Raw genomic sequence first — 551,703 nt, 5'->3', positions numbered from 1 at the left:
TGTCACTTCATTGGTTAATCTGAGTAATCTGACTGACAGAAGCTGTGAGCAAATTCATTCTGTATAATCTCATAAAGCATTTATGAAATTACTGTGAGGCTATCACAGTTAAGGGTACTATTAACAGGATGAGGACAACCGGTACTGACCTCAGCCATGCTCCCCAGAGTTACAAGCCAAATAGCTAAACACATCTTATAAACTATCCACATCTACCTTAGAAGCCAGGTAGCTTTCTCCTTAAGTTTCCACACTGATGGCTGGAGTTATTCATTACTCCAGGTAGAGCAGGACGCATTACTGATTGCACAGATTCCTCCTTGGCTCATAAGGAGGAAACGTCAGGCAATTTTGTCACCCATAGCAACTCTGGCCAGTGAGTTGAGGCTGATCTGAATGCCAGATGGTATCATCGATTACTTCAGCTTAAGTCAAAAACACATTTTTTACTAATTTTTCTAATTGGAAGACTCTTGATTATTGATTTTGAAGTGTGCATAAATAAAGAGTTATTTATTTCTCCAAGAAGAAACCCCAAGTAGCTAAGGGTGGCCTCATTTTGGAGAAACCTCCACATCATATGAAGGCTATATAATCTACTGACAGTGTTTCCTTAAACACTTTAAGGTCTCTTGTAACCAGCCCTGCAAATTACCATATTTTGGGGAGAGATGAAAGTTAATGCCTGGCTTCCAACAAAAAGTACAGTACTGGGGGTGCACCTGGTACCACGGAAAGAATTTTTTTTACAATTGTCAGGGTCCCCCAACTGGGACACATGCCAGTTGGGTGCCACAGGTTGATAATGCCTCAAGTGTGGTTCCTAGCCAATTGGTAAATCTTAGCATTCACAGTCTGGTTCAAATTGAGTCTAGTTCTTGTTTTAGGAGAAAAGATTATCTATCATCTATCTATCTATGTATCTATCTATGTATCTATGTATCTATGTGTGTATCTATCTATCTATCTTTACATAAATACAGTCATGTGCTATATAATATTTCTGTCAACAACAGACTGCATGTTATAATAAACATGTATAATAAATAAATCTTATGGGATACAATAGTGGCCTCATAAGATTATGACACTGTATTTATACTATGTTTAGATATGTCCAGATACACAAATCCTTAGCACTGTTACAACTGACTATTGTATTCAGTGAAGTTACATTCTGTACAGGCTTGTAGCCTAGGAGCAATAGGCTACATCCTTTTATATAGGTGTGTAGAAGGCTATACCCTCTTGGTTTGTGTCAGTTCACTCTATGATGTTCACACAACGATGAAATTACTTAATGACGCACTTCTCAGAATGTTTCCCTGTTGTTAAGTGACGCACGACTATATATAGATTGAAAAATCATGTTGAAGAAATATCCTTCTAGCCTTGTTTTCTTAAGAATTTGGTCTAGAATATCTTTGAATTTTACCAAATGCTTTTGAGCATATGTGAAGATAATCATATGGTTTTCATCCTTATATGTAGTAATATGGAAAATGACATGAATGATTTCTAAATCTCAAAATTTTCTTACATTCTTAAAATGAACCCTAGTCATGATATATTATTATTTCAAGATCCTGTTGAACTCTGTTTACTAATATTCTATCTATGATGTATTTATGGATAGTCATAAGTGAATTCAGTGTGTAGTCTTCTTTTAGGTGCAATTTTTGTCAGCTTTTGCTGTGTTGTACTCATTTCAGTTAAAGAAAATGGATGCCTTCCTTCTTCTCTACTTTGTGAATAGTCTCAAGAGCATTGGAATCATCTTTCTGTAGAAATTCACATAAATTGCTGTGTGAAACTGTCTAGAAACATTTTTAAGGGGTCTTGAGTTAGATTTTTCACAACTTTGTCTATTTTTAAAATAATAAATTAATCTGGCAGATATCTTTTCTGAAATTGGTTTCAGAAAATATAGTTTTTTATGTAATTATCTATGAATATGTATCTTCATGATGAAGTACACCCTTTAGCATTGTAAGATCCCTTTCTTTGTTTTGTTTAATCCTTTATGATCCAAGTTCTCCTTGTCTGATAGTAAAATGATGACCCCTGACTTCTTTCTGTTTATATTTTTATGGTATAATTTTACTCATCTTTTTATTTTTAACCCTTGCTAAATGTCTATCTTTTAATCATTCTTCAAATATACAACACAGAGTTTAATTTTCTTTGCGATCCAATTTTACAAACCTTTTCTTTAATAAGTGGATTTAACTTATTTACATTTTTGTCATTTTTTAATAGTATGCTTTCTATTTTTATGGCTTTAAAAATGTTTCTTCACTATTTGGACTCTTCGTTGTTTTGTGTGTGGTTCTGTTAGCAATTTGAAGGATTTGTATTTTCAATCTAGAGGTTACTTTTATAAACAATAGATTATAAAATGCCCTTCATCTTATATTTTTTTAGGTAGAAGAAAAATTCAAACAGTATAACAAGAATGGGGTCTTTATATAGTATTTAGAATTTATTAACATTTTTCATGGCCTGGTATATGGTAAACTTTAAAAATATCCAATAGAGATTTGGAAAGAATGTGTAGTTTGCGTATTTGGTAGCTGGTTAATTGCATATGATTTAAGTTCTCTATAGTGTTCCTCTCCCTACCTCTCACCCTTATCCTTTCTCTTAAGATAGCCAACGTCAACAGTTTTCCTGTGCATTCTTCCAGGAAAGTTATTTATGTATTTATGTATTTAATTTTATATGTGAAAATCCTTTTAGATATATAAAAATTAGATTATTTTATAAACTTTTTTATCACCTGCTGGTTTTAATTTAATATAATTTGGAGATAGAGTCATGGCCACACATGTAGTTGTACCTCATTCTGAATAGTTCTTTTATTTAAAAAATTATTAAAATAATCTTTCTCACATGTTATTAGATTTATTTTTGATATATTTTGTTCTTAACATCTAGTTTTCTTGCATAATGATCAGAGAATGTGGCTATATATAATATTTGGAGTTTATGGAATTTTTTTTCATGGTCTGATACATAATAAAATTTATAAATGTTCAATGGGGATTTGGAAATCATATGTAGTTTCTGTGTCTTGGCTAGCTTGATAATTATTTGTGATTCAAATTCATTATAATGTTACGATTTTGGGTTACTTGACCTGCCGAGGTTTGAGCAGTGTGTCTCCCACTATGATTGTGGCTTTGGCAATTCTCCTTGCATTTCCAACTTTTTGGTTTTTACGTATGTTTTGATCACTGCTGTTCAGTTATAAAATGGTTTTGGCTGTTTTATCTTCTTCATGTGTTGTATTTTGAAATCAACACGAAAGATCTCCTATTGCACTATCTAATGATTTCTCCATTAAAATATACAGTTAAGGCTTTTTTACATGTTTAGTTTACTTTTGGCTGATATATCTTTGCCTACTTTTTATGCTCAACCAGTGACAGTTTGCTTTTGGTATGTTTCATCGAACTAGCACATCGCTGGATCTAACAGCAATAAGTCTTCAAGGTGTATAATGGGATTTCTTTGAGTTTCCTAGACTTAAAGCTAAATCTTGGCTCCATCACTTACTGGCCATGTGACCTCATGCAAATAAATGACCACTTCTCCAAGACTCAGTTTCCTTACTTGTGAAATGGGACAATAATAGTCTCATGTTAACTGGAATTCTGAATCGTGATTAAAAATGAGGTTACAAAACAAAGGGAAACTTCTGTGCATAGGAAGCAATAAAAACCAAACCCAGAAACAATGAAGGGCTAATCCTGCCTTTTATTTACCCTTCCTACAGCCCAGCGTTTCCTTGCCTCTTACCTCAAATTTTCTGTCAGGGCCTGCTTCATGCTCCCTCTTAAACTCCAAAATCTTAGGAAAGAATTCTTCATCTCCCTGGGGCTCATTTGAACCTCATCGATCAAGTTGGGGAAGAAGTATTTCCTAAGGAAAGGGGAGAGGCTGCTGGGAGACAAGCAGTCCACCCTGCAAGCTGAAGTGAGGACCACAGGTGACAGACGTAATAGCCTCTCCACAAGGTCGGTGCCCAATACATGCTAGACCTCACTGCTAGAGATCTCTGCTCTTCATAATCATCGTTTCATTTAAAAACAGTCTGCTTCAGTGAAGAGGAGTGTTTTTCCTAACCTAGTCATGAAGAGGGAAACACTTTATAGCATTTGCTTTCATGTTGGATGGCTATCATTTATCTATGAGATGATTCCTTCAAGAAACAAACCTCTCAGCTTCACTGATCTTTAAAACAGGACTCTCAAATTAGTACTGAACATCCAGTTGGACAAAACCCCACCCTCATTCCCTGAGCCAGCTTCTAAGATCTAGGTTATGCCAGAGACATCATATTATAAAATCCTTCCATCCTTCTCAGCCTATCTTCCCATATACATAGGACGGGCCTGATTCTAAGAGGCAGCAAGTCCATGTAGTGGAAGCCCCACATATACAGACAAACAGGCTGTTCGTGACACTCCCTCTCAGCTCTGCTTAGGTTTATAGCACGAGTCCTAATCAATTTCCTAAGAGGGAGTGACACCTGATCTCTGCTGAGCATCACACAAATTTGTTCAATAGAAGTCAGACCTCACCATCTCATTATCTTTTGCAATGAATATGGCTGTCAGCCTGGGTGATGCTGTGACAAAGAACAATTCATCAGAGTTTTGGGGTCATAAACATGGTTGGAGGCTTTAGCTAAAAGGGTAAGCAGGAACGCAGAGAAAGCTGAGGCTAAATGTAGTGAGGCCTGGGGGGAATTAAGCCTAAATATAAAAACTAATTTTCAAAGATCCTGTGTCCCTTAAAGGTGGGAGACAGGCCCACGGTGCAGGCAAAGCCCAGACTTCACACTTGCAGATGGCAGCTGCTGGGAGCTCGCCAACCAAGGCTCTCACGGTATGGGTTCTGGCTGGTGACCAGGGAATTCATGGTGGGGCCCAGTAAGTGACCAGCAGGGGGCAGAATGGCAGGCCAGCAGGTAGGAGCTCCACACAGGTCTGTCCCGCAGAGGCCTAGAGGGCTGAATGGGGAAACCAGGCAACTCCCAGCCACGCAAAACGTCCCCCAGTCTCCCTATGATCACGCTTCCACCCCATTGGCAAGCCCTGTAAGTTATATTCCCAAAAAACCCAGAGTCAGTTTTCTCTCATGCCTTCTCACTGCTGCCCACAGCCTCATCTAAGCCACCTTGGCTGCCCTTCACCTGGGCAATACTGAAACCACCCCAACAGTCTCCCTGGCTTCACTGCTGCCCTGCTCTGATCCATTCTGCATACCAGATGGAATGGTGTCATAAAACATAAATCAGATCATGTCTGCCTAATCTCCTTGTACCAAAAATCACATCCTCAGAACTTCCCACAGCCTGGAAAGCCCGGCTGGGTCCGCCACTGGCTCTGTCTCCAGCCACATCTGTGCGGTGGCCCCATGGCTGCCTTTGCACAGCATCCAGGACACGCCACATTCTTTCCCACCTCCCAGGGCTCTCACTGTCCATTTCCTCTGCCTGGAACACCGTTCCGCCTCTTCAGCCCGTGGCGGCTTCACCCTCCCTTTGCGTCTTATCACCACATTGATGAGCCCTTCCTTAACCTCCCTTCTAAAGCAGCCTCTGCGCGTGCCTCCACCCTTCCCCATCAGAGCCCCTGTTTAGTTTCTTCATAGACTTTATCCTACATCACGCTGTATTGATTTGTTTATTGTCTGCCTTTGCGATGACAGGGTATGCTTTGTGAGAGCAAGGACCGTATTTTTCTTCACTGCTCCACCTCTTGTGTCTCACCAGTGTGTGGCACATAGTAGGTGCTCAACTAAACATGTTTGTGGAATAAAGACAGATGAACTAGGCCAGCATAGTGATGGGTCGAGAGGGAGTACTTTGGGATGAAATGTGTGTCCCCCTCAAAAGATAATGTTGAAGTTCTAAATTCCAGTGTCTCGGAATGCGACCTATTTGGTAATACGGTATTTGCAGATGTAGCAAAGTTAAAATGAGTTTACTGGGGCGAGCCCTGACCCAGTACGACTGGTGTACCTATAAAAAGGGAAAATTTGGACACAAACATAGATATGCTGCGAGGAAGAACCATGTGAGGAGACAGAGGGAGCAGTCCACGGGAAGATCAGAGTGATGCAGCCACAAGCCAAGCAATGCCCGAGGCCACCAGAGCTGGGAGAGGCAAAGGGTTCTTCCCATGAAGGTTCCAGAGGGAGCACAGTCTGGCCATCAACTTACCTTGGTGCTTCTGGCTCACAGGACGGTGAAGCAATACATTTCTGTTGTTCTAAGCTACTCAGTTTGTGACTGTGGTCTTTTGTTATAGCAGCTCTGGGAAATGAATACAGGGAGGGGACCACTCAAGGGACCTCAGGTCCCAAGGCCTCACCTCAAGTATTCTAGATGGTATATGGTCACAAGGGTAACTACAAACTGTACCTGCTGCTGGCCTGGGCTGCTCTTCCACTGAGTCAAGACAGGGTCAGGATGTGCCTGAGTGAAACTGTGAGTACCAAACACGGGAATTCCATGGAGTGTGTCTGACAAACACTGGACTGTCTACTGAGAACTTCGGGTGCAGCACAGTGGCGATTGGTGCCTTTGGAGAGAGATAAACCATTTCATTTCTTTTCTTTTCTTTTTGAGACAGAGTTTTGCTCTATCACCCAGGCTGGAGTGCAATGGTGTGATCTGGGCTCACTGCAGCCTCTGCTTCCGGGTTCAAGCGATTCTCCTGCCTCAGCCTCCTGCGTAGCTGGGACTACAGGCACGTGCCGCCACGCCTGGCTAATTTTGTGTATTTTTAGTAGAGACAGGATTTCACCATGTTAGCCAGGATGCTGTCGAACTCCTGACCTCGTGATCTGCCCACCTTGGCTTCCCAAAGTGCTAGGATTACAGGCATGAGCCACCGCACCCAGCTGAGAGAAATCATTTCTTACCCTGCAAAGAACTGGTTGTTGAGTGTGTGAGAAGTCAGAATCGTGAAGAAAAACACTCAATATGGAAAGAGTCACCCATCATACAGCATCCAGGTTTCAGAAGCTGAAATCATAAAGGGAAATGCTGGGCAGTACGCTATTTCTGAGCAGCTTGGGGGATGTCAGACGGAATTGTGCATTCGAGGTTTAAAGGTTATGAGGCAGGGCGAGTTAACCAATGACATGAGGAAAACTGAGGAGGAAAATGACCTGCCTCCATCCTCTGAACTTTAATTATCTATGAAGAGAAAGTGCTTGAAAAATTTCCATGTGACTCCCATCAACCTGGAACTACTCAAAACTCCCTGTGAATAGGGCTATTTGTGTGCAGAATGACAGTCAGTTCAGAAAGTGGTTTTGATTCATCAAAATGTATGTGATTCAAATCCAAGATAGAATGTCCACAGGCCTGAGTCATTCTAATGAGCACAACTGAGAACTATGGACACACGTTTTTGTGTAAGAAGCTTAGAATACACCCCAAATTCCAAGACATTAGAAGTAGAACCATTAAACCCAAATGATTTTGATTACCTTTCACTGAGTGAGAGCCAACGAACGCACTTCCTCCTGTTTTCTCAGTACCATCTCCAGGTATAACACAAAAGCTTTCCTTGTGGCTTTTGTTCTTAAATTCAATGCTTTCCATTGGTTTCAAGTGATTAATCAGGGTGTTACGGTAAAAGCAAAACAGACTTATTTCCAATTTTTAAAGTTTAGCTAAAACGGAGAGGCTTTTTGTTTGACTCCCACTATCTCTCCTTGAGATCCTATTCCTTTTAAGTTGACTTTTTAAAAATTTCACACCAAAAAAAATATTTTTTTTTAATATATATTTTTTTTAAAGTAGGGAGAAACTAAAAGTGAGTTAAACACGATCACATTTACTTTGGCCACTGTGTACATAGTTCTTCATCTTGACTTCATGACTTAAATACTAGAAAACTATGAAGCACTTTTACAATCAGAAAGGGAGAAATTATGTAAAATTGGGGTCAGAGCAATGGCTTCTTCTAATTCTACTCTGTGCAGAATTCAGTTGATAATAAAATGGACCTGGTTCAAAAGCTGAGGGAGGCTAAACAGACCAGTTCATATTCCCCATATTGTCAGTCGATCCAAATAATGATGGTACAGTTCAAAGAGTGAGTTTTTCAACTCTTCAAACAGGCACTTTCTTGAAGTCCAGCCAAAGGTTTTTATATTTGAGCACTGTCTGTTATGCTGTAACATACGGCTATATTGAGGTGCAGATTTCATCTCCACTAGCATCAGTGTACTTGTCATTTACCTCGTTCTGTATCTTGATGACCCTGTTGTTGTCTCTGTTATTAAGTGCCGGAGTCCTTCAATGTCATTTTCTCCTGAGCTGTTTATCCTTAGGTGGTTGGAAGAAGGTCACTGCCAGCTACAGAGGGAAATATAGGGTAGTCTGTGCTAACATACATTCAGAATTCTCTTTGACGTCTTCCTCATTTTCATATTGAAAAATTTCTCTCTTCTGCACCAAACTTGGATTGTTACCCAGCTATTCTTCCAATGGAGGGACAATTGTATTTCAAAAGATGGAACTGAAGGACACGGGTTGATGGCTGTGCTTCTGGGGGAGGGGCTGGCCTGCTGGATGCACTTGATGAGTGGTTGATCTCATGGGGTAGCTGAGGCATCATGGACAAGGAGGGAGAGATGTTCCCCAGGTCGGGAGCAGCCATCTGCATCCAACCTTGGCAGTCCCTGCTGTGACTCACCTGGGAAGTCCCGTCAGGAGGTGGCTCTGATTTCTGTATCTGCCCAAAGCACTCAGCTCCAAAGTTACTGTAATCATGGTATGGCTTGGATGAAAAACCTTCTTATACCCCAGTTGGCAGACACTAACTTTTTCTTTTGAAAGTCAATAACCTTGTCTCTTACTTCTCCTTCTCAGGCCCATATCTTTCTTGGTTTTTTTTTTTTTTTTTTTTTTTTTCCCAGCTATTTGGGGCTTTTAAAAATAAATCCAGCTCTGAGCTGCAGCAGAGAATTGATACCATCTTCTTCTAGGCTCTGGCACACAAACTCAGCACAATTGACTATTTTGATATTTCTGGGCTAAAACTCTTCTCCTACCCAGATCTGGTGTGCATCCTGGTTCTCTAGCATGTCTGCACTCATACCCATCAATTAGTATGGCAGGATGCCCACTTAAACAAGGTGCGGAGCCAATTTCAACAAGGCAACATGCCAGTCCCATCCCGGCTTAGAGAGGGACTGAAGCAAGTGACACAGCATGTCCACGAAGAGCCTTCCTGGTGGATGGCGCTGCCAAGGTAGGGCCTCGTGTTTCACTCCAGGGAGCTGTCGCCGTGGAAATCTTTAATCACCATGCGTTGTTTTCACTCTATTCTTTTTCCTGTTAGAAAAGAAATTAGTATTATAGGATTTTGTGGATTCAGGATGCTTCTTTTAAAATGAAAATTTCTTTTGTACAAGCAAAAGATACCAATGGGGCATGGCAAAGCGCAGAAAAGCACAATAAGAAGTATAGGGCGTCTTTCTTCCCCAGATCCATACGCTGCCCTGGCAGCCAGAAAATCATGATTGCAGACAAACAACACATTTCTCTTTGTGTGCTGGTGAGGACATGGAAAAAGTGGCTCTGATGGTTATAGAGAGGCAAGAAGCACTAATGCAAAATTACCAGAGACCTGCCCTTTTCCAAGAAGCTTCCCCCTCTAGCTCATGGATAAAGGCCTCACATCAGTTAAGAGGCTAAAAAAGGAATAGGAAGGTTATAGGAGTGTGATAGGGAAAGCAAATCTCCTCTGATTTAAATAATTTATGAATGAAAAGGAGCTGTGAACCTTTGCCTTGACCAAAAAAAAAAAAAAAAGAAAAGAAAAAAAAAGTCATAAAAAAGCCTTCCCTTTTAAAAACTACCCTCAAGGTAGAACGAACTTTTTCAATTGTAAGGCAAGTTCAGGTAAGCACCATGGAGCCAGGCATAGGCAGACAAGGACAATAATGTTCTTAATCATAGTGTTTTTTCTTTACATGGATAGGTTTGTTTTATAGCATTTTAATTTAACTATGTTTTCCCACTTTTCCTCCTGAAACAAAGGTATGATTGCTTTTTTAATGAGAAAAAAAAATACAAAAACTTCGTTTTAGAAAAATAAGATAGCAAGCTAGAAAAACGAAGCCAACTACAGTCAAAGGAATTTGGGAGTCTTGAACATAGTTCACTGGGCGTGTTTCGGCAAGGAAAGGCATTAAAATAAAAGGAAAGATTGGTAAGGAGGAAGAATCACTGATGAAATGCAAGAAGGCTTCCTAGAGCCTGCTCTGTTGCATTGTCCTGAACTAGAGATGAGGAAGCTTTCATGCACAGAAATGAATGAACATTGCAGACTTGTTGCAGCCGTCCTTGCTAAGTTAAACTCAGTTTGGTTTTCAGTTAAACTCGGTAAGCATTAGCCACAGCAAATTTGTGCATTGAGGCTTGTCACCGCCACGGCTATAGGCGCTGAGGAAACACCAGGCCCCTCATGTCCCAGGTGTGCTGTGCTCTGAAGCCCGGAATCAATGGTGTGCTGGAGCCTGTGCAGACAGGCTGACCACAGCCAATCGTTGCATGTTGAGAAATTTTGCCTGTGATTGTTAAACATGGGCATTATTAAAAATTAAATTATATAAACTGGCAGTGAAATAAATTTTATCAAAAACACAAGCAATAAATCCTCAAAACTCATCGCTTCTAAATTATTTGACTATATTCTGTATTCTTAAAGTTATTTACATCTATTGTATTTTTATAGTGAAAATATTACAGAAAGATGTGCTACTGTCCTCTCTGTAAAACTTGCTGATTTTCTTGGTGTGAGCTTTCCCACCACGGTTAATTTCAAGCTGCTGACGTGATGTGATTAAACTCAGAGCTGGGAAGAGAGGACAGCTTATGGCTTCTTATCTATTTATTTTTTCCAGAGAGCTGGTTGTTAAACATTTCCCAGCACACCACTGACTGAAATCCACAAAAGCCAAGCTTTTATGTTCTGTAATAAAGTGGACAGAATCCTTCACATCCCTTTCTATGTTACTCTGCTGCGTTTTCCCAAGGCTGAGCACTGCCTTGAATTTCCAGAGTCTCAGAAAGATTGTGAAGACTGTGAGAACGGCCCTTTCTGTCCGCCTGTCTCTCCCGAGGACTCAGGCACAAGCTGGAGCTGGAGTGGGCTGCAGCATGCGCGAATGACACCAACGCTGCCCTAGGGACTCCCTCCCTCTGAGTGGAGCTACACCACATGTCTGTTTCTTCTCTTAGAACCAGTTCTTCCCAGGAGGCTCCTGAATCCCTCTTGTTCATGTTCTGCCACTACCAATCCTGTAGTCCTGCTTAGCCTCAAAGCCCCTGAGAGTAGAGAGGAAGTGAAGGTCTGGGCTACAGTGATACCAACAGGAACAGAAAAGGAAAAAGCAAAACAGGAGAGGATGGGTGCAGGGCTCATGCCTGTAATCCCCACACTTTGGGAGGCCAAGGTGGGAGGATTGCTTGAGCCCAGGAATTGGAGACCAGCCTATGTAACATAGTGAGAATGCTGTCTCTATCTAAAAAATTTAAATTAGCCAGGCATGGTGGGGCACACCTGTTCTCCCAGCTACTCAGGAAGCTGAGGCAGGAGGATTGCTTGAGCCTAGGGGATCCAGGGACCCTTGTCTCAACAACAACAACAAACAGGAGAGATTCAAGCAAAAAAGAAGAAATGATTACACTATGTATCTCATTTATTACACGTGATGAAAGAGGAGATAATTCAGGTTAACATTCTTTGATCCCACTGGGTTCAGTACCAGGAACTGTCAGGATTACAAAAGGAGACTACATTCTGGCAGGAACTCGTAACCAAAGAGAGTTTAACATTTCAGCTTACAACCCTATAAACAAGGGGTGACCGTCATCAAAGTAGGAAGGTGGTTACCTTGGTTTGAAATGCTTCTCAAAAGTTGAAGCTAGGCATGGTGGTACATGCCTGCAGTCCCAGTACTCAGGAGTCCGAGGTGGGAGGATCAAGGCAGGGAGGCTGCCGTGTACCACGATCGTGCCTGCGAATAGTCACTGTACGCCAGCCTAGGTAACATGCAAGAAACCATCTCAAAAAAAAAAAAAAAAAAATTAAAAGAGTCCAAAAAGTTAGTACTATAGGGGGACTTTAAAACTCCATTATATTTGATGGTGTTTCTTTTTTTCATCTTATTTGACCCTCTAAGGCATTGAACAGTGCCGATCGTGGTCTTTTCTTTGAAATACTCTCCTCATTCAGCTTCTGTATCCAGTCAGGCAGAGAGAGAGAGAGGAGGAGGGAGTTATTTTAAGGAATGGGCTCACGGGATTGTGGGGGCTGGCAAATCTGAAATCTGTAAGACAGGCCAGCAGGCTGGAAACGCAGGCAGGGTTTCTATGCGCTGTCTTGAGACAGAGTTCCTTCTACTTCAGGAAGTCTCGGTCTTTGCTCTGAGGGCCGTCAACTCATCACATGAAACCCACACCCATTATCAAGGGTAATGTCTCTTACTTGCAGTCGACTAATTGTAACTTAATCACAACTACAAAATACCGTTATGGCAACATCTAGACTAGTTCTTTTAGGCACCAGAACCTGGTCAAGGTGACACACAATTATCCACCACGTCTTCAAAGCAGGGCCTCCTTCCTGGCTGTGCCAATCCTTCCCCCTTGTCCCTTTCCAGCCTCTTCTTCTATTGTATATCTCTTAAATGCTGGTATTCACCAGCATGTATGTGAGTTTGAGGATACAGTTTTTCAGAGTTAAAAGAAGTTTTCTAAATATACGAATGGAGATGGAATTGTCAAAATCACCTAATACACCTAAGTAAATTGTGAAACTGAAGACATAATTTTATTTGTTCTGGGGCAGTGTAACAATAGCAAAATTTTCATCAGGATAGGAAATTCAGATAAGGGAGAATCAAAGGCACCGTCTGGGCCTTAAACTCTTTAGGCATGACGTATTTAGATTCCCCAAAGTTTCATCCTCAGCACTTTCTCTTACCACTCAAAGTTATTTCTTTAGGGATCTCATCAGTGTCAGGTCTCTGATGACACCAACACTCCAATGCCTGCAAAATGATGTCCCAAAGAGCACTAGGTGCCATGTCCACATAAGTCAAAGAAGTGCCAGTGATACACCCCTCATTCTTAGGGGTTTATGGTGTATGTTACCAAACCAAAGGCTTTGTGAAGTCTTGCCATAACAGTAGTTTGCAGAACATCTTTGGGAAACATTGCCCTAAATCTATATTCTGAGCCCAAGCACCTCTCTTAAGTTTCAGAGTGGTGTTTCCAGCTGTTTACTGTATATTACATTTAGATGTCCCATGGCCATTAAAATTTAACATGATCAAAACTGACATCATTGGCTGGGCGCGGTGGCTCAAGGCTGTAATCCCAGCACTTTGGGAGGCCGAGGCGGGTGGATCACGAGGTCAAGAGATCGAGACCATCCTGGTCAACATGGTGAAACCCCGTCTCTACCAAAAATACAAAAAATTAGCTGGGCATGGTGGCGTGTGCCTGTGATCCCAGCTACTCAGGAGGCTGAGGCAGGAGAATTGCCTGAACCCAGGAGGCGGAGGTTGCGGTGAGCCAAGATCGCGCCATTGCACTCCAGCCTGGGTAACAAGAGTGAAACTCCGTCTCAAAAAAAAAAAAAAAAAAAAAACTGACATCATTTTGCCTGACTCAAAGCTTCTTCTCCTCATACGTTCCTTTTCTCCTACAATCCTTATCTCTTTCCCTAGTTGGTACTTTAGTTGTCCAGGTAAAAGACCTGGGTGATTTTTGAAACATCCTTTAAAAGTCTTGGCAACGTAGTAGACATTGTCCAAAATGACCTCAATTTACATAGACTCTTTCTCTCCCCTCATGACTCCACATATACCACTTTACTTGCCTAGATTCAATTAATCTTCTTTTTCAGAATATGTCTAATCTGCCCCCTGTCCCTGGGCACACTGCCTGCCTCAGTCTTTATCTGCAACCATAACCTTCCCACTGCTTGCATTGCCTCCAGCGACCTCCTTGCCTCCAGATGGATGATTCTAAAACACTAAATGATACTACTCTCATGCTTAACACCAGTGAGTTCTTACAGACAAAATCACCACTCTCATTTTGGCGGGCATTCTATGTTTAATTTATGATTAGGAGCTAAAGTTTTCTTAGTTCCTCCTGAGTAATTTAAAGAAAAAGTCCTCTGCCTTCCTTTGGAGATACAAATGGGTCCCTTTTGGATTTGAAAATGCTTTGAAACAATTAAAGTGAGGTTTGGGGAACATTAGTGTAGGGGGCGTTTGTTGATGTTTAAATTTTGGTTGGGGTCATTTATTTCTGACCAGAAAAGATAATGAGATCTGACTGTTCTGGGTCTCACTAGAACACATAGATTGAATCAGGCTCTTCATTAAATTAAGAAAATGGAATATTTAACACAATAACTATAGTGAACTTCTCTTACATATCAGGAAATTGGGAACAATTCTGGCAGCTCTTTAAAAGTAGATGTTTTAAAATTTCTAGTAATATAGGTGGTTGTGATCTGGGAAAAAATACAGTTTTTAGAACCATATTTAAAATAGTCCGTCTACTTAAAACTTTCACCTTTACACCCTCAAGTGGTGGAACTAATATATTTTTCTGAACAAGGAAACAAAAAGCCTGGCAGAATATACCCCAAACTACTAGTGAGGTTTATCACTAGGGAGGGTGAATTATCGCTTTCATATTCTTCTACCTGCTTAATTGTGTTTGCTAACATGTCTAAAATGAGTATGAATTATTTCTGTAATAAGGAAAAGAGGATGATTGTTTTAAAAATCCTTTAAAAATCTTAGCCTATTAGTCTAACCAATCTTAGTCTACTTTGTCCAAGATGACCTCAATTTACCTCTTTTCCATTGCCCTCAGTTTTGTTTTTCTGCCAGGAAAACAGCATGTCGATTTTAAAGAGTCAATAGTGTATTTTCAATGCCCACCCATGTGGTCTGGCATTAAACATATTTTCCAGGAGAAGGTAGTATTGATGACAGCCCTTCTAAGAAAACCCTGGCTCCTCTGTTCAGAGTTTAAAAGTAAAAATTTCATACTGTTTTGATTTCAAAATATATAAAGGATGCATCTTGAGATACATACAAAAGTAATATCGAAACCTTGCATTTAAGCTCAGCTTATTATTTGTTTGTATACTGACTCATTAACATAGCCTAGATATTTTATCAATTTGGTATAAATTGCTTCTTTTTTTAAGATAAATTATTTTTTTATGGTTGGAATGCTTAATAACTAACTTTCCCATTGTTTTCAAATAGATTTCAAGTTGAAGTACCTAACCATTTTATCTTAATTGTTGCACTTGGGTGATAAATGTTTACTTATTGACTTTCATGCTTTTATTTAAAAGGCATCCCTTTCAATATGCCAGAACAAAGGTAATTTTGAATATATTATATGGCTTTTCAAATTCTATCTTCAGTTCAAAAATTAATTTCAAAATCAATTAAGTTCCTCTAATACCGATTCTAATGCCTGAGAAAAAAGCACACATATTGAATTCAATTAGGTTGACTATCTTCTTGTTTTTTATTTTGTTTAATAACTTTAACAAATTTTAAAATGAATACTTTAAACAGTTTTGAAATCAGTCATAAAGTCTTTTCTAAAGAATCACAGAACTCTTTTACTTGTCCACATAATATAATGCATTTCCACTTAATACAGCTCTCTGGTATCTGATAACTTAGCATCCTAAAATTTCAATAAACACGCTATTTTAAAAAAAATACAACCTAGAGAAATGAGGGTGAACTTTCACAGGAGCAGTGCTGTCTCACAGAATGTTCTGCGGTGATGAAAATATTCTACATCTTTGCTGCCCAGTACTGTGGCCACTAGCCACAGATAGCTATGGGTCATTTACAATGTGGCTGGTGTGACTCAGGAGCTGAATTTGTTATTTGATTTGATTTTAATTAATTCAAATTTAAATAGCTACATTTCGTTGGTAGCTACCCTATTGGAAAGCCCAGCTCTAGAGTTAAGATCGTTGAATTGCACCCATATGAAAGTGTTCATGGATACTTGCCACTTAGTAATGTTCCTTTTGCCTTAATAAAATCAATGTTGGGACTTGCCTAATTTCCCTAAAAGAGTAAATTAGCTGTTTTCATTACCTCTTTACTTTCAGTTCTTCCCTGGCATATGGTAGGAAATGAGAGCTCCATTTATTTCCCCTGAGAATATTGTTGGCATTTGACGATATCCCTGAAATTGTCTAGTTGAGCCCCAGGGGCTCTCCTTATGAGTCTCAAACTGATTAAAAAATGAAGTCCTTTTCTTTCTACTTTTAGGAGAACAATTAGCAACAATATAACTTATACTTTTACATGACTAAAGACAGTTTACTAGTAATCTACTAACAGTTATTAGGGCTTACTTTGGGGGATCTAAGGGTGACAATTATATTCTTGTCCCCACTTGTATTAGGGTCCCAACAGAAACAGAAGGCACCCTTAAACTCGTAATTCAGAAGAGTTTTCAAATGACTCTTCACAAAGTGTAGGCTGTGTTAAGGAAACCTGCAAGGAGTGGTGCAGTATCCCAGGGCTTGCAACACAGGTGAGCCGTCTCACTACTAGAACTGATAGGATAAGCCATGGAGGCAGTTTCTGGAATCATTAGAGAGTTGCTGTAGAAGACTGCTTGATAGGAGCTGTGGTCTTTGTTAAAGGAACACAGCTGACTCTGACAACCATCCTCTGATCTCCTTTCAGTGCATCCCATTGGCTAACTCCACCGGAAGCCAGAAAACAGGGGAGCCTATAGATATGGTCTGTTAAGGCAGCCTCCTAGAGCACAGGCAGGGTAGATAATAAACATGAGTGTGACACCTCGTGAGGCAACAGAACTTATCTAATCACCGCCTCCCAAATGTGGAACCAATTGAGAAAGACACAGATCATTCTAAATCAACCAAGAAAGACCTCAGGTGAATTTTAAAAATATCTGTTTTATTACTCATGATAGGCTGAAATAAGATTCAGATATGTGTATCAGATCCAACTTATGCATCTTTCCAAATTCACTTGTCCACACCTGCTCTCAGTAGAGAGCACCACTGTCTCCCCAAGGCTACTGTCACCTAAGTTGATCAACACCCATTATTTATATCATTACACATCTTAACCTTCCCCAAGGTAAGGGCTAGCTCTAGCATAATTCAACATGCCTACCACTGCAAGAGCTACAGGAGCTTTGCTACCAGGCGTGGAGGCTCTGGATCCTCCCACCTACTTCTGGACGCAGAGGAAGGGCCATGAAGTGGTTCATGGAATGTGGCTTCCCTGGCAGCTTCCTGGGAGGAAAGGGAACTAAGTGACAGCCCAGAAATGTAGGGGAATTACCACCTCATATGGTGAACTTTGATCAGGAAAAGACAAAAGATAACATAGGGGTGAAAAAGTATCAGATAAATTCTTCTTTCCTCTTTCTCCAAATAGAATCTCCTGAGATGGTTTTCCCAAACATCCTATTTAGGGACTGTAATGTTTAAATCACTGGCTATTTTTTTCTTGCAAAACTCTGACCAGTTCAATAATTCACCACCTTGAATTTACTGTCACTTTTGCTGCCTGTGGACTGTATGTACTAGATTAAGGATGGCTGCAGATTCTTTGCTATTTCATCCACTGAGAAGTAGAATCTAATCCCCTCTCTCCTTAAATCTACATTGGACTTAGAGATTTGCTTGACTTATAGAATGCAGTGGAAGCAATATTCTTGGATTTAAGAGGCTAAGTCATAAGAAGCTTTGCAACTTCTGCCTGTTGTCTCTGGAATTTTTTTTTTTTTTTTGAGACACTATCACTTGGTACTGAATCACCATGCTAAGAGAAACCCAAGCTACATGGAACGTTCACATGTCAAATAGCCCAAGTTGAGTTTCCAGCCATAAGCCAGCATCAACTACCAGCCTTCCTAGACCAGGTGCCACAGGTGAGCAAAGAAGCCATCTTGATAGTGATCCTGTAGCTTAGCCACCATAACTGATGGTAAATGAATCAGAGAGATGAACCACCCAGCCAAGCCCTTCCTGGATTCCTGACTCATAAAATCAAGGCCAAGAGAAAATGGTCGTGTTAAACCACTACATTATCTAGTAGTTTGTTACATGTGCTATTAGTGTTTCATAACAGTCTATAGAGATTCTTCTCATATGATCAAGCAACTGGCTGTGTTTACCTATGAAGCTATGGCTGGCTCACTAATGGACCACCTTGTACTTGCTGTATCTCCTTCCCTGCCTCACTTCCCCTTTTCCTTGACCCAGGCTAGCCTGGGATTATACTATCAAAAAATAAAGCATTAGCAACCAAGCTTAGTAAACTTTCTTGTTTACTAAGAAAGTTAGTACGAGAAGTGTCCTAGAAAGGAGGACCTTGGAGTGGGACTTTGAATTTGATGCCAATCTGTCTGAAAACAATCAGATAATTGGGACCGCAATAGTCCCTAGAAGTGGCTGCACAGTTGCTAACTCTTTCACCTGAGGTTAACTGGGATTAAGTACAGGTGGAGAGCAAGCCTGGAAAACCATGGAGCTACCACCTTTGGTCAGTAGTGTAGGTGAGGCTGCTTTTGAGGTATTTTGAGGCCTTGCTAAAAGAAAATGATAGGTTCAGGGCATCTTATTATCAACTTAAGTAATGCTCTGAAAGCCAGAGGCTTTGTTTAAATGAGACACTCATCTCCTGAAGCTGCACTTAAAATTGGTTTAGGATGTGATTCTAAGTCTAAGGGTGGCAGAGCTATAAAAAAACTAAATGTGCAGTCTCAATAGGGTCTTGATATTAAAGTTAGGGTCTTGATAGGGAAGAGTGGAAAACTGAGACCTGGAATGGGGATATTTGTAGACAAGCCTGGATCTTTCTGACTGGTAAAAGAGACTGTTTACCCTTGTCAGTGGTAAAGCATCACCCCTTGCCTGGAAAGCATGCAATGATAATGCTAATGAAGCCAGTGCCCCCAAAATCACGCTGACTCTCAAGTTTTCCTCAATGCCCACTCTAACCTCCTCTCACTACCTCCAGGCAAATTTTCTTCCTGCTGGGGAATACATGGCCTCTGTGCCAAAGGAAATATTGGTCTTGATGAAATATGCAGGCAGAAATTGTGAGAACACTCATGGGAGTGGATCTTGAGGGCATTAGACTGTAGGAGGCACGTGGGCTGGATAGGTGGGAATGCATTGACATGAGCCACTCCAGTGTGACTGAGGATTTGGTATTCTGATGACACCTGGAGCTGGTCCTTACATGCTGCTGCAATGGTGACTTCACACCTAATCACCATGATGGCCTAAAGTGAATGAAGTAGAGATACGAGAACTTCCTTGACATCATTTTGAGAGAAAGGTCAGAAGTCTAAAGGAGGTATGCATGTGAGAACAGATTCACTTTGTAAGATCTACCACCTAACTATGTTTCCCCTAAGGCTGCCTTCATGAGGTGATAAGGAATGCCATGGGGAAATGGTGGTAGAGTAAGGGGTGGGACAGCAGCATCTTTGAGAAACTCAGTGGTGGCTGTCCTCCGCAGGCCAGGTTCACAGTGGGAGATGCTTCTTTGGGATTGGGCCCCCTTTTATTCTTGGTGACAAAAGGAATATGGATGATCAAAGGCCAGGTGGCAGCCCTTAACCATCAAGGAAAAGATAGATCTAATAAGCCTTACAAACAGCAAGGTCCTAGCTGAGTGAGGGTGCCTACTGTCAAGGATGCATTGGAATGGGAAACTGACTGGGCGGGGGATGCTTGATTTGGAAAACTTAACATCAAGAACTATTGAGTAGAAGGCTATCATTGCCTTCCACAATAGAAAATTACACTCCATCATTGAGTTTCCAGGTCTAAGTCAGTTAAGACTCAGAGCCCATTGATTGAAGGAGATTCTGGATCCCCTAGAGGAAGGACCCTATAATGCTACTGCAAACATATACAGTAAATAGTCCTCTGATCCTTCCCCAGAGAGAACCAAAGCAATTTGCCAGGGTAACTGGACACTAGGGATAGAGCAAAACTAAGACTTTTCAAGGACTATTAGCTACAGTGTATGAGATGATACTGATATAAGGAGACGTGAAACACCATCATATTAGAACAGACGTCCCCAAACTTTTTACACAGGGGGCCAGTTCACTGTCCCTCAGACCGTTGGAGGGCCGCCACATACTGTGCTCCTCTCACTGACCACCAATGAAAGAGGTGCCCCTTCCTGAAGTGAGGCGGGGGGCCGGATAAATGGCCTCAGGGGGCCGCATGCAGCCTGCAGGCTGCAGTTTGGGGACACCTGTATTACAACATAGACTTAATTAGAACACAGGTTTTTGGAGACCAAGTCTGTCTGCTGAAGGGTTAAGTGGTTTTGGATACCCACCTTGCAATTATTTCTCTGGTTCCCAAAAGTATGTTGGAGAATATATACTTAGCTTCTGGCTGGACCCTCAAATCAATTGCCTCTCCTGTGGAGTAAGGGTCATTGTGGTAGGAAGGTCTAAGTGTAGGGTCTCTCAACCTCAGTACTATTGACATTTTGAACCAGACAATTATCTGCTGTGGGGTCTATTCTGGGCATTGTAGGATGTTCAGTAGCATCCCTGGCTACCCACTAGATGCCAATAACAACTTTTGTTATGATAACCAAAAATATTTCTAGACATTGCCAAATGTCCGTAAGAGGGCAAAATCACCCCTGATTGAAAACCACTGGCCATGTGTAAGCTCCTGAAACAGCCTCATCTCTCGTCAATTACAGGAATAATACCACAGTCCTTGAAGAATTACGAAGATTAACACCATCACCAAAGATAAAGGGATTAATTCCCCTAATATTCTCTTGATTCAATTCTCTGGCTTCTGTAAAAATCAGATGGACCCTGGAGGATGAAGGTAATGTAACCAGAAAATAGACCTAATCAAAGCTACAGTGCCAGATGAGATCTCTTTACTATGGCTACCAAGCCTCTAACACTAGAGATACAGCTATTGATTTGGCAAGGATTTTCTTCTCAATAGCTATTAGCAAAAGAAGCAGCTTGCCTTTATGTCACTGTCAAGAACTATGTAAGATCTGAGGTTTCACCCTATTTACAAGCTAACAAGTAGCCCTCTTACAATTCCACGAATGTTTGCAGAAGACATAATAAGATCCTGGGTTAGTCACAAAGAACTTTATCACTCACAGAAAAAGCAGCAGCCAGAGCTTCACGTTCATTTGTATTTGTTCCTTGTATCCCCTAAATCCCAAAGAGGGGAGAGAGGGTGATGACTCAGGGGGGCCAAGAAGATGCGTACTCCCCTAGGGTGTTGCATTATGGCAGAGGAATGCTGACTTTGGGAATTTACTGCTTTTGCTGTTAACCTTTTCTTTGCCTGGGAGATTATGCAACTCATTTTTCAAGGTTGCTCACTGCAAACACAATCCTGAGAAATGACCCGGGTAAAGAGTGGTCAGAGCCTTGCATTCTTGGCACATCCAGCAACAATACACAGGGACACTCAGAGCTCATGGAACGTTCCCACTTTTAGCAGTGATACTATGGACTGAATCTTTGTGTTCCTCCCAAAATTCATGTGTTGGAGTTGAAATCCCCAATGTGATGGTATTTGGAAGTGGGGTCTTTAGGGGGTAATTAAGTCATGGGGTGGAGCCCCCATGAATGTGATTAATACTATTAAAAGAAGAGACTAGAGCTAATCTCTCTGTCTACCATGTGAGGATACAGCAAGGCATCCATCTGCAAACTGAGAAGAAGGCTCTTGCCAAGAACTGAATCTGTGGCACCTTGGTCTTGGACTTCCCAGCCTCACCTTCACCGTCTTGTCTCAGTGCTGTGTCAGCTCTTGTCTCTGTCATAATATACTTCACAGGAACCGTGGCAACTTTGACATTCCATAGCACTTCATTGCTGGTCCACGGTAACCAGAAGATCATGCTAATTGGATGTGATCCGTAGGAGATTTCAAGAACCCTGTATCCGGCTAGTTACATGCATGCCAGAGATGGGAGATTAATTCCACAGTTCAGGGTCTTCTATGTTGGTGAAGTTTTCAGGAGTCAAGTCACCTGTCAAGTTGCCTAAAGGCATATCAGAACAACCCCTTATAAAATTTTTTAAAAAAAGGCTGCCCTTTGCATCTCTTATCACCAAGAAAGAGGCACAGTGCATTCCGACCCTCTTTGGATTTTAGAGGCAGCTGATATTTCACTTGAGAATATTTCTGTATGTTGAGCTCAATATGATCAGATTCATAAGTCACAAAGTTGGGTAGAAACATTATTTGATGGAAACAGTATATTCAGGACTTGGCTCAAATTAATCCAGAAGATACCACCTACCTCTTTTGCATTAATGGCTCTCCCTTAATTCACATGTGTGGCCTTATGGGGGAGGGAACTAAAACCAGTTGATGGAAGAAGAAAGGATATGGGCTTTGTTCAGAGTTCGGCCCTCATGGTCTGGTTGTTCACTGTTTTCGAGCATAACTTCATGGGGCCCTGCATGGCGTGTGGTGTCCTTCCCCAGGCCGTGAGTATAGCTTATGTGACTAATGAACTGCTCACGGTTTTATCTGTCCAGTGTTGGATGTTGTTTTGGCCACTCCATATACTTGTAGGGGGAATTCCTCTCTCTCCAACAGGGTGAAGAAAAAGTGATCAAAATAGTAGGATCAGCTTCTCACACCTCACACTCTTCAAACCTAGGCTTTCCTGGTTCCAGGAGGTCTTGATTCAGACAAAACAGTGAATGTTCCACTAACCTAGAAGCTTCAGCTACCTCCTGGACACTTTGAGCTTCTTATACTAGTAGAGCAGCAGGCAAAAAACAATAAATAAATAAATTATAAAGAAAAGAAAAAAAGAAAGGTAGAGGGAGGGAGGGTAACTGTATGGGCTGGTAAAACCCACTCTGATTACTATGAGAAGCCACTCTTTCAATTACACCCTGGAAGCATCCTTTGAGTTTGTCTGGAATGGGCCCATAGCTACCTGTCTTGGGGACAACCTTAAGCACCCTTTATTTAACATCCCCAGGAGTTGGGTTTTCCCAGGTCTAGGTTCAGGCACTACTGCCATCATGCATGCCATGGTAAAAGCCACAGCAGCTTTGGTGTCTAGGACCAAACTGATGCGACCCACTGAAGACCTAGCTCTTCCCACCCAGAAGATGTGGGATCTGACCTCCCCCATCAGTCCCTGAAAAGGCAGGTCTTGCAACCCATAAGTGTAAAGGAGTAAATGTCCTATGGGGCAAATTTTGACCCATGAGAGACAGTATACAGAAATAAGGGGGAGGTGAACTAGTAACTAATTCTTCTCCCCTCCACACACCAAAGGACTTTTCTGAGATGGTGGTTCCACACAGTTGTGTGGATATATCACATGTGACAAGGTAACCTGCTGTGGTTTTCTCTTCCTTTGTTTTATCTTTTGCAAAGCTGTGGCCAGCCTTGTAATATATGACTTTATATTTATTCCCCTTCATTTCCCACCTCATTTATGTTTTCCCTCTCTCCATTGTCCTAAGATTTCACTCCTTCCCAATAAAGTTTAGCATGTGAGCTTTATCTTCAGGTTCTGTTTATTGTCTTAACTTGGGCTAAATCAATGTGCAGCAACAATGGGTTTCTGCATTTTTCTAACAGAATAAAATGGACCCACACTGTAAAAGGCAGAAGTGGAAAAATATAGTATTTCCAACTGAGACAGGGCGCTTTTTGCATAGTGGGTGAGAACAGTAAAACAGAAAAACATGGTACTGTCGAGATACTTAAATCCTTCTTCCAAACTCACCAATCCAACAAGTTATTTCTCTTCCAACTGGGAAAAGTGAGTGAGGGGCAAGGATAGCCCATGGGCTATTCCATTACCTGTAGCCCCAAGAATACATGACCTCAGGAAATTAGTTCTCCGTCTTTCATGGTGACCAGTGTTTGGCATTTATTCCTTTTGCAATTGTCCCACAGTTTTTGGATATTCTGCTCCATCTTTTAAATTATTTTTTCTTTTTGTATTTCAGATTTGGAAACTTCCTTTGGCATATATTCAGGTGTATTGAGTCTTTCCTTGGCTGTGTCCAGTCTATTGCTAAGCCTTCCAAGGGCTTTCTTCACTACTGTTATAGTGATTTCGATTTACAGCATTTCCTTTTAATTCTTTCTTAGAATTTCTCTCTCTACTTACATTTCTATCTCTCTGTTTGTTCTTGCATGTTGTCCACTTTTTCCATTATAGCCCTTAACATGTTAATCATAATTGGTTTAAATGCCTGATCTGATAATTTTACAATCTCTGTCACATTTAAGTATGGTTCTAATTCTGCTTTATTGCTTCAAATTGTTTTCTGTCTTTTAGTATGCCTTGTAATTTTGTTGTTGTTGTTGAAAGCCAGGATATGATGGAGTGAGTAAAATAAAACGAAGAGAATAAATCTTTAGTGCAAGGTTTTACGTTTATATGACCAGGGTTAAACTTCGTCTACTGTTTGCTGTAGCTGTTGGTATCAGAGGCTAATTTTTTTTCTGGTGGCCTCGTTTTAATCTCTCCTGTTATCTTTGGGTTTCTTTAGAGACTTTTTTTTTTTCCCTGAGGCAAAATCTCACTGTGTTGCCCAGGCTAGAGTGCAGTGGTGTGATCTCGGCTTACTGTAACCACTGCTTTCCAGGTTTAAGCAATTCTCCTGTCTCAGCCTCCTGAGTAGCTGAGATTACAGGCGAGCACCACAGTGCCCAGCTCCTTTTTGTATTTTTAGTAGATATGGGGTTTCACCATATTGGTCAGGCTGGTTTCGAACTCCTGACCTCAGGTGATGCACCCGCCTCAGCCTCCCAAAGTGCTGGGATTATAGGCATGAGCCACCACACCTGGTCCACAGACTTCTTAAATAGTCTGGGAAGTGCAGTTATTTCAGTTGTAATCTCCTGTTATTGTATAGGAGCCTTATTGATGTATTGATATGATGTGGGGAAAGGAGAAGCATTCTTTGGTCCTGTAATTAGGTTACAGTATTTCAGTAAGCCTGTGCCCCTGAACCATGGCCTTCACACATGCTTTTCCATTTTTGTCTCCCTCTTAGATGAGACAGGAAGGCTACAGAGGGCTAGAGTTGCATATTTTTCTTCCCCCAGGTAAGTTAGGCTCTGGTAGACCCACTTTGATTAGGCTCTTGTAAACTGGTTTTCCTTGAAGGTAGGTCTTGTTAGGAGGAATAGAGCTCTGGTATATTTCAAAATGACTATAGACTTGTCAGACTGACAATGGTTTGACTTACAATTTTTCAACTTCAGAGTGGTACAAAAACTATACACATTCAGTAGAAACCATACTTCAAGCATCCATACAAACATTCTATTTTTCACTTTCAGTACAGTATTCAATAAGTTACATGAGATATTCAACTTTTTTTTACAAAATAGGCTTTATGTTAGGTAATTTTTCCCAATTCTAGGCTAATGTAAGTGTTCTGAGCATGTTTATAGTAGGCTAGGCTAAGCTATGATGTTTGGTAGGTTAGATGTATTAAATGCATTTATGAAATTTTCAACTTATGATGAGTTTACTATACATCAAGGAGCATCTGTACATGTCTCCTCCTGCTGACGAATGCACAGGGGACTTTTTTGTAACCTTCACTGTGAGAACTCAGTAAGGCTCCTGGAGCTAAAAACCTTGGAAGTGTGGAGGCCCCCTAAGACTGGGTTCCCCCTGGCATTTTTAACTCTCAAGCTTTCCATATGGGGCCTCTAGTAATTCATCAGTTACAGTTTAGGTTGCCCGGCTCTGGTACCAGTTCCTGTGGAGGTTTCTGTTCCTTTCTAGGTTTCTCTGAATCCACCTGTATTTCCAACTTTTAGGGCAGCAGTTTGGCTTATGACCTCAATTCTTAGATGGATCTAAAAACAGTTGTTGATTTTCAGTTTGTTCAGCTTTTTTTCTTGTACAGATCAGACAAATGACTTCCAAGCTCCTTACATGTCAGACTGGAAACAAGAGGGTGAGAGTTTTCTTTTGCCTGCCATTTATAAACTAAAATTTTAGGGAAGGTTTTGATTTAGTATTATACTAATAAGGCTGCCTACGATGCCCTGCAATATTGTACAATTCTTACTCTACCTGTATAAATATACGCAATTGATAAAAAACAAAACCATGTAAGATAAGAACTGGTATGAAATGTAGGCCATGAGGTCTTGTGCTTAGCCTAAGTGGGCCATGGCCAAAATTTGAGAGCCACTACAGCATATTGTGACCTTGCCTCCTAGCCACCTATGTCCCAAATATACTATTTCATTCCCCTTCCTCCACTGAATCTGAAATCTCTCTGACTACCTATCGTCATGCTTACTGAACCCAAGAGACAACTATAAAACATGCCCCAGCCACATAGCCATCCTGAATATTGTCCCAAGTTTCTAGCAAAGCCCTTGTGTCCTCTCCCACTCCAGCAAAATGTTAAGAAATCCTCCATCTCTTTCCTTTAGAACCCATGAAACAGATGACCTAGAAATCTGCCTTGTTCTTTTCTCTTGGTCCTAACTTGGCCCACTTTAATATTCCAGATTTGAGAGTAGCTCTTAACCAGAAGGCAATCCAAGTCTTACCAAGAAAGAAGAAGGAAACTATGTATTCTTCCAAAGTACATCCTGTCATCCTTGACAAATGGAAGGCAGGCTTTGTTAGGGTTCTAGTGGGGTTAGGGTACTAGGGTCTATATGTACCATGTGCATCAGAATCAACGGAGACATCTATTAAAATCACAGCTGCCTGGGCACCCGTCTAAATTCACCAGATCAGAAGTTCTGAAGTTATCATAAGCTTCCCTGATTTTCTTGAGTGCATCAAAATTTGAGAGACACTGAGTCAAAGTAGCATGGAGGGTGGGAGGGCAGACATGAGAAGGAGTAGTCATCATTAAGATTTGATACATTCTTAAGTCAAAATCATCAGGCAAAACTTACTAGCTCGTGGTGCTGGGGCCATGTGCTGGTTAGAGCTTGAAATATGATCCTTTGAGCAACCATGAAATGAAAATATTTTCTATTACAAACAGTATACCTATTATGAATAAGGCAATTTTGTATATTCTGAAGTATTGCAAATGAAATTATAATGTAAGACACATGACTAATATAGGTAATTATCTGTTTTTGATAATAACACTAGGAGTAATGTATATTGAGTGCTTCACCATGCTTAGACTGGGTGTTAAGTGATTTTTATTTACTAGATCAATTAATTCTTACAGAAATTATGTCAGATAGGTAAAGTGATTGTTCCCATTTTATATATAAAGAAAGTGAGTCCTAAAAAATTAGGTAACTATTCTAAGTCATATAATTAGCAAGTGGCAGGGATAGACCATAGCCCAGAACTGCCTGCCCAAGCTCATAACCACTATCTCACTGCATTAAAATTAATTGGATAATAACATATTAAAAAATTATCGTCCTTTGTGATATTGGTCAATTCTGACCCTTGCCTTGGCTGTTTGGCTCCCTTACACGATAAATCTGAGACTTAATTTTGAATATGTGGAAGGCTGAATGTGCCTACATTTAATTAGAGAAGTGCATTTAATTGTGCTGGCAAATTTTAAGTGCTTGGCTATCCTGAGTTGGCAAAACCTTCTAAGTTCTTAAGTTAACCCTCATACTTCCAGAAGTTTTGCTTAACAAGTGAAAGTTTACTTGCATACTGAGAACCTACCCAGTTTTTGAGTATGAGGGTTTTCCTTGAGAACCGTGCACCAGCTGCATGCTCTGATGTAGTGGAAAGCACTCCTGAGACTTCATGGGAAATGGCCTTCAGAAGGCTCTTTCCAGCCTTTCCCAGGTACCCGGGATTTAGCTGCAGAGCAGTTCTCAGATTACTTGATAAAAATCCTTTTCTGCTCGGTCAGAAGTGAGTAGCAGTTTTAATTAGGGGCTTAGGACAAGGACATTTGAATACCGGCCTCTGAGAATGTAAAGCTCTTTTCAAAACCAGAACCAATATTTTCTACACAAAATGCTAAACTTTCAAGTCCTCATTTGCAAACAAAAGATGGCAAGTTTCTGGCATTTGCTTACTGTCATTTCTCCTGGCACAATAATCAAGCACCGTGCTAATGACCGTATGACTGTCAATATCACTTTCAAGTTACAAGACCTATTCAGGGTAGGATAAAGGGGAGAAAGAAGATGGTCAACAGGCAGTCCTGCTTTCATTTTAACACTCCCTGGAGGATTTCCATTACCCTTTCAGTGTCGTGCCTTACCTTTTTCCCTTCTCAAGGTCAGCTCTGTCTAGACAGTTTCTAGCTTCAACTTCCTGCAGCTAATGCATATCCACAATAGGCTTGTGACCACAACCTCACACTGTGCCCTTCCACCTGAATCAGGAAGGTCCCTTCTTTTCCGTATTATTAGTAACCTTTCTCTAGGTTAAAAGGGCTCTTCTGCAGCAGGCAGGTCTGACTTGTTATGGTGATTGCACTGCAGAAAGCTGCTTCCACCTTGTTAGAAGTGACATCACTGTACATTAAAGACATCATATCTCCTTTCATATTAAAATGCCTGTCAGTTTTCCTGCTCAGAGGTTGTAAATCTGCCAGAGTAGCCTGAGCTTGGGGAGTTTTCATTATGAAAATATGAAGATAAGCGCTCTGTTTTACTGTCAAAGGGAAAGAGGTAGACTTCTAGTAATGACATTACTTTAGGAAATAAATATACATTTTCTTAACTGAGTGTTATGTAAGCAAATTTTGAAAAAATAGCTCTCTCCTCTTTTTTTTTTTTTTTTAAGTTTTTAAAATTCAGGCTTAGAAATCTGGCTGCCATAGCTCAGATAGGAAATATAGCTGGAGTATGATTTATTAATGCATGTATTTCACACTTGCTCTTACAGTAAATCATAAGACATTTTCAATGATTTTAGCCCTTCATTTTTAGTTGTCCAGTCTAAGAAGTGGCAAAGGAATACTTAACCCGCAATTCACCTTTAGTTCACAAATGAAGCAGTCTTTGTGTTTGGATTTAAGCTTTTTCTTAACATTTTTTAAGACTATCACCAAATCATCAATTACTGGAAGAACTTGTTTGACCTGCCGGTCTCATACATGTGTAAACCTAAGATGAGTATAATGAGTCTTATTCAATGGAAGATTCAGTGGAAGATGGGAGTCAATTCTACCTGACTACATAAAAACACAGAAAAATTATTAAGGAGCCTATAATTTTACCCATATCCAATTGCCTTTGTGTGTTTTCAGGCTTTCAAATTAACTCTTCACAGGCATAGAGACATTTAGAGTTTCTGGCAGATCTTAACAATGAAAGATTTAAATTAAATTCTGAAACACCACTGGATTCAGGGAGTATGAGTGAACATCCATCTGTGAAGCAAACTGGTGATTTTCAAATCAGTCTTTAGGCTCATCCAGAAGTTTAATCTTACTTCATAGTTTGTGAAGGGGAACTAAGACTCATGTACTATTATTTCTCTTTGCCGAAGTGACTACCAAAATCAATGTGGGGTCACTCAGGGCATCTCATTAAGAGAAAAAAGTAGCACTGCTGTATTTAGCAGTCAATGTACTCTATAGATCCATAAAGATTCAGATAATTCAGCTTCTCAAAGCTGACAGATCAAGAACTTTCCATAGAATGGAATTAACTTTTTTCATTTTTTAAAAAAAGGCTAAAATATGCATATTTCTCTGTGTATGTCACTAAATGAACACAAATGACACATTGCTTCCTCTCTTGCTTTAACATAATGCTGGGTAGACTGTACATGATAACAGTCCAGGGTAAACTGTGCAATAATCTTATGTATGGTGTTTATCTGTAATTCAGCAAGTTCAGTTCCATATGACTTGTAGCTAGAAAGCCACAATGGATTAATGGATTAATTCAAATGAGAATAGCCATAATCACACAAGCTCTGAAAGACTTAGATATTTGAGGAAATATCCAATTACCATAAGAAAAAAAAAAAAAGACAAACCTCTCAGGAGGAAACTGAAGCTCAGATATTTCTCTGTGACGCTAGGTGCTCTGTGCTATATAATGACTCCAGCCTTACTTTCCAGAAACTGTCCTCTGGCTGTCTCCGTAGAGGAGGAAGTCCAGCTGAGATCAGTCAATGTTTGGAAATACAGTTGACCCTTGAACAACATGGGTTTGAAGTGTGCAGGTCTACTCATACACATACACACTTTGTTTTCAATAAATATATTGGAAAATTTTTTGGAGATTTGCAACAATTTGAAAAAACCCATGGACAAATCATGTGGCCTAGAAATACTGAAAAACTTAACAAAAAGATACATCCTGAGTACATAAAATATATGTAGATAGATACTATTTTTTTATTTACTGACATAAAATACATACAAGTTTATTACAAAAAGTATACATTTATCAAAACTTACACACTTAACACCATACGTGGTGCCATTTGCAATCAAGAGAAATCTAAAAAATGTAAAGATGCAGTTTTAAATGATAAGTGCATAAAATTAACTATAGTGCATACTGTACTACCGTAGTAATTTCCTAGCTACCTCCTGTTGCTATTTAAGTGAGCTCCAGTGTTGCCAGTATCTGCTTAAAATGCTGTGTGACACTAATCATCCCTACATGAGCCATTCATCCTCCAGTCAATCTGGTGTCATAAAAAGTGATCTCTCACAGTTCTTGTGTGTGTGTTTTTTTTTTTTTTTTTTTTTTTTTGAGACAGAGTCTTGCTCTGTTGCCCAGCCTGGAGTGCAATGGCATGATCTCAACTTACTGTAACCTCTGCCTCCTGGGTTCGAGCAATTCTCCTGCCTCAGCTTCCCAGGTAGCTGGGATTACAAGCACATGACAACACGCCTGGCTAATTTTTGTGCTTTTGGTAGAACTGGAGATTCACCATGTTGGTCAGGCTGGTCTTGAACTCCTAATCTTATGGTTCACCCGCCTCAGCCTCCCAAAGTGCTGGGATTACAGGCATGATCCACCACGCCTGGACTCTGTGTACTTTTTATCATGTTTAGTGCAATATCATAAACCTTGACTAATATCATGGGACCCATACCAAGTACCACCAGCGATGCTGAGCATGCTTCCAAGAAGCAGAGAAAAGTCATGACGTGAAAATCATGACATTAAAAGAGAATGTTGAATTGCTTAAGAAGTAATGCAGATTGAGGTCTGAAGCTATGGTAGTCCATTTCAAGATAAATGAATCCAGTGTAAGGACCATTATTAAAAAAAAAAAAAAAGAGTTTCAAGAAGCCATCACTATAACTATACAAGCAGAAGCAAAAGTCTTACACTTTGTGTAAAATACCTTTTTATCTTGTATTGAAAATGTAGCTTTTATGTGGGTGCATGATTGCTATAGGAAAGGATGACTCACAGACTCTAATACTGTTTGAGAGAAAGAGAAATCATTAGATGATAACTTAAAGCAAAAAGAAGGTGAAGAATCTAAAGCTGAAGAATTTAATGCCAGCAAAAGATGGTTTGATAGTTTTAGAAAGTTTGACTTAAAAAACATCAACATTACAGGAGAAGCAGCTTCTACCAATCAAGAAGCAGCGGATGAGTTCCTAGATGCCATTAAGAAAATTATTTGAGGAGAAAGGATATCTTCCTGAACAGGTTTTAAATGCAAACAAAAGTGTCCTGTCCTTGGGAAAAAATAAATGCCAAAAAGGACATTTATTAGTAAGGCACAGAAGCAAGCACTAGCACTTAATGAAAAAAGGGATAGTCTAACTCTGTTGTTCTGTGCAAATGCATTCAGGCTTATGATCAAAATTGCCCTCATTTATAAAATTGCTAACCCCCCAGCTTGAAGGGAAAAGATAAACACCAGCTACCAGTCTTTCACTTGTACAACAAGAAGCCGTGGCCAACAAAAACCCCTTCCTGGGTTGATTCCACTGATGCTTTGTCCTTGAAGTCAGGAAGTGCCTTGCCAGTAAGAAACCATTTTCTTAAAAAATTATTTTTATTTTATATATTTATTTATTTATTAGAGATGGGGGTCTTGTTATGTTGCCTAGGCTGGTCTTGAATTCCTGGCCTTAACCAATCTTCCTGCCTCAGCTTCCCAAGTTTCTAGTATTACAAGTGTGAGCCACTACCAGTGGGACTGCCTTTTAAAGTTGTTTTGATATTGGACAATACCCTGGGCCACTCAGAACTTCATGAGCTCAACACTAAAGGTGTCGAAGTGGTCTATTTGTCCCCAAACACCATGTTTCTAATCCAACCTTTAGATCAGGAAATCATAAGGACCATTAAGGCTCATTACAGGATACTCCATGGAAAGGACTGTCAGCATTATGGAAGAGAATTCCAACAAAGAGAACATCATGAAACTCTGGAAGGATTACACCATTTAAGATGCCATTGTTGTTATAGAAAGAGCTGTGAAAGCCATCAACCCCAAAACAATAAATTCCTGCTGGAGAAAACTCTGTCCAGATGTTGTGTGTGACTTCACAGGATTTAAAACAGAACCAATTAAGAAAATGATGAAAGAGACTGTGGATATGGCAAAAAAGATTTTTTTTTAAGTGAAGGATGCAGGATTTCAAGAAATAGATCTTGGAAAAATTCAAGAGCTAATAGACACCACACCAGAGGAGTTAACAGGACAACTTGATGGAGATGAGTGCTTTTAAGTCAGTGCCAGACAGTACGAAAGAAGATGTAGAAGAAGCTGTCCCCGGAAACAAATTGACAGACAGTCTGGCAGAAGGGTTCTGGTTATTCAAGACTGGTTTTGACCTCCTTTATGGCACGGACCGTTCTATGATACAGGCAGTGAAACTAAAGCAAACAGTGGAAAAAGAACTGGTACCATATAGAAACATTTTGTAGAGAAATAAAAAAGCAAAAAAAGATAGAAATTACAATGCAATTCCATAAAGTTACACTGAGCTTGCCTGCCTCTCTTGCCTCCACTTCCACCTCCTCCACCTCTTCCAGCTCTACCATGGTGAGCAAGACCAACCCCTCCTCTTCCTTTTCCTCATCGACATGCTCGACCTGAACACTAGTTGAAGATCTTTACCATGATCCATTTCCACTTGGTGAAAATGTATATATATATATATTTTTTTTTTTCTTCTTCTTTTTTCTTTGTTGGTGAATAAGTTTTTTTTTTTAAACATTTTCTTTTCTCTTTACCTCTGTTAATTCTATCGGAGTGGTATAAATTAGCTTTTGAATTTTCCCAAGATCCTTATCTTGAAACCCTAAATTGGCCCTAAATATATTTTCACTTCCTTATGATTTATTAAACAACATTTTCTTTTCTTTAGCTTGCTTTATTGTAAGAATGCAGCATATAATTCATATAATATAAAAAACATGTGTTAATTGCCTATTTATGTTATTGGTAAAGCTTCTGGTCCACAGTAGGCTACTAGCAGTTAAGTTTTAGATGTCAAAGTTATACATAGATTTTCAATTGCTCAGGGTGTCAGTGTCACTAACCTCTGCATTGTTGGAGGGTCGGCTTTACCTAGAAATAAAATTAAAACAGAGAACAAAGTTCTGTTGTCTTTTATTGCAAAGAATCCTCTTTGGCAATGTTTCACATCAGGACTTTGGGATAATCAGCTATCTACTGAGGCAATGCCATGTTACAAGTTATCAATAGAAAATTCTCAAGGGGTTGTTTAGTTCCCCTCTTCTCTCCTTAGAAATTCTAGACCATGTTACAAAAGTTAACAACTTAAAACTAATGACAATGTGTAGAAGATGATGGCAAGTGCTCTCAAGAACAGAATGGTAGTTCAGACTCTATCACCCGGAAAATTGCCTGAGTGGAGTCTAGACCTGGGGAAATCACAATTCAAAATGAAACCAAATCATACTAAGCATCAAATCCAATCAGCATTTAAGGAAATCCCTGACTTAATGATTCTTCTTTTGAGGGAGGAGAGAATAATATTTTTGGGGTTTCACAGAATTTGGCCTGGAGCTATCCAGCTTTTCTTTCTAGCCATGCTATGAGCATTCTGGACTGACAGCAGGAGAGGTTATTGCTGGTTGATGTTTCCTTTTGAATGAACAGTCATGCTTTCATGTAAAATGGGCCAGAGCTCGAGCCATTCCGTGACTCTGAACACAGTAAGTTAGATGCTGGGATTGTTGCTGACTCCTCCAGGCTACATGGGACCATTTTGCACACAGACGCAGTGGTAACTTGTCAACCAGAGTTGCTAACCTACCTAGAAATGCAGTGTCTTCAAACTCCACTAGTTAGAAATCAATGACAAGCTTTATGAAGCAAACAAACAGTAAGAAACCCAACATCCTCGCAGCAATGAAGGAGTGACTTAATCACCCCAAGCTGTTTTCCCTTCTGGGGAGCTTTACCTTTTTTTATCTACAGCCAAGAAGTAAATAGGATTGAAACCTCCAGCAGTCACTATTTGGCCCTGCAAATGCCTTCTTAAATTGGTCTTGTTTAGAACACGGAATCACAGCTGAAAGGGGACAGGCCACTGCAGTGGGCATGACTGCATGGAGAGGAGGTCAGTTTGCCTTTACCCTTCTGCTCCCAGCCCTTTATTGCTGGCCTGCTGCCAGAGGCAAACATTTGACTGGGTATCAGTGACCCCACAGAGAATTCACAGTCAGCAATGTTAAGTGTAATTCACACAATAAAAAACAGTTTTGCAATAAGGATAATTTTTTAGAAGCAGAAAAAGTGTTGAAATGCTGCAGACAATTAGAAAATTTCTAACACTGGAGCCAGAGTCCTAGGCTCAATTTACATACAGGCTAGTCAGTTAATTTTATTCCAGAGCCATAAACTGTACCACCATCCTGTAAATATACACTGCCAATATGCCATTTTATAAGCATATTCTATCAATCAGAAGAGTGGTGTGATGGTTAATACTGAGTGTTAACTTGATTGGATTGAGGGATAAAAAGTATTAATCCTGGGTGTGTCTGTGTGGGTGTTGCCAAAATTGATTAACATTTGAGTCAGTGGGCTGGAGAAGGCAGATCCACCCTTAATCTGGTGAGCACAATCTAATCAGCTTCCAGTGAATATAAAGCAGGCAGAAAAACGTGAAAAAAAGAGATGGGCCTAGCCTCCCAGCCTACATCTTTCTCCCGTGCTGGATGCTTCCTGCCCTTGAATATCAGACTCCAAGTTCTTCAGTTTGGGACTTGGACTGACTCTCCTTGCTCATCAGCTTGCAGGCAGCCTATTGTGGGACCTTGTGATTGTGTAAGTTAATACTTTATATATTCATATATATATATACACACACACACTTCATATATACATATATGTGATTGTGTAAGTTAATACTTTATATATATATATACACACACACTTCATATATACATATATGTGATTATGTAAGTTAGTACTTTATATATATATAAAGTATTATATATATCACAATCACATATATGTATATATATACACACACATATATATATACACACACACATACCACATAGGGGACTTTAATATAGATAGATAGATAGAGAGAGAGAGAGAGAGAGAGATTCCTACTAGTTTTGTTCCTCTAAGAGAACCCTGACTAATACAAGTGGGTTGCTGACAAATATGAATGAATCAGTGAACACATTATCAGCTCTGTGCAAAGTACAGCTTTTAAAGCATGTTTTATAGGCTGAAGAAATTTTAGTTATGCAGCAGATTTTATTTTTCAAAGAAGGCATCAACAAGATCTTCCAATTCACATGTTATATTACAATATGTTTTTGATATTTCTCCTATCTAGATGGCTTCCTTGAAACTGGAAGTGTTTTGTGACTGCTTTGATTAATAGAATATGGCAGAAGTGACTTCTATGTGACTTCTGAGGCTGGATTATAAAGATTTCTGCCTCGTTTGTTCACTCAAAAAATCTTCAACCACCATGTAAATGGTCTGACTGCTGAGGTGACCATGTTGTAAGGGAGCACAACTAGCCCATAAAAAAAGACCATATTGAGGGATCTCATGTCCATACAAATAGAGATGCTCAGCTGGCCCCGATCTACATAAGTCTACTGTAGTGCTAGCTCTAGGGTAGATAGCTACCATCTGCCTGTTCCAAATTCTAACTTGCAGACACTGAAAGATAGTAAAATGATTATTATTTCACCTAATTGTAAAATCACTAAGTGTGTGATTTTTTAATATGTGCAAAGAAATTAGCTATTTGACCCATGACTGCTGCAATCCACAGATTGGCATCTGTGCAATTTAAAATAAATCAAAGTGGTTATAGATCATGGATTCTGGAGATCAGCTACCTGGGTTCAAATTTCAGGTCCACAACATGTTAGACATGTGATCTTGAGCAAATTACTTTTCTAAGCCTTAGTCAACTTACATCCTCACTTACAGTTTGAGGATGATAACTGTAGTTATCAACTTTCTGAGCCTCAATCAACGTACATCTTTACTTACAGTTTAAGGATGATAATTGCAGTAACTTCATAGGGTTTGTGTGAGAATTAAATTAATTCATACTATAAAATCACAGAACAGTACCTGCCTTCTAAGGTTGGAATGTTCCCTTCCAAACTTACGTTGAAATTTAATTGCCATTGTAATAGTGTGGAGAAGTAGAACCTGTAAGAGGTGATTTGATCATGAGAGTTCTTATGTCATGAATGGATTAATGCCATTATCATGAGAGTAGGTTAATTGTCACAGGAGTTGGCTGCTGATAAAAAGATAAAGTTCAGCCCCTATCCCTCTCTGTCTTGTGTGTTCACTTATCCTTTTGCTTTCTGTCATAAGATGATGCAGCATGAAGGCCCTTGCCAGATGTTAGTGCTATGCTTTTGGACTTCCCAGCCTCCAGAACGGTGAGAAATAAATATCTTTTCTCTGTAAATTATCCAGTCTGAGATATTCTAGTATAGCAACATAAAACAAACTTAGACTTGCAAATAAAAAGTGCTTACTAGGTGTTAACAGAGAATTACTGGTTCTGTAGGGTCTGAAGCATATTCAGTTTGGTGCCTTTTTTTTTTTTTTTTCTTTTTTTTTGAGACGGAGTTTCGCTCTTGTTACCCAGGCTGGAGTGCAATGGCGCGATCTCGGCTCACCGCAACCTCCGCCTCCTGGGTTCAAGCAATTCTCCTGCCTCAGCCTCCTGAGTAGCTGGAATTACAGGCACGTGCCACCATGCCCAGCTAATTTTTTGTATCTTTAGTAGAGACGGGGTTTCACCATGTTGACCAGGATGGTCTTGATCTCTCGACCTTGTGATCCACCCACCTTGGCCTCCCAAAGTGCTGGGATTACAGGCTTGAGCCACCGTGCCCGGCCCAGTTTGGTGTCTTTTAACACAAATGTATAAAGCTACAAACACTAGGTATTCAGGAATAGGCATGTATTAGGTGCTAGGGACATAATAGTGACTTGGTATTCTTCCTGTCCTACAGGAGCTTGCACTTCATATGCAAAGAGTGGAGAATATACAGATATTTACAAACTAGACAGATTATTTTTGAAAACAGCGATCTTTTTGCACTATCACTTATTCTGAAAGGCATATAAACTGGCTTTCCTGAGGAATATGGCACTACCTATAGCAAAATAGCCTTTAAAATATGGAAATCATTAAAAATAGTTGAAAATAATGATTCTGCATTGGGGGATTTATCTACAGAAATACTCAGATAAGCATTATATATAAATTATATGATATATATACACATACACATATTTAAATATATGTTGTTATTGATGGCAAAGAATTCAAAATACATGGTTGTTTGACAGTGAGATTAAATTGTTGAATATTATGCTGCTATGAAAATGATTTTATATTCACAGAAATTTAAAGATCTTCACAAAGTATAATTGAAAGAGAAAATTAGATGATACAACAGTGTGTATCATACTGAGCAAGAACAAGAGATAGACACAGGAGTGGCTTTCAAAGCTCTGCATTCATACATTGTTTTCCTCTGAGTGGTGAAATAAGAAGCAAATTTTGAGCTTTATCTGTAACTTCCAATTCATTTACAGAAAATATGCTATACTTGGTTGGGTAAAATCAATATTGTGAAAACAACCATATTGCCAAAAGCAAACTACAGATTTAATGCAATTCCCATCAACATACTATTATCATTCTTCACAGAACTAGAAAAAAAAATCATAAAATTCATATGGAACCAGAAAAGAGCCTGCATAGTCAAAGTCAAAGCAAGACTAAGCAAAAAGAACAAATCTGAAGGCATCACATTACCCAATATATTAATATACTTTTGATAACTATACTACAAGTCTATAGTTATCAAAAGAGCATGGCACTGGTATAAAAATAGGCATGTAGATCAATGGAATAGAATAGAGAACCCATAAATAAACTCAAATATTTATAGCCAACTGACCTTCAACAATGCACACAAAAATATAAAGTGAGGAAAGGACACTCTATTCAACAAATGGTGTTGGGATAATTGGCAAGTATATAATAGTCACAGAGAAATGAAACTGGATCCTCATCTTTCACCTTATACAAAAATCAACTCAAGATAGATCAGACTTAAATCTAAGATCTGAAATCATAAAAATTCTAGAAGACAACATCAGAAAATTTCTTTTAGATGTTGGCTTAGGCAAAGATTTTATGATCAAGAACCCAAAAGCAAACGCAACAAAAACAAAAATAAATAAATGGGACCTAATTAAACTAAAACACTTCTGCACAGCAAAAGAAATAAGCAGCAGAGTGATCGGAGAACCCACAGAGTGGGAGAAAATATTCGAAAACTCTGCATCCGACAAAGGACTAATATCCAGAATCTACAAGGAACTCAAACAAATCAGCAAGGAAAAACACACAATCCCATCAAAAAGTGGGAATAGGCTATGAATAGACAATTCCCAAAAGAAGATCTACAAATGGCTAAACAAACATTTGAAAAAATGCTCAGCATTACTAATTATCAGGAAATGCAAATTAAAACCACAGTGAAATACCACCTCACTCCTACAAGAATAGCAATAACTTAAAAATCAAAAAAATTACAGATGTTGGCTGGGATGTGATGAAAAGGTAACACTTTTATGCTGCTGGTGGGAATGTAAACTAGTACAACTACTCTGGAAAACAGTGTGGAGATTCCTTAAATAATTAAAAGTAGCTTGGGAGCAGTGGCTCACACCTGTAATCTCAGCACTTTGGAAGTCCAAGGTGGGCCAATCACTTCAGGTCAGGAGTTGAAGACCAGCCTGGCCAATATCATGAAATCCTGTCTCTAATAAAAATACAAAAATTAGCCAGATGTGGTGGCTCAAGTCTATAATCCCAGCTTCTCGGGAGGCTGAGGCATGAGAATCACTTGAATTCGGGAGGCAGAGGTTGCAGTGAGCCAAGATCACGCCATTGCACTCCAGCTTGGTGACAGAGTGAGACTGCTTCTCAAAAACATTTAAAAAAATAAAAGTATAATTACCATTCAATCCAGCAATCCCACTACTAGGTATCTACCCAAAGGAAAAGAAGTCATTGTATGAAAAAGACACGTGCCCATGCATGTTTATAGCAGCACATTTTACAATTACAAAAATGGAATCAACATAAATGCCCATCAACCAAAGAAAATGTGGCACATATACACCATGGGATACTACTCAGCCATAAAACAATATGAAATAATGGCCTTTGCAGCAACTTGGATGGAGTTGCAGACCATTATTCTAAGTGAAGTAATTCAGGAGTGGAAAACCAAATATCGTATGTTCTTACTTATAAGTGGGAGCTATGCCATGAGGTTGCAAAGGCATAAGAATGATATAATGGACTTTGGGGACTTGGTAGGGAAGGGTGCAAAGGCCAAGGGATAAAAGATGACACATTGGGTATAGTGTACACTGCTCAGGTGACGGGTGCACCCAAGTCTCAGAAATCACCACTAAAGAACCATGTAACCAAAAACCACCTGTTCCCCAAAAACTATTGAAATAAAATAAAATAAAAAATATGCCATACTTGTGTAATAAAAATTAATTAATTTTATAAAAAGAATGACCACATCTTACTCAGGGTTCATATTTGTCCTCAGTTCTTGATCCACCTTCAATAAAAAGGCATATTTAATAAACCATCAGTTTTTCCAGACTTGGAATAACCTTCTGGCTCAGATTTAGATGTGTTAGAATAGTAGTGAAATGCAAGTTTGTAGCCAGAATGGGACATGAGCTAAGAAGACACAGATCCCTTCTGGAAGGCCTTTTGCCCTTCCAAGTTCAAGTCCATGGATGGAGCATCACTACAGTCTAAAGTGTGATATAAAATGCTGACAGTATTGGTATTAAATAATGTGTCATCTCTGTGGTTTAATTGGATTGATTTTCTTGGAAATAATCATTAGTGTGTAGGTCTCAAAAGTCTTGGATGCCCTTGACTTCATGACAGCTGCCACTATCCTGATTGTCTGGGGATGAGGGATAAAGGACGTTCATTTTTAAAAGATGGCAGTGAGTGGCTTAAACATTTTGGCCTATAAATATGTTGAGCATTCAAGTTGAATAAAAGATAACAACGCCATCCCCACGTCCTTTCTTTCTACTATTTTTCTTTGAAAAGGGCTACTGTTTTTACAATAATTCATTGTTATTTTTGAAAACATATAACATGAGATCTACCTGCTTAAAAATTTTTTAGGTATACAGTATGGTATTGTTATCTATGCACAGTGTTGTACAGTAGATCTCTAGAACCTTTCATCTTGCATAACTGAAACTTTACACTCACTGGACAGGAATTCCTCATTTCTCCCTTCCCCAAGCTCCTGGCAACCACCATTCTACTTTCTGCTTCTATGGGTTTGACTACTTTAGATGCCTCATATAAGTAGAATCATGCAGTCTTTGTTCTTCAGCAACTGGCATGTTCCACTCACCATAATGTCCTCAAAGTCCATCCAATTTGTTTGTAAATGCCAGAATTTCCCTCGACCTCCCATGTTCAAGCGATTCTCCTGCCTCAGCTTCCAGAATAGCTAGGATTACAGGCACCTGCCATCACGTGGCTAAGAGTGTGTGTGTGTGTGTGTGTGTGTGTGTGTGTGTGTGTGTGTGTTTAGTAGAGATGGGGTTTCACTATGTTGGCCAGGCTGGTCTTAAACTCATGACCTTGTGATCCACCCACCTCGGCCTCCTGAAATTCTGGGATTATGGGTGTGAGCCACTGCACCTGGCTGAATTTCCCTCTTTTTAAAACTGAGTAATATCCATTGTCTTGATATGGTTTGGGTCTGTGTTCTCACACAAATCTCACCCTGAATTGTAATAATCCTCATGTGTGAAGGGCGGGACCAGGTAGAGATAATTCAGTCATGGAGACAGTTTCCCCTATACTGTTCTTATGACAGGAAGTTTGTTCTCATGAGATCTGATGGTTTTATAAGGGGCATCCCCCTCCACTCGTCTCTCATTCTTCTCTCTCCTGAATGTGAAGAAAAAAGTGTTTGCTTCCCTTTTTACCGTGAATGTAAGTTTCCTGAGACCTCCCCAGCCATGCAAAACTGTGAGTCAATTAAGCCTCTTTCCTTTATAAATTATCCAGTCTCAGGTATTACTTCATAGCAGCGTGAGAATGGACTAATACATGTGTATATACCACACTTTCTTTCATTCATCTACCTCTTGGTTATTGTGAATAATGCATTGAACATGGCAATGGAGATATCTCTTTGAGACCCTCATTTCAATTCTTTTGAATAAATAACCAGAAGTGAGATTTCTGGATCATATGGCAGGTCTATTCTTAATTTCTTGAGAAACATCTGAACTATTTTCCATGGCTGCTGTACCATTTTACATTCCCAGCATCCATGCACATGGATTCTGATTTCTTCATATCCTTTACCAACACTTGTTATCATGATTATTTTTTACAATGGCCTTCTTAACAGGTGTGAGGTAATGTCTCATTGTGATTTTGATTTTCACTTACTTGATGATTGGTGATGTTATCTCTTCATATATCTGCTGGCCATTTGTATTTTTTTTTTTTTTTTTGAGAAATGTCTATTCAAGTCCATTGCCCATTTTTCATTAAAGTTATTTTGAAGACAGCTGCTGTTTTAAACCACTACTCTTTTTTAAAATTACAATTTACATTTTTTAAAACTGTTATTCTTTGATGTGAGTGAGATAAACCAAGTCTGATGTAGCCTGCTCTTAGATATATACAACAGGACAGCTAATCAGCAAGGCTGCTCTATATCTTTGGGTAGTGGGCACATTTCCTGTTATTCCATAAGTTTAAGAAGATAGATGCATCTTCTTGTTGTATATATCTAAGAGTAGGCTACATTCGACTGAGTTTGTCTTGCCCAGATCAAAGACTAGTGGTTTAAAAAATAATGTGGTACTTTGTCTGAGTAGGCCATCATACCTATAAATACCTGCACATCTTCTCACACCTATCACCAATGCAGATTTTGTAAGAAGAGATTTATGACTTTATGCTGTTGAGAAACTCTACCTTATTAAAATGCAAAGGAGAAAATGACCATATTGAATTTACTATTATCCCCTTATGAGAAATGAGTTTTTTAGGTTTTTGCCATGATGGTATTTAGCTGAAAAACTAGGGAAGAAATACAGAACACATTGTTTTGGAGGAACATTTAGGAGGTAGAAATCCAGAGCCAAGAGCCAAGCCTTGGTTAGATAGGGACATTCTTGTAAGTGATGCCCTGGTGAGAATTCCTGTATAGTCAGGGATGACCAAACAGATTCGGGAAGAAGCAGCACCTTGGCAAGGAAACTTTGGGAAGACATCAAAAACAACTGCTTTCTTCAAATGGCTCATCCCTGTTGGCCAGCACCCACCATCTCTATTGAAGGTGGAAGACACTACCATTGAGGCTTTCTTTCCTTACACCCCTTCTCTAAAGAAACTTTGTTTCTAGGTGTCTTCTAGTGGATATTCTTCTTGTTCTATGCTGAATCTGATTTGTCATGTGCCTTTCAGACTGAGAGATGAGTGAGCTATGTGGCAGCCTACCTAATGACTGCAGACTGCCCAATGCTTGCAGATCCCCATCGGATGCAGATATGCTGAGTTAGTACTGGCATTGGTCTTGCAAATGCTCAAAGGATGAAAATAAGTCCTGCCCTAGTTTTGTTCAGCAGCTACGTCCAGGCAAAATGTTCACTCTTTCTAATGTGGCACTTTGTGTAGGTCTGTGTGAAAATTCTGGGCCTCACACTTTGTCAATAATACCATAGTTAGGCAAGCACTCTTGGGCCAGGGGAAGGTTGCCAGTGGTTTAGGAATGAAAGAACTTCAAAGATGGAAAGAAGCCATGCTCAGAGCTTAGCCAAGGCTTCCTTTGCTCCAGCTAGTGGAGACTAGTAAAATATTACCCTTTAAAACACCTATGCACACCCCAAAATACAGAAATCACCTTCCTTTCTATTTTGAAAGGGCAGTTGATTTGCTCTATGCTAGAGTTCCTCCAGAATCTCTTTTTCTCTGGAGTTTTGAATGTTTTAGAAGCATACTATCGAATCTCACAATAAATTAGAGCAGAAAAGCCTCTGAGTTATTTCCGGGGTAGGTTGGTATCCTTAAGACTGTAATTTGCAAAATGTGTGTAATCAAGAGTTAACTTATAGCTGCAGGTGGAACCAGTGTGTCCTTTGTCTAATTAGAAAGGCAAAAAGTAAGCTACAATAAATGGCTTGAGATTTTTGCTACTCCTAAACAAGAATGGATGCAAAAAGTTAGCTTTGGGCTATAATCACCAGTTTCAGACACTTAAGAGTGATGATGAAATATTTATGAATTAATTGTGTGATTTGGGTTGTGGGGATATGGCTCAAGAAGTGCTTACATTTTGATTTCTTATAGCATTCTCATCAAAGGACTTCATTTTCTTTCATATTTCATTTTATGTTTATTAAATTTGTGCTACTCAAAGGATCTTATCCTGGGACAGAATTCATTTGTTTAGTCATTTATTCATCCACTTATATTTAGAGTATCTTTTCTTTGCCAAGTATTGAGAAGAGATATGGAAGTTAAAAAGAGAACATGCTGCTATTTGGAAATAATGTTAAGTTGGTCCTAATCTAGCAAGTGCCTACATCAATTATTTGGTGCTTTGCCTACCCAATGTGATTGAAGTAAATCCAGCAGTTATAAAATCCATCATTGTTCATGCTAAATTAGAAGCTTTGTTTTTCTCTCCATGTTTTGTGTCCTCTGCAACTGGCCTTAGTTCTTTAGCATAAACTAGAAGGCCTAGTTTCTCCTTCTAACAGAAGACTGCTAGGATTCTTCTCAGCTGAGTTTGTGTAGAAGACCCTCAATGTTAACAGGATATTAATCTTTCCTCTAGTTACAATTTATGAATGGGATTGATAATGTCCTAATTTTGGGGGAGACAGATACAAAAAGAGAATACTCTTGTATTTGTGAGACAGCTGATCACCCTCAAGGTATAAGTGATCTTTTAGAAATACATGCATACATTGCTGCAAGTTTTGTCTTAACAGAAACAACTATACTCATTGCTCCCGAGAATTCTGGGTGGAAAAAAAAAGTGCTTTTTAAAATTTTTTTTAAAGGATTTCAATCTGTCACTCAGGCTGGAGTATAGTGGCATGATTCGGGCTTATTGCAACCTTCACCTACAAGGCTCAAGCTATTATCCCACCTCAACTTCCCAAGTAGCTGGGACCACAGGCTTCTTTGGCTGGTTCTGAAGAAGAATTCAGGGCCAGCACATCACCATGCTGACTAATTTTTGCATCTTTTATAGAGGCAGGGTTTCACCATGTTGCCCAGGTTGGTCCTGAACTCCTGGGCTCAAGTGATCTACCCGCCTCAGCTTCCCAGTGTTGGGATTGCAGGCATGTGCCACAGCGCCCAGCCTAACAGAGGTGCTTTCTACTGTAAGGAATTCAGCAACTGCAAAAGCATTCACTTTTCCTGATGTTAGAGAGAGAAGAAAGCCAATTACTTAGGAAAAACAGAATTGATATGAAAGAGCTTATGTTGTGCTATGATCTGAATGCTGACATCCCCCCCAGAATTCATATGTTGGAACCTAACACCCAAAGTGATAGCAGTAAGAGGTGGGGACCTTTGGGAAGTGATTAAGTCTTAAGGGCTCCACCCTCATGAATGGGATTAGCGCCCTTATATACAAAGCCTGAGCAAGCCCTTGCCCCTTTCTGCCATGTAAGGATGCAGTTAGAATGTACCACCCATGAAGCAGAGAACATGCCCCCGCCAGGCACTGAATCTGCTGCAGCTTTCTTGGCCTTCCCAGCCTCCAGAATTGTGAGCAGTAAATTTCTGTTGTTATATAAATTACTCAGTCTACGGTATTTTGTTATAGCAGCCTGAAAAGACTGAGACATGCTACCATGTTGGTAATTTTCAACTACATTACGTTCACTGATCTAGAATTGAGAAAAATAGATCCTAATGTTAAAAATTACTGATAACTAAAATTCGCTCTTACATTGTTGCATTCTCCCTGGATGAAGGCCTGAGATTGTGAAATTGAACTTGAACTTGACCCTGCTAGTTTATATTATGCTGTATTTTAACTGCACCACTGGGCTAGTGAAAAAAAGCACGAAAAGGCATATGGATTTGATAACTCACCCTGAATAATTAAGGACATCTGTTTTTTTTGCTATAAACATATTTTGAAAGCCTAAACATGAAGCACTGATCCAACTCATTAATATTTTGGAATAAATTTAATTATTATATATCATAATAAAATGAGCTGTGTGTTTTTTTCTAGTTCAAAAAAATCAATATTTTCACATTATCAGTTAAAACCACGTTAGAAAGTACCTTTAAATAATTGAAAGCGAATTTATTGAAAATAAACTTGGTACTAGGTATTCTAGCAGAGAAAAGCCCTTGAATATCTACGATGCACTTTTAAGAGTTAAAAGAATCACATACCTTGGCAACCATTTGCTAATTTTGAAAGTATTCCTAAATTTTTATATACTGTACTTTATTTATTTAAATTGGCCATACAATTTTAATTAGTTTCACTGTGGTAGAATTAGCTTCATTGAAGTAGATGTACTCTTCTACAAGCTGAAGAGCGGCCCTATGTAGCACAGATTTCCAACATAAACTATAATTCATAAAGGCCAATACAACTCTTTTCTTTGTAGCTGGGTAACCATTTATGTTTGAGGTGAAGATGTTAATATGGAAATTTTGTGAGCTAGGAAAGAGGATGAACGCTATCACTCTAATTTATGACCTTTCATATAAGGCCAAATGTAAAGGCAACTTCAATTGTTTTATATCTCAGGGCCAGCACATAGCAGATGTATGAAATTTGGAGTGTTAGACATAAACTTTTATGACCAAATTATAAATAATTTCTCCCACTTAAAATGTTCACCTTTCAAGTTCATCTTGATTAAAATACAAGGGCAGCTTCACACCGATTTCACTGAATTTTACAGCTGAGAGAGGTTTTCTGGAGTTCACTGTGGAGCATAAAGCATCACAGCATTTGGGAGACTCTCCTTCCAGGAATTTAGACTCTGATCCTATCTCTTCTAAAATTCAAGTCATGCCAAAATGATGGCTGATGAAGTCTGAACATTATTTAAACATCTCATGTTACATCCGAAAGTGCCCATAATGTAGAATATATTCCTTCTTTGGGTAAACATAAAAGACATACTACTTTTTCTGAGAAATTTGCCAACCGGTCAATCAGCTTATATTACTTCTCAGAAGATATTCAACAACTAGAGAGTGTCTGTCTCCTTTCTCTCCTTCCCTCCTTTCCTTATTTTCTCCCTCTCTCCTTCCTTCCTTCCTTCCTCTTTTTCTTTCTTTCTCTTCATCTCCTTCTTGCTTTTTCTTTCTTTCTTTCTTCTCTCTCTCTCTCTCTTTCTCTTTCTCTCTTTCCTTCTTTCCTTCTCTCAAGAGTCTCGCTCTGTCATCCAGGCTGGAGTGCAGTGGCAAGATCTTGTCTCACTGCAACCTTAGCTTCCGGTGTTCAAGAGATTCTCATGCCTTAGCCTCCCAAGTAGCTGGATTACAGGTGTGTGCCACTACACCCAGCTAGTTTTTGAATTTTTTTATTCTTTGCAATGGAGTTTCACTCTTGTTGCCCAGGCTGGAATGCAATGGTGCAGTCTCAACTCATCACAACCTCCCCCTCCCAGGTTCAAGTGATTCTTCTGCCTCAGCCTCCCAAGTAGCTGGGATTACAGGCATGAACCACCACACCTGGCTAATTTTGTATTTTTAGTAGAGATGGGGTTTTTCCATGTTAGTAAGGCTGACATGCTGGTCAGGCTGATCTCAAACTCCCGACCTCAGGTGATCTGCCCCACCTCGGTCTCCCAAAGTGTTGGGATTACAGGCGTGAGCCACTGCACCTGGCTAATTTTTAAATTTGAAGTAGACGGGATTCAACATGTTGGCCAGGCTGGTCTCGAACTCCTGACCTCAAGTAATCCTCCCACCTCGGCCTTTCAAAGTGCTGGGATTACAGGTGTGAGCCACTGCACCTGGCCTCTCCTTTTTTTATTTAACAAATAATTTTCATATCCTATGATTAAAGGGAAATAATAGTGGCCCAAGTGTCTAAAACTAAGGGACATCACAACTTATGAGCTCCTATTGTACAGTCTGAAGATCCAGGAAAGGTTCAAGTCCATGCCAGTACTTCATACCAGTTAATGCATTGCTCCATCAATACCAGCCAGTAGTCTTAGAAGCTTGACATCCATGTTAGGTATGAAAATCTGCTTTGGAGAGTGTTGGTCAATCCGATTATGTGTTTGAATTTATCATTATCATCATCATCAACAACCACCACCACAACAACATAATACATTCACCTGCATGTTCACAGGGCTGTTGGGTGTTTAATAAGCTACATATGAGACCTTCTCTTATGAATATGAAACACTGAATGACATGGTTATTTAAAGGCATATGTACTACAGATCTGTAGAAGTATGAGACAAACAATGAAGTGGCAAGAGTTCCCTTTAGCATTTTTATATCCGCATTTGTCTATTTTAAGCATAATCGCTTTAAGAGAATGAAAAGACAAGCCATAGACTGGGAGAAAACATTTGTCAAAGAAATATCTGATAAAGAACTATTATCCAAAATAAACAAAGGACTCTTAAAACTCAACAACAAAAAAACGAACAAACTGATTCAAAATTGGGCCAAAGACTTGAAAAACCAACGAAGATATACATATGTCAAATAGGCATATAGAAAGGTTCTCCATAATACATGTCACTAGGGAATGACAACTTTAAACAATGATGAGATATCGCTAAGCAGCTAGTAGACTAGTCAAAATCCAAAGGACTGGAAACACCAAATGCCTGTGAAGACGGGAAATAATGGAAACTCTCATTCACTGCTAGTCGGAATGCAAAATGGTACAGCCACATTGTAAGACAGTTTGGCAGTTTCTTACAAAACTAAACATACTCTTGCTGTATGATCCAGCAATCATACTCCTTGATATTTGCCCAAATGAGCTGAAAACTTATTTCTACACAAAAACCTGCACACAAATATTTATAGCAGCTTTATTCATAATTGCCAAAACTTGGAAGCAACCAAGATATCCTTTAGTAGGTAAATGGATAAACTGTGGTACATCCAAATAATGGAACATTATTCAGAACTTAAATGAACTGTCATGCCATGAAAAGGCAGAGTGGTCTTAAATGCATATTTCTAAGTGAAAAAAGCCAGTCTGAGAAGGCTACACGGTGTGGTGGTGCAGCATATGCACCACCAACTATGTATAATATGATTCCAAATGCATGGCATTCTGGAAAAACCAAAACTATGGAGACAGAAAAAAGATCAGTAGTGGCCAGTGGTTAGTGGGGAGGAAGGAATAAATAAGTGGAGCACAGAGAATTTTTAGGGCAGTGAAACTATTCTGTATGATACTGTAATTGTGGGTACATTTCATTGTGCATTTGTTGAAACCTATAGAATGTGCAACACTTAGAGTGAACCCTAATGTAGACCTTGGCCTTTGGGTAATAATGATGTGTCAAAATGGATTCATCAGCTCTAACAACTAAACAAAACTAAATTAAGTAAGTTAAACTAAACCACGCAAGTTAAACTAAACCTCTGCATAATATTTTTATGACTTTAAGGCTCTTAATAAATTAATGTTTACATTCAGGGTTTCAAAGACTAGTATTTCACAAAAGGTCTTGCAATGTTTTCTTTGCATCAAAAAAGATGCTGAAAGCAAAAACCTGGGAAATATGGAAAATTGCTTTGTGAGTTAGTAAAATTCAGTTATAAGCTGCTAAGGGGCTTTTGGGAACAGGCACACGTTTTATAAGCTTGTTAGCTCATGAAATAACTCAGGATGTCCACCCCGTATGTCAAGCTGGCCCCTTACCCAGCTACTCCCTTTGGAGAAGATTGCAGCTGCTCCGCAGATGAACGAGGCCTTTAAACCCCTCATGGCTCCCTACCCACCACATCAGTGTTAACGTAGGAAAGGGAAAGAAGTTTGAATCAAAAACTTACTGTTTTTTGAATAATTGAAACAACCAGTAAGGAGTGTGCAATTTGATGTCTTTTGCAAATAAAGTTTTTAGGGACAGGATTTTTTATCTTATCGTGTTTGTTCTTTGCAACTAATTATTTAATTTTAATGGCACTTTTCTTAAACTTTTTATTTACATTATATTTTATATTGCAAGAACTTCAAATACAGCCCTCTCAGTAAGTCTGTAACGGTTTTGTCTTTACCCAAACTGAGCTTTTGTAGAAGGATATAAGGACATCTCTATTCTTTACCAAATCACATCCAGTTGCCTCTGTCCCTGATATCAAGGGTTCATTTCTTCTGCCTTTAGCCAAAACAGGGATACAAGGGAGGAACTCTTTATCTTAGAAAAACATTCTGCATCTTAGATTTCCTAACACTTAATAGAGCTAAGGATCTGTGTTGGAAGATCTTATCACTTTGTGTATAGTGTTACAAATCATAAATAAAGTATAAGTTTTCAGCTGATGAAAGTATGTGTGTAGGGAAAAAGGACTCAAGTCCTGGTGTAACTGCTCTCTTCTTTTTCCTCTCCAGTTCTATTAATAGCAAGAGTATTGAGAATTCATGCAAAATTCCAAACCAAGTTTCCATAGTAGTACTTAGATAATGTCTGCACACCATTGTCAGTTGGAACTAGTTTTTAATGCAGCACAATTAATGTCATAATTCGGAGTTACTTGAGTGATTTTAATTATTTTTGTATCAATTAACATTGTCGTGGAAACAGTCTCTTGCTAAAATGGCTTAAGTCTTCACACATTTAATCAATACCCAGAGGTAGATTTAAAGACTTGAGGTGTTTGTTTTATTTATTTGTTTGCTTTAAACCATTCAAGGACGTTTCTGGGTACACACTGCAGTTACTTAAACTGTAAATTCCAGTTTTCTATGACTTCAAGTTATTTTTTACACGCTGCAAATAAATCCTGCCCAAAAGATCACTTCTAGTTTTCTGGATTCTTGTTTTTGTTTTGTATTGAATTGTATTTGTGTCGTACCTGGATTTCTGTTAGAGGAATTCCACGCACCAATTTCGCCACGGGACAAATCAACCAGGATTCTTGGATTTGCGCGCTTTGGCGCGGACCGGCCTTTTCGGCCCCAGCGGGCTGCCGTAGCAGAGAAGAGCACTGATTGGCTGAGGCAGAAAAGTACCGCTGCCTCGGAGGTTTCGGTTTCGATTCGATGAAGTCCGCGGAGGCCGGGCTCTTGGGGTACCTGTAGTGAGGGTTCTGGATCCCGCCGGCCAGGTGAGCCGCGTGGCTGCGCAGGCCGTGCAGCCTCGGAAAGGGCCTGCGGGGAGCGGGTTGGGGCTCCGGGAAGGGACTGCTGGGTGGCGGGTCCTTGCAAAATGCCGCGTCCAAGCCCTGTGTGCTCGGAATGGCCGGGAGTGATCTGTTGGTGAGCGCCTGGAACCGCCGTCGGCGAGGCGCCTACACTGCGCGCAGATGAGCGGCACCGTCCCGGCTCCCATCGATTTGGCGTTCGAGGCTGCGCGACGTTGTTCAGAGGTTGTCGAAATTCCCAAGGGAACCCCAGCGCTAATCCCAGGATTCGGCGGGAAAGCGGATCCCGAACCTAGGCCTAGGCTTTGCCTGGATTCTTCCAGGCTTCAGGGAATTGCTAAGGCTCCCCTGCATCGGGGTGGCTGCGCCTGACCACAGGAATTAAGGGCTGGACTAACCTGAATTACCGAGTTGTCTGGTCGGGGAACCTGATTGTATGGTCTTAAGTCCTATCGCCAGAGGTTTTCTGTGTGTCCGCGTGTCCGCGCGCGTGCCCCCGCTCGTGCATAGCAGGCATTTTTGTTTAAGGTGTGTAGGATTAGGATGATTGGAATTACCCCACCCCACTGCTTTTAGTAATACGTGACTACTGTAGAAAAAATGCAAACATAGAAGACTTTAGTGAAGAAAGTTACATTCACTGAACCCTTTCACCTGCCATCTTTTTCTCTTGTATATGCCAGCTTCTACTTGGACTAAGACTTCATGTTTAAATTACTTAACAGTGTAGTTTTCCACTTTCATTTAAAAACTCTTCCTAAATAGTATTCTAATTTTGTATCTTCTTTTGAGTGACTGGCCCCTCATTGTGGATCCCAGTGTAGGTCCCATAAATTATTCAGTCATTTCTCGACTGTGGGACATTAGGTTGTTTTTAAATTTTTGCATCATCTTAGCATCCCAGATCATATTTTGATAAACGTTTCTCCCCTATTTTTTAGAATATTTTCTTGGACTAGAATCTCAAAAGTGAAATTATCAGATTAGATGCTGTCATCCATAGGGTCTTTATCTTTAGGCCTTCATACACATTGCTGCAGTGTTTTCCAAAAAAGTTTTAGAGGTGGGTGGCAGTTTTACTCTTGAGAGGCTTATGTTTGTGGTGTATGTGTGTGTGTATCACTGGAGTTAACTGCATTAAACTACCTGAATGTTAGAGCAGGAAGAGACCTAAGTGGTCATCTAGCATAACTCCCTTATTTTGCAGATGAGAAACCTGGGGCCATGAGAGGTGAGATGAGTTATCCAAGTCACACAGCTAATTAAGTAGCAGAGCTGGGATTAGAACTGAGGTTTCCTGCGTCCCAAGTGAGTACTCTTGCATCAGGCAGCCTCTCACTGAACTGTGCCATAGTATATATTAGAATTTAAAAATATGTTTACATCACTTGGATTATTCTCTCCTTTTAAAAGTGTACTAACAGATTTTAATCATCAGAGGGATATTTAGTACTGAAAAATTGTAAAGCGATTATTTTCATGGCCCAGGCTAGAAATCCATTATTAGAATGGCAACCCCTTCAAGACTTTGACAGTTGTTTTCAGATTTTCTGTATGTTAGAATAAAAAAACCCTGATAAAGTATATCTACACTCCATCATTTGGTTAGATGTAGGTGTTGGTTCTCATTTGCTGTATTATGGAGATTTCTTTAAAACTCCTCACTGTAAGGCCAAAGAACAATGTTGTTGGTTTTTAAATTTTTTTTATTTTAGGGCTTATAGCAGAGATTCTCAACTTCCATGGACATTTTGGCCTGGACAGATTTGTTGTGGAGGGCCATCCTGTGCATTTTAAAATGTTTAGCAACATCCCTGGTCTCTACTCACTAGTATACCAGTAGCACCACCTTCCTCAGTCGTGAGAGTTCACAGTGTCCCCAGATGTTTCCAGATGTCCCTGAGCACGGTGGGAGAGGACAGGGCGGATTGCCCCTAGTTGAGAACCACTTGCTTATAAAAATTATCTGGAGAACTTTATAATGTAATACATAGTGCCTTTACCTCAGTAGACTTCAGGAATTTGCATTTTCACAAGCATCTCTAGATTCGGATACAGCTGGTTCTTGAATGACAGAAACAGTTATTTTATCCGTCTTTGGTGGTCATTATAGAGATGACCTGATTAGTATTTGTTGAAGTACACGCATGATACTACTAGTCACTGTTCCCATAGTTTGGGCTGGTGGGGGCAGGACAGGAATTTTGCTTGACACTGGCTTTGAATGTCGCGTCCACAAACTTGGGCAGTGTGCATAGATACCAGGGATATCAAGTGAGTAAGATGTTTTCCCTGTCCCTTGGGTCCCTTGGGGACCCAAGAAGCTTAAAACTCACCATGGGAGATAAGTCAGCAAATAGAAACATTACAAAACGGCCTGATAAGGACCACAACTGAGAGTGGAAAGAGGTGAGTGGACTCACTTCGCCTTTGGGAGAGAGGGAGAGAAGGAGCCCCAGGTGCTCAGGAAGGAAGGATTGGTATGAAGCCTTCAAAACACAGCTAGACTCTCCACTGTCAGAGGGAGGAATTTAAAGAGCTGTCCTTCTCAGTGTCCGATTGCCTCCTCAGACCCTGCTGAATTAGTCTAATGCTGCAATTACTTGGGTTCTAATGTTGTTTCCTTGCAATTTTTGCTTTTCAGTTTTTTCCACCCTAAACTGTAAATACTCTAGGAATAGGTAAAAACTTACAGGTAAACATTGCCAAGAAATAAGGGTTTTCATCTCTTCTTCTCAGCAGCATAACTCAGATCACATTAAGATGCATTTCTTTGTGTTTGGCCATTACATTTCTTTGAGGCTAATTTACAGTACTTTGTCATGTTAGATATTTTTCCCCCAGCGATACTACTCTCCCATTAGATTTTTCACCACCTGTATCGTGATTCCCCAAGATTTAACCAGGGAATCTTAACATATTCAGAAAAGGGGCTGTACCTTTGAAAAGGCTTGGACTTTCAGGTCAACCTTGTCTTTGCTTTCCACCTCACGGGGTTTCTCTGTAATTTGCTTATGAATCTAACACTGGTAGCACATAGTTGGATTAATAAAAGTTCATTCTTTCTTCATTCTTCTACCAAAAAGAAAAAAATTCTCTGCAGGGCACTTTGTAAAGGTTCTCACACTAGACCGCTCAGTAGCTTCTGACCGAAAATATACTGCCTTTTACTTAATAGCCATTTATGAAAATAGGTCATTTAAAACAAGCCTGAGTAGGAGTCAGGGGAGGGAGAGGAGGTATAGAGAGTGATAATGTCTTTAATTTTGAAAGGAGAAGTTTTGCCAAGGTCACTGTGAAGAAGGGTCTTTTTCCTCTTACGTGTTTATGGTTCAAGAGTCTTATCTCTTGCTTGAGAAATTGTCAGAACTGTTCCTTCTGCCTTATCCAATTTAAAAGATGAAAACTTAAAATTACTTGAGCCAAGTGATGGGAAAAATTGTGGTGTCAAGACCAATTTACTCATACAAAATGGATTTATGGGCAAGTCATTAAGTAACAGGGAGTACCAAGGAAGCCTAATGAAGACTAATGTAAAAGATATGGCTTTCCTGAAGTGATGAATAAAATGTGTTTGAGGCAGCCCATATACTCTTTTCCAAATAACCTTAAAAGTATTTTTTTCCCCAGAGATTTAGTAGAATGTAGATATTCTAGAGAACAGATGAGAAGCTTGTCAGCCCCTCTTGTCATGTGGCTTACAGTATTTTGAGGGAGTAAAGACGAAAAGAATACAAAAGAGTGCATGGTGACAGGTTGTATAGCAAGTAATTTGATTTATAGCAAGTAAAATCTAATACCAAACTGTGTGATGCCAAAGCTAGGTGAGATGGGCATCTCCACTCTGCTATGGAAAGTAGAAAGTGGAACCCAACCAAGTTCCTGCTAAAACCCCTGTTTTCCTGTTTCCTATCATTCACAACAGTATTTCCCCTTGCCAGTTATTTCCTAGGCTTGTTCAAACAGATTCCTGGCTCCTACCCAAGAACTGAGTAGAATCTCCAGCTGATCCTAATGATTCAAGTTTGGGAAGCTGACCCAGAGCCTCGAGTCCCTGCTCCCTGTGAATGTGGTGCAGCTCCCTGCCGCAGAGCTGTTTCCTCCTTCCCTATGTAGGTTTTGCCTTCTACCCAGACACATGTTCCGTGCCTTTTCTGACTTCTTTCAGCTGGGGGATGACGCCTTTTCCTTCAAACTCAGCTCAGGTGTTACCTGCAGAAATTCTGCTTTGATCTGCCAAACCTGGGATAAGAGATTCTCTGCCCTCTTTTGTGAAAAATTCTATCAGAATACACATCACCTTTGTAAAATTCTCCATTCACATGTTTTTTTGCCCTCTCTAGAATGTGAACTCTGAGGGCTTAAGGCCTTGTTTTTGTGTTAACATTCTGCAGCCCCATGTGCCTGACACCTAACAGGTGCTGTGTGAAAGTTGGAAGTGTTGAGTGCCTTCAGAAGAGATTGATGTTAATTGGAGTACAGTTAAGGCATTATTGGGCAAGGCGTTACCTTTGGTGAGCTTAGAAGAACATATCTCTGTTTTTAAAAAGGTGGGGAAAGTTAATATTAAAAATACCTTTAAAACAACCTATACTGTCAAGCAACTGATAGTCAAGATTTGCATTCTTTTTTTGACAGTTATTAACTCTCCTTCCAGCTTTTGCTTTATGTTTCTAATCTCAAATTGTAAATACTCTATGAGTAGGTGAAATTACTAATAATTAAAGTAGTTAATAATATTTCTGTGAACTAGAGTCACATTACAATGCCTCTTACTGGTCTTTAACACAAAATAGCTACTTCCATCTCAGTTTTATACGTTATGAAACTGTGGCATAATGGGATTTAGCATCTGTTGTAGGAAATGAACCTGACTCATCAGTTGAGTATCAGGCCTTCAGAGTTAATATTCTTGTTAGATGTGTTCAGCCACAAAACAGCACGTGTTCAAAATGTAAATAAGGCAGTTTATAGATGAATGGGAAGATTTGTGGATTTTCACTAAACTCATTAAAGGTACTGAATGTTACAGTATTTACTTTGTAATTTTTCTCTTTGTACTCAGAACAGTATAAATAAAATTGCTGTGTGATCTGAGTCCTGAATGAAAAGTAGTTGTCCTGAATAGTAGTTGTAATTGTAGTTACCTGTTGAGATTGTGGAGCTAAAAAAATAAGCTGGAAATTCAATAGAAAAGTTAAATTAACCTTTGTTGAGCAAAATAATTAGTTGATTGCATTTTGAAAACATCTTTCAAGCATTGGGGGCAGTGTAGATTGTCCAAATGATAGACTAAAATTCAACAATAATTTCTGAAATTTGTATTTTACTTGATTTAGGATGTTGACTTTTCTTGGCTAAAGAAAATTAATTTGCTTAAATTATGATTGGTTTTGTTTACTCACACTCTTTACACAAGAGTTTAAATTCTTTTAGATTTTAAGTTTAAGGCCAGAGCCTTTGTGTATGACGTTTTTGAATTTCCTTGCTCAGTGTGTACATGTACATATTTGTTGAACAAATGAAAAACCGATAGCTTAGAGTTCCTGCTTACTCCAGCTGCTGATCCTGTATGAATTCACTATGAGAATATCTCCAAACAATGCTTCCACACACAAATTCAGATTATTGAGTGGATGGACTTAGAGTGAAATAAGCAGTGCTATTAATGGAAGAATGTTTAATGAAAAAATTTCATTGAAAACAAAAGAACAGCTTGAGCTCTTGAAGGGAATTCTTAAAATGTATCCGTACTAAGTTTTAAGTGTCAGTGCTATATAGCTGCTGAATAATAAGTGATGCTGAATTTTACTGAAACAAAAAAACTCTAAAATATTTTTACTCAGTTTTTGCTTAGCTACAATTTTATTAATTTGCCAACATAATTTGAAAGAGATAGCTATTGTATAAGAAAAGATGCATTTTGAAAGGAGTGATGTGCAGCTTTGCATGTCTGACACTGTTGATTTGGGTGTGTAATGCTATCTCTTTTTCTATTTTAGACTCCTTTTATACTTATAATTTAAGACTGTTTTTTCTTCATTATTTAGAGCACATGTCTGCTGTAGTCATAATAGACTAATTAAAAATCTTTGGCTGTGATAGTGACTTTCAGAAGCCTGTTTAAGGTTGTGATTAAGAATATGGGCTGGCTGTCCACTTTCTGGCTGTGTGACCTTGAGCAGAGTGTTTAATCTTTCTATGTCTTTCTTCATCCGTAAAATGAGGATAAAAACAATACCTGCCTTTTAGGGTAGAGCAATTTAAATGGATTAATACATACAAAGTTATTGGAAAAGTGCTGGCATATGGTACACTCAAAATTACCTTTATATTATTATTCTTTTCAGAGATACCATTTAGGCATCAGTTTATAAATGTGTCTGTCCTATATAATAAAGACTTAAAATAGGACTGATTTGAACTTGAATGTTCAATCACATTTTGGAACAAATTATTTAATCTTTCTGTGCTTTTCATCAGCAAAATGAGGTATTAAGACCTTCCCAGGGTTCTTGTAAAGATGAAATGTGATAGTGTTTATAAAAACCTTAGCAGAATGCTCTGCATAAAATAACCAACCATTCACTAATGGTATGGTAGTGGTTGTAATGGATATACTGACTATGTGTCAGGCAGTAGTGATAAGTGATTAAGAGCAGGTGCTTTGTAAACACAAGACTTTTCTCTAGTGAGGCTATGCCATGGTGTTGTGGGAACTGAATAAGATAATGCATGTAGAATGTTTTAGCTTAGTATCTGGCTCATAGTAAGTGCTGAAAACATGTTAGCTGTCATGTAGTAGTAGTGGAGTAATAATGAGTCTTCTTGCATGGTTATTTGATACTTCATTTTCTGTAAATACTGAGGGCTTTAAGGGTTTTGTTGCCTAATCAGCTTTTGTCTTTACCTTTATTAACCATTAACCCTTTTCATATTTTGATTTAGGATTGTTAAAATGAGTCTTCGGAAGCAAACCCCTAGTGACTTCTTAAAGCAAATCATCGGACGACCAGTTGTGGTAAAATTAAATTCTGGAGTGGATTATCGAGGTAATATTTGCATGTTTCATCCTCACTGGTGTAACTGAATAAGTAAATGTGATGTACTGATTTTGTGTGACTTCTGTCTCCTGTCTCTGCTTTGAGATCATGTGTGCCTGAGTTACCTTGTAATAACTGGATATTCCTAGTCAACTCAGGTGTGAACAACTCAACTGAAGAACAGCTTGGTACAGCAGCATTTGTTTTTGCAGGAGTATTCAAAATTGGCAAGCAGCTATTGAGTATCATTTTACAACCTCAATGTCCCACTCATGTAACTTATATGTGGAGTATCCAAAGATGCCTTTCTGTTCTTGGAGATATTTTATTATTTTTAAGAGGCTGTGATGCTTTTGAAATTAACTTTATAGGAAGAATGGTGTCAAATTCCATTTTTTAAAGTTACTAAATTCCTTATCTTCCGCAACTAAGGTATGTTAAGGTGCCTGAAGTATTTCACAGGTGTAGCTAACTAATTCATTAGCAGAGTGACTTGGTGTCTTGGGTTGCTATAACAGAATACCGTAGACTGGGTAATTCTTATTTTTATTTTTCGCATTTTTTAATTGGGTTGCTATAACAATACCACAGACTGGGTAATTCTTATTTTTATTTTTTGCATTTTTTAATTTATTTCAGTAGAGTACAGGTGGTTTTTGGTCACATGGATACGTTCTTTAGTGGTGGTTTTGTGCATCCATCACCCAAGCACTGTACACTATACTGGGTAATTTTCAAAAACAGAAGTTTATTTTCTTGCAGTTCTGGTGGCTAGGAAATCCAAGATCAGGATGCCAGCAGGTTCACTTGTCTGGCGAGGGCTGCATCCTCCGGAGAGGATGGAATGCTGAGTCCTTATATGGCAGAGGCAGAGAGCAAACCAGCATACTGCATGAAGCCTTTTTTTACGTGGACCTTCATCCCATGAATGGGAAAGTGTTCGTGGTCCACTCACCTCTTAAAGGCCCCACCTCTTATTGCCAAACACCTGAATTTTGGAAGGGACACATTCAAACCATAGCACAGGGTTTTGTGGCCTTTTCTTGGTCTCTTTTCTGAATAATTAATAATGATAGTAATCTCTCAAGCTTTTTCCTTTGAAATCTCTATTGAGTATCCCCACCTAGTAAGGGAGGAGCTAGGACTTGAGTTCAGGCTTGGCTCATAAGCCTTGTTAAGAAACCACTCTGGTGATTATGTACTCCTTTAGCTTCTTGACATTGATAACATATCTCCAGTTTAATTTTATTTTTATAGTAAAACTAATGGATTTATACTGAATACTGAGATACTGTAATGTCTCCACGTACTGCCTCTACCTGTGAACTTTTGATGGGCCCATAAGAAGTAATAGATTTCTAGGGATTTTAGTCTGTTTGACAATTGATTAAAGTGAGGACAATGTGTTCAATACCTTCTCAGTATCCACTTTATTGAAGAGATGAACCAGCCTGATCTTTTTTCTCTATACTTTTTAAGGAAAATTTTTCTATTTATAAAGGCAATGCATGTTTTAGTTTTCATTTTAGAAATTTAAAAGGAAATAATAGAAAAGAGTACGTAGAAGAAAGCAAAGTCTCCCCGATGCTACCATCCAGAGACAGTTTACCAATTTTGACTTCTATACTATAAGCATAATTTGACGTAAATCGAATCAGCTGTACATGAAACCTGATTTCTTTTTTTTTTAAACATGAAACAACACATTTAGTTTTGTAACAATATAGAGTTTTGTGTGGCTATACCATAGTTTTATTTTTAACAGATTTCCTATTAATGGACATTTAGGTATTGACCAGTTTTTTGCTACTATAAACAACTGTTTTACTTTGACATGTATTGTGAACACTTGACCAAGAATCTCTTTAGAATCAGTTCCCTGGGCTAGGGTTTACAAATAGAGTATTCCATGGACCTGTATCAGTGAACCTGGGTTTATCCTTCATATTCTCACCAACTCTTATATTAGCTTTTTTCATCTTTTCTAATCTAATACTTGGCAACAAGTAATATCTCATTTTACATATGTTTTCTTTGTTTACTAGTGAGATTCAGAAGTCTTTTACATGGATAGTAACCCTAATTTTCTTTCCTCTTATGAATGTCTCTTCATGGCCTTTGTACTAATAAAGCAAAATATTTTTTATTATTAGATAGTCTTACTAAAGGAACATGCTTATTTTATGGTTTACAAAACACCAAAAAAAACCCCAAAACAGTAACAACATACAAAAACAAACAAACAAACAAGCAAACAAAAAAACTCCATCAACTCTCTATAGCAGTTTCTCTTCAAGAAAATATCTTGTTTTTGGTTATGTATAGTAGTTTATCTCATGGAGAAGGAAAGCGTTGTATTTCTAACCTTTTGGGCAGTGTGTGTGTGTGTGTGTGTGTCTGTGTGTGTGTATGTGTATGTGTGGTTTTTTGTTGTTTGTTTTTTTCTTTTTAGCCTTTGCTATGACAATAGAATAGATATTTTAATTAGACGTGAACTTTTTTTTTTTTTTTTTTTTTTTTTGAGATGGTGTCTCAATTTGTTGCCCAGGCTGGAATGCAGTCTCGGCTCACTACAACCTCTGCCTCCCAGGTTCAAACGATTCTCCTGCCTCAGCCTCCTGAGTAGCTGGACTTACAGGCACCTGCCACCACTTCTGGCTAATTTTTGTATTTTTAGTAGAGACGGGGTTTCACTATTTTAGCCAGGCTGTTCTTGAACTCCTGACCTCAAGTGATCCACCAGCCTCTGCCTCCCAAACTACTGGGATTATAGGCATGAGCCACTGTGCCCAGCCTGGACATTTCATTTTGAAATCTTTTTCATTAGTTTTCAAACTTGCCTGTCTTGCCTCAGAAGTTTCTTGCTTATTTATAATTGTGGTTTATATATAAAACAATGCAGCAGGAAATGAGCTAAAGTTGTATCTTAAGCTTTCTTTTGCTAAGAAATAATTGTTATTATTCACAGTCCATTCTGGTTCTTTGAGAGTTTACAGCTTAAGCTGTCATTATAGACACAATTTTGAAAGGAAACTTTTTTTGTTTAGAGGATAATAGGGGCAGAGACAGAGAGTGAGGAGCATATTAATCAAGTTAAGATATCAGATGGGAAACTATAGACTCATCCTAATTCAATTGAATCTAGTATTTGTTTTTACTTAATTTTTTTTCTCTGGAAAATACCACTTTACATTAGAGACAGAGTTAGAGCCTTATAGATTTTCATCTTTTTAAAAAGATCATCAGGTCAAATTGTACAAAATTTATACCATCTTAACACAATTAAAGATTCACTCAAACCGTTTCCTTGAAAGCTCCCTCGAATGTTTTTGGCCATTTTCTCTATTAGTTTTGATTGAAAAATATTATAGCTGTAACAAAACAGAACAAGATGTGTTATAATGCAATATGTTGTCCTGTATTCTCAAGCTGCTCTTCACTCTGAGTCACAGCTTTAAGATGTTCTTTCGGGAGCACCTGCTGTCTCCTCTTCTATTACTTTAACAGATTGTGGAGACTTCCTCTTAACCCTGGAGTACATTCATCTGCTGCAGTAGATGTTGTGAAAGAATGAAATAAATCTGCCAGACCCATATTTCACTTAGTGGCTAAAGTAGGAAATGCCACTGGAACCTGGGATCATTTGTTCATGCATAATTACCCACCTTGTGCTTAGTTTTCAAAGAATGGTATTTTTGTTGGAATATTCTTTTGCTGTGTGATCATACATACCATGAGGGAAGTGACGGTTTGTTGTTTTACCGGGTAGTAGTGGGTGCATGACTGCCTTCCTGGCCTTCATTCAGATTGGCATAGAGTTGTTTTGTGCTTAAGCTACTGAGTTTCATTTATTGTGTGAATTTTTATGTTAAGCATCTGAGAGCTAATGAATAAAGAGATTGTCTGCTCTAAGGTATACCCTGTAATTTTCAAGTCTTACTTTTCTTGTATATCTTCTTTTTCACTAAATCTGTCTGCAGGGGTCCTGGCTTGCCTGGATGGCTACATGAATATAGCCCTGGAGCAGACAGAGGAATATGTAAATGGACAACTGAAGAATAAGTATGGGGACGCATTTATCCGAGGAAACAATGGTAACATTCCTTCACCCTGCAGTACAGGGTCCAAAATAAGCCTTCCTGTTTATAATCCAGATCACCAAAGAGTTTTTACAGTTTTAGGCTTATTTAAAAATGCTTATATGTCAGATCTTCAGTTTGACCAGTTATTTTTTAGATGCTTCATAGAATTTCGAAACTAAAATTTTTCCCTTCCCTTCCTTCAGTGATGAGGAAATGGGGGACATTGGTCTCTTGACCCGGAACCCTGCTCTCTCAAATAAAGTTTACTGTGTCTCCCCAGCACATATTCCTGCTTCTTGTAGCCTGGAAGTTGCAGCTGTAAGAATGGGCACCATTTCCTTGATGTCTTTGATCTGCATAATTTGGCATTTCATCCTATTTGCCCCTTCTCTATTAAAAATTCAGGTGCTTTTTATGGAGATTTGTACCTTTTGGTTTGGCAAAAATGGCAAAGTAGAAAAACTAGTTTAGTTTCTCAGTTTTTTAAACAACTATTTGCTGTGATTTTTGTAGTTATTTTTAAGTACCTAGTTTCAACATGAAAATTATAATTAAGTCATATTTATATTTTTGGTGGGGAAGGAAAGACATCACAAGTATGAGAATTACCCTACTTTTTGGTTCAATCTCCCAAATGAAACTCTGGGATTCTTGAGTTCAGATTTTTTATTGATTTGTTTAATTCTGGATGTCTTCAGCTTCCTAAATAGTTGAATCTCTTCGCTATAAACTAAACTTCCTGACTTTTATAATAGATTCTGTCCCCTGTGCTTACAGTACCATATTTCTTCATATTGTATTTTTATATATATGATCTCCTGGCTTTCTAGTCCTTCCTATTTATAAAATTATTTATCCTATTTTTCATATCCTTATTTGACTTCCTCTTTTTCCTAAGAAGTGATACAATCTTTTCTCACCTTAAGACAGCTAATGGCAGCAGTCACTGACAGATTGGCTTCTGTGCATGTTGATACGGGTTAGATCCTTTAACATGCACACTACACCTAGGATTTGAGGGGCAGAGTGGAGGGTGGTTGTACGGGCGTTCTGATGCTTCCCTTCCTGTCACATTTCCTGTGATGTAATCAGCAGCATTCATCTTTGGACTCCCAAGTTCACACCATTGGCTTTTAAAGAGGAACTTGACTTACTTGATTGAGCTGTGCTATGTTCTTTGATGAAGACATCCTACTGTTCACTTTGAGCAGACCTCTCAGAGGCCGAGTAGTCATGGAGGGTGGAAGGGAGAGCCAACGCTAGTGAAACTTGGCCAAAGTGACCCAGGCATTCCATTTTGTTTCATTCCTACAGACCATACATCCTAAGAGTTCAGGTTGGTAGTCATGAGAGGACCGGCTAAGCAGAATATTGAGTAACACCAAAGTGTGAGACTTTAACAGGAACTCAGAAAAAGAACTTTGATATTATTAAAAAGAAAAAAAAAATCAAAAAATCCTGCTCTTGTTTATCCTGTTGCAATTAAGAAGGTAAACAGCAAGTTTACAGTTTGTGTTGGAGAGAGAGATGAAAATAGCTGTTTATTCTTAATCTGAGATCTAGCCTGGTAGGTAGATTGATAGGTAGATTGACTGATTTACTTTCTGAAAACATCTTGTTTTTTGTTTGTTTGTTTGTTTTTTGAGATGAAGTCTTGCTCTGTCGCCCAGGCTGGAGGGTAGTGGTGCAGTCTTGGCTCACTGCAGCCTCTGCCTCTCAGACTTAAGTGATCCTCTCACCTCAGCCTCCCATGTAGCTGAGACTACAGGCGTGTACCACCACTCCTGGCTAATTTTTTGTATTTTTGGTAGAGATGGGATTTCACCATGTTGCCCATGCTGGTCTTGAACTTCTGAGCTCAAGTGATCCACCTGCTTTGGCCTCCCAAAGTACTGAGATTACAGGCATGAACCACCATGTTCAGCCCGGAAAAGCATGATTCTTAGACTTCTAACTGTAAAGCATTCTTAGATGCCAGAGACTTCCACATATGTTTTATTATATCTTCATGGTCACACTTTGCAGAGTCAGTCAGACACATGGATAAGGACACAGTTTTATGAGACATCAAACCTGGATATAGATTCATAAATCTAGTACTTCCGGAGTTAATTGAATGATATGAACATTCCTTTTAAATGTCAGATGTAGCTGAACAAAATCTGTTTGCTTTTAAACTTGCTACTATGTATACTTACAAGCAGGGATTTTATTTTTTTCAATTTATGTATTTTTTTCTTTTCAGTGTTGTACATAAGTACACAGAAGAGAAGAATGTGAAGACACCAAGAGAGCAACCTTTTCATAGTTGGATATATTTTTTTATGAATTTTTTTTCTAATTTTTGCTTCTTTTGTGATGTAATTTGTCCTGTTTTTATAATAATTGGTGATTTTTCACTGACGTGAGTAAGATAAATGTTTACAATTGTGGATTTAATTGTGAAGTGTTCTTTCACATTTAAGTTTCAGTCATTTTCTTTTACCTCTTGTCAGTGTACAGAATGCTAAAAGAATTAAAAAAGAAACAAAATGTATCTCTTCTGCAAGATTATTTAATTTAAGTTTTGAGGAGTGTCATTTCATTTGACTTGCTTTACTTATCCAGCTAAAATGATGTATACATTTTATATATTGTGTGGGTGTGTAATTAAAACATTTTAGAGGTATCCTCCTTTATTGCATCTTTTTCTGTTCATTCAAAATGCTTGGGTGAATATGTTCTGCAGAGGCATCCAGTTTCAGTCTGAAGCTACAAAAAGGGGCCACAAGGTCAGATGTTCAGCCACTGCTTTAGTCACCTTAAATAGAAACAGAATTGGAGAGCTAAGAGTGGCACTTTCACGTAAGGAGTGGGAATTCGAATCGAGGTGCTGGAGAAATCCTAAAGATTAGCAAGAGTTCAGTTGCACTCCTGTAAGCAGTCCCCCTGCGACTCCCATGCAATTAGACTTTTTAGGTTTATCTGCTCCCTTTCAGGAGCATTGGCGTCAATGTTACTCTCTCAGTTTATGAACACAGTTTGGGAGAGACCATTCCTGTACATCTCTTGCAGTCAGATTAAACCAAAGTCTGGAGTTTATAAACTAATTCAGGTTCTAATTGTGGAGCTGAGATTGGGAAATAATTTTTCCTAACTTGCTTAGCAAGTGGCTTTAGAGAGCCCTGTCTCAAAAATCAGCTGTGTTTGCGTGTGACGTTGTCCAGGAGCAGAACACCAGGCTTTATGTTGCTTGGCACAAGTCAGCTCCTCCGATTATATGGTTCCTGCTGAGAGGGTTTTCACAATTTATTAATGAGCGTTCCGCAACCCTGCTTTATTCTCCAAACAGTTTTATGCTGTCTCTAGGAACAACAAATATATCTGGGCACTGTGGTTGAATGAGCACCAGACAGTTGTGTGAATGTTGTATTGGTCTTCCTCTTCTCTCCCTCCCCAGTCTAAATAGCATTCCTGTTTCTGGAACTGGTGGTGCGATTTGAAACAACTGCCAGTTGAAGGATGTAGGGGCAGGATCAAGGAGGGAGGGAAGGGGTAGTGCTGATTTTGGAGAGGTGTATGTAGTGTTTTGTCTTGGTTTATTTTAAAGACCAGAGAGTAATTGGAAACAATTATTTTTTAATTAATAACTTGGGAAAGGCGAACAGAAACATTTCACAGGGTTTTACCGTGTGAACATCAAAAATAAAACACTTTATGCTATGCTTCAATAATTTATCATTTCTTGACAGGGGCTTGGAAAGGGTCCAGTCTGTGAGTACAAATCACCAATTTGCTCTTTTATAAATGAGTTCCTTTAAGGAGAAAATGGATAGCCCTCCAAGTGGGGGATACATGTTCTCATTTGTTTTGTAGAATATGTGGGGCTGCAGGTTATCGTGTCCGTTCGTTCACTTACATCAGCCACCTCTAAAAGCAATTCCACTGTAGTCTCCCAACAATCTGTAGCATCCTATTTTTTCTTACTTCTTCCCTGACCTCCCTTTTGGTATGTAAGTCTTTATTTTCCCCTTGCCATTTCTCTAGCTTAATAGCTCTGCAGTGGAGTACTGTTGTCAACCGTGGAACTACTTTTAATCAAGATCGACTTTGGGAAATACTGCCATTTTTATGGTAATAATGGACTGTATTATGCACTTGGACCCATGCAAGTTGTCCCCTGTGTATACCTTCACATAGCAGAACCGTGAACCAAAGTGTAAATGCTAAAACTACCTTCTTCTTTTCTGTAGTCTCCTAGGGGTCAGCCAATGATTTCTAGCTGCATTTGTTCTAGGTTGAAGAATTTTTGACTTGAGTACATACATTTTTCCCTGTCTCTGTGCCCCCAAACCCTGGCTGCCACGCTCTTTCTCTTGGGCTGTGACAAAACAGAATGTTTAGCGAGAAACAAAATTGTGCTTGATTTTCAGACTATCTGACTTCACGTTCTGTTTTGGTCTTTGAGCTATTCCTTGGCTAATCTTCCAACAAGTTGGATTGATTCTTATTTCAAAACTGTTTATCCCAAAACAGAGCTGTTGACAAGTACAAATACAGATGGCAGACATGTGGTATGATTTTCATGTTCTCGTCTCAGCATTCAGGAAGGGAATGTTATTGAAAGATGGTTTACATCTGAAGCTTTCTGATGTAAGCTTTCATATGCTCAAGGCAATATGGAATGCATGCCAGGAGTGCTTAATTATGCTTAATTAATAATAGTCACAAATGCTTACAGGGTTTCCTTAAGGTCTAAAAGTGCAGCAGCATTGGACGTGGTGTGTAAGGCTTATCACCCTGGAGGCTATAATAATCTGTAACAATAGAAGCAACCTCTAGGGGGAAAAATTGTCTTTGATAATCACTGACTCACAGGTGACCTCGGTATAGCCAAAGATCCCTTACTGTGGGCGGACACACCCATGATTGTACTGACCTTTGTCCTCTGAGCAGATGATCCTCGGGAGTATTGACTAGCTCTTGTATTTGGAGGCAAATCCCAGCCCAGGCTGTGGCCTTGCTGTTCCCTATGGCCCAACTGCATTAACTGTTATTTTTTTTCTCCACATAAATTGTTGGTGAAATGAAGACAAACTGCAGGTTTTTCTCCCCACTGACCTGCTTTCAGGAGGCTGTGTGCTCAGTGGCATGCCTCTGCCTGTCTTTGCTAAGGTCGCCCCCAACCATTGTGGAAGTAGACACCATCTAAGAGTGGCAGGGTTAGTCCTGACCTCTCTGGGGTCTGAATATCCAGCAACTACCTTAATTCCGGTCGCTGCTGTTTGTTGTACCACCAGTACACAGCGGTACAGCCATCTGTTGTTGACCGACTAACTTAGACTCACTGTTAAAAGTCCCGTTAGCCAGAGCGGGGGTTAGAATGCAAGAGTGGGGGTGAGAGTGGTACGTGCCGTGTGTGACAGGACTGCGAAGACAGCCCTCTCTGATACCTGTTACGTCTCTTTTAAAAGATGCAGGAGGTGGTCAGGGAGTGGGGATTTGAGAATGTGGTGGCAGAAATTATTTAGCATTTATTGAATGACAGCTGTAGACAGGCACTGTGCTATATACCTTATGGGGAGGGGGATAGGTAAAGAAGGAAATCCAACATTGTTCACACGTTCCATACTGAGTTTGTGGGTTTGGGTATTTATGGGGGAAAGTGGTGCTCTCCATCCTTTTTTTAAAAAATTGGGCCAAAATTGTTAGAATTCTTTTAAAAATCTGAACGTTTTAGATAGATTTGAGCATGTCAGCTGTATTTTTGTATCTTGAAATTCCAAATAAACTCAGGACTGGATAATTTGGAAATCTGAACATAACTATGCCCTGTTTACCCACAGGCCCTCGTAGTTCAGCCTCCCGTCTTTATACTTTTGTCTTTTTCCTCTCCCTGGCAAAAGCCAGCTTTTGTGTGGTTTAACTGAACTATCATGTTGGATGTTTTTTATTTGAAGACCTGTTTTGATTCATCTGCAGCAGTGAAGGATTTTCTTCAATAGTAATTTGGGAGTTAGAGCAGATCGAAAGGCAGAGGGATATTCTAGGAGCTTCATGAAGTGTAGAACTCTGAAACAGTTGGGATAGACTAGTTTTCAATGCCTAGGTTACACAAATGTTCAAATTCACATGGGCTTCATTTATTCCAAGTTTTATAATGGAATGGATGCTGGTGGGTTTGGCAATATATTTTACCAATAATTTGGATTAAAGGAGAGGTCCGTTTATGAAATGTTCACATTTTAGGCATTTTTATTACTATCATGTGCATGCGGTATTTCAAGTCACAAGTATTTATATCAACTACATGTTTTCTTAAACTTGGAAAAGTGAAAAAATTAGAAATTTGTCAAATGTACAGCTGAGTGGATGTTGCTAGGATACAGGGCTCCCTGTACAGAGGTGTGTTGGTCACAACCCCGAAATCTCAGTGGTTGGGAACAACTAATGATCTTGCTCATGCTCCACGTGCACAGGGCAAATAGGTGGGACTCTGCTGATTGCAGTCACCTGGGGGCCCAGGCTGAGGGAGGCAGCACCCTATGTTTCCATCTCAACCTGAGGACTCAGCACCTGCTGCCGTAGGGGAGGAGCATAAAGAATCACTCCCTGGCTCCTAAAACCTGCTTAAAGTTAGTGTCACTTCTACCCTATTGTTAGACAAAGCAAGTTACACAGTCAGGGCTTACTTAAAGTTACACAGTCAGGGCTTACAATCCTTTCATGGACCGGGGAGAGACAGCCAGAAATACTGGTGAGCAGTAGTAATAACCTACCACATTATGTGTACTAGTCACGGTTCCTCCAGAGAAATAACCAATAGGATGTATAGAGAGATTTATTATAAGGACTTGGCTCCCACAATTGTGGAGGCAAGTTCAAAATCTACGGGGTAGGCTGGCAGGCTGGAGACCCAGGGAAGAGTTGCCATTCAAGTCTGAAGGCTGGCTGCTGGAAGAATTCTCTCTTCCTCCAAGGAAGTCAGTGTTTTCCTATTAATGCCCTCAACTGATTGGATGAGGCCCACACACATTATGGAGGGTAAATAGGTCTACTTGTTGAAATGTTAATCTCATTTTTTAAAAAAGTCTTCAGAGCAACATCTAGAGTAATGTTTGACCAAATATCTGGGTACCATGGCCTAGCCAAGTTGATATATGAAGTTAACTATCATGATATGTTAACTATATCCTTTGCATCATACATTTTCTTAATAATCATTAGTAAAGCATTCATAAGTATAAAGCCTTGGTGTGATTTTTACTGCATCAAAAAAAGAATTCTTTCTTTGTTAAGAGTTGGGTTGAGGGACCTGTGCTCCTGGTGTCTTAATCTATCTTTCATTAGATTCCAAAGAGAATAGTAACTGGTTTCTTCATGGTTTCAGAAGCTGAGTTTGAATACATTGTTTTGGTTTGGTTTTGTTGCTGCAGGTTAATGTAAAATTTCCCAATTACTTTATTTCTATATTTAAAAGAAAATGCAGGAGGTAAGAACAGTCTTTCCCTTGACCAGGTAATTTTATCTGAAGCCAACCAAATGTGTTCTATCCACATACTGTGAGGAGATGATCAGGGAGTCTTTAGTGTACCTCAGAACTTGCCTCATGTAAAATGTGTCTCAAAGGCACAGACATGTTACAGCTAAAACTCCCTTATCACTTTCCATACAGTGAGTTTTCCTGGCTCTCCCTTTCAGCATATTCAAAACCCTTTACAAGTATCTTTCTCCTGAGAAAGTGAGTGTGCTCCTGTCTTGTTTAAAGATGTCCCATCAACAGGGCCTGATCTCCAGTTTGCTTTTGTCCTTTTCCCAATTGTGATATTCTTGGCAGAGCCTGCTTCACACCCTGTTCCTTGTCCCCCTGACACCGGCGTAGACAGAAAGATTTCTGAGATGATTTCCCCACGCTGGGAGTGCAGTAGAGGAGCCTCATGAGGGTCAGACCACCTTGGTTTTACTAGCAACCTGAGCTAATCCTCACATGCTCCCCTTGTTTGTCACTGAACAAGGTAGTCCCCTTTTCCACATGAGGAAACCTGAAGTGAAGAGGTTAAATGACTTGCCCAGGGTCACGTGGGGAGTCACTGCAGCGACAGTAGCAGTTCCCTCTGCTAGTTGATCCAGTGCACAGGTGTGGGCTCTGTCAATTTCTTCTTCTAGCCTGCATTTAATCAGTAAATCAATATTCTCTTCTCTGATTCATCCTCCTAGTCGTTGAATGAAGAAGATCCCAAGATGTGCACAGAGACTGCTGTCCTCTACATTCGAAGATGATGTTGCTGACAGTGATTTGTTATCACCCGGCTTGAGTGTGACAGGAAAGATCAATAGTTGGCCAACAGCCCTTTACACACAGGGCCAAGGTAGAAAACTGCTCCTTAGTTTGCGTCTGCAGGCACTGTTTGCAGAGACTAGCAGTTTTTGAGATGACTGTCTGTTAGAATTTGTTTTTTCTTCCCTGGAGTCTCTCTAATCCTAATTACTACTCAACAGGCTGTTTCCCAGCAGCCCTTCGCTGGGCCTTCATGTTAGAAGCTGTGCATCATCAGACCCGGTAGGTCTGTAGGAGAGAAGTGGAGACAGGCTGTGTGTGCATCTGAATCGACTGTCCCTCCCTGGCCAACGCTGACTAAATCTAGGGTTCTTTTGTGAGCGACTCACTTGCTCAGATGTTGAAGACTGAAGTAATTTATTTTTATTTTTAATTGTTGAGACGGAGTCTCACTCTGTGGCCTCGGTTCAGGTCCAGAGGCACAATCTTAGCTCGCTGCAACCTTCACCTCCTGGGTTCAAGCAGTTCTCCTGCCCCAGCCTCCCCAGTAGCTGGAGTTACTTTTTGTATTTTTAATAGTGAGTTTCACCATGTTGGCCAGGCTGTTCTCGAACCCGACCTCAGGTGATCTGCCCGCCCTCAGCCCCCGAAAGTGCTGAGATTACAGGCGTGAGCCACCATGCCTGGCCCCAAGACTGAAGTAATGTAATGTCTTTTCTCATGTGAGATTTGCTGTGTCACTTGGCCCCCTTCTCTTTATCCCTATTCTCATTATGTGTACTTAGGACTTTCCCAGGCCCCATTCCTTGAGCACAGCCCATACCCCAAAACCGCTCTGCCCCCAACCTTGAGCACACATTGCTTAAAATCACCATACAATCATTTAAAATTCAACCAGGTCACGTTGTGCGTTTTGTGTTAAATTCATTTTTCTGTGACAAGTTGACTTGCAGTTTCTCTTTCCCTATTCTCCTTATCATTTTCAGTGTATTATAAAATGTTAAAACTTTTTGAAACTTTTCGTTGAAACTGATCACTTTAAGTACTGTGAGGGGAAAATGCAGGATGTCAAAGAGATATAGCAGACCTTGATCAAAATGTTATATTGTGTTTGCATTTCCAGAAAAAAAGGGAAAGCTCTATTGTAAAAAAAAAAAATGAAAATAGATAGTGAGAGGTTGAGAGAAAATAGATAATACTGCTTCCCATTATTAGAACTGTTTTCCTGAGTGAAAAGTTAGCCTGTTTCAGAGAAATGAATTTATTTTAACTGAAATGAAAACCAGGTTGAATGATCATCAGGTAGAGATTTTTGGGGTGGGGGTTGGGGTGGGCACAGGATTTTACTCTGCACTCTGGAGTGCAGTGATTTGGTCTCACTGCAGCCTCAATCTTCTGGCCTCAAGTGATCCTCCTACCTCGGCCTCCTGAGTAGCTGAGACTGCAGGGACACACCACCATGCCCAGCTAGGCAGATAATTTAAAAGCCATTCTTTTAAATTAAAAATGAGTGCAGACTTTTAACATGATGACTTTTGCTGATGTCATTCATTTCCTTTTAATGAAGTGAAATTTACCTCAAATTAAGATTCTCTTCCTTCTCCCTCTTTCTACTTCTGTTTCATGGGAGAAGCCAGCTTTTAAACTCTGTAGCTTGAATTCCCTACCCTGCCTAAACTATCTAGGCATCATTTCTCTCCTGGTTTCCATTATTCTGAGTTTTATGATAATTCATTTAGCATTTTAACAAGCTGACCCTTCCTCAAGTTTTCTGTGTGGAGGGGAAAGGGCTGTGCTGGAGTCCCCGTTGTATCTCAGTGGAAGCTGTACTCCTGATGTAGTTAGTGACCTTGTGGGCAGTTAGTGTGTGAATGCCACTGACTAGGTGTTTTAGGAACTTGACAAAACCTGAAGAAAAGAGTTTCCTCTTGGGCTTTTAAAACAGGAAGACCAGATCAATTTCAGTGCCATTGCGTATCAGAAACTCCTTGAGGACTGAGAGAGCTGGTGTTTCGTTTGGCTTTTTATTTCCAGTGCCTGAAGGTGCCTGACGTATTGGTGTTCATTTGCTGTTTTCCTGCTGACAAATAATTACATAGAAACACAACCCCAATGTCTTTAGATAATTTACCTAGGTCTTTGGTAAGCATTTTGGCTTCCAGATAGAACAGCCCTCGTCGTCAGCATCAGGCTCATTATTATTATTCAAAAGTTTGAAAACACTGGCAAAGAGGCAAGTTGCAGTGCAGTAATAAGGTCCTTAATTTTCTACCATCTGCTGGAATTTCATTCTGCTGCAAACTGACCATCTGATGCACTTTTGGTTTCCTGGGCTGACAGTTTCATTGCTAAGAAATCAGAAGGAACAACAACAGCTGATACTGGACTCGTAAGGAGGGGATGCTCACTGAAAGGGGAATTGATGGGAATTTGGGAGAAAAGGTGGTTATCATTTTGGCATGTAGACCAGGGAGTGAAATAAATCTTAAGTGTAGCCAGACACATATCCCAGCCTTTGTGAAAGCAGTTATCAAAAAGTTCACTTCAGAAAAAAAAAAAATCATCTTGTGGGAAGACACTCTAAAGTTTAAGATGTGTAAAACGCCTCTTTTTGGATACAAACTCCAAAGAGAAAGAAAAAGAGAGCCTTCAGAGAGCTAACACATATTCAAGTCTTACTTTGTGTTGGCCATTGTGCTATGTGCTTTACAACTAAATTAATCTTCAGAACAACCCTATGAAATTGATATTATTATTCCATTTATAAATGAGGAAATTGAAGCACAGAGAGAGGAAGAAACTTGCTCAGTATCACCCAGTTAGTAACTGGTAGAGGTGAGATTTAAACCCAGTAGTCTGGCTCCAGAGACTTTAAACCACTTGCAGCTGAATATGTCAAGAAGCCCAAACCCATTTTGAGTTAATGTTGTATATGTTGCAAGATAAGGGTCCATTTTCATTCTTCTGCATGTGGATATCCAGTTTTCCCAGCACCATTTATTGAAGAGACTGTCCTTTCTCCTTTGTGTGTTCTTGGTAGCTTTTCCAAAAATCAATTAAACTTAGATGTGTGGGCTTTTTTCTGGGATCTCTGTCTTGTTCCATTGGTCAGTGTAGCTATTTTCATGCTAATACCATGCTGCTTTTATTATTATGACTTTGTAATAGATTTTGAAGTCAGGCAGTGTGATGCCTCCAGTTTGTTGTTTTGTTTGTTGTTTTTGTTCAGTATTGCTTAGCTGTTTGGGGTCTTTTGTGGTTCCATATACATTTTGGGATTGTTTTTTCTATTTCCTTAAAGGTAATATCAATTTTGATAAGAATTGCCTTGAATCTGTAGATTGTTTTGCATAGTATGGACATTTTAAGAATATGAGTTCTTCCAATTCATGAACATGGGATACCCTGTCCATTCATTTGCATCATCTACTATTTCTATCATCAATTTTTTATAGTTTTCAGTATACAAATCTTTTACCTCCCTGGTGAAATGTACTCACAAGTTTTTTTTTGTTGTTGTTGTTTTTTGTTGTTTTTTTTTAATGATGTTGTGAATGGAATTGGTTTCTTAATTTCTTTTTGAGGTAATTCATTGTTAGTGTAAAGAAATGCTACTGACTTTTTTTTTTTTGTTTAGACAGGGTCTCATTCCCATCACCCAAGCTTGAGTGCAGGGATGTGATCACTGCTCACTGCAGTCTCAACGTCTCAACTCCCCAGGATCAGGTGATTCTCTCAGCCTTTTTTTCTTTTTTTTTTTTTCTTTTTTTTTTTTTTTATGAGACAGAGTCTTGCTCTGTTGCCAGGCACCAGGCTGGAGTACAGTGGCATGATCTTGGCTCACTACAACCTCCACCTCCTAGGTTCAAGCAATTCTCCTGCCTCAGCCTCCCGAGTAGCTGGGCCCACAGGCGCGCACCACCACACCCAGCTAATTTTTGTATTTTTTAGTAGAGACAGGGTTTCACCATGGTCTCAATCTCTTGACCTTGTGATCTGCCCACCTCGGCCTCCCAAAGTGCTGGGATTACAGGCTCAGCTTCTTGAGTAGCTGTAACTACAGGTGCGTACCACCACACCCAGCTAGTTTTTTGTATTTTTAGTAGAGACAGGTTTTTGTCATGTTGTCAGGTGACACAGGAAACACTGTTAGAAGCCTGTGAGCCATTGAGGAAAATGAGATGTGAACAAATCAATGCCCTATAGTAGAAAAAGGAAGAAAAGGTGGGGAAACAACAGACAAGTAACCTTGGTGCAAAAACCTTGAATACTCAAGAGAAGCAGAAAAAGATGCAGTAAAAAAGTTGTGGCTTTTAAGAGCCTATGGACTCACTTGAAGAAGACATGAGAAGACTACAGAATATTTTCATAGGTCTAGAAACTATACCTATTAATATGTGTAGAACCTATACCTTCTACATTACTAAACTAGAAGAATATTGTAAAACATCGTCATCATCGATGCCACTATCATCATCATCCTGGGTAACAACTACTGAGCAGCTTCTTTGTTCCAGGTGCTGTATGTCTGCAACACTCAGTATATATTGTCTCATTTAATCCTCAGAACCAACCACCCTATGTCATAGTACAACCTCACTTAATCTTAGCAACAGAATTTCTCAACTATGTGGACAAAAATATAATAGAGTAGTTGTTAGTACGACTGGAGGTTTTATAACTGCTTGGAAAAGGAAAGGCAGTGCACATATAAACACAGCCATGTGGCCAACAAGACTTAAAATGGGTCACAACCTCCTGTACTCGGTTGTATGAGTTTAATATTTTCATCAATTCCTCAGGTAAAGGAATCAAAGATTTTCCGCATTATGTAGTACAGGGAAGGATGGATAATACTAGGAATAAAAGAATCAAGAGTAAAAAATTCAATAAGCTAGAATAAGAGAATGAAAGCAATAAGCTGGAGACAAAAGGCATTTCAATTTAGGATTTGTTTTAAAAAAGCTATATAACCGTTTGGAGAGACCCAGAATTATTGGATCTCATTGTTGGAAGAAATTTTTGGTCTTCTAGCCCACCCAAGAAGTCCTACTAAGTAGTTTTCTTGTTCAATGTTTTTCAGTCTGCATAATATGGCATAGGAAATGAAATCAATTTAGTGGTTAAAGGTCATCATTTAAAAAATGAAAAAAATCAATGTATACCATTTATATAGCATTTAGCATTATTGTGCTAAATGTGTTTCCATTTTATTCTTGGTGTGGGTGCACTCGGGGCTGATAAAAAACATATTTTCTACTATAGGTTGAAAAATTTGAAATCCACTGCTATGGGCAATGCTCAAATACCTTTCTTTCATTGCCTCATTTACGATACTGTCTACAGGGAGATCTGGGGGCGTCTTTTTTTGTCTTTGTATACATCTGGCTCATAGGAAGATATTTTTCTTTTAATAGTGAATTTAAGTTTGTCTCACTGTAGCTTGAGCACCTTGGTTTGTGTCTCAGCCCTGCCACATACTGGTCATAAGATCTTGCTCAAATCATTTTACCTCTTTAATCCAAAATGTCTCTTATCTGTAAAAATGGCAATATTGTTTAATAACAGATCAATAATACTTTCCATACCTTTTATGAGGATACAATTTATTTTTAAAAGAGAAAGTAAATTAAAAACTCTGAATAGATTTACAAATGCTCTTCTTTGTAACCCTTAAGTTTACCTTAAACAAACCTAATCTTTTGTTGTCAACCCTTCAAATATTTTAGGAAGCTATTAGGAATCTTCTCTCCTCAAGATAAAACTCCCTGTTGGCTCAGCTGCTCTTCAAAAATGCGTAATTTTGGAGCCTATATACCACCCTGGTCACTCTCTTGTAAATACAGTCCAATTTTGTACACTTACTCTATTTTCAACTATGTATTAAAGTACAGCATGCAACATGAAAAATGACTTGCGCACAATGAGAGGAGCTGTGTTAGGTGAAGAGGCTTATTGATGATTACTTTGCTTTTTCAAAAATTATGTTTAATGTTGGCATATACCCTATCTTCCATAGAAATAAAGTAGGGTATTCAGGATCTAATTTCAAATGTAGACTAGCAATCTCAAAGTATAATGGAACAATTATATCCCTTGTTCAGGAGACAAAATTACCCCCAAAACCTTTTTTTCGTTCTGTTTTTAGTGGCATATTTTCAGCTTAAAACCCTAAAGTTTTTTTTTTTTTTAAGTGCCTGCTTGTGAGCCCTATCTCTCTTCCATCCTGGGTTTAAGCCATTGGTTTTTTCTGACCTAAGAAAAGCACTTAACATTTGTCCTTGTTTAATTTCATCTTGTTAGATTCAGCTCATTGCTCTGGGCTGTCAAGATCATTTTTCGTCATGATTCTGTCATGCAGTCATCTGTCTGCTCCTCCCAGCGGCTGGTCACCCACAGGCCAGAGTTGCATGCCCGCCACACCTTTCTCACACAGTGCTGGAGAGAAGCCACAGGGAACCCCTGTCCTGGCGATGCAGCTGATTTACAATGCATCCCCTGTAGGGGATGTTCTGCAGCCAGTTTAGAATGCATCTAGTTGTTCGTATGTCATTTTAGTCAATCTTTCTTTATATGGTCACTAAAGGTAAGAAATAGGCAGCTGATTTTATTTATTTATTTATTTATTTATTTATTTATTTATTTATTTATTTTTTGAGACGGAGTTTCGCTCTTGTTACCCAGGCTGGAGTGCAATGGCGCGATCTTGGCTCACCGCAACCTCTGCCTCCCGGGTTCAGGCAATTCTCCTGCCTCAGCCTCCTGAGTAGCTGGGATTACAGGCACGCGCCACCATGCCCAGCTAATTTTTTGTATTTTTAGTAGAGACTGGGTTTTACCATGTTGACCAGGATGGTCTCGACCTCGCGATCCACCTGCCTCAGCCTCCCAAAGTGCTGGGATTACAGGCGTGAGCCACCGCGCCCGGCCCAGCTGATTATTTTTACTCTTTACTTTTCTGTCAGGAAGCTCAGAGTATGGGCCAATGGTCCATTTTTAATAGGTCTAAGCCACTTCTAAAATCTAGTAAAATAAAATAACAACACATGATAATAAGGGTTCTCCAGGAAACAAAACCAACAGGAGATAGATATAGATATAGATACGGCTATATCAAGAAATACAGTACTCCCTTCTTATCTGCGGTTTCTTTGTGGTTTTAGCTATCTGTATCTGCCATGGTCTGAAAATAATACATGGGAAATTCCAGAGATAAACACTTCGTAGGCTTTAAGTTGTGCCCTGTTCTGAGCATGGTGAAATCTCGTGCTGTCCCACTCCATCCCACCTGGTGAGTCATCCGTTTGTCCAGCGTGTTCACACCATAGACACTGTCTGCCCGTCGGTCACTTGGTAGCTATCTCAATTATCAGCTCCATTGTCGCAGTATTGCAGTGCTTGTGTTCAAGGAACCCCTATTTGATCTCATAATGGCCCCAACGCCCAAGACTAGTGATGCTGGCAATTCAAACGTGCCAAAGAGAAGCTGTAAAGTGCTTCCTTTAAGTGAAAAGATGAAAATTTTCAATTTACTAAGGAAACTAAAAAAAAAAAAAAAAAAAAAACAAAAACATATACTGAGGTTCCTAAGATCTAAGATAAAAATAAATCTATCCGTAAAATTGTGCAGAAGGAAAAAGAAATTCATGCTAGTTTTGCTTTCATATGTCAGACTGTAAAAGTTATGGCCACAGTACATGATAAGTGCTTAGTTAAGATGAAAAAGTTATTCGATTTGTGGATGTGAACAGAAATATGTTCTGATTGATGACAATCAGGTTTGGTACAATCTGTGGTTTCAGGTATCCACTAAGGTTCGTGGAATATATCCCCCTCCAATAAGGGAGAACTACTGTATAGATAGAGATGGAGAGAGGGAGAAGGGGAGGGCGGGGAGAGAGAGAGAGAGAGAGGGAGGTATACCTCCTTTTATTGTGCTTTGCAAATGTGTATTTTACAAATTAGTAGTTTGTAGCAACTGTGTGTTGAGCCTGTGAGTGACAGTTTTCCAACAGCATGTGTTCACTTTGTATCTTTGTGTCACATTTTAGTAATTCTCACAATATTTCAAACTTTTTCATTATTATCATTTCTGTTATGATGATCTCTAATCAGTGATCTTTGTTGTGACTATTGTAATTCTCTTGGTGCGCCATGAACTGCACTAATGTCAAGTGGCAAACTTAATCAATGTATCTGTTCTGACTGCTCTATCAGCCAGCCATGCCCCCATCTCTCTCCCTGTCCTTGGGCCTCCCTATTCCCTGAGACACAAAAATATTGAGATTAGGCCAACTAATAACAGTACAATGGTATTTAAGTGATCAACTGAAAGGAAGAATCAAAGGACTCTTACTTTAAATCTAGAAATGATTGAGCTTAGTGAGGCAGGCTTGTTGAAAATTGAGATAGACTAAAAGCTAGGCCGCATGCACCATATGGTTAACCAAGTTTTGAATGCAAAGGAAAAGTTCTTAAAGAAAATTAAAAGTGCTACTCCAGTGGACACATGAATGATAAGAAATCAAAACAGCCTTATTGCTCATATAGAGAAAGTTTTAGTGGTCTGTATAGATCAAACCACAGCATTCTCCTAAGCCAAAGCCTAATCCAGAGAAATGCCCTGACACTCTTCAATTCCATGAAGGCTGAAAGAGGTGAGGAAGCTACAGAAGAAAAATTTGAAGCTTGCAGAGGTTGGTTCATGAAGGCTAAGGAAGGAAGAGCCATCTCCATAACTAAAAGCACAAGGTGAAGCAGAAAGTGCTGATATAGAAGCTGCAACAAGATACCCAGGAGATATAAAAGATAATTGATGAAGGTGGCTCCACAGAACAACAGATTTTCAATGTAGACAAAACAGCCTTCTATTGGAGGAAGATGCCACCTAGGACTTTCATAGCTAGAGAGGAGAAGTCAATACCCGGCTTCGAATCTTCAAAAGGCAGGCTAACTCTCTTGTTAGGGCTAATGTGGCTTATGACTTTAAGTTAAAGTCAGTGCTCATTTATCATTTGAAAATCCTAGGGCCCTTAAGAATCATACTAAATCTACCCTGCCTGTGCCCTATAATGGAACAACAAGGCCTTGATGCCAGCACTTCCGTTTACAGTATGGTTTACTGAACATTTTAGCTCACTGTTGAGACCAACTGCTCAAAAAATATTTCTATCGAAATATTACTGCTCATTGACAATGAACTCAGTCATCCCAGAGTTCTGATGAAGATATACAAGGAGATTAATGTTTTCATGCCTGCTAATACAGCATCCCTGCTGTGGCCCGTGGATCAAGGAATAATTTCTACTTTCAAATCTTATTATTTAAGAAATAGATTTTATAACACTATTGCAGCCATAGATAGTGATTTTTTTTTTTTTATGAATCTGGGCAAAGTAAATTGAAAACCTTCTAGAAAAAATTCACTCTTTAGTTACCATTAAGAACATTAATGATTCATGGGAGGAGGTCAAAATATCAACAATTAGAGGAGTTTAGAAGAATTTGATTCTGTCATGGATGATTTTGGGGGGTTCAAGACTTTACTGGAGGAAGTCATTATAGATGTGGTAGAAATAGCAAAAGAACTAGAATTAGAAGTGGAATCTGAAGATGTAACTGAATTGCTGCAATCTCATGATAAAACTTTAACGGATGAGGAGTTGCTTCTTAGGGATGAGCAAAGGAAATGGTTTTATAAGATGGAATCTGTGGTGAGCATTGTTGAAATGACATCCACGGCTTTAGAATATTACAAAAAGTTAATTGATAAAGCAGAGGCAGAGTTTGAGAGGACTGACTCCAATTTTGAAAAGTTCTGCTGTGGGTAAAATGCTGTCAAACAGCATTGCATGTTATAGAGAAATCTTTTGGGAAAGGAAGAGTCAATCAATGTGGCACATTTTATTGTTGACTTATTTTAAGAAATTGCCACAACAGTCTCAGCTTTCAGCAACCACTACTCTGATCAGTCAGCAGCCATCAGCATCGAGGTGAGACCCTCCACCAGCAAAAATATCAGAACTCACTGAAGGCTCAGATGATCATTAGTATTATTTGGCAATGAAGTATTTTTATATTAAAGTATGTACATTGTTTTCTTAGACATGTTATTACACACTTTAAAGACTGAGTATAGCATAAATATAACTTTTATACATACTGGAAAGCCAAAAGTATTGTGTTACTCGCTTTATTATGATGTTTGCTTTATTGTGGTGATCAGGACCCAACCAAACTTGCTGTATCTCTGAGGTATGCCTATATAAATATAGGGAAAGAGATCAATTATAAGGTATTGGCTCACATGATCATGGAAGATGAGAAGTCCCATGATCTGCTCTCTGTAAGCCAGGGGCCCAGGAAAGCCAGTGGTGTCATTTGAAGGCTTGAGAGTCCAAGAGTCAGCTGTGTAGATTCCACTGTGAGTGCTAAGGCCTGAGAATCAGAACCTCTGAGGGCAGGAAAAGCTCAATGCTTCTGCTTGACAGTCGGAGGATGAATTCAACTGTTCTCAGCCTTTTTGTTCTAGGCAGGTCCTCAGTGGACTGAATGAGGCCCACTCACACAGGGGAGGGCGATCTACTCAGCCCGTCAACTCAAATGCTGATCTCCTCCAAAAACACCCTCACAGACACACGTAGAGATAATGTTTAGCCAGCTATCTGGTTTCTACTGACACATAAAATTAACTATCACGGGTGGTCAACGCTTTTTAAAAATGATGTATTTATATACTACATATAAGTTTAAAGAATTTGGCTGTATAAAGTAAATCCTACTTGGGGCTATTCTGTGTCTTGTTTATATTTCAAATTTGTGCTATTTCTATACACATGACATAGAAAAGCAAAATATATGCTTGTTGGCTGCATGTATGTCTTCTTTTGAAGTGTCTGTTCATGTCCTTTGCCCACTCTTTAATGGGCTTATTTGTTTTTCTCTTGTAAATTTGCTTAGGTTCCTTATAGATGCTGGATATTAGGAGCTGGAGGCTATTATCCTTAGCAAAGGAAGACAGGAACAGAAAACAAAATACTGCATGTTCTCATGTATTAGTGTGAGCTAGACATCAGGTCCTCGTGGACATAAAGACAGCAACGGCAGACGCTGGGGCCTATTTGAGGGTAGAGTGTAGAGGAAGGGAGCAGAGCAGGAAAAAATAACTGCTGGGTACTAGACTTAATACCTGGGTGATGAAATAATCTATAGCAGACCTCCATAATGTGAGTTTACCTACATAACAAACCTGTACATGTACCCCCAAACCTAAAGTAAAAATTAAAAACAATAAAAGCAAAATATACTAAGGAATATCATATCTGAATTTTGTATAAATGTAACCTATTTCAAGTAGTATTTTCTACTTACCTATAGATTCCTCCATCAGAGATGTGTGAATCGGGCTTTGTGGGGGAAAGTGCAGGTACTTTGGTGGGAAGAGTAAAACTGATGCTAATCGTTGCTGCTTTCCCGTCTTGTGAGATAAGGAAACCAGTCAGCACAAGGTTTAGTGAAAAGTTGGTGTTAAAGGAGTCTTATTGGCTTGGCCTACGATAGACCATCTGTTAAATTCTTAAGGGATCTATTGCCATGTGGATTTTGCTCACATTGCTGGAGGATTTATATGGGAAGAAATTGTTAAGCACTGAAGGAAAATTGGGAAATCTGATATTTCTACTTCCAGCTTTTCTAGACTGCTTGCTGGATGGTTGGAAATGAATGATTAAATTTCCTGAGATGCCTCAAACTCATGAAGCTGGGGCTGGCCACCCTCATATAGTGACGGTGTGCTAAGAGGGCTCCTGGGATTCGGGGTCAGCAGACAGTTTGCTCCCAGGAGAGCTGGCTGTGATCCTAGCGTTAAGTGCCCTGTGTAACGTTTTGTGGCTTTGGGATGCTGCCCGTGAGGTTGACTCTATCGCTGTTTCTCAGGAGGTGGTGAAGGAGGCCTGTCAGTTTTAGATGCCTGTTTAGTGGAAGAAAGAACTGTGATGACAGACCTGCAGCTGGTTTGAGGGAAATGTGGATCCATCTCTGGAGCTGAGTCTTGAAGCAAAGGAAGGAATTGGTCCACAGAAATGGTCCACGAATGTGAACCAGAGAAACACTTGGAGTTTGATATTTACAGGTGCCTTGCAAAAATGTTTTAAAATAAAAAATTAAAAATTTTGACGAAGGACTTTCTCATTTAAAGATTTTAGTATGTCCCCATAGTCAAGCGAGAGTGGGGCTAACCAGACAATTAGTTGCTTCTTACTGCAGAGTGGATAAGAGGTTCAGATTGCCTCTTTAGAGGAGAGTAAACCCTGTTTGTTGTGACTGCTTCTGTGATGGGCGATCAAAAGGCAGTGTGGTTGGTGAGAAAATAAAGGATGACATTTAGATACTCAACCATGATGCTGCATTCTTTACTTTTAAAAAGAGAGAGAAGGAAGAAAAGAAAATATATTCTCACAATTTAAAAAATGTTCTTTAATTTGGGAAAACCTGCCATGGCTGTAAGGAAGGACAAACATTTGACATTGTTCAGTGTTGAGGACTCCTGAAGTCTAGTTACCCTGCAATGACTTTTACCTTCTTGCTTTGAAGTAAGTGGGTCCCAAAATCAGTTTGCCTGCTTCTGGTATGTTTGCAGGGTTAGGATGTGAGGTCTGCAGAGAAAGAAAGTTCCGGCTAGATTTCTTACTTAGAGTGGCCCTCCAAATTCTGTCCCTGTCGGAGAAGCAGGGAACCAAAGTCTTGTCTCCCATCCTTAAGTAGCTTTTCAGAACCGTCCCACATCACTCTTTCTCTGTGTTTCCAAGTTCGTGACTATACAATGACCCTTGTAACAGCTTAGAAGTTAGGAGCACAGGCTTCAGAGCTACTCTGCAGGGGTTTGAAACCTAGCTCCTCCTTTCAGGGGCAATGACTTCAAACAAGTTGCTTTAATCTTTCTGTGCCTTAGTTTTCTCATCTGTAAAGTGAGAATGGAATTAGAGCATATTTTATAGGATCATTGTGAGGATTAAGTGAGTTCATACATGTTCAACGTTAGCTGTGTGCCTGACACATGGTAAGAGTTCAATACATGGGATCTGTTATCCTTGGAAAGGTTGGAAGAAGGATGCATTAAAATAAGTGGAACATATAGAGTTCTGAACAGAGAGATCCATCCGTGTACCTTTGTCTTCTTTATGGCAGGTCTATGCTAAATTATTTCACAGACAACTTATGATGTGCATAGTGCTGTGCTATGCATCTGAGCTTGGCAATTTTAAGACAATTCCTACTCTCCAGGGATTTAGAACTAGGTCAGTAGGTAAGATGGCATACTTACAGCTGATCAGTTGCAATTGAGGGCGACGTATGAGATCAAGTGCCTACATGAGGATAAAGAGTATACATGGTGTAGGATCCTAAAAAGATATTATAAAACATTCATATATGCACAATAGACATCTCCAGAGTTATTCAATACCAATCTTTGAAGCTCATTTTTTGCATGCAGTCACAAGATATGAATGTTTAAGCTTTGAAAAGGGAAAACGAGGTAATGCTTTTTCTGTCCTGCCGTAATAATGCACGATCATATCTCTCTAATCATTTATCTCATTGTTTTGTAATTATCTGCTGATGCACTGGTCTCCATTACCAGCCCTGGAGGAGTGCAGAACTCCTCCCTACCCAGAGCACATGACCTGCACTTAGTAGGCATTTAATAAACGTTGGCTGAAGGAATGAATGAATGCTCAGAGTACATTTCCAGCATATCTAAAATTGAATGCCACCAACTTCCCTCTTTTGGACATAGATTATAGTGTTTGTCCAGACTCCCTAAATGCCCATTTTTTTTGACCCCTCCTTTGCCTCCATGTAAGCAGTCTCCAAATCTTACTTCCATTTATTCTCTCAACGTCTCAGTCCCCACTACCCCATGTCAAATAGGCCTCATTTTATGTCTAGGTAATTACAACAAACACAGCTAGTGTTCACACCTCTGTTCAAGCTCTCTCTCCTGCTTTGAATGCCCTGTTACCCATCTCCATCTATCTAAACTCCACCTAACCTTTAAAATCAACCATATTTTCCTGATTCTACTTGAAATATTCTGGTCCCAGACTCTGGTAACCTGATTATCTCTCTTCTCATCATAGATTTTGTTTACCACTGTGGGTCACTGCTAGAGCATTTAGTTCTTACAGCATCTTGTGAGAAATCTAATAATCTCCCCATTTTGCAGATGGCAAAACTGAGGCTCATCAGCATTAACTTTCCAAGGTCATGTAAATAGTTTGCTGTCTGCCTTCAAAACTCCTTCTTCTATATCTTGCTACCTCACCCCAAGTAAAATGTCAGCTCCTAGGGAGAAGATCCTGCCAATACTTTATCAGAAGACTCTCTTGCAGGTTGCTTTAAAAATAGTAAGCATTCAAATATTAATTAGCTTAAAAATCCTGTTTGACTGTATTGTTCTTTAAAAGGGAGAATGAAGGAGAAGATTATTGGGTAGAATGAAAGCACTAGGCTGGAGGCGGTAGCTCACACCTGTAATCCCAGGACTTTGGGAGGCAGAAGCAGGCGGATTGGTTGAGCCCAGCCAGGAGTTTGACACCAGCCTAGGCAACATGGTGAAACTTCATCTCTACAAAACATAAAAAAATTAGCCGGGAGTGGTGGCACATGCCTGTAGTCCCAGTTACTCAAGAGGCTGAGGCTGGAGGATCAGCTCAGCCTGGGAGTTGAGGCTGAAGTGAGCCGTGATTGCACCACTGCACTCCAGCCTGGATGACAGAGTGAGACCTTGTCTCAAAAGAGAGAGAGAAAAAAAGCACTCAACTTTTTTTTTTTTTTTTTTTTTTTTTTTTTTTAATGGCAGAAAGTGCACAGTAGCATGGAGGATGAAACAAAAGTCAGCAGACCTGCTAAACGTACGTGAATGACCATTGATTCCTTACTTTCATGTAGAGTTTAAAGAGAACTGTATTTTTCCCTTTTCTTCCACAGATTATCCCAGCACTCCAGAAATCTGTAGGTATTTTTTTTAAAATCTATCTAAACATTAAAATGCTCATCACAATGATGATACTGGAATAGCAGTAAAAACACCAGTCAGTCTCAGCAGGAAATCATTACCAAGGTAGGGAAAAATGTTTGGATGGGAAAGGTTGTTTATGAGTTACCAAAAGCATGATCTTCATCTCCAAGATCTTTGCAAATGAAGAAAACATCCACTTGTCTGCTGAAGTGAAGGAGCAGGAAACAGGACTAGAAAAGTGAGCTCAACAGGTTCCTCCTTCATTTGCAAACTTTTCCAAGGCAGGCTCTTAAACCAGGAGTGAGTGTGGGATGGTGTCGATGCAGGTTATAATTATGTGCCAGACTTTAATGCATGCCATCTCAAGATGTTTTAAGAGCAGCTCATGCTTATGCCTTTATGACTAAAATAAAACCTTAAAAATGTGTATCATCTTCTTGCTGAAAGAAATCTAAGAGATTATTTAATTCAAACTTTTTATTTTATACCTGAGGCAACCCAAATAAGTTAAGTAACTTACCAAAGTACACAGAGTATCTGATTTATAATCGTAAAACCCACCCCAAGACTTTCCCTGGGTATGACATTAAAACAACTGTTCTAGTCAGGGCCAGGGGATGCTAATGTAACAGATTCAGTCACGTTAATATATCAAGTCCAACCAAATTGCTAGTGAATCAAGCAGATTCATGAAAAAAAAAAAAAAAAGCAAAAAATGAAACCAAAAAAAAGCAATATTTTCTTGCTTTCTGTGTGCACACAGCTAGATCTCCTTCATGTAGGCATGGGATTGGAGGCCAGCTCACTGCAGTCTCTCAGGCTTTGGGCTTAGCTCACAGCCACGCTCTCACTGCCTCCTCTCCCTGGAGGGCACCAGCCCTCTCTGTGGCTCAGCCAGCTTTCTCTTTCCCCAGATAAAACAAGCATTGAGGCCTTCCTTTGTCTCAAACACCATACTAAGTGCTAATTGCTTATTATTTATTACCTTATTGAAACTTCACCAGCACTTCAGGATACAGATACAGGAAGTGTAGTTATCCTCATTTTGAAAATTATGTTACGAAGCTATTCCATGGCAAAACTGGAGGGAAAAACCTTACTATCTCTGCCTGAATGCTGTGGGAACATTTGACAAGTTACAGAAACACTGTAACTCAGTTTCCTTATCCATAAAATGGGATAATAATAGTGCGGACCTCATCATGTTGCTCTGTCGATGAGGTAATTTGCCAAATAGTTGACTAGAATAGTATGTAGTACTATGCAAGGACTATATAAATATGCTCCTTTGTTTCATTACCATCTTATCCCCTCAATGGCTCTTACATATCCTGCATGTGGTAAAATATGGCCCTGAGGTCTGACCACACACCCTGACCTGTTGCTCAACCACCTTCCCTTGTATAGACCTATGCTGATAAATATGGTAGCAGCTTACCACATATGGCTTCTGAGCACTTGAGGTGTGGCTAGTCTGAACTGAGACATGCTGTTAAGTGTAAAATACCACTGGATATCAAAGACTTACTGTGAAAAAAAAAAAAGAATGCAAAATACCTCACTAATAATTTTTTTATGCTGTTTGCATGTGAAATAATGTTTTCAATATATTGAGTTGACTAAATTTATTATTAAAACAGATATCATTTGTTCCTTTTCATGTTCTTTAAAAATAAGGCAGTAGAATTTTTTTTTTTTTTTTTTTTTTTTTTTTGAGGCAAGGTCTCACTCTGTCACCGAGGCTAGAATGCAGCAGCATGATCTCAGTTCACTGCAACCTCCACCTCCCATATTCAAGCAATTCTCCTGCCTTAGCCTCCCAAGTAGATGGAACTACAGGCATGTGCCACAATGGCTAAGTTTTGTATTTTTTGGTAGAGATAGGTTTTCACCATGTTGGCCAAGCTGATCTTGCACGCGTGACTTTGGGTGATCTGCCCATCTTGGGGTCCCAAAGTGCTGGGATTACAGGAATGAGCCATGCATCTTGCATAGAAATTTTTAAATTACATGTGTGGCTTGTAGTCTATTTCTATTGGCCAGCACTGGTATAGAGCAGCCTTCTATGTGTTCTTGGTCAGATTCCCAGGGAGAGTTTCTGGCTCAGCCCTGCATCAGCAGGGCCCTCCCCAGTGATAAGTGCCTGCCCTGGTACAATCAGCTTTGTGGGGAGAGTGCCAGCTCAGCAGAGGCTGTGGGTGTGGCAGGCAGGGTAAGGCCATGTCTAGGATAAGGTGTCCTCTGGGTTTCCTACAAGAAATACATTACATGAGCAAATAGCAGGATCATTTATTGAGCCATGTAGGTATGTTCTCTCTACCTTTGCACCTCCCTCCTCATTCTAATTGGTAGTTGGGCCTTTTGGGAATCTCTGTGTCCGGGGAGTTTGTGTTTCAGGGCCAAAGCAGGGGGGTTGGGGATTAGCACCCTACCTCTAGGTAGGTGGATTATGTCAGGTGGCCCAGGTTAACAAGATGAGGGTAAAAAAAAAAAGGAGAGGAGGGACACTTTTGTCTCTGAAACTGGGACAGGAGTAGAACGGAGTGGAGAAGAGGATACCCACTCTCCTGCTGGCAGCAGAGTCCGTGTCAGGACCCAGGGGAGGGGCGGGAGAACCTCAGCAGAGAAAAGCCGCAGGGCGCACCTGGAAGGCTGAGCTCTCAGCACCCAGGCCAGAGTCTTGCGAAGACCTGAGCCCCGCTTTTGCCTAGACGCCTTCCGAGTAACAGCCTTCAAGTGAGTAAATGAGCTCAGAAAACTATTATAATAGCAGCCATGGAAGGCACATACCCTGATTTCTAGGCCTCCCAGAATTTCTCATGACTCAGTGGAAGGTTGAGATGGCCTCTATCCCAGTGGGATAGAGGCTTGGTGAAACCAGACTGAATTTGTTTGATTTTGTTCTGCGTGTGGGGAATACTGGAGTCCCAGGCCAAGGAAGCCCAACTTCCCTGGGTGTTTACAGGATAGATAGTCTCATCTACACTTGCAAGGGAAGGGTTAGCAACCTGGTCTCTAAGCCAATACCTCACCTATTCAATCATTCATATCTTCAGGTTTTTCTGGAGTGGAGACAAGGCCTAAGAGTCAGAACATTGCGCTCTCTGGAGCCTCCTTCTCCACATCACCCTGCACCTAAGATTGATAAATCTTAGGATTCTCTCTTGGATAGCCTGCATTCAGTCAGCCACCAAATCCCACTAAGTGCCTCCACCTGATCTCCTGAGTCCACTCCTCTTTCTTTGTCTTCATTGTCACTGTTGCAAGCTTCTAGGTGATGTCGGGCTGCACGCTGGGGACCACACTTTGAGGACCACTGGTCTGTAGGCTCTGTGGTGATATCAGGTGTCTCAGTGGAGTCTTAGATGCATGCAAATGTGAACTCCAGCTTTAGTGCAGTTGATATGGGAGGTGCATACGCCATGTATTATTTTTTTGTGTCAAACATTGCTTTGGGCTAATGTGTCAATTCTGCTTCACCAAGAGTAACTTCAGTCCACACTGACTCAAGAAGCCAAGAAGGCTGCGACACGTTTCATTCAAACATTCTCCCCTTGGCAGAGAGATCAAGATGGAGGCATCCAGCTTCTGCCAAGGATGTCCATGCTAGTCCTGTGCGAAACCAGTTCCAGTTCTTTCTAGTTCTTCACACAGGCTTGAACAATGATGCGACTGTAAAGCATGTGTGAGTGTGTGTGCATGGTTTTGGAGAAACTAATACGATTTAGGCTGGATTTAGACACTGAGGGACAGTTCCTGGAGATGCTGAGGATTAGTGGTAACAGCTGTTATTCTCCCCATTAGAGGAAAAACTGAAAAGAGAAGAAAATACTTTTGTTTAAGGGATGTGTTTGCAACTCTGAGGGGGGAAGCCATTCTATCAAGCCTGAAGGAAAGCATGTTCCTAGGTAAGTGGGTGTCTTCTTTTTATTTATTTATTTTAAATTTTTGTAGAGATCAGTTCTCCCTATGATGTGCAGGCTGGTTTTGAACTTCTGGCTTCAAGTGATCCTGCTGCCTCGGCCTCCCAAAGTGCTGGGATTACAGGTGTGAGTCACCGTGTGCAGCTCTAAGTGGATGTTTTTCAGGGTTCAGGTGGACAAGATGTTGGTGGGAAAGAAGACACAGTGGAACCTATGGCAGGAAGGTGTGAGGTGGAGCTGTGGTCAGTCTGTAAGATGAGGCACTCACTCCCCTTCCCTTGTAGGCACCGGTGTCTGATCTGCCTTTGGAAAGAAAACCACTTGCCATCAGCAAGGGCTTGAGGAGCATTTTCGTTTCTTCTTCTTCTTCTTTTTTTTTTTTTTTTTTTTTTTTTTTTTGTAGAGTCTCTCTCTGTCGCCCGGGCTGGAGTGCAGTGGTGCGATCTTGGCTCACTGCAACGTCCACCTCCCGGGTTCAAGGCATTCCCCTGCCTCAGCCTCCCGAGTAGCTGGGACTACAGGCATACACCACCATGCCTGGCTAATTTTCTTTATTTTTAGTAGAGACAGGGTTTCATGATGTTGGCCAGGCTGGTCTTGAACCCCTGACCTCAGGTTATCCACCCACCCTGGCCTCCCAAAGTTCTGGGATTACAGGCATGAGCCACCATGCCCAGCCTCTTTCTTTTCTTTTAAGAAACAGGATCTTGCTCTGCTGTCCAGGTTGGAGTGTAGTGATGTGATCATAGCTCACTGCAGCCTCGACTTCCTGTATTCAAGTGATCCTCCTGCCTCAGCCTCCTGAGTAGCTGAAACTATAGATGTGCACCACTGTGCCTGGCATTTGAGGGGCATTTTCTTTCTTTCTTTCCTTCTTTCTTTCTTTCTTTCTTTCTTTCTTTCTTTCTTTCTTTCTTTCTTTTTCTTTTTCTTTCTTTCTTTCTTTCATTATACTTTAAGTTCTGTGGTACATGTGCAGATCTTGCAGGATTGTTACATAGGTATACACATGCCGTGGTGGTTTGCTGCCTCCATTCCCCAGTCACCTACATTAGGTATTTCTCCTAATATCATCCCTCCCCAATCTCCCCACCCCTCGAGGGATATTTCTATGTGGCCCTTGTGAAAAAAAATGAGAAGAACCCTGAGCCCCCTTGATTGAGAATCTGCTGTTACCGTTCATCTCCATTATCTCTTAATGTGTCTGAGAAGCTGTAGCAATGGTTCCTTGTAGTATGGAGATGTGTGACTTTGGTGCCTTATAGAAAACAAACTTAGAAAAGAAAGGCACTGTCCGAAGAACTCTTAAGCCTAAGAAATTGGAAGTGTAGATTATATTCCTGTCTTCTTTTAGTTTGTGAATGTAAAAGGGGGAGGTATGTGAAGAGACAATGGCAGTGGACAACACTTGACTATTTGGTTTATGGACGATTTCCTTAGTCTGTGGTCTTTATAGCTAGTTTCACTACATTTTCAGGATTTTATTTTTACTTTTTAAAACCAGTTTACTAGAGGGGAGGGCTAGTAATATTTCCCTTGGTGAAAATATTAGCCAAACATCTAAAATGCATTGTGCAGGTCTATAAAAAAAACAAAAACAAAACTCTTAAAAAAATTCCTGTGATAATTCTAAATACTTACATAGGCAAATTTTCATCTGCCTTTTTTGCTGTCTCTCATTTTATTTTTGTCAACTTCTTTTACATTGCCAGATTTTAATTCTTCCTGTTGTTGGGAATTACAGGTAATAAACAATTTTTTTTTTTTTTTTTTTTTTTGAGATGAAATCTTGCCCTGTCACCAGGCTGGAGTGCAATGGCATATTCTTGGCTCACTGCAACCTCTGCCTCCCAGGTTCAAGCGATTCTCCTTCCTCAGCCTCCTGAGTAGGTGGATTACAGGCATGAGCCACCGCACCCAGCTAATTTTTGCATTTTTAGCAGAGATGGGGTTTCACTGTGTTGGCCAGGATGGTCTCGATCTCTTGACCTTGTGATCCACCTGCCTCAGTCTCCCAAAGTGCTGGGATTACAGGCGTGAGGCACTTCACCTGGCCCAACAAAAATATTTTATTCAATCATTGTATTCTATTCCTGAGCCAAAATTTTTATCAGTATGTTTAAGAAGGTACAGAATAAATTATTTCTTTCTCTGCTCATCTTCTTTACTAAAAGGAGTGAAATAGCTAAAAACAGCCAAGGAAAAGACAAAGAGATATCAAAGTACTGCCAAGTTAACAGTCACCTCCAAATAATTGATAGTGGCAGATATTTTGTAGCACTTAACTTGGTAATTTTCAGTTGTAGCAGAGATAAGACATTCAGCCCAGCGCCCCCATGACATGCCGCCTGACCATAGTGGTATATTTAGTGTCTACTGCAGCAAAGATGTATCAGGGCTCACACTGCCCTTGGGTACCAGTCAGCTCGTAAGGAGTTCACACTAGGATACAAACATTTTCTGATTTTATTTCTTTAATTAAAACCTATCTTAAACACACACACACACACACACACACACACAGTCTGGCCTTATGAGAAAATGATAAGAATAGAAGTTTTTAAAAAGGTGTTTGGAAATGAAACACTTCCCATAGCCTGGCGTTTCTTGTTGATCTTGGCCTTGAGCATTAGCAATCCTGGGAAGCTGCACTAAAAGCATCTCAGGTGCAGAGGCAGTGTGGGGTTCAGGTGACATCCCAAGAAGACGTCATGTCATTTTTCTAAATAGCATCTGGACTGAAGCTACTGTTTGTCATGATACAGGAGAGGGCAGGATGAGGATGTGGGCTGGTCTTGTGGGCTGGGCTTGTACCACCCTCTGCCTGGCTTCCTGCTCGTCTGCCTTTTCCCATGGTGCCAGCATGAAGGCCTGTGAGGACATGCAGCCCAAGCACATCCGAGCCCAGCCTCAGCCCCAGGACACTCGCCACGTCACTATCCACACTGGCAGGTCTTCCTATGCACCAGGTGACAAGATTCCAGGTATGTACCGGAGAGGCCTTGAGAGACACAGAGGAGCCCCAGAACCCCATGGACAGAACCCCAGTTTGTGTTTCTCCCAGTCAGAAGCTTCCTGGACTAAGTCTGGCTTAATCCTTTTTTTTTTCTTGGTAGAGATGGAGTCTCACAATGTTGCCCAGGCTGGTCTGGAACTCCTGGGCTCAAGTGACCCTCCCACCTCAGCCTCCCAAGAATCCTGGACTACAAGCACGTGCCACTGTGCCCTGCTAATTTTTTGTATTTTATTTTATTTTATTTTATTTTTAGAGACAAGGTCTTGGTATGTTTCCCAGTCTGGTCTCAAACTCCTGGGCTCAGGTGAACCCCCTGACATGGCCTCCGAAAGTGCTGGGATTATAGGTACCAGCCACTTTGCCTGTCCTGGTTTAATGTTAAAAAGCAATTATCTGGTTAAAAATAAGCATAAAATATTTGTGCCGTAAAAGCCACGTGATAACAAATCTCTGTATTGATTATGATCTGTGTAAGAAGGTACAAATATCATTATTATATAAAAGTATTTTGTCCTTATCATAAGATATAAATATCTTGCTACAGACACAAATATAGTTTCTATGAATAATTTTCATGTATCACGTATGTGTGTGAAATATACTTTTTTCTCATTATTTAAAACTTAAATTCATCCATCAACAGACACTTCGATGAGATGATGGATATTTTAATTTGCTTGACTATAGTAACTATTTCACTATATGTAATAAATGACTTGACGGAGTGCCTCATGGATTCAATGAGAGTCAGTTATTACTTACTTATGTTGTAAGTATACTGTTTTCTTGCTGGGATCTGTGAGTTCCTTGAACGTAAGGACCATGTTATCCTGTTTATAGATATATACTCAAAACCTAGCATAGGGCCTGATGTTCAATAGTTGTAAATATTTGTTAAAATGTTTATTAATAAAAGTTCAAATGCATGGAAAATAAAGTAATCCTGGACACCAAGCTGCATTTAGCAAACTTATAAAGGTCTCATCCTGATTTTAGCCACTCATTCCATTGAAAATGAGTGGAAAGTTAAAAAAATTTTTTTTAAATAGCTTAAATATATTACATACTTTAAAAATGTTAGAATAGTATCAAAAGGTAGAAAATTAAGTGCTTTTCCTTCTCTTGCTCTGAACACTCAGTTTGATTCTCCAAAGGTAACCTTGTTAAATTTCTTGCTCCTCTTTTCAGAAACTTTCCAAATATATAAACATGTGAGTGAGATCTCATAATATAACCTTAAGCAGACACAAATTAAATGTCTGTTTAACTTTTATACCTAACAATCAGATTGACATCTTTTATTGGATACAGAGCTTCTTTTTAATGATTTTATGACAATCCATTATCTAGCGGTCACATGATTGATTTAACCAGTTTCTTATTTATGGGTATTTACTTTCAAAAGTTTTTTTCATAAACAGTTTTGATAGATATCTTTTTTTTTTTTTTTTTTTTTTGAGATGGATTTCACTCTTCTTGCTCAGTCTGGAGTGCAATGGCACCATCTCAGCTTACTGCAACCGCCTCTTGGGTTCAAGCAATTCTCCTGCTTCAGCCTCCCAAGTAGCTGGGATTACAGGCATGTGCCACCAGGTCCAGCTAATTTTTTGTATTTTAGTAGAGACAGGGTTTCTCCATGTTGGTCAGGCTGGTCTCAGACTCCCAACCTCAGGTGATCCGCCTGCCTTGGCCTCCCAATGTGCTGGGATTACAGGCATGAGCCACCATGCCCAGCCTTGATGGACATCTTTGTTCATATGTCATTGCTCACTGTATGCATCAGGATTGTTTCAGCTCCAAGTATCAGAAAAGCTGATTAACACAAATGTAACAAATAAAGGCATTTAATTTTCTCCCTTAAGTCTGGAGGCACAGTTTCTGTATTGGGGGAAACCATTCAGTGACATCATCTAGAATTTCCTAAGATTTTCCCATTTTCCTGCTCCGCCATCATCAGTGAGTTGAGTTTTCATTCCTTTGACATTGCACAGTTTCAGGACGAGTGCCATGGTTTTAGCCCTCACACTGGGATGACAGAGGAATAAAGGTTTTACATGAAAAGATTGATCCTTAGACATTAGCTGCCCTCTCAGCAGACTTTGCCTCATTGCAGAGAATTCTATGTGGTGAAGGGGAACAGAATCACCAATACTGGTTTTAGTCTAATCACAGTTCATGCCCTGGGGAAAGGGAGAGGCCTAGCTTTCCTGAAGACAGGTGGTCTCCACTTGCCATGTGAATGTAACATCTGGGTTCTGTTAGCAGAACCATCTGTTCCACTAGCAGGGAATAAGCGGACAATTGCTGTTGGGTATTGGACATCAGTGTTTGCCATATTTATTTGTACAAGTTTGTCAGTGGGGAAAATTCCTAGATGCAAAATTTCTAGATCAAAAAGTAATGATTTTTGGAGGGTGTTTCTTTTATTGTGCAAATATATATATATATATATATATATATATATATATATATATATCTTAAAATTTACCAAGATAACCATATACAGCTCAGTGACATCAAGTGCATTAACAATGTTGTACAACCATCATCACTATCCATCTCCAGAACTTTCCATCATCCCAGGAGGACACTCTGTACTGGCCATCCTTCCCTACCCCCAGCCCCAGCTAACTTTAAATCTTTCTGTCTCTGTCAGTTTGACTCCTCTAGTTACCTCACATAAGCGGAATCATGCAATATTTGTCATCTTGGGTCTGGCTTATTTTACTTACCATGTTTTCAGGGTTAATCAATAATGTAGCATGTATCAGAGGGGTAAGTGCATTTTAAATGTGGAAGATGTTGTCAGGTTACACCACAAAAAGTTGGATGGTTTATAGTTCCAGCACTAGTGAATGAATGCCCTGGTTTTTCCTTAGTTTTATCAAGATTGTGTTTATAACCACACATAACCTTTGCTAATATAAAAGGTATAAAATAGTGTCTCATTTATAATTGCTTTAAAAGTTATTACTGAGCTGCTGGTCAGGGTGGCTGATGCCTGTAATCCCAGCTCTTTAGGAGGCTGAGGTGGGTGGATCACGAGGTCAAGAGATCCAGACTATCCTGGCCAATGTGATGAAACCCTGTTTCAGGAGGCTGAGGCAGAAGAATCTCTTGAACCTGGGAGGCGGAGGTTGCAGTGAGCCAAGATCGCGCCACTACACTATAGCCTGGCGACAGAGCTAGACTTCGTCTCAAAAATGAAAAAATTATTACTGAGCTTGTTTTAGTTTCTGTTCATATCCTTTCATTATTTTGAGGGGGGATCATCTTTTTATGGATTCACCATGACTATGAGTATTTGTCTCTTTTATGTCTTACAAATACTTTTCTTTCGGAAAGAATTTATTTTAATCATCTGTCCTTCTGAGTTAACTAAACTCGTATTTGAAAAAATACGGCATGCTTTACTCAACTTTTCCTTTATGGCAGCTGGGTTTTGCTCAGAGAGGCACTTCCAAATCTAATATTTGTAAAAATAAAAAAAGCTTCCAGTTATTTTTCATCTCATTTTTGCATACCTTTCATCCAAATGGAATTTATTTTGTTGTGAAATAGGACTTCAACTTTTTTCCGCCCTAATGAATTGTTCACTTTCTGGGGGCTAATCTTCAGCTTTCAGTTTTGAAAAAAACCTATATAAAATCAACAAATGGAACTAAGTCATACATGTTCATCGTGAATGGGTGTTTTTTGTTGCAGTGACGGTGAGAAGCAGTCGTGACTTCATGGGATTTCTACTTCAGGCTCGAAGAGTGTCTGATCACCAAGTCACTGGCACTTTTGTTTTCACTCCTCCTCGTTCCAAACTGATGACTTGTGTTCAAGCGGCTGATGCAGTCACCCACTCTGACAAGTCCCTGAAGAGAACCCTGTCATTCATGTGGAAGGCCCCTGCCCAGCCTGTGGGGGACATTAAATTCCTGTAAGAGAGTGAAGTGCTGTTTCTTGGAAACTGAGTCTTCTAGTTTGCAGAGAGGGGAGCTTCTCTTTGCCCTGCCTTCACACTTCCTTTCCCCCTCCTTAGATGGCCACCTTATAGCAAGGTCAGGGTCACAGGGGCTGCCTAACCTGGAGACCCTATGCAGAGGGAAACTAAAAACAATGTTGCCCCCAAACTTGTCCCTTCGTCACTATCCATGGGCCTAGGGTGTATTATTTCCCTGCCTCCCCAGGCACAGGTAACTCTTGGCCAACCTCTCCAGGAATTTCCGACCAGAGGACAGAAGGGCTGGTGATGTGAAAGCAGGAGAGAGCCAAGACGAGAGAGACAGGCAGATGGACAAATGGAAACATCCCTGGGCCCAGAGAAAACCTCTTAAGGCTCTGTGCCCTGGCTTATTGTCTATAAATGGGCATAACCACAGCACCTACCTCCCGAGCGTGTGGTGGATGAGAGCCAACGTTCGCAGAGCACTCAGAACAGTTCCTGGCAACAGTGAGCACTTTAAAAGCATCATTGCTACTCAAAATGAGGTGCTTGTTTTGTCATTCTTTTCAGACACTTGCATTTACAAAGAAGGAGAATTATTTTCTTTCAGGAAAGCGTGTATGTTTCTGTTTCTTTCCTTCATACCCTCCTAAATATGAAAGAGACTGCGCATGCAGGCAGAGGCTGCCCCGGGCACGGGCTCCCCTCCAGGACTCCCCTCTGCTCTGGGGAGCAGTGGGAAAGGAGGTTGGTGGTCCTAGCCTGTGGTGTTCCTTCTTCCTGGTTCCTGGTGGTCCAGGGCAGCAGATAGGACAGCAAGAAGGGAAACACTGTACCTTACAATCTTGCCTGTTTGGAAGGTCCAGGGCAGGGTTACCTGTGGGTAAGCCTAGCGTCTGCCCTTGACGTTGGTTCATACCCAGTGCAGAGGGCATCCGCTGCTTGAAGTCCTTAAACCTGCACACAAAGCACCTCCATTCGTATTTTTGGATTTACCATCATAACTGCTGTGTACCACATAGCAAGTAGTGTAGAAGCTATGATCTCCATCTGGCAGAAGAGAGGAGCTGTCACTTGATGAGATGCTTCTCCCAAGTCACCCTGTGATCTCCCACCTCCAGGAACTCTTGCCCACAATAGCGTCCGCCGAGGCTGGAAGTCGCATGTTGGAGGCCTGAACCATGACTCTCACTGCGTCTCCAGCCTCTGGGTGACCTCAGCCAAATTCGTCACATTGTTGTGACTGCCTCCTGAATACTTAAAGTGGGAAAAATGATATTTGCCAATAATCCCTCCTTCACTGAAATATTTGGAAGAATAAATGGCATAATGTTTGTGAAAACAATTTTTACTGAAGAATTATTTTTCAAAAAATTATTTACAAAATAAGAATTTATCTCAAATTTCCAATAGTATCTATAATTACAATAGACATGTACAATTATACAACAAAGTTATGAGATCTTCAAATCATGATGTGATCACAGTATATCAGGAATGGCTAATAATAACATTGAAGATAAAACCTCTTACTGGAGTCTTAACAGTTTAAGGAGATACTTTTTAGTGAAAATGAGATTTTGAGTGACTGTATTTATTCAAGAGGGTCATTGATTTGTTCATATCCTCTCCTCTTCTAATTATTTGCAGCTACAGAGTTTTTGCTTTTAAAAAGAATGAAGTTGCTCAGAGAATAAAAACATAATCTCTCTTGTTCTTCCATTTACTTAGACTTTTGTTCCTTTGTATCTGTTAGTGTGTTCTCTTTTCTATGAGGTGGGCCTGAGGTATTATTTAAAGGAAACTAACTCCGTGGACCGCTCTGCTCTTTCTCTTTCCGCAGTTTATCGGTAGTCCAGTCATATTTCGTTTACTGGGCGAGGATTGAATCATCTGTTGTGTCTCAACAGACACCTGGCAGCGCCCTTTCTGACGACCGCGTGGAGCCCAGATTACCGATGCCAACCCTTCACCAGAGGCTGGCTCATGTTGAAGGAGCTGCCCCAGGTATAGCTTGTCATTGTTCTCGCCAGCCTGGTTGTCATCATTATTTTTACAGTTATCTATTTTCACTTAAAAGTTACTGCTGCCAGTTTCCTGTCCCTGCAAAACAAGCAATAAACACACGCCGTGGCCAACTGCAGCAGTTCTCCGGGACGTGACAGCGCCGCAGTGAAGGGAGGGAACGCTCGCAGCTGCTCTGTCTGTTGCAGCAAACACACTTTGTCTGGCTCAACCTAACAAATTAAGTCAGGCCCCGGGGTGGACGGCGAGAGCTGTGCTGCAATACCTAAAAACACACCTCTTCCCCACACTTACTAGTCCGCGCAGTATTTCAGCCATTCTCCTTAGTTCCCCCGAAGCTACACAGGGAGCACAAAAAGGAAATGAGCTTTTCTTTTTCTTTTCTCATAAAAACACATCCAGTTTTTATTGTTACTTTTCATGGTAGGTAGGTGGCCCTTTGCAGCCTGGGTTGGAGAACAGAATCAGGAATCACCGTTTCCATGGGAAGGGATGTTTTCCTTGGTCACTACATGGCTTTCTACTCCGTTAGTCCATAAACTCCTGAAAAAAGAAAAGAAAAGGAAACAAAGGAAAACCTCTAGCCAGCTGGAGGCGATTTGACCTACCTGAAAATCCCTGGTGGTATGCAACTTCTCTTTATTGTTATTTCCAGTTAAGTGCTATGAACACAAGCACTCAGAAAGGCGTCCAGGCACATGCACACAAGACCCTACGCTTCATCCATTCGTTCTCCTTTATTCTTACCTTTATTCTTTGCTAATATGTTAAGGCCAGAATCTCATCAGAATCCCTGCCTCTTCTCAGTCTAGCACACCCAGGTACAGAGACAGTGGGGACCACCCTCCGTTCTCTGCCTTTGCCCCAAAACCTTTGACTCTCCCGCTGCCCAGCACAACTCCTCCAGCCTTCGCACCGAGACCCTCCTAAAAGCAGAGTAAAGACCTCAGAGCCTGAGAGCGTGGCCTAGGGAGACTCTGCACCCCTGACATATTGTTGAAATCTCATATTTTATTTTATGAATGATGCAAATGTCATGTTTTAATCCCAAGTATAACCATGTTTGTTTGAACATGAATGTGAATACAAGTGAAGCTTCAGGAAGAAGTGTCACGTGGAGCCTTGGGGCCTGTCTCTGCCTGACCCTGCTGGAAGTCTTGCTTGCTGGGGCTCATAGCCTCCAGCCCGAGCAGTTTCCAGGGTACCCTCCTCATTACACTGCCCACATTCCTCTCCTTCTGGCCCCAGCTTGTCTGTCCCATTCATTCCACTACCCAAACCCTAGTGATTCCCAAAGGAAAAAGAAACATGTATGCATGCATGTGCGTGTGTGTGTGTGTGTGTAAACTGGGAAGTTTATCTTTGTACAGTTAAGAAATCTATTTCATGGCCGGGCGCGGTGGCTCACGCCTATAATCCCAGCACTTTGGGAGGCCAAGGTGGGTGGATCACGACAAGGTCAAGAGATCGAGACCATCCTGGTCAACATGGTGAAACCCCGTTACTACTAAAAATACAAAAATTAGCTGGGCATGGTGGTGTGCGCCTGTAGTCCCAGCTACTCAGGAGACTGAGGCAGGAGAATTGCTTGAACCTGGGAGGCAGAGGTTGCAGTGAGCCGAGATTGCGCCATTGCACTCCAGCCTGGGTAACAAGAAAAACTCCATCTCAAAAAAAAAATATATATATATATATTTCACCTTATTTCATCTAATAAAGTGAAATAGATTTCTTAACTGTACAGAGAATTTAGTAGGCAAGCATAAACTATAAATTTTTTAAATTGGGGAAATAGTATATTGATATCTGGAACTTATCTCCCAATAGACCAAGACACTTTGGGTCTTCATCCACCCCGTTAGATATGGTCTACTTTTTATTTCAGTGCCTTCCCTTCTGACATTTCCTCAAATTGGACTGTTCCACATGACAATTTTAAGGCACAGTTCAAATAGCTCCTTTGTGAAACTTCCTCAAACTTGGTAGGCAAGTGTCTTAGTCTATTCCAGCTGCTATAACAGAATACCCTAGACTGAATAATTTATAAACAGTAGAAATCTATTGCCTACATTCTGGAGGTTGGGAAGTCCAACATGAAGGTGCCCACAGTTTCAGTGTCTGGTGAGGGATGGATGATCTGTGCTTCAGCGATGGCACCTCCTTGCTGTGTCTTCAGATGGTGGAAGGGGTGAGAAAGCTCCCTCAGTCCTCTTTTATAAGGCTACTAATCCCATTCATGAGGGCTCCACCCTCATGATTTAAGCGGCTGCTAAAAGCCCCACCTCTTTACACTATTGCATTGGGGGTTTGATTTCAACATACGAATTTTAAGAGGGATACATTAAGACCATAGCAGCAAGTATAATTGCTTCCTTAGCTCTGGTATTAATTAATTAATATACTTATTTATTTATTTGAGACAGAGTCTCAGTGTGTCATCCAGGCTGGAGTTCAGTGGCGCCATCTCGGCTCACTGCAACCCCTGCCTTGCGGGTTCTCCTGCCTCAGACTCCCGAGTATCTGGAATTACAGGCACGCAGCACTGCACCCTGCTAACTTTGGTATTTTTAGTAGAGAAACAGGGTTTCCCCATGTTGTCCAGGCTGGTCTCAAACTCCTGACCTTAGGTGATCTACTTGCCTCGGCCTCCCAAAGTGCTAGGATTACCAAGGTAAGTGCCCGACCTCTGGTTTTAATTTAGGTAGTTTGACATGTAAGGGTCTGTCTTCCTAGGTCTGGGTTCAGGGACACCAATTACAAGTCTGCATTATGTTTGCCCTTCCAGCAACTATAACAATGCCCAGCACGCAGTGGGGCTGCAGGAAGTATTCAGATGTTCTTAGAGTTCAGGCAGGAATTGGAAACTGTCAGTTCACCAGGTTCTGTATGTCTGAGCTAGGCTGCTTTGTTCTGTACCTCAACATTTTTGAGGCTTAAAAACATCAGAGCAAAGGGGTCCCTTCTCCACCTCCGTAAAAGAAGGTTCAATCCAATCTGGAGCTCTGGCCAGAGAAACTTCTGCCAACACCGTTTTTGTCAATGCCATCATGTCATCTTCATCATCATTGCGCTAAACCCTCTGTGAATGTTGCCTGTGTGCCTGTATCCCAGGGACCTGCTTCATGCTTCCACATCAATGAGTGCGCATCACCCCCTCAGTAATTCTATGCTGGTCTCATTTTGCAAAAGCAGAAATTAATGCTCCAGGAGGACTTCTCCAAAGCCAGGAATTAGCAGAGTGGAGAACTGAACCCAGACAAGAATCTGACTCTAAAACCTGTGCTTGCTTGCTCGCTGCTCTGTGCGAAGCTCTTTTCTCATGCTCTGGGCTGTCATGTTAGCCAGTCACACATGGGAAATGAGATGGTGAAGGGCAGGGGAGGGCAGTGACCTCGTCTCTGCCCATACAGATGTTCAAGTCATTATCACCAGGGAAAGAAACCTTGGGTGTTAATAATAGGGCAAGAAAGATCTAGGGCAGGTGTCCCCAAACTACAGCCTGCGGGCCGCATGCGGCCCCCTGAGGCCATTTATCCGGCCCCCCACTGCACTTCAGGAAGGGGCACCTCTTTCATTGGTGGTCAGCGAGAGGAGCACAGTATGTGGCGGCCCTCCAACGGTCTGAGGGACAGTGAACTGGCCCCCTGTGTAAAAAGTTTGGGGATGCCTGATCTAGGGCTTTGAAAAATCTGATTTGTGGGATTCCACTTTCTTTTTCCCCAGCCTGAAGCAGTTTTTGGCAGAGGTAAAATAAATACAGTGGTCACAGTGCTTTCTGTGTTCCCTGAATGATGGCTGTTGAGAAGGTACAAGCCCAGAAAGGCCAGGGATTCACTCTCTAAAAAGATATAAGCCTTTGCATGGTCAGGGGCTTGTATGATCAGTCAGGTCATCTTTATGCTGACACTTTTAAGTGCCTCACACTTAATGGTCTCTCCTTGGGGCACATTAGAGTCACTGCTGTTTACCCCTGATCATAGCTGTTTGTACCAATCGATATGGGGAAAACGCACTCACTCACTCTGTGCTGTCTTTGAACCTCTGCTTAGCTCCCAGGGCCCCCATCACTCTTCCACAGCAGCGCACACATGTCTTTGCCATTGCCCTTCCTGGAGCTGCAGAGGAAGATAACCTAGATCCTGCTTCTGCCAGTATTTGGGTGACAAAGTTTCCTGGGGATACAGAGACTCTGTCCCAACCATCTTCACACACCGCCACTGAAGGCAGCATGGGCCAGCAACTCAGCGGGGACAGCAATCCAACCCTAGAGCCATCCCTGGAGGTCCACAGGCTGGAGAGGCTTGTGGCCCTCAGGAGAGTCTACTTAGAGGGCTTTGCTTCCAGCCTTAGCGCCCATCACAGGTAAGGGTGATGGGTGGGTCATTCGGGCAGGTGGTGGGATGAGGCTGAATGCTGGAGGGCTACATTTGGAGTCTGACAAAAAAGATCTATTTATTCTTAAGTATGTGAAAAACCCAGAATGTAGAAGGGTTAGTGGTCAGAAGGACTGTGTATGATAATTACCCAGGGAAATTATTCTCTTGGATGGGGTGAGATCTCTGAGATGTTGTTATAAATAAAATAAAAGCTAAACTGTGACTTTTTATATTTTAAATATATTTATAATCATGTAATATAGAAATGTATATTTTATATGAAATAATAAGCGATGATAGCATTTGGTGAATTCTTTGCCACCATTCTCACTCATCTCTTCCCTTCCTCTTCCCTATGGTTCCCGACTCGAAACTCAGAAGTTTTTCAAGTGAATCTGATGCCATCTTTATACATGACAGTGTTAGAAAACATGGCTTTTTGGTCCAAAACTTAATGACTTGTTTTCAGCCCTTACATTCTTTCCTTTAGAACTCAGGATGATCCCAGCTTTGATTCACTGGAAACTTGCCTGTCCTCAGATGGGGGTGAACAGGTAAGAGCCTGAATTGTGGAGAGGGCTTGCTATTGGTATTTTGATCCCAGACTGGCCTGTTTCAGGCTGAGAAAGCAGAGCTATTAGACTAGTAGCCAAAGTCAGAGAGAAGAAGGCAAAGTATCATATACACAGTGTCTTTCTACTAATCAATACCTTTCCATTATATGGACTGTCTCTGAAGTTTTCAGCAATTGTAGAAATTGATGTTTCAGTGGTTTGTCGTTTCACTTAGCCATAGTTAATAATTATTCTCGTCTCTCCTCCTCCATCCCTTCTTCATAACGTTGACCTCAAAAGGCCAAGTATGGTCCCCGAAGTTAGATCAATGGGCAATATAAAATATAAATGCCCACTGATTTACTACTCACAGTCTTACAAGGAACACGAAATAAAACATGGTGTCATGTTCTTACTTACCTTTATCAGAACCTACAGTAGGGTTAAATTATCCCTCTTGAATGGATCCTATCATAAAAAGACACATTCAAAGCTTTCAGCCATAGAAGACGATGCAATCACACATTGATATTTTGGTTTGGAAGCCTCTTAAAGGACCCTAATCTTGTTCTTGTAACTGGCTTCCTTGTTCTCTGTGGGGTTTCCATTAGCCACCCAGTCCCCATTAATAAGTGCATATGCATCTAGTCGGGTATTTTACTCTGAGCTCCTTTGGTAGCAAGCAAGAGATCGGGTTTTCAGCTGCCACCTGGGAATCTTTAAGGAATTCCAGTTAGTTACAAAGTTCAGTGGCAGATTAGGAGGAAGACCGGTCCCTTAGACTCTTTTTTCCCTTTATTTTTCTAGGACAAGACGAAGGCTTCTAACAGGACCATGACACGGCCTCCTCTGTACACCGTCCAGCTTACCCATCCCCAGCGCCTCTGGTCCTCTGAAACTTTCACAGGGAATGGGGCTGGGGCAGGCAACCCAATCCCTGTCCTCCAGACCTCTGGCACTTCTGGGCTACCTGCTTCTGGTGACCAGTCAGAGGCATTCAGGCCATCTGCCAGCTTCTTACCTCAGTCAAAGCACAAGGAACCCAGAGCAGGGAAGGGAGATGGGGAGGGTGGAGTGGGATACCCTCGGCAGACCAACTCACGGCCTGACATTGGGCTAGAGAGAGCCCAGGCCCCTCTGGGATTCCAGCTCAGAACTCCCCAGCTGGGAATTCTGCTTTGCCTGTCAGCCACCCTGGGTATGGCCCTGGCCGCTGGCTTTCGCTACCTGCATACCCAGTATTGCCACCAGCGGACAGAAGTGTCCTTTAGTGAGCCAGCTTCAGATGCTGTTGCCAGGAGTGACAGTGGTGAGACTGTGCACGTCAGGAAGGTTGGGGAGAACAGTTTTGTTTTGGTTCAAGCAGAGTACAATTGGATCACTCCTTCTGTGGGTAGCAAGAAAACAGTCCTCTGAGAAGACCGTCATCCCAGACCTGTCAGTGGCCCTCTGTGGGCCCTGGAGAATGTCCCAGACAGAGCAGAGCTAATGAGAATATCTGATGAGGACAGGGACTCATTGTGCCTCCGTCAATGTGCAGTTAGTGGAGGAAGCCGGGAGAGGACAGTTTTATCTACAGAGGGAGTTATTCCCAAGCTTTGTTGTCTTCACATCTGTAATTTAGCTTCTTTTTTTCTTTTTACAATTAGAGGTTCTGTTTGAAGAGTTAAACTCAACACAATGAATATTGTATGACCTCCTCATTAACTAGACCCCTGTGGCTGCTAAGCTTCCTCTGTTGCCTTAAGGAAGCCAGAGAAATAGAAATTCTGTCCCTCCTTGGTGTCTCAGCCTCATCTCTTCTAACACTTTGGGAAAAAAAGTAATGTTGGGTCGTGCAAGAAAAATAACTACAGTTCTCACTTTATCTCCCTAAACCACCCCCAAAGAAGTTTTCTTTTCAAAACTAGAATTCAGAAACTTGCCAGAGTGCTGATCTGGATGACTAGGAGAATGCAAGGGTATTTGGTCTTCTTGGCAACTCAGCAGCCTGGCAAATCCACCATGGAAATGGATCCAAAGTCAGGAAAGTTTTTGAGAGCTTGATTGAACACATCTTTAGGAAAACAGATACATGTTATACAAGGCCATAAACACCAGATGGGGTAAGCAAGCCTCTTCATCAGGTGTAAATGATCTGAGACCTCCCATCCATTTACACTTGATGGAAAGATTTGTGTATCCCAACAGCTAGCAGACATATTGCCTTTTGCCAAAGTTCAGGCTGAAAAACATTATTAAACTAGCACAGTTTGAAGAACAGTCTTTACTTGTCTTTTCAGGGAATGTCAGGAAGAAGGCTTCATGGACGAAGGTCATCTATCTGATCTCATAACCTTATGAAGATTGCTTTGATTTAACAGTGGTTCCACAGATACTATCTGGGGTCAAAACAACAGATCTGAATATAACTCTTAATTATGTTCACCTAATATAACACATTAGAATTAGCTGCCTTTTCAGAATGAAACCTATTATAGGGTCACCATTCATTTTAATGCACCATTCATTTTATTATAGAGTCACCATTGGTTTTAATGCGGAAACAAAAACCACTACAAATTTCAGATGATGACCATCCCCTCTCCCTGTCTCAGATTTCCGGTATTAATAGTGATCATAGCTTTTCTGGGACACAGACTGTGTGTTCTGACTTCATTTCACTCCAGCCTATCCCTCTTCTAAAAGTGGCAAGAAACTTATTTTATTCAAGTGAAATTAATTTGCATTAATTTGATTTATTAAACTTGAGAACACCTCCAGACTTCTCACAGTATTCTGAACACTCTGCTCTATCTGCCCTGGTGTGGTGCAGAACAGGGGGTGGTCATCTCTGGCTCCTGGTTTAGCACATAAGGAGCGCCTTTGTGATAAAACAAAGACTAGTGTTTTGTTTGTTTACTCTGTTCTTTAAATGCAAAAAGAAAATGGAAGCAATTTGAGATGCCTGTTCTACCCATGATGGTTGGGGCCACCAGGATAACTATAGTCTGTCAGACGTGTTCCGGAGTTTTTTTTGCTTTCAAAACAAATCAGTTCATGTCACCGTCTCTGAATTCTCTAATGGTTTTTCACCTTTCTCAGAATAAAATATGGACATCTGATTGGGCTATGTCTTGGCCCTCTGACATTGCCCTCTACCCGCGTGTTCATTGTGCTGCCCTGAGCACTCTGGGCAGCTCTGTGCAGCTCGCTTGCTCTCCTGTTGTCTAGAAACCTGTTTCCTCAGGCACCCACAAGCCTTCAGAACTTCTTCCAGTGCTGCCTCAGCAGAAAGCCTTCTCCTGATCATTGCAACTTCTAATCAACCTATGCTCCTACCCTGTTTAATAATATTGATAACACTTGTAACCACTTGAGTCATATATTTATCTGTGGTTATTTTCTGCCTTCCCCAGACACAGATGCTTTATAAAGGCAAGGACTTTGTTTTGTTCATTGCTATATTCCTAGTACATAACTTCAAGTCCACTATTCCTAGTAAGTAGTAAGTAATCAGTAGGTATGTGTTACATTTGTAAGTGAAAAGTTCAATACCTGTGTTACTATTACCAGCTCTGAGTGCAGATTAAAGTTGAATATATGGCACCTGGATCAGCTCCAGAGCGCTTTGGAATCAGGCAATGTAAGTTTCCCTCCTAGAACTGAATTAAAAAGAGTTCTATGGGGGACTGTCATCAGTGCAGGAAATGTTCTTGTGTCTCAGATCCAAAGCTGCAGGGAGTTCTCGGCAGGGAGGAACCAAGAATAGACCTCCCTCTAGATCTGTGCTGGGGCAGAAGGAAAGCTGAGTGGAGTCTTTCCAACTCAGAAGCTCCCCTGTGAGCAGCTTTTCTTCAGGTTACATCACCTGGCACAGGGTTTCTCAACCTCCATGCTATCACCATCTGGGGATGGATATTGCTTATTTTGGGGGGCTGTCCTGTGCACTGTAGGATGTTTAGCAGCATTCGTGGCCTCTACTCAATGCCCGTAGCTCCCTCCTCCCCAGTTGTCAAACCAAAAATGTCTCTAGACATTGCCAAATGTCCCTTGGTGGGCAAAATCACCCCTGTTGGGGAACCATTGGTCTAGGAAATAAGACATGTGACTATAGGCCCCAAGCTAAAGTGGCATTTCCCCCGTGACATCCACACCCAGGGATGGAGTGGGCAGTACTGAGCTACAGAACTTCAGGGTTTACAAACTGGAGTGCCTTTCAGGGTCTTCTGACTCAGTGGCTTTTAAAAATCGGATCAGTAAATCAACAAAAGCTGAATGCTCCAGGGGAAGTTTGGGGTTATCTTTCCCTCCTCTTTCCTTCTCCCAGCCTTTCTCTTGCCTCACAGTGTTGCGTTGCCTCAGAAACTCAGGATTCCAACAAACAGGGATTGAAAACCATGAACAACACCTGCTTTTTCACATGAGAAGAACAAGGCCACGGAGAGGTCAGCCCAATAACAAGTCAATCTAAGGGAGTCCTCAGATTCCTTTAACCCACCCTGACTTCCAAGTCTGCTTTTCCTTCCACCATATTTGGCAGATCATTTATTTTCTTGGAGCACGTTAGGTATTGTAAATATTTCAATGGATCCAGAGAGAGCCAGGAATCAAGCAGAAAAATGGTCTGGAATGATTACTTTGCAGCCACCATGTGAATGGGAGGATGATAGGACGTGGGGGACTGGTCAGTCATAGTGAGTGAGGCCTGGGCATGACCTGCCAGTCTGTGACAGGGCCCCAGCAGCGGGCAGAATGGAGGAGAGACAGCAAAGGAGGGCGGGGCTGTGTCTATCCCAGGCAGGAGCCCGCCATGGCGAGAAGATGTTTCTCACTGGTTTACAGTCACCATCTGGAACTCACTGCCTCCCTTTCTGTGGGCTCTGCATTTTCCTTCCTTCAAATGGCAGCTTGGGAGCATCTTCCCCCTCAGCTGATGATAGATAGCTTCTGCAAAGTTGCTTTATATAGGAAAGAGGGTGCCTGGAAATACATTCCATTGGATATTAAAGACTGTATTTCCCTGATTTATTGTCAAGCTATGCAGGGTTGTCTGAGAGGCAAGGAACCAATGGGGATATCCATTTTGACTGATGATTAATTATTATATCGAAAGTGATATTTTTCTATCAACTGATAGCCAGGAAAAATAGACTAGAGCTTGCTAGGTTAGCACCATGGGTCACAGATATTGCCTCTGCATTTTCAGATTATATTATCCATTACAGGCCGCACCTTCTCATTTAAAAACGTAATTTGTTGTTCTCCCAGACGAAAGAAAAAAAAAAAAGCTGACATTTCACATGCAAGCCAAAGATTAGAATCACTGCACAGGGCCGCATATGGAAGTACATTAGGATGTGGTGTCCCTGAATCAAGGACACGGGGCGGCCAGTGCTGGGAGAGATGTAGAAGGCGGTGACTTCTGATCTTTATTATGCAAATGCGCAGTCCCCGCGCCAGGCTGTTTAACCTCATCAGGGGAAATGTCGCTGACCATTTCAAGCTCCAAATGTAGCACGAGCATTAGCACTATTATGTTATTATTGTTATTATTATGATTTGGCAGGCATATGGAAGCCCAAGCCCTCTGATTAAGCTCAGTCCCTAACTGGCTCAGACCCTCTGGGATTGGATATGAACTGCTCTTGATATTAAACAAACAAACATTTTTTTCTTTCTCTCTTTAATGCTTATTGGTGAAACATTTTGCAGGCCTGGTTGTCTGCCAAACATGGGTGAGGATGGTGAGACTTCATGAAATGCAATCTCTATCCCAGAGGCTTAGTGACGGGGTGCCTTCTCTCTCCTCCAGGGCTCTGTGTCCCACTGGCAGACGCATTGAGAGGAAGCATAAAGAATGGGGTAGGGCAGGAGAAAGGATGGACCGGGGAGTGGAAATGGTAAGGAGGATTTAAAAGAGAGATGATACGTGGGCTTAGCAGAGGAAAGGTCCCTTATTCACACTCATGGGTCACTGCTCTCTATCAGAGCCATAAAGGAAACTGAGGAGCTGCTGAGCAGGCAGCAGAGAAGAAAGTAAACGAGAAGGGGAAAAGTCAAAGACAGCTGATTAGTGGCGGAGGGTGGACGAAAGCAAAGACTGAGCATCTCTGACACTTAGATCGTTCAACCTCAGTTGGCAAGGTCTGTCCGACTGTTAGAAGAAATTAAGTAAATGAAAGTGAAACATTAAGCTGTAGTGAAATTCTAGAGGAAACAAAAGCAAGTAGTACACACATACACACCCCCTTTTCCTCCGTCAGCCTGGAACTAGGAGCCAGGTCCAGGTTTAATGAGTTACCTAGGAAGAAGATTGGTCATTTGCCCAACGGGAAAGACTAGAAGCTTCTCCAGAGACCCTCAGAGTCCCTCTCATCTAGCCCCAAGTTCTCTTCATATAAACACTGATAACGGGATCCCAGTCCAAGTAAATTGGTTTTTGTGAGCGGAATCCACATCCTTAGTTTTTAAGGCTTTCCAGGAGATTCTAAAGGACGGCTGGGGCTGAGTGCGGCTCCGGATGCTGATGAACAGAAGCTCTACAAGGGCCGGAATTCTTGAATGTTTACTGTCTGCTGTATCCCCCAGCATCCAGCACAGAGTCTGGCTCATAGTAGAAATGGAATATAGATTTACTAAATGAAAGGACAATCGGGAAACAAGGCATTTCTGTAACACATACTGTAAAAGTCTGTACATAATTAGGCCGTTCATGGCATCTGTGAAGGCGGTCACCCCCCAGAGCCCTGCTGCCTGTCATTTTTGTCTCTCATTGTTCTGGCAGGAGTAGAGACACAGCACATTCCCAGTTCTTCCTGGGTGTAAAGGGGAAGTTGTGTCTGCGGAACTAGCAATTCTCGGCAGAGAGTGGCCTCAGAGAGGCAGAATGATTCCCTTTCCATGGGCAGGGCTTCCTGAAGGCCTCCTCTGTGGCTCCATCCTTCTCTGGCACTGGTCAACACCGACTCGGAGAGGTTGAACATCAAGAAACGAAGTCATCAAAAGGGTGGGCTTAGGGTGAAAGGACCAAACAAAACACATGCTAAGCTGGAGACACAATCGGAGCCTGAATGACTTGGGATCACTCAGGTGAACATTGACTGAGCACCCACCATGAGACCAGATTTGCTCCGGAGGTTGAGGAGACAAAGGGAAGTAAGATTGGGACCCAGCCTCTAAGGAGTGGGCCAGTGGCAGGCCAAAATCATCCAATGTCACGGCGGGCCCTAGAGCTAACACTAAGCTAAATGCTAGTCCAGCCCCCACCTCCACCCATCTCTTTCCTCTCTTCCAAGCATCAGAAGTCCTTTTCCAAAAAGAATCTGCTCTTAATGGAAGCCCAAATATGATTTGACCAAAGCTCAGCTATCCTGTATTGGAGGAAAGTCCTGTTCTCTCACCTGTCCTTTACCTGTCTCTCCATTATCCCCCTTCAAAAATGCTTTCCTTGAGTCTTTGGAGGCTGAGAACCCAGGCTGCCTGCCTTTGCTCTGAATGACCTATTCTTTCCAGATTTGGGTGGTTTAGTTGACACTAAATCAACAATGCTATCATCCAAGGGGTTGATCTAATTTTCCTCCTCTGGCTTCCTGGGATAGATGGTGTGACAACATGGCTTTCAAAGGAAAGGAGGCTCAAGCTATCAGTTTTTACTATCTGCACGAAGCCAGCTGTGGGTTGTTGTCTTTCTCCACCAGTGGCTGAGGAACAGTCAAGGGTCCCTTCTGGTGGCCTTCTCTTCCTCCTTCCTCCTTGTGAAAATGAAGAATGTCCTTCTTTCAGAGTCAGAAGCCCTGTCCCTTGAGATGCTGGGTGAGAGATGTCTCATGAAGGAAAGCTGAAGAGGAACCCTGGATGTGGACTGGGGTCTGAGTTATGTTGATGGAGACCTCAGTATCTCATCAGGACATAGGCTGAGGGGTCTGAAAATCAGCTGCCTTTCTTCTGTACCACTCACTGTTGAGAGCTGGTAAAACAGGGTATTTGGTTGGAGCTGTAGCCAGTCTGCCACCTCAGTCCCTACTCTGTACTCTGGCAAGAGCCCTTCGGTCAGATGCTGAGAGGCTGGTGGAGCAGTGCACCGTTAACCCACGTAAGACAGTCCCGTGCATCTGCTTAAAACCTCGAGCTAAGACAGATGTTGGGATTTCATTGAGTGTGTCCCCCTGTTTCTAGCAAGCAACATGGCATAGGAAAAGAAAATACGTGGGAGTAAGACAGGCCTTAATTCAAATCTTGGCAGTGCTCCTGATGAACTCAACAACTTTTTTCTTTTTCCTTTTTTTTTTTTTTTTTTTTTTTTTGAGACAGAGTCTTGCTCTGTCACCCAGGCTGCAGTGCAGTGGTGTGATCTCAGTTCACTGCAACTTCCACCTCCCAGACTCAAGCAGTTCTCCAGTCTCAGCCTTCTGAGTGGCTAAACTACAGGCACAAGCCATCAACGCCCAGCTAATTTGTGTATTTTTTGTAGAGATGGGGTTTCACCATGTTGTCCAGGGTGGTCTCGAACTCCTGAGCTCAAAGCTACCCATGAGCTTCAGCCTCCCGAAGTGCTGGGATTACAGGCATGAGCCACTGCACCCAGCAAATTCAACAACTTTTGGCAAGTACTTTCATATCCCCTACACTCATTTTTCACATCTATAAAATGTGGATGACATTATTTACGTGGCAGATTTGTTGTGAGCAGTAGATCTTAGAAGCTTAGCTGTTTGAAATCCCGTGAAATTATTATTTCTGTATTAGGCTGTAAAGTCTTTGAAAGGACAGATTTTATTTTCTTTATCTTTGTGTACTTAACCTCTAATGTAGTAAATATCTGGCACATAATAGCTGCTTAAATGTAACTTTTCAGAGAAGTCTGCCCCAATACTTCATCTAAATAGGTATCCCCTTGCTATTCATTATATTATTTTTCTTTATAGTCCCTGAAATGATATATTACTTGTATATTGTCTACTTTTTCACTAGACTGTAATTTACATGAGATTAGGGACCTTGTCTCTCTGGGTGGCCAGAGTCCAGAGCAACGCCTGCTATAGAGCAGGTGCTCAAAATGCATTTGTTAAATGGACACATAAATGAATGCTAGTTACTTAATTACTGCTAGTAGTGGCAGTGGTTTACAGGGTATCAGAATACACACGGACACAACTCAGTCATCTTTGCAAAGCTCATCAGAAAAATTGACAATGATCAGAAGCCTTTCAAGTTTCCTGCTCACAGAATTCTGCCTGGGAACCTTTATTAAGGACGGCCGATTTCACCAGGCCTCCACCAGGAGGCCCTTCATGCCAAACTGAGCAGAGTGAATGAGTTTTATGACGTGGACAAGGGCTGCCTCAGAGCCTGAACTGGGGCCATCTGGGGAAAGTGGGACGGGGCCACACCCTCTCCCTGGGCTCTGCACCACTGAAAGGCTCCAGACGGCTCGGGCCCTGGGCCAAGCTGCTTGGTTCCAGTGGGAAAGCTGACCTTGGCCAGGAAGAACCAGGAAGAGGCACAAATGACTCATTGTCCCACATCCTCCAAGGTAAAAACCCAGCAGTGTGTGTGGCCTTTAGGGCTGGATGTTATTGCAGCCTTGGCTCCTTCCTCAGCCAAAATAAAAGCACTCGGCCAGTAACATATGCACAGCCTAGGATACAATCAACAGCTCTCTTGCATTGTTCTATTTGACACACTCGCCTGCACTTAAAGTTTTAAACTATCGTACACATAGCATTACGATTTGAGTTCTAAATGGAAAGCATGATTTCTTTTTAAAGACTTACGGCGCCCTTCATTTCCAGTCAAGGCATGTGATATTTTAGGGTCCTGTGGAAGAAATGCGATATGCTTTCAGATCACGTGGGAAGCAGGTCTCACTGGAAAGTGCTTAGTTTATTCAGGTTTGGAATCTGAGACCCTGATTTGTAAGATGTGCTGCTGCCTCCAGATTTCCACTAGAGGGCAGTCTTGGAAAATGTTTATAGATCCATATTTTACTGCTATGTCTAGGAAATGTGGCTGTTTTTAAAAGAAACAAACAAAAAAGCCCATGTAAAATTTAGGGCAAGCTCTCTGGCTCCACTTGGAACGATTCCTCATCCTTCCAGAAGGAAGCCAGGGAGCATGAAGGCAGCTGCTTCCCTCGTCTCTATCCCTTTGTCCACATGGGATGCAGCTGGCTGCCCAAGCTGTGAAGCTGGCCTCGGCGCCCAGATCTCCTCCGCCCCACACCCGCCGCGGGCCAGCGCTAGTGGGCAAGGAGAGGCCGCACCTTGGAAGGGGCTGCAGGATCCTGATTTGGGGGCCCCTGTTTTAAATTCGGCCTTGGCTGAGATCCACTCCGTGGAGTCCCATCTTCTGCCCTTCCCTTACAAGCTACCAGCGGCCGGAAATCCTGAGAAAATAGCCAGGAAGGGTCAGAGGGGTGGCTGGGGAGTACACAATTAAAAATAGGCCTTCCAGGCAGGCAGCCATGGAGATTTCACTCGATATGTAAATAAGTGTAAATAAGACAGGCCAAGTCTTGGCGCTGGAAGGACACTGCACATTTTGTGCAGCCAGGGTTGTCTGGGGCAGTGGTAAACACTCCCCCACCCTCTTTCTTTTCACACAGCCAATATATATATATTTTTTTTTCCACGCAAGAAGAAAATCGCTTTACTGAGCTCCATTGGTAGTGGTGGGAAGGAGAGATCGTTCCTACAACTTGAATTTCTTACTTGATTAATAGCAGAATGTCAACAGAGAAATTAGAACTGCTTTGTAGCCAGGACAACCTTATTTCTGGAGCATATTTGATACACAGCTCTCTACTTTCCCATCTCGGACATTTGTGTCACCCTTTAGAGTTGGTATCACTGAGTCATGCGAGTGACCTCATTTCATCCTGGAAACAGCCCTGTGGAGGTGTCATCCTCATCAGCCCCACTGGAGAGAAGGACATCGCGCCCACGGAGGAGGAGGGATTTCAGCAGGCTCCCACAGCGGTGGCGGCGGGGCTGGGGCTGGAATCAGTTCACCTCTCCCACGTCATGATTTACTGAGCATCTGCTGTGCGCGGGGCTCGGGGCTTGGGGCTCAGGGTGAACAGGATGCTGCCTCTTGCCTTTCCCCGGAAACAGGCTCTGGAAATGTCAAGGCAAGCCCTTTGACTTCCCTTGGAACTACTTGTTCTTCTAGAAGCTCAGCTAGAGGAGGAAGCTACAGAGCACGAAGGCAGCCGCCACCTCGGCCGCGTGGGGGTCTCGGGGTCGCGGGGAGAGGGCGGGGCTGCTCTGTGCCGCGCTGGGCCAGCAGGGGGCGCCCTACTCGGGAGGGGCGGGGCCTTCCGGAAGGCCAGGGCGGTCTCTGGCGCCCCGACCTCACCCGCCTCTCTGCCCTGCCACTTTTGGGGGGCATCCCCTCTGTGCACGCCCACGTGTGAGCCGAGAACAACTCTGAAGGCTTCTGTGTGTTCAGGAAACGTGCGCAGGCGGCTTGTTCCCTTTTGCTCTGTCTGGGGAGAGCCTGGAGGCTGCATCTGAAAGTGGACTGAGGGCTCTTTGGGGGAAGCCAGGTGAGCTCCGGGGGAGCCCTGAAGAGCTCCTCTGTGGCCTCAAGGCTAAGGTAGCAGAGAACGTGGGACAGGAAAACAGCAGAGGGGAGGGGGCACAAGGTATGCCCTGCAGACCCTCTCACGTGACTCCGTTCTGGGTTTTTCGCCATGAGCGTGGCGCGGCTCCCGTCGGACCTGCGGGCGGAAGTAGCGCCATATGCGGGACCGGTGGCTGCGCATGCGCATGCGGGGCCTGGCCCGTGACATGCGCTGGGAAGCTGCGCTCACAACGCCTGGTGGATGCGAGCAGCAGCAGATGCAATAGGGGTTGTCTCTCTTCGGTAACACCAGTGTGTCGGCCAGAAGGCGGGAACAGAAAAGATGCATCCGGGGAGTTTGGGAGCTTCTTTTGCCAGATTGCCTTAGAAAATTCTGAGGAAGGCAGTAAGAAAGTTGGGGAGAGGACACAGGTGGGAGCAGAGGCCCTGGCCCTGCTGCCAGTGCTCCTTGGAGCGCTTCTATGTGGCCCCTGTGCTCTGGTTTCTTCTCCCCAGTTCATACAAACAGGGTGTGAGATGGCGCTCAGGTCAGGGGACCACTCGCTCCCATCCTAACCAGCGCAGCACAGCGGGTTGAGAGAGGGGAAAATGGGTGTCCCTGAGACAGAAACATGACAGTGCGCTCCCTGGCTCTTCATTCTTAGGGATTGTTTACAAGTTTCCGCCGCACACCTTGGCCAAGTTCCCACAAACCAGATTCCCGCAAGAGCTGTGGGAACCACCACCATACCCTCGGGTCCTGTGCACTATTCTGTCCACTGCACTCAGCAGAGGGGAAGATGCAGGTGAGTCCCGTGCTGATCAAGAGAATCCCTGGACTGTAAACTCCCTGGGGCTGGACCCAAACTGATGAGTAGGCTTGTCTTTCTAGACCCAGAGATCCTTGGGAGGACCGAGAGTTTCTGGAATGATCTGGGATGGGGCACTCTGCAGCAATTCCCCTGAGGAATTACACGGGACACCTCTGATGATGAAATCCTCCAAGGGCCAAGAATGAAATTGCAGAGTGCTGTCAGGTTTCATGGCCCCAGGGAAGAGGAGGGAGTTCGGAAGTGTGGAGCTGAATAAAACCATGCTCTGAATTTGATAGAACAACCCAGAGGTGGCTGAGTTCCTCCCACTAGAGGCGTATGGTAAGAAAAAATGCACTCTGTTTGGAAGATACTTTTCTGAGGATGTGGGAAGGCCTGTCTGTGCACAGGAAGGGAAGAAGGGTCTTTTTTAAACTTTCAATGCTTTCAGATTGGTGGCTTAGATGGTTCTAAAAGGGAAGAAGAGAGAGGTCCCTAAAGTATCTCATTCAGAGAGTTTTTTGGTGAGGGTCACTCTGCCCTGCCCTGCCTACCCTGTTCAGTAGCCCGAGCCTTCTGTGTGGACATAGCTAGCAACACAGCCCAGGCCAGCCCAGCCTTGCCCAGCTGAGGTTTCTCTGGACTTTAAAGGAGTGAACTCAGTCAAGGCGTCACTGTGGAGTCTGAGATGAGCTGCATGGCACGAAGCTCCAGGACCAGGCAGGCGACTGTTGGCATGAACAGACTGGCCCTCCCCATATGAGTGCTCTCAGGCAGAGCACTAGGGGATCTGCTGTCCAGAGCCAAGTGGTCCTTACCTTGCCATGCACTGTGGCCCTTCTGGAAGGGAGGCTGTTGATTGAGGAATCAGATCCGCTTATGAGTCCTTATTCCCTGGAGTCTGGAAGTCCAACTCTGTACCTCTGAGCATCTCTAGGAAGGACCGAGTTACTGTGGGGTACTGGGTGGAAGGACTGGAGAGGTGAGCTGGACTCTGTCCCGAAGGTTCCTCTGGGAATTCGTTTCCTTTATTATTACAGTGTTGAAACTTTTGAGGCACTTAAGTGATCGAACCCAGTTTAGGGCCAAGGATAAACATGTTCTGTCGATATTTTGGTTGTGATTTTGGCTGACCTGATTTCAGTGCTACAGAATGAGATTTTTCTCAGTTGTTCCATTACCTCAAACTGCTTGTTAAATAATGTCTGCGGGGGGGAAACCCCAACACTGGCTGATTAATAAAGTGCTCATGAAAGGGGTGAGACAAGGGAGCTGTCAGACCCACACACAGAGATGCCAAAATGCGGGCTCGGCCCGACCTCAGAGAGCTGCCTGACACCGCGTGACTTTTGCACGACTTCTCTGTCTCCACAGAGTCGAGATCTGCTTAGTGCCAAGTGTGATGTGGACACTTGCCTGCTGGATGGAGACAGAAACTCATTTCCCATCTGTCAAGCAGCCTGACACAGAGTTGGTAATGATTTTCTGTCAGGCAAGGTCTGGCTGGATTTGAACCTGTGACCCAGAGGTAAAAGGGCCTGATGTAGGGCTCCCTTTACAATAACTGGCTGCCTGTGCCTTGTTATGCTCGGGCCAGGACTCTCCCTTATATCTGCCCATGCTTTCTCCTCATGCAGCTGAAGTTTGGTTAGATCGTGAGTCAGCACTGGGGCTAAGTGATTGATGTCCCTGGGCAAGCAGGGGTGCAGTAGTCTCCTAGGGAATGGGAAATGAAAGGTGGAAGAAGAACGGGACAGTGGGGCTGCGGTGTGATTAGCATGAGGCCAAAAGCCATGTGCTCCTGTGAAGCCAGGGCCTGACCCTCTCAGGACCTGTGCAGCCTGTTGGCCAGCCAGGCAGCTCCCATGCAAAGGCCACCAAGAGTGTGGGTCTGTAGTAATATTGAGTCTAGATTCTCTGGGTCTCAACTATTCTGGTGTTGAAATTGTCACCATTATTCGTACTCTTTTCTTGAAAAAAGAGTCCCTTTCAGGAGCATCCACAGATTGAGTGACATGATGACCCCTGTTCACTGAATGATAATTAAGAGTCACTCACACGCCTCTCTCCAAAAATAGTGCTTCACAGGTGGAAAATATCTGTCCTCCAGAATCAGGAAAGCAAACTGGAGGGCTGTAAGGGTTAACTCATTATTAAACATTTACTGAAGTTCCTCCTAGCAGATGAGTGTTCTATCGGGGTTATAGACATAAACAAAATAAGATTCCCATTGAAGAAATTAATCATTTAGAGGCGAAGAGACGTGTTGACAAAGAAAACCTGGTACAACCTGATAAGTGGTATCAACAGCAAGTAAAGAAATTCAGTAGACAATTGAAAACGAAAGACTGTGTCTCACGATGGTGGGAAGCGTAGAGGGAGACTGGGAACTAGCACAGAGGTAAAGTGAAGGGAAGCACAGGTGTCAGCCACGTCAGAGACCCAGCTGGAATCTAGGCTTTCCCACTAAGCAGCTGTGGAACTTGCAACCTAGTCTCATTGGCCCTCCACATTCTAATCTATAAAATGGGAATAATTATACCAATGTCAAAAACTGTTGTAAGAATTAAATGGGCAAAGCATTTAGCAGAGTGCCGAGCACAGAGTAGGTGATTGATAACTGTCAGCAAAGGGCTTCATGAATTGGACAGGGGCAACGCTGCAGAAAAAAAGAATAGCTGAGAGAGGTATTTTTGAGGCAGTGGTAGTGGCAAGCAGAAGAGGGTAGAGGTAAAAAGGGGTTTTGAAGATGGAATCAATAAAATTTAGTGACTAACTGGATATAAAAAGTGGGATGTGAAGGTTGAGGGGGAGGAGAGCTATGTGGTTGCTATGCCTACAGAGGAAGCTGGTGGAGAGGATGGAACGTAGGGAAAGAAGGGAGGTTACTGAATTTTCATTCAGGGCATGCGGGGTTACAGGTGCCTGAAGACACCCAAGTGGGAACGTCCAGAATGCAATTAAAAATATGAGTTCAGGGCAACAGATTTGGGAGATCTTGCTGGTTTACAGAAAGTGGCTCATGTATGCAAATGGCCCAGACGTTCCCACTGGGAGAACACAGGGTATGGGAAGAAAGATCTGAGATTTGATTTTTTGGAAATGGTAACACTAAAGGGGTGTAGTAGAAAAGGGGGCCTTCAAGAGTACAGCCAGCCACTCTGGGTTATGGTGGCCACTGATGGAGTGGAAAGGTGACATTTCGTCTTGGACACAATTAGAGCAGAAGGTGCGGCCCTCTGGGAGGGCCGTGACTACCAAGTAACCGCCCTAGCAGCAGCTCCAGAGTTGGAGCGCCTCTCTGACAGGTGTTAGGCAATTGGAGTCAATGAGGGTAGCTCTATCTGTTAGCGGCATTACCAGATGGTTCTCAGCCGGATTCAGGGCATTTGGAGGAGTTGGGTAAAATCTCTACTTGGGGTTCTTTGGAGCAGGTAGAAAAACTCAAGCAGGAACAGTGGGCTGGAGGACCTTTCAGTATGCATTTGCCCGCTCTGTGCTCTTGAGGTGAGGAGTCCTGCTGGAAATCAGGGAGACCTGTTGCTGCAGCCATCTTAAAATTCAGAATGCAGTGTCTTTATTAACTAATGAAGTAGACACTCACACCCTGGTCACTTCCTGACTTGATGAGTAATAGTTAATGGACACCATAATAGATTTTTTGCATAGATTAGAAGTCATGCAGAATAGAGCCTGCCATCTGCCAACACATTCTGACCCCACACGCCCAATATGGTTTGCCTATCCATTGTTGAGTAGCAGTCATAGCTGCCACTTATACTGAGTTCTGGTCAGGCATATTAACAAGCTGTTTGCTGGGATTATCTCATTTGGCCCTAATAACAATCCTATGATGTCACATAATTCTTATATTGGCTTCATGAGCAAAGAAGTGAACTCTGCAAGTGGCAGTTTGCTTCTTCTTCAGCATGCACAAGAATTCTTAGGTGTAGAGATAGATTAGCTGCTAAGAGGGAGGGGGACTGTCAGAATACACCATACATGAGACAGTAATAGCAACGGGGCCCAGAGTCGGAAGTCTTGGCACGGGGCCCAGAGTCGGAAGTCTTGGCAAACGTATTTGTGGAAAAGAAACTATGTTCTAGCCACGTTGGCAAAACCAGCCCAGGAGACCACACTGACAGCAGAGCTTTCTGTGAGCACATAGAATCAGAGTCTAGAACTTCCAGCAATGAGCACAAGTCAACATGGTTGCAAAAATTTCAAGTTTGGAATAGTGGATAACAAGGAAATGATCCATTTCTAGGGTGGAGGGCAGGCTCCATTTTCTTATCACGTTGTCTTTTACTACCCATGAACTCTGAGACCTGGTATATATGTCAGAAATCCTAGGCCCTTTTCTTCCAACTGTGTGGAGTTTCTGAGTTGTAGGGCTTTTGACTCACTCCACGTGAAGAGAGAACATCCTGTATTAAAACTTTCATTGCAGAGCTCAAGGAGCTCAGAATCAACTTGACTTTCCAGAATTTTAGCATATGAGAAAACAAGATCTCCCAAGAACTGAGGTTTTGGTCTGTCATGGAGTCTACTTCGTGGTTAGACATGTGGGCTCTTGGAGTTAGGAAAATTGGAGTTTGAATCCCAGCTTCACTGAGTCTTGTGAGGCTTGCATTCACTGCTTACTTTCTGGCCTGTTTCCTTACCTGTTCAATGCAGATAATAATGGTACATATCCTACTGGGGTTGTTGAAAGAATTAAATGAGAAATTTGAGTAAAAAGTTTAGTACTGGCCTGTCATGCAGAGGTATGCTGGGGTCGGCTGTACCAGCTTGTGAAAGCCGATGGTGCACATCTCTTCCCAACTCTGCCTTCAGCAGCAATGTACTGGTAGCTTGAAACCAGCCCCAGCAGGAGCGTTTATACTCCAGCAGTTGGCAAGTGCTGCAAATTGGAGCAACTAGTATGAATAGCCACAACTATCGTCACAATCCCCCATTCCATCTAAATACGTGTTAACTTATATTTGGATGTAATGGTTTGAGAATGACTTCCGTGTTCTGTGGGAAGTATTCTCTCTCCAAGATTTCCAGGAGCTTCCATTCTTCTGACCATCTCAGGCACCAAGTTCCTGCCTATGACTTGATGTCTTTATTACTGGAAGGCTTGCTTCCTTGCACCACATCCCCCTCTTGGTGAATGCTGAACATTTTACTTCATTTTCTTCCAAATAAACAAAAAGCTCTAATGTAAAGCAGATTTTTACTAAAGGTTTTTTTTTTTTGTTTGTTTGTTTTTTGTTTTGTTTTGTTTTTTTTTTTTTTTTTTTTTTTTTTTGAGTGGGGAGGGGAAATACAGGTGTTTTAGCACTGCAAAAAGTGCAAATAACTTAAACTAAGAGTGCTGGTGCTGATAGCAACCACCACCACCACCACCATTCACACAGGTCACTATGTGCCAGGCCCGCTCCTAAACGCTCTGCGTGTATGGACATATGTAGTCGCTGTCTTCAGTAGGCCCTTGCCATTCCTGCCATCAGACATTTCTGTGTCTTTCTGCCTACTGCTGAGCCTTCTACTTCTCTTCTCTCCATTCCGAGACGTCTCAGCCCTTCGTCCCATGCTCTCTAATCCCATCAAATTCCCCTCACCTCACTTTGTAGAACAACTTGATTCTTGTCTTGCCTTCACCCACCTGGGTTGTGCTTAAGGCTTCCTGTTTCCTTCTCATGACGAAAAAGATGTTTTTCTTGACAAACATCCCATGGCTTAGACATGACTTACGCTGTTCCCTCAAGAAGAAGGAGCGATCATACCGGTTTGTGTTACACGCTTATTATAACCCCTCCAAAATGTGATGAAAGTAAAATGTAAAATTATACCCCTCCTCTGCATTTCTACTTCCTTGAAGTAACCGCTGTGAAGTATAGTCTAATAATGGTTAAAACGTTCCTACTTAATAATTTTATGGCTTTGGGCAAGCCACTTAGTCTCTGATTCAGTCTTCTCATCTGTAAAACAGGGAAAATACTCCCCCCATCATAGGGGTGGTGGGGGTCACATGAGATACTCTTCAGTGCTTAGAAAATGCCAGGGATAAAGGAAGAGCGTAATACATGCTCGTTATAATTATCCTTCCAAATGTTTTGTAAGCATGTAGTGTTCCTACACATATGTAATGTTTTATTTAATGAAAATATCGGATCTGTAAAAATAGGATTCAAAAATGCATATTTTTTCTTGAAATTTACTTGTTCCTCCCCCTCAACACTATACTGCTATTCCAAGGTAGTTTACCCTCATTCCTCCAAATGTTCTATAATAAGAATGTGCCATTGATTATTTAAACAATTCCCTGATTTGGGAAATTTGGGTGGTCTTTTGGTCTTACCAATACTCTGAACACATTCTTGTCAATGGACTCTTCTGCACTTCTTTCTGTAGGGTAGACTCCCAGGAATGCCAGGGTTGGGTTGAAGGGCACATATATTTAAGCTTTTTATAGTAGCGTTAAATAGCCCACCACAAATTCCACCTCATTTACCCTCCCACTACAGGACAGAAGTGCCCTCTCCCGCACTCTGTCAGTATTTGATTATGAAACTTTAAACTTTTTGTCAATCTTTTTCATAGGTTGAAAAATAGTATCTCATTTAAATGTATATTTCTCTGATCCATGGTAAGTTTGAATATTCTAAAATGTCTGTTATCCATTTTTATTTTGTCTTCTATGAATTACCCATTTATATCATTTGCTTGTTTTTCTACTGTACCTAAAAGTTAAATATTCCCTTCTCTCTCCACAACAGCTTGTCTAGGACATACCTAAATCCTCATATTGCCTCATTCAAAGTTCAGAAATGTGAGCTTGCTTAAATGAAAAGAAAGTAGAAGTGATGATGCGTCTGTCAGGTTATATAACCATCTTGAGGAAGATGGCTTTCTAAAGCTTCCCATGGCCATTACAAGTAGGTCTTAGGGCACATTTGGGGAGTTAGAGAATGAACAGAGCTAACTACATTTCTGTGAATTTGGGAGTTGGAAAGAGAAGAGAAAAGGGAGGTGGGTGGGGAGAGTAGGTAACAGGGGAGACGGAGCCTCTGGGCAAGGAGGGGGATCAGTGAGAAATTCCAGGTGGCAAGTGGCTGGGAGATGGGCAGAAACAGGATGTCCAGTAGTCATTTAACTTTGTACATCCCCAGGCCGGGCGCAGTGGCTCATGACTGAAATCCTAGCATTTTGGGAGCTCAAGGCAGGCAGATTGCCTGAGCTCAGGAGTTCAAGACCAGCCTGTGCAACATGACAAAACCCCATCTCTACTAAATATATAAAAAATAAGCCGGGCGTGGTGGTAAGTGCCTGTAGTCCCAGCTACTCAGGAGGCTGAGGCAGGAGATGGCTTGAACCCGGGAGGTGGAGGTTGCAGTGAGCTGAGATCATGCCACTGAACTCCAGCTTGGGCAACAAGAGTGACATCTGTCTCAAAAACAAAACAAAACAAAACAAAACAAAAAAAGTTTGTGCATCCCCAGACATTCAGTGTGTTGAGACTTCTGTAGCGATCAAGTAACTGGAGCTGAATTCCATGTCTGGGCTGATGGCGTGCACAGCAGAGAAAAGCCATGGAGTTTGAGATGCCGGAGAGTTCAGAAGTGGGTGGAGATCGGGGAGAGCCCCCTTCAGGTCATTTGGATGAGGACCCTACGATTCAGCATTTGTTTGCACTTGTGTCCACAACCACACTGCACCCTAATAGAGTGACGGCATTCAGTGTTTAATACAGAGTTTCTCATAATCAGGTTTGAAGAGAAGTTCTCCAGAGCCTACAAAAGTTTTTCTCCCTTTAAATGGGGTTTGCATTTTATTCACATTTGAGAGAAACTGTCCTAAAGTGCAACTAAGATTTGTTAAAGAAAATCTTGTAAGACCTTTCATATACTGTCTGTATACAAATCGATGATGATGATAATTTTTATCTAATTTTTAAAGTACATCGGAATTTCTATAAGGAAATCTTTTATTTTTTATAGATATAAAGCTTTCATCAAATCAGATAGATCTAACTTGATTTAGCTTAAACTGCTGAGGGTCTATCGTTCTGTCAAGGCAGGCAAGATCAAAGTTGCTTGCATATCACACCTGCAGTCTTGCCTTGGAGAGTTAATATTTACACAGCTATGCTTCACAGTTTTATTCACAATAGGAATTGTAGTAAAAGAGTCAGTTTTCCTTATAAATTGATAATGATCCAATATAGAGAAGAGTGCTTCTAATTGTGAAGGTTCATGTCCTACCTATTAAGATCACAATTGGAAAAGTCAATACACATTTTTTGACTACTTTGAGCCAGGCATTGTGTGAGGCACAGCAGGAAAATAGAAATGTTTACTGCACTGGAGGAGACAACAATATAAACTAATGATTAGACTATGCAGAGGTTTCAGAAGACTTGAGGGACAGGTTGTAAGGACATGTCAAAGGAAATAAGTCTGTCACTGGCTTGGGAAGGCTTCATGGAGGAGGTGACATTTTCATCAGGCTTCCAGGGAAAGAGGATTTCTAAGCCAGAAGACAGCAAAGACAAGAACATAAAAGCTATGAAATTCTATACAAGGCAACTTGCTCATTAAAGAAACACTGAGGTTGGGAATGGCATTCTAAGGTTTGTCATTCTTATCCTCAAAGCTAAAATTCACATCACCTGCATTTTGTCCCTTCTGCTGCAGATGTTTTCCATTTGGTCCTAAACCCTGAGGCAGTGAAAATATCTTTCTCATAAAAAAGCAAGGACTACCTCTAGATTTGAACATCATGGTGTGGTAGAGGTACTCACAGAACTACCTGAGAGACCATGAAGTTTACGTCGGTATAACCACAAATGATATAACAGTGCTGAAATGAATCAAGAGAAATCTAAGGACACTTGGAAGACATTACAAGGCCATGTGAAATCAGGTTAAAAATAAGCCACAGCTTCTCTTGTGATTTCTGAAACATTTCTTTGTTTAATCATATATTTATTTTCATCTTCCAGTCATCATAAATAATCCACTTTATTACTTAACCAATCCATTTGAAAAAAATTTGGTATTTAGCATAAACAAACACTGAACATTAGCTAGAGGTGTGTTAATTTTTAACAGAATAGGGAAGAATTTTTAAATCCCACAAAAATTTTAAAACTAAGAAAAAACACATGAAAATATCAACATTATCACCCATTAAAAAAATCAAATTTTATAACAACCATTAAAAAAAATCCAGGTGGAAAAATGAGTAAACATAAATATAATCTAATATATTTCTTTCATAAATACATTTAGACAAAACAAACACATAAAACAGATAGCTTGACAGTGTATAAACATAACAAAATATTTTAAGCTCTGAATAATTAATCCCAATAAGCATGAATTAAAAATAAATTTTGATTTTATATTTTGTTCCTTATGAAAAAATATGCCAAATAATTTGTGTAAAAAAAGAAATAGGCAGAAACATATCACTAAAGCCACCGAAGTTCACTATGTAAAGATGATTTGAAAACAAAACACATTTTTTAAAGCAAAAGATAAAATGTTATCGTAGCATTTTCCGTTGAATTTTTATCCCATAATCACACCTACTATAGGTGTTAGACAATAGAGGTAGATAAGTTGGCAGGAGGGGAGGGGAATCAGTATTCCAATGTTAGAGAGAAAGATTTTTATGATAGGGCAGATAGATGACTGACTGACAGACAGACAGACAGACAGACAGACAGACAGACAGACAGACATTTCCATTTACTCCAAAATTCAAAGAAGCTTATAGGAGCAAAACATAAAAGCCTTTCTGTGCTCCACAGGTAAGCACAGATGATATCAAGCAAAATCACTGTAGTTTAAGACACAAGTAAAATTCTTTAGAACAGTGTATACTACAGCCTAGTTAGCATAGACTTTTGCAGGGTCCGGCATTAGCCTTGCAATTCACACTGAGAATAACTCTCGTGAAATATATTCATCGACATTGACAAAAGATGAGACCTGGTAGTAACAATAGTATAAAGTTACACTGCAGATAAACTTGGTAAGTTTCTAAGGAATGACTTTTTGTTGTGGGCACAACAACCAAACAACAAAAACAGCTGCTGAGGACATAGCATGGCCCCAGTGAGACCCAGGATGCCAATATTGTCTGTCAAATCAGAGAGGACGTGTAAGAGGATGTGACAGGACGGCACGCAGGAAACACAGAGAAGTGTTCCCGCAGTTCCAAACGCGGCTTCATTCTCTATTTGGGTCCAGTTACAGTTCCTGCAGCTGTAGCAGAAGCAAATATTGGATACTCATTTGAAAGCTGATGCCCAACTGGGAACTAATTTGACTTGCTATTTTGGTTATTAAATGGTTTTGCATGTTCTTTTCATCTGGCGAGACAGAACACGTATATGTAACATTTGTTTGCATCCATGACCTTTGTATTTTCAGTTATTGATAAGAGCAATACGATTTAACTTTACAAAAATTACCAACATTTCTCAAACCTGCCCAGGAAATTTTCATTAATAAATTGTCTCAAATGTCATAAGTGTGCTTAATTCCAGGATGTAACAGGCTGCTTCTGGCTAACAGGGGCAATATGCAAGGTGGTCAGCACATCTGTGTAACAGGAAAAAGATTTGGTCCGGCTTGTGGAATGTGAATAGAATCCACCATTAATTGTTGCTGCTTTCAAACTGATTGTAACATTTTTGTGCCTCATATTTGGCTGTTATGAGTGTGTAAGTATAAGAAAGAAATTATCAAATAAAGAGGAAGAACATATTAAGATATATTTTAAAGACCCTGAAAATCAAATCACAGAGTTTAACTCAAAATTTTACATAATTTCACTCATAACTCAAACATTCAGGCCCTTTCTTTGAAGCAGCTTATAATAAATTTAAGACATATAACACCACAATCTCTCATAATGGGAGTGAGGAATTTCTGTGGGGAAACTATTTGAAGGAATGTCTTTAAAAATGATGTCAAGGAATGCATATATCTTATGCTTTTCAGCATCTATTCGATCTATGACCCCCGCTGAGTTGATAAGGAAGAGGCATGTCACAGTCGTAGAAAAAAAGAATCACACAGTAAATCAAAGTATGCGTGAATAAGACTTTGGAAATTTTCACTGTCATCAGAAGGGCATTTTCCTGATGGTGTGACCTCATTTCAAACATTACAGTAACTGTTATAGGGTTGTACTGCACAAAACGTGCTGCAGGGAGAGCACGTTTGCCTTTTATCACTTACCATGACTGATTCCTGCGTTAGGAAAAAAAAAATTAACCCCCAAATATTGTACCACCCCTGGCAGTAATCAACAAAGCATATTTTGGAAATAATGCTCTTGTCAAATACATTTTAAGGCACTTAAACACGTATATCATATATTTATGTAAAAAAATAAAATATGCATTGAGGCAACATTCACAAGTACAAGTCTTCAGAATTGCTAGTATGTACAATCCTGTACATATATACATGGCTATAGAAAGTCCAGCTCCTTTGTTATACTGTCGGCCTCGTCAGCTTCACTCCCTACAAGGAAGGAGAACATGTTCAGAGTTGGACAGTATCCATGAGCAAAGTGAAAGCATCAATTAACACCAGATAATTTATGCTACTAGAAGGAAGAAGAGACCCGCCCAGATGGCATTATATAACCAATAATCAAACCTCTGGATACAAACACATTTCCCTGCCCACCTCTCTGGCCAGCAGACTTAGTCATTTCTCCCTCCTGCACCTGGCCTGGTTCCCCTGTGCACTAGATGGTGGCCTGGGGTCTCAGTCAGTACTGTGTGCAAAGCAGAGGAGCCGCTCATGGATACCTGGAGGATGGACTCTTGGTGTTTATTCTAATGGCCAAATTTGATGGATAGAGATTCCAAGCCTTCTGGATTATTCAAGTTAGCCAGTGGCCCCCTGGTTTGGAGCAGTTTCTATATAAAGGAAAAATGAACAACATTGTACAATTTAGTCTCCCTTTTGGAAATGCTTTCGTTATTCTACAGAAGAAATTCTAGAGCTTTTAAATGTTCAGAAGAAAAATTCACTCTGATTAATTTGCTGCTCACTATGGCTGTGTAATATTGATGAGTATTAGGATTTTTCAAATGATATTCTTCATTCTTTGTCAAAATTTATATGTACAATTCTGACTGACAATGTGCCTACACATTGATAAACATAAGCATAAATATAAATAGAAAATTTCAGAGAGATAATAGTAAAAGAAAGAAAATGGTACTAAACTTCTTTACAACCAATGCTGAGTAGGAGGCTCAGAACCTGGAGTGGTACCCAGCATAGAAGAGGAATGTTTTTTATGTTAACAAAATTTAACATTTTGTTAAATAACTCAATTAGCGAATATTCAGGATGGGTTGAACTTCTCAGGTAGGATTTTGGGGGCCTAGAGCAAACCTTCTAAAAGTGATGTTACATTTCTGTCTGGAGTGTCATCATGGTGTTGGGAAAAGATTTTGGTGGTCAAATAGCCCAGTGCTCAAGTCCTAACTCCAGCACTGGCTGAACTACCCCATAGTCTCAGGCCAGCTGCTCCACTCCCTAATCCCATTTCCTAACCCGTAAAATGGAGAGAGCAAAGCCTGCCGTGAACACTATTATAGATAATGATGAACAATGATGATAATAGTTATGGCAGGTAGCTTTATCAAACACTCACCATGGAATCCTCTGCAACCCTAGGGTGTAGATATTATCATTAGTCAGCAGAAACTGAGCTACAGAGAAGTAAAGTATGCCCGAGGTTACAGGATGGGAAGGCACCAGCCTGAGCTCTGAGCCCAGGCAGGCTGGCCCAAGATCCATCCCCTGAACCAGGTAGAGGATAGGACGTGCTTAGCACACACAGTGCTCAATAGGTGGTACTGTGGCCATCTCCTTTTCAGGATACTAAGAACATGACACAGGGAACTTGTCACTGGATGTCTCCTCTTCCCACAAATCTCCTGGTAACAGTCACTACTTCATGTATAGACAAAAATAAGTCCTGTTAGGTGGAAGTCACTGAGAAGGAGCCAGTTCTACCAGTGCTACCACGTTTTATGCATCATTTAAACTTGGTTTGCTTATTTTGGTTTACAATTTAGGAAAACAAATCCGCAAATATCTAATATATACAAGATTCTAAGTGTGGTGAACTTAATATTGCATGGATGGATTTCTTGGCTACTTAAAGTTTATTTTGTGATGCCCAAATGCAGTTTTGCTGTACAAATAGGCTATTAGATGTCTGGCAAATTAAAAATAAAGTAGGCAATCTTGATAATACCAGGTTCTATCTTACTGGAAAGCCACGTGAAGTGAGACACAGATGAAGGACTGCATGAGGTGAAGATGGTATGCACCAGAGTGGAGCAGGTATCTACTTGAAGTAGATTTACTGAACCTTTACCCCATATAATATGCCTTTCAATATGAATCAATTAAAAAGAGCTTGTAAAAACTGCATGTTAAGTATAATTGTCTCTTATCCCAATTTAACACCTTTAATCTCAACCCTCCTGTTCAAATTGGAATGGATCAGGACACCATTATTATTGTATTTAAGAAAATATGTACTTGAAAACAAAGATATGTAAGCGAAATCTAAAGCATAAGAACAGCTCCGATTCAGGAAGAGCACTTCAGTCTAACTTGGATCCAAATAAGATATTTTTGGAGACTCACCTTCTGCCTTGATACCATCCAAGACTTGATGGTTGGCACCAACACGCTTCCCAGAAGGATCTGAGCTGGGTGGTAGATGAGCAAGGGTACGGATATTAAAGAGAGGTGCTCATGGCCTGCAAACACTATCTTCAGCATTGGAATTCCTGTTGAACAAAGAAGACAGAAAACCTAGAAGCAAATTCTGTCTGTCATCAAAGACATACTCCATGAAAGTCAGAACTTTAGGTTATTACCGTATTTCTCCATGTGTATTCACAGAACTGAAATGAGAAAGTCTGAAATGAGTCACCAAAACTTTCCATCATCCTTTTACTACATAAAGTTCTAACTAGAATAAGGTGGAAAGCTGGTCAGTATTTGAAGGTACCAATAATTCTCACTGCAGATTAGAAGCTTGTCTAACCAGGACAGGAGAGAAGATTCATGTATGTCATGGAGTTGCTTTAAGTAGGCTGCAAAATATTGGTGAGGGAGACATTTTAAATGGATCTTCTTGCTTTGTAGTGAGACAGCCTGTTGGTCTTCAGGGAGGCCTGCCTGGCACCAGTTCAAAATCCTAAAGCTTACTTTTGAGAGCACAAAATACGTGATAAGATAAAGTATGGTATACACTGCTATAAGTAGGAGGGTATTTTGGTCAACTGAACCTTAATAAAGGATCTGTATGTTCCCTTTCAGACAAGGATCTTAAAGTGCTTTACAATCATTAAGTAAGGCTCATACAGATTTGTGTATGGAAGATGAATTGTAAAATTAGGGCTGAATGTTTAAACTCCACAGTGAATGTCATAGTGGAACTCAAATGAATACTACTTCGTGAGTCTACTATTCTATTATACCAAGGGCAGGGTGTGTATATTTTGTAAGCTGCTGCCTATAAAGCATAACTTTTGAGCTTCTATAACTAACACATTTCAGAAACTAGTTGTCTAACTATGATTACTAATTGTTTTAATGCAGCCACGGTCTTCAGAAGTGCTATGTATGTATACTAGCTTTTTCAATTGAATAGCTTTAATAGCCTAGCTTTCTTGTTCCTCTGATAACAGCCTCTGAAAAGGAACCAAGCTCCTAAGCATGTACAATGATGGCATGTAAATGATTTTTTTATTAGAACACAACAAGGAAGGCTTGGCCTTATCAATTATCTGTACCTTCTAATAAATTTCAAACCTTTATGCAAAAATGTATTTCATGGTTGCTTTCTTTTTCACAGCCTCACATATCATTTCCATAAACTGGGAACACCTAACTCTTTCCAAACACAGTCTCTGAGAGGTTTTAAAGTACAAGCTTAGATTTTTTACATTTTCTGTCTTCATACCAATATAAAAAATGAAGAGCTTTTTTTTTCTTTAAATAAGCTTTAAAAATCTATTGCTGAAAAGCAGCATCTGATACTCTAGTTTTGCAAAGCTGTTACAATGAGAAAATAAAATCTGAACACAACTCCTCCTATTTCCAAGAAACATTATTCATTTCTTGGCCCAAAGGGGTGATGATGAGAAACCGGGGGATGGAAGCAGAGTAAATATGAGACTAAAGGGAGCAAGTAATAGAAGTAAATGATATTTTGTGCCTAGAAATGACCATAGCAGGACTTTCTGGCCCCAGATTCGAGGACTGAGGCTGCTAGGCTAAACCACCTATGTTGTCCATTCTTGGCTAAGAATCTGGGCTCTGTGTCATTCATTCTTCAGCAAGCTTAAGTGGGCTCAGAAGGGAAGCCATAGAGATAGTCCCAGGTGCTGCTGCTACAACAAGTAAACAAAAAGTTTTACTGATGAGGAAACTGAAGCACCTAGTGGTCAGGAAAATTTATCAGTGGTAGACTCCAGACTGTGACTCGGGCAACCTGAACTTCCAGTTCCCCGTATCAGGCAAGGGTCCATTCCAGACGCCATGGGCACTGCAGCTGCTGTGTAAAGGAATAGGGCCTGGCACACAAAGCACTTTCAAGTCCAGCCGTCCTTTCGAAACCCATTCTCCTTGAAAACCCCCCAGAAGCACTTCTTGGGGCAGCATGCTGTCAGACTCCCTTGCTCCCCACACCAAGATGTCCCTGTGATTTCAAATGGGCCAAAAACAACTGCTAGGGCTACCCCAGTAATGGGGTAGCAAGGAATTCATGGATTCAGAGACATAGCTTTGACCCTCAAGAAGCTGATGGTGGACAAGTGCTCTCTCCCTTCTTCGGACCCTAACGTCAAGTTGTAGGAAGCTCTCTTCTGGCCACTGCTGGTTCTTCAGCTCTTATCTCTCTCCTTCAAACACACCCTTCTGTCTGCTGCTCTTGTGAGGAGGCTGGGACTCTGCAAACATCTGTCCTTCTGGTCAGCTGCTCCCTGCAAGGTTCGTCCGATAGGGATCCCACAGGAAGGCTGGAGGAGAAGGAGAATTTCTTCACAGTCTGGGCTTCCTGCCAGGCCCCTTCACCGGTGCAGGGGTACTTGGCTCCAGCTGTAACTCATTGTGCCCCTGAGGGCCACAGCACCAGCAGGGCAGTGCCCCTCCTTGGAGGTCTGAGAACCCACTCTGCTGCCTCGTTCTCCAAGCTTCTAGGTTCTGAGAACTTTAACTTCTTCCCTTTGTGCCCTCAGCTCCAGCCACTTTCTGCACTTCTTTCTCCTGTTTCCTCACTGTAGCCATTTCCCTTTTCAGCTTTCCAACACCGCTGAATCAATTCCCTGTACTCAAAGGGTGGTGTCTGCTTTCCTGACTGACCCTGGTTGCCCTTTTCTTCCTCTGCCTTGTATGACAGTCATTCTCTTTGCTTGAAAAAGAGAAGGGATCCACGATCACTTGCAGCTGTGGCAGAAACTCGTCAAGTTAAATAGGAATTCCCCCACCACTTTATATGCCTGCAATATCTTCTTGCTAGTTATTGATCAAATTTCCTATCTCTACCCCCACAAGTGAATAATGCTAAAAATAGGTTTGAAAATAGTATGTCAGAGAAAAAAATTAGCTCCCAGAGGTCATGGTCCAAGTCTCTTTCATGTACCCTCTCTATGCCTCTCACACAGTGGGTTCACAAGTCAACCCACAGTAGGGGGTCCACTCCAGCGACTTAAGCCATATGTTACTTGTTTTAGGAAACTTTATTTTATTTCAGACAATGTATTGTCTGAAAGATGTTAGAAGGCACATATTGTAAATGGATTCTTTTTGTGACTAATTTCCACCAAAAGCATTTCCCCATTGCTCTGTGGACTTAAACTTTTCCTTCCCTTTCAATCATTCAATTACCTACTTTCCTTTCCAATTATTAGAGTTTCTTCTTAATCTATTTATCTCAACCTTTTCTTTCCTTGCTTTCTTTCAACCTCTCCCCCACATCTCCTCCCTGCAATCCCAAATATCTGCTTGGTACATTTTCAGTTTCTCCAAGGTCAGAACAGAAAGAGAAGTTGGGATAAGCAGAGTGAGGGTTAACACTTTTCCATGTTCGAGTTTCCATGCTATGGTGGCAATCATTTGGAAGTGGTGAGTTCCGTATCTCTTCTCTAAGGTATCTTTGCTGTTAGCAGCACCATCTGGACAACAACTGGAACCCGGGGCATCGTCTCAATTGTTGAGAGAGGTTGGGAACCTGCTAAAAGCCATTTACTTACCGTGATTTCTGTCAGCTGGCCAAGATTTGGCAAAATTTGCTCTTCACTTCAAATCAGAGAAAATCACCTGCACCTCCTATTCTGGAAGCCTACATAATGCACCACTCTTTTGTTCCCTTCACTCACTTGTTTACAAATTCACTTGCTCACTTAGTCATTCAATTACAATGTATGTAACCGATCAAGTACTCTGCAGAAGGACTGAGAAGCAGGATTTGACCTAACCCTGCATTTCCATAACTTACTGGGCACATGGATGACCACTCACACCTCCATTTCCCTCACCTTCATTTAAGAGCACCTCTTTCACAGTCTCAAACCTTCAGAGTCTCTCTGCCTTCAGAGTTGTCCTGTCAAAGACATTTTCTATTCTGTGACGGGAGTGAACAATCTAAAGTACAAATCTGATCGTGTCATGCAGAAGTGTATCACACAGAAGAGATCCCTAAGTGTGGCATAAGAGTGTAAGAGGATTTCATAACCTGTCCCAAGCTGCTTTTGCTCTTTTTCACTCTAAATCTCACCACTCCTCTGCTCTTTGACCTGGGCGCTCCAGCCATGATGGGTACCTTGTGGCTCCTCCCACCCATCCTTGCCCATGTGCCATTCTCTGTCTTGCCTCTAGACCTCTGCACTTGAGTTCCTTCTGCCTAGAATGCTCATCACCCATTCATGACCCACCCAACTACTCTGTATCCTTCAGCCCTCAGCTCTGGGTTGCCTCCTCTGGGAAGCCATCCTCAAAGTCCCACGGTGGCCTTTAAATCCTTCCTACTCCATGCTTACCTATGCCAGGGCATTCTAGCGTCACCTTCGCTACCCTTATTATCACCTGCTTCTTGTGTGTTTCCCTTACCAAGCTGTAAGGTTCTTAGGGTGAGCAACGGTTTCTTCTTCATCACCGAGCATGGTCAAAAGAAATGTGTTGAATAAATGAATTTGTGTTTTTCCAGATTCTGTCTTGAAGTTATTGTGCAGACTATCACTCCATTTTTATTACATTTGTTAATTAGAAAAAAACAATAGTAATAATTAAAAACCAAACAAACTTACTAGAAAGAGTTTTCCTTTTAAAGAAAAATTCAAATATAGGACTCTTTTCATCTTGCTATCACTGCAGTAATATAAATGAAGCAAATTAATTTTAATGCTCCCAGGTACTGATTCTGTGTCACCATGGTTGACAGGATTCAACTAGACTTTATGAGATGGCATTTGACTTTATGGAAGTGAACACTATGCACGCATTTACAATTTTACAGGGACTTTAAGCTGTCATGCTGAAAAATGTTTATAAAACATTAATCAAAAAATGCCTCTTTAATACAATGCATTGTCTGAAAGATGTTAGAAGGCACATATTGTAAATGGATTCTTTTTCTGACTAACGTAATTTCCACCAAAAGCATTTCCCCATTGCTCTACAAGTACACTGTGTGGATAGATAAAGAGCACTTTCTCAGCACATTACTACCTGATCCAAACACTTGGGAAATCACTAATGTACAGCATGCCATATTTCCATGTCACACATGACACATTCGTCTAAAATTATCCAACAGAGTTTGACACTGCAGCATATTCCATAAGCAGAGCTTTCAACTGACATCTGCCAAGTAGGAACTTCAAGTAAGAGCTTTCTTCTTCTAACAAGCAAGTAAGGATTTTCTTTTATCCTATACCCAGGATGGAAAGGATAAAACAATATGTACAAGAACAAGTTTTTTTTTTTCTATTTTAAATATGTTTATTTTATGTTCTCTGAATTAAAAAATTCCCTTTGTATCAGTGTTCAAGCTTCAACAATAACTACTTTCTATTGGATGGACAGTTTTTTACTTTTCCTTGAGAAACAGACATTTTTCTTCTTAGATTAAATATGGACTTTTATTTAACTTCCACTGAAGGCTGCTTTATTGTTCACAACATAAAAATGATCTACTTTATATTATTGTTCACAGTTTACTTACTTGTGTAGGTGCACTGCATTCCTACCATTCATTTATTCATTCATTAGCAAAATACATTTGGGCCTCTGCTACATGTGAGTTACTGGTCTAGGTGGTGGGGATATCAGGAGAATAACCCAGACAAGGTCCCTGCTCTTTTCTGTGCTGCCTTCTCATAGCATTTGTCCGGACCATGTCGGCTTTCCACAATTAGAGGGGTGAGTGCCAGCCCCTCACAGCCCCTTGCAACTCTCCTGTCACTAGCTTACCCACTTTCTACAACCCAAAGTTTGGGGATCATCTTTGACAAATCCTATTTGTCTTTCCACCTCTAGATTAAGTTACCAAACTCTGTAGACTTTTTCCCTCATTTACCATTCCCTTTTCCCCTCAGTTTTCACTGCCATCTTCCTAATTCGGCTCCTCATAAAAGTAAGCCAAGATTACACTTATAGCCTTCTGATATAACTCCCTGTCTTCAGACGCTTCCCTCATCAATCCTACAAATCACAGCCAGATTAATCTTCCCCAAATCCACATTAATTAAAGCCAATACCCTGCTCAAGAACTCCAATGACTTTCCAGTGCCCATTCATCAAATCCTCTACATATTCGACTTCCGTAAAAAACAATCAGTACTACCACGATTATGTAAGCACTACTGCATGCTAAGTGCTCTGCCCGCATTATCTCCTTTAAGCCTTACAACAGCCCTAGGAAGCAGGTGGCAATTTTCCCACTAAAAGGTGAGAAAACTGAGGCTTAAAGCAGTTAAGTACCTTGCCTAACGGCCTACACTGTTATGCAGTGGAGGCAGAATTGGACCCGGTGTGCTTACTTTTAATCTCCAAGCTGTGTTAACTCCATTAAACCAAACTTCACTTGCCAATTGCTGTCACTGGCTCAGAGCTAGCACTCTTTAGTCTTTGTTAAAGCTAAGCCCTGACTGGATCTTGGCATTATACCTAAATCCTTTGGGATCACCAAGGCTCAGTTTTACATTTTCCTCCATGACAAAGGCGGCTTTCCTACTGATTTCTTCATGTTTTTTGAAGAATGAAGGCACTCATCCTACATGCATCACATAATTAGCATTTGATGATGTCGCCATTATTTTCTTTTGTGTAGGTTTTGGTTTTCTCTGATCATAGGCAAATACTATATTTTTATTTTAATTTCCTGCAATGTTTAAGCACAGGGCTAGTGCTCAATACATCAGTGATTGGTTATTTATGAACAGGTGCTAAAGTAATGTTTCCCACATTGAAAAACAAACAGAACAAACAGTTGCTTCACTAGACTTTAAAGACAATGCATTCACATACCCCTCTGGGAGAGTATTAAATTCCACAGGGCAAAAATAGATTTGATATGGCAGGAAGAAAAGAAACTGGACTGACCAAGGAACACGAAGTGAGTATTGAAGTTTGGAGTAAGCAAGAAAATATACTGAAAAACACCCTTTGTGTCTTTTGAAGTCTAATATTACATTTGCTTTCCCTCTTAGCATGAGATAGTATACTCCAATCGCCTGGATCACTTCCTATCTTTCAAAGATTCATTGGCCTGAATTTACATGACTTGTTCTTCATTTAAATGCTTTCTCAGACTTTTCACTGGGTTCTGGAGAGAGCTGCTGGAAAATCTGGAATCCAGTTGCTTCTCTATTCAGTTGTCATGGTGATTTCTCACTTTTGTTTAGTTTGTTCTTAGAAACATCCATAAGTTTACCATCCAAATGTCCTAACGCTGTTATTTGAATTCTATCTCTTCCTCCTTAGTGAATCTCTCAGAAAAGCTCATGTTTGCTTTTAAAATTCATTGGTATAGATGATCCCTTCAAGCATAATGTAATCCAGGAAGGCAGTTGCTATTGAGGAATACAGCCACTCTTCAGACATCACCAAATTCCAATCTCTTTTCTTTGCTCCTTACCTACCACACGTGCCAGTGCATGTGGACGGACACACACACACACACACACACACACACACACACTTTCTCTTCAGAGACAAACTAGTTACAGAAAGTCAAACTCACTGATTTATCTCAAATGATTAAACAAAGGGGCAATTATACAGTTTCTAGAACATGAAATGATGTCTTGATAAGGTACAACAAGGGCTTCGGAATTTGGTTAGAAAAGGCTTTCAGTTAGGACTGTCCTAAGGGAAGCTAATTTCTGGTAATAATAGCTGTGGTCCAAGCAGGGATTTATCATTTACAATATCCAGTAGCATGCCTGAGGCTGAACAGTATAGCAGTTAAGAAGCCTGGTGCAGAAGTTAGAGAGCCCTGGGTTTGGATCTTGTGTCCACCATTTACCACCTGTGTGACCTTGGTTGGACAAGTTATTTAACCTGTTTTTACATGCATGAAATGTACCTACTTTGTAGGTTTTTGGATTTTTTGAAAATAGAGAATAAAACAATGCAAAATGTCTGGTATATAGCAAGTGCCTATTCATTACGTGCCAGCCACTCTTCTAGGTGCAGTGAATACATCAAAATTCTCTGCCCTCATGGGAGCTTATATTCTTATTTAATAGTGAGATGAGACAGACTGTACCATGCCAAAGTTAGGCAAAGAGCAGATTCCATCCAATACCAAGATCATGACACAGGGCAGAGGGAAAATGCAGCACTGCTGTATGAAAAAACATGTTAGGTAAAATGAATTCAGTGAGCAGTTTAGTGATTCTAATTTTCTCTCCCTATTATAGGGTGTCAAAAGAAAGGCCACCTCCTTCCAGGTTGGTGGATATGACTTGCCTGTGAGATCAGTCTGGTGCTGCCCCTACACTAGCCCACAATGTGGCTTTTTGGACCAAGCAGGTTTAATTTGCACAGCTCCCAGAATTCCATTCTGCTCGTATACTGGTTATTCTAGGACTGTACTCAAACCCATTCTGGAACCTTCCAAAGGCTGGTTACTCAACTTTCTGCAAAATCCTCACAGAACATGTGACCTACTCCCATTGCCCCCATCTAAGTGATTGGTCTTTTGCTCAAATTCTCCATGGTATTTTAATATGCAGATTGTGCTGCCTTATCCTTGCCTGTGATCCTGTGATTTATGTTTTATTTGCTTCCCTTTGTGTGTGTGTGTGTGTGTGTGTGTGTGTGTGTGTGTGTGTGATTCCATCTTTAACTAAAAACTGCCAAATTATCTTTGGTAGGACCCCACCACAGCATCAGAACCTCTACTGTTGCTTTATAAGACACAGAAGAGAACATTTTTATCCTTTTTATACAAAGAATCATATCCAAAATGACGTGCAGCTAAATGATATATGCATATTAGAGCTCTTTAATGGTTTTCTCAGTGTCCTAGGGTTGGGTTCACAGAATCTACATAGATTTAGGATTTCCAAATTGCTAAATACAAAGCCAATAGCAGCACCTCTGGGATGTCTGACAAACCCTCTCTGCTAGAGCTCTGGCAGAAAAACAGGACAATATTGCACCAATTTACCAGATATGTGCTAACAGAATTTTAGTTTCCAACCTCTGAAGCCTGAAAACCGTCTTAGGGTTATCCCTGTGGGTGGCATATGAGGGAAAGGAACATGTTGAAATCCACACAGGATGTGTCAGCCAAACATGTTGCACATACTGGACACAAACGAAACCTACCCACTAGGAAACCGCTTTCCAAAGGAGACTTCCTATTGCTCTCCTGCCCCACTTCCTGTCTACAATTAAAAAGACTGGAAGCTGAGACTTCCGTTCTGGTGCGGTCAGGAGCTATTCAGCTATGTTAAGTAGATGTTTATGTAAAACTTTCCTAAGAGACTTGGCCTTCCCTCATATTTCAAAAATATTCCTCTAACTAAAAAGAGGAATTGGCCTGGAAAAGAAGCAAAATTAGCAAAGACAGGTCATAAACTTGATGTCTAAGGCCATTATTAAAAGAAAGGAACGATCTTTCTAGTAATCCAAGACCTTTAGAAAAAAGAGCATTATTCATGTTCTAGTCTTCCATTTATCACACCTTACACAGGACGTTATCTGGAGTTCACATATATTTTGGGTTTTCATTTGTTGTTGGTAAGGCAGAATACTGATTGTAGCCAATACTTACACAGCGCTTACTATGTGCCAGGCACCATTCTGAGAGTGTACAAGCATCAGCTCATCCACTCCTCTCACATCAATGACGAGTGAAGCTACCACTGCTATCCTCACTTTTCAGAGAAGGAAATTGAGGCAGCAGATAAACAGAAATTTGCTCAAAGCCACGCACAGTTAACATCAGAACATAGCTAGGGTGTGAATATAGACAGACTGGCTTTAGAGTCTGTGCTCCTCAGTGTGCTATGCGCTTGTAATACCTGGAAAGAATTTGTCAGAGTACTTAGAAACCCTAGAAAAGGGGTTCAAGGAGTGCTTTTTAATAAGATGGAATAAGGGAAGGTAAAATGTAAGGAAAATGATAGTTACACAAGGAAAGTCTTAAAGCAAGAGAGATATCCCTTTTAATAAAGGTGCTTATTACTTGGCAGGCTTTTATTTGCTTGGAATAAGTTTGGTTTATGACCATTTTTATGACATTAGAAAAATTAAAAATTGTGTTTTAGTCTTCAATTACCCAGGCTATAACTCCATCACTTTGCTGAAAGTTTTATGTAAATTAAGATGCAAGAAAAGACCAAAATGAGCAGCTGGTGTTACTTCTGTTTTGAAACAGGTATGTTCTGATTGGAAAAGATGTTTAATGAATGGCCTGAGCTGACTCACCAGATGCTGACAATGAAAGATTTAACTCTACCAATTGAAGGTTTCTGCCTCAGAAGATTAGGTACACCCTCACCTGTCTGACAGCATTGTAAGAGTAATTAGCAAACAGGGAATTCAAGAATGAATTAAAGAAGTGAGCCATGAAGGCTTCGTTCAAATACTGGCTGTGTCTTCCAGGAGGGGTCACCGTTTTTATGGAGACAAAGTTAGCAGGAAGTAGTGAGATTACTTTTTCCTTTTCTAGGCTGTGAATGAAGAGTTGTTTAGTCTTGTAAAGAGACAATCTGGCTAACGTTCATACTCACAGGATGTGAAAACATCAAAAATAGATTGAGAATTTCATATGACAAAAATAATGCAAGGTCAAAAGAATATATTTAACTGGTCACCAACACAGAACTGGCCGCTTCTGGCTGGCTCCAGAACTGTTGTCCAATTTTACAGAGTATTTTAGATGTATTTTTATATAAATGAAGAAAAACACTTGAACTTTTTGGGTCTGAGAGAAGCTGGACGGTGTGGCATGAGCTTTCACTGACTGCCACTGCCCCACAACCTAGATGTAGGTTTCCTTAAAAGGCTGCATTGATAATCTTATCTTGAGACAGTGGAACTTTCGGAAGACTTCCAAACATTAGTTAAAAAGTAAATGTGAGTAGGCTGTGACCCAAACGCACATTACTGATTTTTAATATATATTTTGTTTCGTTTTGTCAACATGACCTTTAATTAACTTCTGGTGGTAATTTTTCTCTTCATGGTTCTGTGTTTATGTTGAACAAAAGCCCTAGAAGAGATTCCTTCTGACATAAAAGAACAAGGCAGTTTTGATTTGGGGATTAAAAACCAGACTTATTTATCCTTAGATCCACATCTCTTAAAAAGGTTGACTCAGGTTTCTGTGGTTCGTCTTACCTAGATGACGTCCTGACAACCTTCTCTTGGCCTTTATTTATTCTCAAAAATATAAACATTTGGCACTTAGGGCATCATTTAGAAGACTTCTAGGCAGAAGAAATTTTAAAAAACCCTGGAAGTCACTTCTGAAAATAATGTTTTTCTATTCTCCTCTAAATATTTAACATATCTAATTATGGCACAACTAATTCTGGTGTTCAGAATCAGTACACAAATGGTCAGTTTTGGCAACCCACCTTGCATTCTTTTTGGAACCTCGTAGAGCATAATGCATACAGAGTAAACTAGTCTAGGCCGGGCGCAGTGGCTCATGCCTATGATCCCAGCACATTGGGAGGCAGAGGAGGGCGGACCACCTGAGGTCGGGAGTTCAAGACCAGCCTGACCAACATGGAAAAACCCCATCTCTACTAAAAATACAAAATTAGCCAAGCATGGTGGCACATGCCTGTAATCCCAGCTACTCGGGAGGCTGAGGCAGTAGAATGGTTTGAACCTGGGAGGCAGAGTTTGCGGTGAGCCAAGATTGCACCCTTGCACTCCAGCCTGGGCAACAAGAGCAAAACTCTGTCTCAAACAAAAACAAAAACAGAGTAAATTAGTTTAAATGCAGTGGTTCTCTGCTTCTGCCACACATTAGAATCATCTGGGTAGCTTCTAAAAACTATGCTGCCTGGGCCTATCCTGACAGATTGAGTTAATAGGTGTTAGGGTGGGTCCTGACATTATGAGTACTGCACAGCTCCCAGGTGATTCTAATGTGAGCCAGGTTAAAGAGCCAAGTCTGGTATTCAGGTGGAGCCAGAGGACTCAGTAGGTAGACAGATGAGCTACGGTGCTCCTGCTCTGCTATATAAGAGAACTGGGGTGAGTTGTTTGACCTCTCTGAGGCTTGCTTTTCTAGTTTGGACAATGAAATAAATCATAGCTATTGTGCAGGGCTGTTATGAAGATTACATGTGATAAAAAAGGCAAATTAAGTGCTTAATGCAGTGCCTAGCGCATGGCACTAAATAACTGCCAGACCCTTCTTTTAATACTTGAAAGTGTCTTCACACCTACTTTCTGATTTAATGTTCACTTTAACCCTGTGGGATAGGAGAAGAATAAGGGCTTGCAAGTTTGGGTGTCCATAGGTCTGGCTGATTTAGACTTTCATATCATTTCATTATTAAAATAATCCCATATCATCTCTGTTCTCTGGAGTATCTCAGGTTCTCAGTCTGTGGAGCTATTTTCTCTACACACTCCCTTAGTGATCTCATCCAGTTTGATAGTCTAAAATAACATTCACAGGCTGCAAACTTCAGCCTGGATCAGGATTCCAGACTCCACTGGATGTCAAAAAGACATCTCAAACTTCACATGTGCAAATCCAAACTCTTGATCTATTCCCACATCACTTTCAACTGCTAACATCTGCTCCTCTGCAGTCTTCCCTAATCCAGTAAGTGGGTCCTTACACCCCTCAGGCCAAACATCTTTCATTCCTTTCTTTTACATACATACCCAATTCACCAGCAATTCCTATTAGTTCTGTGTTCAAAATACACTTCAACTCAAAAGCCTCTCAACTCTTCCACTCCTATTACCTTTGACCAAACCACCCTCAACTCCTGTCTGGATTAAAGCCTCTTTCTTGAGTCTTCTTTTCTCACTGCTGCATCCTCCCACCAAACCCCAGCCTACTTTTAACAGAGCAACCACAGGGATTCTTTCAAAGTAGAAGTGAGATCTTGTCTCTCGTCAATTCAAAACCCTCCAATGGCTCCCCTCTCATTCTGAGTAAGAGGCAAGTCCCTAAAATGGCCAGTAAGGCCGAACACAACATCACTGGCCCTTCTCGTTACCTTTCCCCTGTCTCCTTTCTCTCTCACTTATTCTGCTCCCAAGACTGGCTTCCTCCTCCTTCCTATAACGTGCCAAATGCACTGTTGTCTCCGGTCTTTGCCTTCACTCTTCCTTCTGGTTGGAATCTCCTTCCCCTAAATTTACACAGGCTTGCTCCCTATTTCCTTCAGGTATTTTGATCCAATGTGCCCTTTAAGGCTGAATCCTTCCCACCTCCACCCTGGCACTCCTTATTCTCCTTTTTGTCTTTTTTTTTTTCTCCATTGCTTACCACCATCCGATGTGCTGTATATTCAAGTGTCTGCTTATTCCCTCTAGAAAGGAAGCTAGATGAGGGCAAGAACTTTTGTGGTGTTTTGTTCACTGCTGTACCCCTACAACTTAGAGCAGGGCCTGGCACATAGTAGGTTCCAAATAAACACTTACTGAATGAATGAATGGATGAAGTAGATTATGTTTTAAAAGAATCTTTTCATTGGTACTGCATAGAGCAAACTTGTAGCAAAGGCAGCCCTGGGAAGTGTCGCAGCTACAATTTCATTAACATGCTCAGCTTCAGCACAGATGACATTCCAGATCAGCTGGCTTCCTGGGGCCCAGGAATCTTTTGAGTTGTGTCCAATTTTGTATCTCCTCCTGCCCCCAGGGTAACTTGTCAAAAACCTACTGGGTACCTCACAGTTTGAAAAAGTGGGCAGCTAACTTTAATTTCTGGCCAGAGTTGTTTGGAGGGGGCTGTAAATGGGGTTGTAGAAGGGGAGAGTGTTACCCTTGCTTTGCAGTTGCAGGCTCATGTATTCTTTACTGTAAAGAAGCATGGAGCAGGCTGTCATTAAAGACACTCAACCTGGTTTATAGTGTCTGGTTCAATTAAGACAACTTCTGGGAAGAGACATGATCAGATAAATAATTGGAGAGATGCAACTCTGAAAGGACAATTGTTTTTTATCGATCTCTGTTTGCAAGTTGAAATTGAGAGATACAAACTTCAAGTGGATGGGCTCTCCTGGGCGAGAGTCTTCACTTCAAACGCAGTCAACGAGTGTTGTTTTGTGATACACATTTTAGTACCGCTAGAGGCAAACTTTCTAAATATTAATAATAATAAACAAATCCCTCTGCAACTGACAGTGAGTGCACAGATGAACAGGGATTTCCAGGAAATAGGCCGTTCTAATCTTCTGGATGTGGCAAAGGCTTCATCAGAAGGGACAAGCTGCAGAACAATGGAAAGTGTGCCCCTCATTTCTTTGGAATTTCCCTTTCAGGAGCACTGAGGGCATATGAGTTGATTATTAATGTGTAAAATTAATCTCTTTAGAGTTATCTCTATTATAAGGTGCTTTTTTTTTAGTTTGAAATTAATATGAAACTTTGGGATTAAAAGCTTCTAATGCTAAGAGCTGTCATTAGGAAACACAGTGACAAGGATTCAATATACTGTGAGGTGCCACTGTACAATACGTGGGATTTTTCATGTCTCCTTGCTATTGAGCTGGAGGTGACAACTGCAGGTAGAGTTTAGCTGCAATAAAGCTGACACATGCAAGCACTTGGCCCCTCTTGCTCCTGCTCCATCACTCAGGCTAAGCGAGCAGCAGACAGCTAACAGGCCACTCATAGGTGTTTCTAGAGAGCTGGGTGGTGTGATGGAAAGGACGTGGGCTTTGAAATTAGAGACACGGGTTTAAATCCTGACTGTGCCACCCACCAGCTATGTAAGCAGATGATCTTACCCTAATCCCCCCCCCCCCAGTTTCCACATCTGCCTCAAATGAGGTTAAAATAACTATCTCAAATGGTGGTTGGAGGTTTCAAGTGAGACAGTATATGGGAAGTAGCTAGCATAGTACATGGCATAGAGTAAGCACTCCCAAAATGATAGCTATTAGGATTATTATTATTGTTGCTGTCATTATTATTATAAGAAGTAGCATTATGAAATAGTATTAGGGGGCTTGTATTTAGCAGTCTATCGGGACTGGCCAGGGTGGGGCTTGTCACTGAGATCATTCAGGATGAGGTGTGCAGCACTTCTAAAACACTACAGATGGTGACGCTGTGGACTGCCCTAGGAACTGAAACTCCCTCCCGCTGATGCTGCCCACACCCCCACTGGCCCTCATCTGTTTACAAGCTCTGGATTCTTGGTAAGTGCTCACCATCATATTTGGTCTACTGCCCCTTTCAGAGCACTGACTCCTGGGAAGTGGTGATTCCATCACTTGTTTTGTTTCTTTTCTTTAAAAAAAATATATTTCTACAGTAATTGTGAGAGTTTTTTTTTTTTTTTAAATCACATAGATTCCCTTTCATAAAGGAATTTGTATAAGAATAACTTTCAAATGGTATTCTGAATTTATTTTAAATATGCTTCAGTTTTGTCCTCAGCTTACCAGGAAGACACGATCTTAAAGAAAGCAAGCCCCTTCTGGAGTGAATGCTAGTAGGTATTTTGGCCACTAAACGGGTGGATTATACCTTTTTTTTTTTTTTTTTTTTTTTTGAGACAGAGTCTTACTATTACCCAGGCTGGAGTGTGGTGGCACAATTTTGGCTCACTACAACCTCCGTCTTCCAGGTTCAAGCGATTCTCTTGCCTCAGCCTCCCAAAGCTGGGATTACAGATGCCTGCCACCATGGCTGGTTAATTTTTATGTTTTTAGTAGAGATGGGGTTTCACCATGTCAGCCAGTCTGGTCTCGAGCTCCTGATCTCAGGTGATCCACTCACCTCGGCCTCCCAAAGTGTTGGGATTATAGGCATGAGCCACCATGCCTGGCCTAGATTATACTTATATTAATAAAATACTGGTATACTTTCACATCCAAATGCTGTTGTTTAACCAGATTAATACAAATGAAACTCAAAAGGACATTTGGCGTTAGGCAAAATATGGTAACCCCCGCTACAGATCAGAAAAACCGGAGCCAGGTTTTTATCCTTCCTAGGACTACAATATCATATATTGAAACCATGGAATGAGGAAGAGGGTAATTCCTGAAAATTAGGGTCCAGGCCTATTACAGTGTTTTGAAAAAAATTACTGCTTATTATTATATGATACCTAGTAGTATGTCATGAGCAGTTATGTCTTAAGGAGCTTCTTTTGGCTGATGATGTAACACAAAGTATTTAAAAGTGAGGTATACTGTGGCCATACTAAAGTAAGAAAACAACAACCAACCGCTCAGAGTTGACTGAAACTGGTTCCTACCGTCATCGGAATGCACTGACACAAACTCTGACTGAATGTTCTGCTAGATCAAAGCTTCCTTAAGAATCTGGGTGCATGAGCTAGCACATCTGAAACCTGAGAGGTGACTCTAAATGTCAATAATGGATGGTTTTCAAACTTTAACATGCATGATACCCTCTTTTGAAATGTGTTACATGTGTTGGACACCAGGGTTTTATCCTTAAAATTCAGAATCAGTAGGCTTGAGCAAATCTGTTTTTGTTTTTTTTTTTAATTTTATTTCTTTTAGGAAACAATGAGCTATAATTTTGAGGATCACCCTTTGAGAAATGCTGGTCTATGGTGTCCATCCAAAAGGCTCAAGATTCTAAAGCTACATACTTGAGTCCTTCAAAATCAGAGAATTATTGAACAGAAGAGCTAGAAGAGCCCCAGACATCAGCTGGTCTGAACTTTTCATAACCAATGGACCACAGGGTTGAGATGTTTTATGGCACAGGGCTCTTTCTGCAGAACTCTCACTACAGTACTCTCACTACAGCTTACCATGGTGGCTAATAGGCCTGGGCTTCATTTCTGGCTCTACCACTTGGGATCATGTGACTTGGGCAAGTTATGGATCACTTGGGAACTTCCCTTATCTAGTATGATTGCAGAAGTCATGCAAGCTGGTGCCCGCAAAGTACTTATGGGAAGTAACCTACACCAAGCTGGATTCTTTCTAGCAGATAAGATATAGTGGCCAAAGAAAGTTTAAGGTAGGTGAAGCTTAGCTATACTACTACAACTCTGCCAGCAGGTTTTAGTGAAAGTAAGCTTCTCCCGTATATATATATATATATATGTTTGTGTTTAACTACTAGTATACGTTGAGTTAAATATGTATATATATATATATATATATATATTTATAATTTTATTTCCTAAAAGAAATAAAATTTAAAAAAAAGATTTGCTCAAACCTACTGATATATGTATATTTAACTCAACATATACTAGTAGTTAAATACAAAAATATTTTGTGCAACCTACCCTATAAAATGGCAGCCTCAGCTTGGACCTTTTACATGCTCTCATAGCACCTTGCATGAGAGGGTCCCTCAAAGGTACATAGTGACATTCTAGAGCAGAATTTGGTCACTCTTCCAGTCAGCTTCAAGAAACCACAGATCCTCCCAATAGTAGCTGGACACAAAATGAGGTAGGGATCACTCTAGCACACCCCTGAGGGTTTCATATGCCAGATTCTTTTAGCAAGTGGTAGTTCTCTCTCAAATTTTTAGGCAGTCCACACATTAATGAGAACCCATTCATTGCATTTATCATACAAAGTAACAAGTCAGTAATTTCACCAATCAAAACCTGTTTCTGAATTCATTATGCTAATTAGTAAGGTCTCTGGTTGATAGAGAGAAATAACAAAAGTATTTGTTGTAGCTGCCTCTGGAGTATTTCCTTTCTGATAAAGTTGTGGCTGAACACTACAGTGAGAATTTTCTATTAGAGCAATTGGCTGTTCCTGGCACTGAAGTCTAAACTAACAAGTACATACATAATTACCACACTGCCCATAGAAAAGTATTTTAAAGTAAATTACTTTATGTAACTAGCACTTAGCACAATGTTTACCTATTAAATACCCACTTAATGTTTGCCACTATTATTATTACTATTGAAAACATGTTGAATAAATCAACAAAAGGTTTATACTCTGTTACATAAGCTGAATTAAATAATAATCTAAATAAAAGTAATCTTACATATTGCAAATCAAGAATCACATTAAGTCTTAATTTAGCTCTGCTTCCTACATGGTATCAGAAATTTGGCTTGAAATTCAGTGAAGGCCTGGTGCAATGGCTCACACCTGTAACCCCAGTGAGAGGCTGAGGTGGGAGGATCACTTGAGGCCGGAGTTTAAGATCAGCCCGAGCAAGAGAATGAGACCCTCATCTCTACAAGAAATTTTTAAAAACCAGCCAGGCATGTTGGCTCAGGCCTGTATTTCCAGCTACTCAGGAGACTAAGGTAGGAGGATGGCTGGAGCCCAGGAGTTGGAGGCTGCAGTGAGCTATAATCATGCCACTATACTCCAGCCTGAGTGAGTGAGACGTCATTTTAAAAAAATTTTTGCCGAAAAAGGGATAGCAAAAACCAAAGCCTACCTGGTAACTATTTGAGGAAGAAGATAAAACCTTCTCACTAAGCAAGGTATAAAGCAATCTTTTTTAGACCTTGGATTACAACCCATTAGTAAGCTGCAAGATCAATTCTGGATCACACTGTAAAACATATTTCTAAATGTAGGTTGTGGTTAAAAACATTTGACGAGGAAGAGGAGGAAGGGAGCATGGGAGTATCAGGGCGAACATCTGGCATATCACTAAGATGAATGGCAGTTGAGGGTCAAGCTGGAGATCTTTCAGAGAAGTTAGAATAGCTGCAATTTCATACTTGCTGTCTAGAACCCTGGGGACTGTCTATATTTTGATTACGAAGTCTAGATATGCTAGCAATGATTTTCAGATACCAAATTCAGAATACGAAATCCAAATCAAAAATAGTTCAAAAATCTCTAAAGAATATTACTGTATCACTTTGTTTGAGAACTTACATTTCTCTCTTTCTTTATGTGGATCAGAAAATAGCACAAAATGACAGACACTCCCTCACTTTTCTTTAGCCTGGTGATAAAAATCTATTAGGTCCATAATTTTAGCAACATCTTTAAGAATCTGTCAAATGGCAAAGACTCCCAAACTGCCTTTCCTCACGGAACTGTAACTCTGGAAGAAATTGCATGACAGAAATATATTTATGGCTATACTCCAAAGATAGTCTTCTTTTTTTCTGTCATTCCTCTGGATTTCTATTTCTACCTTAATGGGTTATTGTGAAACAACACTTGTGGCTCTTAGTTTGCAAGAATGGAGTACAGACAGTGTTGCCTCACGAAACGTAAGCCTGGCTCACTAGATCTACTTTAAATAGAATATAACTTTTTATTAATAATAAAGAAAATGAAAGAAATGAGTACCAGTTTATGACTGGGCCACATGGAGATATATGTTTATGGGAGCAATTATAAATGTTCAGTATTTTAAAACTGTCTTATAACAGCAGTGTAATAGAAATAATTTTCTTTTTTAAACAGTTTGAACCCATACCAAGATTGAACATTTATAATACTTGGAACCAGTGGAGCAATTTTTGGCCTTCCAAGTGTTTTTATGTTTTATAATCCAATACAGTTCTGGAAGTTAGGAGGCCTGGGATATAGTTTCTGGGACATAGTTTCTGGGATATGATCTGGGATAAGTTGAAAGATTTTTTTTCCTATGCTTTCATTTATTTGTACGCACAAGAAGGCAACAATTACTGACTTGCTAATATTCAAGATTGTTTAGGTAACATTATTTACAGGGTTAAATGCTTTAAGTAATTGTTGTGCAATTGTAGAGTAGTTTTATTAAGAATTCTTTATGTGCCAAGTAGAATAGGCTTTGTATGAAAATAGCACCAGAAATGCCAACTTTTGCGTTTCAATTCAATTTCCTCTTGATAAAATGACTCAAATGTTATTAAATGAGACTTTGAGCCCAAGTTGTAGGTAATTCTTTAACATTCCTAAAAAACTTCCAATCAAATGGAAAACAACGGCCTTTTAAGATTGTGTTTCTTCTAAGAGACTTTGGAGGCTCTGAAGATTATTTTTTAACCTCTGTAAGAAGAAGCTACTGATATTTCCTTTCCTGTAATATTCTAACATTATTTACATAACTATTCCTTTCAATAACTCATTTCTTTTGCACATATAATAGGTAGACTTGTTATTTCATAGAGCAGAAATATCAGTCACAGACTCACAGAAACTTAATACTGGAAGGAATCTCAAGTATCATTTTGCCCATCTTTTCATTGCGTGGATGAGGAAATGAGGCTCATGGCAGCTAAGTGATTTGTTCCAGATTTTGGGGAGATAATTGGAACACGAATCCAGACTAGATTCAGAATGTGCTCTTTCTACTCTTTCTAGAATCCTCTGTCTACCGGAAAGCTATATTCTTTTAGCTTAATGCAGAGTTTCTTGTCATAGTTAAGCTGTGTAACTGCAACTAGATCCATACTTAAGTACATATAAACAATGTAAGGAATAGTTGCCTTGATTTGCCTCTGTACACAAGTGTCTGTAAACAACAAGATACACAGTGAACTTTTAATAAGCATTGATGACAGTCTACTAAATATTTAAGTGGCATTCATTCAATTCAGAAGTGCTTTTGGAAATAAGAAAAAAATTGAAGTCTCACCATTGACTGCCGATAGTCAGCTGACATACTCTGAGGTTATGTGCTTTCAGTTTGCTATTTAAAAACATTAAAAACTAATACAAACATGCTTAAGGACCTCAAATGCCCTGAAACATTTGCTCGTTAAGTGTAGGGAGAAAGTTTTCTGCATATATTGGAAATCTAGTTAAGCAAAGTGATTTGAATACTCAAAAGGAAAAGATAAATAAGATAAAAGTAAAATACCAATTCCACAGGATATCTTGGATTTAATCGCTTTCTTGATGAGATCTATTGACTGACTGTGCACTGAGCCATTATTAACTAGGATACAAGCTGTTCTTCAATCTCGGCTGTGTAAAATATCTTTTCATTATTACACAAAAATTGCCATCAAACTAGAGAATAATTTGGGAGAGATCATGGCTTTTACGGCAACACACAGCAAGTGATGCTGTCTTGACAAAATATAAAATTACCTCCAACCCTGAGCTGAAACTATAGGAGAGCAGCAAACAAGCCCTGTAGTATTGTTTTAGATGAGGCACAGTGATAGCTCTGCACTTCCTTCAGGCCTCCTCTTTCTTCCTGAACGAACTCCAGGGAATGGCATCATGTCAGGCTTTCCAGATGGATTATGTGAAGCCATAGCTCAATGTCATTTTCAATAGGAAGCCTCATAATTAAAGGTCAAATAGTCACTTCATCTGCAATCAATCAATAGAAAAAGTACTAATACGAAGAACTAATCTATCAATGGCAAAGGCACTAATAAAAGCAATGAATCAAATTCAGCATGTGTGTAGATGCAAGTACATGAAAGAGACGGAGACAGGGCAAAAGCAAGAACAATAAAACAAATCGAAGGTGTATACAAGGGATATTCAGAAAGCTTCTCAAGCAAGAGTTTTCATCTTTGGTTCATTAGTTACATGGTTACCTCTTGGCCTGCAATGATTTATTCTTAAATACAAATACTAGATGTAATAATGAATGGTATTTTGTTTCACTTAAATGTATTCTATGTGAGATGTTAAAGATGTGTATATACATATATATACACACACATATATAAACAGAAGAAATATGACAGTGACTACAAAGGGAAAGATGAATTTTTAAAATATACCAAGTAGGTATATCACAATCTGTTATATTTCATCTTCATGTAAGTGGTGAGAGAATATATAACTGTAAATGATATTACCTAAAATTTCCCCTTGCTTTCTGGACCATGAATTCTTCATACTCCTTGTGATGTACTTGCATTTCCATGCAGGGATGTTGATAATGTGGAGGCTGTGCATGTTTGGGGTCAAGCAGTATATGGGAAATCTCCATATGTATGTTCCACTCCATTTTGCTGTGAACCATAAACTGCTTTTAAAAAAATAAAGCTTATTTAAAAATAAAAACAAATGAAAAAGAATTTCCATTAGGAATATTATTAGCCTGTATCTCAGGTCACTGTCATGGCCTATCCTCTGTACCAGAGATGTGAGGTCACCAGTAGAGGGTAACATGTATTGGATCTTGTGAAAATGGATACAGTAAACTTATAGTGCCTAACAAGGCCATTCTAGCATTAGCGTCTAAACATCCCTTGCTGTATGTGGAAATAGGGGTGATCTGTCTGAGATAAGGGAGCAGCAAAGAGGACATGTTTATAAATACTACTTAAGAGACTACAAGACAGAAGCCAAATATGATCAAGGGATGACAGAATATTGGAGCTGGAAGTAAAATTATCTAATCTTAGAACCAAGGAAACTGAGGCCCAGGAAAATATCAATGGAAGAGTGAGGCTGAGTATTTAGGTCTTATAATTCCAAGAGAGCCTATGTCTATCGTGTTCTAAAAGTAGCTAAGGATTTATATACATGATTATATAGATGCCACACTAGTACAGCATCTTATCGGAGGATCTATTTCATGGTAGAACACGGCAAAAGCAAACAGAAATCCAATTTAACCCAACCCTTTCCAGCAAAACAACTATTTCATAGCATCTGTTTGCCTGAAAATCAGCTTTTGGAAAGTATAAAGGACAGAAAAGTATGACTTTGGGATTAAGAAAAATAAAAAAGACAAAAAAACCCTGAATGGGTGGATATTCTGCTTAAGAGAAAAGCACAGTGATCACACTGCTGTGTGCTTCTTAGGTATGCATCTCGTTCTTTGTTCGGTACAAACAGCTCTAGCACAGAAGAACATCATAGAGAAACAGAGAAAACCCTTTTTGGTTTTCCTGACAAAAGCAAGTCCCTTTGTATCCCAGAACTTAGAGTAAAATTTAAAAAAAAAAAAAAAGAAAAGAAAAGTGGGTCAGGTTTGCAAGCCCATTGCAGAAATGTGGGAATGTATTTGGTGCAGCCACGGTTCAGCCTGTGCTCTAAGGATACAGGCTCATTCAGTCCCTGCACTCTGTACATCTAGACTCACTAACTTTTATAAAAGTCCCTAAGGTTTTAGAAGACCTGAGACACCAGACAGTACATGACAATAACATATGTGGGAAAGAAGTGGAAGATGATTTCCTTGAGGTCAACAACTAAAACATACTGGTTACATGAAAATCTCTATGACCAGGGGTCAGGAGACTACAACCTTGGAAGTGGTAACATAGTTATAACTAACAGAGTTATTAGTAATTGATAAGAATAGCTACACCTTATAGAGTACTCACCAAGTGCCACGCAGCACAGCAAACTCTTGGATGGGCTATCTTGTGTAGTCCACAGGAATCTATTTACAGTATGATTATTGTACACATCTTGTCATTTATTGACTACCTATTATCTACCAAGTGCTATACTAGGTACTTAGCAAATTTTAACTTTAATCTTTATGACAGCCTTACAAAATAAGTATTATTCTGCCCCTTCTACAGATGAAGAGGCTAAGGTTCAGGGAGGTTAACTGATTTGTTCAGGGTCACAAAATTAGGATTGGAATATGGCTTCTAAGACTGTTTCAACTTCAATTTAGTGATGATTATAGCTACACAAATACAAAAATACAGCGGTGCATAGACAGTATACATATAATTTATTCAAATAAGCTGAAGCTCTCAGTAACGACTGCTCCTTAAGGGTTTGTCCAATTTCTAAATCATTTTCCAAACTGGGTAAGACTGACAGTAGACTATCAGACAAATACGTTTGGGATTAATAAAAACATTATGAAATGTCTTCATTTTCTAGTTCACAGACTGAATTTCCTTAACATAAGCAGACTAAGAACAATGTAATGATTCTTCATTCTCTTAAGTGACTCACGTGCCAAAATGTAGAGAAATTTTTAGTATGAGTTTTTGCCATAACATGCCCACCACCCCAAGGAGTTTGTGACTGATGTATATTTCAATAAAGCTTCTGATTACTTAATGACTTTTAATGACTAAAAACATAGATTCTGGATGTCTAACAGGTTATTGGGATAATGGCACTAATTGGATAAAGCTAAGTAGAAAACAGCAGTTTTCTTCTTAATCAATTTTTGTCCATTAAATAAATACTTATTTCACTTTTAGTGCTAATCTGATTGAGTTAATGATAACTATATTATTTCTTTATAGAAATAACATTCAGAAATGAGCATCAAACTAATGTCAATATCAAATTACAGTAATAACCTTACTCCCACCCTGCTCTAAGCTGCCAGAAAATAAGTTAATCTTTTCCAGGGACAACTCTAGGGCCTTCCAAAGCAAAATTTTGTCAATTTCTTTTTTTAGAAGTAGTTTTCACAGCATCTCCATGTCTGCTCTAATGTTAACATTCTACATTGATAATCTTTCATGAGAATTGAAAACATGATTATAAGTTAAATTTTACAGTATTAGATTTTTTCCCATAGAGATTTGTTCAATCAAATAACAGAATTTCAAAGCAATGACCCACCCTCACTTTGCTACTATTCCTTATCTAATAGCATGGACAATACCCTATTCCATTTAATTTGAAGAGTTCTTTGAATTTCAAAATCATAAGATATAACTATATGAGGGTAATATATGATTTTTAACTCTGTGAGTCACTTACCCAATGTGAGGGATTTGTGTGTAGAACAGAAAATGATAGCAACTGTGTCTGCTGGTGTGAAACCCGAATTATTCCTAGGGGCAAAAAAAAGATTTTTACGAATACTTTTATAAAAAGCCAATTTAACACATCCAAAATCAAATGTAGTACCTACCTTTATGTTAACATCTCTTTGATCAATCTTGGTGACAGTAGTAATTCTAAATTCAAATGTACAGAAGTGTCTGAATTTCTTTTTAGAGAACCACTTCTAAGTCATTTAACCATGAAAAGAATAACAGTTGTAAAAACATGTGGTGGAGGTCTCCTAAGATCATGTACATAATCAGCCCCTGGTGCAGGACTGATTATAAAAATAATGGAACAGAGGGGAGGATCCAAGATGGCCGAATAGGAACAGCTCTGGAGTGCAGTTCCCAGCAAGAAAAATGCAGAGGGTGAGTGACCGCTGCATTTCCAAACAAATTTTCACTGCCCACAGACCAGGAGATTCCCAGGCCGAAAAGTGCCATGAGTTTTCAGCATGGCGGTTTCAGCTGGTGCCAGGTTGGCACACAGAAACTCACACAAATCTGGGCGGCTGTTTCAATTGGTGCCTGGAACACCTGGGAGACAGAGCCGACCATTCAACTGAAAGAGAAGGGGCAGAGACAGGAAGCCAGGCAATCTGGCTCAGTGGGTACCACCCCCACAAAACAAGCAGTCTGAAACACTCTGGATTCGCAGCAAGTGCAGCTGGACCCAGGATGGTCCAATTCAGTGGGGGGAAGGGCGACCACCACTACCGAGGCAGTTCACACAGCAGCTGGGCAGAGCCTGCAGCAGCTCAGCAACACCTCTGCTGGCAGACTGTGACTAGACTACTCCGTGCCAGGCAGGGCATCTATGAAAAAAGGCAGCAGAATGACAGAAACTTATAAATAAAGCCAACCTTCCTAGGTCAGAACACCTGGGAAAAGAGGCGGTTATGAGTTCCGCTTCAGCAGACTTAAAAGTATCCGCCCAGCATTTCTGCACAGAACAACAGAGCTCCTATAAGGGTGCATTTCTGCACAACACACGAGCTCCTATAAGGGACACACTGTCTCCTCAAGCAGCTCCCTGAACCCCATATACCTCATAAAGGAAAGCTCAGGCCGATATCTGGCAGGTACCCTTTTGGGATGAACATAACAGAAGAAGAAAATGGCAGCAACCCTTACTGTTCTGCAGCCTCTGCGGGTGATCCCCAGGCAAGCAGGGTCTGGAGTGGACCTCTAGCAGTCCTGCAGCAGAGGGGCCTGACTGTTAGAAGGAAAACTAAGAAACAGAAAGAAATAACTTCATCATCAACAAAAAGGATGTCCACTCAGACATACCATCTGAAAGTCACCAACTACAAAGACCACAGGTAGATAAAGTCACTAAGATGGGAAGAAACCAGCACAAAAATGATGAAAACATCAAAGCCCAGAATGCCTCTCTTCCTCCAAAGGATCACAACTCCTCATCAGCTAGGAATCAAAGATGGATGGAGCATGAATCTGATGAATTGATAGAAACAGGCATCAGAAGGTGGGTAATAACAAACTCTTCAGAACATGTGCTAACCCAATACAAAGAAACTAAGAACCTAGAAAAAAGGCTAGATGAGATGCTAACTAGAATAAACAGCTTAGAGAAGAATATGAACAACTTGGTGGAGCTGAAAAACACGGCAGGAGAACTTTGTGAAGCATACACAAGTTTGAATAGCCAAACTGACCAAGCAGAAGAAAGGATATCAGAGATTGAAGATCAACTCAATGAAATAAAACGAGAAGGCAAGATTAGAGAAAAAAAAAAGTGAAAAGAAATGAACAAAGCCTCCAATAAATATGGGATTGTGTGAAAAGACCTAATCTATGTTTGATAGGTGTACCTGAGTGTGACAGAGAGAATGAATCCAAGCTGGAAAACACTCTTCAGGATATTATCCAGGAGAACTTCCCCAACCTAGCAAGACAGGCCACCATTCAATTCCAGGAAATACAGAGAACACCACAAAGATATTCCTCAAGAAAAGCAACCCCAAGGCACATAATCTTCAAACACACCAGAGTTGAAATGAAGGAAAAAATGCTAAGAGCAGCCAGAGAGAAAGGTCGGGTTACCCACAAAGGGAAGCCCATCAGACTCCCAGCAGATCTCTCTGCAGAAACCCTACAAGCCAGAAGAGAGTGGGGGGCCAATATTCGACATCTTTAAAGAAAAGAACATTCAACCTAGAAGTTCATATCCAGCCAAACTAAGTTTCCTAAGTGAAGGAGAAAGAAAATCATTTATAGACAAGCAATTGCTGAGAGATCATCACCACGAGGCCTGCCTTATGAGAGCCCCTGAAAGAAGCACTAAACGAGGAAAGGAATAACTAGTATCAGCCACTCCAAAAATGTACCAAATGGTAAAGACTACCGACACAATGAAAAAAATGCGTCATCTAACAGGCAAAACATCCAACGAGCATCAAAATGGCAGGATCAAATTCACACATAATAATATTAACGTTAAATGTAAATGGACTAAATGCCCCAATCAAAAGATACAGACTGGCAAATTGTATAAAAAGTCAAGACTCATCAGTGTGCTGTACCCAGGAAATCCATCTCACATGTAAGGACACCCAAAGGCTAAAAATAAAAGGATGGAGGAAGATTTATCAAGCAAATGGAGAGCAAAAAAGAGCAGGAGTTGCAATCCTAGTCTCTGATTAAATGGACTTTAAACCAACAAAGTTAAAAAGAGACAAAGAAGGGCATTGCATAATAGTAAAAAGATGAATGCATCAAGAAGAGCTAACGATCCTAAATATATACACACCCAGTATAGGAGCACCCAGGTACATAAAGCAAGTTCTTAACCATGTACAAAGAGACTTAGACTCCCACACAATAATAGTGGGAGACTTTAACACTCCACTGTCAATATTAGACAGATCAACAGGACAGAAAAGTAACAAGGATATCCAGGACTTGGACGCAGATCTGGACCAAGCAAATGTAATAGACATCTACAGGATTCTCCACTCCAAGTCCACAGAATATACATTCTTCTCAGCACCAAATTACACCTACTCTAAAATTGACCACATAATTGGAAGTAAATCACTCCTCAGCAAACGCAAAAGAATGGAAATCATAACAAACAGTCTCTCAGACCACAGCACAATCAAATTAGAACTCAGAATTAAGAAACTAACTCAGAACCACACAGCTTCATGGAAATGAACAACTGGCTTCTGAATGTTGACTGAATAAAAAATGAAATGAAGGCAGAAATAAAAATGTTCTTTGAAACTAACAAGAATGAAGACACAATGTACCAGAATCTCTGGGACACATTTAAAGCAGTGTCTAGAGGGAAATTTATAGCAATCAATGCCCACATGAGAAGCAAAGATCTAAGAAGGAAAGATCTAAAACTGACACCCTATCATCAAAATTGAAAGAGCTAGAGGAGCAAGATCAAAAAAACTCAAAAGCTAGCAAAAGACAAGAAATAACTAAGATCCGAGCAGAACTGAAGGAGATAGAGGCACAAAAAACCCTTCAAAAAAATCAATAAATCCAGGAGCTGGTTTTTTAAAAAGATCAACAAAATAGACAGACTGCTAGCCAAATTAATAAAAAAGAAAAGGGAGAAGAATCAAATAGATGTGATAAAAAACGATAAAGGGGAAATCATCACTGATTTCCATCAGAGATTACTACAAACAGCTCTATGCACATAAGTCAGTAAACCTGGAAGAAATGGACAAATTCCTGGACACTTGCACCCTCCCAAGCCTAAACCAGGAAGAAGTTGAAACCTTGAATAGACCAATAACAAGGGCTGAAGTTGAGGCAGCAATTAATAGACTACCAACCAAAAAAAGTCCAGGTCCAGACGAGTTCACAGCTGAATTCTACCAGACATACAAAGGTGAGCTGGTACCATTCCTTCTGAAACTATTCCAAACAACACAAAAAGAGGGAGTCTTTCCTAAATCATTTTATGAGACCAACATCATCCTGATACCAAAACCTGGCAGAGACTCAACAAAAAAAGAAAACTTCAGGCCAATATCCATGATGAACATAGATGCAAAAATCTTCAATAAAATACTGGCAAACTGATTGCAACAGCACATCAAAAAGCTTATCCATCACGATCAGGTAGGCTTCATTCCAGGGATGCAAGTCTGGTTCAACATAAACAATTCTGTAACTGTAATCCACCATATAAACAGAACCAAAGATAAAAATCGCATGATTATCGCAAATGATGCAGAGAAGGCCTTCGACAAAATTCAACAGCCCTTTATACTAAAAACTCTCATAAACTTGGTATCGAAGGAACATATATCAAAACAATAAAAGCTATTTTCGACAAACCTACAGCCAATATCATACTGAATGGGCAAAAACTGGAAGCATTCCCTTTGATATCCAGCACTAGACAAGGATGCCCTCTCTCACCACTCCTATTCAATATAGTATTGGAAGTTCTAGCCAGAGCAATTACATAAGAAAAAAAAATAAAGGGGATTTGATTAGGAAAACAGGAAGTCAAATTGTCTCTATTTGCAGATGACATGACTGTATATATAGAAGACTATCATCTCAGCCCAAAATCTCCTGAAACTGATAAGCAACTTCAGCAAAGTCTCAGGATACAAAATCAATGTGCAGAAATCACAAGCATTTATATACACAAATAACAGACTAACAGAGAGCCAAGTCATGAGCAAACTCCCATTCACAATTGCTACAGAGAGAATAAAATACCTAGGAATACAATTAACAAAGGATGTAAAGGACCTCTTCAAGGAGAACTACAAACCACTGCTCAAGGAAATAAGAGAGGACACAAACAGGGAGAAACATTCCATGCTCATGATTAGGAAGAATCAATATTGTGAAAATGGCCATACTGCCCAAAGTAATTTATAGATTCAACGCTATCCCCATAAAGCTACCAATGACCTTCTTCATAGAACTGGAAAAAACCACCTTAAACTTCATATGGAGCCAAAAGAGAGTTCACATAGCCAAGACAATCCTAAGCAAAAAGAACAAAGCCGGAGGCATCACACTACCTGATTTCAAGCTATACTACAAGGCTACAGCAATCAAAACAGCATGGTACTGGTACCAAAACACATACAGATGAATGGAACAGAACAGAGGCCCTGGAGGCAAAGCCACTCATCTACAACCATCTGATCTTTGACAAACTTCACAAAAAACAATCAATGGGGAAAGGATTCCCTGTTTAATAAATGGTGTTGGGGAAACCGGCTAGCAGTGTGCAGAAAGCAGAAACTGGACCCCTTCCTGACACCATAGGCTAAAATTAACTCCAGATGGATTAAAGAGTTAAATAAGAGACCTAACACCATAAAAACCCCAGAAGACCTAACACCATAAAAACCCTAAAAAGCTTAGGCAAAACCATTCAGGACACAGGCATAGGCAGGGACTTCATGACTAAAACACCAAAAGCACTGGCAACAAAAGCCAAAATAGACAAATGGGACGTATGTTCATTGTGGCACTGTTTACAATAGCAAAGACCTGGAACCAACCCAAATGCTCATCAACGATAGACTGGACAAGGAAAATGTGGCACATATACACCATGGATTACTATGCAGCCATAAAAAATGATGAGTTTGTGTCCTTTGTGGTGATATGGATGAATCTGGAAACCATCATTCTCAGCAAACTGACACAAGAACAGAAAATCAAACACTACATGTTCTCACTTATGGGCATGATGAACAACGAAAACACATGGACACAGGGAGGGAAGCATCACACACTGGGGTCTGTTGTGGGGGCCCAAGGGAGGGAGAGCGGGATGTGGGGAGGTTGGGGAGGGATAACATGGGGAGAAATGCCAGATGTACGTGATGGGGGGATGGAGGCAGCAAATCATATACCCCAGAATCTAAAGTACAATAAATAAATAAACTAACAAAATGGAACAAGGAACTCTTTTAGCTAAGTCTTAAGGTTACTACTTGATATTTACCCAGTGGCTTGAAAGGATTAATATATCTACAAAAATTTCTTTCAAGGAGAAATACAACCTTCTGGCACTTAAGAAATACATGATATAAATAAAGATTTAACATATATTTTAGTAAAAACAAAAAAATTATCATTTTTTGAGGAATATCATGTATGAGGCACTTCTCTAATGTCTTTACATGTGAAAGCAACAACTCCAAAAGGCAAGTGATACAATGTTCCTATTTACAGATGAGAAAACTAAGGCATACAGAAATGTAAAATTTATTCAGGGCCCATGGTAGTAAGTGACAGAGCCAAGATTCAAATAGAGTCTATTCTAGTTTCTAGGCCTGTGTTCTTAATTACTATATTCTATATTCTACTATTGTTATATACTATGTTAAGCATTAAAAAAAAAAAAAAAGACCTCAGTCAAAACTGATTAAACGTTGTGGGGAGTCGGTACTGAGAGTTGGATGCCATAATAGGATTTCCTATTTTAGATAAGGGTTTAGAAAGCCAAAAAAGCTAAAAATATCATTGTTATGATTGTGCCCTTATATTTTAGACATTATTCTTTCCTGTGGAGTCAGGATATCAGGATTTGACTGCATAGAGTCTATTCATTCCCTGCCCTGAACTCTGACAGAAGAGTTAGCAGATGGAAAAATGCTCTAGGAACTGACTCCGTGTATACAGTTGCAGATATAACAATGTACCCGATGTTTAAGGCTCTCTAATGAAAGAGACCCCTTAGTAATCTCATTCCCCTTAGTAATCTCATCCCCATGCACTACTTTTGCTGGGAGAAAACTCTTCCCTAAATAGATCCCACATCCTGTTTTTCTTGTTGTACACTCACAGGAGGAAAGAAGAGTCCTCCCTTCTTCCTCGTCCCTTGTGCCTGTGTCAAGAGAATATTTAAAAGGCCCTTTGGTCTCTCTTCTGAAAAGGCATGCATGTTTCTGCTTCCTAGCCAGTCTCACTTCTAAGCTCTTTCTTGATAACAACTTTCAAACTGAATTTTTGGTGTCTTACTTCAGCTGAGGATTCCCCACAGATGTATATCATAACTTCTTATTAAGTATAGTAAGACTGGCCTATGGTTTCTACATTTTCTTCTCATATTGCTATTGTGACACCATTCTTGTTTTTTAAACATTGTACTACATGGCTTACATATTTCTTCCTCCTTTTGTTCCTCACAGTAGGCCCTGTGGGGAAGGATTTCCATAAGGTCCTATAAATGCATGGGCTGGGAGCTGAAAGCACTACAGATATACATGAGAAAGAGGAGAGGAGAGAGAAAGAGTGCTCTGCGACTGAAAGAGAAAGATCACCTCCAGCTTGGCAGGGAAAGTAGGAGATGACGTGGAGCACAAAGAAGCTTCTGGGAAAAAATAACAAGCTGGGCCTTAAAGAATAGATTTAGACACGTGAAGATACGTGTTTTAGATAGGGAGCAGTGAGACTGCAGTTTGGACGTAAAGGGGGCAGTTGGCAAAGAACACGTTCTTCAGGCTGACTTGTATGCAGGGACACTGGCTTATGGTCAGGAGTGTGCACCTGATAAGATGGGATAAGGGGAACTGCTGAAGGACTTGGGACGGTAGAATAATATGAGCAGATCCATTCTTAAGGAGGAGTGATCACACAGCATGGGATAAGTCTGAAGATGGTGAGGCTGGGCAGGAAGTAGGGAGCTCTAAGGGCCTAAAGAATCAAAGTGAGGACAGGAGATGGTAGAAAAAGACATGGAGATAGGGTGAAAAGAATTTCTCAACTATTACGTGCAATATTACTTTTCTACAGCTCAAGAGTGGAGACTTTTAGAGAAAACACACCTGATTTTAATTCCAGACCATCCTTTTGCTCATATGGAGAATGAATATATGACTGCCTGACTTTTAGGGTCAATTTTGAGGATAAATGCCAATGCTTGTTAAGAATGTGGCACAATGTAAATGCCTAACACATCATAGGGGATATGGATATTACTATGATTGCTTTGAGAGAGAAGGAAGACTCAAAGAGAAATTAGAAACATCGAGCATATGGAACCAAGTGAAGTATTAAGGCATTAAGAAAACTGAGAATTGAAGAGAAGGCCCAGTGAGCCTTGGGAAGGAGGCCAAGGAGTTGATGCTGATGTCTACTGGACTTGTAGTGGTGAGAAGAACTGAGTTTGCAGTGGTGAAAAGGATTTTGTTTGGAATGGTGAGAAAGACCGAGTTTGGAGTCATGAGGACTGCGTTTGGAGTGGTGAGAAGGACTCTGTTTGGATGGTGACAGGGGCTGTGTTTGGAGTGGTGAGAAGGACTGAGTTTGCAGTGGTGAGAAGGACTGTGTTTGGAGTGGTGAGAAGGACTGAGTTTGGAGTGATGAGGACTGTATTTGGAGTGATGAGGAGAACTGTGTTTAGAGTGGTGAGAAGGACCGTGTTTGGAGTGGTGAGAAGGATCAAGTTTGGAGTGGTGAGGACTGTGTGTGGAGTGATGAGGAGGACTGAGTTTGGAGTGGTGAGGAGGACCGTGTTTGGAGTGGTGAGGAGGACTGTGTTTGGAGTGGTGAGGAGGACTGTGTTTCAGTGGTACAAAGGACTGTTTTTGGAGTAGTGAGAAAGACTATGTTTTCAAGAAATCTGGCAAAGGGAAGAAAAGGGTCACAGGAGATTTGAACATGATTATAAAGAGAGAATGAAGACATAGCAGATAGAAATACTTGATGAACACAGATCCCCAAGAGGCCTCAGAAGACAAGAATAAAGACGTTAGCTGGAGCAGAGCATTTCCTATCATTTTTGAGCTGGAAACCTAAGTAGACAAGGGGAGTGAAAATCACGGAGATTTTTCAGATAGAAAGTGGGCAAGCAGAGGCAACTTACGGCAGAGATTTTACTTTCTTTATAAAGCGTGAGGCAATTTTGAGTTAATTCCAAGGCCTGGGAATCAAAGACATTAAGAAAGCTCGAAATGGGCAAATTGGAGAACATGATTTACAGTCAATTCACAATGACTAAAAATACTTCTATGCAGGAGTACATGCCCTCCGGTAATTATAGAACATGTAATGTGATCATCTGGCCTAGGTAGGGGATGTTGTCCAGCAGTGTTTGTGGCGTTGGGAACACTTCAAAAACTTTGTCTTTTGTAGCCCTTGTTTACATGGCTGCATCTGGGTTTACGCATTTGGTTTTCTTCATAGAGATTCTGGCAATACACTTCTCGGATAATAAACTTTGTTCTGCTTGACTATTTGTTCTTTTCAAGGTTACAGCACATTTCCAATGTGTCAAAGTCTCTCTGGTCAAGGAGGCTCTGATTTAATCTGGCGCTGGCTGCTGCGCATTAGAGCGTCATTCACAATGTGGCTAAAGAGGATATTTGCAAGATACGCTTACTTGTCCTCTGTTTCAGGTAGGGGGACCAAAGCTAGGGCCCCACTGGGAGATTTCTAGCTCACTGCTTTCAGTAACACTGCTCTACAGTCTTATTGACAAAAAGTCCATCAGTGGAAGGGGAGGATTAGAACCTTAAGGCATAAAAAGGGAACATTTAAGGTTAAAAACAATATTCCTCCTAGGTAGGGTTGACTTGTATTCTAGCTATGTAGGATCGGAATGCTGTACATCAGAGAAAGCTGATAGAGCAGATGCTCACTTCACCCTCTGTTCCTAAGGGTGGTGAATTACCATGGCATAAACATTACTGAGCACTTTTCTAAGCACACTGCAGCCAGCATTGCTTCCTTCTCAGAACAGCCGTACAAATAGATAGTGTTATTGCTCTGCTTTTTCCAAAAATGGAACTGGAAACACAAGTAGGTTAAACAATTCCCCTAAAGTCACACAATTAGTAAGTTGGTTGCCCCAAACCTTGGTCGTAAGTTTGCCTTCTGAGAAAGAAAACGTTAAAATGAAAAAAACACTACAAAATGTAATGGGTGAGAGCAGCTATCTTGGTAAATAATCCACCCTTAGCCACACTCTGTCCAGGGGGACTTTATGTTGCAAGGTCATGACAAGACCCAGAAAAATCAAGTGTCCTGTACATTATAGTTAAATAGTAATGACTAAAATTATTTTCACTGATTAACATCTCCATTGTGTCTGCTCACATTCTTGAAAGGAATCACATTAGTATTTATTTTCTAACTCTACCTTATCTCTTTTTAATATTGATTTTCTTTTTATCCCGTTTTAAATGATTCTTTTGATCACTTTGCCTTCTCTTGAGATGTTTATTTCCTTTTCTTCCCAACTGGTCTTTTTATTCTCTCTTACAAAGCTTTCAATCAGTGTTTTCCACAGAATGTTTACTTCGCCTTCCTTTGCAGTACCCACAAAGGAAAACATGTCAGGTTTTACTAGTAGAATCACAGAATGCGGAGCAGAAAAGGTCCTTTGAGATACTTCTGTTTAAACCCACTATTTTCAGAGGAGAAAACTTCCATGTGAAGCTTCTCCTTTGTTAACTTCTGTACCTGTGTTTTGTCTCTGCTCTTTTCAGAGAAGACTTCTTCTGTTTTTATCTGTGTAGCACCGAACAAGTTTACTCAGGGTGCCAAAGCTTAGTGGCTTCCTCTGAAATGGTAAGGAAACTCACCATTAATGATGGTGCCCATCTTCCTTCCCTGCTTCCCTTTCCCCCTCTCCCCCTCCCTCTCCCATACTGCTTCTCCCAGGGCTATTGTGAAAGGCAGATTGAGATATCTTACTGGAAATGTACTGATCAGAATTAAAACACATACACTAATATTTGAATATTTGTTTTCTTTTATTAACAGTTTCTTTGGTCACTCTAATGACAATATAGTTTTCTGTTACTCTAGTTATCAGGCTATCAAACTTTTTATATATTTTAAAAAATTCCCAGTTACTGCTTTCCTTTTCTAAGCTTTTCCAACATTTTTTTTTTTTTTTAATTTGCAGTTTCCCAAAGTTGCAGAATGGTTAGGTCATTGGATAGCTGACTCTTGGCTTGATGAATCAACTCATTTCCTAGCAGTTGAGACAGAGAAAATTTAAAAATAATGTATTACAAAGCTAGCAAAGCTAATGCCCCGACTCTGATCATTAGTTGTTTTTTTGTTTGTTTTGAGACAACAAGTCTCACTCTGTCACCCAGGCTGGAGTGCAGTGGTGTGATCTCAGCTCACTGCAACCTGCGCATCCTGGGTTTCAAGCAATTCTCCTGTCTTAGCCTCTGGAGTAGCTGGGACTACAGGAACATGTCATCACTCTGGGCTAATTTTTGTATTTTTAGTAGAGATGAGATTTTGCCATGTTGGTCAGGCTGGTCTTAAACTCCTGATCTCAAGTGATCCACCTGCCTTGGCTTCCCAAAGTTCTGGGATTACAGGTGTGAACCACTGTGTCTGGCCTGATCATTAGTTTTCAATATAATATAAGTTGGTTCGGTGTAATAAATATTCTGTAGTAGCCAACATTTATTGAGCACTTGCTATATGCTAGTATTATGCTGAGGACTTTATGTGCACACTATTTAATTTTCCAAATAATCCTGTGAGATAGGTGCTACTACTACCTCCATTTTACACATAAGGAAACTGACAAAAGTAACAAAGTTATGAAGTAGATCTGAAGCTCAAGTCTGTTTGATTCCAGAGTTTGAATTTTTAACTCTGACACTATTCTGTAGATTAATAAACAAGAACACAGAGTAATAACTCTCAAATCTATTTTAAACACTCACTAGCATGGTTAACACGTTCAGTTGGTAAATCCAAGAAATGCTAACCAGGTAAGCAGCGTATTGCAGGCAAGCTGAATTTTCTAGGCTAGGTATCTCCTGGTTTTATGCTAAACGTCCATCATCAGAGTATAGTAGCATGCTACACAGACACACACAAAAGACAGATGGATTTTCATGCTGAGAATTTTGTCTTTTGATATCCAAATTGGCTTTAGATTTACTGAATTGGTAAGAGAAAACTGAAAAGAAAGAAAGAAAAGTGCATGTGTGCACACACACACATATACAGTTTCACTAACTGCCCTCTGCAGGAAGGAACAAAAAGTAGGAAAAGAAAACGGAACTCGGCAGAGTGTCAACCAGTAGGTCCTGGTATCTTTGATTAACTTGTTAGTGTATGAACTTGAAGAGTGTAGTCAAATACTTTTTACAAATTCCCTAATGAAAACAAGTATTCAAACACCACATGTTCTCACTCATTATCAGGAGTTGAACAATGAGAACTCATGGACACAGGGAGGGGAACATCACACACCAGGGCCTTTTGGGGGTTGGAGGGGAAGGGTAGGGAGGGCATTAGGACAATGCAGGGTTTAAAACCTAGATGACGAGCTGATGGGTGCAGCAAACCACAATGGCACATGTATACCTACGTAACAAACCTGCACGTTCTGCACATGTACCCAGAACTTAAAGTACAATCTTAATAATAAAAAAAAGTAATTGAAATAGTTTCCAGTGGAAAAGGCCTGGGCAAACACTTTTGGAAATGTCAAATGGAAATGGATGTCAATTCTAGCTGTCCTACTTTCTATCTGATTTTGGTTACATTACTAAACTATTTTAGGCAGGTTACTAAACTGCTCTGAGCATGGGTCCTCAACTACCAAAATAGCAGTAAAAATTCATAGTACTACAGTTTTTGCTGTCACACTTGCATGAAATAACATGTATAATCCCTAAGAGAATGCCTGCCATGGAGCAGGTTTTAATAAATATTCACATCTTTCATTCCTCCAATAAAATCCTTAGGAGTTATAGGGTTTCTAAGCATGAAAACAGAATATGAAAACCATCTTTTAAATTATGTTCATTGAAAAATTCCCTTATTATAATGGAATATTGTGTGGCTATGCAACCTTTACTCTGAAGCATGATTACAGAAGTTCTATATGCTGTTGTTTATCAAAGAAGGTGTAGGTTTCACTGTCAATCAAGAAAGTTAAATACCTGACAGATGGCTAGTCATGGTGAATCACGCCTATAGTCCCAGCACTTTGGGGAGGCCAAGGTGGAAGGATCACTTGAGTCCAGGAGTTTAAGACTAGCCTGGGCAACATAGCAAGAGATTGTCTCTACAAAAAAATTACAAGTTAGCCAAGCATAGTGGTGTTTGCATGTAGTCTCAGCTAACTTGGGAGGCTGAGGTGGGAGGATCACTTGAGCCCAGGAGTTTGAGGCTGCAGCAAGCTATGATGGCATCACTGCATTCCAGCCTGGATGACAAAGAAAGCCCCTGTGTCACAAAACAAAACAAAACAAAACAAAACAAAACAAAACAAAACAAACCCCTTGAAAGAACCTCAGTAAGTGCAGAATAAGAAAGAAAAGAAGGATTTAAAAATCACAGAGCCTTATGAAAGTCCAGTCTACTCTGTGCTGGAAATTCTCAATTTTAGTTCAACTAGGTGTCGTACCTCTGCCACCCACGTCTCCTTTAGCAGTCCAGTAGTGGCTGTTCTATGCTCTTCTGTGCTCTATTTGTCAAGAAAATTTTCAGTCACTAGCAGGATATCTGCATCCCACCTCATCTGATAGGAGGAGTGGGTCTGATTATCACTTTTGCCACAAGGACCAGCAAACAAACTGCCACTGAAAGGCAAATGTCTTTTCTAAGGTGATATAACAAGCCATTTACAAAAAGGACTTTAAAATAGCTCCTGCTCTCAGAGTTACCCAATTAAGTCACATTTTCTCTGTGACTTAACGGCTCCAGGCTTTACTCTTACTTCATAAATCACAACCTCAAGCTTGGGAAAATGCTTCAAATTACATCAATCAATAAGTTTTTATTGACTGTTTACAATCAGCCCAGTGCTATACCAAGTGCTGTGAGAGCCAAGTGCCTAATGTGAGGCCTGCACCATTCAGTGCACTGATGCTTTTTCAAGACTTACGAACAGCATAGGCTCTTTCCCTTGTGGTTACTCATTGGTACTGCCTGGTGTTCACGTGTTTTGCAATCTGGCTCAAATCTACCTTTTCAGTTACTATTACTATTTCCAGTCTTCCTCTACTATTGTCTCACCATATCTTGTTTTTATGTGTCCACATTTGCATTATTGCATCTTCTCCCACCAAGAACTCCGTCTTGGCATCTCTGACGGCTGAAGATTTAGCCATTCTGCATGGCTCAGGTCACGCCCCATAATTTCCACGAATCCTTGCTCTATACTTTCTTGGGAAGTGCGTTCTTCTTCTTTGAATTGAATACAGCTTGGCTTACTGTACCAAGCAGAGGACACTTGGTTATCAGTGCAAGATTGAAATCACCTCTTACTTGTGGCAATCCCCCTGGTGACTTTCTCTAACCAAAAGTTTGAGTAATATTTGTAATGTATAATAAAGGTGAAAAAAATTTGCATTTGAGGTGAGCTTTTAGGAACAGGAAGGAGGAACCAGGACATGGAGATGAATTTGGATATGGGAGCTGCCTAAGCAAGGGAAAGAAATGAGAAAGCATGAGGTTCTTGCAGGGAGCAGCAAAGATTTTACATCAACCTAAAGCTTAGACAGCATGAACAACAGTATTGGTTCATGAGACTGGAAAATAGACTGGAGGACCTTGTCCCCCAAAATAAACTTCATTCTACAGGCACTGGATAACCATTGAAAATATCTGAACCAGAGAGCCATTATCAGAATTCTAGTCATTGGAAGCACCATGAAATGCATAATGAAAATTGGGTCTAGAAATGGAATTACCAGTAAGATAGCCATTGAAACAGCCTAGAGAGAAACAGAACGAGAACCTGAATTAAGGAAGTGGCCTTGGGAGCAGGAAGAACATTATAGAAGTAGGATCGAGAAATTTAAAAAATAATGATGTGAAAGATTCCAGTTTGAGGAACTCTGAGGATGGTGGTTCCACTAAAAATAAGGAAAGAAAGAAGAGAGAAAGAGGCAGTTTTTGGGAAAAACATTAACTCCATTTTGAATATCTTGAGTCTAAGGTCTTGTTAAGACAGTCAAGTAAAGATATCTAAATGGTAATTGAAAAATAGGGTTCAAACTCAAAAAAAAAAAAAAAAAACAACATTGCAGTGAATGGTGTATACTTGAAAATCATCAGTATGAAGCTAACAGCTCCAGCCAGTAGAAAGGAAGGGCCTGCTTGAGCACACGATATAGACAGATGAAACAAGGCCAAGGAAAGACCCTTTCTAATGTCTACAATTTGAGGGTGGCAGAAGAGAGGCAGAATGGTCAGGGAGATAGTAGAAAAAAAAATATGTAAGTGCATAGTGGCATATAACCAAGTAGAAAGCATGATTCCTTATTTAGAAAACTAACAACAGCAAGAGATACCAAATCACTTACCTTGTTGAAAAGATGAAGGTTAAAAGCATAAAACTCAGCTGGATAGAAAATACTGAAGGAGAAAAAAAGATTGAATCTAAATTAGCACTCTAAAAGCAGTATTTGTAGTGTACTTATTGGTATACTTGTTTTATCTGAAACTTATAGGAACTGAAAAAGAAAAACAAACAAATAAACCAAACAAGCATACCTTGCTAAATTGAAATAATCACTTAAAGTAGTGAGACTCAGTCTGTTCTTATTGATGATATCCCCAGACACACTCTTTGTTATCGAGAAAAAACCTAAAGCCTCTTTAAGATTTGGTTATTTAATTTGGTCAATTTAGAAAGAGCTGGTTTATACTATGAATATTTCTAGCAAATACCATAAATGTAGTAGCATACAATATACTTTAGAATAACAGAAGATTCTTCGCTATTACAACATTAGTAACAGTTGTCTTTGTGATTACAGGATAAATAGAACAAAAGGTTGCTTTTTGAGCTTTAGCAGTTTCCTGCATTTTGTAGTCTGTTGCTTCTCAAAATGAAATTATATTATTTTGGGTAAATTTTATTAGAAAATATGATGTAAATATTCACATTTTAACCAATGCAACCAAGTTATTATACCTAGGAATAATAATATCATATATTATAAATCCTGTTTTTAAATCACAATAAGGGGTAAGATCAGTTTAAAGTTATAATAAACTAAACTGATGACACAGTGCTCAGTCTAACATTTGCATCTGACAGAAATTAAGGCTTCTCTCATCTGATATCAATGACTGTAAATCAGAAAATGGGGGAGCAGACTCAAAAACAAAGGAAATTACGGTATAAGTGTAAAACTGTTTCTTAAAAAAATAAATACATATGAGAAAGTCACTGAGTCAATGTAATATAAAATTAAGCATTCATTTCTAGTCAAATTAACACTAGACCTGAATTTAGAGAACACACATTGCTATGCGTTGCTATTGAGGAGACTGCAGGATAGCCAGGCTATCCCATTTTCCAACTTACTTATGACCAGTATGAGAACAAGGCTGAATTTGTCCAGGTCAATATTTGGGTTAGAGAACGTGTCACAGAAGGTTGTGTAGATAATCATGAGGAGTACACTGCTGCTGATAGCACCAAAAGGAGGCTTCTTTCTCTCAAGCCAATCCTTAATGTATCTTCGGACAATCTGAAATACAGAGATCAACAGGTTGCCTCTTTTCAGAGATGTGGGGAGTTGAACTGGGCATCACAAAGTGATTTTGACAGCAGAAAGACATAAAGGAAAGAGAATAATTTGGTTGATGGCCACAGTGGATTTCAAAGCTTCCCTGCCACACTACTCTTCTTCTGGGGAATTTAACATTGGTAGTGCAACTTCCACTGGGTGTCCATAATGAGAGTATATTTTCAACTGCATTCAAATCCATCCTTAATCATGCCAAATGCTCTTTGCTAGCTGTCACTGAGACATGCCCATTAAGCCTCCCCAAAGTTTATCTCCTCTGCTGATCCTAATGGATGTGTGTAATTATCACAGTCCCCTTTGCCTCAACAGACAATTCCAAGTGCAACTTTGGGAATCTTAAAAATCTGACATCTTCAAGAATTTCAAGACAGTAGATAATCGAAAGTGATCCATGGAACATATTAATATTTAAACTGCTAGCAATGCACCAGAAGTTTTTAATTAAATTATAACTCATGCTTGAAAAGCAAAAGTGCATGTGTTGTGGGAGTTTAAATAATTCAAACTGAATATCTAGAGTTTTTGTGAATCCAAAGACAAATGCCATTTGCATACTTTTAGAATTCCAGAATTAACACTTAAAAATGAATAAACCTGTCCTAACTTTCCTACAAAAGGATCAGTGAAATATAAAGTTATAGAGTAATTCTGTCTTATTTTAAAATCAGGTCATCTGAATATTAGTGATAACTTCTGTTTGGACATAAAAGTGAACCATTCTACTTAAAACCTAGTTTCACTTTTGAAAGAAGCTGTACAAGTCCTATCATAAGGACGATAGCTGAGACATATTAAGTTTTGAGTCACTCATTATCCTGCATAATTGAACATGAGATTTCACAACAGGCTGAATTACCATGGATCCATTAGCAATAATGAGGTCAGGGAACTTCTCCTGATAAGGCTGATGAGGTTCTGTCATCATCTACTCTGTCATTAAAAAGGCTTAATTTGCAATGGAGCATATCTTTACAGATGCTCAAGAATAAAATAAACTACTCTCAATAGAATCTTTGAACAACTGGCTGTTGGATCAACTTTAACTGTTCCCGGGGACTCATGAAGTGAACTGACAGTGTATTAAAGGCAGTCTTGGCAGAAAGCTAACCAGTTGGTACCAGGTACAGATACAAAACCCTGAAGGTTAGGTGGGGTGAAATAAGTCGAAAGTGTGCTAGATATTTTTAAAAATCATGAATAATTTCCTTTAAAAAAGTAGATCTTGTAATTAAAGCCACGCCTGGATTTATAAAATATTATGGGGTTTCTTTTGGGAAGGTGGGGGGAGTGTAGAAGTGATCCTAAATCATAGTAATTTATCTAGCGTTCATTTCTGTCTTTAAATTTAAAATACAGTGGTGTATAGAGAAATAAGAGCAGTCTGTCATACAGCATTATGGACTGACATATTAGGACACAAATTTTGGATAATAGTGCTACAGTATTGTGGGTATCCAGAGATCTCCATGATCACTATGGCACCAGCTACAGAGGGACTTCATTTAAAGAATCATTTCATAATCTATTGTGTTTGGTAGTATAAAACTGATAGCAGTGCAAATTTAATATAATTCAACTCCTTTAGGTAATAAAATAAATGGAAATTACATGAAATTATTGAAATTGATGCTGCCCTTCAAACTTGTTTTAATAAAGAATGGTTAAAAACACCACAAATTTTCTCTCTCTGCAATAGGTTATAAAATGTATGATCCCACTTCCAAAAATAAGTGTCTTCCTCTCCTACCAGCATTGCCCTCCAACAATATAAATAAATATGAATTAAGTATAACTTGAAAGTGAAAACCATTTTAAAAACCAAAATAAATCTGTAATAACTAATCAACTTTATAAGCAATACAGATGTCCCTTGGTATCCACAGAGGACTGATTCTAGGACCTCTGTGGATACTAAATCCATGAGTGCTCAAACCCCTGATTAAAAAAAGTGTAGTATTTGCATATAACCAACACACACCCTCCTGTATACTTTAAATCAGCTTTAGATTACTTATAATACCTAATACAACTATTTACACATGTATTATACTATAGTAGATTATACTAATTTTAAAACATTTGTATATTATATTTTTATTTATTGTTTTTTGCCCAATTATTTTTTATCTGCAGGTGGTTGAATCCACAGATGCAGAACCCACAAATACGAAGAGTCAACTGTAATCTGATTAAGTTAACCTAGAAAAATCTATCTCTTTCTTCACTGCAAAGTTCTTAGAGTCTCATAGTAGAATAGGACTCCCTCGATATGGCAAGAAACAGGGTCTCCCAGGTCCAGAATCCTTCTGGCCAAAATGTCTTTCTTCTAACCACTCCAATAAGTTAATGGTGGATACCTAATCTCAGTAAAGAAAACAACTGGAAAGTTGGGAATGGACAGGTGTACAAGCGAAACAGTAACCCTAGAGGGAGAGCAGATTATCACCTTTTTTAGTCTTACTGTGATATTTGTCTATATTTCTAAGTAAACTTATATCTTGCCAGCTTCCACAGAGCTTTTCCATGTTCCTCTAAAATAAAATTCACAAAGAAGCTGCTTTTGCACTATGTAGCTAGAAAGGTGTTAAAATGTTTCATAAGCAAAACTGGGTAAGTAGTGTTGACATGCCTCAAAGATATGCTTTGGATATAAACTCCAGGAAACCTCATCTTCTCTTAGTTTAGCCACTTACATTTCTGATGTAATCACTCCGTATTTGTCAAGAGTTCATGTCATTTTAAAACTCTCCAAACTTCTTTGCCTTATAGAAATCTTTAATAACCTTATAGGAAACAACACTTTGCTTGAGCTAGATAAATATAACCTGATACAGATGTCTCAGAATTGTCTCTTGGCAAAAAAGAAAATCCAAGATGAAGTGGCAAAAGGCATTCCGGTGAGGTGGCCAGTTCTATCTTCCTTCAGAATCTATACTAATTTATTTGCCCTCAGACCTCAGAGAAATGTAGGTGTTCAAAATTAAGTGACAAATCCTCATTAACCTGTTTATTTTTCCCTGTGAAGAGAGAAGGAAAAACATCTTCCATGCAAGCTTTTTTATTTTGTTGTCTCATCTTTAAAACTTTGATTTTCTTTATTTTAAACTAAATAGCAGGAAAGGGTAAAGGGAAACTTAAATTTGACTCTCTGTGCTTCTAATAAATGGAGCCATATATCAATTTCTGCATGACTTCCAAGTTGGAAACCTGTAAAAATAACATGCCTTAGGTGTAGAATGTCGATTCACTGAGATAGATATAAAGTATAATACCCATCATCTTGGTTCTCTTAATTTTTTTGTTGAAGGATTTCCTTGCTTTTTGTTTCTATTGTCTTTACATTTATAAATTGATTTTTGAGTAAGGGTATATGATAGATGATTTTTCATGTTAAGTCTGAATTTCAAAACATTTTTCTTCAAGGTAGTTTCAATTTGTTTCTTCAATTTTTATCCTCTATTGCACTAAATCCACAGTTTCCTAAAGTTTTGTTTCTTCATTAATATCCTGTTGCAATGTATAGAGATATGAAATCAAATCCAATTTCTATAACACCTTTCTTTAAAGATATTTTTAATATCGAGTAGATTCAAAATAAAACACTTTGCAAAAAGCATAAACAATAATAATAATAAATGGGCACAATGAACACTTATTATTTACTTCACTCTTTGAAACTTCTTCCCCTGTCTTTCTTCATTTCATTCTCATGAGAAAGGTCACACACTATTATTCTGCTGAGTTTACTGTTGAAAACAGAGGCACAGAGAGCCAAGTCAACTTGCATAAAATGTTGAAAAGCTAGGGAGGTGGGTGGGTAGGACTACGACCCCTATTTCCTGAAGGAACCATGGCACAGGGGTTCAGAATACAGACTCTGGAGCCACACTGCACCTGACTTTGAGTCCTCGCTCCACTCCTTACTTTGGGATGTTGGGCAAATTCTTTACTTTCTGTGTGCCTCGTCTGTGATAGAACAGTAGTTGTCTTGAAGATTAATTAAATAAATATAAAATGCTTTAGAGACAGGGCCTGTCCCTGGTAAATGATCACTATTTTTATTTCCAAGTCTCAGTTTGATGATGTTTCTATCACTGTTTATCAGTACATGTCACTGTTACTTTTTTCCCAAAGCAATTTTCAGGTGAGGCAACGAAAACTGTTCATATCTAATATAATGCTGTAAGTGCAAAACTCTACTAGTATTAATAACACTAACTTCAACTTTAATGGAAGACTATTTAATATGAAAGACCCATCTCAAACTGAAACAAATCACTAATGGAAAGACCAGGGATGCATGAATGATAATGTATAGACATGCTTTTTTATTATTAATTTATAGGGGGAAAAGTAGATTTTAACATGCCACTTTAAAAATACTCAAGGTGATGGAAAATAAAAAGTGGTAGAATTTCTGTTTCATTGTTTATTTGTATATCACTCTTAAATATAATGTACAAAATAAGTATTTGTCACAAGCACTTAGATGTACTGAAAAGGTTTGTTGGAAAAGAAGAGAAAATGCTGTGACAGCACAAATTTTCTTTCTTTCTAGATTGATGGGGGGAACAATCTCCTAACCATCTAAGGAAAGACTAATCTTACCTCACAGAGTCATAGCACCTTCGCGCTGGAGGACATAAAACTCTTTGTTCTACAAATGAGGAAAGTGAGGCCTAGGAGCCATGTGTGCAGCCAAGCTGTGACAAAGACCAAACTAGACCTCCCATCAAATTAGAGTCAGTCAATAACGATTTCAACCAAAAAGAAGTATTGTATGGGGAAACAGAAAATAAAATTCACTCTCCGAAATATAAATCACAAGTTGAATGATAAACTTTTATTGCCAATAAAAAATTAAGAAAAATATATTCAGCTCATACTTCCTGGTCTTTTTCTTCTCTCTCTAGTTCCCATTTTCTGTTTAACTAGTAATGATAAAACCTCATTTAAAAAAAATGCATATAACAATCCATACAAGTGTTTATTTTCGTAATTTGGCACTCCTAGTTACAGCTGTGAAAGTAGCCTGCCATGCAGGACACCCGATTCCTCTGAACCAGCACATATGTATACTGCTAACAAGGTCCTCAAAAGATTACCTCGCACAGTTGAGATGAGCCAATAGATCAAACTAGGCAGACAAGGTCCCTGCTTTTATGATGCTTACATTCTAGTTTAAGAGAGAAATAAAAAGCAAACAACAAATAAGCAAGAGGCAAAATAATGACACATACTGAGCAGAAGTTTAAACTAGATGATATGACAGTGACTGAGTGGCTACAGGTGGCTACCCAAGGAGAGGGTGGCGAAAGGTGCTTTTGAGGAGGTGAAATGTGGCAAGGTGTTTTGTGCAGAAGGAACAGCCAGTGCAGAGGTTCTAAGACAGGAACAAAATTGGCATGTTTGAGAAACAGAAGCAAAGTTACTGAGACGTGAGGGCAATGGGCAAATGGGAGAGTGTTGGGGAGGTAAAAGGAAAGATCTAGGATAAGGTGAAAAAATCCCTTTGAAGAGTAGAAAAAGAAACACTAAAAGGAAGTAGCGTAGGGTTTCTGGGAGGTGTTAGATGACATGTTCAGTTTGGGGTCATGAATTTAACATAAGATGAGACCAATGTGTATTGCTCTTGAGAATCAAAGCTCAGCTGCTCCAGCAGAAGTAGCGTTGGGCCTTTGTGAAGTAGGTAAAATGGAGAGGAGAAGAAGCTGAGAGCTTTGCCAGGGAGTGAGGTGAATGATGGAGCAGCTCCATTGCATGTGGGGAGTAGACAGAGGTGGCTTTAACCAGGGTTGGGGCTTTTTGAGCAAGTACATCAAAGGGAGAAATGGTGAAAGAGTTGAGAATATTTGCCAAGGAGGGATTATAGACTATGGAATGAAAGCTGGGTAAGAAGGGAAGTAAAGTCTATGAGGATGGTGACTGAAAGGTCAGTTAATCTGGGGTCTTGGTAAGGTTGCAGAATTACTGATTAGAGGATATGAGCTTAGTAGGTGAGGACAGGCATGGTGTTATGAAGTGGGCTGCCTCAGATTGATCATCAAGGTCCAACAGGCCTGCTCTAGCCCTATAGTACTTTCGTGTGTATTAGAAAAATCCCTTCTTTAATATACTCTATTCCCTCCTGCCAGGACAATTTTAATAATAAATATTCAAACCTATGATGCCTATAAGGTGGGTACACTTCTTTGAAATGCAGCATTGTTGTGTACCACACAATCTATACCACCATAGTCAGAGATGAGCTTGTGAGGCTGTGATTGTAGGCGGAGGTAGCTGAGGTGGCACTGCCTGCCCTGGGCACCCCTGCCTGTGGACCGCTCCCCCTTCTCCATGGTATTGGAGGATCTGAGGACTATGCAGCAACATTTATATAATAACATCTATTCAGACATGTGGCTCTATCATTTATGTCAATATATCTGTAGGCCAGTTATAGCACAGTTCATCCAAAGGCTAAAACCAAGGGAGGTGTTAGATATATGGCTTTTCTTTAACATAAAATTATGAATAATTTATTTTTCCTTGAACTGGTATCCTTAAAAAAGATATATTCTTTTTTCAGGTATGTTTTTCAGGTGGTAACTAGGAAAGAAAAACATCATTGTTATTGAGAACCTACTATATACAGACCTAAAAATATTACACTGAACAAATGACAATCTAGGGAAAATTACTGCTGGGGGCTCCCTGAAGATAATTTCAAAGTTCTCTTCAGTCAATTTTTTTTATACAGCTTACACCCTACTCTTATGTTATTAAGAACCCTATAAATAGTAACCTATAGAGACTACCACTTGGGATGAAATAACAGATTCAGTACATACATACATACTGAGAGTTACTATAAGCAAGGAGATAAGAAAATTAAGAAGATACAGTCTCTGCTTTTAGGAAGCACATTGATAAATGATATTCTTTCCTGATAAATATTATGAATCAAGTACTACAGGAGATGTGGAATTTAATCTAGGTCAGTCTAGGTCAGAGCAGGCAGGTGTCACATTGGAGGGGATCTCTGTACCGAGTCTTCAGCAATGAGTAGGAGTTTGGTGGCAATACAGTCAAAGGTACAGAGCAGTGAAGGGCCATAGTCAGGTGAAGGATGATGAGTATATAGCATGGGAAAAGCAGAGCCCTAAGGAGAGGAGTGGTGGGAAGTGGCACTGGAGAGGCAGGTTGGGCCACACTCTGAAGGGCTTTGGGGCCACACAAGGAAATGGCAACAGGGAGCCACCAGGAAGTTTTTAAGGAGAGGAATCATATGAATTGATTTGTTTTTTAGGACTACTCAGGAGGCAGTAAAGACATTAGATAGGAATTGGAAGAGACTCACAGCAGAGAGACAGGTTTAGGAGGTGCAGTAATTCAGATAAGAGATGATGAGGGTGTGTCATCCTCTCCAGCAGTGTGACTGGGGCTGTAGGGGCCAGGTGTGAAAGATTTCCGAGGCAGAAATGGTAGGATGTAGTGACTGCCTGGAGGTAAAGGAGCATGGTGTAAGGAGAGGGAGGACGCAAGGCTGTTTGGTGGTTTCTAGATGTGGAGACAAGGTGTTAACTGTTAATTCCTAAGACCAGAATACAAGAGAAGGGGCAGGTAGATGCAACCATATAGGTTTCTTCTCAAAAAGAGCCATCAAAGAACTGTGGTACCTGGAACACTTAAGAAAAAAAAAAAAACTGCCTATACTCCTTTTTGACTACCTTTATTACTTTATAATTTACTGAATACTTTACTATTTACTACTGAGAACACAAAGAATGAGCCATCTAATAATTCATTGTTCTCTCTGGATAAATGTTTTTAAATTACATACATTATATAACCCTATACATAAAAAATTAAGTAACCTACACACAGATTTTTTTCCCCTACATTTTAAGCCAAGCATTTATTATTAATAGGGAAATTTCCAAGATCTACTACAAGAAGAATGTATGAGCCTTAAATTATTGGATGGAATTATTTTCAGAACCAAGAAAATACGTATGAATTTAAACTAATATAATCCACAGCTTAAACTGTGTGGAGGTGAGAAATACAGGTAGATTCAGTTATGCCTCTATACAGCAAAGCATATCCCTTACTGATCATTGAACTCTGACTCATTCATTCTTAATTGCTCACTCTTTCAATACATATTTATTGGGTACCTATGGTCTGGGAATGTAACGGTAAACAAAACAAATGTGGCTCCAGTACTCAAGAAGCTGACAGTCTAATGGCAGAGACAAACTGCTATTAAACTAAACATAGCAAGCAAACTAAACATAGGTATAATTTGGGAGAAAGGTTAAAGAAATCAAACAAGGTGTCGCAATGAAGAATAACCAGGGAAATATATATCAGCTATATGGTTCAAAACCAAGGGAGGTGTTAGAAATATGGCTTTTCTTTAACATAAAATTATGAATAATTTATTTTTTCTTGAACTGGTATCCTTAAAAAAGATATGCTTTTTTTTCAGATTTTTTTTTCAGGTGATAACTATGAAAGAAAAACATCAGTGTTATTGAGTACCTACTATATACAGACCTAAAAATATTACGCTGAACAAATGACAATCTAGGGAAAATTACTGCTGGGGGCTCAAAGAAGCCTTGATTAAAGAGTCAAATAAGAAACACGATGAGATGGGAAGGTAGGCAGAAAGACATTCTAAACAGAAAGAAAGAGCAGGAACTGAGAAAAGCCAGGGAGGCTGGAAGTAGGAAATGCGGTAGAGCTCAGAGAGGTAGGCAGGGATGTAACATTTAGTCAGAATCTCTCTTATGTGATTAGCACTGTGGGAGAAGTATTTTTTAAGTATCATTTTTTATATTTAATTAAATGGTATTCTTTTTTTGAGACAAAGTCTTGCTTTGTCACTCAGGCTGGAGTGCAGTGGCATGATCTTGACTCACTGCAAGCTCAACCTCCTGGGTTCAAGTGATTCACCTGCCTCAGCCTCCCAAGTAGCTGGGATTACAGACATGCACCACCAAACCAGATGAATATTTGTATTTTTAGTAAAGTCAGGGTTTCATCATGTTGGCCAGGCTGGTTTCAAACTCCTGACCTCGTGAACTGCCTGCCTTGGCCTGGGATTACAGGTGTGAGCCATCATGCCTAGCCATTAAACGGTATTCTTAAAGTGCTTATAAATCCCTCCTTATATGCTAAATTTAGTCCCTTTACTAAGTATAAAATTAATAAAAAATAGCACCCTTGTTGTGGACACTGTGGAGTAACACCCAGATTCCTCTCTTCAGGAATGAGGTGCTTATACCCACAGCTGCAGGGAGTGTTGGGTGAGTAAGAGATGTCAGCGAAGTTTCTCTTTGGGACTTGCTCTCAGCCTAAGAAAGCAGACTCACCCAAGGTCACAGTCCTTGGTAGAAGGGTAGGAGGGAAGCCAGTATCTAATAACAGGTCAGTGTAAGAGTATAAAGAACAGGTGTTCTTGCCTTAAGGCAGGAGAACTCTGAGGGGTCATTCCACCTCCAGGGCTCCCCACAGGATCTACTGAGACCTCTGTTGGGATTGCATCATCTCCATCCTACTTTATTCACTCTCCTAAAGGTGTTGCTCCCAAGGGTATCTCTTAGTGAACTTCCTGCATGGAAACCTCTGTCTTTGAGCCCGTTGCCCAGAGAACCTGAGCTAAGACAGCATGTAAACATTACACGTCTATGCACACATTTCTTTTCTTTTTTTTCTTTTTTCTTTTGAGATGGAGTCTTGCTCTGTCATCTAGGTTAGAGTGCAGTGGCATGATCTTGACTCACTGCAAACTCTGCTTCCCACATTCAAGCAATTCTTCTGCCTCAACTTCCTGAGTAGCTGGGACTACAGGCACCCATCACCACACCTGGGTAATTTTTTTGTGTTTTTACTATAAACAAGGTTTTACCACATTGGCCAGGCTGGTCACAAACTTCTGGCCTCAAGTGATCCGCCCACCTTAGCCTTCCAAAGTGCTGGAATTATAGGCGTCAGCCACGGCACCCAGCCGAGGCATACATTTTTTATATTCAGTATTTCAAAGACTTGTTTCCTGGTTAGTATTTGCAGGGAATTTGATAATAATGATTATAATAATAGAAGCTATAGAGCACTTACCTGAGTTAGGTTCTATGCCAAGAACTTTACAGGCATGCATATTTCATTTAATCTTTACAACAACCCTTTAAGATAGATATTATTGTCATAATATTTAATAAATTATGAATGTGGAGCTAGGGAGATTAAATAACTTGACCATAGTAACAGAGCAAATCAAAGGCAGAAATAAGTCTAGAATCGAGTTGCTCTTAATGTACAGCTTTCCTAAGACTTTCTCAATTTAGTTGTGCTTTAAATTCTATACTCTGATACTGTGACATCCTATGATTTCAAAGAAAACAAAAAACAACAAAAAAATTCACTTGTTTTAAAATTTGTATGCTTACTACTAAATTGTTATAAAAAGTTAAAATAGAATTTCTAGTAGTCCAGTTGAATAAGAATGACAAAGTAAGCCCTAAATGTTCTAAGATCAAACTTTAAGAGATAATTGAATTAAATTGTTTATCGATTACATAGTTACAAACATAACTGCTGTTGGAGAAGTCTATAAAGACGCCAACCAAAGACAGATGCTTGTTCCCAACAATGGTCATAAACCTTGAGAATCGCAAAGTCACAAATAGAGATCTTGTCAAAAGTTGCTGGATAAGGTAAAGACTTGCTAGATGTTTTCAAGGTAGCTACACAGCTACAAAGAGCAGATAATAAATTTTAAAAATGAAGACTCTGTGCAGAAGTCCCTATATATAGCTAGCAGGGGTCCCTAAATATAGCTAACTGCAAAGCAGATTTGTATTAATTTAAAAACTAAAAAAATGAGAATACTGTGATTGATGAAACTTTGTTTTCAGTATCATATATTCATTTATCTCCTCCCTCTGAATACCCTTTCTCTCAACTGCTCTGACATGATGTAAGATTTCACAATTTGATCCATAAAGAAAAGATCAGATAGAATTGGAGGTCTTACCTGTCCAATGATGAGAGGAACCACAACAGTCATAAAGAGCTGAGAAAAAATAGATGTGAAAGGCACAGAAGAAGACGAGCCAAGCTGTAAAACAAGAAAATAGGAGTTAGAATTATTGTGAATCAGTTATCAAGTATTAGTGTTTATAAATAATGCAATAAATAGATTCTCTCACATGCATCAGAAATTTGGTAGCTATCTACAAAGAACAAGTGAAGTTACCTCTAATTTTCTAAATTCAACACAAAAAACTTAAGTATTTTAAAATATAATTTCTATTGGGAGATTAAGATTAAGAAAAACATTGACTTGCAATCAACCTAAATTGTTTATTATTTTAGTAAAGTCATTCTGTATTCATACAGTCTATAATCATATGGCATGATATTTCAACAATTATAGTTTATGTGATTTTTATGTCACTAGTCTGTAGATATCTAAAATAAATGTCTCATTCCCTTATCAAGATAACATTTTTATTCATGCAAATGAAATAGTTTCTGACTTTCTGACTCCTTCAAAACAGACAATGAATCTCAGATGCCGCAGAATTTTTTCTTACACAAGGTCTTATGAATGAAACATAACTTATTTTCAACTTAAAATTTCAATATAGCTCTCCTAAATTTGTATGCTTTAACACTGTCCATAATTCCTATTTTTCTTCTTCCTCATTTTTTGATTCTTTGCTAACAATTGTAATCTCAGCCTCATTAAGAGGCTGTTCCCTGCTGCACAACAGTGCTTATCTAGGCACACAGTAACACACTCACGTTAGCCTCCATCACTAAGAATCACTGAGTCTTCCTGTGAACTTTTTAGGGTTGGTCAAAACCTCCTCATGTTTTTCAAACTTCTCTGGACATACAATAGATGTTCCTCTCTTTCACAGGTTCATTTTGGAACCCGACTCTCCCAAACCATTAATAATTGGCCCGTGGAATTTACTTTTCACCTTTCCCGTGCGGACCAAACTTCAGTTTACATAAGTTTAGTTACACTTAGAAATATCTTTTGGAAAATAATCTTTGTGAAAGGACATGGAAGCAGTGATGACTGAGGGTACACAATGTCAAATAAAACAGAGCAAACATTTAGATAAATGAAGTCAATAGCTCTGAACGAAGTGGTGTGGGAGCAGTGTTTTCACTGCTTTCTGCATGAATGGTTTACCAAAATCTCCTCTCCACTCTGGCATATTATATACAATTCTGTTCCCCAGCTCCAGCCCCAACCTACATGCACTGAAAGTGCCAAGAATATAGGTCTTGTCCTTCAGTGGCCCTGTGTTCATTTAAAACCAGCTTTAACACTGACTACTGGCTTTCTCTTTAATCCATCAAAATGGATGGTCTCTAGCCCTTTTTCTCCAAAACCAATATAAACTCAAATGAAAAAAGTCAAACAGAAAAAGTGAAACTGATAAAGAGCAAACAGGATTCCTGGTGTGTTCAATGTTGCATGGCTGTTAGATGTTTCTTTTTATACAAAAACAAAATATTGAGAGCTAATAATTAAACTCTATTTTAAAGCAACTATGTCTTTGAAGCACAAGGTGCTTAACAGGTACATTCTCTCTGCAAATATTAACCCTAAGGATATTTCTGGGGCAAGGACTGAAATCAAGAAAAAAATATACTTTACAGAGAAATTGAGACCCTGGATGAATAGAAAAATAAACTTAAAAGAACAAAGTTTCCAAGTTCAAAAAGGTCCAGCTCAATGCTCTCTTCATAAGGTTTACAGAGTTTGGACAGAGGTAGCAAAATGCAGTTATAATCTTCATGTAAAAGGTGACATTTCCTGCCCAAAATCACTTCAGTGAACTCACATATCTCTGGCTCCTCTTTCTATCTCAACTTTATTATTATTATGTTTTTACATTTTTTAAATGAATAACCATTTCAAACTATATTCTCTCTTTAAGCACCCCAAAATAAAGAAAAATGCATTCCAAAATTGAGTTTAAAAATATTACATATTTATAATGTCTCCATCCTTCACATACTAGACCACTGGCACATTCAACGTTTGGAATCCACATGTTCCTTGAAGACAATGGAACAAGGCTATGGGAGGAGGAGGTTGTCCATGCTCTCCAAGGTCCCTTTTTCCTCTAGAATGCTATGATCTCTGATCTACTTGATTGGACACACAGGTTACAGCAGCCTTCCTCTGAGGCTCTGTCACATCAGAGATTAGAGCAAGCTACTCAAGAATGTAATTAACTGGGTACATGAAGCCAGACGAGGTATGGCAGGGATGCTGGGGAGGAAATCCCCCAGGATGGCTCCCTTAGAAGTGGCTCTGAAAGGAAGGAAACCTCAGTACTGGAGTCTAATTTGGCATCAGTCCTTTCTTTTGAATCAGCCACCAGACCTGTCGCTGTGGTCAGTGTGAAGATGCAGAGGGACCCTTGGGGAAGTTTCTGATGCTATGAAGTATGCCCTGGCATCCAGAAGACAGAACAGCAAGCATCTGGCACAGTGCAGCCTGTGAGGACAGGGCTAGAGAGACACAAAACCCAACCATTCTGCATGCCAGGTTGATTTTAACTAAAGCAGAAGGAAATATGCTGCTTGGGATATTTGGTTCTTCATATTTTAAGAAAGAACCTGTTGTGGTTTCTATTGTAAAGATCAATGTGTTTATGAGACTCAGCAATTATTTGCAGGTGAAGTTTTCAGGTTCAGTGAAAACCTGTATCAAGCAAGTGCTCTAGGCTTCACTGAGCTACCCTGGCAGACTTAGAAGTCATATGTTTCATACCAGCAACCCATGCTTTAAGACATAGCGTGTTAAACAAATAATCCAGTCTTTGGCTAATTTCTTGCAGAAATATGTAGTACTTTAAAGGAGAAAACTCACCATTAGCTTGGTTTGTTTGTTTTACTATCCTATGCTGAGAAGAAATCATTCATGATAATGCAGCACGTGGCAATTTAGGATCTTTGCATTCAGTCATTCAAGTAGTTACTCAGTGCTTCCCGTGAGCTAGGGGTATGTTCGCAACGCTGGGGATACAATAGTGGACAAAAGACAAAACCCCTTCTGTCAAGCTGCTGCTTTTTAAAAGCTGAAGTCTGTGTGCATGCCTGTCCATTCCCAAGTATACATGCACTCACTCCTCTCTCTGGAATGCTGTTTCCCCACTCAAACTGGAAAAATTTGAGTCTTTTTCCAAGACTGAGTTCAAGCATTACTTCTTCAGGAATTCTTTCCAACACCTCCTCCCAAAATGCTGAATTGGCTACCACTTTTGTGAACCACTGTCCTCTGTGTCTGAACTGTACCTCTTGGAATCCTTGGTTGTTCTTGTTTACAAATCTATGCTCCTGAAGGTTGGGACACAATCTTGTTCACGTTTACAGTCCCAGTGCTCAGCAGAGTGACTGTGTTCTACATTTGGATCAGTGGTTCTCAAATGTAGCACATGAGAAACATCTGGATGGTTTGTTAAAACGCAGATTGATTTCTCCATCCTGACTGTGTCTGATTCAAAATGCCTGTGGAGTGGGATGGGAGTTGTGGTGAGAATTTGTATTTTTAACAAGGTCCCCAGGGATGCTGCTGCTGCTGAGTTGGGGGTTTGCACTTTGAGAACCGCTAATCTACTACATAGTGGGTGCTCAACAAATGTGTGTCAATTGGCGAATGATTGTAATACGAAGGCAGAAAAAGCTTGCCCATGTTTTCATTCCATTCTTCCAACTTCATTCAGGTAAGGTGCAAAGCTCTGCTTAGTTCACAGACCCAAGAAAGGATCATCAGCCAGGTGTCCCAACTGGTTGTCTTCTATAATCGCTCTGATCTCTGATGTGACAGAGCCTCAGAGGAAGGCTGCTGTAACCTGTGTGTCCAATCAAGTAGATCAGAGATCATAGCATTCTAGAGGAAAAAGGGACCTTGGAGAGCATGGACAACCTCCTCCTCCCATAGCCTTGTTCCATTGTCTTCAAGGAACATGTGGATTCCAAACGTTGAATGTGCCAGTGGTCTAGTATGTGAAGGATGGAGACATTATAAATATGTAATATTTTTAAACTCAATTTGGAATGCATTTTTCCTTATTTTGGGGTGCTTAAAGAGAGAATATAGTTTGAAATGGTTATTCATTTAAAAAATGTAAAAACATAATAATAATAAAGTTGAGATAGAAAGAGGAGCCAGAGATATGTGAGTTCACTGAAGTGATTTTGGGCAGGAAATGTCACCTTTTACATGAAGATTATAACTGCATTTTGCTACCTCTTTCCAAGCTCTGTAAACCTTATGAAGAGAGCATTGAGCTGGACCTTCTTGAACTTGGAAACTTTGTTCTTTAAAGTTTATTTTTCTATTCATCCAGGGTCTCAATTTCTCTGTAATAGTAACATTTAAAAAAAAAAAAAGTTACTTTAAGTTCTGGAGTGAATATGCAGATCTTGCAGGATTGTTACATAGGTATACACATGCCATGGTGGTTTGCTGTCTCCATCCCCCCATCACCTACGTTAGGTATTTCTCATTTATCGTATGCTTCCATGTGCCAGACACTGCTTTGTTTTATTTTTTAATAATTTCAACTTTTACTTTAGATTCAGGAGGTACATGTGCAGGTTTGTTACCTGGGTATACTGAGTGATGCTGAAGTTTGGGATATGGATTATCCCATCACTCAGATAGCACAGTACCCAGTAGTTTTTCAACCCTTGTCCCCTTCCTCCCTCCCCACACTATTAGTCCCCAGTGTCTCTTGTTGCCATCTTTATGTCCCTGAGTACAAGCTCCCACTTATAAGTGAAAACATGCAGTATTTTGTTTTCAGTTCCTGTGTTAATTTGCTTAGGATAATGGCCTCTAGCTGTATCCATGTTGCTGGAAGGACATGATTTTGTTCTTTTATATGGCGTGTAGTATTTCATGGGTGTATATGTACCACATTTTCTTTATCTAATCTACTGTTGATGGTCACCTAGGTTGATTCCATGTCTATGCTATTTTGAATAGTGCAGTGATGAACATGTGAGTGTGTGTATCTCTTTGGTAAAATGATTTATTTTCTTTTGGATATACATGCAGTAATGGGATTGCTGGGTTGAATGGTAGTTCTAAGTTCTTTGAGAAATCTCCAAACTGCTTTCCACAGACAGTGAACTAATTTACATTCCCACTAATAGTGTATACGGGTTCCCTTTTCTCTGTAGCTTCTCTAGTGTCTGTTGTTTTTTCACTTTTTCATAATAGTCATTCTGATTGGTGTGAGATGGTATCTCATTGTGGTTCTGATTTATATTTCTCTGATGATTAGTGATGTCGAACTTTTTTCCAGTTTGTTGGCCACTTGTATGTCTTCTTCTGAGATACAGACAATGCTTAAAATGCTTATTGCATGTGGAATAATTTTTTTCTTTTTTTTCTCTTTCTTTTGCATGTGGAATAAATTCTCACAGCAACCCCTTGATGTTGGTTTTATTATTGCCCTCATTTTCACAAGAGGCAACAGCAGCACAGACAGTTAAACAACTTGGACAATGTCACTATAGCTAGAAAGTGACAGAGACAGAATCTAAATCCACAAGTGTAGCTCCAAAGCCCTCCCACTTAACTCTTTACACTCTACTACACATTAGTTACAGGTGGTACAGTGTGAAACAAGGGAAGGGGGCACGAGTGAAAACCAAAGCTGGGCTCCTGTTTTTGTGCCTATGTGAGGGGGCAGGGCCACGGGGAGGGAGAGAGGGACGGGGAGGGGACAAGAAACAGAACCCACATAAAAATGATTGGAGGGACTAGTTTCTCAACTCTCCCAAGGATGTTACATAACTAGTGCCAGAGTAGGCGCATCAGGGAGAAGTTAATTCCATATACACAATGGATGCCTTAACAGGTGTTCCCAAACTAGGGGCCCGGGCCGCCGGCCGTGTGCGGCCCCCTGAGGCCATTTATCCGGCCCCCCCGCCACACTTCGGGAAGGGGCACCTCTTTCATTGGTGGTCAGTGAGAGGAGCACAGTATGTGGTGGCCCTCCAACAGTCTGAGGGACAGTGAACTGGACCCCTGTGTAAAAAGTTTGGGGACACCTGCCTTAGGACATCAGGGCTTCTCTAACGGGGCAGAGAGAGACTGAGTGGAAGCAGGATTGACTGCTGTCAACCCATTCAATCTAGAAACTATTTCATCTGGAAAGAATCTGGGGGTCCACTTGGCAAAATAATATGGGGCAAACTAACCAGACTCAGAAAGACAAACAGGTAACAATTCTTGATGAAGAGACGTTGACTGTCTGTAGAATCACAGTTATCAACCTGCAGTTAGAAAACAGATGGTGCATTTAAATCACTGCTGTAAGTGAGCTGACCTGTAAATTGTCATTAATGCACCAGTTCCTCACTTGCTCTGCTATGTAATCAGCCTTTTATCTCCTATCAGGGAAATCCATTAGCCACAGGCGTCTCCACTATTTGTGTCTCTTCCCAGCTATTAAAACATTGTATTAAATAATTCACCCTTGATGACTGGTCTTCACTTTCATTAGCATCACATTCAGGGATGAATAAGAATAGATATTTACAGTTGATACTGGAGAATTATGAATGTTCAATCTCTTTTGCTAGGAAATCAGAAAGCGGCAGCTTCAGATGTAGAGCACGAATTGTTGCCTTCCTGCTCTATTTCCACCTCTCCATATCATCCTCAGAGCCCAGCCCCAGGAAAAAGGAGGAAGACGGGCTTACTATTGTGCCCACCTACAGACACACTCATATTACCCACATCTCCTTCCTGTCACAAAGATAAACATTTAGACAGAAGAAGGAAGAGTCTCCCCAGGTCCCAACCCCCGACATTTTTCCCGAATTCTATCTTTCCCTATACATGATGTAGTTCAGCTTTTCTTTCATTCTCTGCTGCTCCTTCTCTCACAGAGATACATGCAAACAAAACTGATTACTTACATAAAATTGTCAAGTAAATGCATGCCAGGTGACAGACTCAATGTTAAAAATTTTTATCAAATTTAGGAATATTATTTTTATCAAAATTAGGAATATGGTTGTTAAATAGCCATACTGATTCAGTTGCATGCATCCAACTAAAATTTGGTTATTGTCTGGAAAGTATTTGTTTAGGAGATGAAATTATCTTTTAATATCTACATGCACAGTCTTTTTCTCTCTCTCAGAAATAAAGATTAAAAGAGGCTTTAATAGATTTTATAAATATAAAAACATGGCTTCACTTTTCTTTTTGTTTATATGCTAGTTATTGTTCTTTTTTTTTTTTTAGTTTTATAGAGGTATAATTGACAAAATTGTATCCAAGGTGTACAACATGATGTTTTAATATACGTATATATCGCAAACTGATTACTACAATCAAGCTATTTAACATATCCATCACTTCACATAGTTACCTTTTTGTTGTATGACCGTAAGAATACTTAAGATCTAATCACTCGGCAAATTTTAAATATGCCATACTTTATTATTAACTATAGTAACAATGCTGTGCATTCAGCGTCCTGAACTTACTGGCTTATAACTGCAAGTCTACATTCTTTGGCCAACATCTCCCCATTTCTCCAACTCCCCAGCCCCTGGTAACCTCCCTTCTACTGTTTCTATGAATGTGACTCTTTTAGATTCCACATATAAGTGAGATTATGCAGTATTTGTTTTTCTGTGCCTGGTTTATTTCACTTAGCATAATGTCCTCCAATTTATTCGTGTTATATGCTAATTTAAAACATAAGACGAAAAGGTTAACTTCTAATAACTTTGATGGAAACTTAATGTATGCAATTGTAGGTTCAGGTTATTCAAATCCACACAGTCTGTTTAGTGAAATGTGCCAAAATGAACTATAAATTGGCTTATCCAAACCCAAAGAGGAAAGAGGAAAGCTGTGAGGAATTGAGCTTCCAGGATATGAAGGGCTGGAGGGAGGCAGAGATACTCAGAGGCCTCTAGGATCAAACTTCCCTCCCTAATTTTTGACCAAAGGATTTGTTCTTGTCAATCCTGAGTGTAGTTTAGAAATCAAAGAACCTGCTATTGCTAAATATTCTCTTAAGCAGAACACATGATTAAGTTCCTTCAGCTTGGTTACCCATAGGCAAGGGCATAGCAAGGAACCAGTGTCTTTCCAACTCTGGATCGACCCTACCCGCTCAGGGAGCACCCCCAGTTGCTGGTGCTGAAGAAGGAACCAAAGGGAAAGGGAAAAGCCCAGCTAGGACAGGACTGCCCCAACTCATCTCATGTCCCCAGCTCACTTCAGTGAAGTCCAAGAAGTTCCAGACCAGCAGTGCAACTGGCCTTCTAGGGACAGTAGTCCTTAATGGGGGTAGAAGTTTATCAATGTTACCTCTGTCAACTCTAAAGCATTTGAAAACTGCTTATCAGGTGCTTCCCTTCCCTTCCCTTAGTCAGAAGCTACTCTCAGCTTCAAGGGGAGATTTGTCTTTACTTACTTTAGAACAAACACGACTGAGCACAAGATAGAGAAACTGACTCAATGTGAAGCAACTGAGGCAATCAGATGGCTAGATTATTTTCAAGTGGTTTAGGTTTTATTATCATCTTATGAATCTCACACATGTCTGTCCATTAATTATGCAACCATAATTGGAAACAAATCATAAAAAAATAATTAGTGTATTATACATGACACTAATGGCTGTATACGTTGTTTTTGTTCACAGTGATGGGATCAAAAGTTGAAGAATTTTCTATCATAGGCAGCCAGTTACTAGGGAAACTAATGATGATTGCAGCCTTGAAAGCTGCTCCTTGATCTCTTTTGCTGACCTGGACCTTTCTCTTCTATGAACTCCTTTAAGCTCAGTTCAAATCTCAGTTTAGCAGTCAATTTCTTCTCTAAATCGCCTCCATATTCGTAATTCTTGTTTGTTCACATAAGTTAAGTTTCATCAAGGCAATTATTATGCCTGATTTTTTTTCCTCTTACAGATGTTACTTAAGGTATAATGTTCAAGAAAAAGTAATTGTGTGCTGATAAAATGTTTTAAAACAAACTGTGTCTCCCAAGACATGTACTTAGGAAGCATAACTTGGAAGGAGCATTTGAGGAGAGGGAGGCAGACCCAGGCTGAAAGTGGCATGTGTTCTCTACCAGTCGCGCAGTCTCAGTCGAGTGACAAAATCTCTCTGAACCCAGGTTTTCTCATATAAAGTGAGGATAATACCTCCAAAGCTAGCTATGCCTGTCACATGGGATTATGCATCAAGTAACCATATTAGCTACTCAATAATAATTACCCAACCCCAGATAAACAAGGTTTCTTATACACAGTTGTCAGAATTCAAACCTATTGAATTTAAGAACTGCTGAAATGGAAACTAATAGAAGAGACAGTCAGATCAAGGGAATATATAGTTAGCTTAGAAACAGTCTGGTATGTGTATATTCTGTGTACATATGTGTTTGTGCATACACATGTATATGTGTATATGAGTCCAATGATCAAAGTGCCTTAAAAACCTGCCTGATGAGGGGCCAGCTTTCTAAGAAACCAAGTCATAAAATCAGTTGATAGAACAGCAGAGCTAGCAGCACCCCCACTTACTCAAGGGGTGCTTCCATAATTCTGAATGGATGAGCATACAGGCCAGTGTTTGTCAAATACCCTAAGGTAATGATGTGACCATCCCCACATATGAAGATGGTGTCATCTATGAACTCTGAGGATGACTTTCAGCAGTGCTCAAAGCTTGCACTCCACATGTTTCAAGAGGTCTTGATGCTCAATTGACCATTATGGCTGAAGAGAATAGAAGTGAGGCTTTGGTCTGTCATTCTAATGGTACAAACTCAAAATTTAACTGACCTTTCTTTGCCAATCATGGACTTATTTAAATAAATTGATGGTCTGCAGAATTTGGGAGCTTGAGCCCATGACAACACCGTCCAATATATGGTTTCCTTCTATTGCAATTACACAGAATTAGACTGATATGTTTCCATGGTATGAACAGTAATCTTTAACCTACTTTGTCTTTCAGAGGGACTAGGAAAGAAGTCTAGACATAAATGTAGCTTCCTTTCATTCCTCTTTGTAGAGTAAGCAAGATGTAGTTGGGGAGAAAGTGTGAGCTAACTACTATCGAGACTTCTGGGGAACAGGTGTCCACAGAATGAAAGGCTTCAAACTGCTTGAACAACTGCCCTAGTATTGTTCACTAGGGTTTAGAACCCAACTGCCTGACTTCACAGCCAAAGTGCTTAACTCAGCCCTATTGCTTCTTTATATTAACTATCATCCTATACTACTTTTCAAGTTTTAGAATCTCTCTCCTTCGGCCTTCTCTGATAAAGACCATAATAACGGTGGCTAAACATACTGTTAGTGATAACCACATCAAAGGAAAGGAAAGATGCAAGTTTTTAAGTAATGTTAGACACAACAGAGAATCAGAACCATGCAAATGAAAAAAATCTGAAGTAGGCAAGAGATCCATTGGGAAACATTCGAAGTTTCTATCTACCTTTTCCTTCCCCTCAAATTAAAAATTTTCTTTCAGTAGAAAATTTATTGCAAAAAGTCTACTTCTATTTAATGAAGTGCTTTCTATGTTAGTAATCTCCTTTGAAATATTGTTACTGTGAAATTATAATTTCTTTTTTTTTTTTTTTTTTTTCTTTTTTTTTTTATTGCATTTTAGGTTTTGGGGTACATGTGATGAACATGCAAGATTGTTGCATAGGTACACACATGGCAGTGTGCTTTGCTGCCCTCCGTCCCCTCACCTGTATCTGTCATTTCTCCCCATGCTCTCTCTTCCCACCTTCCCACCCCCCACCCCTCCCCCATTTCCCCCCAACAGACCCCAGTGTGTAGTGCTCCCCTCCCTGTGTCCATGTGTTCTCATTGTTCAACACCCGCCTATGAGCGAGAATATACGGTGTTTGATTTTCTGCTCTTGTGTCAGTTTGCTGAGAATGATGGTTTCCAGGTTCATCCATGTCCCTATAAAGGACGTGAACTTATCCCATTTGACCCAGCAATCCCATTACTGGGTATATATCCAAAGGATTATAAATCATTCTACTACAAGGACACGTGCACACGAATGTTCATTGCAGCACTGTTTACAATAGCAAAGACCTGGAACCAACCAAAATGCCCAACGATGATAGACTGGATAGGGAAAATGTGGTACATATACACCATGGAATATTATGCAGCCATCAAAAACGATGAAATTATAATTTCTAAGTTGAATTTTAATTATTTGTTCATGTATCCTATTTTCTCTATTAAGCCATAAGATCTTTAAGGGAAGGATCAATGCCAGATTAATCTTTGTAGTATTCACAGTACACAGGAGGTCTCAATAAAGGATGATTGTTTTGTTTAATATTATGAGAAAACTATAATTTATTTTTCATAAAAAGGTAAGATTTTATAAGTCAGGTTGAGTTCCTAACCTTCCAACCATTCATTTATCATTTGAATCATTCTAATCATTCATTACTCATCCACCTTTCTATTGTCCTCCTTCCAATACACATTTATTGAATACTTGGCATCGGAGATAAGGTAATGAATAAGACATGCACAATTCCAATTCCTGGCCTATTCGAAGTTAAAATCTAGTGGATACTTACCACTGGTACCATTGTTTCATAAGAAAAATTAATATGAAATTCCAAGTAATGCACTCTTAAGTACAGTTTTTAAAGCTGGACAAGGTCTTAATTTATCCTAACAGACAGGAACTCCATGGACTGAGGAAGATCCACTGACAAAATAAAGAAGAACAGTAATTTCTGCCCTTGCCTAAATGAGAGGTATGTTATCAAGATAATTGAGGTAATGTATTTGAAAGCACTCTGGATCCACAATAATCTGAATGTTTCAGATCTGAATGGGGTGCCTCTAATGTTTCTGTGCACCCCAGGGTGCTAGTATTGGGAGATGGGACTTTGAGAGGTAATTAGGTCCTATGGGTGGAGCCCTTATGAATGGATTAGTGCTCTTCTAAAAGAGGCCCTAGAGAGCTGCCTTGCTCTTTCCACCCTGTGAGGACACAGTAAAAAGCACCCATCTATGACCCAGAAAGCAGGCCTTTACCAGACACTGAATCTGCCTTTATCTTGGATTTCTCAGCCTCCAGAACTGTCAGAAATAAGTTTCTATTATTTATATGTCACCCAGTTGTGGTATCTTATTACAGTAGCCTGGATGAACTAAGACAGGGTCTTGGTAGTAAAAGGTAGTACTTGAGGGAAAGTTTGACTGCTCTCACTGCTGGTCATGGTAAACGCTGGACTCATTTACACACAAAATTATAAAATTATAGCTTATGTATGATTATAGAATCCTAAAGTTTTAAGTCTTAGGACTCAGCCCATAATTAAGATCTAAAGTAGTTGGACTGCTGCTGCATTTCAGGTGAATGCTTTTACAGAATCTTGATGTCCTCCTGAGATTCCTTTCTATTATTCTGTAAAGTGTCAAATGTATTTGCATGGCTCTTTACAGTTTACGATATGATTCCACAAAAATTAACTCATTTCATCTTATAATCTTCCTTTTACAGAGGTAAAAACTGAGGCTGAGAAAGTTTAAAGAAAATTCACTTTACGTAACTGGTACTGGCTGATAATTAAACCAAAGTTTTGTGCCTTTTCATCATACTGTGCTACCTTTCTACAAATAGAGTGTGAGGGAAAGTGAACTCAGTTCCTTCAAAGTGGCTTCATAATAGATAATATGTCCCTGAAGTTAGAGCACACAACAAAACAGCAGTATTAAAAATAGTTCCAGCCCAACTTTCTGGACAGATGCATCCATTCATTTGTCCAACCATGCATTCAAAAAATGTTTTTGAGTGACTTCAATTGCCAGGCACTATTTTGGGTATTGGGATTATGACTATGACTAAAACAGATGAAGTCCCTGTTCTTTTCTGATGCTTACATTCTAGTTGGGGAACACAGCTAAACAAATTAACAAATTGTTAAACTGTCATGAGATAATAAATGCCAACAGGAATACATGATGGTTAATTTTAATGTGTCATCTTGACTGAACTATGGGATGCCAAGATAGCTGGTAAAACATTATTTTTTGGTGTATCTCTTTGGGTATTTCTGGAAGATATTAGCATTTAAACTAACACACTGAGTAAAGAATATCCACCCTCACAAATGGGGGCAAATGTCCTCCAATCCATTGAAGGCTTGTATTGAACAAAAACACAGAAGTAGGGTAAATTGACTCCTGTCTTTAGCTGGGATATCCATCTTCTTCTGTCCTTGGACACTGGGACTCTGGGTTCTTGGTTCTTTTGGCTCCAGGACTTATATAAGCCACCACCTCCAACCCCCAGTTCTTAGGCCTTCAAACTCAGATGGAGCTATACCATTTGTTCCTCTGCTTCTCAGGCCTTTAGTCTTGGACTGAATTATATCCCTGGGTTTGCTGTTTCCCCAGCTTCCAGATAGCAGATAGTGGAACTTCTAGGTTCCATAATTGCATGAGCCAATTCCCATAATAAATCTCTCACTCTAGGAAACTACTATGCTCTAGAGCTTACTCCCTTTCTCCTACTCAAGAACATGTGTCCACAAGTTCTCCCTTATTTTTTCTGTGTCAATTTTTCTTTCCATAACTGGGTTAATCCTATTGACACAAATGTGCTACTAATTTTCCCAACTTAAACAAATTTTCTCTTCATATTTTATTAACTTTGTTAGTATGCCATTTTCTATACCTTTTACAGCAAAATTACCCCAAAAGACTTATCAATTATCACCATCTTTAGCTCTTCTTCCATTTTTTTCCCTCAACCTATCCAATCAGGCCATTCAACTACACAACTTTGATGAATAGCTCTCATTTAAGTCCCCAATGACCTCCGTCTTCTTAAAACCAATGGCCGATTCTCAAACTTCATTTTATTTGAACTATTAGCAGCATGTGAAGTGGTTGATCACTTCCCCTTTTGAAACACATTCTCTGCTAAACTTCTAGGACATTAAAATTTCTCAGCGTTCTTCCTAGGCAACCTGGCCATTCCTTGGTCTACTTTGTGAATCTCTGACTATTGCTGCATCTTGATCCTCTGATATCTTTCCTTCTTTATTCTCATTTTCCAGCAGTCTAATTTAAAATCCATCTAGATGCTGACCTCTCCCAAATATACATCTCTAGTTAATACCTCCCTCCTTACTTCCAGACTCATAGAGTCCATTGCTTATCTGACGTTTTTGCGTAGATGTCTGAAAGTCAGTGGAATCCAAATATGTATAACACTGAATTCTCTTTATGAGTTCCTTCAACCTGCTCAACCCTAAAGTCTTCCCTATCTTAATAAATAGCAACTCTTCCAGTTGCTCAGGCCTGGAGTCATCTTTGACTCTTTCCCTCAAAACCTTAATTCAATCTCTCAGTTCTACTTTCCAGTTCTGCTTACAACTATCTCCTACCAGGTTTACTCAACCACTCTGGTCCAAGCTAATGACATCACTTGTCATAATATCATACCAGCTTTCCAACTGGTCTTCCTGCCTCCACCATGATCCCCTTACAATCTCTTCTCAACCCAGCATCCAGAATCATCCTTTCAAAAAGTACAGCAGAACATGCTATTCCTTTTATCAAAACCCATTTAATGGTTTCCTGTATCTCAAATTAAAATTTCAAGTCCTTACGAAGGATTTTAAGGTCCTAATCATTTGTCCCCTGCTCTGTCTCTGACATCATCTTTTTTTTTTTTTTTTGAGACGGAGTCTCACTCTATCACCTGGGCGGGACTGTAGTGGCATGATCTCGGCTCACTGCAACCTCTGCCTCCTGGCTACAAGCAATTCTCCTGACTCAGCCTCCTGAGTAGCTGGGATTGCAGACACCTGCCACTATGCCCAGCTAATTTTTGTATTTTTAGTATAGATAGGGTTTCAGCATGTTGGCCAGGTTGGTCTCAAACTCCTGACCTTGTGATTTGCCTGCCCCTCAACCTCCCAAAGTGCTGGGATTACAGGCATGAGCCACCACGCCTGGCCTCTGACATCATCTTTACCTACTACTCTTGCTCACTCTATTCCAGTCATACTGGCCACCTTGGTGTTTCTTAGGGACACTGGGTATACTCTCAGGACCTCTACATTTACTGTTCCCTCCACCTGGAACACTCTAGCTCCAGAAGGCTCACTCCCTTATCTCTTTCTGGCCTTTGCTCATATTTTCTCAGTGAATCTGAACTTGACTGTCCTATTTAGAATAGCAACCCTTTCTCCTGTCCCAATCTAGTATTTCTTATTTCTCTACACTATTTTATTTTTGTCTTCAGCACTTATCACCCATCTCACACACAATATTCCTACTTATCTATTTGTCATTTCTTTCCGCTAGTATTCTCAAAATACTGTTTCGAGAGCAAAGACACATATGTTTTACTTATTGTTATATTCCCACACCCAGGAGAGTGTCTGGCATGTAGAAATAACTCAGTACATATTATTGAAGGAGTAAAGACTAAGTTTTTTTTTTTTTTTGAGACGGAGTTTCGCTCTTGTTACCCAGGCTGGAGTGCAATGGCGCGATCTCGGCTCACCGCAACCTCCGCCTCCTGGGCTCAGGCAATTCTCCTGCCTCAGCCTCCTGAGTAGCTGGGATTACAGGCATGCACCACCATGCCCAGCTAATTTTTTGTATTTTTAGTAGAGACGGGGTTTCACCATGTTGACCAGGATGGTCTCGATCTCTTGACCTTGTGATCCACCCACCTCGGCCTCCCAAAGTGCTGAGATTACAGGCTTGAGCTACTGCGCCCGGCCCCTAAGACTAAGTTTTAAATAACTTTTTTTTTGAGAAATTCTGCTATAAAAAGAGAGCACAGATATGGAGTGCAGGGAGGATGAGGTAAGGTTTAATTTTAAGATGTGTAATATTACAGAATGCTTATATGTTAACAGAAATGATCCACTAGAGAGAAAAAATGTGATAATACAGGAGAAAAAGGAATATCTATATGAATCATATCATTAAGTAGGACATAAGAGATGACATAACTCAAAGAACTTTGTTTAGAGGGGAGAAAAGACAGTTTATCTATAGAAACAGGAGAAAAGACGAAGAATATGGCTACACATGCAAGTGGGTGGGATCATGTAAAATTTCTGATTGCTTATTTCCTCCTCAGCCAATTTCCTTTCTGCAATACTTAATATGAAAAAAGAGGCACTGGAGACTTGAGACACAAGAAGGTATGAAACGATCCTCCAGAGAGTGGAAGAGTGAATTAATTAAAGGAAGGTAGCAGGATTGCCAGACTCACTTACATTTAGTTGTCATGAATTTCAAATGAGACCACTCAGCATGGTAGTGTGTTTGCTCCAGCATCTTCAGATACATATGCAGGAAGGAGTAGAGTGAGATTTCAGCAGGGTTAGTACTTTGCCAGGCAAATGTGAAGCAGTAGAGATGACTAAGACTGTTGATGGTGTATATAATACCGGAATTATAATGATGGACCATGAGGTCTAGGCTGGGTAAGATGGGATGTGAGGGCAAGGGGTGAGAGTAGGATGGGAATAGTCAGAAACATTGCAAAGGTGATAAAGTAAATGAATTGGCCATTCCAGTGAAGAATTTTTGATTGGGGGAATAAATCATAAGATAGGAGCCGTTAGTCAGAGAGGACATTTGAAAATTGGATTATGGAAGGATGCAGTTATTGGCAATAACAAAGTAAAGGGCCTGGAGTAGTTGGCTGAGATAAAGTGGAGGGCAAGCTTGCTGGAGAAGAGGTCAAGAATTTAGAGACCAGGATATTGGAAGAACCAACTATGTGAATACTGAGAATACCAAGAATTTTAAAAGTATACTGTTAAAAAGAAAACAATGGGAAGATGCTAACATTTTTTTTTTTTGAACTGATAGTGGCACCTTTCATTATCTCTGGTGATAGAATGGAGGAGGTGTTACTTCCCATTCTATTGATAATTACAACAAAAAGGAGTAGCAGGTGATATAGCTATGTTGGCACAACCTTCAAAGGAACCAGGGGATTTTATGGAGAAGGCATGGGAAATGATCTGGAATTGGTAATGAGGTACAAGGAAGATAACTTCCCCATTTCAAGGCTCAGTGATAAGAAAGATGCCTGCGGCAGAAACATGAATCAGAAGACAGGTTTTGGTTGGAGCAAGAAAGTGAAGGAAATATTCTGAGAAGAGGTTAAGAATACAGCTGAGACTCCATCAGCAAAAATGTCCTTCATTAGTTCCTATGCCTGAATACCCATAAGTTTCCCTTTTTATAATATGTTAAAATAAGACAATACCATTTCTAGGAGTTGTATTAGTTTCTTGGGTTTCTATAACAAAGCCCAAAAACATTAAAAAAAAAAACCAGAAATCTATTGTCTCACAGTTCTAGAAGCCATAAGTCTGAAATCAACCAGAGCCATGCTCCCTAAGAAATCTATAGGAGAGAATCCTTCATCTCCTTTAAAGTCTGACGTTTGCCAGCAATCCTTGGTGTTTCTTGGCTTGTGGACATTCTCTAATCTCTGCCTCCATCATCACACAGAGTTTTACCTGTGTGTCTCTGCCTTCTATTCTTATTCTTATAAGGGTACCAATCATATAGGATTCAGGGCCCACCCTATTCCAGCATGTTCTTGTCTTAACTAATTACTTTTGCAATTACTTTATTTCCAAACAAGACCACATTCCGATGTACTTGGAGTCAAAACCTCAACATAGTTTTTTTGGGGAAACAATTAAACTCACAACAGGGGCATTGAGAAAAACAGTGTACACCTTTTATGGAATGTGTTAATATATATACATTTTTAATAGATGAGATCTCCATATGTTGCCCAAGCTGGTCTTGAACTCCTGCGGTCAAGTTATCCTCATACCTCTGCTATCAAAGTACTGGGATTATAGGTGTGAGCGAACACATCTGGCCTTTGTTCACGTTTTAAGTCATTCAGGATCTTGTCTTACTCAGTAAATGAGGCCTGGTAACCCAAATGCTTAAGAAATGTCAATTTTTTATAAAACACATGACAACCTAAACAGAGAAAAAGTGTTATATGCTATGCATGTGATGTAAAGTCACAATACCGTAAGTATCTAATGATGTGGGTGATAATGCCACTGACCCTACAAGGATGGCCCTGTTGACTCAGAAGGGAAGCATTAAACTTTTACATTGAGAGTCTTGGCCATCTTCTACCATTCTTGTAGCTCTATAATTTTAGAACGTTAAACCAACTAAGACTCATGAGCCTATGGATCTGTGAGTAGGGGAAAGCTTGTCAAAAGGTGATGCCATAATTTTTATCAGCATATTACGGCACAGATATGGAAAGGAGGGGAAGAAAAGTACTCATTTGGTTCTTTAATCACAAGTTGAAAAAGGGTCCCAAAGATTCCAGCCTCTGAGATACTCCAAAGTATTACACTCGAGGCCTGAGCTCCTAGCTATGGCTATAACATCTCCCCTGCTTGTCTTAAATGAGTTCGATGAATAAGAGATGTCACTCTTCCACAATGGAGAAAACCCAGGCGATGCAGCCGTTTACTGTGCACTTACTAGATGTTGCGCTCTATACTAGTCCCTTGATCTACTGCAAGTGGGGACCTCAGACAGGCCTGCATCCTGTGCCCACTGAGGGCTGCATCTGGGAAACTGTCCTGTGATCCCGGGTCTTGGAAATAAACTAACGGATGTTTCTAGTTTCTCACATCTAGTAGCAGGCAGGTACATAACAAATCTTTTCTTCCAAATTAACGCAAATATTCTCTTTGGTTTCAATTTGACTCACTGCAAATTCTGCAGTGGTGGAGTCCATATTAATGAAGTTTGTTACGCTGAGGAAAGTGATCTGATTATTTGACCCTTCTTACCTTGTCGGAATGGAGCCAGCATTTCAAAAGGGAGGGTAAGGCTGAGGTTTATTACTCGAAGGTAATGTCTTTCATGAAAGATGCGGAATCCAACTGCTTAGTAGTATATCTATCCCTCTCTATTTCCTACACAGCTGGTAAGAAATGAAGTCCCTCATTCTATTACTCTAATTGAATTCCAACTTGGGTAATTATACTATAATTAAATAAATTTTCCCCATAGTTTTAATTCACTGATAAATGGTGCTAGTCAAACAGCTACAGTACATTCCCAGAAACACATCCCCACTACATTTCAGTGATAAGCAAAGTGATTTATATTTGGAATATGTATGTATAAAAAGATGCACAGTTCATAAAATAGTTTAGGTATCATTCATGATTACATATGCTTTGCTCAGCATGAGATAACATTAATTTCTATTACAATCTTTCATCTGATTTCTCATATGCTTAGTGCCAAAAGAAATAAGACAGCTAATTAGCATTTCTTGTTTTCAGAGCAGTTTTTGTTTAGTTATCTAGGAGCCTGAATTGATTTGTATTTTTAATTTTTAAACACCTTTCATTATCTCTGAGTGATAGAATGGAGGAGGTGTTACTTCCCACTCTACAGATGAAAAAAATTGAGGCAGGCTTCCCAAGGTGAGGAAGCTAGTTAGCTCCAGTACCAGCCTTGGAACCCAAGCTTCCTCTGATCCCCTGGCCCTAGGGCTCTTTCTGTTAAACACTATCTATCAAACACTGGGTCACTATCAATCACTTTAGTGTTACTAATGAGAAAATAAAGAGTAGCATAGTTGTAATCTGTGTTATGGGGTCATTAATTTGTCATAGAATGATTTAGCCAGGAGCTGGAGGCCTAATGACTAGGTCCTGATGCTGTTCTTGGATCATGAAATTATGAAGCTTCTTTGTGTCTGAATATTATTATACAGTACAGATGAACTGGAATAACAATTCAAAATATGGTGCAAAATAATTCAAATTTCATTTTTGTTCTAATGACCTTTCTTAAAGGGTTGTAGCTAGCTTTTAATAAAAGATATTAAAGACAACATCAAAATACTCACAAAAAGCAGCAGTAGCAGGGGTGTTATAACGATGCCCTAAAAGAAATAAAGAGAGGATGATTATTTATCAGAGAAAGCAGGACACTTTCTTTGCCACTGTAAACTCTGAAGCATGGGAGTGCTTATCTTCTCTTTAATAAAATCTAGGAGATAAACAGCAGAGAGTCCTAATCTTAGCTTTCCCTTCCATAATGCCTTAACATCTCTATTACAATTATTTGTATTTGGCATCATAAAAGTACAACCATGAATCTGCCGTAGGTTCATCTTTCCTTTTGTAAACCTAAATTCCCTTCCACACTGCACATGGATCACACAGATAGAAGCTGGTGCCTGGCAAGCTTCCCTACTCCAAGGCTTTCAACTCTAACTTGGATAAAATGCCCCTTTTTGAGAGAAGACAGGTGGTTTAGTCCCAGTTGGGGTCCTCTCCTGAGCAAAGACCACGTCAGTTGTGATGAATGAGATGTCATGATTTTGTAATGCGAACTGATCTCCCCTAGGAAATGAGCTGGGATCTCAAAACTCATTTCACTTGATTAGACTCCATGTCTCCATGGTGGAAGGCAAGTCTTTCATCTAATTCAGCCACATAGGACCACCTCGGTCCCTCTGCCTCCCCTAGGCAGAAATGAGCAAAAGATTTGTTTTCTTCGATGACAGGGAACAGTTTGAGGCTGTTGCCAATGAGGCAGAATACCAGCTTTTAGGTTTCTTGAAGGCAAATCTTTAAAACTAAGTGTTTGAGTTGGGAGTTGAAATGACAGGCTTCAGTTCTGGAGCAGCACATGACTACTGGCCCTTCTTAGTTTTTCCTTTCTCTCTCAACACTTCATTATGATTTATACAAGAAAAAGCATTTTAGATTTTTATTAATGAATTCTACTTGGAATTTTAAAATTTCATAGAATCTGAGGGTGTGTGCCTAAGAGAGAAAAGAGACAGAGAAAGAGAGATAGACAGACAGACAAATACACACACACACAGAGAGAGAGAGAGAGAGAGAGAGAGAGAGAGAGAGAGAGAGACAGAGGTGCTATACCCAGACAGTGCCCAGGATCCAGATTTGGGACTACTTCATTACTTTTGGAAGAAAAAAAGTCCTTTTGGTATTTACATGAAAGTCCCTTTGTCATAACAGTCACTCAATTGTTTTGCATGTGGCCCAAGAGGGATGGGCTTATCTTAAATGAACAATGCTACCATGACTTTCTTGGGCATATACACATATGAACATCCACAAACAGACTTGTTTTATTGTTAAATAATAGAATGAATCCTTTTTCATTGTGCATACTTTTGCAGTTGGCAAAAGAGAATACAGTATTTTAATCTAAGAATCACTTTACATCCTACTTATTAAAATAGGTATTGTGGCCTATCAACTCCATTTATCTGTGAAACAGGCTCTCAACACATTTAGGAGAGCTAAATGTGCTAAATGCCAAATTAATTGATAACTTAGAAGGGCTACTCTCCTTAAGTGACTTGCAGTAACTTCAGACTTTAGGAGGAATTCCAAACTTTACAGGGCCACATGAAAATGAAAATATCTGGCTGACTCAGTCTATATGGGAGCCATCCAATTTCAAGTACATTTGTTTAAACATATAATTGAACATATACTTATATACTGGGTACTGTGCTCATCCAAGAGATTCAAGAGTGAGTACAACATGGTCCCTTTGCTTAAACAGCTTATAATCCAGGAGAGGACAATTATGTATAAACAAGGTTCAAAACAGAGTGATATAACTGCTGCCACCGGCGCTGCCACCACTACCTGTATGCATTGTTCAGGGACCTGAAGATTCATACCCCCCACACCTGTGCCACCACAGCTAGCGCCCATGTGCACCATTGCAGGGCCTGAGAATAGGCCCACTCTGCCTGCACTGGCACATGTGCACATCATCTGAGGGTCTGGAGATTGACATGTGCTACCACTGGCATCTGCAGGCACCAGATGCAGACCAGAGGACAGGTCAGCCCCATCTGCCACCAGTGCACTGGCACCTCTGCACATCATATGGGGGCCTGGGGATTGACCCGCCCTGCTCGCTACCACCAGCACCTGTGCACACCTTTGGGAGGCCTCAAGAGAAGCCCACCCCATCTGTTGTCTCTGTTACCAGCACCAACATACACCCTTGAGGGGACTAAGACTAGGCCTGGTTTACCTGCAGTTGGCACCTGCACATGTCATCTGAGGGCCTGGGGATTAATCCATCCCTCCTACGTGTACCATGTGGGGGCCTGAGGATGGGCCTCCCTGTGTACCACTACTGTGCATATTATCTGGGGACCTTGGGATTGACCCACCCTTCTTTGTCACCACTGGTGCTCGTGTGGACTTATTGGGGTGCCTGAGCAGAGACCTGTCTCACCTGCCACAGCAGCCACCAGTGCCTGTGCACAACATTCTGGGACCTGGGAATTAATCTGCCCCATCTACTGCTGCTGACACCTGTTTGCATCATTGCTGGGCCTTAGGAGAGGCTGACCCTCTTTTACCGCTGCTTCTGCTAGCACCAATGCACAGTGTCAGGACCCACTCTGCCTACTACCATCAGCACCTATGCAAACCATCCAGGGCCTAGGGACAGGTCCGCACTGCATTCCACCACCACCACCACTGGGTTCCATGAACTGGACTGTCTGGAGTCCCTATCCCCAACAATGCCTCACCACAGCCTCCACTAACAACCGCAACAGATACCACTGAGCTGATTACAGCTGAAGAAATACAGAGATTACATTACTGTGCCCATCAAGAATCAAAGCCAAGGCAACCTACCCATCCAAAACTATAGACATATCTATAGGAAAAGTCTTTCCCTACTAAAGCCAATCCATAAAATCGGAAGAAGTAACTGTTATGCCAGATGTACAGTAAGGACAAAAAAAATATGAAAAAGCAAGAAAACATGACACCTCCAAAGGAACACAATAATTCTCTGGTAACGGAGCCAAAGGAAAAGGAAATTTATGAAACGCCTGAAAAAGAATTCGGCATAATAATATTAAAGAAAATCAGTGAGATAGAAGAATGTTGTTATCCACGGGTTTTTCTGCTTGAATACTTCTAATGGATAGTCACTGACACATGATAGTTTCTTTGCAGCTCTTCCAAGGACTTACAGTATTTGTTTCTAAAATGGTAAAAGTTTTTCTAGCAAATAGGAAGTATTTGCTAATTCTGGATTTAATATTCCTTCTTATTTTCTTAAGAATAGCTGTTCAAGTTCATTAAGACTGAATCACTTTATAATGCTGAAATCTTTTTTTCAATTGTATTAGGAAGTGAGTCAGCCAGGAGGCATTCACTTTGAGAAGAGTACCATAATTTTTAATAAAGTCATCACAATTATTAAAATAATAAAAACTAACATTTATGTAGTACTTATGTTGGATACTATAACAAGGATTTTATGTATGTTATTTCATGTAATCCTCACAACAATTCTCTGATGTAGGTACTATTATTATATTATCTCCATCTACTAGATAAGAAAGCTGAGCCTCAGAGAGGCTGGGTGAAGTAGGAAGAAGCAATGCCAGGAATTGGACCTCTCCTTGTTTCAGGGTCTGTGCTCTTGAATGGTGTAAATAAAATCTTTGCGATCTTAAGCTATTTCCTCAGTGGTGTGTTTTAAGAGTAAATCTAAGCGCAACATCGGACTCAGTATGTCTTTTTGATGACATAAAACAAATTGAGAAGTAAGTCTTCATGTCATGGCAGATGCATTTTTTTAGAGTCAAGTTTTTGCAAATATCAGTGGTAAAAAGTGTGAGCTAAACATTTAAACTGTGTCAGCAACAATCATTGCAAGCAAGAAAATCAACTCAACATGTTATTTTCTTTTGAGTATTTACAGCTCAATGTAATTATTTCTCTTTCCTAGGTAAATTCTCCTGAAAATGCGTAAAACCAAAGGAGATAAGCACTTCTAGCAAAAGATGTTACCCCCTCCTTGCAGATTCAAGGTCAAGACATAGTTTTAGCATCCTTGCAATTGGGATGGTGTATAACACTTTCCAATTGCAACACCTGAAGAAGTGAAGTCACAAATTGACTGGCTTCCATCGTCTACTGAAAAAACTTTCAGAAAATCCATTTACACCTCAGATATGAATGACTTGGTGAATGTATTTCAATGAATTTAGTGGAAAGGAAAAAAGTGTCAAATCTCAGATACAGATTTAGTTGCATCAAAATACAAACAAAAAACTCCAGATAACAAAACAACAAAACTGTGAATGTGCTTCTCTCAGCAACAGGACTTGCAGAAAAAGGCAAAACTAAAGTGAAATTATGAAATTTTTGAAATAGAAGATGTTATCAAGAGGTGTTGTTGCAACAACTACAAAGATCACACAGATACTAAACTTGACTTTTTAGATTTGTCTCCAGGACACTGCATTAACTCAGTTTTCACAGAATAAAAAATATGAGTTTTGAAATGGATCTTAGAGATACCCTGATCTAGTCCTTATCTAAAGTGTGAACCCCTCTCTCCATCTCCCTCACATCCTTATATAATGCTAAAACCTACTTTTCAGTTGTATTAGGAAATGAGTCAGCCATGATGCGTTCATTCTGACAAGAGCACCACAATTAAGCTTTGAGAAAGTGATCACAATTATTATTAAAATAATAAAAGCTAAGATTTATGCAACACTTATCTTGGATACTGTATTAAGGACTTTGTGTTATTTTATGTAATCCTTACAACTCTGTGAAGTAGGAGAGCATTATATAAGGATGGAAACTGTGATGGCTGTGCCTTTGCCAGAGAATCTCCCAGTGAGAAGACACCCTTGCTCTGTGGGCAAACAATGGCCTAGTTGAAGGTTTCGCATGAGGAGAAAGCTCTTTCTTATACAGATCCCAAATCACTACCACTGCTGCTCTGTCTTCCCCTTGAAGCAATTTAGGGCAAGCCTCACCCTCCTTCCTGGTGACGGCCTTTTAAATGATGCTTCTGAGTGGTGTAAATAAAAATCTATGTGTTCTTCAGCTATTTCCTCAGGGTTATATTTTAAGAGTAATGCTGAAGTTAGCATTTTAGTCCCTATACTAAGTTTTCTCTAGGATAAAAGTCCTCAGTTCCTCCACTATCCCTCTTAGGGTAGGGTTCTGAGCTTTCTCTTAGACATATACTCACCTAGATAAATATAAGGGTCCACAATTAAGTGTCAATCTCATTTATTAGAAATTGACCAAAACTTGGAAATGAGGCAACAAGAGGGCAGCATGTTCCTCTAATGTCATCTTGGAGTATTATCTATCAGCCAGTCCAAGGTTTACTTAACCATTTATATCTCTGTTTGACTTCTATTTACTATTGGTTAAGACCTAGACTATAAAATTAGGTGTTAACTTACAGAGTTTTGTTCAATAGTGATGGAAATGATTTCTGCCTAGTATAAAAAATAACCAGAATAATTAGATTTTATTGCCCTATGGGCATTGGTCAATTTTGTTTCTAATTTAGCATACTTATTTCAGTATGCTTTTCTAATGGCCTGGGTAACCTCCATTTTTATAATCTCTTCGGAACTAGCTTTACCATCCTGCTGATTTCCTCATTATTCAGTTAAATAAATGTTTGACATGTGTTCATTCTGTATGTGTAAGAAAGCAATGTTTTTAATTTTTCAAAAATTATACTTTGACAACTCCTTTCTTCTGAATTTGTACTAATGGAAATATCATTTAAAAAAAGATTAATGTCAACCTAAACCTCCAGGCTATCTTCACCTTTTGTCCTGTGGTCAGTATACAATAATATCTTAAAAAGTTAGTGAAAAGTTTATTCTTCAAGAATAAAATGATGTCCAATCAATATTTAATGCATGAGACTAGCCAAAAAATCTTAAGCAACAAATTATAAAGAGGTGGTATAGGGAATTCTGGACACATCTAAATTTCTGGATATGTAAAGACATGGACCTATTCCTGGATTGTAGTGATCCCATTAAAGCGATGTCACCCTCTGAGGCCTTATAGGAATGGCAGCTGGCTTATCCTAATGACGTTACATTTAATTAAGCAAACATTTATTGAGTACTATGCATCATACATCGCTGGTGCTGAGGGAAAAAGGTGAATATATGGTTTATGCCATAAACAGTTCCCACTAGAGAAAGCTAAAGAAAGCAGTTCTACCTTGATATTATCTAACTTTAACACTTTGGTCAAAAAATACCTCTATCATCTTATTCTCAAAAGAGTATGACTTTTTATCAGGTCAAAATTAAGAGTCTTATTCATTTACATTAAACACTAGCTTATTAGATTTAGCCTATTATCTTTTTAGATTTTGATTTGTCACTGACAAATTCAACATATACCTACTTAGTGACTCCCATGCCGGACCCTATTAGATGCTGAGACACAGAAGTGAATGACGCATACACAATCAATGCTGACACAGTGGTGAATGACGCATACACAATCAATGCCCTCAACGTTTTTTAGAGAAGACAGTTAAGCAATTACAATAAAATGATAATGTTCAAAATGAACATTACAGTGAGCTATGAGAGTGCTTAATAGGGAGGTGAAAGCAATTATGATGAGAACTTAAAGAAGAAAAGGAGTTAACCAGGCAAAGGAGTCACAGACAAAAAAGAAGGGGAGGGAGAGGAAACACAGGCAGGGAGAAGAGACGAAAGGCTCTGGAGGCAAGAAGAACACATAGAAACTGAACATGAAGAGCAGAATATGAGGAGAGCAGCTGTGAGAGATGAAGTTAAAAGACAGATGAATCAGAAAGGCCTAGTAATTTATGGTAAGGAGTTTGGGCTTGACTTCAAAGCAAGGGGAAGCCACTGAAAGTTTATGTAGCCATGGGTGTGGGGAGGAGCAATGGCAATGGCACGATGCTCTCTGTGGTTAGGTAAGAGTCACTCTGTGTGTATTTTAGAGAAGACATTAAAGCAGAAGATTGGAGGGAGGCAGCCTAAGGAGGATGTTGCTCAGGACTCCAGGCAGAAGTTGACCTGGGAAAAGACGATGGGCACTTAGTCATCAAGATGGACAGACAAAACAGATTCAAAACGTATTTGAAAACTAGACTAGTAGACTGTTAGATTAAGTTTGTGGGGCAAGTGTCAAAACAGAAGGACGAACAGTTTCTTAGTGTTCTGAGTTCAGTGATTCTTGACCAAACAGGAGATCATGGAGCCAATTACTGAGCCAGGGTGGAACTGGGGATGCACAGATTTATTTTTGTTGGGAAAGATGATGAGTTTGAGGTATCTGCAAGGCCTCCAACTAGAGATACTGTGATCACTGGATTTATGGGACTGAAACTCAGAATAGGGTCTGGCCAGTGAAAACAGCTGAGTAGTCCTCAGCATAGAGCTTGGTGCAGTGGTTTACTGCTACAGAAAAGAAGTTAATAAATGTACACTATAGATTGAAGCTCATTGAAGGCCTAAATGAAAACAATTTCAATAGATGACTAGCGTGAAAGTTAAATTGGAGTAGACGGATGGCTAAGAAAGAAGAGAGAAAAGAGGCAATTTGGACAACTCTTTTAATAAGTCTAGCTATAAAAAGGAGGAGAGAAATACAGCAGTAATGTAAGGAGAGTGAAAGTGTGGTAAAGGGAGTTTGCTGTTTTTTTTTTTGTTTTTTTTTGAGATGGAGTTTCGCTCTTGTTACCCAGGCTGGAGTGCAATGGCGCGATCTCGGCTCACCGCAACCTCCGCCTCCTGGGTTCAGGCAATTCTCCTGCCTCAGCCTCCTGAGTAGCTGGGATTACACACACGCATCACCATGCCCAGCTAATTTTCTGTATTTTTAATAGAGACGGGGTTTCACCATGTTGACCAGGATGGTTTCAATCTCTTGACCTCGTGATCCACCCGCCTCAGCCTCCCAAAGTGCTGGGATTACAGGCGTGAGCCACCGCGCCCGGCTTGTTTTTGGTTTTGTTGTTTGCGTTGTTTTGAAATAACCTTGAGGATTCTTAATTCATAGAAAAGAGGTAAAAGAGAGTCACGGGAATAGAGATTTAGTAAAGAGAAGGAGCTTTATTGCGCCTAAAGAGGCATCAGGGAAGGAGCTCTAGCACACGGCTAGAGGGTTTAACTTGTAGAAGAGCAGAGGGTGGGTACCTCTTCATTATAAAAGAAGAGCAGAGGATGCAGTCGGTATAGATGAACATAGGCTTGAATGCTTGCTGTTGGAAAGTTGAAGAAATTTTTCATGTAAGAGCTTCTCTTTTCTCTATTTTGTAGAATGTGAATAATTTACTAAAAGGAGGGGTAGATGGGCGCAGAGGAAGAGGAAAGTCAGTGACTGAGAACCTGTGTTAAGACTATTGTGAGAGAGTGTCTAAGGTTGTGAAGGGTCTGACATTACCACACTTTCAAGATGACAAGTTGGCCTCCCTAAAGTGTTCAAGTATGCTGGCAGAAGACTCAAAAGTCCTGGATCAGAGCCAAAGGATTTTACCACTCACAGAACAGCAAGCAGCCTAAGCATGGTGTTCATGTCGGTTCCCCTTGTCCCCAAGTCAAACAGATGATATAGATGTGCTCAAATGGATGCCTGCACAAGCAGTGGACTGCATCCCAGGGAAGGAATATTGAGATTAGGAAACCTAAATCTTTAATAACAGTCAGAAAGCAAAGCTCCTCTTTGTTCTAGAGTTGAGAACAAAGGGCAGACAGTGCCTCTGCTGACAAAATGTATAGAAACGTGAGGCACAGAGAGAACTGTCACCCAACAGAGGAACTGTCCTGCAGACCAACCCAGTTGATATAGGTCTTCTAAAATATGAGTTATTAAGCTTATTATTGCTCCCATTGAATACCACCACTGAGCTAATATTCCCATACAAGGAAATGATAATCAGGTAATCATTTTGAAATGATCAGAAAAACATACTCTATAAGATGACATTGATCCTCTAATACTTCATGGATACTCTCATTTAAACAGGATTCTAACCAACTGAAGTGACTTCCAATTCATAATTTACTCTCTGTCTTTTCTTAAAATGGCTGAATCTGCTAAACGTCTTTTTGAAATCTAGATCCTCACTAGATTGAAATGTGATCTGAGGACCAGCAACACTGAATTCACCTGGAAGCTTGTGAGAAATAGCTGAGTATCAGACTCCACCCCAGAACTACTGTATCATAATCTACATCTTAGCAAGATCCCCAGGTAGTTTGTAGGCACATTAAAATTTTTAAAAATGGATTTAGATTCTAGAGCAGAGGTTGGCAAACTTTTTCTGTGTAAGGCCAAATAATAATTATATTAGTCTTTGCAGGGATACTGCTGCAATTACTCCACTCTGCCGTTGTACCTGGAAAGCAGCAAAAGACAATAGGTAAACAAATTGGCATGGTAAGATTTGCCCCAGGGCCATAGTTTGCAGATCCCCACTCTGAAGTATTGCTTTGAATTAATTATATTTTAAACAGGAATAAGCATAACAAACTTGTTTTTGATAACTTGGCTTTGAGTGAACACAGACTGGCTTCTAAACATCACATCATGCTCCTTTGTAACTCCTTATAAACCACTATTTAATGACCCATACTTTCATTTTTCTTTAGATAGATAAAATTACTAGTTAATAGTGGGTAAAATCCACTTTCTTCATCTTTTTGGTATTTGCAGTAACATTTGCACATTCCCAGCAGCTGCTGATTCTGCTCCTTCTCTTTATAATGTTAAAGATGGTGATTCAAGAATCTCAAATGTAGGTTTCCTCAGGACCCTATGATGTAATTTGTCTGGGCCAGCAGATAGTCTGCTTACCTTGGGCCTGCTTTCCTTTGCCAATATTTACTTTACCATTTGTAATCTAAAGATGGTTCTCCTTTTCAAGAATAATTGGAAGCAAAGGGATGGGGATCAGTGCAGAGGGGGAAATTAAGGATGCTGAATAAGAACAGAATGTATGGAGTTTAGGGCCCTAATATCTAAAGCTATAAAAAAGAGGAAAGATAAATACAAGAACACAAAAGTGGAATAATATGTACATTGCTGATTAGAACTAACATAGTGATATATATTAAAGATGAAAAACAGCATTCAAACTTAGGACTTCTCTTTTTCATTTTTAACTGAAAAAGCAAATCTTCAGGCTATGTAAACACGTAAAGAACTGTATTATATTAATTTGGCTTTTCCTGCACAGGTTAACAGTGACAAAAACCATCTGAAATTTAATTAGAGCCCAGAGACACATAGATGTGGGAACTTTCTATCATTTTCCAAAAGATTTTCATGTAAATATCTTCTAAGTTTATAGATTTGATATGCAATAAATAATTTTCTAAAGAAGTTTCTTAAAAATGCTTATTTGCAGAGTATATGTTAGACCAAGGAGGAAACAAAAGGACACTAAATCAAAGTTTATTTTTTGAAGACTAGAGTATAAAGACATAAGCTTTCACAGTGAAAGAAAGACCTACCAGAGCCCACTTTGGCCTGCATGCCTCCACCATGGCACACAGCTGCAATCTGAGTTTGCAGTTTTATTTTCTCTGAGAACATATGGAGCAGTTGATCATTAGTAGCACCACAAACATTACACACAGATGTACAGCTCTCTTAAAATGTCAAGAGGATGGTTTCACATTATCTAACGGTCAGCCAAAGTTCCTATGACCTGAATATTATACCTAGAAGCTTGTAGTGTCTCTTGCTTTATAATCATGGTTCAGTTGATACAAAATAACACCAACGTAAAAACAGCCAATATTTATTGAGGTATATTATGTACTAGGAACTGTGCTAAGTGTATTACAAACATTATCTAATTTAAAATGCTGGTAAGTAAATTGATTATCCTAATTTTATAGGTGAGAGTAAAAAACAGACTTAATGGAGACTAAGCTAAGGAAGTGTCAGGAGACAGAACTCAGCAAAAGGAATAAAAACAAAAGTTGGGAGATCAGGAGATGATCTGAGTTGTTAAAAAGAAAAAGTACAAAGGAGGAAGTAGGAAATTCAAAAGAAAAATATATTTAGGAAACAGATTATAGAAAATCAATGTAAAATATATAATATCAATTAAAATTAGCGTCAAAGAGTACATATATAATCTGCCAATTGTGTTGGAATACACGAAAATACAGCACTAAGTTAACTTTTTTAGGTCACTAGAGTAACACTGGATGTTTATCCCCACTGCCTTAAGAGATTTAATATATATCTGCCATTCTGCTCATTGATGTCTGTAATACAACAGTGCCTGGCACATATCAGGCACTCAATAAATTTTTTGCTGAATGGAAGAACAAATGAATAGATGAATATGTGTCCACAAATGTTTCTCTAAGGGAGCAGCATATCCATTTGATAAGAAACATACACACTTTCTTAAACGCTTTAAAACCCTTAGGTTTGTAATAATAATGAGACTAGCTGATATTTACTGAATGCCTACTGTGATATGTCAGCAACTGTTCCATTCTCTTTATGTTTACTAACTCATTTGGTCCTCACAACAAACCTATGAGAAAGGTGCCACTATAATTCTCATTTTACAGAGAAAATTGAGGTGCATGGACAAGAATTGTTCAGAATTCCCAAGCAGTAAGTGGCAGAATGGGCAGCCAGCCACGCAGTCTGGTTCTAGAATCCAAGATCTCTACCATTGTGTTTACATACCGGATAAGAGTTCTTTAAGAATTTAGAGAAATCAGAGAATTCTAGCTGAAAGAGACATCAGGGATAACATGTTGCCTTACTTTATAAACTGCAAAGTTGAGGCCCAAGGAGACAGTGTCTCTACTCATGGGAGCAGAGTTAGTGGAAACATAAGGAGTAGCCACACACACACAAAAAAAATTCCCTGCCCAGTTTTTTATTTCTGATACCACACTGCCTCCTACAAACCATTTGAGTAGAACAAAGCTCACATAAGACCTGAAAGCTGTTACTCAGCACTATATTATTTACCATACATATAAAGCAAAAAAAAAAAAAAAAAAAAAAACCCAAAAAACAAAAAACAAACAAACAACAACAACAAAAACCACATAGATATAAAATTAGAACAGATTAGAGGAAGGTTTTCGAAAGAGATTAAATCTTGAAATAGGCACTTTCATCCCTGCCCTAAAAGGCCCATGAATTACCAACAAGGCAATGAGAGAACGTTTTTGCAGAAGCAAGGCAGAGACGTGGAAGATGGAGGAGAGGGAGAGTATGAAGCTCAATGAGGACAGAGAAAGGAGGCAATGAAAAGTGACTTGTGGGGTTTCTCATGTAGGATCCTGGATGTTAAAATAAACTTCTAAAGTAATTAAAAATAGATTCTCTTTTAAATCAGACACTCAAAAGAATGGTTTAATCAAAACTACTATTCAGATTTATAACAGAACTTTAATATAAACAAACAAAAAACCCAGACCATGTCTACACATGTGAAAAGAATGGATTTGGCACAGCTCATCTATTCCTGTTGGATGTGTCTAAATGACAAGCACACACTGCTGTTAGATCAAGCTGTGACGATCAATACTGAGTATAAGATGGACAAAATGAATGGAGACAGCTGCACTCCACTTGCCTTGTTTCATATATCAATGGTCTGATTTACTCTGGTTTTTATAATATTTCTTAGCCAGAGCCATTCCTACAGCTTAGAAAACTGGCCCTGAACTTTGTGACTCAGAGAGGCTTCAGTCCTGAAGGAGGTAGTTTAACCAATGGTTCTAAGAAAGATTTGCATCTCACGGGAGCATCATTGGTCCACAAATCCTCCGGCCACTCCCAACACAAAGAGGCAGTAGGATCTGGGTAGGTAGTTGCTTCTTTCCCCATCTACTTCTCACCATCGACCCCAATTTTAAACAGGTTTCTCCTTAATAACGTATTTATTTATTATTTTTTTCCAAGTCTAATCTACTAGATAAGGCATTTCTTCTCATATCTTCACTTCTATTATTTTCCTGCGTTTTTCCAATTTCATTTGTCATTTTTCAAAAATTTTATTTTAAGTTCTGGGATACACGTGAAAGACATGCAGGTTTGTTACATAGGTATACATGTGCCATGGTGATTTGCTGCAGCTATCAATCTGTCATCTAGGTTTTAAGTTCTGCATGCAGCTATTTCTCCTAATGCTCTCCCTCCCTTTGTCCCCTACCCCCAACAGCTCCCAGTGTGTGATAACTATTTATTTTTATTATATATCAGTAGTTGCTTCTTTCCATATCTACCTCTCACCATTGACACCAATTTTAAACAGGTTTCTCCTTAATAATATGTTTATTTTTATTAAATATCAGGGGTGGGAGAAGAAAAACATATACTGTGTGACTGAGGTCTTAACAACCGAGAGACGCATCCTAGACTCTGAACCTCTCTAGGGCAGTGCTTTCCAAAGCCTGATGGAGCTCTCAAGGGCAGAAGGAAAGGCAGTAATAGCAAAAGGAAGAACACTGTCTTATCAGTTTATAAGAACTGGTCAATGGACTTAGCCATTTTATGACCATATAACTTTTTTTTGGTATAAAAAGTTCAGCAACTAATAGAACAAGTAAATCACTTCACCGTAATCAAATTTCACCTTATGACCCAGGAAAATGCAAAGGTTCTAGCTAAAAAATAAAATAAAATAATAAATAAATAAATAAATAAATAAATAAAAGTGATTAGACTTTTATCCTGAAAGTTTCTATGGTGAATTATTAAAAACAGTGCTGACTCATTTTCAGTTACATAGTTATATACAACTAATTCTCCTTAATGTTTCAGTAGAGACTCATTCCAATAAAATTAGTTCTAGACCTTAGCTATTGGGTGTTGTTACTAAGAAATTTTTGATAAGAAATAGCCAACACTTTCAATTAGAAATGGCTGTAGATACATTCATATCAGACATTTATTTTTAAATATTCTCTGCTAAGCATTTCAATATCTTCAGAATTTAAAAGTACCAGAGAGCAAGAAGCAATCATCTGGTAAATCACATCAATAGATTTACCTAAGAGTCTTTAAGGAAATTGAAAATCTATGTTAACATAATTTTTCTAGTTCCCCAGTAGAGGGCAACTTCTACACACTTTGACAGTTAAAAAAAACATCTATGCACACCACATTAGTAAGAATCCATGCATGTTTAAAATAAAACAATATAGCTTATGTTTATGAATGGATTTTTACAACAGGTAGCTTATAAAATGTCATGGAATTTTTAATAAGTAGTTAGGAATTGAATATATGTAATGAGTAATTAGCATTTTATGATTAATAGAAGTGTAATTGCAGGAACTTTAAAAGTAACAACCATTAGGTAACTATGATAGAATTACCAGGAACTTAAATATAAGAGAGAAATGATCAGAGTATTGTTCTTTAGTAACCATTTGGATTGAATTTCAATATAACTGAATTACAAATAGAGCTAGTGTGATGCATAAAACATTTTATTAAGAATAGGCAAAACCAACCCCCTCCAAAACCAAAAATGGCCATACACAAACATTTGAAAGTATAATTTAGAGTTTTTGATATTCCATATTTTGAACTAATTCTAATAAGTGTTTAGGTTTTAATGACATCAGACCTAAGAATGTAACAGTACACATGTATGTTTATACACAAATAGGATAAAATTCCACTATAATACATGTCATTATTATATAGTATTCTATATAGTAGTTGGACACAATATAATATGTCCTCATTCATTCATTCATTCACTCAACACTAATTTACTGAGCACTTACTATGTGCCAGATACAATTCCAGAATTCAAGGATACAGTGTGGCAAATCTGACAAAGTTCTCTGCCTTCTTGGGGCTTACATATTCTATTAAAAAGTAATATATGATAAAGCCTTCTAAAAAGATAAATCTATGAGATGGATGCTTACAACGCTAATTTTTTATTTAAAAATTTGTATCTTCTTTGGACAAAAACCTTACCAGTAGCTCTGTTAGATTGCACACAATGTAACAATCTTTTCAGAGTGTCTTTGTACGTGAATTAGAAATACTAGCGAATTTTTTTACCGGTAAATTTTAATAATAGTACTATTATACAATCATCATTTTTTAGAATTTCACTTAAAATTTTCAATTAAGCATGCAAGAATTACTCTACATCATTCTATTTATAATACTTAAACCATATATTTGTTTCAGGGCCATATTTGATATTAAAATGTGATAAGAATTTTTAAATTTATAAAAATATAATGCAAAATAAAATACAGGGCACTAGGTGGTGCTGTGGGACCTTCCAGATAAACTAACACTGCAAAGGTATGCATTTGACAAATTAGTTGTGTAGTTGATTCTACATATTTAAATGTACCTTATTTTTTACAGATAAGACAATGTACATAAATAAGAAGAGTAATATAATGAAAAAACAAAGTTTTGATAAATGACCTCTTTGAGGAAGATACAATGCCCTTTCATAATTTCATTCCCTAACTTCTGTGTTATTTAAAAAACTTTATATAATAAATGTCATTTTTGAGTTATGCTTATCAATCAGCTATTATTTTCATTTACCTTTAAAGTTATTTTTTTTAAATATGGCCAAGAATTTAAAAGACGAATAATTACACATCCTTGTCAAAGAATTTTCTATTATGTGATTTCTTATGTCACAGTATATATTGTAATCTTCTTGAGTTCTGTTTTTCTGTTTTCCCCAGACATGACTTCTTGCTGTAGAGCCACTAATTCAAATATTGACAGCCACCAGACTGTCAAGGCAAATGTACAGATTGGGTCACAAGTAAAATAATAGGAAGTGAGAGCAACCTAGGAAACCAAGAGTATATGCATTCCAATTCAGATGAAAACAAATACACACACACACACACAAACACACACCCCATACAAGCCAAAGAAAGCACATCTGTAGTCTGCATGTGGCCTGTGGGTCACTCATCTGTGACCTCTAAGTCCAATATGTTCCTAACCATTTATCTATGAGTGACACATCTCAAATATAAGCCATGAATTTCAGTTCAAATGAAGGAGTGTAAATGCTTTTCAGTTGTCTTCTACAATTGAAGGACAATTTAAAATATTTATGTGTGTCCTTCCTTAAGAACAGAAAATACTAATGATGTGGCAGATAAACCGTAGTGATCAACAGCATTACCTGCCCATGATGAGCTACTGGTTTAAAGAGAAGCACAGATTTAGCAGTCTTTTTTATGGGCATGGTCTTCCTCTTCCCTGCAGGCAGTTTCATGATTGTGAAGTAAAATAATGAAGTACTTAATATTGATACAGAAACAGATGTTTAACATCAATCAAAAAAGTGTAGAATTTATTCCCACTAGTAGTGATGGTGGAACTTAATATTATACATACAAGGTATGATTAAAAAGAATGAAAATGAATTTTTAACAAATGCAACAAAACTTAGCTAAAGGAATGTTGTTCTTCAAGTTTGTCAATGAGAGAAGTAAAACTCATTTTTAAATGATGCATCATTCTAAATGTTTTTAGCTGCCCTCAGAAAATGTTTGTGTGCCACATAGGAAAGTAAGATAAAATCACGTTATTTCTAAACTGGAAGAGACAACAAAGATTAACAATCCTCTCATTACTTTACCTTCACCTCACAAATCAGTTCTTGAAAGACAAACATAGATACGCTGCAGTATGTAGGTGAGGCTACGTACCAGAAAATGAAGTGAGCTGATGCTCACAGGAAGCTGTACAGAAATCACAGTTCACTTTGAATGGAGACTATGCCTTACACCAGTAACCAATGCAAAAATATCATTTTTCAAGAATTTTCAATATTGTCTCAACACTCAGAGGAATCTCCATCAACACCAAAATTAGTTGGAATTTTTAGAGGGCTTAATGGGTTCAAACAGATAGCTGGAAGAAGCAGTGAAAAGTAGAACTAGATTAGAGCCATGCTGCCTGAATTCTTTCATTTCACTTGTATACTATGTGAAATGCCATCCTGGATGATAGTCTTCTGGCTTAATAAGCATCTGTTTTAAAAGTGCATGTTTTCTTCTGAAGCAGTAGTTTTCATGGTGTGGCCTGGTGACCTAATGGTTCCTAAGAATTTTTGAGGGGCTCAGTGAGATAAAAACTACTTTTATAATAATACTTACATGTCATTTACCTTTTTACTCTTATTCTTTTGCAATTATACAGTGGAGTATCCAGAGGCTACATGACATGTGATATCAAAACAGATTTGATATAGAAGCAGATACGAGACTCCAACTGTCTTATGTTAAGCCAGGCATTAAAGAGATTTGTAAAATGCAAAACAATAATGCTCTTCTCATTAGTTTTTTCCTTTCTGTTTAGGAAAATATCGTAATCTTTCATACAAATCTACAAATATACATATCAAGAAGTTATTTTTAAATGAATTAATAATTTTACAGCTTTAATTTCAAACGTAGTAAATAGATATAACCCAAATAAACAACAGTTCTGGTCCACAGCAAATTTTAAGAACGTAAAGGAGTTCAAAAAGTTGGAAAACACTGTTCTGAAAGTAAGCTGTCCGCATCTTTGTCAATATGCTTTCCTCTAAATACTGGTATGAATCTGAAACTTCTATCTGAATGAAATTTGCTTAGAAGCAAGAAATGTCGAGCATTTTGAAGCAAGAGATACTTTTATGGGCAAAACTAGCTTGATGCAGAGGGATAACAGTGCCATGGGAACCACAGGCCCAGATGGAATAAATGAAGTGACAAGTAGAAGGAACAGAGAAGGAGTCAAGAGTGCAATGGCAAATGCTCTGGTTTCCAAATTTAGCTCGAGACCAATGCTACATCCAGGAAGGAGTCATTTTTCTCTACCTTCTCTTACCTCTTGTACTCTGCGAGACTACAACCCAGTCTCCACACTGAAATGCAATCCTTCATTAGTTTCCCACTGGTCTTTAAGGACCAATATTCTAACTGTGGTCTACAACATTCTGTATGATCTGCTCCTCCCTACATCTCCATCTCCATCTCTCTCCATTCTCCACCTGGCTCTCTATACGCCAGCCACAGGGGCCCTGCATCTATTCCTTGACCGGGCTTACATACACTTTCAACCTGCAGACATCAGCTTCCTTCAGTCATCAGGGAAGGCTTTCTGTCATTATGGATTCCCACTAAATGCACTCTCATGGCACTATGGATCTTCTTTACGGCACACATCACAGTTGTAATTTTACTTTTATTTGTGTGATTATTTCATTAATGTCTGTGTCCCCTCTACTAGGCTGTAAGCTTTGTAAGGCTAGGGACAATGCTTATTTTTACTCTATCTTGTATTCCCCATAGCTAGTGAAATGCTTGGGACATAATAGGGGCTGATTTAATATTTTTGAATGAAGAAATAAATGAATAATAGGTATTATGTATTAAGCATTCAGCCTACACACTGTTCTTACACTTTGCAAGTGCGATATAATTTTGAAAACAGGCCAAAAGATAAGCACAATTATCATCCCCATTTACAGATGAAGAAACCAGTGCACAAAGAGGTAAGCTAATTTGCCCAAGGTCAAGCTGTAATTTTTGAGGTCAGGATTTGGACTCCAACAGTTTGACTGTAGCATCCACAACTCTATAAGGTAGTTCAGTTCTCTGATGGATGAAAAAGCATTTATGGGTCTAATCTCCATTTATAAGGCTGGAATTCAAAATTATTCTTCATAGCAATCAATTACTGATTTACAGACTAAAAAGCTAATGTACAATCTGATGACCAACTTTATTGGGGAACTGTGGAATACGTTCTGAAATCAAATAGTACTAAGAAAACAACAACAACAAAAAACAACAAACAGCAATTTTATGTGAGTGCTTTGGTAGCTTTTTATGTTTCATTGGTTATAAGAGGAAAAGATACATACGTGCACTATGTGTAATCTACTTTCTGAAGGTATGAGACCAGTCCACGAAACAATGACAAAAACAATGTCCTCTTCTGGATATCTAGAACTAGATAGCACCTGTTGGGATTCAGAAAACCTTTTGATTTTCTGGGAAATTCTGTTTTTGAAAAATAAAGTGAATTGAAATAAAGCTATGAGCCTAAACTTTCAGAATTATATAGATACATGTCTCAGTTTCCAACTGGGTTTAATTTCAATTATAATTTTTCAGTTATATTTATTTCTCAACTAATTTTATTTCTATTAAGTTGGTCCTTTGAAATTACTAAATAGTTTCATGAGTATTTAAATGTGTAATGTAAATGTAATCTATTTTTTCTATTATCACAGCATTCTGAAGAATATATCGTGATGTGAAAAACAAAATAAAGATCCAGGAAGCTTATAAATCATAACAATTTATCAACTAAAACTTAACAAGCCATATCATTATTTTTCTGTTTCAAGTCAATTACATATTGTTAGGATTTCTGTGATTTCAGTCAACAAATAATTTTTGGATACCTACTCTATGACAGACATTCCCAAGAGGAGGGGAAACAAAGATAAAGGTGGCCTGGTCTCTATCCTAAAATATCTTATGAGCTAGTTTCAGCAAAGCAAAAAGGTGAAGGCCAGATAATGGGTTTAAGGAAAGGCTGCTTACCTCAACCAACTGAGCAAGGGGTTTTGAAAGACAAACATCTAAACTAAGATCCAAATGATCAGTAAGAATGGCCCAGAGAAGGGCGGAGGTGGAAGGCACCAAAAAATGGTTTAGGGAATGGTGGGGTCGCAACAGCATGTGCAAAGGGCCTGTAGACAAAGAAGTGTGTTTGTGGTGCTTGGAGGAAAAGAAAGGCAGGCCATAGTGAATGGGACATAATAAACACCACTCCCATGGTACCAATTCCTCACAAAAGCTTCATGAAAAGATAACCAGTTATATCTACCAGCCTTCTCATCTTCCAGTAAATCAAAGGAACAGAAAGGGCAATTAGATTATGACATACCTCAAAAAGTGTTATTTGGAAATTTAACTTTCCTCAGTGCTATAACTTTGCTTTTAAAAAATGTTGCCAGTAACCAAAATGTCAGCAAAACCAAACGTTATCAGCGCTGCTAAGTTGAGATGCAGCTGGAGTGGAGGACAGGATTGTAAAGTTAGATTCTTAAGACTGTCCAAATCTTCTATGGCTGGCAAATGCTTTGTTCTCTGAAGAATATTTATTACTACAGTAAACTGTTCCTTCTGAAATTTTTCTTACTAAGCAAGGAGTTATTTCTATACAAAAATGGAAAATTCAAAGACCTAAAAACCCTCACTGTATGGTAATCTATATTGTTTGTGTACTGGTGCTGTCTGCTTAGCCCCAAGTCATCAATTATGTATAGAAATGTACAGCAACAGCAGTGGCCAGTGTCATGGGTCTGTCAGGGATTTCTTAAGAGGAACAAAACCACTTGATTTTATCTACTTTTAGAAAACACAGGATAGGTGAAAAGAGGAAGACAATGAAAGAAAATATAAGTAATCCCCAATACATACATTGGCTTCTTATAATAAATGAAAAATAAATTATAAAAAGAAAATGAAAGAAAATATGAGTAATCCTCAATACATATATTGGCTTCTTATAATAAATGAAAAATAAATTTTAACCATTGAAACCAGAAATATAACTAGGAGAAAGCCTTGTATATAGATACAAGAAAGGCTGACATTAGCACATCAAAACCACACACTTTAAAATTCATTTCTTATATATTTGAGAAAAACAACTAATGGGGGCCATCAAGCTTTAACCTCTCTGAACCAAATTCAATGGATCCCGTGCTTACAACAAGGAGTGGTCACGTTATTTGAAATAAAATGTTCTCTAATTACCAAACCTGGCTGGCTTCTGAGGTGAGAGTTTTCATTCTAAATGAATGAAGCATGTTTACAAACTGACCTGGGAGCACAAGGACTATAAAGATTAACATGAAGAAAATGCAATCTAAGATATCTTATGGAATTTTCCCTATTATACCAAACAAAGCAAAAGCTTTCACTGGGATTTCAATAAATTTAGTTCTACACATTGCTGCAGAAATTTAGTTATTCTCCCTTTCTCTAGCGGATAGCTAGGGTAGCAGCTGGTGTGTTGTGTATTTAAAACGTGTAAAAGAACTCCTGTTCTCTCTTAGTACCTACATAAATGCGCTTGAGAAAATTTGGAAAAATGATTTACTTTAAGTAAAATGACTTTATTTCCTTTCCTGTAGGGTATTTGACAAGCTTTTAAACATCTAAGAGTCATGTTTTCAAAAAGCATACAGATTTCTTCTGGAGAAAACTACAGTACATAAAAACATATCATTTAAATTTATGTAAATTTTCCTGAACCACACATCCTTGAATGTATATCTTCATTGTTTAACACTTTCTGGGTAGAATTTTTAATGCCCGATTTTTATAAAATAATTTACCTGACACATAAATATTGTGAGATAGCCAAAGATATAATAATTTTCTATTACTTTAAAGAGTGTATAACAGTCGCATTTTGTCATTACTATATAGGTTAGATCACAAGTCATATTAGTAGGCCAAATTCTATAAAATTGAAAGCATGTTTAAAAATCAATGCTAAGACATTAGGAAATGCCTGAAACAGATGAGAACCAAATCAATTCCCTTATTTCTTAGATTTAAAATGGGCATAATTTGCTGATCACTCACCAAAAGTGTAATTTAGCAAAACAGACCCCAATGAATGCTGAAATATATTTTCTCAGCTCTTATTTTTTAAATGATTTTTGCTGGTTTGAATGTAAAAAATTCCAGCATATTTAAACACATTACAATTAGACTCACAACCCACCAAATTAACTATTTGTTACTACTATAGTCCATTAAAGGACACTTCTCAAAAGAAGACATACAAGCAACCAATAAATACATGAAAAAATGCTCAACATCACCAATTATCAAAGAAATGCAAATCAAAACCACAATAAGACACCATCTCACACCAGTCAGAATAGCTATTATTAAAGTAAAAAAAACAACAGTTGATGGTAAAGCTGCAAAGAAAAGGGAACACTTGTACATTGTTGGTGGAAATGTAAATTAATTCAGCCACTGTGGCAAGCAGTTTAGAGACTTCTCCAAGAACTTAAAGCAGAACTAGCATTCAACGCAGCAATCCCATTAATGGGTATACATCCAAAAGAAAATAAATTGTTCTACCAAGAAGAAACATATATAAGCATGTTCATTGCAGCATGATTCACAATAGTAAAGACATGGAATCGACCTAGGAGCTCATCAACATTGGATTAGATAAAGAAAATGTGGGCTGAGCATGGTGGCTCTAGCTTGTAATCCCAGCACTTTGGGAGCCCAAGGCAGGTGGATCACAGGGTCAGGAGGTCAAGACCAGCCTGGCCAATATGGTGAAACCCCATATCTAATAAAAATACAAAAATCAGCCAGGTGTGGTGGCAGGCACCTGTAGTCCCTCCCAACTACTTGGGAGACTTAGGCACGAGAACGGCTGGAACCTGGGAGATGGAGTTTGCGGTGAGCCTAGATTGCACTCTAGCCTGGGTGACAGAGTGAGATTCCATAAGGGAAGGGAAGGGAAGGGGACAGGATGGTAAAGGAAGGATAAATGTGGTACTTATACACTATGGAATACTATGCAGCCATAAAAGGAAAAAAATCATAATCTCTGTAGCAACATGGATGCAGCTGGAGGCCATTACCCTAAGCAAATTAATATAAGAACAGAAAACAAAATACTGCATATTCTCACTTACAAGTGGAAGCTAGATATTGGATACTTATGGACATAAAAATGGCAATAATAGATACTGGGGAATAATATAGCAGGGGCAAAGAAAGGGAAGCAAGAGTCCAAAACTATAGGGTATTATGCTCACTATCTGGGTAATGAGATCATTCATATCCCAAACATTATTTTATATACCCTAGTAACAGTCCTGTACAGGTATTCCCCTAAATCTAAAATAAAAGTTGAAATTTTAAAAAATACATATATGTAGTCTGTTAAAAAGACAAAGCTACAATTCCATAACTATTATTATTTAATTTAATGACTTTCATATTTTGGCTGTCATGCATACTTGCTTAAAGATTTTGTAAATTTAGGGAGAAACTCAGTTGAGCCCATTTAAAAATCTTTTACTATGAATGTATAAGTTTACATTTATTACATACATGAAATGTGTTCAGTTTCCTGTCTACTAAGTGAAAGGTGTTTTACATAAATTATTCACTTAATCCTTAATCCTATATATTATTAACTACTGCTCCAAAAGGTAAATAACTTGTTCCAAGGTCATATGACTACTGAGAGATTCTCATGTAACTTCATCACTCAATTGCATTTGACAGTTTCCTTCCTGAAACAATTCATTTGATTCTGAAATATTACAGTCCACTTTTTTTATCTCCTTTCCCTGGATCTTCCTCCATCACTTATTCAAGTCTCTTATAAGCCTTCTCCAAATATCCTATCTACAAGACACACACACACACACACACACACACACACGCACATGCACGCACGGACACACACACACACACACACACGCACATGCACGCACGCACACACACACACACACACACACACTCCCTATCTGTCCTCTTCTATGTTCTAGTGCCATTATCTTGCTTTATTTTTGTTCACACCACCTGACATTATAGTTATTTGCTTATTGTCTATTTACATAAGTGTTCTCTTACCTGTGTCTCCCAACTAAGCTCCAAAAGGGATATATATTTTTTTGTCTTTTCCCCCCTGCATTTCCAATGCCTACAACAGTGCTTTTCACAAAGTAAGCATCCAATAAACTTGTTGAATGAACAAATGGCTAGAAGTTGTGGAGTTGGGGTTTTAATCCAGGTCTTACTAAGTCTAGTCCTGTGCTTATTTCGGAGTACTATACTTGGTTTAATTTCAAATACAGTATACCTTTATTGAAAGTTTTCAAAGAATAAACTTGCAAGGAAACAACACATCTTTATAATAAATCCTATAGCCCTATCTGTCTTTGCTCTACCCAAAGCCTATAAGTAGAAAAAGCTGCTTTGCTCAATGAAAGAGGATGAGAGGTATGTCATCCATGAAGAAAAAAGAAACTAATACTTATTAAGCACTTACTTTGTTCTGAGTAGTATATGTACCATATGTATGTATGTACATATGTATATTTGCATGTATATATTTTTGTACGTGCATATTTCTATTTTATTTTCATGGCAATAATATAAAGCAGGTAATACGTATTCCTTATTTTAGGTGGAAACAGAGACTTACAGAGTTACCAGGAAGTTCCAATAATTTTCACACATGGGAATGTGTGCACATATATGTGCATGATAAAACCTATATTTTCCAATCTTCATTTTCTAGCTAAAATATTTTTCAAGTGGAATACTTAGGGAGGAAAAACAACCATACAGCACTTAATACTACAGAAAGCTTCTTTACATTCAGGAATACCTCAAATAACTGGCAAAAAAAAAAAAAAAAGGCAAAGCAAATAAAATGATTACCTCTCTTTTCTAGTCAGGAACCACTCATCATCTACCTTAAAACAATAACCATGCTCTACCGTAAGTCTGTTACCTACTTTCAAGCAATACGTGAAAGGTAGAAGTAAGATTGGTAAGAGCAACTTATTTGATAAGAGTTGTCACTGTACTATGGAAATTCAATTCCCTCTCCAAAGTTGTTTCTATCCAAGGTAAGCAAGGGGAGCTTCAGAGAATCACCTGAAGAATGTGTCCCCTGGAATTTGGGGAAGAAGAAAAGAGCACCAGGAAGTGAGACATGATTCTCTCCAGGAAAGTCTTGAAGCTGAGAGGCTGGAATGGGCAAAGGGCTGCAAGTTCTCTCCTGGCCAGGCAAAGATGTGGCGGTTTTCCCATGAGTCAAGTAACCCAAAAAAGAGAACAAGACTTGAGTCATCCTGCCCAGGACTCGCACTAGAGAGGAGATCACTAGGAGCCAAGAACTGTGGCTAGAGTTCTTAGAGGGATCATTGTTAATGCCTAATATTGTATTAGGATGCTCCTAATGAAGCACCACCACTGAAAAACACACAGAAGCATCCCCACCAAAAAAAAAAAAAAAAAAAAAAAAAAAAAAAGAGCTAGCCTTTGGAGATATGCCACACTCAGAGGACATCAAAGATAGATTACAACTCGAGACATGCGACACTTTTCCAATTCTCTAATCCCTGTTTCCCCCATGTATCTGATACTACACGGGACAAATTAGCGGTACAAGAATGGGGAGGAAGTGGACCAAGGATGAGTAAAGAAACTTACGGTTCTCCTTTCCCTACTGCAGATTATTGATTGTGAGTCGATATGAGAAGGGAAGAAAGAGGAAAAGCTTTTAGTTGGATGAGAAACTGAAGCTTTGGCATTAGACTAGATTAGGCTCTTTTGTTTATTGAAGTAAACAATTTTACATATATATCTTATACATACATACAAATACCCAGTTAACTGCCACCCATATTCAAATATAAAACATTTCCTAGTACTTCAGAAAAATCCTTCCCAGTCAATATTCACTCTGCCAAAGGTACCATTATTTGGAGTTTCATCACCATAGTTTAATTTTTCTTATTTGAACTGCATATAGCTGAAATCATATATATGAACCCTCTTAATGCCTACCTTCTTTTGCTTAGTATTATTCATATATCTGTGACAGTTAATCATATTTTTGTATGGAGCAGTAGCTCAGCTTTTCCATTCATATTTTGCTCAGTGTATAAATATTCCACAATTTATTTATCCATTCTCCTAATGATGGACATTTGAATTTTTTTTTCATTTTGGCTTACACACACAAAAAAAGTTACTACAAACATTCCTGAACATGTATTTTCATGAACATTTGCATTCATTCTGTTGGATACAACACCTCAAAGTAGAACTTCTGAGTGATAGGGTAGGCATATGTTTAACATTAGTAGATACAAACAATTCCCAAAGTACTTGAACCATTTACCATTCACTCCTACCAGAAATGTATTAGAATCCTAGTTACTAGATATGTGCTTTAATACCTGTTAGGGACAATCTTTTAAAAATTTAGTCATTTTGGTTGGCCAGGCACGGTGGCTCACACCTGTAATCTCAGCACTTTGGGAGGCCAAGGCAGGTGGATCACGAGGTCAGGAATTCAAGACCAGCCTGGCCAACATGGTGAAACCCCATCTCTACTAAAAATACAAAAACTAGCCAGGTGTGGTGGCGCGAGCTTGTAGTCAAAGCTACTCAGGAGGCTGAGGCAAAAGCATTGCTTGAACCCAGGAGGTGGAGGTTGCAGTGAGCCAAGATCATGTCACTGCACTCCAGCCTGGGTGACAGAGTGAGACTGTCTCAAAAACAAAAAAATGTTGTTTTAGTCATTTTGATACATGTGTAAAAGTCTCACTGTGGCTTTAATTTGCATTTTCCTGGGGACTTATGGTGCTGAGCCTCTTTGTATATGCTTATTGGAGATTTGGACATTATTCACTATGGAGTATCTATTCAAATATTTGCCCACTTTTTATTGGGTCACCTATTTTTTATTGATTTGTATGAGTTATTTATATAGTTTGGGTACAAGTACTTTGCTAGATATCTGACAAAGGATGTGTGTATTCTAAATAACTTCTTGGATCCTGTGGCTTGCCTTTTATCCTCTTAACGGTGGCTTTCAATAAACAGATTTTTTCATTTTAATGAAATCCAATTAATCAATCTCTTCATATATGGTTATGTTTTTGTGATTTAAGATGCTCACCTATGTTTTCTTCTAGTGTACTGAATTTTTTATTACCTGAAAATGACTGGAAAAACTTTGGGCTTATTCTAATATTGTATCAAAAAAGGAGAAGAAATGGATTCACAGAGGAAGTGTAAAGGGATATTAAGAAGCGATGATAATACTGCTTTCTGCTCCCACTCAGTAGTGTCTAGTTCTTTTAATAAATGCTATATTTGACTTGACTATGAAGATTAATTTGAGAAGTAAGTATATCATGCCTTTTAAAAGTTTTTTTTAAATCCTCCTAGTGAGTATGTGAAGCATTCCTGATTTAATAGCTAAGTTGATTGTAGAAATGACGTAAGCAGAAGACTTTCCATTATCGAATATACATTGAGTAAGACCCTGTCTCAGATATTTTTTTAAAAAAAGAAGAAGAAAGGAAAGAGGAATATAGTGCCGTCTCATTGAGTATTGTTAATATTAAATGTGATCAAGCTTATAAAGAATCAAGCACAGAGTTAAGTGTTGCTGAAAACCTAGCTATTACTAACTTAGAGGACCACCCTGACTGTGTGGAAAAGTGGATTGGAGCAGGGCTAGACTGGAGTTTGGAGACTAATTAGGAAGTTGTTACACTGATTCAGAGGAAAAAGAACAGTGGCTTAGAGTAAGGTAGTGTCAGTGAGAATGAGGAGAAGCAAATACATATTGGAAAGTTATTAAAGAGATAGTCTTTGGTAAGTTGATTAGATGTAGCAGATGAGAGAGAGAGGAGTCAAGGATGATGCCTAGGTTCCTAATTTTGGACTATTAGGTGGATACAGAAGAACAGGTTAGAAACCCAAATCCAATTCTCTAATGTACAGTCAGGAAAAATCAGCTCTGTGGCGATGGATGAGTCATTACTAGGTAGTCAGTGACAGAGTGGGACTGGAAACACTTCTAATTTTCTGACCAACACCTTTTTATCAAGATACACAAACTCTAATAGCAAATACGATGTCTAAGAAAATCACATTATACTAGGACTACATCATTGGGTGGATTACCACAGAATACTCAATATATTTCAAGATAAAAATGATACAAAGAGACAATGAAGGTCATTATATAAAGATAAAGGGGTCAATTCAGCAAGAGAGTACAATATATGCACTCAATGCAGCCATCCAGATATATTAAGCAAACATTATTAGAACTAAAGAGAGAGATAGACCCCTATACAATACTAGTTGGGGATTTCAACACCCTACTTACAGTAGTGAACACATCATCCAGACAGAAAACCAACAAAGAAATGTTGATCTGCACTATAGACCAAAGAGACCTAATGATCATCTGCAGAACCTTTTATTCAACAGCTCAGCTGCAAAACATACCTTTTTTTCCACAGCAAACGGAATATTTTGAAGAACAGACCACGTGTTATTGAGACAAATAAGTCTCAAATAATTTTAGAAACTGAAATCATATGAATTATCTTTTCTGACCGTAATGGAATAAAACTAGAAATGAATCAAAAAAAGAACTTTGGAAACTAGACACACATGGAAAGTAAACAATATGCTCCTGAACAACCACTGGGTCAATGAAGAAATTAAGAAAGAAATTAAAAAATTTCTTGAAACAAATGAAAATGAAAATACAACATGCCAGAACCCATGACATACAGTAAAAGCAGCACTAAGAGGGAAGTCTATAGCAATAAACACCTACATCAAACAAAAAGAAAAACTTCAAATAAATAACCCAACAATGCATCTTAAAGAACTAAAAAAAGCAAGAGCACACCAAACACAAAATTACTAGAGGAAAAGAAATGAAAAATATTAAAGCAGAAATAAATCAAATTGAGACTAAAAAGAGGTACAAAAGATCCACAAAATGAAAAGTTTGTTCTTTTGAAAAGATAAGCAAAATTAACAAAGCCTTTTGCCAGATTAAGAAAAAAAGAGACAATAACAAAATAAATAAAATCAGAGACAAAAAGGTTACATTACCACTGATACCACAGAAATTTTAAGAATTATTAGAAACTATTACAAGCAACTATATGCCAATAAATAGAAAAACCTAGAAGAAATGGATTAATTCCTAGATATATATAACCTACCAAGATTGAACTATGAAGAAATAAAAAACCTGAATAGACCAAACGCAAGTAATGGAACAAAGCTGTAGGAAAACGTCTCCCATCAAAGAAAAGACCAGGACCTGATGACTTCACCGCTGAATTTTACCAAACATTAAAAGAACTAAGACCTATCCTACTCAAAGTATTCCAAAAAATTGAGGAGAAAGAATGGATTTGAAGAATATGGATGGAAATGGGAGACATTATGCTAAGTGAAATAAGCCAAGCGCAGAAAGACAAATACTGCATGTTCTCTGACTCATGTAGGAGTTATAAAAAATTGAACTAGATAGCAGAGTGATGGGTCCCAGAGACAGGAAAAGCAGTGAAGAGGGAGGAAAGGGATTGTTTCATAGGTGCAAAAAGACAGCAATCTTATTTCTTCTAAGACCTGGTGTTCAGTAGCACAATAGGGAAACTACAGTTAAAAATAATTTGTTGTATATTTCAAAATAACTAAAAGAGTAAAACTGTGATGTTCCTAATATAAAACAATGATTAATACTTGGAATGATGGGTATCCTGATTACCCTGATTTGATCGTTACACATTGTATGCTTGTAAAAAATAATCACATGTATCCCATAAATATGTAAACTATTACATATCTATAAAAATTAAAAATAAAAAAATTACCAATACACAGAAGAAGGTCCTTCCATTTCCTTTTTTAATGCTGCTGTCATCAGAGAGTATCCAATGAGACAGACCACTCAAAAAGCAGATTGCCAATCCTAAACAGCAATTTAAATCATGAGGTCCATGAACTGATCAAAGTATCAAAGAAATCTGAAATTCTGCTGATTATTTTATGTTATACATTATGACCACATAAGACTCAATAAGTATAGAAAATACATAGTTCTACAAAAAATTATTGTTTACATTAATTATATTTTTTGTACTCCTATAAGGCACAAAGCAAAACACCATCTTTTATTTGTATAAACGCTGTATATAATTAGTAATATTACAAATATTTGCTTTCTCTTTGTCAAGTATGTATATTTGCATTTGTATTTTTAATTTGTATCTGGATACTTTCTAAGATTCAGTAAAATTCACATAGACACTACATCAAAATATTATTTTAATATAGCATGGTTGATAGTAGCTGACTTTATGACTGCACTGTACATTAAAGTGTACCTCTACTTAAAGCACAGTTCACTACAGTTTGGGCACTCAATAATTAAATTCAGGCTTAGAGGTTTCATTCCTTAGAATCATCTTACTATTAATAAATAATGCTTCAATATGACTACCCTTAATAGTAAAGAAAGACAGTGACGGTTATCAAGTTAATGCCTGAAAGTTCTGCTTAGGCTCTATAAGATAAATAGGTACATATTAGCTGTTCCTCAATATTTAGCAATTTTACTTCAATGAAGCAATGTAGTAGACACTCAAATACTGGAGCCAAACAGGCCTATATGAGATTTGGATTATTTTCTACTAGCGATGAGAACTTGCGCGAGTTACTTAATGTCCTTTGTCGTCTTCAGCAATGATTCCCAAGCCCTGGACAGTCTGTGGCCTGTTAGGAACCAGGCCGCACTGCAGGAGGTGAGTGATAGGCAAATGAGCATTACTACCTGAGCTCCGCCTCTTGTTATATCAGCTGCAGCATTAGATTCATACAGGAGCACGAACCCTCTTGTGAACTGCACATGGTGAGGGATCTAGGCTGTGTGTTCCCTATGAGAATCTAATGGCTGATGATCTGAGGTAAAACAGTTTCATCTCAAAACCCATCTACACTCCCTACCCACCAGCCTCACCCTGTGGAAAACTTATCTTCCACAAAACCGGTCCCTGGTGCCAAAAATGTTGGGAACCACTGCTTTCATTAAAAGTCAGATAATACAGTTTAACATTTCTTATCCAAAAATCCTGAAGCCAGATGGGTGTCAAATTTTTCAGATTTTTTAAAGGGCACATATATGATCTAACTGTCCCAGTGGGATCTGAGGAAGCACTCCATAATCAAACACGTTACATTCTGTAGCGAGACATATTAGTATTAATACTTAATGAGACAAATAAGTAATAAAAACAGCCTTACATCATTTCAGGTCAGATATTGCCCTGACTCAAACACTGGTGGTTTTTCTCTAGTCTTTCAGGTTTTTTCAGTTTTTGAATGTGGAAAGGAGTGGAAGACCTGTCATGCCTACTTCTTGGGGCTGGTGTAAATATTAAATGATAAAATGCATGTAGAGTAAACAGCCATACTAAGCCATACTTAGCTGCCAATGTTTTCTTGGTCATCAACATTATTATCATTCTGAGAGACTAGAAAGTACATAAAGTTGTTCAAAGTGATGGCTGCTCACTGATAAAATTCTAAGTAAATTTTATCTTGTCTATAATTTCTATATTTTATAAATTTGATATAACAGACATTTATTATTTTTATAATGAAACAGCTGTATTAAACTTAAAAAAGTATTTATTCTCCCTTTATTTGGAAATATTTACTTTAAGTCACTGCAGTTCCTTACGGATATTCTTGGTCTTGCCTTTTCCTTAATCACACAAACAAAAATTATTTTGAGTTTTCTGCTTTGAAAATGTTCTTGGGTTATATATTCATTAGGGGCAAAGAAACGTCAATTCCAATTCAGATTTTTTTTCTCTTCTGCTCAACCAATAGGCAAGCTTTTGTTCTGTTGTTTTGGCTCTTCAGCATGGTTTAGCTTGTCTACAAGGCATGTCTTCAAAAGTTACTGGAATAATGCATAAATCTGTGAGCTGTTAGCTATGATAACAGTAAGATATCAACATGAATACCAACATTCTCACATTAGTTCTTCTAACACAGATAGTCTCTGCTTTCATAAAGGAGTATGTTAAAATTGTAATTGAAACTCAAAGCTCAAAACAACAAAACAAAACAAAAAATCTCTGTTGAGTCTTTACTTACCATTGTCCAGTGTAATGTTGTGCAATAGAACTTTCTGTAATGACATGTGCTATAATATGCAGTGTTCCATGCAATAGCCACTAGCCATATGTAGCTATTAAGCACTTGAAAGGTGGGTAGTGCAACTAAAGAATGGAATTTTTAATTTTATTTAATCTTCTAATTAATTTAAATTTAAATTTAATTAGCCACATGTGGCTACTTACAAATGTATTACTTGGTACAGGTTCACAAAACCCCAATTGTTTATGCAGTCCTTTTTAATGGAGACACTGAATGCCAGTTCTATTTTTAAACTATTTATAATGTTTTCTATGTAATGAAATTTGAGAGCTCTTTTCTACAATCTTGCTTAAAAAGAATTATTTAAAATATAAACTGTGAGAACTCCCATGAATTGAAGTTTCTGCTTCACTGTTCTATGTGTTGGGTATTGACTTAAGAACTCATCACTTTATCCAACATTTATGCTTCTGTTTATTTAGTAGTTCTTTATTCTCTTCTACCAACCCTACTTTACCAATATGTTGAATACATAAATATTCACCAACTGGTTTCAGGCAGACAAGCATTAAAAACAAAACAAACAACAAAAAAACAATGAATAGTCGATAACAAGTGAGCCTTCAATCAAATAACAATAGCAAGTGACAAAGGCAATTTTAAAACTATCGCAGTCAAAAAACTCCTTTAAATTCCACATCAGGACACTGACTCTCTTGCCCAGTCCTAAAAACTTTACTTAAGTTTTGTAACAATCCCAAAAGTTCTGTTTCAGCAGTCATTATAATGCAGCTCAGAATTAACACTACCTTTCTAATCAATTATGCGTTCAGATGTCCAGCATTTCTTTGGTGCCCCTTGCCTTGACACCAGAATTATTTAAGAGATGACACATGCATGTGTACTTTCTAGAATAAAGAGAGGACTTTATGCAGGTTTTAACACTAAATGAGAACAATGGTAAGAGAAGAGAAATCAACTCTTTCAGTCAAGGTTGAGCTTCCGGCAAGCTGCAGGCAGTACACAGCATGAGAGTATCTGGCTGCAGAAAATACCCATGTGTTGACAGCTGAATAAGAGTTTGAAAGCTTAAGAGTGCAAATGTTCTGTCAGTGGTACTGTTACATAGCTTTACTTAACCAGAACTGCCAAAAATATCCAAAGCGGGTGACAACTAATCACATGAAACTAATTCATTCTAGGCTTTGACTTAAAATTAGCAAGTTATTATTTTTACATAGATAATAACCCTGCATTGACTTGATTAACTGCAGAAAACAAAGGAACATTTTGTCCACCCTAAAACTTTAAATAAGAAAGACTTAAAAACCACAAAAGAATACAACTTGTGCCCTTTCCTTCCTTCCTGAACAAACCCACTAACTATTAAATTAGCTTTGAGTAACATATTTTTATCATAGGGTCCAGAGTCACATATAAAAATAAAGACACTGTAGTCTATGAAAGTGCTTTCAGTATTAACCAATGGTATTTTGGAACTTTAAAGCTTTTCCTAGGCATCTCAGTTTTAAGTAAATAATGACAAATTATTTGGAGTGCTACCCAGATTATACTAATCTTCATTTTCACTTGAATACCTGCAACACTTATCGGGGGAACTTATTCAGTTACTTACTAGTCTGTCTTCTATTACAACTTCCTATTCATGATTAGTATCACCAAAATGAGAAAGCAAGCCCCTGAGGACAGGGACTACATCTCTTATGTATTCGTATTCCTCCAGCAGGTATAAGGAGAATGGACATCCTGGGTTCAAATCTTGCTCTACTGCTTACTGTCTGTGTGACCATAGACAAGTTATGTAACTTCTCTGGGTCTCAGCTTTCTCAGTAAAATGGAGATAACAACAACTTCTCCACAAGGTAGTGTTATTGTAAGGATTAAATAATTGTATACATATTAATTGCATACTATAGAATCCATCATTTAGTAAACACTCAAGAACTGTTGGTCAACTTTATTATCATTAGTCTTTTTGGACAAATATATATATACATAAAACAGCTTCATTTTTAAAGATCAGAGGTCAAGGCAAATAGAAGCAAACAGGCTGATAAAAGAAATGGATTATCTCCCTTCGAATATTTACTACTGGTAGTATTGACAGGTAGATCCTACTATCATAAATGATGCTTCAATGAACTTTCACCTTGGGATTTCTTTAACATGAGGGCTCTCCAGCAGACAAATGAGGCTTACTCCTAAGGTCTGATTACTGATAGAACATAAAATAAGTAACATAAGAGGCATTATCTTAGTTATTACAGTGAATGATTTATTCCATAACAGAACTCAAGAATCCTAATATGAACATATCTCATAGCAATCAATCATATTCAATTCTGACTATCACATCTTTGTGAAATATCAAGTGATACTGCTAGCATACAACTTAATTGCACAGGCTGCTGATGTGGACAATAATGCCATTAGTGGGTCCACAAAGCTAAATCAGCAGTATCACATCAGAAAACAAACAAAAAAAAAAGTTGGAATTCTGCAGAAAAAGAGTTAAACTACCAATTTAAACAAGATAAAAACACTGAAAATGATTTGCAAAACAATTTTCTTTCTGTATTAAATAAGTACATGTCAGAACAAACAAAAATCACAGAAGCTGAAAGTAAAAAAAAAAATCAATTAAAATAAAGTCACAGGGCATGATAGAGAATTATTTCTGGCAGTTATTTGATATAATATGGTTAATATTTCTAGTCAGTCAAATTAACACAATTTTGCCACTGTAGATTTACAGTCACAAAATGCACGCTCTCAAGAGGCTTGTTCCAAGAATCAGAGTAACAAATTCCTTTATGGCATAGAACAACTTGACCATTCTCTTCTGAACACAAGTAATGAAAAAGAAATCATCCTTCAGAAAAAAAATTAATTTGCTACACATTCTCATTTGGCCATCTTTCTCTCCTTGATTTCTCCTTCAAAGTCCTTGGATGGAAACCAGTCCATTTATCGCTCCATTTGTATCAACAGATATGCTTTTCTTTCTTATCAGTCTGCCTGTTCGTATCATGTGTACTCTGCCATGTTATTGACTGAAAGAAGCTCAGGCAAGGTGGTGTCAGCTTATATTCCTAAAGGGAGTCCTCTGAGTAGATCGGGAAGGCAATTAAGGTCAAATCAGATTGTCTGTGTTCCTACGCTAAACTTCAGCGCACAAAAAGAAGAATATAGAGTTCTCAAGCATGCAAAACAAATACTAGCAATTCAGGCTTTTTTATCTTCTCCCACAGAGCTCAGAGGTACTTTTCATAGAAGAAAAATTGGCTCAGTAAAAATAAAGGCTATTTTAAACTACTCTTCTTACTTTGTCTCTCTTATTTATGTTTCCAAATGTTTACTCCAAAAAGAGAAATCGTAAGGCAAATAAAATCACTAAATCACACCATGACTAGAGAGTGAAGCTCTAGCTCAGAGTTTAATTTGGCATTTTTCTGATGACTTGAGATATAATCTGTACACTTTAAAGAAGGAGAAAGTAAAATTAACCCAGGAGATGGAGGCTGCAGTGAGCTCTAATTGCACCACTACAGTCTTGCCTAGGTGACATAGCAAGACCCTGTCTCAAAAAAAAAAAAAAAAAAAGTAATGACACAAATTTAAAGGCAAGGTAAAATTCAAGGGTTGGCAAGGTAAAAACAGGGATCAGGTCAAAAAGCACCATAGTAAAAGTTTGGATTTATCCTAAGAGAAATGAAAAGTTAAAGGGATTTTAATGGTGAAATGTACATTATAAAAGTGTTTAAAAATGTAGTTTTCAACTTTCGGTACACATTAGAATCATGAAAGGAAATTTTAAACAATACTAATGTCCATGTTCCCATCTACTAGGATCTTAATTTAGTCAGTCTAAAGTGGGACCCACATATGAATTTAAAAAACAAACAAAAAAAACCACCAAGTTATTTTAGTATACAACCAAAGCTGAGAACCACGGCTCAGATCTGGATGCCAGGAGACCAGCAAAGGCTATGAGAGATGATGGCTGAACTAGGGTTCCGGTGATGGAGAGGAGGAAATGTGGATAAATTCGACAGATATTCAGGCGGTATTACTAAAATAAACAGTATGTACTGATTGGTTACCTGCAGGGAGTAGGAAATACATGAAGCAAAAACTGCCATCAGGTTCCTCCTAGGAAAATGGGCAAACTGCAGTGCTATTCATTGGCCTCAGATTAAAATAAACCTAAGTTTGGATCTGCTTCTCCATTTTCTATTTTGAGGTTTTGAGTAAATTATTTAATCTGTTTGAACTCTATACAAAATGGAGACAATAACACTTACCTCACAGTGTTCTTGTTGAGATTACATGAGATCACATATATAAGGGATCTAGCATAGGGCCTATTATATAACAGATACTCAATAAATGTTTTCCCCTCCCATCTTATAACATAGCTATTTCGCACCAGGCACAGTGGCTCACACCTATAATCCTAGCACTATGGCAGGCCAAGGCAGGCAGATCATTTGAGGCTAGGAGTTTGAGATCAACCTGGGCAACCTAGTGAACCTCCCTTGCCACTAAAAATATAAAAATTAGCCAGGTGTTTTGGCTCATGCCTGTAATCCCAGCTACTTGGGAGGCTGAGGCATGAGAATCATTTGAACCTGAGAGGTGGAGGTCGCAGTGAGCTGAGATTGCACCACTGCAAAAATAATAATAATAATAATAATAATAATATACACACACACATATATGTATACATATATACACACACATATATATAGCTATCTGAATAGAGCCACTATGGAAAGTAAGGGATACTCATTTAGACTCCTAAAGGAACTAAATTTGTTTCAATACGGGAAATTATTTTAACATAACATTTAACAAATGCTATGATTTTCTCAGAAGGTAAATTACATTTAAAAAGATATATTGGATGTAAAAAGTACTGTTTTATAATTTCTAGAGATGCAGACACATTGAGAGAAGCCATCTATTTCTAATTTTGTTAAATTATCTCAAAAACCTGCTAGGTGCTGTGGCTCATACCTATAATCCCAGCACTTTGGGAGGCCAAAGTGGGTGGATCACCGGAGGTCAGGAGTTCAAGACCAGCTGGGCCAACATGGTGAAACCCTGTCTCTACCAAAAATACAAAAATTAACCAGGCATGGTGGCACATGCCTGTAGTCCTGGCTACTCGGAAGGCTGAGGCAGGAGAATCTCTTGAACCTGGGAGACTGAGGTTGCAGCGAGCTGAGATTGCACCACTGCACTCCAGCCTGGGTGACAAAGGGAGACTCTATCTCAGAAAAAACAAAACCAAAACCAAAAACCAAACCAAAACAAAAACAGAGCAAACAGTATGAATAGACAGGAGCTTAATAATGAAAGACTGATTTTAAGAAAACAATTCTAGTCTCTAGAACAGCATCTTTGTAGGAACAGCATCTTTGAATACCTGGAGGGATGCTCTTACCTTTGCATTCACTGTTTCCTCTGCCTGGAATGTTCTCCAGAAATCCTCATGATTAGCTTCTTCATGGCCCTCAAGTTACTTCTAAATGTTACTCCTAAATGAGGCCAACTTGGCCACTTTACTTAAATTGCAACCTCCCCATCCCTACCACAGAATATCTGGACCCCTTTAACTTATAACCATTAACCTAACTTTTCTTCTTTTTGTTTTAGTTTCTCTTTTTCCTTAAGACTTATCTCCTTTTAACAAACTGTGTGATTTACTTGTTTATTTAGTTCATTTTTTAATTGTCTGTCTCCTCCCAACAGGATGTTGTAAAGGCTAAGAAAAATGCTATTGTTTTTCCTGTTCTTACACACCACAACCCTTCTGGCATGAGATGTGTTAGGGTTGTTTCCTCACATACCAAACAATTCAGCAGACACCAGCTGGGTCTTCTAATTCAATTGTTTTCTGGCACTTGATGGAGATAGTGTCAGATCCCACAGGTTGAAGGCTCAGTCCCATCATACTGCCTCCCACTCCAGATGCTAATCACAAGTTCTACCTTGTAACCTGTACTGATGATAGACCAGCGGTAAGTTGAGGGTGCCATGGCCCCCTTCTCAGGCTTTGATTAATTTGTGAGAGCAGCTCACAGAACCCAGAGAAACACTTTACTTATATTTACCCATTTACTGTAAAGGATATTACAAAGGATACCGATAAATAGCCAGATGGAAGATGTGCATAGAGTGAGGTGTGGTAGAGGAGCGCAGAACTTTCATGCCCTCTCAGGACACACCACCCTCCAGAAACCTCCACATATGCAGTTGCCTGAAAGTTCTCTGAACCCAGTCGCCTTTTGGGTTTTTATGGAAGATTCATTTTACAAGCATGACTAATTACATCATTGGCCATTAGTGATCAACTCAACAGTCAACCCCCCTCGTCTCCCTGGGGGACAGAGTCTGGGACTGAAAGTTCCAACCCTCAAATTACATGGCTGGTTCCCCTGGCAACTGGCCCTCATCCTGAGGCTATCTAGGAGTTCACCAAGAGTCTCCTCATTAGAACAAAAGATGTTCTTATCACCCAGGAAATTCTAAAGGATTTAGGAGCTCTTTGTCAGATGTTATTGATATGGACAAGAGGCAGGGAAATATTGAGTAGAAGAGGGCAACTCCCCAGCAAAGGCCCCACACTCAATCCCTCAAACTACGTCTTTCTCTCTCTATTCCCTTCCACTCAATGTGGAAGCTGCTTTCCTCTCCTGGATTCCATCTTTCTGGATTCTTTCACTCAGTGTGAGAGTTAGCTGTTTGTCTCTCCTTCTCCTGTTTCTCTCTCTAAATAAATCACTTTCTACAAACACTTAAGAGTCCGGCATTTACTGCGCACGGCACCGTGGTCCCATCTCTCATTCTTGAGAGGGCAGGAGACTAAGAACCTGGAGAAACGTTCTCTCAGGGGAGCTGAGGGCACCTGAACCCAAATATTACACCACTAATAGGAAATCAAGTCATCAAAACTGATTTATTTGGTTAAAAAAAAAAAAAAGAAGAAGAGTAGAAGGGGATGCTGAAGCCCAAAATTGCTGTTCACTGATACTATTCATGCTCTCTCTATCCTTAGAGCATCTATGCCAGGGCTACCAGAACACAGGAAAGAGTATGTGTTTCAGGGGGAGAAGACTGGTTTTGGATGCAGCACTTTCAGAGGGAGGCATGAGTTAGTGATGACATCAAAGACCAGAATTTAAGAGTCTGCTATTTTGTTTTAAGTGTGCAGGGATGCTTTCTTGTGCCAAAAAATGGGCACAAATCTACTTGTTTTAAACAATTCATCTGCCTAGCTATAGAGAAAATTATAATCTCTCTCTCACTTTAGAAAACATGAGAGAATCATGATAATATTTTAGTCTTTAATAAAAAACATAATCCACAATACAGCCGTGATTTCCTTATCCATAGAAACTGAATCACAAAATAACCAGTCTTTCTCTTGATCAAACCACAGTGTGAAGGGACACAATCAACCAAGATTACCAGGGCACCAAAGACAGCCTAGACTGGAATGATTTCATGAATTTCCAGAGAAGAAATTAAATTACATCATGTGCTGAATCTACATTATAGAGAACACGAAAGAAGGAAAGGTGTTTGTATCATTCCATTTTGAATGCTTTCCATGACAGGTCTATTTTGTAGTTAAACATTTCTAGAAAATGAGAATAAAATAAATGAGGCTTAGTTGACTCTAGAGAATATAGATTAAGATAGAGAAAAAGGCTAAACCAAATAAGACTAAAGCCATTTAACAAAGCAGTGCTTGATTGATTTATATTTGGTTTTGTAATGGGATTGCACACAGAGTCCACGGTGCCTAACTTCCAGCACTTCACATTTTAGCCCCATCCTTGGCAACTCAAAGCCCAATGGGAAGGCTGATGATAAAAGATCAGATAATCTGCAAAGCAGATAATCTGCTTCTCACAATTGAGTATTAGAACAGTCTAGGAGACCACCTGAGCCCCATAATATACCCTTTCCAGGCCCACAAACAGAGCCTTTCAGGCTATTGACCCAAGCCCAGAGGCATCATGGAGGCTCACAATTAAAAGGCTTTGACCCAACTTCTGACCTCAATGTCCGCTTCCTGTGGAGAGTGTCTGAACTAGCCTAACAGAATTGCAGACTTTGGAATGCTGACCAAATTACTTTAATTCTACCTTCTAGCTCACAAAACCATTAGGATCCTCTATTCATTTAGAGATATGCTAGTCCAATAGCTCAGAACAGTTCATATTAGTCTGTTTCACTGAGGTCTACATTGTTCTCAGCAATTACTTATCCCTTAGAACTATCCAAAGTGATCATCTTTAACACATATATACTGTATTTGCAGCTTCAGCTCTTTCTAACTGATGAATACAACAGATTTTATTGACACAAATTTTTCAGAAGCTTCAGTAAGATCATCAGTATAAACAGGTCTTTGAGAAATCAGACCTCCAATAATAAAATTACTGGTTGTCTTAATATTATAATTAATGTTGCTAGTAAGATCAATGTATATTCAAAACCAGAAGAGTTGATCTAAAATGAAACAAATATTTGGTCTCATGTAATTGCCTATGAAACTGTCTGAATAACTGAGGAGATCAGAAAAGTGAGAAATAGCCTTCTCCAAAGGCAAAAACCCCAATCTTGACAATTGTTCAGTTGGAAGAAAAACTGTCAAATGATCAATGTCAATATTAATGATTACTTTCTTCTGAATCAATGTATTCCTCCTTACATTTTTATTCTCTCCAAAGAACATCACATTAAGTACTCTTTCATTGAGTATTTCTAGACCATCCCACCATTGAGTATTATATCAGATATAGTATTCCTAGCTCAATGATTTAAAATTCCTGATAGAAGAATGGTCCCAGCTCTTGTCAAACTATGCAATTTAGAGTTCATTCAGTCATTCATACTACACAAATATCTTCTTGACAAATAACTCTGTGTGTGTGTGTGTGTGTGTGTGTGTGTGTGTGCAAGAATACGGATGAGCAAGCAAAAGAGCTAAGCTTCTGTCTCTTAGAAAGCAATTTGAGGAAAATCTAATATCCATTGGGAAGAAAACTATCCAACGGATGTTTCAGATACAAATATATAACAAGAAGTACTGCTGGTCAAATACAATTTTGTTTAAAACTAGGTATATGTTAGTATTAATCTCTTTGGATCAAACTACAACCCCATCGAAGGCAGGAAAACAAAATCACAATAATAATAAAGAAAAAAACCCACCTTTTGACAATATGTGAATTTTCAGATAAGGCACATAGGTTGCCTAAATTAACCATACATTCAATAGTCAGGTAATAATGTGGTTACAGGTTTGTGATATTATATTAATTGTACTTGTAAAATATGGTTGTACAATTTATAAAAAAGCAGGGAGTTCTGTTCTATAAAAACTACTTGCCATCAATGTGCAAACCATTCAATTTAGGTTATATGTTTTATTTTTGTCAAACCAGACAGATTAACATCTTTTTAGTTTTAAAAGTGATTACTCAATATACTTATTTTCAATTCAAAAAATACTTTTTGATGATAAGTAGGGGCACTACATTAGGTGTTGCTAAAGTCCACAAAGATGAATTGCATTGCAATTCAGAATGTAGGCAATCCCCTGAGACTTTCTGAAATGAATTCATTTGATTCCTACTTATAATTGTTGTAGTAGTATACAGAAATATAAAAACTGGCCTATTCTATTATTGTAGGATTGTTGTTCTTTTCCTTTTTAACAAGACTAACACTATAGAGGTAATAAAGTAACCACTATACTTACAAAAACATACAATCAGCTAGTACAATGTTTACCTTCATTCCCAGATGTTAAAAAATAGATAATTTAGATACAGTTATAGACCTAGGCATTTATAAATTTAAACAGTTCCAAATTTTCTAAGGAGTGAAGAAATGCTAGTCATCATTCTACAGAATTTTAAAATTTATGCCCAATTCACTCATGTATAATTAGAAGTTTATCAGCAGGGCAGATCCAGGTTTTGTGGGACCTGAAGTCCATATAATCTGGGGGATCTTGTTTAAGAAAGGAATATGAAACTAGTGCCAGGGCCTCAGAAGGGGCCCATGCAAGTGAGAGGCCATAAAGTTTAAGCATCATTAGCTTTTGAGTAAATCTGATTCTGGTTTTCAGTCATCAATAACAAACTTTCATCAATAGGATGATGTAAAACAGAGCAACAATCATCTGAAACCTAAGTTGGGGCGGAAATATAGTTCTCTGAAAGTTAATTAGAGGAATTATGTGAACTTTTTGTAAAACTGAACTGCTTAGGACCCCACCCCCACCCCCAGAAATCTACTCTAACATTGCCAAGCACAGCATCAGGAGGAGGCTCAAGGTTAATCACTCATTTCCACTTTCAATTCGTCTCAATTACTGTTATGGGATGCTTCAATTAGTCATTCTCATTCTCTCCAGGGACAGAGAGAGATTGCAGATAACTCATCCCAAATAGACTTCACAATTTGAATCCCTCCACCCCGCCAAAGAAAAATCTTCACTGGAGACAAGTAAGATTTGCCCTCATCCACTCTGCACTCTGTCAATGTCATTCTTTCATCAGACAAAGAGAAGCCATCAGTCTTCAGGGAAGCAAGGTCTTCTTTTCCCTTCCCTCAAAGGAGCGAATTCTGTTTCTACCACACAGTCAGCCTAAGACTGCCCTAGGCAATTGTTCTTAAAACTACCCTTGGAAGGCCCTTTCCAGAAGCTAGCCCCTGAGACAGCCAGCCATATTATCAATCACCTAGACAGCATTTATACCTTTTTCTATGCCTGCTCTCTACTTGTCATAAGATTGCTTAGCCCTAAAGTCTAAAATCTACAAAAGTAGCCATTTCAATGACTCCAAGAAGCATTTGCAGTATCAATAGCTTATAGAAGACTATACAGAAAATAATGATTTCTAAACATAGAAAGAAGAATGTCTCCCAATCTTAGAGAAGGCATTCAAGCTCTCTACAGGCATGGGATAAGGAGAAAAAAAAAATATAATCTGACAAAAGGCTTTGTTGCAAAGGTTTTGTTTATTTTTACCTTGGTAAATATTCAAAGTACTCTGGGTTCTGTTATCACCATATTGAGGTTATACATGCTGTGCAATTATAGCAATGTTATAAAATAACACCTATGAATGGATAAACATTTCTAGTTATGTTGACATTTTTAGTAATTGTTTATTTTCCTGGAGAAGGACTAAATTTGCTCAAGGACTGTGTAAAGTGGCCTATTTCTGATCAGTTATTTCTTCCATTGTGTCATCACAGAATTTATACAGTCACAGCACCAACATCATGCTACAATTACCGTTTCACCCAGTAGACTACAGATTCCCAGGGACTGGGAGAAGGGAGGTTGTACTGGGGCTGTTTTCATTATTGTATCTTGAATGACAAGTAAAGTAGCTGACACGTAGTTGGCACTCAATGAGTGCATTTATGAAAGAGACGTGGAATTGATAATATTTAATGTGAATGGCAAGACCCAATATTTTAGGGGTTACCATTGCATGTTGAAAAATCAAATAATGAAGTCACTTTATAAGGAGCTGGCACAGAATATGCTCATGATGGACTGAGCAGTTCTAAGTATGAAGGGATTTTTAATATATAATAATGTCCTCTTCGAGAAATACATTTCTGAATCCAGAGATGAAGAGTATTCCAAATGTGTTTAAAATCACATAATTTACTTTAAACTCATCAAATTTACTTTAAACTTATCAAAGGACACCTTGTGTCCTTTCCATTTCATAATATCTGTAGTTTTGTATATGAGAAAAATCCAAAACTCAATCTTGACTCATAAAACTCTTCCCCATGATGGGCCCAGGGCATCTTGCTATAGAATTATATCAATATTGGGGGTGGGGAAAATAACATCAATATTGGTGAAACTTTCCTTAGTACTTCTAATCACCTCTAGGCACTGCCTCCTCATGCATGGCTCCCCCATTTTATTTTGGAATGTAGGCCTCTGAAACCATTGAAAGCTCAGTTTGTCTCCTTATCTATTGTGCTCTGCAGCCTAATCACACAATAAAATAAAACATTTTTATTGTCAACTAGACAAGATTTGGCAGTTCAACTGATTATAGAGACTCAGTGGCTCTGTAGTAATAATAGTAAATATTTATATAATGATTATTTTAATTCAAGTAGTACTCTGAATATATAACTTAGTGAATTCTCTCAACTTCCTTTGAGATAGTGAGGCAGGAGAACAGGTTCTGGGGGCAGGGAACCTAAGGACTTCCTAGAACTAAATCAAGTGAAAAAACTCCAACCTTCTAAGGCCAAGTTAGCTATAAGGGGAAACATCCTCTTCATTTGCACAGGGTATCTACACCAAGTAAATAACTTTGTAATCTCACTGCATCCTCTTCACTTGCATAGGACATATACCAGGTAACCTATGGGAAATCTCTAGATGATATATAAGCCCCAGAAAATTCTGTAATCTGACCTTTGATCTACTTTCTCAGGCCCGCTCCTACCCTGTGGAGAGTGTTCATTTTCCATATATCTCTTTTTGTTGCTTCATTCTTTCCTTGCTTTGTTTTTGCATTTTGCCCAATTTTTTGTTCAAACTGCCAAGAACCTGGACACCTTTCACCAGTGGCAATAGGTTCCCTTACTGCCCCATTTTATAGCTGAGAAATCTGAGGCTCAGAAAGGCTGACTACTAAGGTCACTGAGATTCAATCTCAACCTGGCTCCACAATCTGTGGTCTTTGATGATGAAGGTAACAACAAACTAATGATAATAGACAATACTTAGGGAGCTACTTATTAGATGTCAGTTATATTCTAAGCACATTAAGTGAAGTGTATTTGTTCACATATTTAATTAACAACACCAGATCAGACGTCAACAAGGCCAGGATTCCAGTTCAACTGCTGGCACTGATTAACTGTGTAATTTAGGAGAAGTCACTTCAACCACTCGCGGTCTCGGTTTCCTCAGTTACACATTGAAGGTATTGTATAAAATAATCTCTGAGATCTAACATTACATTTATTGTTTTCCCATGTGAGGAGTACCAGAATGAAACTGTAGTCATACTCGCAAAAAAAAAAAAAAAAAACATAGTAATCAAACAATGTCAATTATTAAAGTTCAACAAACATCTTAGTTCATGCTCAAAACTGCTATTTAGTGGATAAACACAGAAGATAAAATGAAACTTGGTCATTTAAAAAAAATGCCTAGAAGCTATAAAGATAAAGATGTTGAATTTAATTTCACAACTTTTTTAAACCCTAGATGACAAAAACATCATACAAAAGATAGATTAGAAATAATATATGCAACACATGTGACAGACATAGGTTATTATTTTATGACTAGCTTATAAAATCAATGGAAAAAGATTAATGGGAAATGGATAAAAGACATATTTCTTTGTGTCCTCAGTGCCTAGCCCAGTTCCTTGAAAGCACACATGGTCAAAAAACCAATAATAAACTAAATACATGAACTATGTGATTTTATTATTAGTCTCTTTATCAGGTTTCATAAAAAAGCACACAACCTATATATAGTGATTTGGACAACACTATAAGATTAATTTTACAGAATTACTACAGACTTTTACAGAAATGTAAAATCAGAATATTATACTTGATACGGTTTAGATGTTTTGTCCCCTCCAAATCTTACGCTAGAATTTGATCCCCAGTGTTGGAGATGGGCCTACTGGGAGGTGTCTAGGTCATGAATGCGGATCCCTCATGAATGGATTAGTGCCCTCCTATGGCAATGAGTTACTGTGAGATCTGGTTGTTTAAAGAGCATGGCTTTCCTCCCTCTCTCTCTTGCTCCCTCTCTCGCCATGTGACACGCTTGCTCTTGCTTCCCCTTCTGCCATGACTGGAAGCTGCCTGAGGCCCACACCAGAAGCAGATGTGGTGTCATGCTTCCTTGTGTAGCCTGTAGAATCATAAACTAATATACACCTCTTTTCTTTATAAATTAGTCAGCCTCAGGTATTCCATTATAGCAAAGCAAAATGGACTAATACAATATGGAAATAAATAAAAGCAAGCCAATGAGCATTTTAAAAACTGCTCAATCTCACTTGTAATAAGTAATTGACAAATCATATAAGTAATGCCATAATAAATAATATAAATGTGCATCTAAACAAGTTAATATTTTTTCTTAATGAATTCACAACTTGGTGACAGTATGGGAAAACTACCATTCTCACATACTGTTGGAAGTAAGAAAAAATGGTAGAGCCTTTTTAGAGGGAAATTAGTTACCAAAACTAAAAATATAAATACTTTTAGGCCCAGCAATTTCACTTCTAGGAATTATTAATATGCTCCCCCAAACCAACAAACAAACAAACACTATCAAGATCAATGTATACTAATGTTCATGACCAGTGGTTACAATAGTAAAAATGAAAACCCTGTATGTTAATTTGTAGGAGATTAATTAAATCCATTATGGTATATTGGCAGATGTAACCAAATGAAGGAAGATAGTATTGAGTTTTGGGGTTTGTTTTTTAAAGTTTTAAAGCAAGGTGCCTAACTTTTACATAATATATTATCATTTGTGTGCGTTTTTAAAAGCATATGCCCATACATGTACATGTACAGGTTGCATTAGTATTGGTATATGTATTTTTCTGGCAGAAAACATGACAACGGCTATCCATAAGGAGAGATAAGAGAAGGATACTTTCATTTTTTTAACATTTATACACTGTTTTTTAATGGGCCCATATTATGTATTTAAGAACACAATTTTAAAAACAATAATTATATAAGAATAGTCTTTATTTCAATAATTTCTAAGAATCAACTATTCTTACTGAAAAAGACTCCTTCAGAGTATTTAACAATTGATATGGCAAACAATTAAGCTGCATTTCTTCTTTCTATAGCAATGTCTTCCTCTCCTTAGTATTTTTTCTTTTCCCCTCAAATACAATCAGCTGCCAAGTCTAGTTAATGTTGTCCCATTTCTTCTGCTAATATCCTCGTTTAGGATTTCAATACAATCTTTTGTTAAATAATAGTGGTAGTAGAAGCAGATGCTGTTACTAAGTTCTTCTGTGTGGCAGGTGCTTCACATGTCTGTTCTCTAATACCCACAGTAATTACAGAAGTTTGATATTAGGTTGGTGCAAAAGTAATTGCGGTTTTTGCCATTACTTTAAAAAATGCCTCATTCACTTCTAAAACAGCATAATCAAATAAGTGAAAAGTAGAATCTCATTGCTTTAAATTAAATTTCTCTCACTCTTAAGAGGTTGAGCGTTTTAATTTATTCATCTTTTTTATTCTCCTGTGTCATTTCATGTCATATGTTTTGCTCTTCTTTTTCCAATTAGGTGACTGCCCTTTGCTTATTGATTACAGATGTTTCTTATACATTTTGATTTTTTCCCTCAACTTTAAAATAAATAAAAATTTTTTTAAATAAATTTTTTTTAACTAAAAGTAACTTTTATTTTAGATGCAAGGGGTACATAAGAAGGTTTGTTACCTGGGTATGCTGCATAATGCTGAGGTTTGGAGTACAATTGATCTTGTCATCCAGATGGTGAGCATAGTATCCAATAGTTAGTCAACTCTTGTGTCCTTCCTCTCTCCTGATTCTAGTAGTCCCCATTGTCTCTTGTTGCCATCTTCATGTCCACAAGCACCCAGTTTTTAGCTCCCACTTATAAGTGAGAATATGCAGGATGGTTCAACATATGCAAATCAATAAATGTGATTCACCACATAAACAGAATTAAAATAAAAAACCATATGATCATCTCAATAGCTGTAGAAAAAGCCTTTGATAAAATCTGGCATCCTTTCATTATAAAAACTCATAACACATGAGTCATCAAAGAAACAAACGCAGAGCCAGTATCATAAAGAGCAGGGAAAAGTTGAAAGCATTCCCCCAAGAACTAGAACAAGACAAGGATGCCTGCTATCACCAGTACTATTCAACATAGTACTGGAAGTCTTAGCTAGAGCAATCAAGCAAGAGGAAGAAAAAAAAAAGCATCTAAATTGACAAAGAGGAAGTCAGATTAGCTCTGTTCACTGATAATATGATCTTATGTCTAGAAAACCTTAAAGATTCCTACTAAAGACTCCAAGGTTTGATAAATGACTTCAGCAAAGTTTCAGGATACAAAATCAAGTACAAAAAACAGTAACATTTCTATACACCAATGACAATCAAGTTGAAAACCAAATAAAGAGCTCGATTCCATTTATAATAGCTACCAAAAAAAAAAAAAAAACCCAAAAAACCACAAATACATTTATCTAAGGAGGTAAAAGATCTCTACAAGGAGAACTACAAAATACTGATGAAAGAAACCAGAGATGACACCAACAAATGGAAAAACATTCCGTGCTCACAAACCAGAAGTATCAATATTGATAAAATGACTGCCCAAAACAGTCTACAGATTCAATGCAATACCTATTAGATTACCAACATCTTTTTTCAGAGAATTAGAAAAACAATTCTCAAATTCATAGAGAACCAAAAAAAGAGCTTGAATAGCCAAAGCAATCTTAACCAAAAAGAACAAAGCTGGAGACATCAAATTATCTGATTTCAAATTATATTACAAAACTATATTAACTAAAGCACCATGGTTCTGGTATAAAAACAGACATATAGATCAATGGAGCAGAATAGAGAACCCAGAAATAAAGCCACTTACCTACACCCAATTGATCTTTGACAAAGTTGACAAAAATATACACTGGAGAAAGAACACTCCATTCAATAAATGGTGCTGGGAAAACTGGAGAGCCATATACAGAAAATGAAATTGGACCCATGTCTCTCACCATTTACAAAAATTAAGTCAGGATGGATTAAAGACTTAAATGTAAGACCTGAAAATACAAAAATCTTAGAAGAAAATCTAGGAAAAACTCTTCTGGACATTGATGTAGGCAAAGAATTCATGACTAAGTCCTCAAAAGGAAATGCAACAAAAACAAAAACAGACTAACGGGAGTTAATTAAAAAGCTCCTGTACAGCAAAAGAAATAATTAACAGAGCAAACAGATAAACTAAGGGATGGGAGAAAATATTTGCAAGCTATTCATCCAACAAATGATTAATGTTCAGAATCTACAAGGAACTCAAACAACTCAACTGGAGGCCATTATCCTAAGTGAAATAACTCAGAAACAGAAAATCAAAACTACATGTTTTCACTTAAAAGTGGGAACTAAACAATGGACACACAGAGTAGAACAATGGACATGGGAGACTCCAAAAGACAGAAGAGTGGAAGGAGGGCGAGGGTTGAAAAATTATCCATTGGGTACAATACTCACTATTTGGGCAACACTAAAAGCCAGACTTCCTCCCAGCTATGCAATATATCCATGTAACAAAACTGCATTTGTGCCCCCTAACTGTACAATATTAAAAAATTTAAAAGAGGCCAGAGAGCTAGCTAGCCTGGTCTGTCATGTGAAGACACAGGGAAAAGTCAGTTGTCTGCAATCTGGAAGAAAGCTTTCATCAGAATCAACCATGCTGACTCCGTGATCTTGGATTTCCAGCTCCAGACTGTCAAGAAATAAATGTTTTTATTAAAGCCATGTAGTCTATGGTAATTTGTTATCACAGCCCGAATCAACTAAAACAAACATATATACTTAACGAGATCTATTAAACTTTTTTCAAAAGCTGTAAGTTGTGTCAAGACAAGTAGTAGCCCAATCTTTCCTGAGAGAACTTCATTCTTTAGGGTCTTTATGAGCAAGGTTGGGTTATCAAATTCTAATATAACAGGACAGGGAGAGGGAACGGCTGTTACATAAATATGAACCTCAGACTTGGAATTAGAAGACCTGCTGGTTTGGCTTCCTGGCTAAGAAACCCTGGGCAAATCACTTAACTAGCCTCTATGACTCAGAGTTCTTAGCTATAAAATGCGGATGACCGTTCCTCCCTGGGGCTGTTGTTAGAATTTGTGAGATAATGGATGCCAAATCACTTAGCACAGTTGTCTAGCTTAACAGATGCTCTATAAATGTGAGTTGAAAGTAACCTACAGGATCTCAAAAAACATATTTTAGGAGTTAAAATGACAATTATAATAGTACATAATATCACTACAGTGTGAGGGTGTGATTTTAACCTTTTAATAGTAAAATTTGTTGAAGACATCTAGATTCTGCTATTTGAAAGACTATTTTCACTAACATTTTATATCTTACACATAATAATCAATCAACAAGTCTATGTAATCATTGAATGAAGAAAAGAAAATGAGCTCTTTAGCTGTAAGCAAACCTGTTCACAAGAAACTATATTAAAATGGATAGAAAGCAATCGTGTTTTATGGTTTCAATGACAGATTGTAGCATTATAAAGCAAACAGTTATCAAAGGCTTAAAATTAGACATGGGGGAGTTTTGGAGGAGGATACAGAATTTTTTAAAAGACAGTTATTAAGACTGGGCACAATGGCTCACATCTGTAATCCAGCACTGTGGGAGGCCAAGGTGGTCAGACTGCCTGAGCTCAGGTGTTCAAGTGCAGGCTAAGCAACATGAAGAAATTGTATCCCTATAAAAAATGCAAAAAATTAGCTGGGCATGGTGGTGCACACCTGTAGTCCCAGCTACCTGCAGGGCTGAGGCAGAACAATCACTTGAATCTTGAGGTAGCAGGTCGAGACTGCAGTGAGTCATGTTTAAGCCACTGCACTCTAGTCTGGGTGACAAAGCAAGACTCTGTTTCAAATAAAACAAAATAAAATAATTTGAAAAATATGGTTATTTTAATCAGAATCCTAGAACTGGGGAAAATTCAGAGCAGGAGGAGCTATGAAAACGTGAGCAATTTTCCCTTCCTACTTTACCAGTTATGTTAATTGTAAATTATTTAAATCTACCGGGCTTAAACTCGCCTGCACTGTAAGTACTTTTTGCTTTTAATTCTAACATCAGACTTTCCAGACACAAAGACAGAAAACTTAAAATGCAAAAAAAAAAAAAAAAAAAAAATGGTTGTAAAGGTGGGAAACATGGAAGCAAGAGGGGCTTTAGAAGAAACTAATGCTCATAGCAACTTGAAAGGGAAAAACAAATCAACTTTGATCTGTTTTCATTAAGGAGAGAGATAGATGGTGAAGCTGGAAAGGACATTATCATCTTGCTAGTTAAATGTGCATGTTGTTGTGAAGTTAAAATATCTACATGTTCATAAAAAGATGATATAAACATAAAATGTCATCTTGACTTATAAAGAATACCACTTTGCTAAAAAATGGACATGTAGATCATATATACTCATGCCCTTATTAAAACAATTAGCAATTCTCTTTAATTTGCTCATCTTTCTTGTAATTCTTATACTATACATTTTATAAAAAATATACCAGTTTTTAAATATTGGCCTTCCAAATTTGAATGCTGCAAATGTGTTAAGAGGAAAGCAATGTCAAGTATCCATTTGTGATGGTGCAAATCAATGTCTCTAAAAAGAGCAGTCTGAGCTATGGGTTATTGCTGTTACGAAACAGAAAAACAGTCTGTGTGACCATCACCAAGGAAAAAAATCGTAAAGCAAAAACACTGCTAAAAGCAAACAGATTTCTTGAACTCTCTGACCTAATTTGAGTTGAGAAATAAAGTGTACCTCAGCCCCTCAGTTTATAATCCACTCAAATATTTGGGGCAAATCTGTAGAGCTGGATTTCATTGAGTGGCTGGTCAATTGTTAGGGACAGAGCTGTACAAAAGGCAGATAAAGTCTTGTCTTCTCAAGGTCAATACATCTTCTCTAAAGTCCCCATACATCCCTAACTCTAATCAGTAATTGTCATTAAACGCTCTCATTATGTGAAGTGCAATCAGAGCATCTTGCCCTCACAAGGTGCAGTGTACGGAGAAGGCTGGAGGTTCATAAATTAGTGCCAATTCACTCTCCCTCTATCTTCCATACATTTTGCTGTGAGAGAGAAAAATTGTATTCATACACATTAAGGCAAAAGCCCACTGGCCCCTACAAAATTACCCTAAACCATAACTGTGGTTATTTGAGGAACTCCCTATTTCATTATGTGTCTCAGAAATAAAAGAGATAAAGTTTGCCATCAATAACACAGAACATATCTGCTGAATCCCGCAGATTCCAAGACATTAATAATTCAAAATCTTGTGGGAATTTTGTCATGGTGGAGATATGACTTGTCTGCAAACAGAGCTCAGGGGATGCTCAGTATGATCTATTCTTGTATATATACACAACTGCTGCATTCATCATGACATGCAGAAGAACACAGGACTCTGTTGTATCTCTATGATTTCTGAAATTTGTGCATCTATATTATAAAGTCATTATGCATAACATAATACGTTCGCATTCTCACATGAAGAGTAATCATCATAATATGTCATTATACTGTACAGACTAAAAGGATTGGGAAATATATTCTATCTCCCTTATCTCTTAAACCTATGTGCCATAATTTAAAAATCATTGAGATTGAATGGTCAGAGGTAGAAAAGAGAGAAAAACACGTTGGCTCTCTCTCTAGTGGGAGACATATATGTGTATGTATGTATCTGTGGGTCTAGATATGTGCATGTATATATTTTTATGTTCATATGTGTGTGCAAAGATGAACACACACATACACTCACACTCACATACCTATGACCTTCAGATTTACTGAAAAATAAAAAATGGGCAGTTCTAATTATGTCACTTATTATTGTCCCAGGGAATCATCACTCATGAAGATGACAACAGCAAAAATATCCACCAATATTTTTCCCCAAAGCTCCCTTAAGAGATGAGCCAGACCCTCAATGCCTGGTGAAAGATTTTGAATGATTCTTAATACTAAAGCCAGAATAATCTTTCTAAACCTCAAATTGAATGATGTCATTCCCCTGTGAAAATTCTTCCTATTGCTCTTAGAATAAAGCCCTGACACCTCCTTAACAAGGCCCACAAGACACTGCATGATCTCGCTACCACTGACTACCTCAGCTTCACCTCAAGCCATTCTCCTCGCCATTTTCTGAGCTCACGCACAATGGCTTTCTTTCAGTTCCTTTAAAAAAAAAAAAAGGGCAATCCTGCCTCAAGGCCCTTGATCATGGTGTTCTCTTTTAATAAACGTTCTCCACTTAGGAAATTCCATTGTTCAGATCTGAGCTTAAAAGTCAATTGTGTTGCTATTGGAAGGTGGTGGGTGGCTAAGGTGGGATGATCACCTGAGCACAGGAGGTAGAGGTTGCAAGGAGCTGTGATCATACCACCACACTGCAGCCTGGGTGACAGAGCAACACCTTGTCTCAAAAAAAAATGTCAATTGCTATTAAGTGTTTCTGTGTATTAGGCATTATGCTCCATTCTTTACATGCATTTTAAAAATTCAGCATTTATAACAATTGCATGAACTTATTGGCATTATCTCCATTTATAGATGTGAAAATGAGTCCTAGAAAGATTAAGAAATATGTACAAGATCACAGAGCTTGTAAACAGTAGAGGTGGAATTCACTGAGGTAGTCCCTCCACTACATTATCTCTTTATACTTCACACTCTTTGGTTAACAACTTTCACATAATCAGTAGCTTAATGTTTGCTTTCCACACTAGAATGTAACCTCCATAAAGGCAGAAACACCTTGTTCACTATGGACTAGACATTGTGCTGGCTAGGAAAAAAGAAGTGAACAAATGTTTCTTGTTGAATAAATGAGTGCATGGCACACTGAGTAATTTCTAGAAAACACAAAGGAAAGAAAGGCCACCTTAAAAGAGTTCAAGATACACTGCTACCATCCAACTCAAGCAGTAAATTTGGAAAGTTGAAATGGGCATAAATTATTACCAAATACTGTATGAAGTCCAATCAAAATCTATAGTAAATATAATCTGAATATAAAATGTATGAAACTAGTTTTTAGAGGAAGGCAATGATGTGGTGTGCACATCTAACTATACTGACACCTACCAATAAGAGCAATTATTCTGGGAACCTTTTGAAAATTCAGTGCTCTATAGCATTCAGAGTAGGCCTGATAGCTCCTGACTTCAATTTCAACACATAAACACATTTAAAATCTCATTTAAAAATTCTGTATAATTAAGGTAAAATTGTTTCAAAGACCCATAGAATATCCACTTCAATGACTACAGCTAAAATACATGAATCTAAACAAAGTCAGTATTATTCTGTATTATTTCAGGAAATCTAATTAGAGTGACTGGAAGTTTTCTTGAACCTGATATGTAAGGCCAATATCATTGACTCTGGGGACGGGTCAAGATCAGCCCTAGATTTTGAATTCTCATAATTCACGGTTATAACATAAATGAAAGACTGATTTAAGTCTTTATTTCAACATCCGACCTCATTAAATCTTTTATCTACCAGTTCTGTGACTGAAGAACAAAATAAATAGGTATTATTTTATATTATTCCTTTCTACAACAAAGAAATAGCCAAGGTATGTTGAGCTTGCCATGAAAGACTTTCAAGGGAATACAAATATTATACTGTAAATCACAAATTTTAAATGCCAATTATACTAGATCAGTATTTATATGAGGACACCAAAACAAAAGTCCATAAGTTTCTCATTTTTTTTTTTTTTTTTTTTTAGACTATAGAGTCTCACTCTGTTGCCCAGGCTGTAATGCAGTGCTGCAATCTTGGCTCTGGGTTCAGCCTCCTGGGTTCAAACAATTCTCATGCCTCAGCCTCCTGAGGAGCTGGGACTACTACAAGTGTGTGCCACTACGCCCAGCAAATTTTTGTATTTTAGTAGAGATGGGGTTTTTCCATGTTGCCCAGGCTGGTCTAAAACTCCTGAGCTCAGGCAAGTCATCCAGTTTGGCTTCCCAAACTCCTGAGCTCAGGCAAGTCGTCCAGCTTGGCTTCCCAAAGTGCTAGGATTGCAAGCATGAGCCACCATAACCAGCCCCATAACTTTATCTTTAAGCAATACTGTATACTGATTTAGGGAGCAAACCAAGCCCAAACATGTACATATGCAATAAACATGAACCACATAAACAAATGAAAATATGGAAGACATGAGAAAAGATTCAAATATATCTTTCTTCTAAGTCCTTTTTCTCATCCATGGGATCATACTTCTTCATATTCTTATTCATATGGTATAAAATGAATAATCTCTACTCCTAAAAACTCATGCCTTTTTAGAAATACATGATCTTTGTTCAGCTATAAGAAACACAACATTTCTACTTGTTCCATAAAGCCTTCCCTGATAGTCTCCGTTTTTCGCCTCTAAATCTCTAAACTCTCACTCCATGTTTCTATGTCACCTGTCCTGCTATTACATGCTTCCCTATTAAAATGCAGTTTTGCACCTTAAACTTCATATGGAACCAAAAGAGAGCCCACATAGCCAAGTCAATTCTAAGCAAAAAGAACAAAGCAAGAGGCATCACACTACTGGAGTTCAAACTATACTACAAGGCTACAGTAATCAAAACAGCATGGTACTGGTACCAAAACAGAGATATAGACCAATGGAACAGAACAGAGGCCTCGGAGGAAACACAACATAACTACAACCATCTGATCTTTGACAAACCTGACAAAAACAAGCAATGGGGAAAGCATTCCCTGTTTAATAAATGGTGTTGGGAAAACGGGCTAGCCATGTGCAGAAAGCAGAAACTGGACCCCTTCCTAACACCTTACACTAAAATTAACTCCAGATGGATTAAAGACTTAAAAATAAGACCTCACACCATAAAAACCCTAGAAGAACTAGGTAAAACCATTCAGGACATAGGCGTACGCAAGGGCTTCATGACCAAAACACCAAAAGCATTGGCAACAAAAGCCAAAATAGACAAATGGGACCTAATCAAACTCCACAGCTTCTGCACGGCAAAAGAAACAGTCATTAGAGTGAATTGGCAACCAACAGAATGGGAAAAAATTTTTGCTGTCTACCCATCTGACAAGGGGCTGATATCCAGAATTTACAAAGAACTAAAACAGATCTGCAAGAAAAAAACAAACAAGCCCATTCAAAAGTGGGCGAAGGATATGAACAGTCACTTTACAAAAGAAGACATACAGGAGGACAACAAACATGAAAAAATGCTCATCATCACTGGTCATTAGAGAAATGCAAATCAAAACTACATTGAGATACCATCTCACACCAGTTCGAATGGCGATCATTAAAAAATCTGGAGACAACAGATGCTGGAGAGGATGTGGAGAAATAGGAACACTTTTACACTGTTGGTAGGAGTGTAAATTAGTGCAACCATTGTGGAAGACAGTGTGGTGATTCCTCAAGGACCTAGAAATAGAAATTCCATTTGATCCAGCAATCCCATTACTGGGTATATATCCAAAGGATTATAAATCGTTCTACTATAAGGACACATGCACATGAATGTTCACTGCAGCACTGTTTACAGTAGCAAAGATCTGGAACCAACCCAAATGCCCATCGATAATAGACTGGATAGGGAAAATGTGGTATATATACACCATGGAATATTATGCAGCCCTAAAAATCAATGAGTTCATGTCCTTTGTAGGGACATGGATGAACCTGGAAACCATCATTCTCAGCAAACTGACACAAGAGCAGAAAATCAAACACCACATGTTCTCACTCATAAACGGGTGTTGAACAATGAGAACACATGGACACAGGGAGGGGAGCACTACACACTGAGGTCTGTTGGGGGAAAATGGGGGAGGAATGAGGGGGTAGGGAGGTGGGGAGAGATAGCATGGGGAGAAATGACAGATATAGGTGAAGGGGAGGAAGGCAACAGATCACACCCCCATGTGTGTACCTATACAACTATCTTGCATGTTCTTCACATGTACCCCAAAACCTAAAATGCAATAAAAAATAAATAAATAGATAGATAAATAAAATGCAGTTTTGGCTGGGCATGTTGGCTTATGCCTGTAATCCCAGCACCTTTTGGGGTGGAGGCTGGAGGATTGCCTGAGAACAGGAGTTCGACACCAGCTCAGCCACATAGCAAGACCCCCATCTCTACCAAAGATAAGTAAATAAATAAATACCTAAGCTAGGCAATATGGTTAACATAGTGCCAGAACATAGTTTCAGCTGTTCAGAAAGTTGAGGCAGGAAGACTGCTTTGAGCCCAGAAGTTCCAGGCTGCAGTGTGCCATAATCATGACGCTGCACTCCATCCTAGGTGACAGAGCAAGATCCTGTCTCAAAACAAAGAACCATACAGTTGCTACTATCTTGTGTTTCATAGATTTATGTGTACAGAGCTTTCTTTTTAAAGCAGAAGTTCATTCAGGCAGATTTTACATCTGATTATATTTTGTAACCATTCCTTCCCCAGCACTTTTCATAATGGTGCACCTAATAGAACAATTCACTGCACAAATAACTGACATGGCTGCTTGTGAGTGCACTGGGGTCAGATGCTGATACCTATATTTGCTTCCAACATACACTAACATGGAACATGCTTTTTAGTATTAAAATGTAACAACATAAATGAAAATGAAAGCAAGTATATATATACATTACATAGCATGAATGTCTTGCTAGAGAAGTGTTACTACTTTGTTTATTCAATATTTCAATGTATTTTCTATCCCCAAGTCACTCCCACACATAGTATTTGTATTTAACCATATATGTCATTTGTTTTTCTTTGTTCAATTTGGACTTTATAGACCTTAGCATTCATAAAAATCAATGAGATGCCCTCATGAAAGTAAGCCAAGTTAGCCTTTGAATTTGAGACACTGGTCATTCTTCTTTCTTTAAATGTATGTATCATGGATTGCTCTCATTATATGACAATCTACAAGGTTTTTCTCCCACATCCTTCCAACATTAATTATTTCTTCTCTCTGGCTGAGACATATATAAAAGGTTGCTTAATGATGTCTATCTGAAGAGGATTGATAAGGTAACTAGATTCTGGTATCATTTGACATTTTGTTCCCTAAATTAATCACCCTGCTTGATTCAATTCTTTGACTACAAAATGGGAGCATTACATTACCTTTTAAATAAAGGAATAACTAATTAAACCAAAGTAAATTCAAAAGTCTCAGAACATGGAAAGAAACACAGACACTCATAGAGAAGTCTATTTTAGTGGAAAGAGCATATTTAAATAAAAATTCTCCCTCCAGTGATGGACATTTTACTGAAAGCTTTAAATAAAATAAATTATTTTTTACATTATAGTATGAAAGTCAAAAGCTCATGAAAGTAGAAAAGGTTGATAATTTTAGATTACATTACTCTAAATAAAGAAGGAATTGTTGCTGACATCACCTTAAATATACTGCATATTGACATGTTTTTGAAGGAATTACTGTGGTGTGGAACAAGTCAAAATCAAATTTAGTTCAATCAGCTGCAGCATATTTTTTAAAAATAAAAACACATTAGGATACAAATACATGAAAAGGCCTTATCAACTTTACTCTTTACATACCAAATTTTTAAATCCATGCTGATTTGTGAGCAAAAAAAAAAAATGCATACATATATATATGCGCATTGGTAAAATTGTGGGATTATATATATTCAGAGAAAGAGTAATTGCACATACACACAAATTCCATAGCATTATTTCCTTTAAAAATCACTGAGAAAAAAGCAATGAGGGACCAGCCCCTTTAGAAATTCAGTACAATATGTTTAAACCCATACAAGGAAAAGTCACCAAGATTTAAACACAAATAACAAAGAAAAAGGAGAAAAAGAAAAGAGAATTAAGTCAAACACTCTGTTAACTGAATTCAGAGTTTGGGCTTTTACAGGGTATTAATCTAATATATGCCAAATGAGATTTTCAAATTCCGTAACATTTGATTTCTTTTCTAAAACCAGTTTACCCTCAATCCCAGAAGTTTTTCTTTCAAAGATAAACTACAATTCTAAGTGGAATTTCTATTCAACTAGGAGCTCTGGTTTTTTTTAAGTATTTATGAATCATATTTATGATATTTACGATTTTACTCTCCCCAAACATTACTTTTGACTTTAATAAAGTTAAGACTGATGTAAGAACTAAAAGATGATTTACTGTGGATTAAATAATACTCATTTTAAAGCAGGACCACTTGCAAACTACTTGTCAACTAAAATAATGTCAGAAAAGTTTTGAGACATCTGGGAATTTCTTCCAACTTAACTCAAACAACACCAAAATTATCCAAGAATTTCAGGATAAAATAGGTCTACTTTAGAAACACATCCCCAGTAACATATATAATTGATCACTGGTAACCTTTCTTATTTGTACTTTGGGGACAAAATCCTTAAGAAACCGTAACTGTGTTCCAGTCTGTACCAGGGATAGTTTGCATGGGATTTTTAGCCGTTGGAGAGCTTGAAGCTCTCTTTCAGATCCTGTTTAATGGGACTTCTCATTAATGTCACTCGTGAACTTTAAATTGCAGAGTGAGATTATTCACACACAATTCCTTCATTATGGCTAGTCCACTCACACTGAAGTGTTGTTGAAACATGACGTCTGTAAGTTGTTCAAGAGCCAATAAAGAACTGCAACAGGATGCCCAAGCCGTCCTTGTATAGTGAGTAAATTTGACGTGGCTTCAAAACAGGAGAGCAGAAGAGACACCTTTAAGAATTCTCTGGGGTATGATTTAACAATACAAAACAAGTGTGGAAACTAAAGCTGAAAGAAAAACCAGATAAAGTAATAACAAAAGAAGTTGTTCATTTTGGGCAAAGACTCTGGGGACCAGAAGTTTAAGACACGAAGTTGTAAAGCAAAGTTAGCTCTTCAGGCAGCCCAGGTGTATATAATGTCACAAGTGTCCAAAGAGCTATTGATGTAGCATTGGAATTTTCTGCAACATCATGTAATCAGAACACATTAACTCTTAGAGGAGTATCTTGAAATTTATGAAAATATGTGGATATGCATGTGAATGACTGAATGAATAGGGAAAAATATTCTACTGTGTACAAAAAAAATAGATAAATCTCTTATATGTCAGTATCCTATGATTTGACGTTAATTTTGGCAATAAAGTGTCAATTAGGATATAAGGAAGAGCCACATTAGAAAGTTAATAATTACATACACTTGTATATACATACACTTACACATACACAGAAAATGAATGTGTGGTATACACTATAGCTTAAATATTTATCTTTCTGGTTAAAGATATAGTTAGAGAAGTGGTATCAAAAAGATTCTTCATCACAAAAGAAGTCAGAGAAGAAAAATTAAGATCAAGAAAACCAGAAACACCAAAGGAGAATCTATATTCCATCAACTTCTTACCAACTGTGGAACGTTTGTTATAAGAAAAGTAGACAAGCCTAGGACCAGTGATCAGGAAGTCCTCTAATTTGACATAATAAGAAACGGACTTATGGACCACAGCATGCTGGAATTACTATACTTCAGAAAGAATCTCTGGGTGATGTCAAAAGATAAGAAGAATAAAATATGGCTTTGTAAAGGCTTTTGAGAGACAAAAACAAAAGACAAGTCCATCCTGAAAAATGGAGAAAAGAATGGAGAGAAAACGTAGCCAAAGTGGGAAAAGAGAAACTGCATGTGACTGGGTATCACAGACCCGCGACTGGTAAGACTCCCACAGTCCCAGGGTTTTTGCTCTAGCTGCATCCTGGAAAATGGTTCATTTATTTTACAGATATTTGGCACACAGTAGGTGCCACAAACTGTGTAAGTAGCAGGAGAACTGGAGTGAAAATGCAGACAAGGACCCTGCTCTCTCAGAGCTTACATTCTAGTGGCGATTGACAGACAATAGGGAAATCAACAAGATTAACTTTTGATAGTAGCAACCTAGCTGTTAAAAGAATAAAACAGGGTAATGTGATAGAAAGTAGTAGGGAGGTATTCAGCGAAGGCCAATGAAGAGCTGTCATTTGAGCTGACACTGGAGTGATAAGAGTAGCCAATCTGGTGAAGATCTGACGAAAGAATGTTGGAGACACAGGGGGTGGCTAGTACAAATGCCATGAGGAGAAAACAGGCTTGCAATGCTTGAGGGGAGAAAGTCTGTGTTGCTGTGGTGAGCTGCGTATGGAGAGTCAAACATAAGGTGGAGCCACAGAGGAAAGGTGGGCTGGATAACATGACTTACTGGTTGGGATAAGGAGTCTAGATTTTATCCTAAGGGCAACAGGAAGACAAGAAAGGTTTTTAACACCAAGAAAGAGTTGGAAAAGAGTATAGGAATACAATGTAAAATTTATATTGTTAAAATATTACTATAGCCAATGTGTGGAGTCCAAATTTTAGGCAGATTAGAGTAGAAGGAGGTGGACCAATTAGGGAATAATTACAGCACAATGGGCAAGAGTTAATGACATCTTGGATTTAAATAGTCATAATGAAGTTGAAGAGAAGTTGATAAACTCAAGATACAATTTAAAAATAGATCCAATAGCATTTTCTGATAAATTAGGGAGGGGAAGACAATAGAAAGAGAGAAATCAAGGAGCATTTTTAAGGCCATGTAACGGGAAGAGGTATTTACTGAATTAAGAAATATAGAGGAAGAAACAGTTATAGGATGGTGAGATCAACTTCTATTTTGTGCACAGTAAGCTTACCCTTTTAGATATCTAGGATGGAACATCAAATAGGCATTTTGATGTATAAGAAAATGATTTAAGAAAAAATCAGTGCTGAGGATATCAATTGGCACAGCACAAGCATTTTGATGTCACATAAAACCAAAGGATTGAATGATTGGATGAATTTTCCTAGGAAGATATTGTAGACAGAATAAAGGCCAAGACACACCCCCAGGCCTGAGACCTTCTAACATTTAGAGGTTAGAGAATCTATGTAGGGAATTGAGAAGGGGAGCAGTCAGTGAAGTAGACAAAAACCCCAAGAGAAGGAGGTATCATGGAAATGAAGAAACATGTTACAAGGAGCAAGTGATCAATTGTGTCTAGTACTGCCAACCGTTTTTGTAAGATGAGGACAGAAAAATCACCAATGGATTTGGAAGATGGAGGTCACCGGTGGCCTTGACAAGGGCAGAGATAAGGGCTGAGCAGAGTGCTAGGGAGGCTTGATTAAATTGGGGGTGGGGGTGGGGGTGGTACTGTTAAAGCAGAAATTGGAATGGTTGTTTCAAATTTTAAAGAAGAGCAGTAAACTAGGGCAGTGGTTGAAGGGGTACTTCGGAGATGTTACAAGAACATGATCTAGTAGAGGTTCACAGTCACCCTATTCTGGTTCTTAGGCTTTAGTACAAATATCTAGGATGAAAAGCAGGAGCTTGAATTACTTACTGAGTAACTTATTCAAATGTTTTCTGAACATCTATTAGATGTGAGGCACTGTGGTAGTAATTAGAATAGAACTAAGGATATTGGCTCTGAATTTCAGCACTTGAGTTCTTGCAATGGAGCAGAACCTTCGTCCGAGACTTGTGGAATTTTTCCACAAGTTTTTTTTTTGGTTCCAAGGAACCAGAAAGTAGGCTAAGCTCCAGGTCCTTCTGGACATACTCACCATTTGCTGATAGACATCAATGAATAGTGTGTTGATAATAATGTATCAACCTTCTACCTTCCCCACAGATACATTATTTACTTAAAGAACAAATTGTCTGATCTTGCAGACATGAAAAGAAGAATACAAAATAAATAGAAATGAGTCTGCATGTACTAAAAATTGCACAAAATGTATGTTGGCATTTAGGGACTATCTACTTATATATGAAAGTGTAAAGAAAATTAGCAATAAGAAAAATACCCCCAAAGTAACAAAGTAAAAAGTGAAGATATCAATGAAAGAAAAAAACCTGCAAACACTGGATGGCCCCAAGACTCAGAATAGCTAAAATGTGAGTAAGGAATTGGAGAGGAGCATCAGCTGAAGTCATTCAGCTATGATCAATCAGTATTTCTCTGAGAGATCATAAGCTACTCTGACAGCAGATGATAAAAGTCTTCAGGTTGGAAAGACCTTCTCCATTCTGATCTCCTGATTTACACTGGCTGATACCTTAGTAAGCCATAGTGCTCCACAGTCCTTCTATCCCCACCATCTTCACAAATTATGGTTACTATTTGACTTGATTTATCTTCTGGATGATGATGGATGACTTAATTACAGAAATGAAGGTAAGAATGAGATACAAAGGGAGAGGCCCGATATGAACAAAGGGGCACAGACACAACCCTCTTACTAAGGTTCCTTATTAATAAGCTTTGTTTTTCCCAATGCCCAGGAGACCTGCATAACCACGCTGGTGAGAGAAGAAATAAAGAAAGAACAAAATGAGGGAAGGCAACACTTATTGCATGTCTCTTACATTCTAGTACTTCTACCTAGGCTTTTCATGATTTTTCAGATTGGTTCCTGAACAATCCTGAGTTGCCTACGGATAAGGAAGCAGTGAACAAAAAGAGGTAAGAGTCTTGCCCAAATTCACACCAGCACAGACTGTGTGACTCTAAATATCATTCTCTTCCCATTATAAAACACTGTGGATTACGTATGCTTGAAATATATTAAACTGAGAAGAAATTACATGGAAAATAGTAAGTCAAATAATATACAAGTGTAACTTATTTGTGCTTTGGGGTGCTTTGAATCAGCAGTTTTGTTCAGTTTTCATAGGTCAACTAAACTAAAAATTAGATCAAAATTAACATGATATATTTTTAAAACCCAGGTTAAATGATAATAATTAGGTATTAAATCTGTTCCAAATGGAATAAAATTTTACATCTACACCACCATTACAAGAAGTGTACACATATACACACCCAATTATTATCTTCATACCTAATTGAGAGTGAGTTGCAGACATGCTACCCCAGTGATGGAGAATAGCATCTGGAAATCAAGATCCAGCATGCCGGGTACTCTTATCGCTACTGAGGTAAAACTGATTTTAGGCCTTTGAGTGGACACAGGTTGGAAAGATACATATGTGTATATACATACACTGGTATCTATTTTATCTATTTTATTTATCTTTATCTACATGTATCTTTAAAACATCAGGCCGTATTGATACCTCTAATTTCAGTCAATGCCACAAGATGTATGCTAGTCTTCCCCCTTTCCATATTCATAACTCACTTCAACAGAGAGAAGCCAGGCTCGCATTACCCTTATTTCCTCATACCTCCTGTACGTAACCAATCTGCTGGCCCTATCAGCCCCAACTGCCTCCTTAGTCTTACCCACCTCCTGAGACTTCAACCTAGTCACCTCTTCAGCCCTGACTACCTCTTGAGCCCAACACACCCCACTGGTCCTAACTACTTCCTCAGCCCTGACCCCACAGGCCACCCCAACCCTGGCTGCCTCAAGGGGAGGGAAGGAAACCAAAAACATGTTTTAAAGAAAAGAAAAGGAAAGAGAAAAAAAGTGGGTAGGGGGACAGGACTAAGTAGAGGAAGAGCTCACCCACATTCTTGAATGATGGTCTATTTGGCAATAATCTAGGCTAGCGATCGTTTTCTAACTTCATTTCCCCTTGAAGACATTCCATTTTGGGGGAGGGGCCTCTATTACTGCTTTAGAGAAGGTAGCTATCACACTAATTGTTTTTGCTGTGGTTGTCGTTTTTTAGAAAGCTGCATTTTCTCTCTGTTTGACCTGAAGATTTTTTCTTTGAACAGTGTGTATAGTGGTTAAGGGCACAGCTTCAAGAGCCAGATTGTCTGAATTCAAATCCCAGCTTGACCACAGACTAGCAGTGTAACCTTGGAAAAATTTCCTGACTTTTCTGTGCCTTTTCTCTTCAGAAAATGAGAATAATAATGAGTTAATGTCTATAAACATATGAGTTGGTATATATGAAGTGCTTAGAAGAGTACCTGGCACAAAGAAACCTCTATCTAAGTGTCTGTTATTACTACTAGTAGCAGTTATTGTAGTAGTCTTTGTTATATTGAAGTTTTATTATGATACATATAGGTGCAGATTTAGTTAAACTTAACCTGCTTGGGACCTGCAAACTTCTTCAATCTAAGGATTCATGTTCTATTAATTCTGGAAACTTCTCATTTTCTTTCTGAAACTCTTGTCTGGAACTAGTTATAACATTAATTTCTAGACTCAAGCTTCTAGTCTGATGAAAACAGTGTAAGATGTGGAGTTTCCATTTTTCCCCAAGAAACTTATTTTCTCCCGTTCAAAGTCCCAGACTAAGATGACACTATTACTTACCTTGGCCGATAAGTACAGTTTTTCTAGTAGTGCTTTCCCTGAGAGAGCATCTTTCAGGTTCTCAAGTTTACTGAGTAGTCTCAGTTCCAACTAACTACCCAAGGCTACATTTCATATACCTGCACATACACTTCGCGCCTAACTATGAAAGCCTATCACATGCTTAAGTATGCAATTTGGGCACTTAATAATTGTCTTTTTGACATAAATTTCAAGAAATGGAGCTGATTCCCAAAAAGCAACCTGAACAGCAAAGTGGTTATCATTGTGAAATCCGAAGTTAGAAAGATGTTAAGTTTAAATCTTGACATCACCACTTAACAGCTGTTATTACCCTGGGGGAAGAAAACCCAAACTCTTTGAGTCCTAGCTTTCACAGCTCTAATATAGGAGTAAAAAAAATTATCGTGAGGAAAGAATACAGTACATGCAAAGTCTACGGCACAGCACCAAATACTTGATGGTTTTGACAGATGTTACTATTACTGCTGTTGTTACTGTAAGTGTTTTCCATTTTTATCTACATTGCTAAACTATCAACTAGAAAGAATATCCCTATCTATACACCCACCAACAGTGTGCTTTTGTTTTTGTTTTCTTTTGAGACACGATCTTGCTATGTCTCCCAAGCTGGAGTGCAGTGGCATGCCTTGACCACCCAGGCTCCAGTGATCCTCCCACTTCAGCCTCCTGACTAACTGGGGTGATGGGAGCACCATTACACCTGGCTAATATTTTTTAAGTTTTTTTTCAAGATGGACTCTCCCTGGGTTGCCAAGGCTGGTCTCGAACTCCTGGACTCAAGCAATCCAACTGCTTTGGCCACCCAAAATGCTGAGATTAGAGCCAACAGTATGAATTTCTATGTCTTTCCATTCTCGCCAATGATAGGTCTTGTGACTCTTGTTGAACTTTGCTAATTTTTTAGATGGAAAATATTTTAATTTGTACTGATACGATTACTGGTGCAGTTTTATATCTTTTCATAGGTTTGCTGCTCATTTATTTGCATGTGTATATGTGTGTGTGTGTATGGCCAGCTTAAGATCTTTGTTTTTCTATGGGTATATAGAAGTGTTTCTTCTTGATCTGTAAGAGTTGCTTATATACTAAAGATAAAAACATTCTCATCTATATGTTGCTTCTTTTCAAATTTTTTTTTAATTTTTTGTATAGAAAGGGTTTTGCAGTATTACCCAGGCTGGTCTTGAACTCCTGGCCTCAAGCAATGCTCCTGCCTCAGCCTCCCAAAGTGCTGGGGTTACAGGTGTGAGCCACCACACCTGGCTTATATGTTGCTTCTTTGTTACATAAACTATGGATATAAAAACACTTCCCTGATTATTTCACTGTAAAAATAAACTAAAGATGTATCTTTACTGATACACATGGCAGTGGTTTTGGTTACTGCCAGTTTTGTTTATCCATTTCATGTGAAAACAGCATAGGTATTATCTTTTTTTTTTTTTTTTTTTTTTTTTTTGAGACGGAGTTTCGCTCTTGTTACCCAGGCTGGAGTACAATGGCACGATCTCGGCTCACCGCAGCCTCCACCTCCTGGGTTCAGGCAATTCTCCTGCCTCAGCCTCCTGAGTAGCTAGGATTACAGGCACGCACCACCATGCCCAGCTAGGTATTATCTTCTTAACCAGTGCAAAATTCTGTTACTAACAGGTGACTTGGAGAACATGATGAAAAACAAGAAATCATGTTTATCAGAATAATACTTACAATCATTTAGGATCTGCTCAGTTTACAGGAAGATTTACTATCACTTTGTTTCTCACTGGTTCTGAAATAAATTCACTCACAGCCTTTTAAAACATGTTTTCTGGCTCTGCTTAGTGGCTCTACTTATATTTTAAGAAAATTTCCAGAATGATCCTTCAACTTTGTATTTCACAGATCTACCATATTCACCTTATCTATGCCATTCATGATTTGACAGATTGCTACTTTCTAGGCCAAAGAGTCCTAATCTTTCACTTTGTCCTCATATGTCAATTCCTCCTCACTCCCTCCTACTTTTCTGATCATTTTATAATAAATTTGTATCACAATAATGAAATTTACTGAGAAAACCAGATTTTGAGATGCTGCCATAACTAATGAAGTCAGAGAAATGATGAAAAGGGCTTTAATGAGGTTTGAAATACACTTGGAATATTACAGATAGAAAATCAATTTGGAAAGCACTGTCAGTTTTATCCATGAGGAAAAAATTATTTAAACACACACATCTAAAGGACAGGAGCAACTGTGAAGGCAATGAAGAACTGAGAAGCATTTTATAATTGAAAAAAAACTCATTCTTTTTATCTATCTGTCTGTCTATCTACCATACATGTAATATTTTGTTATGATTAAAAGTCTAATGGAGTAGATATACAAATATCTTGGATATTCAAATTCTGGAAGGACTAGTAAATAACTAAGAATTTAATTATTTTAACTAACTCAATGCTACATAATCTTGCAGGCAGAAGGAAGAGGGTTTTTTTAATTTTTTTTTTTTTTTGGCTCCTTTGCAATACCACTTACAAGACAATGCATAATTTTGCTCATTCTACAGATTGTATTGTATTTTGTAGTCTTCAAGAGAAAAACTGAATTTCTGGATCCAAGACTAATAGGTATTTTGAAGAAAATATCATAGCTTTTCCATAAAGCCATTTTTGACAAGTACTGTAAAGCAACTTTTACAGCAAAGGAAGATTACTTTTTAAATAGATTATATCAGATCATATAACAATTGGGAGCTGTACTTCTCTTAAAGTAACTTATAAGATCTGGAAAACTGCTTCCAGTCTAAGTTAGTTAAGCATTCAGTGGATTCTCAGTTCTTAATCATTGAAAATCAAATGAAAGCTACAGCCTTTCTTTCTAAAACAAAACAAACAAAATAAAAACTCAAGAAAACCCATATACAATTATAGAATTTTATAGAATTTTGAATTTAAATTTCTATAAGTTATTGGGAACTCAGGTCCCTAGGCTAAGGAACTCTTGGCTGACTCTAAAGCAATTTTGGTTATATTTTTGTGTTTTTAAAAATTTTGCTTTTAAGTCTATCATTGAATACGTAACATATAAACAAATCTCCTGTTTTTACCTTAAGCACTCCATCTATTTATCTTGGAACATAAAAGACCTAAAGTTCCATGTCCTCATACGTAAGCTCTTTAGTGGTACTTTGCATGGGAAAGCCTTGCCACGTTCTAATCTCCACTTTCTGCTATGAACAACTTAAATGGAATGTCCTGTTTAATTATAGGGGAGACCTAAGGATTTGCCAGAACATTCTCACCAATTTGAAATATCAGAAGCCAACCGGCCGGGCCCAGTGGCTCACGCCTGTAATCCCAGCACTTTGGGAGGCCGAGGCGGGTGGATCACGAGGTCAACAGATCGAGACCATCCTGGTCAACGTGGTGAAACCCCATCTCTACTAAAATACAAAAAATTAGCTGGGCATGGTGGCGCGTGCCTGTAGTCCCAGCTACTCAGGAGGCTGAGGCAGGAGAATTGCCTGAACCCAGTGGGCAGAGGTTGCGGTGAGCCAAGATCACACCATTGCACTCCAGCCTGGGTGACAACAGTGAAACTCCGTCTCAAAAAAAAAAAAAAAAAAAAAAAGCCAACCACCCCCTATCTGCTCAATGCCTAGTTCCTAGGATCTTTCCTTAAGAGTTTACTGTGCATGGCCAGGCACAGTGGCTCACACCTGTAATCCCAGCACTTTAGGACACGGAGACAGGAGGTTCACCTAAGGTCAGGAATTCGAGACCAATCTGGCCAACATGATGAAACCCTGTCTCTATTAAAAATATAAAAATTAGCTGGGCGTGGTGGCGGGCACCTGTAATCCCAGATACTCAGGAGGCTGAGGCAGGAGAATCGCTTGAACTAGGGAGGCGGAGGCTGCAGTGAGCCGAAATCACAACATGCAACCTAGCCTGGGCAAAAGAGCAAGACTCTATCTAAAACAAACAACAAAAAATAGGTTTAGCGTGCAATTCTGGTCTCTCATACGTAAACCCTACTCATTTTGGTGATGGGCTCTTTCCTACCCTTCACTTTATCTTTTCAGAGTCCCAAGATATCTCATTGCACACAGAAGTCAGACTATGGAAAGTGAGGCTGAAAGTATTCCTGAGAAAAGTCAACTTTCCAACTCTAATCCTCTTTCACAATATTTAAGCAGTTTTATTGAGGTATAATTGATACATAAAAAACTGCATATACTTAATGTGTACAATTTGATGAGTCTGAACATATGAAAACATGCATGATACCATCACCACAATCAAGTTAATAGACACATACAACATTTCTCAGTGTTTCCTTGTATCCCATTGTTGCTCTTTGTAGTAAGAACATGTAACATGAGATCTACGCTGTTTATAAATTCTGAAGTACACAATACCGTATTGTCAACCATAGGCATTATGTTGTACAAAAGATCTCTAGAACTTTAGCAGATAATTAAAACTTTATATACACTGAACAACTCCCATTTCCCCCACACTCCAGAAGTTTCATTATTAAAGGGGAAAAAGGTGACTTCTGAGAGTAACAGATACACACTGATTCAAATCCAAATACAGCATTTTCTAAAATCAAAGATAATCTTTAAACAAACAGCTACTCTGCCAGACTGTTAACTGCCCACCTTATAGCCATTCCCACCCTCTTATATGTCCATAGAACTCTGTTTTCTTTGGGATAACAATATTCCCAATCTAGGATATGACTCACTGTTAGTCTAGTTAGTCTAAACCAGTCACATTTCCAAGTAATGTGTGCCTCAAATAAGTGACAGAGAGCTGAGATATTGATTTCCTTAACTCTCAGGGCTGAAGGACTGGGCCTAGATTAGCAGAAGCAGTCTGCTCACCCTCAGGATATATAGCAAATGTTATCATTTCCTACAAGTGCCATAAAAGGAAAAACATCAGTCAGGAAGCAAGGTTCTAAGGTAAATTCTGTTCCCTTTGATAGACACTCAATTTCTCTCCTTTCCTTACAGCTAGCGGTAATCCAGTTCTGGTCAATGCAATATTAGGGCGAGTCACCTGAGAGCCTCCTGGAAATGCTTGTTCTTACATATAAAAGAACAGAAATAAGAGGAAAGCTTACCAGCAGTGCCTTTTCCCTTTCTTCCTGCCTTGAAAAAAAATACACTGCCTAAAACCTTAACAACCATCTCACCACCATGAAGTAACAAAGCATGAGGATAAAAGACCAATAGGTGGTCAGGCACAGTGGATCACGGCTGTGATCCCAGCACTTTGGGAGGTCAAGGTAGACAGATTCTCAGGCAGAACGCCTGAGCTCAGGAATTCAAGACTTCCCTGGTGACATGGTGAAAGCTTGTCTCTATTAAAATACAAAATATTAGCCAGGTATGGTGGTGCACACCTTTAGTCCCAGCTACTCAGGAGACCGAGGCACAAGAATTGCTTGAACCCTGGAGGTGAAGGTTGCAGCCTGGGTGAGAGAGCAAGAAAAAAAACAAAAAACAAAAAACAAAAAAACAACCCACCAACAGCTAAGAATAATAGAGCGGAGAGATGGAAAGAGCTTCAGACTTTATACTGTTGAACATCAGACCCAAGATCAACAACTGTCTACTTTGAAAATGGAAAACAGACAATTATTGATCTTGGGTCTGTTGTTCAACAACACAAAGTAGGCTGATGTACACTAATGGAATATTTTGAGTAAGTTTTTTCTCTGAAGCATCCTATAATTCTTAGCATTGTAGGAGTATCAACCCTCTTATTCTTCCCAGATTATCGAATGCTTTAGTATCTATTAATATCTATACCACTTTAAGCCTTACTGGGGTGACATCAGCTTTAATGCTAATCATTTCTATTGCATTCTTCATGGCTCAGAATTTCAGTCTCCTAAAAATTTCAACATGCTATGGCAGTACTGGTTGTTAATCCTGCAGCTAAGTGGAAATTCTTAGAGGCATAGTAAATTCACATATTCAAGGGTTTTGGTTATTAGAAAACAAAAACTCTGAACTGAAAATATGGGAACAAATATATTTCAGACATTCTGAAAGATAATTTAACTTTTTTTGCAGTGTATAGGAAACAGAGAAAGAGGAATTTTAAAATGAGTATATATATATGCAAAGGCTTGGGAATATTTAGGTACTCTTAAGCTATCCATAAATAGAGAAGTCAAAAACATTAACCAGTGTTTCTCAGTAAATAAAAAGCATACTCCAAAAAAACGCAACTTTGGAAATCTTTTTAAAAAAATAAGTGCAATAACACTTTTGCTTCCAAATAGGAAAAAAAATGCTATTTAATATGGCACATTAAAAAAAAAAAGCCATACTGTCAAACTCAAAAATGTACATATTGTATGATTCAATGTATAGGATGTTCTGAAAAAGGCAAAACTAAAGGGACAAAAAGACAGATCAGTGGTTGCCAAGGGCTGGGAGGGAGGGGGATACAGGCATTGCCTACAAAGGGCCACAGGGAAACTTTGGGGGTGATGGAATGTTCTAGATCTTGATTATAGTGGTGGTTATATATCAAACAATTATCAAATCTTACAGAACTGTATCCAAAAAAGGGGTGACTTGACTGTATGTAAATTATACCTTAATTTTAAAATGGAGGAATAGCACATCTGTGAACTAATAAGAAACAAGAGTTATTTTATGCTGGCTTAAGCCATGCTGTGGTAACTAGTCAAGAACCTGAGAAATGGAGCTGTTGTCATATATGTGATTTAATTTTTAAGCTATAAGTGTGTATGGTAGAATTAATCCTGTGTTGAATAGTTACATGGGTTCAAGACTTTTAATGGCATCAATTTCATAGCTGAGTTAGACAGCAAATTATTAGGCTTAATTTACTAGTAATGGATTACAAAAAGTGATATCCTTTGCTGTGGAAATAAGCAATTAATCTTAACATTTCATAGCATAATTGTTCCTTCCAATGGGAAGGAGACACACGGTATATTCAATAATGATAAATTGCAGATGGTAATAGTTTACTTAAGTTTTTAAGGACATTTAATAGTCAGAAAGTATCTCTCACGTATTATATTATCTGATTCTCACAATAATCCAGCAAGGTTGGAAAGGTAAAGTAGTATTATTTTTCTCCATTATATAGATGAGAAAATAGAGGTCAAATAAATTAGATGATTTGTCTACAGTCCTAACATTAGTATTACTAGAGAGAGAGAGTCAGGAAATAAACTAAGATATTCTGATTCCAAATCTAATAATTTCTCCCCATATCAGTCTGTCAATTAAAGGCAATAAATCTCAAAACTCTTCCCCAAATCTCAAGCTACAAAGCCAACTAAAACTGACAAAAAGTCTATATGAACACTCAAATGCAGTTCCACAGCTTTTTAAATGGTCCTATTAAATTAAAATGAGAATATAGCATAGGCAGGATTTTAGGCAAGGAAAGCTACTGCTCTAATAAAAAGGAAAGTAGACACACACAGACTTCCTACAGTGAGCCAGGCCCACTCTTCTAAATTTAATATCACAAAGATCCCTAAGAATAGGATTATTATTATCTTCATTTTATATTTAGAGCATATACCTCCTTCAAACATTAGTATTAATTGTGTGTAACAGAAATAAAGACATCTACTTGCTCTGCAATAAGTGTCTGTTTCAGGTGCAAAGAAAGCAAGCCATTAGCTGTAATGACTGATAACATTTATAAAGCACAAAAATTTGGATCAAGGATATTAAGTTGTCCAGAGTTACCTAGTTTATCAAGGATGGATAAATTAGCATTCATCCAAGGATGGATTCTAATCCAAGCCTGTTGCATTCTGAAGCCCTTTGTCCTAAGAGCCAAAAGAAAAATATTTTAAACCTACACACTTATACATTGAGTAAAATTTCAGTAATGCCATAACCTTGAATCTTAATGAAGACTTTTTAAGGCATATCTTGTTCATAGCTTCTTCACCTTTCTGTATGTATTTTAATAACATAAATAAAATACATTTTTTTAAATGTTGCTCTGTTGCCCAGGCTGGCGTGCAATGATGTGATCTCAGCTCACTGCAACCTCTGCCTCTACGGTTCAAGCGATTCTCCTGCCTCAGCCTCCCAAGTAGCTGAAATTACAGTGCATGCCTCCATGCTCGGCTAATTTTTGTATTTTTTTTTTAAGTAGAGATCGGGTTTCACCATTTTGGCCAGGCTGGTCTCGAACTCCTGACTCAGATGATTCCCTACCTTGGCCTCCCAAAGTACTGGGATTACAGGCATGAGCCACTGTGCCAGCCTTCTTCACCTTTAAAATGAGGATTGCTTCTGTTTCCCTCTTAAATATGTGTCAAATTTCTTTAGATGTCTTGAAGAGATCTGGGTTCCCCAAAAGCAGGTATTTTTTTTTTTTTTTTTGAGACAGAGTTTCACTCTTGTTACCCAGGTTGGAGTGCAATGGCGTGATCTCCGCTCACCGCAACCTCCGTCTCCTAGGTTCAAGCAATTCTCCTGCCTCAGCCTCCCGAGTAGTTGGGACTACAGGCATGCGTCACCATGCCCAGCTAATTTTTGTATTTTTAGTAGAGACAGGGTTTCACCTTGTTGACCAGGATGGTCTCGATCTCTTGACCTTGTGATCCACCTACCTCGGCCTCCCAAAGTGCTGGGATTATAGGCTTGAGCCACCGTGTCCGGCCAAAAGCAGGTATTTTTATACTTATGTTAACCTCTATAGACCATTATGGTGCCGTATAGCAAGGTCAACCAGACCATGAGACAGAAAAACAAAATGAGCAAAATAAGAAATAATTCCAGGAATTGTGAGATTTCTCTTAAAATAAGACTGCTTTGAAATTCCGTATTTTTGTATTTTTAGTAGAGATGAGGTTTCACCATGTTGGCCAGGCTGGTCTTGAACTCCTGACCTCAGGTGATCCTCCAGTCTTGGCCTCCCAAAGTGCTGGGATTACAGGCATGAGCCATTGCACCCTGACCATCTTAAATATTTTTAAATATCTGTTTTGTCTTTAAATAAAACACTTAGGACTTTTGAATTATAAGACAGAAAGAATGGCTTATTTTTTAAAATCTTCTAATGCAGCACAGATATTTCGTGGTGAGGGTGATGGTAATGATGATTAGATAGCTACTTTCATATTTATTTGTGTTTAGTGGTTTTCATTACATTAAAAGTGAAGAAGAAAAAATATTTTTAGTTTCTCTTGTTTTATACTGTCACTGAAGCCTATGGGTAATCTGTTTCTAGGTGTACTTTTTAAAATATAGAGATGTAAGTCATGCACTTGCTGGAATAAAACTTACATAATGAAGTTCGTTTTGCTTGTCAAGTGCAGATAAAACAAAGAAGGGAAATAACAGTTTAAATGTAAAAGGCACCTTTTCCCTAACTCCTCAACTAGTTCACACAATAAAATGAATAATTTAACTACCTGAAACTTCATATGTACAGAACACTGTGCATGCAGACCAGTGGCATTTTCACTTCGAATTTGTATAGTCTTTAGTCAATACACTTCATCTGCATTTCTAACACCTGCTTCAGTAGGTTGTGAAGTATGCTGTTATCTCTACAGTCATCTTTTATCTTTACTCTGTCCATTTGCCAAAAAAAAAAAATTTATATGTGATAGACTATAATTACTTGGCCTAAAAGATATGGGGAGTAATTCACATGATTTTCTCAAAGGTATTTTCCTCTATCTTATCGGGAGATAATTTTAAAACAAGTTACTAATTAATGTTGTCATTCTTTATAGCATACACCTTCTTCATACCTTAGTATTAATTATGTATAACAGAAAAAACAACATCTACTTACTCTGCAATGAGTGTCTGTTTTAGATACAAAGAAATCCATTAACTGTAATGATGATAACATTTATAAAGCACACAAATATGCCTACTAAGCTTGTTACTGTTAAATTGTTTGTTATTAAAATGATGCTCTTCTAGCTTAGCCTGCCTACCATGACCTAAGTTAAAATTTTATGTACATCAACATAAGCATCAGCCAATTTTTGACTTCAGCTAATCTGTCAATGACTCACACTTTTATATTGAGGATTTAAGCAAAGGATTAATACATTTTTAAGGATTTATACATTTTTAAAAATCTGTATTACACAATTTTATATGGAGGATTTAAGCAAAACATTTAAAGGCTAAGTTCTCTGATACAGAAATTATCTTAGAAGAGGAGGAAAAACAGGGAGCAGTTGCAGGAGAAGAACTAGAATAAAACTGAACAATTTATTGTTCTTACTCTCTGCTTATTTCCTGTATGACCCTTAATTATAATGTAAGTATTATATCTGTTGTCTGTTTCCCTCCCTATTTGAATGTAAATTCCATCTGGGAAAGGATCATATCTGGCTGTTCACCACTCGACTTTCAATGTCTAGCTTAGTTCCAAGCACACAGTAAATACAATAAATATTTCTTATACAAACACATTTTTAAAAATTTCAACCAGATGGAATTGGAAGAAACTCCGAAGGACTTCTTAAACTTCTCTATTCCTTTAAAAAATTTCATTTATTCTTCAAAATTTGATGTATATGAGAAAATATATACATGGAAAATGTTCATTTATCTAGGATCACTGTAGAATAATACATAAGCTGATTTTCTAAATAAGCTGATTTTCTTAGATAGCCAAAGATGACCCCTTTAAGATTCTAAGACATTTTAATTCCAATTATTTTAAGTGTGTCATTCAAATATACGTCATCTTCTTCGGCTTTTTTAAAAATAGGTTTCACATAATTTATTAATGTCTTACAATTAAAATTATATATTAAAATTCTTTTACATTCTGTCATATAATATTGTAGTATCTCCAGATATTAGTGAGATAGGTAAGGCTATATGTCTCTAAAGCAAAGGGACCTATCAATGTAGACTTGCGTTTCATCATTTTATTGTCTCCTTTCCTGCTTTCAATTTTCAGTGTCTTATCTTCTAGCTGCTTCTTCACTACAGATTCTTATTCCTAATAAATTTTAATTTACTACTCAGGATGAATTAAAGATTCATAAAACAACTAACCTATAACAGAAATATTACGAAAACATTAAACTGTATCTTTTGCTTTCCTATTCAAATGTAAATACTATCCTTTGCAGACTTGCCATTCAAGCTAAGCCATTACTATCACCCACAGTAAGGTGAACATGGTCTATAGCATCAAAGTTGTTATTCAGTTTTGAGAGTCATGTAAGGTTTATCTGATGAGTTCCTAGAGGGAAGAGTCTTGAAAAAGATTCTCAGTATCCTTAGAGAGAAAAGGTATTTTCTAAAGTCCTTAAATTCTTATTACAGATTAAGGGTAAAATCCAGTAGAGTTGAATATCAATCCTGACCACAAAGAGTGACAAAGTTCAGGATGTGATGCAAGGGAACTTTTAACGGCCCAGGGAGCAAGCCCACTATGCTTCTGAACTGCAGGAGGAGAAACTCAGGAAGACATGAAAGAAGAGGAGGATGGGGAGGTCAGATACTAGGGTCCTTGCTTGAAAGGGATGGTGAAGTAGAAATGTCCAGAACTCAGAACAGTGGGGCTAGTCAATAGCTTCCTCAGGTATAGCCTTAGGGAAAGTGCAAATTCCCAGAAAGCTCACAAATGGCCCTCCTCAACATGACTAGGAAACAGCAGCATTGTGCTAATGAAAAGAGATGCCTAGATAAATAAGCACTAAATAAAACTCCAAAAAGGTGATCCAAATACACCCATGAGCCCCTACAAAAAGACAGCAAGTTGACTTGAAAAACATGACAACCCAGAACCAAACGTGAGTCTTTTCCACAACCCTTCTAACCTATTCTAAGATTCCACCAGGGGCTGACATCAAGTTCACCACTGTTCAGAACTCACTGAGATGCCAAGCACAGTGGCTCACGCCTGTAATCCCAGCACTTTAGGAGGCCAAGGTGCATGGATTACCTCAGGTCAGGAGTTCGAGACCAGCCTGGCCAACATGGTGAAACCCCATCTCTACTAAAAATACAAAAATTAGCCAAGTGTGGTGATACATGCCTGTAATCTCAGCTACTCAGGAGGCTGAGGCAGGAAAACCACTTGAATCCAGGAGGCGGAGGTTGCAGTGAGCCAAGGTTGTGTCACTGCATACTAGCCTTGGTGACAGAGCAAGACTCCATCTCAAAAAACAGGAACTCACTGAGAAAACTGCCTAAGAGCTTACACAGATTTCTGGCCAATTACTTTTATAAAAACCTGTACATTACTGAAAGTAAAATATTCAATAGTAGAAGCTGTGCAAAACAAAAGCAAAAGTCAGGTGGAGGAGCAGAAACCTCCTTAAAAATCTTAATTTAATAGTCCCAGATTTAATATTCTCATTCCTAATGAAAATAGGACACAGTGATCTGTTGAGAAAACAATAGAAAGAAATTAAGCAATTTTCAAAGAGGAGGATTTGCTTAATAATTCAATAAATATTCAAATTTTTGGACTGCTTCCAGGAAATAAAAGGCTAAACTTTATGAAGAGATAAACAGAAGGGGAAATCTCATTTTTGTGGATTAGCATGAGAAAAAAAGAATATGAGTCAGGATTGAGTACTGAAAAATTCAAACTATGGAATATTTTAAGAGAAAGAAACATTTACTACTTATTGTAACTTGAACTAACCTCTGTTTTAAAATGGAATTCCTTCAGCTACATGACATAATGGAAAGATAAACTGTCAAGAAATAGTAGGAACTGGATTCTAGCTGTGGTTCTTCTCATTACCAGCTTGGACAAACCACTTGATCTTTCCGAATCTCAAGTTCATCATCTATTAAATGGCAAAAATAATAACAGCTAATATTTATAGAGTATTTACTACCATTTTACATGCTTTGTTAATATTTAACACTACATACTTCATTTAATCCCTACAAACATCCACAAGGTTGACACAGTTGCTATTATATTCTCATCCAGGGAATGGAGGCACAGAAAAGGGATACAAACCCAAACCCAGGCAGTCTTATGGGAAACTGGAGTCTCAGTAATACTGTACCTGCCTCACAGGAGAGGTGATCCTTATCTGAGAACATATATATAAAAGTGCTTTGAAAGTTATAGGATGCTTTACATATAAGAAATCACTAGTATTTAATGAATAGATTAATTAATTCAAGATTAGCAGAGTTCATCTGTAATTAAATCACTAAGGTATAATATTTTTAGTCTATTTCTCAAGTATATTAAAAATATCTAGCACAAAATTATTTGTGGTATGAATATGTACGATCAACTTTAACCCCATTTCAACCTAACTTAAAATATCATAGATTGTGAATTAGCTAGGTACACAGCCACAAAGAGCCCTGTACAAATAGAGAGGAAAGCTTCCCAGGCTCTCTCTTGTTCAGAAGCTATCACTTTTTCAACCCAGTTCCAACAAACTGCTTTCCAAGTCTAGAGAAATTAAGAAAAATTGGTTGCTCCAAGACATACTGTACCTATTCTCAGGTATATTCAGAACTTAGTCCAGTATCTGGCATGGAGCAGACACTTGGCTGAACAACTGAGTGAAGATTATTAGCTTAGAGCAAGGAAGATGTCAGAAATTAAAGCAAAGACAATCTAACTCGAAAAGCACTGTGGCATAGGAGTCACTTAGTGTGGGCGCAAAAACTCCAAACACTTCAGCATGGTTAGAAGTCAGCACGGTTAGCATGAGAGTCAATGCCTAGTAGGACTGGCATTGAGTAATGACTGACAATAGAGTAATGACCAATTACTGCCACCAACAAAAGATTCAACCACAGAGAATTTCAGAAGACTGGAGAGCATATGATGTACTTTAAAATATTTTTATTTAATACAGTAAAGAAATGTTTAGAGAGTTGTTTAAAAGAATAAATCCTGAGCTGCTAGAAAGTGTGAACACATTCATTTTTTCACCTGACTATATTTGAGAAACTCTGTTAGGACATTAATGAGCCTCAGCCCTTGCTCTCTAAGAACTTACTTCCTGGTGATAGAAGACAGGTATCAAAAAAAATCACACAAATAATTATTTAAAGTTCTGATAGATGCTTTAAAGAAACTACACTATATACCAGGAGAATATTCAGAAAGAGAATCTGGTCTTTCTGAATACTCTACTAGAAAAGAAGGACAGGGAACACTTCTCAGAGAGAGTAATATTTAAGCTGAAATTTGAGGAATAAGAAATTGATCACTGAATATGACCCCCATGAAGAGATGGAAAATCAATCCAGGGAGCAATTTCTGAGAATATACTGAGGCTGCAAAGAGCTTGGCTCAGTAGCTAACACCCTGTTCATCTACTTACTGAACCAGCACAACCATTTCTTAGCAGGTCTTTCCTGATCCTGCCCTTAATTATATAGTCCATTCTCAACAGAGTGGTTACTAAGAGAGACCATGTTACTCTTCTGCTCAGAATTTGCAAATATCATCCTGTCTCATTTGGATCTAAAGCCAAAGTCCTTTCAATGACCCACAAGATCCTAACTTTATAATCTGGACCCTTATTACATATTTGAAGTCATCTTCATTGCCCTCTCTGTTCTGGCCATTCTCCTACCTCAATATGGTTGTACTTTGAGTTTTCTCTATATGAAACAAATACTATTCTCCCAAATATCCCCAAGTTTTGCTCTCTCACCTCCTCCAAGTCTCTGCTCAAATGTTCTTTTGTAAATTAGACTGTCACCTACCACCTTTCAATAAAATGCAACCCCTCTAGTTTTATCCCTTTGACGCTTCATTTCTCTCCGTAAGACATATATACATATTTTAAATTGCAAAAGTGTACATTTCAGTTGTTATATTCCCTCACTAGAATGCAAGCTCCACAAGTGTTGTCTGTTTGGTACATTTTCGTAGCCTCACTACAGAGTAGGGGCTCAGCAAAGTTATTTGTCAAATAAATGAACTGGAGAGACTGTCAGTATCCCCTCATGGCAGATGCCTTGTTGGTGAAGAAGAAGGTGGCACAGGGTGAAGCTCGAGAGGGAGGCAAGGAATAGACCATGTAGAATCTTTTAAGCTACATAAAGGACTTTGGTATTTATCTCAAGAAAGTCATTGAAGGATTTTAAGCAGAAAATGACACGATCAATTTGTATCTTTCAAGATAATTTTAACTACTATGTAGATAATGGAACGGAATAGGTCAAAAAGAGATGAAAATATCCAGAGCAAGTCTATCTCCAGGGTGAACACAAGTTTTGTTGTCTCTCTATGTGAAGATGTATATACCCTTAACATGTGCTGATGTTGTAAAAATAACTTACTGTTTGCCTAACACAATAGTATTTGCAAAGTTCCCAGTGCAATCTCTCAAAATTTAAATGATTCTTTCCCAAATATTTTCCTTCTGAATAATCCCTGAAATAAACATGTATTTTCAGCAAATTCTATTTGCTTTGACAGCAATATATAATATACTGAAGACTTTAAGCTTGTGCAAAACATATCTCTATGAAAAAGGTCCACAAAGGTTAAGAGTAGCCTAATTTTTTGAAATTATTTTAGCTACAGATTTGGCTAAGGGCTTGTATAGTATGGGAAAGAAGATAAGTGAGAAAAACATTGGTGATTTAACCTCCAGTGTTCCCTTAAGGACAAACATTTGTCACCTTGACAGCAAGGTGAAAGGTTTGCAGTGAGCATGCTTATATCAGGACTCACTCCTCTCCTCCCTGGGGACCTGTGAGTTCTGAACAGACAATAGCTGAACAGATGATGATGATGATGATGATGATGATGATGATGATGATGATGATGATGGTGATGATAATGACAATAAGCCACAGAAAGGAATAGGGAAGGAAAAGAGATTGAGACCCCACAAAGCTCAGAGCCTCAAACTGAAACAATGCTCCAGGGACTGCCACAAAGATTTAGCATCTGCTGCTCTTCCTCCTAAGCTTCCACTTGAGGCTGGAGTAATCAACCCTATATATTATCACAAAACATTCAAACACTGTCCAATGTTAACAGCATGGATTCCATTGCTAATAATTACTAGTGTGTTTTAAAGCTGAAGTCCTATGCATATACCTCTGTTTTTCAGGGCTTATAATTCTGATGTGAAAGTCAGCTGCAGGCTTAAATCAGGTACTAAAACAAACCTGATGTTTACTCTTCATGAATACATATAACCCAAATTAGCATTAATATGATGATACTCATGCATCAAAAAGAATAATAGAATCTCTGTTTTAGCCTAAAAGCTACATTGCTTACAGTATTTTCAAAAGTGAAATAGGAAAAGATATTTTGAGAGCTAAAGGATTTTTTTAAAAACAGAATTAAAGTTTTTATGATTGTTTTTAATTTAATTTACCTGTGACATGTGAAAAACCAAATCAAAGTGCATTTGCTACTCCCTCTTACCACTCAGTACAATACTTCTGACACCAGATGTATAGAGTATTTTCCCACCAAGCAGTTCTCCAGCAGACACCAAGTGGGTGTGCTCTAATTCAATTCAATTCTGATGCTCTCTTCCTAAGAGAGTGTCAGATCCCAAAGCTGAGAGCTTAATCCCACAAGGCTATCTCCCACTTCAGATGACAACTGCAAACTCCAGGTTGTGGCTTGTGCTTCTAATCGACCAGTTATAAATCAGAGTTCCCATAACCCATCCTCTGGTTTGATTAATTTGTTATAGCTCAGAAAACTCAGGAAAAACACTTGTGTTTGCCAGACAATGATAAAGGATATTATAAAGAGCACAGATGAAGATCTAGATGGAAGAGATGCATAGGGCAAGGCATGCAGGAAGGAGCATGGAGCTTCCATGCCCTCTCCAGGGCACACTGGGAACCTCCATCCATTTAGCTATCAGCAAGTGCTCTGAGCCCTGTCCTTTTGGATTTTTACAGAGGCTTCATTATGTAGGCATGATTGATTATGTCACTGGCCATTGGTGATCAACTCAACCTTCAGCCCAGGAGGTTGGGAGATGAGACTGAAAGTCCCTACCCTCTAATCAAGCCTTGGTCTTTCTGGTGAGCAAATCAGATCCTGAAACTATCTAGAGGCCTATCAGCCACATTAGCACAATCACTCTTCATTATGGAGATTCCAAGGATTTTAGAACTTTATACCAGAAAATATATATTTCACAATATCACATTTAACTTAATTTCATTAATTTAATTTTAGGAATCAGTGACATTAATCCAAGTGTTCCTGTGATGAATGAAATTTTGCCTGTGATACTATTTTACACTTTTATTTTAAAAAATATCTTACACTAAAATTACTATGAAATCACAGTTAAAGGCCAGATGGGGTGGCTCACATCTGGTATTCCCAGCACTTTGGGAGGCTGAGGTGGGTGAATCACTTGAGGTCAGGAGTTCAAGATCAGCCTGGCCAACATGGTGAAACCCTTTCTCTACTAACAATACAAAAATTAGCTGGGTGTGGTGGTGCGTGCCTGTAATCCCGTCTACTCAGGAGTCTGAGGCATTAAAAATCACTTGAGCCCAAGAGGCAGAGGTTGTAGTGAGCCGAGATCATGCCACTGCACTCCAGCCTGGGTGACAGAGCAAGACTCCACATCAAAAAATAAAAATAAAAAAAATCACAAAGCTACATCCAGTTCATTTAAATATCTATCCAATGTCTAATCATTACTGTCTCTAAGTACTGTCAGAGGGCTAAAATTATTTTTAATAAGAAAATAAATTTTTTAACATAATGAATGACAACAAACATAATAAAACGTAAGTTTACAAAGTATACCATAAAATGTTTGAGAATGAAGGGGAGTGGCAATACAGAATTGAAGGCTGGGACATAGGAAGAATGAGATCCGAAGTTAAGAAGAAAACAAACGAGAGGAGAATTAATGGTTGAACTAAGAGACTCTCTATTCACTTAACATCCCGGTGTTCTTCCTTCATGAAAAAAATAGTTATCAAATTGATCACATAATTGGAAGTATATCACTCCTCAGCAGTTGCAAAAGAACAGAAATCATAACAAACAGTTTCTCATACCACAGTGCAAACAATTTAGAACTCAGGATTAAGAAACAAACTCAGAACCAGACAACTGCATGGAAACTGAACAACTGGCTCCTAAATGTTGACTGGATAAACAATGAAACGAAGGTAGAAATAAAGATATTCTCGAAACTAACAAGAATGAGGACACAACATACCAGAATCTCTGGGACACATTTAAAGCACTGTCTAGAGGGAAATTTATAGCACTAAATACCCACATGAGAAGCAAGGAAAGATCTAAAATTGACACCCTATCATCAAAATTGAAAGAGCTAGAGGAGCAAGATCAAAAAAAGTCAAAAGCTAGCGGAAGACAAGAAATAAATACGATCAGAGCAGAACTGAAGGAGACAGAGACATAAAAAGTCCTTCAAAAAATCAATGAATTCAGAAGTTTTTTTGAAAAGATCAACAAAATAGACCACTAGCCAGATTAATAAAAGAGAGAAGAATCAAATAGATGCAATAAAAAATGATAAAGGGGAAATTACCACCTATTCCATAGAAATACAAACTATCATTAGAGAGTACTACAAACAACTCTATGCACATAAACCAGTAAACCTGGAAGAAATGGATAAATTCCTGGACACTTGCACCCTCCCAAGCCTAAACCAGGAAGAAGTTGAAACCCTGAATAGACCAGTAACAAGGGCTGAAGTTGAGGCAGCAATGACCTACCAACAACAAAAAAAAAAAAAAACAAAAAAAAAAAACCAGGCCCAGATGGGTTCAGAGCTGAATTCTACCAGACGTAAAAAGAGGAGCTGGTACCACTCCTTCTGAAACTATTCCAAACAATACAAAAAGAAGGAATCTTTCCCAAATCATTTTATGAGATCAACATTATCCTGATGCCCAAACCCAGCATAGACTCAACAAAAAAAGAAAACTTCAGGCCAATATCCATGATGAACATAGATGCAAAAATTTTCGATAAAATACTGGCAAACTGATTGCAACAGCACATCAAAAGCTTATCCATCACAATCAAGTAGGCTTCATCCTGGAAATGCAAGACTGGTTCAACACATACACAAGTCTATAAACATAACCCACCACATAAGCAGAACCAAAGACAAAAACCACAAGGATATCTCAATAGATGCAGAGAAGGTCATCAACAAAATTCAACAGCACTTTATGCTAAAAACTCTCAATAAACTAGGTATCCATGGAACATTATCTCAAAATAATAAATTATTTATGACAAACCCACAGCCACTATCATATTGAATGGACAAAAACTGGAAGCATTCCCTTTGAAATCTGGCACTAGACAAGGATGCCCTCTCTCACCATTCCTATTCAATACAGTATTGGAAGTTCTAGCCAGAGCAATCAGACAAGAAAAAGAAATAAAGGGTATTCAATTAGGAAAGGAGGAAGTCAAATGGTCTCTATTTGCAGAGGACATGATTCTGTATTTAGAAGACTCCATTATCTCAGCCCAAAATCTCCTGAAACTAATAAGCAACTTCAACAAAGTTTCAGGATTCAAAATCAATGTGCAGAAATCACAAGCATTCCTATACACAAATAACAGACTAACAGAGAGCTAAATGAAGAGAAAACTCCCATTCACAATTGCTACAAAGAGAATAAAATGCCTAGGAATACAACTAACAAAGAATGGAAAGTTCTTCAAGGAGAACTACAAACTACTGCTCAAGGAAATAAGAGAGGACACAAACAGATGGATAAACATTCCATGCTTATGGTTAGAAAGAATCAGTACCTTGAAAATGGCCATACTGAGGGAATGTGTTCTCTTTTCAGAGTCCACAAGGGGGCGTAGTTTTAAGGGCAAGAACTTCACAGGGCCATATTTTCTCCAGCTCCCATCCATCTCCATCCAGGAAATTTAATAGTTTATGTTTGAATTTCGTGGGCACGGGAAGAAACTAGGAGTCCGTCTCCCCAGCAAAAGTTATAAGAAACTCCTTACATTGGTCTGGGGTCTTAGAGAAGGTGGCCATTCCTCCCAGGTTAAAAGTCCCCTTCTTCCACACCCCTTTGGACCCCATGTTTGGGTCGCCTTCCACAAACGCTCTTGTGGAAGCCATCTTTCTCTCTAGGAATTTCCCTCTGGAGTCCCCTTCCACATTCTATTGCAAAAGCCTGTCTTCCCCTCTGAAACTCCATCTCTCTCTATTCCCTTCCACTCAGTGTGGAAGCTGCTTTCCTCTCCTGGATCCCATCTTTCTGGATTCTCTCACTCAGTAAGAGAGTTAGCTACTTCTTTCTCTCTCCTTCTCCAGTTTCTCTCTTCTCTTTCTCTCTCTCTCTCTCTTTCTCTCTCTCTCTCTCTCTCTCTCTCTCTCTCTCTCTCTATATATATATATATATATATATATATATATATATATCACTTTCTACAAACATTTTTGAGTCCACCATTTACTGCACACTGTGCCGTGGTCCCCTCTCTCATTCCTGAGAGGGCAAAAGACCAAGAACTTGAAGAAATGTCCTCTCAGGGGAGCTGAGAGCACCCTGAACCCCTGAACCCCAATATTACAATAATGCCCAAAGTAATTTATATATTCAACACTATCCCCATCAAGCTACCATTGACCTTCTTCACAGAACTGAAAAAAACCACCTTAAACTTCATATGGAACCAAAAGAGAGCCCACATAGCCAAGACAATCCTCAGCAAAAATAACAAAAGTGGAGGCATCACGCTACCTGACTTCCAACTATACTACAAGGCTACAGTAATCAAAACAGCATGGTATTGGTACCAAAACAGAGATATAGACCAATGGAACAGAACAGAGACCTCAGAGGAAATGTCACACATCTACAACCATCTGATCTTTGACAAACCTGACCAAAAAAAAGCAATGAAGAAGGGATTCCCTGTTAATAAATGGTGTTGGGAAAACTGGCTAGCAGTGTGCAGAAAGCAGAAACTGGACCCCTTCCTAACACCTTACACTAAAATTAACTCCAGATGGATTAAAGTCTTAAACAAAAGACCTAACACCATAAAAATCCTAGAAGAAAAAAGGACATAGGCATAGGCAAGGACTTCATGACTAAAATATCAAAAGCATTGGCAACAAAAGCTAAAATAGACAAGTAGGATCTAATTAAACTCCAGAGCTTCTGTACAGCAAAAGAAACAATCATTAGAGTGAACTGGCAACCAACAGAATGGGAAAAAATTTTTGCAATCTACCCATCTGACAAAGGGCTAATATCCAGAATCTACAGAGAAAGAAAAGAGATTTACAAGAAAAAACAAACAAACCCATTCAAAAGTGGCTAAAGGATATGAACAGATACTTTTCAAAAGAAGATATATATGAGGCCAACAAACATGAAAAAATGCTCTTCATCACTGATTATTAGAGAAATGGAAATCAAAACCACATTGAGATACCATTTCATGCCAGTTAGAATGGTGGTCATTAAAAAATCTGGAGACAACAGATGCTAGAGAGGATGTGGAGAAATAACACTTTTACACTGCTGGTGGGAGTGTAAATTAGTTCAACCATTGTGGAGGACAGTGTGGCGATTCCTCAAGGACCTAGACATAGAAATTCCTTTTGACCCAGCAATCCCATTACTGTGTATATATCCAAAGGATTATAAATCATTCTATTATAAAGACACATGCACACATATGTTCACTGAGGCACTGTTTACAATAGCAAAGACCTGGAACCAACCAAAATGCCTATCAATGATAGACTGGACAAGAAAAATGTGGCACATATACACCATGGAATACTATGCAGCCATAAAAAACGATGAGTCCGTGTCCTTTGTAGGGACATGGATGAATCTGGAAACCATCATTCTCAGCAAACTGACACAAGAACAGAAAGTCAAACACCATATGTTCTCACTGATAGGCAGGTGTTGAACAATGAGAACACATGGACACAGCAAGGGGAGCATCACACACTGGTGTCTGTTGGAGGGGGTCTAGTGGAGGGACAGCCAGTGGGTGGGAAGACTGGGGAGAGATAACATGGGGAGAAATGCCAGATATAGGTGACGGGGCATGGAGGCAGCAAACCACATTGCCGTGTGTGTACCTATGCAACAATTCTGCATGATCTGCACATGTACCCCAGAACCTAAAGTACAATATAAAAAAAAGAAATGAAAAAAGAAGGAAAAAATAGTTATCAATAACTATATCTACCTCTGGATACCACATCACTAATACATATCAAATGAAATGTTTAGTTATTACACTCAAAATTTTCCTTATTTTCTCACCTATATTCCCTGTTTTTGTTCACAATGCCTCACAATTAATCTTAACATCTTTGAGTCCCTAGTCTCTTTATGTTTCTTGAGTTTCCTGGCCTTTTTACCCTATAATATTCCAGAGACTTTCATGAAAAACTTGGTCAGTATAAGTATCTAAGTAACATACACCATTATAGCGATTCCTTAAAAGTTCCCTATTACTGATTCTTGTTGAAATTACATAATCACCAGAGTTTGCTTCAAAATAATACATGAGAGAACGAAAGTGGATGGAGGTGGAGAAGAAAAAAGACTAGGCTGAGTTGACCTATGTAGAAGTTGAGAGACAGGTACACGGGACTTATTAATATTATTTGGTATACTCTGCATACATTTCAAAGCTTTTAATTTTTAAAATGTTGCTGTTGCTTTTTTAGGGTCCAGAGATTTATGAAAATACCATATTCAGGGGCTAGGTAAGAAGTTTCAACAGCTGGGCATGGTGATTCATTCCTGCAATCCCAGCACTTCGAGAGGCTGAGGCAGGGGGATTGCTTGAGGCTGAGAATTCAAGACCAGCCTAGGCAACACAGCAAGATTCTGTCTCTACATAAAAAATTTAAAAATTAGCTGAGTGTGGTGTTGCACACCTATAGTCCCAGCTACTAAGGAGGCTGAGGTGGGAAGATTGCTTGAGCCCTGGAAGTTGAGACTGCAGTGATCTATAATTGAACGACTGCCCTCCAGCCTGGGGTACAGAACAAGTCCTTTCTCCAAAAACAAAAAAAGATCTTGAGAAAGGCTTATACAGAGAATTTTGGGGTAAAATACTCTGAATAATAATAGTAGCACCTACCATTTATGAATGCTTGCTAATGCCACTCTGCTAAGCATTTGAGAGATTTGATCTCATTTAATCTCTATTAGTACTCCTAGGTATCCCTAACTCAAAACTCAGTAGAGACTCCTCCTTCAGTATCAGATCCTTGCATACAATAGTCACTAGGTTAATATTAACTGTCTACATAATTGAATAAACGATTAAGAAAGGTTTTCTTTTTCTTTTGTGTTTGTGGTCCTTTATTTGTAAGACAACTGAAAAGCTCTAGCCGAAGTGTTCATTATTGTTCATCTAGCCAAAGTGTTCATATTGTTCATTATTGTAGAATATTCTGGGCTCAGAATATTCTACACAGGGTCTTTGACTCACCAACTTCTCAACAAGCACATGGCTACCAGACTATTTCTCCCAATACAGCACTTTTGCCGTGATATACTCCTTGAAAATTCTTCAGCAATGCCTCACACGATATCAAGTCCAAGTTGAGCCTCTCATTCAGGCCCTCTATAATCCTGTCTCACCTAATTTCCACCAGCCACCAAGAATGGGCTTACTCCAGTAAACACCCCTCTTTTCACTTTCTTGCCTACAACTGATCATTCATTCATTTATTTGTTATATACTGACCATCCACTATGTCCCAGGCACTGTATTTGCCATTACATTTATATATATAGAGAGATAACAGTGAGCATAATAGGCATGGTCCCTGCCCTTACTGGACCACAACCTCTGTGAGGTTGACCTTCTCCACTTGGGCTGTTCTCAGTTTTCAAGATCTTCACACTTAACATTCACCAGCATCCCTTCCTGATCATTTTAACCTACTGTGTTCTCTCTTTTTTAATTGATGATATCACATATTTGAGCACTCCATTCTTTATCTTGTCTTGTTCCTTTCTCTGAGTGTTTTACTTAAGCATGTCTCCTTTCCTCAGTTACAATCTGTTAAACAGAAATTGTATCTTATATTCTTCATCACACAACTGAATATAACTCAACTGACTTCAATGATACATGTACAACATGAGGTTAATAAATAGCTTTCAGTTATGAAAAGAGCTAAGAATAGGAAGTCAAAATAACAATAGATCAAGACCTAATTTATCTTTGAAAATGGAGAAATAAAAAGCTTTAGGAAAGGTATAGGTATGTAAATAGGGGGAAGAAAGATACAAAAAAGGAAATTTCTCCCATATGGTATAACTGTCTCCAATAATGTATAATATTTTAGGAGATCTATGAAACATCAGTCTTTTCCTTTAATTCTTGCATTTCTTAGAACATAATTTAGAAGCCATACCATAGGCCAAATTTATTAGGGCTCTGCTATGATGTCAATAATATTGATAGGAGCAAATGAAGTCTTTACTTATTTAGAAGAAAAACTATTTTTCAACAGAAGTAAAGATTAATATTCAGAAAGAGAGAGAGTATAACATTTACCTAAAAAGAACATTATTATAGTTTAAATGTGTGTAAAACTATAACTAAAAAGTTTAATAAATGAATTTGCAGACTTCTCATGTCAAACGCACTTTTCGTGCAGAAATTCAGCTATGAATTAGACCTGGTTTTCTTATACCTATTACTTGTCTCTTTTGGATTATTATTTTGGATTATACTACATTTTGCCTACAAGGTGCTAACATTACCACTCATCATCAGATAAGCCTACTTAGATTTTTGCCTAGAGAATCAGTAATAGTAAGGTCCTCTTAGTCTGAAATGAGTGTCACGATTTTCCTAAATTCTACCTGTTCTGCAAAGCAGCTTCTCATGCCATCTATTTTGGGAGTTCTTCCCAACCGTCCATATTTTAGCTAATCTTTTACATGTGTTTTCATACGTACTAACTACTATAGTGTAAATTCTCTGAGAGTAGGATTTGGGCCCGTTGACATTCTTTTATTCCTCCCAGCAGCTACACTGAAACCATTGCCTTCAAAGTATTCAACAACAAGTGACCTTTTCCAGTACTAAGAACAATTGTGTATAAAAACACAGATGAATAAATATGTATAAAAAGTTATTTCACAAATCCACTAAGCACACAGAAAACATCACAAATAAAAATTATATACATATTTTTAAATGTCACCCTAAAAATGCATTTTTCCAAACTGTTTGATTTTTTTTGCTAAAATTCTAAGTTACCAAGTGAGCTAAATTAACCTAACCTGAAAATAAATTTCCTTTGCAACTAACTCCTAGGTCTACTTAACAAGTTATTTTCTCTTTATTGCTTTGATTCCTTCTTCCTTCAGTTCTATTTCTTCTTAGTCCTTGGAGAGTAAAATTTGGGCGAATTTAGAGCATGAATTACACAAACGAAAATTACAATAACAGCTGGCATAGTGAAAACTGTTAAATAACTTTTTGATAAATAACCATCACTTGTCAAACTTTTCATTTGTCAAATGTTTCCTGATTATATGATAGGATTTTCTTGCCTAGAGACAGTCTTTGCCTGACTAAAAGCATAAAATCTACATATATGGGAAAAATAAGAAGAATGTAATATGAATGTCATTTATTTCAGCTATTCTGAAATACATCCTTGTGAGTTTTATGTTTAAATGCCCACTCCTTCCATGAAATATTGACAACAAATGATAGTTTCATTTATAAAATAAAGAACTGAAAATATTAGGCACCTGCCAAAATTTATTTTGAAGTTTTACTTATCAGTGGAATCCAAATGTTAGAAAATCACTAGCCTAATCAGTCAACCAACCATGTAAGAAAGACCAATCTTAGAAAAAATGATCTTTGAATTGTAAACGGGATTAAAGCAGATTTTTAAAAAATGTTATAGTCCCATGAGAATAGTTCCGTTTTGTTTGTTTTTGTTTTAAATAGAGACAGGGTCTTCCACTGTTACCCAGGCTAGAGTGCAGTGGCACAATCATGGCTCACTGCAGCCTAGAACTCATGGGCTCAAACGGCCCTCCCACCTCAGCCTCCAGAGCAGCTGAGACTACAAGTGGGCAACACTCCATCTGGCTAATTTTTTGATTTTTTGTAGAAACAGGGTTTTGCTCTGTTGCCCAAGCTGGTCTCAAACTACCGGGCTCCAATGATCCACCTGCCTTAGCCTCCCAAAATGCTGAGATTACAAGTGTGAGCCACCATTCTTGTCTGAGAACCATTGCTAAATACTGAAGAAGACATGAGTTAAAAATAAAATAATATTCAGACTCTGAAAATGAACTGACTTTCAGGCATTTCTAGCTACATTATACTATTTTCCAAAAAACAGTTCTTATACATACAAGGTTGTATTTATTTTCCTGGCACTGTCAGCATTTCCAAAAGAGTATTATTAATTTGTCAAAATAGTATAGTGTTGTAAAAGAAAAGCAATCTACCATGATGAAATGTCAAAATTATGTAAATTGTAATTTAAACATTAAAAAAAAAGTTCTGGCTGTGCACCAGGGTTTTTTCTAATACCCTAAAGTAAATAGTCCTTTCAGTAAACTAAAGGAAAACTGCAAATAAAAATCACATGCACTTTTCAAAAAGAACAAGTTTTAAGTGCTGGATAATTAACCAACTAGCATCTAATAACAGATCCCTGACAAGCTGCACATGTGTATATGATTGCCTTTGAATTCACTAGAGAAGACTAGAATGGGAAGTTGGGCTATTACCTGAAAGAAACATACAAAAATAAAGACATATAAGAATAGATGCCAAATTATATTAAAAATGTATAAATTGCAAAACAATTTATAATTAAACTAATTAAACATGTAATTGCAAAATAGGTTGTCTATTAAATATCTTTCACCAGTGCTCTCCAGTAGAACAATGATGAAAATGTTCAACACTCTGTACTGTCCAATATGGGAGCCACCAGTCACATGTGGCTGTTGGATACTGAAAACGTGGCTAGTGTGATGGAGGAATTGAAAAGTTTAACTTTATTTAATTTTCATTAATTGAATTTTAAATAGCTACATGTGGCTTTTGGCCACCACATTGGTCAGCACAACTATAGATGATACAAAATGGAAATACTAAAGTACCTCTCTCTTCCTGAACTTGGAAATAAAAGAACTACCTTTATAGTAAAAACATGCAAAATCACCTTAAAACATGAGAATGCCGTCAGTGTCAGCAGGACCTGAATGTATGGCGGATCAATATAAAAGGGGAAACCAGCCAGCAATGGAAATAGAGAAAACAAACCTAAAGCAATGATTAAGAATGCCTATCTAGGCTGGGCGCGGTGACTCACGCCTGTAATCCCAGCACTTTGGGAGGCCGCAGCGGGCGAATCAAGAGGTGGAGATTGAGACCATCCTGGCCAACATGGTGAAAACCCGTCTCTACTAAAAAATACAAATATTAGTTGGGCGTGGTGGCACGTGCCTGTAGTCCCAGCTACTTGGGAGGCTGAGGCAGGAGAATTGCTTGAACCCGGAAGGCGGAGGTTGCAGTGAGCTGAGATTGTACCACTGCATTATTCCAGCCTGGCGCCTGGCAACAGAGTGAGACTCTATCTCAAAAAAAAAAAAAAAAAAAAAAAAGAATACCTATCTAAGAACACCTAGGAAAGAAGATCCCTGGTTCAAACGATGGACCTGTCTGTTTCCGAGGGCAATGTACCCTTGCAGTGGAGCCAGACACATCCATTTACAACAGACTGATAGAATTGCTCTTGAGAATTACCTCCCTATATCTGCTTCCTCTAATCTCATTCTTACCAAATAAACTTCTTAGTAAAATACTTTCTCATGTGAATTTAAGCATGAAGAGAGACTGCATCACCCCCAGTGTCTAAAAGTCTTTCATAACTATTTTTTCCATTTGCAATTAGTAAATTGGCAATCTGTCTTATATATCATTATCTGAGTGTGATTAATGTGAATCTACTCTTGCAAGGTGGTGCCACAGAATCGGTTTCTAAACAGAACCATCACAAACTTGCTAAGTATATGCTACTTATATTTCTAACAATGAGGTGCTTAGTATCTTAAAAATGTGGGATGGTTCCAATAGACAATGAAAAAAAGTAATATTACTAGAAATGGTTCAGCAAGTGACATCATGCTACCATCAAAGCCAAAGAAAGCTCTCAGATCTGTGAGGCATCAAGAGTGATTTCCAGCAGAGAAAGAAAAACTTCTTTAAAGACTACGTGGCACCCCCAACCTCTCCTTTACAAAGAAAAACTTAGGTTGAGTGCGGTGGCTCATGTTTATAATCCCAACACTTGGGAGGCCAATGTGAAAGGATTGCTTGAGCTCAGAAATTCAAGAATAATCTAGACAACATAGCAAAACCCCATCTCTACAAAAAATAAATTAAATAAATAAATAAAAAGAAGAAAAACTTTTCCTTCTAGTGTGTATTTTTTAATGTTTGTATTTATAGCAAACATATGCTTTAGGTGACTCACTATTTAGAAGTCTCATAAAGAAATGAATGGTCAGGGACAATTAGGAACACTAAGACAAAAATGCACAATGCTATCTGCGATTTTTATTAGTGTATGGTATTTTTGTCTCTAGAAGAATCTTACTGATCATGGTACGAGGTTGATGGAATCTGAAAAGTAGCCAGACATGATGGAAGATTTGTTTCAGAACTAAGGATTGTAGACCAGCTTGGACAACATGGCAAAACCCTGTCTCTACAAAAAATACACACACACAAAAATTTATCGAGGCATCGTGTTGCACACCTGTGGTCCCCGCTACTCAGGAAGCTGAGATGGGAGAATCACTTGAACCTAAGAGGCAAAGGTTGCAGTGCATTGTGATGATTCCACTGTACACCACCCTGTGTTGACACATGAACCCCCCAAAAAAGAAAAGTATGCTTCCTAATCTGGATGTTTTCTAGTGCTACATGCTTAAAACTTTTTTTTAACCATTGGTTTGTACTGGTAGGAGTTTTTATTCAATTTTTTTTAAGCTGGAAATTTAACGTTTTGACTTTAACAGTTGTTTGGCTACAAACTACACAACATATAGACCCAAGGATTCAACCATCTTTGAGGAAAAATATCTGTGAATTAAAGGGCAAAAGGCAGAAGCCTCTATGTTTACATACTGTTTCAATGATCTCTACTCATTGTTTCCTCTTTAGTTTAAAAAGGCAGAAATAAATGAAGAAAAGAGAAAAAGAAACACGTAAATCTACTTTCTTCGGTAACACTAGAAATAATCTTTCCTATTACTCATTTTAATTATTGAAAAAATTGAAAAATCTGTCCTGCTCCTCATTGGCATACTTTGGTAGCTACTGATCAGGTATTCTGAATGGCTTGTTAGGCTGCTATAAAAAATACAAATGTTAATGTATTTTTTACGTTATTATTTTAAAAATGGAAGGTGCAGTGGCTCACACCTGTAATCTCAGCTCTTTAGGAGGTTGAGGCAAGAGAATTGCTTGAGCCCAAGTGATCAAGACCAGCATGGGCAACAAAGTAAGACCCAGTCCCTACAAAATTTTTTTAAAATTAACCAGGCATGGTGGTGCATACCTGTAGTCCCAGCTACTCAAGAGGCTGAGGTGGGAGAATTGCTTGAGCCTGGGAGGTTGAGGATACAGTGAACTGTGATCCTATCACACTGCACTCCAGCTTGGGCAATGAAACAAGACCTTAACTCAAAAAAAAAAAAAAACCAGCTTTCCCATTAAAAAATCATTTCAGTAACTATCCTTCCTTTAGTATCTTAAAAGTCTGTCTCTTCTCCATTACATGGAGATAGATAGCACTCTCCAAAGCTCCTCCAGCCCAAGTCACATCTTTATTATTTTTTATATCTCATTTAACAAATTTTAACCTCTGACAAGATGATAAGACCAAAGTCAAAGCAATATTCTGAATTATGAACCCACTAAACTACAGTGCAGAGGGTTGTAACATGATGCTTCTAAAGAGCAAACCACATTAGCTTTCATCTGCTGTCATATGATATTGCGAGTTCAAGTTATCTGGTTTGTCATTCTCACCTTGGCTTTTTCTTTCTTTTTTCTATTTTCTAAGGACTTCTAATGCCACTCAGATGGATTTATGCACCATTGAATTAGTTTTTTAATTTTTCATACTTACATTTTTACTTCTTCTTTAGGATACTGTGCAGTTTCTTCTTAAGCGCTGTCTAGAAATTTAACTTTCACTTGCCAACTTAATTATAGTATGTATTTCACAAGTAGTTAAAAAATAAACTTTAATTAAAAAATACTTTCCTTTAACACCAACAGTGAAACTATTCTCTACAATGCTATATAATGGAAATCACTTATTATATCCTCTTATTTACACATCTCTAGCTATTTAAATATTTGTAATAATCACATTTGTAGTCATTTTTCATGAAAAACTTCCTGATATTTAAAATTAATTATTTCAATGAAAATAGCATATGGGTTTGGTAATCTATTACACAGGGATAATAGATTACCAAATCTATTATCTGCCCTAATCTACTTTATAGGATTTCCTTCTTTAGTAGAAGAAAATCTTACAAATTACTAAATATCAAACTTAGATGTGGGATGAATATCCACTCTCATTCCAAATAAACACTGAATATAAGGCAATAACGAATTTCTTACAGCCATAGCATATGTTTTATTGAGATTTAAAAGCTTGGAATTTAAAATCGTTTCAATGTGGTAAAGAAAAATTTGGTAGACAGATGACTATTTATGGTCAAAACAGATGACAAAAGTGATACCATTTTTGTCAAATGAATTCAACATATAATTATGATAATTAGTATGCATTTTAAGTGCATACAATATATAAGATATTTTATAATCTTAAATAAAGAAGAGAGATTAAAATACCATTCATTGGATGGTATCTGTCTATTCATTTAATATTTTTTGAATGGTTACTTTGTGCCAAGTACTATAAATATTGAAGATAGTGATGCAACCAAAAAAAAGAGCTTTCATGGAGCTTTCATTTGAATAGGGGGAGACAGTCAATTAATATAATAAATGATACATTATATACTATGTTAGAAGACATTATTTTATAAAAAGAAAAATAGCAGGCTAACAAGGACAGGAAGTGCCAGAGTTGGGAGAGAAGGTCAGAATTTCATGCACTAACCAGTTATAATCTATAGTAACCCATTACAATCAAGATGGAAACTCATTCCAAAAACTAAACAACCATAAAAGGAAAGCTGGAGAAATTGCTTTTGAGACAGGCTTTGAGGGATGGCTAAGATAATGGAATGGATGGGAACAGTGCAAGCAAAGAGGTGGAAGCAGAAAAATGCCCAAACATTAGAGGATGCTTTGGAAGTATAAAGGCAATAAAAAAAAAAAACCCATAAAGGAAAAAATGGACGAATGTGACAGGTCATAAAAGCTTTAAAATTCTATAACTGTATGCAAAAATCACAAACAGCAACTAATACACTGAACTATACACAAACATTAATTCAAAATGTATCATAAGACTAAACGTAAAAACTAAAACTAAAACTTATACAAGAAAACATAGGGAAAAAAATCTTTGTGACAAACAAGGATTTCTTAGATAGGATACAAAAAGCCTGAGCCATAAAAGAAAAAAAAAGATAGATAAACTGGATTTAACAAAGAGGAGAGGGTGGAGAAGTGTGGATCAACAGTTAGCAAGGGAATGGAAAACACTGGGTAGATGGGGAGAGAGAGAGAGAGACAATAGGGCCACACTGGGAGGATACCTGAATGGCCAATTAGGTAGTGGGTAATTAAGAGCCACTAAAGGCATTAGGGCATAGAAGTGACATATAAACGTAGTATTTGGAATAGTTCATCTTATAATATTATGTAGATGACAACAAAGAAGATAGGATTCATTGCCCTGGCTCTTGGAAAGCACCAAAAGCACAATAATGTTAATAAACAATACCCCTCCAAAATAAATGGATAAAAATACTAACTTAAGCATTCAAATGAAAACCTAAAAACCCTGTAGAAAAAAACTGCTTACAAGAGAATTGGCTGAACAATAAAAGAAACCAAACCACAAATCTTGACCAGTAACTACTGTTATAAGGTAAAATTATAAACACAGTGAACATTTCAAATTATTCTACTTATTAAAAATATCATCAAAAAAAGCTACTCAGGAAAAGGAAACAAGTGTGGGGTTCTAGCAAAAAAGAAAGCTGTAAGCTCAGAGTATAACCATCCCTGGACACATAGAATATGAATCAATGTTACTCTAGATAACACTAGTTACTCTACTTATTCACCATCTAGATTTGTGGTGCTTTGATTCTAATTTCCAAAATACCAGGTTTATATTAATAGAGCATTTTCCCACCTGATCAGCATAGCTTGTTCAATTATCAAAAGTTAAAATCAAGTTTATCAAGGCTCTTAAAATCATAAATTTTATTTTTAAAAAGATCTCTATTATCTTAAATTATACTAAGAAAGCTATCCACCTTGGTTCATAATCCTCCAAATAAGAATATGTTACTGTTAATTAGTGTGAACAATTGTAAATCAAATTGATTTAAAAAATGAGGTTTCTATATTTTTCACTTATTTTTCTATGTCCATCCCCATTTCACATTTTGAATAAACAATTTTAGGTAACTGCATTAATGTCATGTGTGATAACCTAAGATAGAAAAACAATTTTTAACAGTCATGAATACTGATCCAATTATTTTCAGGGACAGGCATATCTATCACTATGTAGATATGAGAATAACACTGTAAGGCTGGATTTACCGGGCCAAAAAACACAGTAGGGAAAGCAACAAACAGAAATTGACTTCTTTAACCAATGATACCATAATCAGGTGAAGCCCTTTCAATCTATTATTTCTTTTTATGAACCCCCAAATGATGGGCTTTGCTTTTTAGCATATACAGTATTAAGTATTCATCTTGATTATAAAACTAAAAGAAAATACACATAAATTTTTACCTGGCATTGTGATAGGAAAAAGCTTCATAATTATAAAGGCAATGAAAAAATCATGGACAAATGTGACTGACATAAAAACTTTACAATTTTAGAACAATAAGCAAAGTAATGAACACCAACTAATATGCTAAACTATACACAAACATTAATTCAAAATGGGTCATAAGACTAACTGTAAAAACAAAAACTAAAACTTAGAAAACACAGGAGAAAATATTTGTGGCAAACAAGGATTTCTTAATAGAATACTAAAAGTCTGAGTCATAAAAGAAAAATAATAGATAACCTAGATTTAACAAAAATTTTAAACTTCTGCTATTTGAAAGTTACTGTCAAGAAAATGAAAAAATGAGCTACAGACCGGGAAAAATCACTTACAAAACATATGTCTGATAAATGACTGGTGTCCAAAACATACTTAAAAACTTGCACCCAATTATAAGAAAACAACCTAATAAATAAAATGGGCAAGAGATTTGAACACACCGGCCACAAAAGAAGATATACAGATGGCAAACAAGCACATACAAAATGTCCAACATCATTAGCCATTAGAGAAATACAAATTATAGCTATGATGACACACCACTACGCATCTATTAGAATGGCTAAAATAAAAAATATTGGGAATGTCAAGGGATGGCAAGGTTGTAGAGCAACTGGACTCTTTATATGTTCCTGCTGGGAATGTAAAATGGTATAATCACTTTGGGAAAGAGTTTGGAGATTTCTTATAATGTTAAAATATACTCAGTATATGAGTAAGCATAGATATTTCCAAAAGAAATAGAAACATATATCTATATAAGAACCTGCACACAAATATTCATAGCAACTTTATTTATAATCATCATCAAGTAAACAACCAGAAGTTCATCAAATGGTAAACGAATTAACAATGTAATATTACTTAGCAATAAAAAGAAATTAACTACTGATATATACAACGTAGATGAATCACAAAAGCATATGCTAAGTGATAGAAATCGTACTCAAAAAGCATATATCATGTGATTCCATTTAGATGACTTTCTGGAAAAAGGCAAAAGTATAGAGATAGAAAAAAAATTCAATGGCTGCCAGAGACTGAGGATTGACTCCAAAGGGCAAGAAGAAACTTTTTAGGAGATGAGTATATTATCTTGATTGAGAGGATTGCTATATGACTGCATACGTTTGTCAAAATTGACAGAACTATACCTCTAAAATGCATAGATTTTTCTGTATGGGAATTATACCTCAATATATCTGATTTAAAGAAATTTTGAATTTGTCAATAAAAAAATCACCCCCTCACCCATATACGCACAAAACAAAAACTAGAAGGCTAAAGACAAAAAAAATATTTGCAAGATATATAATATTCACATTCTCTGGCCTTTTTTTTTTTTTTTTTTTTGAGACCCAGTCTCACTCTGTCACCCAGGCTGGAGTGCAGTGGTGTGATCTCAGCTCACTGCAACCTCTGCCTCCCAGGTTCAAGCAATTCTCTGGCCTCAGAGTCCTGAGTAGCTGGGATTATAGGCATGTGCCACCATGCCCAGCTAATTTTTGTATTTTTCGTAGAGATGAGGTTTCACCCTGGTGGTCAGTCTGGTCTGGAATTCCCAACCTTGTGATCCGCCCACCTTGGTCTCCCAAAGTGCTGGGATTACAGTTGTGAGCCACCACGCCTGCCTGCTTGAAGTTTTATAGTAAAATAAGTGGTCCTCAAACTGTATGGTGCCATTACTTGGAGTCAATTCAGAATTAGGAGGTCTGTAGAATCATACTAGGAAAAATAGCATTTAAATTCAGGAATTTTAAGCAAATTGAGGGCAAGAATCATTTTTTAAATTATTTTTTTTCAGTTTTAGAAGCTGGCCAAGAGCCTAGCACATAGTAAGATGACCACAAATGTTCCATTTTAAAAGTTAATGTAAGATCAAACAGCAACATGCAATAAATCTAAGCTTAAAATATGATTTTTAAATTTCAGACTAAAATCTGCTATTTCCAATAATACAGACTTTTTTTTTTTTTTTTTTTTTTTTTTTTTTAAGAAAACTAAATGCTTACTTGAAATCCTAAATCCATGATGAAGTTTGGAGGCCTTGCACTGCTTTCATCAAAGAGACCAACAATTAAAGGGATTCTCTTTGGTTGGTAGAATCAAGTTTATAGTTTATACATCCTCTATTTTCCTCCTGCTTCTCTCCACATGGCCAGATTTATTTTGGAATGGCAGTAGGGTTTGAGTCAACAAGGTATATTAATAATGGAAGAAAACTTTAATGAAGTTCTATGAAAATATTTAACACTATTTACTACAACAGCCTCTCCCAGCCACACACTCCCAATTAGGACTTATATTCTCACTTTAAGAATCTGTAATACAGATGAAGGCAAAAATCTTAATCATTTGGCTCACCATACCATTATGGCAGACCCCAAAAATATTAGCTCAACAAATAGATTAACCACACGAAATTTTTAGTTTGAAGGAAAAAGAAACAAAGAAATGAGAACTATTTGCCACATTATCATCAATTAGTAGTTACTAAGCATCTCTTACTAAAGATCATAAACTAAGCAGTTCTTTAGTAGACTGGATTCAAATCAAAGAAATTTAATTTTGATTTTAAACAACTGCTAGGATCATCTTTCTCAGGAGGTCCTTTACAAACATCCTGACCCAGAATAATTTATATTTATTTATTTTTACTCAAATGATTATAGGAGCAAATACTTTTCCAGTTTGGGATTGATGATATTTTAAAAATTAATAAAAATTAAAGTACATGGCATTTGTTAAAGGGTAATAAAATAACTCCAGTCAATTGGCTAGTTCTACACCAGTAGATTTCTTTAAATGGTAATGAAATCATTGCTTTAAAAAATCCATCATTATTAAAATAAAAAAAAAAAAGTTGCCTCAGCCTCTACCAAAATTAGATTTGTAAGTTGCTGGTCATTCCTATAATTAAATCTGTGTCACAAATTTGCAAGAAAAATGGTCACTGTGACTAATGCATTTACTTGCTACGCAAGTCCTGCCAGACAGCATAGAACATTATGCTGCTAAAATGGAGTAGGTATAGATTCTATACATTTTTTTAAGCAACAAAGACCATTTTTTATTTACAATGATTGTACTTCAGATAAGAGTTTGTTTTAAAAACAAACCCACATGCAGCTATCACTAGGTCTTCCTGACTGGAGCGTTACAGCATATTTTTAACTCTGCAAACATGTTTGTCACTTTGGCACACCCATCACTGCTTTTCTGGAGAGGTGTCATGTAGAAAATGATCTAGTGAAAAATAAAACACTAATATGTTCAGGTTGCCAGAGTCCTTGATTCTGGAGTTTTCTTCATTTGACTTCTCCAAATAATTTTAATTCACTTCTTTGATGAAGTGATTGAGAAGTGACCTCAGAGAACAGTGTTTCCCAAAGTGTAAATGAAAACAAGATGAGTCAAAGGACATGTGCACAGAGAATTAGTAATGCAACTTACTGCCATTTCAACTCTCTTTCAATCCATCAGATTGCAGAAGGGAAAGGTGCTTTGTTTGGTGCTGGTGCTAATTTCACCTTTTATCAATAGAAGGGTAGGCATCAGACTCAGAGCCTTGAGTAAGCAGCAGAGGTTAGCTACAAATTAATAGTAGCTTTCTTCCATTGACTTAATTTCAGTTATCTTCTATTCACGACAAGATAGTTCTTTATTTATAGTGTTGATATAAGTTTTGGCTTGAAATAAATTTAAATTGAAAATGTTAGTCTTACTTAACAAACAGTATGCTGATATGGCAAAAGCTATAATGATGCCTGAATGCTGGAAAACACTGCATTGAAGACAGTCCTCATTCCTGTCCTCTCTGTTTCTTAAATATTTTATTATTATTTTTCCCACATTTATGTTTTGTGCATTTGCTTCAGTATCTCAAAAAATGCCTTGAATCTAATGGACTCTGAGTATATGTGTGTTGGTTTTCTATCCTATTTTCGTCTGTTGTGCTACACTGCTAATTGAACCAATGGTATTTTTAAAACAAAAGTAGTCTGTTCTCAGCACTCCAGCCTTTATGATGTTCACTTGCCCAAACAGGTGATGATCAAATGAAATGCATAGCACAATGACAGGCTGCATTGTGCAAAGGTGGAAACAAACTTCCATTCATCTGAACACGGTTATTAATTTTAACGCCCAAGATGGGCCATTTAAAATCTTGGTTTTATCCAGGTCTTCCCACTAAAAGATGAGCTTGAAACAGCATCTAGAAGATGGTACTAACACTGCTTAAATATTAAGTGATTTGTTTGCTCTGGCATTTAAGTTTAATGAAAATAAAAACTTGTTTATAAACAAAGTCATAAACTTTTGGGGTAAAATCAAAATCCCAAGTGAATAATTTGGGTTAAGATTTTAAGAAAATTAACTGTGTGTGTGTGTGTGTATCCGCACACACACACACACACACACACACACACACACACACACACACTCCACATAGTCTTCAATACTGTGCAAAAAAAGACGCTCCATAAACCATAAACTAAGTACATCCTAGACTTAAGTGAAAGCAAATCAAATTAACAATGGAATCTTACCTAGTACTACCCTTAAGTCCCTTTGTTTAACATTTGAGATTCTTGACCTAATTTTAAAAAAGCATTGTTCCACAGCAATTAATGAGTAACCAAGATAATGGTGTTTCCTTTCTAATCACTTAAATATTTCAGAAATTCTTACATTTATGTTACCATGAATTTCTTTAATGTTTTATAGCAAAGTTGGAAACTTGAGCTGGCCTGATCATCTTTGTCATTCACTAGGGGTTTCCTTTTAAGATCAGGAGTCACCCAAAACAATAAAATAGGCAGGCATCTTTGTACAGGAAAAGACAAATTATAAGAAGGTGATAAACATATACCACAAGTTATTATTAAAACATGGCATTTGTGTTTGGGATTTCTTTTCTTTCAGCAACCATAATAACATCAGTTAACTATTCAAAGTTTTCTACAAAGCACAGTAGTAACTGGGAACCAGCCAAAGCAGAGGGAAGACAGAACAACTGGGTAAGGGAAGAAAAATATATGCTGGCTAGTTTTTCAGCCCAAGGCAAGGAGCTCCTTTTAACCTTTGATCTGGCATGAAAAGAAAATTGTTCATCTTAGACTAGCTTCTGCTAGTTCCAGCAATGAGTATTTTAAAAGAGAAGAGTTACGTGAAAGAAATTCATGTCTTGACACTTTAAATGAAGAAATTCAGAAAGCAATCAGTGACTCGTATAGATCTTTTTTTAAACTAGATGTTTTGAATTTCCAAGGATGATTTAACTTTCTAACTCTTTGATGCTGTTTCTGAAATTCTTATTAATACGTTTACGTTGCCATGAATTGTTCTAATGTTTATAACATCATTATTAAAAACTCAGTTTGGCATGATCAACTTGTCACTCCCTAGCATTTCCCTTTAAGACCAGGAGTTTCCAAAAATAATACAATAGGCTGGCTGAGGAGTCTAAAAATAGCAAAGTTCTAAATGTTCCTTTTAAACTTTAACCTATAATTCTTGGAGACATAGAAACACTGAATTCAGCCTCCAAGTCAAAAACGCTAAGTTATGACAAATCAAATGATCTAAATTTAGTTTGGGGAATTTGTTTTCAACACAATTGAATCTTCTGAAATTAAAGAAAAAAAATTCAATTAGAATTTTCCCAAAAGATGTCAGTATCTATTTTTAAAAAACCAAAACCTCCTGATGAAGAGCAACATTTAAGATGCCTGAACTTGAAATGGAAATATATACATGTACATACATACATTTTAATAGCATTTTAGTTATTCAGGGTGTTTGACTATCAAATTTTATTAAAATCTCATTAAGAGAGAAATCTCAAATCATTTACCATGCTCCACAATTATTGTAAACTGAACAATTTAAATGAGAGGAGGAGATAATGACATTAACTTCTTAACTTAAAGCAATCCTCTGTGGCATGATTTTAAAATATTTTCTTCGTCTCGAATTTATGTAAATTGAATTCATCTATCATTAGTTATTACCAGCCTAGCTACATTAAATACAATAAGAACAACAACAAAAACAGTTTTCTATAATAATTAGTTCCTAAAAACACTGTTTAAATTAGACCTGGGACATTATTAAACTAGCTATAAACATGCACAGTATTTTATTTAGTATACCCAGACGACTGAAAATCAACAAAAATGCCCTCCAAGTTCTTTCTTCAAAAACTCTTCTAATTAAATCCTTTCATTCAAAGTTTTAAGGTAATCTGAAATAAATAACCTTTTCAGATTCCATTACGTATATACCACGGGAATGGTCACTCCTGATCAGAGAATAATCCTTGAATCAGGGTATTCTGGAGCTTCTAGGGCTTAGTCAGAGATAACCAATTTCCTTATTTCATGGATATCCATAGTCACACACACACAAATTCATGGCAGAGCAAGGACAAAAACCTAGATCTAAAGTTTAGCTCAAAGTTATTTCTTATCACATCATATAAACATTTTATATAGATTACGCCACAACTCTATAGTTTAGGCACTATCATTGCCTCCTTATGTATATAGGGAAGTTTATATGGTTAGGCTAGTACTCAGTCAAGTAACAATTCAAACCCAGACAGACTGGCACCAGAAACCATACTACTATCCATAATCCTAAATTTTAAGAACAGGTAGACATTTTCCATTTAAATTCCCAAATAGCTGTAACAAGTATCACACTTTAAGAATAATCAAATAAAAATATAAAGTTTATAATTTGGAATTTCCCTCCTCTAAAATAAATCTTCTTCCTAATCCCAACTCAAGTACCAATTTCTCCCTGAAGTCCTCTCATGTCATTCAACTGAGATTAATCTCTTTCTTAAAACCTTTAATAATTACTGTATCTTGCTCATATGTAGAATGTACTAGCTGTCTATTTCTCTCTTCTTTCTCAGTAACGGAAATCTAATTTTCCAGTAAATTGCTATATTTCCCAATTTCAGTGGCTAGGTATGATCACATTACTGAGTTCTGCAACAAGAAGTGCTAGTATCCCGTCGGAATTCCAGTAACGCTGCCTAAAGAAAGAAGACTCAGGCTTTAGGGAGCTCTTTTTTTCTCTTCCCACTACTTTACCTTGCTATCCATACTTTCTGGCTGGTGCTCCAGCAGCTATCTTGGACCATGAGGCAACCTTGAGGAAGAAAACTGCCTAATGCAGATGCTGGAGGAGAAAGATAGGAGTCTTGGCTCACGACAAGACCATGAAGCCGCTTTAACATACTTAGACAGCTCCCTCTAAATATTATATAATGGAGAAATAAATCTTAATCTTGTATAAGTCACTATTATTTATTGTTTCTTTTTTCTGTTAAGCCAAACCTAATTCTAACTGATACAGTTCATACGTTTCATAATCCTAGGTTGTTGTAAGTAGGGTGAAGAAAGGAAAAAAAGATATAGAATTCTTTCTCTTCTAACACTAGAGCAGCAAAACATACCTAATCATAATTTTCATTCTCAAACACTCTCTGGTAATTTTCAACTTTATGAAAGAAAAAGCAGAGAAAAGAAAAGGAATAAAAAATGTAAAACCCATTGATTTTGTATCCTGAAACTTTGCTGAAGTTGCTTATCAGCTTAAGGGGATTTTGGGCTGAGACAATGGGGTTTTCTGAATATACAATCATGTCATCTGCAAACAGAGACAATTTGACTTCTTCTTTTCCTATTTAAATATTCTTTATTTCCTTTGCTTGCCTCACTGCCCTAGCCAGAATTTTCAATATTATATTGATTAGGAGTGGTTATAGAGGGCATCCTTGTCTCGCCCTGGTTTTCAAAGGAAATGCTTCTAGCTTTTGCCTATTCAGTATGATACTGCCTGTGAGTTTGTCATAAATAGTTCTTATGATTTTGAGATATGTTCCATTAATACCTAGTTTATTGAGAGTTTTTAGCATGAAGGGGTGTTGAATTTTATTGAAGGCCTTTTCTGCATCTATTGAGATAATCACAAAATCAATGTGCAAAAATCACAAGCATTCCTATATACCAATAATACACAAACAGACAGCCAAATAACAAGTGAATCCCCATTCACAATTGCTAAAAATAGAATAAAATACCTAGGAATACAAGTTACAAGGAATGTGAAGGACCTCTTCAAGGAGAATTACAAACCACTACTTAAGGAAATAAGAGAGGACACAAACAAATGGAAGAATATTCCATGCCTTTGGATAGGAAGAATCAATATCATGAAAATGGCCATACTGCTTAAAGTAATTTATAGATTCAATGCTATTCCCATTGAGCTGACATTGACTTTCTTCACAGAATTTAAAAAAACTACTTTAAATTTCATATGAAACCAAAAGAGCACGTATAGCCAAGATAATCCTAAGCAAAAAGAACAAAGCTGGAGGAATCATGCTACTTGACTTCAAACTATTGCAAGACTACAATGACCAAAAAACAGCATGCTTCTGGTACCAAAACAGATATGTAGACCAATGGAAAAGAACAAAGACCTCAGAAATAACGCCACACATCTACAACCATCTGATCTTTGACAAATCTGACACGAACAAGCAATGGGGAAAGGATTCCCTATTTAATGTGTTTCGGAAAACTGGCTAGCCATATGCAGAAAGCTGAAACTGGATCACTTCCTTACACCTTACACAAAAATTAACTCAAGATGAATTAAAGATTTAAACCTAAGACCTAAAGCCATAAAAACCCTAGAAGAAAACCTAGGGAATATCATTCAGGACATAGGCATGGGCAAAGAATTCATGACTAAAACACCAAAAGGAATGGCAACAAAAGCCAAAATTGACAAATGAAATCTATTAAACTGAAGAGCTTCTGCACAGCAAAAGAAATTCTCATCAGAGTGAACAGGCAACCTACAGAATGGGAGAAAATGTTTGCAGTCATACATCTGACAAAGGGCTAATATCTAGAATCTACAAGGACCTTAAACAAATTTAAAAGAAAAAAAAAAAATCCCACCAAAAAGTGGGCAAAGGATATGAACAGACACTTCTCAAAAGAAGACATTTATATGGCCAACAAACACATGAGAAAAAGTTCATCATTACTGTCATGAGAGAAATGCAGATCAAAACCACAATGAGATGCCATCTCACACCAGTTAGAATGGTGATCATTAAGGAAGTAGGTCGGGCATGGTGACTCACACCTGTAATCCTTGCACTTTGGGAAGCCAAAGCAGTGGATCACTTGAGGTCAGGAGGTCGAGACCAACCTGGCCAAAATGATGAAACCCCATCTTTACTAAAAATATTTAAAAAATTAGCTGATAATGGTAGTACATGCCTGTAATCCCAGATACTCAGGAGGCTGAGGCAGAAGAATCACTTGAACCCAGGAGGTGGAGGTTGCAGTGACCTGAGATCATAATACTGCACTCTAGCGTGGGCAACAAGAGCAAAACCCTATCTCAAAAAAAAAAAAAAAAAAAAGTCAGGAAACAGATGCTGGTGAGGATGTGGAGAAATAGAAACACTTTTACACTGGTGGGAATGTAAATTAGTTCAACCATTGTGGAAGACAGTATGGCAATTCCTTAAGGATCTAGAACTAGAAATACCATTTGACTCGGCAATCCCATTACTGGATGTACACCCAAATGTTTATAAATCATTCTACTATAAAGACACATGCACACATGTGTTTATTGTGCACTGTTCACAATAGGAAAGACTTGGAACCAACCCAAATGCCCATCAATGATAGACTGGATAAAGAAAATGTGGCACATATATACTATGGAATATTATGCAGCCATAAAAAAGGATGAGTTCACATCATTTGCAGGGATGTGGATGAAGCTGGAACCCATCATTCTTAGAAAACTAACATAGAAACAGAAAACCAAACACTACATGCTCTCATTTATAAGTGGGAGTTGAATAATGAGAACACATGGACACAAGGAGGGGAACATCACACACTGGGCCTTTCGGGTAGTGGGGGACTCAGGAAGGATAGCATTAGCAGAAATACCTAATGTAGATGACGGATTGATTGGTGCAGCAAACCATGATGGCACTTGTATACCTATATAACAAACCTGCACACGTATCCCAGAACTTAAAGTATAATTAAAAGAAAAAAAAGTAGAACCACACTTCTGCCTCTCTGCCATTGCTCATGCCATTTCCTCTCCTCTGTCCTTTACCAGTTAAGTCCTACCCATACTTCAAGACCTAGCTCAGAGCAATCACTCTGTCAGACCTTTGAATTCAGAATGCATATTGTCTGTGCCATTTATTTGACAATCATGTATCTCTAGTAACATCTTTCATATGGCTGGTTAACGTTTACATTGCATTTCTTTTTCTTTTTTTCTTTTCTTTTTTTTTTTTTTTTGAGACAGAGTTTCACTCTTGTTACCCAGGCTTGGAGTGCAATGGCACGATCTCGGCTCACCGCAACCTCTGCCTCCTGGGTTCAGGCAATTCTCCTGCCTCAGCCTCCTGAGTAGCTGGGATTACAGTCACGTGCCACCATGCCCAGCTAATTTTTTTGTATTTTTAGTAGAGACGGGGTTTCACCATGTTGACCAGGATGGTCTCAATCTCTTGACCTCGTGATCCACCCGCCTTGGCCTCCCAAAGTGCTGGGATTACAGGCGTGAGCCACCGCACCCGGCCGCATTTCTTTTTCTACATGTCACCTCCAGAACCTAGTGGGACCCACCTTGTATTTCTTTGCATTCTTCACAGATACTAGAAAACTACCTCTGTGTACCAGGAAATCAATAAACAGTTTTGATTGATTAACTGAATTAGGATAAGAAAACAAGTGAAGAAAAGAAAAAGAGCAACAGACTAAGAAGTGAGAATACACAGCTTCTTAGGAGTGAAAGAGCATAATACAAATCCCCAAGAACCACAAGAACAAGTTGTACTTCACTAGACATTACCAAACAAGTGGGCCTGGTAGAACAAATAGGATATGTCCATATAGTCAGTGCATGTGTCAAACTATACTCAGTAAGCTTGTTCTCCAAAAAAGGAATAGCGTATTTTGTTTTAGTCGCTCAGACAATTGTGTCAACTTTATTTTCTCAAGGTCTAGACACCTGAAAGAATAAGAAACTAAACTTAAGAAGCTATGTTTTAGTAGTGGATGTGTATGGTGCCAAATCATGTACAAAAATTGGCTTCAAGAAAGTTCATATTTTACAGATATTATTTTATTAAACAATTGTGACAACTTATAGAATAATACTTGAACACATGAATTGACTTAAAATATTACTGAGTCTAAACTAAGCAATCCAAGAGATCATTTTTGTTAAACAGACTTTATTGTCTCTCCTCTAAAACCCAGAAATAATATGGCATCATGAAAAACATTACTGGCTCTATAAAAATAGGATATAGACTATGCATATATTTTGCTCATGCTTCATCATTAAAAGCTCTCTAGGGCTATGTGACACTAAAAGCTATGTAGCACTCACTATGTAGAGTTAACACTATGTAGCAATGTTTAAAAGCTTTAACTACATTTAAATACATATAATAATAATTAACAGAGCATTTTAAACAGAGGTAATTGATATTTTACCTAGACTCATGAATTAGTTTATACATCACTGATTTTACTCTCAATTATTTGTAAGTCACTGCATTACATATCTGCTAATGAGTTATGCCCCCCAAAACACAATATTCTAGTTTACTTCATGAATTTAACACAGTTTTAGGGCACAAAATATTTTAAATTAAGAGAAAACTTAGTTTCTCAATCTTTCATAACACAAATCAAATCTCTATTACATCATTTATTTAAAAATAATATTAAAATGCTAAAACAACATCCTTATATTGGTTCTATTTATGAAAGCTGAATTACTTTTAAATCTTTTTATACATATTAATACAACATTTACTTGAAAATTACTCATTAGTCATATCTTCCTTTCAAATCTTTTTCCACATAGATTCCTCAGAAGTATCCAAGCCAGTAGCTTCTTTGACATGTACAAAATAAATGGCATGTCAACAAGTAAATTAGCATTCCCTTTCTGACCAGCTGGGTCATGTTTCCTTTTCAAAATCCTCAGTCCCATGATACAAAATAATAATAATCTAAAAGACCTCATTAAATGATCAATATATTGACATAACCTCTATAAGGAGACACATAGTGTTTTAACTGATTCCTTGAATCCATTAAATGGAATATTAAAACCCAAGCCTCCAAAATACATTGTAAGAGAACATTTGCTTTATTTAACCAATTTTATTAAGATACTAGATAATGGTACATGAAAAGATTCAAAACCTTTTATATTTAACCAAAGAGTAAAAGAAATCCAGCTTTCACCAAATCTTTCATACAAACCGTAACACAGCAAAAGTTATAATAGACAAGTTAAACCATGTTTACTTACCAAAAAACTTCCAAAGGCTGAATTAAATATTGCAGCTGCCTAGAAAGAAAATAGATAGGGGGAAAACACTCATTGAAAGTAAATAGGAATAATAAAGTCAAAGATTATCATTCTCCCTTCCCCCACTATTCAAAACCTTAAAACATTGACTCTTTAAAGCGAAGTTAGTCACTGCTTAAAAAAATTGCCAGTGGCCTGTAGTTTACTAAGACAGATGAGCTACAGCTTAGGAATTCATAAATAATGAGTCTCAAAAGCAGGCAGAAAACACTTGTCATGTCTTGAACCTATAAGACAGTACCAAAAGAATCATTGCCAGTACTAAATTGAGACCATGTTGCTATTGATTTTCCTACTAAATTTAAAACAATCAGAGGTTGATTTATTCATTTAAAAAAATGTATATTACTGGGAGAAGGAAAAACAGAATTGTAAGACAAACATTAATTATTCCCTATCAGTGAACACAAGTCTTATGAACTACAATCACAAAGTAAGATCTCCTGTTCCCATAAAACACGCATTACAAATACGAACAATGCTGTTAAGACCAGGAAAATTATTGCTATACCATTAATTCTAAGGTCAAGAAAAGCAAGAAAAGCTCCAATTTGGTGTTCAAAATTCAGAGAAGAAATATTTGACTTTCTGCTTACCTAAATATCCGAGGAATACATAGTAGATGTAATATTACTCTTAACTTTAATTTAAACACTATATTCAGTGAAGCTATACCAGAGTCCTCCAAGCTTCTCACATTACCCAAAAAGGAGAAAAACTTGTATAACATCCAATTTGATAAAAAGAAAATAAGAAAGAAAAAATAATAAAAGGGGTAGAGGAAACCTAGTTACATCTCCTGCATATCCAGAGCAGAATTAAATTAATCATCATGGACACCAGCAGCCACACTGTAGTAAAAAAAGGATGTCAGTTTAGTAAGTTTGAATAAAGTCCAAACCCAGGCTAAGAGCTGTAGCTGAAAATGCCTTCTGCTCCAGAAGAGGATGCAATGAGAGTGAATGGGTAATGAGATCCTCGGCTCCAGAGAGCTTAGCTCTTCTATTCCAGTTCATAATTAATTCAAAGCTTTGATAATTTCATTAGATTTCTCCTTTGCTGGTCCTATCAATAAAAGATGGCACTGGACCACAGCTCCTCTGTGGCATAAACACAGGCACAGGCGCAGACCAGGGAAACCTTTGCTTCCTGACAGGGACAATGGCATATGGTGTTCTGTGTTGCACAGGGAGCAGTGAAAAAAAATCAACTAAATAAAACATTACAAATGAAAATTGTAAACCATAGCAATATATTTAACACATCTTCCTAGAATTCTACTATGGATGATTCCAGGAAAAAGTTTTATGTATGGAGAAAAATAAGTAAAAGGGTATAAATAAATGAGTTGTGTTAACACCAACAGGGAACACTGGCCCTCCTTCCTACAAAAAAAAATGTACCTTTCCCACCAACAATTTTTATAACTAGACCCTATTATGTGCTTAAAACAGAATTACTTCTTTTTAGTAAAGAAATGGGCTCTTCCCTGTTGAGCCTCTCTTTTCTAAATTCATTTCTTTCTAGTGCCTTTCACTAACCTTATACTCAATAAATAGCAGTCTTGCCTGGCATTTGAGGAAACATAGAATCATTGGAGGAAAAAAGACTCAGAAGTCAGTAAAATAAGTACCAACTACTACTCATAAGATCAAATCACTATACTCCTACTCCCTCTTTTTCTCTTCTTCACTCCAAATGCAAGAAATATATTTTCTGTAAATTGGCCTGTGTTCCTGCCTCTTATAAAATGACAGCGATAGGGCATCTTAGATATCCAAAGATGCTGCAGGCCAACTCATTCTTAGTTGTCTTCTGACAGTAGTGATGGATTTGAACTCACTCAGTCAACTATACTGTCCTCCTGTGCAGTGAGCTCCATTAATCTTCTGTGAAATAATTAAGGTTCTGGGTATTCTGAAGACCATGTGAAATCAGACACTGAAACCAAGGATTGGTTCAATAGCAACTGATAATTAAGGTAATAATTGGCTCAATTTTGTGGTTGCAGTCTATGAAAGAACTATGATTTCCAGTTTCAACAAGTAATAATAAATATTTAGAGTATTTTATTGATATATAAAAGACATGCATGTATTTTGACTTAGGAAGGAAGTCTCAGCTCCTTAGCACGACATCCAACACCCTCCCTGAACAGGTTCTATACATCTTATTCCCTACCTCGAATTTTACATCCGACACAACAAGGAACTACTTGCAATTCCCCAAACTCATCATGCCATTTCTTATCGCCTTGCTCTCTGGCCTGAAATACCCTTCCCCATCTTCTACCTGAGTAATTCCCTTTTATTTTAGTAACACAGCTTGGTCATCCTTCTAAGATGAGAGAGTTCCCTTGATCCCTTCATGGGACTCGTGAAGCGGGTGGGTCATTTACTAGGCCTCCGGGCTCAGTCCCTGTAGGGAGCAAGCACACAAGCAAACGAGTGTGGGAACCCGCACAAAGGAACACTGGAACTGGCTAGTTGCTCCGCTCTGGCAGGAGCAGTGTCTGTGTGGCCCCGCAGCAGTGTCCAAGTGTGTTATAATGGTCTTTTAGCCCTGCCATCCAGGAGGGGGTGTTTGTGATTCCCGGAGCCCCAGAGGACTTGTGCCCTTTTACACTCCCACAGGAGTATAAAAGGTGACAGTTTTTACACTCTGCCTTCTTGGTACCCCAGTTCTTGTCAGGCATCCAGGAAAAATCAGGTCACACAGACAAATCAAAGGGTAGTTAATGTGAAGGACTTTATTGAGCGGTGAAAGTGGCTCTCAGAGGGAAAGAGAGCTGGAAAGGGAGTAGAGTGGGATAATAATCTTCCTCTGAAGTCTGGCCATCCTAGCCAAACTCCTCTCCAAACATAGTCTCTGACATCCAGCTGCTTCTCCTCTGGATGTTCAGATGCTACTCTCTTCATTCTCTCTCCCCCCCGCCTCTCTGTGTGTGCACGTGCGCACATGTGTGTGTGCATGTGCCTGCCCTGATTCTGGGGTTTGCAGTTCTCATGTATACAGGATAGGGGGTGGGGTAGGCCAAAAGGCAACATCCAGGTGGGAAAACAAGAATAGTTCTCACTTTGGTCTGTGGGTCTAGGCTTGTGGGTGGAGCCCTCGCCAGGAACCCCACCCTTTTCTACCCAGTATTTCTCTCCCTCTTGTTCCTATCACTTCCAGGAAGTTTTCAGTGACCTTCCCCCAACACACACACACCTTAGGATACACACATATCTACACTTTTTTAGTTAAGGTTGATCTAATTATCTCCCAAATGTGATTACTCCAAGGTGTACATTTTGCTGATGGGACTTTACGAGTTAATAATAAAAACATTACTGTGCAGGTTATTCAGTTAGCACAAGAGGTATTCATTCATTCACTCACTTTTTTCAATGGATTAGACAAATTCTTGTCTAGATACTCCATTACAACATGGAGCTGATGAACTGAGTATCCCCACACCTGCTGGCAGAACATCCCAAACCTATCTCTGCCATGGCACTTGTCCCAGTGTATTGAAATGACTGGCTGGGCATGGTGACTCACACCTGCCCAGTACTTTGGGAGGCCAAGGTGAATGGATCACTTGAGGTCAGGAGTTCAAGACCAGCCTGGCCAACATGGTGAAACCCTGTCTCTACAAAAAAAAAAAAAAAAAAAAAAAAAAAAAAAAAAAAAAAAAAAAAAAAAAAACAACCCACAAAAATTAGCCAGCCATGGTGCCAGATGCCTGTAATCCCAGTGACTTGGGAGGCTGAAGTAGGAGAGTTGCCTGAACTCAGGAGGTGGAGGTTGCAGTGAGTCAAGATTGACTACTGCACTCCAGACTGGGTGACAAAGCAAGACTCTGTCTTAAAAAAAAGAAAGAAAGAAAGAAAAGAAATGACCTACTTACATGCAACTCTCTCAAGGTCATCTAAGGAAGGAATCTACTGAAACTCATACTAAACACCCACTTGTTTGTTACTCCTACTTCCACCCTGACTCTGAAGTGGCCAGAAGTAGAAAAGGTGAGAAGTTTAATCTATCTATCTATCTATCTATCTATCTATCTATCTATCCATCCATCCATCCACTCACCCACCTACGCATCTATAGTGAAACAAATCATGCCCTTGTGTCCACTGGTCCTCTTTTAAAATTTTTATCACGTGTATATATTCATTAATTTAAAAATATGAATTGCTGAAACAAGTACAACTCCTTGAAATGTCCAAAGTCTTCATCTTTTACTGAGTTATTTTATGTGTTTGGCAGAATCCAAGGCACAGAAGACTAGCTCTGACATCTGGTACCATAACCAACCAATGACAATAACAGGAGATCCAGACTTCAGACTCCCGTCCATCCCATCTAAGACAAGAATTTCTTTCACATTTTCAAAACAATCTCATTTCACTTCTCTTAAAACCTCTGAACCTTCCTATTATAATATAGCTGTATAAAATATGTTTAACATAAATGTTTTCCAAGATCAGATGAGATTGGGCAAGTTCAGAGTAGCGTAACTGTAGACCATAAATGACCAAAAATTAGCCACCATGCCTAGCTAGATTTTTTTAATGTTTTGAAGAAGCAGAGTTTTCCTATGTTGCCCAGGCTAGTCTTGAATTCCTAGACTCAAGGGATCTTCCTACCTCAGCCTCCTAAAGTGCTGAGATTACAGGTGTGAGTCGCCACACCCAGACTGATTTAAAAATACAGCAGTTCTTTTGTTATTATCTCCTTGGTTAGAAAATATTTCAAAACCCATTCCTCCTCTAGCATGCTCCATTGCAACAAGAATTTGTCTAATCCATCGAAAAAAAGGAGTGAATGAACGAATACCTCTTATAACTGAAATGTCCTGCACAGTAATGTTTTTATTACTAACTAATAAAATCCCATCAGCAAAATGTATACCTCGGAGTAGTCACATTTGGTGGATAATTAGATCAACCTTAACAGAAAAAAAAAAAAAAAGTTCAAATTGAGATTTTTTTTTTAATATTGACTAGATTGGCTTCCTTTATATTACACATTTGTAGTTAATATATTGCTTTTGGTATCAACCCAATTTTACCCAACATAAGATATTTCACTAATGTTCCATTATATATTATACAGCATGTCTTTATTAAATTATTTTGGAAAACTGAGCAAGTTAAATAATGAATTAATTTCTTCATAAACTACTTAAAACAAAGGTAAATTTCTGAAGAAAAAAACTCTTAAAAAATGGGTATAAAGAGTTCTCTAACTCCTAAAAGCGAGCTCTTTCATTGCTGAATGGCTCTAAACATTATGAAGTTCTACCTTGCAATAAGCCTGAAACCTATAAATTCCCATACCTGTGATGCACTGGACCATGTTCTGTGCTCTGGAGTTACATAAATATGTCTAGTCCCTTTTATAAATGCATTTCAAATATATGTATACTGCTGGCTCCTACCCAATCTTCTCCTACGATATTATATCAAAAATTTTCGTAATGCTGGTTCTCATAAGCCCTTCCCTTATGAGGCTACTAAATTAAAAAAAGTAAAATCCATTATTTACATCGACTATGAATAATTTATGGCAAGTTAATGTGCTAAACTTCTAGCTTTTGCTTTTGAGTACCTGATTCTCAGTCAAAATACACAGAAATCTTTACCAAAATGTTAAAATGGGGTATTTATAGTTATCTCAGAATTTCTAATAATGCTTCAAGCCTAGGAGAATACCAAACTTGGGAGAAGAATCCTGCTATTCAAAAGTAAGATACCAGACACATACTTCGGTACTTATAAAAAGACACCAAAAGTGGGTCAGGGACCAGTTCACATAAAGGCTGTATAGGTGAAGACTAGAAATTCCAGAGGAGATTGATAAAATGCAATTGTTTTCCTCCTTCTCTATAGGAGAAAGTTGCTCTGTTCACCACACCTCTCAAGTTGGGGTAGAGAGTGATATCTACAAAATGAAGCAACTATGATAGAACAAACTGTAAAGAAATTAGAATATAGAATAGCATCTCTGTTCCAAACTGGATGTTTAGTGAGAGAACAAATTCCACACTGGGCCACCACAGGAGCATTGGATACACCCTTTAAGAGTCCTTAGGAACATTCTCACCCAGTGCATTTCCCACTGGGTGGCAGGGATAGGGAGGGTATATAAGTGAACTGAAACAAATACTTGCTTCCTGACTAGAAACAGCAGAGACCCCATTCTGTTCTCTCTCATTCACTTCTCTGAAGTGGCCAGAAGTAGAAAAATGAGAAGGTTTTAAAAAAAAAAAAAAACATAAACAACAACAAAAACCCAGTGAAACAGACCATGCCCTCTTCTCCACTGGTCCTATATTAAAATTGTAATCATGTTTATATATTCATTAATTAAAAGTATAATTTTCTAGTTTTTAAAACCTAGGTTTGGCCTCACTTGAAAAAGAAGGGAATTGAAAGTTTTAAACTAAAATGTCCTGGGTTATTTAACAGCTAGAAATTAATCCTAATTACAAAAGATATGACTATTTGTGTAAACAAAAGTGACCAGAAAACCATGAGATCTGACAGAGATGTTATCAAAGGAAGTGTAGGAATGGAGAACAGAAATATGTGAGAAGGCATTTCAGGTATATAATCCTTAAATTCACACCATTCAATAAAGAATTATAACAACACAACATTTTAATATATAGCTGAGCTAAAACAAACAAACAAAAAACAAGTACAATTAGCCCTCTGTATCTGTGGGTTCTGTATCTGTGGATTCAACCAGCCACAGATCAAAAATACTATATTCAAAAAAAAGAAGAAAAAAGATGGTTGCCTCTGTACTGAATATGTACATACATTTTTTTCTTGTCATTATTCCCTAAGCAATACAATGTAACAACTTCTTACACAGCATTTACACTGTATATTAGGTATTTTATGTAATTTAGAGAAGAAAGCATATACAGGAAGATGTGTATTTATATATAAATGACATTGTATATCAGGGACTTAAACATCCATAAATTTTGATATTCCTGGAGGGTCCCAGAACCAATCCCCCACAGATACCAAGAAACAATTGCACTAAACATACAGAAATTAGCCAAAGCCAGAGTGGTAAAGTGTATGAGTTGATGCTGCACTCATGCGCATGAAGAAATGAGAAGCACAGGCTTTAGCCTGCAAAGGGTGGAGAACTGGAAATGAGATATCTGCATAAAGCAGACTGGAAGGCTAGAAGGCCTGCCAGCACTGTGTAGAAGCAACTAGAAAACTCCACTTACAAATTCAAGATAGTAACATAAGGACTGTATCAAAGGTAGGTATAAGGACTGAATTTATACTACCCACGTGATTCATGAATTTCAAACTAATTTATTTAAAGAAAGAAAAGACAAAACAGATTAAGTGACAGTGGAATTCCTAAGCCCTTGAAAGATGCGAATGTGAAACTTGTCTTTGGGATCACTTCAATAACCCAGAACACAGTGGATTACCAGATAAAAACACCTCCACTGAAGAACTGTTTACAGTAAAAAATTTTAAACAATGTGAGAAAGCTGTATGGCAAGAGTATCATAAAAGCAGTGAGGAATCCAGCCAAACTAAGCTTCATAAGTGAAGGAAAAATAAAATCCTTTGTGAACAAGCAAGCACTCAGAGATTTCATCACCACCAAACCTGCTCTACAAGAACTCCTGAAAGAGGCTCTACACATATAAAGGAACAACCAGTACCAGCCACTCCAAAAACACACCAAATGGTAAAAGAGCATCAACACAATCAAGAATCTGCATCAACTAACCAACAAAACAGCCAGGTAGCATCAAAATGACAGTATCAAATTCACACATAACAATACTATCCCTAAATGTCAATGGACTAAATGCCCCAATCAAAAGACACAGACTGGCAAATTGGATAAAAAGCCAAAACCCATCAGTGTGCTGTATCCAGGAAACCCATCTTACATGCAAGCATACACAAAGGCTCAAAATAAAGGGATGGAGGAAGATCTACCAAGCAAATGGAGAGCAAAAAAAGGCAGGAGTTGCAATTCTCATCTCTGATAAAATAGACTTTAAAGCAACAAAGATCAAAAGAGACAAAGAAGGACATTACATAATGGTAAAAGGATCACTGCAACAAGAAGAGCTAACGATCCTAAATATATACGCACCCAATACAGGAGCACCCAGATACATAAGGCAAGTTCTTAATGACTTACAAAGAGACTTAGACTCCCACACAATAATAGTGGGAGACTTTAACACCCCATTGTCAATATTAGACAGATCAACCAGACAGAAAATCAACAAGGATATCCAGGACCTGAACACAGACCTGGAACGAGCAAACCTAATAGACATTTACAGAACTCTCCACCCCAAATCCACAGAATATACATTCTTCTCAGCACCACATCACACCTACTCTAAAATTGACCACATAATTGGCAATAAATCACTCCTCAGCAAATGCAAAAGAACAGAAATCATAACAAACAGTCTCTCAGACCACAGTGCAATCGAGTTAGAACTCAGAATGCAGAAACTAACTCAGAACCACACAGCTTCATGGAAACTGAACAACTTGCTCTTGAATGTTGACTGGATAAACAATGAAATGAAGGCAGAAATAAAGATGTTCTTCGAAACCAATGAGAACGAAGACACAACATACCAGAATCTCTGGGACACATTTAAAGCAGTCTCTAGAGGAAAATATACAGCAATGAGTGCCCACATGAGAAGAAAGGAGAGATCTAAAATTGACACCCTATCATCAAAATTGAAAGAGCTAGAGGAGCAAGATCAAAAAAACTCAAAACCTAGCAGAAGACAGGAAATAACTAAGATCAGAGCAGAACTGAAGGAAATAGAGACACAAAAAACTCTTCAAAAAATCAATAAATCCAGGAGCTGGTTTTTTGAAAAGATCAACAAAATAGACAGACCACTAGCCAGATTAATAAAAAAGAAAAGAGAGAATAACCAAATTGATGCAATAAAAAACGATAAAGGGGATATCACCACAGATTCCACAGAAATCCAAACCATCATCAGAGATTATTACAAACAACTCTATGCACATAAACTAGTAAACCTGGAAGAAATGGATAAATTCCTGGACACCTGCATCCTCCCAAGCCTAAACCCGGAAGAAGCCGAAACCCTGAATAGACCAATAACATGGTCTGAAGTCGAGGCAGCAATAAAGAGCCTACCACCCAAAAAAAGCCCAGGTCCAGATGGGTTCACAGCTGAATTCTACCAGACATACAAAGAGGAGCTGATACCATTCCTTCTGAAACTATTCCAGACAATCCAAAAAGAGGGAATCCTTCCCAAATCATTTTACGAGACAAACATCATCCTGATACCAAAACCCGGCAGAGACTCAACAAGAAAAGAAAATTTCAGGCCAATATCCATGATGAACATAGATGCAAAAATCTTCAATAAAATACTGGCAAACCGATTGCAACAGCATATCAAAAAGCTCATCCGCCATGATCAAGTAGGATTCATCCCGGGGATGCAAGGCTGGTTCAACATACTCCAAGTCCATAAACGTAATTCACCACATAAACAGAACCAAAGACAAAAACCGCATGATTATCTCAACTGATGCAGAGAAGGCTTTTGACAAAATTCAACAACCCTTTATGCTAAAAACCCTCAATAAACTAGGTATTGATGGAACGTATCTCAAAACAATAAAAACTATTTACGACAAACCAACAGCCAATATCATACTGAATGGGCAAAAACTGGAAGCATTCCCTTTGAAATCTGGCACTAGACAAGGATGCCCTCTCTCACCACTCCTATTCAATATAGTACTGGAAGTTCTAGCCAGAGCAATCAGGCAAGAAAAAGAAATAAAGGGTATCCAAATTGGAAAGGAGGAAATCAAATTGTCTCTATTTGCAGATGACATGATTGTATATCTGGAAGACCCCATCATCTCAGCCCAAAATCTTCTGAAACTGATAAACAACTTCAGCAAAGTCTCAGGATACAAAATCAACGTGCAAAAATCACAAGCATTCCTATACACCAGTAATAGACTTCAAGAGAGCCAAATCAAGAATGAACTGCCATTCACAATTGCTACAAAGAGAATAAAGTACCTAGGAATACAACTAACAAGGAATGTAAAGGACCTCTTCAAGGAGAACTACAAGCCATTGCTCAACGAAATAAGAGAGGATACAAACAGATGGAGAAACATTCCATGTTCACGGTTAGGAAGAATCAACATTGTGAAAATGGCCATACTGCCCAAAGTAATTTACAGATTCAACACTATTCCCATCAAGCTACCAATGACCTTCTTCACGGAACTGGAAAAAAACACCTTAAACTTCATATGGAACCAAAAGAGAGCCTGCATAGCCAAGTCAATTCTAAGCAAAAAGAACAAAGCAGGAGGCATCACACTACCGGACTTCAAACTATACTACAAGGCTACAGTAATCAAAACAGCATGGTACTGGTACCAAAACAGAGATATAGACCAATGGAACAGAACAGAGGCCTCAGAGGAAATACAACATACCCACAACCATCTGATCTTCGACAAACCTGACAAAAACAAGCAATGGGGAAAGGACTCCCTGTTTAATAAATGGTGTTGGGAAAACTGGCTAGCCATGTGCAGAAAGCAGAAACAGGACCCCTTCCTGACACCTTACACCAAAATTAACTCCAGATGGATTAAAGACTTAAACATCAGACCTAACACCATAAAAACCTTAGAAGAAAATCTAGGCAAAACCATTCAGGACATAGGTGTAGGCAAGGACTTCATGACCAAAACGCCAAAAGCAATGGCAACAAAAGCCAAAATAGACAAATGGGACCTAATCAAACTCCACAGCTTCAGCACGGCAAAAGAAACAGTCAGTAGAGTGAATCGGCAACCAACAGAATGGGAAAAAATTTTTGCAGCCTACCCATCTGACAAGGGGCTGATATCCAGAATTTACAAAGAACTAAAGCAGATCTACAAGAAAAAAACAAACAAGCCCATTCAAAAATGGGCAAAGGATATGAACAGATACTTTACAAAAGAAGACATACAGGAGGCCAACAAACATATGAAAAAATGCTCATCATCACTGGTCATCAGAGAAACGCAAATCAAAACCACATTGAGATACCATCTCACACCAGTTAGAATGGCGATCATTAAAAAATCTGGAAACAACAGATGCTGGAGAGGATGTGGAGAAATAGGAACACTTTTACACTGTTGGTGGGAATGTAAATTAATTCAACCATTGTGGAAGACAGTGTGGCGATTCCTCAAGAACCTAAAAATAGAAATCCCATTTGACCCAGCAATCCCATTACTGGGTATATATCCAAAGGATTATAAATCATTCTACTACAAGAACACGTGCACACGAATGTTCATTGCAGCACTGTTTACAATAGCAAAGACCTGGAACCAACCCAAATGCCCAACGATGATAGACTGGATAGGGAAAATGTGGTACATATACACCATGGAATATTATGCAGCCATAAAAAACGATGAGTTCACGTCCTTTGTAGGGACATGGATGAACCTGGAAACCATCATTCTCAGCAAACTGACACAAGAGCAGCAAATCAAACACCGTATATTCTCACTCACAGGCGGGTGTTGAATAATGAGAACACATGGACACAGGGAGGGGAGCACTACACACTGGGGTCCGTTGGGGGGAAATGGGGGAGGGGCGCGGGGGTGGGGAGGTGGGAAGAGATAGCATGGGGAGAAATGACAGATACAGGTGAGGGGACGGAAGGCAGCAAACCACACTGCCATGTGTGTACCTATGCAACAATCTTGCATGTTCATCACATGTACCCCAAAACCTAAAATGCAATAAAAAAAATAAAAAAAAAAGCAGTGAGGAAAAGAGAAGTAACTAGGTGTTTTTAAAGGAAAAATAATACCAGACAAATTAAAGATCTAGACATGGAAGGCAAAACTTTAACACTTTTAAATGAAAATATGAAACTATCTTTATGCCCTAAGAAAGAAAAAGATTTTTTTAAGCAAGACAGAAAAAGTACATATAAAAAAGGAGAAGCTAAAATAGAAAACCTGAACAGACCAATAATGAGTAACAAGATTGAATCAGTAGTAAACAGCCTCCCACCAAAAAAAATCCAGGACCAGCTGGCTTCACTGCTGAATTCTACCATACCTTTAAAGAACATATACCATTTCTTCTCAAACTACCCCAAAAAAAAAACTGAAGAGGAAGGAATTCTTCCTAATTCATTCTACGAGGTCAGCATTACCCTCATACCAAACCAGAGAAGAACACAATACAAAAAGAAAACTACAGGCCAATATCCTTGATGAACAACAGATGCAAAAACCCTCAACAACATCCTAGTAAATGAAATCCAACAGCACATCAAAACAATAATACACCATGATCAAGTGGGATTTATCCTAGGGATGCAAGGATGGTTCAATACATGCAAATCAATACATGTGGCACACCACATCCATAGAATGAGGGGAAAAAACCACATGATTATCTCAATAGATGCAGAAAATACATTTGATAAAATCTGACATCCCTTCATGGTAAAAACTCTTAACAAATTAGGTATAGAAGTTACACACCTTAAGATAAGACAAAAGAAAAGTTGGAGTTTACACGCAACAAAGTTCTGATAATGAAATAGAAAGTGATATATGCTTGATGGTGGGGGTCTAAGGAGGTTAGTTTCTGGTACTGCTGCTTCTTCCGGCCAAGAGCAGTGAAAGCTACCTTGCATCCATAAAGGCACTGGATAGAATAGCCACCCTAATGTCACTGAGCCACAGAATAAATGCCAGAAGCCTCTACCTCCAGGCATCTTGGTATATGTGAAAAATAAGTCCCTGCTTGCTAAAGCTACTTTTAGTCTGATTTTCTAGTACTTGAAGCCTGACACTACTATGTTCCTAAACAAGGGAAAAAATAATAAAGGACTATTCTGGCAGGTCAGATAAATAAAAAACTGTTTTCTCTAAAATATGAGCTTGAGTAGGTATATAAAATCTTATTTAGTATAATCGCTTGTTCCAATTGCATATAATATCATTGAAAATAAGAAAGAGAAAACTATTGGTCTTAATTGTTGGAGGTCAAAGCTACATTGCCTTACCCTAGAAAAGTTCCTCAACTATGTGAACTTATATCCCATCAGGCTTTGATTCACGGGAAGGTGAAACAGCCTTAATATTTATTTTCTCTTTAAGCATAGATTCAGTTTTAAAAACACATAAGGACTAAAACATCAAAGACTGAATTCTAATACTTGGTCTTCAATTAAGTATGAAAACACAAAACATTTTTATTCTATTTGTAAAGTAGTTTGTAAAGTCCTATAAAAAGTCAAAAAAAAATGTTTCTTTCAAAGCCAATTATGATTAACTTTCTCCTATGCAACTTAGTTCCTAGTTTTACTACTGACTACTTAATTACCACTATTTTCACTGAATAGATGTCATTACAAGAAAAATTTGAATTCTACATTTCTATGTCATATTTAAGTATTACTAAACCGTACCATAGAAGAGTAAACATATATAAGATATCAATTAAAATGCGAGTTTATACACTACGCTCAATATTAAGGGGGCACTTTTAATCTGATACCATTTTTACATGTATCATTGTATGCTTTAAGCAGCCATGACTTAAAAAGCAGAATATTGTTTTAAAACCATTACTGAATATTTTCTCTCAACAAAGAAAGCTAAATGAAGACTTCGGACTGCTATGAGGCATTCATCAATTTAAAGAAAAATTAATTTTAATTCTTTGTTTTAAAATATAGGAATTAACAGAAATATATATATATATACACACACACACACTCCTGAAGTATGTATTTTATATATGCGATATAAATAAAATCATACATATTAACTTGGAGATTATATATTGATATATACACACACATTTTATATATATGTAGTATACATTTAATATATAGTATATATAGTATTATATATATATAATGTATGTGTGTATAAATAATATATATATATTATATATATATATATAATGTATGCGTGTGTGTATATAATCTCCAAGTTAAGAATGAATGTTTGACATGAGGAGCAAGCTACATTTCTTGCTTATTTCTACAGGTCTATTTCTTGACACCAGTAGAAAAAATTATTTAATATTCTAAATCTTGAGGTGAATAGGAGGTTGCTATTCTTTGTAACTATTCATCTCAATTCAGGCAAGGAAAAAAATATATTCAAGTTACTGTTTTCTGGGTGCTAAATTGAATCAGGTGTCCTCTCCTCTTAAGAAAATTAAGTTGCTTTTGTGCAAGAGTGTTTTAATGAGAACAGAGCCAGCCGACAGTGATAAATGGGAATGACACCAGAGAGAGCACATAAGCAGGACAATATGTGCATGTTACAGTCCTACAGCCTATTTTTCACTGACTATTCTGAATGACTTCGCTGTTTCTTAAGGGGCCTATTAATCTCAAATTTAGTTATTGCACAGCGTTTATTTGAACATATATTCTGTGGATGATGACAGTTAATAAAGGAAATCTTTCACAAGCTGTATTTTTACATATTGTTCCAACTGCAGCTCCCAGTCATTTGATGGTATTGATGGAATAACCTACATTGTGCTGAGGTTTTTTTAAAAAGGCACATATATTCAGATTCCTTTCTAAGCACATGGGGACTCTTAAATAACCATTAAAATACATAGAAAAAATTCTAGTACAAAACAGTAAAAGCAAAAGGACATCTTAACTGTTCAACAAAAATCACTTAATGTGCAAACTGACCCTTCTAAGACAAACCAGACACCTTTTAACACTTTTAGAGCCCTGGTACACAATATGCAATAGTTTGTGCATACCAATCTACATTTTCACAATACGCATGGAGCAAGAGAGGAAGGGCAAAATTGATTTTCTTGAGGTGCAAAAAGAATCAAGTAACAATAGCTGCTTTGATTTCTCTTTGGTATGCTTTTTTGATGAAATGTCATGTACTTAAAATAGTGATGATTCTGTATTTCTTATTTCTAGTAGGATACTTTTTAAGAGCTTAAAATAATTGAACATTTTCATAAAAATATAATTATTAGTTCAAATAAGCTCATCAATTCAGATTGTCATTCTGATTCTGGAAGAATTTGTTACTTTAAGTGTTACTGGTTCACAATAACAATACCTAATATTAGTTGAAAATATTTAATTTGAGATTTTAAAATCTGCCTTATAATTGAGGTGAAAATAAATGTAATCAAACATTTTCAATTGCATCCTCCTGAAATCTCAGTCTTCAAAGGTATTCAATTTCTATAAAATAAGAATTTTTAAGTGGAAAGGGCCATTAAATACTAAGACAATGCCTTTGTAAGTCAAGAAACAGAACTCCAGACAGGCAAAGGATCTTTCCCAAAGTCATATTGGACAGCAGTAAAGATAGAATAAAACTCATCTCCAGACATCTCTTGTACCCTCTCTATTACATCCACACTGTCTTAGATATTATTTTTACAGACGTTTATAGATATATCATAGAAAAATGGCATAATGGTTATGTTGGAGTAAATGGAATTAAAAGTATTTTTTCCTTTGTTCTTCTCCTAGAATTATGTTAAGAATTTTAGAGGCTCTTTCTTTAATCTTTAGGCAAATTTAGAACAATGCTGTGCACATATTGATGCTCAATGTCTGACTAAAAACTGAATGCATTGAGGATAACACCAAAAGGAAACTACTTAAAAGAAGACTAAACTGCTTAGTCTTCTTTGCTATGCTAACACTGAATATTCAGAAACAAACCATGGGTATAACCCAGAATACCAACACTTAAATTGAAAATACTATTTATTTATACATTTATCTATTAATAGCTTATTGATACATATCTAAGATTTTTATTGTACATACCGAAGATTAAGTTGAATGAAACTTACTTAAAATTTTATATACTATTTGACATTATATCTTTTTAAAGAGTCAATTTCTCAATATTCCTCAAGTTTAATTCTTCTTAACCTTTTGGGTTTCCCATCTCTTCCAGAAAAGAATAAAATAAAATGCTTCTCTAATTGTTCATTCCATCAACCCAAATTTATTAAGCAAACACAAAAATAAATACCATAGAGTACCAACTCAGTCTAGGGCTAGAAGAGAGACATCATAATAAGTGCAATACAAGAAGATCAATGGTATCAAAGAGTTATGGCATCATAGAAATTAACTTTAAAATGGGCTTTTCCAATATCTCGTAGTGATATACAACAAGCACTTTTCTGATCAATTAATGGAAGCTCTATTTAATGCCAACAACATGAACTAAGCTCTCAGCACACTGAGAGAGGAACTGGCCAAGAATTCCCCTAACACTTTGTTTAGAAGGGCATCCACAAAACTTAAGTGACAGCCTATGTCAAAGCATCTAATGTTTTTTACAAATTTTAGACTCTAGCTTTCTTAACTCTGTTATTTCTGCTCTTTTCCATCCATTAGGTCTGGAAATCTCAGAGTTTCTTAAGAGGGCAATGGATCAATCCCTCAGCAATAACTTTCTCATCAGCTTTTCATTAGCAATAAAATAGCTTTCCCACCATCTTCTGGGAAATAACTTACCATAGATTCACAGAACTGCAATGAACTTCTGTAGATCATCTAATCAAGGCACTTTTCCTCAAAAAGAACTACACAGAAATCACTTACAAATGGTGCCCACCAATCCTATTCTTTATGTCTTCAGGATCAAAGACTGCACAATCTCCTTCACAGTTTTAGATTTTAAAATCTATATTGTAAATCATATTTTTCACTAGTAAGTTCTTTGTTTTACTGACTGAAGTTTTTATTGGAGTTTTTTCTTAAAGTTAGGTCCCCTAAGAAAACTTTTAAAAGCTGTTTTGTTTTTTTTTTTTTTTTTGTCATTACAAATAGTGTGCTAGTAACCATTTAACAACTGGCTCAGGATAAAGGGAGAACATCAATTCGTAATATGTGCTGAGTTTCTTGGTATGAATACTCCTACCATGGCCAATTTCAAGGTGGAAATATAATGTCACTCAACACCAAGAAGGGAAAGATGGCATAATTCCAAAGGCACAAGAAATTAGAAAAAGAAGGACAAATTAAATACCAAATAAGCACAGGAAGGAGACAAAAAGATATGAGCAGAAACTAATGAAATAAAAAACAGAAAAACAGTAAAGAAAAATCACTGAAATCAAAAGCTGGGCCTTTGAAAAACACAAATAAAATTGATATACCTCTAGAACAGGGATTTGTGAACTTTTAAAGAGTCACTACTTTGTTTTAACCCAACTGGTCTAACACCAACTGGGTGTACTGCAATACCATTCTGGTATTAATCACCTAGAATTAGTGTCAAACTTCACAAGTTAAAAACTCAGTCCCCCACAGGACTGCCCTTATTTTAGACAGCCACTGCACTTCAAGAGTCCACAGGCTACCCACACTTTTGATCAACTGGCTACAAATTCCAGTTGGGGTTCCAATGTCCCCCTTAGGTTCAGTAACTCAATAAAATAACTCACAGAACTTACTCAAAGTGCCATAATTAACAATTACAGTTCAATTATAAGGGATACACACTGGGCAAGGTCTGGGAAGGAGTGCAGAGCTTCCATGCCCTCTCAGAGAACATCAAGATATTTACAAACCGAGAAGCAGCACTAAGTTCTAGATTGGTGTTTCATTATGTAGGCATAATTGATTAAATCATCAACCACATGACTGAATTCAGTCTCCAGTGCCCTCCTCTTCCAGGAGGTCAGGCAGCTGAAAGTTCCAACCTTCTAATCACATGTGTGGCCTTTCTGATAACCAGTTCCCATCCCAAAGCTATCTAGGACTCACCAGGAGTAACCTCATTTGCCTAACAAAGATACTCCTATCACTCAGAAAATTCCAACAGTTTTTAAAGCTCTGTCCCAAGAACTTGGGTCAAAGACTAGATATATCTTTATATTATACAACAGTCATATTATAAATATTTTAGGCTCTGTGGATCATATAAATTCTCAACTCTATTATTGTGGTACAAAAGCAGCCATAGGTAATATATAAACTAATGAGTGTGGCTGTGTTCCAGTAAAACTTTATGGATACTAAAATTTGATTTTCATTTAATTTTCACATCTTGAAATTTTATTCTTTTGACTTTTTTCCAACCATTAAAAAAATGTAAAAATCCTTCTTTCTTCTTATTTTAATTTTTGTGGATACATAATAGGTTATATATTTATGGGGTACATGAGATGTTTTGATAAAAGCATGCAATGTATAATAATCATATCACATAAAATGGGTACCCATCTCCTCAAGCATCCATCCCTTGTGTTACAAACAACCACATTATACTCTTTAGTTATTTTTAAATGTACACTTAAATTATTACTGACTATAGTCACCCTGTTGTGCTACCAGATACTAGATCTTATTCATTCTTTCTTTTTGAACCTGCTAACCATCTCCCCATCCCCCCCAAAAAATATTCTTAATTCATCTACCACACAACAACTTTCAGCAAGCCTGATCTGGCCAGCAAACCATAATTTGTTCATCCCTGCTCTTGGAAAAAAAAAAAAAGAGAGAGAGAGAAAAGAAGAATTAAAGTGGGGATATCCTAAACTCCTTCAGATATTTGAAAGATGAGAATATTGTAAATGACATTATGTCCCCAAATTTGAAAACTTAGATGAAATGAACAAATTCCTTGAAAGACACAAACTACCAAAGCTCTCTCAAGAACAGATGACCTAAATTTTCTGTTACATATTAAATGTATGATTGAAAACTTTCCCAAAATGAAATCTATAGGACCAAATGGCTGCACTGATGAATACTACCAAATATTTAAAGAAAAAAATATTAATTCTGTAAAAAGTCACCAAGAAAAACACAACAGGAAAGAAAATTGGCCAAATCATTTTATGAGACCAGCACTAACTGGATACCAAAATCAGATTAAAACATCCTAAGAAAACCACAAAAGAATAATCCTCATGAACATAGACATAAAACTCCTTATAAAATTTGAACTAATTTAACATAGCAATATATAAAAAGGATGATACAGTATGACAAAGTGAAGTTTATTCCAGGAAGGCAAAGTTGGCATAAGATTTAGAAATCAATCAAAGCAATTCACCTTATCAATAGATGAAAAAGGGAAAACACATACACTCATTTCAACAGGTGCAGAAAAAGTATTGGACAAAATTCAATATATATTCATAATAAAAATCTGGAAAACTAGAACTGTTAAGAATTTCCTCTGCCTCATATCAAAAACCAAACAGCCGACAACATACCTAACTGTGAAAGACTGAGTGTTCCTAAAATCAGGTGGCCTTGTCAAAGTGAAATAAAATGGAGACTAGGACTGAAAATTTCCCAAGCAGACCAAGTTAGTTAAGTCATGAAAGCGGCCTTACCCTCATTTGATTGGTAAATGTAAGCAAACCTTAAGTTGGATTATTCCTTATAAATGTCTCTGATAATCAGAAACTAAACTAAGTCACCTTACAAAAATGGTAAAGGTAATTGTTATTGGCCCATCCTCTGTTATCTGGAAATCCCCACTGCAGCAACCAATCATTGGTTAAACAACTCCCTCATTTTTATCAAAGGATAAACAACTCTCTCATTTTTACCATATAAAAATCTCCACTGCTATAACCAATCACTGGTTAAACAACTCCCTCATTTTTATCAAAGGATAAACAACTCACTCATTTTTACTATATAACCCATGTAATAGTAGGCCTCTAAGCTTCTAACCACTTTTGATTTTGAGGGATGTGGATCATAATCTGTATTTACCATTTTACTCAACAATAAACTTTAAAACTCTCTTTACTAATCTGATTTGATTTTTGTTTTGAACAGCCTGAAAGTATTAGCCATGTAACACTGCAAGAAAAAAAGAAAAGGCATATAGATTGGAAAGAAAGCAATAAATCTGCCTTTATTCACAAAGTACATCATCCTAGAAAATCTTTCTTCTGGAAAAAAACTACAAAATAGGAAAGTTTATCAAAGTTCCAGAATGCAATATTTATATTGTAAAATCAATGCATTTTTATATGCTAGCAAGGAATAATTATAAATTGAAAATTTAAAAAATGATTTACAAACTGTATAAAGAACATGAAATATGACATAAAGCTAATGAAATATGTCTAGACTATGTATGCTAAAGGTTATAAAACACTGATAAGATAAATTCCAAAAGACCTAAATAGACAGATATGGATTAGAATCCTCCATATTAAGATGCCAAATTTCTCCATATTGATCTACAGACTCAGTGTAGTATCAGTCAAAATTCCTGCAGGATTTTTAGTAGAAATTGACAAATGACTACAATTTATTTATGTATTCAAAGATTTTTTTCCTTAGAAAAGTTGGAAGACTCACATTTTATATTATATTTCAAGATAAAGTTATACTAATCAAGATAATGTGGTACTGGCTTAAGGACAGATATACCGATCAACATAAGAGAAGAGAAAGTTCAGAAACAGATGTACATAGATATGGTAAACTGATTTTTGGCAAAGGTGCTAGAGTAATTGAATGTGGAAACGACAATCTTTTCAATAGGTGGTAACTGGACATCCGTGCACACACAGAAAAAAACAAAAACTCTGATGCTCATTCACACTATATACACAAGGCAAGTTGGAATGGATCATAGACTAAACATAAGAACTAAATCTATAAAACTTCTAGAACGCTTAAAGAAAATCTTTGTGACTCTGGATTAAGACAACATATCTAAGTTAGGCTACAAAAATCACAAACTTTTAATATTATAAATTTTAAATCATAAAATTAAAAACGGATAAATTGGACTTCATTGTCCTTCAAAATCACTGTAAAGAAAATGAAAAAACAGACTGGGAGGATATATTTCTAAAATATGTATCTGATAAAGGACTTGTATGCAGAATATATTTTTACAACAAAATAAAACTTTTACAACTAAACAAGAAGATAACCCCAAGTTCTTAAAAATGGGCAAAAGATTTGAAGGGACATTTCACTGAAGAAGAGATGTGGATGACAAATTAACACACAAAAAGATCCTAAACATCATTAGTTAATAGAGAACTATCAATTAATTAAAATCACAATGAGATAATGCTATGTACCACAAAGAAGGGCTAAATCTTAAAAAGAAACTGGCAGTTCAGTGTTGGTGAGGATGTGGACCAATGAGAACTCTCATATATTGCTGGTATAGACTGAAAATGATAAGGTCACTGTGAAAACAAGCAGTTTCTTTTAAAGTTACACGTATATTTACCACATGGCCAAACCATCCCACCACTAGGTATTTATCCAAGAGAATCCTACATTCACACAGACTTGTATTCAAATGTTCAGATTTATTTGTAATAGCTCAAAACTGGAAACTACTACCCAAATGTCCTTCAAGTGGTGAATGAATAAAGAAATTATGATACATTCATACAATGGAATACGACTCAGCAATAAAAAGGAATGGACTACGGATACACTCAACAACATGGATGAATCTCAAAAGCGCTCTGCTAAGTAAAAGCAGCTAAACACAAAAGGCTGTATGCACTGTATGCTTCCACTGATAACTATTCTGGAAAAGGTGAAACAGAAATCAGATCACAGGCTGTCAAGGACTGCAGGTAGAGGAAGGGGAAAGAGCCATAAAAGAATTTTTGTCCTGATGGCTATGTTCTAAATCTTGATTGTAGTAGTGTTTATACAATTTTATGCATATTCTAAAACATCATATTATATAATTCTAAAGTATGAATTTTACTGTCCATAAATTATATACATGAAAATCTGACTTTTTAAGTTATAAAAATTTTAAAAGTCAACAAAAAATAGAAAAACATAACTATATGACATTAAGCTTTAGCTTATTTATATTTACTTGGTTTTGAGGTTTACACAGAAAATTTCAATAAATAAATAATAAGGTTTAACTTAACACAATTAGAATTGAGCCAAAACCACAGAATTGCTGTTACTACTTCCTACCTGAGAAAAAATTTCAGGGCTCTGCTTGTGATTTGTAAAAATGTCTTTTAAAGTCATTATTTTCAACAGTAACATGATCTGGATGCTAGACTTTACCTGACATTCAAAAAAGATACCCTTGTTTCACATTTGTTTAAAGATAATAAGGATTTCATGTTAAATAAACTGTTTTAATTTAAAATCATCACAGAGGCATTTATAAAATACTAGAACAAGCACTTAAAATGGAATCAGAAAATCTGATTTCAAAACAACTTGGTCACATACTTAGCTATGAAAATTCATTACATCTCATTTTATTCATTTCATTAAAGGAGAAAAACAATGCCAACTTCATAAAATTTTGTGAGGGTGGACACAGTGGCTCATGCCTTTTTCCCAGCACTTTGGGAGGCTGAGGCGAGCAGATCATGAGGTCAAGAGATTGAGACCATCCTGGCCCAATGGTGAAACCCCGTCTCTACTAAAAACACAAAAATTAGCTGGGCATGGTGGTGCACACCTGCAGAGACTCAGGAGACTGAGGCAGAAGAATTGTTTGAACCCAGGAGGCAGAAGTTGCAGTTAGCAAGATCTCACCACTGCCTGATGATAGAGCAAGACTCCATCTCAAAAAGAAAAAAAAAAAAAATTGTGAGGATTAAATGAGATGGCAAATATGAAACCAGTGGGTATGGTACAAAATGTCGTATAAAGTAAGGCCCAATAAGCCTTCATTATTTAAGTATTCATTCTCCAAGTTCCTTAAGAACCTTGGTTGTACGAGGAAACAAGAGACATCACAGTGGGGAATGGCTCACTAATGAACCGACCATTTCTAAAATCATACCCAGAAAACCTTTTTCCCTTTCTGTACACACACCCCAATGACTTAACAATAACATCTATCTCTACATTCCAGCTTTGGTTGGCTTACTGTCACTAATTGTACAGTATTTACACCTTGCAAATATATCACAAATAAAATATAACTAAGTTGCTATATAACTACCCATCCTGAAGAATTTAAGTAAGTCATGAAAATCAGAACAAACTTAGTGAGAAGAAAAAAGAAGATATGATGGGTGCTTAAAAGGAGAGTGATGAGGATATTTTTTAAATAAGAGCACCTGTGAACATTGATGAAGACAATTATTTTTACAAAAAGAAACAGGAGAGAAAGATATGACATCAAGTCATCATACAATTTTCTCAGGAAAATTACATCAGCCTCCACTCCCTAAAAGCAACATTTGATTGTTTCTCCATTCATGCCAAGAATCAGTGAATAGTTCTCATGTAAATTTTGTTACGTGAATGATAAAATAAGCTTATTTTCATCATTTAGTTTTATTTTTTAAGACTAAAAAAAATATTTTTCAGCAATTGCTACAAAATGTTGATTTTTTTAAAGTTAATTGAGTTTAAATGAGCTTTCTCCTGTATCACTTACCACTGAATAATGTGGATCTTCTTTTATTTTTCATCCTAGTTACTCAAATACTGATATGGGATAGAACATAGCATTCTTTTTTGTTTGTAAAATTATAGCTGATGTTTAAAACAAGCTTCAAAGTGCTACATTCAGCAGAACGTGGTTTAAATTTTCTACAGATAACAAGTAGTACAGAAATAAATACTAGAAAATCTCTTCCAAATTTCTTAATTGTATATAAGGATTAGACAGCAGCCCACTGTGGGAAGTGACTTGCTCAAGATCACACAATGTCTAACAGCGGCTGAGTCAGGATTACAAGGAAGAGTTCCCAAACACCCTTCCTTCTCCAGACCATTAATCTTTATTTGACTCTAATATACTATGTAGCTAAGATGTATATGAATATCAAAAATACACAGCATGGAAATTGCATAGACACACTAAAAAGTAAAACACTAGTCAGCGAGCAGTGAAGCACTAAATCGACTTCAAATTTTTATTAAGGTTATCCTTCCGTTAGTGACTGAAGGTATATTAGCCTAGTGGGCCATGCAATAGCTGTAGCACCACCACTAATGGACTGCCAGGAGATGATTTAATAAAGAGCCCCAACTGAGCAACAGTGTATAAGTAACTCTGACAACCGGAGGCTTTCTCCTGGTCAAACGTTTTATATCTGTAAGTGACTTTCTCTAAAAAAAATTACCTGTGAAGATACTCTCAGAAGGTTTCACGTAATAACAGTAGCCCAAACATTCTTATATAAGTTCAGATTCTCCAAGATCTTTAAGATGTGATTAAAAAGAAAAAAAGCTTAAAGTTCTTGTCCCCAGATCCTTCTACAGGCGCCATTTATAACACGGTTAGAAATCCAGTTAAATAACACATTCGGCAACTACAACGTGTATGTCTTTTGGTTGAAATAAAATAAAAAAATACAGCAACTTTTAAAATGCTGCCTTCTAGATTTTACTCTAAAATGTGAGCAATGAAAACTGGGGAGAAGGTATGAAATAAAAACATTTATTAAATACACATGTCTGTAAAACATTATGTGGACTTCTCCTCTATATGACATAGACTAACTTGATCTAGGAGGAGAAAAAAGTAGTATGAGGAGAAAAACACTAAATAATCAAAGATTTTTTAAAACTAATAATGCATATGATTAAAGAGAGTTCAGGGAAAAGTTAACTTCACATACTTTATTAACATTGCTGAAAGTGTGGTAAACATCAGTGTCTTACAAATGTCCATACACACCCCTTGATCCAGCAATGTCTCTTATAAAAATTTATCTCAGAAAATAATTCAGTCACATCTGTAATCTCAGCACTTTGGGAGGCCGAGGCAGGAAGATTGCTTGAGGCCAGAAGTTCAAGGCTGGCCTGGGCAACATAGTAATATCCCATCTCTACAAAAAATTAAAAACTCAACCAGGTGTTGTGGCACATGCCTGTATGCCCAGCTACTTGGGAGGATGAGGCATGAAGATTGCTTGGGCTAATGAATATGCGGCTGCAGTGAGCTAGGATTATGCGACTGTATTGCACCCTGGGTGACAGAGCAAGACCCTGTCTTTAAAACAGTAACAACAACAAACCACAAGAAAATAAAACAGAATTCAGGTTCATAAAAAGATTTAGCTAAAAGATCTTCAGCATACCACTATTTCCTTTTTCTTTCTTTTTTTTTTTTTCTTTTTGAGACAAAGTCTCGCCTCTTTTCCCCAGGCTGGAGTGCAGTAGCACAATACAGCTCACTGCAGTCTTGATCTCCTGGGCTTAGATGATCTCCCACCTCAGCCTCCTGAGCAGCTAAGACTACAGGTATGTGCCACCATGCCTGGCTAATTTTTTTATATTTTGTAGAGATGGGGTCCCACTATGTTACTCTGGCTGGTCTTTAATTCCTGGGCTCAAGCAATCCTTCCCCTCAGCTTCCCAGAATGCCCAGATTATAGGCATGAGTTATCATGCCTGACCCCATTATTTTCTAATAGCAAAAAAAAGTTGGAACTATGCAGGGTTGAAATTAATAATTATATATCCATACATGAGAATAATAAACAGTCTATAAGAAGGATGTTATAGAACATTACGGAGAGATGTTCATAATATATTAAGTGGACAAACAGAGTTACAAAACAGTATGCATTGTATGACCTCATATCATTAAACATATGTGCAGATTAAAAGGTTTGAAAAGATACACATAAAAATATTGATGTCGTTATCTGAACAGTGAGATTATGGTATTTTTTATTTATATTTTCCATATTGCTCACTAGGAATACATAATGCTTCTATAATAAAAAATAAGTTATTAAAATATTATAAACCATACAAGAGCATAAAATTTTATTATATAGTCATTGTAGAACATTGTACGTGACTAAGAGAAGTCACAAAGCAATGTACTTTGGGACAGTGAATGAATAGTAAGCCTTTCCTTTGAAATGTCATTGGTCAAAAATTATTTTCATGTGATAATGTGAACTTAACCCAAAAGAAAAATAATGTCATGCCATTGAGAATAACAGTAATTTTATGTTATTAGAAAAAGAATCTATGACAGTTATTATCAAATTAGTCATTTCTGGAGGAAAAAATTGCAAATAAATGAAGATATTTATGTAGAATGATTTTAGGTTGCAAATAAAATAGATGAGGGTTTAAATATTTAAAGCCACAGATGTTATCTTAGATAAAAACAGAGCTTTTCTTCCTTTAAAACAGAGTTTATTTACCAATTTTTTAAAAAGTATTCCTTCAACTCACAATAGAAATGATAAAGTCAAAGAAATTTGTTCCGGATGTAAAGCTCAGATTCATAAATTCTTTTTAAGATACTCAATTTCTTTTTCCTTTTTTTTTTTTTTTTTTTTTTGAGATGGGGTCTCATTCTGTCACCCAGACTGGAGTTCAACGGCGTGATATCAGCTCACTACAACCTCTGCGTCCCGGGTTCAAGCGATTCCCCTGCCTCAGCCTCTCGAGTAGTTGAGATTACAGGCACCCACCACCATACCTGGCTAATTTTTGTATTTTTAGTAGAGGTTTGGTTTCGCCATGTTGGTCAGGCTGGTCTCAAACTCCTGACCTCAGGTGATCCGACTGTCCTGGCCTCCCAAAGTGCTGAGATTACAGGTGTAAGCCACCATGCCCAGCCAAGATACTCAATTTCTTAATAAGCAAAGACAGAGCTTCCCATTAGAATTTTCACATAAAATATTCCCACTAAGAGCAACATTTTTTAAGAATTTGAAATTTATTTGTTAAAAAGTTATCTATTTATAGAGTCCAACAAGGTATCAGACAGCCACTGTGTGTAATTAACACACATATTCTCTCTTCCTCTCTCCAGAAATATGCACATCATATTCATGGTGTTACTAATTCAAAAGAAGTTTGTGGAATTAATTTCTTCCTCTTCTAAACACACACTAAAACAAAGTTACTTAACAATAATGAATATACTTTTGCTTTTAAAACTGTTTAGACCATCTTAAAACTGATCCCTGATTCCTTATTTTATAAAACTTATTCCTAGAAAAATTTATAAATAAAATGAGGTTTACAGGTACAATGTTATTCTGGCAGCCTTTTGAAAAATTGCTTTTTGATTCAACAACAGATAATATGCACACTTTATTCTCCCATTCTCTGGGAGATGTACGTGCTTGATACTTTTTATAACCTTAAATATAAAGTTTTAAGATTCTTTATTTCATTAGAAAAAAAAGACATCTGTGTTCCATGCAGTTACTCTTTATTTCCATTAAAACCGTGAAGCTTTCATAGAAAAACACTAATTAAACATGATTTGTCCATGCACAAAATTCCTATTACATCAAATTATTTGTAAAATATCCCCTTGGCAAGGAGATTAAAAGGAAGATCGAAGCATCAGGTAACAGTTGGACAGAAAGATCTCACTGGCTGCTTCCTACCCAGTCATTCTCTGCAGTTCTTAAATATCTCAGTTTAACTGAAGTCTTTAACAGACACCAAGTGAGTTAACATGTACTGAAAGACTCTTCAAGAATACAAATGAGAAGGTTACTCAAACCAGCCCTCCTGCCTAACCACAATTATTTAATAGCTTAAATCCAAACTGTGAACATAGTTTGAAAATTTTCTAAGATGTTCTTTAACCTGGTTTCTCTTCTTTTCTTCTATATTTTCTACATAATTCTAATCTTCAAGTTGAAAGAAGTTTACATGTTTTAGAAAAAAAAAAAAGTGAATGCTTTTAAAAAATGTATTCCCTTAACTACTCCTTACATCTACTTTCTAATCCCCAACTCACTTAATTAAATTCAGTGTGAATTTAAATTGCAATTAACATCTTTTGAGGGATTACATGTTCTAATCACAATTATGCAGCGAATATTTGAAACACATACATTTTGTTATATTATCTGAAATGCAAATTGGAGTTCAGAAGAAGATGTTTAATAAAAATGGATAGTGCTGAAGACTTTATTATAGAACCTAAGGGAATAGAAATGAGATTGAGAGTAAAAGCACTGATACAAGTATAAAAACAAATTGCTTCACCTCCAAAACCCCTGGAAATGGCCCCACTTGGCTCCCATTTAACCTAGCTTCATTGCAGTTTAAAAACGGCCTTCCAAGATGTTTTATTAACCAAACTGAATTTCATTTTTCCCCCCTAGATCAGGAGCTCACAGAGTCCTAAATGAGAGACGATGTATAAAATCTTGTAAAGGCAGAAGACAAAATCTGTTTTTCTGACCCAGGAAGTTATAATGGAATGAGTAACTTCTTTTTCTTAACTTTACCTTCAAACTGCATTTCATGAGCAGAAAAAAAAAAAAAAAAAAAAAAAAAAAAGCTGACATTTATTGATCATCTTCTATATGTCAGACAATAAGTGCTATTTTATTTAATCCTCAAAATAACTCTATAATAAGGATTATTTCCTTTTACAGATGTAAAAGATAAGGCTCAGCACACTTAAGTGGTTGAGAGAAATAAATTAAACGCATCAGTGGTGAAACTGGGATTTGACTCCTAAACCCATGTTCCCATCGGGTAAAAGGATAGTATCATTTCTGCAAAGGTGAGACCTTATGGGGAGCCTAGGACCAAGCACCTATTTTCGATGTTAAGTTTAACTACAATCCTCTCTACCAGGCTGTTAGGATTGTCATGGCCCCAGAAAACAACTTTACCTCTGGTGGTAAGCTTGGATAGAATGCTTCAAGAAGTGTCATTCCTGGAGCTCTCAGGACTCTTCTGCAGAGGCCAAGAGCTTGCTAAAAGCCAGGATTACTTGGCATCTTCTTAATCAATGCCAGGATTTACCATACAGTAAAGATCTGGTATATTAATCTATGCCCACTTTCCTTTTGGTAACTTTCCCTTTCCATCATCAGGGTCTGTTTGCATATTTACCAGACTGTTAGCTCTCAGGCTATGTTTATGTTTAAGGAAACTAAGGCAAACTCAAGTTCTGCCTTTCACTCCCTTCCAGTGTCAGTTTCCTGTTAATTAATCATTTTTCTACACAACTTTTGCTGCTATACTTTACAAGTAAAACAGGGACTAGTTAAGCTAGCTATTACTTTTTCCTTTGAGAAAGACAACACTAAGTTTCTAAAGCTCCCTATCCAGTCAACTCTAAAAAGTAAGTTTAAACACACACACACACACACACACACACACACACACATACACACACACACACAATTTTGTACTCCTTAGCATGTTTTTGGTCCTTTTTTCTTTCTTTTTTTTTTTTTTTTTTTTTGGAGACAGGGCACTCTGTTGCCCAGGCTGGAGTGCAGTGGTGCAGTCTCAGCTCATTGCAACCTCTGCCTCCCGGGTTCAAGTGATTCTCGTGCCTCAGCCTTCCAAGTAGCTGAGAGTACAGGCATGCACCAACATGCCTGGATAATTTTTGTATTTTTAGTAGAGATGGGGTTTTGCCATGTTGGCCAGATTGGTCTCAAACTCATGACCTCAGGTGATTCACCCGTCTCAGCCTCCCAAAGTGCAGGGATTACAGGTATGAGCCACTGCACCCATTCAGCAAGGTTTTTAAAATGCAGTGTTTAATTCTTATACTTTACTGTGATTTTAATCATAACCTGTTATGTGATTGGTACTTCTTTGTTAATATTTAAAGATTTGTGAGGCTTCAGAAAATATTCAACAATAAATACATTTTTTAACCATTGTTGGGAGTGGGAGGTACCTTAAGGACCTCAGGGAAAAACAGACCTGTATGGAGGTCTTCACAGTTCTAATTAGGAGCGCAGTTTGGATTAAAAAGAATCATTCAGGGTTCTCCTAAAGCTTCCTGAAAAGCAAAGCTGAATGGGGACCACAAGCAGAAGGAGTGCACGGCCACTGGAGAAGGCAACGGCTTCTAGGAGGGTACAAACAAACCCCCCTGGCAAGATCTTGGCATTTTTCCTATGCCAATATCTTCTAACCCAGTCATTATTTCTCCAACTCTGGCCTTTCTTGTGCTCATAAAATAATAACATGGGGATGATATAAAGAGGCACAAATGGTTGGTGAAGGCAGGAAAGTGGTCAGGAGAGGCAGAAACTATCACTGGTGTCAGAAAGACTGGAAATTTAACTCAGTGAGCAGTTGCATGAAGATGCCAAAGGGCACACTGGAAATGCTTCCTTGAAAGGAGAACCAGGGAAAAGTAAGAGAAAACAAGGGACACTAGGATCCATGGAGTTAGAATCCTTCTACTTGAATTTGCCTACTATCATTGAAATCAACCCAATTATTCAGTGAACAGACATTTGATAAACAACTACTGTGTATAAAAAGCAGAGAAATATTTTCTTAATGTAAGATATGATCACTGTCCTCAAGAACATTTCAACCTATAAAGGAGTATTAACATAGGTCAAACCCAAACCTTATTCATTTATGTATTTATTAGGTCTTGCTCTGTCACCCAGGCTCAAGTGCAGTAGTGTAATCATGGCTCACTGCAGGCTCAACCTCCCAGGCTCAAGCAATCCTCCCACTTCAGCTTCCCAAGTAGTTGGGACCACAGGTGCATGCCACCACACCCAGCTATTTTTTGGATATTTTTGTAAAGATGAGGTATCACTATGTTGCCCAGGCTAGTCTTTAACTCCTGGCCCCAAGTAATCCTCCCACCACAGCCGCCACCCAAATGCTGGGATTACAGACATGAATCACTGCACCCAGCCCAAAACAACTTAAAAAGAAAACAAACACATTCCTTTAAAATCAGACTTCCTTTAAAATAGAATTTATTATTTATTCCATGATGGGCTATGTTTGAGGCAGATATATAACTATGCAGTGTGGAATAGGTACCTCTGGGGTAGATGTCTAAGTATGTTCTGAACACAGGTAGCATACAGAGCTTGCACTATTACTTGGTGGGAGAAGAAGGATACAAAAAAGTTACAATTCTTTGACTTTTCTCTCCTATTTCATGGGCTTATTGCTTCCTTTAATGTCTTTTCTTCCAAGTCTTAACAACTTAACAACTATTTTTCAAACTTAAGGCATTGTTTTAAATGCTACTTTTAAAGAATGTTCTCAATTAGAACTCCTTTTGAAATATTACTAAGTGTACACAACTGCAACCAGCTGATCTTTGACAAACCTGACAAAAACAAGCAATGGGGAAAGGATTCCCTATTTAATAAATGCTGTTGGAAAAACTGGCTAGCCATATGAAGAAAGCTGAAACTGGATCCCTTCCTTACACCTCATACAAAAATTAACTCAAGATGGATTAAAGATTTAAACATGAGACCTAACACCATAAAAACTCTAGAAGAAAACCTAGGCAATACCATTTAGCACATAGGCATGGGCAAGGACTTCATGACTAAAACACTAAAAGCAATGGCAACAAAAGCAAAATAGACAAATGGGATCTAATTAAACTTAAGAGCTTCTTCACAGCTAAAGAAACAATCATTAGAGTGAACCAGCAACCAACAGAATGGGAAAAAAATTTTGCAATCTACCCATCTGACAAAGGGCTAATATTCAGAATCTATAGAAAACTTAAATTTACAAAAAAAAAAAAAAAAAAAAAAACCCCATCAAAAAATGGGCAAAGGATGTGAAACAGGCACTTTTCAAAGAAAGACATCTATGCAGCCAACAAACACATGAAAAAAGTTCATCACTGGTCATTAGAGAAATGCAAATCAAAATGACATTGAGATACCACCTCACTCCAGTTAGAATGGCGATCATTAAAAAATCAGGAGACAACAGATGCTGGAGAAGATGTGGAGAAATAGGAATGTTTTTACACTATTGGTGAGATTGTAAATTAATCCAATCATTGTGGAAGACAGTATGGCAATTCCTCCAGGATCTAGAAATATAAATACCATTTGATCCAGCAATCCCATTACTAGGTATATACCCAATGGATTATAAATCATTCTATTATAAAGACATATGCACATGTACGTTTACTGCAGCACTGTTCACAACAGCAAAGACTTGGAACCAACCCAAATGCCCATCAATGACAGACTGGATGAAGAAAATGTGACACATATACACCATGGAATACTATGCAGCCATAAAAAAGGATGATTTTGTGTCCTTTGCAGGAACATGGATGAACCTGGAAACCATCATTCTCAGCAAACCAACACAAGAACAGAAAACCAAACACTGCATGTTCTCACTCAAAAATGAGTATTAAACAATGAGAACATACAAACACAGAGGGGGGAACATCACACACAAGGGCCTGGGAGGGTGGGGGGCTAGGGAAGGAATAGCAGGGGGTCAAGGGACTGGGGAGGGATAGCATTAGGAGAAATACCTAATGTAGATGATGGGGTGATGGCTGCAGCAAACCACCACCATGGCACATGTACACCTATGTAACAAACCTGCATGATCTGCACATGTACCCCAGAACTTAAAGTATAATAAATAAATTTTTAAAAAAGAAAAAGAAATATCCTTAAGTGTACTACTGATTCTGAGATACAGATGCACACATTATACACACATGTAAATATATATGTATATGTACATAGATATTTGCACATATATATATATATATACACACACATATGCCATACACATACTCCATGTATACATAACTAAATGGGTAATATAAAGACATGCTATAAAAGGATTTTGCTACAACTATAAAGAAGGACTGCTCAGATAGAATTGGTTCCTTCCCTCTTTATTCTTAATATTTAAAGTCAAATGCACGATTACCTTTTCAGAAAGGAGTCCCTTTTCTGATATATCACAAGGTACTTACCTCAAACTTGAACAAAGTTTTTACTAGAGTGTTAAAATTATGTTTATATATTTATATTTTTCATTAAAGTAATCATGTGAATTCTTTTTCACCAGATATATGATTACCATACTACTCAACTATGGAGCCTATAATGAGCCCCAAACTTTCTGCATTTGCTGACTCTGAAATTCTCTGCAAATCTGCAAAGCATGCCTAATGCAGACTGGTATGTTGATATGGGAAATTCACTAGCACTAATAACAACTACCAACTTCTCAATCCCTCTACGTGTGAAAGGCACTGTGCATACATCATCTTTACCCTTATCACTTCATGTAATAGATGCAGTGCTGCTGAAAAACATAAGATGTATTTAAAATACACCCCAACTATATATTGCCATTTCAAGTTAGCTTAAATAAACAAATGATTGCACATTTAGCATCCCTTAACCAAAATGCTTAGGACCAGAAATGTTTCCAACTTTTAGATTTTTTCAGATGTTTGAATATCTGCATTATATATACTTACTGGTTGAGCATCTCTAATCAGAAAATCCAAAATCCAAAATGCACCAATGAGCATTTTCTATGAGTGTCATGTTGCCATTCAAAATATTTTGGATTTTTGAGCATTTCTGATTTCAGATTTTCAAAACAGGGATACCGAACTTGTATAAACAGTTACATATGTAGGGATAGTCAAAAACTTTCCCAAATTTAGGCACATATTAAAAGTAACTACAGAAGCTATCTAGAACACTGGACCAACTAGGTTTTCTTTTCCATTCAGTTTTCTTTTAGAATTTGAAGTATGGCTTATTATAAAGCTAACTTTAGAAACATACCCTAGCATTTTGTTTGAGGAGCCTTTAAATCTTTAAGTTAGATAATGTCTATCTGAATATTTTTCTGTGTCAAATTCCGGTTGTAGCTAAAGTCACTCCTATTTGGTGAGACTTGCTGAAAATGAGGTAGATAAAATCCTCAGTCCACGGAAAGTAAACAGTTATACATATTAAAAGAATGATCTCTAACTGAAAATGATAGTTATTACAACTGCAATTAAATATCATTATTGTGGCAAGCATTTAAAGAGTAGTCACTCTATGTCACACCTAATTATTTATATTCTTTATCCTGCCATTTACAATTCATAGTATACCCATTTTACACCTGAAGTAAATGAGAAGTAAAATAATTTATCTAAAATCAGATAGTAATTAATTAGTAGAGCTTGCATTTGAACAGGTCTATAGACACTAAAGCCCACACTCTTTTCACTATGTTAAGGTGTCAACATTAAAAACCTTAACTAAACATAAAATGTTTGAACCACCACTCATATCAAATTCATCAACTCAAGAAAATATCCCTCTGACCCACCCAACCATTTCCTGTCCTCCATACCCACCCACTCCCAAAAGATAGCTCATGCAGTTTCCAAACCTATATCAAAAATAAAGAGAAATAAAAGTGACATCTTAATACAAAATATAAATCCTTCAGCATCTTAAAAATAAACTCTTCTATACAATATAGTGAAATAACTGTGGAACAAACATTAAAGAATAATGAACATGCAAAAAAAAAATGCACTGCTGTCAGCACTATACCTGGGTACAAATGTGTTAGAGCATCTTAGTTTAAAACAAATCAAGTTAAGTGCCTGTTTAGAAAAATACTTCCACGTATGGCATACATACAGTGAAGGAAAGCAAACCCAGAAATTAATTAAGAAATGAGTGCTTTTACAGAGTGCTGTAGGAAGAACTTTCTAGTAAACTTTCTCTATATACTTAGAGTGAAATCTTCCTACAGATTTCCTTCCCTCATTTACATATCTGTGCAGGCTTATTCTTTTTTTTTTTTTTTTTTCTTTCAAGCCCCTTTGCCCTTTCAATCATGAAGCATATTACTCCACTGTCAGTGCAAAGCAGTTCCTAACAACAGGGAACCCAGCTGGGATAGGAAGAGGGCAGCGGGCTCATGCATTAACATAATAATCCAACTGTGTTCCCATAGGCCCTTAGGGCAGACAGCATATTAGGTAGGCCTCCTGTGCAGACCCTGGTGGAAGCTGCCTTATCACCTGCCTATCAACCTGTGGCAGCTAGAGCTAGCTCAATAGCACCAGCTCCTGCCAAGCAGTGGTGCCCAATTACCTTACTACAAAAGACAGAAATCCATTTTTCTGTCTGTTTAATGTACTCATTGCATTTCCTTATTTATGATTTGAATCTACGTTTCTGCATCGTTTCCAGGGGATTGACTTATTGCCTTTTAACTTTTTAAAGTCTAGTTGTCTAAAGGCCATTCTGCAGCAGTAGGTAGGAATGAGACTAAATGTGAATTTCAAATATAAAAGCCCAAGTTGGTAAAAAGCTAACCATTTGGTCACCAGTTGTCTAAAGATTCCTTAGTCAATATAGAGAACTAGAAGTGTGAGGAAGCCCTAAATGGCAGCCATCAGTATTTCCTCATGGGGATAAAGGTGAAGGGACTCCTATATCAATGTCTCCTTTAAATGCAGTTTTTAAGTCTAATCCAAGCACTTCCTAAGATTCCTGTAAAGTGTAAGCCTTTGTGCATGCTGATTCCAATGAGAAAAGTATGTGGACAGATTACTACAACTGGTTGATGGTAAAATCAAAAAAGATTTGTCAAAATTATCTTTTTTAATCTCAAATGATTATTGAAGACAGTTTTTCTTAAAAAAAAAAAAAAAAGGCTGGCCCACGGACATGCTTTTTACTGTTTGCATGTATAACACATATGTTTTATTTTAATGCTGCTTAGTTCCTAGAATATTTTATCTGTGTGTGATTTTCTTTCCAAGCTACAACGTATATCAAGTAAGGAAAAGCTGAAGAGTATATTCCACTAAAAATGTCTATTTACCATGTTACATAAGATCATCTTTAAAATACCTTAACAGATGTTTGAAATCATAATTCATTTCAGAACACAATCTCATTCCTTGAAATTTCCCCTTAAAAAGGTTCCAAAGAAGGTGCATAATTTGACATTTAATTTAATGAGAAAAAGTGCTTTTAGAACTATTCTAAATAATGCTATTTAAAAGAGCATGAGATTACCAGTTTGGCTAGGGAAACATTTTGTACTGATGATTTTGTACTGATCATTTTTTAAAAAATGAGTTTCTAGAAATGTTACATTTTCTTATGGGCATTTTAATAAAAAATGGATCCTGTGGTCAAACAAAAGTACATTTATCTAACAGTTCTATGAATTTTAAATGTTAGGGAACCAACACCATTATTTATAGCAACCAACCTGATATACTTTATATACATTCTAATAATTAAGCAAAAATTAAGTATCAAAGGCTATGGCACTAATTTTCACTCACACAGTTATCTCCATTACCTTAACAGTTTTTGCAACATATTAAACAGGTGACAGTGACCATTCTGCAACTTGTCAGTTCTTTGGATTACTTCCATATATACCAGACAGGGTTTTATATAAAGTAAATATCTTTCTCATATTGAAGAAATTTGCTCTTTATTAAACAACCTGAGAAAAAGTCAAATAAAAGAGGAAAAAAAAACTAGAAGAATTTTTTTCTTTCATAAGTAAATCCTGAGCTATTTAATAGTCTCTAAACAATACACTACAATATATTGTGGATGGAAGTATAAATACAAAATACTATAAACTCCATTATAAATATTAATGCTTATATATGTGTTAAACAACAAAATTATACACATCTCCTTCTTGATCTTTTGGGAATTCTAGGGGCTCTTTATTCTTCAGGCATTCTTATGTTTTGACAAAATGTAATGCATCTTCCAAGTCATTAAGTATAGAAACTTGATTTTTGATTAAAAAACAATCAACAGCAGTCATGTGGTGACAGGATAAATAGTGGCCAGATTTTACCACTTTAATTCCTTAAAGAGGTACATTTCCACTCTAGGGTAAACAAAAGAAAAGCATGTATATAAAATAGAAATCTAGTTATGCCACCTCTAAAAACTTGATTTTACCTTAAATAGCAACTTATGCAGCTAGAATAATTTGGTCCCTAAAGGATGGTAAAGAAGGCAATAAGGACAGAACCATACTATGATTTCTAGCATTAGCAATTCAACTTTGAATAAGCTTAAAATTTATAAAACTTATAAAATTTATAAAAATAAAGATAAGTGAAGAAAATGTTATTTAAAAATTTAAGTGAGAGTAAATACAAATAGAAAATCATGTGAAAGAAACACATTTAAGTGTGATATACTAATTTTAAAATGTGCCCTCAACTCCCGCCAACAATTTCTTTAGCCTGCACATTCCTACATTTGAAATAAGCCACATCTACATTTGGATTATACCAGAGTATTCCCTTCCCTCCAGAGAATTACCTAAAAGGATCTTCCTCTTCCAATGAAAACCATTTGATTCCTAAGAAATTTATCTACCCAGTTCAATCTGGTGGTATAGATATGGCTTCAGAGATGGTTTGCAGCTAGTATTTTTTGACATTTCTGCCAAGGATAAGATTAAGTATGAGATATTGAAATTACATGTTAAAATAGATGCCATTTTACTTTGTTTCTTCCTGAATAGCCCTTCAGCTGTTGAGGCACATACATTTTTCCCCAGGCAAAATCCCCAGGCTAAAATAACTGAGCCTCATATCGTCAGGAAACCCAGCTTCTCAAACATTATTCTTAGGTATCTGATTATCTATCAGCTGTAGTTTCATTTCATATTTACTCATGTAAATCTTACTTGAAAAAAAGAAAAATAATCCACTTAAAATGTTTCCTGTCAATCACTCATACTGAACACAATCAACGGCAATACTTAATGTTCTATTATAGCTTTTAAAAATGTTGATCTTTATTTTAGCAATAGAGTTAGAAGTCACAAGGATTCAAGGACTGATCATTTTTGTTCCTCAAACATCCTTGCTTTCCACGACTGCCCTCTTGAGCAACATGCTATGCACTGAATAAAGGGCACTCCCATTTGCCAAGATCTAATCTTACCACTTTGCAACCCTAGCCTCTTGGACAACTTAGGAGTCAAAAGACCACCATTCTAAACAGTAACAGATGTTTCAAAGCTATTACTCCAAACCTCAGGTGAGAATAAATATAACTTTAAATGAAAACAAGAGATACCGATCAAACAAGTAAAAAAGTAAATAAATACTTCAAAAAACCTTTCAAGCCATCACGAACTAAAAAGAAAATTTTAAGATTGTATACACAGCTTTTAAAATTAAGAGAAACTAAAACACATATTAAAACTTCACATTTTAACAAAGCCAACTGAATTTATATTGCAAGCACATAATTTTATGATAAAAAGTTTACAGATTACTACCTCGACACCCATGCAAGTACTAAATCATCATGGATTAAGTTATTAAAGGTGTTTTTAGAAAGAGTTCTTAATTGCCTGCCTTTACAATTTATCTCTAATTTAACATGAGAACCCTTCCTGAAAAGCTACAGACAGGATGAAGAAGCAGAATTAAGACCTAAAAGACGAAGAAAAAAAAAAAAAAAGAAGGTAGAGGAAGAGGCAATGTAAAAAGAAATCTATGAATGAGGAAGGTAACATGAGTAAGTAAAGAGTAGCAATTAGAAAATGAACACTCTTTACCTCCTTAAGTTTGATAATACCTTTTTTTTTTTAATTTCTAAAGAAAAAGAAGTTTAATGGATTCACAGTTCTACATAGCTGGGGAAGCCTCACAATCATGATAGAAGGTAAAAGGCTTGTCTTACATGGCGGCAGATAGGAGAGAATGTGCAGTGGACCTCCCCTTTATAAAACTGTTATATCCCATGAGACTTATTCACAGTCACGAGAACAGCATGTTTTAAAGCACAACTAAATACTTCTCTGCACAGTGTTGTGGAAGACATGCCACGCAAAGAGATGATACGTGCAGTGATGGTCCATAAGGTAAATAAGGCAGAGGCAAGGGGCAGGGCACCAATGGCCAATGAGGCAATTGAAAATAAATACATTAAGAAGTTAAGTGGTCAGCAATATTGACAACTTCTGAAAGACAAAATGAGAAGTTATCTTTCAGTTTTCTCTTTAGCAAATGCCCATTTAAACTGTGTGTTTGTGTGTCTGTGTTTGTGTGTATGTGTGTGTGTGCATGTGCATGTGTCTTGGGGTAAAGGGGAGACACATATGGCGTTACCTGAAGAGGAGAAACACAAACAGCACCTTGAGTCATCGTCGAGTGGGAAGCTGGATCTCTTTTTCTTTTGGACTTTAGTTCTAGAACTATGACTTGCTTTGCCTCAGATCAAATCTTGCTATAAAAAAACTTAAAGGAATTGAGAGAATTATGGTTTTCTCTAATACTACTTGCTTAAAGTAATCCATTTCTGAGGGCTCAGGAATATTTATGGTAAAGTGACCATCGCTGACTCAATTTGCATTCAAAACAGAAAGACAGTTAACTAGACTGCTTGAGTGATAGCAAATGCTGTTTACAGTGGGAGAAGCCAGTAGCAGAAACACAGGTGTAAAGGGTGAAAAACACAGACCATCCTTTGTCACTGAAGTAACAAATTCTGCTCTGAAAAAAAAAATACAGTTGTTTCTCTAGTTCTTTGTACAAAAGCCTGTTTTATTCTTGCTTCAATACTTAAATCCAGAAACAAAGATATAAATCAATTAATCCTTATAAACTGCTCCTAGGAGCTTCATTTTCCTCAAGGAATTAGAAGAAGCCTTGACCACTACACAAAGAATATGAAATCTCTCCACTAAATTGCTAACACATATCTCCAATTAGATTTAAAGACATTTTTACAGCTTTTATGTCAAGTTTATATTACTAGATGCTAAAGAATGTGTTGTAGCACTTAAAAGCTCTAAAGCTGACTAATCGTGATCTTGATAACAATGGTTTATGATTACATCTCAGGAAAAGCAAGAATGAGGCTTTTACATACTTTTGTTGTTACATGATAATGTTAAACAGAAACAAAAACAAGTAGCACAGTCAACCAAAATCTTTTGTTTTCTGACACTGTCATCTAGAGGCTAAAAAATCAAAAGTTATCATTGAATTTTTGCCTAATCCTTAGATAAATTCAGCTGAAAGCATTTAGAGATTCTAGAATTAAGAATAACCTAAAACAGCAAACGCATTTGTATTTTCCAATTTTGTATCTTTCTAAGTGATGCAAGATTATATCGTAAAAGCAAACAGGTAAAGGACAACAAGAATTTTTAATTAGTATTTCATTAATAATACCAATGTGAAAAGAAAGAGGTCAACTATTAATAAGATACAGATTGCCCACCACTGGGATTTATTCTGAATTCATTTTAAGAGCAGGAAGCTGTGATCTAAAAATCACCATTCTAAAACAGTTAAAAGTTGAAATAATTGTGCTTAAAGGATTAGGAGTAGGAATTTAAGAACAGCTTTTTGTACACATAAACCATATAGTTCCTAACTATTGATTTGTTATTTTAACTTAGAATTATAATGCCCATTTATTTCATGGTAAATGATGAGACACTTGATAACGTATATATTTGAGATAAGAATAATGGCTTAGAGATTTCAATCAAGCATGAGAGTTCCTTTTCATTTCTCTTTTTTGGTGTGTGCACTTAACACTACACAAAAGAAAACACATCAAACTGAAATATACTCACTAAAATTTAAGGTTATTCCAACAAAAGGGTTAATTAGGGAAACAAATTTTCTCAGACTGTTAATAATGGGAATGACACATACTATGTGCCCATAAGTAATTCTCAGGTATCTTTGATCTTCAGCCCCACGCGATTTCTGTTGCCTACCGTAGCCTGGCCTCTGGGACTGTCTCAGAACCAGACATCTGGCTACTTTGTTGTTTTAGACTAATCTCCTCCCAGGAGAGCTCAAGAAATGACACCAGGCAAGGAGGGTCCTGGCAAGGGAAAAAACATTACAGTATTAGCAGATTTCTTTTTGAGTGGACGAGAGTATCAAAATTGTTTTCAAATTTCTACAGGGGTCTTAGGAGCTCCTCCGTTCTGCGGTTTTACTCTGGCATAATTTAAATAGGATGTATATATTATATATTTAAGGCCCATCAATCATCTTTAAGAATTCACTGAGTGTTAATCATAGAATAGTACAATATGTAGGAGAAAGTTGTGGGGAAAATACAAATCAGATTAATTCCTCACCCATCTGTTAGGGTTGGGTGATGACTGATAAAACAAAAAATTTAATTGTCAGCTGAAGGGTTACACCAAAATTGTGGGACAACGTCTAAGATTTGTAAATACAGTTGCTTGCTTCCCATTATGCCATCTCCCTATCCTATTTCTTCTAGCTGGGATTTTAGAAAGATCCATAACTACTAATCTACTAAAATGGTTTTATTAAACTGAGCTTCTGTGAAGTGCCTCTGAGGAAAGCAAGAAAGAGCAAGAAGAAGTGATATGAGCTTTAGAAATAAAAATAAAACAGTGATGTCAAGAATAAAGTATTACATTCATAGTCACAATATCACCAACATACCAATATTTTTCCCAAGAAAACAAAAATAATCATCAATACCTGAATATCATTTTAAGTATTATTGTTCAATCTCAAAAATCTATACAGTTTGATAAAGAAAAAAATTACCATTTGTTTTACAAACAGAATATAAGCCAAATGGGAAAACAGCTTATTTGTGAACTTTGATATTTTACCCTAAAATCACATTTTACCTATTTCTAACATATAATTACAGATTTGGATAATGTATAAAATCAAATGTCACCCTGCAATATGATATTTATACTGTTTCACAGGGTGATAGAAAACTCAAGAAATTGCCAAAATACCCAATGCACTCACCTCTGATCTATTATTAAGAGCAACTGCTCATTTTAGGTTTTAGTTGTCTTCCTAATAAAACATACAGCTATATAGTGACTTCAGCTTTGCATGATATTTCGTAGGTTAGCAATTATAATACCCTACTTTATCGAAACACTGCCTACTCTGTTAATATCCATTATAATTAAAACAGATGAAAATGTTCAGAAGATAAACATAAGAAAGAGAATATTAGGCAATCATAATTTATTTATGATTATTCCCAAGTAAATACAAAATAATTATGTTACAATGGAATAAGCCAGTTACAATGGGACAAGATTGTATGATTCTATTTATATGAGGTTTCTAGAATAGTCAAATCATAGAGACAAAAAGTAGACTGGTAGTTGCCAGAGGGTGGGGGAAGAGGGTATGAAGACCAATTTTTTAATTAATGGGTACACAGTTTCAGCGTAGGAAGATGAAAATGTTCTAGAGAGAGATGATGGTGGTTACACAAGATGAATGTACTTAATGCCACTGAACTGAACACTTAAAAATTATTTTACCACAATTCAAAAAAATTGTTAGAAAAGTAATATAAAAATACAAAGACAATAAAAATTCCAAGATCTTTTTATTTAGACTGTTGCCCTTTGACCAAAGATGAATAAAGCTTATGAGAAGCATTATAATCACATGTTAATTTATACATTGGTATCACCAACATTCAGAAACAAACAAAAAGAAGCAGAATATCTGTCCCAGAATATTTTAACAAAATAGATTCCAGAAAGAATGTTTCCAAAAACTGCCCTAGATGTCTGAGTTTTCTAATTAATAGAAGGTATACTGCAGCTAAATAACAAAAGTATTCTCAATATTAACCTGTATTTCTAAAAAAATCCAAAGGTTAGAAAATTCAAGACAAGCAAATAGATTGTTTTATAACACCACAGGCCATTAAGTTATATTAGACCCAAAAAGTAATTCAGCTCTTCAGTAATTTAGTACCTGCTAGATATGACATTATTTTTAATTATATCTAGCGTAGTTCCAATGTTAAATGCCCTTATTATATTCTATTATTTGAAAATTCTAACCTTATATAGTTTATATAAATTGTGCTTAAAGTTTGCTGTATATAAAAAATTACCCCCCAAAAAACAGTAGCTTATACAAGAGAGATGTTCATTTCTCTTTCATGTAAAAGATGTTCCAAGGTAGGCAATCCAGGACTGGCATGGCAGCTCCATAGTCAAAGGGACCCCACATCCTATTCTTACTGCTGCATTGTCGGTAGCAGGCTATCTGATGAGCCAAGAATGCTCTTCAAGCTCTAATAATCAATATTCCAGTAATCCGAGAGAGGAAGAAAAAATGAAGGCTGTACTACTTCCATTTAAGGAGACAACCTGGATGCAATATAAAATACTTTCATTTATATCTGAAAAGCAAGAATTTAGTCACATGGCCAAATAGAACACCAGGAAGCCTAGTAGATACATAGGATATTACAGATGGGTGCCCAGTTAAAAGTTGGGGTTCTGTTCTAAAGATGAAGGTGAAGTAGATAATAGAAAGCAACCAGAGGAGTGATGTCAGCAAGATGGCTGACAGGTAGCTGCTAGGGATCTTTCTCTCCCATGAAAAAGACCAAAATAATGAATAAGCAACTATATTTTTACCAAAATAACCAAAGGAGAACATGAGAGACCAGCAAATAGCAGAAATCATGGAAAGTACAGAAACCTGAGATGGCTGCACAGAGAAGGGAAGGAAACCTCAGGTCTCCTGTACACTGGAGTAGCATTCTCCCAACCCCGGAGGTGACAAAGCATCCTGTCCCCCAGGGACGCCAATTGTCCAGCACACCAGAGCAGTTGTATCTCTTGGTACCACATCTGATGTGGCAACCCACCCTCAAGAATACAGAGGCTCCCCTGACACCTGTACCCACACTTCCTGGAGCTAAGCAGATATAGTAATTCCCATCCCAATGATTCAGAGCCTTGGGTAAGCCAGGCCACCCTACTCCCTAGGTCAAACAGGCACAGTGCCATGCCTACCTGGAACAGAATGAGTCCCACACAGTCCAAGCTGCTGAAGCACTCCATCTTTCCAGAGAGTAAAGTCATTGCTGCACTCACTGCACCATGCCCCATAAGCCAAAGTGGTATCTTACCATTCCTGGGTCCTTGCTGCTGCTGCTGCTGCTGCTGCTGCTGCTACTGCTGCTGCTGCACTTTGCGTCACAGAACCTAGGCTATGGTCATGTTCCACCATTTCGAGGTCCAGAGTCACCTCGTCCCCCAGAGCCTGAGATGCCACTGTGCTCTAGTGGCTCCAGGTCCCAAATTGCAGCTGTGCTCTGTTCCCTGGGCCTGAGCCTCTGGAGCACCCTTTCTTCCCAAGAGTTATGCAAGCACTATGCCCTGCTTTGCAGGCACAGTACCATAACTGCATCTCAGCCCAGGGTTTGGGCTGCTAGGATATGCTTCAGAGCAAAGAACCCCAGCCTAGTGAGAGAACTGCATCCACTCATGCCTTAGAGAGTGAACCTGTGCCTCAAGTCCCAGGTGCTATAGTAATCTCAAAAGATCCTGAGTCCAAGAACCTGGATCCACAGCCACCCTGAGCATTTGTGCCATGAATACCAATGCTGCTGTGGCTGCCTGTGAGCTACACAGACCCAACACCCAAAGAGATCCTCTCAGCTAAGACTAAAAACAACAACAGAAAAATCCCTAAAGCCTTTGCCCAAACAAACTGTGAAACCCTGCTATTGCCATGAACTCCTGCAGCAATGACCACAGAGGCATCTGCAGTCATTACTAGTATTGATCACAGCTAAAGAAGCTGCACAAAGATTTCACCACTGCACTGATATAAAACCAGAGCCTCTATAATCTGACCAACTAGCACCCTTAGGCTCATCTTCATGGACAAGTCTTCCCCAATGAAAGCCACTCTATAAAGTCTGGAAGAGGTGATTGCACCACTAAATGCATAGACATCAATGCAAAAACACAAGGCACATGAAAAAGAAAGGAAGAATGATATCACCAAAGGAACTAAATAATTTTCTAGCAATTGATGCAACAGAAAGAGAAATTTACTAATTATCTGAAGAGGAATTTTAAAATAATGATCTTAAGAAACTCAGCAAGATATAAGGGAATACAAACAGACAATTTAATGAAATCAGGAAAATAATTCATTATCTGAATAACAAATTCATAAAGAAACAGACATAAAAAATAAATCTTGAAGCTGAAGACTTCAATCAATAAAATAAAAAATAAACTATAGAGCCTCAATAGCAGACTACATTGAGTAGAAGAAATAATCTGTGAAGTTGAAGAAAGAACTTTAGAAATGACTCACTCAGTAGAAAAAAAATAAGAAAAAAAGGAAAAAGAGTGAAGACAGCCTATGGGACTCATGGGATGCCACTAAGCAAAGAGATTTTTGGCATTATGGGAATTCCAGAGGAGAAGAAACAGAGAATGCTAAAAACTTTCCAACCCTTGAGAGAGATACAGATATCCATATTTACAAAGCTCAAAGTTCCCAAATTGACTGAATCCACAGAAAACTTCTCCCGGGGACATTATAATCAAACTGTCAAAAGTCAAAGACAAAAACAAAGCAAAAAAGTCACACATAAGGGAGTCCCCATTTGACTACCAGTAGATTTCTCAGGAGAAACCTTATAGGCCAACAGAGAGTGGAATTATATATTCAAAGTACTGAAAGAAAATAAAAAACTAACAACCAAGAATACTGTATCCCCAAAGCTGTCTTTTCAAAAAGGTAGGAGAAAGTTTCTCATAGATAAGCAAAAGCTAAGGGAATTCATTACCACTAGACCTGTCTTACAAGAAATGCTAAAAGGATTTCCACAAGTGGAAATGAAATAATTACTATCATGAATACATATGAAAGTATAAAACTTCCCAGTAGAGGTAAATATAGAAACAAATCTAGAATACTCCAAGGCTGTAGTAATGCTGTGAAAATCATACTTATTTCTAGTATGAAGGATGAAAGTTAAAAGTCAAAAGAGTAAATAAGGCTATAAGATGTTAAGGAATACACAATATTAGAAGATGTAAATTTTGAGACTAAAAACATAAATAGGGGTAAGGTAAATGGCTAAAGTTCTTATATGTGACAGAAGTTAAATTGTTACTAGCTTATAACAGTACTTCATAAAATGTTTTATCTAAACCTCATGATAACCATACACACAAAAAAAACCCTACATCATATATACAAACAATAAAGAGAAAGAAATCAAAGTAGAGTAACACAGAAAATGATCAAATCACAAAGGAAGACAAGAGAGGAAGAAAGGAACAAAGAACAAAACAACCAGAAAACAAGTAACAAAAGGTAATAGTAAATCCTTACCTATCTAATAACCTTGAATGTAAATTAATTAAATTCTCTAATTAAAAAGACATAGAGAGATGACTGGATTTAAAAAAAAAACAAAAAACAAAAAAAAAACAGATCCAGCTACAAGCTTTCTACAAGAGATATACATAAGCTTTAAGAAGACATATAAGCTGAAAGTGAAACAATAGAAGATATTCCATATAAATGGTAACCAAAAAAGAGCAGGGGTAGCTATACTTATATCTGATAAAGATAGACTTTGAGTCAAAAACTGTTCAAAGAGACAAAGAAGGTTAATGATAAAGGGGTCAATTCATCAAGAGAATATGACCACAGTAAATATTTATGTACCCAACACAGGAGCCTCTAAATACATAAAGCAAGAATCAATGAATATGAAGGGAGAAATAGATAGCAATGCAATAACAGTAATGAACTTCAATACCCACTTTTAATAATGAAAAGATCAGGCCAAGGGCAGGGGCTCACATCTGTAATTCCAACATTTTGGTAGGCCAAGGCAGGAGGATTGCTTAAGGCCAGGAGCTTAAGAACAGCTTGGGCAACATAGTGATACCTTGTTTCTACAAAAATATTTTTTTAAATTAGCCAGGCATGGTGGCATGTGTCTATAGTTCCAGCTACTCAGGAGGCTGAGGCAGAAGGACTGCTTGAGCCCAGGAGCTCAAGGCTGCAGTGAACTATGATCCTGCCACTGCACTCCAGCCTAGGTGATAGGCTATATGTCTATCAAACATAAAAAGAACAACATTGCATAATCTCATATGTGAAATCTGAAATTTTTTTAAAAAATTCAAACATATAGGGAACAAAATGATGGTTACTGGGGAAAGGACAAAGGAAGAAATGGGGAGCTATAGGTCAGTGGATACAAAGTAACAGATATTTATGCTTAAAAAAAAAAGTCTAGGGATCTAATGTACATATGAGGACAACAGGTAATAAAATTGTACCAGATATGGGATTTATGCTATTGTAGGTAAGTATGTTTTTTTAAAAAAATAAAAAGGAAAACAAAGTTATTCCTATTACTGTTATCAGACTAGCATAAATCAGATAAAAGAGTGGGAGTTATTGAGAGGTCATCAAGATGAAAATAAGAAATTTTAAATTAGATCAATTTGAGAAAATCAAGCCCAATTTAAAAGACAGATACAAGGAATTAATTTTCTTGCAACAAATTTATTTTCTTTATTTCTTTAAATATGAATTGAGTACTTAATAATAATATAGGCAGATCCTTCCAATGAGTTAACATTCTGTGTTGCCTTACACAGAGTCAAATGCCGGGACTAGAACATATCATATAAAGTCAATGATTTTCTACCATCCCACCTCATTGCTTTTACCCACTGGGAAAAAAAAATGTAGGAAAAGAAGCAAAACAGTAACACTTAGGATGACCAAACCAATTTCCTATTGTGTCTGTCTCCCAGATGAAATGGAGAATTATTTGTACAGCGTCACACAGAAGCGAGTTAAAGAAGATTATCTTATTTGACTGTGACTATAGATTTCTGAGTTATAGCCACTCTCTGCTGACTATATCTATAACTCAGAAATTTATTTATCTCCTTGGCTTTTACAATATCCAAATAAAGCTGTAGTAATTCATTTTAAGGGACTCTGGAAGCAGGACTTTAAAGAGTAGGTAGCCACCTAGCAGAAAGTCCCAAAGGGGCATGTCAGCAGCAGCAAGCTTTGGAATGGACCTTGTGGTCACAGCAAAACTAGGTCACACAGTTTGGAAGAAACCTCCTAACACCTTGGTGCTGAGGGCAGAATTCCTTAGGGAGTCCCAGTGGACGCTGGAAATGCCTACTATACAAAGAGCTGGTGTTCCAGGTAATCTCCTGTCCTAAAAGACCTTCAGAGAGTATTTATTACTGCCAGAGCAGACAGTCAAATTACAACGGCTTCTGGAAGAAGACACAGTATCAGGAAAGCACATAAAAGTCCAGGTTCAAGATTTGGAAATCCAAGAGAAAGTCCCACTCTGGGCTGAAAAACAGTTATGCCCAGAGAAAGAGACTATGATGATGACAGTAATCAGGATGGTAACAACAACACAAGGGCCAGCAGACCACTCAGGGTCCTTCTAAAGAGTCTAGCAAGGGGAAGACCTGGTTGGTGAAGGAATTAAAATTCACCAGAATAGATAAGGAGAGACAATGACGAAAGAAAAGGAGAGAAAAGGCAGGAAAGAGCAGGCAAGAAGCTCAGAAGAGAGAGGTATGAATTTTAAAAATAAAGAGATTTTTAAAAATGAAGATTTTAAAAATCAAAGTAAAAGCAGACTATTAATGATATTTTGTTTTCCCAGCCTTATGAAGTAAAAAAATGTGTGAAGCAACTTAAGAAAAAGAGAAAATACTAAATCTTTTTTTGGGTATCGTGATAAAACTATGGTTTTCTAAACCAAGGTGAAACATATCACATTTAACTCCTAAATCCCAAAGTAATAACACAGCATTCGATAAGACAATTCAATATTCAACTAGAAACTGCAGGTCATTCAAATAAGCTCTTGAGAGCAATGATTAATTTATTACCAATTGAGCACATTCAATAGACTTTCCAATTATAATTTTTTTAAATCTAGCCTTTTTTTTTTTTTTTTTTTTTTTTTTTTTTTGAGACGGAGTTTCACTCTTGTTACCCAGGCTGGAGTGCAATGGCGCGATCTCAGCTCACCGCAACCTCCGCCTCCTGGGTTCAGGCAATTCTCCTGCCTCAGCCTCCTGAGTAGCTGGGATTACAGGCACGCGCCACCATGCCCAGCTAATTTTTTTGTATTTTTAGTAGAGACGGGGTTTCACCATGTTGACCAGGATGGTCTCGATCTCTCGACCTCGTGATCCACCCGCCTCGGCCTCCCAAAGTGCTGGGATTACAGGCGTGAGCCACCGCGCCCGGCCTAAATCTAGCCTTTTAATAGCAATAACATAATGTTATTTCAAAAATGTTTTGAAAATAATATTTTGTAATTTATAAAACATGTTCACACATATTAATTTAATTATTTAACAAGCTATCTTAAGCAACATATTTATTGCCAGGAAATATGTTATATGACCTAGTCAATAATGTGAATTCAGGGGAGAAAGTAGGTACATACCAATAAGATTTCTAACATTGCAGTTAATTGTTCCCCTTTTATCTAAACAAATAAATTTTGAAAAAGAATTTGTACACGGTGTCTTGCAGTTCCAGATCCCATTTTTAACATTTGTTAGAATGGGATATATTTGTGGCTGTTTTCCTGGGTGGGATTGGCTTCCTGGTAGAGTTTGGGTTTATGGTACCAAAATAAATTCAAGACAAAAGTTCTTTTATGTTTGAGATGTAGAGGAAAACCTCAGCTTTGCTTTCACCTTCTCATCCTGCAAGGAATAGGAGTTACTGAGATGAACAGGGAGAATCCCCTGTGTCTAGGGAAATGGCAGTCTTCTCTTCTAACTCTACAACTGCCAGTGATGCAAGACACACAGGCTTGGCCTGTGCCCCTGGCCCATCCATATCACCCAGTGTTTGGTTATCCATTTAGATTTCATTTCTATGGGGCACAGCAATGCAATAATTCTGCCACCAACTCACCATACGGAAGCAACCTTTCAGTCAAATGGTCAGCCCAACTGCAATTGCTTCCTCGGCCAGCCTGCTCTCCCTCTCCCAATGCAGGTAATCCTGTTCCATTAACCAGGTCCCCGGAACAGAATTCATAAGCAGTACCTCCTCCACTAGACCCATTCTCTTGTATCTTTCAGCCAGTTTGGGTACCTTCACCACACAAGAGAGCCTTTTCAAAAATAATGGCCTAACCACTGTTAGAGAACTTGAAAACCTATCACTTCCAAGAGCCAACTTTCCAAGCAGGACCTGTGGGCCTGACTCAAGCTCTAGACACCTCCCTGCCCTCTCCTTACTTGACTTGCTCTTTTATACTCACATGTTGTTTATGTTTCTGCCAATTCACCCCCATTTCATTACCAACCTCTGTGAAAACAAATCAGGTTTTAGCCTCCTTGTACCCTGGAGCTCCCCCCTTCTCAGAATATTAACTCAGTGCTCTATAAAGTACAAGTGCTCAATAATTTGTTTTCAGCTAATAGTACACGGACAGTCATCCCTCAGAAAAATATCAAGCCATCCAACTTTCATGAGGAGCCAATATAAGATCTAGATCTTACATGGTTGATTTCTGGAGCTTTGTTGTTTTGCTTGAAATAATGCACAATGGGATGAAAGTGTCTTGAAGAAGGAATCCATAACTTCCCATCTGTGGGATTTTTAGACAAGTCATCTCACCTCTCAATCCATATTTTCCCAACTACAAAATCATAATAACATAAAACCAGTCCTGTGTACTTCATACAATTGTATGGATGTCAAAGACAGAAAAATATAGGCCGGATATGGTAGCTCACGCCTGTAATCTCAGCATTTTAGGAGGCCAAGGTCAGAGGACTGTTTGAGCCCAGGAGGTGGAGACCAGCCTGAGCAACACAGTGAGACACTTCCTCTACAATTTTTTTTTTTAAAGTAGACAGGCATAGTTGTGCCTGCCTCGAGTCACAGCTGCTCAGGAGGCTGAGGTAGGAGGATTGCTTGAGCCCAGGTATTCGAGATCAGCCTGGGCAATAAAATGGAAATCTGTCTCTACAAAAATGTTTTTTAAAAGTAGTCAAACATGGCAGCACACTCCTGTAATCCCAGCTACTCGTGACAGTGAGGCAGAAGGACTGCTTGGGCCTGGGAGGTCAAGGCTGCAGGGAGCCATGATCATACCACTGTACTTCTGCCTTGGTGACAGAGTGAGACCCTGCCCCAAAAGAAAAAAAAAAAATGAAAATATAGGTAAAAGCACTTGATAAGATATGCACAAGAATTTTATTTACCATAATAGGAGATGACCTAAAGAAGTATACTCAAATATATTTTAATTCTATAAATAAACTGAAACTTACATGGAGAAATCACCACTTATTTTAAATAAGGAAAAGAAATTATATTTCATCATTTGTTCGGAAAAAAATATTTACTGAGCATCTCCTAATGTCTTCTAATGTGCAAATCATTTTCCCCACATGAGATATTTACTTGACTAGATGATTTCAGATCATCCAAAATTAAGGAGGGGGGGAAAAAACACTAAAAGTCTCATTCAGCTACTAAGATTTCTGTGTTTGTTTTTCATCACTTAATAGATTTTTAAAATGCACAATTAGCCCTTTAGGAGTCTTTTATTTTCTTCCAGGCCAGATGAATCCTATAGAAGTCTTTTATTTCCTTCTAAGCATTTGAAGTCTTATTTCCTTCCAGGCATTATGCCAGCTATTTTGGGGGTTGCTACCACAAGGCTGTGGCTGTTAAAGCTTAGACAAAGTAGAATAGGCGTGAATAACTGAGAGAAGCAAAAATGTCACAAGATATAACCTATTAGGTATCTTGATTTTTCTATAAAAGTTTAGTATAGGACAAAGTTTAACTAAATATGAATTACTGCCTTAATAATACATATTTAAATCACTACACTTATAAAGCTAGACAAATTTCTTCAGAAATATTAATTTATTTAAATATATTTCCTGTGCCCCGATATATGCCAAATACTGCGCTAGATACAGAGGATACAACTGTGAATAAGAAACACACATTTCCTGCCATCTAATGAAAGCTTCAATGAGATACACAGCCATTTTCAATAGTCTGTGCTAAATGCGCCTTGATGGGGCAGTAAGCATCACAGGGCCCTACTACAGAAAAGGGGAAAACTTCCTGAAAGAAGGCTTCCAGTATCAATATACTCATAACTTCTTAGGAATCATTAATCTGAACACAGCCTTTATTTTTTTTCCACCTAGGTGGTTCAGGCACTAAGCCATCTGTGGACTGAGGCAGTCTGTTCTGCCTCCAGTGTTAACAGAGAAAAGCAGAGAAGGGAGGGTGAGGAACACAGGCATTGAAGCTAGAGTGCCTGAGTTGATATCTTCACTCTTCCTTGTTTGTGCTCTGTAGACAAGTTGCTTAATCTCTTTTTGTGTCAGTTTTCTCATCTGCAAATGGGGATAGTAATACCTGTCTCAAAAGATTAATGAAATTAACATACGTAAAGCACTGAGAACAAAAACTAACACATGGCACGCACTGGCTAATCTTACTATTTTGATGGCAAGAGCTTATTGTGATTGTTGTCATCCCTTACTGTGCAAGGAGTAGCAGCTCACTAAATCCATGCAGGGCAAAGAAACTGCCCACAGGTTAAAAGTGCCTCCTAGAACTGTGCATCAGAACAGTCCTGAGTTATTCCATCCTTCTGCTGTACTCTCTTTTCCTTCCGGATCAGAAATCAGAAGTGCTAACATTTCTTCACATCTCTAAGAGGCTTTGTAAAACCTGAGACTAGGCTTTTCACACTCAAAGGTAAAAGACTCCTCTGCTCAGCAAACAAGCTTCTAATTTAATTAACAGTTTTCCTCTTTTTCTATTGGTCCCTTTATTATCAGTTGAGCCTGAAGTTGTAAAACTTTATTGACCACAGGCAAACTGTTTCTTAAAGTAGGCTCTTTTTTTTTAACTCTCTGATATTTTCTTCAATATTTTATTTTTTATTAACAAATAATTTTACATATTCATGGGGTACATATTTTGGTATGTACAATGTATAATGAGCAGATAAGGGTAATTAGCATGTTCATCATCTCAGACATTTATTTATTTATTTATTTATTTTATTTGATATGTTTTCAAACACAATTTGAAAATAAATTTTTTTCAAGGGAGCTACACAATTCCTCCAGCAAAACTTCTGTATTTTTTTTTGTTATCTACAAAAAGATGATGACATTAAGTCAACAGAATTCATGTCTCTCTTTATAGACTGACTGAGCGTGATAGACTATTTTTAAATTACACTGCCAGTTCTCATTTCTCATGCCAAAATGTAACTATGTAGCCTACTCTTAAAAGTAAGTATGCAAACACTAAAAAATAGTTGGCAATTAAATAATAATCAGGGAACTAGAAATATCAAACTTCCAAGGAACAAAAAGAGTACATACATGCCAACAAGTTGATTGCACAAATGCGATGAGTATTCACGATGGCTTATTTTGACAAAGACTCACTGTAAACTCAAATGAGAGCTAGGTATAATCTGTCTAATGGGTTACCAGAGGGCCACAAAAGTCCAAAGCATTTTTTGTAGAATACCATCATGCATTTAAACAAAGATTAGTGTAAATAACTATAAAATATTTTACCGCATGTTGTTAGTTTCCCAGGCTGTTTGTCAGAGGTAAACTACCATGGTTTGCCTATTTGATAGAAGGTGTACCATTTTCAAACCAGTGTAAACTTTTGGCAACTGTAATGAGACTGAACTTCATCATAACATCTTCTCAGGGGCCATATTTGAAGAATCAGTAAATGAGAAACACTATTAAGAATAAACTCTAAATAATTCCCACAATAGGCTCTCTTAACTGGAACTAAAATGGACTTGAATGAAGGGAAAAAAAAATATATGACCAATCTAGGATATTATTTAATTCTATTCCCTCTTTATTTTAGTTCAGTAAATACATGAAAGGATCCTGGAAAGAGAGACGGAGAACCTACAGTTGTGGATATTACTTCAACCACGATATGACTAGGAGGAAACTGGATCATTCTCCAGCTTCCCCAAGCCCCCGCTTTTTTTTTTTTTTTTTTTTTTTTTGCCATTTTTATTAAGGCTACTCCTACACTGCATTAAAAAGATACAAAGGAAAAGTAGTTCCCACAAAGAAAATTCAGATTGGGGAGCCAAATATATGCAGAAAATATATGATTAAGGGTGAGTGTCACAACAGAAGTACAAACAAAGTATTGTAAAAGGAAGAAAAAACTAATTCTGACGGGGCATCTACAACAGCTTTTTGAGAGGAAAACTATATTTGAGCTGGGCCTTGACTGATGGGAAAGGCTTCAGCGACTAGATATGGGGGATGAGAAGGTCTTTATTATAGGAGCTGGCACAGATCAGGTGAGCTGACCACAAGCAGCAGAGGAATTCAGCAGAAGACAAAGCCATCAAAATAGCCTGGAGACCAACACCAAAGGAACTGTCTGCAAGTAATAGGTGGCCAGAAATGCCCCGGAGCATATGCTAAAGGCAAAAAAGTTTGTCAAGAGAAACAAAGGAGCTGACTCAAGATGAAATATGAATGGCAAATATACTTTAGAGTTTAGGATAATGTTTTTCAAGTTCTGGTCACAAAATCAATTTAGTGAATAATGATTGGCATTATTTTTCCAAAATTGGAGAGAAGGAAAGAAAGAGAAGAAAAGGAAAAAGGTGGAGGAAAGTGGGAGAAAAGGAGAGAGAAAGAAAGAAGAAAGAGTGATTACACACAGAGTAACTATATTTTGGAAAACTTTTCAGTTTCTACCTGTTCATTGTATGGAAGGAAAGGAAGGAAAGGAAGGAAGGAAGGAAGAAAGGGAGGGAGGGAGGGACAGAGGGAGGGAGGGAGGGAGGGAGGGAGGGAGGAAAGGAAGGAAGGACAGAAGGCCGGCCAGCCTTCATTCAGAGGGACCTTCAAGGCCAATATCTTGACACTTGATTAGAATGCAGCTCAGCCCACTCAATATATTCAAACCATTTGTTTGTATCCAAGTGTTCTTGGCCATGAATAATATGCTTGAAAATCTCATTGCACTAAGCAGGATATTAGATACTTAGAAAACATAACCTGATGACTTGGTAATGTAAGTAAAGTTTAACAGAATCAGTTCTAAAGTTTGTAGCAATGCAATACAGATTAAACCTGACTCTTTTGGCCTATACACTGTCCATAGTTTTTTTTTTTTTGTTTTTTTTTTTTTTGAGATAGTATCTCACTCTTTCACCCAGTCTGGAGTGTGTTGGCAGGATCTTGGCTCACTACAACCTCCACCTCCCCAGTACAACCCATCCTCCCACTTCAAGCTCCCAAGAAGCTGGAACCACAAGCGCACACCACCATGCCCAGCTAAATGTTTTTGTATTTTCTTGGAGAGATGGGGCTTCCCCATGTCACCCAGGCTGGTCTGGAACTCCTGAGCTCAAGCAGTCCACCCGCTTGGCCTCCCAAAATGCTGGGATTACAGGTGTGGGCCACCACGCCCAACCAGCCATGTTCTTAGTAAACAGACTGATAGATGCCAAACATCTTAATATAAAAAGAGAATAAGTTGAGAAAGCATCAAGATCTACATTGAATGCAATAAAAATAGATCATATTTCACCAAAAAGCAAACAGTTTAAAGTGACAGAATATCTCCTCTCATTTACATGGGTCTAATGTTTTCTTCCCGAAAATATTTTCATCTAAAACAACCATGCCTACATACAATTGATTAAAAAGCTGAAGAAAAGACTACCCAAGTTCACAGAGCTGGTTAGGGATGGAGCTAAAAGAAGTTAAATCTTCTGAGGTTTAATTTATTGACATTTTCATAACTCCATGATTGAGTAATTATTGAGAATAAGTCTTCTATTTTCAAGAATAACAACTTCATTAAAACACACAAATACTTGTGTAACTAGCATGTAGTTGGTGCACAGATAAGCTACAGAACTTGAAAAAGGCACATGCCCAGAATTTGGAAATAAAGGTAAAAATAATCAAATTCTCTATAATAAGATGCAAAAATATAAATATTAATTAGATTAGATTAGCTAAAAGAAAAGTTAGAAGTGTGTTATTGTTTAGATTAGTGTCTCTCTAAAAAGGAAGTCTAATATTTAAAATATAACTAATCAAAATAAACCAAATTATCAAAAAATGTTTTGCTCATCATCATACATGCAGATATTCTGATACCGAACAAGGAGAATTAGGTTGATAACACATTTTTAATGTTTATATAGAACTGTTTAAGAGAGATATGATACCTGATTGTTTTTGTGCCTTTTGTTTTGCTTTTTGCAGTTCATTGGAATGGAGCTGGGATGCTTTTCTAGACTTTACTGTTTCAGAGAAACATCCTATAAATCTGTTCAGTACCCTTTATCTCGTTCTGAACTCTCAAAGTAATCTTTCAATTACAAATTTGGCTCCCCACACTCTTTAATTCCCAAAGGGGCTATCTTGGGGAATATCAGATTATAACAGAAAATACTTACACAAAAAAGTAACTGGCCGGGCATGGTGGCTCACACCTGTAATCCCAACATTTTGGGAGCCTGAGGCGGGCGAATCACGAGGTTAAGAGTTCGAGACCAATCTGGCCAACATAGTGTAACCCCATCTCTACTAAAAGTACAAAAAATTAGCTGAGTGTGGTGGGATGTGCCTGAAATGCCAGCTACTCGGGAGGCTGAGGCAGGAGAACTGTGTGAACCCGGAGGCGGAGGTTGTAGTGAGCCCAGATCTTGTCACTGCACTCCAGCCCAGGTGACAGTGTGAGACTCCATCTCCAAAAAAAAAAAAAAAAACACACACAAAAACAAACTGAAGACCTACAATGAAAACTAATAAACTGAAATTATCCAGTTTATTAAGTTTATTTAAATACAAATCACCTTATGCTGCAATTTATTGCTTATCTGTTTTACATCTCTTACTGAACTGAAAATTCTATAAATGTACTATTTATATACAGCAAGCTATTATAAGCACTCAACATGCTTTTGAATAAATGAATAAAGTGAATGAATGAGCAAACTTAGAAGATTAAGTTCTTGTGACAGCAATAATACTGACTCAGAAAACCCAGTTATTTCATCAGTGACAAACCTCTGTAATGATGATAATGCTGATGCTTACTTGATGTGTTCCCTTACATCAAAAAAGCAATCCTATGAAATAAGAATGCAAATGTTCTTGCCCCTGGATGAGGAAACCAAAAGCCAGAGAGGTCCAGGACTTACTGAGACCACTAAATTAGTAATAGTAAAATTAAGCACATGCTTTGATTCCAAGGCAGGGTATTCTGTGCTTAAGGTCAGGCAGCCTACCAGCAAAGGTGGTAATATAGTGCCACAGCATGTTAAACTGGAGTTATGTAAATACTTCTCCCCAAGAACAGGACTGGCCCTAATGTCTGAGGCACAATCAAACCTAAAGATGGGGGTCATATGGCTTTAGCTATATAGAGAAGAAAAATTCAGAAACAGGAATCTAGCAGGGCTAACGCTGTGTTAGATTAAATCTCTCGAAGATACCATTGGGATGGAAAAGGAACCAGACAAGAAGAAAATAAGAAGTGATAAGAGGTGTGGAAAGAAAATCAGGAGAGATGAGCGTCAGGGAAGCAGAAGGAATCTGGAGGTGAGTGACTAAGGTACCAGTCATGGAGGATAAGAACTGAGAACTGGCCACTGGGATTAGTGACTAGAAATTATTGCTAACCTATTAAAGGGGCCCTTTTGGTGAGAGAGGTAAAAATGAAGACAGTCTGCAGGGCACCAGGGTTAAATGAGAAAATTCTAAGTTACACAAAAATCCAGGGAAATCTAGGTACATTTCACAAGTTTTATAGAAGCTTAAAACAAACACAGTCAACTCTTTCTACCTCCTAAGAACTCTCACCCAATCTGGAAGATAAGACTGATACTAAAAGGTAGATACAGTAGAAGAGTAGAGACAGAATTTCTTGCTGCTGCTGTTGTTACTTCTGTTCTTTCATCTCTCAAAGAAGGAAAAGTTAGAAAGCACACCAGTTGGGAGGCTAAAAAATATACATCTGCCTGCTTGCAAGAAGGCTCAATGCTGACAATGATTTTCATACATTAGATTCCTCCAGGATGCCATTAGCCTTCTACTACAAGCCAAAGTAGTAACCCCATTTAACAGAAAAGAAAGGCAAGGAACAGAAAGGCTAAGTAATTGCTAAAGCGGAGAAAGTGACTGACAGATCAGATTTCCATTTCACCCCTAGTCCTCTCTACTGATTAGATCTACTCTAAATGCCTTTATAAATGTTTCAATGAATCTTATCTTAATGCATTGGATTAGCAAGACCAACTCCCCACAGATAATGCAAAATAACCCTGAAATGTTTCGTGCCTCACTCAGGAGTCAGAAATTGAACTTTCAGTCTCCATTTGGACTGTGATGATCTTGATCTTTCACCTTTAGCAAAAATCTCATAGCTATACTTTTAAAGTTAGTAATGAGTGCTTCATTTGCTTTCCAAGCAGATAGAAAACCTTTTTTAAATACACTCAGACTTTAAATACACTCATGACCTTCATCTATGACTTAAAGACTTCACCACATGTAATAATTTTCTTTGCTTAGAAGACATTCTTAAATAGTCTTTGAAGAGATTTCAGCACCAGCCTCATTGATGAAAGTAAACACACACACACACACACACACACACACACACACACACACGCACATGCACGCACACACATATACATACTTGTTATTGTTCTTTTATACCCCAAATCAAAATGGTTCTTTAAAATGTATTTGGAATTCGGCATGACTATCAAAAGGTTCTAAAATCCTTCAACCTACTAACTAAAATATAATAAAATGCCAGCTAAATATGCTTGCATTAAAAGAAGCACACTGTTTTAATACTAGACTAGGCAAGACCACAGCCTAAATGCTTCAAATAGCAAACACAGTCTAGATCCCTAACCTGAAGTTCTGGCTGCCCCACACAGCGGGGTGAAGCTGACCTCGCTTGCGGTGCACTTTGGTTTTTTCTACACTAAAATAGAAAACAGTAATTTAATAGTAAGGGTCACTCTAAAACTATTCCACCATTTGCCTATTTTGGTGAAGCTTATAACATGAAATAGAGATTTTGAATACTGTAATATAACATTAAATGTAAGCTTCTCAAAGTCAGGCACCAGATTGTCAGGTCTCAGAACACAATACCCTAAAGCATAGTGCCTTGGCATACTGAGTACTTTTGAGCTGAGAGAGACAAGAGGGCCTCAAAAGCAAGATGGTCTCCCTAACCTTCTCCTGCCCTCCTGTCTCTGGTCCCTCTTTTTCTTACCCCTGAATGGATCATAGAAACTAGAATTCCTCTCCCCCTAGGTGGATCATAGATAGCAGAAAGGTCACTCTGACTTCCTCCCTTCTCCCCTGAAGATCTTCATGTGATGGGTATCCTGTCTCACACTCAGGGGAAAACATGTCTTACACAGAAAAGAATCTGAAAAACCTGGCCTTATTAAGTTGCCCCAGTTTATCACCATTAGAGCATACCTCTTTTTTCCAACCGTGTTTCTCTACAACCATCCAATTCTTTCGTCAGACAGCATAAAAATATAGTTTCCCCTGGCTCGTTGGGTCTTCATTTCTGAAATCACCCATGTCACCTAAAACTTTGGGTAAGTAAATTTGTTATGCTTTTCTCTTGTTAATGTGTCATTTGTTATAGGGATGTCAGCTATGACCCTTGTTATGGATGAGCAAAAGATTACTTTATCTCCCCTGTAAGATCTTATTATCCGTATTATTCTCTATGGTAGAAAACGGTGTCTTAAAATTGACGTTTAACACCTGATTGAATTCTGTATTCTATTTCTAAATCTGGATGGTGGACATAGTTAAACTGTGTATATGTGTTGTACACACTTTTTGTAGCTATGATAGATTTCATAATTTTTAAAAGAAGGAGATTCTTGAGACCCATCCACTAAATATTCTAATTCAATACGTCTAGGGTGGATATAAAGAATTTAATTTTACTTTTTTATTCTTTCAGGTAATGCCAGTGCAAGTGATCCATGAAATCCATTTTAAGAAACAAGCAATCAAAAAACCGCAAATAAACATAAATAACATGCCTATAGTCAGTGCACTGCTCCTAGTGTTAAAGGTGCCTATTTTCATGGTTTGAATTACCAGGCTTGGTTTTAAACACAGATAACCTAGAGTTTAAATATTACTCCCAGATCTGACTGAAGACTCCTTCCTAACTTGCCCTAACTTTTATCTATTATGATTCCTAATGCTTTTCTTTTTTTTTTTTTTTCCTTCAGGTATTTGAAGGCAGACATTCCTTAATTATATTTCTCTTCTACTTGTTTTAATATCTAGGCTCTCAAAATTTTACAATTATATAGCTTTGCAACTTTACTTGGAAGTTAAGACTTCATATTCACTCCACATTTTTAGGCAATGGCTTTTAGCTGAATTCTTCCTTTTCTCAGCATGCAAAAGAAGCAATATGGAGATAAAAGAAGACAATGCTCTTTCCCAAACCCTACTTTTCTTGCTTTTTCACTAAACACCAGTATAAATAATAGAGAAATGAAATATTTCTACAACACTATGAAAACCACATAACTCCCTCTCCAAACATAGGGCATAATTTTCTAGTTGCTTTAAAAAAATCTTTTTCTTGTATAAAAAAATCTCTGTGATAGCTATTGTAAGGCAGAGAAGTAACTTGAATTTAAATACAGTGATTCTTTTAGCAAGTCTCATCAGGTTTAAAACCTGTGTAAGGCTTTTGGAGGGAAAATATTCAAATTTTTTAAATCACAGGATCCTATATTTAGAACAGAAACTTAAACTAAACATATATATATATATAGTTTTAAACACTGAATAAGTGTTTATCTTTTCCCTTCCAAGTCAAAATAAAATATAAAATATTCTGATCTATCTTATTTTTGGCAATAAAGTTAGGATTGACCAACTCTTATTACTTTTTCTTTTTTTTTTTTTTTTTTTTGATCTTGGCTCACTGCAGTCTCCACCTCGTGGGTTCAAGCAATTCTTCTGCCTCAGCCTCTCTGGTAGCTGGGATTACAGGCATGCAGCACCACACCCAGCTAATTTTTGTATTTTTAGCAGAGACAAGGTTTCCCCATATTGACCAGGCTGGTCTCAAACTCCTGACCTCAAATGATTTCCCCCGCCTTGGCCTCCCAAAGTGCTGGGATTACAGGTATGAGTCACCATACCAGGCCTTATTACGTTTTCTATTAAGGAACTACAACTGCATGCACACTCACATATACACAACCACAATCACTACCAGCTGGACCATGACAAATCATACTCTATAATTTTGCAATTTTGAAAACTTATGTTTAAAATATTCAAATGAATAAATAACAATCACAAATAAGAAGCTGACCATGTATCTAGTATTTAAATAAAAATAGTTTAAAATGTAAAAGCCACAAAAAAAAAAAAACTGTCGGTCAGCTTTACTACAAAACATTCTCATTTGTCTATCTGAGAAATATACTAGCATTTCAGTGTATGTATATACATTGCTATGTACATACATTGAGTTCTTTCTGCTGCTAAAAGTTATAAATTCTAGTTGGCTCACTGAAACAAAAGCAACCTAAGTTGTAAGAACAGATTCCTATTAACTAACAAAAAGTAATAAAGTTACTTCTTGCCAAAGTACAACCCATGACAAAATATTTTGGTACAACAATTTTACTGAAAATCATTTAAAATGAAAGGTGTGTAAGGAACAGAAACAAATTTCATCCTAAGGTCTATAACAACTTTGCAAAATAAAAATAATCATTTCAAATGATACCATTACAACTGCATACATTCCCAAATCATTAAAAACAAATATGCTATACAACCATACACTTTATTTAGTACATGAGAGCACATATTAAACACGTATATATTACATATAAAGAAATATATAAATATACATGAGCATAAACTAAATGTGAAAAAGTGATAACACAAAATCCTGAAGGAAAACATTTTCATACTTACCATAAACACCATCAAGAACAGTTTGCAAGGACAATGCAGCACAGAACTATGCCACAGCAATTCTATTGCTGTGTTAAAACCTATGTGAGTAACAGAGCTGCTACATGCAAGGCGGAGCAGAGAATCACAGAAAAGCAGAATAAGGGCCTTCATCAAATGGTAGGTGACAGCGGGCCCAGCTTGTGGACCTTTTCATTACATGCATCAACAAATTCACTGTCCATCTTTAGATTACATTTTTTCCAATGTATTATATAAAAGATTAAGCTTCTTTCATATTTATGTCAATAAAAGTCTACATTCACTTATCTAGTAACATTATTTTAGGAAAATATTAAACTTTTCAACTACCTTTTCTTGCAGATCATTTTCTCCTACAATCTGGTGAAAATATGAATAGTCTACTCATAAGAAGATAGGACCAAACTGTACTATGAAAACTTCATTTCTGAAGCTTAATATTCAAGTTTTATGAAAAATTGTATCTAATACCTCTGGTCTACAAAAATGTTTGATAATCATGAAGCTATATAATATAAACATTAAAAGAAATGGACTTACACTTTTAGAAAACAAAGGAGATATTTCTAAATTCCACATTATTGACAGTAACATTAATATAAACAATTTATCTATTGAGGGAATAAACATGTAAGTAGACTTTAGAAGAATCTAATGCTATATGTTACTGTCAAGGATATGGATGAAATGTGAACTTCGGCCAAAAGTTGAGAACAAAAAGGTTTTTTGGCCTCTTAAATCAATTTAGCCTACACACCTCTTAATAGAATTACATTAGATAAATCATATTTATCTCTAATCACAGTAGAAAGAAAACCACAGTGCATACTAGTCTAAAACTCCTATACCTCCTGTATCTCACTAATTATATGGCAAATAGAAATAACTACCTGACATAATGAAATCTTTGGTTAAATCCAGCTATCTGCCAATTTCATTCCTACACTAAGAAGCTAAATGTGCCTTTGAGAAAACACACAACCACAATCTTGGCTTCACTTTCAATGTATGTCTATGCATTTCAGCCGGCTCCTTAGTCCAGCCTAGCAGTCCTGCCATACTCTGAAGTTGACTCACTCCTCATCTACATGGCAATTACACACATTCTCCTCCCTTTTGAAACATCAGTACTACCCACCTCAACATCATTCTCATTAAAAGAGACCAAGTGCACCCTCTTCTACCCATCTACACACATTGATATCCACACACTCTGCCATCCCTTCTGTTATTATAAATAAACAGCCCAAGTTCCTACTGAAAGTCATACAACTAAATACCGTTCTCATTTGATAAAATATATTACTCTAACATACACACTCTCTTATATCAATAGTTTCCTCTCTACTGTACCATTCTCATCATGATACATACATACTGTTATTTCTACATTGTAAAAATTTCTACCGCACATCCCCTCTTAATACAGCCTCCCTTTCCCCTTTCATCACAGAGAACCTCAAAACAGTTAACTCTACTTCTATCTCTAATTCTGCTCTTCCCACTTTTTTCTTGAGCCCACTCCAAATAAGTTTTTGTCCCAATGCTCCACCAAAACCACTCTGGTCAGGCTGCCAATAACTCCATGTAGCATAATTCAGTGGTTAATCTTCAGAATTTACCTTACACAACTTATATCAGCATTATTTTACACAGTGAACCAGACCCTCCTCCTCAAATGCTCTTTCACATGGCTTCCAGGACACCTGGCTTTGCTGACACAATGCTCCCCTGTTTTTCCTGCTCTCACTATTGATGCTTTTCTCTATTGCTTTTGCTGCTTATTCCTCATTCCCTTGACCTCTTAATGTTGGAGTAATCCAGGGCTCTATCCTTGAACCTATTCTCTTTTTTATATCTATGCTCTCTCTCCAAATAATCTCATCTAATTATGGCTTTAAATACATTTATCCACTGATGATTCCCCACTTTATATCTCTAGTTTAGACCACTCCCTAAACTACCAATTCTAATATCCCTAATTCTTCATTAGCATTTCCACTTGGATATATATATTGGGCATCTTAATCCATCAAAAACCCAAACTCTTGATCTAAACCCATATGGCTGACATTACAAGTGTTCACTAATGTCCAGTTCCCTTCTCCGTCAGGGCACATAAATGACAACACATGGCAAGACCATAAGACTTATTCTGGGCAATTAATGCGAGCAGCAGTGCCATGTATCACTGTCAGCCTGGGCAGTGGAAAGCCCATTTGTGGTTTTCCAATCTTTCTCTCTGCTGTGGCAAATGAAAATGTTGTGTGTTCCATCCAGGAGATAGACCTACAAGATGGTAGAGCCTCCAATCAATCTGGCAACTTGCAAAAGACCTTCCCACTGACCCACATGGGACAGGTACCTTGAACAAGAAATAAATGTATATTTTTAACCACTGAGATTTTGGAGTTCTTAGTGATTCCAGAATATCAGCTTAGCCCCTGTAGGCTAAGACTCCCCAAACCTGTTCTCACATAGCATACTTCTCCATATCAGCAACCTTATCCTTTCAGTTGCTCAACCAAAAACCTTAAAGTCATTCTTGACCCCTCTTTTTCTGTTACACCCAACATCTAATTCATCAGCATATCCTGTACCTTCAAAATATATCCAGAATCCAATCAACTTTACTGCCTCCACTACCATCCTGCTCTTCAAAACACAGTGATAAAAAATAATAAGACAAGTCACAGACTAGGAAAAAATATCGACAAAGCATATATCTGATGAAAGAGTTATATCCAAAATATACAGAATTCTAAATGGTCATCAATAAGTAAACAAACCACCCATTAAAAAAAAAATCAATGAAAGTGTTAATAGACCTGCCACCAAAGACATATGAATAGCAAATCAACACATGAAAAGATACTTGATATCACTGGGAATACAAATTAAATTAGAAGCACAGTGAGATATCACTATACCATATTAGAATGGGAAAAATTAAAAACACTGAAAATATAGTACCAAATGTTAACTAGGATGTAGAACACTAGAACTCTCATTCACTACTGGTTGGAATGTAAAACTACATAAATGCTTTAAAACATAGTCTGGTAATTTCTTTAAAAGTTAAACATACATATGTAGTAAAAGAACACTTGTATATTAATAGAAATGGTTTACATCAGAAGCTATTTATAGGAAACTTATAACTATTTGTAGATGATTCTTCCTTGGTTGAAAAGTACTAAAACTTACACCTACCGGATGATATACCCATTCCACTCCTAGGTATTCCCAAGGAAATAAGGGTAATATTATATATAAACTTAAGATTTCTACATGAATACTCATAGCCAAAAATTAGAAACTGCCCAAATTTCCATCAACAGGTGAATGGATGAATAATTTGTAGTATATCTATACCAAACACTACTTCTCAGCAACGAAAGGTACTGAATTATTAATGAACACAACATAGATAAATCTCAAAATAAGTATGCTTAGTTTAAAAAAAAAGAAAAGATTAGAAAAAAAGCACACACTATATGATTGCATTGCACAAAACTCTAAAAACTGCAAACTAATCTATAGTGACAGAGAGCAGGTTAGTGCTTGCCTAGGGAACCCTGGGGAGAGGGGGCGTTGAGAAGGACGGAGGAAGTAATGTCAAAGGGATGTAGGAAAATCTTTGAGGATGTATATATGGAGATGGATATACATACGGATATGTTCACTATCTTGATTGTGATGATAGTTTCACAAATGTACACATATGTCAAAACATTAAACTGTTTATGTTTATACAGTTTGTTATATGTCAACGATACTTCCATAAACCTGTTTTCAAAAAGAATGTAGCAGGTATTCAATATTTTTGGAAAGCATAAAGTGGAAAGAAATGAAAATCGATGTTGAAAGCAGAATCCTAAGAATGAACTGAAGTGGAAACCCTTTGTATCTTCCCTCCGTTAATAGCATATTTTTTTCTAAATGAGAGAATATAACTAGAAAAGGAGAAATAAGCTATCACAAATGAATGTCCCTCAGTATACAGTTGTAGGGCCTTTCAACCAAGGAAGAATCCCCTATAAGAAGCTTCTGCATTAGACAATTGCTACCCCAATATACAAATACAATTATATTGTGTCACAGTCCCCTAACAGTTGAATAATCCCTTTGAATTCATCTAAGAAACCTAGCCTAATTTCTTCTTTTTATGTCATCTTCACTTGCCACTAAACATATTGAACTTTTTCCCATCAATTTAGTTTGTTAAAAATTTTTTAAGAACGTAGGAATAGCCATACTAGATGTCCCCAGTCTGTGGATCTTGGATGGAAAATGCCTTTCTCAGGTTTACTCTGTCCTTTGTCTCCCAATTTTCCACTGAGATAAAAGAAAAATCACCATCTCCATGTCACTCATCTCCCTTGCTCTTTTCTTTGAAATCCAAAATTCCATCCATCATAATCAATTTTAGCATCATGCTAGTGTGTGAGTACATCCCCTTCTTTCACAAGCTGCTAGGGCTAGGAGTTTTCTGCAACATCACCCCTTCATGTACAAAACTATGATATAATTTTTGAAATAAAAGCACAGCAGGCACTTATGTTTAAATAAGTTAGACCCATGACTCACCTCATTTCCACCAACTGCCTTGGTTAAAATCACTGCAGAAGACACAGGCGGAGGCATGCAACCTACTGTCTGCAAACTGAAAAATAAAAGAAAATCCAACTATAAATAGTTTTTTAAAAATCATAGACCGCTTTCACTACATTCATTCTAAAATAGCAGAGCTGAGCAAATGAAAATAAGAGCATATTTATTGATGCACATGCCCTGTTGAATTTAGACAATTCTACACAATGCAATGTGGCTTACAAGATGCTGCAAAGGTACAGGTTCTAATCTCTTATGCTCTTCCATAGGCTTGAGTGAGTCTATTTTAAGTTATTTAAGCCCTTATCATACAATTCAAAAAGCAGTCAAGGAATAGTGAGTGCAGTCATTGAAAAGTAACCAAAATGGCTAATCATTTGGTAAGTGTATATAATCTTAGGTTATTTTTAGGTAAAGTAAAAAATACTTGCCCTACGTTTTTTTTGTAGGAAGTCTCTTGGTAAACTAAACCTTTAAAACTTACTTCCAAAGTTCAAAAATACTTAACAAGACACAAGCTTGTATCTTTGGATTACTTTCTATAAAACAGCAGTTTTCAAACTTTAATCTCATAAAAGACATTTGAATGTTGTAATAACATTATAGAAACAGGCATAACACAATCATTCTTGCATTCAGATTCTGTAGTAAATTCTAGTATCTATTCTCAATTTGGTTTTTACTAAATTACATGCACATGTCCAAGATCATGACAGGTTTTTTCTCTTAGGACAGAAAATAAATTGCATAACAAGCAAATGAAACTGTGAGTAGTAAACTTAAGTACTATAATTTTTTAAATTATTTCAAAATTCATATAGAATATACCTTCTGGAGAGAACAAGCAGCTGCTCTAAGTGGAAAGTGTATACAGGGCATAGAAGACATAGAGTATCTGACTTAGATTTTGAATGAGTATGATTACAGGTTACAGTTGACCACTCAACAATACAGATTTGAACTGTGAGGGCCCACTTATACATGAATTTCTTCCTCCTCTGCCACCCTTGAGACAGAAAGACCTCTTCCTCTTCTTTAATCCATTCAATTCGAAGATGACAAAAATGAAGACCTATATAATGATTCATTTCCACTTAATGAATAGTAAATATATTTTTCTTCCTTATAATTTTAATAGGTTTCTTTTCTCTAGCTTAATTGTAAGAATATAATACATAATACATGTGATATATAAAATATATGTTAATCAACTCTTTATGTTATAGGTAAGGCTTTCAGTCAACAGGCTCATAGTTAAGTTTTGGGGCAATCAAAAGCTATATGTGGATTTTCAACTGCATGGGCATTGGCACCTCTAAGTCCCACAATGTTCAAGGGTCAACTATATTTTTACTAATTTTTGTAAGAATATATATTATCTAAACTTTATGCAATGGATTTACATCAGCTCTGAAACAGGAAAAAAAAAATAAAAATGTTTAAACTCATTTTAATTGAAGCATAAGAAAACACATTTTATGAAATTTCCAGCTCAATTCCACTCAATATGGTCTTCTTTCCAGGTCTATTTTCCCAAAGGCTGCTAGAGCAGTCTGTCCTGTTATAAATTCATAATCTCTGAGCCTTCCTTAGAGTCCACTATCATCATCACTAATACTGAGCATCTGCCATTTGTAGTAGACATGAAACACTGTACGTACGCTCTCATTTATTCCTCGAAAGTTATATTTAAGATAAATGTTATCATTATTCCCATCTTACTGAAAACTGAAGTGAAGAATGAAGTTAAGTAACACAAAGCTACCTATCTGGGGTAAAACTTTCATGGGTCAAAGACATACCGAGGCCTCTCACTTCAGCTTCTCTATCTCCCCTACCCCCAATACTAGGACAGATCCTCTCAGGCATTTTCAATCTTTCTAGCTTTTTCATCCCTCCTCTTCTGGCCCCTTCCCTTCTATGTACAAAAAAGCAAAATTCTCATATCTTTAAAAAGACAAAAATTTTGCTTGAACCCAGGAGGCGGAGGTTGCAGTGAACCAAGATCACATCACTGCATTCCAGCTGGGCAACAGAGCAAGAAACCATCTCAAAAAAAAAAAGAAAAAAAGAAAAAAAGAAAAAAAATTGCCAACGATATATTGAATACATATATCTTCCATGGGTAAAATCCTACAGGAAGGAATTATACGAAAGAAGCAAAAACATTATTCCTGCCTTCAAGGAGCCAGAAGAGTCAATGCACAAATGTAGATAATTAATAGCAAAATGAGTGGTGCTGCCTCCTCAAGATACACCTACTTTTCTCACTGTGACTCATTTTTGACCTTTAAAAAGTACCTGCCTCCATGGCCCCACTGATCATTCTCTTTCTACTTCTCTGAAATGAGACTTCTGCTCCCTCTACTAGTAATAGTAACCTTAAAGTAACCAGGAATCTCCAAATCACCAAATCTGGCCTCTTTTTCCCCATATTCATTCTGCTTACATTCTTACTTCTCAGAGCACTTTAATGTTTAGCTTCCATCTTTTAAACCAGCCCATTATGGGTTGTTTGTTGTTGGTGGTGGGTGGTGGTGGGTTTTTTTTGTTTGTTTGTTTTTGCTGCCTCTCCTGCCATCTTTTCAATCTTATTTTCAACCTGTAGGAATACTTTCAAGTTTATATTTTTTAGCCCTAACTACAGTTCCCAAATTTGTAGCTGCCTATGACTGCCACCTTAAACTAAGCATGTCTAATACTGTATTTATATATTTGTTTGCCAAGTTTAATGAGATATAATTGACAAGCAAATATTGTATAAATTTATGGCATATAACATGATGTTTTGACATATATATATATATATATATACACACACACACACACACTGTGAAATTATTACCACAATCCAACTAATTAATGTATGTATCTACTCTCTTAGCAATTTTCTAGTTTATTTTATTAACTCTAATCACCATGCTGTACAACAGATCTCCAGAACGAATTCATATATTTTCTAAAAAATAAACTTCCCCTCTGAATTTACATATTTTTTGGTCAATGGGACCATTTTTTTCATAATAGTCCAGTTTGAAACTTTGAAGTTATACGTGACTCCACTTGCTCCTCAAAAATCAATCTGTCACTACAACTAACTTTCCATTCTCCTCCATGACTATTGCCAGCATCCCTATCCAGATGCTTCTCAACTAATCTGGACACTTACAAAGGCCTGTTCAATGTTCTCCCTACCTCACTCTGTCCCTTTACTATGCCAGATAAGGAGCACATGCTCAGAATATCTTTATTTCATCAACTTAGACACGATTCTGCAACCCCTTCAAGTTAACATACTAAGTATATACTTTCAAATTAGGGAGGAGAAGGGAAAAAACACTAAGCTAGGAAGAGCTTTCTCTAAGTCCATTAGGGTAAGTGTATACTCCTTTAAGTTCAACATCTTCAAGTCAAAATTGTCTGTATTATTTAGCACACTGAGATTACAAGCTGTCCAATTAATCTTCCTTAGTAGCCACTTTTTAACATGTTGTTATTCGCTTGTTTAGCATTTTTAACAGCTCTCTCTCCATCATCTATAGCTTCAAATGCAAACCCCTCAGCTCAGAAGTTCAGGTCTTCTGCAAGCTGACCCCATAGAAACAATTTATCTTTGTATCCTATTAATATCTCGTTTTTGAAATCTCTAAAAGTACCCAGTCTTTGCTGAACTACTTACCTACTTATTCTTAACTGATCACACCACTCATCTGACAAATCACATGGTGCCCCATTTTGGTGGTTACTAGGTTTCATATACATATATATATGTATGTATATGAAACCTAGCAACCTGTGTGTGTGTGTGTGTATATATGTATATCAATCCTACATAACCAACTAGGTTGGAAGTTCCCAGGAGACAATGAAAATGAGTAAATATATTTGTATTCCTCGAGTGCCCTACACATGGCAGATAATTCAGTAACTATCGGTTCTTGATATGCATAATACATTGTTGCTCTAAAATGATGTTATCATATTTACGTGGCATTATATACTTCTTCATGAAATTTGATATTCATTCTCTCAAACTAAATCTGGCCAAAAGAGCACTCTTGATTTCCACCATTCCTCCTTACCTAGTTTTCCCCCCTTAAGTAAATGATGCTACCAATTACCCAGTGGTTCATACCTAAAACCCAGAAGTCACCCTTGGTTCCTCTGTCCTCCTACATCCTCCCCACCCATCACTGCTGAAAGCTCTAACTTTAAAATCTATCTGGCGCACATTAATTTCTCTCTATTGAACTGCTACCTCACCACTACTCTCTGAATTAATTTCTCTCAGGCCCCTCTACTATCTCTTCTCCACATAGCAACCAGAAGAATCATTTGCAAACATGAATCAGACCACATCACTCCCTCATTTCAGTCCCTCCAATAACTACCTGTAGCACTCAGAATAAAATCCGAATGCTACACCATGGCCTATAAGGCTCTACATATCTCACTCCTGCCTACTTTTCTACTGCGAAGACAAGGTATTTTTCCTCTGCATCACCAGGCTCTGGCCTTCCTGGCTGCTTTACTGACTAAAAAACACAACAGGCTTGATCCTGCCCTACAGCCTTGTACATCCTGTTTTCTTTCTCTAAAACATTCTGCCTCCTGAACTCTGAAATCTAAATTAATCACCAGCCTGCCCACCCAACCACATTCACATACCTCACTGTTTTGCTCTTTTTACATCATCTATCTCTGTCTTCCTCATCTACTTACTTGTTTATTGATACGGCACCCCCAAGACTTCCCAACAAGCAAAACTAACTGGCATTTCCCTGTTGTTTCTCCAATATTTACAATAACTCCTGAAACAAAGTAGAAGCTATATAAATAATTTGAATCAGTGAATAAGTAATTTCAATTGATATCCCCAACATCATTGGTAAGTAAGCAGTAAAACTATGATTATCCTCCTTTTCTAGACGGGGAAACTGACATTAAAAACTATTTTAAAACTTTGCTGAAAGTCACATATAGCATATTAGGGATATGGTCAGAATTCAATCTTCAGGCTCGAAGTTCTAATAACTATTATATTAAACATAAAACAAAATAAAATGTAAACATTTATCCCACATATATAAATGTTTTTCTTTCTTACACATTTCTAAAACACACATTATACTCAGCCATTATCCAATTACATTGCTATCCAATTGACGTGCATACAGATCTTACATCTGCTAGTCCCTTCCATTTTTCTTCTAAGATCATTCTTTAAAATTCTCCAGAAAGTACCCATCCTAAAACCTTAGGATGAAGCATGAGGGTATATCTTAAGATTCTGTTAGTATGAACCACCTTGATGAAACATTATTGTTTTAAAGGAAAACGAAGATGTGTTTTTACACATAAGATAGTACACATAAGCCCTTTTGTATATAGTTGCCATAGAAACAATGTCTCCAGAGATGCCCCATTAAAAGTGGACTCACTTTTAAAGATTTAAACATACCCTTTTAAAAGCCATTCATTGATGGGTGTGATTGATAAAAGCTGAAGAAAAAGCCATATTGTTGCTGGGAAGAATGCAAGTGTGAAGATCTGAATAAAAAGATGCAGTTTTAAATGCACCAAAGCACTGGTCAGCTCCTGGAAAAATGAAGGAGACAAAATAAACAAAGGTAACAAAACTATTCCTGAAAGGAGATTGCTACTAAAATAACATCACATGAGTTAGTTTTTAATTTTGAGTTTTTTCATAGCAAAAATTTTTATCTATAAGTATATGCATATGAAACAGAATGCAAAAGAAAAAAGTTACTCATGATAGTTATAAAGCATTTTTGCATAAAGTTTCTTAAATATTATTTTTCTAGTTTCTTTAAAATATACAATATGCCCTCACAAATCAGATTTGTAAAATTCTGGACCAGGACTAAGCTAACTATATACTAGTATAGATTTGGGGATTGTTGAACAACATACATACATGTTTACCTACATAAAACAATAAATTTTTTCAAAAAAACTAATAATACCTATCACATTTCAACCAAATACAGTAATTAATCTCTATTCACTGCAACAAGGCTATAGGCCTCAATTTAACAAGATGTTACTAAATCTACAAATAATACATTAAAAAATATTTCCCTCAATGATAGTCTCTAACTCAGAATGGCATTTCCTTCCACAATCTACTCACTAGATTCTTTGTTAACATTAACTGAATACCAGCTTTATGCCATAATCTGAGCTTATCACTTTACATGTTATCTCACTTAATCCTCACAAGAAACCCCATTAAGTAGATACTATTATTCCTGTTTTACTGATGAAGAAATTGAAGTTGAGAGCTACTGTATGGTGAAGATCAGAACTAAAGCCCTTTCTGGCATGCTAGCAACTCCATGCCTGTTTCTCCCACTGCTGCTCCAAGGGAGTAAAAATGCACATTAAACATAACAAACCAGGCACATGTTACAAGGCTGACAACTAAAAAAGGGATAATTAGTTAACTTCTGGGGTTCAAATATATATAAACTAACAAATATTTGCATTTGAGTTTATATTATGTTGAAATAAAAACAAAATGGAAAACCAAAATAAAACAAAATTGGAAAGTAGTAGAAAAACTATATTCCTTTAAAACAAGCAAGTGATCATTAAAGCATATTCAACTATGCCAGAGTCACTGCTTGTAAGTATAGAACTGTAATGGCCCCCTTGTTCAAGTAAGATGTTAGGAGATCCTCAGCCTCAGAGACATTAGCCAAAGTTTATCAGCTTAATCAACAGTACGTTAATGCAGACTCATTGGCTCTACCACATTCTGAGATTAATCTCATCACTTTCCACTGTCTATCTCCCTGTGTGGAGATAAACAAAGCAGTTCCTTCCTGTTAGGTCACAAGACATCCCTAAATGACATCTAAAGAATTTCTGGTAATCTGAGTCTAATTTGGGACCACTGGAAAACACAGCCTACCAGAAGTCACATTTGGTTCTGGGATCAGACCTAAGAGAAAGCAAGCCATCCTTACAGTGAATCAGAACTCTTAGAGCTCCATTCCAGAGAAAACTTGAGCACCAGTAGTTCAGAGAATTCTCAACAGTCTTGAAGCTAAATCTCATTTAAATATACTCAGAGCCATTTGATAAACACTAAACAAATATTAGTATTTTTATTACTTTTTTTTTTTTTTTGAGATGGTATTTCACTCTTGTCATCCAGGTTGGGGTGCAATGGTGTGATCTTGGCTCACTGAGACCTCTACCTCCTGAGTTCAAGTGATTCTCCTGCCTCAATCTCCCAGGTAGCTGGGATTACAGGTGCCCACCACCATGCCAGGCTAATTTTTGTGTTTTTAGTAGAGATGGGGTTTTGCCATGTTGGCCAGGCTGTTGGTCTCAAACTCCTGACCTCAGATGATCCACTCACATCGGCCTCCCAAAGTGCTGGGATTACAGGCATCAGCCACTGCACTCAGCCTGCATATATTTTTGATAGGAGTAAAAATTGACATAACTTTTCTGAAAATGAATTTGGTAATATATATCAAGGACTACAGAATTCATATTCTTAGACCCCAGAACTTTATGACTAGGAATTTAGCCTAAAGATATACAAAATCGTTGTAAACATTTACATACAAAATTGATTACCACAGCATTATCTATTAGAGCAAAATCTGAAAACAAATGTCCAAAAATAAGAGAATCATTTAAAAAGTTAAAATGTAATTGGAGTGTTATGAGTCATTAAATACCTTGTTGATGAGGATGCAGATGTACAGAATCTCTCTCCTACATTATCAATAGGTATATAAATTGACATAACCTACAGAGAGCAATCTGGCAACTCATTCCTTCATTTAAGTAATATTACTGAGCATCTGGCACCATTCTAGGTACTTGGAATATCTGTAACAACTTCAACTACGTAGATCATTTGACCCAGCAATTCCACTTGTAGGAATTTATCCTTTGCATATGTTTCCAAATATGGGAAATAACATATTTTTAGGTTATCCTTTGCAACATGTTTGTAACAGCAAAATCTTGTAAATTAACTAAATGTTCATCAATACAGGACAACGAAAATACACCAGGACACATCCGTGCAACAGAATACTATTTGGTGTAAAAAAAAAAAAAAAAAAAAAAAAAATGGAGTCCTTTATGTGTTGAGGGGAAACAATGTACAAGATATACCTTTTAAGTAAAATAAGGTAAGGTGCCAAACAGTATGAAATACAATTTGTAGGGGTGTGGAATATGCAATTGTATGTTTTACAAAGAATATCTCTGGAAAGGTACACAGAAATTGTTAACATTGTTTGTCTCCAGAGAAGAGAACTGGATAGCTGGTGGAAGAGTGAAAAAAAGACTTATACATCTCTTTGTATCCTTTAATTCTGAACTATGTGAATAAATCGTATGCTCATAAGGGTAAATAAAATATACATTTTTGTCATATAAAGAAAATTTAAATATTAATATTAAATTATATTAAAAGTATAAATGTTACAAAAAAATTAAGAATACATTTGTATATGTGTATAGGTCTGCAATATCTATATATATACATACTTATATTCACATTTTTATTTTTAAAATATTATGTATACAAAACACATTTTTAAAAAGGATAAAAAGTGGGTGTTAATAGCAAGTATTTTTAATCTTTCTAATCTTTCTACAATAAGTAAATACCACTTTCATTACAACAGAAACAAGTTATAAAAACTAAAATGTGATTAGAAAATATTGCTGACCTAATAAATGACAATTAGAAATTGGCATTGCATCGGAATGATAGTAAAGAACCCAGCAAAATGAGCCACAACAACCAACCATGTTGGCTCATGAGGGGCCTCTTAACAATAGGGAAGTGCTACTGAGAAAGATTTTCAAGACTGTCACAAAATCCCAGAGTCATATATTTTTCATATCTTCTTCATACCGCCATAAAGATAAAATAAGGTAACAACAGGAAAGAAAAAGCAAGTAAACCCTATAAATTCCAAAATAGTTATTATTCTGTACATACCCCTGTAAAATTTGGGCCACAGAGTCAAATAAATGCCATCATGAATAATCAAAAAGTTGATTCTGCATCATAGTTTGTTTATTCATATGTAATATAGGTCAAAATCCATTAAAATAAACTTAAGAAGACATTCCACCTCATGTACTGATTATGCCAGAGTTTCACTGACAGCATCAAGCACTGCTTAAAACAGGGCTCTGATTGGGACGTAAAAATATTTCCATTAGATACCGATTTATCTTGCAACCCTTTATCTGGCCTTCATCTCGTTCATTTGCTGAGAGTCAGGCTCATAGCTCTGTGCTTGAAACAAACAGAGTGAATATGAAGTTTAGAGTTTGCTATATTTGCTTTTCTGCTAACAGGAAAAAAATAAAAACTTGTAATTGTAATTAATAATTTGCTAATAGGATAAAAATAATAATTTCGTTGAAAAACAAAGAAAAACCTGCATCTTCTGCCCTACTCAGGACCCTTTTTCAGTCTCTGAGTCTCCTGCGCTCCTTTTCCATTCCCAGCACAGTGCCTTGTAGCCACAGGCACTTAACTGATATTTGTTCAAACGAATTCACCCTGCCACAGTTGGTTAAGTAACAAATCCTCCCAGACTATAGGTTTGAAGTGAACTAAATATGAATATTAAACGTGACCGTATTTCACTTCGATAAAACAAAATTTCAAAAAACTAGAAATCAACAGTCATAAAACTGAAGACTCAGCATTGTATCAGCACAGAGGCCTTTAAAATTTTGACAAATTAGTAAAACGAATTTTAGAATACACATCATTAAATCAATGTATGATTAATACAATAAATGTTCAATATAAATCAAACTTGAATGGGACCAACACAAATGCTTTCAAATAAACCAAGTCAATAATAATTCACTGTCTCCTGTGTGCAAAAAGGAACTATTTTAGGACCTAATAAGATACACAAATTGTAATCCCTACTGAAATAAATTTAGGATTATTAACTAGTAAACAAATATGACTGCTACCACCTAAATTACAAGTTACCCATGAAATTAGTAGAGTTTAGAGGTGGTTTAATATTACACAATGGTACAATCCAGGACATCTTAAGTTAAATGGCTTTTGAAAATGATATTAGGTTGTATTCATTTGAAAAGGGCTTTTGATGGAAGAAATGCTTTTTATTGCTGCTTAGATACCATGATAAAGCAAGAGATCAAGGCATTTCATTAGATCCAAATTAGCTGGATGACTCTGAAGATTTCTTAGGTGCTTACAAAAGAAGTCAGTCCTCAGAAAAATGCTGACAGCTGTGACATTCTTCCTGCTTCAACTCCTGCATCCCACAAAGTTGGCTGCTTTACAGAATAGCCTTAAGTAAGAAGCTAAAGAGTGAGAGAAATCAAGTTGCTTTCTGGATTTCCCATGGCACAGTAACAGCTGTAGACATTAAGCAGCCTCCAGGGACAGTTAGAGCAACGTCCCAAGTAAAGGACTTGGGTTAGGAAGCTACTCCACCAAGAGCACTAGCCAAGGCCAGCAGGAAGACCTCCAAACAAGATCAGTCCGACACTACGGTAGTGGCGAATACCTTTCTGTATCACTGCGCCCCACATTTGAGAACCAATATCAGAATTCATACGTTGACAGAAAAAAAAAAAAAAAAAAGCCTGTGCCCTATAAATAGTAATCATGGTCCTCTCATATCAATATTGTTTACCAAAATTGGAATTTGACGTACTAGAAAATCTCATCCCGTGTCAGTTATTTTCAGAAGAGCAAGTAATCAGAGAAAATATTTACAACTCTTGAGACACAATTTATCAGTTATAGACACTACACAATTATCCTATGTATATCAAAAAACACCCTAATGAGGCAGGGCGCGGTGGCTTACACCTGTAATCCCAACACTTTGGGAGGCCGAAGTGGGTAGATCATTTGAAGTCAGGAGTTCAAAACCAGCCTGGCCAATGTAGTGAAACCCAGCCTCTACTAAAAATACAAAAATTAGCTGGGCATGGTGGTGGGCACCTGTAGTCCCAGCTACTTGGGAAACTGAGGCATAAGAATCACTTGAAGCCAGGAGGCAGAGGATGCAGTGAGCCGAGATCATGCTACCACACTCCAGCCTAAGTGACAAAGCAAGACTCTGTCTCAAAAAAAAAAAAAAAAAAACAATAAAAAGATTTATACCAACCTCAACCTGATGGCTACAGAATACATAAATTTAGTAAAGTCATGTTTTATTCCACATTGCTATGGGGGTGATCTAAGAAGGAGATAACTAAATTTAGTCATCATTCAAATCACTCTTAAAATAAATAAAGGTGAGACATGATGCTGGACCAGAATTTTAAGTTTTAAAGCCATTTCCAAAAACAAAAAACTTACTTACAGTGAAATATTCCCATCCACGTAAGAACAGGATTTTATAATGATAGTTTTATGTAATTTCTTCAAGAGCAAATGGGTACTTTCTCCACTTTTCCTTCCATTGTAAGTCAAAAGAGAATCATAAATTCTACTCATTCCTCTTTCACACATAAATGTAAAAATGTCTGGATTTCTTTACTTCTAAGAGAATCCCATGTCCAGTGAAACCTGAATCAGTAAATAACACTATATATATATGGGTGTGGTGTGTGTCTGTGTGTGTGTGTATATATATACATATATATATGTGTGTATGTATATATATACACACACACACACACACACACACACACACACAGACTCGTATGTATATGTGTGGGTGCATACGATAGATATGCTAAGGAACAATAAACTTTTCTAAATAAAAATTAGTTAAAAGTTATGACAAATTAAGCATTATTTGAACAGCATGAGTCCTGAGAACCAAAGATGATCCACCAAAGTATGGAAACCAAACTAAACATCAAGAGCTCAAATGTGCCCAGGCATAGCAGGCACCACTGCAGTTACCACCATAAGCTGAGGAAGAACTAAAGTAGAATAGATACTTCAGTTCAGCTGCCGTATTAAGAACATACTCATTACAACCACATCCTCAGGGTCCATGCTGCTCAACTATACAGTTTTTATAATACACTTATGCAGGAAAGAAACACAAGTCCTTTGCTGACCAAGTTATCTTCTGCTATAGCAAACCCTTCAGATTATAGCTATAAATGGTATTACCAAAGGATTCTGAAATTTCAGGTAAGTTCAAATTAAATTTTTCTCCCTGCTTTTCATGTGTCCCATAGGTGACAGTACCTCTGTTTTCAATGATAGTCCACTGTTAAAGAATATTGTTGCAACAGCAATGTAGGATACAGTTATTTCTGGCTTCAATGGTCCTAAAAAGAAAAAAAAAATGAGTTATTGTTAGGAAAGAATTTCCGTAGATAACTTAGCACAAAAGAAGACTCTATTTGTTCATGCCTGTAATCCCAGCCATTTGGGAGGCCAAGGTGAGTAGATCACTTGAGGCCAGGAGTTCAAAACCAGCCTGGCCAACATGGCAAAACCCAGTCTCTACTAAAAATACAAAAATTAGCCAGGCATGGTGGTGTATGCCTATAATCCCAGCTCCTTGGGAGACTGAGTAGGAGGATTACCTAAGCCCAGGAGGTAGAGGTTGCAGTGAGCCTAGATCACACCACTGCACTCCAGCCTGGGCAGCAAAGTGAAACTCTGTCTCAGAATAATCATCATCATTATCTACTGCAGAAAAAATGGTACTTTAGATATCAGTGTCACCCCTACTGTCCGATTGTCCCAACAGAAGTAAGCATTTGTGTGATGCAGCCCAACTCCAGAGAGCATTTTCCAGAGGGCAAGGACCATCGCTGTCTGGCTCAGCTCAGTATCCTCAGACCAGAAGAATAAAGAAGCACACAGGACAGCACGTGAGCAACATCCTTCAGTATAGGTCCTAACTATATCTATCATGGTATCAGCACTTATATGACAATCAAAATATCCCCAAGCCCAGAGAAGAGAATCAACTGAAGAGGTCCCCTTCTCTTTAGCAAATATTATTTCATTTCTTCTAGGATACCAGAAACAAAAGCTTGTAATCACGCATGCATTCAGTTCTGCCCAAGAGTGTTCATCATACAAATCCTTACTGAGCACTTGCTATGTGAATGATAATGCATATAAAGTACTTATTAATATATTGCCATGCCCATAATTATTATTAAATTGTGCGAGGCCCCAGAGATACATGGTGACCCAGCCAGGCCTGGTCCTTGCCTTCCAGGAAATCCTCTTCGGAGTTAGGCTGGCAGCATTCAAATGCGTTAACACTGTGAGAACAATAGTTAAAACTATCATTTGTGAGCTGATTTAAGTATCATTTGTGACTGTACACAATTGTCTTAAAGACCTAATGTGCTAACAAAGAACAAAATTCTTTAAAAAGATGCAGACCTGAGAAAATGATATTTTATACCTGCATACCAATGGTTCTCCAGCAGTGGCAATCTTGCCCTCCATGGACATATGGCAATGTTTAGAAATGTTTTTTGGTTGTCATAACTTGGGGGATAGGGTATACTACTTGTTAGTATAGATCAAGTGGGTAGAGATCAAGAATTCTATTAAACATCTTAGAAGACATAGAACAGCCCCTCCAACAACAAAAATTATCATGTTCAAAATGTCAATGTGCCAAGGCTGAGAAATCCTGGTATATGGCAACATTTAAAAATCTAATATCATCTCATATTTGGCATTCTATTCAGTCCTCTTGTACTACATTGAGTAGTGTCCCCCTACTCCCAAAATCCATGCTCACCCAGAACCTACGGATGTGACATTTTTGGAAATAGGGTCTTTGCACACGTAATCAAGTTAAGATGCAGACTTATTGGATTAGGAAGGTCATTAATCCAATAGCCTATTCTTAAAAGATGGAAATTTGGACACAGACACATGCACAGGGAAGACAGCCATGTGATGACAAAGGTGGACACTGGAGATACAGTGCCACAAGCCAAGGAATCGCTGGCAACCACCACAAGCTGGAATACGCAAAGAAGGATTCTTTCCCAGATGTCATTTGGGGGACATCTTGACCTCAGACTTCTGGCCTCTAGAACTGTGAGAGAACAAATTACCTGGTTCATGGTAATTTGTTGTGGCAGCCCTAAGAAACTAATACACCCCCTTAAGCAAAACAACACGACAACAATCATGGCTTCTCCATGGTCTGAAACCCTCCATTTGCTCAATAAATGGACAGGAAACCAAGCTCAGGAAATAGCACTACACATATATATATATATATATATGGAGAGAGAGAGAGAGAGAGAGAGAGAGAGAGAGAGAGAGAGAAGACCTACTACGTCTTAGGCATTTGTAGCACAACAATGAATAAAAGAAACAAAGATTTCTTCAAATGCTGCAATAAATTATTTAACATGCCTGGCATTTACACAAATCATTTTGCTGAGATCTGAGAAAAGGGAGGAAAAGGGAGAAGGCAAGTGCAAAAGGCATCACATTTGGGGGCAGTAAAGACTGTTCAAAAACTTAAAAAGAGGTACATTATACTTGTAAGTGAATCTGTCTCAGGAGCTCACACAAGTAATATTTCTTCAACAGCTATGCAGGGTGATTCAGGAGCAGATTTTAAGGTCAAGGAATCTGGCTTGCTTGGGAAGTAGAAGTTTCCCAAGAATTTTAAATACCCTGCCTTTTAAAATTCACATCATTTTAATTTTCTTCCAATCCTTTGGTTTTTATGAGACCTTATGCTTGTCCATCATGGTTCCATCCACAGTGGTGCCTCCAAATTTTCTAGATAAGAGGGGTCAGAGTTAGCATATATGGTGGCAAATGAGAGACTGGGGACATGTCCAAAGACGCGTCTCCACAGCAAACCTGAAACATTTATTTGGATTGCGTAATTATCTGGGGTAGCTAAATACAAGGTATACTGTCTTTTGTATTAGATGCACATCTAAATAACTCTAATCCATGAAAGGTCATATTAAGGATATTCCAGTGCTACCTACAATGTACCTGTAAGAAGAAAAGAGGAATTAATTTAGGGAAACCCAAGGCCCGTCTGAGACAGAGTCAACTGAGGGGCTGAAACAAGTAGCTCAAGTAGGGCATGCAGAGCTACAAGTCACCAGGGCTGAAATAAAAACTTGGTAAATATTTGCAAGAGGTGAGAGTTGAAACTGAAATATAAAAATGGTATGTGTCCCCTCCATAAGCCAATAATTATATCCTCCAAGTCACCAAAATAATCATATTGGATACTAAGATGGCTACAAAGCTCAAACTGGAAATAGGTTTTTACTTTTCCTTTAAACAAAAATGTTTATCAGCAAAAATGAAAGGGGGTAGCACAATCAAAAGAAAAAATGGTCATAATAATGAAGCAATTTGGGGGCTCGAAAACCCATGCTTTTTAATGGGAGGAAAAAATAAAATGTTAATGAAATACTTAAGAATGCAAGGAACTATTACTATTTTCACAAAAGCCATTCACCACTGAAGTAAATTTCACTTCCAAACCTAATCTAAGATCTTTTAAGGTATTCATGTTAATATACTTAAGCTTATAGCATGTTTTCGGTTATGTTTTTTTTTTTAGTGGAAAACTGAAGCAGTTTCCTTTTTAGGGTTAGTGTCATAAATGGTAATAAGTTAAGATGCAGGTAGAAATGAGAACTTACTCTGTAACTTCCAAAGAAGTAAACATTTGTCTTCCCAAGAATGAACAGCAGTGTTGAAGTCCCATAAACTCTATGGTATACAATAGCTCAGGGTTTCCTTAGGCCACACTGGGACAGATTGTCAACACTTCAGAATCTACATATTTACATCTACTATAACTTTTTATTTTCAAACTTCTTCTGTATATATTTAAAAATAAAATATAACTGAGTAAGAACAAGAGCTAAGAATTCAATTATCCAAGCTAGTGTGTATTACGCCACTACCCATTTGGAAAGTCATTCAACTTCTCTAATTTTAAGGTTCCCACATCTATAAATTTTCTGCTATACTAACTCACCAACTGACTGTAAAAATTTAGGGGGGGGTGGTTGGGGAGGAGTCAGACCATACATATGTGCAATAATTTAAGTTTAGAAGTCTTACACTTAAAAGTAGACTGTAGTCATTAAGGTATCAATCCAGGTAAAGGTGAAGTGAGCATCTTAATAGCAAACTTTTCCTATTTAAAAGTATATCTAAAGATTGTTTACTTGAAAATTATACAGTCAATATGAATGCATTAAAAATCAGATTTTCAGTGTACAAAGGCCATAAATGGAGCCTTTTCACTAAAAGTTATAAGTCAAAAAAGGTGTTTTAGACCATTCCAAAGAGCAGGACATGACAAAAACACTTTCAGCAGCCATTCCTCTCCTTATTCCTAGATTTTTTTATTTTAACTAGTGGCATGAGATGGTCATTTGGTATTATTTGGGGGTTTGTTTTTACTTAGGAGGCTATACAAGTGGGAAAATGCATTAAGAGCTCAACAGTGGCTTGAGTTCAGACCAGCCTGGGCAACACAGGGAGATCCCCATCTCTACAAAAAATAAAAATTATTGGGTGTAGTGGCACATGTCTGTGGTCCCAGCTACTTGAAGGCTGAACTGAGAGAACTCCTTGGACTCAGGAGGCTGAAATGGCAGTGAGCCATGATCTCACTGCTGCACTCCAGCCTGGGTGACCGAGGGAGACCCCCCATCTCAAACAAAACCAGAAGTATCAATGACTTAGCCTGATAAGCTGTAAAGAAAATTCCAAACAATTGTTTAACTTATGTTTTTAGAAAAAGTATCTTTTCCATATGAACAACTATCAAAGAAATCATGAGCGCATTGTTAAATAGTAACTGATTTTACTCTGCTCCTTTGCATTAAAAAGCATGGCATGGAAAACGTCTTTATTACAGTCAGTCTTTCCTTATAATGTTTATTCATTTTAATAATTTTTTTTTGCCAGAACCATTAGTATAGATTTTGCAGCTGGTGTGAAATAAGGGGAAGTCTTGGTCTCGAATAGTTCCTCTTCCATAAGCTAGCCACCTTAACATAGAGTGAGTCACCTGGCATCAAGCCTCAGTATCTTCAACTGTAAAAGAAGCATGTTGGCTTAAAACACTTTAAATATTCCCTTCCCACTCTTAACATTCAATTGTAATTTTAAAAAGGAACGAATTATCCTACTTTAATGTAGGATTAAGGACTAGGTAAATTAGTCCTTAAAGACATTAAAGACATAAGGACTAGTGAAAATGGGAAACGGCATTTCTATGATACAATTATGTACCAAAATGTTAATAAGCAGAGTCCATGGAACAAATAAACTTGCAGAATCTATCTCATACATGCCATGGCAGAAAAGCCCCACGGAAATGATTCAGCATTCAACACCTTTCTTCCCGCAGAGTATTTGGAAATGTAAAGTAAAAGATACTTTGCCAAACAGCCCCTGCAGATTTAAAGTTAAAGATCATACATCATCTGGAATTTCACCTCAAAACTGAGCAAATAAGATATCTAACACCAGAAGCTATAGCTAGAAGAGTGCCTTGCAGATCATGCAAAGGTACTCTAGGTCTTACTATTCCTGTAGCTCCAGGGATGCGGGCGGGGTCTTCATTTGACTAACCTGATCTTCACAAGAGTTTCCCGAAAGTTCACAGAGCAGCCTTGTTAAAGAAGAAACTGTTACCATCAGAGGGAGAAATCACCAGGAATAACTGCTTTATTCTCATAGTTACACATTCTACACATTTTGTTCTAAGTTAAATACAGAAGAACAAAATTTTAAAATGAACAAAAAAGCCTTCAACTCCACAATTTTAGTTTAAATAATTCCTTTTAAAATGTTCCTGGAAGCTACTTCTAAACAGAGGAATCCGGTGAGGTTAAGGGGAGAAGGGACCACTACTGTTCTCCTGAGAGATCATTTCATTCATTTCCATCATGTTTTAGCAGAACGATACCAATAACTTCAAATATCCTCCTGAGAAATTCCTACTATGAAAAGATCGTGCCTGTTCAGCTTTGTCCTTATTTGCTCCGGTTGTATGACTTAGGTATTAAACCGGTCAATAAGCTTGGAAACTGACAAACAAGGTCAAAAACAATCGCACTGAATAAATTCAATGTTTAAAGATTGTCTAAAGGTGTGGAGGGTGGGGCATAAAAAACTAGTATTTCTAATGTTCCCACCAGTGCCCATCGCCCCCAGTACAAAGCTCCCACTATTCAGAGATTTAAGTATGCTTTCAGTCCATCTACACTTCCTTGCCAAAATACACACTACACTACACATAGTCTAACACAGTCTGTATCTGTGCTAGCACAGAACTGAATCCCGGCAGCACACGGAAGTAGCGCCCTGTAATGAAAGAGTGCAACGTGTCAGTCGGCTTGGGAGTTTCTGGAGCGTCAGGAACTACAGCAAATCATCACTCTCCAACATGTGGGCCATAAAATCTGAGTTGGGAGCGGAGGTGTCCCTTTTCCTTGTTTTTCCTCCACTTTTTTTTTTTAATGTGGGGGCGGGCTGGACTCGAAAGTAGACTGGATAATGAGGTCCACTCCAAGATAGATAAGAAACTCTTGGCAACCTAGAGTCCCTTGGGATAGGATGCTACTTTGAAGGCAAGAGGAGTAAGTTTCATTCTCTGTAACCTCACTTCTTAACACTGAGGATAGTCATTGTCTGCGGAAAAGACTACCTGCACTCAAATTCCTTTGCCCCGTTCCTAATTACAAGTTCCCTCTGGGGTTGGTAAATTAGAAAATCAGCAAAAGGGCCAAAGGCTGGTCAGTGCCCCTGAGACTGGCAAGCGCTTGCAATGAGGGTTGCCCCACCTTTCCAAGACTCACAAATGAGTTCTGAAGTGGGAGCCGCGGTGGAGCACGCAGAGGTGCCGCACTTACCCCCATTCACCCCTATGGACGGCTCCAGTTTAGCTCCGGCGATCGCCAGTACTATTCCGATCATGAACCAGTCTTTCCTCATTCTCTCCAGCAGCCTCATATTTGTTAGGGTGGGTGGGTTTTGTTTATTTGTTTGGCTTTTTTTCTTTTCAAGCTGCGATCACCTAATCCCTGGAGCGTCTCCACACTTTCCTTGGTCCCTCCAGACATGCAGCAGAGCAAGTCAAATTGCCACTTGTAAACTAAAGACCTGGGGGTTGCTCCGGCGGCTTTGAGGAGGGTTGGGAGTAGTAGTATCCAGTGACAGGAAAGTCTCACTGAGCGCCGCCATCACTACCACGCGCCTCCGAATACACGCGCACAAACGCACCCAGCACCTCTAGCCGAGGGCTCGCAGGTGCAAATGCTTTGAAACGAACTTTGACCAGGCCGAGGAACGGAGGCAATCGGGCAAGGGAAACTGGCCGCCGGATGGGACTGACAAACCCACCGCTGCCGGGACCTGCGGAACCTTCTGAATGACGTGGGGTAGGGAGAGCGTCTTAGGCGCCACAGCCTCCCAGCCTCATTGATTGTCCCTCTCCAACAAACCTTTAGGCACAGCCACCCACGCTTCTGGAGCATATCTCCATGGAGAGATCCTCTTTTGCTCTGCTATGGCCCCGCGGGCAGGATTGGAGTGTGCTTGGGGCCAGGGATTTCTCCTTTGAAGCTGCGGCAGCGAGGTGCAAGTTTTGAGGCGCGCTTCTTCGGGGCATTACGGCGCCTCCCAGACGCCAGTGCTGACGTCTGCGCGGGGGAGGGGAGGCCACTCCGGGTCTCGGAGTTCCCTACCCGAGCAGCCCGAGTTAGACGCGTCTGCGCGGGAAAGTGGCTCGCTGGTGGGCAGGGAGCCTTAGCCCTGGCTGTGGGGTGGTAATCCGGCGCCGGACAGACGCGCACGTTCGCAGGACCCCAGCATTCCGGCGTCCGCTGCAACCCAAGGAAAATGGGCCGGACCTTGCCAGGTCGCTCGCCTGTGGGAGGGCGTTTGGCCCAGATCCCCTTCCCTCCGCCGCCCACACCTGTCCCGGGACTGGGGAGGACTGCGGGGATCTGGGCAAATCTGCCTTTGCAGGCGGAGAGTGAGAGCGCAGGTCTCCTCCCCACCAGCGAAACTACCCGCGGGCGGAGTGGGGTCTACTTTGTCGAGTGCCAGGGCGGGCTGGTGCCCGCTCTCGCTGGACCCCACGGCTGATCTACGCAAGCCACAGGAAGACTCTGGGAAGAGGGGCGGGGATTCCAAAGCAGAAGTGGTGGGGGGTTGAGTCTGAGAAGTTGGGGAGTTCAGCCTTCCATTGCCACTGAGTGCTGGTTCTATCCTCCAGTTTCTTCCCTGAAATGTCTCGTAGCAACCAGTGACATTGGTGGTTTACAGGAATTGAGCTGTTTTAACTATACAGCTGTTCATAAATGGACCCTGCAAGAGCATGAACTCACCTGTATCATTCATCCAAATGAAGAATGAAAGAAAGCAGTATGTGACATTTTGAAATAACCTGGCATCTGCCAGTTAAATAGTTAAAAATGGAACTTAAGGTTTGGAAGAGATTGTTTTGTGATGCCAGACTTTAATTCTGAATGTATTCAAAGCTGGAAAGACACTTGTCATGTCATTTCCTCTATTCATTTTTGCTTTATCTTGATGGCACGACTTCTAGAAACTAAGCCACTTTAAGCAATTGTGCTCCCAGTTGTAGGTTACATAGTACCACGTGTCATCTAATTATACATCAGGCAACATGAAAAAAAATTAATTTCAAGATAAAAAGAACTTAACAGGAAGACATAGATGACATTAAACAGTTTGCTCTGAAATGAGAGAGGCATATGAAATATGATAAAATTTGATGTTAATTGTCAGGCATTCAGAAGATAAGTGAAGATAAATGAAAGATAGTTTACAACATAATTATTTTCTTATAGTAAATTCTTAGTAGGTTAAAGAGTCATATGTCTCAGTCATTGAAGGGATAGTTTTGTGTTAAAACATCATTAAACATTAACTTTACAGAAATTGAGCTGTTTTAACTTTACAGCTGTTCACAAATTGTTTACTAAGACCTCTTTGATCTGTTTAGAACAGAATCTAACTCAGAGATTTTTTTGTTTTGTTTTTAATAGTACTTAGAGGAAAAAAATAGTGTGTCACGAGTTCTATTCTGTTAAGGCCTGTATTTGTTTGCTGTGGCTGCTGAAACAAATACTCGAAATTGGTTGCCTTCAAACAACAGAAATGTATTCTCTCACAATTCTGGAGGACGGAAGTCCAAAATCAAGATTTTGGCAAGGCCACACTCCCTCTGAAGGCTCTAGGTCTTTGCATATATAGTAAGATGAGGTTATGCTCGATTAAAATGGATCCTAAATCCAGTGACTGGTATCCTTATAGGAATGTCATGTGAAGGCACAGGAGAGACAGAGGAGACCCCATGTGAAGATGGAAGCAGAAGTTAAAGTGATGTGTCAGCAAGCCAAAGAATGCCGAGGATTTCCAGCAACCACCAGAAGCTAGGAGAGGCATGAAACAGATTTTTTTTTTTCTCTCAGTGCTTCTAGAAGCAACAAACCCCGCTGACACCTTGATTTTAGACTTCTAGCCTTCTGAAATAGAAGAAAATAAATGGTGGTTATCCTAAGCCATTCAGTTTGCAGTACTTTGTTATAGTAGCTCAGAGAAATGAACACAGCAGCATTCACAGCCTCCAGAGTTTTGATGTGAATTTGTCTTTGATGTGGCCACCACTAACCCCACTATAAGACACATCTCTGCCTTCTCTTTCTTCCAATACTCTCTTTATTTACTCTTCCATCTCACTCATTTTTTCTGTTATTTCTTTTTCTTTCCACTGCTTCTCACCTTAGTTTTTTTTTTCTTTACCTCTGCCACTTGACCAGACACCATCCCAACCAAAATGGGCACATAAAAGCAAAGTTCTTTAAAAGACACAATAAACTTTGCTTATTCAATACGTATTAAATTTTTTTATTGAAAACATATGAAATATGCCCTTCAGTGTATGCCAGGCATGTGCCAGATACTGAGCATTCAATGGTGAGCCAAAAAGACACAAAACTTGCTTTAATGGAGCTTATAATCTGGTGCAGGAAACAGATGCAAACAGCTTGTGCTTTATGGAAGGAAAATGGCAGGATATTGAGAGTAGTTTAGATTGGAGAAAACAGGCAACCCTGAGATCTGAAGAGTGAACAAACATGTGGGTTGCTCAGGCAGGATGAACTTGACACTTCTTGGAATTTAAAAACCAGTGTAACTAGACCAGTCAGTGAAGGGAGAGTGATAGGAGAAAGATGAAAACCTGGGTAGGGTGCAGACTATATGAGACTTCTCATGTTGCGGTATGTTGTGGACCGTCCGGGACGGGTAGGCACGTCTGCCCGGGGGTCTCTCGACCTGCAAGAGGGTCCCAATACCTGGAAGAGGGAGTGCATCTGGAAAAATAATAAAGACAGAGAGAGAGAAAGCGAGGCGTCTGGAGGGCTGATAGGCTGTGCCTAAACAGCAAATTTTATTTTTCAAAGGCCAGGAATAAATACACTTTCTTGGCTCTGGTTTACGTCATAGTAAGAGGAATGTAAATGTATGCCTCACATAGCCTATACAATAGAGAAGTCAGGTATGCGATCAATGGTTGTAAAAAGTAACAAAATTTTCTACAATCACAAAGTTTGTTTGCATCCAAACATTATTCACAAAGCTTGTTTATATCCAAACATTATTCAGGAGACTTGTTTATATCCAAACATTGTTCCTCCTGGCTGCAGGTATCTCTGGTTTGACCTTGTTTTAGAACTGAGATGTGAAAAGGTTTTTTGGTTTTGCTCATCAGAATATCTTTTAATCGGATTCTCTTTTGTCTACTCCTGACTCAACTTAACTCAACTTCCCCATTCAGGAATCTCTGAGTCAGGAATCAAAGCCATCCTTTATGGTGGCATTTTTCTTTGCAAATATCGACAGTTAAACCATTATCTAGGGTACAAGGCAGTCTTGTTAGGTTTAAGCTTATTCTTAAAGTCATAAAAAGGTCATAGCAGGAACCGGTTGCTGGTAGGGGGTTACTCGGTCTAGCAGCAACGCATAGTTTTAGGCCCAAACGATATTGTGGTTGATATTAGAAACTGATCATTCATCTTTCAGTTCCTATATTTCTGGATAGCTCGACTGCCTCCAGTAGGAAACTGTGTTTGGGATCAAACTCACCATATAGTGAGACTCACGCCTTTGAGGGGGTCTCACACGGGAGTGTTCCCCACAGCGGTAAAGGATTTAGCTTCAATTAAAGACTAGAAAGTCACAGAAGGATTTTAAGCTAGCAAGTGTCATGCTTGGTCTTGCTGAAGGGATTGTCTTAGAAGCAGTGTCTGGACAAATAGTTCGGGAAGTGACTATGTTAGTGGAGCTGGGAAAGGAAATTATTACAAAAACTATTAAACAGGAAAAATAAACTACCAGTCATCTGTAGGGGAATAGGAAGGAAGTAGAAAATGACTCCCAGGAATTTGTTTGGCAGATAGGTACTGGTGCCCTTGTTTTAGCCAACAAATCTGCAATGTAAATTTGGGGCATAGATTTAAAATTCAGTTTTGTATGTCTGGAATTCAGGGATGACTGGAGTGTGTCAATAGAACTGTCCAGAATGCAGGCAAAATGGGATCTTGATCTCATGAGGATGGAGTTGGCTCAAACTGTATCTCTGGGATTCTTCAACAACAAATTATGGAAGCCATAGGCATTAATGTAGTAGATATCTATTTTCTAAACTTTGTTACTTACACTGGCTACTTGATTTCTTTGAATGTGGTTCATTTACTTATTCATTATATGTATGAATGGTTAATGTTACCAAAAAGGTACAGGTACACCTATGCCTGCTATCGCAGAGTTTATGTTCAATAAAATGGTGATAGGAATTCTACCGCATTGGGCTGATGAAAAGATTAAATGGAATAGTATATATCCATTATCTTGCATGAAATAAATGTTCACTCATTCATTTATTCAGCAAATATTGAGCTCCTGCTATGTAGTAGGCACTAGTCTAAGTAGTGGGGTTATAAGGAAATAGAAGAGACAAAGTTTCAGCTTTCCTTGTGTGTTCTAATAATAATAACATAAAGAAAAAGGTGGCAAGAAGTGACAGGTGTCATGATTAATATAAAGCAAGGTCATGTGATAGAGTAACAAGGGAGCTATTTTAATTGAAGTCAGGGAAAGTGTCTTAGTTTGGCTTGCTATCACAAGTTACCAAAGACTGAGTAGTTTAAAAAAGAAACATTTCTCATAATTATGGAGGTTGAGAAGTCCAAGGTCAAGGTGTAGATAGATCCCTGACTGGGGAGGGTCCACTTCCTGGTTTGCACATGGCTGTTTTCTTGCTGTATGCTCACATAGGAGAGAGCAAAGACAGACAGCAAGCGCTTATGTATCTTCTTAGAAGGTAGCTAATCCCATAATAAGACTAACTACCTCCCAAGAGCCCTACCTCCAAATACTATTATATTTGTGGTTAGGATTTCAAGATGTGAATTTTGGGAAAGGGGCACAGATAATCTTTAACACTAGGCCTCTCTGAAGGGATGTGATTTAAGCAGACTCAAATAATGTAGAAAAGCCCATCATGCTTATATTTGGGAGATGAGTACTTTAGACAGAGGAAATTCTTCATGAACAATCCACATAGATGCTGTAAGGCAGGAATTAATTGTCTTGGCCTGTGTATTAGCTTCCTACCGCTACTGTAACAAATAACTACAAACTTAGTGGCTTAAAACAACACAACTTTATTATCTTACAATTCAGGAACTCACAAGTCCTAAATGGATGTCACTGGACTAAAATCAACAAGTTGGCAGGGCTGCATGCCTTTCTGGAGGTTCTAGGGAAGAATTGCATTTCCTTTTCCATTTTGTAAGGTTACCTCTATTCCTTGGCTCCCTGCTCTTCCATCTTCGTAGTAGTGGCCCATCAAGTCTTTCTTGGGAGGAATCACTCTGACAGCAACTCTCCTGCCTCTCTCTTAGACTTATAAAGACCCTTCTGATGACATTGGTGTTACGGGCTGAATTGTATTTCTCAAAAAAAAAAAAAAAAATGTTGAAGTCTTAGCCCCTACTACCTCAGAATATGACCTTTATTTGGAAATAAGGTCTTGACAGGTTATCAAATTAAAATGAGGTCATTAGGGTAAGTCCTAATCTGACTGGTATCCTTAAAAAGGAGGAAACTTGGCTGGGCGCAGTGACTCACGCCTGTAATCCCAATGCTTTGGGAGGATGAGGTGTGTGGATCACCTGAGGTCAGGAGTTCAAGACTAGCCAGACCAACATGGAAAAACCCTGTCTCTATTAAATATACAAAATTAACTGGGCGTGGTGGCACATGCCTGTAATCTCAGCTACTCCGGAGGCTGAGGCAGGAGAATTGCTTGAACCTGGGAGGCAGAGGTTGCGGTGAGCCAAGATCATGCTATTGCACTGCAGCCTAGGCAACAAGAGTGAAACTCCGTCTCAAAAAAAAAAAAAGAAAGAAAGAAAGAAAGAAACTTGGACACAAGAATACACGTAGTAAGTAGCAAGACAATAAAAATACACAGGGGGAAGATGGCCATGTGACTGGAGTGATTCATCTACAAGCCGAAGAGAGCCACCGCTTGGCAGCAAACAGCAGAAGCTAGAAGAGGCAAGAAAAGATTTTCCCTTTAGAGCCATCAAAAACAGCACAGTCTTGCCATTACCTTGTCTTTGCACTTGTAGCTTCCAGAACTGTGAAACAACAAATTTCTGTTGTTTTAAGCCGTCTAGTTTTTTGTGCTTTGCTACAGCATCCCTAGGAAGTGAATATAATTGGGTACACCCAATCGTATCCAGCTACTCCAGGATAACCTCCTTACCTCAAGAGCCTTGACTTAATCAAATCTACAGAGTCCCTTTTGCTATGTAAAGTAAGATATTAACAGGTACTGGGGATTAGAATATGGAGATCTTTGGGGACCATTATTCTGCCTACCACAACATGTTAAAGGCATGTTAAAGGAATAAAAAGAAGGCCTTAGCAAGGGATGAGGGTTGTGGGAGCAAGGATCAGATCATCCAGATCATGTAGGCCTTTATAGACCAAGTTATGAAGTTTAAATTTAATTGTGATGAGGTATAGGGAAAATTCTAAGCAAGGAAAAACCATTGTTTTTAAAAGATTGCCCTGGATGCTGTGTGGAGGAGGAATTTCAGAGAAGGGAAACCATTTAGGAGGCTTTGGGGGTAATTCAAGGGAAAGATTCTATTGATCTGCACTGCAGAGGCAGTGGCGGTGGAGAGGAAGAAAATCAGAAAATTTCCATTTATGTTACAGCACTTGCAATTGGATTTAGGGAAATGAGGAAGAGTAATCAGGGATGACTCCTAAATTATATTAGGTTGGTGCAAAAGTAATTGCGGTTTTTGTCATTAAATGGCAAATCCAACCTATAGCTAAATCCACGTTTGGTGAATGTTGGTATATTAGGGTTGCTTAGAGGTACAGAATAAATGGGAGATATATATATATACATATATATATCTCTCACTGGAATTGATGACTACCTTCTTCTGCTACCCGTTCTGTATTCCCTTTGCCTTCAGCAAGTGCCTCAGCAGATCATGGTTTTTTTCCTGGTTGAGTGACCTAAACCTTCATTCCTGAAGAGTCTGTGTCATTTGTAGTCCTGCCTGGATTGGACTATTGTAGTTTCCCATTGACCAGAATTGCAGGACATGGTAATACTAAGAGACACCCAAATGGATCTCCTGCATACTCTTCCTTATCTCCATTATGGAGTAGTAGACTGATTTCATCCTGATAGTCCAGGTCAGTCACCCCAGCCAACACTGTAACTCCCCTCTTACCCTGTTGACTTAAAGGTGGAAGGATCCCAAAGTGTCCAGGTGACATAACTTATCTGAAATGGGTCTCATTTCTCCTTTGCTTAGAAAGCTTAATTTGGCTGGATATGAAATTCTTGGTATGTTGATCTTTGTTCTCATTAGTTTCAAAGAGCAACTTGATTTCTACCTTAATTACATTATTTACCCAAAAGTCATGGCTTGGAGATTTTTTTCCTTAAGAATGTTGAATATAGGCCCTCAATTTCTTCTGGCTTGTAGGGTTTCTGCTTAAAGGTTCATGGTTAACCTGACAAGATTCCCTGTGTAGGTGACCTATCCTTTCTCTGTAGCTGTCCTTGACATTCTTTCTTTCAATTTGACCTTGGAAAGTCTGATGATTATGTATCTTGGGGATGATATTTTTGTTTAATATCTTTCTGGGATCCTCTGCGTTTACTGAATTTGAATGTTGGCCTCCCTAGCAAGGTTAGGGAAGTTTTCATGACTGATATCCTGAAATACATTTTTCAATTTGTTTGCTTTCTCCCCATCTCTTTTAGGGATGTAAGCTGCTCTATTCAGAAGCCCATGTGTCCAGAAAGAATCTCCCTCCAACAACCAGCCACAGTCTAAGGCTTGGAGTGGCTCCTCTCCCAGTGCAATTGAAGATGTCTTCTGCCCCAGTTTACAGCATGATTATGGCCACAGGCATCCGACTAAGTCAAGCCAATATTGCTGACCCATAGAAACCGTGAGCTCTAAGCTGCCAAATTTTAGGATAATTCTTTAGACATCAATAGGTGACTAACACCTAGGCAGAATTGGAAAGAGTTAAAAAGTGCCTGCAGTGAGCATAGGCAATTCAGTCAAGAAGTTTGCTATGCTGGTGAGTAGAGGAATCACATGGTAAGTAGAGAAATTGCATGGTGTGTAGAAAGATGAGGATTGGAGCATTTTCTTATTTTTAAAATGAGTAAATACTTAGGTGATTGCCATCAGAAAGATTAAAAAATAAAAATGAGCAAATAGAACATTTGCATATACTGATGAAAATGATTAATTAGGCTGGGCAAAGTGGCTCATACCTGTTATCCCAGCACTTTGAGAGTCTGAGGTGGGTGGATTGCATGAGCCCAGGAGTTTGAGACCAGCCTGGCTGATATAGTGAGGGTCCATCTCTACAAAAAAAAATTATTTTAATTAGCTAAGTGTGATAGTGCATGCCTGTAGTTCTAGCTACTTGGGAGGCTGAGGATGGAGGATTACTTGAGCCCAGGAGGCCAAAATTGCAGTAAGCAAAATTGTGCCAATGCACTACAGCCTGGGTGAAAAAGGAAGACTTTCAAAATAAAGGACTCAGGTGCTATATAAAGTCTTTGTTACAAAAACAAAAATAAAGGAAGAATAGGAGCTATGTGATGTTGTAATATAATTAGAAATTATATTGGTCTCTGCCCTATTTTTCAGCACACTGTTCCTAAAACCTGTGGAATCTCTGAAACGATAGGTATCTTTTTGTATGCAAATGAGATAGTAAGTGGGTGGAGCCATCAGAATGAGGATTGCTTTCCAGGGGAACCAACCATGTGATTAGAGGATTAGAACTTTCAGCCCCATCCCCTGACCTAGGGTGAGGAGGGAAGAAGGGCTAAAGATTGAGTTGCATCAGTGGTCAGTGATCTAATCAATAGTGCCTATGTAATGAAGGCTTCATAAAAACCCAAAATAATAGAGTTTGGAGAACTTCCGGGTTGCTGAACACATCCCATGCCAGGAGAGTGATGCACACTAACTCCAAAAGGATAGTAGCTCCTGTGTTATCTAGGACCCTTCTGAACCTCAACCTGCAGTATCACTTCATCTGGCTACTCATTAGTGTCCTTTAAAGTAGGCTTTGTAATAAATCAGTAATCGGTAGTAAGTAAAGTATTTTTCTTACATCCTTGAGCCATTCTAGCGAATGATCAAACTCAATGAGGATCATGATGTCAACTTAAATAACAAACTGAGAGAGAGTTTCTAAAAGAAAAGATGTTTATTTGAAATTGCAGCATTGTAAAGGAAATATGTATGCCATGGTAAACTATGTGCATTTCAGAGAGATGAAAGATAGAGGCTTTTAAAGGAAAAAATGGAGAGGATTACATAATTGTTTTGAAATAATTATTCTTGGCTACAAAGATCAATAAAAAGGGTGATGCTAGTCCAAAGCTGGACATGCAGTTGCTGGGCAGATAACCTAGCAGAATCACTTTTTTTCTGTAAAGTTGCGACATCTTTGTGCAAGGTTATGGTTGTTTTGTTTTTTGTTTTAAGATGGGTCTCATTCTGTCACCCAGGCTGGAGTGCAGTGGCATGATCTTGGCTCACTGCAACCTCTACCTCTTGGGCTCAGGTGATCCTCCCATGTCAGCCTCCTGAGTAATTGGGACCACCTGCATGTACCACCATGCCTCACTAATTTTAGTGTTTTTGTAGAGATGGGGTTTCATCATGTTTCCCAGGCTGGTCTTGAACTCCTGGGCTCAAGCAGTCTGCCCACCTTGACCTCCCAAAGTGCTAAGACCACAGGAATGAGCCACTGCAACTGGCCCAAGGCTATGATTTTTGTAAAGTGGTTTTTGGTTTTAAAATCAGGCATAGAAGTATCAGAATCCTCTCTTCATGACCTTTTCCAGCTCTGTTTGTCAGTGTTTTCTTAACATTAGTGATTCCATTTTGATTCTTTGAGTAGAGGAATTACATGATAAGTGTAGAAAGATAAGGATCAGAGGTTTTTCTCTTCGAAATGAGCAAATATGCTCAGGTGATTGCTATCAGAAAGATTAAAAAATAAAAAAATTTCACAATGGGAACCCCCAACTTGCAGCCAGTCAGTGAGAAGTACCATACGCTGGGAACTTGTAGACCGGTGTCTGAAGTGTGGGACAGTCTTGTGGGACTGTGCTCTTAACCTGTGGGCTCTGACTCTTAACTCAAGGTAGATAGTGTCAGAATTAGATTTAATTATAGGACACCTAGCTGGTGTCAGAGAATTGGTTGGTGTGGGGGGAAAAACCCATGCATTTGGTCACAGAAATGTTTTATGTGTTGAATGTGAGTATATAGCAGGAAAAAAACAATTAATTTGGGTTTCTTTTCCTTACAGGCTATGCTAGTTAAAATAATGACCAACCCCCAAGATACATACTTTCTTATCCTTAGAATCTGCAAGTATGTTACGTTACGTGTCAAAAGAGCATCTTTTTTTGTAGATGTAATTAAGTTAAGGATCTTACTTAACGTCATTGGGGCTATGTGGATAATCCAAGATACTTACATCTTAAGCATCTTGGGTTATCCACATGGCACCAGTGTAATTACACGGGTCTTTAAAAGATGGAAGAGGGAAGCAGTCCAGTAAGAGAAAGAGATGTGAGATGAAAAGAGAGTTTGGAGTGATTCAATTACTAAAAGGGACCATGAGTCAAGGAATAGAGGCAGCCTCCAATAGGTGGGGAAAGCATGGAAGTAGATTCTCCTCTGGAAACTCCAGAAGCAGACAGCCCTGCCAACACCTTAGTTTCCCCACCCAGTGAGACTTATTTCAAATTTCTGACTTCTAGAACTACAAGGTAATAAATTCTTGTTGTGTCAAACTATTACATTTCTGTGGTTTTTGGTTTTTGGTTTTTGGTTGTTGTTTTTTTTTTTTTTTTTTTTTTTTTTTTTGAGACAGAGTTTCACGCTGTCACCTAGGCTAGAGTGCAATGGCATGATCTTGGCTTTCTTTAACCTCTGCCTCCTGGGTTCAAGCTATTCTCCTGCCTCAGCCTCCAGAGTAGCTGGGATTATAGGGGTGTGCCACTACACCCAGTGAATTTTTGTATTTTAATAGAGATGAGTTTACACCAAGTTAGCCAGGCTGGTCTGGAACCCCTGACCTCAGGTGATCCACCCACCTTGGCCCCCCAAAGTGCTGGGATCACTGCAGCCTCCACCATGCCCAGCCTTTCTGGTAATTTGTTACAGCAACAAAAGGAACTTCAAAGAGGGGCAAAGTGATATAAACTGGGTACTTGAGAAGATAAATATTGACCTTTCTATATAGGTGGGAGAGATGATAGAAACTTTTTACCCTCACGCAGCTGAGGCATAGAGGGAGTTAGAGTATAACCAAAGCATCTATATTCCCTGGCCACATTAACCTGGGAAATTATTATATGTCATTTATTTATTTATTTATTTATTTATTTATTTAGAGGCAGAGTCTCACTCTGGTTGCCAAGGCTGGAGTGCTGTGGTACAATCTCGGCTCATTGAAACCTCGACCTTACAGAGTCAGGTGATTCTCCCATCTCAGCCTCCCGAGTAGCTGGGATTACAGGTGTGTGCCATCATGCCTGGCTAATTTTTTGCATTTTTAGTAGAGATGGGCTTTTGATATGTTTCCCAGTCTGGTCATGAACTTCTGGACTCAAGCAATTCACCTGCCTCAGTCCCCCAGAGTGCTGGGATTATAGACACGAGCCACTGTGCTCAACCCCACATGTCCTTTAAAATAGTGGTTTTTAGGTTAATATTTTTGTAAGGCATACATCAAACAGGGAAATATAAGTCCAAGAAAGGGGATATTACATTAGTTGCATATTGTTCTGATTATCTATTTCTATGTAACAAAACACCCCAAAACATAGAGGCTTAGACATGAGCCAGCTTTTGTCTCTTTTGAAAGCCTACTGCTTTTTCCAGGCACTCATGCTCCAAACTGCATCATTCTCCTTGATTGTCCCCTCTCCCAGTCTGCATCTAATCAGCCACTAACATTAGTTTGTTTTGTTCTCCAAAATTTTACTCACTTATGTCCTCCTCTTCCTGTTTGTTATATTACAAACCTAGTTCAGTTCTACATTTCCTTTGACCTTATCCATTGCAAGACTCTACCTAACTGTTCTCTCTAACTCGGTAACTTTAATAATACCTTTTTTTTTTTTTTTTTTTTTAGACAGAATCTCACTCTATCACCCAGGCTAGAGTACCATGGCACAACCTCAGCTCACTGCAGCTTCTACTGCCTGGGTTCAAGTAATTCTCCTGCCTCAGCCTCCCAAATAGCTGGGATTACAAGTGTCTGCAACCAACACCTGGCTAATTTTTGTATTTTTAGTAGAGATGGGGTTTCACTGTGTTTTGGCCAGGCTGGTTTCAAACTCTTGACCTCAACTGATCCTCCCACCTTGGCCTCCCAAAGTGCTGGATTACAGGTGTGAGCCACTGCACCTGGCCTAATAACACCACTTCTCTGCCCAAGTAATATTTAATATCTTCCCAACATGTTGCCTGGAACATGGTGGGCTTTTTATCTTGAGAGAGTACCCCAGAGTTTGATCAGCTCTGGGAAGCTGATGGGTAGGTCTTCTGAGCCTATAAAACTGTAAAACAGCTCCTGAAAAATAGTGAAACTACTATAGTAATTGTGGCTCCTTGATGGCCAGCCAGGTGGTGGTCCGGTGCCTTTCCCACTCTTCGCATTCCAAATTACGTAACTGTGATTTTCCTGATTTTAAAGATGTGACAATGAAGAAAGTAAGGTAAAAGTTTTTTCTATGGCTGATAAGTGGTAGAGTCAGACTTCAAACCAAGGTATGCCTGACTTCAGAAACCTGAGCAGTAAACTTAGTGGTTAAGAGTATGTCTCCAAGCGTTAAATGACCCAGGTTAAAATCCTGACTCCACTGCTTACTGTAATACCCATGTGACTCTGGAAAAGTCACATAATCTTCCTTGGTCTCAATTTGGAAGATATTTACAGTAACTTAGACTCCCACACAATAGAAACAGAGACTTTAACACTCCGCTGTCAGTAGTAGACAGATCAATGAGACAGAAAATTAACAAGGATATCCAGAACTTGAAATCAGATGTGGACCAAGTGGACCTAATAGACATCTACAGAACTCCCCACCCCAAATCCATAGAATATACATTCTTTTCAGCACCACATAGCACCTACTCTAAAACTGACCACATAATTGGAAGTAAATCACTCCTCAGCAAATACAAAAGAATGGAAATAATAACAAACAGTCTGTCAGACCACAGTGCAAACAAATTAGAACTCATGATTAAGAAACTAAGAACCACACAACTGCATAGAAACTGAGCAACAGGCACCTGAATGTTGATGGGATAAACAATGAAGTGAAGGCAGAAATAAAGATGTTCTTTGAAACCAACAAGAACAAGGACACAACATACCAGAATCTCTGGGACACATTCAGAGCAGTGTCTAGAGGAAAATTTATAGCAATAAATGCCCACAGGAGAAATGAGAAAAGATCTAAAATTGACACTATTGTCAAAATTGAAAGACCTAGAGGAGCAAGATCGAAAAAATTCAAAAGCTAGCAGAAGACAAGAAATAACTAAGAGCAGAACTGAAGGAGATAGCGACACCAAAAAACCCTTCAAAAAATCAATAAATCCAAGAACTGGTTTTTTGAAAAGATCAAAAAAATAGACCACTAGCCAGATTAATAAAAAAGAAAAGAGAGAATAATCAAATAGATGCAATAAAAAAGATAAAGGGGAAATCACCACGGATTCCACAGAAATAAAAACTACCATCAGAGATTACTACAAACAACTCTGTGCGTATAAATGAGTAAATGTGGAAGAAATGGATAAATTCCTGGACACTTGCACCCTCCCAAGCCTAAACAAGGAAGAAGTTGAAACCCTGAATAGACCAAAAACAAGGGCTGAAGTTGAGGCAGCAATTAATAGGCTACCAACCAAAAAAAGTCCAGGTCCTGATGGGTTCACAGTGGAATTCTACCACATGTACAAAGAGGAGCTGCTTTTTTCACTCCTTCTGAAACTATTCCAAACAATACAAAAGGAGAGATTCCTTCCTAAATCATTTTATGAGACCAACAACATCATGAGACTCAACAAATACCTGGCAGAGACTCAGCAACAAAAAAAGAAAACTTCAGGCCAATATCCATGATGAACATAGATGCAAAAATCTTCAATAAAATACTGGCAAACTGATTGCCACAGCACATCAAAAGCTTAGCCATCACAATCAAGTAGGCTTCATCCCAAGGATGCAAAGCTGGTTCAACATACATAAGTCTATAAACATAATCTACCACATAAACAGAACCAAAGACAAAAACCACATGATTATCTCAATAGATGCAGAGAAGGCCTTCGACAAAATTCAACAGCACTTTATGCTAAAAGCTCTCAATAAACTAGGTATCCATGAAACGTATCTCAAAATAATAAAAGCTGTTTATGACAAACCCACAGCCAATATTATACTGAATGGGCAAGAAATGGAAGCATTTCCTTTGAAATCTGGCACTAGACAAGGATGCCCTCTCTCACAACTCCTATTCAATGTAGTATTGGAAGATATAGCCAGAGCAATCAGGCAAGAAAAAGTAATAAAGGGTATTCAATTAGGAAAGGAGGAAGTCAAATTGTCTCTATTTGCAGATGACATGATATTTATATTTAGAAGACCCGATAGTTGCAACCCAAAGACTCCTTAAACTGATAAGCAACTTCAACAAAGTCTCTGGATACAAAATCTATGTGCAGAAATCACAAGCATTCCTATACACCAAAAGCAGACTTAAAGACAGCCAAATCAAGAATGAACTGCTATTCACAATTGCTACAAAGAGAATAAAATACCTAGAAATACAACTAACAAAGGATGTAAAGGACTTCTTCAAGGAGAACTACAAACCACTGCTCAAGGAAATAAGAGAGGACACAAACAGATGGGAAAACATTCCATGCATGGTTAGGAAGAATCGATATCATGAAAATGGCCATACTGCCCAAAGTAATTTATAGAGTCAATGCTATCCCCATCAAGTTACCAATGACATTCTTCACAGAACTGGAAAAAAAACACCTAAACTTCATATGGAACCAGAAGAGAGCCTGCATAGCCAAGACAATCCTAGGCAAAAAGAACAAAGCTGGTGGCATCATGCTACCTGACTTCAAACTATACTACAAGGCTACAGTAATCAAAACAGCATGGTACTGGTACCAAAACAGAGATATAGACCAATGGAACAGAACAGAGGCTCGATGCAACACCACGCATCTACAACCATCTGATCTTTGACAAACCTGACAAAAACAAGCAATGGGAAAAGGATTTCCTGTTTAATAAATGGTGTTGGAAAAACTGGCTAGCCATGTGCAAAAAGCAGAACCTAGACTCCTTCCTGAAACCTTACACTAAAATTAACTCCAGATAGATTAAAAACTTAAACATAAGGCCTAACACCATAAAAACTCTAGAAGAAAACCTAGGTAAAACCATTTAGGACATAGGCATAGGCATGGACTTCATGACTAAAACATCAAAAGCATTGGCAACAAAAGCCAAAATAGACAAATGGGATATAATTAAACTCCAGAGCTTCTGTACAGCAAAAGAAGCAATCAAACCAGCAACCAACAGAATGGGGAAAAAATTTGCAATCTACCCATCTGACAAAAGGCTAATATCCAGAATCTACAAAGAACTAAAACAGATTTACAAGAAAAAAAACAAATTAACCCATTCGAAAGTGGGCAAACAATATGAACAGATACTTTTCAAAAGGAGACATATATGAGACCAACAAACATATGAAAAAATGTTCATCATCACTGGTCATTAGAGAAATGCAAATCAAATCCACATTGAGATATCATCTCATGCCAGTTAAAATGGTGATCATTAAAATATCAGGAGACAATAGACGCTGGAGAGGATGCGGAGAAATAGGAACACTTTCACACTGTTGGTGGGAGTGTAAATTAGTTCAATCATTGTGGAAGACAGTGTGGCGATTCCTCAAGGACCTAGAAATAGAAATTCCATTTGATCCAGCAATCCCATTACTGGGTATATATCCAAAGGATTATAAATCGTTCTACTATAAGGACACAAGCATACGTATGTTCGTTTTGGCACTGTTTATAGTAGCAAAGATTTGGAACCAACCCAAATGCCCATCAATGATAGACTGGACAAGGAAAATGTGGCACATATACACCATAGAATACTATGCAGCCATAAAAAACGATGAGTTCATGTCCTTTATAGGGACATGGATGAACCTTGAAACCATCATTCTCAGCAAACTGACACAAGAACAGAAAAACAAACACAACATGTTCTCACTCATAGGTGGGTGTTGAACAATGAGAACACATGGACACAGGGAGGGGAGCATCACACATTGGGATCTGTTGGGTGGGGTTAGGGGAGGTCAGCTGGGGGTGGGGAGGTTGGGGGAGATAACCTGCGGAGAAATGCCAGATATAGGTGATGGGGGGATGGAGGCAGCAAACCACCTTGCCATGTATGTACCTATGCAACAATCCTGCATGATCTGCACATGTACCCCAGAACCTAAAGTACAATATAAAACAAACAAACAAAAATGAAACAACAACAACAAAAAGAGGTTTAATTGGTTCATGGTCTATCCAGGAAGCATGGCAGCATCTGGTTGGCTTTCATCATGGTGGAAGGTGATGGAAAAGCTGGCACTTCACATGACTGGAGCAAGAGGAAGCGAACAGAGGAGGGAAAAGTGCTACACACTTTTAAACAACAACAAATTCTCATGAGAACTCATTCAGTATCATGAGAATAGCACCCAGGGTGATTGTGTTAAACATTAGAAAGCACCCCTGTGATCCAATCACCTCCAACTAGGCCCCATCTCCAACACTGAGAATTACACTTGAACATGAGATTTGGGTAGGACACAGATCCAAACCATATCACCTCCCTTATGTCTTGATCCACTTAAAATCTGACATATTTTATGAAGCTTTTCCACATACAATCTAACATATTTTATGAAGCTTTTTTCTGGTCCCTTGAGCCAGAAAAAAATCTTTCCCTCTTGTGTGTTTCCTCTACCATGTCATATAGTTACCATAGTCTTTTCATGTGTATAGGCATCCTACAACTAGAATAGAAGCTTCTTAAGAAGAATTGTTGTTCTTTTTTTCATTTTACTGTCATTCATACTAGCTAACATAGTACAGTGAAACATAGTAGATATCGGATACATATTTATTAACTTGAATAGTTGGAATAGAATCAGAGGCTACAATGTAGAAGCCAAAAAAAAAATTTATCTTATATTTTTTGGTGAATGATAAAGATGTGTGTTTTGATTCTTAACTGCCCCCAAGGTGTAGATGGATAAAACTTACCCTAGGTGGGTGGTGACTGTCATGAATTAATGGGCATCACGGGGTGGAAGTGAGATAGTACTGAATGGGAACTGTACTGGACAGATCAGAACGTCTGTGTTCCACCCATGATCCTGCTCATGCCCCTGATCTCGTTAGCTGAGATCATCAAAGGAGTCACTTAATTTTTTACTAAGTAAAAAGAACTCACAAAATAAATGAATCTAATGTATTTAAATATTCAGGTTTCTCCTTTCCACCTAATCATAGGGACCTGATTTGGTAAACTCAGGATTATGGTGCTATGTACATGGTTAAGAAATGTGGGCTTTGTACTCATTTATAGATTTATTCAAGAAATTCAGCACGTACAAAACTGCTTTCAAATTTAGGCTGTGGGCATTTACTAGCCATTTGCTTTTGGCAAGTGACAACCTCTCTATGACTCAGTTTCTTCATTGGTAAAAACATGCCTCATGGAGTTATGCTCAGTAAAATATATAGGCAAAGAATGCATGCTTAAAAACGGGTGGTGGTAATCGGAATTATTGCTGGTTATATTTGTGTAGTTGTCTTTTGGTCATTAGACCATGTATCAGAAGTTAAAATTTTCCTAGATCAACTTATTTGTTTCAGTTTTATATCATCTAGTTGATTCACTTGTTTGATAGTGTATATACTGAGTGTTTAGTGTAGACAGAACATAAATGTCTACCATGATGAGTGTCTTAGGCAGTTTGGGCTGATACAACAAATTACCATACCTTTCAAACAACAGACATTTATTTCTTACAGTCCTAGAGGCTGGAAAGTCCATGATCAAAGTTTAAAGGATGTGACATCTGGCAATAGCTCACTCTTCAAAGTTCAAAGATGCCACCTTCTTGCTGAGTTCTCACTTGGTGGAAGAGGCCAATGAACTCTCTCAGGCCTCTCTGATAGGATCGTGAATCCCATTCATTAGAACTCTGCCTTCATCATCTAACCCCTTTCCAAAGGCCCCACCTTTTAATACTATTTTTGCACTGAAGATTAGATTACAACATAAGAATTTGGGGGTGGAGGACAAATATTCAGACTACAGCAGTGAGATAAGTAAGAGCTCAGGTAACAGTATACCTACACAGTAACGGAGTCTCTGAACCTGATAAATATCTAATAACATGAAGTGAGTGATAGATGAAAAATAACTAAGATTTACCTTACTATCATCACTTACTATCACTTACTATCATCTATGACTCAGTTTCTTCAATGGTAAAAACATGCATCCTGGAGTTGTGCTCAGGAAAATGTATGTAAAATATACAGCCAGAAGATGAAAGTGATAGATGAAAAATAATAAGATTAAAATGAGGTCTCTGTTAATTCTTAAATTCAAAGGCAGGTGACCAGTTGCTTCCATAAGCTTCAAGTGAACTGCCTATGCTATAATAATTTGCCCAAACTTCACTAGCACTTTCATGTCTTCATGATGCTTCTAACTCAACCTACTCTCACCCTGAATCAAGAATTTCTCAAGTCTTAGCATGGGCTTATGAAAACATTGAAGCATAGAACTCCATTCAGACAAGTTAAATAAAAAGCCACCTGGGAATGCAAAGAAACATAATTTAGGGGGTAATATTTGGTTCAGTAATCAAATCCTGTAAGTAATTTATCACAGGCAAATAATTTGTGAAAATTATATATGGCATGATAATCTTGTTTTATATTTTTCTTTTGAGAAATTAGGTAAGTTATTTGTATTCTTTTTAATCATGTAAAGTAATTACAAATTAAACCAAAAGATTCATAAGGACATATGTAATCTTCAAAAAAACATATTTAAGGACAACTGTTTTGATCAGTGAACATTTTTTGTATTACTGTATATTATTAGCTTCAAAATGTTACATGAAAGGAAATGCTCTTCTTTTCCTGTATTCCAAGTACAGCAAAGATAAAGATATATAGTGGCGGTGCCAATTATAACAGAATACTACCAATACATGCATAATTTGAAAACATGGTGGAGCTAGCAAGATAATTTCCAAAATAAATGTCTGGTAGTCCACTTCTCTGAGCATTGCTAAAATGCTTTACGGAGATAGAGTATTATTTTCTTCTCTGATATTGCCTCTCTCTAGAGCAACTCACAGACTAATATTAAACAGTTATGAAAATTCCAACTCAAATATAGGAAGTCATGTTTTATATTAGACTAGGGGCATAACCACGTCTCTTTTCTCTGCCCAGGAATTTAGGTACTTAGTTTCTATTGTATTTGTGTTAATGAGAGTTATGCATGTAAATTTCCCCAATTGAAATAGGATTATGCCCTTTACACATTGATAATGACTGAGTTTGCCAGTGTGGAAGATGTAATGCTACTTTAACCCATGAAGGGTGAATGTATCTCTTTGCAAAAGACCTTATGCTCTGGTGGTTTGCGGAACCTCTCCGTCTAATAGTTTCTCAGTTTCTTAAGTGGAAATCTGTCTCAGGAAATTAAGGGGAAAGAGGAGAGTAGACAGTTGTGGATGATAAGCTATTGGGAAGCACAGTAAATAATGGAGTGAAATGCAGCTCGAAAGAGAGAGTTCATTTAAAGCTATTAGATGACAAATCCACTTCAATGCAGTTATTATACCTGTAAATACTGAAAAATGATCATGTTGACAACTCTTCATCACACAATCTGTGTCATTAATAAATGATGAAGGATAGAAAGAGTGAAAGAAATAAAGCCAACACTCTGTGAATAACAATATCATAGAAGCACTTGGAACAACTAGCTAAGCTAAAAACAAAGGCATAACTCGGTACCACTAATGAGGGATGACTGAGATAAAAAGACAGAATTCAAAAGCATGTGTGTGTAAATAGCATAAGTAATATAGGTTTCATTGTTTAAAATAAATACATACTTTTGCCTTACATATTAGAAAATAATTACTGTATAATAATTGCCTTGTAATTTTGTTTAATGTTGGTTTTCAGGGAAAATATAGCTGTTTGCATTTGTATAGGGCAAATTTAACTAATTATAGAGTGATTGCCCACTTCATATTCCTTTAATGCCAAACATATTAAAAATCTCCAGAGGGTATTTTCGTCTCCTCCTGGAAAATTATATACAACTATCTCTGAGTGTCCTCTAAGGTGAGGCACCAACAAGAGTTCTAAGTCCAACTTAAGTAAGAACAAAGATCTAAAAGTAGTTTGGAGAGCATTATGTCCCCATAATTTGGAGACCTGTACACTTTACCCTGGGTTCATGGAGCTCTTAAAGGCTGAACATTTCAAAGAATGGATTGGGTTGACTGTTCCAAGAGCTGTGTAATTGGAATGTGTGATAGTGGTTGCTGGCGGTCTTCTTCTCCCTTAACATTAGAACTCCTGATTCTAGCTGGGCACGTGGCTGCTAAATGCAGATTACAGATTCTTTTGAAGCTAGTAAGTAGGCATGTGACTAAATTCCAGTAATGTAAGGTAACTGGAAGTAGCTGATTTCTAGGAAGTTCCTTCAAGGAAGGGGACATTCACCTATTTATTCCTTTTTGCTGCTGAATGCATATATAAAAGCTGAAATCCCCAAGAGTGGCAGAGTGGCAAGATGGGCACTTCCTGGAGCTACCCTACTGGCTCTCACCTGGCTACCTCTAGATTGTAGGTATATAAGAGAAACAAACTTCTCTCTGGTTTACACTATTATTTTGAGTTTTCTGTTACTTAGAGAAAAGCCTAATTTTATATGCTATGCAATTCTAAAAAGTAGAAGAGTAAGCTGTTATCTCTTGATCTAAAAGTTGCTCAAAAAAGTGAATTGCTAACCCTGACTCATGCCTGATTGATTGCCTTCAGTGCATACAATGTTTTCAAGTTACACACAGTAGAAATGGAATCATTGGTGATAGATCGATTATCAAATAGAAAACTAAGGCTGGAATTTGCCTCCCGATCTTGGTAAATCAGATTTGTGCATAGTTTGAGGAAGAAAACGTCAGAATCTATATCTGAAGACACCTTAGAACTGTATCAGGCCAGATATCTATAAATATTATTTTTTAATACTCTGGGTCTCCTACCATCAATTATGAGGCAGGCCCTCTTGGCCTGAAGTGACCCTGGGCACTGGGATTGAAACTCTTTGACAAAGAGAAAACAAGTGCTACTACCATTCTCCAAGGAAAGTATCACTTTATTCTTTCCCTACTGTAGGAGGACTATAGCAGTTGTGTTTCTCTGAGAATAAGAAATTGGATAATCAGACCAGTGGTATTCTCCAATCCATCTTATCAGAGCAGAGCTCTTAAATTCACATCTCCTAATTACTATTTTTTGTCCTAAACCAGAGACAAACAAACTAAAGCCCCTGTACCAAATACTTGGTGAGAGTGCATGCTTTACTAGGGCATGGCGGAACTTTCTTATTAAATCCAATTTGTGAGTCTTCATGCATCAACCCCAAACAAGCAAGACTTTCCCAAAAGTGCAGTATAAAGGCCTAGCATGGTTTGGCTGTGTCCCTACCCAAATCTCATCTTGAATTGTAGTTCCCATAATCCCCATGTGTTGTATTTTTTCTCTGAATTGTATGCCATCTTCCTTTTACCATCTATTTCCAGTAATTAAATTTTCTTATCATTTCTTTTATTTCTGCATCTTTTACATTCTTAAATGCCTGAGCATTTTTTCTTGCTTAATGTGGTCTCAACAACTGTATTCCCATACTCTCTTTTAGAACCATATTTGATAACATGGGATATATTTGTGATTAGTATTCTAAAAGCTAGAATAAAAAGATAAGTTACATGATTAGATATATTCAGAAATATTCATTAGGTTATTACAATACTTACATTTTAGTGCTTCTTGTGGTTGTAATTGCACATCTTCCTTACAATTTCACTTCTTTATCTTTACCTGAGTGACAGATAATGTTTTTTGCATATCTACTTCTGTTGGGTACCAGCTGCATTGTCCCAATGGCTTTCAAAAGGAGACTAATGGACCTAATCCATAAATACTGACTAGAAGCCAGAGTAAAGGCAAGAGGCTCTGTTTATTGGCCGTTAGTCATCAATAAATGATGGCAGTGTTAAACAATAAACACAGAGCTCTGAGAATATCATTAACATTACTTACAAAATAAATGTTTCTGTGATATATTGGGTTTTGGTAGTCAAATCCCCAGAGGGCTCTAGGACTGTGTTTGTCATCTGCTGTGTTTTAGACTGAAATGTCTTTTTCAAAAGCTCTTTCTGGTTCTCTGCTTTGATAGACTTATAAGAAAACTGGGATTTTCTCAAAGAGTAAGATCTTCATTTCCTCTGGATATGTGTCATGTGTCATTGGGTTAACTTGAAGAGGAGCTGGGAATATCTGACAAACATTTTGATCTTTTCACAACTTGGGTCTCTATCCATGTATAAGTATGTTGAAACCCATCAACTATCTGACCCAAGAAAGTGAAATATAAACTTTGAGACCTTCAGAATAACCAACCCCAAAACAAGGTCAATCTATTTTTGCATTGCTTTCTAAAAGAACACAGAGAAAAGCAGTAAGAAAGTACTTTGTAAGCAATCTGTTCCCTCTCTGTTTTTCCTAAAATACTATGCCTCCTCACTTAGTACCATGTTGCAAATAGCTGGAGTCTATCACATGCTATTCCCACTTGTTGAATATCCTAAAAGCAATAAAGAGAGAAAGAATAAACATGTTTTAAATGATTCACTTTTCATGCTTTATGACTTTCTCATGATCACTTTAGTCATCTACCTAAAGATTTATTTTGAAGGCTAAGTGGTGATTACAGATGAATGCACTTCTAAAACCAGTGTGAAATACCTTACTTTAAAACACTTAAGAATGCAAGAGAGAGTGAAAACCTGAAGGCTTTAAACTCCACATCTACCATTTGAGTAAATTACCTAATCACAGTTAAAGGTTCCTTTCTTTGTTGATAGAATAGAATAGCCAAGAGCAGGGATGGCAACCCTGGAAAATGCAAATTCTCAAAAATCATAGAGAAGACATGATCTTATTACTTTTAAGAAGTGCATAAAAATCTCATGCTATCTCACTGAGAGGCAAGTGGTCCTTCTACTCGCTGGTAACACATGTCATGGTTAATAATACCTGCTTCATCAGATGGTTGTAAAGGTTTAATATAGATAAACCACCTAGAGGTAGAGTTAATGGTCAATACATTCTCATTCTGTTCCCCCTGCATTTTGTCCTTCTTCCTGTTCTCAAAGAGAAGAAAAGTCAACAGAGACCCTAAGCATCACTATTTGTGGAATAGACTTAGGAACGTCATAGGATGAAAGTCTCCTACATTTTAATGATAAACACAAAATGGTGCCAAGATATCTAATGTCTTTCTAGAATCTTTGCACAAAAAACACTACGTACTTTTTGTCATTCTAAAAACATAGAAATAGAAACAACAAAATGTTAACAACCTCTCTGAACTTACCAAAGAACAGATCCAAAAAGAATATCAAAGTCTCCAAATTTGAATTTCAAAATTCTAAAACCAAGCATATTATATCTGAGATATTACTTGGTAGGTTTGTATGTATACATCAACCAGTAGTGAAATTACTAATTTGTTACTTTTAGGTTGTATTATTCCTCTGTGAATTTTTTAGTCGATAACCAGTTATATGTTTATGTATTTATTAGACACCTCATCATATGTTTACATGTTAACTCAAACAGAGTGCCTAAGGAGAGCTCTGCAGTAGAGAAGAAAGAATGAGGTTAAAAGTGGGCAAGTACATATGGAGTGGTTATGGCTGTGGTTGTTTGAGAAGCTACTTTGTTTCAGAGGTTGAAGGCATCATCCTCTGCCTTCTACTAAAATCTGTAGTTTTCCATTGCTGAGTCTTTGTGGCTTTATTCTGCGCTACTCCAGAGCCAAGTCTGACTTGCATAGTTGTCTGTGATATCTACCAGGGCTAAACTCTCCAAGACTCATTTTCTTCCTAGTTCTTCCTATTGCATTTGCTGGCTTGGTCCTCTGTCAACTCATAGAGGCTTCACTGATCAATCCCCTCTGTACCCAGGACACTAAATTAATGTGTGATCTCTCATAGTCATAGGCCCTAATTTGCTTGATAGGGTCTAAAACACATCAGTGTTCTGTGGCAATTTTAGAACATTTCTCATTGTACTGAGTTACCTGCTTACAGCGGATAACATATGGTGTTTGCATACACATAGCTCCAAACATGTTCCAGGAGCATGGCTTCATTCCCAGACCATGGCCATCTGAGGGATGAGGGTTCTGCTCCTGTCTCCAGGTTGCAGGTTTCCCAGAGAGTCACTTTGATCTGGTTTCGCACTAATCCCATAGGATGGCTTTAATGTGCCCCAAAGGGACTACAGTCAATCATCACAGGAGTAGGCTCAGATCCTGTTGTAGTTAAGGATCCTCAAAATGTTCCTATCTTAGTTTTCTCCAGTTTGTCTGCAATGCCCTTGGAGGGTCCGAGACTGAACCAGCCTTTCAGATTTTCCTGGATCACAAACAACACAAGCCCTGGCCATTGTCTTTAGATGCTTTTAAATATCAGAGCAGGATGGGCAAATGGAACTATGCAGCCATCCATGCTAACATTTAGCCTTATTTGCAATAAGGACCCAGATATGTCATCAGCCTGCTGCTACCTGGCAAAGTGCACTTCAATTTCAAGCTTATGTGTTTACTTTCCAGAGTTGAAATTGTTGTCAGCAATTTTTATTTTAAATAGGAGTCGCAGTCACTGGCCTTTTAGAATACTTCATATTTACAAAGGTGCATTTTACAAGAACATCCTAAAGTGCTGTATAAATATCATTTCATTTATCTTCATAACATCTCTGTGAGGGAAAGTAACCCTTATTGCCTTCCCCCTTCATCACCGGACCCTGTGTTCAAACAAAAACACACACACAAAGCCCCAGCACAGAGGGTTTCTAGAGGACCAGAACAGAACTTATAATAAGCCCAATAATTGTGTGTTGTATATGAGGGTTCAGGCACTGGCAAAGGACATGGGGGAAATAGTTCTATTACACAAGAGAATAACTCCTTTTTTTCCCATTTTTTATAGCATTTTAGGTTTGGGGGTACATGTGAAGAACATGTAAGATTGTTGCATAGGTACACACATGGCAGTGTGATGTGCTGCCTTCCTCCCCATCACCTATAACTGGCATTTCTCCCCATGCTATCTCTCTCCAACTCCCCATCCCCCACTGTCCCACCCCTATTTCCCCCTGACAGACCCCAGTGTGTGATGCTCCCCTCCCTGTGTCCATGTGTTCTCACTGTTCAACACCCACCTATGAGTAAGAACATGCGGTGTTTGATTTCCTGTTCTTGTGTCAGTTTGCTGAGAATGATGGTTTTCAGGTTCATCCATGTCCCTACAAAGGACATTAGCGCATTGTTTTTGATGGCTGCATAGTATTCCATGGTGTATATGTGCCACATTTTCCCTGTCCAGTCTATCATTGATGGGCATTTGGGTTGGTTCCAGGTCTTTGCTATTGTAAACAGTGCTGCAATGAACATTCATGTGCATGTGTCCTTATAGTAGAATGATTTATAATCCTTTGGATATATACCCAGTAATGGGATTGCTGGGTCAAATGGAATTTCTATTTCTAGGTCCTTGAGGAATCGCCACACTGTCTTCCACAATGGTTGAACTAATTTGCATTCCCACCAACAGTGTAAAAGTGTTCCTATTTCTCCACATCCTCTCCAGCATCTGTTGTCTCCAGACTTTTTTAATGATCACCATTATAACTGGCATGAGGTGGTATCTCAGTGTAGTTTTGATTTGCAGAACTGGAAAAAACCACCTTAAACTTCATAGGGAACCAAAGGAAAGCCCTCATAGCCAAGTCAATTCTAAGCAAAAAAAAAAAAAAAAAAAAAAAAAAACAAAGCAGGAGGCATCACACTACCAGACTTTAAAACTATACTACAAGGCTACAGTAATCAAAACAGCATGGTACTGGTACCAAAACAGGGATATAGACCAATGGAACAGAACAGAGGCCTCAGAGGCAACACCACACATCTACAACCATCTGATCTTTGACAAACCTGACAGAAACAAGCAATGGGGAAAGGAGTCCCTGTTTAATAAATGGTGTTGGGAAAACTGGCTAGCCATGTGCAAAAAGAAGAAACTGGACCCCTTCCTGACACCTTGCACTAAAATTAACTCCAGATGGATTAAAGACTTAAACATAAGACCTAACACCATAAAAACCCTAGAAGAAAACCTAAGCAAAACCATTCAGGACATAGGCATAGGCAAGGACTTCATGACCAAAACACCAAAAGCACTGGCAACAAAAGCCAAAATAGACAAATGGGACCTAATCAAACTCCACAGCTTCCGCACAGCAAAAGAAACAAGTCATTAGAGTGAATCGGCAACCAACAGAATGGGAAAAAATTTTTGCAATCTACCCATCTGACAAAGGACTGATATCCAGAATCTACAAAGAACTAAAACAGATTTACAAGAAAAAAGCCCATTCAAAAGTGGGCAAAGAACATGAGAATAACACTTTCTTAAAGGAAGAAGAATGGGGGTGTGGGGAGAGAAGGCTCCTAAATGACCCCATTATATTGCAGACTCTTGTTCTCTGCCTTCTTCTTATCTCCCATTATCAGTTATTACCATTGCTCAGAAAGGAAGTGAAAGGGAGGTGCGGAGCAAGCTGGTAAGTGAGCCCATAAATTGTTGAGCCTGTTACTTGCTTTTGAAATGTTCACCTGTGTTCTAGATCAGAAGCCAACTGATTTTTATTCCATAACATTTTGAAATGATTAGGATAATCCATTAAGCATAGCCTAAGAACTTTATTTCCTAAGATTAAATCAATTTGGTTCAAATATTTGTTTAGTAGAAGCTTTGATAATAATAATGGCAAAAGAAATTGGGGAAGGATGGTGATGAGAGAAATGTATCTTTTTCTGTCATCAAGAAGTAAGGAAATGAGTGTTTATTGAGTAAGTATGGTGTACCAAGAGCTTTTCTAGATGACCTCATCTAGAAAACTGAATTTTGAGAATTATGTTCCTATGTCACAGGCATTTGAACCACAGTGACTCCATCTTGAATAGTGGATGGGTAAAATAAGGCTGAGACCTACTGGGCTGTATTCGTAGGAGGTTAGGCATTCTTTGTCACAGGATGGGATAGGAAGTTGGTGGGACTGGTATCATAAGATGCAGGTCATAAAGACCATGCTGATGAAACAGGTTGTGGTAAAGAAGCTGGCCAAAATCTACTAAAACCAACATGGTGATGAAAGTGACCTCTGATTGTTCTCATTGCTCATTATATGCTAATTATAATTCACAATAATTATATGTTTGTATATATTATATACTATATTATGCAATTATAATTCGTTAGCATGCTAAAAAGACACTCCCATTAGCGCCACGACAGTTTACAAATGCCATGGCAACATCTAGAAGTTACCCTATATGGTCTATAAAAGGGAAGAAGCCTCAGTTCTGGGAATTGCCCACCTCTTTCCCTCATGAATAATCCACCTTTTGTTTCGCATATGATCAAGAAATAACCGTAAATAGCCACCCAGTAGCCTTCAGGGCTGCTCTGTTTATGGAGTAGCTGTTCTTTTGTTTCTTCTCTAATAAACTTGCTTTCTCTTTACTCTGTGGACTTACTCTGAATTCTTTCTTGTGTGAGATCTCTTGGGGTCTGGATAGGGACCCCTTTCTAGTAACACTTATGCTCCCTTTCAAGAAACCGGGACTCAGAAAAAATAAAACGACTTACAAGGTCACACAGCTAGTAAATTATAGAGTCTGGACTCTACCCAGATCTTTCTAATTCCTGAACTTCAGCTAAGGACTGCTTTGGGGTTGTTCTCATACGCTAATGTGAAGCTACTCATGAGCAAATTCTCTTACCAAGAGGCAATTGTTACAACTACATAGGAAGAATGAGTTCTGGTGTTTTGTGCACTGCAGGGTGAATAGGATTAACTATAATTTATTGTATATTTTTTAAAAGCCAGAAGAGAGGATTTTGAATGTTCACAGCAATGATAAATGTTTGTGGTGATAATATGCGAATTACCCTGATTTGATCATAACACACTGTACACATATACTAAATATCACTCTGTATCTCATAAATATGTACAATTATTACATGTCAACTACAAATGAAAGGGGGAAAAAGTCAACTGTCTTTGTTCACAAAGCAGTTTGTGTCTTTTTCACTTGTTATTTGGATAACATTATTTAGTTAAATGTTGTCCAGACTAATGAAATATATATACAGAGGCTGGGTACAGTGGCTCACGCCTGTAATTACAAGACTTTGGGAAGCCAAAGCAGGATGATTGCTTGATCTCAGGAGTTTGTGACCAGCCTGGGCAACATGGCAAAAACACGTCTCTACAAAAAAATATAAAGATCAGCCAGGCATGGTGGTGTGTGCCTGTAGTCCCAGCTACTTAAGGGGCTGAAGTGGGAGGATGACTTGACACCAGGAGGTCGGGCTGCAGTGAGTTGTGATTGTGCCACTGCACGCCAACCTAGATGACAGAGCGAGACCCTTTCTCAAAAAAAAAAAAAAAAGAGAAGAAAGAAAGAAATATAAATACAGAAGTTTATTGCTTCTATGAAGACTAGATTGCTTAAAAATTGTTTTCATATGCATATGGATTATAGAACTGCAAAATATTAGAGTAAATTCATAAAAAGCTGGGATTCTATATTCAGATTGCTTCACCATTCTTATGGCATATTAAAGAAATGGAAACTGGAAATTGGGGAGGCATATGGCTGTGGTTATTTTAAAAAATGATGCAAAAATCAAAGAAAAGGCAAGGCATATATACATGTGTGTACATGTATATACCTATATTATATATATATATATATACACATACATATATATAAAGTGTATACAAACTTTCACTTTTAAACTTTTTAAAAAGGTAGCTTACATATTTCCCTGCTTTAGTTGCCTTTTCCGATTAACTAGCCAGCTGTAGATTTTTAAAGCTTTGTATAAGAAGATGATATCTCCTATAAAGTTTTATTCTCTAGTCTGGGAATCCTATCTGCTTGTTAATTTTATATATTTCTACAATTGGAAAGAAATTTACACATAAGCCTAACTCTCCTTTTGAGGAAAGAGAAAATTGAAGATGATAAGAAGGGAAAATATTCAAGGGTGGGTTCTCAAACAGAATTGAGATGAATATAAAAATTGAGTAACCAATAAATTATTCAATTAATAGTTAAATGTTTATTAATGTTAAATTAGGAACTCATTCTATGTAAAATGATCTGTTTCTGTTATTTTTGTTTGCCTTCATTTCCCAGTGAAAGCTTATTTTAAGAAAAGCCAACTTTCCTCATTAAACATTTTCAACAAATACATTGCCTTTCCAGTCACCCAAAGTCACAAGCCAGAGCATCATCCAAGGCTCCTCCTCCTTTCAGTCTCCAAATCCCTTGAACTCCATCTCGAAATTATTTTCATATCTGTCCCTTTATCTTGCTGCATGGGAGAGATCTAACAGAAGGGCAAGCATTTACCAAGTACATGTATCAAAGCCAATCCTCACTTGCCTGCATCTCTGCCCTTTGAACCACATCATTTTATTCTGTGGATCCTGATGGAGTAAAAATGATACACTCTCACTTCCTGTCATATTTGCTGTATAATAACAAGATATTCTCAAAATTAAAAGGCTTCCCTGATACATGTTGCTGAAATTCATTTGCTATTCAATCTGCTGCTACTGACATCAGTAGCACAACACAACTGTTACATAGCATCTCCATAGATCTCCGTCCACCACTACCATCACGCCTTCCAGTAGCAAATCTTCAGCTCAGTTCTCTTATTAATCTAGAATCCAATCTCAGTTTATAACTGCTCCACTCAAAAGCAGTCAAGATTCTCTTGGTCTCTCAGACTGAATCCAAGCTGCTTGACATAAAATATGAGGTCCTCTGCAATCTGGATTTCTCCCTGTTTTTACAGGTGTGGCTCATCTTCTCTTTTTCCAATAGCTTTGCTCCTCCAAACAGTTTCTGTTCATTCTTTAGGCCTCACATTCGGTGTCCTCTCCTCTAGGAAGTCCCGCTGATACCCCAGGACAGTGGGTGAGGTGCACCTCCTGCTGCATCTCCAACCCTAGCATCCACTTACTGAATGCGCTATACAAAGATGACAGGAAAAATTTGCCAACACTGCAATAGGCAGAGAAGATCAAAGGCTGCTGTGTCCTTGGGGGCCCAGGTGTGTTAAATCAATGACTAAGACAACTGTGGATTCTAAGGAGAGCCCTTGGGATGTGAAATAGGAAAAATCCCTGTTGTGGAAACAGTTCTCCCTGCCTGAGCTATCCTCTATAGGCAGTTATGCCATAAATGCCAAGCATCAGTTTTAATCTTATGCTATTGTATCAAAATCTCCTCTTTATATACATTGAATATCACCTTATCTCTTCTATTTATATTAATTTATGCAGTTAAATTATCAAGGGAAAATACTGAAAGAATCATATTTTTCCAAGTTTGAGCTTGACTTTTGGCTTTAAGAACTATAAATTTGATGTAGCAATGCATTAAATTCTTGAGTTATTCTTGTACCATTTTTAAGATTAATGTAGACTTAAATTGGTTATTCCTTGATTGTGCATTCATTTCATTAAGGTGAAGCATATTTGGAAATTAACCCTACATTAAATTTTTGCCATTCTAAAACTACTTACATATATATATCAGATGTTAATAGACTTCATTGTTATATTCTTAAAATTGCACCAAGTAAAAATTATACTTTTTATAGAATATATGTAGTACTTGACAACTATAAAAACCTGCATGAATTTATTTGCTTCTCACCATCCTACAGTGTAGACAGAGTAGGTATTATTATCCCCATTTTAGTGATGAGGAAACTCAGGATGGTTTGAGGACTCTGGCCACATTTATCCAGAGTTAGCATTGGGCTAACAAACAAATAAACCAAGTTTTCTAATTCCTTGGAAGGATTTGTGCATATGTCATTGTAGCAAATTCTTTTTCTCCCAAGAGGAGAATGTATAGGATGTAATATTTTAGCTTGGTAAAACCATTTTTCAAGTGCTAAAATTTACTGATACAACCAAAGAATAGGAAAAAATTTTCTGAATTAAGTCTGCCTTGATTTATTTATCATGACGTTAATTAAGGACAATGATTTTATTAGTCATTTCTGTCACTCATTTATAATTCGGTTTTACCGCTATAGCTAAGACTATTCAAGTAAACAAATAAACATTTACAAATGTGAAATGTAAAGAATTTATCTGATTTTTATCATTCTGGCAGGAGCAATATCTACATTTCTAAGTTTCATAGGAGGAAATTTACCATGTTTACATTTGCTGTTACTTTCCTGACAACCAGTGAAAAGTACGTGGAAAAAAATATTGTAATGACTGAAAAGCAAGCTCCAAGGACACAAGAACTTTGTGTCTTTCTTCACTGGCACATTCTGAAGGCCCAGAACAGGCCTGAAATATAGTCGGTGCATAATGAATATTTGTTGAATTAATAAAATAATAAAGGAAACAGATGAGGAAATCGAGGCTCATGACTATATTAGTCAGGGTCCTCCAGAGAAACAGAACGAATTGCAAACATGTAGGTACATTAAAGGGGATTTATTATGAGAATTGTCTCATGTGATTAGGGAGGCTGAAAAGTCCCACACTTGGTTATCTATAAGCTGGAAAACCAGGAAAGCTGGTGGTGTAATTTAATCCAGACTGAGTTTGAAGGCCTCAGAATCAAGAGCTCCCACATCCAAGGATAGGAGAAGATGGATGTTCCAGCTCAAGAAAAGAGAGTGAATTCCCTCTTCCTCTACATTTTTATTCTATTCGGACCCTCAACTGCTTGGATGATTCTCACCACTTTGGCTCTTCTTTATTTGGTCTATTGATTCAAATGCTAATCTCTTTTCCAGAAACATCCTCACAGACATATCCAGAAAATATTGTTTACCAGCGATCTGGGTATCCCTTAATGCAGCCAAGTTAATCATCTCAATGACCTTATGTTATTTGAGAAGTAAAAATAATTCTTTTATTCAATAAATATTCACTGAGTGCCTAAGAAGTTCTAGACAGGTTCTGAGGCTCTAGAATAGGACTACCAAACTTCTGGTACTGCCCTAGGTGAGGTATTCTAGTTTAGACTGAGTGACTGGGGAAGGCCTCTTTGAGGTGTCACCTTTGAAATCTGAATGAAATGGGAGCACCGGCCATGCAAAGATAACATTACTTACCTATATCAAAACATTAAATTAGATGATACATAGAAAGCATTTAGCTCACGCCTAATACATCCTCAGTGATCGGCAAATGGTAGATATTGCTGGTATTTCTATAGATGGCAACCAAGATATTAATTTCCCCATATTCAAAACTGGGGCAAATCTACTGTGTTGTGATCCATACAGATGTTTAGATGGCCAAAAGGAAGAATTAGTTGTACCCTAATCTACCCTTTATTGCACATGTGGGAAATCTTGGGATTGCACGCTTTGAGTCCTTGGAAGAAGCAGGAGATGTCAATTCCTGCCTGCCCCAGGAAGAACGGGTTCTGCTGGACATTCTGACTTTTTATATCAAAGCCCCACATTTCAAAGCCTGAATGTCCAATTGGGACAGATGGTCTAGGTGGGTTTAAGGGCCCTTGAACAAGATTAGGGTTTGCAAATTGTCTACTTTTTGTACTTGGGCCATTATATATCATCATGTCAAATGCTTTCTGCAATTTTTTATATCCGCCAAACTTAAAAAAATGTTTCTAAGTTGTCTGGAGTATACACTAAGCCTTACACTTGAAAACATAGCTTACTTTTTGACCTTTTGAAAATTTGTTTCTATATTCTGTATTTTACAGATTTGTGAAGTTTTTTTCTAAATGTCTGTAACATTGAAACATTGTTTTATTGATAATTCTTTAATTTTTAAAAATCTCATTATACAAATAAAATATGCTATTGTAAAGTAGTCAACCCAAACAAAAAATATATATATATAAGTAACAAACTAAATATCACCCAAGATAACTACTATTTTGGTAACTATCCTTTAACACATTTCCTTAGACATACATATGAATACTTAGATATAAAATTTTGAATAAATGGGATAATATTTTACATGTATTTCATTGAAAATACTTTTTAACAATTTTGTTAAACTGTGTATCCCTCTCCTCTCCCTCTCTTACCCATCCCTCCTCACTGCAACTGTAAAAAAAATTAGAAAACCATTTTGCTTACTTGAATACCTAGTGTAAAAATCCCTTCAGATCAACTAATACAGATATAACAAATTCTTTTTAGTGGATACATGACACTAGCTAAATTGTAATTTGCTTATCTATATGCTGAGTGAGGAGCATTCCTTCTGTGTTTCGTTTTTGTCACTATAAACAAAGCTATGGCAAACATCTTTGCTCATGTACACTTAAGTGCCGATAATTTTATTTTTACGGGATTGCTAGGGGAAAGCCTGTGTGTACTTGTAATCTTAACTGATATGGCCAGAATTGTATCCTCAAAAGACATGAATAGTTCACATATCTCTTTTACATTTTATCCAATACTTATTTTTAGTGTTTACACACATACATATACACATAATTATGGCAATTACAGTAAACTGATTGCATTATTATTGATGCTAGAAAAAACTCAGTATTACTCAAGTCTTACTTTGTCATCTGTATTTTGTAGGTGGGTGAAAGAGGACTTTAACAACCATGTTTCCAGAGCTATGCCAGGCAGCCTAATAGAACTATCATCAATAGCTCCTGAGAGCCACAATAAGAAGTTACTCACTTAGTTCCACCAGTTCTTAGAGTTAAGAATGTTCTCTGCATTCCATTTAGCAGAGAAAAATGGCTTCATTTTGCCAGCTTTGCTTTTTGATTTTCATCAAACTGCTGTGATATTTGCTTCCAGCACCTGAAAGCAGTATAAAAAGGCATTTTAAATCATTGAATAGCATTTTTGTGTTCTGATTTGCGTTATAAACTTTAAAAAAAGGTTTAAAGCTGTGAATTTCAGCTCTTTGGCAGCATTCTTTTTTAAATGCTGAAAAAAAAAATCAAGAGCACCCCTCAACGAAATCTAATGCCATTAACTCATTGTGCTGATACATGATTAATTATTTATAATCTAATTATTATAATTAAAGTTAACATACCAAACCCATTCAGGCTCAGGTTCCACAGCAATGTTCGGATTGATTTTTTGAAGTTCCTAATAATTGGTATATATTTGCACGGGTGGAAATTGGTGCCTCCTTGGTTATTTCCTCAGGTCTACCCAGTCCCTTAGCCTTAGAGTCTCTGCCAAGCTTTTAGCTGTGACAAGAAAAGAACAAAACATATTATTCAGTATTAACCACCCTATTTTCAGTTATTTCTTCAAATTAAAAAAAATAAATTGTTCTCTACTGTAACCACAGAAAGATTTTCTAAAGATGCATTAAATATTTTCAAAAGCTTGCTATTGTGATTATTAGATCCACATCATAAATAGCTATTCATCTCCATGTAAGGCAGAGGAACAATCTTGGGGTATAAATGAAGCACAAACTTTGAAAAAAATCTTCTGTCCAGTAGCTGTGTATAGGAGTAGTGAGTGAGCCCCAAGTGAAACACCCAGCAATAATCACTGCATATACATCAGTCCCTAGTGAGCTGTATATTAATGTCTGCCTGGAAAATTAATGGCACCTCTAGGCATAAACAAAGGTTTATTAAAATAGTAAGTAAAATATTCCTGAACACTGGATTGTTTTTTGAATTTTTCTGTTCTGCTTTTGGAAATTAAGAAGGCCTGAATTGTGATGGTAAAAGACATTGATTGAATCAATACTTGGCATCATTTTATTTAGGCTCTATTTAACATAGCCAAAAGCAAAAAATCTACTTATATTTGTATTCAAAGGTTTTTATTTCTAGGAGAAAAACTGTAATGGTTATGAATAGAGTTCATTTCATCAGGTTCTTTTTTTTTTTTTATCTACCACCCACTTTTATATCCACTCTCTTACTACATAGCTCCCCACATCCTTCAGGAGGAAAGAATCATGGAAACATTTGATTTCCATAAAAAAAAAAAATCAATGGAAGCAAGTTAATGTTACAGAGACTTTCATGAATCCATCTTGAGGAAGCGGCTTTGAAGTTCTTGTGGTCTCTCTACAACTGTATCCAACATGGCATCTGGTGGGTCACAGATGAGAATCATTATTTTTTTCAAAGAAAATAGTCTGAGGCTGTTGTCTATACTATCGGGCATTTCTTTATAACATTTCAGCAGGTAGAATACAATAATGTACTCAGAAATCTTGACCTGAAAAAATGTGGTATGCTATATCACTATACGCATAGTTTAGGGTCTTCATCTGAACAAAAGCAAAACTGTACTTAATGTATTACCTGTTTCATCCCCTCTTAGAAATGACAACACAACCATTTTTGAAGGAACTAGAGCTCATTATTCTTAACTTCCTCCTACATCTCTCTCTGTCTCTCTACCCATCTGTCTATTTAGTCAAAAGTTAAATCTATTTAATAAAGCAAGTAATTTGTTTTAAATGTTTATCACCAAGATCTTTTTGTGTGGATTTTGCCTTAAATTAGGAAAGGACTATTTGGCAGTAGTACTTTATCTGTGTACAGTGCTCAGTATATAACTGGTTGACTTTTCAATAGCTGAAAGGATTATTGAATGATGAAACTTGATATACTTCTTTATAGTAGAAGTTTGTAGTGACTTGTATATCAAATTTATTTTCCCTGCAGACATATTTACAGGTAACAATTTTAGCTGTGGGTGCTAGCAAATCACCCTGAGATACTTTCATTAAAGAGTTTTAGCAGTTGTGACCAATTTAGGTACAGTTTTCTGACATAAGAGAGTGTATTTAAGGACCTCTGAGGGACATCTTCCTTTGGTACTATGAGTTACTATTTTTTTAATTTTTATAATTTTTTTGAGACAGAGTCTCACTGTGTCACCCGGACTGGAGCACAGTGGTGTGATCTTGGCTCACTGCAACCTCTGTCTCCCAGGTTCAAGCAACTCTCCTGCCTCAGCCTCCCGAGTAGCTGGGACTACAGGCACACACCACCACGCCCAGCTCATTTTCGCATTTTTTAGTAGAGACAGGATTTCACTATGTCGGCCAGGCTGGTCTCAAACTCCTGACCTCAGATGATCCACCTGCCTTGGCCTCCCAAAATGCTAGGATTATAGGCCTGAGCCACCAACCCTGGCCGATGGGTTGCTATTTTAGCCTAAAACCTACTTGATATAATGTCACCAAAAGCAAACACTATTTTCCTACATTTAAAAAAGGGTATTTTCCCAAAATTCATGCAGATAACCCAGTTTAAAGTTATAATGATGGGCACAAGCCACAAAGAGGAGGAATAGTTGGGTGATTCATTTCTCTTCCAAAAGTGTATATTTATTCTTTATATCTCTCAGTGATGTAGAATGTGGGCAAACAATGTCACTTTATGAGCTCTGTCCACTGGTTTTAGCAAAAATAATTGCTTTACCAATAAAAGGAGTGACAGGAAGTTAAGAAATAAAGGATAGACTGCTCTCAAAATGAAGAAAATTGCCTGAACGTGAGGATGAAGTTTAATTAGGGAAGCTCTGCAGTGCCCCTTCTCATAAAACTCATTTTATTAAATTTATGTCCCATATTTTTGCCACACTATATTGCTTTCTGCACTTAAAATCCGGGCATGAGGATATGAAATTATTTTCCCACTCAGTCACTGGCTTCAGGGGACACAGTTCTGATTTCACCAGGGTCTTTGGTCCTCTTGCCCTTCTGTACCTTATTCAAAAGTTTCAGCAAATTGGACCTCCGAGAAGATACAATTTCCTTTTAGCCTGATAGTTTGACTTTTCTGTTTGCATATTAGAACTCTGCTCAGAAGTTGAAAGTCTTATTGCTGAGCTCAGGAGCCAGACCCAATATCAAGTGAAGTTTTGTTTCTGATGTATTAACATTTCACAATTGGGCCAATTTCCTTATTCAGAACTTAGCAAATAAATCCTATTTTCCAGGCTCCATTTTGGAGTAACTTGCTTATAAAAGTCTCTCTATGACCCAGTTTGAGTATTATCTGGCTAATTCTGTAAAATGTCTTTGTCCCAATATTAAATTCTGCCATTGAGGGAAAAAAAAATCTACGTGTTCTGGAAGTCTTGGTTATCTTGGAGGGTTGCCTAGGCTGATAACATCTAAACCTGTGCTCAACTCCCCTCCCTTTCATTTGCCGTGACTCTGACTGTTGAATTTGGTCTTGTTTGAGAAGCAGTGGTATTTTCATTTATATTTGTTTCAAAGGTACATTCATTAACTAGATGCTTATAACTCATCTTCCAATGAAAACTGTTGAAAACCAGAGGCCAAATGCAAACACAGCTGTTTGGGGTCAGGCAGGTACTATTAAGAGTGAAGAAAGCAGGGTAGCATATACATGGTTTTTTAAAACTTCAGTGAAACGGAGATTACTGGGCAAGAAGAGATCTGACCTTTATTCCCTATCAAATGCAATCCTCAAGAGTATGCAGATAGGAGAGTATGCAGATAGGAGAGTAAGCAGATAGACTCATACTGCCTGTTTCTTTGGCCTGATGATGAAAGGCTTCCCTTGTTGGAATGGTCCAGGGCCTTTAGAGTGGTGGTCCCCAAATATTTTGGCACCAGGAACCAGTTTCATGGAAGACAATTTTTCTATGGGTGGGCAGATAGAATGGTTTGGTAATGAGACTGTTCCACCTCAATCATCAGGCATTAGATTCTCATAAGGAGCACACAACCTAGATCCCTCACATGTTCAGTTCACAGTAAGTCATGCTCCTATGAGAATCTAATGCAGCTAGTGATCTGACAGGAGGCGTGGCTCAGGTGGTAATGCTTGCTCACCTGCTGCTCCCCTCCTGCTGTTGGCCTAGTTTCTAACAGGCCACGGGCAGATACTGGTCTATGACCCAGGGGTTGGGGACCCTTGCTTTAGAGGACTCAGACTTTAGAAGGACCACAAAGAGTGGCTCATGACTTCTTTGCATAACTGGCTGATGATTTGGAGGGGAGAACATAAGAAGGTAGGTTATGGGTTGAGTTCTAATTCACTTTAGTACTTAATTAGGGCGGAAATTGTGGTCCTGTGTGAACATCCAACACAGCTCTCTTACTTGCTGGGGGCCACTGAGGAGCAATTGTTTCTCTATTCTTTTGTGGAAACAGAAACAAGCAAGGTTTTGAAATAAAGGAGCTTTAAGCAGAGGATTTTTAGACATGATCTTTTTGTCCTTGCGGCCTACCTTTTCAAAAGCTGCACACATATTTTGGTCTACCTTGTTTTAGGAAAAATAGACGCTGATCACGGTTCATTAATCCCATTTGCTTTTAATGAGAAGAGTCACTGGATGATTACATTAGAGGCCCAAAGCCTGAGAAAGGGTCTATAAAATACTGCATGCTAAATACTAAGATATAAAACTCTCTATGAAAATTAGTAGACAATTTTATATTAGTCAAAACACAAAGAAAAGAGTGAAAATTCAAGAAAACACCTGAAGTGCTAGAACTTGAGAAAGGAGGTTTAATTTCAAGTGGATAAAGCATTGAAGAAAAACGTGAGGAAACTGTGAAGCAGACTACTGTGCATTTGTAGTTTGTCAAACTTAATTTAAAAATTTATGAAAATGTCTTCTGTACAAGAACGGTATAGCACTACCACCATTCTTGGGCTTCCAAGGTGTGATTAGGAGAAGGATAGAAAACTCATGGCCTGCAGGCTCAAGCCTGCTGAGCAGATGGATTGTTTAACTTTAAGAAATGTGAATAGCCTGGAGTAAGATGACACCCTCCACCACCCACTGTGGCTTTGCACCCTTTGCTTCACACACGCCTTGCCCACTTGGGCTCTGAAGGTGTTTATTTTCAGCCCCAGATTACATTCCTTCTTTTGGGACTCAGAGACATTAACAGAAGTAATGAAAGAGAGAAAACCAAGGAAGAAGTGATGAAACCAGAGAGAGAGGAGACAGAGATTCTTTTGGCTAACAACGCAACAGTTGGAAGAATAGAGAAAGAAAAAATATTTGACAAATATTCATTAAATTCCTATTATACAGTAAGCACTATTCAAAACACTAGAAAAAAAATGAACAAAACAGATGAAGTTCTTACCTTTATGGCATTTACATTCTAGTAAGGAGAAATATAAAATAACAAATAGCCAGGCACGGTTGGCTCCTGCCTGTAATCCCAACACTTCGGGAGGCCCAAGTGGGAGGATTGCTTGAGGCCCAGAGTTCGACACCAGCCTGGGCAACATGGTGAAACCTTACCTCTAAAAAAATACAAAGATTAGCCGGGTTTGGTGGTGTGTGTCTGTAATCACAGCTACTCAGGAGGCTGAGGTGGGAGAATCGCTTGAGCCAGGGAAACGGAAGTTGCAGTGAGCTGAGATTATGCCACCGCACTCTAGCTTGGTGGCAGAGTGAGACCCTGAAGAGTGATAAAGGCAAGATCTGAGGATTGAACACTTTGGCACTCTCAAGAGTAGAGGTCTGGAATATGAAGAGGAACCAGGAAGGATACGACAGGAAGAATGGCAAGAGAACTAGGAAGACGAAAAGAAAAGCCAAGCGAGGAAGGCAATTTAAGAAGGGGGAATCATCAAAAGTGACTCAAATGCTGCTGATAAAGCTGGAAGAGGAGAACTGAGAAAAAAACATTAGGGTGGCAACGTGGATATCACTGTTAGTCTTTGAGGGCACACAAGGCTTATTGAACTTGCTTCAGGAAATATTAGGAGAAGTACACACAGCAAATGCAGCCCACATTTTGAAGGTTTTTGCTATGATAGGGAGCAGAGAAATCAGGTAGTATGTAGAGGGGCATGTGCAGTCAAGTCAGGGTTTGGGTTTTTAAATTTAATTTAATTTTAGAGACAGGATCTCACTCTGTGGCCCAGGTTAGAATGCAGTGGCACCATCATGGCTCACTGCAGCTCCCACCTCCCAGGTTCAAGCAATCCTCCCACCTCAGCCTCCTGGGTAGCTGGGACTGCAGGCAAATGCCACCATGCCCGGCTAATTTTAAAAAATTTATTATACGGACAGGGTCTCCCAATGTTGCTCAGGCTGATCTTGAACTCCTAGAATCAAGTGATCCTCCCACCTCGGCCTCCCAAAGTGCTGGATTTACAGGTGTGAGCTGCTGTCCCTGGCTGGGTTTTATTTTTAAAGCCAAAAATGATACAGTCAGAGAAGAAACTGTAGTGCAGAAAAGACACACAACTTCAAGAACTATGCTCTTAAGAAGACAACATCCATCTTATACACGGAATTCTCTTTAGATAGGAACAGAGATTATCTATTCAATGTAGGAGAGGGAAGACAGGATGTGGGGCATAGAGGAAAGTGTGTATATTTGGTGGTGAAAGCATGAGGAAATTTCTTCTAATTATCTCTATTTTCTTAGTAAAATAAAGAGCAAAGTCGCTACAGTGAGAATAAAGAAAATTAGAGTGAGAGTAAATGGCAAGGTGCTATAGGTTTGAAGAGAAAAGAAGGGTACAAAATAGTTGTCTAGGAGAATAAGAGATGAAAGTGACTAGTCAAAGGCAGTGAAAATTTCCTGGCAACAGTAAAGACCCACTTGAGATTGACAATCAGGAATTGAAGCAAATCTGTCAACATAACTGTGTTTTTTTCAGCCATTTCCAACAGATCAGAAGCAGGAAGGAGTAGGTAGAAGCTCGTAGTTAACTAAGAAAAAGTAAATTTGATGGCGGAAGATAAGGACAAGATAATTGAGATTATATAAGGTAATGGTTATCATGTTGAACTGTTGAATCTTAATTGAGGATAGAGGTAAATGAGGATATGAGGAAGTGTGAAATAGATACTAAGGTCAATATATACATGTTTCTCGTGTGGCTGGAAAGTGATCACAATGAGAAGGAGACTTGGGAGGTAGTATTTGTCATCTGAAACTGACATTATGAAAGGGGGTGCAATTATTGGTAACAGCAAGGTCTAGAGAGCAACCATAAGAGCAGGTGGCTGAAGTGATGTGGCGGACAAGATCATGGCAGGAGAGAACACCAAGAGTTTGAGAGGCTAGATTATTGTAAGGGTCTTCTCAATGATCTTGCAATCACCAAGAGTTAGGAGAAGAATGCTGTTGGGGAGATGACACTGGGTAGGGCATGAGAACCTTCAAGGAATAATGCAAAGTGACTATGAAGTCTGTCGATGATTAGACATACGGAGAAGTGAGGTGACCCATAGCTGCACTTCAAAGGAAGCAAAGATGTTTAGGGAGAAGGAGAGGAGGATAAACTGAAACTGGCAGTGAGTATTCATAGCTGCAGAAAGATCAGGTTTCATTTAGAATAAAGAGCTGAAGGTGATGTAGAGACTAGCTCAAGGTTATAGGAAATTTTGCTAATGATTAACAGTGAACTCCAAGGGACAGGGTGGAAGAGTGTATTGCAGAACAGGTGTGAGATTGGGTCATATAAAGGGATGGACAGAGCTGTAAATGAATGTGATTTACAGCGATGAGTGGTGAATTGGGGCTTCTATTGGTGACTGAGATTGCATGAGTGTATATAGTTTTCATGTGTTGAAAACTTTCAGAGATAATTTAGTATTGAGTTTTGATTATAGAATAAGTGGGAGAACATGGCTTGTGGATATACTAAGGCAGTTTTAGTAGTTTATCACCATGACCAGTAGATGGTATTGTTGGCCCAAGATAGTTTGGTTACTGTTTGCTATTCAGCACAGAGTGGAAAAGGGAAGGAAAGGAGGTTACAGATGGACTATGAGAGAAGGCAGTGTGTCTTCCACTTGGTAAAATGTAAAGGGTACTGGTAGACTTAGGAGATATCCTTTTCTGACCTAGTCACTCATACACAAAATTAATTTTTTATAGAATGGACAAACAAGCACTAATTCTCAGAAAGGACTGGGACTTTTCACAAATCTTGAGCATAGAGCTATGGAAATATATAAAGTGCAAATAATGGATTTTAAAAGCACACAGATATATCTAAAAGAAGAAAAATCAGTATGTCAAAGAGATATCTGTACTCCCATGTTAATTGCAACACTGTTTACAATAGCCAAGATATGGAATCAACCTACCCTGCATCAGTGGATGAATGAATAAAGAAATTGTGATATATATACAACCTATCTGTGCATCAGTGGACAAATGGATAAAGAAAGTAGAATACCATTCAGCCATAAAAAAGAATGAAATCCTGTCATTTGCAGTAACATAGACAAACGTAGAGGACATTATGTTAAGTGAAATAAGCCAGGCAAAGAAAGACAACGATCTCATGTTCTTATTCACACATAGGAACTTAAAAAAAACGTAGATCTCATAGAAGTAGAGAGTAGAATGGCAGTTATCAGAGTTGGGGAGGGGTAAGTGGGATGATGAGGATGGAGAAAGGTTGGTAAATGTGCACAAAAATACAGTTAGATAGAAGGAATAAGTTCTAGTGTTCAATAGCACAGTAGGGTGGCTATAGTTAGTAATACTTTGTATATTTCAAAAGCACTAGAACAGAAGATATGGAATGTTTCCAACACAAAGAAATGATAAATGTTGGAGGTGATAGATATCCCAATTACCTTGACTTGATTACTACACATTGCATGCATGTATCAAAATATCAGATGTATCCCATAAAATTTACAGTTATTATGTATCATAAAAAACACACGCAGAGAAACAGAAGAAAACTATAAGAACTTGCAACTCACTTGAGACAGTTCAGGATGTCGAACCAATGAGATTTCTCTTATTTTGCCTCTGGGACAACCATGTGGGCTAACTCGGGGAGGCAAATGCATGAGGAGTAACTGGCTAAATCCTAATATTGATCTGTAAGCGCATACTCTGAAAAAGGCAAATTTAGTTTTTGCTATAAAAACAAACAGGCACATAAAAACCTACACTCGCTCTTCTCTCTTCTGCTTGCTTTGGGAATTCAGAACACAGAGCTTAGAAAGCCAGAGGCACCGTGTCTTCCTTTTCAGAAAAAGGAGAGGCTGAAAGCGGCTGATGCTGGGCAGAGTCTATGAGCTTTGCATATTCATATCCCTCAGTTGTTCAGCATTAAAAAATTCAGGTAATGAGCATGTGAACACTCCAGCAGCCTTTGTATGGCTTGGGGGTTTTCTATTCTCATGTTCTCTGGATAGAATTCACCGTGTCAAATCAGGAGGTCCCTACCCCAACCCCCAAATTGAATCAGCACTTGTACATTGAAGTTTTTAACATCACCCACAAGATTTTTAAGGGCTTGTCAAAGGAATTTTCATAGTCTCTAGCTGTGAATAAAAATAAATTCAGGGCCGGGCGCGGTGGCTCAAGCCTGTAATCCCAGCACTTTGGGAGGCCGAGGCGGGTGGATCACGAGGTCAAGAGATCGAGACCATCCTGGTCAACATGGTGAAACCCCGTCTCTACTAAAAATACAAAAAATTAGCTGGGCATGGTGGCACGTGCCTGTAATCCCAGCTACTCGGGAGGCTGAGGCAGGAGAATTGCCTGAGCCCAGGAGGCGGAGGTTGCGGTGAGCCGAGATCGCACCATTGCACTCCAGCCTGGGTAACAAGAGCGAAACTCCGTCTCAGAAAAATAAATAAATAAATAAATAAATAAATAAATAAATAAATAAATTCAGATCTCATCCCTATCTCACATATTATTTTGTGGGATTAATTTAATTCATTGAGCTAAATGATAAGGGTTGTTAAGTTGTTGCTGGTAATAAGTAGATATTTTTAATTTTTTAGGAAAATATACCAAGTCTACTCTGACACACTAGTTTTATTTAAATGGTTGAAACTTTTTCTTAATGTTAGCACAGTTACACCTTGATTAAACAATCCTCTAGGGTAGGGATGTCCAATCTTTTGTCTTTTCTGGGCCACATTAGAAGAATTGACTTGAGCCATACACCAAATACACTAACACTAACGATAGTTGATGATCTAAAAAAAATTGCAAGAAAAAATCTCGAAATGTTTTAAGAAAGTTTAAATGAAGAATGTGTGTTGAGCTGCATCCATTCAAAGCTGACCTGGGCCACATGTGGCCTGTAGGCCACGGGTTGGACAAAATGCTCTAGGGTAAAAAATGATATCAGGCACCTTAAGAAAAAAAAATCTGCAACTACCACTGAAGTTGATCTGTTTGGTATTTATTTGAAGATTAAAAGTACCATATGATTATCTCTGCCCACATCTCCTACTTGGCTAAACATAGTTGAAAGTTAATACTAGCCCTGGAAAATTTAATGTTTAAAGCTTCTCTTGGACACATCATCCTGGCTAGACATCTGAGTACCAGGTTATTATTTTAAAATTTGTAAATGATTCAAAGGCTAGAGTTTATAAGCTTAACCTGAAAATTTTTCTGGTGAGAACTGCTATTTCCTACCTTCATTGAGAATTTAAACAAGAAAATACCAGAAATCTCTACTAATTCAGCCATCAGGGTAGACAGGTAGACAGTGGGCTTCGGGCCTCTTCTTCCTTAAGGTGATTCATTCTAGAATAATGAAAGACAGAAATCTCCAGCATTCTGTTATAGTAAGACCTTTTCTCTCTGAGCAACTTACTGCTTTCAAAGCCTGCTTTTAGGTGACAGTGGCTCCTAGTGCCAACCAAGGGCACCCCTAATTCTTAGCAGCTGTTCCTATCAACAGCTTCTGTTTGGAAGCCACTCATAGCAGTGTTTATCACAGTATTTATCACAAAATTATCTATGGTACTTGTGAAATATTCCTGGACCTCACCCCAAACCTAATGAATCAGAATCGTGAGGGTGGGCTGAAAATTGGCATTTTACAAGTTCAGAGTTGAATTCTGATTGCTTCTCTTATTGTCTGCTAGTGTGTAGCTGTTCTCCTAAAAGAGCTTTTAAACAGAAATATTTTAAATGTTCATAGAGTTGCACCAGAGCAGGAGAACAGCGTGAAATCCCACGATATCACAATCCTAGGTATTTGTTTGAGAGACTGTGAACAGGCTTTTCAGGGACATCTTTTTGATGACCAAGTCTATCTTTTACTACTTCCTCAAAAACCCCAACCACAGCTTTCTTTACCCATCTTATTCTCAGAATGTTACCTTGCATCCTACTTCAGCAAGAAAATAGAGGTGATCATCAGTAATGCTTCTCTATGATCACTGCATTTCTGGATTTCCTGAAAATCTTTCCTGGCTTTCATTTTTTTCAATAATTGTGTGAGCGTCTAGCTCCTTGGAATCATTCATTTCTCCTTGAAATTTCTGTATTATTCTGATGGATACAGGCTGTTTCCAATTCTTTTTGTTATACTGATAAACAACAATTTATAGGATCAGTCTAGACTTGTCTAAAAATGTCTTGTCCAGAATCACATATTTAATTGTTACTTGACACATTAATTAGATACATAAGTAATAAGCATCTCAGTCTCAACATAGTTAAATTTGAGCTCCTGATTTTTCCTCCTAAGTCACCATCACCAGCAACCTTTACCACCTCAATTTAAGACATTGCCTTTCTCCACTTCCTCAGGCCAATCACTTTGGTGGTACCTTTAACTCCTTTACTTTCTCATAACCTGCATTCAGTCTATCTGCAAAACCTGGTAGCTCTACCTGTAAAATATATCTAAAAGGAGACCACGTCTTACCACCTGCTCTTCTCCTCCGGCCCAGCCACTCAGCTATCATCTAGATTAGTGTACTAGTCTTGCTCTCTTCTGCCCGCACCCTCTGCAGCCCATTTTCAGTAGCCAGAGTCATCCTGAAAAGCTTAAGGCAAGTAATGTCATTTATCTACTCAAACCCTTCCAGTGGCTTCTTCCTCACTCAGGGTAAAAGACAAGTTGCTAACTCTTGCTTGTAAGACCCTAAACGATCTGGCCTCTTCACCTCTCTAACTTTCATCACCTTTCACTCTCTCCCTTGTTCTCTCTGCACCAGTCACACTGGCTTCCTTCCTAGTCCTAGAACACAGAATTTATGCTCACAACGTCTTTGCTTCCTCACTTTGCTATTCCCCTCATTTCCTTCAAAACGTGTCTTCTCTTTGAGGCATTGCCTGGCCACATTACTTGAAATTCCGATTTCGTCAACCCCTGCTACCCTATATACACCTTCTTTACTTTTTCTTTTTAGCACTTGAGATTGTCCTCTATGCCATATGTTTTGCTTATTTGCATATTTATTCAATCTTCCCTTCCAGAAGATCCATGAACACAGGATATTTGTTCTGTTTACTGCTATGCCCCCAGCACCTAAGATAATATCTGGTGACAGGTGCTCAATATGTATTTGGTAGCTATTAAGTGATTTGTCTGGAAATGTTAACATAGATAATTTCTGTCAAAATTGGTTCTGGTTTCTGGTGAAAGCATCACGAAAGTAAGAGAATAAAAGTATTTCCGGCATGTACAGCATTTAGATGATTTACTTCAATCAAGAAATATTTAGTAAGGGCATGGGTTGCTGGGATAGAGAGTGATGAATATATAAAATCATGCTTTTGTAAAGCTAAATGCTAGGATGAAACTGAACTTTGGTTTGAGTGGGAAGAGCTAGTGATGAATGCATAAAGACAATATATAATGCATCACATGTGGATAAACGCTGTGGGAAAAAAAGGATAAAGGGTAAGCTAGTCATGATGTAGATGTGCAATTTTAATTGAGGACCAGGGAAGGCCTCTTAGAGGAGGTGACTTAAATGAAGTGAAGGAGGAAATCAAGTGGATATTTGCAGGGGAAAATGTTCCAGAGACACTGCAAGTACGAAAACCCTGAGGGAAAAGTATGCCTGGGGTATAGGAGGAGCCGTAACAGGGATAGGGAGGCTGGAGCATAGTGAGCCTGCGATGGAGGGAGAGGGGTCACAGGAAAGACCAAGGGGTATCTGGGGCTCAGGCCAGTTGAGTTCTTGCAGACCAGGGTAAAGCTTTGGGAAATGTGATCTGGAGAGCCACTGGAGGGTTTTGAGCAGACGAGAGTGATGATCTATCTTGCATTTTAGAAAGATCACATAGGCTTCTAGGTGGATGATAGGCTGGGAAAGCCAAGGACAGTAGAGCAGCAGTGGTTAGGAAGCCAATGGCTATCATCTTTGATGGAGTTGATAGTGGTAGCAGTGGAAGTGGTACAAAGCAATAAGGTTTTGCAAATCATTTGAATGTGGACCCAGTGGAATTTGAGATTAGATGTGGAATGTGATGGAAAGCACTTAAGGCAACTTCAACATTTTGAGCCTGACTAGCTAGGAGACTGGAGTTTCCACTTTGTGAGAAGAAGCAGGTTTTGGTGGGAGGGGCATAGCTTAAATCAATAAATTGTTATTTTTTAGATGTTAAGTTTGAGATTGTATTAGACATCTAAGTGAAGAGTTTCAGTATCCAACTGGGTATATAAATCTGGAGCCCGGGGGAGAGACAGGGGCTGAAGATACAAGTTTGGGTGGCCTCCGTAGACAGTATTTAAAGCCATGAGGTTGGATGACATTTTCAGAGAATAAATGGCAAAGATATCTGAAGAGATTTCAAAGAGGTAATTAAGGACCTGAAGCTCAACTTCATGGAAGAATCATCTGAGTGATATAGAGATGACTGGGGAGGTTGAAAATGAACCAAGAGCAAAAATATTTAAGTGTTGATGGAGAGCGATCTGGGAGGACTTGGTGACTGCAGTAGGGATGGTGGTGGGTAGAATTCACAAAGATATGAGATTTGAATGAGTTGGGACGTTTAGGGAAGAGGCAAAAGCATGGCCTGGAAGTGGCAAGGAAGGGCACAGAGAATAGCTACAACTTACGGGCCCCTTTTCAGGAGGCAAAAAAAGTCACCACCTGTGGGAACTATAGAGAAAGTAGTGTCCTCAGGGGAGAGCCAGATTAGAGTTCCAGTAAGATGAGATTGAGGCTATGGGGAATTTTTGTTGATGACAGATGTGAGTTCCAGAGGGAACAGAGAAGGGGACCCTGCTGGCAGGAGGAAGAAAGTTCAGGTCAGATTATTATCGTGTTGACAGAGCCATAGAGGGCTGAACATTGGAGCAAAGAGGCATGATCTGGCCTTCTTGAGGCTGCTGAAGTAAACAGGGATGGAGAATACCATGGGATTAACTCTGGTAGATTCTTGGGCTGACAATAGTGAAGAGGCTGTGAGTCACTGCAGAGGGAAGTCAGGACTTGTGCCCATAGCAGGCAGAGCTTTGCGGGCTCACGGTTCAGTCATTCTGATGATGGTTTGAAGCTAATGCACACAAAATGGCACCACAGGCCTGGCCTGTAGCAGCTTTCACATAGTCAATTAATTCAATGGGGCCTCAGTTAGTAGTGGCAGAGGGAAGTTCTTTATGGCCTTCCATCTGTGTGGACAAAGTGGTTTCCTCCATCTAAAAGGATAAGGTGACAGATGTTTTCCTAGGCATTCTCTAATGTGTGCTCACTCGCGAAAGCACGTACATCTCTCTACGTAACTGGAAGGGAGGATCAGATTGATTTCTCTTTAGTAAGAAAATCAGTGGTTCACAAAGTACATGATTGAAGCTAACTTTAAGTTTAAAAAATACACTTAAGATGATTTGTTTCATTGGCTTGGAATTTGAGCAACAAATACTTCTGAGGAGGCTTAGTAAGATTTTCATTAAGAGGGAGATCATTTTATGGAAAATATGCACCTGGCTGCTGCTGCTTCTTCTTCTTCATATTATTATTATTATTATTATTATTATTATTATTATTATTATTTAGAGATGGGGATCTTACCACAGTGCCAGGCTGGAGTGCAGTGGTTGTTTACAGGCGCAATTATAGTTCACCGAAGCTTTGAACTCCTGTCCTCAAGGGATCCTCCTGCCTCAGCCTCCTGAGGAGCTGAGATGACAGGCACCTACCACTATGCCCAGCTTACCTGGCTTATTAAAATAGAGTCTCTCTTAGGGGCCAGCCTTGAAGGATGTCTCCTAATGCAGGAAGTTGCCAAATGTCCTCCCCACAGGGCACTGATTCTGATAGAATCATCTCTGGTTTTCTTTCCATTGCTTCTGCAAAGAAAATGTTAGTGATGAATTGAGGGATTTAAGACTGTGAACTCTTTTTTTTTTTTTTTTTTTTTTTTTCAGGGAGAGTGACATTTAGGAGGGAAAAAAAGGAAAGCACTTGAGGGTAGAGGGAGAATGAATAGTACTTCTCTCCCTCCTTCCAAATCAGAAACGGCTTCAATCTTCTTTTTCCCTCATGAGTCAGAAAAATAAAGTGATACAAAATCCAGTCTATTCTTATGCCTTGAGGCATGACTGCAACTAAACCATTAGGGGATGCAAATAGAATCCTCTCTGACAAAAATTCAGTGTATATAGCACAGTGTTTGGGCCACACACATAAACCACCCATTCGTAAATGGCCTTTCCTTTGAACATTGGTAGACAGGCTCTGTTTAAGCATGGAGGGAAGATTGACTTACAGGGCTATTGAAAGTCAAGTAATACTCTAAAATTTTTCTTAAAGTTAACAGATAATAGGCTGAGATTGAAATCAATTTTAGTCACTGAATTTAAAAAATGAGACATTTTGAGGGCTTTTGAAAAGCGGCACTATTGGTGGGAAGTAGATCATTTGTTTCTAACCTTACTGTTCTGGAGCCTGGAAGTCAACTGTGCTCAGGTGGATTTTGTCTGCCTGCATGCAAATGATAGGTAGGATTGAGGCATTCATTTACTACAAGCACATATGAATGCTTAAAAAATACTATAGCAGTTTCTCCAAAAAATGAAAAACAGAATTACCATATGACCCAACAATTCCACTCCTGTGTGTATACTCAGAAGAACTGAAATCAGGGTCTCAGAGATATTTGTGAATTTGTACACTCACAATTATAGGAGCATCATTTGCAATAGCCAGCATGTAGAATCAACACGAGTGTTTGCCGAGAGAGATTTGATAAATAAAATGTGATACATGCATATCATTAAATATTATTTAACCTTAAAAAGGAATGAAATTCTGGCACATGCTACAACGTGGATGAAACTTAATGACAAGTGAAATAAGCCAGTCACAAAAGGACACATGTTCTGTGATTCCACTTATATGAGGTACTTAGAGTAGACAAATTCATCGAGATAGGAAGTCGAATGGTGGCTTGCCGGGGCTCAGGGGAGAGGAAATGAGGACTTAGCGTGTAATGGGTATAGAGTTTCAGTTTAGGACGATGAAAAGGTTGGAGATGCTTAGTGGTGCTGGATCAGCAATGCAAATGTAGTTAACAACACTGAGCTGTACAGTTAAAAATGGTGAAGATATTATAGTAAATTTTGTTATGTGTATTTTGCCACAACTTTTTACAAAGCTCGTGGATTTACTTCTTCTAGGCGTTTCATATAAATGAAGTCATGCAATATGTGACTGGCTTCTTTTACTTACCATAATGTGTTCAGGATTAGGCCAGGCATGGTGGCTCACATCTGTAATCCCAGCACTTTGGGAGGCTGAGGCGGGTGGATCCCTGGAAGCCAGGAGTTTGAGACCAGCCTGGCCAACATGGTGAAAGCCTGCTCTACAAAAATAGAAAAAAGCCAGATGTGGTGGCGCATGCCTGTAGTCCCGGCTACTGGAGAGGCTGAGGCAGAAGAATCACTTGAACCTGGGAGGCGGAGGTTGCAGTGAGCCGAGTTCATACCACCGCACCCTAGCCTAGGTGACAGAGTCAGACTCTGTCTTAAAAAATAATAATTCATGTTGTAGGATGAGTTAGAATTTCCTTCCTTTTTAACGCTGAATAATTTTCCATTGTACAGATATATCACTTTTTCCAGGGACTAGAAAAAGGAGGGAATGGAGACTGCTAATGTATATGTTTTCTTTCTTTCTTTTCTTTTTTTAAAATTCAGACAGGGTCTCGCTCTGTCACCCAGGCTGGAGTGCAGTGAACACAGCTCACTGCAGCTTCAACCTCCTGGGTTGAAGAAATCCTCCTACCTCAGCCTCCTGAGGAGATGGGACCACAGGCATGCACCGCTATGCCTGGTTAATTTTTTTAACTTTTTGTAGAAACCGGGTCCTACTATGATTCCCAGGCTGGTCTTGAATTCCTGAACTCAAATGACCTACCACCTTGGCCTCCTAAATTATAGTCCTAGGATTATAGGCATACGCCACTGCACCCTGCCTGGGTTTTCTTTATAGAGTGACGAAAATGTTTTTAAATTAGATTGTTGTTGACAGTTGCATAATTCTGAATATACAAAAACCCAGTGAATTGTACTAGTCACAAATAAACATTTTGTGGTGTGTGAATTATCTTAATAAAGCTGTTACTTAAAAACTGGTAAAAACCTTACCAACTAATGACGTCTTAATTAACAAAAGTACAGTGTCCATGACAAATGTAGTGAAAAGGCACCCATTTAAAGCCAGAAGGCCTGCATTCTAGTATTGACTGGCACTTAATAGTGTGACTTTGGTCAAATGTGAATTTCTGTAAATCTCATGTTTATCATCGGGAGATGGCATGGAGACATTCAGCTCTTTTAGCTCTTTGTCTCACACATCTTGTGCTTTGCCATATCACCAGCTGTCTCTAAATAGGTAAGCAACAGCTGCAGGTGAATCTGGAACAGATGTCAAGTTGGAATTTCATTCCAGCAATTACTATCTTCACAAAGTCTTTTTCTGTTAAGAAGCTTTCAAACCTACTCTCCTTTACATTGATATAACTTAAGTTAATCAGGCCTCAATTGTGCTGCAGACCATTACCAAAGGGACACAAATGTCACATCCTGCCCTGGAAGGGAAGGATAAGATTTCTGTATATGCATGTCTAAGAAAAACACAAAATTGCTTGCAAAATGTTGCTGTTTTACACATATTGACTTTTGCAGAAATTGTCTCTTTTGCCTCACCTGGATTGTCTATGTTCTGAAATATTTAAAGAAAGGATTCCTGTATTAGTCTGTTCTCATGCTGCTCATAAAGACATGCCTGAGACGGGTAATTTTTAAAAGCAAGAGGGTTTTCCAGCATGGCTGGGGAGGCCTCACAATCATCGTGGAAGGTGAATGAAAAGCAAAGTCACATCTTACATGGTGGCAGGCAAGAAGAGCATGTGCAGAGGATCTCCCCTTTATAAAACCATTAGATCTTGTGAGACTTATTCGCTATCATGAGAGCAACATGAGAAAGACCTGTCCCCATGATCCAATTATCTCCCACCAGGTCCCTTCCATGACATGTGGGAATTATGAAAGCTACGATTTGAGATTTGGGTGGGGACACAGCCAAACCATGTAATTCCACCCCTGTCTCCTCCCAAATCTCATGTCCTCACATTTTAAAACCAATCATGCCTTCCCAACAGTCCCTCAAAGTCTTAATCATGTAAGCATTAACTCAAAAGCTCACAATCCAAAGTCTCATCTGAGACAAGGCAAGGGCAAGCTGGCTCCTTCCTAGATACAATGGGGGTACAGGTATTGGGTAAATACACCCATTCCAAATGGGGGAAATTGTCTAAAACAAAGGGGCTACAGGACCCATGCAAGTCTGATATCCAGAGGGACAGCCAAATCTTAAAGCTCCAAAATTATCTTCTTTGACTACATGTCTCACATTCAGGTCATGCTGATGCAAGATGTGGGTTCCCATGGTCTGTCTTGGGTAGCACCACCCATGAAGCTTTGTAGGTTACAGCCCCCCACCCATCCTCACTGCTTTCACAGACTGGCATTGAATATCTAGATTTTTCAGGTGCTTGGTGCAAGCTGTTGATGGATCTACCATTCTGGGGTCTGGAAGACTGTGGCCCTCTTCTCACAGCTCCCCCAGGCAGTGCCCGAGGGGAGACTCTGTGTGGGGACTCCAACCCCACATTTCCCTTCTACATTGCCCTAGCAGACGTTCTCCACAAGGGCCCTGCAGCAAAATCCTGCCTGGACATCCAGGTATTTCCATACATCTGAAATCTAGGCAGAGGTTACCCAAAATCAATTCTCCACTTCTGTGCACTTGCAGGCTTAATACCACATGGAAGCTGCCAAGGCTTGGAGCTTGCACCCTCTAAAGCAACGGCCTGAGCTCTTTGTTGTTGGCTCCTTTTAGCCATGGCTGGGCTGCAGAGAGAGCACAAAGCAGCAAGGGCCTGGGTCCTGCCCACAAAACCATTTTTTCTTCCTAGGCCTTGAGGCTTGTGATGATCTGCCCTGGAGACATTTTCCTCATTGTCTTGGTGATTAACACTTGGCTCCTCATTATTTATGCAAATTTCTGCAGTGGCTTGAATTTCTGCTCAGAAAAATGGATTTTTCCTTCCTATCACATTGTCAGACTGCATATTTTCCAAACTTTTACGGTCTGCTTCCCTTTTAAACCTAAGTTCCAATTCCAAATCATATGTTTGTGAATATATAAAACCGAATACTTTTAACAGCACCCAAATCACATCTTGAATGCTTTGCTGCTTAGAAATTTCTTCCACAAGATACCCTTACAATCTCTCTCAAGTTCGAAGTTCCACAGATGCTAGGGCATGGACAAAATTCTTTGCTAAAGCAAAACAAGAATCACCTTTGCTCCAGTTCCCAACATGTTCCTCATCTCTATCAGGGACCACGTCAGCCTGTACCTTATTGTTCACATCACTGTCAGCATTTTAGTCAAAGCCATTCAACAAGCCTCTAGGAAACTCCAAGCTTTCCCATGTCTTCCTGTCTTCTTCTGAGTCCTCCAAGTCTCTAGGAGGTTCCAAACTTTCCCACATTTTCTTGTGTTCTGAGCCTTCCAAACTGTTCCAACTTCTGCCTGTTACCTGGTTCCAAAGTTGCTTGTATCTTTATAGCAGCACCTCCCTACCTGGTACCATTTTACCTTATTAGCCTGTTCTCACACTGCTAATAAAGACATAGTTAAGACTGGGTAATTTATAAAGGAAAGAAAGAAGTTTAATTGATTCGGCCAGGCGTGGTGGCTCAAGCCTGTAATCCCAGCACTTTGGGAGGTCGAGGTGGGTGGATCACGAGGTCAAGAGATCGAGACCATCCTGGTCAACATAGTGAAACCCTGTCTCTGCTAAAAATACAAAAAAAAAAAAAAAAATTAGCTGGGCATGGTGGCACATGCCTGTAATCCCAGCTACTCAGGAGGCTGAGGCAGGAGAATTGCCTGAACCCAGGAGGTGGAGGTTGCCGCGAGCTGAGATCTTGCCATTGCACTCCAGCCTGGGTAACAAGAGCAAAACTCCGTCTCAAAAAAAAAAAAAAAAAAAAAGAAGTTTAATTGATTCAGTTCCACATGGCTGAAGAGGCATCACAATCCTGGATAAAGGCAAATGAGGAGCAAAATTATATCTTACATGTGGCAGGCAAGAAAGAGCATGTGCAGGGGAACTGCCCTTATAAACTCATCAGATCTCATGAGACTTATGTACTATCAGGAGAACAGCATGGGAAAGACCCACCCCCATGATTTAATTCCCTCCCACTGGGGTCTCTCCTATAACACATGGGAATTACGGGAGCTCCAGTTCGAGATCTGGGTGGAGATACAGTCAAACCATACCAGTTCCCTATCCATTCCCCTTGATTTTAGAGTTTTTGCAGTTTATTTCTGATGTCACACCAGGTTTAGAGGAATGGTGTGACCTTTCCTTCTGGTCGTCTCTTTCTAATCATCCTCTTGATCCCTATAGACCCAAAGAGACTTAGACTTTAAGTTACTGTCATTTCCTTTGCCCCACCTCGAAGCTGCACTTCAAAGACAGAAAAGTACTACTCAGTCAATTCTCTAATTTCCTCACCAACGTTTTCCATATTCTTGTGAGCTATTATTAGAAAAAATGGATCAGTGAAAGAATAAGTGATTGTCTACTCTCTGAATGTTCTGGGGGTAGTATAAGTGCATTTGCAGTTTGTTCCATTCAGGAGAAGCTCAGAGATTGTATAAAGAGGATAGGCCTGCATGAAGCATCTTGATTGAAGAGATGGCTTATGGATCATACAGTCACAAAGTAAGATCAAGCTATTCACCCACGCCGAGGAGCCAGAGATACACTGATTAAACTGTCAATTGAAGATGAGGGATATTATGCTTATATTTGAAAATACTGAATTGATAAGAAACGTAGTGCTCCCAGGACAGTAAAAAGTAGTTGAGTCAAGGAAGAGTTCACGTTCAGTGAGAAGGTTCATCTTTCAGGTTTGAGGAATTTACTGATAGCAAAAAAGGATCACTCTGGAGTTCTAGGCCTTTTAATGTGAGAAACTGAAAGTATGTTGTGTTTCTTACACCTCAGAATTTCTGGGGCCAGAGCCTCAAAATAGCTAGTTCTTTATGAAAACTCCTTAAAATATAATTTTGAAAAATCCTGGCCATTCAGGTGTATTTGTAGAGGTGAATAATATTTCAATGCATGTATAAAAGCCAAAGGCTTGGCCTATGGCCTCACTGAAGGTATATGTTCTCATATACTGTCCAAAGAAAAACACATTGCTTAAAAAGGCATCTTTCATTTTAAGGCTCTCTGGAAAAGTTTAAAATAGAGAAATATTGTTTTCTTTAGAAGGTCTAATAAATAATTCACTCTAGCTATAAGTCTCAATAAAAAAACTTTCTCCTTTTTCAGCGAATCTCAATTCTCCATCTGTAATGGAATATGGTTGTTCTTTGGCTATTCAACATCTAATCACAATGCATTCTGGAAACGGCCTCTTATTTTTTCCCTTCTCCTTCTTAGACATTGTGGTTCTGGTGGATGTTTTTCTCACTCTCGACTTAAGGCCAGACATGTGACCTAAGTCTGGCCAATCAAAACACCTCTAGGGATGGTGATTGGTTGAGGATGGGCACATGATGCTGTGAGGCAAATCAGAGACAACAAAGTTAACTTCACGACATTGGCATAAGCGAGTACCTTTTTAAATGTTAGTGTTACAGGTAAGTGGACCTTAATACTGCTTTAAAATCCTGGGAGCAAATGTGGGACACATGCCTCAGAGTTATTCCACCCTAGGGGCAATGAAAGTGGGTATTTACACCATGACTCCCATCAGTCATTGGGTATAAATACCCAGTTTTCTTGCCCCTAGGGAGGGAAAATCTGAGGCATGAGGGTTACTGGTAGTAGTGGTGGTGGTGAAGTCATTAATTCCCTTGTATTTTGGGCTCAGGTGGTCAGAGAAAGCCCTCCGGCAAAGAAATGCATTTGGAAGTTGGTCTTGCGTGTACCAAAATAGTAAAGGCAAGGGGGATATGGGTCAGGCATTGACAGCAGCTGCTACAGTAAATAATGACCTTCAGACAATATATCTTATTCTATTTTATGGTAAACACTTAGTAAATGTTAGTTATGTTAATATTTATTTATTGGACAAACATCTATTGTACCATGTACTAGGATACATTCACTATGCTAAATGCTGGGAGTAAAACAATAAATAAGACAGAGACAAGCCCATCCTTCAAGAAACTGGCAATAAATAGCAGATACAAGCAAGTGAGCAAGAAATTGTGTGTTAAGGATAGGGAAATAATGGGGTGCAGGGAGAACACACATGGAAGAAACTGAATCCAGAACACGTTTTCCAAGCACCATCTCAGATGCCAGTAGCTTCCATTGCAACAGCAGGGGGAAAAAAGTTGGAGAGAGATAAAAATAAATGGATGATGGAGGTGGAAGTGAAGCTGAGATTTTACTCAGCTTCATATACAAAACCATGTACTGTTAAACTTCATGCTATGTGTATATTTTACTAAACAAAAAATAATTTTTAAAAAGAGAAATTATTCAACTTTAAAGGAGTAAGTCTAATAAGTACCAACGTGAATAAAACTACCAACTGTTGTAGAAGCCTAGGCAACTGTCTGTAAAGTGTGGCTAAGGAGATTTGGGATCACAGGTCCAATTTAGGTGATATGAGTGTAAGTCACACAGAGGCATGGCTGAAATTCAATAGTATCTAGAAGGTTTAAGTCTAATGTAATGCACCCTGGCTGGTCTGAGAAAAAGGTGGCACTGCCATCAGGGGTGTGGCAGCAGGATACAGAGCAGAGAGTCAGAGATTAAGTGTCTGTCATTGTTTCTAGGACAGTTGGGGAAAGGGCTGCACAAACCAGCCATCACAGGCACTGGGTCTTCCTGGCAGGGATTTGGAGGATGTGCAACAGACAATTGTTAAATTCAATTAATTCTCTCTGAAATGAAAACATCAGTCTATCACAAGTCAATAACACTGACCATCTCTGGCTTTATGCTAACTAAATAATCCTTTGACAGGATCTGGTTTTCCATGTGGATAATCCCACAGAAGCAATGTAGTTGCTCTGTGCACTTGCTGGCCCCTTTGATTGTCACAGGTTTCTTAAATGAATGCATTGGCTCCTCTCTGCTTGGTTAGTAAGACTTGGGGGCCCTATACCTGATTATTTCCTTGGGGTAAGCTGACAAAAATCATATTTCTGAACCTGCAGAGGCAAGCACAGGACTTGAAGTGCACTGGCCCTACCAAGGTAAGTACCCTGTGGGGCCCTAAGTCACATTTCTGTCATATTTCCCTCTAGCTGTACCTGTACTTAAACAGAATTGTGAAGGTTTGCATTGTTGCAATGAAGTATAGCATTCAACTCAGGGCCACCCCATTGTGCAAATCAAAGGTCTCTGTCATATTGGCAAAATCCATGCACTCACCTCAGAATTTAGCAAATGTTAACATTTTACTGTATCTGTTTCAGATGTATATTTTTAGGAAATAAACTATGCTACAGAGATCTTTTTGGTTTGTACTGACCTTTGTACATTTCCATTATTTCATGATCCTTCCAGCCTCCTTCCCTTCCAAAAGTTACATCTTCTGAACTTAATATGTATTGTTTTCTTCCATGTCTTTATATTTTTACTATATGTTTGAACCTTAATGTTAGTTTGTAAATGTTTAAGCTTTAGATTAATGATGTTTTATCTCCATTATTCTATGACTTCTCTGGTTATTTACTCAATATTGTTTCTTAGACCTACTTATGTAGCTATACATGGTCGAACTTACATTTAAAATTTTAATATGCCTACTCAGCTATAAGGTTTTCCAGTTATCTCAAGCCATTCACTGTCTTTATATTTCTCCACAATAAGACAAAAGCCTTAGCCTGCTTTAAACTCACACTAAAAGTTCTATTTTTCTCATTATTGTTGTCTAGAATTTAATTCCAACTTACTTTAATACACATAGTTTTATTATTAATTTCACCAATTTATGTTTTCATTGTTGTTACTCCTGTATATCTTTCCAGATCTTTTTTCTTCATAGTTGTTGAATTACCTCCTTTCATAGTTCTTTAAATAAGCCTGAAGTTTCAGTGTCCTCTTGACTGGAAATCCACACTACACTTTTTATAAAATGGGATTATATTATAAATGCAGTGTCAAAACATGCTCTTTTTGCTTAATAATAAATATAGATCCATATATTTATTTCTAACACCCATTTAGTTCTGTGATATAATTCACCGATCCTCTACATAGTGATGAATATTTACATTATTTCCAAATATTTGCTGAGAAAAATAATGTTACAGTGAATAGCCTTGAAAACATAAGTCTGTCCATTCGAGTTCCTGTTTGGTTCAGTTCCTGGTCACTGCATTTCAGAGGCAAAGCAATACACATTTCAAATTTTGATACACATTGCTAAGCCATCCTCAAAGTGATTGCTACACCAGCACCAACTTTGTGTGTTTTTCTAACTTTATTCAATATGGTTTATCAGTCTTTTAAAAATTTGACCAACTTTTCTTTGGCGATTTATCTCCTCTCTGTTCATAGAACACACTGGATCTGTTTCACTTTGGATTCCTTGTAAATGCTCTCCATTCTGCCAAGAATATGTCCACTTTCTACTGGGCTTTCCTCTTAAACATCCCTCAGAGAAAGCTTGCTTGGTCTCCCAACTAGTTTAAGTCCTCCTGTACCAACTTCTCAGAGCACCCTCCACTTCTTAACATGCAGCCTAATTGTAAACAACATAATCCGTGTGATCATTTATCTCATGCCTGCTTCTTTTGCGTGGCAATGAGGCCCATGTGGGCAGGAACCTTGCCTCTCTCATTCAAAATGATGGAGCAGGGGCTCCATCAATCCCTTTTGGTAAATGAATGAACAAAGTGTGATGCAGCCATTTGGCTTGCCACAGAACATTGTACAGCATGTTAAGAAAGCATTCAAACTGCTCCAGTTTTTATTACTAAACCTTTGCACACCTAGCCTGCTTCTGAGACAGCACTCACAATAAATAAACGACAGGTTCTTTCAATTCCCAGTGCTGATATAATTTTCTCTTTCCCCCAACATGCTGCTGACATACAATTCAATAATTTGTTGAAAATCTAGTATATGCTGGGCATTGAGGACACTAGGCTGAACAAGATGTGATCCTTGTCCTTAAGAAGGTCTTCACCTAGTGCAGAGAAAAAGCCTTCTAAACTAGTTCAGTAAAACATGCTGTTGAAGATGGTGGAGGGAGGGTACACAGGGGATACAAGAATTTCCATCTGGGGGAAATGGCTCTCAACTATCTTGGAAGACAAATAAGTCTTTTCCCCAGCAGAGAGAATGGCAGGAGTAAAGGCAGGGAAGTCCATTGATAGGTTGGGGCAGACAAAACAAATAGGAAGAAGATTGAAGAGGTAAGTAGCAGATCCGACCTTGAAGAGCCAAGGGAGCGTGATGAGCAGTTTACACTTACTTCTTTAGGCAGTTGTGACCCATATTGCAGCAGAAAGATGATAAGATAAATTCATGATTTTTTTAAAGGAGTTGGAAGCGTTTTGCTTAATGTAAAAATCTAGCAGATGTGCATGTTAACATGTCACAATGTTAACTATCTTTGTAATCTTGCCTTCTTCAAACATTTTCAATGCAACGTTAGAAAAATGTATTTCTGATTTTATCATATTGGTCATGAAGAATTCAATTCAATGCCTTTCATTAAGTTTATTGAGCACTTACTATGTCTAAATCATTAGAGAAAGGTTTAGAAAAATTCTAGTTTGAGGGCTGTTCAGACTTACAGGGAATTGGGTTCTGGACTATGAAAGACGGAAAGCTCAGTCAACACTGCGGGTTTGGAAAAGCTCAAGAGGAAAGTTAAACTCCCATGTCTTAACAAGTATTATTGATGCTGCGTTTATGACTTCAGTTGACTTTTTGTGCTTTCTGGGATTTGACCTGGATTAAAATTCTAATTCTGTCTTTTATAAACTTTGTAATCTTCATCAAGTTACTTAGCCTCTTTCAGCTTCAGGTTTCTCATCTGTAAAACGAGAACAGTTTACCTACTTCATAGTATTTTCTGGGAGCCCAAAAATCATATTTATAAAGCACTCACTATATAGTAGGCACTTCATAAATGCTGACTATAATTATTGTTTTATACAGAAATGCAAATAAGATTTCAAACCAAATTTGAGAACATTGACTATTTATAAATTGAGGACTATTCATAACCAATGCCTCACTAAAATATTTGTATCATTGTTAAATAATGTTAATTGACAAAAAACTGTTTAATGAAGGGCAGACAGTAAACAGCTCTCAAATCTTTTAGCCTTTTAATATGAAGTGTAGTCTTCAATGACTATTAACTTGAGGTGATAAATTTATACCATATATAATTATGTAACAGTGTAATATATTCACAGAGAAATCGAATATTTGTTTTCCTGCTCTAAGACAGCAAAAAAGAAAAGAGCCTCAATTTTCACAATTATTGCAATTCTGTAATGTACTTTGTTGTTTCAAGTTTGGAAAGATAAGTGTATCTAACATTACTTTGAAATATAACCCAAACAAGCAAACACTGTAAGGTGATTTTAGATTTTTTGCTAGTTCTCACAGGGACGATTTTCTTCCTACACTGAATCACAACTGGCTTCTCACCTTTTTCATGTGTTAGGGTGGCCATGCACTTAGCCTGCAACCTTGAGTTTCTTTCTGGAAGAAGCAAAATACCTATCTTACAGGATTTTTGTGAGGATTAAATGAGAAATCCATTTTAAGTACTACTGCAGTGCCTGGCCCATAAAGTCCTGCACTAACTGTTAGCTATTATTTATTGTAACATGGACTAAAAGCAACTATGTTGTATGAGCTAGCATTTTGATTCCATCCTATGCTGGGAAGCAATTGAACCTAATTGTCTGACTGCATCCAACCCATCTATCTAAGCCACCATCCTTGCTTGCCTGGACTAGTGCCAGTGCCCCGATTGGCTTCCTTATCTACTTTTTCTCTTCCTATCCTCCATTCTTCACACAGAAGCCAAAGTTAAGCTGATGAAAATAAATCAATATAATTTTGTGAGGGGGCAATTGGAATAAAATTGTTCTAAGGTGCTTCTACTTTGTGGAAGACAAGTTAATATATTCATTAATTGTAAACTTTTTCAACTTGTTAAATACTCATCGTAAAATTTCAAGGATTATCTCTAAAATAATAAAAACAAATAATAAAATGAGAAAACAAAGAAACAGAAGAAAGTTACAACCAATTTTTTAAAAGTCAAAAAATAAACCAAAAGAAAGCTAATGTCTCTATAGTAAAATCAGAAAATAGACTTTAACATAAAAATCATTATTAAGAATAAGCGATATCATAATATAATGATAAAAGTTTGCTTCTGAATAAATGCAAGGAAGATATAACAATTTTTAAGTCATATGCCTCCAATAATAAGCGTGCCCCAGCCTATATACAGAAAAATGTATAGAACTATAGGAGAAACTTATGAATACGAAATTAAAATGGGAGATTTCAACGTCTCTCTCCTGATGACTGATAGGCAAAATGATGAAAAGTTAGTAAACGTAAATAAGATTTGAAGACAACTAACTAATTTTATTTAATAAACGCACACTGATGTCTGAATTTCAAAATTAGTTTACCCTTCTCCAACACAAGATTCCTTCATCGTTGACTGCTCAGGAAGTTAAAAGTTACTGGAAGAGGTGAGTGCAATGCCAACATCAGATAGCTACAGCAGCTACTCAATTCAGGGCTTAGAAAGACTGTTCTCAGTCTGCAGTCAGTACACGCCATTGACCCAGAAATGCCAGGAAAATTTCTCATCCTAATCATCTGCGAATTATCTCAGGTGATTTATTGGCTTTTCCAGTATCTTTGAAGGTGCTTCTGGCATTATGTGTTGCAGTACCTCTTGACTGATAGATCTTCTCTTTTTACCAGGCATGGCCAGAAATGATGATCAGCAGTCCTTGAAAACAATGTTTCATATAGGCCACTTTTTGCTAACTGTTATGCTGACATATTTCCTGGTAAGATTTTGGTGGAAAGATACATTTTTAGGATAGTTCAGGTGTTTGGAATGTTTAATGTGTGAGATTTGTAATTTTAAAGCAAAATTTAAAGCAAAGAAATTATTTTGAAAGCTGATGATTTAGATTCTAAAGACATCTGTTGCTTCAGAATGTATGCTCCTTTTTTCTTTTCAATTGCCAGAACCCTTTATATGGAAAGAATGATCAAATGGTGTTAGATATTCCAGACTTTTTGTTTCATACATGCGAACTATATGTTCACATTATTAAAAGCTATTAAGTATTAAAAAGGAAAAGAATAGGGCAGGGGAAGAGAAGGAGAATGAGTGAATAACTTTTTATTTGTCTGTGAATGTCGGTTATCTAAAACTCAACCAATTGCAAATCCCAATTATTCAACAATTAATTTTGAATATTTTTTATACTACTTTTAGATGATCAAGTCAAATTCTAACAAAAATTACAGATGTTAATAATTCAGTTAAAAATTTTATACTATGGCCACCATTCAGCCTGTTCTATCAATTATAGAAACATAGATTTAGAAGAGACTGTATGAGCTAAGGAAAATTTCTCAGTTCACTGGGTTTAAGAGAGATTGTTGCATAGTTAGTCCAGAAAAGATTCAAACGTGTCTAGCTCTCTCCACCAGGCTGCGCAATTGTAACTGGTGACAATGTAATGTAGACACAGTCTTTAGCACTAGAAAAAAGAGGCGTGTAGAATTTGCCTTCATTACAACAGACAGAAGTTGGATAGCTTGTAAAAGCATCCTTAACAGTAAGAATGAAAAGAAATTTTGGCCAGAAAAAATCAATTAATTACTACATCTCATAATGGAATATTCTAATTAATTCCACCTGATTACAGCTTCAAAAGGACTGTTTGCATTCATATAATCCAAACCACTGGTCTCAAGAAAGATTATTCCAAAGTTTTCTCCAGGACTGTAATAACTTGAATTTGCAGCCATTACCAAGTAGCCATTCTCGACTCTGGCTACATATTGAATCACATAAGAAGCTTTTTAAAATGCTAGTGACCTGGGTGTTTGCTTATACAGATGTTTTCATTTATGTTTCATGTTCTTTACTGTGTGAATGTTTTATTTCTTAATAAAAGCCTTTGTAATAAAAAATGAAACATACTGCAGTATATGCAGATCAATTTCTAATTATTTTTCTCACTTAAGTTGTCCAAAGCTAAACTTTTTATTTTCTCCTTTAAACTTCTTTTTCCCTCAGTGTTCTCCTTCTCAATAAATGGGATATTCATACATCTCATTGCTTACATCAAAATCTTAGAGGCATCCTTGAGAACTCTCTTCTTTTAGAAAATACTGTAGCTTCTAGTTTCTAAATATGTCTTGAATGTGATCATTTCTCACTCCCTTCACTGATAATATCCTAGTCTGAGCTGTCATCATCTCTTGCCTTGATTATCAGCTATAGACTTTTAACTAGTCTTCCTACTTCCAGCTCAGTCTTCTTCTGTAGGCCTTTCTCAACCCAACCAGACTGATTTTTTTTTTTTTTTTTTTTTGAGGCAGAGTTTCACTCTTGTTGCCCAGGCTGCAGTGCAATGGCACAATCTCCACTAACCACAACCTCCACCTCCAGGGTTCCAGGAATTCTCTTGCCTCAGCTTCCTGAGTAGCCAGGATTACAGGCATGTGCCACCACACCTGGCTACTTTTGTATTTTTAGTAGAGATGGGATTTCACCATGTTGATCAGGCTGGTCTCAAACTCCTGACCTCAGGTGATCTGTCTGCCTCGGCCTCCCAAAGTGTGGGGATTACACAGACTGATCTTTTAGAACAAGAACTTAATCACGTTAACTTCTCTGTTTTCAGTCCTCCAGTGGCTCCCTGTCACATTGGGAACAAATCTATTCATTACCATGGCCTTCAAGGTTCTACATGCTCTATCACTGGCAACGTCTCTGAGGTCATGCTCGATATCTCTTCCAATTCCCAGTCCCTTCACTGTATTCTCGCCAAACTAACTCCTGGCTATTCTGCAACAACCACAGTCTCTCCTGAGCCAGGCCTTTGTGTGACTCTTCCACTCTCCAGAAATGCCCTTCCCTCCACAAATTTGTAGGACTGGCTTCCTCACTTTCTGCAGAGTTCATGTGTCACCTTCTCTGATAGTCTTTACAGAATCACTTATCTTAAATAGCACATCCTGATATTGTTTACCTCTTACCTTTCTTTTACTTTTCTTTATTGCTTTTTAAAAATTGATTTTATGCATCTATTTGGCTGCTTCTTAACTATCTCACTATCTTACTAGAATGTAAGTTCTGGTGTTTACCTTTTTCAATGTTGATTCCATAGCACCTAAAATGGTATCTGGAACATAGTAGGTATTTGACAAATTCTTGTCAGGTGAATGACTTAAAGTTTCTGGTCTTATAAGGCATGTATTGTTGAAAAGACTGGTATGAAGAATACATAACACTTTAAACCTCCATTTTTCAATTTTCTTGCAGTGTGGGTGAACTAAAAATGCTCTTAAACATATATCTGTTCTCAGTATTTCTAAACACATCTATCCTTCAGAAACCTCTATATTATAAATCTGAAGTTGAACTTTTTTTTTCTTTCCTTCCTTCCTTTTCTTTCTTTCTTTCTTTCTTCTTTCTTCTTCCTTCTTTCCCTCTTTCCTTTCTTTTTTTTTGATGGAGTTTCACTCTTGTCACCCAGGCTGGAGTGCAATGGTGCAATCTCGACTCACTGCAATCTCTGCCTCCTGGGTTCAAGTGATTCTCCTGTCTCAGCCTCCCAGGTAGCTGGAATTACAGCTGTGTACCACCACACCCGGCAAATTTTTGTGTTTTTAGTATAGATGGGGTTTCACCATGTTGGCCAGGCTGGTCTCAAATGCCTGACCTCAGTCGATCCGCCTGCCTTGGCCTCCCAAGGTGCTGGGATTACAGGTGTGAACCGCTGTTCCTGGCCTGAACTTTCTAATTATGCATTCTACCTCTGAAATAAAAGATTCTAAACAGGCTTAACTTTTTCTTGGTAAAAGACATGGATCACGTTACTAATTATTATACCTACAAATATATCCACCAAATTTTCTCCAGTATGGAAAATACTCTTCAGCAGCTGACTGTTAGAGTGAATAAGAAGAAATCAAAATTTAGAAGAATGGGAAAATTCTTCCACACAGCTCTATGTTTAAAAGTTTAGTTTTTTTTTTTTTTCCTACTGATACCCAGAAGAGACTATAAAATATGTCTCAAAGGTTGAGGAAGCATTCTAGAGGAAGAAAATATCAGGTAGAAAGAGTGTCACCCAGGAGAATCTTCCTCTTGCATTCTATACATTTGAGCAATGGAAGTCAGCAGTAAGATCTGAAATGGACAAAGCAGTAATTCAGCTCTGTTATGAAACAGAATGCTTACAATCGGAGGAAAGAACTTAGAGCAGTTGCTTACAACAGGACTCACGTTTCTCTGCAATTCTGAATAAATATTAATACTTGAAAGTGGTCAGACAAGTGTGGGTTGGAGTGTAGTGAAGAATAAATGGTGGGCCAGGTACACAACTAGGACAAGGCATCAAGGAGATCCCGACCGGCACCGGTTCAAAATTGCCATACTGTGAAGATGAGGCCTTGGAGGTAGACTGCAAATAAATACCGCTCATCCTGAGCGGTTACCTGAAAACAAACTGCTCATCCATAGAGCTACATTCACTTTACCCGTCTGTTGTCTCCATAAAGATGTGAGTAAACACAATTTCTTTAGGAGGTGAACTGGGAGATCTGTTTTGACATCTTAATCTTTAACAGAAAGAAAGCTGTTCCCTATGAAAAATGGCTCACTGATCTGTTCTTTTCTTGAATTGATGTGTACAGCAAATTGTGGACCTGAGGTATTTAGACTAACTCTCCCATGAATAGAAACATTGAGAGTATGTGTTGAATTTTTCTGAATAATTACCCGAGTGCCCCCACTTTCTTCTGTTTGTATTTAGGCAGAAGTTCATGAAATTTAGGTATATAATACATTTCTTAACTCCATCAAATATCAGTGTTTTGATACTCAGAAAAATGTTTAGAAAAATACACTCTATTTTTCTTTTACTAAGTATTGCTTTATATCAGTGGAGATTAATAAGAATTACTTGTTTAAAATTAATTCCATAAATAAAAAATCTAGGGGAAAAAGTCTCCATAATCCCAATGGAAATTTTGGCATAAAAGCACTATTACCTAAAACCGAATATGTTCATATTTAGTTTTTGAATATACAATTAGCTGTCATTTTAGAAAAAAGGAATGGGAAACAAGGTGTCTTCACATCTTTAAAATGTTAGGTACCGCATCCACAGATGACACCTATAATTTTCTTACTCCTCTGACAGCAGGAATCTGCAATTTAACCAAAGCATTGAGAATTCTGTATTCCCAAGAGGCAAGCTAGGACAAGAGCCCTTTGGCTAGCTTGCCCTCCTTTCCACAGTTAAATTTTATAAAACACCCTGCAGATATACAGAATGAAAGAGAAAAAGGAGAAACACCATGTGGTATAAGCTAATAATTATTTATATTCGTAATCAAAGGCTCAGCATTTTACATGCATGGTTCACTACTCTGGCCCACCCAAGCCCTGAAGCTATTTTTCTTTCTTTAAATTAGGAATTTGCTGATCAAATCAAATGCTGATTCCATATCTAAAATGATATGTTTTCTCTTTGTACAAGTGATTAGGTCCTGCTAAGAAACTAATTGCTGCCATTTCAAATTGTACAAGTACAAAAAAGCTTTCCTTAAGAAAGAATTCCAACTATATTTCTCATATTTTTCACCATTTAAAAGTAATATTTTTCTTCAGCTCTGTTGTTTGGACCATAAAAATGGCAAAGAGTAATTCAATGAAGTAATAAGGCAAATCATGAGTAAACTTTTGAATAATTTTATCTTGTTAGCTTTTGTAGCTTCTGCTAAGATTCTTAAAAATCTGCTTAAATAAAATATATATTTCTTTTTGCAAATACATTATCTCCCATCCAATCTTATATGCGTGTAGATACTTACATGCCTGTGGAAGTATTAAAGATAATTGTCTTCAGTTTTAAATCTTACCTGTTCATATGGTTAAAGTTCAGTTGACAAAGAGCTAAAACAGAACTAACATTCAACCCAGCAATCCCATTACAAAGTATATACCCAAAGGAATATGAATTATTCTATCATAAAGACACTAGTACATGTATGTTCACTGTGGCACTATTTACAATAGAAAAGATATGGAATCAACCTAAATGCCCACCCATGGTAGACCGGACAGAGAAAACGTGATTCATATATACCATGGAATACTATGCAGCCATGAAAAAAGAATTAGATTATTCCTTTGCAGGAACATGGATGGAGCTGGAGGCCATTATTCTTAGCAAACTAATGCAGGAACAGAAAACCAAATACTGCATACTGTCATTTATAAGTGGGAGCTAAATGATGAGAACTCATGGAGATAAGAGGGTACAGAGTGGGAGAAGGGAGAGGATCAGAAAAAATAACCATTAGGTCCTTGGATTTGTACCTGGCTGATGAAGTAATCTGTACAACAAACCCCCATGACACCAGTTTACCTATATAACAAACCTGCACATGTAACCTTGAACCTAAGTAAAAGTTTAAAAAAAGCTCTGTTGATGATAAGTCAACTCTCCCTTTGTTTCACAGAGTGAACCAAGGTAGCTTAGCTTTTACTCATCATGTGAACCCTAACAAGTAGTAGAATAGACAGCAATTTGTATTACATGATTTCAGGGTTACTTCTTCTCCATCACTGTCTTGCTTGCTAATACTGGACAGTCTACAACAAGAGATTCACTTTGAGGAACTCTTAAAATGCAGATTTCCCCAAGGAATATGTATTATTCAGGATTCCCCAGAGAAACAATATATATATTTGTATATATTATATGTACTTATAAATATGTAAATATATATAAATTTTATATTTATAAATATTTACGTTTATAAAAATATATAAACATATTTCATATTATATGAATTGACTTGTGATTTGAAAGTCTAGAAGTCCCACAATCTGCAGTCTGTGAGCTGGAGAACCAGAAAAGCCAATGTCATAATTCAGCCCAAGTGCCAATGACAGAGAACAAGGAGCTCCATTTTCTATGGGCAGGAGAAGATGAATGTCCCAGCTCTAACAGAGAGAAAAAATTCACCCTTCCTTTGCCTTCCAGTTTTATCTGGGACCTCAACAGACTGAATGATGCCCACTCACATTGGTGATGATGGTCTTCTTTATGCACCCTATCCATTCAAATTCTCATCACTTCCAGAAACACTCGCACAGAAACACCCAGAAAATATGTGTTACCAACTATTGGACATTCCTTAGCCCAGTCAAATTGCTACATAAAATTAACTAGCACAAAAGGTGGCTCTCTCCCTGCTTGATACATCAGTAAGTCCATTACACCTTAATGTAGATGATTATGTCAGGGCCTTTCCTGGAAGGTGGGTTGCCGAACATTGCAGCAGGAGAGCCCCGGAAGAAAGAGTGGAGCACTCAGGAAGAAGAAAGAGAGAAGGCAGAGAATCCAGGCAGTTCTTTTAAGGAGTTATTGAGGATGTCTTCCTACTGAAATGTCTATATAGGGAAATTGTCAGCCAACAAAAGGTGCTGCCTCTGAAACCTTTTGGAGAACACTTGTTAGTGGATAATATAGTTCGGATATTTGTCTCTTCCAAATCTCATGTTATAGTGTTAAAATCTCATGTTAAAATGCCCTGATCCATGCACGGTGGCCACACCTGTAATCCCAGCACTCACTTTGGGAGGCTGAGGCAGGTGGATCACCTAAGGTCAGGAGTTCCAGACCAGCCTGGTCAACATAGTGAAACCATGTCTCTACTAAAAATACAAAAAAATTAGCTGGGCGTGGTGGTGGGTGCCTGCAAATCCAGCTACTAGGAAGGCTGATGCAGGAGAATTGCTTGAACCTGGAAGACAGAGGTTGCAGTGAGTGAGATTGTGCCATTGCACTCCAGCCTGGGCAAAAAGAGCAAAACTCCGTCTCAAAAAAAAAAAAAAAAAAAAAAAAAGAGTAATCCCCAATGTTGGAGGCAGGGCCTAGTGGGAGGTGTTTGGGTCATGGGGGTGGATCAGTCATGAATGGCTCCATGCCATCTCCTTGGTGATGTGGGAGTTCTTGCTCTCTCCAGTTGCTTAAAAGAGACTGGCACCTCTTCCTGTCTCTCTTGCTCTCTCTCGTCATTTGATGCCAGCTTCCCCTTGCCTTCTGCCAGAATGAAAGCTTCCTGAGGCCTCACCAGAAAAAGGTGTTAGCTAGCATTATGCTTCTTGTACAACCTGCAGAACCATAAACCAAATAAACCTCTTTTCTTTATAAATTACTCAGCCTCAGGTATTCATTTACAGCAATGCAAGATGGACTAATACAGTGGAGAATAATCAAAAGCTGCCAATTGCTGCAACCTAACGTTTGGCCTCAGAAAGAATATCTCAAGAGCAGAAAATCAAACACCGCATCTTCTCACTCACAGGCGGGAGTTGAACAATGAGAACACATGGACACAGGGAGGGGAGCACTACATACTGGGGTCTGTTGGGGGAAAGGTGGGAGGGACGGGGGTTGGGAAGTTGGGGAGAGACAGCATGGGGAGAAATGCCAGATATAGGTGAAGGGGAGGAAGGCAGCAAATCACACTGCCATGTGTGTACCTATGCAACAATCTTGCATGTTCTTCACATGAACCCCCAAACCTAAAATGCAATAAAAAAAAAGAGAAAGAAAGAACATCTCCAATGATTTTCTCTCTCTTTTTGGGTTGCCAGAAAAAACCGGACCAAATGATAGGGACAGTTATTTGGCAAGTGACTGCAGTTGCCAGACAAATGAAGAATGAAAACAAAATTAAAATAAGTTTACCATCAGGGATTTGATAACATTTTACCTGTAAAGAGAAGGAAATTGCAAACTTGCACTAAAACACCTAGCTCCAACTAGAATCAAACTTCTTTTCTTCTGTGTTCACTGTGGTAAAACTTCATTTACTTAATTGGTTCACAACATCAAACAGATCTTCTTAGAGATTTTAGTGATGTGCAAAATGAACTGAGATTTAAGGGAAAAAGCATTCCCTTATATTATTATTCTGATGCTTTAGTACTTGTTCTAGAATTATTTGTATTTGAAATAATATTTTAAAATATAACACTAGTGTCCACTTAAAAACTAAAATAAGGTTTAGGCAGAAATAAATAAGAACATGAAACTGTTGTTTAATATATTTTAATTTTATTGGTAAAATTAGCCTTGGGATATCTCTATCCTAGGATTTGTATGGTAAAACTTTTACTAGGACATATTTTTAATGCCTAAATTATAAACCTAAGAAAACGTATTTGAGTGTCCAAATGATGGTACATAAAATGCTTAACTTCAACACTTGAACTTCAAATAAAAATTCACTATATTATGCTAATGCTGTTGAGTAATTTAAACATTTTTTATCTGCTTTTTTGAAAAAAAGGAATAACACTAATACTGACATCTACAGTTATTTGCAAACTATGCATCCCAATTGTATTCTCTTTTCCTCTATAAAATCTTTGAAATGTATGCGATATTAAAAGCTTCTAAAAATAATCATTTATACAGTGGTCTTTTATAAACATCTAAATAATACGTATTAATAAGGATATTTAATCTTATAATTTAAACAAGAAACAACAACTTAATTATATACTTGGATTTTTTAAAAACACACAAAATGTTATTAGCAGAAATGTAGACTGCATCTTTACAAACTTGCAAATGGTTTTAAGGTTGATCTGGACAAATTGCCATAAGATACTTATAGGCTCGACATGCTGCAATTGATCAATGCCTGTCCGTAAGATTGCAGAAGTGGTATTGGCAGTTACTGGATTGTTTTAAAAACAAACTCAGATTAGCATTATACTGAGAAACAGATTTCTTAGAAATGGCCTTTCATGAGGACTGGAAAAATTTAGACTTAATAAAGAAAAACAAATTTTAAGCTACAGTTAGATGCGGCATAAATCAATAGCCCTGATTATTGTGAAATGATTGAATAGAGACAATGATTCTTGCTGATAGCTGGACATTGTTGAGGATATTTGAAGTTTCCAACTGGTCCTGATCTCTAACCTTCAGATGTAAGATTCACCAACCATCCATATTGATACTGTTTTCAAGTGGACTACGCATTAGCCAAAAACATCACTAATCAACTCAGTAGGAAGGTTAGCTCTGGAGCCAGACTGCCTGGTTCTGTCACTTACTGAAAGACTTGATCAAGTTAATTACTTAACTTATCTGTGTCTCAGGTTCCTCTTCAGTAAAATGGAGATTATATCAGTACCTACTCCACATTATTGATATAAGGCTTAAATGAATTTATAAAGTTTTTTTTATAAGTGTGCCCAGTCTATAGTGGGTCCTAATAAATATTATCACTGTAATTACCACTGTCTTTGTTGCTTAGAGGGAAGATTGACAAACTGTTGCCCTCAAGCCAAATCTAGATTGCCTGATTTGTATGGTATACAAGCTAAGAATTGTTTTTTTATGTTTAAAAGGCTTTAAAAGACAAAGAAGAAAGAATAGGTAGCAGAGATATAGGTAGCCCGCAAAGCTTAAAATATGATCTGACCAATTATGTCATTTGCCAACTCCTTTGCTAGAGGATACTTGTTTAACTGGAATGTTTTTTTCCATTCATATTTAGTGTAATTACTGGTGTATTTGTGTTTAAACAACTGTACAAATATTAGGATGGTGCAAAAGTAATAGCAGTTTTTCCATTAAAAGTAATGGCAGTTTTACCTAATAGCACCAAACTAGGATTTGTTTTCTGTTTATTGCCTCTGATCTTTGTTCATTATTGTTTAGTTTCATACCTTCTTTTGGGCTAATCAGGTATTTTAAAATATTTATTTTTCCCTTTTTATTAGCTTTTATTCTCTTTCAGTAGTTACCCACAGATTACAATATGCATCTTTAACTTAGCAGAGTTTACTATACTTCTGTATTTTATCACCTCTTGGATAATGGAACTATCTTAGAAGACTATGCTTAACCTCCTTCTACCCTTCTATGCTATACAAACAGTCCCCAGCTCACCATAGTTTGACTTACTATTTTTTTTTTTTTTTTTTTTTTTTGAGGCAGTGTCTTACTCTGTTGTCCAGGCTAGAGCGCAGTGGCACAATCTCGGCTCACTGCAACATCTGCCTCCTGGGTTCAAGCAATTCTCCTGCCTCAATCTTCTGAGTAGCTGGGACTACAGGTGCCTACCACCACGCCCAGCTACTTTTGGTTTTTAGTAGATACAGGGCTTCACCATGTTGGCCAGGCTGGTCTCAAACTCCTGAACTCAAGTGATTTGCCTGCCTCGGCCTCCCAGAATGTTGGAATTATAGGCATGAGCCACCACACCTGGCTGACTTTTTTTGACTTTATAATAGGTTTATTGCTTTGTTAAATGCATTTTTAACTTACAATGTTTTTATTTTATGGCGGGTTTATCAGAATGTAACTCCACTGTAAGTCAAAGAGCATCAGTAGCTGTCATTTATTTAATTCAGTATACATTTATATTTATCACGTTAATCCTTTATGATAGTCGTTTCTTCATAAATGTCAATGCCTGTCACTTAGATCACTTTCCTTCTTTCTGAAGCACTCATTTAGAATTTCTTTAGGTATGGGCTGTTGGTGAAAAGAATCTCTCAGTGTTTATCTAAAAAGTGTTTATTCCACCTTCATTTCAAAGTACATTTTCTCAGCTGTTGAGTTTTAAATGCACAGCTACTGTCTTTCAGAACTTTAAAGATCTCATTTCATAATTTCCTTGAAAGTCTGCTGTGAGTCTTCCTGTTGCTTCATTGAAGTTCACATATGTTTTTCTTCTGGTGATATTAAGACTTTCTCTTTCTCTTTGCTTTTAGCAGTTTTACTATGATACACCTGTCTTTTTTTTCTTTGTATTTATACTGCTGAAAGTTTCTAGAGCTTTTTAAAGCTGTGGTTCTTCTTGTATATATCGTCCTTTTTTTCTCTCCATGATTCATTCTAGATCCATGTTCTAAGCCAATACTCCTCTGTTCTATGTGTCTCATTTGATGTTAAACACTCTTATTGAATTCTTAATTTCAGTTATTTTATTCATTTCTAGAATTTTCACTTTTTAATGAATTATAATTGGTATCTAGTTTCTTAAGCATATCAATCATAGTTATGTAAAGAGTCCATATCTGATCATTTAAATATTTGGATTATATATAGTATTCATTCTATCATCTGCTTTTTCTTTTGCTTTTCTTTGGTTATTTAGTTCTGTTTTCTAGCATGACATAATTTTTTTTTGTATATGCCATACATTGTTTAAAAAAACTCTCCATCTTCAGGATGGTCTGTGTTAAGAAATTTAAAAATTTTAATAAATAAATATTTATATTAAAAAAAAACAAATTTCTATTAAAAAAAAAAGCTGCCCATCACTCAGGCATGGGCCATTTAGGCAACACTGCTCTTGAAGCAGAGCAAATGACACTGTACCAGGCCCCACAATTTAGGAACCCTGGACTTTGCAGTACCTTCCTTGAAATTTTCTAAATTCTCATCTAATGCATTTGGTAGGCCAGGACCAGCAGTAAATTCAGATAGGGCTTGCTGAGTTCTAGTCTCACATAGGTTCTAGGTATCAGAAGCATTTCCATAAATTTTTCAATTTCTCTCACCATAGTAGGACTGGGCCAGAAGGTCTATCTGGGCAATGCATCCCATGCCTATACTGGGACCTATTTCTCTTTTCAGCTTGTTTTCAGACCCTCTTCTTTACCTGTGGATTCAACCAGATAGCCCAAAGAGCTTCAGGATTTGAACCTCTAACATCATCCTAGGTTACTGTGGCTAGACTCATTTCAGGAGGACAACCTGGTAATCAGATCATTGCTGCTGGCCAGTGTAGTATTTCTTTCACAAGAAAATGTAAGATTGGGTCACCAGAATGCTGCTGACACTCTGATGTTGATTTACTCTCATTCACATTGAACATGGAATGAGTTCAGGGCTGTGGACTACTGGTGGTCCACTGCCAACCTCTGGGCCTGAGCTGGGTATTTGGGCCTATGTATTGACTCTTTCCCTTCTATTTCCTGACCACAATGTCACCTCTGGTCTATAGCATCCAAAGGCAGGGGATGGGGCACCAGTTATATTTTATGTTTTGTCCTCCATATTTGGCACCAAAGATGCTCACTCCACCCTCTCTGCAGACTCTGAATCACATGTCAGGCATCCCGGATGACCATGCCTTTTTCCTCTGAGAGTTTTTAAGACCACAGCTCCACAATGCCATTGGGCTTTTCTGATCAATGTCTTCTCTTGCCTCTGTTCCCAAATAGATGTGGTGATGTCATATTCTCCTGGATCATTTTTATGCCATGTTAAATGAGGGCTAGATACTCTTGAGTGAATGGGGCCATTCTTTCTTCTGCTTATATGGGCCTCACCTCTCCTCCCTGCTGTTGGTGGTATGTGGAAGGCAGGGGAACACTCAACATTGAAAAAGATTACAATCTAGGAAGGCATTGATAATGGCCTAAAAAGGTTCAAGAGAAAACATGGTCAGAAAATATGTTGTTTTACCTTTTTTCTAGAAAATTCTGAAATGTAAATTTAATATTACCAGAAAAAAGATTATAATTTACATTTTCCAATGTACTATGGGTAGAACTTCGATTTGAGGTTATTATCCACAAAACACAATAATCACATTGGAAAGTGTCAATGGGAGCCAGTATTCATGGGCAGCAGGGTGGATGCCGCAACATCATGAGTAGTGATATAACCAGCATGAAATAAATGGTACTAGGGAACCACAGAGGCCAGAAACCCTACATTGTGTTAACACAAACCAGTTCAAAAAGCTACTTTTTCTTTATGGTTGGAGATACACAATCAGGCAAGAATAGCATATTTAACAATAAAGAACATCAAGAGATGGTTCCTGGACATCGACAGGAGGAGATGGTGCCTGCATACTATGAAGAAAGAATATTCACATGCACCACTTGGACAATATACAAGTATGTACGTACCTCTTCTCTATCCATAATTCTAAATCTTCATCAATAAATCACTCTACCTTATGTGAATCTTATAATACGTCTCAGTATTGTTTATACAGACAAAGCCCTGCTCAAAATATTTGCTAGTGGCCCCAATATCACAGGAGCCAGGGTTCTGACAGATCCTAGCAGGGTTCTCTCTCCTTAGTGCTCAGAGTTCCTTCAGAAGTTTTGTACTTAGCCATTTGGTCTGCCAACCCACCTGAGTCAAAAATTTAGCAGGACTTTGACTCCTAAGTTTTACAAGAAAGCAGGATATTTTGTTCCACCTTTCTGATCCAGCTGTTGTGCCTCTCCAGCTGTCTCAGCAGGCGGAAAATATGTCATGTGGAAAGCAAGCCAAAACTTTGGTGCTCCAATATGTTTCCATCTGTCACACTAGCAGAGGCAGCCATGAAAGTTCTTCTCGTCTGTCTACCCCAGTAGAGCCCCTCTGCTTATGCCCCTTCCCTGAATCATCAGATGCCCCTGAGAAAAAGGAAGTCTTTGATTTCAGTTCAACTAGGAAAGGCTCCTTCTTATCTAAAATTTTACTTCTTCCCTCCCAAAATTCTTTGTTTCCACAATTCTCCAACATCTTCAAAAATTCTATTTTTGTAATTTTTTTTTTAGTTTTACTTGCTGCAATGGGAGGAATGGACTACTCAACAGGGTATTTTATAGAATTATAAGATACTACATTTAGAAATAAGATTCATACTCTCCCACAAACTGCTTCTGTGTTCTTGCCCAGCAGGCTTCCCATCTTCTGAAGTCACCATATAAAAAGCAGTCCCTGGTCTTTATGTTTATGTCTTCATATACCTTCATAAAGTTCTTCCAAAAATTCCCTCACCATGTCTTTCAATTGGGGGCTGAAAATTCTGCAAATCAGAAGTATGCAGACAAGGAGTGAGATAACAAACCTTTCTTCTTGTGGGCTCTCTGGGTATCCATAGGTAATTCTTTAGAAGCATGTCTCCCCTACCCCATACACAACAAACTATCTTCACAATGTCATGATTATATACTTATTCTCCCTCGAGCCAGTCTAGCATAGTGCCTAGTACAGAGTAGGCACTCAATAAACAGTTAAACAATTGAGATGAACAAAGAAAATTGGTTCACCTGCATGCCAACTGCATGGTAATTAAGTGAAACTTCAACTATGACTGAATCTGATTTTAGACTTACTTGGACTTAACATACCTGGTTTAACATTGAATCATTTTCCCCCCAGAATCTATATAAAGCACATTGGAGGGGAAATTGTATAGAACAAGGATTCGGAAATTTTGGTTGATAATCTGAGAAAATTATTTGTGTTGATTCAGCAAATTCAGTTACAAATAAATTTTGTGATAGAACATCTCGTTCTGTCACCCAGGCTGGAGTGCAGTGGTGCGATCTCAGCTCATTGCAACCTCTACCTCCTGGGTTCAAGCAATTCTTCTGCCTCAGCCTCCAGAATAGCTGGGATTACAGGCACCCACTGCCACGCCTGGCTAATTTTTGTATTTTTAGTAGAGACAGGGTTTCAACATGTTGGCCAGCCTGGTCTCAAACTCCTGACCTCACAGGATCCACTGGCCTGGGCCTCCCTAAGTGTTGAGATTACAGGTGTGAGTCACCCCACCCAGCCTAGCCCTGCATTTTCTTTTCAGTATAGATTCTCTGTGGCCATTTGGTCTAAGTAGCATCAGGAAGGAAAAGAATTTTCTTTCTAGTTGTTCACGTCCCTCCAATGATGAGTTTCAATTAAAGAAATATTTGCATGCAAACTGGTAACTGGTTAGTAATATTTAAAGTCAAGAATATTAGGAGATGTTAAGGAGAAAAATGTGGATCACATTACTCCTGCCTTAGATTAAAACCAATCAACCTTATGTGTAAGATTCACTGTTGATGCATTAATTAGGTGATGGCAGAGTTTAAGTCTGCATAATGACACCAGTTCACACTTGAAGCTTTGCCATGAGACGTGATATGATGTGTGTAATTGAATCCAGGGCTCTAATCAAAGAACAAGAAATGGTTCTGTGGACACCTGTGGGCATAAAGTCTTGAGTGTTTCATTTTAAAAAGAAAAGAATTCCTGTCGATTCTTTCTCCTTGTCACTGGTATGTGTGAGACGAAGCCACCAGTTTTTCTTTATCATGTCACTATGGGGTTTCCTTTTCTTTTATTTTGTCTAACTTTGGCATGTGTTTGCAACTAATGGGGTGGTCAAATACTAAAATTACTCTACAAGGAGCCATGGTGGCTCAGGCCAGTTGTCCTGGCGCTTGAGGAGGCAAGACTAAAATTACTCTACTGTCTTGAGCATAAATGCAACCCTCATGGTGTGTTACTTTTTCAATTAACAACAGCCAGTTTATAAAATTCTCCATTATCTATCATCCAGGGAATTCAAGGTACAGAGTACAATGGATCTTGCCTCTGAGACTAGAGATACTTTTCATATTTTATTTTATTTTATTTTATTTTATTTTATTTATTATTTATTATTTTTTTTTTTTTGAGACTGAGTTTCACTCTTATTGCCCAGGTTGGAGTGCAGTGGTGCAGTCTCAGTGCACCACAACCTCTGACTCCCAGGTTCAAGCTATTCTCCTGCCTCTGCCCTCCGAGTAGCTGGGATTACAGGCATGCGCCACCACTCTAATTTTGTATTTTTAATAGAGACAGGATTTCTCCATGTTGGTCAGGCTGGTCTCGAACTCCCAACCTCAGGTGATCCACCACCTCGGCCTCCCAAAGTGCTGAGATTATGGGTGTGAGCCACTGCGCCTGGCCTGAGATGCTTTTTTAACTTTCTTAATAGCATGTCTTTTTCCTTAACCAAATTTCCACTCTTTTCTGTAATGAAGTATTGAAAAGCATGAGAATAAGGAGTCTAATAATACATCCCTTCTTGTCCAGTCTCTCAGCTACCTGGAAAGCATGTTGGTCCCACACTAAGCAAAGAGGGGCAATATGGATTACAGTTGAAATGACTTAACTCATATGCAGAGGGTCGTTTTGTGTGATCCCTAGTGTGTTATACTTAAGACTGGCTCCTCTATATAAGACTGTCAGCTTTTCCACATTTCAGAGATGCACTATAAAACTTCAACGGAAAAATACCTCTCACGTCAATTAAATAGCATTTTCAAGCTATAAATTCTCACTGTGGCTAGTGATAGTGAATGAGTTCAACTGATGGTTCAGCTGATGGATTGTTTAGTTACAGCACTTTAAATAAGAGATGCCATGAATCTTATATAAAAAGTATGTAACCTGTGGAAGTTATATCTGTAACTATATTTAAATCTAGACATGCATATAATTCTAGTAACAGGAATAATGAAAGCTCATTGCAGACAATTTGGAAAATTAAAATATCTTACAATGCAATGTGTAAAATGAAAAAACGTAATTTTCACTGTTTTCCATGCATTTGTATACTTATTTTGCACAAAAAGAATCATTGTTTTGTATCGTGTTTGCTTTATTTTAAAGCATTATTCAGTGTCATTAAATTTTCTCTGGAAACATGATTGTAGCGACTGAATACTATTTAATAGTATGGTTGTACTACAGTTTATTAAGCTATTTATCTATTTTTGGACATTTAGACTGTCTCTAATTTTCACTGTTATAAACAACACAGAATTTCTCCTTCTTGTGTACTTTTAATTGTTTTCTTAAAAAAAACGTTTAGAAGCAGAATTCAAAAGAGAAAATGAACTCTTGTAAGGTCCTTAATATTTCTTAAGAAATTTACTTCCCAGTTACATTTCTACCAGCCAATGGTATTTACTTGCTGTGGTTTGAATGATGGTGTTAAAATTCATACATTGAAAGTTAATTGCCAACGTAATAGTATTAAGAGGAGGATCCTTCAAGAGGTGATTAAGTCATGAGGGCTCTACCCTCATGGATCGAAATAGAGCCCTTATAAAAAGGCTGGAGAGAGTGAGTTATCTTGTTCTCTTCTTCCACTATATGAGGACACAGCCTTTCTCCCTTTAAAGAATGCAGCAACAAGGTGCCATCTTGGCAACAGAGAGACTGGGCCCCTACCAGCCTCTGTTTTGATCTTGAACTTCCAGCTTTCAGAACTGCGAGAAATAAATTTTTGTTCTTTAAAAATTTCCCAGTCTTAGGCATTTTATTATAGCAGCACAAAGAGACTAAGACATTATTCTAATAAACAGAATATGTTTCTGGATATAAGTCTCCTTGAAAGATATACAAATGTTTATATATATATATATATATATATATATATATATATATATATATATATATATAAATGACATTCTAGTATAGACCTCATTCAGTTTTCATTCAACATTTTAAGGTCTTTTCATATTGCCATAAGATTCATTGCCATCTGCTGTCTCCCTACCTCTGTCATTATAAACAGCACTGATAGAAACATGTCACCTTTGGGATCTGTAGCAAATTTCTTTGGAGTATAATCCAGCAGTGGAATTGGTAGGCTACAGGATATTTGCATGATCGTTTTTACTAAGAACTGCAAGTCTGCGTTTCAAAATGGTCATAACAATAATTACGTGTATCAGTGGTATGTTATGGTTTCTAGCCGACGTCCTTAATAATTTTTGGTATTGTCTAACTTTCCAATTTTATGAAGATGATAGATATAAAGTGGTACCTCACTGGTTACTTAGTGAAATTTGGCATCTCTTCATCATAGTTAGCATTCTAACTATGTTTGCCAATGCGTAAATTGCCTATTTTTAACCTTTGTCCACTTTTCAATCAGATTTTGTTTTATGTTGTTTCTTTTTACGTTATTTTTCAAGGTTGCCTTGTATAACCCAGATTTTCACTGTGCTTTTTTTCTATCAGACTTTGTTTTATGTTGTTTCTTTTTATCTTCTTTTTCAAGGTTGCCATGTTAATTAGGATTTTCACTGTGCTTTTTAGTCTATGCAAATGTTTTCTCTTAGTTTGTCATCTACCTGTTAAGCTGGATCAAGTACCAAAAAGGATTCAAGAGACAAAAAGCATTAGTGAGATTTCAATGCACAATATTCAAATCATTTTCTGTTGTAACAATCATTCATTAAGTTAGTCAACAAATACCTATCACAAACCTACTTTATACAGAATGCAATGATAAGCATGTTGAGGCCACAAAGAGGAGTAAAACATAGAATGTGTCTCCAGGGATTTCACAGTCTCATTTAGGAGATCAGATATGGAAAAAAATATACAAATCTAAAATAATAACTTATATAAGTGAAACTGGGATGGGTCTGTAGGGACTGAGTTTGAAGACACAGCAGATGTCCAGATGGAAAAATCTAACTGTTGGAATGTGAAACTATCAGAAGAGGTCAGAGTAATAGAGTTTGGAGAGGGATTTTGGTGAGAGTAGAAGCTATAAAACTAATGGAATTAGTAAGGGGGATGCAAACACAGAGTTGATAGATCCTTAGGCAAGCACTACCTTTTGGGAAAGGGAAGAATGGTCAAGGAAAATACGAAAAAAAAAATCCAGTGTCTCAGAGAGTAGATGTGCAGAAAACTCTTGACTTGAAAAGAGGAACCATGTAAAATATGCTCAGGATTAAGTACTGAATACGTTTTTCTCTCAGGACTTTTGCAAGGCAATAGTTAGAAATGCTGTTAAACTGGTAGATGAAGCCTGGTCACAAAAACGTCGAACTCTCTGAGCAAGATAAAGCACGAACAAAGAGCATTTAAATCCCTTATTTTCTGAATGCGCTTTTGAGTTAATTAACAAATATTACATAAGCCCACATTTCAACATGTAATAGCCTTGGGAAGGTGGGCCATTGGGTTGCTGGCCTTGTCTGGTGGACTGGAAAATGTAGGAGAAGAACACCAATAAAGAACAAATCCTAGTTTAAAGAATGACTCTGATAAGGCTGGTACACCTGCCTTTACAGATTATGTGTTTAAATCCATGGAATCCATTTCAAGAATGAGAGGATCATCAGCACTCACATTCAGCAGATTGTTGTTGATATTGTTCTATTATTAGCTAACATTTATTAAGTGCTTATTACATCCAAGGAAATATGCTAAGCCTTTTACATGCAATATGCCATTTAATCTACTCAATAACCTGGGGGAGGAATTTGCTGTTATTATCCACATTTTTCAAAAGTACAAAATGAGAATCAAAGTCAGTAGCTAGCAGAGCCAGCACAAATTTCCAAGTGTGGAGCCTATGCTTTTGGGAAAAGCACCACAGAATTTGTAAACTAAAAGGTCGTTGGAATGGTAAGAGGGAGCACCATCAGTAGAGAGTCAAGGATTAAAATAATATTTCCAGAAGTTAAGAAATGATTGGGTGCCGGGTGCGGTGGCTCACGCCTGTAATCCCAGCACTTTGGGAGGCCAAGGCGGGTGGATCACGAGGTCAAGAGATCGAGACCACCCTGGTCAACATGGTGAAACCCCATCTCTACTAAAAACACACAACAAAAAAATTAGCTAGGCATGGTGGCGCGTGCCTGTAATCCCAGCTACTCAGGAGGCTGAGGCAGGAGAATTGCCTGAACCCAGGAGGCGGAGGTTGCAGTGAGCCGAGATCGCACCATTGCACTCCAGCCTGGGTAATAAGAGTGAAACCCCGTCTCAAAAAAAGAAAGAAAAGAAAAAAGAAATGATTGGGTGGTAAGCAAATGAAAGCAGTAAATGTAACTGCCATTTCCAAATCTGATGATGAAGAGAGACACTGAAGGGAAAAAAATTAAGAAAGTGTTTCTTAATTTCAATGTATGACTAATACATCTTAAATATATTTGTAGGGTAAGAAGAGAAAGACTGGAAAGGAGAAATTGAAGATTTAAGAATAAGAGTAAGTTGATAGACCAAGGTTCTGAAGGATGTGAGAGGATAAGAACTCATGACATATGAAATAATTACTCTGGAGGAGGAAGTTAACACTTATGGGGGAATCAAAGAAGCAGATGTTGGTGGTGAAAACAGAAAAAAATATTAGGTGATGATAGAGCAGTTCAGTAATAAAATATGCCGCAGTAAATCATTTTTTTTTTGTAAACTATGAGGTGAGATTATGCTCAAGTCATGATGGCAGAAATGGGGAATATTTATAATATATTCTGTAGAGAATGAGATGAAGAGCCAATTAAATGTGAGTCAAAAGGAAACTGAGCAGTAGAGAAAAATAATGTTATGGCTGGAGTGTCAGTCAGGGTTTAGCTGCAAGTAACAGAAACCACTTCAGCTATTTTAAGAAGAGAGAGATTTAATACAGGTGGATGCTTACAGATCTTTGGAAAGGCTGAAGTAGCAGACTCTAAGCTGAACTTCTGGGAACGATTCCCAGAAGCATGGTGCAGAACTGGCTTGCCAGGGAAGCTGTGAACTCTACCATAATCAGGAAGAAGAGGAATAAGGAAGGGAACTGGTGAAGCTAAAGACTTAGGAAATACACCATCTTAGAAGTGCACAGCTGTTGGCTCCTAAGAAGTACCACCCCTCTTAAACTCACCACCTGAGAGTAAATTACCCACACTTCTGCCTCTTGGTTACATCACTACCTGAGCTGTAAGGGTGTGAGAAATGCAGCTTTTAGCTTTATGGACCCTGCATGGCAGGAAGGCACACTGGAAAGAGGTTGGAGGGGATGTTGAGTGGAAAACTACCATATTTATGACAGGTGGATAACGTGAACAATTGGTAAATTGCAATTTAAAGAGAAGCTAGACTATTCTCCTTATTCTTTCCACTGAAATCAGCAATCTATGGACAAAATTAAAGAAAATGGCTAGTTTGATATGTACAAGGTAAGGGAGCAACAAGATCAGGATGATGTCTCACAGGGTCACTATAGAAATGACTAACATGTGGTCCAGACCAGGTAAGTGGTCAATGGAGGCCAAGAGAAATCAATGAAATATGATGACAGGAATATACCAAATGAGCATAATATTGATAATGCCTACTTTGGCCTTGAGAACCAAAGAAGAGGTGCAATGGGCACATGACACCACAAACTGTAGTATTTCTGTTTTGAGGAGAGTTCTTAATACTTTCCAGTACTGTGTGTTTGCTTTGATGCTAGGGAAAATTGACGTCTCATATGCATATAAGAAAAAAAGTAGTCAAGGTTCAAAGCTACAGCATCTACCACAGCACTTGTTAGTTGAATTACATTTTTGGTGATCTTATGCCTATAAAGGAGAGAAAGGAAGAGGAAAACAACATGTATTTGGGTACAAATATCATAATTCTATGTTTAATTCACATACTTCTATATATACATGAGATTTACAGGCACATCATAGGCTATATATACAATTTCATGAAAGGATAAATGCTTAAAGGTGAATTTGTTGTCATTGTTGTAAGGTCCTTCTGCTGCAGTTAAAAAAAAATTGAAAGTGGATGCCTACAAGGAATTTAACATGTTTTATGCACTCAATTCATATTTATATAGCTAAGAAGTATTTATAATCTTTGCAGTCTGCCTATTAGCATTTCTCCTTAGGTTTTTCTGTTTCCTACAAAAGGCATGCTGTTTTGTTTCTAATTCATCTGGGAATGAGGGAGGAAGGAAAGAGGCTTCAGATCCTTCAGATGCCTACGATTTGACATGGGCTGTAGGTCTCCACTTCCTGGTGGCTTCCCAGCAGATGCTCAGCCATGACTTCATTGGATTCTAGTTGTATGTCTGCAAATCTCTCCTTTTGTAAGATTTCCCTTTATCTCTGAAAAGAGGCAGTGAAGTTTGCTTTCCGCCAGGCTGCTTTGATTTCCTCCCAGTGCCTCGAACAAACGTCAACAGAGCACTCTAGGGGCAGTCCCATGTGTCTCTCAAACAAAATAAAGGAGAATATGCAGTGAAAATCAGAATAGAGTCACTGTACCTTCTTCCCAACACCTTTTTAAAGGTCTAGTGCATGATTAAGGGTTTACTACATACTTATATGTAGAATACTGCTCTAAAGTTTTTGGACATTGAAAAATGTACACTGGAAATAAAAGAAACCCTACTTAAGTAACAGAAAAACACATTCACATTTTTTTAAAACATAGGGGCACAACTCTTGTGGTAAGGAATACAAGAAAAAGATTGACAATGAATCCTTAAATGATGATTAATCTTTTTTAAGTGATCATAAACAGGGAGAGAGAACAAACTGCTGCCTTTAGGGGGTCATTGTTTTGTGAAATCCTGTGGGATAGGATTGTCCAACTAAAATCTGTTACAGAGACATGTATCTCTTAGGCTCCTATAAATATTTGTCAATGAGAATGGTTAATAGACATGCCATCTGGTGCCCCTGATCCTCAGAACTTGATAAGGTCTGCATTGTTATTGCTCAAGAGATTTTGGTTTTATAAACTCTGACACTCAGTATATGTGCTGATGGAAGATGAAGGTCCAAGCTAACTATGAGAGAATGAAAACACGCAGGTGGGGGAAGCAAGGAAAGTCGCCTCCTTTGACAAATGCGCAGTCCTTGGTTGACTTCTCATTAGCAGTATGCTCACATCTCATTCCCATTCAGAGTACTCCGTTTTCTTTGTCTAAAGTGTTGAGTGGTTATGAATAGTAAGGATAGACTGTCTGTAATTATTTTTTAATTATTAATGGTTTTGTTAGATCCTTTCACTTTTACATTACGTTTCTGTTAATGTAAGTTAAATCAAAATGTACTTCAGTTTCCAAGCTGTTCCCCAATGTATTTTTCATTCTTTCATAACATTACTTCAGATTTCTATGAGGTGTCTGTGAAACAGCTTATCTTTCAGGAGTCACCCTCACCATGCTGATAGATTCAGGTACTGCTCGGTTATACAAATTCACTAGCCATAGCATTGACCACCACCAAATTTCTAAATTTCCCATGGTACACAGTGCCAGAGTCTTGACAGGTGAAAAAGTCATTTGATCTTAACCAGCATCTTTAAACTCAATACAGGAACATCTACTTTATTTAGTGTGTCCAGATGAGAGGTCTTCTAGTGCTTTATAGATATGAAGATTCTCTGTCAGTTAGGAACTAAAGGAGGGGAGAAAATGAGTGAGTTTGGAAGGAACAGATATCAGAGGAAGAAACAAGTATCCAGGGTTTGTGGTCCAGCTAAGTACCTTGAAGAGTAGTTCAGTCAGAACAAATACTTGGTACTTAGTCATTAGGAAGATAATGACACTCAAAAAAAAAAAAACCTTCCAAACTTCCCTGGAGAGAAGAAAAAAATTATCTTTTAATCAATTTTCCCATCACCAGCAAAATGGTACTTTTTGAAGTGCACTATTCCCTCAGAGAAATAGTTCTGCCTTGATTTACTAAGAGGACTGGTTTCAGATGGAGAATGAAACAACTCACACAAATTCAAAGAATAGCCCTAGTGAGCAAAAAAGACAAAGAAGAGAGAATGGGTGATATTTAAAACAATTTTTAACTATACTTACCCCCAGGGATTGTGGTACCCTTACAGTTGGTGGCCTTTGAAAAAAAAGAAAAGGTTACTAGATCAGCTCTGAGGAGTGGCAGGAGGCGGGAGCCTCTGCAGGACAGAATTCCTGGGCTGAGTTGGGGGGCAGTGAACCTCAGGAATTGACTTAGAGGAGTCAGATCTTAGCCAAAAGTGGATAGTTAACATACACTGCACCAAACACAAAAGCTACTAAAAATGACTGGATAAATTATGCAGAGGGATTTCTGGATTTCTTTCAAGTAATTAAGTTTCGATTTCTTGCATTTATTTTAGTTCCAGGAAGCGCAAGGCGCCATGGATTGCAAAAGTCTTCATTGATTGTTCCAATGCTTTAAGTTGGATTTCGTGACTGGACTTAACTTTGAAGTACGCGGACCAAGGAAGTTCACTGCAACAAAAAATAACAGTTCTTCGGGGCAAGCAGACACGGGGGTTCCTGTTTCTGAACAAAACGCAAAGGTCTGCTCCCCTCCCCCAAGTGGTGAGCGGGAAGAAGAGGGGAGAAACACGGGTGCGCGTGTGAATGGGTGTGCGTTGGTTTCAGCACGTGTGTGCCTGCGTGCGTGCGCGAGTGTGTGAGCGTGTGTGTGTCTGTGTGTATGTGTGTGAGTGTGGCCCTTCACAAATGTGTGAATCCGAGTCCCTGCGCTCTGGAGAGTGTGGACTTAGGTACCGAGAACTTGAGTCCTTTCCTGGGGAAGATGTTAGTTTCCTTGAGTCTATTGTGTTTTCCCCAAAGGTTAGTTGATGCCAGTGGGTCCAATCAGCTGTCCCTGCATGTAGGTTCCTGGCCACAACCAGCCTTAACAAATCCACCACAGGGAATCCAGAGGGCTCTAGGAACCTGGAAGGCAACCGGCCGGCCTGGGCTGGCAGCGTCCTGCTTCCCCGTCCTCCCAGTCTGCTTTCCTTGAAATTGAGCTTTGCTTTTTTTCCTCCGCTGGGAAAAGGGCAACCGTTGGCTTTTCTTCTACCTAGTCTCCCTTCATTCTCTCGTCCTCTGCCGGGCGCTTTCCTCTGTTGAGAATTACCTAGAGAGAGCCCCACGTGACTTGTTCTGCCACTACAGGACCCTAGTCTAGGCCAAGTCTCTCCCAACCTCCAGAGTCTACCTTCTGGAGCGCCGACAGCCTTTGCTTTTGTCCCACTCTTCCTCTGTGAATCCTGCTTGGCTTTGATTGAAGGGAAAGAGGTTGTAAGTCTGTATTTCGTTCTAGAAGGGCCTGGGAGCTGCTGGATGCAGAGATTTCTGGAGACACTCGCTGACTACTTGCATTGAAAGGTTAGGAGTAGAGCCCGAAAGGCACTGAGAGGAGGCGGTTGCCCTCGGACATAGGGGGTGCCTGGCATCTTTGGGCGAAAGAGCAACTCCTTTAACGTAGGAGGGGGAACTTGGGGCTCAAGTTTGGAGTTTTCTTGCTTAGAATAGTTTTGGTCAATAAATTCCATCTCAAACAAAGTTTGTCCAGTCATTTCAACAATATCCCTCTCTATTTCATGAATATATTATAGTGCCTTATTTACCATCTAAAGTGGTAACAAGTGTGTAGCATTTTGGAGATCAGTTGTCAGTTACTATTAAAAGTAGTGGACATACTCGAAAGAAAAAGGATGTTTGAGCAAAACGGACCCATCACTCCTCAAACATAGCCGGTATCTCAATACTAAAGCCCCAAAGCGCCCTCCTTCACCTAAACTTTGCTCTGCAGCTACATCCCTGGGAGCTTCCGGAAGTTTGTTTCAGGAATAATTCCTTCTTTTGTCGTCTTTTTCTTCCCTGCAACAGTAGAGGCTATGGAAGAGTTTAATCTATGCCCCCATCCCAACCCTTCTGCCTCAAGCCACGAGTCCAGAGAGAGCCCAGGGTGTTCATCTTCTATTCAAAATCTGAAGCAGATTGGCTGATTTTGAAATCTTCACAAAAACGGAGGGGGAAATCCCTCCTTTCCCTCTTTCTTCCACCAACTGCCCTCTCCCTGAGATGGAAATGGTGAGCAAATAGGGCCAGATCTGTCTTTTAAGAAATCTTCCTTGTAGTCCAATTCAATTCTGTTTGAAATACAAAGAAATCACGCTGCCTTTGATAGATTAAAATTTAATAAAACACATTAGGTCCAGTAAAATATGAATGCACTACTTAAAATTTTAATAGTAAATTAGGACCCAGATACAAGAAAGAGACAGTGATTTCTCCCCTTGGGATCGATTCAGGTGCGGGTTGATTTTCGGGTGGGGGGCGCCTACTGCAGGGACCCTTTGCCCAGAAGCCTGAGGGGAATCTCCAGCTACCACTCCTCACCCTGGGGTTAGGGGATTGGGGCGGCGGAGGCTGTTCACATCTGTCTGCATCTGCTAGAGGACTGGACAGAAGCTACTGTCCAACAAAGAGGCTTGGCGAGTAGAAAGCAGCGCCTCCTGTAGTCACACAGTTGATCCATTTTCTATCTTGCTGCTTAAAAAAAATGGTTATTCTCCCTTTACTAGGTAGATCTGCAGGTGTGTAGATGCACAGGTGCGAATAGGGGCTTGGGAATAGGTATGTTGAGGTCGTAGGAAGCAGGTTTTAAATTTTGGGTCATTTGTCTCCACCCCCTGGGTTTATTGCCAACTTTCCAGTTGTTTAGACGGCCCCTGCTAATTGTGGGGTTGGAGTCTTTCTCTTTCTTGCTTGGAGAGCAGCTTCCACACTCGCTGGAGCACTTTGCAGCAATGGCTGTGGGCAAAACCGAAATGGGTTTTATTGATATCATCACAACGACGTTGGTATTCTGGACACTCCTGAAAAGAGAGATTGCAAGATTGCAAATCGTGGTTGATGAAGGAACAATTGCTTTTTCCCTCTAATGCAACACAATCACTGTTCATTTTTCACTTTGAGTGGGGAAAGGAGAAATCTAACTTTATGACTTGACGTTTAAAAGAAGTATGTGTTTTCTAGGAGGAAGGGAATACAGGTAAATAAACTCTTGAATTGCTCTATGACCACATAGTAATTTACTTCAAATTGACAATTTAAAAACACAGGGCTTCCTTTTTTTTTTTTTCCTGTCTGGAATTAGGGATATCACTGAAAAATATCAGAGAGATAAAAAGTTATGTTAACAATTTTTTAATGATATATGAATTTCAGTTACCAGGAAAATATTCTCATGGGGGTTTTCTTGCTTAGAATAGTTTTGGTCAATAAATTCCATATCAAACAAAGTTTGTCCAGTCATTTCAATAATGTCCCTCTCTATTTCATGAATTTATTATAGTACCTTATTTACCGTCTGAAGTGGTGACAAGTGTTTAGCATTTTGGAGATCAGTTGTCAGTTACTATTAAAATCAAGATTAATTCATATTAACGATATGCATTTCTCAATACTCCCAGGTGACAACATACATTAAAACAACTATTGCAAGTAATTAAGCTCAATGAAGGGGGAGGGGACAGAGAGAGGTTCAAAACACCCCAAATATTTGATTTTCAATTCAAGTTCAGCAGGCTGTTGCCACAATAATGCCTGGGAAACTCCTCAGGGTTGCTTTTTACTTTACATCTAATTAGGCACCTAATGAAAGAGAAGAATTTTTTCCCCATGTGGTTTTCTCCTTGATATTCTTGTGCCTTTATTTAAACATATAAACACACTATTTAGGAGTAGCAATACCCAAAAGTTTTTCATGTGATTCACTTGCTATAATAATCTGGGGGAATTAGAAAGCTGAGGATGTTTGTCTTTCAGTTATTTCCCATCTCCACTCTCACTTTGGCCATTTGGCCTTTATCCAGTGCTGATAAAAAACACACCCAAAATATTTTTATGGATTTTTTATTAGGCTTTAAAGATGCTCAACAGTTAATACTAATTAGACCATCCTAAGCCTTTTGAAGATTAAGCAAATTGGACAACCCTTGTTAATTAGAACATAATTTGAAGTTTGAAATTATATCACTGATGAAGTAGTCTAATTAGTATGACGATATGTTAATAGACCAGTGAGAGGTACTGCCGTTAGAGTTTGGCATGAACCTCTTCACCGCTTGCAGAAAAATCCTCCCTCCTCTACCGACATTAATAAAAGATTTCTATAGACTTCAGCCTTTCCACGATGACATACAATTTATAGTACACACAATGCATTAGCTTATAGTACTGCTCAATTTTTTCACTATTATGAAAACTAATAAATTCGTCAAGCTGAATTAAGCATACAAATCAGATGAGGCATAGCAGATTACACAGTGAAGCGCGGTGTCTCCCGAGCCTAAATGAGATTTCAATCTAATAATTCCTTCCTGGCCCAGTCATAATTTGTTTAGAGATGTTGTTCTACTTCTTTCAAAGCGCTATTCGCACTATAATTAAATGATACTCAAGCTTTTAACTTTGATTTATTTCATTTCTTGAAGCTTGAGACAGTGAGAGCTGTACAACGTCATTTTTTTTTTGTTTCCTTGAAAATTACTCTGGCTGTTGTTGAGGTAGAAATTAAACACCTAAGCACTTACTTGAACCGTCCGGCGCAAGCCACATTCATTCACGTCAACACTCCCCTCTCCTTGTCCCATGTCCAGGTTTCTCTGAGCTCACACTCGGGAACACTGCTGCTAGGAATCCCCTTCGGCTACTATTTATTTTCCTCCACAGAGGAAAAGAGAAAGGCAAGCCCGAGAGTATCCAAGGAAAGCAGAAGGGGGTTAAGCACCTTGGACAGAGCCCTTCGCGCCCTCATTGCTGCCGCTTTCCCAAGCACTCTGGCGGCTCCTGAGGACAGTGGTCCCACCTTGAACCAGCTATCCCGCTCGGCTGAGGTCAGGGGTGGACAGGCGGTCCCCTAATCTCCACCCCCGCTTCCGGACGCTGACCACCCTAGGGGTCCCCTTTTCCACGCTCCTTCTCACTCTGTTTTTGTCCCACTGCGCGCCAGCGCCTCTCAGGCCTGCCGCCTGCTCTTGCACCTGCTCGCCTTCCCAGGCGCCCAGTGCTTGCACCTGCTCCCGGTCAACCCCCGTCCGGATCGGGCCACCCGCGGACTTCTGCGTCGGGGTCGTGGAGCCTTCTCACTCTCGCCAGCACCCCGCTCCTTCCGCTCTCTAGGGAGGTGACAGCAGCCCCCAACACCGCAGGAGAGAAAATGGGATCCAGAAGGAGAGGAAGTAGATTGTGGGGCGTGTGTGTGTGTGTGTGTGTGTGTGTGTGTGTTTGTGTAGGAGAGATTATCTCCTTTTGCAATTGGAACTAAGAGTGTGGGTCCACCTCTAGGAAAAGTGGTCTGCACCGGGACGAAAGTGGGAGCAAAGTGTCAGCTAAAAATAGGCTCTCTCCGCACGGAGAGGCTGTGGAAATGAAGACAAGTGGGGCTTGTGCCAGCCCCCGAGGGTGTGTGTGGTGTGGGGTGTATTCAGCAGCACATGCGCTGTGTAATTTCTGACCTTCCCTCTTCCTCTGTCAGTTGCCCCTTCTTCCTTTGATTGTGGCTAATGAAGAATAATAAATCCAGCGGCAGAGTTTGTCAGTGGATCTTTCCAAGAGTCATCTCACACTGTACTGGATACAGGCAGGACGAGGAGAAAAGGGGGGCAAAAGAGGAGTGTGCTTGTGTGCCTCTGTGTGTGTGTGTGTGTGTGTGTGCGTGTGTGTGTGTGTTGTGTGTGGGGGTATCCAGGGGGAGGAGGAAGAGTCGCATGCGCACAGACGACCTGAGTCTGCTCCGCGGCTGTCCAATCCGCTGAGAGCTGCAAGAAATCGAGTGAGAGAAAGCCCTGCAGCCCCTCCGACCCCATGTCTCTTTGGCACCAGGCACCCGCCGGGCCGTGGGCGGCTAGTAGCCTAGCGCCGACTTGCTTTTGTATCGGGGCGGGAGCTCAGAGCAGGGCTCAGGACCCGGGTTGGCCGCAGCGTTTGTGTCCTCAGCGGTGGCCGGGAACCTGGGATCAGGGTCACCTGAGCTGACGGGAGGGGCGGGCCGAGTGGGGTTGGAAGCCTGGAACTTAGTGGTAAGCAGGAGGCGGGGGAGGAAGCAGCCAGGTAAGAGGAGCTCCAAGTTGTCCAAGGAAAACCCTACCGAACGCTGGCTTGGGCCGCAACTTTATTTGGGAGTTTCTTTTTCCTACAAGACAGAGACCAGGCAGAAGAAGCGGGAGGGCTGGAGGCTGGTCCTTACGTAGGCACTGCCTGGCGACTGGAGCGCGGACTCGGCCACTTGGGTGGGGTTGCGTGGGGGCGCGATTGTGAATAGTAGTCGCGGGACGCTGCGAAGGGGCGGCGGCAACAGAGCGCCTGGAGGGGGCAGAGAAGGGGCGGCTGAGGGTGCGGTGGGGGAGCAGGAGGCAAGTGCCTGGATAGCGGAAAGGACTCAAGCCTGCAGGGAGTCGAGAGGGCGAAGGGGCGCCTCCAGAAACCCGGCGGGAGCCGGCGCTTCCTGGCAAGGGCGGAGGCGCTCGGGAGAGAGGGAGGGCGGGGGGCGCGGGGGTAGGCGCGGGGAGAGGGGATTATAACTCAGCGGCCTCGAGAAGCGGGGGCAGTTTCGGGCGCCCAGGTCTGCAGCCAGCGGCAAGCGGAGCCAGGCATCCGCTCAGACTGACTGCAGAGGCGGCGAAGGAGCGCGTAGCCGAGACTAGGCGTGCAGAGCCGGGAGGCAGCGGCGGGTGAGCGCAACTTTGCACGGCTCTTCCCAGCTCCAGCCCCGGCCCAGCGCTTCTCGAAGAGTCCCGGCAGCCGGGGCCAGTGAGTACCGGTGCGTGCCAGCGCCCCGGCGGGCGGGAAGATGATGATGATGTCCCTGAACAGCAAGCAGGCATTCAGCATGCCGCACGGCGGCAGCCTGCACGTGGAGCCCAAGTACTCGGCACTGCACAGCACCTCACCGGGCTCCTCGGCTCCCACTGCGCCCTCGGCCAGCTCCCCCAGCAGCTCGAGCAATGCTGGTGGCGGTGGTGGCGGCGGTGGCGGGGGTGGAGGCCGAAGCAGCAGCTCCAGTAGCAGTGGCAGCAGCGGCAGCGGCGGCGGGGGCTCGGAGGCTATGCGGAGAGCCTGTCTTCCAACCCCACCGGTGCGTATTTCTGCATAATCACCGCTTAAAGGCACATTTTGACAGCCCCCTTTATCTGCTTGATGTTTTTTTCATGTCTGCACAGCAAATCACCCCACACCTCCAACCAATTTTCCCCCCTCTCTCTCTTAAGTATTCAGCGGGTCTTGCCTTTCATATTAATTTTTATGACCTGGGATGTTGCCTGTGCGCGTGTTGTGTTGTGTTGTGTTGCGTTGTGTCTGCAGACTCACTTTCCTCCTCCTGCTGAATTCTCGGCTTCTTTCGGTGGCTTCCCTCTTTTTCTCTTCACCTCCTATTTTCAGGATTATTATTATTATTATTATTATTTTAACGTTCTGGGAATGTTGTAGGCGCGGCAGCAGTGTCGAGCCCTGGGCCAGGGCTTCCGGAGAGAACGCGCACAATTCCCTGCTGAGCGTAATGTGTGCCTTCTACTTGCAATTGCAGAGCAATATATTCGGCGGGCTGGATGAGAGTCTGCTGGCCCGCGCCGAGGCTCTGGCAGCCGTGGACATCGTCTCCCAGAGCAAGAGCCACCACCACCATCCGCCCCACCATAGCCCCTTCAAACCGGACGCCACCTACCACACCATGAACACCATCCCCTGCACTTCGGCCGCCTCTTCTTCGTCGGTGCCCATCTCGCACCCTTCCGCGCTGGCGGGCACGCACCACCACCACCACCATCATCACCACCACCACCACCAGCCGCACCAGGCGCTGGAGGGCGAGTTGCTGGAGCACCTGAGTCCCGGGCTGGCCCTGGGCGCTATGGCGGGCCCCGACGGCGCTGTGGTGTCCACGCCGGCTCACGCGCCACACATGGCCACCATGAACCCTATGCACCAAGCAGCGCTCAGCATGGCCCACGCGCACGGGCTGCCGTCCCACATGGGCTGCATGAGCGACGTGGACGCCGACCCGCGGGACTTGGAGGCGTTCGCTGAGCGCTTCAAGCAGCGACGCATCAAGCTGGGGGTGACCCAGGCAGATGTGGGCTCCGCGCTGGCCAACCTCAAGATCCCCGGAGTGGGCTCGCTTAGCCAGAGCACCATCTGCAGGTTCGAGTCCCTCACACTGTCGCACAATAACATGATCGCGCTCAAACCCATACTGCAGGCATGGCTCGAGGAGGCCGAGAAGTCCCACCGCGAGAAGCTCACCAAGCCTGAGCTCTTCAACGGCGCGGAGAAGAAGCGCAAGCGCACGTCCATAGCTGCGCCAGAGAAGCGCTCTCTCGAAGCCTACTTTGCCATCCAGCCGCGGCCCTCCTCTGAAAAGATCGCCGCCATCGCAGAGAAGCTGGACCTGAAGAAAAACGTGGTGCGCGTCTGGTTCTGCAACCAAAGGCAGAAACAGAAAAGAATGAAATATTCCGCCGGCATTTAGGAGACTCTCGGCCTCTCCAGAGATGTCCCTGTCCTCGTTCCTCACTTTTCTCTCCTTTTCTCTCCTGCCTCTTTTCACTTTTGGCGACCAGAAACAATTTCAGTAAATGTGAATCTCGACAAATTGAGGATTGAAGAGGGAGCGAGCGAACAACTGAGCCCAAGCCGGTGAGAACTTGAAACAGTTTCTCAAAGGAAAGAATAACAAAAGATGACATTTGTCTGTTGTAGCAAAGTTGTCCCTTTGAACCCCACCTCTGCTTCTTCCAAGGAAGTGTGGAGTTGGCTGTTTGCAGGAAGGCAGACCAGACAGCCTTTAAAAAGTCCACAAGAATGATCAAGTAAGATTTGTTTTTATTCTTACAGACATCACCCTTGTTCAAGTTTAAAAGTAACTTTGCAACTATTTTTCAGAAATAGAAATTGATTCAGGACTAAAACTTTAAACTAGAGTTGATGCTTAATGTGATAGAGACATCTCTAAAGTATTTTGAATTTAAAAGAAAAGATGGCAGATTTTCTGCATTTACACTGTATATTATATATATATATTTTTATTGTGGTTCTTACCCATTTTTCCTTCTCTGAAGTGTTAATGCTTAAGAAAAGAGTTGCGCCTGCTGTGTTCACTGATCTTGAAAGCTATTATTAGATTATTGCAGAACAACCCTCTGTAAATTATTAATTTATCTCTCTAGCAACTTAATTTTGTGCACATTCTATTAATTAAACTTCTTCCGTCTAGAAAAAGTGGGGAAACTGTATAGCTAGTGACGTTCAAAAAAATTTTGTTTGATGAGTTTATCGAATTTTTGCAGCTTTCCTCTTATACTGTCTTCCTTTTGACCCATGTGTATATTCTCACTTGAGTGAAGATTGTTTTTCCTTTGTTTTTACTGGTAGTGTTCTGATTTGTGAGTCGACACTCAGTAATGGATGTCTTAATCGTGTAGACCTGATTCACTGTCTGAAGTATTGTTTACTTTGTTACATATTTAATGGGGATTCCCACATTGTCCCCATGACACACGAGCGCTCTCACTCACCCTTACACACACACACACACACACACACACACACACACCCCTCTAACAGAAAGGAAGAAGCAGTTGGAAGCATGACTGATGCATCATTTTCTAACTTTAGGTGCATTTGCCACTTGGTGTTTGCCCTTCAGATTTTAAGATTTCACCAAGGTATTTCGGTCTTCCAGTTTTCAATTGCTTTGTTGGCTACATGTTAACATTTATAGGAATACTTCCGTTTTTCCTTTTGGAGGTTTGTTTGTAGAAAAACTAATTTGAACTATAAGAAAGACAGTGCACTGCTCGTAAATTCACATTGTTTGGAAAAATTCTTTTGGAACAAAAAATTAGGTACGTGATAACTGGTACCTTATCTACTGTAAATATTTCATTAAAAATGATGCACACATAGATATATTCTTACAAATTTTGCTGTATTGCTGTTCCATTTGAGGCTCTCCAAAGTCTTGAGTTCTGTATATGGCCGGTTTCTTGTTTTTGTTAATAGATGGTTTATTTACTATGGTAATGTATTAATTTATTTTTGGTGTTGTTCTATTGTCTTTCATTGAAGAGATAATTTTAATGTTTTATTGGCAACGTATGCTGCTTTTTCATTAAAATATGCTATTAAAATTAAATGGCTTTTAAAATGTGATGTTGTTTTAATCATTTATGTGGGAAGTGTTTTGGTGGGGGACTTTTTAAAAGGAGGAAGCACATTTTGATGATTTATTAGGGAGTGGTTGTTATCAAAGTATAGCTTGGGCTAAGCAGGGGCTGTTTCTCTGGCAAAGCATTAAAGAACAAGGTTTATAACAGCTTTTTAATAGTGAGAGCTCATTTCACAGAATATTTTACTTTTCTGCCCAGAAGAAATTATGATATTTGGCTCCAAATATCTCCCTTGGATTTCTTCCTTCAGACTTGCAATAATTCTGCAAAAAGAATCTTTATAAGCAGAGATATTGGATGGAAACAATTTCACACATTCCCTCCCATCTCCTGGGAGTAAAAGTCAGAAAGGAACTCAGCTCACTTTTCAGCAGCTCTAGGAGACTGGGTGTGGCAAGAGCCAAGGCTTGATTGGAAGAGTACAGCACCCTGGTTGAGGCCCAGAAGCAGTTCAGTCACCACTCCTGGACAGCAAGGAACTCAGATAGAGCAGGAAGCACCTGAGTTGCTGGGTTAGGAAGTAAGTCTCTCTCTCTCTCTCTCTCTCTCTCTCTCTCTCTCTCTCTCTCTCCTCCTCGTTTCCCATGACCTTTATTGAAACTCACATTGCAGAGTAGGGCCAAGGAAGAAATTCTGTGTAGTTAAAAAGAGCAAATTTTTGTTCTCTTCTGTGGTTTACCCTGACACCAGAGTTGGTGGGAAGTCTGTCTGGTTTGGCATTGACAGAAGAAATTAGGCATGTTTGATGCAGTCATTTCTTTTTCTGATTCTAGCTTAAAGATATCTCTCCACTATTTTAATAATATTCAGATTACCTACAACAGTTGGACAACATACTTAATATCAGGTTTTCAAAGGCATTTTTTCCTTCAGTAAGTATCTGGTTTAGATATTATGTTATTAATATCTTATACTATTAATTAATATGAGAATATCATGCTAATCTATGGCTCAAATGACAGGAAGAACAAGATCATTCTCCAGAGGTAACCCTGTTAACCTGGGCTGTAACTCCTCTGATATGAAAATATCTTCAGATGTTTCTTATTTTGGAGACAAGATTAGTTAATTATCATTGACTCCTATGAGTCAATGATAACTGTTACAGTGGCTCAAGTTGAGATTAAATGCTGTTGGAAAATATCACAATTTCTAGATGTAACAAAAAGAGTCATGAAAGTTAGATGGAGAATGGGTGGTGGGACCTCTTTTTGTTACTGAAATAAGGAAGACACCTGAAGAAACAAAATCTAAGTATCTATTAGAAATAATGAGATACATTGCATAGGTGCCTAAGAAAACATTAAAACTTGTAGGAATTTAAAAGAAATAATTAATGATTTCAAGTATAGTAAAAATGATGGTTTAATTCTATTTCTATCTGGGAGACTGAAAGTTTCTTCTTCTATTTCCCTGCATTTTCTTAGAGTCGATTTTCCTGAAAGTCTTTTCAAACAGCCAGCATAGGCTAAAGTAAACTCAGTTCAGTACTATGCTGAGTACAATTTCAGTACCATGGATAGTAACCAAAGCCCTCAGCCCTACTTCAACTCACCTTTAACCAAGAAGTTTTAGCTAGCTAGACAACTTTCTGCTTGCTTGCTTTCTCCAGAGTGGAGAAAATTAATAAAATGGTATAAATGTGTAACCGATTCAGCTTCCTTATCTAGGATAAAAACGATCTTCAATAAATGCCACCATTTCCTTTCTTACATGTGGATTTTTAGTGAAAGGAAGTTAGTTGGAGGGAAGTAAGACAGATGTGCTAGTGTCTTATTTCTACAAATATAGCATCTTTAAATGAATGTGGAAACACTGTAAAAGTAGTAGAAATCGAGAAACATGTTGGATAGAAATAAAAAGGAGTTTTTTTTTTTTTTTTTTTTTTTTTTTTTTTTTTTTGTGCTTTTGAAGTACATGACAGCTTGCATATGTGCATGCAGGCCTAAGATTTTTGCGAGAAAAGTGACATAACAACAACTATTCATATATTTCCATAGTTGAGAGTAAAGGCCTGTATTTTCTCCTAATTCACCAGGTGTTCTTTGTCTCTCATGTTTCTGGACTTTCAAAGGTACATCACATTTTGTTAATCTTCTCTGTGTTAGGGTAAGAAAAAACTTTCTTGTCTGCAAGATGGAAATATTTTCATTCTTGGAGCCTGCTTAAATGTGTGTTGTATCGGAAAAACTGAAAAGAAATATATTCTAAAAGTTTTTCACAAATGAGAGTTGCAGAGATATAGAGATAATACCAAACCAAAGAGATTTGGAGAGAAGAGGGTTGGTCTTAAAGAAGAAATTAAAGGTAAGAAGAGGCTGAACCGGCCGGGCGCGGTGGTGCTTCTTACCCAGCACTTTGGGAAGCCAAGGCGGATGGATCACGAGGTCAAGAGATCGAGACCATCCTGGTCAACATGGTGAAACCCCGTCTCTACTAAAAATACAAAAAAAAATTAGCTGGGCATGGTGGTGCGTGCCTGTAATCCCAGCTACTCAGGAGGCTGAGGCAGGAGAATTGCCTGAACCCAGGAGGCAGAGGTTGCGGTGAGCCGAGATCGCGCCATTGCACTCCAGCCTGGGCAACAAGAGCGAAACTCCATCTCAAAAAAAAAAAAAAAAAAAAAAAAAAAAGAAGAAGAAGAAGAGGCTGAACCATGTATAAATTGTTGAGAAATATCCATTTGGTGTTGACTTTCAAAATGCTCAAATGGATAAGTAGCAAAACGTGTCTGAAAATTATTGTCATATCAATCAAATCCACTGGCAGTCATGACTTATTTCCTAATTTTCTCCAAGGTCCACAATTGCTGTTTTATTGGAAAGAGATATATTATAAATTGACTTAGTATTACATCTAGACATCTTGAATTTTATGTATCAGTAATATGTAGGGTTTTTTTTAGACTTCCCTAAAAGCAAAGGATACAATATTTTTGTTCAATCTGGTCATCTAAATCCAAACTGAAATGGAACGGAAATGATCATGTAAGCCCTGGTTGATATCTAAGTACCTACCATAGCAAAATATTATGGCACCATCCAGAAATAATTCAGTTTCTTTAAGATATTTAACATTACATCGGTTGATCAATTCTTTATCAGATTAAGTTTCATTGACACATAGCTTGAGGAAAAATAATGTAAGAATGAAAAAGCAAATGAAGTAATTAGGATTTACAATGTAATACTCTTCTGTTTTCTATGAAATTCATTTTAAAAATAAGTGATGATACATAACTACATCTTTTTACTATCAAGGAGAGCTCCTGTTACTTATCTTTGTGAAGAGAATTGAAATTTTTTTCAAGAGAATTGAAATTCGAGGGATACAAATGTTTTCTCTCAAACTTCAAATAAATCAATTTATTTTGATCTATTTATTCGAGAAGCCCTTGATAAGATAGTGAAAAAGGCATGGAAAAATTTCCTTGATTTTAAAAAGAATATTATTCAGAGAATGAAGCTCAAATTTTTCTAGGCAGGCAATAACAGTAAGTTTAGAAATTTGTCTTTGGAATTGTTTGGTGAAAACCATTTATATCTCTAAGTAAATGATTCACATTAGAACTCAAAACTTCACTTTACTTTTCAGTTTGTCTTGGAGGGGGCTCCTTCAGTAGAAGGGAAAAAAGTTAGATTGGTATCCTGTAGGACAAAAAGGAAGACAAAGCTTTTTGGATAGTTATGATGTTCCTGACGTCCACATTTGTCAGGAGACAGATTGATGGCAATGAGAAAAAAAATCACGAAATTTCCCCTGCTTTGTCCCTTTAAAGGAGCCATTCCCAGTACCGAAAGTCTATTATGAGTGAATTAATAAATTACACAGCGAATTATTAAATCCAGATAATTACAAGGAATAAGTAAGTAATCATTAGTTATCTCAGCTAATTACTGTGGGTCAGAGCCAGCCGGAATGTGAAATCCTCCGCGGGAATTGAAATTAACTTTGCACAGTGAGTCTCTCTGCTTGACATCTCCAGTCTGTAGGCACATGGCAGCTCCCCTGTGAGCCAGTCTTTCTATTTAACTTGGAGAGAATAGAAATAAAATTAAGTGGCAATGTGATAATAGGAAGCTGTTCAGAAAGCAAACTGTGGGTTTTATTCTGTACTTTCAATGCCTGGAGATGAAAAGCTTTATTTACACCGGTTTCAAAAAAATTTAAAGCACCCTTGTTGAGATGGCTCCCCGAACACATATGCACGCGTATCTACAGTCGACTGGTGTGACAGTCAGATTAGCAGCACATGGAGAAGGCTGAAGAAGAACAAACGTTTTGAACCCTCTCTCCCTCCCTTCATCCTTCTCTTCTTCCCTCTTCTCTCTTCCTTTCCCTCTCTCTCTCTGATGTGGGGAGAGGGGGAGGCATCAGTCAGAAATTTTTTTTTAGAATGAAAATATTGCTCTTTGCTTTTATTCCACACAGTAAAAAGGCTGTGGAAAAGTGCAGTCTGCCTAATAATCTGTTTGTTTTGTTTTTGTTTGGGTAACAATATGCTTTCATGTTGCCACAGGAAGAACTAGCTTAGTGCAAACGTTGTCTCTGTTGATCTTTTGCCAGATGCTTCAAGAACTGGTGTCACTTTTTTTTTCTTATGTAGCATCAGTTTCTGAAACTAGCTTCCCATATCCTCTCTCTCTCTACTCCTACCAATCAACCCCTGAGGCCTTCTCAAAGGGCAGAGAAGAGGGCGAAATCTGGTGGCCGCTGGAAAGTGGAAAATATATTTGTGTGATAATGTGATTGTGTATATCACAGGGCTGGGAAAGCCTGGACATACCAATAAAAAAAAAATAAATAAATAAAAATAAAAAAAAAAACCTGATGTTAATGTATTAAAATGAGGGGGGCGGGTGGAATCTAAGAGCTTTTTTTTTTTTTTTTATCAATTGCAATTAGATGGACAGTCTTTCCGCTCATTCCCTGCTGTAGTCTGGGATGATAATAAAAATTTAATGAAGCCTGGGACGAGCAGAGAGCTCTGTCTAGGGACCGTGGAATAGAATATTTTAACTGTACATTTATACCAACTGTCTGGCTTCAAAGACGTGACTGCTTTTAATCTCGAATTAGAAAACCACAGACTTGAAATTAAATATTAGATACCCCCGGATTCCCTTCCTTTCTGAAATATTGTCACGACTGTTTTCCTCCATTGCCCCGTAACACACATATCTTAGGTCTCCAATTACATTTCCGTGAATAATAGATGGCTTTGATAGGGTGCAGTATTCTGGTGCTTTTGTGTTTTTTTTTTTATTTTAAATAGAGTTAATGCAATATTAATTGGCTGTAGATGTTATAAGAATGCACAGCCCGGTTTTCAGGAACAAATCGATAAGATAGGGATGTGAGAGAGAGGGAAGGCAAAGGCTTTTTCCAGGCCAGGTCACTTCTTTGCAGGGAGGCCTTCTCAGAGCTTTGGGTATGTGACGGGGCGCCTTAAGTTCCGCGGTCCCAGCTGCTCAGGCTTCGCGGCCTGGAGGCGGGAAAGGGAACGGTGAGAGTGAGAAGCAGGACGCAGGGACAGCGATCCCCCAGAAGCTTTCCTCGCTTTTGGAGGCCAACGCTACGCGCCCGCCTGCGGGGCTCAGGCGGCACCAAGGAATCGAGATCCTCGCCCCCACCCTCCAGCTCACCACCTAAAGCTTTGCAGACGTTGGCCTTGGGTTCCCTGCCAGTCCCAACTACCCTCTCCTCCCCTCCGGTTGGTTCCAGGTGCGCACTGGTTAGAGGCGGTTTGGGAGAGGGTGAGGGGTAGAGTCCGAAGGGCTGGGGGTGAATGGGGGCAGAGCAGAAGAACGTCGATCTGGCTCTGGAGGAGCTCGCCCCGGCGCTTAGGGGCCCGCAGAGCTGGGGGAGCAGGCGCCTTGCCAGGCGCGCAGCCAGGAACCCGCAAGAAAGAGAGGCCCAGGCGCCTCGCCCCCTTGCATTTTACTAATCACGTCTATTTAAATTCTAGCGCGGTCCGCCGCGCTCTCACCGAGAAAGCTCTGGAGAACTGGACCCATCAATTATTCTGAAAAAATCCCTGACTACGTGAGGCTTCCAGCCAGCGGGAGGGAGGCGGCGAGAGGAGGTGGAGAACCCAGCCCCTACCCCTCTCCCCTCCTCCCCGTCCCTCCCATCCCGGCCTCTAGGTGTACTCTCAACTTTAGGGGTTTTGGGGCCCCCGAGAGCCTTGTGCGCATTTCCAGGGTTGGAGCTTTTGTGGACGAGAAAGGAAAGTGGTGCGAGAAGGATGGGACCTGGACTGTGCAGAGCATCCGCTTCCGGAGCTGCCATCCCTCGTGCACCACCCCTGACTCACTTTTCACCAGGCCCCTAATGCTGGCCTAATGGTTAGGGGCTGCGGGGCGCAGAGCGGTCTCTACTCGGCTTTCCTTGGCTCCAAGGATACAGCCTTGGGGAGATTCTAGTTCAGAAGCTTTTTAGGAACCTCGGCTTAAAGTCCTGTAGCACGAACCCCATCCCCCATTCAGGCTCCCGGATGCCCTGAGGCCGAGCTGCAATCCGGGCGCGCAGCTGGACGCGCAAAAAGAACGCGTTCGCCCTAAAGTATCGAGGCGAGTGAGCCTGGCTAGTAATTACTGCTCCCCTCACCCCCGCCCAGCTTCACCCGCCCCACCCCGCGCTGGGTCTGCAGCCATTACTCCAGCTGTCACTCGCCGGAAAGCAAGCGCCCTCCCCCCAGCCACATACTTGGCTGTAGCTAACAGAAGCCAGTGCCCCCCTCGCCTCCCCATAGGGTCTGGATCACGGCTTTTAAAAACTTGTCATAATTTTTCATCAATACTGTACTTCTTCTTTCCTTGCTCCCCTAACTTTTGCATTTTCTGGACCCTGGGGGCATATTCAAAGTCTTATTTGTGTATATGGGTGAGGGTGTTTTTTTTTCTTTTTTCTGGTGGTGGGGTATTTTTGTAGCTTATGAGGCTTCCTGAATAATTGGAGGCAGTAGGAAAATGAGAACTGATATTTTTGAGAGAAGCCAACTGGCTTCCAAAATTGTTGTAAGATGCCAAAGTTATCCTGTTAAACTAATGGGGTTTGATTTTTCTTTTTCAAGTACTGATGTGTTTGTGAGTGATTGAAAGGCTTAAACTAACACCCTCTGCACGATTCATTCAGGGCAGTGTTTGTGTTCCTGGAAAGCCTGAATGACTTGGGTTGGTAGGGGACACCTGGAGATGCAGGGTTAAGACACACAGGGCTGGAGAGTCCTACTCTCCCGGCGGGCTACTGTGGTTCTCTTAAATGACTGTCTGCATTTCTGTGCCTTTGGATTAAACTGCGTGAAGACTCACTGACTTCCAGAGACAGAGTAGGTGATGGTTTGGGGAATGATTGGCCTAGTGTGTGACGTGATAGAGGTGGAAAATCTTTTTGCAAAAAACAGTCACCTTATGCGCCAAATTCAACAGCAGTCTCAAACCTGAAAAATACTAGGAAGGCTTCTGACCCTTGCCAAAAAGGGGCACCTTGTCTGCCCACTAGTTATAAATCTAGGAGCTCTACTGGTTGCACTGGGGTGAGGGTGGAGTGTCTCTCCCTAGGTGGCAGCTGGCTCTCTGGTGTATCAAAGCAAGGTCTGGATTGTAAAGGTTCTTTAAGAACTAATCTAAACTGAAGCATTTTATAGCAGGGTGGAGGCACCTTTTGCAGAATAGCAGAGGGCCAGTGTACACACCCTATCAGCCACGCTCCAGGACGCGTAGATTCCAAGATTCTCAACTTCAACTCTGGCATTTTCCTCAACACTTCTCATCTGCATCACACACACACACACACACACACACACACACACACACACTTCACAAAGCAACAAAAGAGCACACTCCCAGCCATTCTCCTACTGTACACCCCTGCCAGCATGCTTGGTGAAACTTTTCAAACTCACTCAAAATGTCACTTTCTTAGTCTTACCAAGACACTTGCTTTTCCTGCAAAGGTGCTTGAAACTCCCCTTTCTGTGTATTTTTTTTCAAAGCAGCTGACAGGCCTTTTACCTTTTGCTTGCTACAGGTGTCCTGCCTGTGGGTCCTCCCTTTATGCAGAACCCATCACTGTGTCTTGCTGGCAGCAGCACTTCTGGCTCGGAAGGTGGAAGCCATCTGTGTTTCCCAGGAAAAACAGGAGACCTGGCCTGCAGCTGGGCTCAGCAGGATTGGGCAGAGATGAGGAGCCAGAATTAAAGTGAGGATCTCTTTGGAAGCAGGATTCAGTGCTTCAGTCTTTACCCTTTCCACGGTTTTGTGGTGGCTTTCACAGAGGGCAGCCTGGCTAACTGGTTTTAAGTCCCATTTTGGTACCAACTCCAAGGTACCAGCTAATGGTGCCCAAGAGCTAACTTTCCATCTCAGTTTCTGGAGGTGACCATTTTGTTACCTTGAGCCAGAAGAGAGGCAACTCCTTCCTCCTTCACCTCCAGAGTCTTAGGATTTTGTGGGGAAGAGAACTCAGCTCCTGGCTTTTGAGCTAGAATGTATGATTCCATCTGGGAAAAGAGCAGTTTGAGGACCCTGGTGTCCACAACCTTAAATTAAGTCTAACTTCCCCTAAATAGTCCTACTGGGTTAGGTAAGAATCGGTTGGCAACTTGCACTTTCTTTCATCAACTTTTCACTTTACAGCCCTGAAAGCTTTTAATTACAGTATTGTCAGAGGGACCCATTCTTCCATTTCCTAAATCATTTCATTGATTTTTTTTTTCTCACACTGCTTTCCTTTTCAGGGAGACTTATTTCTTTTTTCCTGGGATTCACTCCAAGTTGGAGATGTGAATGAGAAAAAGAGGGAATGTGTGAAGGGATGATGGGTAGTTAATAAGAGGGAGTTATCTATCTTTCCCCAGGGAGAGGGAAATAATGCAAAGAATGGCCACATATGTTATCTCCCTATCTTAGATCCTGCAGTGTAGACATGCAAAGAGAAAGAGACTCTATAATAAAATAGAAGGACGGGGAGCTAGACCAGGGCGGGGAGCTAGACCAGGGCGGGGAGCTAGACCAGTTCCATTTTGCCAAGTGTTCTAAATTTGTTCTGAGGAGAGGAGCAGATCTACCTGGATAACTGATAATTAGACTTGGTAATGTGCATTCATTCACTGTAAAGAAAAAATCACAAAACATGTTACAGCAAATCAAGTCTTCTGAGCTGAATGTGGCACACACAGCTTCTAATTCTGAAGAGCTCAGCCACGTTTCCTCTCAAAACCAGGCAAGACTATAATTCTTTGGTTTTGTCGTTAATTTTGTTATTAAGGTAACTCCAGGTTTTGTTTTTCAAATAGTAATTTTTTTACCATCCAGTTGTGGCATCAGCACAGAAGATAAAGTACCCAGTGGAGAGCAGAAATGAGGAAGAGGTTGCTGTCAGACAAAGGGAAAGCTGAGGCTGCTGTTTCTATTTGCTCCTATTGCTGTAGAATCCTAAAGTAGAAGGTAGAAGCAATGTCTGGATGTTTTCCACCTGGCCTTTTTGCGCTAGGAGTGTGTACGATTGCAGAGGAAGTTTAGAGGGGAGACTAGATAGATTTAAATCAAGTTAAGAACAATTGTATTTATTGTACCCCAATCTGAAACTACTTCATAACTCAGTAATGATGGTGAGGCTCACCCTTACTCCCCACCATTTAACTCATGGCCATTGGGTATCAGTTACTGCAAGATAAAATGATTTAATCAGCCTAGGTGAAATCTCTTTACTGTTCAATCCTTCCTCCTTCCATTTTCCCCTCCCCCTTCCCTCTTCTCTCTCCTCTCATCTCACAAATAGCTTGGATGAGGAAATCTTAGAAGCTGGTGTCACTGTTATAAACAGCTCACTTATTGGGGCAGGATTTCTGTATCAACTTTAATGCTGCCCATGAGTCGCTTATTAAAATGATCCCTCCAAATCCGTATTTATCTTGCATGTGAAAAGCAGAGAAAACTATCCGGAGATGCAATAATGCTTGGCTTTCCTGAAGCAGGGAGACTGAGTTTTTATTTGTTTGTAATTAATAATAAACAAGCAATTGACAAGCTAGAGTTGGCTGTCTATTTAAGTTTTGCAAACTCACTCATACAAACTCTTTTCCCTGGTTCAGGAAAGGATGCTATCTCTGAAACTGCAGCCAGATGCAGCTCCAAGCAATCCCAGTGTTTCACATGATGTTTCACCCAGCTGATGGCAAGTAGATGTGATAAAGCAGAAACTGGACACAGGTAAGATCATGTAAGAGTAACTCTTCTCCCCAGCTTCCCATTAGGCACAAGGACAGGAATAGGTTGGAAGGAAATAAATTTTAGGAATCAGTCCCCAAACCTTTTGTACACTCTGATGACTTGAGACCTAACTCTTAATACTGAGGGAGTATGGGATGGCACAGCAGTTCAAAAATAAATAAATACATTTTAAAAACGAAAAAGCTACAAAGTCTCTTCCACTTTGGATTGGGTAGGTATTACGGTTCCTCCAGCCTTTGTGTTTGAACTCCTTCAAGTTCTTTTACCGTCGTTCTTCCGACCTCACCACTACCACCCTCATCACTGTTCTCCTCCTCCTCCTCTTCTTTCTTCTCCCACTCCCTTCCCCTTCCTAGTACACTCTTGCAGGATATGAACTGTATGCAGAGCTAGGAATGAGATCTCAAGCGATTTCACAGTGAGAGGATTCTAAAAAGTGATAAGGCTTAGATCCTTGAAAGTTGTCTGTGTTTTTGAGGGTGATGCAGGGATGCGTGGTTAGGGAGCCTGTGAAGCAGATTTGGGTCCTAGTGAAGGAGGCAGCTGTGGCCGTTCTGGGTATCTTGGTAGGTAGGAGATGCAGGTCAGAGAGAGAGGAGTCTGAATGCTCTTTTCCATTTTCTTTTTCTTTTTGTGAACTTCTTTAACCAGGTGGGGGAGGTGCCAAGGACATTTTTACTCTTTTGCTTGAAATGTGTACATCAACTCTAGAAGTTATCATATTTACTACCTAAACACACTGACTTTTAGATGAAAATGCCATCAGTTGTCTCTGCCCAGTTCTGTTGCAGATCTATTAATCATATCCACAAGGATTGCCAAAATGGCAGGGCTCTCTTCGCTTTTCAGTTTATACAGAACAGAATCATTTACATAAAGTCCTTAAGGCAAATAACTGTTGGGGCTCTAATTTATATCTGATCGAAAATTAGCCGTCATTATGCGCTCCATTAGCAGCGTCTTTAATGTGCTTCTAAGCACCATTTGTCAAGCGGCTTGTTAATATCCTTCAAGTCTTTAAAGTTGAGAGCTCATTAAAGAGTACGCTCTGTTATTGATGTAATTTAGATGAGTTTGGAAGAGCAAGTACACCATGCCTTGAATGGGCAACCTCCAGAAGCCAGGGCAAGGGGGCATTTGGTCACGAAGTTCCCTCTCAGTGATCTTCTCCCAGAAGCCTTCACGTTTCTTTGGGAGCAGGCCTCTGAGTCCTGAGAGCGTGTTTTTGAAGGCCTTCTCCCTGAGCTGGGTGTAAGTCATTCATTTCTCAGGGAAGAGCTATATTTGTCTACAAAATGACCTTCTTTACTTCTCAGTTCATACTTTCTGTGGCTTACTGAATGTTATGAGAAGAGTTTGGGTGGGAAATGGGCCCTAATCGAATGTCCTTTATGAAAGGACTCACCAGTTTTCTTTTTTTCCCCTCTTTTCACCACCGTCCTCTATTTTACACACAGTTGTTTGTTTCCTGAGGTTTCCCCCATTCATTCCACAGGGTGGAGGAAGTAAATATCCATTGAGAAAACCATAGGTCTAAAGATAGAGATACTGCCTTTGAACCTATTTTCACGGTGGTACAGTAAACCCGCTTAATTATGTACATATTATTACATTATCTATCAACCACCCCATCAGAAGAGCATAAAGGCCAATAAATTACCTCAGTTATTTATCTAAAAATCCATATATTTTGTCATTTTCTTTCTGGAGGAGATCATGTTAGTGTAACACAATAAAGAAAACCATTAGCACAGCCAGAAAATTGCAACTTAGTGCAACAATAATTCCACTAGCAGGAATAAATAACAGCTTAGAAAGCTGCATTGCTGTCCGGGATTTTCTGGTAGGTTGAATCTGCCTCCTCTTGAATCCAGTCTTGAGTGTATAGAGGAATCCTGCTAGTCGGGGGTTTAGTACGATTTTGCATCCCTCCCGCCCCGCCCGCACCCATCTCTAAATCTTACCTTAAAAGAAAAACATTCAAGCCACCATGATTTCTGAACCCCACTTCTATTCCTACTCTAAATTCATTTCCCCTCCTGAGACCTTCTGGGGACTCAGAGATTAATGCAAGATAATGAAAGACATTAGGCATTTTATTCCCTCCTCTAAGCCTTAGAAGCTCGGGCATGAAGAGGGTCCTCCTTTATCACACAGACATAAAAATGAAACCAAGAGTTTAGGAACTGGACTTGTGCCGGGCTGGTTCAAATGCCTCAAAATCTTCTCTGCCCTCGCCCTATTACCGCCCCCTCAAAGAAGAATCTCATTTTCATCATTGGTTGAACAGCTTATTCTTGCGTTCCACACCTTAAAATAGTTCATTACATACACACGGAGAAAGAGAAGGGAGAAAGAAAGATATAATAAGATCAATTTAAGGACATATTGAGGTCATATAACAGCACAAATATTCTCAAGTGCTCTGTATAATGTGCAGTGGGGATTTTGGGCAGTTTTATTGTGTGGTAGGATCCTCATCTCCGTTGTTTTTTACAGGATTCCTCCAGGCTAAAGTAATAAAGCGAGTAATTAGAATGCTAAAGACAGATGTAAATAACAGGAATGAGACAGCGGTGACAGATGAGCGGCTGGGTCAGGAAGGAGCCCAGTTGGTGGAAACGACACCGCGCCTCCGCGCCGGGTCCCCTCCCCCACTCCGTCCGCGCGCTCTCCCTCGGTCTCTCCGCCCTCCTCGCCTTGGCCTTAGGCGGCCGGCCGCGGACACGCCGGTCAAAATTGCGTTTGGGCGGCGCGGCGCCGCTGCGGTCTCGGGCAGCCGCGCAGGGGCGTCCCGAGCCCCGGGAGCCGCAGGCCGGTCCACGGATCCGCCGCTCGGCCGGCGCCTGGGCCCTCCCGGGGCCCCTCCCGGGCCGCCTGACTCGCGGGTCACCCGCGCCCCCTACCCCGCCCGCGCCCCCTGCTGCACCCCCTGCTGCGCTCGGCCGGCGCCCGCTGCCGCCTGCAGGGAGCCGCGCGCTCCGCTCTCGCATCGACCCCCGCTGCCTTCCGGCTTTCCTCGCCTCTTCTCCGCGGCCAGAGCGCGGATGCCCCGGCGGTGCCTTCGCCGCCCGTGTGGCCCAGGTCGCCCAGGCCTGTCGTGGGCGCCTCCGCCGGGCGCTGCGCCGCGGCCCAAAGCCGGGGAAGCATCTCAAGCCCGCGCGGTCTGCCCCGGAGCCCCCGGGACCCGAATACCCAGCGGAATCCCACCCCTCCGGGGCCACCCTGCGGAATCCAGCCGTCCCCACAAGCTGCCTCATGTAACTGGAGACCTAAGAGAAAACTCTCCATGTACCTTTTGACAAAAAAGATGTACCAGAAGCAATTTGCCTTTCCAAACCAACCTATCAATCACTAGTCACATAGGAAGGCACATCCAGTAGGTAATTCCTAAGTGGATGAGTTTCATTTCCCTCTCAACAATTTACATGGGTTATATGGAAGTTTAAAAATGGTCAATGCTATTTAACCATTATCTTTGACATTAGAGCAAGAGAAGAATCGGATTTGATTAAAATTTCATAATGAGAGGTCCTTTGGTCGCTAAACCCAATAGACAATTTGCAGAATTCGGTCATGCTCTTACTTAGACCAGCCCCGGTCCTAAAACTGGGGCCTGTTCAGGTTCATTTTAAGGCGAATGTCAGTTCTAGCGATAATGCTGCCCTTCGGAGTGACTGTGGTGTAGACAGAAGTGACCGTGTATTGCCTTTAGCTTTAGAGCATTAAGTGCCCTGAGTACTCTTCAAATGAACATGTGTGCGTATACACCTGAAACAAACAGAAAACTCCAGAGTGAACCAAACTAGCCTCGGAAGCATCTCTACTCTCCGCTGGTAATGTTGGGCCTGGGTGTGGGGTGAGTGTGTGTGTGTGTGTGTGTGTGTGTGTGTGTGTGTGTGTGTATGGAGCTGCTTATGGAACAAGCACACAGTGTCACTGAAGGATTCCTCTGCTACTTCCCAGATTATTAACATTAGTTCTGCCCACTAGTGAAGGAAGAAAACCTCTTTTCCAGATTAGTTGAGGAGGTTTGCAGATGGGTAGGGCTAAATAAGAGAATATGTCTTGAGACACCAAGGCCCATCAATTTTGGTTTTAATTAAAACAAATCGAGGAATGCATTTTCATCGTTTGCATCAATAACTGCAATAGATACATACCTTAACCTGTTCCCCACCTGATTCTGTTACCTTGTTTTGAGTTCACATTTTCATTTTTAAACAACTGTTTCTTCCTTAAAGAAAAAAGAGAACAAATTGGGAGTATATGTGGCACGTGTGTGAAGCTGGTGAGGATGGAAACTATTGCTCCCAGGGTCTGAGATGAAGTCTGTGGGTTACATTTTTTGAGTATATTGTTAAATCTATACCTTCCAGATAGAAGTAATTAAAGAATGAGCTCTCTTTCCTAGACGAAAAGTTTATAAACATTGGTGGATATTGAGTAAAGATCACCAAAATGTTCACGTGAAATTGGAAGCCCTGTTATATGTGTGTGTGTGTATGTTTGCGTGTATGTGTGTGTCTTTATGAAACTGGAGATCTGTTCCATCGTAAAAGCACTGGCCTTAAAAACTGAATAGGGCCTAATACTAATGCTTCCTAGAGGTACATAACAGATACATCTCCTGTGTTTGTGAGTTATTAATTTGATTTTGGAGAAAAAAAAATGGACACATTTACAAACTCAGTGTGTAGCCTCAGGACCTGAAATGTAGGTCTGATGAGGAATTCTGATCTAGTCATATATCTAATAACAATCTTTACTTACACTTCTATCAGAAAGCTTAATGTGTTTTGTCTGGGAATCAGAGGCTGATGCTGGTGGTCCAGGGGAAGGAAGGGTGGGAACAATGTCTCAGAGAAGGTTATGGGCATATGTGGTAGGGCCCGATGCTGGGTGCGGATTCCTTATAGCTAAGTCACGGGTCTAGAAATGAGGAGAGGTAGGAGGAGAACGATGGGGAGGAGTGAAAAGTCACGTTGACTTTGACTTCCTTTGTAGGAAGTGAGAACCATCCACTTTCCCTGTAGCTCTGTGAAGGACCTTTTCTGTGCGTAAAACTCCTTTCTGTTACGGAAATCTCAAACTTTAGGTTACCACTCATTAGTGGATAATCGATTTAGTGGGTTATGATGAGCAGTGAGAACATTTCAGAACAAGTTTTTAACAACAGAGTAGAATACAAACAATCATCGGGGACCGCCTGCTATGAGAGCGAGTTTTGTTCGATAAAACTTCAGTTGTAGTTATATTTGTATATTTATATTGGGCCAAGGCAGAAAAATACATTTTTTACTGTGTGTTTTGGTCAAAATTGTTTGAGATCCATTGTGGCTGGGCCTAGCTCACTCCCTACCTTGCCTGAGAATTCTTTCCAAGTCACACCAGCCCTTAGTGGTTTATCAGTCCTTTTGCCCCACTGTCACTTATTGGTGCTACTTATTTAATGCTCCTCTAATGCTTTCCTCTGTTACTAACTTCTCCTGTCTATTTCCTCCTAATTGAATTTGAAGGTGTGTATTTTTCAAAGGTGTGTATTTTAGGCTTCTTTATGTACTTTATGGTCTCTGAGGTGGCTCAGTAGTTGCCAAATGTGGGTGGCTAATTATGTGCTTGACAAAAGCAAGTCTGACAATAAGGATGCTTTTCTTTTCTTTTTTCTCCCAACTTTTAAATACAGAAGGTACAGGTGCAGATTTGTTAGGTGGGAAAGTTACGTGATGCTGAGGTTTGGAGTAAGGATCCTGTCACCCAGGTAATGAGCACAGTACCCAATAGTTGGTTTTTCAACCCTCACTGCCCACCCACTGGTAGTCCACAGTGTCTGTTATTCCCATACTCATGTTTATGTGTGCTCAATGTTTAGTTTCCACTTATAAGTGAGAACATGCAGTATTGGGTTTTCTGTTCCTGTGCTAATTTGCTTAGGATTATCACCTCCAACTTTTCTTAATGTGTTCTTTGCCTCTGCTAGATGCTCACACTTGTCCCCTTGTTACTCGCTCTCATAGTGCTTTGTAATGCCGTGGTGATACTTAGTGAAGTTTGACTATAAATATTTATGTGGTGAGTGATTTGTTTCCTCCAACAGATAATAGACTTCATCAGTGTAGACCAGGTCTGTCGAGCTCACTTGTACCTAGCATAATATTTGGCACATGGTTGATGCTCAATAAATATTTGTTGACCAGCTGATTGACTAGCTGATGGGCTGAATGACATAAAGAATGACCAGTCATTGTTCTGGCAGAAGCAGCAGGCCTTTTCTTCCTTGCTGGCAGGAAGGTGTTTTGCTAATGAACATAAGATGAGAAGGAAAGGCTAAGCACTAATGATGATTTGAGTAAATTAAAACTTTGCACGTGTGACGTATTGTCCTTTTACTGCTGTTATCCTAGCAGCATATTATTTTGGTTCACTTGTACTTGGCTGTAGGAATGGGCTCCTGTACATGAAACAGGTGTGTGGATGATATTTTTGCAATTTTTAAAAAACTGTTTTGGAGAAAAGGGGTTCTATTGTATAAGATTCAGTTTGTAACTTACACTAGAAATCCTTTTTAGAACTTGTAAATTGTTTCCTTCTTGATAGAATGAGAATCTTTTTTTTTTGTTAGATAAATGAGAGCTGCAACCCTGTGAATTTCCTTCTCTTGGCCGACATATAGTGCAGACCTGAGATTTGGGTTAAAATCCAGTAGCTCTTTCTAACATACATTTTTTGGAATATTTATCTTTAGTTCTTTGGTCTTCTATCACTTGCTTTTTTATTGTTTGTTTTAAATTTTCTTTTCATTAGGGGCTTTCTGGGTTTATTATACCTATGTCAGCATACTAGGGAGGAAATGACATGTGCTGGCTTCGGAACTGCATAGACCTGGGTTCAAATTCTGAACAAATCAGCATTTTAATACTTCTTAGCTATGTGATTTTGGAAAATAAACCTGTCTGTATCTTATTATTCTTGTCTGCAAAATGATAACAATACTACATTACACATTGTTTTAATTACTGTCTGAAACATCACAGTATTTAGGACATTTTAGGTACTCAGTAAATGTTAGTTTTCTTTCTATCCATTTATGATACGAAACTTCCAATCTCTTTTGGAAGGAGGTGGGTAGAACTCATGACAAAAAAAAAAAATAGTCTGGTATGTTAATCTTATATTTTCTGGTTTTTTGAGAACTTGGGAGAATAATCTTGTTTCTCTCAATTATTTCATCTACAAAACTCAGAAAATAATAATCCTTATATATTACTTCAGAAAATTACTTGTGAATAATATTGACATATACACTGTTTGATGCAGTTCCCATATTATTTTAAAGATAATCTCAAAAAGGCACATATTTATCTCTTTAAAAAGGGATAACCCAATATGCTGAGAACATCATTTCTGTTTTGATGATCAGGTTTTTCCATTAATAACTAAAAAATGTAGAATTTTATTGGTGCTTTAGTTTTAAGTTTATCATATAGTTACTGAAGAAATTTTTAAGAATTCATATTCTATGCCATCCTAAGTAGTTACAATGTGTATAGAGAGGTATGAAATAGGTTACTGTTTCAGCTTTAGATATACAATGCTAATGACATAAGTAGTGGTTGTAGAAGTATGCTAAGATTTAATAGCAGCCAAATAGAACCAGTTAGGGAGGCACACAAGTTTCCAGCAGAACCAGTTATCAGATCTGGGATCTAGTAGGTTGATAATCTGGAAACGAGAAACCAATTCTTGATGCTATTTCCAGCCAGGCAGGAGTTCAGAATGCAGAGAATGAAGGTCGTTCAAAATATACCATAAACAGGGACATGGACATGAAACGAATAGAGGATTCTTCTGTAGTTTCTTTTATACTTTTTGGACTCTATGTATCTGAAACTGAGTTTGAAGGTGTGTTCTGGAAGTAATTAAAATGTAGATAATTCTGCTACTATATTCACTGTTCAAGTGACATGTGAGACCCGTATGACATGTGAGACCATTATATAATGGTCTTTTCCCTCCACCGTGATTCCTGGAATTATTATGTTAATTAGTAAATTGAACATTTTAATCATTAAGTTAACAAACCATTAATAAATTTCAAATATTTTGAAAGATGCTGGAAATAAAAGATGAGTCCTACCTTTGAAAAGCTTACAGTCCTTTGGGGAGAAGGACACCAGAAGAAATTGATAAGCAAATGATGAGTGCTGGTGGGATTAAGTCCAGAGTGTTATGGCAGTAGAGAAGGTGCTGCACCAATTTATATTTCATCAAACAATGATAAACCCACTATTACCTTCAACACTGAAGCACATACCCTGAGTTGACACAGGCAGAATGAAGAATTTATTTTCTTCAAAGCTGATTTTGGCTTATGTAAAACTATAGTTATTTGTTAAGATCATGAGATAACTGTAGAGACGGTTTGAGAAAAGATTGTTTTGCCTTTTAAACTTGCGTATTTTTTCTGTGTGACTTAGCTATTTCAAGTAGAATACTTTTTGATACCCTTGCTCTTGAATTTCAGCTTTATGCACATTCATTGTAAGCATTCTTAGCCAAATGAAAAAATGCTTCCATTCATAATTCCTTTAATGAGAATAGATAATTTCTTTTGGCATCTAGAAAGCAGAATATTAGAAGTAGAAGAGCGAAAAATAAAATGTCTTTCCTTGTTTTACAAAGACAGTATGGTTTTATTTCTAGAATCAATACATTTTTGAGGAATTCAGTAGCTTGGAAACTGGGGAAAAGTTTATCCTTTACTTTCTTTGTGGAACTATATGATTGTATTTTCTGTGCTACCACTTCAAAGATGTTTCACTTTTGTTATTTGCAAAATGTATCAGTTCAGTATTTTGGGAAAATGTTGTATTTGGATGAGAAACTGCTACTGCATGCTTCAACAATTGTAGATGTGAACAGTGAACATTTTGCATGATAACCTCAGAGAGCTGGTAAAGTTAAGAAAATGATAGCCTGTTAATAAGCTTGAGTTATCTGCTTAAAAATCTGTCTATTTCTGCTTTGCTTTTACTATATAAGAATCTGGCTACTGAAGTTGCCCTACATTTCCCAGCACCTGGGGATCTGTCTTTGGTAGTCGGCTGCCCTGCAGGACTTGGCTAGGAGCCAGGCCACAAGAAAAGGCAGTATGGAAGTTGAGTGAGGAGAATTAGTTAAGCTTTTAATTAATTCATCCTTTTCCTGTTGTAGGGTTGTATAGAGAGTCACTCTTCAGTTGTATTTCAAATACTCAAACCCAGCCACGTGTTGACAAAACATTAAATATTACGCTAAGCTTTAAGGATGGCAATATAGACATACATAGCAAGGCTTCACAGAGACACTCAGCAGATCCAGGGGCCTGAAAGAGTTTATGTACAGATAGAGGGCTCTGAGGCACCTCAAGGCACTGGGAAGTCTACTTCAACTGGAATAGCCACCTTTCTGGGCCTGGAAGGCACAGATGATGTTTATTGAAGTAGTAAGATATTCAGACACATTCAGCTGACACATGTGTACATGGATACATCCAGACATGTTCAGTTTACACTTGTCGACTATTACCGTTGTGAGTTCCTTAGTCTGGGTATATACTCTGTACTACCCCTCGCTTAAATTTCTTAATTCTTATAGATCACAGTTTTGAGTGGTCATACACCAAAGTGGCCACTGTTACTGATGTCAACTTAAAAAAAATAATAAGAATGCATGTTGTCATCACATAAAAAGAAGTCCTGAAGGAGAATGTATAAAGTTGGTTAATCCAATATAGAAGCAACAGTTTATCCACTGAAGGAATTGAAGGAAGCAGCCTATTGCCTACTGCAATATCAATCATGATCTACAGAGCAGTATAGGTCATTTGAGTCTCAGAACCTTCAATAAGGCAGACCAGTGTAGGTAGTGGAGGCAGAGGAGTCAGGGATGTGCTTGGCAGCTAAGTCAGCTGCGGGTGATATCTGTATTCTGTGGAGAGGCTGAGGCACATGTGTGTGTAATAAAGATCATTTGATCTTTATTTATTGTCTGGGGGATTTAGTAGATATGAAGCATGATATAAAAATTGATAAAAGTTGACTTTCCAGTTTGTATTTTTTGAATACAAATAACAGGGTTTTAACAGCTTTGGTGGTTTTTAAAAAGTCTGCCTCCATATTGTCAAAAGTAAACAACTCTTTCTTTCCTTCCCTCTCTTCTTTCTCCTTCCCTTTCCCTTGTATACATCCTATATCTGATTCTGGATGTCCCCTTTAAAATTCTCTTCCTTCTTAGCATAGATTTTATCTGAAATCCATATTACATTACAGTGGATATTTTATTTTTCATTATATAGCTAAATTTTAATAGCTAAAATGTTTCTGTGAAAATGTAAATTAAAAGAGATTATTTTTATTTTTAATAGTAACATTTTGAATTTATATGTTACTAAATATATGTAGTAAGCACATGGGTAAGCTGAGAAGTTTCAAATTCATCCTGTGAAAAGAATCCTAGAAAAAGACAGTTAGTGAGCTATAACAAAAGATGTTGGATTTATTGTGCACTATATTCTGCAGGATGGTAGCTAAGACTTTGTAAAAAGACTTCCGTAGAACAACCAAATGTTATAGTCAAAAGACGCTTGAGAGATGAACTTAGTCCAGACTTCTCATATTACGGGAACAAAAAGATGATATGACTTACCTTTGGTCACACAACAAATCAGAAACATAGTTGGTACTGGATGGACTTCAGGTAGAATGAACTTTTATTAGTGTCTTTTCTTCAGACAAGGACCTCACAAGAAATTAGGATAACATAAAAGCAAAATAGGTTGTTACAAACATTAAGCACTATATCAGTACCTCTGTCTAACTTGGTTTCAGAGCAGTTTTTCATTTTGCTGACTGTGAAGCTGAACTCTCAGGAACCATGGTGAGGAAATAGGCTGTTCTGCCTGGGTAGTATAATATGGATGGGGCAGCTGTTGAGTGTGTCTCTGTCCCTGAAGCTGTTACTTCCCTATTGCCCCATCTTGCCTTATTGACCCCTTGACTAGAAGGTAATTCTTAATGACCTTCCTCATCCTCCAGAGTAGAAAGTGATGTGAATCACAATGCAGGGGGATTGTGTTGAGGTTGGGAGCGAAGAGGGACAACTGTGGATTAGGAGTAGGGTGGGTGAGGTCTCTTGGGGTCAAGAGATCGGAAGGTCCGAAGGGTGGGGTAGAGGTGGGGAGATGGTTTCTAGACCTTGTCTTAGTCATAGAAAGGTCTAGTTGTTTCTCTTCCATTCTACATAGTTTAAATGTATCCTAACAGAAATAGCTGTGCATGATACCTCATGATGTTTGTCCCTGAATACCATAGGTTTTAGATTGGAGAAGCAAATGCTCCCTTCTCTTATGATTGGCTAGCGTGTACTCCATTCTGCACATTTTTGTTTGTTTGTTCACTTCTCTAGTGTTGGCGAAGACCATTGGATCTAACAATTTACAATAATATTTTGAAATAAATAACTGATTTTGGGAAACACCTGGTAAACTTGGGAAGATGAGAAATTCTAAGAACACTCACCTGATACTTAAGTGCTTCAGTCTTATAGTTTTTAAATCTTGAAGTTAATTTTTTTACCATTAAAATTATACATTTGTTATAGAAAATATAGAAATGATAGAAGAATATTTGTAAAAGATGAATGATCACCTATTGCCTTAGTATCCACAGTCTGTTAACATTTTGGAGTTGTTTCTTGTTGTATCTTTTTTTTTTTTTTTTTTTTTTTTGAGACAGAGAGATGAGGTTTTGCTCTGTCACCCAGGCTGGAGTACCTGGCATAATCCTGGCTCACTGCAACCTCTGCCTCCTGGGTTCAAGTGATTCTCTTGCCTCAGCCTCCAGAGTAGCTGGGATTATAGGTGTGTGCCACCATGCCTGGCTAATTTTTGTATTTTTTTAAGAGATGGAGTTGTACCGTGTTGGCCAAGCTACCCTTGAACTCTTGGCCTTATGTGATCTGCCTGCCTTAGTCTCTCAAAGTGCTGGAATTACAGGAGTGAGCCATCATGCCTGATCTCTTCTTGTATCTTTTCTATCTACTTATTTTTCCAGGTTTATATATATACATAAGTTTGTAGTTTGCCTTTTTCATCTTAGGTTAGGATTCCTAGTAATAAACGGACTCCAGGTAGCAGGCAGTTTTCTTTATTACGGCAACATCATATTCTATTGTGAGGTTATACTATAATTTACCTATTTTTGTTGTTGTTTTGTTTTGTTTTGGGGGGCTTTTTGTTTCCTAGGCTGGCTTTGAACTCCTGAACTGAAATGATTCTCATGCTTCAGCCTTCTTAGTAGCTGGGACAACAGGTGCTTGCCCAGTTGTTTTTCTCTTATTGGACCCTTAGGTTAATGACAAGTTTTGGTATTGGAAATGATGTTATATTACTTCTTGATAAATATGACTTCTGAGTTTGGACTCTTTTCTTAGCATAGATCGTGGTAATGGATTTATAGGACCTTGTTATATGTTGTCAAATTACTTTCCAAAAATGTAACCGTTTACACTCTGCATAGGACATCTGAAGCTCTGTTTGTCAAACTTCCCTTCTACTTCTTCTGGTAAGAGTACCTGTCCTGTTTTGGTTTATCTTATCCCAGTGATAGGATTTTGGGATCTCAGGGTGCTGTCAGGCAGTAGCATGATTTCCTAGATCTTAACAATTGGTATAAATGGGAACATATGACCGAAACTAGGCCAACCAGACCTCTTTCTTTGAGATTTTATCTTTTGAAGCTTGAGATGTTCTGTTCTATGGAGTTCCTAAGCTCTGATGATGTTACTTGGTGCTGTCTGCCGCTAGGATGCCTGACTTAGGGAGGAAACTTCGCGAGAGAAGAAGGGTAATGTAAAGAGAGGTTGGGAGGAGACACTGTGGGTTGGAATTGGGGGAAAAAGAAGAGGAAAAGGGAGAGAATAAGGGGAACAAGAAGAGGGGAGAAGGGAATGGGGGAAAGAAGTAGAAGAACAAAGGAGGGAGGAGAGAGTTGAGTTTTCTATCCAGTTATCCTGAGGTCAATGGCAACTATATTTTTTCAGTTCTCTGTGCCAATAAATTCTTTCATGTGATTGTGTTAACTTAAATAAAATTTCTATGGCGTGTCTCTGAAAGAGTCCTAATTTGCATTTACACTTTTTTTCTATAGTTTCAGTTTAAATTAAAAATCTATAGCATATATTCCCCACTTGACCTTGCACTGACACCAAGTGTTAATCATAATCAGCATCAGTATTAATTACAGTGGATAGCCATGCTGGAACTCGAAATGGGAAGTTGGTTATAGGTTGCTTGAACCAAGATTAGTGACAACTTTCACCAGAAATAAATATATTTTAAATCAATATATGCAGTGTTGAATGAGTATTAAAGGTTTACTGGACATTTATTCCACACCTTAAATTTAATATAATAGGTTTGTAACTCTTTTTCTGTCTTTTCAATCTAAACCATTTATTTCTAGGTAGAATAACTCTAGGAAATGTCGTTTCTGCTATTATTGAATTCTTAGTTTGCTCACAAAAAAGAAAATCTTATATTTATTTCCTTCTAGAGCATCCCATAAATTTACTACCTTTTTGTAATGTTTGGATTGTATCTGGAACCGTAATGGAGGATATGTTACTCCAGGGTTTTTTTTTTTTTTTTTTTTTTTTTTTTCGTTTTGAGATGGAGTCTTGCTCTGTTGCCCAGGCTATAGTGCAATGGCATGCTCTCTGCTCACTGCAACCTCCATCTTCTGGTTTCAAGTGATTCTCCTGCCTCAGCCTCCAGAGTAGCTGGGACTACAGGTGCGCATCACCACACCTGGCTAATTTTCTGTATTTTTAGTAGAGACAGTGTTTCACCATGTTGGCCAGGCTGGTCCCGAACTCCTGGCCTTGTGATCTGCCCACCTAGACCTCCCAAAGTGCTGGGATTTCAGGAGTGAGGCACCAAGCCAGGCCCTACTCCAGGTTTCCTGAGATGCACCAAAGTGGTTTTGTTGCTATATGCCATTGATTTGAGCAATACTATTAATACAAGTCTTTTCCCACAGGGTAAATGTGAGATGGTCTCTGGAAAAAAGCAGAGGGATGGGATGCCTGGGTTAAACTGGTAGGATACTCAAAGCTGTAAAAGTATGAATTTGCATTATCAATGCTCCAAAGGGGGCTGCAAAAGGCAGCAATTCCAAAACAGGTTTTTAAACCATGAAACACCTTTTTCGCTTAACATTTTACCAGCTGTGTGTTCAGTCCTGGAAAGAGAGCAGCGAACAAGATAAAAAATTTCTTTGCTGTCACGGAATTGTAGAGCTTACAGTCAGTCAGTCATTTGCCATGCTGGAACGTCAGTACAAATGAGCGCCCATATCATATTAAATATAATCATAAATATCACATCACACCATAAATATTTAAAAGTTATACATTAAACTAACTGATTGTTAAAATGTGTTCCATGCTCTTCCCTTGAGTGATTTATCTGCAAAATGGTCTGGAAGGCCAAGCTTTCATGTAGAATTTGGATTCTTTGGACTTTTGTGCCCTGCTGACAGAGCGCGGTTGCTTCTGGCTCCCTGCTTGTGGGCTCCTTTCTCACTTACCTTCCCACCCCAGGAGAAGTTTTGCATGGATGTTTGGAGATACCACCACCCCTGCATCCAGGGTCTAACCTCCTGGGCGCCCCTCCCTTCACATCCTTTGCGTCTAGGATCTGCGGAGGTGTGAGATGCGTTCCAGGTGGGTACACCTCTGTGACCCCTCTAAGCTTCTGCTGAGGGGTGAGCCCTGAGGAAGCCAGAGCACCTCGGGTGGTGGGGAGGACTCAGAGTGGGGCCCCAGATGTCGGGTTCTAAGGGTAGTACTGTTTATTATCTATGATTAGCCCGTGTTCTGTGGAGCACACTTTGGAAAAATGGTTTATTGTTTGTGAAAATGAGGACAATCTTGAGAAGATTAGAATTTTTGTTTAAACATAGTTAGTGTTGCCTTTTGTGACAAGATGCTGATTAGAATGTTGGAAGAGTTACCATAAAAGGCTGGAATTGTATTAAATGAACAGGCCACTTTCCCAGAAGTCAGATTTGAATTGTGATGGTTAATGCTGAGTGTGTTCTCTTTGCATTTGCTGCCCATGTTGATTGGATTGAATGATGCAAAGTATTGTTCCTGGGTGTATCTGTGAGAGTGTTGCCAAAGGAGATTAACATTTGAGTCAGTGGACTGGAGAAGGCAGACCGGCCCTCAAGCTGGGTGGGCACCATCCAATCAGGTGCCAGCATGGCTAGAATAAAGCAGGAACGGATAGAGAAGACTTCCTGCCTCTTCTGGCCTCCATCTTTCTCCCGTCTGGATGCTTCTTGCCCTTGAACATCAGACATCAAGTTCTTAAACTTTTGGACTCTTGGACCTATACCAGTGGTTTGCCAGAGGGCCTCAGGCCACAGACTGAAGGTAGCACTGCAGCTTCCCTGCTTTTGAGATTTGGGGACTTGGACTGGCTCCCCTTGCTCCTCAGCTTGCAGACAGCCTATTGTGGGACTTCATATGGTGATTGTGTGAGTCAGTACTTCCTAAGAAACTCCTCTTCATATATGCATCTATCCTATTAGTCCTGTCCTTCTAGAGAACCCTAATACATGAACTATAACATATTTTGTCTTAAACCTGGAAGTAATTGGTACAGATTTCTCAGCACCAAAGACCTACCCCAGAGCACTGGCTTTTGGCTCTGTTAAGTGCCATCTAGTCCTCACTCAGTGTTTGAAAAATCAGCAGCACTTATTTGTCAGTTGAAGTAATGGCAAATAGCAGACAAAAGACAGCAAATGCAAAGAGAAGACAGAAAAACTTTAAAAGCATAGTCAGCAGTGGTCATGCAGTACATAGGAATAAACGACCTTACATCCCTAATCCTTGCCCCATAGGAGTGTGTAGAAGCTCCACAAGTCTCCATAGATTTAAACAGTGAAATTATTTTTGCAATACTCTTATTTTTTTTAAATGGAGATGTGATGCAATAGATATTTTTACATGCTTAAAATGAAAAAAGGAAATTGCTTTGAGATAATGGCTTCTGTTGTAATATTCACTTATGTGAAATACTGAACAAGGGCATTGATATATTTGCTTAAGAGTTGCTGAGAACTTCCAGATTAATGGCATTCACTAGCATAAGAATTACCATTTTACACAAGCATGACTTGTCTTCTTTTTTAAAGGAGGCTTTGCTATACTTTTTCAGAATCATTTTACCATCGTGTAGAGTCCCAGGAAGTCTCTGGGAGACAAAAGCCTATGTTTTTCTTGATGGATATACTAGGAGGAACTAAGATCACTCCCTGATTAGAATTCCTTTGAACACTTGATGGAAAAATTCTTCCTGCTCATGACTCATGGGCCTTTTGAGGCTGGAGCAGTGTTTGCTGAATCATTGCTGAACTGGCTGAATCATTCATTGCTTATTGGGCCTGATTAAACTCTCTCGTTTTCTTCAGAATATGTTGCAGACATTTTCTGAAAGTGTTTTGTTATCTTATTCTGACAAAATATTTATTTGCCAGTATATTTAGTGGATGAGGAGGGAGAATAATGACTGTGTTGGTATTATGTATGCGCCATGAATTTAAGTTGCTGACAGACATCATCTATGACAATATTGTGCCACAGGTTTCTTTATTCTTTGCAGTTGAGGTTCAGAAACATGAATTACACTTGATTGCACAGTATCTCCTTATAGAAAGTATAAGGAGAATGGCATGCCCTAACAGTGCTTAGTACACAGAGTTCACTGTTTCCCCTCTGGCTTTTCTTAAACAAGCAATTTATTCACAACAGTTTTAAATTTAAAAATCAATGTTTCTAATAAAATAGTTTTACACTTTTCATCTTTATGTATGGACATGTATTGGAAGGGAATCCAAATGAGTTTAAGCAGTAAAGGTGACACTATTAATAAAAACCATTCTAGGAAAGTCTATAAAAACTAGCTACTGTTGTTTACATTTCAGCACTAAAGTATATGTGAATGGAATATAGTGTAACTTTTCATTCATTAACTAGATATTAAGTAGTAAAATTGGCTTCAGGGAAAAAAGTAAATTGATTGTGGTCAAATTAAAAAATGCATTGGTAGTTTGAAAATAAGTTAGAATTTACCCTTTAAAAATAATTACTGAGTGCTTGTATGCTTCAGTAGAACACATGTATGGTATGCTTCAGTAGAACACATGTAGAGAAAATTTACTTTGGGGTTCAAAGATTTATAAACTTTATTGAACTTGCTCAAAATGCTTATATGAAACATTACCTAAATTATTCTCCATTAATTTGAGAAAGTGGGATGATATGTTTTTAGAACTTATGTTAAGTCCCATTTTAAAGGCATTATTCTCACCCAGAAGGGGTGGGATTGAGCCCTCATGACTCAATCACTTCCAAAATCTTTACCTCTTAATACTATCACACTGGTGATTAAGTTTCAACATGAATTTTGGAGGGGACACAAACATGCAAAACATAGCACATACTGTGTATGTTATTCTGCACCTTGTCTTTTTAAAGAATATCCTTGTGATGTTTCTAAACAAGTCTGTAAAAGCACCCTCATCCCTCTCTCCTCTACTTCATTCTCTTCTTTTTCTTCCTCCTCCTTCTTTTTCCTCCTTCTCCTTTTTCTTCCTCTTCCTCCTCCTCCTCCTTCTTCCTGTTTTCTTTTTGCTGCTGCATAGTATTCCACTGTATAATGTAATCTAATATATTTAACAAATTCTCCATCAATGGATAGCTGAATTGTTTACAATTTTTGGCTTCTACTAAAATGTTGTAATGAGACACTACATATGTATGTAATTTCGTATTACTGCAGGTATATCTATAGCATATATATTTACATAAGATTAAAAACAAAACAACACACGTTCATAGCCTTTGCTTCAGTAGTTTTCAAAACAGACAGTAAAATATTCTGTTTTATTTTGGAAGGGATGAGGAAGTCACAAGAAAAGTGACAGTATAATTAAGATTATCTAGTCTAAAGATTTTTAAGTGACAGTATAATTAAGATTATTTAGTCTAAAGATTTTCAAAACGTGCCCTACAGAACCCTGGGCATCTCCAAGATAATTTCAGGCAATTGAAGAGATCAAATTATTTCATAATGGTACTAAGACATCATTTTCTTTTTTAGTGGTTGACATCTGCATAAATGATGCAAAAATAATAGTAGGTAAAACTTTTTGCAGACTGGTACAAATCAAACAGTGGCAGCAAACTGTATTGGTAGCCACTGACTTTTTCACTGCCATGCAATCACATTTTTTAAAAAAGTAAGTCTCAGTTAAGAATATCCAATGAAACAGCAAAAATATCTTAATTTCATTGAGTATCAATCCCAAGTCTACTTTAGAAAATATGCTGTGAGATAAAATGGGAAGTATGCATAAAGCACTTCTGCATATCAAATTACAAGGGTTGACTTGAGGAAAGTCACCTGTGAGAATGAACTGTAGGCTGAACTAACCATTTTTCCCCCATAGGATACCATTTTTACTTGAAATGCGGCTAGTATCTGGCAGACATTTTCTGCAAAATTGACAAAGGGACATTTATCCTTCAAGAAAATCAAGATAGCACTTGTTGCCAGTGATAAAAATTTAAGTTTTTACATAAGAATGAGAATTTTAGTAAACTTGTGTCTGTTATCAAAAGCTTGATAGCCTCCTAATACCCAATATTTTCTGATGAAGTTGGTAGTAATATTAATACATGTAATTTTGAAAAAGTATTGCATGCAGAAATATGTCAACATTTGGAAGATGGACTTAACTTTGTGAACCAATATTTTAATGCACACTTAAAAAAATCATGCATGGGTTTACGTGGAAGGTAAACCTATGATTTTAGTGCAACAAAACAGGAAAAGTTCATCAGTGTGTTCACATTCAACCAACTTTCAAAAAATAATCATTTGTCAAATTTTGGTGTAGTATCACAGAATATTATCAATTTTCTGAAAATCCTGTTTTCTTCTTTTCCAACTGCACAACTATGTTAGACTTGATTTTCTTCAAAACAGGATATTGCAACAGATTAAATACCAAAGCAGATATCTGAATTCAGCTGTCTTTCTGTTAAGCTAGACATTACAGACTTGCAAACATGTAAAATAATTCTCATTATATTTTTCATTTAAGAAATATAGTTATTTTTCATTAAAAATATGCCATTTATGTTAACATATGATAGCCTTATTATAAAACAAGTAAATATTTAACATTTTATGTTTCAATATCTAACATGGTAGGTATCAATACCTACAACCCACACAAACAAAAGCTGTTTAGGGTCCTGATATGGTTTGGCTCTCAAATCTCATCTTGAGCTGCAATCCCCAGCTGTAGAGGGAGGAACCTTATGGGAAGTGACTGTGTCATGGGGGCAGTTTCCTCCATGCTGTTTTTGTGATAGTAAGGGAGTTCTCACGAGATTTGATGGTTTAAAAGTGGCAGTTTCCCCTGCATTCTTTTTTTTTTTTTTTTCAGAACTTCTGCTCATCAAAAGACAGATTTTAAATTTTTATTTGAAAGGATAACATTGGGAGAAATCCCCTGCATTCTTTCTCTTTCCAGCTGCCTTGTGAAGAAGGTACTTGCTTCTCCTTCACCTTCTACCATGATTTTAAGTTTTCTGAGGCCTCCTCAGGCGTATGAAACTGTGAATCAAGTAAACCTCTTTCCTTTAAAGTTACCCAGTCACAGGCAGTTCTTCATAGAAGTGTGAAAATGGACTAATACAGGTTATCAGTAATTCTTTAGACTCTCAAGGGCCATGAAATTAAAAAGCTGAGACCCATTATTCTTGCCATTCTGTGAGGGTTGGGCAACTTGGAAATAGGTGAGGTCTGAAGGTTCAAGGCAAAGTATTCAGTTTTTTATATGAATGATGTGTTCTCTGAGTCAGTAAAATTATCACAAGTTGAAATTTCTTTGCTTTAGAATAGTGTACATATTGAGCTAAAGTATTATAAACAATTTTTGTCTTTTCTTATTTCTATTTTTACTATTTTGATTTCATCCAGATTATTCATATAATTTATTCATTTATAGCAATACCTTTTATGCCTCAAATAACTTTGTTTTTATTCTCTTATTCAGAATTCAACATGAAGCCCACTTTGTCCAAGTCCATTCTGAAAGAGTGCTATTACAAAGGGGGATAAATGGGGAATGAGATTTGGCTATGAGTGATGGTTGCCTGAGGGGCTGCTATGAAGTGTTTTAAGTGGCAGTGGGTTATAAGATGAGAATAAATCATCATTATCAACAAGAGCAAGAACATTCATGGCATGATTCATTGAAGGCCCTTATATTTCATTTCTGTTTTTTTTTTAATTCATGCAAAGTAAAAGTTTGAAGATAAAGAATTTGTATGTATTTATTTGAATATGGCATAAACTTCTGTCTAGGAGATATTTGGTCTATATTTCTTCTTAGAGATACACCATTGTTTGGTGTTAGCCTCAGTATTTGGCCAAAATTTTTGTCTTTGTCTCAGGCTACAGTTTTTGGAAAGCTGAGTAGCTCGCCTACTTCAAATGTCAGCTCTAAATGTTTGCAGGATCACTGATGTAAATGTATAGAATACTACTAGTACGTTGAATCAGCATTATGCTACCAACAGCATAAACAAGACATATAATTCAGATTTATTGTTATTAGCTGAATAGTCACTTTCAAATATGGACATGTATTCTATCTGTACTTTTGAATAAAAAATATCACTATATGACTTAAATGTTGATACTCTATAGATTTGTTGAAGTATAAATATAAATGTTATTGCAAGAGTCAAATGCAGCAAAAATTAATGATGATTATGAAAACTTAACTTTATATCCAAAAATAACCAGGTCATTTCACATAAGAAATGTATAAATAAATAGATTTGGAGTAAAAGTTAATGTTGAGAGAATATAATAGCTAGATAACCTTAATGAGAATATTACATCTTATTAGAGCCAATAAATATTTCTAAAATTGAAATAATGCAAGAAAGTAATAGAAATCTTATCAATAAGATTACAATCTTTGGAAATGTTTGTTGTACTAACATTAAATTATCAAGGAAAGTAACCTTTAAAATTATACCAGTATTTTGTAGTTATTTAGTTCTATTTAGGCCATGAGTCTTGCAGGAAAAAGTTTTCTATGGGAATGTTTCACATCTTGAAGGATGAATAAAAAACAAAATTAAGTTTGCCTTGTTAAAATTTCACAAGGCAGGAAAACAACCCAAATCATGTACAACAACATCTGTGATAAATCATCTTTGATCTAGACACAACAAAGAATATAAAGAATAAAGGAGGAAAGTGTTAAAGAAAACTGAGGAATTCCTAAAATATCATGTTTCTCTACCAACCTTAGTTGAAAGAGTGTGTCTATTTAGTATCACAGATAAGCTGTAGCATGAACACAGGAGCAGTCTAGCAGCTGACAGTACTGAGAAATGGCTCTTCCTCTATTATGTCGACTTTTAAAAATTTTACTGCTGGTTTTAATGATAAAATTATCATGAAATTACTTTTTGGATAACATTCCCAAGTTTCTTACATCTGAGAAATCTAATCTCTGATGGTGAACATAGGCTTAGGTCTTGGCCTTGGCTGAATATTAATTTTAACATTAGTCCTTTCTCCATTATCTCCTAATTTGTCTTTGATATACCTCTTCTTCTTTACATTACTCCTCCAATGTTTAATAAATAAAAAAGGAAGAGCTCATAGTACTACAAATAAGATTGGACATACTTTCCTTCATGTTTTTCTTTGTTGTTGTTTCATTAGTTTTTTCTTCTATGAAATGCTTTTTTTGGTGGGGGGGGAGGGATACTGATATTTTTTTCTTAGAATTCTATGTTTTTTTTTGTTTTGTTTTGTGTTTTTTTTTTTGTTGTTGTTGTTTTTATTTTTTTCTGAGATGGAGTCTCACTCTGTCACCCAGGCTGGAGTGCAATGGCGTGGTCTCAGCTCACAGCAACCTCTGCCTCTCAGGTTCAGGTGATTCTCCTGCCTCAGCCTCCTGAGTAGCTAGGACTACAGGCACATTTTACCACACCCAGCTAATTTTTGAATTTTTAGTAGAGATGGGGTTTCACTTGGCCACGCTGGTATTGAACTCCTGATGTCATGATCCGCCCACCTTGGCCTCCCAAAGTGTTGGGATTACAGGCATGAGCCACTGTGCCTAGACCTATGCTTGTTTTATAAGTCATTTTGTGCCTTGTTTCTTTCCACTCCTCTTTTGATGAACAGGAGTTCTTTATTTTAATTTGTCAAATTTATTGATATCTTTTGTTTAGTACCTTTGAAAAGATTTTTTTCAAACCTGATGCCATAAAAGTATTCTTCTATAATTATCTGCAGTTTTCAAGTTTTGTTCTTCACATACAAGGTTTTGATCAATATGAAATTAATTTGTATGTATGTGATAAGGTAAGCATCTAATTTTGTTTCTGTTTGAATAACCAGTTCTTCTGGTTTAATTTATTCAGGAGTCTATTTCAGTGATTTTTATTGCTGTTTCTGGCATCTCTGTGTGTTTCTGTTTTGGGCCTCTGTTCTATTCCATTGGTCAATTTATCTTTCCCTTTACAAATACTACATTTAAAAATTATAACACGTTCATAATAAATCCTAATTTTAGTGCAAAAGTGTTTGCCCACATTGTCCTCTACCTCCTCCTTCCTCAACAGTGTCTCCGCCATTCATAAGCTTGGCTTTTTCTCAGACATTTAAAATAGGGTTGTCAAATTATTTGAAAATTTTTTGTTTATTGAGGTTATCTTTACAAGCAGTTGAACACAGATTTTAAATGTACAACTCAATGAGTTTTGAAAAGTGTGTAAACTTACCTAACCAATATCTAATCAAAATATGGAAATTTTTTATCACCCAGAAAGTTCCCTAATGCCGCTTTTTGAGTTAAGCCTCAACTACCAGAAGCAACCACCATTTCTGACATCTATTCTGATAAATTAGTTATGTGCGCCTGAATTTTATTTATTTTTTTCTTCTTTCTCCTCCTCCTCTTCTTCTTCTTCTTTTTTTAAATTGTACTTTAAGCTCTGGGGTACATGTGCACATCCCTCAGGGTTTTTGCATAAGTACACACATGCCATGGTGGTTTGCAGTCTCCATCCCCCCATTACCTACATCAGGCATTTCTCCCAGTGTTTTCCCTCCCCTGCCTCCCTGCTCCCACCCCGCTGTCCCTCCCCTAGTCCCCCACCCCCAGCCTACCCCAGTGTGTGAAGTTCCCCTCCCTGTGCCCACTTGTTCTCATTGTTCAACTACTGCCTGTGACTGAGAACATGCAGTGTTTGGTTTTCTGTTCTTGTGTCAGTTTGCTGAGAATGATGGTTTCCAGATTCATCGATGTCCCTACAAAGGACATGAACTCATCTTTTTTAATGGCTGCATAGTATTTCATGGAGTATATGTGCCACATTTTCCTTGTTAAGTCTATCATTGATGGGCATTTGGGTTGGTTCCAGGTCTTTGCTATTGTAAACAGCACCACAATGAACATACGTGTGCATGTGTCTTTATAGTAGAACGATTTATAATCCTTTGGGTATATTCCCAGTAATGGGATTGCTGGGTCAAATGGAATTTCTATTTCTAGATCCTTGAGGAATCACCACACTGTCTTCTACAATGATTGAACTAATTTACACTCCAACCAACAATGTAAAAGTGTTCCTTTTCTCCACATCCTCTCCAGCATCTGTTGTCTCCTGATTTTTTAATGGCATGAGACGGTATCTCAATGTGGTTTTGATTTGCATTTCTCTAATGACCAGTGATGATGAGCATTTTTTCATATGTTTGTTGGTCGCATAAATGTCTTCTTTTGAAATTTGTTTGTTCATATCCTTCACCCACTTTTTGATGGGGTTGTGTTTGTTTCTTGTAAATCTGCTTTAATTCTTTGTAGATTCTGGATATTAGCCCTTTATCAGATGGGTAGATTGCAAATTTTTTTTTTCCATTCTGTTGGCTGTTCACTCTGATTGTTTCTTTTGCTGTGCAGAAACTCTTAAGTTTAATTATATCTCATTTGTCTACTTTGGCTTTTGTTGCCATTGCTTTTGGTACTTTAGTTATAAAGTCCTTGCCTATGCCTGTGTCCTGAATGGTATTGCCTAGGTTTTCTTCTAGGGTTTTTATGGTCTTAGGTCTTATGTTTAAATCTTTAATCCATTTGGAGTTAATTTTTGTGTAAGGGGCACGGAAGGGGTCCAGTCTCTCTTTTCTGCACATGGCTAGCCAGTTTTCCCACCATTTATTGGTGTTCCTGAATTTTAAATAAATGAATTCAGTTCTCTTTTGTGTCTGTTTTTTTTTTCTCAACATAGTATTTTTGAAATTCATTCATGTTTTGTATACTGAGCATAAACATTTATTGATTTGGTTCATTGATATATTCATTCATGTTTTAGTAGTTAATTTTTTATCATTTATCATTTCATTGTGTGGATTTACCACAAATTGTTAGTCTGTTTTCATGCTGATGATCATTTGGGCTGTTTCAATGTTTTGGCTTTTTTGGATAAAGCTGCTATAAATTGTCACATACAAGTCTTTGTATGGACATACATTTTTATTTCTTTTGATAAGTAACTAAGAGTGGAGTTGGAGGGTCATAAGGTAAGTATGTTTAAATATATAACAAACTGCTAAACAGTTTTCTGACGTGATTGTAGATTTTTAATTCCCACAAGCAATGCATAGTTGCTCCACATCCCTGCCCAATGTTTGGAGCTATTCATCTTTTAAATTTTAGCCAATGAGAAAAGTAACATCTCATTGTGTTTTTAATTTGCATTACCCTGATGATTAGCAATGTTGAGCACCTTTTCATGTGCTTATTTTCCATTCATAAATGTTTTGTGAGATATCTGTGCAAGTATTGCCTATTTTGAAATTGGAATGTGTGCCTTGTTATTAATGAATTCTGTGACCTCTTTTTATATTCTGGGTATAGGACCTTTTTTATACATTTATACTGTGAATAATTTACCCCAGTCTGTGGTTTTTATTTTTATTTATTTATTTATTTTTTTTTTTTTGAGACGAAGTCTCTCTCTGTTACCCAGGCTGGAGTACAGTGGTGTAATCTCGGCTCACAGAAACTTCTGCCTTCCTGATTCAAGTGATTCTCCTGCCTCAGCCTCTGGAGTAGCTGGGAGTACAGGTGTGAGCTACCACATCCAGCTAATTTATTTTATTTTATTTTTAGTAGAGATGGGGTTTTACCATGTTAGCCAGGCTGGTCTTGAACTCCTGACCTCAGGTGAGCTGCTGCCTTGGCCTCTCAAAGTTCTGGGATTACAGGTGTGAGCCACCATGCCTGGCCGGTTTTTAAATTTATATAATTTAGTGTTCATTAACAGTTGAGGGCTGCTGGTTTTGACTGTCTGTGTTTTTGTTTATCTGCAAATGTCTTCAATCCACTTGTTTGGGATATATTAACTCAATAAAAAGTACGTGAATATTTCAAACTTTTTTGGAAAGTTTATTTTTTCCTTTAGTAGTTTAAAAATGTTATTTAATTGTCTTCTGGCTTCCATTATTTCTAATGAGAAGTCTGCCATAATTTGTATTGTCTTTTTCTCTGACCACTTTTAGATTTGTTCTTTAACTTTGGTTGTCAGCCGTTGACTTTGACATACACACATGCTCTCTCTTTTACATTTATTTTGTTTGGGGTTCATGGAGATTGTTGGATCATTAAGTTGATGTTTTCCATCACATTTGGCAAATTTTATTTTATTTTTTGTTGTAATATACATATATTTTGCCCTATTATATCTATCTTCTCCACCTGAGACTTTAGTTACTATATCTATACTATATCTATATGTATGAATGTGTGTGTGTGTGTGTGTGAGAGAGAGAGAGAGAGACAGAGAGAGAGAGAGAGAGAGAGAGAGAGAGAGAGAGAGAGAGATTCCATTTTACATTGTCCTACAGGTCACTGAGTCTTTGTTGATTTAAATTAATTTAATCTTTGAGATGGAGTCTCATGCTTGTTATCCAGGCTGGAGTGCAGTGGCATGTGGCATGATCTCAGCTCACTGCAACCTCTGCCTTTTGGGTTCAAGCAATTCTCCTGCCTCAGCCTCCTGAGTAGCCAGGGTTACAGGCACCTGCCATCATGCCTGGCTAATTTTTGTATTTTTAGTAGAGATGGGGTTTCACCATGTTGACCAGGCTGGTCTTGAACTCCTGACATCAGGGGATTCACCTGCCTCCCAAAGTGCTGGGATTGCAGGCATGAACCACCACACCCGGCTGTCTCTGTTAATTTTTTTAAAACATTTTTTTTTTTCTCTGCTCTCTTAGATAATTCCTTTGATTTGCCTTCAAATCAAGTATCACTTTCTTCTTAGTCTTCACAATGCTATTAAAAGAATTTACACCTTATTCATTTTCCATTCCAGGACTTCCATTCAACTCTTTAAAAATATAGTTTCTATTTCTCTGCTGAGATTTCTCATGTGTTTACTAATTATGATTATCTTTTTCTTTAATCCCATGAATAAATTTATAATATCTGCTTTAAAGTTCGTGTCTGCCAATACCAACATCTGGATCATTTCAGGACTGTGTCTATTGTTGCTTGCTTTTGGTTTTTGGTTTTGAGTCATATTTTCTTAATTTTTTACATCTAGTAATTTACTGTTGTATGCTGGACATCGTGATGGTACAGTTTTAGGATACTGGATTATTTTTTTCTTTTAAAGCCTGTTGAGAATTGTACTTTAGGACACAATAATTACAGCAAATACTTTTGGTCCTGGCAGATATGCTGTGTTTTTTTCCCCTTTATTCAATTGTTTGTGGAATGTATACAGTTTCTCATATGTGTGTTTACTCATACCTATTTGCATGAAGTTAAAATATATTATACTACTTGAAGACAGCTTAATGGTCATTCTTTTCTATTATTATAATTTTTATATAATTAATCTATTGTTAATTTCTTTGTTAGTATAGTCCATTACCTTAATTACATTGTACGCCTCAGGGACAGACTTTTATGTTATATTTCTTTGTATAATTGTGGCATTTGACACAAAGCTGGTATTCAATAAAAGTAATAACTTTTAGTGAATATAAAAGATGTCTTACTGTGGTCCTTTGGACTTTACTCCAGTATTTCTTCCATAGCTAGTCTTACTTCATCTTTATGACTATCATACATTGAGTTTGCTTATTCATGCTCTCATACATCTGTTTATCAATTCATTACACAAATCTTTATTGAGGACCTACTATATGCCAGTTCCTGTGATGATACTATGGCTACAACAGTAAATAAGATGAGCAGTGTCCAGATCCTCATAGAACTTGTGACTAAACAAGGGAGACAAACAATAAATAAATAAACAAATGACCATAGAAGATGAAACTAGATAGTAGTTTATGATGAAAAAAATAAAGCAGAGGAAGGGAAGGAAGGACAAAGAAGGTAGTTATTATGGTCATGATGAAGCATGGGTGTTTTTAAAAATAGGATTGTGAGAAAAGCCTCTCTAAGTAGGTGATCTCAAACTGCAGCAATTAAATGAGTGCATATAAACAGAATGAGGGTTAATTATTAGATGTGATTCCAGGAGCATTACAAAGGCTGCTGTTTCCCATAAATCTTCTGAAATCCAGCTGTCTATACTTTTCAACTTTATCTTAAGGCTTTGTTGCCTTAAAATACAAATCCTTAAAATGGAGTTATGACTTAAGTATTTAAGTGTCAAATACTTTTGTGTGAATGAGCTTCAGAATTTTTTTTGAAGAAGTGAAAATAACAGAGCAAGAATATAAGGAGTTAGCATGGTGTAGTAGTTAAGAGCATGTATTGCCAAGGTTTCAAGTTCTGACTGTCATTTACTAGCTGTATGACCTTGAAGTAGGTGCTTAATACCCTTGTGCCTTAATTTCCTGAACTATAAAATGGCGATAATAATATTACCTACCCTTATATGGTTGACATGATGATAATACTTTGTATTTTCAAAATCTTTAGGGTCCCTCTCTATGAGAAGATTATCCATCCCTGCTTCATTGTCAGGTTTGGCCAAGTCACTTTTTTTGGGCTGTGAAATGTTAATGTAAGTGATGTATATGACTCGTGCAGAAATTTCAAGAGCTCACTGCAGACATTGCATGTTTCTGCCATTCTCACTTTTCTCTCTACCATAAGAATGGTGATATCTGAGATAGGGTTTTCCTCAGCATGGTTCCTGGACTGAAGAGGACAGGAAGCAGAACCACAGTCAAAGCCAACATACAATGTAAGTGAGGAATAGATCTTACTTGCTGTGAGCCGCTGAAATTCAGTATAATTTCTTACTGCTGCTAGACTTACTGTAATCCTACTGATGTAAATAAATTACTATTTCTAACATGCTTACAACAGTACCTGGCACACAGTGTACATTAAAGAAAGAAATAAACACCTGTCATCTTGAGGGAGGCTGGCTGTTGAAAAGAATGTAATAGAACTGCAAGAGTGAGGTACCCAAACCAGACTTCTTGACTACTTTCTGATGCTTTAATGATTTCTTGCTATAGAAGTAAGGTACAATGATGTACCATTGTTCCTGATATCTGAACCAGATACTAGAAATAAGATGCTGGAGTGGAATGATTTGCTTATGGGATGCACTGTTGTTGTTTCCAAAGTATTTCTTATGGAGTCTTTACTCTCCAGCTCCTATTTACACTTCGTAAGGACTATAGAGTCTGTTGGAAAATATGCGCACAATGCTTATTACAGTGTTCTCACACAACAGTCACTTCTTGGTACTTGTTAACTAGATAGCCATAAGAAAAAATTAAATTGTTAATCTTGATGGTTTGAAAAAAAGGAGTTTCTGTTTATACTGCATGTTATGAGAGTGACCATGGTTTTCCTAATTCTATTCTCTTTGCTTGGTTAGCTAAATTATTATGCTAAACTCTAAAGCTTATATTTCTACTTTGATGTTTTAAAATTGGAAATATGGTTATTTCTAAGCTATTTTCCCATGAGTTGCCTCTGATGAGTTAGCTGGGTAAAAAAAAGATGAAGAAAGCTCTTTTTAAAAAAATGCTTGTGTCTACTAAACTAACGACAAGTTTAAGAACACAATTGTGCCCTGCGTAATGATATTTTGATCAATGACAAGTTGCATTTATGATGGTAGTCCCATAAATTTATCATACTTTATTTTTACTGTAGTTTTATATGTTTATATATGGTTAGATACACACATACTATTGTGTTACAATTACCTACAGCACTCAGTACAGTAACATGCTGTACAAGTTTGTTGGCTAGGAAGATAAAGCCTAGATGTGCAGCAGGCTGTACCATGTAGGCTTGTGTAAGTGCACTCTATAACAATTGCATGATGATGAAATCCTAATGATACATTTCTCAGAATGTTTCTCCCTTATTAAGCAACTGTATATTAGAAGGGGGGAAATGGGGGAGAGGTGGGGGGTGGGGAGGTGGGAAGAGATAGCATGGGGAGAAATGACAGATACAGGTGAGGGGACGGAAGGAAGCAAAGCACACTGCCATGTGTGTACCTATGCAACAATCTTGCATGTTCATCACATGTACCCCAAAACCTAAAATGCAAAAAAAAAAAATTAAAAGACAAAAAGAAAAAAACAAAGTCAGTGTATTTCGCGCAGCTCATTCAGGGTTGCTGAACACATTTTCAAATTACATGGAATAAACAGGTCCTGTTCCTTCACGTGTGTACTCTATGGTAAAATAACAAAGTCACACAGAGAACCTGAAGATACGGTAAATGTCTAAGCTGGATTCTAGTACATTGGAAATCTTAGAATTTATTTAAAAGTTTGCTTAGAAATATTATTCTTTCCTACAGCTACCTAAAAATATCTTCATCTGTTCTTAACAAGAGTTTATTTTCATATAATTTTAGAAAAGAAAACATCTCTCTCTCTGCATATTTGAGAGTGTTTTCAGTATTTTATTTATTTACTTAATAAAAATTTATGCTTTTCACTGATTTTTAAATGTTCACATTGAATAATTGAATTCAAATAAACCCTTTCAAATACAAAAACAAAAGAAATTAACCATAGCAATACTCTTTTTGAAAGAGTAGATTAATTGAAAATTAAATAAATTGTGATTAAAGAATAATGTTAACCTTGTACAATGTTGGTGGGAATGTAAATTAGGAGAGCTATTATGAAAAACGGTACAGAGGTTCCTCAAAAATTTAAAAAAGAACTACCATATAATCCAGCAATCTCACTGCTGGATACATATCCAAAAGATTTGAAGCCAATACATGGGAGAGATATCTGCATGCCCACGTTCATTGCAGCATTATACACAATAACCAAGATGTGGAATCAACCTTAGTATCCATCAGCTGGTGAGTAGACAGAGAACGTGTGATATACACACAGTGGAGTATTATTCAGCATCAAAAAGGAGGAAATCCTGTCATTTTCAACAACATGGATTAGCCTGGAAGATGTTGTGTTAACTGAAATAAGCCAGGCAGAGAAAGACAAATACTGCATGTTCTCACATATGCAGAATTAAAAAAAGCAGAATGCAAAGAAATGTAAAGTGGTGGTTACCAGAGGCCAGAGGCTAGTGGCTTGGGAAACTGTTGATCAAGAAACTCAAAATTTCAGTTAGATAAAAGGCATAATTTCAAGAGATCTATTGTACATACGATGACTGTATTTAATAACAATATGTTATACGCTTGAAAATTTCTAGGAGAGTAGATTTTAAGTGTTTTCACCACAAAAAGATAAATAATGTGAAGTAATGACTATGTTAAATAGTTTGATTTAGACATTCCACAAAGTATACATATATGAAAACATCATATTATACACTATAAATATATAAAATTTTTATCTGTCAATTAAAAAATCATGTTAAAATTTGACTGAATAATTTCCCCCTTGAATCACTAAATGACATTAAAAATGTCTAAGTTCTTAGAAAACACTCTGCAGATAGTCTGGAAAGGGAACAGCTGGAGGAAGTTTATTACAAACTTGTAATCATTTATTTTATATATTATGCCTTATTGAATGTTTACAGTTATCTTTTAATTAGTCATTTAATTACATCTGAAGGCACTTTGTCATCAAGTTTAATAAGGAAGAAATTTAACCAAAACCAAAGGAAATATCAAGAAAAAAATGAGAAAAGGTAGTGTCTTTGTTTGAAAAATATTTCTATTTTCTTATATTTCTGTCTTTTTTGTAAACAGGGTCTCTATGTTGCTCAGGCTGGAGTGCAGTGGCTATTCAGTGGCATAACCATAGCGCTTTGTAGCCTGGAGCTCCTGGCCTCAGGCGATCCTCCTCCCTCAGCTAACCTAGAAGCTATGACTACATTCTCATGCATGGTGGCCAGCAATATTTCTTTTTGACTGGGGACTGAAAGGCATCAATATTTTTTTCTTTTACTTCCTAAAAATTTCTCATTATTATATAGGTAAGTTTGGAAAATATCATTTATACCTGTGTACCCACCATTTACCTTTATTAAATCTTTATATCAGTCTGTATTTGTTAGGTGTTTTTAAAAATGCGTTACAGATATAATTGCTGCCTCATGTGTAGCCCTCCATAACCCCTTTTTTTCTCCTTCCCTCTATAGAGGTAATCATTACTCTGAATTTGTTGTTAATTATTCTCATGCTATTATATGTACGTAGAATATATCGCATTGTTTGACATGTTTTAAAATCTTTTTAAAGTCATACAGTGTACATATCTTTCTGAAATTTTTTATACACAATTATATTTTTGGAGACTTGTTCATGCTGATATATGTACCTTTAGTTTATTCATTAACTGCTGCATGTGGTTTTCATTGTATGAATGCTTCCATATACCATTTGCATATTAATAGAGATTATCCAGTTTTTACTTACCATAAACAAGGATGTAACATATATTATTAGTCTGTCTCCTTATGCATTTGTAAGACAGTTTCTTTGAAGTATTTTCTCAGAAATGGAATTACTGGTTCATAGAGTGTAAGAATCATTACCTGTACCAGATATTGCCAAATTGCTCTCTAAAGTGGTCTATTTCTTCACATTCTCACCAACACTTGGGGGTTATTAGAATTTTTCATTTTTTGCCACGTTGGATGAGTATAAAATGTATCTTTTTTAAATTATGCATTTTCCTGATTAGTAACTGTAAGGGTGTTTACATTAATAATTTTATATTTTATTGGCTACTTGGAGTTCTTTATGAATTGTCTGTTCTTATACTTGCTCATTTTTCCACTGTGTTGTCTTTTTCTTATCGATTTGAATGATTTTTTTCAATTCCAGATACTAATATTTTATTAGTTGTATGTATTACAAATTGTTTTATATTTACTCTATTAATGCTATATATTAGGAGCAGATGGGCATGTGTATGCAAACAAACTTTTACTTTGATGGAAAAGCCTATTTTTTATCATTTACATAGCACTTCCAATGGGCCAACTTTTTTTCTTTAAACACTTAATGAATATTATCTCATTTAAATCTCGATAACAACCCCTCAGGTAGATGTGATGCAGGTTCACTGTGTGTTGATTACCAACTCGCTTGAGTCTTGTGAGGCAGATTATCTACATACACAACAAGCTACCTGAAGCAAATTTATAGCTTACACACAGGCAGCAAGGGACAACAAAAAACAGGATTGAGAGTGAGCTGCTCCTCCAAGGTCAGGAAATCTTCCAAGATCAGATGGACTCTCAGCTGTGTATGCCTTACTTGCACCACAGCTGAAGGACTCCCCAGAGCAGCCCACCCTAGGTTATATACCATAGGGGAAAATTGACATGCTGGGCTAAAGCACTAAAAGACATTCTTTTGCTAGGGAAGACAGGAACAGAGCCCAGGGTATTGCGGCCAGTCCCTCCCCTATCTCAGGATGTTGCATTCCTAGAACATTCTACAGTAATTCATGAGAACTACAGCTAAGAAAAGGGGAGAGAACTGGGTCCATCCAAGGCCACCCAGACAACTGTCCTGAAATGGGCACTACTATTAACCATATCCTCTTTATTGTTACTTTAACAAATACCAGCTTTATGGAGGTAAATTCACACACCATAAAATTCACTTTTTAAAATGTGTACAATTTGGCCAGGTGTGTTGGCATGTGTCTGTAGCCCCAGCTACTCTGGAGGATGTAGTTACAGCTACTGGCAAGGCTGAGGCAGAAGGACTGCTTGAGCTCAGGAGTTGAGTCCAGCCTGGGCAGCATAGTAAGACCCTGTATCTAAATAAAAAGCATGCAATTGAGGGGATTTTCGTATATTCACAAGGGTGTGTAACTGGCATCACTATCTGATTTCAGAACATTTTCCTCACCCCTAAAAGGAAGACTACACCAAGAGTGTAGTCACTCTCTATTTCCCTTTAAATCCTCCCCGTTCCAGGAAACCACTAATCTACTTTCTATTTTTACAGATTTGCCTATTCTGGATATTTTTTCTAAATGAGCTCATACAACACATGACCTTTCATGTCTGGCTTCTTTTACTTAGCATATGGTTTTCAAAGTTCATCCATGGTGTATGTATCATGTTTACAATGTATATATATATATTTTTAATGCTGAATAATATTTATTGTATTGATATACCACATTTTATTTGCCTATTCATCAATTGTTGGAGTTATTGGACATATAGTTTTTTTCACATTTTGGCCATTATGAATAATGCTGCTATGAACATTTATGTACACATTTTTGTTTGAACATATATTTTTAATTCTTTTGGGTAGATACTTAGGGGCATAATTGCTGAATAATAATTTAACTCTATGTTTAACTTTTCAAGGAACTGCCAAACTTTCCAAAGCAGCTGTACCATTTTACAGTCCTATTAGCAATGTATGATGTTTCAATTTCTCTCTACATTTTCTACACTTGTTATTATTCACCTTTTCTTCTTATTGCCATCTAAATGGGTATAACATGCTATTTCATGATAGTTTTGACTTGCATTTCCCTTATGCCTAATGATATTTAATATCTCTATATGTTCTTACTAGCTATTTGTATATCTTCTTTTGAGGAATATATGTCAAGTTATTTTTTCATTTTAAAATTGGGTTGTCTTTTTCACCGTTGAGTTGTGAAAGTTCTTTATATGTTAATTTTCTTTATTTTAAGCATAAGAAAATTAAGGTACAGACAGGTTAAGTAACTTGTTTAAAGTCACATAGCTAGTATATAAATTCTTTACACAAAACATAGCAATGCTTTTAGAATTAAGGGCACTATGAATTTACTGTAATTATCTGCTAGTTAGAAATTTATCGAGATTTTTGGCTTGAAGTCCTAGAGACTACCATATCCCATGACAAAAGGTTTAGATGTGCAGTGTTGGGCTTACAATGAGTGTTGTGTGTTGTTGGGTTCGTGGAGATTCTTTTCAACATGATTTTGCTAGTTCTGTCATGAGTAAGTGATTTTATGGTAAGAAATTAGATATCTAAGATGAATATTTCTCTCAGGGAATGATTTTTTTTTTCTGATTGTTAATAAGTAATTTCAGGTTCTAAATTTTAGTTTCAAATATATGCACTTATAACATACATATTTCTTCTTGAATCATGAATCTGTAAGTATAATTCCTTCCTTTTGGTACTGGTATGCTTTAAGATAAATTAACAAAACTCATTTCCTTTTCCTATACTCAAACTTATTGTACTTATATTTTGAATCATCTATCTCCATTTCGGCTCTTATTCTTTAACTACTATCCACATTCTGTTGACTTACAAATTATTATCTCTAGCCTCATCTCTATTCTGAATTTCTAAACTTTTATGGCTGTCTGTTTAGCCTCTCCTGTAGAAAGTTTAATCAACATTTTCAACTTGTGTCTAAAATAGAGATCTGATTTCACCCTCAAAGTCTGATCTTCTTGTAGTTTTTCACATCTTAGTAAATAATACTACTAAAAATACTACAAATCACTAAATTGCTTGAGACAAATCTTGGGATTGATCCTGCTGATCTTCCCCTTTCTTTTACCATGATCCCATCAGCAAGCTTACAGATTGTTGCTTAAAATATATTATAAACCATTTGCTTTTGTCCTATCTTCACTGATACTCTTTTATTTTTAGTGACCACTTGCTTGAACTTCTACAGTAGCCTTCTAACGGGTCTTCAACGTTCCACTTTTGCCCTCCTGTAATCTCCTCAATACACAACAGCCAAAGTTATCTTTCAAAGTTCACATCTCTTCTAGGTTCAAAAGTTTTGAATGTCTTCTCATTGGTATTTAGGATAAAATCTGAATTCTTTACTCTGGTCTAATGACACTTACATGGTATGTATCTTAGTCCATTTCTGTTTCTGTAACATAATACCACAGACTGGGTAATTTATAAAGAAAAGAAATTTATTTAGCTTACAATTCTGGAGGCTGAAAAGTTCAAGGTCATGACAGCAGCTTCTGGCAAGAACTTTTGTACTGTGTCATATCACGGCAGAAATGTGGAAGGGCAAGTAAGCACATGCAAAAGAGTCCACAAGAGTGAGGTGCACTCAGTCTTATGATAACAGCATTAATTCCCTCCTAACGGCTCCACTTGTTAATACTGTTACAATGGCAAAGTTTCTAACACATGAATTTTGGGGGACATATTTAAACCATAGCAATCTGGTATCTGCCTGTTTCCTTAATTTCATCTAGTGCCATTCTCTCCCACTCATTTATTGCAATTACATTATCCTTCTTATATTCCATAGACAACTCAAACTCTTTCTTGCCTTAGACATTGCTTTTCTCTCTGCTAGAATACTTTGTTTTGGCTTTTCATACTGCTATCTTCTCATCTTGCCGGTCTCAGCTCAAAGTTACTTCCTCAGAGAGACCTTCCCTGGTGAACCTATGTAAAGTTGTCCCTTTCCCATTTTTATCTATCACATACCCTTTATTTCCTTTAAGTTTTTATAACAATCTGTCTTGTTTATTTACTTATTGTAAAGACATTGTTCGTATCTTGAATGTTGGCTCCATGGATGTGGGCTCTTTGTTTTTTTTCATTGTAATTTATAATATTCTCAGTGCTAGGTGCTGAGGTGCTATCATTATTCTCATTGAATAATGATAGTTCAGAATATGTAATTTAAAAGCCAGAATAAGCTTATAGCATTTTGACAATTAGGAAAGGTGAATAAATAATTACATTGGGGACTTTGATCTTAAATGAATTGTGTCACCTTAAAAGGAAATTATAGCTTTCTACAATGTGTAAAGTGCACAAAATGAAGACTTAATGTGGCTTTGATGGTTTCCTGCCTTCCTTCATTTTTTAAAAAGCCCAGATTGAGCCTGTATATATTGTTCAGTGGCAGACTTAGAATCAGAAACCTCTGGAGTTAGAAAGGATGAAAAATATCATGTAATTCATTCTACTGGTTAAGTAACAGTAAAACAGAAGTTCAGAAATGAGAAACTTTCCCCTCCAAGGCCATAGATGGTCAATGGGAGAAAAGTCCAGGAATTATTTTGTCTCTATTATATATTATTTTTATTTTGCCAGTAATATTTGTTCATTAAAACCAGAAAATGTTAAAATTAAATTAATATTAATAATACTTAAAATTCTATGTTTTAGAAATAATCAATTAATGTTTTGTGTGTATTTTTTAGGAATTGCTTCCATGCTTATTCAGTAATGTAAATAAGCCAGTAGAAATTCCAGGAATTGCTCCTAGACATATTCACTAATATAAAGAAATAATACAAATCTATGTGTTTGTTTGTCTCTGTCTCATCATTTAAAATAAACATATCTTTCCCCCTCATTTAATAGCATTATAATATTCTTTTTTCTGCCATTAAGTATAGTGCCAAATCCAGGGATAATATTACAAGTATTTAGTGATTACTACTTCAAAGCCATCAAACAAAAGAAGGACAGACTGTGGCCTGGGGGTTTACTGCTGTAGGAGGCATCAGTCCCTTAATGGTTAGATCAAAAGATGATCATGGTCTTCCTAGCGGAGGGGCTGGGAGAATATCCAGGTACTGGGTAGAAGGTGGAGACCAAGGCATTAGCTTGTTGACAAATGCTACAGAAATATTTCAGTATTTAATAACTAATTTATATTTTTGGAAAGGCAATCCAAATATCAATCCTATTATCATGACTTTAGTTATTGTATTTTATTCCATGATGTAGTAGAGAGACTTACAGCACTCAAATTGTCCCACCAAAATCCCCGTAACTTGTGAATACGAGGAGATATCAATCTCATGATTGTATTCTGGTATATGACACAGTTGACTCTGAGATAGGGAGCGTATTGGGTGGGCCTGATCTAATCACGAGTCCTGAAAAGCAGAGAATTTTTTCTGGTTCATTCCAAAAGAGGAAGTCAGAGAGGTTTTAAACCTGAGCCATGTAGCACTGTTGCTTCTAAGACAGACGGGGTTATGTGAAGGAATATGGTGGCCTCAAGTTGGTGAGGGTGGACCCCGGCTGACAGGCAGCAAAAGAAATAGGAACCTCAGTAATTGTGAGGAACTGAATTCTTCCAAGAACCTGAATGAACTTGGAAGCAGAGTCTTCCCCACACTTGTCAAATAAGAATCCAGCTTGACAGATACCTTCATTTTGGCCCTGGGATACCTAAGCAGAAAATCTAGTCAAGCCTCCTGGTATTTTGGCTAACAACGATGAGATAATAAATGGGCGTTGTATTAAGCCACTAAGTTTGTAGTAATTTGTTACAGCAACAATAGAAAACAAATGTACCTGCTAGGAAGGTACTATAGCTGATTTGACCAATTACTTAATATTGGATATTTAGGTGGAATCTAAGTTTTATCTGTTTGTTTTATTTGTTCTTATTCTAGCAGAAGAAAGAAACTTCAATGAACAGCTTTTTACCTTCAATATTTCTTGTTTGTTTCATTATTTCCTAAGATAAATTCTTAGAAATGAAATAGCAGAGTTAAAATGTTTTTAAAGGCTTTTGGTGCATATTGTCAAGTTGTTTTCTGATTTTTCTTTTCTTTTTTTTTTTTTAAATTTACATTGCTGTCTCTTTTTTTAAACCCACCATTTTAACACCAGTTATCTTTTGTAACTTTTGATGAAATGATAGGTAAAAGATTAGTGTTACAATGCTGTTTTAACATCCATTTTTTTTCAAAGCCATGGGCTGTACAACATGTTTAAAAGTTTAGGGATTATAGAATTATAAACTTTTGTTCTGTAAGGCCATATTTATTCAGGCTGGTAAATTCTAGATTGTTTAAGCAAGTAACTAGTAATTTTTTTTTAAATTTTTTAAAATTTTTTATATTGAGCCAAGCACAATGGCTCATGCATGTAATCCCAGTACTTGGAGAGGCTGAGCAGGAGGATTGCTTGAGGCTAGGAGTTCAAGACCAGCTTGGTCAACATAGTGAGACCCCATTACTACCAAAAAAAAAAAAAAAAAAAAAAAGAATTAGCTGGTCATGGTGTTGGTAGTCCCAACTACTTGGGAGGAGGCTGATGATTCAGGAGGATCCCTTGAGACCAGGAGTTCTATGAGCTATGATCATAACTCTGCACTCAGCTTGGAAGACAGAGCAAGATCCCATCTCCAAACAACAATAATAACAACAAACTGAGATAGTTTTTATATACTCAAAATTTGGGGGAGAATTACTTAAATCAATTGCAGTATCATAAAATGTATAGCTGTAATTCTACAAAGAAGTGTTATTTGATGTAGGGCTTGAGAAGTTATGTACTAAAGCAAGATGTTTGTAAGTACAAAGCAACTTTTAGTGAAGTACTAATTAAATCTACATTATTTGTGCCATTTTTTCTTTAATGTTTAGTGAATGCAGATAATTTTTAAAAATCACATAATGATTACATGCTCACATTACTACTGTCTAGGGTGTACTTATCTATAGGGTGTGTGTATGGGAGGCTGAGAGAAGATAAATATCAATAGTAATAGTGGTAATACAATACATTTCTTTAAAATGTCTGGGTAAAGTAACACTGGAAAGGAGACATTACAGCTTTTTCCTTTAATAGAAGTTATGTTCATTACTTTTTCTAAAGAATTCCTGTATTTCACCTTTAAATGTGGATCTTGAAAGTTAACCAAATATCTTCTATATTTTGACATATATCATCAACCCTGTGTAGAAATACATATCACTATCCTGGGAGAGGAAAGGAAGGCCCCATAGAAGGGAAGAACAGGGGGATGGAAGAAAAATACAAGGGCCTTAACGATTAGATCAAATGTATTGTCCAAGGTTTACTTCAGTGTTATATAAAGTGTGGGAGCACAAACATGCTTTTGTTTTTATGAGGCAAAGTATCACTCCATCACCCAGGCTGGAGTTTAGTGCTATGATCAGAGCGCACTGCAGCCTCAAACTCTGGGCTCAAGCAATCCTTCTGTCTGAGCCTCCTGAGTAGCTAAAACTACAGGCATGCATAGCTATGCCTGGCTAATTTTTATTTTTATTTTTAGTAAAGGTGAAGTCTTCCTATGTTGCCCAAGCTGGCCTTGAATTCCTGGGCTCAAGTGATCCTCCCTCCTTGGTCTTCCAAAACGTTGGAATTACAAGCGTGAGCCACTGTGCCTGTTTGTTGCCTATAACCTGAGATGCTCCCCCAACCACCACGTTTAGGGACTCTTATTAGACATAGTATGAAAATCAGAAAAGGAATGATGTCTTAGCAATTTTTTAAAGGAGAAGCTAAAAGCTAAAAATTATAGTATATTATAGAATGTTGTATTTTAGGCACTATCATTTTGATAAAAATGGAATTAGGGACCATTGTAAATACTTACATATTCTCAGTGAGTGGTCCCGGCTGCATTATTTATGGAAGGATCTTTTACAGATAAGAACTAGCATTTGATGCATCTATCATCCATAAAACCTTGATTTTGTTTTCAGTTTCACAAATAAAAATGACTCAAATTGAAATTTAAGGAGAAAGCTCCAAAGAAACCTTTTTGATTAAATCTATCAGAAGGGATAGTACTGTGGCTATTTAGCATTTGATTGTAAATTCCAGTTTCTGTTGACCTTGCTGACAGGTTTATGTTTGATATATCTAATTTTCTGAAGTGTTTTCAAAGATGTAGGCATTTTGATTAAAAGTATTCTCACAAAACTTTCGAGACATCTTTTTAAGGAATCTTAAAGCTAATGTAAGAAGACACTATAGTAAAAAGCAGTTATTACAGAGAAAAAAATAAGTATTTGTTATTTGAAATTGAACTTCAAAGCTAGAATTGTTCTTATAAAAGGAAATTAAATTTTCTCATGGTTAATCTATTTTTTAGATACAGTAAAATGAGATGGGGTATTTGTAATGTAAATGATTGTGGTTAAAGAAACATTATATAACAAAGTAAGAGCCTGGTGCAGTGGCTCACACCTGTAATCCCAGCACTTTGGGAGACCAAGGCAGACAGATCATCTGAGGTCGGGAATTCGAGACCAGCCTGGCCAACATGGTAAAGTCCCATTTCTACTAAAAATACAAAAATTAGCTGGCCTTGATGGTGCATGCCTGTGATCCTAGCTACTCAGAAGGCTGAAACATGAGAATTGCTTGAACCTGGGAGTTAGAGTTTGCAGTGAGCTGAGATCCCACCACTGCACCCCAGCCTGGGGGACAGCGTGAGACTCAAGAAACAAATAAAACAAAAACAAAAACAAAAACAAAGTAGGAGAATCTTTAGTATTTAATATTTTTTATTGTTTAAAAACATACATATATTCATGTATGTGGAACAACACAGATGTATATAGAGTAAAAAGTGAAATTGTCCTCACCCCCATTCCCTAGAGATAATCACAGTTCATTTGGGTTTAGATCACTTAAGACTTTTTTTATACACATGTAAACATATACATAACCACAAACATGCACAATTACTCCAACCCCAGCTCTTTGTAGCCAATGGATCTAATTTCTGTTCCATAGAAAGTCTTCTTCAGACTGTTACATAAATAGAAATTATGTGATTGGCTTCTTCTACTTGGCATATGCTTTTGAGGTTCATTTTGTTACATCTATTAGCAGTTGCTTCTATTACATTGTTGAATTGTATTTCATTCTATGAATGTACCACAATTTGTTTATCCATTCATCAATTAATGAACATTTGGGTTATTTCTGGTTTTGACTATTATGAATAAAATGACTATAAATATTTATGTACAGGGCTTTGTGTGGATTTTTTATTTCTCTTGGGTAAATAACTATGAGTGAGTCATGTGGTGGGTATTTAAGTTTATATGGAACTGCCAGACAGTTTCTAAAGCTGCTGTACAATTTTGCATTCCCATTAGTAATTTTGAGAGTTCCAGTTTCTTCAAGTCCTTGTCAGCCCTTGGTAGTGTCAGATTTTTAACAGTTAAGCCATTCTAGTATATGTGTAATAATATCTCATTGTGGTTTTAATTTGCATTTCTCTAATGACCAGTGATGCTGAGGATCTTTTAATGTGTTTATTTGCTGTATGTGCCTCTTCTTTGATGACAAGCCTGTTCAAATATTTTGTCTATTTCTAAATTTGCATTCTTTGTCTTACTATTGAGCTGTAAAAGTTCTTTACATATTTTCGATACAAGTACTTTACCAGATAGGTATTTTGCAAATATTTTCTACCAGTCTGAGAACTTGTCTTTTTATTTTAACATTTTTTAAGAGCAGGAATTTTACTTTTGATGAAATACACTATATAAATTTTTCTTTTATGGTTTGTGCATTTTATCTCCTAAGATATCTTTGCTTAAGTTCACAAAAATTTTCTCCAGTGATTTCTTTTAGAAGTTTTATAGTTTTAGGTCTTACATTTAAGTCTATGGCTATGACTTGATTTTATCTTGACAATGTACCACAGACATCATTCCATGTTAGGACATTAAACTTTACTTCACATTTTTAATGATCACATATTATGTTGTTGTATGGATATGCCATAATTTTCCCCCCTTTTTTTATTGCATTTTAGGTTTTGGGGTACATATGAAGAACATGCAAGATTGTTGCCTAGGTACACACATGGCAGTGTGATTTGCTGCCTTCCTTCCCCTCAGCTATATCTGTCATTTCTCCCCATGCTATCTCTCCCCACCTCCCCACCCCCCGTCCCTCCCCCACTTCCCCCCAACGGACCCCAGTATGTAGTGCTCCCCTCCCCGTGTCCATGTGTTCTCATTGTTCAACACCCGCCTATGAGTGAGAACATGCAGTGTTTGATTTTCTGTTCTTGCATCAGTTTACTGAGAATGATGGTTTCCAGGATGTACCATAATTTAATAATTCCCAAGTTTATGAATGAAGATGGTTCCAATTTCCCAATATTACAGATGATCTGAGATGAACATCCTTATATGTAAATATTTGTGCAGTTGTCTGAATAGTTTTGAAGAAAATATTTCTGGAATAGATATGTTAGCTCATAGGACATTCTTTTTTTTTTTTTTTTTACATTTTTATAAGTACTGCCAAATACTTCATAAAAATTTTATCAGTTTTTATTCCTATTAATTACATATGGGAGTGTGCCTTAGTCCATTTTGTGTGCTATAACAGACTACCACAGGCTGAGTAGTTTATAATGAACAAAAAATTATTGGCTCACAGTTCTGGAGGCTGGTAAGTACAAAATTCAGGGGCTGGTATCTGGTAAAAGCCTTGTGGTCTCATCTCATGGCAGAAGGGCAAAGAGAGAGTGAGAGAGTGCAAGAGATTGAACGTACAGCCATTTTATAATCAGTATTAATCCATTCATAAGAATGGAGCTCTCATGACCTAAACATTAGTCCTCATTAGTCCCTCCATTAGTCCTCATTTCCCACATCTGTTGCCTTGGGGATTAATTTCCAACAGGTGAACTTTAGGGGATGAAGGACATTCCACTGTGGCTTGACTATGTCTCCTAAAGTTCACATGTTTAGGTCATGAGAGCTCCAGCCACACTGGATATTTTCAATCTTTTAAATTTTTGTTAATTCAATTGGTGGAAAATAATACCTTATCAGTTAGGTTAGAGTTGCTGTAATATCATATACAGTAATTTTATATTTAGCTTTTTGAGGAGCTTATTTATTATTTTTACATTGTGTTTATACTATTTTAGATTCTCACTAGCAATATGCAAGTGTTCCATCTTAGCTAAGTTTTATTGTGTGCATTAATCATTGGTATTTTTTGTTTTCTGAATTGCCAACTTGTATCCTTTGTGCTTTTGCATACCAAATTATTTTTCCCTTCTGTTTTTCCTTCTCTTCTTCTTTATTAATTTATTTTAAATAAACTATCTGTATTTTATGAGCATTAGGGTTTTTTGTTGCAAGTTCTTTTGCTCTGTCATTGGTCTTATAACTCTGTTCAATGACTTTTCACTGTATGGATCTTTTCAATGTACTCTAGTATGCTGTAGAGTTTGTCTATTCTGCACCTGACGCTGACTGTTTTGCTTAGGAACATGTTCCCCAACCCGATATTAGAAAAACATTTCTCAGCATTGAATAATGATATATTTATAGTTCAGTTTGATTTGATAATGTAAGATAATGAACATATTACGGATTTTGTTTCTGTAGAGATAACAAATGTTCTCAGAACATTCCTTATAGAGTCTGTCCTTCTCTCATTGTTTTGAAATGCCACTTTTTTCATATACTAAATTTTATATATAATTTAGACTATTTCTGAATGCTCTTTTCTGTTTCATTTATCTATTTGTCCCTGGCCAGCATCACTTTTTAAAATGACTGTTCCAAGCAAAAGCAGGAAATTTCTGGGAAAAAAGAACTTGGTAGTGATCACTATAAAAGGTGTATTATCAGATACCATCCTTAACCACCTTATTTCTGTCTCAATATTTTGTAAGTCTAAAGGTAGATATCTGCAGTCATTTTAAAGAGAGAAACCGACCTTAATTTTGATTCTAGGGCAAAACCCATGGAAATCTGTGGGCACTACAAAAGATCATTCATGAATCAGAGTTAATGTAAAAATTGGTTTTACTGATTAAATAAACAACACAAGAAAACACTTCTTCACCCATATACCTTTTGAACTATTTTTTGAATCATGTTTATTCCACTGATACACTGAATAATTTTCTTGGGCAGAGTGCTAAAATTTCAATATTATGTAGAAAGTAGAATGATTCCACACACTGCAGTACTCCAAGTTGAGTCCCTAATCAAAGGAACCTAATTTTTTAAAAAATAATTTCAACCTTTACTTTAGATTCAGAGAGTATATGTGCAGGTTGGTTACATGGTTATATTGTGTGATTCTGATGTTTGAGGTACAATTGATCCTGTCACTAAAATAGTGAGCACAGCATCCAATAGGTAATTTCAACACTTGCCCCTGCTCTCCCAGTTGCCAGTGTCTACTGTTCCCATCTTTATGTCCATATGTACCCAATATTTAGCTCCCACTTATAAGTGAAATCATGTGGTGTTTGATTTTCTCTTCCTGTGTTAATTCACTTAGGATAACGTCCTCAAACTGGATTTATGTTACTGCAAAGAACATGGTTTCATTCTTTATTATGGCTACATAGTATTTCATGGTGTATGTGTACCACATTTTCTTTATTGAATCTAACATTGATGGGCTCCTAGGTTGATTTCATGTTTTTGCTTTTGTGAATAGTGCTGTGATGAATATCTAAGTGCATATGTCTCTTTGGTAGAATAACTTATTTCCTTTTGGATATATATCCAGTGATGAGATTGCCAGGTTAAATGATAGCTCTGTTTTAAGTTCTTTGAGAAATCTCCAAGCTGCTTTCCACAGTGTCTGAACTAACTTACATTCTCACCAACAGTGTATAAATACTCACTTTTCTCCATGGCCTTGCCAGCATCTGTTTTTTGAGTTTTTAATGATAAGCATTTGGCTGGTGTGAATGCAGTCACAAATCCCACTGTGGTTTTGATTTGCATTTCTCTGATGATTAATGATGTGAAGCATTTTTTCATGCTTATTAGATGCGTGTATGACTTCATTTGAAAAGTGTCTGTTTATGTCTTTTGCCCATTTTTAAAAATGGGGTTACCTGTTTTTTTTGTTTTTGTTTTTGTTTTTGTTTTGCTTGTTACATTAAGTTCCTGCATATTAGACCTTTGCCAGATGCACTGTTTGTGGATATTTTCTTCCATTCTGTAGGTTGTCTATTTATTTTGTTAATAGTTTCTTTTGTTCCTTTGTCAGATGCACTGTTTGTGGATATTTTTTTCCCTTCTGTAGGTTGTCTGTTTACTTTGTTAACAGTTTCTTCTGTTGTACAGAACCTCTTTAGTTTAAGTAAATCTCACTTATCAATTATTGGTTTTGTTGCAGTTGCTTTTGAGGACATGGTCATAAGTTCTTTCCCATAGCCAATGGCCAAAATGGTGTTTCCTAAGTTTTCTTTTAGTATTCTTATAGTTTGAGGTTTTACTTTAAATCTTTAATCCAACTTGATTACTTTTTGTATATGGTAAAAAATAGGTTTAAAAAAAAAGATAGGGGGTCCAGTTTCATTCTTTTGCATATGACCAGCCAGTTGTCTCAACTTTAAGTAGGACGTCCCTTCCCCACTGCTTATTATTGTTGACTTTGTCAAAGATCAGTTGGCTGCAGGTGTGTGGTTGGCTTCTCTATTCTGTTCCAGTAGCCTATGTGTCTGTTTTCACCAGCACCATGCTGTTTTGGCTGCTGTGGCCTTATAATATAGTTTGAAGTTGTATAATATTATGCCACTGGCTTTTTTCTTTGTGCTTAGGACTGTTTTGGCTATTTGGATTCTTTTTTTGAGAAACCAGTTTTTAAGTGTGTACTGACCAAGATTAAGTGGGAAGAAAAGTCTTTATTGTTGGTAAAGTACTTCATTCATAAATTCCCCCAAATCTTCAGATCTCCTGAAATTATACATGTAACCATCTCAGCTGTGTTCTTACATTTGCAAGACACATTAGGTAAGGTTTTTAAAATTGAAGGGCTTAGTTAAACTTTTAAAGTTGACCTGGATAAGTTTGATTATGTGCTATCAGCTAAAAGTATCATAAAATATACTTTTACACAGGTAAAGCAAACTGTTTCAAACAGTACTTATCAATAGGATAGTCTTAATTCTTATACTCCTTTTTTCTATGTTGAACAGTCTCCCTAGAATTTTAGTAAATATTATCCTACATTAATTCAGCATGAAAGATTTTCTTAAACTTGTAATTATTTTCTCATTAGAAAATATTTTCTCATTTTGGTTTTATGGTATCATTATTTCTTGTGGAATAGTTGATAAGAGGAAAAATAATTTATTTCGTGGATAATTGCTGATATTTCTAAGAACTGGGATATATTTTATTTTCATGGATTTAGATGTTTTGGACTAAATTTATAATAATATACTGCAATACAAAATCTAATGAAAACAGTCATAGTCAGTTTTATCATAACTCTATATTATTTGTAACATGCTCCTATTACAAGTACTGAAGTCTAAGGTGACATGAGGGATTTCTTCTTGCTTTGATGTTAAGTGAAAAGCTGCTTTAAGTTTGATTTTTTTGATCACCTGGAAATCTGAAATAAAACAAATTATAAATTTAACTTTTATGCCAGGCTAAAAAGCAAAGAACATTTATTTTGAAAAATATTTTGCTTTCTGTAATTTTCAGATGTGGCTTAAAAATTAAAAATACTTAATCTTATATAATATTTGAAAATAAATATGTGATTCTTTTTTAAAGCAGTGTTTCAGTATTAAGCTTATCAGGTGCTGGATTAAACTACTCTTCTTTTGTTTGGAGAATGAGATTATACTTAGTATATTGTGCAAAGTGGGTACTTAACAGAAATTTTTTACTTGATTTATCGTACCTGCTGAGTTCTTCCAAATGTTCTGAATTTTGAGATACACCTTCCACTGTGGATCCTCTAAAGTCTTCTAAAAAAAAAAGATATATAAAGTTAATGGATTATTATGAACACGGCTTATAGTTATTTTGATACTGACCCTGGGTATCCATTTTCAGGGATATCTGTCCTTATCATCTA

General features: G+C 38.3%; 5 protein-coding genes across 12 annotated transcripts in view; 3 read left to right on the top strand and 2 right to left on the bottom strand.

Moving 5' to 3' along the window:
* The first annotated feature begins 50,803 nt into the window (after positions 1-50,803).
* On the top strand, positions 50,804-64,719 carry LSM6 (LSM6 homolog, U6 small nuclear RNA and mRNA degradation associated). 2 transcript variants are annotated; one of them, XM_074396848.1, is made up of 5 exons: positions 50,809-50,890; positions 52,134-52,234; positions 57,875-57,978; positions 61,950-62,063; positions 64,297-64,719. In XM_074396848.1, the coding sequence occupies exons 3-5, from the start codon at positions 57,885-57,887 to the stop codon at positions 64,329-64,331; spliced, it is 243 nt and encodes an 80-aa protein (XP_074252949.1). In that variant the 5' UTR covers positions 50,809-50,890; positions 52,134-52,234; positions 57,875-57,884; the 3' UTR covers positions 64,332-64,719. The 2 variants fall into 2 exon arrangements, with proteins under 2 accessions (XP_010336926.1, XP_074252949.1); XM_010338624.3 differs by lacking the exon at positions 52,134-52,234 and having other exon boundaries at positions 50,804-50,890.
* Positions 64,720-91,691: 26,972 nt separating this feature from the next.
* On the top strand, positions 91,692-105,332 carry REELD1 (reeler domain containing 1). Its single transcript, XM_039479206.2, has 6 exons — positions 91,692-92,234; positions 95,972-96,194; positions 98,044-98,207; positions 102,275-102,587; positions 103,092-103,155; positions 103,963-105,332. Exons 1-6 carry the CDS (start codon positions 92,027-92,029, stop codon positions 104,569-104,571), a joined length of 1,581 nt encoding a protein of 526 aa, XP_039335140.2. The 5' UTR covers positions 91,692-92,026; the 3' UTR covers positions 104,572-105,332.
* A 14,045-nt stretch (positions 105,333-119,377) lies between these two features.
* On the bottom strand, positions 119,378-397,273 carry SLC10A7 (solute carrier family 10 member 7). 5 transcript variants are annotated; one of them, XM_003927997.4, is made up of 13 exons: positions 396,945-397,273; positions 390,289-390,371; positions 383,533-383,669; positions 378,048-378,123; positions 311,726-311,764; positions 201,335-201,370; positions 181,392-181,475; positions 170,143-170,308; positions 169,133-169,184; positions 153,805-153,878; positions 129,200-129,345; positions 127,336-127,446; positions 119,379-127,042 (listed from the first exon to the last, which is right to left on the bottom strand). In XM_003927997.4, exons 1-12 carry the CDS (start codon positions 397,042-397,044, stop codon positions 127,363-127,365), a joined length of 1,077 nt encoding a protein of 358 aa, XP_003928046.1. In that variant the 5' UTR covers positions 397,045-397,273; the 3' UTR covers positions 119,379-127,042; positions 127,336-127,362. The 5 variants fall into 5 exon arrangements, 4 of the variants coding, with proteins under 4 accessions (XP_074252947.1, XP_003928046.1, XP_074252948.1 ...); XM_074396846.1 differs by lacking the exon at positions 311,726-311,764 and having other exon boundaries at positions 119,378-127,042; XM_003927996.4 differs by lacking the exon at positions 127,336-127,446 and having other exon boundaries at positions 119,380-127,042.
* A 93,403-nt stretch (positions 397,274-490,676) lies between these two features.
* POU4F2 (POU class 4 homeobox 2) lies at positions 490,677-494,274 on the top strand. Of its 2 annotated transcripts, XM_010338623.2 has the most exons (3): positions 490,927-491,013; positions 491,164-491,201; positions 491,646-492,597. In XM_010338623.2, exons 1-3 carry the CDS (start codon positions 490,927-490,929, stop codon positions 492,595-492,597), a joined length of 1,077 nt encoding a protein of 358 aa, XP_010336925.1. The 2 variants fall into 2 exon arrangements, with proteins under 2 accessions (XP_003928044.1, XP_010336925.1); XM_003927995.2 differs by having other exon boundaries at positions 490,677-491,205; positions 491,656-494,274.
* Positions 494,275-550,070: 55,796 nt separating this feature from the next.
* Positions 550,071-551,703, bottom strand: part of TTC29 (tetratricopeptide repeat domain 29) — a 915,079-nt gene continuing 913,446 nt past the window's right edge. For both annotated transcript variants that reach the window (XM_074396845.1, XM_010338621.3), the window contains 2 exons: positions 551,527-551,593; positions 550,071-551,229 (listed from right to left, as the gene is read on the bottom strand). In XM_074396845.1, coding sequence (XP_074252946.1) covers positions 551,199-551,229; positions 551,527-551,593 — 98 coding nt within the window. In that variant the 3' untranslated portion in view covers positions 550,071-551,198. The remainder of the gene's footprint in view (positions 551,230-551,526; positions 551,594-551,703) is intronic.

Source organism: Saimiri boliviensis, chromosome 3 (genome assembly GCF_048565385.1).
Source record: "Saimiri boliviensis isolate mSaiBol1 chromosome 3, mSaiBol1.pri, whole genome shotgun sequence".
NCBI classification, from domain to species: Eukaryota; Metazoa; Chordata; class Mammalia; order Primates; family Cebidae; genus Saimiri; species Saimiri boliviensis.
This window is presented reverse-complemented; position numbering and strand designations above follow the sequence as displayed.

What these genes read in the sequence shown, in the direction of transcription:
- POU4F2 (XM_003927995.2), top strand. Translation starts at nt 490,921, where the DNA reads ATGATGATGATGTCCCTGAACAGCAAGCAGGCATTCAGCATGCCGCAC. An exon ending in CCTGTCTTCCAACCCCACCG is followed by an intron (nt 491,206 to 491,655) that starts GTGCGTATTTCT and finishes TTGCAATTGCAG; the next exon opens with AGCAATATATTCGGCGGGCT.
- REELD1 (XM_039479206.2), top strand. Translation starts at nt 92,027, where the DNA reads ATGAGGATGTGGGCTGGTCTTGTGGGCTGGGCTTGTACCACCCTCTGC. An exon ending in GTGGGGGACATTAAATTCCT is followed by an intron (nt 96,195 to 98,043) that starts GTAAGAGAGTGA and finishes CTCTTTCCGCAG; the next exon opens with TTTATCGGTAGTCCAGTCAT. An exon ending in AGCCTTAGCGCCCATCACAG is followed by an intron (nt 102,588 to 103,091) that starts GTAAGGGTGATG and finishes TCTTTCCTTTAG; the next exon opens with AACTCAGGATGATCCCAGCT.
- SLC10A7 (XM_003927997.4), bottom strand. Translation starts at nt 397,044, where the DNA reads ATGAGGCTGCTGGAGAGAATGAGGAAAGACTGGTTCATGATCGGAATA. An exon ending in AATGAATGGCTTTTAAAAGG is followed by an intron (nt 378,124 to 383,532) that starts GTATGTTTAAAT and finishes TTTATTTTTCAG; the next exon opens with TTTGCAGACAGTAGGTTGCA. An exon ending in ACACAAATCCCTCACATTGG is followed by an intron (nt 129,346 to 153,804) that starts GTAAGTGACTCA and finishes TTTGTTCAACAG; the next exon opens with GAATTCCAATGCTGAAGATA.
- LSM6 (XM_010338624.3), top strand. Translation starts at nt 57,885, where the DNA reads ATGAGTCTTCGGAAGCAAACCCCTAGTGACTTCTTAAAGCAAATCATC. An exon ending in TTCTGGAGTGGATTATCGAG is followed by an intron (nt 57,979 to 61,949) that starts GTAATATTTGCA and finishes ATCTGTCTGCAG; the next exon opens with GGGTCCTGGCTTGCCTGGAT. An exon ending in ATTTATCCGAGGAAACAATG is followed by an intron (nt 62,064 to 64,296) that starts GTAACATTCCTT and finishes TTTTCTTTTCAG; the next exon opens with TGTTGTACATAAGTACACAG.